This window comes from Sorex araneus, chromosome 9 (genome assembly GCF_027595985.1).
Source record: "Sorex araneus isolate mSorAra2 chromosome 9, mSorAra2.pri, whole genome shotgun sequence".
Lineage (NCBI taxonomy): Eukaryota > Metazoa > Chordata > Mammalia > Eulipotyphla > Soricidae > Sorex > Sorex araneus.
In genome coordinates, this window is record NC_073310.1 from 30,575,677 (window position 1) to 31,152,392 (window position 576,716).

Genomic DNA, 576,716 nt, shown 5'->3' on the forward strand with positions numbered 1-576,716 from the left:
GAGAGACAGTACAGAGAGTCGGGAACTTGCCTTGATCACAGCCAATACAGATTCGATCCCTTACATCCCATATGGTCCCCTGAACATCAAGGGTGATCCTGAGTGCAGAGCCAGGTGTATCCCCTGAGCATTGCAGGTGTGTAACCCCCAAACCAAAATAAATAAAAAGTATTTAATTCTATGATAAATTTAGTATTTTAAGTGAATTTTGTGATTAAATACCTGGTTTATCAAGTATTAACAATCTTTATCATGCAACTTTGTTGAATACAAAATAAACCACCACAAACTATAATCATAGTCATCAGTAGATCAAAGCCACTGAGCAAAGTCTAGCTATAAAAAAATTTATTAAAAAAATAGATAACATGTAAACATCTGTTTCAGTCATAAGGTTTCATAATACAGCATAACAAGTCCAGGCTTTAAACCTCTGCAATGAGAGCACCTTCATTGTTGACTAACAGCAATCAGCTCAATTTATCTTCCAGTGTGCTATAAAGTCCCTATGAAAATAAATAACCAGATTCTGTTAAGTATACTAATACACACAGAAAATCGCAAATATACAACAGATCATAGCAATTAACCATTGCAATATTGTGAGATTGAATCCTTACACCACTGCAATTATCTTTTTAATACAGTTTCATTTTTTTAAGTTAATCACAATACAGAATTCACTAGAATCAAGCTAGACGGGAGGGGGAATAGAGGGACAAGATAGACCCAGAATTTTCCAAACCCCCAAACAAACCACACCTACACACACACACACACACACACACACACACACAATCACACAATTTTGGTCAAAGCAAAACTGAGAACACAGATTCAGTATTTCTCCTTATTTCTTCTTTCACTTTAGGATGTATTTTTTAGGCATGGTTTTCCTTTCCTTTTAAATGCAATGTTCATGTGCTCAAATGATTGAATACTAGCCAACTGTATTTTCAAACATGATAAAATTTACCTAAAATTGTAACTACCCAAAAATTGAAACCAAACCACAGAATGGACAGTAATACCACAAAATGTAGTGAGTACCTGAGATTCTGCTGCAAGAAATCTTAAACACAGATTGTTTTCCCTATGAAAAAATGTTACTATACTTCTGTGCCCTATCCATCATCTGCTGGGGTATACTGCATGATGACTAATATATTAAAATATATATAATTTTTTCTTTTGCTATTAGTGAATGTTTTATCACACTGGCATTGCTGACATTTCAGACATACAGAGAAACTTAATTAAGATAAAATTTTAAATAAACTATCAATATTTGCAATTTAATTTTTCGTTAATATGAAAAAGAAACTATTAGTTGTCAATTGAATAGCAAATCTCTAATGACAGAAGAGGATGATAATATATTTAACAAAAGGAAACCAGGCAAACTTAGCAAGTTTCTGGATAACCATCTCTACAGCTTAATAACTCAGTCTGTTTGTATTATACATATACGATTTATAAGTGACTCAGAAAACATCTTTGAATCATGTAAGATCTGATCTGCTACCCAAAGATACATTTTATACAACAAATCTGAAAATAATCTATAACATATGTGGCCCTTTTCACTGTGTCAGTTTATTTCTGCAGATGCCTAAAATTTAATCACAATGAAATGAAATGTGAGATTAACTACTTAAGATACCAACAGCACTTCTGCATCTTGTCTTGGCTCTTTATGTGTGTTTGGAGTACGAGATTTTAAGTAAAATAAAAATAAAATGACACGAATGTTTAAAATGCACAATACATATTTTAGAAAAGTTTAATTGTACTTCTGAATACCAAATACACCACTACTGAAGAAGAACCCTTTTCACAATATGAATCTGCACGTGAGCTTTCCTTCTATAGCCTGGTTTTAGTCAACTGTCAATGATGAATCTTTTTAAAATATGTATTGGAGGTGCTTGAGAGATAGTACCACAGATAAGATGCTTGCCTTGTATGTGGAGGACCTTGGTTCGATCCCTGGCACCTACCTTGGACCAAAAAGTTTCTTATTAATCTATTGGAGTTTTAACGTGTAAAAAATTTATATTACATTCAATAAAACTTCAACGAGTTACATTCAGTAAAATTTCCTCAGAGAGAAAAATATTGCATAATTTAGGTGAGAACTCGACATATTTACACAGTATAAGCTACTACTGCATAGAATTAGTTTTAATAGGACTCTGCATTTATCCTAGTCATCAAAAAATTTTAAATAGCCCTTTACTTATTAATATCACATTATTTTTGTTCTTTTTGTTACACAAATAACAAAAAAAGAACAAGGAAGGAAGAAAAGGAAGGAAGGCAAACAAAAATAGAAAAGAAAGCATGGAAGGAAACTAAAATAGTATCTCTCATAACAATTTTTCTATACAATATTATAAATGTTATAAATGAGGACAAAATATTGACATTGTGCTTAAGGCAATGCCCCCCCCCCCCCACACACACATTAACTTTAAATTTGTTTTTTATGTGTCTGTAATTCAAGTTAAGAACAGTGGGGGCTGGGGGGCAAGAAACACAATATAAACAACAAAAATCACATACAATTTTTGGGAAATCACATCTCCATAAAATAACATCACCACAGTTTCTGAAAACACAGCAGCACGAAACAATTCAATGGGAAAAACACTGCCCTAATTTTTTCACCTTAAAAAAAAACCAACAACAACAAACAACGAAATTCTTGACCAATCAAAGGCACTTAAGACAGAAATTCTTTCTCGAGGTCATATATAGACGGACGGCTAGTCCTGTTCTTCATCCTGCACAGAGGCACTGTGCTGTCCAGGCTCTGCCCTTCCACATCAGCGTCCAGTAAGGAGGGCAGGTGGGGTGTAGTTCTGTCCTTGGCATTGAGGGAGCAGTGAGGGCATGGTCCTGTGCCACCCACTGCCTGGTGAGCCTGTAAAGGCAGCAGCTGGGAATCTGTAGGGCTCCTCAAGGAGCGGGAGCCAGGCAGAGGCTTGCTATTGACAGTTCTTTGTTTTCCAGGAAGGACCTCACTGGGCAGGTGACTGTGAGGGCTAGAGGAGGACGGGGGAGTCCCAAAACCTAGGTCTGGATGTAGTTTTGAAACTCGGTGAGTTGTGATAATAGTTGCACCACCTGGTGAGGAAAACAAAGAGAGTGTGCAGTTAGAGTCAGTAATTGTTAAAGCAGTGAATACCAAAAGAAAGCACTAGGGGCAAGTCCCTGCATGCGGCCATCCTGGGTTTGATCCTCTGTATCCCATATGGTCCCCCAAACACTGCCAGGTGTAACGGCAGTTCCTGAGTGCAGACCCAGGAGTAACCCCTGAGCATCACTGGATAGGGCCCCTGACCCCTCCAAAAAATAAAATAAAATAAGAAAGCACCCAGGATGAGAAAACAAGAAAGCACAACTCAGCTAGATAATCACTGTCACTGTCACTGTCATCCTGTTGTTCATTGATTTGCTTGAGTGGGCACCAGTAACGTCTCTCATTGAGAGACTTATTGTTACTGTTTGGGGCATATACAATACACCACGGATAGCTTGCCAGGCTCTGCCGTGTGAGCTCAATACTCTTGGTAGCTTGCCGGGCTCTCTGAGAGGGGTGGAGGAATCAAACACGGGTCGGCCGCGTGAAAGGCAAACGCTCTACCACTGTGCTATCGCTCCAGCCTGGCTAGATAATCACTTCAACAAAAACATTATTTAAAAAAAAAACTGTTAAAAATCTAAACACAATTTTTAAAAAAGCACTAGGAATACAATTCAGGTCATTACTTCAACAATAACAAGAAAACTAAACACAATTTAAAAAAAAAATGTAAGTTTGTTTTTTTGTAAGAAAGTATTGACAGAAAAAAGTACTTCAATTTATATGGAAAATAGATTTGTAAACTGCTAAATCATTATAGTGCTTATTTGCCCAATGGACATTATACTTAAGTTTATAAAAAGAAAAAGACTTCAAAATTAAACTGAAATAAAATTAAAACTTAAAAAGTATGATTAGTATAATTAAACTTTACTTTCAGATTATAATCTGAAGAAATAATTAAAATATGAAGCAAGGTTTTACATATTACTTTCTCTCTTGTTTTTCCTTTTTGGTTTTTGAAGAAATGACTTACTACCACTCGAGAAAAATATCTGGTTATAATTAAGAGTAGAACGACCTCATAGGGGATTACTGTGCTAAAATTTCTCCTTGTGCAATTTTGAATTACTTACATTCTACAGCATTACAAAAGGGCACTGATTAAACCAATTATTTTAAAGCTATGAAACAATAATATGAAAAAGTCTATATATAGTAGTTAAAGAGGTAGAGGAAAAGACGAAAGCAGTTTCAGCTTTAATTCAGCTTCATATCCTCTCCAGCAGAAACAGGAGTAGCCGACCAGATAAAAAGGGAAGGTTAGCTAATGCAATTTTAGTTCCAGTTCTTCCACTAATTATTGGTTTCACGCTGGGAAAATGACCTCTTCTATAACAGGAGGGGCTTGGGCAGTTATTCCCATGAGCTCTTGCTGTTTTAGCATATATGTGATAGTTGTTAAAAAGCACTGACCATTTTCTTAGAATCCAAATCATGAAGTACAAAAACTGGCTAAAATTCCAAGATCACTGAATAGGACAAATAGGGTAAAATTCAAAGATCAGCAAACAGGACAAATTTCTGCACATAACGATTTGCAAAGGTAAAAATCCATCCAATTTTATGTTGTTGACTTACTTGGGGCCTGGCTGGCATTTCCATCGGACCTGGTCCTTCTGTGACATGTTGCTCTTTCCTCGGGAGAAACATAAGGCACATTCCCACATGTCTGCTCTGTGAAGGGAGGACATAGGTTTTTCCACCTGGTAAGATCAGTCTCAGGTTCTGGCACGCAGGCTGGCTCATGACTACTGCCTCTGATGGGAGGGCAAAAATCTGCAGTGGGCATGTCGGGGTCACAAGCAGTATGTGTGCTGCCCTCGAAGGAATCTTCTCCATCCGTCTGCAGCAAGCACTTTGTGGACAGAGAAGGCATTGACAGGAGACTCCCTGTGCTAGGCAGAGAGACCCAGGGGGAGCAGTTGGCCCCCTCTCCGGTAGGGGGCAGCCTCCTGGGAGCACTGGCGTTGCCGCGAGACTTGGGGGCCCGCTGGAAGATTCCCTCGCGTTTCTTCCTCTCTTCCTTGGGCCACTGCTCTTCAGCTGTCTGTGCTTTATTCAGCTCTCTGATGTCCTGTCCCAGAGCCACTGATGCGAGAAGCATGGTACAGCCGTACAAAGCCGACTCCGTTTTCTTTCTCTGGGGGAACCGGCTCAGATTATTTGTCGGGTTCACCTGCGTGCAAGCTACAGGGCTCCCAGGAGTGCCTTCCTCCCACCTTTCAGGTTCCCCAAGATTTTCTCTCTGGCCATCTTTCCAAAGAGGTAGATCAATGTAGGCTTGATTAGGTAATTTGATTTGCTTTGGCTTTCTGTGTTCTGATCCCTCAGGAGAATGATTTGGCTCTTCGCAGGTTCCTAAGTAGAGATATAAACACGCACATGGTGGTAAAACATCACTTAGATCACACTATAAAAAAAAAAAGCTAAAAATCTAATAAATAAGTATTCTAAGTCTAAGCATATGTTGCGATTCTACAGTTCAATAAATGGCTCATCTAGAAAGAGCCTAAGGAACACTGGGCCAGGTGTCCGCAGAGAAACCAGAGAAACAAGCAGTTTCCTATCTAGGAAAGATTCTCAACTCAAATGGGAAATGGAAACTTTTAAAAAACTAGTCTTTAAAAACACATAGCGTGCGCACACACACACACAAAAAAAACACATAAAAATGTGCCCTTTTCCAACATGGAGAGTATAATACTGAGTGAAATAAGTCAGAGGGAGAGGGACGTAGAATAATTACACTCATTTGTGGGATATAAAAAAAAAACTAAAAATAAAAAACAAAGTATGAGACTAATACCCAAAGACAATGGAAATGAGGGCCAGGAGGACTGGTCCAAGCTAGGTCAGAGAAGGGCCCACTATGATAATAATAGCTGGAATAATAGTTGGAAATTATCATTCTGGACAAGAACTGAGTGCTGAAAGAAGGTAAAGTGATACACCTGATAACCCTTCAGGAGCAGTATTGCAAACCACAGAAGGGGGTGGGGGTGGGGGGAGAGAGAAAGAGAGAGAGAGAGAGAGAGAGAGAGAGAGAGAGAGAGAGAGAGAGAGAGAGACTGGGGATCAGGAAGAAAACCGGGGACATTGGTGGCAGGAAACCATATACTGGTGAGTGGATGGATGTTGGAACCTCACAGTGATTCAACATAAAACAAGGGCAGAGAGAGAAAAATGTGTCTCTCTCCTCATCTAATTAAAGGCCTGTGTGTGTGAAAACTGATGCAGCAGATTATTCATCCTCAATGTGATGGATGAACCAACACCACCTGCATTATGTGGAAACTGGTAGAAATGTGAATTCTTCATCCACCCCAGATCATGCAAGCCACTGTGAAAGGAAGATCCTCCAGGGAGGTTAAAGAGACCCCAAAGGGGAACAATTTCTGCTGGCTGAAGAGGAAACTAACCCTTTCCACTTAGGTATCTTAGTAGGGAATGAAGGAAACCATGAAATCCTTGATCTGGTGTCCAGAGTAGTCCACAAGAGAGCCTCCCATGAGTCAGCAGCTTTAGGTCGACTACACTTGGAAGAAGCTTGGCAGCCAGGCAAGCCGACACACAGCCTTTCCTCCCCAAACAAGCCGTGCTCTTCCCAGCGATGCTTTCTCCTCAGGGTGCTGCCTTCTCCCTTCGTCATCCCGCTACTTTCTAACACCCAATACAGGTTCATTTTCCCCCGAAGATCTCTCAGAATACCATCTACAAATAACAGCTCTTAACACTGCCCATTTTCCCACAGGCTAAATCAGTTTCCTGTGAAGGCCCTGGGGAAGCTTCTAGTCTCTTCCATCTAGTTACTTATAAATAAATAAATCAGGTATGAGCATTTCTGCATATGGTAAAGCATCCAACCTTCTGTATGACTTTTGATGTTCTAAGAATAAAGCCTTCTGAAGAGAGGCTTTACCAAATGGGCAGAAAATGCTTTCTGGTGGAATACGATGTTACTAATCCATCATTTTAAAAACAGGAGAATTCCTTCAATAAGTGAAACTGATCTATTTCCAGATTTCCTCGGTGCTGCCTCCTTTGAGCTTTCTCATATATATATATATATACATCTTTCCCACAGAATATGACACAACTCTCCGCCTGAAGTAGTCATGGACCAACACTAAGCCCAACATTATCTTTTTTCTTGTATTTGTAGCCTCAAGCCAAAGTAAAATAAATTGTTATCTACTAAGATCAAGTCATTTTAAGATTAGACACTTAGTAAATATTAAAGGCTTGCTTCTAGCAGGCTTTGGAAGTAGAATGATCATGTTCTTCATAGAGATGAAATTCCAATTTGGAAGTGACAGAAAACACATAAAATTAAAATACCAAATGAAGACAAATAGGAATTTCACATAAGAGCAATCAATAAATAAAAATGGGTTATAGGGACTGGAGCAATAGCACAGTGGGTAGAGAGCATTTGCCTTGCACGCAGCCAACCTGGGTTCGATTCTCAGCATCCCATATGGTCCCCCCGAGCACTGCCAGGGGTAATTCCTGAGTGCAGAGTCAGGAGTAATCCTGTGCATCACCGGGTGTGACCCAAAAAGCAAAAACTAAAAAGGATATAAAGATAAAGCAGGACACTATTTCAGTCCAGGCTATCTGAAACGGCTGTCAGGAAGAAACGTGCTGAGACCTAAACTCTTACAAGGACGATTTGTACACATGACACGCAGGTCACGCTCAGATAGACCCGACAGCTGAAAATATTTTGTATCAAGTAAATCTTTTGAAACCCTTCAAGCGAACTATAGAAATAACAGGGAGCAAGCTTAGTCAGCCACATACACCCATTAATTATGAGCAGTTACTAACAGGACCAAAATATTCTTAGAAGGAATATCAAGAATTAAGTGGAAGAAAGCAGAAAGATTTCTTTGATTAATCCCTTTACAGTCACATGAATAATATAATAAAGAAATAAAAATTTTAGTACAATAACTATTATTAGGCCTTAAAGTATAGTTGGCTATAAATTTTGGTGTGTAATAGGAAGAAAATATCTTATCTTTATAGGCAAGAGTTAGAATACAATGAAGAATTGATAACAGAAAACAGTTATTCAGAAATTATCATAGTACCTCTCATGCATTTATGGAGATACTTATACTAAAACACATCTTCCTGACACCGTACAAGAAAAAAAAAACTAAAAAAAAAACTGAACATGGGTAGTGAGGGGAAAGGTACTTGCAAAATTGAGTCTTGCTCTGATAATGCATCCGAAAGATTTATACTACGTTTTGTTGAACATCTTTAATTTGGCTACTGTATCAAAGGACCATATAAACTATTAAAACACAAATAATATTGTCCTTTGTTAATACAATTCTTGATTGTTCTTCATCAATTTTCACAATTCTGTGACCCGTTAGCATCTAATACTGAATAGCAAAACTGAATAAGAAAAAGGATTAATAAAGTGATTACCATGTACTCTCTTCAAGAAGTAGTTTCCCCTAGTTAACCATCTTACCAAGATTTTGTCGAATTAGCAATATATCCCAGGAGGAGACCACTAAACCTCAGCAGAATTTCAGGGTATCCACAGTTTCATACCTACTACTAAATTAATTTGTTCCTATGTAAATTATTATGACACTCTTTTGGAAAGAAACAAAATGTATGAATTCCAAATTAAATGCAAAGCCTTATTACATTTTTCCATAAGGAACAAAACACAACTTCTGAACATAAAATATAAGCAAGGCCCAAACTACTACTACAAAGAAGTAACTTGCTAACCTTCCCTGCCCTTTTGAATGACCGTGAGATTACCAAAGCTTCTGGAATGCTCAGATGCTATTTAACTCAAACAAGTTCTAGTTCCTGATTTCCTGAAGCATGTTTACCTGATTGTTCCACAAATAATGAAGCCAGTGGCGTGGTCTTCTGATTCTTTATTATGAGAGTTGACCAAGGACTGTTTCCATCTGAGAGAGGTCTTATTCTATAAGAGAAAGATAACAGAACTACATGACATGCATAATAGGATTCAGTGGGTACATGCCAACAATATTTTTTAAGAAAGCAAAAATATATTTGTACTGCTTTAAAGAGCTAGCAAAGTACAAATAAAACCTTACAATGAGACAAAATATGTAATTGCTCAGTAACTAAATTATGAAGTTAGTATGATGAATCCGTTCTACAATTCAAATGCATATTCATATTTCTATTATTCTAATTCACGGCCGAGCCTGGCAAGCTCTCTGTGGTGCATTCAATATGCCAAAAACAGTAACCATAACAGGTGTCATTCCCCTGACCCTGAAAGAAGCCTCCAATTGTTGGGAAAGATGAGTAAGGAGAGGCTGCTAAAATCTCCGGGCTGGGACAAATGGAGACATTACTGGCACCTATTGGAGTAAATTCATGAACAATGGATGACAGCAATACAGTGATTATTTTAATAGGTGCTTGAAAGTTAAATTTAACAATTAAGCTATTTTTGGTTTTGTTTAGTTTTGGTTTGTTTGCGGGGGACCACATCGTGGTGCTCAGAGACTACTTCTGTGCTCACTTCTACAGGGGCTCTAGAAGCATATTCAGTGCCAGGGATCAAATCCTGGTCAGACATGTTCAGGGCAAATACACTGTACTATCTTTCTGGCCTCTGGTAAGCTACTTTTCAGAAAGTTACTATCACACATCCCTATCTACACTGGAATGCCTCCAGATACCACATACATACCTTTCTCTGCAATCAGTTCTTTCTTTCATTTGAATTGAATTTGGTCCCCACGTACAACCTTTTTTCTTAAAATTCCTTTTTAAATCTTCAAATTCTTCTTGTCGACAGACCATGTTCCTTCCCCAAGTTTTATTGCTCTCATCTGAGGTCACTAAACAGAACATTACTCATTAGCTGTTTTCTTAAAAACTATTTTTATTGAGGTACCAGTGTTTACAATACTGTTATTCTTTCACTCAAACTTTGTTGCACTAAAAAATAAATAGGTAAAGTTAAAGGAATCAAATCAGTTACAAAACTACTTTATGCTGATAGTTTTCAATTTATTTAGTAAAACGAATATAAGCAAACTGAGCACTTCATTTAAAAAAAATTATTACCCTGTTTTTTTAAAAACAATCTGTTCCACTATTTACTAAACGTTGTATATTTTAAGAGATTTCTTCTATACATTTTCAAGTTGTTGTATCTCACACTTTTTCCAGTTTTACTGAGATATAGATTATAAAACAGTATTTTACCCTGAATATATGACACGACTATCTCAGTAAGTTTAGCTGACACCCATTATAGATACAATAAACATTCACCATTACAACAGTTATTTGGGTAATGAGGACTCCTATGATTTACTCTCAACAAGTTTCATATATATCATGTTTCAGTGTTAACCATGATAACACATTGTACACTATATTCCTTTCTACTTATTGGACTTTTAACAAGTTTCCACATTTTAATCAATTTCTTTCAAACGCTACCCATGACACACCTCTGATAACTATAAGTAAGGTATTTTTTCTATTAATTTTTATTTCATTTACTATTCTGCCTTCACATCCTATTCATATTGTTTAAAATAGCAGGATTTCTTTGCTATTCAACTATCAAAAATAACAACACCTTTACTTTTTTTGCATGTGGATATCTGTAGGATAACACTGGTCTGTCCTTTCCGCCTTGCCACAGGAGCGTAGGTTTATTGAGTTACTCCCACCACAGTGCTCTCATTCCTCTGTGCTTACTCGTAACGTCTTTCTTTGTGCTCTGTTAACTTGTAAGTATTGCTTTTCTCTTCTCCTTGAGTCCTCTGCATAGTTAATTCAGAGCAATGTCCTTTTTGTATAGACACAGAAGACAGTTCATGCTATGCTTTTGTAACTTGGGAGTCAATTGACTCTGGATGATATTTACCTCGTGGACATCTGTTCTCTCGACTTAAGCCTCAGTTGCCTTAACTTCCTAGCACCCCAAAAGCAGGATCCCGACAAGGGACTGGGTGGACCCAGGGAAAGCAGTGAACTACCCTGGCATGGAAAAGGGCCTGGCCAAAGCGCCATAATACTTAACTATAAGTTAAAAGCATGGCCAAATCATGGACATAAGTTAAAAGCATGGCCAGATCATGGACAAATGCTGTCATGATCCAAAAATAACTAGATTTGGACCCTGCTAGGATGGGAAAAATTAATATTGCCTGAGCACTGTATTCTGAGTCTATAGCGAGATGCCCCCAGGAGAGCCACCCTATGAGCTCAATATATCTCTTACTGTGTCCATACAAAATAATGTATTAAGATGTTAATTAAGATATTAATTAAGTTTTTGGACTAAGGAATTGAGAAACACCCATAAGGGTTTGCCCTTGAGAGGAAGAAGGGTTTTCCTATGTTGACCGTGCTACCAGATGAGGTGTGGTGGCTACCCTCCATGGGGGGAGTTGGAGAGAGAGACCAGGGCAGCAAGATGGAGCGCGGAGAGACTAGCAAGGGGGCCAGAGGGAGAAGAATGTAGGGGAAGAATGCAGGAGCAGGTGCGTGGAGAGACAAGAGACAGGCTGAGAGATGGAGCACGGAGAGATGAGCGGGAGAGACAGGAGGAGACGGGAATGAGGGGCAGCGTGACGCTAGAATGGGGGGCTTAGTGAGACTGGAACAGGCGCATGGGGAGAATGGAATAAATGGCAACTGATCACCAACCAGCTCGGTCCTAGTTTCCTCCTTCATCAGCCCACGGCAGCAGCGCCCCAGGGCAGGGCGGGGCCCAGTCCCCAGGGCTCTCCCTAGCACCCCACTGATTACGCAGATATCCATGCATCAAATGGACAATTAGGTTGTTTTTGTGTCTTGACTTTTGTAAATAATGGATAGCAATGTAGATGGGAGTGCAATCTAACTTTTCAAGCTAGTGTTTTTGTTTCCTGTGGACATATTTCCAGAAGCAGAACTGCTAGATCATATAATAGTTCTATTTCTAATTTTAAGCTTTTGAGAAACCTCCAGAGTTCTGAGTTTTTTATGTTTTTGTTAAACAAACAGAAAGTTAAAATGTGGGAGGGCTACTGATGTTTTCAGCTTGTAGAAAGTATCTCTCTGAAAAAAGTAAGTGCTTTAAAGTTTACTATCTGTCATGATAATCTGTTAATTATCACAGGGAGTCAATGATAGCAGGTTCCTGAAATAATGGGTATATGTGATTTACCTTTCCATCATTTTATTGGTTAATAGGCAAAAGTGTGTTTAGCCCTAATTTGAAGACATCAGATATGTAAGACACAACTGGAACCTGAAATTCTCAAAGGAGTAACTAGTCAATTCTTCTTTGTTCTTATTCTTTGGTTTGTTTGTTTGTTTTTGTTTGGGGGTTATATCTGGCTGTGCTCAGGGTTTACTCCAGGCTCTGTTCTCTATGCTCAAGGATCACTCCTGGGAGGACTAAGGGTGCCAGGGATCAAACCAGGGTGGGCCACATGCAAGCAAGCACCTTACTTGCTGTACTATCACTTCAGTCCCTTTCCCTATTCCTAAAGGTAAGTGTGCACTAGATATAATATCATGTAGCAAAACCAATCACTAGAGCAAATCAGAGGAAAAACATTAAGAAAATATTCTGTGCAAACATCAAATGGTGATTTCTTTAGAAGACAGTGATTTCTTTGCATAATGATGAAATACCTTGGTTTTATCTAAATTCAATCATAATTATAGCATAAGGTCCTTGACTTTTACTGCTATTTAAGGTCTTTGGAGCAATCACTTTTTTAAAATTCAATTTTACTGAAATGGCTTCCATTTCTCTCAATGCATAATTATTCTTTGCTTCAGTTTCAGTGGTTTTAGGTTTGGTTTTTATGTCTTTCACTGCTTTCACAGTTGACTTTACTAACTTAAATTCATTCATATTTCCCAATACCTTCCCAGTGGAAATATGCCAGATGACATCTAGAATTTGAAAGTGAAGTCACCCATTCCATTGAATCAAATGTGTATATAAATATGCTGCTAAAAATGACACGAAATGCAGTGACCTCAAAGCCCAAAAGAGCTTCAAAGGGCAATAAAATTGATAATCCCAACATCCCGGTCGACACATAGAGAGCTCTTATCACGTGGAAAGATGCCACTGCAAGTGAGTTACATACATCTGAGTCCTTTAACATACTCTCCTCATGCTGCAGCAATAATGCAGTGGGTAGGGTGTTTGCATATAGCTGACCAGGGTTTGATCCACAGCATCTCAGGTGATACCCCTGAGCACTGCCGGGGGTGATCCTTGAGTGCAGTGCCAGGAGTAAAACCCTGAGCGCCACTGGGCATGACCCAAAAACAAACAAAAAAAAAACATAGATTCTTCTTCCTGGTTTTCAGAAATAAAGCATAATGTGATTTGAGAACATTACTACAGTCACAGCATAGCCAAGTCAGAACTATAGTTCCATCCTAGACAGGATGACACCACGGTTCATTTTCTCAACAGTCTCAGACTAGATAGTAAAGAACCATAGAACATCTATGCAAGCTAGCAATCAAAGGAAACCCAGAAACAAAGAATAAAAAGAATAATATCTTGTGGGGACCTAGAGCCAGTAATATGACCAGGTTCGAGGCTATATTTAAAAAAAAAAAAAAGTGGAAGCACACAGTGTCAGTAAAAATGTGGTGAAAAAAGATTCCTCATTCAGTGCTCATGGGAATTTCACCTGATTCAGCCTCTGTGGAAACAGTATGATGACTTTTCAACAAATTGAAAATATAACTGCAATATGATTTAGAAAACCCACCACATAGCATCTATCCCAAGAAAAAAAACTAAAAAGGATGTATGTACAATGAACTTATGTTCATTGCAGCACTTAAAATAGCCAAGGAATGGAAAATGGAAACAACCCATATGTCCAATGACTGTAGCAGTGTAGCACTGTCATCCTGTTGTTCATCGATTTGCTCAAGTGGGCAACAGTAATGTCTCCATTGTGAGACTTGTTACTGTGTTTGGCATATCGAATATGCCACGGGTAGCTTGCCAGGCTCTGCCATGCAGGCAGGATGCTGGGCTCTCCGAGAAGGATGAAGGAATCGAACCTGGGTCAGCCTCACGCAAGGCAAACGCCCTACCTGCTGTGCTATTGCTCCAGTCCAATGACAAAAGAGTGAATAAAGAAGTTGTGGTATATATACACATGGACTATTGTTCAATTACAAGAAAAGAATAAATCTTTCCTTACAGAGCTAGAGGATGTCAAGTCAAGCGGAATGCATGAGGGAGAAAAATAAATATTGGATTCTCACTCTTATGTGATAAAAAAAACAAGGCAAAGAAATGGACAGTACCTAAGGACAATAAATCCTTGGGCTCTGACTGTAGCGATGAGGTACAAAGAATTAGGGTAGGGGCTTTGAAGGGAAGATAGAGGTGGACTAGAAGTGATATAAGGACAGTGGTGGACAGTTTGTAACACTTTGGTGGTGGTGGACATACACCAAAGGTATGAGCATTAACACTATTGTAATTCTGTTACTTCAAAAACAATAAAAACAGTTTTTAAAAAAGCCTAAACATATGATCATATCATCCAGTAATCAAAATCCCTAGCTTTCACCCAACAGAGTTAAATACATGTTCACAGAAACACCTGCATGTTTACCAAGTTTAAATCTAAGTGTCCAACGTAAAACTTAGAAACAACTAATGTCTCTTGTGAGTAGATAAATTATACTTCCAATAAATTATACTTCCAAAATCAGAGTACTATTCAGTGTTAAAGTAAAATAAACTATCAAATTATAACACAAGGAAGAACCCGAGACTCTTCAGTAGTCAGTCCAATGATACTATGTACTCCATGACTATCAATGTATGACAACCTGTAAGGGCAAAACTATGGAGCTAATACAAAGATAAAAGGTCACTAGGAGGTGGAGTTTAGAAAGATAAAGGACAGAGTACAGGGGATTCTTAGAAGCCAAGAAAACATTCAGCATAATATTATAATGAACGTGTATCATTACATTTGTTCAAGTTCAGAATGTACTATATTTCAGTGCAAACAATCAATGGACTTTGGCTCAACTGATTGTAATAAATGTATCACTGCAGCTCTGTATGTTGACAAATGGGGAAATGGAGAGGCAAGGTAGACAGGTACAGCTAATCTATGTACCTTCCTCTCAATTTGCTATGAATCTAAAACTGCTCTATTTTTTTTTAAGTCTCAGTATGTGTTTGTACACACACACACACACACACACACACTTTTGCTTACCCTAATTTTGAAGTTTACTTATTTTTGCCTTTAAAAACAGCAACAGCTTAATTTTATTCCACTAAACTTTCATTTAGGTTAGGATCCCACTCAGAGATCGCACACCTCATCATGGTTCCTGGGCTCTACAAAATGAGATCTGCTGGGCTCACACTCATAGCTCCTGTGTACAGGGAGGTAATTCTATCACTGCAACAGCCAGGAGCCCAGAACATATTCTTAAAACCAAAATACCACATTGTGTTTTGTGGTATTAGTCTGGTTAAAGCTGAAGTACATTAAAGTTGAAAATCAAGAAGCAGAAAGCTTTTTTCTCTACCAAATAAGAAACGGAAAAGACTGCGAATTTTAGACTTCATTTTTTTCAAACTATCTATCACATCATAGCAAAACTATTCTAATGAGATAGTTATTATGCCTCTGTTACATGGCAAGTGACAAAATGCTTGAAGATACAGAATTTCACTTTCTACTCAATGGTCTGGTCACAATGCCCAGTGGAACAGAATCTAAATGAATGCTTACTATAAAATACAATACAATTAGACAAAGAAATAGAAGAAAATTTCACTTTCTAAATAGCAGTAACGCCTTTCAATATCACATGCTTACAACCAGTTGTAATACTTATAATGTGTATGCGTCACTAAAATTCATGTCAATTCATGACAGAAATCAAGACTGAAGCCCCCCTTGCCAGAGGATGCAGCTTACATTGTATGGCCCGGAGTCGGGGGATTACTGTAGGGCTACTGGGTGGGCTGGAGCTGCTGCTGTTCAAACTCCTCCTTTTGTCCAAGTTGGGAGAGGCCTGCACCGTGATTTTATGCTGGAAATCTGTCAGAGTGGATAAAAGGAAGAATAGCGATTTAATAGTTTTAAATTATTTTCATCGGTTCTTCCTTAGCACATAGCAATAAAAAAAAAAGATAGCAGATTATAAGAATCAAAATATGCCATATTATAAGAATAAAGTATACCAGTCTGTGTCTTGGTTTCTGACTTATCTTTCAGAATCTATGATATACTAGGTACAGAAAAACAAATAAACCCATATTAAAATATTACTGTCTGTTTAGAATTGAGCATCATCTGCTAAGAGTTCCTTTCATGGCACAGTTAAAAATAAAACTGAAACAAGAGACACTGGATGTAAATGAGCCTGATTCTGTCACTAACCAAACATGGGCCTCAAACCGAAAGAAACTCAACTGTTAAGTGAATGGGACAACAGAACTCTCACTACGCTCAAACATATTTTCTTATGCATTACATTTGTATATGCATGACTGTTCACTCTTACTATTAATTCAAGGTAGTTCCTTTGGGTCATCTTTTCCTTATTAACTTACTTGTGCTATGTGAAACCTGCATTATACCTAAAGTTTTTTTTCCTCTGTTGAATTGACTCTATCACTTCAATTTTCAGACCCAGATTAGGACACTGAAAAGCTAAGGAAACATTTTCCTGATCTACAGTAGAAAGCATTTTGTGGTCAAGACGTTCCGTACCAGGTTTGTCAGCCAGGTGATGTATGGACCTCTTTGGGCCCCCAGGATATTCCAAGCCCAGAGGTGAAAAGTATCATTAACTGGAGGCCCCAACAGGAGATTTAGGAGAGCAACTGGTAGGAGAGTGGGGCCACAAGAAGGAAACAAGAAGGGGCCAAAGAAAAAGTCAAGAAACACGGCTCTAGGGGCTGGAGCGATAGCACAGCGGGTAGGGCGTTTGCCTTGCACACAGCCAACCCGGCTTCAATTCCCAGCATCCCATATGGTCCCCAGGGCACCACCAGGAGTAATTCCTGAGTGCATGAGCCAGGAGCAACACCTGTGTATCCCTAGGTTTGACCCAAAAAGCAAAAAAAAAAAAGAAACTCAGCTCTAGACATAATGATAATTTTCATCACCTAACTGTAAGAGAGGAAGTTCTCATGAGAGACCTGGAAATATAAGGAAAAAAGAGTAGTATTACCAAAGATGAGGAGAGTGTCTGAAACAACTCTGGAAACATAAAAATTATCGAATATGAACACAGGCAAAGAAACTACTGGGTGCTCTGGTGCTCTCTCAGTGTAGTATTATGCTTAACCTTTGGTTTTCAATTGAATGGGGATTTTAATAGCTTGGCCAGGGCAGAGGTTAACTTGTAGATTTTGCCCTCTGATGATGAAAATAATTCTTGCCCAGTAAAAAGGACAGTATCAAAGTTTATGGTTTATTGCCATACTGGGCATTAGCCTGGCTTGTATTTAGTCTTGCAATCTAATTCTAACATTTCTTTATTAAATTACTTATAAATAAATTTCTTGTTTTAACCAACTGATCTTAACTGACTCCCTCAAAAACTTGATGCATAATCATTTCAGATTTGCAAGAAATTTTGTTGAAAATTATCCTTAAGGGGCTGGAGAGATAGTGCAGTGGGTAGCATGTGACGGACCCACGTTCGATCTCTGGCATTACATGTGGTCCCCCAAGCCCTCCAGGAGTGATTCGTGAGCACAGAGCCAGGAATCAGCCCCTGAGCACAGCTTGTAGCTGTGTAGCTCCTTCCAAAACAACAAGAACAACAAAATCTCTTGCTTAAGTGGGCTTTAAAAAAAATACCTGGCGATGAAAATGAGAAGTTGGAATCTGGTGGAAATACAATCGTTTTTTTCCTGAACATTCATATCTAATCAAACACACATATTCTATAAATTATACAATGTATATTATTTACATAATTATACTGTATCACTGTAATCCCATTGCTCATCCATTTGCTGGAGCGGGCACCAGTAACGTCTCCATTGTGAGACTTGTTACTGTTTTTGTCATAGTGAATGATTATACTAAAGAAATTTATATTCTATGGCCTGAAATCGAAATCTGGGATTTGAAGTCCAGTGTTTCACTTGAGCCATCAAGAATTTGAAAAAAATACAAATTCTGGAGAAGGCAGCTGGGACAGAGAAGGAATCACCAGGACAAAGACAGTTGGAAATGATCACTCTGGATAAGAACTGCGTGCTGAAAACAAGTAAAGGAACAAACATGATTGTGTCATTTCTTTTTCCTTTAGGTGGTCGTTCGGGCCCATACCCAGGGACGCCAGCTGTGAAAATCTCCACTCTGGAGCTGTATAAGCCCCTCACGAGCTCGGCAGAGAGGTGGGTGGGGGATGGGTGGGAAAACTCCTTAATTCAGGCTTATACCTGAAAGTATGTTCGAGGGCTCTAGGGGCAGCTCTCTCTTGCCGCCCGCTTTCGGAGCCACTTCTCCACCCAGGATGGCTGCTGTCTTGGACGGATGAAGGAAGAACCAGGGCCAAGCTGGTTGCTGATTAGTTGCCATTTATTCAATCTCTCCTCTCTCCCAGCTCTCTCCAACCCTCTCTCTCGAACAATTTTTTTCTTCCCACTATATCTGTTTCCTCTCTCTCTCTCTCTCTCTCTCTCTCTCTCTCTCTCTCTCTCTCTCTCTCTCTCTGCTGTCTCACTCTTCTTCTCTTTCTTCTTCAATCCCCTCTCCTTCAAGCAATCCTTTTCTCCCCGAAGCCACTCTTTTTTATCCTCTCACCACGCCTCTCCATGGGAAGCGGGAAGCGTGATCAAAAAGACTTTTCCAGTCTTTGAGACCACCTGCATCCCACAAGAGCAAAACAGCCCGTGAGGTGTGTCTCTCCTTTCCTTAGACCAGCAACTTAACTAACATCTTTAATTCTCCTTCCTAATACTGACCATTCTGTATGGACACAGTAACAGACACTGTTAGGCTTGTAGGGTGACTCTCCTGGGACATCTCACCACAGACTCAGAACTACAGTGCTCAGGCCAGATCAATCATTCCTAACCCCAGCAGAGTCCAAATCTAGTTATTACCTTTTGGATCATGACAGAACTTGTCCATGACCAAGCTCTTAACTTATAGTTAAGCATTAAGGGCACTTTGGCCAGGCCCATTTCGATGCCAGCGTAGTTAGCTCACCGCTTGCCCTGGGTCCATGCAGTCCTCATGGGGACCCTGCTTTGGGAGATCTAGGAAGTAAGGGCAACTGAGGCTTAAGTCAAGAGAGCAGATGTCCATGAGGTAGATTATCTGGAGCCAATCAACTCCCAAACCACAGGCTTGCCTTTTTAACTCTTTTCCTGTATCCATACAAAAAGCAACTACTCTGAAATAGTTAACCATGCAAAGGACAGTAAGGTGAAGACAAAGACAATATTTACAAGTCAGAGTCTGATCAGGAGACAAAGGCAATTAACAGGTTCAGGGGCAATCAACAAACATAAGCTCCCAGGGGCCAGGGAGGAAGGGTGAACCAATGTTACCCTATACAGGATAACCTCTCAGTACCTGTATTTTGAATCATAATACCCCAAAGTGGGGAGTGGGGTCGGGGGGAAGAGAAAGAGAAAGGGAGAGAGGCAGAGACAGAGAGAAAAAGAAGGAAAGAGCCTGCCATAGAGGCAGGGTCGGCGGAGGTAGTGAGTGGGAAACTGGGGACACTGGTGCTGGGAAATGTACACTGGTGGAACTGCCCTTTGATTGTGGTGGGAAGGTGCTCAGTGGTGGGATTGGTGTTTGAATTACTTTTATGAAAATAAAATATACATACAATTTCTAAAAAAACGTACACTGGGGGAGATATGGGTGTCGCAACACTGTATGACTGAAACCCAACCATGATCAGCTTTGTATCTCACGGTGACTCAATTATTTTTTTTTAATTTAAAAAAATAAGAATTTGAGGGAAATAATTTACGTTTTAGTGTTATATTTATGAAACTGGGGGGAAAAATCACTATTCCTACTACAAACATTAAGAAGCTCAAAAATAGCACAGGAATCGGGCGTTAATGACTTCAAAATACACATAAGTAATGATTTTAGTTCTTTCCATCTCTATTAACACTATCATGCAGAGACCGCTACATTTTTGGGGGCGGGGGGGGTAGGGGGAAAATAACTTTTTGGTTCACACCCAGAAGTGCTCAGTGCTTACTCCCGACTCTGTGCTCAGGGATCACCCTGGAGGGCTTGGGGACCATATGGGACACTGAGGATCCGACCCAGGTTTGTGCCTTATCTGCTGTACTATCTCACCGCTCCACCCCCAGCCCCATCCTACCCTACAGCTACAATTTTTTCCATCCATCTTCCTGCATCTAAAGTTTGGTTCCTCTGGTTTACCTCAGAGGAGCCAGCAGCATTATTCTTTAAAACCGTTCCCAAGTTTTATATAATTCTCAAGTTTGAGATCAAAATTACAACACAATTAAAAGTTCCTGAAAATCTCAGAGCAGATGCTTTTCATTGCTCCAATCTTACCTTGCCGAGAGAGACAGAGAGACAGAGAAACAGAGAGAGAGGAGAAAAACAACACACTGTAACATTCCCACCTAGCAACCATTTTTGACTCTCTGGGCCTATAGTTCTGTCACAACTATTCAAAATGCCAATATAGTGAGAAAGCAGAATACACACTACATAGATACATAGATGAGTGCATCCCAATACAAATGAACCTGGATCTGCGCTAAGCAAGCACGTGACCTGCTATACTCTCTGTCCCATCCCACCATTTATTCTTTCTATATACATAATTGTCCACCATTCTAAGTTTGTGTACTGCACAAAACAGGGATTAGGCTGGATCTGGCCCGTGGGGCAGTTCGCTGATCTCTAGTCAAGTCACGCTGATTTATTTTCAGTTCCTTGAGAAACCATGTCTTCACTGCCTGTGCTTCACTCCTATAGTCTTGCTCCCTTCTGTAAACTCTACTTCAAGCCTCAACTAAACGTTAACTGCTACAGTAAGCCATCCATAAGCTCCTTGGCCTGGGTTATATCGTTCTACTAATCACAGTCATAAGACTTTTCCCTCACAGTAGTTAATAATTACAACAAGTAAATAAGTTTTTTTTTTTAATTATTAGCTTGAGATTCACCCCTCCTCCTTTGCAATGCTAGATCTATATGGGCAGGGGTCATTACAGTTTCTATCATAGCTAGAACCTATGCTAAACTGGCAGTGTCTTACATATCAAAAGTGATTAGTAAACTTTTGCTGAGCGAATATTTTCCATTTAAGACTGTAGGCAATATGAAGGCAAAAATTAAAATCATACTTATTAAGAACTGCATTCATGGCTACATGGTGTTCCTTAAATGAAAATAAAATATGCACTTGCAATAAGATCAAACTGTTACTTAAAGTTTGCTAGTTGCTGAGAAATATAGAGCGATAGCACAGCGGGTAAGGCGTTTGCCTTGCACACAGCCGACCAGGGTTCAACTCCTCGGTTTCAACTCCTCGGTCCCTCTCTCTTGGAGAGCCCGGCAAGCTACCGAGAGTATTCTGCCCACATGGCAGAGCCTGGCAAGCTCCCCGTGGCATATTCGATATGCCAAAAATAGTAAACAACAAGTCTCACAATGGAGACGTTACTGGTGTCTGCTCAAGCAAATCGATAAAAAATGGGGCAACAGTGCTATCTACAGACAGTGCTATAGAGCAGGGTGGAGAGTAGTTCAGAATACAAAACAAATGGAAATAAATCTCAGACAGAGACATTGACCAGGCAGAGTAGTTTTAAAATAGATGTAAGAAAAAGTTCAGCAGAGGTGACAACTGGAGCGGAGGTGGAAAGAAGTAGAAACACTCTCAGAAATATTCTTAGGTATGAAAGGGCTTATTTTTAACTTAACTTGAATTAAAGTTGAACAAAGGATTTTGGTTTTAGCTAACAACAGGAAAAAAACTTGAAGGTTAAAAATTTTTAGTTGAATTTTGTTGTTGTTGTTTTAGTTGAACAAAGGTTTGACTAGTCTTAGGTATAATACTGAAAAGGCGAATCCCTGCCCACAGCGGATGAGAAGCAGGTGCTCCTGTAGTCCTCAGAACATTTTACAGAACCTGGCCGAGTATTTGAGTGGGGAGTTAGAAGCATCTCCTAATGTGAGAAGGAAGGAATCTAAAGCGTGGATCAGGGAGCTGGAAGAATAGACATGAGGCCAAGGTCGAGCAGCAAAGATACAGGTTTGATTTTAACAATATCTGCGATCTAAAGTGCTTCTGATTCAAAATGAAAAGGTTCAGTTTAGATTCATTTTTTTAAAAAGCCACTCTTATGTTTTCTTTTCTTCTTTTTTTCTTTTGGGTCATATCTGGCAAGGTTCAGGGGTTCCTCCTGGCTCTGCGCTCAGGAATAGCGACTGGCATTGGCTCCTTGAGGACCATATGGGATGATGCTGGGGACTGAACTTGGGTCAGCTGAGCGCAAGGCAACTCTCCTACCTACTGTACTATCACCCCTGCCCTTCTTTATGTTTTAAAGAAAGAAAATGCTTACTATAAACATCTTTATCCTCATAAAGAAGAAAAAGAATTCGGTCCCAGTTAAACATTTAGAAAACTGAAATCTGGATTACTCTGTGATTGTGGCTAATGGTCTGTTTTAGCAGACAGGTTAGAACAAGTTTTCTCAAGACGCCTGCTCATGGCAGATGATCACATACGGTCCAGAGGTTTTTGGGCAAAACTTAAGATTTTTATTGGCAACACGGTTGACCCTTTGAACAAAACAGGTTTGAACTAAGTAGATCCACTTAGTTTTTCTTTTGGAAGGTAGGGGGCGCTAGGGGGAGATACCTGGCTGTGATGAGAGTTTACTCCTGATTCAGGAGGCCACGTAGACTGGAAATCAGACCCAATTTAGTCACATACAACACAAGTGCCTTATCTGCTAAGTGGGATCACTGGCCCTACTTAACATACTTAGAGTACTCTGTAAACACAGTACAATGCTGCAAACGTTAATCTTAACATGCTTACGGTATCTATACACAGAGTACAGTATATTCTTTTGTCATCCTTTTGATTTTCTTAACATTTTCTTTTGCTGAGTTTACCGTAAGACAATATTTAATACACACACTATGTTTATGGTAAGTAAGGCTTCCAGTCAACCCAGTGGTTAAGTTTGAGGTGTGGATAGAAATTAAACCTGGATATCTGACTGCACAAGGAAAAGACAGGGCCTTGATACCCTGAAGTCCTGTTTTGTTCATGGGTCAACTCTGTTTCTCTTTTAGGAGTTGAAAAATGTGTTTCTGAGAAATTCTTTAAGCTATTTCCACATAAGGACAGGTCTTACAAAAACAATTCAAGTAAGGTTTTTGGTATGCTGCCACTTTCACTACCATTCAATCCGTTAGATATCAAACGTGTCCTTCTTTATAGTTGATCACCAACCAATACTGAAATTTTGCAACTTGAGGAATTTTATGACAGATATTAACAGAAATCAGCCAAAACTCTCTCTCGAATTTAAGTTTAAAACACTGCTTTCTCTTCTATGCTAAGTAAAAATTTAAAAGATAAATTGCCAGATTTTCTTTCCTTAATCTTTGGATGTGTTCTACTTTGGAATATTGTGCAAGTATGACACAGATACAACCATACCAGGGAGCTGAGCTGGAGGGAATCTATGAAAAAGGGTTTCACAGTAGTAGCTGTGTTCTAATGTTGTATTTTCTTGGGACAGAAAAGGCAGTCGCCATGCTGAATTCTAGAAGCTGAATTTCATTTTTTCCAATCTGGATTATGATTAAAACGTTATATACTTTTGGTTATGACTTTTAGAGGGCCACAAGGTAAATATTACACAAAAATATCCTATCTATTCTCCAAAGAGAAGCCAAATAGAGGAATAATATCAACTTAGCAAAAAAAAAAAGTCAACTATTTCAGCCTGCTTTGAATAAATGCCATCAATATTTCTTCTCAGAAAAACAAGGCAATATTTGAACTCAGATACCTAAGATTTAAGCACTCTGCACTTAAACTAAATGATCATTAGAACTACTTAACTTTCATTCGTTTTCCATCTGTCTCACATTGGTCAACTTCCTCTAAAGTTTTCCAATAGAATCCATAAATATTAACTACACTAATAGTTATAACATATGAAAGTTATAATATATGAAAGAAGATACTAATTTAGGTAATATCTAGAGAAGAAAACTCATGAGTGCCTCTGAATTCTGCTCATCTAGACTAGAAAGCAGAAAGCCCAGTATGAATGAAACAGACTATTTTAAGTTTTGTCTGAAACATCAAACAATGGTCATCCAAATCACACTTCAGCTAAAAGCCAATATCAAAAAAAAAAAAACCTGGAAAAGTACTTGCTTTATCCCCTGAGAAAAGTAAGGAACCATCACTTATTTTCATATCTCATCGAACCAATTAATAAAGTATATTTTGTACTCATGACTACAACATATCTACAATTACCTGATTAGCTGAGGACTTCTGTAATATATGACAATACACTTCCAAGTATTATGTACAAAGAATTTTTATAAGACAATTTATAAGAACCTTATGTTGGGCTGGAGCGATAGCACAGCGGGTAGGGTGTTTGCCTTGCACACGGCCGACCTGGGTTCGAATCCCAGTACCCCATATGGTCCCCCGAGCACTGCCAGGAGTGGTTCCTGAGAGCATGAGCCAGGAGTAACCCCTGAGCATTGCCGGGTGTGACCCAAAAACCAAAAAAAAGAACCTTATGTTAACAAAAATTGATATTTAAGTCAAATCTCTATACCACTGGCAAACATAACAGGAAAACAATAGAATTCATAGAGCTCTCTAATCCACTATACTTAAGGGAGAGAATTAGGTATGTACAGATAAAAAGATATTAAAATAGATATTCTTGAAAATGCATCCAGCATTTGTTCTGTCACTCACTCCCCCTTATTTGAGAATAACAACATATATGTTCTTTCTTAAATCAGGTATAATCCGTAATACTAAAGAACTTAATTTCATAAATGAACATATGCTTTGCTTTTTCCTCGTGTTAGTTCTCTTAACACACAATTCTTTTATGCTACTGTCATAATAACTATAAAAGTTTCCCTAGACTTATTGCTTTGTTTTTATACTTCAAGGATTTTAAATCCTTCAAATGAAAAGTGACATAAAATTCAAGTACTTGATGTATTTTTGTTGAAAAATTTGACAGCAACTTCGACATCCTAAAGGAATTCAGTTTTGATATATTACTGGTTTTTATAGAAACAACAAATAACAAGTTAGCACTAGTTTTGTTGTTTTGAACTTTCACAAAAGTCTTGCAATGCTGGTTCGGTGCAAATCACTAATAAGCAATTCTAGTCTGAGTTCAAAAAGAGGAAATCAAACTGGACAGTCAGTACAATAGCGAAGGCACTTGCACGTGGCTGACCTGGCTTTGATCACTCCTGTAACATCCCCAGAACCTCCCCGGGAGTAATGCCTGAGCACAGAGCCAGGAAGTCCTGAGCACATCGGGTACGGGCCCCCAAAATTAAGGGGAAAAAATCATACCTGAAGGCAAACTAATCCTATGTCCATCTTTGAGCTTTAGACGACTTCTCTTAAATTTCCCCTTCCTCTTCTTTACGTTAGGCTTCTCCTGGTTCAACTGGAATATCATAATGTTAAGCTCCCGCTCCAGCACGTCGATCTCACGTTCCGCAAGCTGCTGCTCGCGCCGCTTTAGCAATTCTTCCTGGGACTTCTGCTGAAGGGCTGCTCGGCTCAGTTCCTCTTCCCGGGATCGCAGCTCCTGGAGTAGGATTTACAGAAGCATAACCAAGGAGGTAAAATTCCCTCTTCTAGCTCAATTACCTCCTCATTCTAGGCTGTAGGGATAACACTGGTTTGGTTTGCCCTTCCTCCCTGGCCGCTGGGAGCTGGTGTTTGTTGATTGCCCCTCAACCTGTCAAATACCTTTGTCTCCTGATCAGACTCTGACTTGGAAGTATTGTCTTTCTCTTCTCCTTACTGTCCTTTGCATGGCTAGCTATTTCAGAGCAGTTGCCTTTTGTATGGATACAGGAAGACAGTTAAAAAGACAAACCCGTGGCTTGGGAGTTGGTTGACTCCAGATAATCTACCTCATGGACATCTACTTTCTCAACTTAAGCCTCAGTTACCCTTACTTCCTAGATCCCCAAAAGCAGGGTCTCGATGAGGACTGGATAGACCCAGGGCAAGTGGTGAGCTAGCTACGATGGCATCGAAATGGACCTGGCCAAAGTGCCCTAATGCTTAACTATAAGTTAAGAGCTTGGTCATGGACAAGTTCTGTCATGATTCAAAAGGTAGTAACTAGATTTGAACCCTGCTGGGATTAGGAATGATTGATCTGGCCTGAGCACTGTAGTCTGAGTCTGTGGTGAGATATCCCCAGGAGAGTTACCCTACAAGCCTAAAAGTGTCTGTTACTGTGTCCATACAGAATGGTAAATATTAGGAAGGAGAATTAAAGATGTTAGTTAAGTTGCTGGTCTAAGGAAAGGAGAAACACCTTAATGGCTGTTTTGCCCTCTGTGGGATGCAGGTGGTTGGGAAGACTGGAAAAAAACATGTTGATCACACTTCCAGGGGGGGAGGCGTAGTTGGGGAGGTGCGGTTGGGAGAAGAAAAAGAGCAGCTGCTAGGAGGAGAAGGAAGGTTGCTGCCGGGGTAGAGAGAGGAAGGAGAGACAGACAGACAGTTACAGAGAGACAGAAGATGACGGGAGACACCAAGATAGAGAGCAGGCTGAGAGCTGAGGGTGAGAGTGGCTGGGGTGATTGGAGAGAAGTCATGGAGACAGTTGTAGAGCGAGTTAGAGAGAGGGTTGGAGAGAGCTGGGAGAGATGAGAGATTGAATAAACGTCAGCTGACCAGCTTGGCCCTCGTTCTTCCTTTGTCCGTCCAAGGCATCAGCCGTCCAGGTGGAGAAGCGGCTGGAGAGCACTGAACATGGGCGGCAAGAGAGAGCTGCCTGGAAAGCCCTAGAACGTCTGTTAATGTGTAATCCCCGAGCGAAGGAGTTTACACAGCTCCTTGCAGAGGGGTTTTCCCAGCCCAGGGAGTTTTCTTTCACACTATGCCCCATAGAGGAGTTCTCTACAGTCGAGAGAGTCAGCACTGAGGTTAAGTTCTCATCACACCATCAACTTAAGCTAAAACTGAAGCCTTTTGTGCAGGCCTTTTCTCTTTTAGCTTTATCATTTCAAAGATGCATCCATGTTAAGTCCGACTTTTAACATTTAGTTTTCTTGTCTCGTCCCTACCCTTTATAATCGCCAAACGTATACAATTATATGAACACAGAGCAATGAAAGACAAATATGAACGAAAGGATAATTATTTTGGTTATAAATGACTACATATGTGTTTTTGACTTAGAGGTTTCACTGGGGTATTTAAATTTTTGCTCTGAGGACCAAGGGCATGGTTCAAAAGAATGAAGCACATGCCCTGCCCGGGGCGTCCCTAGGATGAAGCACGGGCCACACATTGTTTCCTAAGTGATGCCCTGAACACCAAGTTAGGTGTATGGCATAAAAACAAACCAAAATAATAATTTTCTTTGAGAAAAAAAATCCTGCTGGAAAGACTAAGAAAAAAGATAAAATTAACGTGTCAACTGAAGGTTCCTTAAAAATAAAAATGAGACATTGCTAAGATTATTCATTGTTGCACTGTCATCCCGTTGCTCATCCATTTGCTTGAGCGGGCACCAGTAATGTCTCCATCGTGAGGCTTTGTTCTTACTGTTTTTGGCATATCAAATACACCACGGGTAGCTTGCCAGGCTCTGCCGTGGGGGCGGGTTACTCTCGATAGCTTGCCGGGCTCTCCGAGAGGGACGGAGGAATCGAACCCAGGTCAGCTGTGTGCAAGGCAAACGCCTTACTCGCTGTGTGATCGCTCCAGCTAAGATTATTATCTCAAGGAAAATATATTTATTTACACAGACCTTTTCAGGATCCTATCAATGGCCAGAAAATATCACTTGGACCGGGGACACCACGCAAAGGGTTGAAGCCGCTTCTTCGAAGGGAGACACAGTTTCACTCCTGGCACCTGGCGGCCTCCAGTGCCCTGCCTAAAACCCTCATGAATTAACTAACCGAAGTCTCTGTTATGATACCAATTAAAGAAAAATTTCCCCTTGCTTTTTGCATTGTTAGAAGTATTCAACTTGTAAGAAATAGAAAAAAAAATCAATGAATACAGGGGGGATGTTTACCTTACTAGAAAAAAAATTATTTAATAGTAAAACTAAGAGGTTTTCTTGTCTTCTTGATGTACTGCTGGTTTTGTGGTTTTGTGTATTATTCTTAAAACGCAACTCCATCCTTATTTTTTTAAAAGATGGTATTCTTTATCAGAACCATATTCCTCTTTAGTGATAAACTATTCTGTCTCCTATATCATACTGCTACTAAATCAAACGCTCAAATTTCCCTGTTCCAGGTAAATTTAATCATAAAATACACTAATGCTGAAATCTCTGTTAGAAAGAAATATTCCCCACAAATTCTGGGCTATGCGCTTTAGAGCAACAAGTGCTCAAAATGTTATAAGCTCCAGATTTCATAATCTCAAAACATCTCAAGATTTCATCATTTAAGTTTATTATAGTTTGCACAGGTCCTTCAAACATACAGATGCATAAAATACATTGTAATATGGAAGCTCACCAAAGAAACTAAGCCGCCAAACGAAAATGACAAGGCCCTTCTCTAGCCACACAATTATAAAAAAAAAGGTAAGAAATACACAGAAAAAAAAATTCGCCACAAATAACCAAAATGCTCTTGAAGACAATGAGGTCTAAAAACAAAATTGAGCCAAGCGATAGTACAGTGGGACGGGTGCTTGCCTTGCACCTGGCTGGCTCAGATTTGATCCCCAGCCTCTGTGGGCCATGGCTCATGCATTCCTGAGCAGAGAGCTGGGAGTAAGCCCTGAGCACCGCTAAGTGTGCCCCCCCTCAAACCAAACCAAAATAAAATATTAATAAATAAGTAAAAATATGTATTTACTCAGATCAAACCAATTTTGCATGTATGGTTATTCTACCAAATATGGTTGGAATTGTTTTTGACACATTCTTTAAATTCATTTTTCTACACACAGTTCCCCCAAATGATCTCTACCGGGAGTAGACCCTAACTACATTTGGGTGTGATCCCCTAAAAGCCAAAAAGAAAATAAAGTCATTTCTCTAAAAAAAATTTCATAAAATCTAGGAGAAATCAGACAAATTGGCATTCAAATAATTCCTACTAATAGGTACCAGCTGATTGTTATGGAGAAGATTTCTTTATTATACGGAGTCAGATTAAATTATTTATTATTCAAAATGAAGAAAATGAAGAAAATGTACATGTTAAAAAAAATTCTGGAGCCTATACTGAACTCGAGTTGGAAGAAGCAAGTCAGGTCTCAAAATATAGGGTTACGACCCAAAGGAACCAGGATAGCTGAGAAAGCTGCGTGCGCATCAGAAGTTTGAGCTTTGAAATGGTAGATGACAGTTTAAGGGAACATTTTGAGAAATGGGGACATTGACATATTGTGCGGTGACTAGAGACCCTAAATATTTGTGACTTAGTCATGCGCTGAAGAGATGGATACAGCAATTTGTAATCGATCACATGAGGTGGATGGTGTGTAGTGGTACCAGAGATCTGTTTCTAGGCAGAATTCTGTAACGCCTGGTGCCCATCCAACAGTGAAGAGCATTTTTTGTTGGATGCATTAAAGAATATACAGAATAGAATTTGAGACACTACTTTGAAAAGTATGGCAAAACTGGAACCACAGAAGTCATGGAAGATGGGAAGAGTGGAAAGGGGGGTTCTGCTTTTACAACTTTTGATGGTCATGACAGTTGATAACATTGTTCAGAAAAACCGCACTATTATTAGGCATAACTGTTAAGTGAAAAAGGACCTTTTGTTTTTTCTTTTTGGGTCACACCTGGCAATGCACAGGGGTTACTCCTGGCTCTGCACTCAGGAATTACCCTTGTCGGTGCTCAGGGGACCACATGGGATGCTGGGATTCGAACCCAGGTTGGCCGAGTGCAAGGCAAATGCCCTACCCGCTGTGCTATTGCTCCAGCCCTGAAAAAGGACCTTTTTAAACAGGAAATGTAGTCTGCTGGATCACAAATGAGTCATGGATATGGCAACTTGATGGGTTGTGGCGACAATTTTGGAGATGGCGGAGGAGACTTTGACCACGGTGGAAACATTGGTGGGAGAGGAGGGTATGGTGGCGGCAGCAGAAGTAGCTATGGAGGAGGAGATGACGGCAATAATGACGGAGGTCCATATTAGAGCAGTAGAGGCGTCTACGGTAGTGAAGGACCGGGTTATAGAAACCAAAGTGATGGATATGGTAGAGACAGTGGAGGAGACGATGGTTACAACCAAGGAGTAAATTTCAGTGATATTAACTCTGGTGGTGGTGTGAACTATGACAATGGACAACAGCAATCAAATTATAGGCCCATAAGAGGGAGAGTTCTAGTGGAAGCAGCTCACAGTCCCAATGGTGGTAGTGGCTTTGAGAGCAGGGAGTTCCAAAAACTCAGAAAAGAGCTACAGTTCTCAGCAGGAGAGAAAACGAGGAGTTGGGAGGAAAGCTGCGGGTGACTTTGAGAGAGTTACCCAACATGCATTAGAGGAAGTATGAAAATATGCCACCGTCAGAAAAGAGGAAACCCTTCTTGTTAGGACTGCCATTAGCCACAGTTTGCAAAAGTGCAGCTATTGATTAATTCAATGTAGTGTCAATTAGATGTAAGCTTTTACTTTTGCTTTTTTTCAGGTACACTGGCCTGTAAATTGTGATAGTGGAACCAGGAAAAATTTATTATTATTATAATTAATTATTATTATTATTATTATTATTATTATTTGCTTTTGGGGTCACACGCAGCCATGCTCGGGGGTTACTCCTGGTTCTGCACTCAGGAATTACTCCTGGCAGTACTCAGGGGACCATATGGGATGCTGGGAATCGAACCCATGTCGGCCGCATGCAGGGCAAACGCTCTACCTGCTGTACAATCACTCCGGCTCAAAATTAAGAAATTTTTAACTTAAAAAAAATTGATGAGGGGTGTGCAAAGCAATAGTACAGTGGGTAGGGTGCTTGCCTTTAATGCAGCTGACCCAAGTTCAATCCCAGGCACACCCTGTGGTCTCCCTGGCCCAGCCAGGAGTGATCCCTGAGCACAGTGCTAGGAGTAAGTTCTGAGCACCACTGGAAATGACCCAAAAATTAAATGAACAGAAACAAAACTCTGGAATCTGATTGAACCAGTGGCTTTTTCTAACAAGTTTTTTCTAATTAAATATTTAACTTAAGTGTGTGTCTGGAGGCTGATTATTTCCAGTCAACTTCCAGTTCCTTCCTTCCTTCCCTCCCCCGCCCTCCTTTTTCTTTTAAAATTGAATCACTGTGAGATAGAGCATTACAAAGTGTTCATGACTGGGTTTTCAATTATACAGTATACCAACACCCATCCCTCCACCAGTGTACATTTCCTCTAATTCATTACTGTCTGACCTTTCGTTAAGATATTACTTTTCAGTGGTATTGATACCAATTCAATTAGCTACTGTGAAATGAAATGGCCTGAGGGATAGATAAAGGAAACAAATTCAACTGGTTATTCTGTATATTACTACTGCAGTAACTGAGTAAGAAATAATTTCTCATTTTTAATTCCAGGGCCCAAGCTAAATGTGAGTCCCTTGTAATATATTTGTAATATATATATTTTTTAAAAATCATTTGCCCATCACTTTATAAAAGAAAAAAAATAAGGTCAAAAAGAATAAAGCTAAAGGATTATTCTTTCTGAATGAAATTTAAAATATTCAAAAGGAAAGGGGATGGGAAAAAAAGGGGATTATAAGAACCTACTTTGAATACTTTGAAATCATGACCCTCATACAAAAAACTATTTGGTTCCTGAGATTAGAAAGCAGTAATATTTGTTTAATTGCTTGGCACAGACTATCCAAGTAATGGCAAATCCTGATTCTGGCAGTAGATGTTAATTATTAACAGAGGCATGCCTTCACATAGTGGTTCCAACACAGGTGCATACAACCAACACACAAGACAGACACAGAGATAAGAAACCAGGAATTTATGGAGAAACCGGTATCTCTGAAGGCTGCAGTTTACTGAATAACACAGAGCACAGCCAAGTTACTGACCATTAATTTCAAGTCTGAGGCCTCCCACCTTAGCAATCAGTGAACAAGAAAGCAAGATAGAGCATGTAAATTGTACATTTTACTGCATACAAAAAAAAGCAATCAGAAATCTCAGCAGAAAAATTTATTGAAAATTTTTTCATTATAAATCAAAAGCTTACACGATACCACAAATGCCCATATTTCAAGGAACACTGAACCAAAAAAATCATACAAAAAGCAAAAGCAAAGACACTGCTAAAGGATAGTTCAAAACTCAATACGGTGCCAGAGGGGTAGTACAGCAAGTAAGGGACTCGCCTTGCATGAGGCCAACCCGGGTTCAATACCCGTCATCCCACATGGTCCCCTGACCCCTGTCAAAGTGATGCCTGCGTGCAGAGCCGAGAGTAAGTCAGCGTGGTGTGGCACAAAAGCAAAATAAAACAAATAAAAAACCAAAACAAAACCAAAGAAACTCTATCCAATGAATAATAAATGACTACAAACCTCAAAATGAATAATAACTATTTTTCATGCCTTTTTATCCACATGCAATAATTATTAACTCATTGAATGTACCTCTATCAATTTTACAAAAAAAGTATCAGTAATTTTGAATAATTTTGAATACTATAAAATAATAGTTTTTGAAAGTTTTTTTTTTGAAAAACCATTTCCAAGTTTTGGATTGTGCTTTCAAGTTTTCTTTTTCCCTAAAAATCCTTTCTTAAAATCTTTTTTATTTTTTTCTGTTAAACATCTTGTTTTAGAATTGTTAAGCCAATTTGGGAAAGTTACATTTTTTTTTAAGTCGACAACTTTTCTCTATCATTTATTAAGAGTGTGGGTTTCCGAGAAACACATCAATAGCATTACTGATAGGAATCCTTCAAAGAGCTGCAGGATTTACACAGTAATCCAGTCAGTCATTTTCAAGCATAACTACTCGGAGCCCGGTTTCCCCAGTGCCTGGGCCAGGGAACTGCGGTGGCTGCCAGTACCTGCCCCAGTTTCAATCAAAGCCACCACTCCCTTTGTTCTAAGGCTAACACTTAGCGCTGATTGAACCCCGACAGTAAGGAACAGGCACTGCTCTGAGCACTTTCTGTTTAAGCTTTCCACCGCCCCTGAGGGAGACAGCACTCAGAGAGAGACTGTGAAGTTCAACGACGATTAAGATGCACAGAGAGAACAGATCAACAAGCGATAGTGCCCCTGGTACAACCAGGCTGTCTGGTTTGGCTTAAACCACTTCACTAGACTTTGGCATTCTGCTAACGATTTAATATTTTGTTTAAAGGGGGGTGTGTCTGTTATTGGTGTGTTTTTTTTGTTTTGGATTATTTACATTTTTTTTTAAAGAATCTACTTTAGTAGGTTTGGAGTCCTTGAGAAGAAAGAGAACAGCTGAAGAAGCAGCATGGCTAGACAGCTCTGAAGACTAGCAATCAGCTGCTGCAGAAACCCCACTGTAATCCCTGGAGCATTCACCAGAGTCCTATTTTTGAACTCCAAGACAACATGAAACACATTTCCTCCCTTATCTCCCTGAAATTTCTTCCATTCGTTGTCTAAGTGAAGCGTTTGTACTACTACCATCTCACACGCCTCTACTCACACCACCCATTCTGCAGCCATTCTTGTCCTTTGCTCAAATCTCCAAGCCCTTCTGTGTCTTACCAGCTCTAGAAAACTTGGTGCCTATGGCCAAGCTGTGAGTAGTCATATATCACTGTGCAAATGATCTGAATAGAGTCAAACAGAAGTATCTGTTCTTAAAATATGAATTTCATTTACTTGTTAGCAGTGCCAAGGTCTAAGGGTGCGGTTTGCTGTTTCAGAATTTTTTAATGTATACAACACTGAAAAAAAATATAAAGGAAGGGAATAAAATATCTCATTAAGTCTACTAACTCACAAAAAATAATGTTAGGTGTTAAGGGAAAAAAACTTTAGTAGCCTGAAGTCATTTTCTTCTATATTTTATCTTTAATAATTCTTTTGTGGGCTGGAGCGATAGCACAGCAGTAGGGCGTTTGCCTTCCACGCAGCCGACCTGGGTTCCTCTGCCCCTCTTGGAGAGCCAGGCAAGCTACCTAGAGTATCTCGCCCGCATGGCAGAGCCTGGCAAGCTCCCCGAGGCGTATTTGATATGCCAAAAACAGTAACAACAAGTCTCATTATGGAGACGTTTCTAGTGCCCGCTCAAGCAAATCGATGAGCAACGGGATGACAGTGACAGACACAATGAATTCTTTTGTTTGTTTTGGGGTCACACCTGGCAGTGCTCAGGACTCTGCACTCAGGGATTACTCGTGGCAGGTTCATGAGACCTTATGGGATGCTGGGGATTGAACCCGGGAGGAATACATGCAAGGCAAACACTCCTCCCAGCGTACTATAACTAAGGCCTCACATCTTTAATAATGTTGAATTGAAAATACTTCAAATATGCTGCAATAAGAGAATAATTTATGCAATCACCATCCATATTTAACAGATGATACTTTTTTTTACCATGCTCTATTTCAGATGTAAAATATTATGAGTATCACACGCTAATGTTAAATTCTCCCTCTTCATATCTGCTGTTCTTTCATTCTAGTTTTTGGGAGAGTGGGGGTTTCCCAGCAGTGGTGGGGGACTACTAGGGCTATCTCATGAGAACTGAAGAGTAGACCCCCCGACATGGCCAGGTGTGCACGCCAGTATTACACACATACACATATTTTCCCCCAGGTATGCATTCCAGTATACATACACACACTTATATATCCTTAACCCAGGATGCATTCCAGTATATACAGACACACACTTATTTCCCCTCTCTATACTTTTTGTACATGTGTACAGCATTGTTTATTATGTTTACAAACTTATAAAAGTGGCATATAATATATTCTTCTGGGATGTACTTTTTCCATGCAAAAGTAGGTTTGAATTCTATATGTGCTGGAATATGTAGTTAGATTTCATTTCTGAGTTTCTAGCATAAGATTTCACTACATGGATATGCAATATTTTAAGCACCCATTCCCCTATTAATAGATATTTGGGTTGTTTCTAGTTTCTCACTATTTCTAGCAATGCTTGATTAAGTGCTCAGCTTCCTTTTGCACATGTTAGGAGTTTCTCAAAAATATGTAAGTAGGGACCAGGAAAATAGCTCAGAGGGATAGCAGTATACGTTTTAGATGCCAAAGACGAAAACTAGAAGCAACCCAAATGTACATGTACATGTACAAATGTCAGAGCGTCATGCATGACACACACATGCCTTATTCGCAGCCAACCAGGGTTAAATCCCTAGAATCTCATATGGTTCCCCGAGCACCACCAAGAGTTATTCTTGAGTGCTGAGCTACAAGTAAGCCCTAAGCATTGTCATTTATGGCCCAACCCACCACCACGCCCCTCTCCCAGAAAAGGAAGAAAGAAAAAGGAAAGTAATCTGTGGTCAGGGGAGATCTTTCAAAGGATTGGGACATATGCTTTGTATGCATGAACTAAGTTTCAATCCTCAGTACCTATGGTCCTCGAACACTACTAAGTATGGCAAAAAACAGATAAAATAGGGGCCAGAGAGATTTGACAGGGGTTAAGGTGTTTCCTTTGCACACAGCTGACTATGGTTTGATCCTCAGCAGAATATATGGTCCCACAAAACACCACCAGGAGTGATCCTTGAGCACAGATTTTGAAGTAAGTCTTTCCTGAGCATCACCAGGTATGGCCCAAACCCTATCACCCATCCAAAAATCAAGAGACAATTTGTATCTGGGACAATACCTTTGACTGGTGCTCTCAATTCTCAATTCAGCAGGAGTAAACTATCCAAGGATAGAATTTGGACTTAATGATGTCTTGGTATGAGGCATAGTATAATATGTGCATGTATTTCAAGCTACAACTTTTTACACTTTCTCTTCTGCTTTCTTTTGCACATAGGTCAGCTACAAACCATTCACATTATGGCCAATTAAGTCCAGAGATTAAATAAACAACAAAAACATAAGGCAGGGTAAATTTAAAGTATTAGAATTACTCTGAGCTATGCCCACTCCATGTTTCAGTGCCACACACTTGAATAAGCAAACAGACTCCTTATTTAAACTAGCAAAACATTATTACCTATTTAAAAAGAATTCTACTATTTTAGAATCACTAACATGAGGTATAAACATTTCTTTTTGGAAGACTATATAGCTTTATAAATGTTATTAAAAGCTTATAACATTAAATTTCATCACACATATCAATACATACATATATAACTATACATATATATATAATACACTAAATATTTCTCGTATGAACCACTAGATGTGCCACAAACTCATAAGGATGTAACCTATGATCAATCATACAGTTTAAACAAAATAAACCTTACTTCATCAAAAGGTTCAGGTAACTACAAAATGTCTTTTAAATAAGTATTGCAATTGCAGCACAGAAGTCTACTTTGAATTGGTATCCACTAACAGTTATTTGTCCCCGTCTAAAGAAACCAGGTTAACTAAACTCACCTCACAATTAGTATACCTTCCAATTACAGGTGTTTTCACTTTGTATGTGGCATCATAACTGTAGCTTTGGTATGTTTAACATATAGGTTTTTTTTCTCTTTCATAAAATATATATTAACCAATCAGGCATCTTTTGTTGCATTAAAATTTTCAAAATCTACTAAAAAAAAATTAAAGCAAAAAATAGTTCAAAAGTTACACTTTTCCCTGTTTCTCCAACAGAGCAGTAGCTTAGAGATTAACAGAGGGCCCAGGGGACTGGGAAGATAAGGAGAAAAGATTTAATGACAAACTAAAAACCTCTACGACGGAGCGGAGCGATAGCACAGCCGGTAGGGTATTTGCCTTGCACCTGGCCGACCCGGGTTCAATTCCCAGCATTCCATACGGTCCCCTGAGCACCTCCAGGAGTAATTCCTGAGTGCACAGCCACGAGTAACCCCTGTGCATCGCTGAGTGAAACCCCCCCAAAAAATAAACCTCTAGGACATATTTGAGATAAACGGTGACGTTTGAATATGGAATATGATATATAATAATAAAGAAGCACCACTACTTTTAGAGACAATAATGAAAAGAAAGTTATTGTTTATAGACTTATGAGTTAGAAGCAGTCATTAAAGCATTTAGGGCATGAGTCTAGCTTTTGATTTTTAAATCCTTCACTTTGAAAAAAAAACAGAAAAAAATCATAAAATATTGACAATCTCTGAGACTCTTTAATGCACAAGAAGGAATTTCTCTCTGTGTGGCATTTCCTTCCTCTATCTTTTTATTCTCTGAATGTCACAGCATCAAGGGTGCTAGTGGCTACTCCCAGTGATACTTAGCTCGCTGTGTGTGTCCAGTGGTTCAGCGCTAGTTCGAGCCCAGCACAGCTAGGGCCCACCTGAGCCATACCCCGTGGGAACACATGACCTCCAACCACATTTTACTTGGTGGTCCCTTCCCTGAGTTACCCAGAATGAGAGACCAGCCTCCAAGCCATGGAAACAAACATTTAGACACAATTCTGTTCTGTTTTGCTTAAATCAGAAGATAAGAATCAACAAATATTGACAGCTGAATATATTTAAGAATAATGTTAACAGTAATGCTTGACTCACACTTTACCTAAATCTTCATAAAAGTGATTATATTGTACAGTTAAGGATCTCTTACCTTTTCCTTTGTTCTCAGCTCATCAAACATTTGTTGAATTTCTAATTTCCAGTCATCTTGCATGGAATGAAAAGATTCTTGAGGCAGTTCGGTCATAACTGCCCCTTCTATAGCCGTTAGCTGTTCAAGAATCAAGGCAAATGATGGACGAATATGAGGGTCCTGCTGCCAGCATTCTAAAATAAACAAGAATCACATCAGTCTCACCGTTTAGACCATGAGATGATGTTGAGAATCTCTGCTGAAGATCTGAAACATGCAATAACAATGATTTTTTGAATCTGCAGTTTATACCATGTTATGTCACCAACATTTGTAATAATTACTGACAGACAAAACCCTTGTTTTATTTCTTACATGACACTGTTATGTGGATATGTGCTTTCTATGTCTAAGCATGAACTTTGTGCTTCAGAGAACTGCAATGTGTGGACCAGATTATTCACTGAGAGAGATTCTATAAACTTAACGCCAGGAAAACAAAGTCTTCAAAATGTTATCATCACAAGAAAATTTCTAAGAAATAACCTAATAGTAAACTAACAAGCTGCACAAAAATAATTAACCATATTTTAAAGATAAGGATCGGATAAAAAAAAAAGGTCATGGTAAAAACATGCCAGTTAAGATGTTCAAATATTTTTGACTATTAGAAAGAATTTAAGATAACAGATCTGGAGCTAATTCAATATTGTCTTTGAACTCTACTGGTGTACTTGATCACAGCTTTATTCCCACTGACTTGAATCTAGTACTTATGAGTAACTGATAAAACTGGATGGTTTTTAAGTAAAGCAAGTTCATAAAATCTTTATCCAACATCTTAAGCCAAAAAGCTATTCTAATTCTTAAAGCAAGAGAATTACTTAAAGTGTTTGAAAATTGAAATCCAAGAAGTTACTTTTTTTTTTGGCTTTTTGGGTCACACCTGGTGATGCATAGGGTTACTCCTGGCTCTGCACTCAGGAATTACTCCTAGTGGTGCTCGGGGGACCATATGTGATGCTGGGAATAGAACCCAGGTCGACCTCGAGCAAGGCAAACACCCAACCCACTGTGCTATTGCTCCAGCCCCAAGAAATTACTCTTTTGACTAAGAAAACAGCAATGTACTAACAAAGCCCCATGCCCCCCACAGACACAAAATACAAGTGCACAAGTACCTTTCATGAGCTTGGCGAAAGGCTCAGGGCAGGTGGATGGGATGGGCAAAGTGAGCTTATTGACTGCCACCCCGTAAGCCACAGCTAGACCATCGATGCCTCGGTAGGGGACTTCCCCAGTCAGCAGTTCCCAAAGCAGCACTCCATAGCTACAAAGCAAAGTTCCATCAAGTTAAATCAGCGAAAGGGCGACTGGTCCACAGGACACAATTGGTGTGATATACCTACCAGAGCCTTCTTCCAGCACCTACTCTAAATGTTCTTTCAAAATAAAAGCCCTTGGTGGCCCTTATTTCAAGGAGAGAGGGTGATTCTTCCTGTTAACTCTCTGACAAATGCATATTCCCTTCCCAAGAATCACTTAGACATTTTCTTACAGGAATTAAAACTATTAAATGAAGAATAGGTAGAGCCTTGCAAGCTACCCGTGGTGTATTCGATATGCCAAAAACAGTAACAACAAGTCTCACAATGGAGACGTTACTGGTGCCCGCTAAAGCAAATCAATGAGCAACGGGAGGACAGTGATACAGTGATACAGAATAGATCCTTATAGCAGCAAATAATTAAACAGATCCCAGAACCAAGTAACATTTTGAAGAAAATGTGGTTGATTTAATATTTCTCATCTTTCTTTCTTCCTTCCCTTCCTTCCTTCCTTCCTTCCTTCCTTCCTTCCTTCCTTCCTTCCTTCCTTCCTTCCTTCCTTCCTTCCTTCCTTCTTTCCTTCCTTCCTTCCTTCCTTCCTTCCTTCCTTTTTCGGTGGGGAGATTGGGGGAGACTCCAAAGCAATGCTCAGGAGGCTTGCCTGGGAACCCCAACAGCAATTGTCAGTGAACAGACTAGCATTCAAAGCAAGGATCTGAAGGTACAGTGCTGCTGGGGTCCTGCCAAGGATGTGGGGCTCCAGTGCTCAAAAACCTCAAGGGCCACACATGGCAGTCATCAGGGGCCTTCAAGGCTGAGACCATGCGCAGCTGGGAATGAATCCTGGGACAGAATCATGCAAAGCAAGTGCCCTAACTTCTATACTATTTTCTGGTCCCTATCTCATTTTAACAGAGTTAAAAACCTCTCAGAGGCTGTTAGGACTGCAGAGTCTCATCTCAAGAGAACTCATGCTGTACACCTCAGCACTGAGATAGAATCTTGTTCATTAGCATTTTCCTTCTTCAGGCAGATGGAATAGAGAAGGGATCACTAAGAAAATGATGTCTGGAGGAACCAGTTTGGATGGGAGATGCATGCCGAAAGTAGACAATGGACCAGACATGATGACCTCTCAGTGTCTGTGTTGCAAGCTATAATGCCCAAAAGTAGAGAGAGAGTATGGGGAATATTGTCTGCCTTAGAGGCAGGGGAGGGTGAGAAAGGGGGGGTATGCCCGGGATATTGGTGGTGGGGAATGTGCACTGGTGGAGGGATGGGTGTCTGATCACTGTGAGATTGTAACCCAAACATGAAAGCTTGTAACTATCTCACAGTGATTTAATAAAATTCAAAAATTAAAAAAAAATACAACATTTTCCTTCTTCGTTCCCCTTTTTGTGGTGGTGCACTGCAGGTTGTACATTTGGTTGCAGTGTACAAGTGTGAGGACCACACTTGTTGGTGACAGGGTGGATAGGTACTAGGAACTGAACTCTTAACTTCATGTAAGTACTTCAAATCCCAGAACCCTTCATGAACCTTTGGGTGGAGGGAGGTTGGGCCACACCCTGAGGTGCTCCTGTCCTTCACCCCTCGGCCTCCTGCATGCAGAGAAAGCACTCCGGTCCACAGAGCCCTAATGAACCATTTTTGTTGTTACTGTTGTTTCTGTGTGGGGTACACCCAACAGTGCTCAGGGCTTACTCCTGACTCTGCACTCAAGGCCTAGGATGCAAGTCTGCTATTTCTTAGTTTCACAAACCTCAGCAGACTTCTGAAACACTCTGCCCTAGTTACCTCTTTGGTGAGACTGGTATAATCAAACAAATGATATACTATCAAAATTAGAAACAGTTAAGAGAAGTTTTTAAAGTTAGTTTACAATGCAATAACTAGCAAGGAGGAAGAGAGAGTGGATTAAGCGCTCATATGCTCCTAGTCCATATCTACTTATATAAAGATGTAGCACTACACAGTAGAGCAATATTTCTGGAATGAACTCATTCTTTATTTGAATATTATTAAAGTTAATTGTGAAGCACAGATAATGTATGGTTCAGAGGTAAGGCCTTTCCCACCCTGACACTTCTGAAACTCTAGAATTCCAGTATACTCTAATCAATGATGCATGCTAGAGATCTGTGGAGCCATTCGGTGCCACAATTAGGTGTTAGTAAAAGTTAAAATACCTAGTCCTTTTCATAACTTCTCAGCCATCTTTCCTTCCCATCATCTACCTGCTCTGAGATGCCAATTCCCACTAATCCTACTTTAGCATCCCTCTCCTCATAATCAGAACATCAAATTTATAAAACTAAAAATTAGAAATAATTTGATTTTGAGAGAAAATTTTTCCATGAGTAGATACACTTTAATACCCACTTTAATCCTTTAAGGGAGGATATTCAAGCATTTGTGTATTTCACAGTAGTCCTGAGATACTATAGAACCCCTGACACAGATGATAAATCTTTAAATGTTCGTAAGTAAAATAATTACATTATATTTTGAATATAAAGGATGATCACATTTAAAGGGATTTCTGGATCTCAAAATAACACTATGCTCTGCCTAACTTAATCTACAAATCTGAGAGAATAATTTCTTTATTCACTAATTCATTCACTGATTCAAGAGGGAAATGATTTCTATTGATCATGAACAAGGAAGTCAGATGTATCTGGGTTCTTCTATTTATCAGATAAAGATCTTAGCAAGTAACCTTTTTTCTCTCAGTCCTACATTTCTCTTGTATTTAAAACTATGAAAATAGGACCAACTCAATAACAGTAGGTAGAGCACTTGCCTTGCAGGAGGATGACTGGGTTTGATCCCTTGCACCATGTAGGGTCCTCGAAAAACAGACAGGTGTGGTCCCAAAGTAAAAATCAGTCAATCAATAAAATATGTATACCCAAAAAAGCCTGACATTTTAATAGTGAAAGACCACTTCACAACTACTAGGATGGCTAGAATGTGGAGAAATTAAAACCTTGATACACTGTTGGTGGGAATGAAAAACTGTACAGCTGCCTTGGAAAACAATCTGGAAGTTCTTCAAATGATTAATTCAGTAATATTATATGGCCCAGCAACTTCACATCAAGATATATACTCAAGAGGACTGCAAACATTTCCTCACAAATATCTGTTCATGAATATAGCATGAATAGCATTATTCAGAACAGCCCCAAAGTATAAACAATCCAAATGCCTATTGAATAGCACTGTAGCACACAAGTCCGTTGTTCATCGATTTGCTTGATCGGGGACCAGTAACGTCTCCATTGTGAGACTTGTTGTTACTGTTTTTGGCATACTGAATGTGCCACGGGTAGCTTGCCAGGCTCTGCCGTGCGGGCGGGATACTCTTGGTAGCTTGCCAGGCTCTCTGAGAGAGTCAGAAGAATCAAACCTGGGTCAGCCTGTCGACCCAGATGAAAGTGAACAGATGAAAGAAACATAGTACTTCAATCCAATGGGATGGCAATTTTCAGCAAAAATAAGAATGTCCTACATATTATATAATATAAACCTTAAAAATGTAAGTCAAATAAATAAACTAGTCAAGGGCAAGGGATATAGCCTAGTATGGGTTATAACTGCCTTAAATATGGGAGTTCCTGGGTGTGGTCTCAGTGACACAATCAATCATTCACTTAAAAATAAAATTCAATTCAAACAGGGGCCAGAGGGCTAGCTCAATGGGCTGAGAGCATGCTTGCTTTTCTCCAGGAGACCAGGTTTGATCTCGAGCACTGCTGGGGGCAATCCTGAGTACAGAGCTGGGAATAGCCCCTGAGCACCACTGGGTGTGGGTCAAAACCAAAATAACTGTCACTGTCATCCCGTTGCTCATCGATTTGCTCTAGTGGGTACCAGTAACATCTCCATTGTGAGACTGGTTACTGTGTTTGGCATATCGGATACACCACAGGGAGCTTGCCAGGGTCTGCCGAGTGGGCGAGATACTCCTGGCAGCTTGCCGGGCTCTCCGAGAGGGGCAGAGGAATCGAAAACCAAACTAACAATAAAAATATTTTTTTTAATAAAATCTCAAAAGCCAGTGAAAAAACAACCATATCCTATATGATTCCTTTTAAATAAAATTTCAGAAAAAGCAAATAAAAAGATACAAAATGCTGAGAAGTAATTGCCTTGAGCTGGTAAGGATAGGGTATTTAGGGTCATGGTTAAGGAAACAGAGACTCTTCTTTGGATTACAAAACTAAAATTATTTTGAATAATAATTATAAAACCCTATTAACATTACTAAAATAATTTCTACACTTTAAATGGAAATTGTATGATTATAAATTATAGCTCAATAAAACTACCAAAAACAACAAAAATTGGAACTTTTAAATAAAATGTTTTTATTTTTTAATTTTCCTCTTCCCTTGCCCATCTCATCTACATCTTACCTACCTCTGTCCATTCCTTTCTTCTAACACAACCTTAGTACTGTTATCAGTCTGTTTTCTCTTTTTGTTGTTTTGTCTGTGTATCATTTATATCCCTTTGTTACATACAAAATTCATTCAATATTTGTTCTATAATTTTAGTTTATTTAGGGTGTTTGCCTTGCACGCAGCCAACTCAGATTTGATTCCTCCATCCTCTTGGAGAGCCCGGCAAGCTACCGAGAGTATCTTGCCTGCACGGCAGCACCTGGCAAGCTACCCATGGTATATTTGATATGCCAAAAACAGTAACAACAAGTCTCACAATGGAGACGTTACTGGTGCCCGCTTAAGCAAATTGATGAGCAATGGGATGACAGTGATACAGTGATACAGTGAATTCCATTAAGACCCCTTCCATTTTGTTGTAAACAGCAATGTTTCATCTTTTTTTCATATCTGGAAGAATTACATCTTAGAAATGTACCACCTTATCTTTAGTCAGTTATTCACAGGAAGGATCCTTTATTTGCTACTATATTATACAATTGAGCTGTAAAAAATACTCCAATAAACACTGGGGCTGATATAACTTTTTCTGTTAATGTTTTCATATTACTTACAAAAATATCAAAAGTCAAATTGCTGGGGCCGGAGCGATAGCACAGCGGGTAGGGCGTTTGCCTTGCACGCGGCCGACCCGGGTTCGATCCCCGGCATCCCATATGGTCCCCCAAGCACCGCCAGGAGTAATTCCTGAGTGCAAAGCCAGGAGTAACCCCTGAGCATTGCTGGGTGTGACCCAAAAAGCAAAAAAAAAAAAAAAAAAAAAAAAAAAAAAAGTCAAATTGCTTGTCACCATATTTTTAATTTCTTAAGAAAGCTCATTAACTTCTCCAAAATGGCTGCATGAATTTATATTCCCATCAACAAAACACAACAGCCTCTTTTTCTCTACTCTCTCTTTGTAGTGGTGCTTCAAATCTGCAATCTTAATATCAGGCACACAAGATTTTATGAGAATTGAATAAAGGCAAGTAATCTCCCTGATACACTGTAACAACTACACAGTAACAGATATGAATATGAAAAGACAGTTACTGCAAAACGAATGAAAAATGCAGCTAACCTGAGATCCGGTCAGTGTCAAACCTGAAGCTGTCATAGTTATGATAAAATTTATATGGTGAATATTTATATGGTGAAGGAATGGTCTAATTATTTCCCCCCCCAAGCTCCCTCCTTCTATGCTAATATTCCATCTGTGAATATGGAGGAACCAAAATTTGATGAAAAGTAAAAGTTCACTTTTATTTATTGACAGGCCTTACAAAGCCATGCCTCTACTTCACTCAAATTATAACCAGTTTTGGCAAACTTCAGATATATCAAAAGTCTTCTAGTAACTGTAAGTGAGAGGACAATAAAAACCTGACGACAAGACCACAAAACCTTTCCTCAAAAGGCCTCTAGCCTCACTCTACTTACTCACAGTAACTGGGACTCTTGGACTCATTTAGACGCAAAGATGAAAGCAAGCACTTTCTGCAGACATCTGCTAAACTGAAAAAGACAAGGTGCATACCTCCAGATGTCACTTCCCTTAGAAAACAAGGAAGACTTGATCACTTCTGGGGCCATCCAAGCATAGGTGCCCGCTGCACTCATTTTGGTGGTCCTGTGCCACTCTCGCGCTAACCCAAAATCTGTGATCTTCAATGTCTTGTTGCAGACGTCGTCGTGCTCTATCTTCTCAAGGAGCAAAACTAGGGAAAAATCAAACATGGATTTTTTGTTGTTGTTTTTAGTCTTGAAATATTTATCATTTTTCTTTGACTTTTAAAACGCAATCTTCACAACTGGCAGAATAATGTAGAATTAATTATATTTTGCCATTTTATGTTTCACCACAGGTATCATAACCTTTCGGGGGCAATCTGTGCCTGGAGTCATGCTTTTAAAAACAAATCACAAATACAGCTTAACACTTATTATGGATGTTTCTATTCATTACAACATAGATGACTTTTAGGGGCAAGAAATATTTACTGATATATCAGAAGTAGAATCATAAGCCTGTGAAAGCTTTCCAGATTAAAAAATATATGTATAATAGTATCTTGCGGGCCAGAGAGATAGTACAATAGGTAGGACAATACATATATATACATGTATATATGAATATATGAAAATTGTATAAGTATATATGAAATATTTTTTAGACAGGATTTGGTTCAGTGGCAGAGTTCATGTTTTGCACATATAAAAGGTCCTGGGTTTAATCCTTAGCACTACACACAAAAAAAAATTTTTAATGTCTTCTTCCAAAAAGTTACATCCTGCTCTACATGCAGATTTTCTACTACATGATTACAGAAAATTTCCAATTGATAACATATTGCCATAAATCATCATGATCAACATTATCATTAAATCTGTAAAAATCCTTAGTATTTTCACGGTCACTGTCATCCTGTTGCTTGTCGATTTGTTCGAGCGGGCACCAGTAACGTCTCTCATTGTGATACTTATTGTTACTATTTTTGGCATATCCAATACCCCACGGGTAACCGCTTGCCAGGCTCTGCCGAGCGGGCGCGATACTCTCGGTAGCTTGCCGGGCTCTCCGAGAGGGGCGGAGGAATCGAAAACAGGTTGGCCGCGTGGAAGGCAAACGCCCTACCACTGTGCTATCACTCCAGCCCCTAATTATTTTAAGTCACAAAAATATTTTAAACATGATTGCCTTACAGAAGCCTTTGCTACAAAATGAATGGCTTATAAGTACTGTATCTTCTAACTTATCTCCTCCTCACTTTTTAAAACCCTGCCTTCCAAATGAAGCTCACTGCTGGACTTAATCTGAATGCTTAGAATTCTCCCTTCTCTGCATTCCTCTGACACTGCACCTCACTCCTGCTGTCACCCATCACACCTGAACTACAATCCTCCTACACTGAGTGCTGCTTTTCTCTCTTCTGTAACCCATATCCACGCATCAGTGGACACATCTTCCCACAGCCATGTGGCATCCTCTTAGATCATAAAGCTCTGAACCTCAAAACCACTATACCAAGACCCTCTGATCCCAAAGACTATGATCCAAGAGGTCTTCTAACCCATTTTGGCACCCAGAGAGGCTTCTTACAGACATGCATCTAGACTGTGAGCTGTACTACAACTATGTGCCGCCCGGGGAGGGATTTTCCCTCTCCATCCTGTTTTTCTGCGCGGAAAATGGCGGCGGAGGCATCATCCACGTGGCGAGAGCCACACCCTAAAACTTCCGCCCAGAGGTAGGAACTTTGCAATGCTGTGGCTATAGGCGATCATGGGAAGGGGGCGGTACCAGCAGGCCCTCAGCCCAGATAAGATCTGGAGCTGCTGCTCGCAAAACAGACCCTCTGCTCCCAAACACTATGATCCAAGAGGTCTTCTAACCCATTTTGGCACCCAGAGCGGCTTCTTATAGAAATGCATCTAGACTGTGAACTGAACTAAAATATCAGAAATCCAAAACCGCAGGGCCGCGACATCTTCATTCTCAGCAATGAAAAGAAATTAAATGATGCCTTTTCAGCAGGCCTGATTGTTGGGGGGAAATTCCAAACAATAATAGTGAGTTCTCCATTGAAATATTGAATGTATTCAAAGTATAGAGAATAAAATGAAGATCATTAGCTACTTAGGTGGTGGCTGGGTGGGAGGGGGGTATATTGGGGTTCTTGGTGGTGGAACATGTGCATTGGTGAAGGGATGGGGATTCAATCATTGTATGACTGAAACCTGAAAGCTTTGTATTTTTTTTTCACGGTGATTGAATATAATAAAATAAATTTTTTAAAAAAACACTATACCTAATTTTAACAATGACATAAATGGTGACGACGTACTGTTATCCCATATGTCAGTCTGAAAAAGACACAGAAATCAGACCAGAGGCTGAGGAAAAGGTTCTCTTGCAAGCTACTCAAGAGAACCTGGGGGCTAGAGTGGGGTCTGGGGGTGTCTGGGGAAATACTACAGCAGTTAGAGCACATGCCTGGCATGCACTTGACCCAGTTTGATTCCCGGTACCACATGACCTCCCCAGAGCACCTCCTAGTGCAGCCCCAGAGGCCCCTGGAGTACCATCAGGTGTGACCCCAGTTACCCCCAGTATCAATGCAGTGGCCCAAGTGTCCCTGGCACCACAGTGTCCAAGCAGTGCCACATCCTGTGCTGAATGGCAGACCAGAATGGCCAAAAATTGCCAGTGGAGGCCCCAGACTTTTTAAATACAGTTTGGGAGGTCCCCCCACCAAAACAGAGAACCCTGGGGGCAAATTCTTTTTCTTAATGGTAATGGTGGTTACAGGATTAAATATATTTGGCAAAATTTACTAACCCAAGCACCCGCTGAGGATGAATTTTACTCCATGCAAAGAAATCATACCTCAATAGATCTGCATTAAAAAACAAATACAATTCCCGTGTTTCTCTGTAACTCCGGGACAACACTCACACCCATCAAGCTGGGCAGCCACAGCCTCTGCAATTGCACAGCATCCAGTTATCTCCATCTCCATCGCCTAAGGTGGGCTAGCTGCTGTTTCAGCCCCAATTCTTTTCTTTGTGAAATCTTCTAAAATACCCCTAAGCAAAGGCACATTCCTACCATCTTCATATGAACTTTGTCCTTTTTTGGGGGGGAGAGGGGAATATCAGGAATTAAACCAAAGGTCTCACATACACAAAGCAAAGGAGAACTTTGTATTGCACTTACCCTTATAAAGCACAAGGTACTATAATCATTTGTACTTTGTACTTCCGATCACTCAACTAGACAGTTGAAATTGAACACCTGAGGGAGAGTATGTAAGAGGGCAAGAAGAGAGTGCCAAGCGTGTGAGAATAAAGTGTGCGAGTGTCACGAGCGGTGAAAAAGTGAGTGTGAGCCAGAGTAAACAAAAAGTCTGAGAAGAAACAGGGTACGTGGAAGAGAAAGTCAGAAGACTGTGAAAGGGCAAGAGAAGAGTGACTATGGGAGAAGAAGGATAGAAGGGGGAAGATGTAGTTGAGGAAAACATGTTCAAATCACCTCTATATTCATTTATCTCCTCTGTCTGGCTTCTGATTTAGAGTAGGTGCTTATGTTTACAAATCAAGTGAACAAAGCTTAAACATCCTTACATTGTACTTTGTTCATGCCAATTCTACCTATTACAAATAACACATGAATAAAGAGTGGCTAGTAAGTACTAGGCATTCACTTTATGCATTTCAAGCATTATTTTACTCACTACATTATACATATTACACTCTATTTTACTCACTACTCATAACATTTCCAATAGGTAGGTTTTCATTCGCAGGGGTGGGAAATAAAATGACAAGGGCAGGAAAGATAACTCAAAGAACTAAGGAGTATGAGTAGGAGGGCCCAGTTCAATGGCAGCACCACATCATACCTCAAAACTGGAAGCAACACCATAGCACAGTGCTGGGGTACTCCAGAGCACTGCTGGGTATTACCCTCCCCAAAGCAAAGTACTAACATAAAATTACACTGTATATGGTCTTGAAAAGTAGTCTGGATTTCATAGAAAATTGGCTCTGTGTTATGGGAAGAGGATTGTTATTTAGGTTTTACCCTGAAAAATAGAGTGAAAGTAAGACTACCCCAGCTTTTATTCATACATTTTCTTATATTTTGGGCATTAGTGTACAGTATTCTATTCTTAAAAGACTAAAAATCAAATAAGTATGGGAGGACTTTTAGGATAAATGACTCGGACCATAATGGAAAACAGCATAAGACATTCAACTTTGACTTCAGGAACACAAATCATTTTTTAAAAAAGATCATTTTCAAATAATTATAGGAACAATTAATGTTTACTGAGTACATTGTATTTGCCAGGGTTATTTACGGGTATTTGAATTATAAAATCCACATTGTAATGCTATCAGTATAAAATTATTTATTACCTGTACTCTACAGATAAGGAAACTGAGTCACAGAGATGATGAGTAATCCGGACCAGGTCACGAAGCTAAGAGCAATCAAGCTGAACAGCCAGTCTTAGCCCAGAGCCCATGTGACTCCACTGACAGCTTTTATCAATTTGTCTTTCGGATATCTCTCTCCATTCAAGTACAGTCTCTTCTCTAGTTTCTTGTCATAGAATAATTGTCAGTTGATCTAAGCAGACGCGGTACTGCTTAAAAAGTATGTGCTTTGGGGCCAGAATGCTTCTGTTTCCTTATGGGAATTATAATAGTACACACAACAATAGACCGCAGTGAGGTAGAAATGAATACGACTCAACTGCTCAGAACTGTCTGAAACACAGGACTATTTCATAAGGATTATACACACACACACACACACACACACACACACTCATTATCAATAGTTTGAAAGTGTTTTCATTCCAGTAGCTTGGCAGTCACACCCACAAACTGCCCCAGGTGCCATATAATCTCACCAACGGCCAAGATCCAGAGACTCTGAAATAAAGTTCCTGCAAGAGAGTGACAGAGAACATCCTGACCTCACGCCAGGCTGTCTGCACCAGGGCAACTTGGAGGCAGGTGGGTTTTCCTCCCCACCCCAGGAAAACCCTGGCAGCCGAAAACCTCCAGAACTCAACCACAGCCATACACAAGGCCGCTCCACACAGGCTCAGACAAGCCTCACCTATAAGAGAACCTGCAGAAAAACCCACGCATGTGGGACCCGTGACTGAGATCACCAAGTGACACTGGGCCTCCTCCCCACAGATCCCTAGTTTTCTGGTTGCTTGGCAGTCACACCCACAAACTGCCATATAATCTCATCAACAGCCAAGAAGTGCGAGACATAAGCCTCACCCATGAGTGAATCTGCTCTATAATCATATTGTAAATTTCAGAATTCCTGGAGCATGTGGACACACAGCCGCGTGATCTCTTATACTCTAGCCCAGTGACGTACCAAAAGTAGCACACATTTTTTTGGTTTTACATATATGCTTGTAATCTCTTACACAAGGGCTCAAATGGCGCCAGGACGAAATGCAATTATCTTCACACGCTTTCCTCTTATGGTGGTGGGAAGGTGGATGGTGGTGGGATTAGTGTCTGAATATAAAATATAATAAATTATTGTGAACGACTTTATAAAAAAGTTAAATTAAAGTATCACTGTATCACTGTTATCCTGTTGCTCATCAATTTGCTCGAGTGGGCACCAGTAACGGCTCCATTCTGAGACTTGTAGTTACTGTTTTTGGCATATCGAATACACCACATGTAGCTTGCCAGGCTCTACTGTGCAGGCGAGACACTCTCAGTAGCTTGGCGGGCTCTCTGAGAGGGGTGGAGGAATTAAACCCAGGTCGGCCACATGCAAGGCAATGCCCTACCCACTGCGCGACTGCTCTATCCCAAATTAAATTTAAATTTTTTTTTAATTTATTGGAAGTATTTTTAGTAAAATCACTGCCATGAACCTCAGGAAATCCTTTATCTTTTGTAATGCTTAAAAAGTAACTGCAATGGATTTGCATTTAATTTGCATCATATTATCAAAGGTCTGAAATGTAAGCCAGTCATAAAACTCAGCTAATGTAAATAGAATAAAACAACTCCAATTTTTTAAAAAATATACTATTATCCCTAATTATTATAGTTTAGGCCACATGTTTACAATAATGTTAACATTTATGGTTTTGATATAGACAGTTATCACATCTCATGACCAACCAAAGTGCTCAAGACCCTCCACCAATGTCCTTATGGTACCAACCCTAGTTTTATCACGTTAACTTAGGCAGTGCAATTTGTGTTAAGTCACATTCAAGTGTGACTCACTAGTCAAGCGTGATCTGGGACACACATCAACATGTAAGCATAGAGAGCTATTAGAGGGATTTATTGTGTCATAATTCCTTCCCCAGGTGATCTAGTAAAATTGAGATTTAGAAGCCAAGGATCTACATCCTATTATTTCTTTAAATTAACTAACTTATTTTTATTGAGTAAAATTTAAAAATTACAATAAGAAAACTTCAAGTTGTATATGTTACTTTGATAAGTTTATATTATAAATACCACTGTAGCAATATTATTACATTATAGTACAGCAAATTTTTTATATTAGTTTTTCTGTACATCAGGATTTTGACTTATTTACTACTATTGGAAGTTGATACTCTTAAACAACATAATTCTTATCCCTGACCAACATCCCCAGTAACTAGGAGTTCAATCGGTTTTTTTTTTTTACAGGTCTAACATTTTTAGATTCCACACATAAGTCATTTTAGAAAGCACTCATATTTCTTATTGAATTGCCTAATATAGCATAATGTGTAAACTACAACCTCAAACCTATTAAAGTGACTACTGTTAAGTATGAGAAAGCAGGTGCTCAAAAGGATGTGGGGAAAAGAGAACCCTTCTACATGGCTGATGGGAACCTAACTTGGTCCAGGGACTATGAAAAATGACATGAATGTTCTTCAAAAACTTAAGAGCAAATCTATCATATAGCCCAACAAAACCAGCAAGAGTCAAAAGAAGGAAATAAAAACAGGATTTCAAATGAAGAAAATGCAGTAAATATCAAGAATTTAATAAAATTCTTTTTGTTGCCCTCTCGTTTACTTATGACCCTAAACTGTGGACAAATGGAATCTCAGAAATGGTTCTAGAGAAGCAAAAAAGTATAGTCAAAATGACATCTGCACTTATATGTTCATCGCAGCACTGTTCATAATAGCCAGAATCTGGAAAAAACCTAAGTGCCCTAGAACAGATGACTGGTTGAAGAAACTCTGGTACATCTATACAATGGAATACTATGCAGCTGTTAGAAAAAAATGAGGTCATGAACTTTGCATATAAGTGGATCAGCATGGAAACTATCATGCTAAGTGAAATGAGTCAGAAAGAGAGAAACAGACATAGAAAGATTGCACTCATCTGTGGAATATAGAATAACAGAGTAGGAGACTAACACCCAAGAATAGTAGAAATAAGTACCAGGAGGTTGACTCCATGGTTTGGAGGCTAGCCTCACATTCTGGGGAGAGGGCAACTCAGATAAAGAAGGAAACACCAAGTAAAATGTGGTTGGAGGCCATGTGGGGGAAGGGTGATGCGTGCTGAATGTAGACTAGAGACTGAACACAATGGCCACTCAACACCTTTATTGCAAACCACAACACCTCATTAGAGAGAGAGAACAAAAGGGAATACCTTGCCACAGTGGCAGGGTGGGGTGGGGGGAGATGGAATTGGGGAGGGTGGGAGGGATGCTGGGTTTACTGGTGGTGGAGAATGGGCACTGGTGAAGGGATGGGTTCTCAAACTTTGTATGAAAGAAACATGAGCACAAAAATGTATAAATCTGTAACTGTACCCTCACAGTGATTCACTAATTAAAAAATAAATAAATTATTAAAAAATGATCCACATTAAACAGCTGAGAAAAATAAATAAATAAATGTTCCATCAGAGTTAAAAAAAAAAGAAATGGTTCTAGAAAGCTTTCCCCTATCTCCTCCAATTTTATATAGTATATTTCATGCTGCATAAACTTGCATACAATTTTATAGGACAAAGAACCTCCGGCTCTGGGTACATCTTTTCAACTCCACCATTCTTCCTTTACTAAGATATGCTTCAGAGACCTGGGCCCTACGAAAACAGGATGAGAACGCTCTTCGGGTATACCAAAGAGGAATCGAAAGAGCTGTGCTTGGAGTATCACGTTTCACTCAAGTGAGAGAAGGAATCTGGAGTTCTGACTTCCATAGACGATCAAGAATCAGCGACGCTGTCTCATTTGCCAAGGCGTCGAAAACAGATGGGCCGGACACGTAATGCGATTCAGAGTTGATCGCTGGACTAGAGCTGTTACCGACTGGATTCCACGGGACGTCAAAAGACCATGTGGCCACCCACCTACAACATGGCAAGACTTCTTTATTGAGACTCTGAACAAATGGTTTGATGCTCTCCCTGTTTCTGGAGTGAGCAGACGCCATTGGGCTACACTAGCACATGACAGGGATGAATGGAGACATTGCTGGCACCCGCTTGAGCAAATGGATGAGCAACGGGATGACAAGTGATAAAAAGTGATATTTCATGCAACAAACATTCAATGAAAGAATCCCTATTAATGAAAATTATCACTAGTGCTATTAAGAATACTGGTAAATAGTGTTTACTCATTTTGTGCTACACAATTATTTTTGACCCTAACACCATTTCACTTGATCTGAACACCATTTTATGAAGTGAGAGTTATAGTAATCTCCAATTTATTGTTTAGAAATGATACCCAGATTATAGGACAAAATCATAAAGCCAAAGTTCATTTCTTAGCTGGATGACAATCTCCCTAACCTTCTATACCACCAATAAAGCAATCAATTATAAAAAGAAGACAACTAAAGATTCCATTTTGGGGGCTGGAACAATAGCACAGCGGGTAGAGCGTTTGCCTTGCACAAGGCCGACCCGGGTTCAATTCCCAGCATCCCATATGGTCCCCTGAGCACCGCCAGGAGTAATTCCTGAGTGCAAAGCCAGGAGGTAATCCCTATGCATTGCCGGGTGTGACCCCAAAAGTGAAAGGAAGGAGGAAAGAAAGAAAAAGAAATAAAGAAAGGAAGGAAGGAAGGAAGGAAGGAAGGAAGGAAGGAAGGAAGGAAGGAAGGAAGGAAGGAAGGAAGGAAGGAAGGAAGGAAGGAAGGAAGGAAGGAAGGAAGAGAGAGATTCCATTTTTGTATACTGCTTAAGAGACTAAACTTTGGGGGCCATGGGGACTCACACCTGGCTGTGCTCAGGGGGCTATGCCCAGATGAATGCTGCGGATTGCTTCTGATTGCTCCTAACTGTGCTGGGGGACCATGCTAAGAGTGCAAGTGAATCTGGACCACCAGTACGTGAAGCATGAGGACTAGTCCTCTGAGTTCTCTTCCCAGCCCCAAGAGATTTTTTTTTAACTCTAGGTACTCCCATTATCAATTTTTCTCACTTTTTACTCCTCATAAGTACCAAGAATAATATGTAATGCCATAAAACTCTCTATACTTAAACTTCATTCAGGTTCATCATCCTGTTGATCGTCGAATTTGTTGAGTGATCTCAGCAATTTCTCCATTCGTCCTAGCCCTGAGATTTTAGAAGCCTCTCTCTACTCGGCCTTCCCAACGATGCTGCATTGGAGGCTCTTTCAGGGTCAGGGGAATGAGACCCAGCTTGTTGCTGGCTCTGGCATATGAATACGCCATGGGAGGCTTTCGAGGCTCTCCCATGTGGGCAGGAAACTCTCAGTAGCTTGCCAGTTTCTCCCAGAGGGGGAAGTAGGTTATAAGACAGCCAGGCGCACAGGCAAGAGACTCTCTGAGTCGCTCTCATCTCGGAGCTTGCTTTTAAGTCTCTGGATGTTGGCTGTTGATGGGATTACACACACCTGGGTTCTTCTACCGGTACCTTCATGCGTGAAGCTCATCCGAACATGTGGAGAGTGGCCCTGAGCATGGCTGTGGCTAGGTTCCAGGGGTCTTCGGCCACCCGGAGCTCTGCTAGGGGTGGGGAGGGAAGCTGGAGCCCATCCCCTCCAAGGGGCCCCAGGGAAGACAGCCAGGTGCACGGGCATGAGACTCTCTGCCAATACTTAACTGCTTATACTTAAACTACAGAAATCAAATTGGAAACACTGATATGTTAAGTAGTAACTTCATTAGCTATGTTATATTATATTCCCTTATGCAATTTCACTTTTGAACAATGATTATTCTTATCAGCAAAATAAAACTCCAAACTAATGACCAGAATGATGCAGTTTTATAAAACTACTTTTCCCGAGGCACTCATATACATTATATCCTCATTATTCTCATCAACATTAAAAATAAAGTATGAAGTACTGATTAAAATAGACATTGAAATATTATGCCCCGGGCCATAAAGACAGTTCTGTGGGTAAGGTGCTAGCATTGCATTCAGCCAATCCAGTTTCAATCCCCAGTTTGATATATCTGTTCCCCTGATAACGCCAGAAGTGATTCCTGAGTGCAGAGCCAGGAGTAAGCCCTAAGCACTGCTGGGTGTGGTCCAAAATACAAGCAATTCTAAATATTATAAACTACTTACATTCCTAAATGAATGTCAAGGGGGAACGTGTTTTGCATTGAGGGTTTCAGAACACCTCCCCCACTCCCCAGTTCCTAAGCTTCCACTGGAGTTAAGCACCTCCACTCTTTGAACTAATAGAAAACAAGTTAAAATAACACTTTGAATGTCAAACGTCTCCAGTTCCATGAAAGGCCCATTGTTCTGGATTCTATTTCAGAGGTGTTCAGCAGAATTCCTGAAATTCCTTATCTTTTGGGTAAAGTGACCGAAACCAAAAATAGCCAGTCACTCCACAGGTAAGGACTGGGCGCTTGGCCAGGTTTCAGCCTAAGGACACCAGGTTGGTGGCCAACTTCCGCTTCCTGCCATTCGCCAGAAAGATCTAAACGCAGTAGCTAAACAACAGAAATTATTATAATGTGCAAACTGGGGGAAAAAAAAACATTTTTGGCCCCACAAATGGTAAATTCTTGTGAGTAACTTAGTAACAGGTATTTGAGCATCTGAGGTTCCCTTTGTGAGTTGTCAGTAAGATTTCTGACCCTTCTTAGTCCCGATTTTTAACAATCAATCTTTACAACCTTGCATTTAGTCTACTTAGTCAACTGTGGGGCACTTGATTTTTCTGGCTTCTTTGAAGTTTTACACTGGTATTTTCAGAAGTACAGTATATAACATATCTATATCTATATCTACATGTAGATATAGATATATAAACTAATTACAATGAACCTATTCTATTTTCTCAACAAGTATGTGATTGCTTTGTCCAAATTCCATTTCAGTCAAATGGGTTAACTTCAATTAATCTTTTACTAAGAACATATTATTATTTTTGAAGTCTTAAGAAAAAAACCAACTTGAGAAAAGCAATAATGGGAAATACTATGCTAAAGAATATACTAAAAGCATTGCTTCTCCCTAAAGACAGTGACATTTCTCAATGAATTTCAATTCCAAAACCATTCCATTTTCACAAAATAATTGATAGCTTTCTCAGTTTGCCAAGTAGCACTGACTTTTCTCATCCCCCATCTATTTCTAAGGACACCACCCCCTCACACACCAACGTGCACCACTCAGTTTACGGAGAGTTCTCAACCTCATCCGAAGTGATCTCTGTTGTTCTTCCCTCTCCAGAATGAACTCTATATTCTAACAGTTCTGCAAACTAAAAGTCACCTCTAAAAATCACAACTATGTATATTTGTGTCCTTGAGCTTGCTGGCTGACTGCCTTCAGTTTCCAGTTCCAATATTCATTTAAAAAAAAAAATTAAACATGCGCCCCACCCACACATACACATTTAGCACTCCACTCCCCAGCAGGCCTGTCTGATTCTCTCTGAAGCTTTTAATGTAAGAACACTTTAGAAGTCAATTAAGCTTTGTGTTTATTGCTTTTTGGGTCACACCTGAGCATCACAGGATCTGATCCAAAAAGAAAAAAAAAGTTTTAATCTCAGAAGAGAGAAGCACATTGCAAAGATATGAGGTGTCTCCCCATCCCTCGACAGCTGATTTCACCAGGACCTCGGAGGGTAGAGGCGTGGGGGGATAGGTATGTCCCTCCACTTGCCCTAAAAGATCCCCAGCAGCCCTGAGCTCCCCACACATGAGATTGAATCCGGTGAAAGACTCAGGTATTCGGGACATATGACTGAAGTCTCCAGGCTTCAGGAGTCAGAAATGGCGCCTCCTCCACCCATCTCCTTGAGCTTCCACTTTCCAGGCTGTCAAGCCCATGAACTGCCTCTCGGTGCCATTGTTTTGTTTTTGTTTTTTGCTTTTGGGGTCACACCCGGCGATGCACAGGGGTTACTCCTGGCTCATGCACTCAGGAATTACTTCTGGAGGTGCTTGGGGACCATATGGGATGCTGGGAATCGAACCCAGGTCGGCTGCATGCAAGGCAAACGCCCTACCCACTGTGCTATCACTCCAGCCCCTCCATGCCATAGAAGCACACTAATGGCCATGGTCCAGAGACTCACAAATGAATTTCAGAAGAGAGCAGCAAGCTAAAGAGATTTCTCCAGACCCCAAAATTACCATCCAGTTAAAAAAAAAAAAAGAAAAAAATCTTAACTCCTGTTCCAGCACCCTGTGAAAAAATTGTAGAATTCCAGGAGCATGTGGCTGTGACAGTTCATACAATTATTCCACTGATATACCAAGAGTAGCACACCACATTCGATGGGTATAAAGTAGAAGACAACTACTCTTGATTAAAAAAAATATATACAAGACTCAAACTCTAACAGCATGTTAACGATCTCTAATTTGGGGGGGTTAATGGCTCCAAGCTGAGATGCAACAATTTTCACACACATGCTAAGGAAACCATTTTGGATCATTTTTAGTCAATTATTCATAACAATTATTATAACAAGCTATACAAAATAAATTATTTAGCACTGGCCTTTGGGGCAGACTGGGTGGTGGTGGAAAAACTTGAAATAAAGGTGTCTGGAAGATGTAACAGTTGCGGGACTGGTGTTGAAATATCGAATGTAATAAATTACTGTGAACAACTATGAAAATAAAAAATTACAAATTAATTAATTAATCATTATCGTGTGAATATATTAGATTATTAAATACATGATAAACTTTTGTAAAGAAAATATGGATGTGATCACCTAAAACAAAGCTCACAGTGCATCTTTGTAAAAAAATGTCACCGTACAAGCCATTTCAAGGACACAATATTATTCTAATAAAGAAACATTTCACTGTGTGAAATCTAATTCTATATTTCAATCACCATGTCTTCTGTTTTTAATACTGTTTATTTTTATTTTGAGACCCCACCAGCAGTGGTCATGTCTTGCTCGTGGCTCTGTGCTCAGGAATCACTGTTGGTAGGGTTCAGAGGACCATGCGTAGTGCTAGTGATTGAAACAGTGGGCCACGTGCAAGGAGAGCACCTTAATTCCTGTACTATTTCTCTGGCCCTCTTATGTTTAATATTATTTCTCTCTTCCAGAGAAGACATATCAAGACCTCCAAAATAAATGGATGAATGATGGATGAATAAAAGAAAACCATAGTTATATGATGGTGTGTGTATGTGTTTGTGTGTGTGTGTGTGTATTCATACACACATACCTAGTGCCACCATTTATAATAATGTTGTAAGTGCAGGGCCTGGGGAGGGGGGACACACACATACACACACACACACACACACACAAGTACACAAGAGAAAGAAGAAAAGAAATAGGGATATGTTAATGTTACTTGAATAAAGAGTCTACACCTCTTATCAGAAAATTTACTATATGACCATCTCTGATATAAAAAAAAAAGGGGGGGAGAAGGCTTGAGAGCCTGTTTGGGGCCATCCATGGCAGTATTTGGGGCTATTTCAAGTCAGGAACTAGCAAAAAAAAAAAAAAAAAAAACAACCTAAACAGTGCTGGAGCAATAGCACAGCAGGTAGGGCATTTGCCTTGCACACAGCCAACCCAGGTTCAATTCCCAGCATCCCATATGGTCCTCAGTGCACCGCCAGGAGTAATTCTTGAGAGCAGAGCCAGGAGTAACCCCTGTGCATCGTCGGGTTTGACCCAAAAAGGAAAAAAAATATGATTATATCAATAGATGCACAAAAAGCTTTTGATGAGCGCCAGCACCCATTAAAAAACTCTCAACGAAGTGGAAGTTGAAGGAACTTTTCTCAGTATAGTTACCACAAGCCAGGGCTAGGATTATTCTGAATGAGGAAAAACTAAAAGCCTTCCCTCTGAGGTCGGGGACAAGAACAGGTTGCCCTCTCTCGCCACTTCTACTCAGTATCGTACTGAAACTACTTGCCATAGCAGTTACGGAAGAAAAAGACATTAAGGGCATCCGGATAGGAAAGGAAGAAGTCAAGTTCTCACTATTTGCAGATGACATGATACTATTCTTAGAGGACCCTAAAGTTTCTACTAAAAAGCTCCTAGAAACAATAGATTTGTATAGTAGAGTGGCAGGTTACAAAATCAATACCCAAAAGTTCATGGCTTTCACATACGCAAATAATGAATGAGAAGAAAGTGATAGTAAAAAAGCAATCTTGTTCACAACTGTGCCACAGAAAATTAAGTACCCTGGAATCACCTTAACTAAGGAGGTAAAGAACCTGTACAAAGAAACTACAAAACACTACTTCAAGAAATAAAAGAGGACACGAGTAAATGGAGACACATCCCCTGCTCACGGATTGGGAGAATTAACATCGTCAAAATGACAATAGTCCCCAAACCATTAAAAAGGTTAAGTGTGGATCCTGTAAGGATACTCATGACATTTTTCAAATAAATTGATTAAATACTCTTGAAATTTATATAGAATAATAAATACCCACGAATAGCTAAAGCAATCCTTGGGAAAAAGGAGATGGGAGGTATCACCTTCCCCAACTTCAAACTCTACCACAAAGTGGTAGTAATTAAAATAGCATGCTATTTAAAAAAAACAGACCTGCAGACCAATGGAATAAAGTTGAATATCCTAGCACATATGCTAAAATACACGTTCATCTTTGATAAGGAAGCAAGAAATATGAAGCGGAGCAAGGAAAGCATCCTTAACAAGTGGTGCTGGGAAAACTGGAAAGCTACATGTAAAAAATGACTCTGATCTCTACCTAATGCCACACACAAAAGTCAGATCAAAATGTATTAGAGACTTCAACATCAGCCCTGAATCCATAAAGTACATGGAGAAAAACATAGGCAAAACCCTCCATGGCACTGAAGCTAAAGGCATCTTCAAAGATGAAACGCCACTGGCCAAGCAAGTGGAAGCAAAGATTAACAAACAGGACGACATTAAACTAAGCTTCTGCACCTCAAAAGAAACAGTGACCAAGATACAAAGACAGCCCATGGAATTGAAAACTATTCCCCCAATACCCATCTGATAAGGGGTTCATATCCAAGATATACGAGGCACTGGTAGAACTTTACAAAAAAAAAAAAAAAACACCCAACCCCATTAGGGAGAAATAAATGAACAGAAACTTCCTCAGAGAAATTCAAATGGCCAAAAGGCACATGAAAAAATGCTCACACCACTAATCACCAGGGAGATGCAATCAAAACAACAAAGAGATACCATCTTACACCACAGAGACAGGCACACATCCAAATGAACAAGAACAGCCAGTGCTGGCCCAGATGTGGGGCGATAGGGAGACCCTCAATCAATGATGGTGGGAATGCTGAATGGTCCAGCCTTTTTGGAAAACAATATGGACATTCCTCAAAAAAAACTAGAAATCGAGCTCCAATCTGACCCACTATACCATTTCTGGGAATATACCTTGGGCGTCCAAAACCACACAGGGGAAACACCATCTGCACTCCTATGTTCATTGCAGCACTATTCACAGTAGCCAGGAACTGAAAACAACCTGAGTGCCTGAGAACAGACATATGGATAAAGAAACCATGGTACATCTGCACAATGGAATACTATGCAGCCATTAGGGAAAAATGAGGTGATGAAATTTGCCTAAAAGTGGACAGACTTGAGACAGTACCGTGCTAGTGAAATGAATCAGAAGAAGAGGGACAGATATAGAATGACTGCATTTATTTGTGGGATATTAAAAAAAAAGTATGAAACTTCTATCCAAGGCCAGGGAAAATGGGTCAGGCAGACTGATCAATAGTGTGGGAGATAGAAGGAAGTTAAGATAGCGGAGGCTCCATTATGACAATACTAGTTGGAAATGATTACTCTGGACAAGAACTGCATGTTGAAAGCAGATAAAGGGATATACATGATAACCTCTCAGCATCTGTATCACAAACCACAATGCCTAAAAGGAGACAGAGAAAGAGAGAGAGAGAAGAGAGGTGCCTGCCATAGAGGCAGGCTGGGATGAAGGTGAGGGGTGCGTTGAAGTGGTGGGAGGGAAACTGGGGACAGTGGTGCTGGGAAATTACACTGGTGGAGAGATGGGTGTTGGAACACTGTAGGACTGAAATGCAATCATGAACAATTTTGTAATGCTCTATCTCACAGTGATTCAATAAAAAAATTTTTTTAATTATATTCTTCATAAAGACTAGAAAATGTTAGGATCAGTGAGTTCACACACATATCAATCATGAAGAGTTAATAGACTCAAAGCATTTCTAAAAATGTCTATTTATATATTTAATATATATATTTAATATATATATATATATATATATATATATATATATATATATATATATATGCCTGGCCGTTCAGGCCTGACTCAGTCTTACAATGTGATTGGGAAGGCTGTGCTTTTCAAACTTGGAAGGAACTTAGGCCTTTTGGTGCTGGGGATTAGAGTTGGAACCTTGCACAGGTGCCCCACTCCTAAGACACAATCTAATAGAAACTGGTGACTGCATAAATAGCACTGTAGCACTGTTTTTACATATATATATAAAATAAATATATTATTTATTTGTAGCACAGTGGGTAGGGCGTTTGCCTTGCACGTGGCTGACCCAGGTTCGATTCTTCTGCCTCTCTCGGAGAGCCCAGCAAGCTACTGAGAGTATCTCGCCCGCAAGGCTGAGCCTGGCAAACTACCCGTGGCGTATTCAATATGCCAAAAACAGAAACAACAAGTCTCACAATGGAGACATTACTGATGCCTGCTCGAGCAAATCAATGAACAACGGGATGACAGTAATGAAGACAGTGATATATAAAATAAATATATAAAACACATATAATATATATATATGTTTCTAAATATATATTTAGAAATGCTTTGAGTCTTTTAACTACTTCCTGATCTATATGTGTGTGAACTCACTGTTCCTAAAATATTTCTAGTTTTTATAAAGGATATATAAAAGAAAACAAAAATGTACGCATTTATACAATCATGGGCTGGAGCAATAGCACAGCGGGCAGGGCACTTGCCTTGCATGTGGCCGACCCAGGTTCGATTCCTCCGTCCCTCTCGGAGAGCCTGGCAAGCTACCAAGAATATCCCGCCCACAAGGCAAAGCCTGGAAAGCTCCCTGTGGTGTATTCGATATGCCAAAAACAGTAACAAGTCTCACAATAGAGACGTTCTTGGTGCCCTCTTGAGCAAACCGATGAACAACAGGATGACAGTGATACAGTGCTCTTTATACAGTCAACAGTTTCTATTTAGATTGTGTCTTAGGAGTGGGGAACACATGCGAGGTTCCAATTCCAATCCCCAGCACTACAAGGCCTAAGTTCCTTCCAAGTTTGAGAAGCACAGCCTTCCCAACCACATTGTAAGACTGAGTCAGGCCTGAGTGGCCAGGCCAAACATTACAGGGAATGGTTCCCAGGCAAAAGCAATCACTGCTGAAGAGGAAATGACAAATAAATTAAATATAGACTGTTTCTTGCAATTTATTGCACATAAGCTAGGAATACGCAAACGATAGCCATTTATTAAATCTGATCCACTGCTTATTTCAGAAATAAAGTCCCACCAGAATGTAAAACAATACTCATTTGTTTAAGTGCTCTGTCTGGATGCTTTAGGCTAGAGTTGAATGGTTGTGGCAAGAATCACATATATGGCCAGCAAAGACAAAAGTGCTTACTGTCTGGGCCCTTACAGAAAAAGTATGTCAACCCCAAATGACTCTATCTCACTTGAGCTTCACCTCACCCCATTCATAAGGTCAAGGTCCACAAGTTCACAGGTGAGGAGAGGAATCAGGGCTCAAAGGTGTCACCATGATAGCACTATTTATTCCCCAAGGCCAGGAGAATAAATTTCTCACAGTGTTCCTAGAGTCACAGGTGCATTCATAATGTCACCCAATATAATCAGTTAACTGAAGTGAGATCCACCCTGTGACAATGAAAGAATTTCTGTATCAATGCAGATAATCACAAAGAAAAACAAAATATCTGGTGCTTTGAGCACCACTTTTGTGAACTTGGCTCTGCATCTTAATTACTTCTGTCACTGTCACTGTTATCCCGTTGCTCACCGATTTGCTCGGGCAGGCACCAGTAACGTCTCCATTGTGAGACTTATTACTGTTTTTGGCATATCGAATACACCACGGATAGCTTGCCAGGCTCTGCTGTGCGGGCGGGATACTCCCGGTAGCTTGCCGGGCTCTCCAAGAGGGATGGAGGAATCGAACCAGGTATGACCCCAAAACAAAAACAATCACCCAAAAAGTTAATTTCTGAGAGCTATTCTTCATCAACGGAACTATACTACTGATCCTTTAACCAACAGATTGTTCAAGTAAAAACCAGAGATCGAGAAACCTGGAGACATTCCCAAATTGGCAACAGATTAATTATAGAAACAGATATAAAAATAAACTTTTCTATGATGTCAGTATTAGAGTGAACTTCTAAAGCTTGCTTTGGAAAATAAGGCCATGTGTGTTTTGAGAAATTATGGGTGTTTTATAATCAAAAATGTTATGTTAACATGCAAAAGGAGGTTCTACTGCTATTTCTATATTATATTTACATCTTGTCATTCAAAATTTCTAATCTGTTAAGTATCAACAGCTATAATCCACATAAAATCTCATTGGGTGCTGGTATTTGAGAAGTTTTAGTATAGGCAATATACAGAGAAAATAAAAGCTTACATGCAGGGTTAGAGGCCCTGGATTCAATTCCTAATAAATCAAAATTTACCAAGCCAACAAATCCCTGGCTTCACTACTTCACTCTCTAAAATGGAGATAATTATAGTACCTACCTCAAAAACATTACTGTGAGGAATAAATGAGAATAAAGTTTGGACAGAATTCAATACCTAGTGAGCATTTAAAAATTAATGTTAACTGTGATTTCAATTACCATTAGTATACTGTAAGGCACTTAAAATGAAACTATTTGAAGAAAAAAAACTTTTAAGTGTTAAAATTCACAATGATTAGGGTTTAGCTGAACAATCTTAAACTTCAGACTTTGAAATAAAAACATCACAGTTCTCTAAATTTCTGAACCTTTCTGACCATCCCCTTTCCCATCCAGATTCCTCCATTGGGTATTTCTTCTGTGAGTCCTTTAAGTCATATGTAGAATACAGGAACAGTGACACTGATCTTTGGACACAGAATTATTAGTACAGGGGCTAGAGCAATAGCACAGCGGGTAGGGCGTTTGCCTTGCACGCGGCTGACCCGTGTTCGATTCCCAGCACCCCGTATGGTCCCGAGAGCACCGCCAGGAGCAATTCCTGAGTGCAGAGCCAGGAATAACCCCTGAGCATCGCCGGGTGTGAACCAAAAAATAAAATAAAATAAATTATTAGTACAATATAGTCATTCTAATCAACTTTCTTGGGAGGGACTTTGACTCACATCCAGAGATGTTCAGGATTACTCCTGGCTCTACACTCAAGGGACCATAAACAATGCTAGGGATTGAACCCAGGTGGAAAGGGCCTTAACCACTATATTATCTTTCAGGCCTCATAGTCATTAATTTCTAACTCCAATGAATTGGAGGAGAAAAAAGATAAACTAATTCCCTAAACATTTATGAATACAGAAGTTAGGTTCCTCCTAAAATAAAAAAAAATTTTTTTTTATTATAGACACATCAAGCCTGTGTCTACATATTTTATTATTTCCTTCTGATAATCAGTGAGGGCTATAAAGCAAAGTATCCCGAACTTGTATGTGTTTTTTTGTAGATGTGTATCTTTTAGCAAGTCAGATCTATTTCCTCCCCACAAGCTTCAATGGTTCTCCCCTGACTACACTTCTTAGTATGGTCTTCAAGGTTTTTCTTCCCATAAAAACCTCTCACCTGCCTTTTTAGCTACACCTAAATACATATTGCTTCCTAGAAAAGTCATTTGCTACCCACCTGCCTTGAAGAAGTAAGAAATAGTAAATCTGTCAGGTTTCCCTGACAGGAGATCGGTCCATCCCTGAGCAAGTAATTTGGTATAGAGAATCCAAAATCAAGAAAATCAGGCTCAATGGGGTTAACCTGTCAAGGTCACACAGTGAAGACACCAATATCTTAACCCAAGTCTGAGCAACTTTAAAGACAATATTTTTCCATTAACTGCTCTATTCTTGACTGCTGTGAGAAAGGAGAATTTGCAAACAACTTTTTTTTAATGGATGGAAATTTTGTTTACTATGCTCTGGGCTACTTAATAATAATGACAGAAGTACTCATATGTGTTCAGTGAACAGTAAATTTGCACAATTCATAACTAAGTAACTCCTCTATTTGCCACCCCACACACATACACACACAAAAAGAAAAGATATCATATTTTTAACTATGCAACAATACGGTAACCCATTATGATCACTGGTCTTCTAAAAAATATATCCCTTCATTTAAAGGAGGAAACTATGTTGATTTTTTCAGAATAAATAGTGACATTAATTAGTATTCATCTTTTAGCAAAAAAAAAAAAACTTAAAACCCCAATAAAGGGGCAGAGAGATAAAGAGTTAAAGTGTTCACTTTGCACATGACCAGCCCACATCCAGACCCCCATTAGATTCTGGGAACTGCTCATGTTCCCCTGAGCACCAACAGGAATGATCTTTGAGTACAGAGCCAGGAAGTAAGTCCTGAGCACTACAAGCCTCAAAAACAAGAACAAAATCAAAAAACCAAATCTACCACCAACTGAATGACTTAGGGTAAATCATAAAATCACTATACTCCATTCACCATGGATTGATTTAACTGCCAAATGTTTTTATTCTCTACGTGGAGAACTTCTAGGAATGTTCATCAACAGACTCTCTAGAAAAGTGCTCTGCAGGGCAAGAGAGATGCTCAGTGGGCTGGAGCGCATACTCTGCAAGCAGGAGGCCTGGGTTTGATCCCTGTCACTGCTCTATCCATAGCACCACATGGTTCCCCAAGAAGAGGAGCAGGAGCAATCCCCGGACATTAAGGCAGGAGCAGCACTTAGGCATGCCAGTACAAAAAACAGCCAAGCACAGAGCATTTTGTAAACTGCAAGATACTATAAAAATACAGCAATATCCTTTCTTACTAGCATTTCAATAACCTCAGGAAGATAAATCTTTTTCGGATCACGTACCTGCAGAAACCTTGAAATTGGTAGCATGTGCCTCCATGAAAAAGAATAGGAGTTTCAAAGGTAACATAACTCTCCTTTCCTAAATTAAAAAACTAAAATAATAGCTACAGCCCAGGCAAGTACAGTGGAAATGACACTTGCCTTGCATGTGGTCAGCAACAGTTTGAGATATAGCACTAGACAAGTTCCCCAAGCACTGCCAGGAGTGATCCCTGAGCACAGAGCCAGGAAAAAGACTTAGGACCACTAGTGTGGTCCAAACCCACACTCCCCAAAAAGATACACACACACACACACACACACACACACACACACACACACACACATTCTTTCACTTTGCTTAGAAGTGAAAGAAGCTAATGCTCTTAGTCACCACTGAACTATCTGCACGGAGCTCTCTGCGGCCTCTAGAACAGGAAGAGGCTGTGGCATGAAGCAACATGTCTGGAATTAAATAAAACACATAGACAAGAGACTGAAGATGATACATGTCTTTTAACTAATAATAGCATAATTAATAAGTCCTCCAAAACTTAAGAGCTATTAAAGCATCTTATTTGGAATTATATTTGCCATAACTTCCTCAAACAGTTTATTTCCATCGTTCTAATGAGAAAAGCTAAAAACAGTTTCCTTTGGTAGTTTTAGTATGAGTCCTGCAGAGCCTAACATACTTACAGATTGCAGATATCACTGCAAATCATAAGATATCATAAGATAGCCAATAACTATTTCCAGAAGAAACAAAATATATATCAGGATAAAAATGTGTTATATCTATTAAATAAAGAATATGTAAATAATTGGGGATTGGAGAGATCATACAAACGGTTGGTGCTTTCCTTGCACACAGCCAGCCCAGACTCAACTCACAGAACCCTATTCAGTCCCCCAAGACCCGCCAGGAGCAATCCCTGAGCATAACCCCAGGAGTAAGCCCTGAGCACAGCCAGATATGGCCCAAAATAAAACAAACAATAATAATGTTACCAAAATGTGTGGTTTAGTTTCTCATGGAATGTTTATTATGGGCTGGAGCGATAGTGCAGCGAGTAGAGTGTTGGTCTTGCACGGGGCCGACCCGGGTTCGATTCCTCTGCCCCTCTCGGAGAGCCCAGCAAGCTACCGAGAGTATCTCGCTCACACAGCAAAGCCTGGCAAGCTACCTGTGGCATATTCGATGTGCCAAAAACAGTAACAACAAGTCGCACAATAGAGACGTTACTGGTGCCCTCTCAAGCAAATCGATGAACAATGGCATAACAGTGACAGTGACCATTTTAAAATAAAAACATAATGTAGTAAATAGTATTTTAACAGCAAAATTCCTGAACAACGATGGAATAAAACATTTTGCCTATAATCTAAACATTCACACCGTCCTTGGTGATTCACACCCTGTTCTACACATCTCCACTTTTCCCGGCTCACTATCCTAAAGACCACCTGCACCGGGACCAGCATCCTCTGCCAAGTTAACACCTTCATGTCCAGGGCAGTCTCGAAAGTCTTCACTCGGGCCAGCTGCTCACTAGTGCAGCCAGAGTGAATCTGAAACGCAAAAAGCAGATCACTATGCTCCTTGGCACATAATGCTCCCAGGCACCACCTGGAAGGTTCCCAGAGCGCAGATCTGAGAATCACAACGGGCAAAGCTCACTCGTGCTCACCTCGACCCCACTATCTGTCCTGGCCGTCCGGCCTTCTCCCCACCCCAAACTGTGAGCTTCATTTTAGGCTGCCTCTACCTGTTCATTGGTTCTCTGCGTCTCACAGAGGTCTTCCTGACCCCTGACCACCTCTGTCGGCGAGCACACCGTGTCCACCTCCACTCCCCTACTCTAGCTCTCAACATGCTTTACTCTCTTAATAGTACGTATAGTTTCAACGCCCTGACGACCAGCAGGACAGATTCCTATGAGACAGCACTCCCGCGTTTATGGGGATAGAGCCACCTGGTTTGCCCCTGAGGTCAGGGGAAACTAGTATAGAGTGAGCAGCTGATGATCTCTCTCCCTTCTCCGAATGTACATAAAACTGGCTGTTTTCAGAGTTATGCAGAGTTGTCCTGTACTGCTCTCCACTTGCTGCATATACTTAGTAAAGTATCTTCTATTTATTCTGCATGCTGGAAGTGACAGGACCGAGCAAATTTTAATAACATAAATGAGAATTTAAACTTGACACTTTGGTTTGGAGTTCCCATTTTTTGCTCTCTATTAGGAAAAGGCCAAAGTTGTTTGTACCATCACCGCATAACAGCAGCTATTATTTCACATATACTTCCCAAATGGTTTTAAAAAAAAAAACAACTTAAAACAATCCATTAAAAAGGAGGCAAGAAAACCTGTCAGGAGCAATACTGTTTTTTGACAAAGTTGAAGCATTCCTTTTAAATAAAAATTTCCAGTAACCCGGTTCCAAGTAGCCTTATACTGGCCCTTTGTTACATGAGCAGACCAATGAATGAATTAAAATCAAATATTGATTTTTTAAAACCTTGTTTACATTATCATTAACTCCCCACCACCATTAGCAAATAACTAATCAAGTCAAACAAAGCATTCTACAACAAAGTATCTGCTGTACTCAAAAGTCTGAACTTTTAAGGTCTCGTGTATCATAACAGAATTCCAAAGTATCTGCATTTATCCACTGAATAATTAACACCAGGAACTAGGATAAGACAATGTTCTAGACACTGTGATTTGTACATTTTCGACCCCATTCACAATGCTCATGTTACAGTAATTAAATAACTACAATAATGGTCATATTGTAACAAACATTTGGCTAGACTGGTGACCTTGCCAATTAAGTCCTTTGAAAGGTGCAGCAATTTAAAGCAAAGGCAACTTCGCTTGACAATTATAAAAATTAAAATGCTCCAGGAAGTTTGGCAATTTATTCAGTGGGTAAAAACTCTTTCAAACACTAAGTTGCAGCATATAATCACCTTCCAATTACATAACATCTATCATATAACAAAAAGACTACCTTCCACTTTACAAGTTTTTCTGGTGCCAACAAAAACTGTTTAACCAAAGTTATTTTCCCAGGGACATGCTATTTCTTTTTATTATTTAATAGTAATAGTTCTTTAGAAGTTTTTAATTTATATAAAAATGCTTACAATTAAAACATGGATTAATTGAAAGCTTTCTGGCTTTATTTGTTTGTTTTGCCTCCCAATCAGAGCTTAAGTACCCTGGGAGTCAGTCTCCTTATACCAGGCCTGGACGTGCTGGGAGAAGGTTTAATGCCTGGACCCAATGATATGGTGTTGTTTGGGCCCCGTACGAGCTGGGGACCACCAGGGCAATACCCTGCGATGCTGGAGAACCATAGGGTGCCAGGGAACAAAGTCAAGGCCTCCTCTGCATTGAAGGCACTCACTCCAGTTCTTCAAGTTATCTCAGTAGCCTTCCCTTCAAGTGCTCTTATGAACACTAGGAAACATGCTCCACCTTGACAACAGGTCAGATGGAACTTAGACACTATAATAACCCAAGCATAGCACTGCACTGTAGCACTGCAGTCCCGCTGTTCATCGATTTGCTCGAACGGGCACCAGTAATGTCTCCATCGTGAGACTTGTTACTGTTTTTGGCATATTGAATATGCCACCAGTAGCTTGCCAGGCTCTGCCATGCAGGCAGTATACTCTCAATAGCTTGCGGGGCTCTCCAAGAAGGACAGAGGAATCGAACCTGGGTTGGCCGCGTGCAGGGCAAACGCCCTACCCGTTGTGCTATCGCTCCAGCCCAACCCACGCATATAGCAAATATAATAGTTACAACCCAAAATGCAAATAAAATTATTTTGAAAGTATTTAACTTCATGGTCTAAGGAGTGAAAAATGTCCTCTAAGAATATAAATTTGCAGATGAGAGAACCGCTGCCACTGTCCTTAAAATATCTAATTCTGGGGCTAGTGATGTCTGCTTGCCTTTCATGTGACCAACAGAGATTTGATCCCTGGCACCACGCAGGGTCTCCCAAAACCTGCCAGGAGTAAGCTCTGAGCACCAGGAGGTGTGGCCCAAAAACAAAATACCTGGTTCTGCAGAAAACTTCCTCCCAATCCCCACTTTCCCAAGATTTGCAGGTCCTCAATTAGTGCGAGGATTTAATGAGACTCATGGACAAATCCACAGACCTGGCACTATAGCATCTGATTAAACATTTCTTTCAACAAAAGCATATTTTAGAAAATAAACACAAAATGGTAGTTATGATTTTATAAGGGCGGAAGCATTTTACATAAATAAATATACTGAAACTATGCTGCCTTTACTATAAGCCATAAAGTAAGATATTCTAGAGACCTTCCCTCAAAGAGTTAGAATTCTAAAAACCACACAACTGCGACTGCCACTTTTCAATGCCAGTTTTGTTAGAATTTGCGCCAATCACTTAAGCAACTGCAATCTAAATTATAAGACATGGGAGGAAGCCGGATCCATAAAATAAAACTTCAAAGTATCCAATGTTTACACGTAGTTACCAACACAAATGATAATTTACATAACAAAAATGCTGTATTAGTCACTCTCAAATTCCAGTGATGAAGGATTGTGAATAGGAGGAAAAATACTACACATCCAACAAACACAGCATTTCTTCCTGTCACTCTTCTTTCTGCAAACTTGTTGAAGGACAGTGTTTCCATTTGAGTTAGCTCCTGTCCTAGCAGGTTTTACAAGGTTGAAAGACATGCAGCTGTGGTAAGCCAAAGCCAGTTCTTGCTGCATCCTTTCATCTCTCAAAAGACTTCATTTTCTTCTTGGAATATGGCATGATCTTCAAAATAAAAGAAATGGCAACTCTATTTGTTAGCGCTTTCATACACTGAAACTTAATAGGATTTGTATTTAGATCTTCTGTCAGATTTGTTGACTTCTGGAAAATCCACCCGGATTTATAAACAATGTAAATCATATAGGCCAAGTCCGCAGGATTCCAAATACCTGCGCAAGGGCAAAGACCTTGCTCCTACGTGCAGAATGGTATTTCTTGGTTGGAGGCTCTTCACCGACAGCCAAATCAATCCAAATAATGCGTGATGTGAGGGACAGCTGTTCAAAGATCTTTGGAAGCGTCACAGGGCACAAAAGCCCATATTTAAAATGGGAGAATAGAGACCACAAAACAGTGCTAGGAAAGGCTAAAGAACTGAATAAATACTTGATGAACGCCACTAGGGGGTGTGCGCCCAAGGCTCTTTACAGTCTGAAGACCACGGGGTGCAAAAACTCTACCCGAACGAATCACTCCTAGTACCGAAAGGGCAAACAGTATAAAAAGGGGGGGGTCCCCAATGATGAAAGTATTTTACAACCGTTTACTCTGCCAGGAACTCCGATGCACTTTTATTTTTTTCCAGGTACTCAATAGCAAAGTCAGGCCACGTATGTCACCTCACCTGCTCGTCTGCCCCAAAGCAAGTAAACAAGATTTTGCCTGACCTCCGAGCCCTAAAAGCTTGGGACAAGAGGGGCTACAGGAGCCGAGTGGCTGGAACTCGCCCCTGGGAGGCTCGCCGAGTACTGGGATTAGGGGTGGGGTGCTCCTGGAACAGCCTCTCCCGCACCTCCCGGTCCCGGCCCACTTACTGTTGCTGGACTTGAGGTCCCGGTGCAGGATGGACACGAAGGCTTCCTCGTGCAGGTAGAGCATGCCCCGCGCGATCTGCACCGCCCAGTTCACCAGCACGTGCGGGGGGATGCGGCGCGCCCCGCGCGGGCCGGGCGCGCGCGGGTCGGGGGCGGCGTTGGCGGCGGCCAGCGCGCGGTTGAGCGCGCCGCCGCGGGCGAACTCGAGCACCAGGCAGAGGTGCGGCTGCCGCAAGCACACGCCGCGCAGCTCGATGATGTTGGGGTGCCGCAGCATGGCGAAGAGCCGGGCTTCCCGCCGCACGCTCTCGGCCGCCGCCGCCGCGTCCTGCTCCGGGTCGCGGCGCGCCGCCTTCACGGCCACCTCCTGGCCCTGCCAGGTGGCGCGGTACACCTGCCCGAAGCCGCCCGCGCCGATGAGCTCCTTGAGCTCCAGCCGCTCGAAGTCGACGTGCACGGGCGAGCCGGGCCGCGGGGGCGGCGGCGGCCCGGCGGGGGGCGGCGGCGCGGGGCCCGCGGCCGGGCGGCACGGCGCCACGTAGTTGGCGGGGAAGATGCCCAGGCGCCGCTGCACCTGGCCGGCCCACCAGCCCTCGTCGCCGGACACCGCGGCGTCCTGGGACAGCACCTCCACCAGCTGGCCGCGCCGCAGGCTCAGCTCGTCCTCGCCGCGCGCCTCGTAGTCGTAGAGCGCGGCCCAGAGCCCCGCGCCGGCCGAGGCCGAGGCCCCGGACGAGGAGGACGACGACGACGCGGAACCGGCCGAAGCGCGCCGGGACGGGGACACAGGCCGGTCCGCCGCGCCCCCGGCGATCGGCAAGGCCATGGGGGGCGTGGGGTGGGGTGGGGGCGGCGGCGTGAGGGCTCGGGCGGAGCGCAGCGCCGGGGGGGTGGGGGTCAGCCTCCGGGGCGGCCGGGGACGCGCATCGTCTGGCGGGGTCGCAGCCTGCTCCCCGGCGAGGCAGGGCGGAGCCGTCGGGGCCGGCGGACGGAGAGAGCCCGGAGGCCCAGTTCCCGGAGGCCCGGGCCTTACCCCCCGTTCCTCCCCACGCGTCCCCGGGGCTGCAGCGGTCCCCGTGGCCGCGGGTGCTGTCGCTCCATGGTGGCGCGCGGGGCCTTCAGCCCGCCAGCCACACACTCAGCCGAGCGGCGCCTGGACACGCCCCCGCCGCGCCGGGTCCGCCCTCCCCCGGGCCCGCCTCCCATCCTCGGGGCCCGCCCACCGCGCCCGGCCCGCCAGACCCCTGGGTCCCCGCGGGCCCGGTCGCTAATTGCTCCCCGGCCCGGGTGCGCCGAGCCCACGTGGCCTGGTGGGCGGAGCCAGCCTCCGACTGGCCAGAAGTTCTCTGGAAACGTTTAAATCCAGCCTGGACTGAGTTATAGGGGAGACCACTGTTGCCCCGAAGCGGTGGCTGCGGGTCAAGAGGATCCGGTGCTTAAGGGAGCGACGCGAGGGTGGTCTCAGTGACGGGAGAGTTCCAGAGCATCCCCGGAAAGGTCTCAAGGCAGAGCCCGGAGGGCTCGGAGCCTACCTGCGGTGCTGCGCGCAGTTGCAAATCAGAGCAGCTCAGAAGCCAACAGGTTAACTGATCACCACCCCGGAAGCTCCTCGGTGACTGATAAGCCCACGTTTGTCTTTTAGTGTTTACTCAAATGAGAAAGAGACTTGCCTGTCTGTCACCCCAAAGGCTGGGTTTTCCGAAGCATTGACCACGATTCGGTAACTAGAGCCCCTGGGCATTACATGTTCCCAGAAAGGGGGAATTGAGCAAGAGGCTGTGCACAGAAATTCAAGTCCTCGCCAGTAAGCTGGCTGTTCATTTTCTGCACGAAGGATTTTGTGCACCTGAGTATCTTAAGAAGCTCAGCGACCACCTACCTGATTTGCTGTGTGCAGGGTCATAGTTGCTTTTCAACAGCTACAAAGGGAAGCTCTAGGAGACTGGGAAACTTTGGGTCAGGTATAGGGAAGCGCTTTGGGTTTTCTTAGAGGAACATGCTTTCTTCACTCTATTTTTCCACCCTATTTCTTTTTTTTTTTTATGCGATCTGAAGAGAAATCTCTCCCAGGGTTTACTTGGTAAGAAGGGCGGGCTATATGAAGAGGCATACAGTAATGTGGCCTAATGAACTGCAGCTGCCACTGTGAGACAAAACCAGCCGGCCAGCGGCTGATCCTTCCTTCCTCACAAAATTGGCACCAGTGCCCAAGCCTAGATTCACCAGGGCTTTCTCCTTCAACCTGTTCTTCCTCCCCTCCTCATTTTTAGTTTCTGCCAGGATCATGAGAGGCCAGCCAAAAGTGATCCAAGTACAGACACTTAGGGTCCCTTGCTGTTTTGATGACAATATGAGAAGACAATCCAGAGGGTGTGAATATATCTAATTATTCTCTGGGTGCTCGCTATGCATGCTTAAGACACCATGGGTATAAGACACTAAGCCTTTCCTCCAGAGAATGAGAAAGAATAAAGAAGCTTCTACTACAGAAGAATAAATCAAGTGTCCTGGGCTCAAGGTGAAGGAGCAATTCATTGTGCCTGGGCTGAGTGGAAAATGCTTTGTGGTCTGTTATTTGATCTGAGTTTGAGGAGGATTAATTAAAAAAAAAAAAAAAGGGACGAATGGCATACCAGGCAGTGCAAGCAAAAGCACAAGAGTACAAATCGTGCACTCAGGGAACCAAAGATTGAGGCTAGAAAGAAAGGACAATTTTACTTTTTTGGTTTGATTTTGGGGGCCTCACATGGCAGTACTCAGGGCTTGCTCCTGGCTCTGTGCTCAAGGATCACTCCTTGAAGGACTGTATGGACTGGTGGAGATAGAACCCTGGTCTGCATATGCAAGGCATGGCTCTACCCTCTGAACTATTGCTCTAGCCCAAAGGAAGATAATTTTAAAAATTCTAAACAAATGATGAATGACCTACAGTAGATTTTTTTTTTAATGTGTGGATCATGTACCACCTACTGAAAGGAGAGATTAGTTTTCTTGAAAGTTGGATATGTAGTAACATCGAATCACATAATGACATGAATTGTCTTTGCAGTTTTCTTTCAGTTCTTCAAGTTATACCATATATTATTGGTCGTGTGATCTCACGTAAATTTCTTGACTTCTCTGGGCTTCACTTTCCTACCTGTAAAATGGATATAACAATGAATAGCATCTACTTCAGTACCATTGGGAGTAGAGAAGACAAAATGAGTCAATAAATGTAAAAGATGAAACCTTACCTATCATGTAGTAAATTTTCAATAAATGCCCCTCATTAATATCTATTTTTTAATAAAAAGAGCAATCAGGTCTCTGGCCAACCCCTTTGGCAAGGAGTTTATAAGTGCTTTGTCTCTAAAATTTACAGTTATGGTTACCCTCTTTATGGCAGAAAATACTGATTTTTCACTTGTTGCAATTAAAAAATTCTTGTACAAATAAACTGTCCCTGTCACTGTCACTGTCATCCTGTTGGTCATCGATTTGCTCGAGTGGGCACCAGTAATGTCTCCATTGTGAGACTTGTTACTGTTTTTGGCATATCGAATAGGCTCGGGTAGCTTGCCAGGCCAGAGAGATGCCAGGCCTGCAAGCTACTCTCGGTAGCTTGCAGGGCTCTCCGAGAGGGGTGAAAGAATCAAACTGGGATCGGCTGCGTGCAAGGCAAATGCCCTACCACTGTGCTATAACTCCAGCCCACAAATAAGCTAAAATAAATTAAGTAAAAATAAATCCATTGTAAAGAAAAATAATTGAGAGTTTACAGTTTGCACATAAATGTGGCAAAAATCAAAAAGGCTATAATGCTATCAGTGAATTTTAGAAAACCAGCTTTAGAAACCCTTGATATTTTAGAAAAGCAGTGATGAGATTAAGTTTTAAATTGCTTAATGATGATGTTAACAAACATGGAATTTTTTCTTTTTCCAAATTTTTGCTAAAAGGTGAGAAACAGAAAAACCCGTGAGAATCCACTTTAACAATAAAAGATAAAATTTTAAAATTAAAAATTTTAAAAATTAAAATTAAAAATTAAAAAAAACATTAACTTGTGGTATTGGCATTGGGAAATAGAGACAAGTTCCAGAGACAATATACAGAGAAGAATCGGAAGGACTCTATCCAGAACTCAGAGGTTTTGTAAGTTTATAGAACTTAGACTTGTGTGTTAAGAATATTTTGCTAATATGGTATCAACACTTAAAATTGCATATGGGTCAGCACTCCATAATCAAATACATTAATACTTCTGCTCAAATATAAAAATTCTCATGAAGTGGAATAGATAAACCATAATAGCAAATGCTATTTTAAAATAAGTTTTGCTGCAAAATTACTTTGGAATAAAATACTGAAGTGGATTATGGATATTTTCTCCAATGCCAATACCACAAATTAATGTCCTCTTAATTTTCCCTTTTATTGTTAAAGTGGACTCTCACTTGTTTTGCTGGTTCTCACCTTTTTAGCAAAGACTTATATATATCCTCTGAGCCCACCAGGAGTGATCCCAGAGTGTAGAACCAGGAGAAATCCCTGAGCGTCACAGATTGTGACCCAAAAATAAACAAGCAAATAAATTATAAGAGAATGAAGAGCTTGAGGCACTTGCCTTGCATATAGCCCATCCAGTTCGATTTCTGGCACTACATATAATTCAAAGCATGGCTAGGGTCATCCTTGAGTACCATCAGGTTTGGTCCAACCCCTCACCAATTAAAAAAAAACATGATCCAGCTATTCCACTTCTGTATATCTATCTGTAGAAGGTAAAAACACTAGCACACTACCTCACGCCCCTGAGAACCACCATGTATGGACCAACCCCCCCTCAAAAAGGAGCTGAAAAAAGCACTAATTTTGTATTTATACATATATCTTATCTATATCGTGTATCTATATCTGTGCAAAAAAATTATATATCTGTGCATTCACTGTAGCACTATTTATAGTAGACATGCTATGGAGAGTGCTGATGTCCATCAATGGATAAATAGATAAATAAATTGGGGGCTGGAGAGACAGAACAAGGATTAATGCCTTGTGTTCAGATGTGTCCAGTTTGATCCCCAATAACATTTGATCTCCTGATGTGACTCAGGTAATCCCAGGCACCACAGGCACTAGGCAGCTACACATCCTCAGAGTATTGCATTGGATCACTGAGTCAATTGGCAGACAATCACCAGGACTCTGGGCTTCCTGAGCACAATTTGAGAGTCCTCCACCTAAAAAGAAAATTTGTGAGTGTGTGTGTGTGTGTAGCACTGTCTTCCCATTGTTTATCGATTTGCTCGAGCAGGCACCAGTAACATCTCTATTGTGAGACTTGTTGTTACTGTTTTTGGCATATTGAATATGCCACAGATAGTTTGCCAGGTTCTTCCGTGCGGGTGGGATACTCTCAGTAGCTTGCCGGGCTCTCTGAGAGGGGCGGAAGCATCAAACCCGGGTCGGCTGCATGTAAGGCAAACGCCCTACCCGCTGTGCAATCGCTCCAGTGTGTGTGTATGTATATGAAATATTTAAATCACAAAGAAATTCTGTCATTTGTGATGAGATAAATAGACCTTACTACATTATGCTAAGTAAAATTGAATGTTTTAAACTACCATCGAGTGAGGCTAGAGCAATAGTGCCGTAGGTAGGGCACTTGCCTTGCATGCAGACAACCCAGGTTTGAACCCCAGAACCCCACATAATTCCCAGAGCCCCACCAAGAGTGATCCCTGAGCGAGGAGTCCAGTGAGCCCTGAGCACTATTGGTGTAGCTAAAAATAAATAAATAAATAAATAAATAAGCAAACAATACCATAGGATCTTACTAGTATATGAAATCTTTTCTTTTTCTTTTTTTTTTGTTTTTTGTTTTGTTTTGTTTTGTTTTTTTTGGGGGGGCGGCTATAGCCAGCTATGCTCGTTGCTTACTCCTGGCTCTGTACTCAACGATCATTCCTGATGGGGCTCTGGAAACTGTATGGTGCCAGAGATTAAACCTGGGTCCTCTGCATGCAAGGCAGGAGTCAGCCCTTGTACTAGCAACCCAGCCCTACTCTGGTGGGGCTTGGGGAAGTCTGTGGGATGCCAGGGAACAAACCCTGGTCAGTAGCATGCAAGATAAATGGCCAACCTCATGTACTAACTCTCCTGCCCCAATATATGAAATTTTACAAAAGCAAAGCACCAAGCTCATAACACAGAACAGATTCACAGGTACAGGAGGTAAGAGTATGTGAAAAATATATAAATGTAGTTAAAAGTTACTGCTTTTCAGACTTTTTAAAAATTACAACATGGGACATAATATGTAGCATAATGACTCTAATTAATAGCAGTGTATATTTGAAAATTTCTAAGAGTAATTCAAATGTTCTCATGGAGAAGGGGAATTGTTACTGTATTTCGTGGCAAATGTTGACATTTATTATGATCAATTTATAGTATATGCAAATAGCAAATCATTATATACCTGAAATGAATGTTAGTTATATCTCAAAAAGAAGTGAAGAAATATAATATGCTATGAAATAATAGAACAAAGTCAAAAAACAAAACAAAACTGCATTTAGAAACTCATGCCTCTAAGTATGTGGCAAAATGTAAGCGATTGCAGTGGAATGGATTCAGTGAGTTGGAGAGCATACAAACCATCAGAGCAAGAGAGAACTTCTGCCAATTTTGTGTTAAGAAAGTAAGAAATAAAGATTAAAGATATCTTACTGGGTCTTTCTTTCAAGGAAATCCATAAATCCAAACTCCCATTCTAATTCTCCCAGCTTTCAAATTCCAGCAACAAAATTACTTTATTAAATACTGGGGGAAACAAACTTCTTATCTGGACTGACTGGGAAGTTCATCTCCAGAGGAAATGAAACACAGTAAGACCTGAATGGTGTGCAAACCCAATGTAATCTTAAAAAGGCATTTGATCGACAGTTTCCTGTGTAAAAAGAAAAAAGAAAAGAAAAGAAACCCAGGAAATAGCACCCATGAATCTTCCTTAAAAATTCTACTTGATGATAGTACATGTGTAACAACTGACAGAGAAACTATGGTAAGACTTGTAGTGAGCCCTGAACACTGAAGTAATTTAAATCACTATCACTGTCACTGTATCACTGTCATCCCGTTGCTCATCGATATGCTCCAGTGGGAGCAAATCCATGAGACTTGTTGTTACTGCTTTTGGCATATCAAATATGCCACGGTAGCTTGCCAAGCTCTGCCGTGCGGGCAGGATACTCTCAGTAGCTTGCCAGGCTCTCCGAGAGGGGCAGAGGAATTGAACACAGGTCGGCGTAGGCCCTATCTGCTCGCTATCGCACCAGTGAAATAATTTAAGAATCAAGCTAAAACTAAATAATAATGATAATTCCTGTGGTAGGAATGATCAAGTTACAATATGAATAATAGAAATATTGACATTATAAAAGCAGTATGTATATTTAAATTATACATTCTACATACATATATTTTAAAATCTCTCAGAAGAAAGAGGGGAGAAGAGAGCTAAAATATAATCTTTAATTTTATAAAGGAACCACAACATACTAATTATTTCACAATCAGTTTTCTTAGCCTTTGAGAAGTTATTTAGGAATTTAAGCATCAAAGCTGGAGAGATAGTACAGTGACTAGGGTTCTTGCCTTGCATGTAGCTAACCTGAGTTCAATCACTGGTATCCCCTATAGTCCCCTGAGCACTACTAGGAATAATTCTTGAGTGCAGAGCCAGGAATAAGCCTTGAGCAACACTGGGGGTGGACCCAAAACTAACAAAATTAATTAAAATATTTTTTAGGAAAGAACTTACAGGCTGAATTGTTTTCCTCATCCTTAAACCCTTTGTTACCTTTAACCCTCCAAAGCAAAAGATAAAGAAAAAAGCTATTGGTGTCCAGGAGTTGGGAGGTAGCGAGAAATTGGAAGGCGGCAATGTCTGTAAGAACATGGTAGGAAAGACTCATGGCATGAGACTGTTCTGTATCTTGATTTGGAACTAGTCACAAGTTTGTGCACATGTGACAAAACCACACAGAACTAAAAACACGAGAAGCATATAAAACTTATAAAAACCAGCGAATTCTATAGGGTTCTAGCAATTGTTGACATCCTGGTTGTGATGTTGAACTAAATACTAAGATACTATTTCTAAATCTGCAGTTATGTACAAATAAGAAATTTTTAAAAATACTTTAGCCTTTTCCACCCACTTATCTCTATGCAATGATGAAATTTCTTCATATGTTCCAATGAATACAATATTTTCAACAAGTTGACTGAAGAAGCAAAAAAGAAAGTACAGGTATTTCTCTCTAATCAGACAGAAGACAGACTTACTAAATTATTAAACTATGCCAGAAGATTTATTTTATGTTTTGATCTCAGGGAAATGTATAATATTACTATGTAATAACCTTATTTTTTAATTTATAATTTTCTCAATTTTAATACAGAAATGTTTATTAGTTAGAAAGAAGTCCCCCAAATTTAAGTATGTGAAGGTATCTGAGAATTTAGGTCTGTCCTTTATTAAGGGGGGGTGTTAAAAATAAGAAAATTACTCAGATTTGGGGCTAGAGAGATAGCACAGCGGGTAGGGCATTCACCTTGCACACGGCTGACCTGGGTTCGAATCTTCTGTTCCTCTTGGAGAGCCCGGCAAGCTACTGAGAGTATCTCGTTTGAACGGCAGAGCCTGGCAAGCTACCCGTGGCATATTCAATATGCCAAAAACAGTAACAAGTCTCACAATGGAGATGCTACTGGTGCCCGCTCAAGCAAATTGATGAGCAACAGGATGACAGTGACAGTGACTCAGATTTGATTATTTCTATTGAAACGGGCATCTAAAACCCTTTGCTCAATATCCTATAATATAGCTGGTCAGTACAGACAAATCTAGGACATTTAAGTAAAATGTTAATAAAGACAATGAGTTTAAGAAAGTAATTTGTGGCCGTAGAGCTAGTACAGGGATTAAGGTGCTTGCCTTGCATGCTGCCAACTGCTTTCTGTCTCCGGAACCCTATGTGGTCCTCTAGGCAACCAAATAAGTTACCCCTGAAATCCCCCCACCCAAAGAAATTAAGCCTTCACATTCAAAACCCAGGTAGTCATATTCTCTCTGATTGGCTCCCCTTAGATCTGAATATGATGACCTGAGACCCAAATAAATGTTGACTCTCCCACCTTGATTTCATTTCCTGTCTAAAGGATCTTTAAGAGCAAGAACAGGCAGAAAAACCCTTAATCCTTCCTAATCTACACAGTTGAGGCAGCTAGGACGTCCTGGGGGGGAAAAGGAACAAAAAGTTACCACTAAAATTTGCAAAAAGAAGGAAAAACTTCAGCTTCTGCAATATGGATTCAGAAGGGTTGGGTCAGGAATGGACAGAGTGAAAATCAAGCATTCACACCACTGAGGATCTTCGACTAACAGATGAAAAGTATCAAAAAGGGGAGAGAGACATATTTTGTCAAGTGCAAAGAGAAACAGGACAGTTGAAGGACAGTGGGATTCAGTGAGGAAGGTTTTATAGGGTGTGATCAGTTGGCCCACGTTCCTGTTTGGCTTCTCATCCTCAGGCTGAGATAGTTTTATAGATGAGAAGGAACCTAGGTAGGAACGTTCAGACTTAGCAGGGAGTCAATAAGTGGATGGTAAAGACAGAATCATAAAAGAAATTTAAAAAATGCATTAAAGTGAAGAAACAGGACAGGAAAGATAATATAGAAGTTAAGGAATTTGCCTCAGATGCAGCCATCCCCAGTTTGATCCCTGGTGCACCCAAACACCTCTGGATATGGACCAAATTCCCATCCACAATAAATAAGAAATAGTAATGCTATATTGCAAGTCATCAACTATAGGAAAGGTTATATGTTTGAGCAGGATGAGAAAGTGAATCCAGATTAGGATTTTAGAAACAGGCCTAGGTTGGAGAGACAGTACAGCAGTTACAGAGCTTGTCTTGCATGTGGTTGACCTGAGTTTGATTTCCAGCACCCCATATGGTCCCCCAGGCCCCACCAGGAGTAACCCCTGAGCACAAAGCCAGGAGTAAGCCTTGAGCACCACTGAGTGTGTGCACCCTACCCTACAACTAATATAATTCAATGCGCCTAGCAGGAGCTGGAGAAATAGTACAGTGGGCTAAGTGCTTTTCTTGCACAAGGTCAATTTACGTTCAAGTTCCAGCACCCCATATAGTTCCTGGAATGATCCCAAGTGCACAGCCAGGGATAAGCCCTGATCACTGCCAGTGTGACACTACGAAATCACTAACCCACCAAAAAAAAAATGGGCCTAGCAATTTGGATGTGAAAATATATTAAAAACTCTGAAAAGATGAGAAAGAGGGGTGAGTAATATTCCCTCAGGTACTGTGTTCTTTTCTTGTGGGCACGGGCATACTCTAAAACACTGAGGGATTGCTAGCTCTGAGCTCAGGGATCAATCCTGGGGAGTCTTGGGGGACTGACTATATAGGGTGCTGGGGATCAATACCAGGTCAACATATGCAAGGCAGAACCCTATCAACTGTACTACTTGTTTGTCCCCAAAGCACTGTGTTCTTTTGGGAGGGAGCTGGGCCACAGCCAAAGCTAGGAGATCAAATGAGGAATCACCTTATGCCCTGTCTTTTCTCTCCAGCCTAGGGACTGTTATTATTTTTAAAAATAAAATTTTCTTTTGATAAATAAAAAAAATTTGAGGTAAAAATGTTCCCCATAATTTTACTTGGGTTACATTTGGGAAAGTGCATGTGTGTGTGTTTCTATTTTATTGATGTCTGCCAATCTCACTGGTATGAGATGAAATCTCATTGTTGTTTTTTATTTGCATTTCCCTCATCAATAGTGATGAGATCTTTACATATACCTATTAATCGTCTATATGTCTTCTTTGAGAAAGTTTCCAGTTCTTCTCCCCAACCCTTTTTTTTTATAAGGTTTTTTGTTTTAATGCATATTTTATTAGTGATAAGCAGTGATCTAGACTTGGGGCAGAAAGGTGAACAAACATCATAGATTTTGTTATCATAGACTTTATATTTTAGCAACAATATATGGAAAATAAATAAGTACATTAAAAATAATATCTGACAACTACTATATAAAATGACAGTAAGAAAAGAGAGGTTATAAATGGATGCAGATGTGGATATAATTAATTAAATCTGAATAGCAGCAGGTTGTGTACTCAAAAGAGTAAGGTGAAATTTAAGCAAAGACTTCAAGAAGATAAAGGAATTATACAAGCAATTGCAGCCAGTAGCACAAGGGCATTCACAACATATTTTTAGATAAACAGTTTTAGGAAGCTCTACTGAATTACTTTAATACTTTACTTAAATAACTCTAAATGACATAATTTTTAAGAGTGTTGAGATATAGGCAAGCCTTTTTCTCTTCAACCTGGTTCTCTGAATTTCTTTTCATGAGCTTAATGACATGAGTTAAATCAACAATGATGATGATGATGACAATGAGGATGATGATGAAACAGCCACTAATAATGTTAATAAATTAACATTATTAATATCTTTTTATTGTGTGTTGAAGCTTTGAATTCAATCTGTGTGTCAAGTTACTGTTTATTCTCAAAATTTCATCTGACTTTCAGCTTTAGACAGGGTAATCATGATGTTTTTTAGAACTGCTCTAACTTTAATCACTGGACCTGACTGAAGCCTTGACTGTTCATGCTTGAAGTTAGATTACAGCCAGGGCTGCTAAAATGAACAATGAACTACTTCATCAAATAATACAACAATGTAAAAATCTGAGTCGTTTCAGGAATCCAAGGCCTTTTGTAAATGCTTGAAGGTATCTTTTCTAAAGTAAGGCTTTAAAGCTTCTGACCTTGTGCCTGAGATAGGAAGGTCATCATTCCACTGAATTGCCATTTTTGTACCTTTTTTTCTATCAAAATTAGTTTTGTTTTATTTATAACTAATTGGCCTCTTTCCAAATATGACTAGTTCTTTGTAACCTGCTTAAAACTCAAAAAAAAAAGACAACAGCGATGGTAAAACAGGAAGAAGCAAGAAATCCTAAGATCATAGTGAACAAAACACAGCCTAATGGGTTTATTCTTTCTATACTGTTTATTAAATGCCAACAGCTTATTAGTTACATTTAAAAACATATAATAACTGTCCTTTATCAGAACATCTAAGTTCTTGGGCTCAAGAATTATTTGTATTTTGTTATTCAACTGTTTACTCAGACTTCCTGTGCTCACTTACTTACTGTGCTCATTCCTCTGTCATTGATAAAAATACTGATTTCTTTCAGATCACACCTATTTAGGAGGTGTAGCCTTCCTAAACTATACTGGAACACACAAATAGTCAAACTTATATTACCTTTTAACACTTTCAACTTTGTTTCAACTCTCCAATTTTAAAGTCTGCATATACAAAGAGATACACACAGTAGTTGAATATTAACATGCCCCCTTAAGAATATGATGAATATCACAATTAATAGACAACAAAACTATGAAACAATTCTATTGAAATTCTTAGAAGAAAAACACTACATCAATCCTAGCCTTTTTTCTTTCCTTTTCCTATGCACTGCTTTAAGCATTATGCTAATTCCCCACTGATCTGGGTAGTTCAGGTTTCTTTCCTGAAGTAATCTCTTCTCAGTACTGAAATATCTGCTAAAATTTCTTCCGAACTCTTCACTGAACCCACTTGACCTCTCTTTCTTTACACCCAAATGTGCAACAGGCCAGTTCTAAAATTGCCTTAATCCAGTGCCATTTATCATTTCTCAACTTTAGTTTTATTTTCTGTAAGAATTTCCAGGGCCCAAGCCACTTCTGCCGGAAGATGTGGATTTTCTGAAGTTGTGGGTGTTATTGTTGCCTTATGAGATTGTTTTTATTATCCTGAAAGACCTATTGAATGTGAGGTACTTTGAAAACTGTCTGGTGCAATATAAATGTAAAGTATTGTTTTATGATTGCTATTTAATCAGGGGATTATTTGACGTCTTCCTAATCATTTTTTCAAGTCACTTGATAAAGCTGTGGGTTCAATGAAGGAAAGCTTCCAGTAAGTATCTCTTTCAGGGGCATTTCTTATCTGATAATGCTCTTGGACAAACTGGTTTTCTATAATCTAGTATGAATATTCTTCTTGAAAAAATCTCAGCGTCTAAAAGATTTGAAATGAGACGTGTAGGGGGTGGGGGAGACGAATTGTAGTATCATTCAACACAGAGATTCTAAGCCCTAGCTTCTATTTATACCACATATTAATTCTCCTTAATATTGATTTTGCTGTTGACATCATTTTTCAACTTAGATAGATTTGGTACTGACCTCTTCAAGTGAAAATAAAATTCTTTTAGCTGATTATTATTCTCTTGATTGTGGTCTCCATCTTTTAAGGTTTTCCATGTGTTTTTTTTTGGGGGGGGTCACACCCGGTGATGCACAGGGGTTACTCCTGGCTCATGCACTCAGGAATTACTCCTGGCAATGCTCAGGGGAGCATATGGGATGCTGGGAATCGAACCTGGGTCGGCCGCGTGCAAGGCAAATGCCCTACCCGCTGTGCTATCGCTCCAGCCCCCGAAGGTTTTCCATGTTTAGACTTCCTCCAAAAGGAACTAAAAATTTTTCTGTGAATGCATTTTAATTATTTTTCACATATATCTTTAAAGTAAAATATATATTAAAGTATTTGTAAAATTATGAATGCAAATAATCCTTTGAAAAGTTCATTTTCTTCCCTAAATACTCTGCATTATTTAGTCATCCATTTCCATATCTAGGAGTTTAATTTGCACCTCTCCGGAGGGAATTTCATACCAATTTACATTTACTTACAGATTATTTATACTACTTTCACTCAGTTTATTTTAGGGCTTGTTTCACAGCTGAACATTTTAAAGTGCTCTTCCCTTTATCAATGTTACAGAGTACTTACTGTAAGTTATATTATAATTTCTTTAATAGTATTTTTCCATGGAAATTTAGGTTGCTTCCAACTGTTTAAGTAGCAAACACTGGGGCAATGACTGACTTTATGTAATTTGCCATTTACATCAGTTACCAGTCTACAAGAGGGATAAGTTCCACAGATAGAAAAGTGAGTCAAAGAGTATGTATATTTGTTGCTCAGAGAGATTTTACTAAACGGCCTCCCTGACCCTCCCCGCTCCAAGAGAGACAGCCCCGGCTATCTTGAAAACCTCCAGAACTCAACCACCCACGGTCATTGCCTCTCACCACAAGACCAGACTAGCCTCATCCATGAGGGAATCTATTCCTGGACATCTCGTACTTTACACCACCAATATGTCAAGAGTAGCACACCACATTTGATGGGGTTTAAGGTAGAAGGCAACCAATCTTAGGGGAAAATCTATTCATACAGGTATAAGCACACAAGGCTCAACCTTTAACAACAGGTTACTAATCTCTTATAGAAAGGCTTAATGGCTCCTAGGTGAAATACAATAATCTTCACACACTTTCCTCTAAGAAACCTCTTTTTTTGTCTCATTTTTAGTGAATTATTCATAACAATCAATACAAATTAAATTATTTCAGTTCTACTTTGGGGGCAGGGTTTGGGGTTCAGGATGGAAATCTGGTGATGGGAAGGTGTGATGGTGGTGGAATTGGTGTTCCAATGTGAAATGTAATCAAGTATTATGAACAACTTTATAAAAATAAAATTTAAAAAAAGAAATAAAAAAAATAAAAATAAATGGTCTCCCCAAAGTGTCATTCCTCTCTATACTTCCACCAGCAAGGTTTCTTCACACCCTCCACCCTACTGCACAAAATGGAACTTTCATAAACTGCATTTTTATTACGAGACTGAGTATCTTTTCAGCTGTTTAGGACATTTGGATTGCCCATTCTCTGAATGACCTGTCCTTTCCCTTTGCCCAGTTTAAGTTGGTCTTTATTAACTTCAGGAGACTAGAAACACTAAACAAACTTATCTAAAGATTCTAGCGGTCATTAATATGAGATGCATCTCTCACCAAACTTACACCTTTTCTTTGCCTCATTCTTTTCTAGATAACTCAAGTTTCTATTTTCTGTGACCCAGGCACATATAGTACTAACCCTATAAACTATAACCCTATAACCCACACTAATACTGATCTCCTGGCAAGTTTTCTTTGTTTTTCCTCCTACATTTAGGTTGTCACACAAACTGCATATGCATTTAACACACACCCAGATTAAGGAACAGAACACCACCTGCGTATTCCCTGTGCTTTCTAAGAATTATCATCCTGTTATCACAAATTAGACTTTTTCCCCTAATTTTATATAAATGAAAACATATTCTGTGCTTCCTTCACAAATTAGACTTTTTCCCCTAATTTTATATAAATGAAAACATATTCTGTGCTTCCTTCAGACTTTATTGAGCTCAACTTTATATTTATAATCTGCATCTCTTTTATAGTAACTAAATTTTGTTTATCTGTTTGAATGTTTAAAATTTGAGGTGATGCTAGTTAAAATTCAATTAAAATAATTGATGTACTTATAACATTGAATTATATATGTATATATCACTGCAAAGGAGATCAGAGGGACAGATTATGCAAAATGGCAAAAAACTGATGAAGCATGCAACACATAGCACAGCCTGCATGAATGAAGATGATGGCACTGACGTAGCATGGGCCAGGTTAATGGAGCTGCAATTGGAATAACCTTAAACAGTGAGGTTCTTGTTTCTGCAATGACTGTTGCAACTCTCAGAAATATACCTCCATAAGCTGTAAGATGCAGAGCTATTAAATAAAAGAGCCTTAATACTGAATAAATCTGGTATTTCGTGTACTAATCTTGAATTCCATCCACAAAAACCTGTAAACTAGGCAGAATCCATAGTGACAGTCTCCGGGAATATTAAATAATACTTAAATAATACTGTTGATAATGGGCTTCTTCTATTTCCCTAGTTTTATATAATCCCTTATTTTATAAATCATTATGGCCTTCCTAAAAGGAACTTCCCTTTGATTTTATTGTTTTTGGATTCTGTTTTCCAATATTTCATTTGGGTGTCTGTACTAATGGGTATTTGTGCTAATGTTCATAATGATTAGGTATAATTCTAGATTTTCACTTGGTTTGTGCCTGCTCGATCAAATCGATGAGCAATGGATGACAGCGACAGTTACAATGACAGTGAATAATTTGAAAGCATATTTTTCACTATTTCAGTGTTCTGAGACAGTTTATCTTGTGTCAGAAAAACTATTCTCAGACCTTGGTGTAAGTCATGAGCATCACAGGGGGGTGTGGCCCCCAAACAAACAAACAAATCCCTAGGCAGGAATTGGGTCACCCAAGATGATTTCTTCTGATGGTCATTCAGGGATCCAAATTGATTGATTAAATCTTATATTGCTATCACAGCTTTATTGTCATGGGTTATCGCCCATGATGGCATGGAAGAGAACCCAGGAAATAGAATGACCACAGCATGAACGTGGAATATAACTCTTCTACTCATACTTCAGAACTCAGTTGCACAGCTACAACCAGCAAAAGAAGTTGGGATTGGAAAACATATTCCTCAGTAAGAAAATGGACAATGGCTTTATATGGAAGATCAGTGATATACTTTATATATTTTCAGTACATCCTCTTGGGTCTGTGAGCACTATTTAAAAATCTTTATAATGTATAACATTTTTATTCCAGGTATTCTAATATTTGGGGCACTACCTTGATTTTATTATTGTCTGTTTTTTTTTGGGGGGGGGGACATCATGATGGTGCTCAGGAGTCACTCTTGGCTTTGCATTCAGGAATCACTCCTGGCACACTCAAGGAACCATATGGGATATCATAGATGGAACTGGGTCACTTGCATGAAAGGCAAACTCCTTCCCAGCTGTATTATCTCTCCATTCTTTGATTACCTTTATTCTTTAAGGAGTAAATTTTTTAAAATTCCAGACAACGGGGCCATAGAAATTATACAAAGGTTAAAGCACTTGCCTAACACATGGCAGATCTAGATTCAATCCCAGGACCATGTATTGTCAGCTGAGCAACCACCACTAGTGATTCCTGAGCACAGAGCCATGAATGCAGCCAGATGTGGACCCCAAACAGGCAAAATTCTAGACAATTTGGTTGCAGAGATAGTTCAATAGGCTGGAGCACATGCTTGCACACAGGAGACCCAGGTCTCCCAGCATCTCATGGTCTCCTGAGCACTATCTGAAGCAACCCCTAAGCACTGAGCCATGAGTAAACCCGGAGCCAATGATATAAGAACAATTAAAAAACAAACAAAATGTCCTCGTTAACAAGAGATCTTTTGTTTCCAAGTTAGGTCATTTGCTTCTGGTTGTTTTAAATGAAGTTCAGAAAAGATAATACTATTGTGTTGTTGTTGCAATTTCACTGAAATTTTCTTTAATGAGATTCTCTTTTGTGAATATTCCATAAAAGTTTGAAATATCATATATTAGAAATAGTATGTAGTTTATCACTGTATCACTGTCATCCTGTTACTCATCAATTTGCATGAGCGGGCACCAGTAACATCTTCATTGTGAGACTCGTTGTTACTGTTTTTGGCATATCGAATATGCCACGCTCTGCTGTGCGGGCGGCGAGATACTCTTGGTAGCTTGCCCGGCTCTCTGAGAGGGGCGGAGGAATTAAACCTGGGTTGGTCACATGCAAGGCAAACGCCCTACCCGCTGAGCTATCGCTCCAGCCCATGTAGTTTATAAATTTGTAAATTTGACAAGTTTATTTGCTAATGTTTAATAACCTTGCAATCATTTTATCTGTGATAAAATGATTAGCAATAACTATTAGCAATAAGAGAGAATTAAACCCTTATTAGCAATAGAGAATTAGAAGCCTTTATTAGCAACAGAAAACTAAACCCGTAGTAACAGTAAAAGAGAGAATTAAACTCTTTGGATTTCTTCTTATGATTCCAAAGAATCTTTTTTATTAGTTTGTCTTTTAAATAATGTTATTTATTTATTTTGCTTTTTAGGTCACACCCAGTGATGCTCAAGAATTACTCCTGGTTCTTTATTCAGGAATTACTTCTGGAGGTGTACGGGGGATCATGCAGGATGCCAGGGATCGAACCTGGTCGGTTGAGTACAAGGCAAACAACCTGCCCACTGCTCTATAGTTTTGACCCTTTTCCAAAGATTTTAACTGATTGATGAAGATGCTATTTTCCCCTCTCATTTAAGAATAATTTTAGCAGAGAAATTATTCTTAATTTCTCTGATTTATTACAGAGGTTCCAGATCAACAGCATTGTAAAGCAACACTAGTTTATATTACATTGTGTTCACATAATGCATGCAAAGTATGCACATTAGTTCTTGCATGCAAAGTACACACACTAGCTATTAAACTATATCTCTGCCCAAGATTTTAGCATTTATTTATTTATTTATTTATTTTATTTTTGGGGTCACACCCAGCGATGCACACGGGTTACTCCTGGCTCTGCACTCAGGAATCACCCCTGGCAGTGCTCCGGGGACCATATGGGATGCTGGGAATCGAACCCGGACTGGCTGCGTGCAAGGCAAACGCCCTACCTGCTGTGCTATTGCTCCAGCCAAGATTTTAGCTTTTTTTTTTTTTTGCTTTTTGGATCACACCCAGCGATGCTCAGGGGTTACTCCTGGCTTTTCACGCAGATATTACTCCTGGCAGTGCTTGGGGGACCTTTTGAATCCCGTAAGTTACACAAGACTCATGGCCATGACTAGCCCTCCTAGCTTCGTGCTGTGTCCTGAGAAATGGGTATTCTGATGTAGGTGCCTGTCTCCTGCTCTGCTTGTCCAGGAGTGCGGGAGGGGAGGCTGTGTTAGGTGTCTCCAGGCGGTTGCTTGCTACCAGCACAAGTAAAAATCCTGTTGTGACAAGAAAGAGTTCGATTGACTTACTTTTTGTCTTGTTGTCATTCTATTTTACATGTCCTTAGTATTTTCTGTAAGTGAAATCAAATGATAAACTTTAGCCCTTTTCCATTCAACAATAATAAGTTACTTAAAATTGCTCAGAATCAGTCTCTAGCCTGCCACAGTGGCAGGGTGGGGTGGGGGAGACGAGACTGGGGAGGGTGGGAGGGATGCTGGGTTTACTGGTGGTAGAGAATGGGCACTGGTGAAGGGATGGGTTCTTGAACTTTGTATGGGGGAAACATGAGCACAAAAATGTATAAATCTGTAACTGTACCCTCACATTGATTCACTAATTAAAAATAAATAAATTATTTTTAAAAATGCTACATTAAGCAAATAAAATAGTAAAAAAGAAAAAATAAATTAAAAAAATTGCTCAGAATCTCTTTCATTTTGTTTGGCCTCTGGTGTGGGAATTATGAAAGTAGTTTCTTGCATCTTAGTATCAACTGGAGTCCAATCATATTAAATTTAGTTATAAAAGAGTTTTTCTTGGGTTCTATTCCCAGCACAACATATGGGCCTTTGGGCCCCAGCAGGAGTGATCCGTAAGGACAGAGTCAGGAGTAAGCCTTGAGCAACACCAGGTGTGACCCCCCACCTCAAACAAAAAAAGCACCCTAAAAAAATAAGTAAATAATAAGAAAATAAATGTTTCTCTCTTATTTTTTTGGATTCTTTTCACGGTGCATTTTCAGAATTTTATCGCTGGAGCGATAACCACTGGAGCTATAGCACAGTGGGTTGGGCATTTGCCTTGTACGCGGCCGACCAGGGTTCAATTTTTTTGTCCCTCTCGGAGAGCCCGGCAAGCTACCGAGAGTATCCCACCCACACAGCAGAGCCTGGCAAGCTCCTCGTGGCGTATTCAATATGCCAAAAACAGTAACAAGAAGTCTCACAATGGTGATGTTACTGGTGCCTGCTTGAGCAAATCGATGAACAACGGGACAAGCGTGCTACAGTGCAGTGCTACCTTTTTTTTTTTAAACATACAACATCTTATTTGGCCACCCATCCATGGATATTTAGATCTTTCCACATTTAATATTGCAATAGACATGAAAGTACACATCTCTTTTCATTTCAGCTAAAATTTCTTTGGACTCGGCTTCTTAGAAGCTTTTTGTTGTCCCGAGACAATAAGAATACAAAATCTTATTTATAATTGATTAATTGTGGATTTATAGGGAGAAGTAGTAAAAGTGTCTATCTCTTTGACATGCTGACATGGTTTGTGTGATAATATTTTTGAGCACCAATAGTCATAGCTTCAAAAATTGTACTGATTGCTTTTTTAAATGCGAACACTTTTCTCCTCTTACTTAATGATTTTACCTGAATTCAAATGGTAGATATCTGATAGTATAATTTCAAGCCTTCCTCACTTTCTCTTTTCTCTCACAATGTTTTTTCTCTCTTGTTTTTTCAACCTTCTCGAGACACACCTTTTTGGATGCATCTTCTTTAAATAATAAATTCTTAGATTTTACATTATTATGCACTCAGAAACTTATTAAATAAAACCTTGCATGTTTATTACTTGCATGTATTAAAAAACATCTTGTATATTTAGTACTACTCATATATTTAGCACCAGTTTTGCATAATATTGTCTATTTCATTTATTTATCTCTAAAAAAACTTTTATAGTATTATCTGAATTAATTTTGTTTCACATCTATTTCAATAATTGGGATGATTATAGTGTTTGGTTTAAAGTTCCCTTTTTAACTTTAACATTACACTCTATTTTGTTTATCTGAGGTTGTATATCTTTCCTTTATAGTTATGGCTTTTGATGTGATGAAGGAATCACACATATGCCAATCAGTGGTGCTTGAAACTTGAATTGTTTCTTTTTACTGGGAGCCACACAGCTGGCTGGAGAGCTTGCAGACTTGGCAGAGGCACTAAAGGCTGTGCTGCTTTAGTTTGGGTGCTTATATACATCTTCATCAGGGATTGCACTATTTAGCTGAGCAATGCACATTAGAGTTATGGTGCTCTTGAAGGTCTCTGTAGTGCTCCCAGAGGTCACAATTCCTGTCCATGGTGCTCACACATCTCATAGTTGTGGTGCTCACCAAACATTGCACTCCTTTGTGACGCTTACACCAATCTAGCTGTGGTGTGGCTAGAAATTGCTTGTGGTGACAAAAAACACAGACAGGAGAGGTATGAGAAGTAAAAAGCAACAAGCCCCCCCCGGACTGTGCGTGGTGTATATGGTGACAGTGGGAATTTGAGCTTATGACCATAAGTTTGCAAGACAGGTAGCCTAAGCTACGCATTAAGTATTCTTACCTTTAACATTTTCTGGTTTGTTTTTGTTTTTATTTTTTTAATTTTTTAAATTTTACTGAATCACCGTGAGATAGTTACAAGCTTTCATGTTTGGGTTACAATCAGACAATGATCAAACACCCATCCCTCCACCAGTACTGAAATTAGATAATGGACCAAACATGATGACCTCTCAATGTCCGTGTTGCAAGTCATAATACCCAAAAGTAGAGAATATGGGGAATATTGTCTGCCATGGAGGCAGGGAGAGGATGGGAAAGGGGAGGTGTACCTTTAACACTTTAATTTCATCTTTTCTTAAATATTGTCTTTTGATTTTATTTATGAATAGAATCAGAAATTTTTATTTTTTTCTTTGCCACTTTCCTTGCCACTCAATGCTAACTAGTAATCTTACTTTGGTTAAGGTTCACTTTTGAAAATTTAGATATGCTTTAACATCAATTACCTGGTATGTCACAAATAGTGATTTTTAAAAAATCTTTTGATCTTTAAATAATAAGTTGGCCACTCTCCATTTCTCAGCCCATTTGTTGACGAGCTGAAGTTCATCAATAAGTTATATTTTTCCATAAAAGCCATGTTAATGATGTTTTTTGAGTTTTGTCTTGCTTGAGAGTTGAATGACTCCTGAGTGAACATAATACAGTATTTAAGATGTAAATTTGGGCGCATATGCCACCTGTGCCTATGTGCTGCTGTGCCTGTATTTGCTGCTGACCACATGTGTTGCCTGCATCCTCCTCTTGAGATGTGGACTTGCATACTTTCATATCTAATGCTGGAATGTGTACTGAGGTTCTCTCTGCCTTCAGAGAAACTTGTGTTTTTTCTCTTGAGTGTTACTCTCTCTCTTTCCCTCGCCTTTTTAAAAACCCCAAATATGTTTTTACTTAAAAAAATATGTAAATTTGGTGCATTGAAGCTACATACATTCTACTGGAGTTTGAATACTTACAATTATGTCCAAACCAAAGGAATTATTCAATGGAAGCTATAACTGCATGTTATAAAAAATCTCTGATCTACCATAATAGTGAAAAATATTGTAGGGCTGGAGCAATAGTACAGTGGGTAGGGCATTTGCCTTGCATGCGGGTGGCCCGGGTTCGAGTTCCAGCATCCCATATGGTCCCCCAAGCAACCACCAGGAGTAATTCCTGAACGCAAAGCTTGTGCATCACTGGGTGTGACCCAAATAGCAAAAAAAAAATCTATATCTGTATAAATTGCATTGATATTTTTCAAACTTATTAGAATTTCAACAATTTCTCACATTAAATAATACTGATGAAAACTCTAGAGCCAATCTAACAGTTTTCATTTATAAGTGACTTCATTGGTTTTGCTTGATTATCCATTTTCTTCATTTTTATCTCTTAAAAAACCTCCAATTTCCACAGTCAGAGACAGAAGGAGAGTATCCAGGCCCATGGAGCATTGAGATAGACTGTCTGGAAGAAATATCTAAGGTGTGGAACTTTTCCTTGGAGAACATGGGGATTACACCAAATTCCTGGGCCCCTTATCCTGATGGATGCTATATTGGTTCTTATTTCCATAGTAACATATCCTGAGGGAAATTTCCTGAGCTGAGCTACACCCACCAAAAGTTAGTTGCAGATCTAAATAAGGACTAAAAGATATATACCAGGACAGTTTAAGACAAGACTACAAACTCAATCTCTTCCCATTTGATATCTGACTGCTAGGATGCAAGTCATAACCCTAGAGCCAGTAAGCACCCTGGGGACCTCCCAAATCATAGCCAGTTAACAAGGGTACCCTAGAACCTGATGTGCTCATCTCGTAGCCACATGAGCATGTGCTCATGCTCTGCCACTGGGGTCCTACCTTTGTCTTAAGAACACACTTCCAGGGTGTCATGTTAAGCAAGAGGAAGAACGAATGCCAGGTGTTCTCACTTATCTGTGGCTTTTACAAGGAAGATGTCAATGCGTGAAAACCCCTAGTCCTGGATTGCAGAAATGAGATTTTCAAGGAAGGGGGAGAAGGAAGGGGAGAATAAGGAGGAGGCAGACTGGTGGAGGCAGCCTGGTGGTGACACAAACACATTGGGCAAGGGCGTTGGGCAATTTGGAGGTTGAAGAGGTGAGGCAACTTTATATCAAAGCTCAAAGAACAACACTATTTTAAACATGGGTTCTACATTATAAGAATTAAATCCAAAAAATGAGTTGATGAGGAGTCAGGATAGGGAGTGGAAAGGAACCGTGGGTGATTTGTGGAGGGACACTGACACTGGTGGTGGGTTCAGAATTGATCATTGTATAATCAAAATTCCATTATTAACAGCATTCTATATCATGGTGCCATATATATATAGTATTCATGTAATATCTATCTTATGTCATATTAAGTAGCACTGTTGTCCTGTTCTTCATCGATTTGCTTGAGCAGGCACCAGTAACATCTCCATTATGAGACTTGTTGTTACTGTTTTTGGCATATGCCACAGTAATTTGCCAGGCTCTGCCGTGCGGGCGGGATGCTCTTGGTAGCTTGTCGGGCTCTCCGAGAGGGAATGAGGAATCGAATCCAGGTCGGCTGTGTGCAAGGCAAATGCCCTACCCTCTGTGTTATCGCTCCAGTCTTATATATACTTAAGGTCATATTAAGTATATGAGATATATTTTATATGATTTTTAGGAGCTCCAGTGGCACAATTGGTTAGTGTGTGGTACTTATATATGATTTATAATGATATATTATGTATAAGAAATCCTAGTCATTGTCATATGCTATTAGATATATGGAGCCAAAGAGATATGCTCAACACAGGATGACCACAAGCCTTCAATTTAAAAAATGATAATAAAGCAAACTGCAGTAAAATGAAAGAACCCGCCTTCCCTCCCCCACACTCCCCCACCCCATGCTCAGTTCTATGTGACTGCAGCAGCCTAGGAGCTACTAGACATTGGCAAACTGGAAACCCATTTTGCCTAGGTTCTCTTGATATTGATTCACAAGTGTCTTCAGGAATTTTCTTTCTAGAACCCTAGGTCACTGCAGGCTTTGTTATAACTTGATTTACAGCTATCACTGGTTAGTCATGACTGGGCCACCCAAGCCTTCTCAAACTTGGTGACTAGGTATCCCCAGACAGGATATATTAAACACTAGGCCACCTCAAAAGTATTTAGAATATTTTAAGAACATATCTATGTATAAACTGTCCTTACCAAAAAGAAAGCAGATGGAAAACAGCTTTACAATTTTAAAAGTTTCCCTGTGATTCTACATTTTTTCCCACAGAGAACATTATGTATGTCCTAAATTGTCACATATTTTTATACAAAAGTTACCTATTGTTTATTGTTATTTTTTAAATCAAGCTACCAAAAGTATTCTGGCCGCTTGGCAAAGCCTGGCAAGCTACCCGTGGTGTATTCGATAGGCCAAAAACAGTAACAAGTCTCACAATAGAGACGTTACTGGTACCTGCTTGAGCAAATCGATGAGTAATGGGATGACAGTGATACAGTGATCTAAATATGTATATATCTATTTACATACACATATACATATTTATATAAGTACATAAATATATTTATATAAATATGTATATAACTATTTAATGAAACAAATATATAAATAATATATAAAACATACACTATTCATATAAATATATTAATATTTTGAATGTTTTATAGAAATCATATATATAATTTATATAAAATTATGTTTTATTTGTATATAATATATTAATAAATATGCATTTATTTATATGTATATATAAAACACATGCATATATCTCTATATCTATCTATCTATCTATCTATCTATCTATCTATTTATTCTCCTCTAGTACTTGGGATTCAGCTCAGATGAAATGCATGTACTTTACCACTGAACCATACTCCTATCCCCATTTATATGTATTTTTACTTTCTATGTTTGTATTTTATGTATTTTTACCTTCTATATTTGTGGGGGTGATGCTCGACAGTACTGGAAGGTCATAGTGGACCAGGGAATAGAAGTAGAGGTTCCTGTATACAAGGGGCTCCTATGTATAGATCTGTATAGAGAGGAGCTCCTATATATCAGGGGCTTCTACATGTTCTCTACCAATTGAACCATGTCCTCAGCCCTAGCTATAACCCTAGTACAGACATAGAAAAGAAATGGAGAAATTAACCTGTACTGATGGATGAAGACAAAAACCTCTGAGGATCTCAAAGGCTATCAGAGTGGTATGAACTTTCTTATGAAGACTTTAAAGCAACGATCCTATGAATCTCACTGAAATGAGAAAATCAATGGAAAAAAAAGTCAGCTCTTGAATGTGTGAGAAAAATCCAAATATAAAGGATTGAGCTAAATAATATTGTAACTGAACTATAAAGTACAGTAGAGGCAATCAACAGAAAAATGATAGAAGACAAAGGCTGAGTCAATAAGCTCAAATATAAAGTAGAAAGTGAAGTAGAAGAGAACAATAAAAAAGAGAATTTAGCTATGAAAATAGCATAGGAAACTTATGGGAAAGCATCAAGAGGAAAATAATATGTTTCCATAGGGATTACAGAAAAACAAGAAAGGAATAGTGTTCTAATTTAAAAAGTAATAACTGAAAATGTCTCCAATGTAAGGAAGGAGACAATATCCAGACTTAGAAAGCTTAAAGAGTTCCAAATAAAATAAAGTCAAAATGGATACATACCAAGATACATTCTAATTTTAGTGACAAAAATAATTTAGAGATGTAATTCTAGAAGCAGCAAGAGAACAGCAAAGATGCAAAAATAAGGAACCCTGTATAAAATTCAGATTTCAAAATTGGAACTGCATAAGTCATAAGAAAATGTTGTGATCTATTCAATGGAAAAACTACAGGAAGAATATCCAGTTAGGTTGCCAGTCAGATTTGAAGAAGTGATAGATAGCTTTTCAGACAGAAACATAGGAATTCATGATTTAAAGGGGTGATCAAAAAAAAGTCTTTTCAGGCAAACATTTATAGGAATTCATGATTAGTAAACCAGCTCTGCAAGAAATGCTCAAAGAGGGCTGGAGAGATAGTGCAAGGGGTTGGAAAGCATGCTTTGCATGTGGAAATCCCAGGTTCAGTTCTTGGAACCGTATGGTCTCCTGAGCACTGAAAAACAAATGTTGAAGAGGACCTATAAATAAGGAAAAGAAGCCTCACTCAGAAGCTAAGGTATTTAAAAATCATAAAATGTGTTAAGGAAAAAGTTGACCTGGTGTTTCTTAGAATTAACTTAATATTTATTTGCCTTCAGCTTAAAGTGGGATTTTTGCTTACCATCTTAGAACCCTGGATGTCAGAACCCAAACCCGAGATGTCAGGGCTCATGGCAATCTCAGTACAAAAACATTTAGAAGAAACAAATACGAGACAAATGTAATTGATCACTCTACATAATGATATGTATGCAAATATCAATGTAAAAGGGAGAAAATTAGAGAATAAAATAACAAACTTAAAATAACAAAATGTAATAACACAGGATTTTTAGGGATAAAAGGTAGTAAATTCTTTTGTACAACTATATTCTCATTGGTACAAAAAGTACAGCAAGTGCCCTCCTTGCTGTACTATTGCTCCGCCCCTATAATGTAATTATAGATGGGATTTTAAACCTGATTTCTTTCTCTACTAGCTCATTGTGTGCAAACAGATATGCGACCAATTTCTGTGTATTGATTGTGTAGCATACCACACTTCTGCATTTCTATCATTTCTAATCAATTTTAGGTTGAGTTTCTAGGGTTCCTTAGGTATATTTTCATGTTGTTTGTTTTGCAAATAGTTATGATAGTTTTGCTTCTTTTAAAATTTGGATATGCTTTGTTTCTTACCTGATTGCTGTGGCAAAGATATTCAATCATTGTCACTGTCATCCCATTGCTCATTGATTTGCTCGAGCGGCCACCAGTAACGTCTCCATTGTGAGACTTATTGTTACTGTTTTTGGCATATCATATATGCCACAGGTAGCTTGCCAGGCTCTGCCGTTCGGGCCTGATACTCTCAGTAGCTTGCCAGGCTCTCCAAGAGGGAGGGAGGAATCGAACCTGGGTTGGCCACGTGCAAGGCAAACACCCTACCGCTGTGCTATCACTCCAGCCCAAAGATGTCCAATACAATGGATAATTCTGAGGTTGTATCTCCTTGTACTGTGTCTGATCTGAAGTAGACGTCTGCAGTGTTTCCAGTAAGTATATGGGTGTTAGTTTGTTCTCGAAGGTATTTACTATGTGAAGTTTCTTCTATCAGCATTTTATTGAGATATTTTATCATAAAAGGATGTTAAGTCTTGGGGCTGGAGCAATAGCACAGCGGGTAGGGCGTTTGCCTTGCACGCGGCCGACCCGGGTTCGATTCCCAGCATCCCATATGGTCCCCTGAGCACCGCCAGGAGTAATTCCTGAGTGCATGAGTCAGGAGTAACCCCTGTGCATTGCCAGGTGTGGCCCAAAAGCCAAAAAAAAAAAAAGATGTTAAGTCTTTTAAAAAGCTTTTATGAGTTTATTGATATGATCAGATGGTTTTTACTTTTATTTACATTGATGTGGTATATTATGTTATTTGTGCATGTTGAATAAGTCTTGCAGAGTGGAATAAATCCCACTTGATCATGATGTGCAGTCTTTTTAATGTATTGTTGAATTTGATTCACAAAAATTGCATCTATGTTCAGAAGGGATATGGCCTATTGTTTTCCTGTGATGTCTCTGACATAGGGTACCAAGTATTAGAGTAATGTAGATTTCATAGAAAGTATTTGGAAGAAAAGTCTAGAGCAATAATACAGCAGGTAAGGTGCTTGCCTTATAGGCGGTCAACTCAGATTCAATCCCTGGAATTCTATATGAGCCACAGAACCCCATGAGGAGTGATTCCTCAAAACAGCGCCTGAAGTTAGCACTGAGCACTGCTGAGTCTCCCAAAAAGAAAAAGAAAAAGAAGGAAAGAGGGAAGGAGGGAAGGAAAGAAGGGAGGGAGGGGGAGGGAGAGAAGAAGGAAGGAAGGAAGGAAGGAAGGAAGGAAGGAAGGAAGGAAGGAAGGAAGGAATTTGGAATAATAATTCTTCTTTCTTCAATTTTTTAAAAGAACTTCAGAAGGATAGTAATGGTAGATCTCATTAGTAAAACCATCTGTTTAAGTATTTTTTTCTAGTTTCCTGAGGAAGCCAGTATTGCTATGAATTTTCTTTCTTTTCTTTTTAATTTTTTTTTAAATAAAATCTTGTACTCTGAAGGATTCCATTTCCAGCACTCTGTATGGTCCCCTGAGCCCACTATCTCTGAATGTACAGCCAGGAATAGGTCCTGATTACCACTGGATATGGTCCCAAAACAACAAAAAAACCTTAAAATTGCATTAAGAAGAATTAGGTACATATGATTCAATAAAAGAGATGAAAGACATGTATATCAAAAACTATAAAAGACATAGAAGACACAGGAAACACAAATGTATTTCATTTCATGGATTGAAAGAATTAGTATTGTTAAAAATCACCGTTTCGGAAGGTTGGAGAGAGAGTAGAGTGGGTATGGCATTTACCTTGCATGTAGCAGACCTGAGTTTGATTTTCAACAGGCCATACGATTCCCCTGGGTCAAGAATAAGCCCTGAGCAGTGTCAGGTTTGGTCCCCAAATGAAAACAAATGAACAAAATGACCATTCTATTCAAACCACTATACAGAGTCAGTGCAAGTCTATCAAAATATCAGTATCATTTTTCAAGAAAATTGAAAAAACGTTATTAAAACTCATATTGAACCTAGGCCTCCTGCATGCAAAGCTGTGCATTTCAAACTCTTTCTCCAAGCCTGTTCTCTTCTTTTAACTTTTTCTAAAGTCCTTTTCAGGCTAGCTTAGTTTAGGAGTTCTATTTTGCTTTCTCTTGAAAACCTTTATTATGTAACTATTTTGCCCCTTACTTTCATGTTATTTTTGGTATCTTTGTCTTAATATCTCAATCAGGGGCTGGAGTGATAGCACAGCGAGTAGGGCATTTGCCTTGCACACGGCCGACCCAGGTTCAAATCATAGCATTCCATATGGTCCCTCGAGCACCGCCAGGAATAATTTCTGAGTGCAAAGCCAGGAGTTAACCCCTGAGCATCACCGGGTGTGATCCAAAAAGCAAAACAAAATAAAACAAAAAAATCTGAATCAAATTCTATATAGAATTTGGTTACCTACGTAGGATGAAGAAGATATTCAAGATTTGTACTTCCCCTTGGTCTCCTGCCGATTTGTTCTATTCATTATTGAAAGGTGTGGGTGTGTGTTTGTCTGCAACTATTTCTGGTGAATGCGTTTCTCCTTTTATTGCTAAGTTTTATTTCCTATGTTGGGCCTCTGTATTCTGTAGTATGATACATGGTATATGTATGTTAATTGTATGTTCTTGATAAATTAGTTTCTTATAAACTGTTCATCTGTTCCTTAGTACCAACTTTTGTTTCAAAACTTGTTTTGTCTAATATTAATTTAGTGTTTCCTAAAAATCTCTGTAATATTTTTTGACTCTAAATTTTTGTTTGTTTATATCTTTGAGTGTGATGTGTGTTTTATAATAACCTGTCATTTGATTCAATTTTAAATTTGACTCTGCTAAATCTTTGCCTTTTAATTTCAAAGTCTAATCTATTTGCATTTTATATAATTACTCATAGGATAGGGTTTACTTATATTTTCTTATCTGTTTATATATGGCCTATGTTTTCTTTGCTTTTTTCCCCTTAGTTACTTCCTTCTTTATTACAAAATAGACACTTTGTGGATGACATTTTAATATATTTATTACTATTTCTTTTATTGTATTTTTAACTTCAGTTTCTTAGGAGCTACCCCAGGAGTTATAATCAGCATCTGAAAACCATCTAAGTAAGATTAATGTTAATTTTAAAAACATGGCTCTAATGAAACATTATTCTCTCCCATTTCCTTCTGATAGCCCATCATGTAGGGTGTTTGCCTTGCACGTGGAAGACCTGGGTTCTATTCCTCCGCCCCTCTTGGAGAGCCCGGCAAGCTACCGGGTGTATCTCACTCACACGGCAGAGCCTGGCAAGCTACCTGTGGCTTATTATTTGATATGCCAAAAAGAGTAACAACAAGTCTCACAATGGAGACGCTACTGATGCCCGCTCGAGCAAATCGATGAGCAATGGGATGACAGTGATACAGTGATACAGTTATCCTTCCTTTATTTATTGCCTTTTTCAGTCTTGTAATTCTTGCCTTATATATATTATTTTTATTTGGGAGGGGGTTTGTTCTCTCAAGAGGTGCCTGGGGTTTCCTCTCAGAGATTCTCATGCCAGCTGTTCAATACAAGGGCTTGAGGGTGTGGTGTTGCTCAGGCTCTGAAGTGCGCTGTATTTCCTAGACCACCCTGAGATACTCAGGGGCCTCCAGGGTCTCCAGGGCCACCCCTGGCAATCTTCATATGATGTTTGGGAGACCATGTGGTGCAGGGGATCAAACCTGGGTTGACCGCATGTAAACTCCTGTTAATCTACACTAACCCTAGTCCCATGAGCCTGCTGGGACTCACCTCTGACACAGAACCAAGAGTAAGTACTAAGCACTGCTGGGTGTGGCCCCACACACCTCCTCTTCCTCTGGCTGCCAAGGAATAAAGAAACCTCAAAGACATTTAAATGATCTCTCTTCTAAGGGGTGGGGAGCACACCCAGGTAGGCGGCCTTTTCAGGTATACTATCTCTCTGGCACCACTAAGATCTCAAAGTTAATTTGAGGGTTCATTTGGGGACTAGGACACCAGGCAATGCTCAAGGCTTACTTTTGGCACAGGGATTACTCCTTCCGGGGTTTGGGGACCACATGGGATGCTGAGAATCGAACCCGGGTTAGTCCGGAGCGAGCACTGTACTATCTCTCCAGCCCAGCTGTAAACTTTAAATGTTTAAGCCTAGCTATCTTTTATTCCCGGAAAGTTTTTTAAATTATAATTTAAAATGCACCGTGGCTTCTATTGTTTCTGTTCTGTTCATCAGGGACAATCATTTGTAAAGATCAAGAAAACGTGACTTTTCAAAGCAAATAAAGTCACAAATAAAAACTACACGCTCGCGCGCCTATGCCACTTACACATGCGCACACACACGTTCACATTAAACTTCTTAAGACACGAACAAACAAATCAGTTGGCTGGCAGTTTGAGATAGAAATTGCTTTGTTCAGTCTTCTCGTTTGCTGTATACTTCTCTTTGAGACAGTGTTCTGGTGCCACCTAGTGTTACAAATGCGTAAAGCCATACAGTTTTTTTTTTTTTTCTGTTTTTCAAACCTTTTCCTTTTTTCTCTACTCTCCCTTCCTCTTTCTCAACTTCAAGTAACTGGCGTTTACCATCCTTAAACTTTACTTCTTGAATTATAGTTTGTGTTAGAATAACAAAGATTTAATTTCTGCCACCGGCAGAATTAGACATATTCGTGAACAATCTCAAATTATCTATAAGGGTTTGTATCCTACACATGGGAGTTTCTCTCCAAGGATACATCTTTATTTAAAAACTTCTTTGGGCTAACTGACAGGGTTAGTTGACCTTTCATTGGTTACCTGCAATTCATTATAATGTGCTCTGCAACATCCTTATATTATTATAAGTAATTTTTGCTGTATCATCAACTTCTATCCATCAGTATAATACCTGCCCCTACACTTATACTTCTCTTGCTACTTATCTACAAGTGGCCTTCATGTCTTGAAACTATCCTGTCTAGTGTATTATTTGACTTTAATTAAAAATATATCAGTTTAAGTGTATACTTAATAAAAGGATTAAGAGTTTATGACTTTCAAGCTAATATAAGGTTAGCTACTAAAGCATAATTAATCTAAAGGAGGACAAAAGTTAGAAAAATCATAGCATAATTTAATCCAAATATATTAATAAGTGTGTTAAGTGTAAGTAGACTATCTCGCAATACTATTTATAAATAAGCAAATGAAAGATGCAGTGACGATGCAAAATCCAAAGTTAGGGCCTGGGGAAGATAGCTGAAGTGGTAGAACACATAGCTAGCATTCAAAACACCGGAGTTCCTCCAAGACACAGCATTGCGTCAGTACCCACAGCCCCCGACCAAAGAACCTCCAGGTGTGGCCCTGTGGCTTCTGAATGTCAGTGGGCACAGCATGAGAAGGCCTGAGAACGGAAACTCAGCCCTTTGTTACTGGGTCAAGCTTGGACAGGAGTAGCCCTGGCGTCCCTTTGTGTGGCCAACACCCGGGTGGCCCCTGTGAAAAAATTCAAAGTGAACTTACAGGACATGTAACTAGAACATAAAACTACAGAAAAGTTGAAAGTGAAATGAACAAAGATAATGTCATACAAACATGCATCAAAAGGATGTGGCGAAACAAAGTTGTGACTATCTGATTGATCTCTAATATCTGATTAAAGCAAATAATCAGTGCAGAGAGTCCATGTGGTGATAAAAATGTATTTCTTCAGTAAGATAAAAATTTTGGGGGTGGGGTTGTTTGTTTCTTTGTTTTTGTTTTGACCACCCCAGCTGTGCTCGGAGCTTATTTCTGTCTTAGGGCTCAGGGGTCACTCCTTGTGGTGCTGGGACTTGGGATTGAACAGTTGCACGCAAGGTAAGAGGCATTTAAAAAACATTTTTTAGCATTTTTATGCCAGACCGAGTAGTCCTTAGGACTTAGTCTTGGCTCTGTGCTGATTTGTTCTTGGTTTTAGAATACTTACCTCATAGAATGACCTGACAAGTGTCTAAAGGAAATGTCTCTGTTTTCTGAGTGTGCATTTAAAAACATAAGTCCTGTTAATAGTCAAATTACATTTTATATTCCAATTGTTCTCCTGTCATTTTAAAATAATTTATTTCTTTTATTATGATTTAGGTAGTATGGTTGTAGTGGTTAACATATATCACTCTCATGCCGTTGATCATCGATTTGCTCCAGAGGCACCAGTAACAGTAACATCTCCACTGTGAGACTTGTTGTTACTGTTTTTGGCATATTGAATATGCCACGGGTAGCTTGCCAGGCTCTGCTGTGTGGGAAAGATATTCTCAGTAGCTTGCCAGGCTGTCCGAGAGAGGCGGAGGAATTGAACCCAGGTCGGTTGCGTGCAAGGCAAACACCCTACCTGCTTGCTATCACTCCAGTATATAGTGTTAATATTTCTTTTGATATATAGTGTTAATATTTCTTTTGATGTACAAAATTACTACATATTCACTACCACTAAAGTTCCCAAGACCCTCCACCACTGTTCTTGTCACTTCTGGTCTTTGAGTCTATCTCTTCCAATGCCCACCACCCTCCCTCCCCCATTCTAGCACTGCTTGATAATATCGGTTTTGAACCAAAGACCAAGGCTTTGTCATAATCAATATTACCTATTCCTATTCCCTTTTCTTATTTCTCTCTATACTACAGATATATGAGATCATCTGGTACTTAGTTTCTTTGTTTTATTTCTTCAACTTAGCATGATGCCTCCAGTTTCATCCAAGTGCACCAAATTTCAATTTCATCTTTTTATTTTAGCTTCATAATAGTCATTGTATATATATATATATAGATATATATATATATACACCACATCTTCTTTCTTCATTAATCTATTGGACATGTTGGGATGTTTCCATATTCTGGATATTTTACATAGCACTGCAATAAACACAGTTATGCACATATCCTTTCAAATGAATGTGCCTGTGTTCTTAGAATAAAAACCAAGAAGTAAATACCTGGGTCCTATGTTTATTTTAGAGAAAACTTCATATTGTTTCTTATTGATGGAGAACCACAAAATTTTATTTAAATAGTGTCCAGGGATATAGTATAACATATATAAATAACATAGTATAACAGGTGACACTTGCCTTGCATGAGGCTGACTCTGGCACCACATGTGGTCCCCTGAGTGCAGTCAGGTTTGGTCCAACCTCCCCTCAAAAATAGTTTCACAAATATTAAATACCTATAAATCAACTTAACAAAGGAGGCAAAAGACTTATGTATAGAAAAAAGTCACTATGAAAAGCAATAGAAAAGGCACAATGGAATATTAGTCAGCAAACGATAAAATTAGGCAGTTTGTTGCAGCTTGGATGGAACTTGGAGGGTATAATATTAAATGAAATAAGTCATAGGGAGAAATATAAATCCCAGGTGATCTCATTTATTTGTAGTATATAAAGACATAAGGCAAGGGAAAGGAATCTATGAAATGATGGCGAGTCCATGCTCTGAGTTATAGAACTGAGAGTGCCAAGTCAGGAATGACTGGGTGAGGGTAGACTGGGTTTGGTAGACTGGAGACAACATAAGGATGCTTTTCAAAAGTCTTAGACTCTTTGGTGGTAGAGAAGTAAGTTAAGTGTGTTCATAAAAAGCATAAGTATTAACAGTATTGTAATCATGTGTCTCAAGCTATAATAATTCGATTATAAGTTTTCCAGTCAAGTTCTTGGGGATTCATGACTTTGGATTGGAACGAGATATTCATTTTTGCAGGAAAAGGGAAAACAGTCCTTGACTCCATCCAAGTGTACAGGTCCTCTGTATATCCTAACAAAAAATAAAAGCAAGCTTAAGGAGATTTATAGCAAATGAAAATATATTTATTTAGGAAATAGGAAGGAAGACTGAGGGAAAAAAGAGACACACATGTTTGAGAGAGAATGCAGTCTTCTCCAGAAGGAACAGAGCCAAAAGTTCACCCCAAATTGAGATGCAGTAAATTCCAGAATGAGGAATATGTGCAGATTGCCTTGCAAAGTTATTTTTATAGGTGCTTCTCCCCATTGCTCAAACTGTCCCCACTAGGGTTCTCTGTAATAGATAAAAATCTGTTGCTAAGGTAGAAAAAGGGAAGAACTTGGAACTTTGGTGGTCTTTGATACTTAAAAAAAATGTTTGGCTACCCGAGGTTGTTCAGGGTTTCCTTCTGGCTCTGTGGTCAGGTATCACTCCTGGTAGTGACCCGGAGCCATATAGGTGCTGGGAATCAAACTTGGGTCAGGTGTGTGCCACAGAAGCACCTTAACTTCCATTCTATTTCTCAAGCTCTTTTTTCATGCTCTTAACAGGGCCTTTACTTTTTTTTTTTTTTTTTGCTTTTTGGGACACACCTGGCGATGCACAGGGATTACTCCTGGCTCTGCACTCAGGAATCACCCCTGGCGGTGCTCAGGGGACCATATGGGATGCTGGGAATCGAACCTGGGTCGGCCGCGTGGAAGGCAAACGCCCTACCCGCTGTGCTATTGCTCCAGCCCCAGGGCCTTTACTTTCTATTGAAACTTTTTCTGTTGGGTCCAGCCTTGGAGCTGCTCTGGTAACCTTCATATCTGTATCTCAATGAGTTCCTGGCTTCCATGATTTTAGGCTGGTGACAAAGTCATTTCTTTTTTCCATATTTTCAGGAACCTCCCATTTCTACCTGCCTGCTCCAAGTATTCTTAACTTTGTCTGTTTTGGGTTGAAATTGATACAGGCAGGATTTTACTGCTTTGCAAACTCATCTTCCTCCACCCAATCCCACTGCTTACACTTTTCTTCTGACTCAGAGGGAGCTGATTCATTGCTTTCTCTCCAGTCATATTGCACACAGTAGGAGCTATAATACAAACACAATTTATTCAGCAAGCAAGTCTTAGCAAAGAGAGCTTGGATTTTGCCTTTGGCCCTAAGAGTGATATAGGCCTTGACCTCTCATCCTGATCAGACAGACTAGCTTGCAAATTCCTCCTGGATAGATTAGCATTGTGTGTGTGTGTGTGTGTGTGCGTGTGCGTGCATGTGTGTGTATAATGTTATATGTAATACATAATGTATATTTTATATTTATCAATAATATATATTATAATGTATATTGCACTATAGCACTGTCGTCCCATTGTTCATCGATGTATATTATAAACTGTAGCAGCATAGCATTGTAGTCCCATTGTTCATCGATTTGCTCAAGCGGGCACCCATAACGTCTCCAATGTGAGACTTGTTGTTACTGTTTTTGGCATATCGAATACACCATGGGAATCTTGCCAGGCTCTGCTGTCCAGGCAGGATACTCTTGGTAGCTTGCCGGGCTCTCAAAGAGGAAGGGAAGAATCGAAACTGGGTGGACCTTGTGCAAGGCAAACACCCTTCCCCCCTGTGCTATTGCTCCAGTCCATATTATAAACATATTATATATTATATATCATGCCTGAAGGGTAAATGCCTCATATCAGGCATACTTAAATTCATCAGGGAAAGATAACCAGTCTTCCAGCAATTCCCCCTCGAACACCCTAAGGAGAGTCTGTAACCTAGGCCTTTGACAGTATTAAGCAATCTGCCTACTATATGACCTTCCTGAGTTAGCAGTAAAGAGCAACTCTGCCAGCTTAGTAGAGACATGTGACAGTTTTCTGAGGTAGTTCCTGGAACGATGTGCCAATGGCTCCTGTTAATAGAGGTAGAAGTTGGCGTGGATAGATGCTCTTATATTTTTATAAACTTAAAGCCCCAATTTAACTCCTTCAGGGAGCCCGACAGAAGATTTTAGTCTTCCTTGTTGCTGTGCATCTACCCCAGTAAATCTTACTTGGGAACAAATTGGTTTCTTGCCAATTGCAGTTGCACTTAGAGGCAAAGAACATGAGGGTATATTATGAGAGGGTGTTATCCCAGTTCCCATATTATTTCTGCATTTAAACTCCAAGTATTTTCATTCTGTAATATTTATTTTTTTTCTTTTTTGGGTCACACCTGGTGATGCTCAGGGGTTACTCCTGGCTCTGCACTCAGGAATTACTCCTGGCAGTGCTCAGGGGATCATATGGGATGCTAGGAATCGAACCCGGGTAGATTGCGTGCAAGGCAAATGTCCTACCCACTGTGTTATTACTCCAGCCCCTAATATTTCAGTTTTTACATTGCTTCACTCAATCATAGTCATCTGGGTCATGACCTATACTGGGTGCCAACAAAATAATGTGCAAGAATTCCACATAGGAAACTCGATTTATTGAGAGATCTTAATAAAAAAAATGGGTGCATCTTGTTCATAAATGTAAATATTCCAAGTCTTTCAAAACTGGCTAGTGGATTCTATTACAATCCCAAACAAAATATTACTATCACATAATGTAACATGATGCATGTGTAAATTTGTTAGCATTTTTTTTTTACTTTATAAGAGAACAGCATTAGCAAACACAAATAGGCCTAAAGAACTGAAGCAGAAAGGTTTGTAGATAGGATAAGGTCTCCCATGGCAATGAATTCCTGGGAAGTAATAAAACCTGTAGCTCCCAAACTGCAAAAATCCACCTTGTGAACATAGAAACTAAGGCCTGATAAGACCTTTATCTGGAGACTCACAAATGAATCTCAAAAAAGAGCAGCAAGCCGAAGAGATATCTCCCCACCCCATGCCAGGCTGATTTCATCTGAGCGCCTTGGAGGTGGGCAGGTGTGACCCTCAGCCTGTCCCAAAGGAACCCTGGCAACTATAAGCTTCCAGAACTCAATCGCCACCATGCCCAGGAATCACAGATTTGTCCCAAGCCCCCCACACATGAGAATGAATCCGCTGACAAAAACAGGTATGCAGGACTTAGACAGAAATCTCTAGGCTCAAGCAGAGTGGGGAATGGGCTCCTCCTCCCATGTACCCCTCTTTCAGGTTCCTGGCAGTCATACCTCTGGGCGCCACTTAAGCACATTAATGGCCATGATCCAGAGATTCACAAATGAATCCTGGAAGAGTAATATGCCAAGGAGATGACTCCAGACCCCAAAATCATTATCCAGTTAAAAAAATTTGACTCCAACTCTAGCATCCTATTAAAAATTTTAGAATTCCAGGTATGCGCGACCACTTTTGTGATTGTGTGGCATCTCATACTTTAGGCCAGTCATATACCAAGAGTAGGGGTGTAAGGTAGAAGACAACTTATATCTATCTATCTATCTATCTATCTATCTATCTATCTATCTATCTATCTATCTATGCACACAAAAGCTCAAATTCTTAGTGATCTCTTATAGGGGCTTAATGGTTCCAAGATGAGCTACAATAATCTTCATATACTTTTCTTTAAGGAAAACATTTTTTTTCATTTTCAGTCACACCCGGCAATGCACAGGGGTTACTTCTGGCTCTGCACTAAGGAATTACTATTGCTCCAGCCCCTAAGGAAAACTTTTTGGATCAATTTTAGTCAATTATTCATAGCAAACAATAGAAAATAAATTATTTAGCATCTGCCTATGGGGCAGGCTTGGATGGTGGTAGGAAAATTTGAAATAATGGTGGTGGGAAGGTGTAATAGTGGTGGGGTTGGTGTTGAAATATTGAATGAAATCAATTATTCTGAACAACTTTGTAAAAATAAAATTAAAACATTGAAAAAAGACCTATATCGGGTGCCAGCACAGACTCAGAGAAGGCTGGAGTGTCCGTCACCCATGAGAACTTCCAAGAGAAGTTCCAGAAGGAACAAAGGCCAGGAAAGGAATATCAAAGAAAATCATCAACTACTCCCACCTTTACCCCTTGGGAACTACCCTTGCAGTGGATTCTTACCTAAGTAGAAAGTTCCACATGAGACAGCTTGGGAGAAATCCTATCAAGTTGAACAGTAGAAACATGTACATAAACATGTACAAAAATATGTACATATAAACATGTACAAATGACCCAAACCCATGTGCTACCTTTGTGTATGTGCTGCTTCAGAGTGCATGTGGTGCCTGAGCATATATGTTGTCTGCATATCCCCTCTTGACATGTGTACTTTCATACTTTAACACTGGAATGTGTACCAGGGTTCTTTCTCTCCACTCTGCTCTCTCTTTCTCTCCACCTTGTTCTCTCTTTCTCTCTTGCATGTTATTCTCTCTTCCTCCCTCCCTCTCTCCCTCCCTCTCTCCCTCCCTCTCTCTCTCTCTCTCTTGAACCCACCCTCCTTCTTCAAAATTTCCAAATAATATCTGTTTTAACTTCACTGTTCATCTCTTCCTGAAATTCTTTTCTATGAGGGAAAGGTGAGGACCCAAAAGGCCCAGTAAGATCTAGGATTGATTTTCCTTTCCTTCAAAGAGCAAGACTCACAGCAGATTTAACCGTTGCAGATTTCCGGAAGTGGCAGAGGTGGATAGAGAAAACAGCAGACCCAAGACTGCTGAGTCTTCTCAAGACTGCCACCTTTTTCCTCCTCACTTCACATAGGTCACCCAGGGACCCCACGGCATCAGAACTATGCAATGTTCAAAGAAATACGAGCATTCTGTATTCCTAGCAATGAGGTTGGGATTAGATGGGATTAGGAGAGGCTGCAGTTTGGAGGCTATATAACTGATTTTCCTTTGATTTACCTGTGCTCGATAGGAAGAGTTTTAAAAAAAGAATGATTAGGTCAGATTAAGTTTTGTATGAATCACTTTGACTTCCTCTTTGTCTGCATTACAGATTAACTTTATTCCTCAGATTTTTTGTGTTTCAGGCAAATTTGGGGCAGGGATGTGGAGGGGAGTTGGAACTGGAACCTAAACCAGGGGTAATTGAAAACATTAAAATGCATTAAGAAGCTATTGCAATAGGTTAAATGAGAAATCTTAAAGCATTGGTATTTGTTGGGGACTGCTCAGGACCCTGAACAAAAAAGGACCCCGAAACTTTACCCTGGACAAACCAGAAAATTCCATTACCAGCTTTGCTTGACCTGAGGCACAGGTGCCCTTGTGACAAAGGAAATAGCCAAACTCAAGAGGTAAAAGTAGCCCAGGGCAGTTAACTGAGAGACCCCATAAAGCCATTAAGTAGAATACCTTCCTCTACCTTGTGCATTCCTCCTGCCAGATGCTCCTGCCAGATAGACCCTTGCCTTCCCCTCCCCACTATTTCTCAATCTACTCTTGAAGAATGTTGTAAGCCCACCTAATACACCCCGAACCTTTCCTTATTTGGTCTGAGAAGACACTTCCCTGATGAGTGACAACTTATGTACCAACCCCCTGCTAAGAAAAGTATAAAACCAGCGTGGCAGTTAATAAAGTTGCCCTTGATCGGCATGTGTCGTCTTGGGCCCCCTATTTATTATCCTCACTAGTTTTATTTCAGGTCGGAACCGCTCACAGAACCCACCCAATTAGGAGCGCTTTCCACTGCTGTCTCTCCGCGGGCCGGAGAGATCTCCAGGGGAAAGCGCAGGTATTAGGGGGGTAAAGCAAAATATCACCTGCTAATAATCATTTAGGAATAAAATTGATAGATCTGAGCAGGTTGGAGACAGTACAGTGGTGGAAGTCAGATATTGCACACATCTGACCCAGGCTCAATCCCCAGTACCCCACATGGTCCCTAATCCCTACAAGGAATGATTCCTGAGTGTAGAGTCAGGAGGAAGTCTTGGACACAGACTGATAAAGCTTAAAAACCAAAAGCAAACCACCACCACAACAAAAAGATCTTGTTGGTTAACTAGATATGGTGGAGAGAAAGGAAAATGAGAGAGGAATGTATGATAGTTCCCAGGTGGTTTGCCACTTTATCAATTGAAATCCTAAATAAAATGTACAGTAGGGGAAATAGCAGTAAGGGAGAAGTCAGTGGGTTCATGTTTGAGTATAGTAAGGCTTGAATTGGGCGGGGCACCTATTTGATATAATCCTGAAATATACAAAATAACTAAAGGTTAGAGATAGATATTTTAGACTAATCAGCATAATCATAATAATTTTAGTCAGGATAATAGATTAAGACTATCCCAGAAAAGTCTTAGTTTTCTCCCATGTAGCCAGCCACTCAAATGTTACTTTGTTGACCAGTATTGAGTATTTACTTACTTTCAGGCTTGATGCATTTTATATAACCCACAAAAAATTGACCTCTGCTTATGTTTGTCCTTAAGTTTTCCAGTGTTCCATCTCTCATTCCCCAGTCCTACCTTCCAGACAGACACATTTGGCCAAAGTGATGTTTCCTCCAAATGACCATAATACTCTTTTCTTATATATCTGCCCGGCAAGCTATTCACATTCATTTGCCTAGAGACCTAATATTTAGTTTTAAGATCCAGTTCTCAGCATCTCATTACTGCCTCTTTTATAGACTTGAATGTGTCACTTCAACCATCCCTATCGTAATCTTCTAGAATCCCAATATCTTGGGTTTGAAACAGTGTGAGTTCAGAGGGTGAAATTTGAAGCTGGATCCATACAAGGAGGACAATCACAGATCAAAAACCACTCCAGATTGGTAGGTGGCACTTCTGTTTTAGTAAATTAGAGAATTTACTGCAAGTCATCTTAGGTGGCCACAAGATGAGTGACTGGTCAGAATTTTAAAGAGTTATACGGTCTTACCAGGGAGCAATCACCTGCTCAGTTAAGATGGTCTCAATAATATATAGTAAGCATATGTTACTCTCAAGCCTGCATCCTTGAAATGTTTCCCAGTAGGGACCTGTGGGCAGAACGAACATTGCCAGAAAGGGGATAAGGAGTCTGATTGACGCACTAGCTGATCATACACTTTTGATGACCTTCTTTAAAAATATACCTACATCTAATCCTATCTAATCTGGGATCAGCTGCTATCTATAGAGACTGCCAATGTACAGACGGTGGTCAGAGAAGCTGCACTGGATGATGTATGACTTACATCCTGGCTAAGTCAATATTTTGGTGCAGACGTCAAAAATACAGGCTAAGACCAGGCGGTTGTCCTGGGTTATCTCTTCTGCGTGTGAACATTTCTGATTTTTAAGCTTTCTTGTCCTCTTTTAAAAGAGTATCTGGACAAGTTTCTGGGGGAAGCTGGTTGAGGTTCAGGGGGTGGACTCAGAAAGTCTCTCACCGTCTCACTCCGCCCCCCGCCCCAGATCTGCTCAGGGTTGGGGCGGGCGCTGGGCGGAGCCTGTGGAGCATCCTCCGAGCCTCCGCCTCTGAGCATCATGGGAAAATCCTTTCTCCCTCGGACATGGCTCCCACCTGCCCGGCGGCAGCAGCCGGTTCCGGCACCGCGGTCCGCGGGTCTGGGTGGAAGGGCAGCTCGAGCTTCAGTTGTGGGGAGGAAGGAGGTGGAGAGGGTGGCGGCGGCAGCGGCGGCGGGGGCTGCGTCGCCCCTGGGCCCGGGTGGTAAAGCGGCGGGAGTCCCGGGACCCGGCAGCCGCGGGTGGCGGCCGAGCGGCGCGGCGCTGCCTGACCCCGGCTGCAGCAGGCATGGTGTCCCAGATGCTGCAACTGCTCCGGCAGGGCGTGTGGGCCGCACTCACCGGCGGCTGGTACCACGACCCGGAGCAGAGCAAGTTCACCAACAGCTGCCACCTCTACCTGTGGCTGTTCCTGCTGCTGTTGCCCCTGGCCCTGCACTTGGTAAGTTGGGGAGCGCTGCGGAGCCACGGGGGAGAGAGTGAAGCTGGAAAGGCACCCCGAGATCTGCCTGTCCTCCTCATGGAGGGAAGGGGTCACAGTCATGCTTCGTAGGTGGAAAGGCGACGATCTGCAAGAATTTGGGACAGAGAACGCATAGGAAAAGAGCTTATGGGGAACTCGGTGACCAGAAAACAAGTCCCCAAAGGGACTTTGGGGACTTTGGGACTCATTCGGAATTGATGCCTGCTGTTTGGCTGAGTCAGACTCTGCTTGTCGCTGAGTAATGTTGACCCTATTTTGTAGGGGAACACCCCGAGGCCTCTTGGTTGGTTAGCTTGGGAGACTGGTGTTCAATATTTGTGCATGGTAGCTAAGTTGCCAGATGGTTAAATGGCTGAATGAAGTGTTAAAAGTAAAAGTACTTCAGGTTTGGTTTTGTTGGGTTTGGGGTCGCACCCGGCTGTGATCAGGGCTTCCTTCTGGCTCTGTGTTCAAGGATCAAGGCGGGATTTGGGGCACGATAGGGGATACCAGAGATCAAACCTGGGTCAACGTGCAAGGCAAGTGCCCTATCTGCTGTACTAGCATCAGTTGCTGATCTTTCCTCTCTGTTTTTACTTTGAGAAATGATGATCAATGATGTTAAGAAGTCACTATGCCAAGAAATATGTAGAAAGACATAATGAGGGCTAAATTCTAATTTCATCCTAAGCAAAGTATTAGAGTACCTAGTTGGGGTTTCACACTTTAGTAGGATTATGGTTAGAGAGTTTTGGCCAAATAATCACCTGGGTGATCATCTTAAATAAATACTCTAAATCAACACCTTAACATTATCTAAAAACTGAACAGGTAAAAGTCTTCACATCTTCTTAAACTTTTTATGCTTAGAATCTAATTTTGGTATGTGTATTGAAGGATTTTCTTCTTAAAACATAATTTGATCATGTTCTCCACAGCAACTATTTTCATCATAGTCTGATTCTTAATTTAACATGAGAAGTTGAGAGTATCCATGATTTGACTTCCATTTATTATTTATCACAATTTATCCAGAATTCTGGCTCTGAACTGTCATGCTGACTAGATTAAATTTGGGGTCCACATTTTCTTTTTTTCCCCAGAAGTACTCTGGATAAGCCCAGGGCCTCACACTTGTAAAACATGTAAAACATGTGCTCTTCTGTGTAAAGCCAATCATATTGTCACCTTCAGCCTCCTTTTAGTGCATGTTGGTCACAGAGAATAAGACAAACAAACATAAAGAGGCAAACACAAGGACTATCCGAGCTTTGATAGGAACCTGGGCATCCATAAGTGAGCACACTTATAAACATTAATCCATATATTATTGTATAATTATATAATATTTAAATCATATCATTTCTATCATAATTTATAATATCATTTAATTTATTCATATAATATAGCTCATCTTGGTTTCCAGCACATTATTATTTTAGTTGACATATACATTAAGAACAATTAGTAACTACATCAAATTCAATGGGTACATTAAAGCCAGAGACTGATATTCGCATAGTCAATCAGTGGGCACCCTTAAAAGTACAGAGTAAAGTCATAACAATTTCCTATTCTATTTTTGCCTCTGTTGCCCTCTCTATCTAGATGACCCTGAACAATTTTGTTCTATTCGTTCCTGGGTGCATTTTTGCTTGCCCTGTTATCTGTTGTATTCGTTCTTGGGTACATTTTTTCTGTTTATATTTCAAGACCTATGCTGTTTTGCCCAGTGGACTATCTCAACCTTGGGGTTAGGTTTCTGTTCGCATGACAATCTCCTGTGTTCTACCATTGAGCTGCACCCTGGCCCTGTGCCTACTTCGTACAAGCTCTGGAAGTTACTTACATGTTTTTTTTCATATTCTTATCTTTAAAATGGGAAAACTAACAGTACCAGATTGGCAACATTGTTTTGGACTTAGTGAGATAATACATGCAAAGTCAACCATCTGTTCAGCTTGACTAGTATGCAACTCAGACATCATTTAAATTTGCTTTGATAGTTTGATTGTTTGACCTAATATCTGAGTTATCTGTAGCTTAATTTTTTCATTCTTAAAATATATATGCTAATGACCTCATAAAAATAAAGAAAAATTAAAAAAAGTTTTTTATTGAATCACCATGACATAGACCATTACAAAGCTATTCATCATTGGATTTCAGTTATACAGGGTTCCAACACCCATCCCTCCATCAGTGCATGTTTCCCAGCACCAGTTTCCCCAGTTTCCCTCCCACAACCCTTCCAACTCCCCCATTCTCCCAGCCTGCCTCTATACTGGCACTTCTCTCTCTCTCTCTCTCTCTCTCTCTCTCTCTCTCTCTCTCTCTCTCTCTCCCTTTTTGGACATTGTGATCATTAACAAAATATTATGGAAAAACATTTCATATGGAGACTGATCCTTCAAGACCCTTTAATAAATGCAATCTTCCTTCTTCATTATGCCCTTGTTAATCACTTTTCTTAGCCTAAAGATCTCAATATTTTCTTTTTGACTAGACGTGCAGCATAGCAGAGTAATGAGGTGTACCAACTTGGGCCAGTCCTGGTTCTTATTGATTATGCAAGCTTTCATATGTGTCAGCTTCCTGATTTGTAAATAGGGACAATAGTATCTCCCTCAGCAGGTGACTATGAGGATTGCATACCTTAATGAAAATATAATGAAAATAGTATACAATGAAAATAGTACCTGACACACAGTGCTCATATGAACTGATCCCTTCTAGTTGCCAAAAATCTCTCCAACCTTTAAAGCTCAATGGAATAGTCTCTGATTCCAGTTATCTAGAATTAACCTTTTTTCTCCCTCGCTTTTTATACCTTTATTTACTATTAGTACTATAGAAACTTTTTGAATCAAATCTTGATTTCAGGTGTTGGAACATATGTTTTACCTTTGCTTCTACATCAGGAGTTTTTTTGGGATATGAATTTTTATTTTGTTGATTCATCATGGTTTCCTTATTATACTAGTAGAGTGAGTTTCCTGCATTTGGGTAACATCTCATAAATAACTGTAGCACTTCACTGTAGCACTGTTGTCCCTTTGTTCATCAATTTGCTCGAGTGGGCACCAGTAATGTCTCCATTGTGAGGCTTGTTGTTACTGTTTTTGGCATATCGAATACGCCATGGGTAGCTTGCCAGGCTCTGCCGTGCAGGTGGGATACTCTCGGCAGCTTGCCAGGCTCTCCAAGAGGGATGGAGGAATCGAACCTAGGTCGGCCGCGTGCAAGGCAAATGTTCTACCTGCTGTGCTATCGCTCTAGTCCTCATAAATAACACATAGCTGAAAATCAAATTACCCTATCTCTTTTTTTTTCTGTTCCAAGCAGTTTTGCATAATCTCACCCACTACATGTTTTGATTTACTGCTACTGAAAGTAATGTATATATTTCAGGTATCCTCCTCCTTGCCTTTTCTTTGTTGTAGCAGTGACTTGGGTTGCACATACTTGGGTGCAGTGCTCATCAGGCACCACACACTTTTGTTGTGGTGGTGTTATCGTACTCACACACACTTGCTGTGGTAAGCCAGAAGGCATATAAATTGTTGTGGGACCAGTAATCAGAAGTGGCAATGCCAAGGGGATAATGTTGGGCACGCAGAGTGGTACTGAGGATTCAAATTGTGGCCTCAGTGAGCTGTCTCTGTGCCCTTAACTTTCACTTCTTTTTCATACCTCAGTCACAGCCTCATTAACATTTAATGTCTAGTCTTGCAAGCTTTTTTCTTTGCATATAGGCTCATTAATATATAATTTCATATAATATTTGCTATATGCAGGGCTGAGTAGATAGATCAATGATCAGGGATCTGATCATTGCCTATGCAGGGACCTGAGTTTAATCCTTGGCACTACATGTTCCCTGATGTACCACTGGGTATACAGTGGGATCCTCTGAGCTCTGCTCTGCTTATCCAGTGGCCCCCCACTTCTCACAGTGTCAGGCCTGAACATTGATCTGTCTGACTCAATTGGCTTACCTGGAGGGTATTACTTAGACTCTCTGAGCACTGTTTGGAAGATCCCCAACCCTTCCCCAATAGTAAAAGTTTGAAAATGTTTGATGTATGCATATGATCAGTACTTAATTTCTGCCTAATTGTGTTTTATTTTACTGCTACAGGTTTTATTACTTCCCAGGAATTCATTGCCATGGGAGACCTACCTTTGTTTGTAAATAGCCCTTAGTTAAGTTCTTTAGTAACATTTAAGAGTAATTTTTCACAAAATCTCAAGAGTTTAGGAAGTTAAAACTTGTGTAAGCAAAATTTGTATGCATAAATTTTTGAAACAGAACACAACATTTTTATATATTTATGCCACTGTATAAATTTTTAAATTTTATATGAGAGCATTTTATGGTTGCTGCTTTTAAATATCCAATTTATCTTGGGCTGGAGATATCTGGAGATAAAGCAGATTACTTTGCATTTAGCCTACTCAGGTTTGATCCCCAGTGCTACATAGGGTGGCCTGAACACAGAGCTAAAAGTAAACTCTGAGCATGGATGGATGTGGTCCCCAAACAAACAAACAAGCAACATAATTATAAGCCTATTGTAATAAAGAAATTCAGGTTTAACAGCTCTGTTCTCTGGTTTCTGAAAGTGACCAATAAAAGACCTTATTTCTCCAAATTGAGTTTTGTGGGAGACTAGAAATCTCTTAATGCTTAAATATCTTCTGCCCTTCATTACTACATATAATTCTAAGTGTTGTTTCCAGTCTTTTTCTATTTACCAGAGCTTGGTACAAATAAAATAGCTGGCTGCTCACTCACAAGGGCTTATTTGTAGTTTTGTCATTTAAGGGACCACTGACCTTTTTTTTGTTTTCCACAATTTGAACTATGCTTAGTGAAGACCATTACACTGGGGAGAATCTACCTTTTAATTTATGGGAATTTTGACTATGTCAATAGAAATTTTATTACTAATTATTGAGGCTAACTTACTTCTTAGTCCTGATGTTTACTCAGATTTGTTTGCTTATAGAGAAAATAACAGTACTTACAAACTATTATTTATGAGAAATGCTCAAAAGTACAGTACTAAGAATATTAAATCAATTTAGATAATTTATGAAGACTTTTACATTGATTTATTATCACCCTCATTTTCATTTTCTTTTAAACTGAAGATTCATTTGTTTTCAGTTATTTAAACTTTTTTTTGTGAAGCAAGAAAGTTTTTTTTGTTTGTTTTTTTGCCTTTTGGGTCACACCCGGCGATGCAGAGGTCACTCCTGGCTCTGCACTCAGGAATTATCCCTGGCAGTGTTCAGGGAACCATATGGGATGCTGGGAATCAAACCCAGGTTGGCCTCGTGCAAGGCAAACGCCCTATCTGCTGTGCTATTGCTCCAGTCCCGAAGCAAGAAAGTTTTATTAAAACTTATTTAGAAAGATACGAGGAGACAGTTGGAGAGGTACATGTCTGAGAGAGAACACAGGCTTCCCCAGAGCGGTAAACATTGAGACAAGTGAGATACGTGCTCAAGGAAGATAATGGGCTTGAAGAGCAAGCCTAAACTTTAATTTATTTAATTTATTATGTCTTCCTCCCTCCCTTCCTTCCTTCCTTCCTTCCTTCCTTCCTTCCTTCCTTCCTTCCTTCCTTCCTTCCTTCCTTCCTTCCTTCCTTCCTTCCTTCCTTCCTTCCCTTCCTCCCTCCCTCTCTCCTTCTTTCTTTCTTTTTCTTTCTTCCTTCCTTCCCTTCCTCCCTCCCTCCCTCCCTCTCTCCTTCTTTCTTTCTTTTTCTTTCTTTCTTCCTTCCCTTCCTCCCTCCCTCCCTCCCTCTCTCCTTCTTTCTTTCTTTTTCTTTCTTTCTTTCTTTCTTTCTTTCTTTCTTTCTTTCTTTCTTTCTTTCTTTCTTTCTTTCTTTCTTTCTTTCTTTCTTTCTTTCTTTCTTTCTTTCTTTCTTTCTTTCTTTCTTTCTTTCTTTCTTTGAAGCAAGAAAGTTTTTTTTTTTTTTTGCCTTTTGGGTCACACCCGGCAATGCACAGAGGTCACTCCTGGCTCTGCACTCAGGAATTATCCCTGGCAGTGTTCAGGGAACACTTTCTTTCTTTCTTTCTTTCCTTCTTTCTTTCTTTCTTTCTTTCTTTCTTTCTTTCTTTCTTTCTTTCTTTCTTTCTTTCTTTCTTTCTTTCTTTCTTTCTTTCTTTCTTTCTTCTCCTTCCTTCCTTCCTTCCTTTCTTTCTTTCTTTCTTTCTTTCTTTTCTTCCTTTCTTTCTTCTTCATTTTTTCTTTTTTTTTCTTTCTTTAGAACAAGAACATCATGCACCTGATTTTGACCCCTATATAAGCTCTGACCACACATGCCAGTAACAGAAAACTTTCCCATTCTAATCTCTTAATAATGATGTGACCTTGAGAAAGGTTCTTTACTTCTGTAGGCCTTAGCGTTAGAATCTATAAAATGGGGATAACAAGTTTAATGGTATAGGTTTAGCAATTAAGATCCAGAGTTTCCTTGCTCATAGCACTATAATTGAGCATCAGGCATACAATGCACCTACACCAATCTCACCACTACTATCAGTTTCCATCCATCAGTATCATGGAAGTCAGTGAATTCAGATTCAGTCAGCTCCCATCCTTCACATGTTAATACAGATTTTCTTGAGTGACAGTTGCCAACTTTCTCAGCAATTCCTTCTGTTTATTCTGTTTCTGCCATTTGCACACATCATGTTTGTAGGCAGGTTTTTTTTTTTTTTTTTTTTTTGTGGCAAAAGAACCAGCACCTACTCTGGCCGGGGATGTCTAAAGCAAATTGGTTTGGCACCTTCAAGCTTCAGCTAGCAGGGATGGTTGCAGAGACAGACACATAAGAGACAAACAAACATCGAGGACTGTCTGAGTTTATTTAACTCACTGAAACAGCTCTGAGTGAGCTCACAGAGTGGCTGTTAGTTCAATACAACATCCTTCCCTGACCTTGGCTTCCAACACACTGAGCCATTGTTTAAGTTGATAGCGACATTAAGGACGGTTAGTAAGCACAGCATAGCTCAATTGGTACATGAAGGCTGGGATATTTCACAATAGCTTAGGCAAACAGCAGACCCCTCAAAGTTTTGAGTGGTAACAATTTCCTATTCTATTCTTGCCTGTGTTACCCTCTACACTTAAAAGAACCCTAAACGGTTTTATACTATTCTCTCTTGGATGCATTTTTGCTAGCCCTATAATCAATTATAGTCTTTCCTGAGCTCATTTTTGCTTGCCCAGTCAGATTCAAAAAGACCCAAACTGTTTGCCCAGGAGATTATTCCAACCTTGGGGTTTTTTGTTAGGGGAATGATATCCCACTTTGGAATGTTAACCTTTCGATCTCCTCCCAAAATAGCTCTCCTGCCTTCTTTTTCTGTTCTACTATTGCAAGTTCATGACTAATTTTCCAGTGGTTAAATTTATGTCTCTCACCCCACCTCCACTTCTCTTAGGGCTTGTTTTTTTACGCTTTCTCCCAATTAGTGACTATATTTGGATGCTGTTGTTGACAATTTCTTTCAATTATGATAACAAATGCTTTAACATCCTTGGTTTTATTTCTCTTATGTACAAATAGATGTACCAGATTATGATTTAGGATTTTTAACTGATTCTCATACGACTGCTTTAAAATACCTCCTAACCTTATTTTCATTTTATTCACTCTAAATCTCTTTCCTACATACTATGGGGGAAAAAAAAGATTAGTTTTTAGGGCTATTCAGAATACTTCTTACCTCCACACCCCCGGATGAAATTTTCTCTCTAAGCATTTTCAATTATATTATTATGATTCGTTTATATCATTTGTCATCCCGTTGATCTTTGATTTGCTTGAGTAGGCACCAGTAACGTCTCCATTCGTCCCTTTCGAGTGCTAGTGTAGCCCAATGGTATCTGCTCACTCCAGGAACAGGAAGAACCTCAAACCGTTCATTCAAGGTTTTGAGAAAGAAGTCTGACCATCTCATTGGTGGGCGGCCACGCGGTCTTTTGACGTCCTGTGGAATCCAGTCGGTAACAGCTCTAGTCCAGCGGCCATGTCTGAATCGCATTACATATCCGGCCCATCTGATTTTTGACGTCTTGGCAAACGAGACTGTGTTCCTGATTCTTGACCATGACGGAGGTCGGAACTCCAGATTCCTTCTCTCACTTGAGTTTTATATGTTACTGGTCTTGACAATAATTATAGCTAACATTCACTGAACATGTTTTGAGGTGGGGGATTGTTGTAAGTTTTGAATCAACTAAGTTATCTTCCCATTAAATCCTTCCAATAACTCAGAATGTCTCTGCCATAGTTTCCAGCTTATAGCTGATGAAACTCACATATAAAGATTGGAACAGAGTGAAAGAACTGGACATATTTATCGAATACCACTTATGTCCACAGCAAACTGAGTTCCAGGTATCCTGTTGGATATAGGGAATACAATAGGCTAAAGAGAGAATAGTTTCTCCTCTCAGGAAGTTGACAGGTAAGGAGGGGAAAAGCACAATGGTCAGTGCTGTCATAGAGGAAGTGTGACATATTGTATAGTAAAGACAGGGAGCCCCATCATGGCTTTGACATATAAGGTTTCCCTGTGGAAATAGTTTCCACTCTGATGCCTAATGACTGACTATAAGATAGCCAAGCAAAAATTGCAAAAAGGGGCTTTGATTTAGTTTTCAATTCATTGAAATGCAATTTGAAACAATTTTTTTTGCCAAATTTGAAATAATATATTACTTTTTAACCTTTCAATCTTTTTCACTTCTTTTTCTTTTTCGGTTTTGGAGCCACACCCAGTGGTGCCAAGGGACTGTTTCTGGCTCTCTGCTCAGGGTGTGCCTTGGTGGTGTGCAGGGAACCATATGTGATGCTGGAGATTTGAACCTGGAACAGCAGAATGGAAGAAAAGCATCTTAACTTCTGTACTATCTCTCTGGCCCTTCTTCCAATCTATTTTTGAAAACAGTTTACAGAAAAGTTTCAATAGTTACCCAGTAGATAATGTATACTAGTGTTTTCCCAAGTACTAGACCTCTGAGACTGCTGGGAAGTTTCCAGTCGGGCAGTAGTAACCTGGGGTGTAATTGGGGAGTACTTTATGTTAGTTTGCTTAAAGAAGGAAGATTGCCAGGGGAGCACTGAATAATTTTCTTTCCTGAAAAGGAGTACTAGGCAAAATAAGTTTGGGAATCTGTGTTGTATGTTATTTTTTGTTGATATTTATTAAATCACTGTGATTTACAAAGTTATTTGTAATACAGTTTTTTTCAGGCATACAATGTCCCAACACCAATCCCACCACCAGTGTGACCTTCTCTACACCAATGTTTCCCTTCCCACCCCAGCAGGCAAAACCCATATTTATTCCACATTACTTGCTTTAAGAAAACTTAGAAGAGGGCTGGAGCGATAGCACAGCAGGTAGGGCGATTGCCTTGCACATGGCCGACCCGGGTTCGATCCCCAGCATCCCATATGGTCCCCTGAGCACCCCCAGGAGTAACCCCTGTGCATCACCGGGTGAGACCCAAAAAGCAAAAAAAAAAAAAAAAGAAAACTTAGAAGAATGGCAAATGCAATTATCAAAAAATAAATCAGTAAGTCAATTTGCGATACTTGATTTAATATGATATTACACTATGAAAATAAATTAACATCATTGAATCCAATATAAACTAATGCCTGCTCTCACTTATATAGAGCAGGCATTATTTTCAATTCTGATATCTAAAATATATCGCATTAGCTTTTATTTTATACTTGTGTCTAATTATGGTAATAATCCTGTATTGTCACTAATAAAACTATTTTTTAAAATTTGTTGCTGATATATTTTAGAGTTTAAATGTAATAGATACAGCCTATGGCTATAAAATTTAGAGTTAAGAGAATCAAGAAAATTTAAAGGGGAAAAATCTGAATATCCTAAAATTGTACAAAGTGTTTTATTGTATGAAAGTGAATATTGAAAGACTAATAGGGCAGCATATTCAATATAAAAGAGGTATTCATTTTTAGAAAAATGTAAAATTCCTTAGTGAATTAGTAATAAACATGCCCTTCTTAATCTAAGACAGGGCAAGCATAAACATCACAACTGAGTGCCCTACACAATGTCACATACGGAGAATTCTGCCCTGTTCTTTAAAAAAGCTCCTTTAATGCTTCTTGTAAAACCAATTTCAGGGCTATGAATCCCCTGAGCTGTTGCCTCTCCCTGAAACTTTGTATGAAATCTTCAAATATGAATGATAATCTCATTGGTGAGGTGTTCATCTCATTTGATAGATCTGCTGTGACTCTTATAGGATCTCCTTTATGTAAGTTGCTTTATTGATCTTGCTGCTTTGAATATTCTTTCTTTATATTGATAAGTTTTCATTTTGAGTATAATGTGTCTGGGAGTTTTTCTAGTTAGGTCTATTTTAGCTAGAACCCTTTGGGCCTCTTGCATCTTGGTGCCTGCAATCCTCAAATCTGGGAAATTCCTGTCTATGATAGGAACCCAGCCACAGCCATGCTCAAGGCCCCTCTGCACAGTTCAGACGAGCTTCACACATGAAGGAACCAGCAGAGGAACCCAGGTGTGCGGGACCCAGGGCTGAGATCTCCAAGCCTGCTCAGATTGGGACTGGGCCTCTTTTGCCCAGATCCCTCATTTTCCAGTAGCTAGGCAGTCATACCCAGAAACTCTCCCTGGTGCCATGTAATCCCATCAAAGGTCAATATCCATGTAATCCCATCAAAGGTCAATATCCAGAGACTATAAAACCAAGCTCCTGGAAGCATCTTATAGCCTAATTCTCCCTCTTGGAGAACCTGGCATACTACCGAGAGTTTCCTGCCTTCATGAGAGAGCCTGGCAGCTTCCCGTGGTGTATTTATATGCCCAAGCCAGTAACAATGATGGGTCTCATTCCCCTGACCCTGAAAGGGCCTCCAATGTGGCACCATTGGGAAAGACGAGTAAAGAGAGGCTTCTAAAATCTCAGGGCAAGGACGAATGGAGACTTACTGAGATTGCTTGAGAAAATCGACAATCAACAGGATGATGATGATGATGATTATATTTTAAAATACTGTTACTCCATCCAATTTGATTTCTTGTTCTTTAGTACCTTTGATGATATTATAAGATTCCTCTTGAACTCATCCTGGTCTCTGGTATGTTACTCATTTCTTTTCAGACTCTTTTTCACCTTCTCTTGTTTTCTAGAAATTTCTTTTACCTTATCTTGGAGGTTCTTGATCTTTTGCTCAGCTGCTGTTAATGTGTTGTTCAATATTGCTATTGACTTGATTGTTTTATTTTATTTTATTACTGAATTACCATAAGATACAGAGTTACAAATCTAATCAATGTTGGGTTTTAGTCATACAGTATTCTAACACCCAACCCCTCCACCAGTGTACATTTCCCACCACCAATATTCTAGTTTCTCTCCCCCCAACCTATCTTGATGGCAGGCACTTTCCTTCTCTCTCTCTCTCTCTCTCTCTCTCTCTCTCTCTCTCTCTCTCTGTCTCTCTCTCTCTCTTTCCTTTAGGGAATAATGGTTTGTAATTACAGATACTGAGAGGTTAACATATTGTTCATTTATCTATTTTCAGCATGCAGTTCTTATCCAGAGTAATCATTTCCAACGGTTTTGTCATAGTTATTCCTTCTCTATCCCAACTGCCTTCTCCCCCAGCACTTAAGGCAGGTTTCCAACCATGGACCAATCTTCCTGGCCCTTGTTTTTATTGTCCTAAAGTATTAGTCTCATATTATGTTATTTATATCCCACAAATGAGTCTAATCATTCTATTTCTTTTTTTAATGTAGAAGTACTGCTATTTATTTAACCATTGATTAAGCTAATTGAATTAGGCATGAACCCCACATTACTTGAAAAAAAATTTTATTTGAATACCCTGAGATAGGCCATTACAAAGCTCTTCATAATTGGATTTTCAGTCATACAATGATACAGTGCCCACCCTCCACAAGTGTACATTTCCTACCACTGATGTTCCTTGTTTCCCTCCCACCATCTCCCAACACCCCATCCCCATCCCCAGCCTCCCTCTATGGGAGGAATTTTCCTTCTTGCTCTCTCTCTCCTTTTCCTTCTGTGCATTATGGTTTGCAATACAGGTGCTAAGAGGTCATGCCATTTGTTCAGGGCATTCAGTATTTTTATTGCGACAGTAAGGCTGGTAGCTTTTTAATTGGATGCCAGCTGTGGGGTGTGAATGCGACTGCTGAGGCTTCTGGAAATACAAGGAGTGGAGGGAGGTAGCCTATCCTAGCCCCGAGAAAGCCTAGAGATTTCATTCACAAAACCCACATACCTGAATTTTCAGCAGATTATGTCTCTGTGAGGTCTGTCCGAGAAGGTGGAGTCAGGCCGAGGCTATGATGGTGATTTTTTTAAAAAAATATTTTTCATAAAGTTCTTCATAATAGTTGATTACATTCAATATTTCATCACCAGTCCCATCACCATTACACCACCATTTTCTTTAGAGAAAGTGGAGAGGTGGATGAGACCATTGGGAAAAGGTGTGGAGGGATTAAATGAGCAATTAAAGATAAGGAAATGAATTTGAAAATCAGCAATATAGAGAGTATAGTTACTGACAAAGGACTGCATGAGAAAACTTATGTGATATGTTTAGAAACAGAAAAGAGGGCTAAGCAGTAACATCTAAGGAGCTCTATTTTTAGAAGTAGGGCAAAGAGGAGGTGTTAGTGAAGCAAAGGAAAAGCCAGGAGAGCATGATGTCTTAGAGGCAAAAGAGGCAAGCATTTCAAGAGAGGAACAACTGCTCTGAGTACCACTGAAAACAGAGAAATTTGTTTTTAGAGAGATTTTAAGAAAATTTTCTGTGAAGTGCTGGTAACAGTCACATTACTGTGGATTTAAGAGGTAATGGGAGGTGAAGAAATAATGACATCTGGCAAAGATGGTTCTTTCACGCAGGGAATAGAGAAATAACACACCATCTGGAGAGATATTTAGAGTCAAGGAAGGCTTATCCTAGCCCAAGTTTGCAGGAATATTGAGGATGGGAAAAGTAATTCCCACTTGGTACCTAAGGTGGTGCCTCATATCACAAAGAAAACAGTATATCCACTAATATATCAAATTACTCTTTACAATGAAATGTAACTTGATAAGCAAAGAGACACAGTTTTAGTAGGACATATTTCATTATGTGATCACTTCAATATACTCGTTGCAATGATGTGACCTGTATTCAGATCATTCAAAATTCGCTTGGAAACCAAAATTCTACTTCTTGGTATTGGTATTAAATTTCAAATTATTCTTTCTTCCACAGTAAACTTTGTTTTAATTTATGTGCCAATTACATATTCCATTGCTATATTTATATGATAGTTAGAAACTTTTTCCTGATTAAAAGAAACTGGGCTCTAGAACCCAATCACCACTGTGTTCACGGCTGCTCTCCACAGGCTCAGGACAAGCCCCTCACACATGAGAATGAAGCTGCTAAAAACCTCAGGTATGCTGCTTTTGTAACTGAATTCTTCAGGCTCTCACAAAGTCATCCATTAGGAATGGATGACTTCCCCCATTTCCCTGTCTTCTCTGTAGTCTGGCGGCCACACCCACAAACCACCTCCAAAAGTCATATAAACTCATTAATGGACTTGATCCTAGACTCACATATAAATCTCACAAGAGAGCCACAGGCTACAGAGATGCTTCAGGACCCCAAAGTCATCTTCGGTTGTATCACCCTATTTAAAATTTCAGAATATCTGGTGTGTGCTGCCGCATTTGCAGCCATGTGAGATTTTATACTGTACTCCACAGATGTACCAAGAGTAGCACACCACATTTGTTGGGCTTAAGGTAGAAGGCAGAGTCTCTTACCTCCGCGCCTGGCTGTCTTCACCGGGGCTCCCTTGGAGAGGGTGGGTTGAGTTTCCCTCCCCGCCCCGAGCAGAGCCCTGGCAGCTGAAGACCTCTGGAACCCAGCCACAGCCATGCTCAAGGCCCCCCTGCACACTTTCAGACGTGCCTCACGCATGAAGGAACCGGCAGAGGAACCCAGGTGTGTGGGACCCAGGACTGAGGTCTCCAAGCCTACTTGGATTGGGACTGAGCCTCTTCCACCCAGATCTCCCATTTTCCAGTAGCTAGGAGGTCACACCCAGAAACTGCCCCCAGCGCTGTGTAATCCCATCAACAGCTAACATCTAGAGACTTTGAAACCAAGCCTCTCAAAGCGGGCCGCTTAACATCTTATAGCCTGGTTTTCCATCTCGAATAACCTGGCAAGCTACCTAGAGTTTCCTGCCCGCATGGGAGAGCTTGGCAAGCTCCCCGTGGGGTATTCATATGCCAAAACCAGTAAAAATGATGGGTCTCATTTCCCTGACCCCGAAAGAGCCTCCAGTGTGGCACTGCTGGGAAGGACGAGTAAAGAAAAACTTCTAAAATCTCAGAGCTAGGACGAATGGACACGTTACTGAGATCGCTCAAGAAAATCGACGATCAACAGGATGATGATTCTGATGATTCTAAGGTAGAAGGCTAAAAAAAACTAAAGCACGCTGACGGGCGTGTGCACTCGCAGGCTCTTCGGGCGGCTCTGTCTCACCGCCCGCGTTCGGTGCTCTGGAACCGCTGTGTATGGGCTGGATTGGGACAGCCATTGGCCAAGGACAGGCGAAGGAAGAACGAGGACCAAGCTGGTTGCTGATTAGTTACCATTTATTCAATCTTCCATCTTTCTCATCTCCCGCACTCCCAGCTCCGGCCTCTCTCTGCATCAACTCCAACCTCTCTTCTCTCGTCTCTTCTCCTACTTGTCTCTCCCACCTTGCCCTCTAGGCTACACCCAGCCAGGTAGCAAGATCAACATAAGAAAGCCCTTCCTGAGGGCAGGGCATTCCAAAGCCCTTCCTCACTCTTAAGGTTTTTTTCCTTTCCTTAGTCCAAACACTTATTAACATCTTAATACTAATTATTTTTGTATGGACATAGCTCTCCTGGGAACATCTTGCCACAGACTCAGACCCCAGCACTCAGGCCAGATTAATCATTCCTCACCCTAGCAGGGTCCAAATCTAGTTATCACTGTTCGGATCATGACAACATGTGCCATGATCAAGCTCTTAACTTATAGTTAAGCATTAGGCACTTTGGCCAGGCCCATCTCGATGCCAGGGTAGCACACAACTCACTGCTTGCCCTGGGTCCGTCTCATCCCTCGTCGGGACCCTGCTTTGGGGGTGCTAGGAAGTAAGAGCAGCTGAGGCTTAGGTGGAGAGAACAGATGCCCTGGAGAAAAATATCATGTTGAGTCAAATGACTCCCAGGTTATAAAAGCATAGCATCTGCTAAGTCTTCCTGTGTCCATACAAAAAGGACATTGCTCTGAATAAACTATGCAAAGGACTCAAGGAGAAGAGAAAAACAGTATTTACAAGTCAACAGAACACTAAGAAAGAAGCTACAAATAAACAAAGAGGAATAGGAGCACTGTAACAAGAGTAACCCAATAAACCTAAACTACCTGAAGCTATGTTATCCTACAGAAGGCAACCGATCTTGATGCAAAAATAAATAAATAAATCACAATCACGATCACAAAATCCCATTAATCATTGATTTCTCAAGCGGGCTCGGTAACCTCTCCATTCCTTCTTTCCCTGAGATCTTAGAAGTCTCTCTCAACTCGGCCCTCCCAACGATGTTGCACTGGAGACTCTTTAAGGGTCAGGGGAATGAGATCCAGCTTGTTACTGGCTTTAGCATATGAATACAGCATGGGAAGCTTGCAAGGCTGTCCCATGTGGGCAGGAAACTCTCAGAAGCTTGCCAGTTTCTCCCAGAGAGAGAAGTAGGCTATAAGATATCACGCGACCGTGAAGCGGCTGCATGCTTCTGGGAGCTTGCTTTTAAGGCTCTGGATGTTGGCCATTGATGGGATTACACACACCTGGGTTCCTCTGCTGGTACCTTCATGCGTGAGGCTTGTTCAAATGTGCAGAGGGGCCTTGAGCATGGCTGTTGCTAGGTTCCGGTGGTCTTCAGCCGCCGAGAGCTCTGCTTGGGGTCGGGAGGGAAGCTGGAGCCCATCCCCTCCGAGGGGCCCCGGGAAGACAGCCAGGCGTGCGGGCAAGAGACTCTCTGAAGAATAATAGTAAATAAATTGAATTTATTGAGTTAAAAAAATGAGTAAATAAATAAATAAAATAAATATTAGCACACAAGGCTCAACATGTAACAACATGCTAGTAATCTCTTATACAAGGGCTTAGTGGCTCTAGGGTGGGATACAAAGATCTTCACACATTTTTCATTAAGGAGACTATTTTTGGATCATTTTTAATGCATTATTTAAAACAAGACATACAAAGTAAATTATATAGAACCTGATTTTTCATAACAGACTTGGGGGGTGATGGGGTAATTCAAAATAATGGTGGTGGGATGGTGTTACCGTGGTGGTATTGGTGTTGGAATATTGAATGTAATAAATTGGTGTGGACTTGTATCACTTGTCACTTGTCATACCGTTGATCTTCAATTTGCTTGAGGGGGTGCCAGTAACATCTCCATTTGTCCCTGTCACGTGCTAGTGTAGCCCAATGATACCTTCTCACCCCAGGAACAGGAAGAGCTTTAAGTCGTTCATTCACAGTTTTGATGAGGAAGTCTGACCATCTCCTTGGCCATCTGTATGACTTCTTTGGAGAAGTGTCCATTCAGATCTGCAGTTTTATGTGGTTTTGTTTTATATTATATTTTCTGAGTTAATTATCTATGTTGAATATTAATTCCTGTTGGATGTGTCATATGCAGATATTTTCTCTCATTCTGTAAGTCTTAGATTTTATTGATGGCTTCACTAGCAGAAGCTCTTTGGTATAAAAACAGAAGCTCATTTGTTTTTATTTTTCTTAATTTCAGATGATGATTTATATATGTTGAGTCTTTGCATCCCTGAAATACTTCCCTCTTCCTTATGGTGTACAATCCTTATATACATTGTATAGTATATTGTTGGATTTGAATTGCTGTTATGTTGTTGAAGACCTTTGCATTTGTGTTCCCAGGGACATTGACCTATAGTTTCCTTTTGATGTCTCTAGGTATTTTAACAACCAGGGTAATTTTGACCTCCTAGCATGTGTTTGGAAACATTCTATTTTCTTCAAATTTTTGAAGACTTTGAGAACTATAGGTAATAGTTTATCTTGAAAGTTTTTGTGGAACAAATTCATGAAATCATCTTGTCCTAAACTTTGTTTTGGAGGAGAGATTTGATTATTGTTTAAGTTTTCTTCCCTGTGCTCTGTCTTTCTGTTTCCTCTAATTTGGTTTTTGAAGGTTGTATGCTTCAAGGAATTTGACTCCCCCTTTTTATCTCTTGATTATTATTATTCATAGTAGTTTGGTATACTCTTTTATATTTCTATGGTGTCTATCATTATGCTTTCATTTTCAATATTGGACAATATTAAAGAATATGATAGTAAACTTGTACAGGTTGGCCAAATATGGGCTTAATTTGAGTTCCCATAATATCATAATATAAAGGCTTGCATTTGGAAATGAAGATCATCCTAAGTAAGCTAAGACATTATGCTTTAATATAGAAGCTATCCTGGATGCCAAAATGTCATTTGATGTAGCACCTGATGTAGCCTCAGGACTTGTTCTCAGACCTGTCATCCGGCTGTGGTTGAATCCAGAATTGTATAATGTGGAGAGTGTTGCTGTGCTCACCTAGGAAGGTTGGGATAAAGAAGACTTGACATCAGAGAAGAGACATCTAATTCTACTCAGGTCCCTTTGTTACCAGATAAGTTTTACTTCTTATAAATCTTCACTTCTCAGCATAGTAGTTCATATTCCTTCTTAACATGAATTAATAATTACCCCCAAATTATATTTATTTGAGAGTGGGAGGTTTGGGCCACCCCAGGGCTTACTCCTAGCTGTGTTCAGGGGACACTCCTGACAGTGCTTGGTGACAGTACACAGTGCCAGGGATCCAAGCGGAGTCTGTGGTGTGCAAGGGAAGTGCTTTGACTCTTATACTATCTCTTCAGGCCTAGGCACAATTTCTTAGACTTTCCTTCATCTAATTCATATGATTGGCGTCGTCCCCCCTAAGAACTTTATGTCAACACCATGGTTTACAAAGTTGTTTTGTAAGACAGTTGTTTTGGGAATTCAATGTTCCAGTACCAATCCCACCGCAAATGTGACCTTCCCTTCCCTCCACCATTATCCCAGTTTCCAACCCACCCTCCATGCCACCCCCTGGCAGGAACAAAGTAAATTATTTTACATAGTTTGTTCCAGCAAAATGGTAGATGGAATTATTGAAAAATAGTTCAATAAAAGAAAACTGATAATAAGGTACTTATTGAATAATATGTCTATCTTTGATGTTGTTATGTTTATATTAGTGCTGAAATTTCACAGTGTTGCTGCTTCTCTCCCATCATACTCCCCAATTTGTTATTCCAAGGGCACTACAACAAACCTGGCAAGTAACCCAGTGTAGGATTGACAGTTTGCCACAAGTTAAATACTTGCAGTTTTTCCCTCCACTTGTCTTTGTCAGCTCCTAGCCTCTCTTCAGTAGTTTTAGAAATGTGTGAGGGAGACCAGGACACAAATACTAAAATTAAGAAAGGCACAATGTTAACTGTGGGTCAAGCACTGTGGTGCCTTTTGTATTTAGGGAGTTTCTAAATGTTGGAAAGGAGTGTCCATATGCACTGTAGCACTGTTGTCCTGTTCAATTTGCTCGAGCAGGCACCAGTAACATCTCCCTTGTGAGACTCTTGTTACTGTTTTTGGCATATTGAATACGCCACGAGTAGCTTGCCAGGCTCCGCCATGCGGGCAGGATATCTTGGTAGCTGGCCGGACTCTTTGAGAGGGACAGAGGAATCGAACCCGGGTTGGCCACATGCAAGGCAAACACCCTACCCACTGTGCTATCTCCAGTGATAAAATTTTCTGTAAGTGACCCAAATAATGGAAGTCAGAGTGCTTTACACTAAGCAATTTTGTAAAAGATTGATCAGTCAAGATGGGAAACATGTCTGTGATGCTGGAGACAAAGGCGTATCCAGACTTTCTTCATCATATATTTGTCATTTATTGCTTCTTATATGTTCTTTACTTGGCTCTGTGTCCCCTTTATACTCCAACATGGACCTTCCGTTCAAGCATATCTTTGCCTTTCTGAATCATATGATTATTCTATTTTGAAAATGTTGAGGAACTGCCATATTGTCTCCATAAATAATCACTTTAAAAAGTTATAATAAGTTACCATATGGCAGCTCCTCCCAAGCAGTCACTTTGCAAGTTTATTCATTTATACCCACAATCCCAGAATTCCATTTATTCTGGTAGTGTCAGGCCTTTGTTTTAGAAATAACTTTGGAGCTGCTAACACTAAAAAGGAGAGTAAAGGCAACAGTTTATAGCTATACTTGCATTATGCCCTCCAGTTTATGAGGTATTTTTATGAAAAGTAATGGTTTATGTTACATGCTGGGCTTCCACATAGATGATTCTATTAGACTTCACAACAGTTCCATATAGTAGGTCCACTCCTTTCACTATCCACACTGACAGTCTTGTGATAAGTAGCACTGTAGCGCTGTCATCCATTGTTCATCGATTTGCTCCAGCGGGCACCAGTAACATGTCCATTGTGAGACTTGTCGTTACTGTTTTTGGCATATAGAATATGCTATGGGTAGCTCGCCAGGCTCTGCCATGTGGGTGGGATACTCTCGGCAGCTTGCCAGGCTCTCTGAGAGGGGAGAAACCCTCTAGGTTTTTCGCTATAGCACAGCGGGTAGGTGTTTGCCTTGCACATGGCCGACCCAGGTTTGATTCCTCCGTCCCTCTCAGAGAGCCTGACAAGCTACCGAGAGTATCCTGCCCGAAGGGCAGAACCTGGCAAGCTACCCATCGTGTATTCAATATGCCAAAACCAGTAAAGAGTCTCACAATGGAGATGTTGCTGGTGCCTGCTTGAGATAAGTAGATAATAATTTTTTCCTCCATGCTTAAGCAGCATTCTATGCACTTCACTATGGGAACCATATTCCTTTGTATGTTGTGTTTACCAATCCCCATCCTACTTCAAATGTACAAGTGAAATATTTTGAATTGTCTACTTTCTAGAAAGCCCTGAACATTCAACTGCAACTTTTGCCTGGCTTTCCTCAGAATTCTTTTTGATTCTCACTTTGCCATTTATATTTCAACTTGAATAAGGGAACACCACAATTTACCAGAACCATAAACAGATGCATTACTACTCTATATCTTATTTACTCATTTATCTTGACTTCAGCTTGGTAAATATAAGGACATTTGAATAAAAACTAGAACTGTTTGGCACAAATTCTGCACCACAAAACTAGAGGGTTTTTCATTGGGTTTGGAGTGTAGGGGTGCTACTAAATAGAGTACTGTGCTCAGGATAGCTGTCACAATAGAATGATCTGACCCAGGATGTCAAGGGTTCCAAGGTTGAGTAACTCTTGTGAGAATGAGGGCCAGGGAGAATGTAAGTGTTGCTGGTAATCAAACTCAGGCTGGGTATGTGCAAGACAAACTCCTTACCTCCTGCTGGCTGTAACAAATCTTTAGTCTCTCATCCCTCCGGCCTCCCCTCCCTCTCTCCCTCCCTCTCTCCCTTTCTTTCTTTCTTTCTTTCTTTCTTTCTTTCTTTCTTTCTTTCTTTCTTTCTTTCTTTCTTTCTTTCTTTCTTTCTTTCTTTCTTTCTTTCTTTTTCTCTCTCTCTCTTTCTTTCTTCTTTCCTTCCCTTTCTTTCTTTCTTTCTTTCTTTCTTTCTTTCTTTCTTTCTTTCTTTCTTTCTTTCTTTCTTTCTTTCTTTCTTTCTTTCTTTCTTTCTTTCATCTTTCTCTCTCTCTTTCTTTCTTTCTTTCTTTCTTCCTTTCTTTCTTTCTCTCTTTCTTCTTTCCTTCCCTTTCTTTCTTTCTTTCTTTCTTTCTTTCTTTCTTTCTTTCTTTCTTTCTTTCTTTCTTTCTTTCTTTCTTTCTTTCTTTCTTTCTTTCTTTCTTCTTCATTTCTTTCTAAACACTCAGTGATGCTCAGTCCTGGCTCTGCACTCAGGGATCACTCCTGGTGAGTTTAGGGAACCATCTGAATGTCGGGGATCAAACCCATGTCAGCCACATGCAAGGTACTCACCCCATTCATTTTTAAATTCGACTTTCAAACTTCTTATTTATAGAACATGATATGTAAAGAAAAACTACATTCAACTCATCTTTTTATCTCTTTTTGGAAGAGCATTATCACAGAATGATTCTAATCTATTAATATAAATTATTTATATTTTTTAAAATTTATTTATTTTTAATTAGTGAATCACCGTGAGGATACAGTTACAGATTTATACACTTTTGTGCTTATACTTCCCTCATACAAAGTTCGGGAACCCATCCCTTCCCCAGTGCCCATTCTCCACCACCAGTAAACCCAGCATCCCTCCCACCCTCCCCAATCCTATCTCCCCCCCACCCCACCCTGCCACTGTGGCTAATATAAATTATTTTTGAAAAATGTTGCTTAAAATTAAATCATAAACATTCATTAAATTATTATTTGAGACATTTTAGAAACTTTGCAATATTTCTTTTGGGTCACACCCAGCCAAGCTCAGGGTTTACTTCTGGCTCTGCTCTTAGGGATCACACCTTCCAGGGCTTGGGGTACCATTTGGGTTGCCTGGGATTGAATCTGGGTCAGCTGTGCACAGACCAAATGCCCTACCCACTGTACTATTTCCCTGTCCTATTATTTGGGTTTTCAAGACACTTAAAAACACAAAGAATCAAGAAACTGAGAGATAATGGATGCAAACTTTAAAGTAGTAAAGACAGAAGTATTTCTGAAATTTCTTATAAAAATGAATTTATAGGTTTTGATTTCAAAATAAAAAGTTGCACATACCAGGTATATTTTATATTTTATAAACATTCAAATTATTATAAATTTATACTATATTTTCTACTATAAGGCACATGATACTGACATCCAGTATATTCAAAATCAATTAGTATAAATTTATTGTTGAGCTGATCATCGCAGCAAGGTGACATCTCTTTGTCTTTAATGAGGTTATTGATGGATTCATCCTATTAATGTTACACTAAAATATTAATCATTACCATCTGAAATAGAAAAGGCATGAGCCTAGATTTCTTGACTATGAACCCACGAATCTCCACCAATGTCCTTATGTTACTTCTGACCCACCGCTTCATTCCTCTTATACTCACCCTCTTAGGAAAAAGAAAGAGAAGGTTGAACAGTTGCAGATGTCAGCTTTGTAAAAATTTTAAAAGAGTTTAGGCCTGTAATGATAGGGTTCATTCCCCTGACCCTGAAAGAGCCTCCAATGTGACACCATTGGAAAGAACGAGTAAAGAGAGCCTTCTAAAATCTCAGAGCTAGGATGAATGCAGACTTTACTGAGATTTCTCGAGAAATTTGACAATCAATGAGATGATGATGATGATGATGATGATTAGGCCCATAAAAACTCTCATTTTAGTACCTGAGAGATAATACAGGGAGTAAGTTGTTTGCTAACCTTGCACATGGCCAGTGCAGGTTTGATTCCCAGTACTGTATAATCCCCACAAACCATCAGGAGAGATCGCTGAGTCAGAAGTAAGCACTGAGGGTAGCCATATGTAGGTCTATAATAAAAACAAATGAACAAAAATTACTCTCATTTTATTTAGCTACTTAGATATTGATTTTTGGGTCACACCTGATGATGCTCAGGGGAACTTTCTGGCTCTGCACTCAGGAATCACTTCTAGTGATGCTTGGGGGAACATATGGGATGTTAGCATCAAACCCAGATTGGCTGCGTGCAAGGCAAATGCCCTAACCACAGTGCTAGAGGACTTGCCTTGCATATATGGTTGGGTTCAAACTTCAGAACCACAAAAAAAGAAAAAATATATGGAAAGTAAATTAAAAAATTCTCTCAAACAACACTGCCAGTATAATCAGCTCTCTTTTCTTTTTTTCATTTTTTGCTTTTTGGGCCACATCAGCAGTGCTCAGGGATTATTCCTGGCTCTGCAGTCACTCTTGACGGTGCACGCGGACAATTTGGGATGAAGGGGATCAAAACTGGGTTGACTATGTGTAAGGCAAACTCCCTTACAGCATGCTGTATTATTGCTTAGGCTCTCAACCCTACTTTTCTAACTCTTGAGCATTTTTCCATATCATTTCCCCTGTAGTACCTGTCTTGAAAGCTCACATTGGCTTGTTATTGCTCTATTCATCATTTCCCTGATAGAAGATGCACACAAAGAAATCAGATCAGCTCTAAAAGAAATGGACCTTAAAATGGTCAAGTATAGGCTAAGAAAAGTGTTTTGTCCACTTTCCTTAGATTTTTTTTTTGGTTAGGGGCCACACTTAGTGGTGTTCAAGGGATACTCCTGGCTCTGCAAAAAATTACTCCTTTACTTTTGGTGGTACTCAGGGGACCACACAGGATGCTGAGGGTCGAACATGGGTCAGTCATCTGCAAGGCAAATGCCTGACCCGCTGTACTCTCTCTCCCACCCCAGTTCAATTTACTTTGCAAATAAGTTCAATTTACTTCATCCTTGACTTGAAAAAGATACCCAACCCTTAGCTGTTGAGTGAATGAATAGGTAAGGATCACTGGAGGCATAAAACTATCTCTGTTATTTTGACAAAATGGGTGAACAAACTGGATCTTTTTCATCACTGAAGCAGGTAAGACAACTCAAATTATTCAGTCTGTATCCTTTTTGTAATGATTTAGGACCAACTAACAATCATAGATTTTGTTAGGTTAGGCTTCCAGAAAATGAATGAGTATGTTCCAAAGCCTGTGTTTGCCCCAGATGGTATGAATACTCATACGCTGTACTGTCTCACAGCAAGAGGGAATACTCTGGCATGAAACAGTATCATTTCAATACTACCGGTTTGATATGTAAATTTCAAAACCAGTGTGAATTCTACTTTTGGCAGATTAATGTCATACTTATTAGGTCGCATCGTCTGAATAAAACATTTCTGAAATCACTTGGCTTAATTTTCAAGAAGAAAAATTTGCATGAACTCCTTTTAGTAGAGTTGTTTTAATTTATATGCTTCTGTAACAATGTATAGAATATGAGACAGTCTGATGAGATAACTGGAGAGTGCTTGTATCTTAGAAAATGACTACATACGTTTACTTTTTTGTTGGTGGTGTTTGGGGGCCACACCCAGTGCTGCTCAGGGCTTATTCATGGTTCACACTCAGGAATTACTACTGGCAGTATGAGGGCTCATGTGGGGTACTGGGATAGAATCCTGGTCACTTGCGTGCAAATCAAGCAGCCTACCCACTGTATTATTGCTCCTTACCCAACATATTTGGTAATATATTTGGTGTTTTTGCTTCTGGATCACACATGGTGGTGCTAGAGGATTACTGTTGGCTCAGTGTTGGGGAGTTGCTGCCTAGTGGTACTCTGGGGAACATGTATTGCCAGGGATTGAACCTAGGCCTCTTGCATGCACAGCATATGCTCCCAGGCCCCTGATAACATCTTTTTTTTGGGTATTTTTTTATTTTTCATTTCCTAGACTATTTAAGCAATCACTTATAAAGTTTCATTATATTTTTTAGTTGTTTATTTCTCATATTTATTTCTAATGCTTACTTTGATAGAAAGACAAATTTGTTAGGCTTATTACATGCATGACATATAAGTTATCAAAAGCAGGAAGCCCCCATTTGGAGCATTGATTGATTGTTTTCCGTTTGCATGCATAAACTGTACATGTATATTTGGTGGCCAGTCTATAGCATCTCCCTTTTCTGAGTCACTTGAGGGAGACAAGAAGTCTAGTGGAGAGGATTCAGATAGGATTTTTGTTGCCAAGGAAGCTGACAAGTGGAATGTAGATTTTTATCTGCAAGTAGTTGGATTTTCTAATTGTGAATCTCATAGTCAAAGACACTAGACCTCTTGGGTCAGCAGCACAACGGAAAGTCTTATAGCTCTCTAACTTGAGACGTGGTGGTAGAGACTTTGCAGCTCAGGAATGCCACCCAGATGCAGCACTTCATCCTCTACCTCTGCTCCTGAAAGAAGGCATACCCCGGTTCCTATTCCACAGACTGGGCAGAAATCATTGAGATGAAGTCAGAACTGCAGAGAAGCACCTTGCCTAGAGGGAATAACTATGTCTCCTCGGAAGCTAGAGCATTAGAGAAGGATTTTTTTCCCTTTGATAACTAGGCGCCTACATTTGGGTCTCCCAGAAGATTTTGTTTAATTTTGGGCTACATTCAGCAGTGCTAAGTATTCTCCCAGATCTGGGTTGCTCCTGGTGTTGCTCAAGGGAACTTATGGTCTAATCCAGACTGCTCCATCAATACTTCTGCAAATAGATTATACAAATAAACAATTTAGAAAAATTGAGAAGAGAATTTTAAAAATTAAAAAAAATCTGAATAGACCTATCAAAGTATAAAAATGTATTTATCCTAAAAAGAGTTAGAAAATATATTATTGGGACCAGAGTGATAATACAGCAGGTAGGGTGTTCCTCTTGCACTCAGTTGGCCCAGGTTTCATCCTTGGCATCCCATATGGTTCCCTGAGCCCACCTGGAGTAATTTGTGAGTGCAGAGCCAGGAGTAATCCCTGAACATGCCCAAAAGCCAAAAAGAGAAAATAAAAAAATGCATATTACATACTCTCACTGTCATCCTGTTGCTCATTGATTTGCTTGAGCGGGCACCAGTAAGGTCTGGTTGTGAGACTTTACTGTGGTTTTGACTGATGTATGTATGTAACAGCATTGTGAAATATGGTACCTCACAAAAGTGGGAGGGGGAATTTTTTTTTTAAATGTCAATACCTCACCTCACCCCTACAAAATAAGACAAACCAAAAGAAGATTAACAAGCAGCAAAAAATCAGTGATGTAAAATGGTCCTGAGACGCTATGCCATTTGTCAAAAAAGAAGCATAAAATTATACATGATCTAGAAATAGCGCTTTTGGATATAAATATCCAAAAATATATTTTAAAAGGGGTTGAAAACTTGAGGAAGGGATATTTTCACATCATGATCATAGTAGCAATTCACAGTAATTGAAGAATAGAGTTCATATGAACCTTGAAGATCTGTTCCGTGAAATTGAAACGTCCTGTCTCTGAGGAAATTTTTATCATGCTGTATGATTTTACTTAAATGGGCTAGTTAAAAGCATCAAATTCATGAAGACAGACAGTAGAATAATGCTTTCCAGAGGTAGACAGAAGAAGGAATGAAGAAATATTATTTAATCAATATTGTATAACTTGAGAAATTAAAAAATTGGGGCAGGGGACCAGAGAGATAGTACAGTGGACCAGGGCACTTGCCTTCCAAGCAACTAACCCAGATTTGAACCTAAAACCATTAATAACCCTTTGAGCACAGAGCCTGGAGTAAGCCCACACACAGCTCGGTGTGCCCCCAAAAAACAGAGAAGCAAATTTCTGATGATAGATGGTGAAAATGTTTTCAAGCAGTGTGAATACCCAGAAATGTATCCTTGGAATGATTATTATGTAAATTTGATGTCATTCACATTTTTGCCACAATTCAAAACCAAAAGAGAGTAGTGACCGAAACTCCAGGACTGGAAGCACAGAGGATCAGAGAAACAGGGAGAAATCCAGTTTTGTAAGAAATAAGAATGACTGTGCTTGTTCAGGAGATAAAACATGTTATTTTTCGTGCAATTTCATGAAATTTGTCCTAAAATTAGTTATCAGCCTACTAGTTATTCTGATGGATGCAGTGATTTCCAGGCCAGCAGCTCCTCCCTGGTTGCAGACTGGCAGTTAATAACCACTGTGGTAGATAAGGCATTCTTTTATTTTAAGGTTTAATTAGAGAATCACTGTGATGTACAGCCACAAACTTATGAACTTTTGTGTTTGCATTTCACTCATACAATGTTTGTTTGCCCATCCCTCCACCACTGCCCATTCACCTCCACCAATGAGCCCAGTATCCCTCTCACCACCCCCACCCCATCCCCCACCACCCCACCCTGCCTCTATGGCAGGGCATTCCCTTTTGTTCTCTCTCCTTTTGGGTGTTGTAGTTTGCAATAGTGGAATCGAGTGGCCATCTTGTTAGGTCTATAGTCTACTTTTAGTTCGCATCTTACCACCTGAATGGGTCCTCCCGACATCGTCTACTTGGTGTTCCCTTCTCTATCACATGCTGGGATATAAGGCATTCTCTTAGCAGCAGCAGTCTTGGACTGGGTGGGGGAGTGAAAGAGAATAATGCAGTTTTTCTTGGCTAGGATATAATTTTGTATAACATTGCCTCATTTTGTAAGTATACTGATAACTTCTAAAATGATAAGGTCCTGGGACAGATGATTATAAGTTCATTTAGAACAAGGAAGCTTCTATTTGAAAAAGGGAGTTTGACATATGGAGGGACAGAGTCTGATAAAAATTAAGAACAAATTTGAAACTTCCTCTTTATAACCATGTTTCCCTGCATACACATTTTTTAAGAGAGAAAAAAACTATAAGCTAGAGATCTTGGGGGCACCTAAACAAAATGATGTGATCTGGGGGTTATTTTCAGTGATCTAGTTTGGAATGTTTAACTGGAGTATCTTGAGTAGAGCTACATGGTATAGAACAGGGCTCTTTGGATTATGCAATATGCTATTTGGTGGATCTACAAAAGGGAGAGGTTTGTAAAAAAAATATGAGATCAGGGAATTTGGGAAGCAGTAAAGCTTATGCAAAACCAACTTTATTACCAAAAAAAAATTTCAGTAAAATGTCTGTTTCTCACTGTGTCCTTGTAAGGTATATAAACGTTGCAAGAAATGATTCTATCAAGTGGTCCTCCATAGAGGATGAGACAAAAGCCTGTTATCACCTGGCTTGCACAATCTGTGCCAATCCTCCTGTCAACTTCAAATTCTAACTTCTCTTTAATTTTAGCATTTCCAAGCCAATGATGAAAATATGACATGCAGATAAATTAAGCTCTTTTAGTTTATTTATAAAGAGTTTATTTTGCACGCAACTAACCCAGATTCGAACCCCAAACCATTTATGATCACCTGAGCTCATCTATGAAGATAAACTGAAAAAGAAATCTTTCTCTTTCACTTCGCTTATTCCTGCTTCTGGACTCAGGATAAGTTCTGTCAGGGTTAGTGGACCATATGTGGTGCCAGGATTAAATCTGGGTTGGTCATGTGTAAGGCCCGGTTGGTTTTGTACTATTGCTCTGGCCCCATCGTTATTCTTCATTAACATGTTTTTCCAAGTGGTTTAGGAAAAACCATCATAGACTTCTAAAGTAGTCTATAATGTACTTTGAACTAAAACTTACCCATGGATATAAAACTTAATATCAAGTGGGTTATGCAATGCTAGATGGTATGGCAAGCAAAAATCCAAGCCTGAATGGTTTAATAAATCAGCGGTTTGTTTCTCACTTCATGAAAACATGAAATTTGCTGCTATGTGGATGGTCCTGGAGAATATCTTGATGACTGAAATTAGTCAGAAAGAAAGGGACAGACACAGAATAATCTCTCTCATGTGTGCGTTATAAAAACATATAGTAGGGAGATAACAAATGCCCAAAAGGCAACAGAAAGGTAGAACTAGCCTTCAGAAGGAAATGGACCATGGTGGGGGGTGGATTGAGGTGAAATGATGGGACAGTGGTGGAGAGAAGCAGACATTCTGTGGAATGTGGGGTGCTGAAATGTTTTATTCCTGAAACCCTACTCTAAATGGTCCTGTAAACCAAGGTGCTTAACATAAAACTTTGAAAAAATAGTTGATATCTTTAATTTGTCGTCATTAATATCTGAATGTAAAATTTGACATGATACAAACTAGTAATTTATAATAATAATCAATATAAAACTTGGAAAATGTTTACTCTCACTAGACATTAATATAAAATAAGACAAATGAGAGGCCTTTTCAAATAGATGCATATATTAAATTATTATACCATTTGATCTTGATAAGATTTGTAGAGAAAACGATTTTGATAGGAGTATAAACTGGTACAGCAACTCCACTTCTGTGATTCAACATAAGAATTTGATCAAAGATATATACAAATATTTAGTTATAACACCACACACCACACTTATATTTAAAAGGGAAAATAGTATAATTAGCAATAAAATATATATATATATACATATATATATTTGTATGTGTCCCTGAGTAGGCTTTTTTATATATACATTTTAAAAAACAGACAAAAAATGTAGCAGTTCTTTCTCCTTAAGTATCTCAACTAGGAAATGCTATAAAACTGGTAAAACTTAAAAACCTTGTTCTATGCTTGATTTGTGTTACATAATGATTTCAGCTTCGTGGGGCTGGAGTGATAGTAAAAGGCTAGGCACTTGCCTTTTATCCAGTTGATCCAGGTTCAATCTTGGATCCCTGAATGCAGAGTCAGAAGTCAATGCTTGGGCACCACTAGATGTTCTCTCTCTCCAACCCCCCACCCAAAGCAAAATACTTTAATTTTTTTAAAAAAAATATTATTCTATTAAAAGATGGATTTTTCATTATTTTTCTTCCTTAGGCTTTTCCTCCAAATGCCATCACTGTATTTTTTTACTGCAGTTCAGTGACTATATTCTTCACAATAATCAAACTAATCAGTTACCGCCTACACCTTATGTTTGACAAAGGAGAAGTAATCCAGCAAAAACCCTCCTTGAAGAAAGAAAAACCAATCAAAGACAAAGAAGCCAGAAGTGAACATACGGTTAATCACAAAAACGCAAGGTAACATTTCTAATTAATTAGTCTGTTAATAATGTAAAAGTTTTAGTTTTGATGAAAACCTTTCCTTATTTATTGGTTGATTATGAAAATATGCCTATATTTAAAACATACACATGTATACATATAGACATGTATATATATTGTCTTTATTTTTTTTTCTTTTTGTGTCACACCTGGCAATGCACAGGGGTTACTCCTGGCTCTGCACTCCTGAGAGGTGTTCAGGGGACCATATGGAATGCCAGGAATCGAACCCAGGTCAGCCGCGTGCAAAGCAAACACTCTACCTGCTGTACTATCGCTCCAGTCCCTGTTCTGCAAATCTAAACATTTACTTTAGCATAAAATTGATATTGATGATTAAGGTGGTTTAACTATTAACATGACCTTATAAATTTGCTATAGAACACAGGTATTCAGCCACTGTCCATGAACCCACGTAGATTCATAGGTGCAGAAAGATTAGTGAATGCTGTTGTGGAACTCGTCTGCATTTTCATTTAGCATTGAAAATATTATGGGCCACACCCTGTGGTGCCCAGGTTACTCCTGGATCTGCACTCAGGCATTAGTCCTGATAGTTGTCAGAGCGACCATAGGGGATGCCGGGGTTTGAACTTAGGTTGCTTGCATGCAATGCTAGCACCTTACCTGTTGGGCTATCTTTCTGGCCCCTATTTCAATATTTTCCTTGTTATTTAAATACTAAGAACAAGCCAGGGTAATTTCAAGAAGAGCATTATGTGTTTGCTAATATAAAAGCACTACATTGCACAGAAACTAAAAAAATTGAATAACTATTAAGTACTTATGGGTGGGAGCGGTAGCACAGCGGGTAGGGGCATTTGGGCATTTGCCTTGCACGCCGCCAACGCGAGTTCGATTCCTCCGTCCCTCTCCGAGAGCCTGGCAAGCTACCGAGAGTATTCCACCTACATGGCAGAGCCTAGCAAGTTCCCCGTGGCATATCCCATATGCCAAAAACAGTAACAAGTCTCACAATGGAGACATTACTGGTGCCTGCTTGAGCAAATAGATGCACAATGGGATGACAGTGCTATTAAGTACTTATAACTATTTTGACTTTTCTGATGAAATGAGTGTTTAATTTAAAGTAATGATTGCTACTCTGTCAGAAGCAATTTATGTACAAATAACATGACAAAATGGAATTTGAATAAAAATTATTTTTGAAATTATACTTGGTGAGTCATATTTCTCTTTGTTTCTCTTGTTGGATTAATAATGGGAGGATTAACAGTGGCAAACAAGAAGAGGCCAATCGAAACCTCTCTACACCTCTTCACTGCAGCTCTAGAGGACAAAGCGTTAACTCTCAACACTCTTCTGGGCTGCTGGTTAGTGGTTGATTTTTGTTTCTACTTTCCTCTTTGTATAGTAGTGTCAGTGATAACTAGAATGTGAGCATGTGATGAAACTGATTGGAGCCTACTCTAACTATAAATGCTGGTCTTTGTGGACCAGTTTGGAAATGACCCAAGGAGTGTTTTAGGATAATAAGATAAATGCCCAGTCTTATGTTAGAAGCACACCTCAAACTTCTCTTGCTGTTTCCTTTACCCTGCCACTTCAGCCAGAGGAACAGATTTATTTATTTCTTTCCTGTAGCACTTCTCTTGACTTATTTATTTATTTATTATTATTTTTTAGTTTTATTGTGTTTTGGGCTGGAGCGATAGCACACTGGGTAGGGCTTTTGCCTTGCATGCGGGTTTGATTCCTCTGTTCCTCTCGGAGAGCCTTGCAAGCTACCGAGAGTATCTTGCCCGCACGGCAGAGCCTGGCAAGCTACCCGTGGCATATTCAATATGCCAAAAACAGTAACAACAAGTGTCACAATGCACGCGTTACTGGTGCGTGTTTGAGCAAATCAATGAGCAATGGGATGACAGTGATAATGACAATGTTTATATTTTTAAAAAGTGGTTTACAATATTTGATGACATTTAATATTTGAACACTAATCTCACCAGCATTACACCTTCCCACCACCATATTTCATTTGTTTCCATCCCCAACCCCACCCCCTGCCCCAAAACTGAACCAAAATTGTTTTGTATTGTTTGTTCTGAATAAACCTCTGAAAATGCTCTGAAAACTTTTTTTGAAGTTTCCTTAGAGAAAAGTGAAAATTGTTGTATTTCACCCAGGGGCCATTAAGCCCTTCCATAAGAGATTACTAATGTGTTGTTAAAGGTTGAAACATGTGTGTTTATACATATGTGTGTGTACATATATATATATATATATATATGTAGCACTGTAGTACTCTCTCGTCCCATTATTCATTGATATGCTCAAGTGGGCACCAGTAATGTCTCCATTATGAGACTTGTTGTTACTGGTTTGGGCATACTGAATATGCCACGGGTAGCTTGCCAGGCTCTGCTGTGTGGGTGGGATACTCTCGATAGCTTGCCGGGCTCTTTGAGAGGAATGGAGGAATCAAACCCAGGTTGGCCACGTGCAAGGCAAATGTCCTACCCGCTGTGCTATCGCTGCAGCCCATATGTGTGTGTGTGTGTGTGTGTGTGTTTGTGTGTGTTTCTGTAAAAATATGTTTCCCTCTGAGATTGGTTGCCTTCTACTTTAAACTCCATCAAATTTGATGATCTACTCTTGGAGTATGAGTGGTGTAAAGTATGACATATCTCGCCATGAGGCCCAGGAATAGGTTCACTCATGGGTGAGGTTAGTTCGAGTGTGTGGAGAGCAGCTGTGAGCATGGCAGTGGTTGAGTTCTTGAGGTTTTTAGCTGCTGGGACTGGGTCCCTTGGTGTAGGAAGGGGCCTCACCTACCCCTCTCCGGGGTGCCCTGAATGAAACTGCCTGGCTCGAGGTCCCGAGACATGATTATGGAGTGGTTTTATGCTCCATTCCGCAGAAGAATACATAATACAGAGGCTTGATTAGATGTCTACAATAATAATATACATATGCTTGTATATACATACACATATCTATATATATCTACGTATACATATCTACATATATATACATATATATATATATATATAGCTACCTATTTGATCAGAAGCCAAAATTGTTTCTTCCCTGTTTGATTATAGTTTCAAGGATTTTAGGTTTCACATTGGGTTGCCCTTTCTCCTCCAGCAGGAAGCTTAGCTTAATTGAATTACACCTACCACAGTGCTCCTGAGGCACACCCAATTCCATCTAGGCACTCCCAATCTTCTGTGTTTATCTTTAACCTCTCCTTTATGTTTTCCCTCCCCTATCTGTTAGTCACAAATATCTCCAAACCAGACATGGTAACTTATAAAGTCAAATCTTCCTGTGGCTCTGGACTTTGTATATGTAAGTGAATCAATGTTGCTTTTCTCTTTCCTTTATGTCTTTTGAATATTTTTATTTTAGAGCAATATCCTTTTAAAAATTTTGTTTTATGTTTATAAAGTTGTTCACAATAATTTATTACACTCAGTACTCCAACACCAATTCTACCACTTTTACACCTTCTCACCACCATTATTTCAAATTTTCCCAAGCACCACCCAAGTCTGCCCCCATAGCATTCCCTACATAATTCATTTTGTATTGCTTATTGTAAATAATTTTGCTAAAAATGATCAAAAAAGTTTCCTTAGAAGAAAGTGTATGAAGATTGTTGTATCTCACCCTGGAACCATTAAGCCTTTGTATAAGAGATTACTAACATGTTATAGGTTGAGCCTTGTGTGTTAATATTTTTTAATCGAGATTGGTCACTTTCTACTTTACATCCCATCCAATGTGAGGTGCTACTCCTGGTACATCAGTGGTGTAGAGTATGGTATGTCACAAGGCCACAAATGTAGATATGTGCTCCAGGGAATTTTAAAATTTTAAATAGGGTGATGCAGATGGAGTTAAATTTTTTTTCTTTTTGGGTAACACCCGGCAATGCACAGGGCTCCTGGCTCTGCACTCAGGAATTACTCCTGGCGGTGCTCAGGGGACCATGTGGGATGCTGGGAATCGAACCTGGGTCGGCCGTGTGCAAGGCAAACACCCTACCCGCTGTGCTATTGCTTCCGCTCCTGTAGTTAAATTTTTTAACTGGATGGTTACTATGGGGTCAGGAGGCATCTCTGCAGCTTGTCTATTTCTTCTGAGATTTATTTGTGAGTCTCTGAATCATGACCATTAATTAGTTTATATGGAGGCAGAGGCGGTTCATGGGTGTGACTGCCAGGTTCCTAGAAGAACAGGGAGATGGGGGAGAGGTTTCCCACCCCCAACTCCATGATAACCTGGAGATTTCAGTCACAAAATTTGCATATCTGAGATTTTCAACAAATTTACATGTGCATGAGGCTTATCCTGAGTCTGTGGAGATCGGCCTGAGCATGGCGGTGATTGGGTTCTAGAAGTTGTTGGCTGCGTGGGTTCTGTTTGTGTGCGTGGTGGGTGCACCCGCTCCTCTCCAGGGTGCCCTGTATATGTGATTCACCCTGACTCCAGGCCTGGAGGCATCTCTGCAGCTTGTTGATCTCTTCCAAGATTTATTTGTGAGTTTCTGGATCAGGGCCAATAAATGAGCGTATAGCAATGCTTATAGCAAAGTTCTTTTTGTATAGACACAGGAAGACAATTAATGCTATGCTTTTTATAATTTGGGAGTTAATTGACTCCTAATAATATTTACTCCTGGCATCTGTTGTATTTACTTAACTTAAGCCGAGGTACCCTAAGATTGATCTTAGTTCCTTACAACCCAAAGGTGGGTCCCTCCGAGGAACTTGAATGAACCTGGGGCAAGCCGAAGCTAGCATGGCTTTGACATGGGGCAGCCTAAGTACCATAAAAAGTGTTTATGTGGAGCGATAGCACAGCGGGTAGGGCGTTTGTCGAATCCTCCATCCCTCTAGGAGAACCTGGCAAGCTACTGAGAGTATCTCGCCTGCATGGCAGAGCCTGGTAACTACCCGTGGCATATTCAATATGCCAAAAAACAGTAACAAGTCTCACAATGGAGATGTTACTGGTGCCTGATTGAGCAAATCAATGAACAATGGGATGACAGTGATATCATATATATGACTATATATGATATATAATGACTTAATAATAAGTTAAGAACACTGTCATGGAACAAACTTTGTCATGATCCCCCAAAAAAGTAACTCAATAAAGACTCTGTTAGGGTTAGAAAAAACTGATTTAGCCTGAGAACTATAGTCTGGATATATAGCAAGATGACCCTAGGAAAAGCCACCCTTTACTATGAGTCCAAAGAAACCCTTTAAGTTTAATACAGGGTACATAAAAGAGAGGGAGGTCTATATCTCTTACTGTTCTCACACAGAATGACTAGAAATATTATTCAAAAGTAAATTTAATATAATTGTTTAAATGGATCATGAGTAAAGTAATGGAGAAAGCAATATTTCATTTACATATACAAAATCCAGAGACTTAGAAAGGTTTGACTTTATAAATTACCATGTCTGATTTGGAGATATTTGTGACTAATAGACAGTGGAAAAAGAACACACAGCAGAGGTTAAAGATAAACACAGGATGGGGAGTGCCTAGACAGAATTGGGTGTGCCTCAGGAGCACTGTGGTTGGTATAATGCAATTAAGTTAAGCTGCCTGCTAGAGGAGTAACAACCCAAAGTGAAACCTAAAATCCTTGGTACTATAATCCAACACTTTGCCACATGCCATTAGCTCAGTCTGCTGACTGCTGGAAATCAACAATGAAATGAATCATATATTGATTTTTGTTCTTTTATTTATTTAGGAGCTGCCAGCACAAGAAACAGTGGAAGATCTCAAAGGTAGACTGCTTGTTATCATTTCATGTTGTCTCATCAAATTATTCTCAGTGAAATGAGAATGGTTTTTGTAAGACAGAAAGCCTATTCATTTACTCCAGTTATACTTTAACTTCATTCCTTTAATTCTTAGATTTATATTCTTATCAGAATTTGAATTTCATCTCTGTATTTAACTATAAAATTTTGTTGATCATATTTTATTATCCTTTCTTCAGTCTGTGCTTTATATCTTATATGACTCATAATAGTGGATATAAAATAGGATAAATTTATCACTGACATATGATAACTTGCCAGTTTTTATTATAGTGCTTAAAACACAAGAAATTATATAGTATCATTTATATCTGCATTTATTTCAATTTATAAACTTTGGTTTGGAGAACCGTCTTTGAATACCCCCAATGTTTATTTTAGTTTTAGTTTTAGTTTTAAATTGAGATTACATTTTGTTGTCTTTTGATTGCTTTCAGAAATGTTAGGACTTTTGAGTGATCCAAATTAATCCCTTATTTTCTCTGCAATTCAATTTTTTTCTAGTTGTAATACAAGAAGACATTTATGCTCTAATTAAAATTTTAAAATAACATGAATAAAATATGAAGATAATGTGAATTATAACTATCTGGGAAAATAGCTAAAATTAACAAAATAGCCTTGAAAGCCCAACATTGAAGTATTTTTTAAATTAATTTATTTTTAAGTTAAAAATGATCACTCTGGACAAAAACTTAGTGTTGAAAGTAGGAAAATGGATGTACATAATAACCTTTCAGTATCTATTTTGCAAACTATAGTGCCCAAAAGGAGAGAGAGAGAGGGAGGAAGGGAGAGACAGAGAGAGACATGGAGAGAGAGACACAGAGAGAGAGAGACAGAGAGAGACATGGAGAGAGAGACAGAGAGAGAGAGAGAGAGAGAGAGAGAAAGAGAGATAGAAGGTGCCTGCCCCAGGCATGCGCAAGGAAGTGGGGTCAGGCAGGAGGGAAAATGGGAACTGTGGACATTGGTGATGGGAAACGTTCACTAGTGAAGGAACAGCTGTTGGAACATTATATGACTGAAACCCAATGATGAACAACTTTGTAACTGTGTTTCCCACTGTGATTCAATAAAAAATATTTTAAATTAATTTATTTTTATTGGGTCACCATGGGATATAGTTGCAAAATCGTTAATGATTGGGAAATGAAGTTTCTTTTTGATCACTCATTTAAGTTCCGTCATATTTTAAAAATTACTCTTTTCTATATTTCAACAACCAAAATAAAATGTTCATTAGTCAGTCTTCACATATTTTGCTCACACACAATCTTTCAACACATCATTATTATATCAAGAAGAGTATACAGCTGGCCTATAGACATGTACCTGACGCTATAGGAAATACAGGTTTCCTTAAAATTTTGTTTTGTTTTGTTGGGAAGGTGGGCCACACTTGACAGTATGGGGGTCCTTTTAGTTCTCTGCTTGGTGGTCACTCCTTGTTATTAAAGGGACCAGACGGTGTTGGGGATCAAACCGAGGTCTGCTTGCAGAACATGAACTTAGTCCTTTGAGCTATTGTTTTCAACTCTCCAAATTCAGGGTTTTTTTTGAGGGGGTTGGGGTGGTCAAACCATGGTGCTCAGTAATCCCTGTCCTGGCAGGGCTCAGGAAACCATATCGGGTGGTCGGGATCCAATCCGAGTTGATCGCTAGGAAAGGAAGTGTTCTACTCACTGTTCTACTCTCCTGTGCCCAAGTTCAGATATTTTTAAAGCAAAACTAAACTAAAGCAATCTGTATATGTTTTTAAACTAATCTCATTATAGACCATCCAAGTAGCCAATACTATTTTTTTGGTAAAAAGCTACAATGACATTCTTCATTTGTTTATAATTGATTTGAAAAGGTCTCCCAAGGGAGCCCTGGGCTCACTCCTGGTGATACTTGGGGCAGTGCTACTTGGGTTTCCATTAAGTTTCCCATTTTTTACCTCTATAAAGATCCGTCTCTACAGATTTATCTATTTTGGTCATGTCAGATAATATATTGTCTTTTGTAAGTTTCTTATTTCCCTTAGCATGGTGTTTTAACGATTCATATATATTGCAGCATATGTTCAGTTTGTTTTATTAATATTTCATGAAATGAATATATTATAATTTACTTAACCACTTCCACATTTGATAAACACTTGGGTTGCTTATATTTAGTTTTGAGGTCATACTCAGTGGTGCTCAGGGGCTAATCCCGGGTCAGTGCCTGGAGTTGCTTCTGTTGGAGCTCACGGGACTATGTAGTACCAGGAATTGAACACGGGCCTCACACATGCAAAACCAGCCCTCTACCCACTGAGCAATAAATATACCTTGCTATAAATAACCTTGGTTATTTCATGCATCAAAGTTTTAAATTCTTATAAAGTCCACTTTGTTGTTTCTCTTGTAGCTTTAGCTTTGGGAAACACATATAAAAATCTGTATTTTATTCCAAGTTTGTTTTTATGGTTTTAGCTCTAGTATCTAGCTTTGTGATCCTTTTGAGTTAAATTTTATGTATCATGTGAAGTACATAAAATAATTTTAATCATTTCACAAATGTTTATCAGTTTCCTGACATCATTTGTTGAAAAGGCTAGTTTTTTTTTACACATTGATTTGTTCTGGCCCCCTTTTTGAATGCACTTGTCATATGTACAGACTTTCAATTATTTTTTGGTTGATATATCTATCCTTATACCACTGTCATGGTGTCTTTATAATTGTTAAGTAACATTTATAATCATAACTGCATAATAGGTATAAAATTGGAAATAGTGAATCTCCTACTTTATTTTGGTTCCTTACATTTCCATATTAACTATCTGTCTCTGCAAAAAAAATTAAAAACCCAATTTGGGTATTGAAAAACACTATTTTGTATCTATAAGCAAATTTGGAGAATGGGTATCTTAATGATTTTAAATTTTCTAGTCTTTGGGCATGGGATGACTATTCATTTATTTTGATGTTCTTTGATTTATTTTGATATTGTTTATGCAAGTGTTGCACAGCCTATGTTAAATTTATTTCCAAATGTTTTGTTATTTTGCATGCTATTATAACTGGAATTGTAGTATTAATTTTACTTTAGAGGGTTCATTGTTAGTTTATAAAATTTATTTTCTGTACTGGTTTTATAATGTAAAACTCCTTAAATGTTTTAGTGGTTTTAATAGTCTTTAAATGGTTCCTTTGATTGGTTTCCCTACATATAATATGATGTCATCTATTAGTAGAGAGCTTTCTATTTTCCATTTCCTATCTTGTTGCCTTTTATTTCTTTTCTATACTAATTGCCCTGGCTATGATTATAAGTACTATATTGATTAGAAGTTATGAGGGAAGTATTTAATTTTACATTATTAAGTATGATGTTAGCTTTGGATATTTCATAAGTAGCTCATATCAGGAAAAGGAAGTACTCTTTTGAATAAAACCAGGGTACCATGATTAAAAAATTTGTTTCAACAGTTTCAGGTATACAATATTCTAACCCCAATACCATTACCACGGTGAACTTTCCTTCACCGATTTCCCTAGGTTTCTTCCTTCTCCCGGCCTGCCCCCTTGACAGGTACATATTTAAATTTGGTGATTATACTTTGTTTGAGTCTCATTATTACAGTATTGTTGACTCAGTGGTTTATAGATATATCACACTTCCCAACCACTAATGATTTGAGGATGAAGAGGTAATACCTTTTTAGTCTCATAATGTTTTTTTAATCATGAAAGGGTATTAAATTTTTTCTTATATTTTTCTACATCTTTTGAAATGATCATGTGCTTTTTGTAGTAGTTTCTTTCTTGAGTATATATGTAGGTCTGTGTGTGTTTGTGTGTGTTTTACAAATTTAGTATATTTTTACAGTTTAAGAGTCACAATGAAAATCAGATGACTCTTGGTTAGATTTTATTGTTAAGCAATATCTTCTTATTAGAGTCACTATAGGACAACTTTTTAATAGTTTTTGTTGTTGTTGGTTGTTTGGTTAGTTTTTTTCAGTTTTGGGGTCATACCCAGTGGTACTCAAAGTTTACTCAGAGTTCACTCCTGGAGGGGCTTTAGGGACCATATGTAGTCCTGGGATCAAACCTAGGTTAGCAATGGTCAGGGCAAGCACCCTACCCACTGTAAAATTTCTCTGGTCCTCTTCTTCGTAATTTTACCAGTAGAAAATATTTACTATTATTATTTATATTTAGGGTTCCATAAGATAGCAACAGGTCATTCCAAATTCATTATTCACATAAGAGGTCTCTAAATTGGCTTCTCTAAACCTGTACTCCATCTTGTTTTTTCTCATCAGTGAATGGTCCCACTACCAAATCCCATGGCCAAAGTTCCTAAATCAAATAGTTCTTTTTCCCATTATTCTCTCTGTCCATAATCTAAGCTATAATCCCTTAACACATCTTGATAAACACATTCCAAAACAAAACTTTAAAATGCCTTTTTTATGTCTGCCACTACAACCTTGGTCCAAGACACATTTATTTAACTGCAATTATTCATCTCTGTTCTGCTTTAGTTATATTAAACTAGACCATTATATATATACATATATATAATAAGTTATATTTCAAGCCCTCATGCAGTAGGCATTATCATTAAAAAGTCTCATTTATATCACATGTCCTCCCTCCACCATTTAAACATTTTTGTTGAGCTCGCATTTTTCTTAGCCTAAGATTCAAATTACTTAATTTGGCTTATAATGCCTCATCTGCCCAGTGTTTTCCTTTTTTCCTCCTGTTCCCTTCATCCTATGTTCTGGCTTCACAGACATTCTGTCTATTCCTCAGATATTGAAAACAAGTGCACATCATTCATTGGGTTTTGCAACAGATCTGTTTTCTATTTTTTGCATCAGATCCATCTTCTATTTTTACCAAAAAAATGGAAGTGGGATGTTTGCAGTGAGTAGGAGTTTTGCTGCTGACTCTAGTGCTGCTTGGGCTTAGGTGTGCTTCAGAGATCATCAGTTCTATACCAAGAGGATAATTTTGGTTTAAGCTTAGTTTAGGATTAAACTCAGGGCCACATACTTGCCCCTCAAATATTTTTATTATTTTAATTATAAAAAATATTAAAAAAATTTTTTATTAGAGAATCACTGTGATGTACAGTTACAAACTTATGAACTTTTGTGTTTGCATTTCACTCATACAGTGATCCTTTACTCATCCCTCCACCAGTGCCCATTCACCTCCACCAATGATCCCAGTACCCCTCTCGCCACCCCCACCACATCCCCCACCACCCTACCCTGCCTCTGTGGCAGGGCATTCTCATTTGTTCTCTTTCATTTTGGGTGTTGTAGTTTGCAATAGAGTTATTGAGTGACCTTCATGTTCGGTCTATAGTCTACTTTCAGTTCACATCTTCCACAAATCTTTTTTTTTTTTTTGCTTTTTTTGGGTCACACCTGGCAATGCACAGGGGTTACTCCTGGCTCTGCACTCAGGAATTACTCCTCAGGGGATCATATGGGATGCTGGGAATCGAACCTGGGTTGGCCGCATGCAAGGCAAACGCCCTACCTGCTGTGCTATCACTCCAGCCCCATCCACAAATCTTTTTTAATGAAAAAAAAATCAACCTTTTCTTCTCATCTTATATGCCAGAAAATGGTCCTTGTTTTTTATCCTTCTTGTAATATTTTATTATTGTGAAGATATCCTTATTTGTCATTTTATTGTCTTTAAAAAATTGAATCACCATACAGCAAAAACCATACTAAGTGGGAAAATTCATAGTGAAGCAGGCCTACAATAAGAAAGAATAAAAAGCCCAAATCAAAAACCTGAACACACACCTCAAAATATGAAGAAGAAACAACAGATTTAGTAAATAGAGTAGAAGGAGGAAAATAATAAAAACTGGAGCAGAAATTAACAACATAGAAACCAAGAAAGCAATTCAAAGAGTCAATGAAACCAGGAGCTGGTTAGTCAAAAAAATTAACAAGATAGATTAAACCTTTAGCTAGACTCACAAGAAAGAAAGGAGAAAATGTTCAAATAAATCAGGTCAAAGATAAAAGAGGAGAAATAAAAGAGGAGAAATAGATCTTTCAGAAATTCAAAATATAATGAGAGATTACCATGAACAACTTTATGATTGTAAGCTGGAGGACTTAGAAGAAATGGATAGATTCTTAGAGTCATGTAATCTCCAAAGCTGAATGAGGAGTAAATAGAAAGTGTAAACAGGCCAATTGAAAATTAAGGAAATTGAAACAGTAATTAAGAATCTCCCCCAAGAACAAAATTCCCTGTCCAGATGGGTTTACTAGTGAGTTCTATCAAAACTTCAAGATTTACTACCCATACTCCTTAAGCTTTTCCAAAATATTGAAGACATGGAAAGTTTTCTTAACACCTTCTATGAAGCAAACATCAAACTAATACCTAAAGCAGACAGAGACACTTCCAGAAAAGAAAATTTCGACCAGTCTCCCTGATAAATATTGATGCAAAAATCCTTAACAAAATCTTAGCTAATAGAATCTAACAACTTATCACGAAAATCATACACTCTGATCAAGTGAGATTAATCCCAGGGATGCAAAGGTGATCAATATATGCAAATCAATTGACATAATATACCACATTAATAAAAGGAAGAAAAAAAACCACATGATCATATCGATTGATGCAGAAAAAGCCTTCAACAATATGTACCATCCATTCATGATAAAAAACCCTCAACAAAATAGAGGTGGAAGGAACCTTCCTCAAGATAATATTGGCCATCTATAATAAGCCTATAGTCAGTATCATACTTAATGGTAGAAGACGGAAAGAATTCCTTCTAAGATCAGGTACAAGGCAAAGATGTCACTCTCCCCACTTCTATTCAATATAGTATAAGAAGTACTGGATGTGTATTCAAAAAGTGTTTGTGGGAGCTTTCCACATGAATTCAGTGGCCATGAGCTGCTTCCCCACCCTGGCCTGCAGCTGCAGTCAACAGATAGGTGAAGGAGGGAACAGGGTTGCCAAGCTGGTTGATGATCAGTTGCAGTTTATTCCAATCTCCGTCCCGCCATTTATTCCATTCTCCCTGTGCGCCTATGCCAATCTCAATGAGCACCCATTCCAGTCTCACACTGCCCCTCATTCCTGTCTCCTACTTTCCCCATGCTAGTCTCCCTGAGGTCAGTCTCACAGCCTTAGTCAAGAGCCCAACTCCTGGGTGTAGCAAATACACATAGGTCAGATAACACTATCAACATATGTAAAGTCCTTTCATCTGGGAAAGCCCTGCTAAGACAAAGATTTCCTCTTGCTAGGATATCTGCTAAAGGGCAGAATTTTATTTAAGGGCATACTTCTCCTTTCTTTAGTCCATAATCATTTAAACAGTCACCTTTAAATATGCTTCTTAATAATCTGTCTAGTCATTTCCTATGGACACAGTAAGATATATATTAAGTTTAAACAGTGGCTCTCCTGGGGACATATCTCACTATAGATCCCAGACTACAATCCTCAGGCAAGATTAGTCATTTCTAATCCCTGTAGATCCTTGTCCAGTCACTTCTCTGTGGGTCATGAGGGTATTTGTCCATGACCATGCTCTTAGCTTAATATAAGTTTTATGGCACTTGGCCTGTCCCATTTCGATGTCAGTGTAGCCTACAGCTTGCCCTGGATCCATCCAGTCCCTTCACTGGGATCCTGCTTTTGGGGTGCTAGAAACTAAGGGCAACTGAGGCCTAAGTTGAGTAAATATCACAGATGCCCAGGAGTAAATATTATTGAGTCAATTAACTCCCAAGTTACAAAAGCATACCATTAGCTATCTTTCTGTGTCTATGCAAAAAGGACGTTGCTTTAAAGTAAAGGACATAAGGGAAAGAGAAAAGCAATCATTTCACTTACAAATACAAAATCCGGAGTTCTTAGGAGGATCTGACCTTATAAGACATAGAGTTTGATTTGGGGATATAGTTGTCTAAAAGATAGGGCACAGAGAAGTTATAGATAAACACAGAGCAATGGGAGTGCCTCAAGAGCACTGTGATGGGTGTGACTCAGTAAACGTAAACTCCTTATGGCAGAGGAGAAAGGGTGAAGGAAAAAGGACAAACCAATGTTATCCTACACTGGATACAACAATCAGACAGAAGAAATAGATAAAAGGGATCCAAACTGGAAAAGAACAACTCAAACTATCACTATTTGCAGGTGACATGATAATATACATAGATCTTAAAGAGTCCACAAAAAAGCTCCTGGAAACAATAAACCGTTACAGCAAAAGTGGCCAGGTACTCAATACCGAAAAATCAGTCACGTTCTTATATACAAGAATGAAGCAGAAGAGAAAGCAATCGACAGTTCTATCTCATTTAAAATTGTATCCAAAAATGTCAAGTATCTAAAAGTCAGTTTAGCAAAAGATGTGAGAGATCTATACTATACTTTAAATCACTTAAGAAAGACATAGAGGGAGACATTAGGAAGTGGAAAATATATCCCATGCTCATGTTTCGAAGAATCAGTACTATTAAAATAACTGTCCTACCTAGATTCAGTACAATTCCCATCCAACTACAGACTGCATTCTTCCAGGATTGAAAGACATCCATCATAAAGTTTGTATGGAATAGGAAAAGACCATGAAAAGCCAAAATAATGCTGAAAACTAAGAAATTAGAAGGTATTTCATTAACTACTTTAGAACTGTATTGTGAAGATATAATGATCAAAACTTCATTGTACTGTAATAAAGATAGACCCTCTGATCAATGGGTCTGAATAGAATACCCTATTAAAAAAACACATATATATGAGCAGGGTTTTTTTTTTTAAGTCCAAAGACTTAAAAGCAAGTTCCTGGAAGAGAGTGACGCAGAGTCTCTTGCCTGCGCGCCTGGCTGTCTTCCCCGGGGCCCCTTGGAGGGGACGGGCTTCAGCTTCCCTCCCCGCCCTGAGCAGAGCCTACTTCTCTCCTGAGAGAACCTGGCAAACTACCGGGAGTTTCCTAACCACATGGGAGAGCCTTGAAAGGTCCCTACGGTGTATTAACATGCCAGAACAAGTAACAAGCTGGGTCTCATTCCCCTGACCCTGAAAGAGCCTCCAATGCAGCATCGTTGGGAAGGACAAGTAGAGAGAGGCTTCTAAAATCTCAGGGCTAGGACGAATGGAGACGTTACTGAGACCGCTTGAGAAATTCGATGATCAACGGGATTATGATGATGATGATGATGATGATGATGATAATGATGATATGAGCAGTTAATTTTTGAGAAAGGAGCTTAGAACATGAAATAAAGATAGCCTCTTCAACAAATAGTGCTGGGAAAATTGGATAACTATGTGTAAGAAATTAAAGCTGGATCCATCTATTACACAAAAAATCAATTCAAAGTGGATCAAAGACCTTGATACCTGACCAGAAACTATAAAGTACATTCAGGAAAATATAGGCAGAACACTTCAAGATTTGGACCTCAAAAATGTCTTCAGTGATCTGTTATCACTGGCAAAGGCAATAATATAAAAAATAAACAAATGGGATTACATAAAGTTAAAGAGTTTTTGCATGGGGAAAAAACCAACAAAACAAAACAAACAAAACAAAACAAAGTCATGGGATAAAACAAAAAGACACCTAACCTAGTAGGAAAAATATTTTCATTCAGCACAATAGATGAAGGCTTGATATTCATGATATATAAGGTACTCACAAAGATCAACCAAAATTTTTTTTTTAAAAACCCTATCAACAAACCGGGAGAGGAAGTGAGTAGTCTCAGAGAAAGAGAGGTGGATGGCCAGCAGGCACATGAAAAACTGCTCAGCATCACTTATTATTAAAAGAAATTCAAATCGGGGCCGGAGCGATAGCACAGCGGGTAGGGCGTTTGCCTTGCAAGTGGCCGACCCGGGTTCGATCCCCGGCATCCCATATGGTCCCCCAAGCACCGCCAGGGGTAATTACTGAGTGCAAAGCCAGGAGTAACCCCTGAGCATCGCTGGGTGTGACCCAAAAAGAAAAAAAAAACAAATTCAAATCAAGATGACAATGAGATACCATCTCACATCAAAGAGGATGGTACATATCAAAAATAGCAGAAACAACCTGTGTTGTCAGGGATGTGGTGAATATGGAACTCTTTCTATCCATAACTGATGGGAATGTTGTCTGTTACAACCCCTATGAAAAACAGTATGAAGACTTCTTAATAGACTTAGGATTGAACTGCCAGATGACCCAGCAAGTCCACTTTTGGGCTTCTATTCCAGCACATTAAAAAACTCTCTCAAGAACATATGCACACCATTACTCATTATTACACTCAGTGCAATAGCTAAGATATGAAATCAACTAGGTGTGACAACAGATGAATGGATTGTGAGCATGTGGTATATATACACAATGGAATACTATGCAGCTAATACTATGCAGCTGCAAGGAATGATGAAATCATGCAATTAGCTGCAACATGATTGGAACTGGAAGATTTCATGTTGCATGAAAGAAGCCAGAAGAAGAAAGACAAATATAGGATAATCTCACTCATATGTGGAATATAGAATACTGGGTGAGGAAATGTACTGCAGTAAAAGGAGGTGCTGCAATTATCTGTGAACCAAGTGTTTAGAAGAAGACAGAGAGAGAAGGAAGGAAATCAACTGGGGAAAGAAGAGAACAAGAAGAATGGGTAAGCAGGCATCAGGTCTTCAGTTAAACCAGTGACATGACTGAGGATTATTGCCATATATCTAAAAAACAGATTCAACAGAACTGAAAATTTGAGATATGAGTGGTCAGCACTGGAACTTTGTAATGTGCCTGTCAAGTTGACAGGTGAAGCTGGAGGAGAAGTTGTGATCAGGAGGGAATCTGGGAACATTTGTTGATAGATGTTAGCACTGGTGAAGGGATTGGTGTTGAATTATTGTATGCCTAAAATGCAACTATCAGTAACTTTGTAAATCATGGCCCTTTAATGAAAAATAAATAGAATAAAAATAAATGAAATAAGAATAAATAAAACTGGGGCTGGAGCGATAGCACAGCGGGTAGGGCGTTTGCCTTGCACGCAGCTGACCCGGGTTCGATTCCCAGCATCCTATATGGTCCCCTGAGCACCACAAGGGGTAATTCCTGAGTGCAGAGCCAGGAGTGACCCCTGTGCATTGCCAGGTGTGACCCAAAAAGCAAAAAAAAAAAAAGAATAAATAAAACTGAATCACCATGAAATCACAGTTACGAAGTTGTTCACGAGTGAGCACAAGCACAATTGTATGGCCTGGGAGGTAATTAAACATTAAAAAGACATTATGCATATGTTTTATCAGACCACTGAAGACTCTTCCTCTTGTCTGGCTTGGTGACTCCACAATAACTTGCAGTATTTTTATTTATTTTTTATTTATTTATTTTTCACAAACGCATCTTTCCTGAAAAGTCTTTCTGATAAGATGAGAATTAAAATTGAGAGTACATACATGGAGAGGAGATATGTGGGCAGGTGGACGTGGCTATTGAAGAAATCTGAGTAGAAGTCGTGGATAACCTTTTCCATGCACAATCATGGAGGTGCTGAACCAGTTGGTCATATCCTCGTCGATATTGTCAATGATGGCATCTTCCCATATTTCTGCAATAGTGCCAAAGAGCTCCCAGTTGGTGGTTGTTCTGGGAGTTCTCTTAAACTTTGCAGTCCTTTCTCCCTGCTCCATGAAGTAGAATTTCACATGAAGGAGATGGTGGTCTGATCCCTTTTGGAATTTTGGGACAACAGTGACATCAGCAAGGCAAAACCATCGATTGAATATGATGTGGTCAATTTCATTGTGGAACTCTTCACCGGGACACTCCCATGTCCAACGTTTAGATTTGGCCTTCTGGAACTATGAGTTACTGTGGATGGTCTTGGTCAACATGATGAACTCAGTCTCTCACCCTGTTCGTTCCATTCTAGGCCATGTGTCTTGATGTGGAGTTCTTCAAGTACCTTCTAGGTCCAATCTTGGCATTAAAATCACCGACAATGACCTGCAGGTGTGTCTTCTTAATAGAAATTCTCCAGCTCCATGTAGAACTTCTCAATTTCTTATTTGTCGTAGTTGGATGTTGGTGTGGAGATGACGAAAATAGAAACTACCAGCATTGAGCCACATGTATTGAAACATAAGCATCCAATTCAGGTTGTTAGGCATTGGAACGAATCAATGCTTATGGCCAAGTTCATGATGACAAAGACACCAACACCACCGACGCCTCTACTGTCACATGTTCCGAGGAGCATTTCTTCTCCAGTGTCGAAAACAGTGTGATGTTTTCGATGCCTTCTTGTATTGGTTAATCCAGTGACATCATACTTGATCTTCTGCGCTTGCACCACTAAGTCCTCGATGGATACTTCCGATGCCAGTGTACGTGTGTTAAAAGTGCAAACAGTCATTTTAAGTCTTCTTCATTTTGGCAGCCTAGTTCAGCCCTGAGTTTTTATCAGCCTCTCCATGTTCATCCTTCGTAATGCTGCCATATTGGGGGCTCTTCCAGGGTCACGGGAATGAGGCCCATTGTTGTTACTGTTTTGGGCATATGGAATATGCCATGGGGAGCTTGCCAGGCTCTGCTGTACAGGCAGGATACTCTCGGTTGCTTGCTGGGCTTTCTAAGAGATATGGAGGCTTTTAGCATGGCCTCTAATCACCATTATGGTGTTCCTATGGTTCACACTATACTTGAACCCAATCAGATATGGTGTGGTAATGATGGAAAATGGGCAGGAAGTGTTTATAATGTGTCCAGAAATTGGCCTGTAGTGTGGTGGCAGTGGGTAGTGGAGGTCGGCCGATGAGGAATTTATCTAGCAATGGCAGGATGGGCCTTATGGGTGTGACCCCTGGGTCACCAGAGATTGGGGAAGCAGGCAGAGGATCTCTGTTCTTGGGTCCTGTTGAGCCTAGAGTTCAAGGTCACAAAGTTCTGCATTATCTGGTTCTGTGGGACTTCACTCACGTGTGAGGCTCAGCCCAAGAGTCCTGAAAGAGGCCTGGAGCATGGTGGCAGTTGGGATATGTATGTATTTATATATACTTTAAAAAAAATAAAAATTTTAAAAATTTTTTATGAAACACCTTGAGATACAAATATAGACCTGCACACTTTCATGATTACGTTTCAGTCATACAATGGCTGAGTATCCATCCCTCCACCAGTGCCCATTCTCCACCACCAAAGTTCCCAGTGTCCCTCCCACAACCCCCACCCCCACTCCATTCCACCCCTCACCCCCACCTCTGTGGTAGGAACATTCCCTCTCTCTCTCTCTCTCTCTCTCTCTCTCTCTCTCTCTCTCTCTCTCTCTCTCTCTCTCTCTCTCTCTCTTTCTCTCTCTTTTTCTCTTTTGGCTGTTATATATACTTTTTTATAATGAAGATTGATTGCCATCTACTTACATCCCATCCAATGTGATGTGCTACTCCTGGGACATCAGTGTCATCAAGATGTCATAAGTCTGTGATATGGCTGTATGCTCCAAGAATTCTGAAATTTTAAATAGAGTGGTGCAACTGAAATTAAATTCTTTTTTTTTTTTTGCTTTTTGTGTCACACCCGGCAATGCACAGGGGTTATTTATTCCTGGCTTTGCACTCAGGAATTACTCCTGGCAGTGCTCAGGGGACCATATGGAATGCTGGGGTTCGAACCCGGGTTGGCCATGTGCAAGGCAAATGCCCTACCCGCTATGCTATCACTCCAGCCCCTGGAATTAAATTCTTAACCAGATGGTGACTTTGGAGTCTGGAGTCATCTCTGTAGCTTGTTGATCTCTTCTGAGATTTATTTGTGAGTCTCTGGATCACGGTCGTCAATGAGCTTATATGGCACCAGAGGCAGTTCGTTGGTGAGACTTCCAGGCTCTGGGAAGAACAGGGAGAGAGGGGGAGGTCTCCCATCCCTGACTCTGTGAGAGCCTGGAGATTTCAGTCACAAAATCCGCATACCTGAGGTTTTCAACAGATTCCCTCATGCATGAAACTTGTCCTAAGCCTGTGGAGATTGGCTGTGAACATAGCGGCAATTGGGTTCTAGAGGTTTTCAGCTGCAGGTTCTGCTTTTGTGGGTGGTGGACTTACCTGACCTCTATGGGTGCCCCGATGAGACTCAGCCTGGCACAAAGTCTGGAGACATCTGTCTAAACTAACATTCTTGAACTTGTGTAAGACAGTATGACGGCTTGGACTGAATAAATATGGTTATTTTTCTAGAACAACCAAGCCCAGCTAGTAAGATAATTGAATTGTATATAAATAGGCATTCATGAAAGTGGTAAAGCCTTGATCTTGTAGTTTATCCCTGATACAAAAAAGTATAAAAATAAAACTCTATTTTAAGAATTATACATTAGAACTTCCCCCCTTTCATATTTGCATGCCTCCTTGCTGACCTTGGGCTGGAGAGATAGTATAGCAGATTAAGGTTCTTACTTTGAATGTAGCGGGCCTACATTCCATCCCCGGCATTGGGATATGGTTCCCCAAACCCCATGAGGAGTGATCCCTGACTCAGGATGAAGCCCTGAACTCTGCCGGTGTGGTCCAAAAGCATACAAACAAACAAATAAAAAGAATTGGGTGATAAGTTAGAGCTAATTTTTCAAACATTAAATGCCAAGTTGTTCAGAAGAGTTTATTTCTGGTTTAGCTGGTCATGGGAAATTACATGTTGAAGTAGGGACATAAATAAACTTTAATGAGTTTTTTCAGTTTATGGAGAGAAAGAACATTCCAAGTGTGAAGAGTTATTCCAAGAGTCAGAGAGGAGGATCTTTTCATTACAGCAATGCAGGAAAGAGACTCTCATGGACACTTTCTACTGAAGTTCCCATGAAGGTGATGAGAATAATTGATTGTACTGTTGACTGCTCCTGGCCTCTGCCTGTTGAGATCTGGGGTCATCGGTTGAATCAGCCTAGAGAAAGACTTAATTTTTAAAAACACATTATTTCATCCTTAAGTTTACTTCCCCCTCCCTCAATTTCCGCAATTTTACTGGTAATAAAGTATACTTATTCTATTGTGAGTGTTGTGCTTTTTCTTCTAATATTTGAATATATGGAAGTTGTTATCCTGACATTTTTTTCTATCACTTTGTAGGCCTTGTACAGTTCACCTGCATATTTTTTTCAGAGAATGCTCTTTACGGAAGTACAGAGTAAACTGAAGACATTTGTTTTTTTATTTGGGGGCCATAACTAGTGGTGCTTAGGTAAACTGAATGTAATTATTAACTGATTGACCATAAAACTAGTGGAGAAAGAAAAGAATAAAAGATTCTTTTAAGAATTCAAAGATTATACATTATAGATTTTTATAGAATAAAAAGATTCAAACTTTCAAGTTTTAGACACCTGGGAAATATTAGATCATTAGCAGATAGCAGATCACTGTATCACTGTCATCACGTTGTCATTGATTTACTCAAACAGGCAACAGTAATGTCTCCATTCATCCCAGCCCTGAGATTTTAGCAGCCTCTCCTTACTTGTTCTTCTAAATGGTGCCGTATTGGAGGCTCTTTCAGGGTCAGGGGAATGAGACCTGTTATTGTTACTGTGTAAAAATAAAAATAAAAAGAAAGGGCGCGCAGGCGGCGAGGCAGGCGAAGGAAGGAAGAAGGCCAAACTGGTTGCTCGATCGGTTTATTTCATGTCCATCTCCATTCTCCTCTGATTCTCCTCCTGCTTCTTTCTCCCCCATCCTACTTCATTCTCTCTCTCTCTGCCTCTCTCCCAGCTCTCAGTCTCTCTCTCGATCTGTGGATCTGGCCCCCATGGATCTGGCCCCCGTGGATCTGGCTCTGTGGATCTGGCCCCCAACCCACTCTTCCAGCCTAGTTAAATCTCCACAGCATGAGGGGGTTGGGGCATACACAAAGGTGTGGTCAGCAATAGGGTTAGGTTCTTTTCCCTCAGGGGATGCTTCTCCTAGGACTTAATTCTCTTTCAGCAGGAGGATCCACCCAAAGGCAGAGAGAACAGAAGGGAATGCCCTGCCACAGTGGCAGGGTGGGGTGGGGGGGAGATGGGAGTGGGGAGGGTGGGAGGGACGCCGGGTTTACGGGTGGTGGAGAATGGGCACTGGTGAAGGGATGGGTTCCCGAACTTTGTATGAGGGAAGTATAAGCACAAAAGTGTATAAATCTGTAACTGTACCCTCACGGTGATTCTCTAATTAAAAATAAATAAATTATAAAAAAAAAAACAAAAAAAAAAACAAAGGCAGAGTCTCATGAATGTGTTTCTCTTCTCCTCAGCCAGCAAACATATAAGAATTCATAATATTAATTATTTTGTATGGACACAATAAGAGATGCATTAAAGCTTATAGAATTGCTCTCCTGGGGCCATCTCAATCTCAGACTACAGTGCTCAGGCCAGATCAGTCTTTCCTATCCCTGGCAGGGTCCCAGTCTCATAATTGCTATTGGATCATGACAGCATTTGTCTATGATCAAGCTCTTAACTTATAGTTAAGAATTAGGCACTTTGGCCAGGCCCATCTCGATGCCAGGGTAGCACATAACTCACCGCTTGCCCTGGATCCTTCCCGTCCCACGTCGGGGACCCCACTTTGGGGTGCTAGGAACTGAGGGCAACTGAGGCTTAAGTGGAGAAAGCAGATGCCCAGAAGGGAATAATATTCGAGGCCAATTAAGTCTTAAGTTATAAAAACATAACATTGTCTTCTTGTGTCTGTACAAAAAAGACATAGCTTTAAAGTAAATTATTCAAAAGGCATAAAGAGGAGAGAAAGGCAATGTTATAATATTCAGTGTCCTAGGAAGTTCTGACCTTACCAATTAACAGAGTTTGATTAAGGGAAAAGCTGATAAACTGGTAGAAATGGTTACAGATAAACAAAGGAATGGGAGTGACTTGGGAGCACTTTGATGGGTGTGACTGATAAACCTAAGCTCCTTGTGGCAAGGGGGAAAGGACAAACCAATGATATCCAACAGTTACTGTATTTGGCATATCGAATACGCTACAGGGAGTTTGACAGGCTCTGCCTTGTGGACAGATAAGCTAGGAAAAAAGAAAACTCATTTCTAGCTGCCATCATAATTAGATATTTTTTAAATATGATTCATCAGACACATGAGGTTATTATTATCCTCAGGTCAAGGTGTCAAGAAACCCTTTGCCAGGCATCAGATTATTGTTTTCTGGGTTCATCCTTACATATCTTCATGGAAACCTTAAGAGATCGGTAGGACTATCCAGTCTTCTTTTGTGGATAAGGAGGTTGATAATTAATGGCTCTCAACTGGGGGCTTTGCTCTCTAGTGGTTATTTGACAATCTCTGGAAGCATTTTTCATTGCCATGGCTGAAATGCTTTTATTTTCAGGTAGTTTTCAATGGTAAGGAATACAGTTAAATATTCTTCAATGCACAGGGTGGCTCCCACAGTGAAGCATCTGTTAAAAATGTTAGTCGAGCCACAGTTGAAGGGTATTGGTTTACCTAAGGTCACTTAGCTCATAAATGACAGATTCTCGATGTTTCTGACTGTGAGAGTTCACATATATCCTTTATATCACCCTTATCTTCCGCAGGAGGCTATAAAACACCAAAAGTTAAATGTACAAATTATTGTTTTAAATAGAGACATCTAAAACAAATGAATCCAGTGGAGGCGATGTTTTCAAAGCAAGCATCTCATCACATTTTCAGTTGGTGCTATTTTTAGTTTTGTTGTTATTAGGTCTTGCCCTGAAGCATCATTCATCCACCTGGGATGCTAATTGAGTTGCTATTATTTATTTCAGATGTCATTCTGTCAAATGACCAACCCGTGGCTCCAGTGTCATCTACCTCAGGTGGTAACAAAACAGAAAGTCTATCTACTTCTAAAGCCTATGTACCAGAAACCATAACCGTGCCAGCAATACCCGTGAAACCGGTTGTGACAGAGACTCTAACTGAAGGGAAGGAACAAGTAGGGAAGGGGCTGCTCCCCTTCCGGCACAGATCTGAGGGTGGCTTAGTAGATAAAGAAGTCTTGAAGAAGTTTCCACATCTGTCTTTGTCGCAGTATGACTTGCTGGAAACTGATGTCTCTTTCCAACCTTGGGGCAGTGAGAATTCAGTCCTGATCCCAGAATCTTTGAAATACACCCAGGACTCTACAAAGGAAGGGTTACAAAGCAAGTCACCTCAAAACAGCCTGAGCAGTAGTTTCCTTCAGTGTAACACAGTCATTGCCAAACCGACACGGGAGCCAGTAGACGCATCTCAGCAGGGGGATGCTGCCTTGAACCAGGGAGTGGACTACTCAGATAGTGAGGTAGCAGTTACTCTTATTGACACATCTCAGCCTGGAGACCCATTGAGTCTGCATGAACCCATTAAAATCGTCATCACCATGAGCAGTAGCCCTAACTCCATGACAGACATGGAAAGCTCACTCCATCTGAAGGTGATTGGCACCGAAAGAACTGATCTGAAGACTGAGGCTGAACCAACTCCCCCAGAGATGGGCAGTCCTGCAAGTCTTGAACAAACCAGAATTCCTGTCATTACCCTTGAACTGCCTGAGGATGGAGGAGGAGATATGGATTGTTTGGAGAACAAAGAAAGTGAAAGAACTCCCAAGAAGTTGACGGTAGTAGAATCCTCACATCAGTGTTCCGGCTATGAATCTGGAGAGGGGGGGAATGCCACAAAGGACTACAGCTCTTCCCTAAGAGACCATTGCGAAACAACTCCCCCACTCACACCTAATGTGGTCTTTGAATCTGAGGGAGCAAAGGAAGGCCAGGCTAATCTTGACCCATCGTCTTGTAAAAGTAGCCATGAAAAGAGACATGCTCGGGTGCTCAGTGTTGATAGCGGGACAGATGTCTTCCTGAGCAAGAGTTCCACAGAAATGACCAGCGATAAGGAGAAAACAATGCCAACTTCCAAATCTGACCTCGAAGCCAAAGAGGGGCAAATACCAAATGAGTCTAACTTCCTGGAATTTGTCTCCCTGTTAGAGTCGATTAATACTTCCAAAGTGGTGACATCTACCCAAAAGAACGGCCTAGCAGAGCAAATCAGAGAAAATGGCCTTCTCAGAGGTATGACTCCATACCAGTTTTGTCCTGAACATATAAAGACAATATAATCTTCTTGTTCATTAACTTCTGTGATTTGGTTTTGCAGATACTGGAATAGTCAAATTTGGGGCAATTATTGGAAGCATGGTATTGGGTACATTTGTTCTTTTTATTTTTGTTTTTTTTGGGGGGGAGATGCTTAGGAATTAAGCCACACCTAACACTGCATTATATGTCTGGTGGTACTAGGAGGAGTAAATCAAGTACTTGAAGAACTAAATCAGGATTGGCTGCATGCAGGGCAAATACCTTAGTCCTGTACTATCTCTGCAGCCCCATTCATGGGCATTTATTGAATATGCTGATACTAGGTTGTGTAATTAGCTTATATTTAAATGGACTTATTTCATCAAGAAATTTAAGATATAGTAACAAGTTTGAACTTAGAAAGCAAGAATATTAATTTGGGGAAGGGATACTCATGACCAAGTGGTGCTCAGGGCCTCAGGGGTCACTTCTGACTATATCTGGTCAACTGGACCACATGACTTGATGTAAGGACCTGAGGATATGGTACAGCTCAGATCCTGTGCTTTCTGGAACACTAGAGTCTTCCCATTGGTGCTCAGTGTCACAGGGATAAATTTGGTGATGTGAGGGGCATATGGCACTACGGATTGAGCCAGGGTTCTAGGTTCCAGGATCCCCTACTACTGTTCTATCTTCCTGGCCCTCAATGCAAGAATATTAAACTCCAACTGTAGTTTATGGTGTTAAAAACACAATAGATATGATCTTTCTTTATAGAAATAGATCCATTCTGTGAAAGCTGATTATTTCTGCAGAATTTTGTTATAAATAAAATCTCTAAAAATATATATATTTCTTTTATGAAGGTAATATTCATTTATTTTCAGTTTATTCAATATCTCCAGTTCTCATTTTTCTCACTGATAAAATATTACTAAACTAGGGGCTTTGTAGTCCTTTAAAGTTATAGTATCCACAATTCTTTGAATTTTGTGTCTATCATTTCTATATTCCTTGCTGAAATTTGTGACTATGTAGTAACTCATTCCCTCTCTAATAGGTTGTAGAATTTTTTGTTCTAGAGTTGTTCCTTTGATTCTGATCATTTTATTCTCTCTTGCATAAAAAAAGTGTCCCCCTAGCTCCATATTACTTGCTCTAAGCTTGAATCTGGTTGATCTATCGAGAGGTGATAAAGCAGTGTTGAAATTTCCCACTAGTATTGTTTTGCTATTGATGTCTTTCTTCAAGTTGAATAGTAGTTGTTTTAAGTATTTTGCTGGTACCTCATTAGGTTCATATACATTTAGGAGTGTGAATTCTCCCTGATGTACAGATCTTTTGTTTTATAAGAAATGACCTTTATCGTCTCTTGTGACCTTCTTCAGTCTGAATTCAATGCTGTCTGTTCCCAGTATAGCCACCCCAGCTTTTTTGTGGGAGTTGTTTGCCTGTAAAATTGTTTTCCAGTCTTTGACTTTGAGTCTCTGTTTGCTTTGACTGTTCAAATGTGTTTCTTGCAGGCAGAGGAATATTGGGTTAAATTTTCTAATCCATTCTTCCACTCTGTGTCATTTAGTTGGCACATTTAGCCCATTGACATTGAGAGAGATTACTGATATGGAGTTTTGTCCCATCTTCTGTAGTTAGGTGTGTTTGGGGGCTCTTTCTTGTCTTAAAGTAGCCTGCTTAGTTGTTCTTGTAACCATAGTTTTTTTTTTAATGGTGGTACAATATCATTAATACTAAGTAAAATGTTACAGAGAATTGATTTACGTCATAAGACAAATTCTTTTTTTATATCATTTTTTTTTTACAGATTCACACATTTTTGTTCTTGTTATTCCCTCATATAATGTTTGAGAGCCCATCCCTCCACCAGTGTCCATTCTCCACCACCAATGAACCCAGTATCCCTCCCACCCCCCAGTCCCACCCTCCCACCCTACCCCGCCTCTGTGGTGGGGCATTCCAATTTGATATCTCTCTTTCCTTTTGGGTGTTGTGGTTTGAGATAGGGGTATTGAGTGGTCATCCTGTTCAGTCTCTAGTCTACTTTCAGCACGCATCTCCCTTCCCTCACCGGATCTCCAATCACATATTACTTGGTGTTCCCCTCTCTATCTGGGATGACTTTCCCCCAGCGTGTGAGACCAGCTTCCAAGCTATGGAGCCAACCTCCTGGTGTTATATACTACCCTTCTTAGGTATTAGTCTCATACTCTGTTGTTCTATATTCTACAGATGAGTGCAATCTTTCTATGTCTGTCCCTCTCTTTCTGGCTCATTTCACTTAGCATGATACTTTCCATGTTGATCCACTTATATGCAAAGATCATGACTTCATCCTTTCTAACAGCTGCATAGTATTATTCCATTGTATAGATGTACCAAAATTTCTTTCTTTCTTTCTTTCTTTCTTTCTTTCTTTCTTTCTTTCTTTCTTTCTTTCTTTCTTTCTTTCTTTCTTTCTTTCTTTCTTTCTTTCTTTCAACTATTTATTAAATCACCATGTGGAAAGTTACAAAGTTCTCAGGTTTATGTCTCAGTTATACAATATTCAAACACCCATCCCTTCACCAGTGCCCATATTCCACCACCAAAAACCCCAGTATACCCCCCGCCCCCACCCCCTACCCCCTACTGTATAACTAATGAATTTCACTTCATTTTTTCTTTAACTTGATTACATTCCATAATTCAACACAAAACTCACTATAGTTGTTGGAGTTTCCACCCAAGAGAGACAGACCTACTACCAAGGAAGCATTTGATAATTAGTTTTCCATTGCTGGAAATGAAGAGATATGTAGCCTCACTGCTACAAGTAAATAACTCTTTTTTTTTTCTTTTTCCTTTTCCCTTTTATCTTTTTTCCCCCTCATCCCCCTTCCTGCGCCTCATAGTATGGTGTACGCCACGCCGAGTCGGCCAGCGTGGGGCTTTTGCTTAGTTCACAGTCCAGAGAGGTGGCTGCTACATTAATAACCTTCAATATTTCAACAAAAACTTACTGTTATTATTTGGAGTTCCCCCCACCAAGTCAGACCTGTTCAAAAGGAACCATTTCACATTGCTGACAATTATAACTGTTAAGTCGCAGCAGCGTCCGCGTGGTTTTGGATTTCTGTATAAAGTCCAAGGAAAATTCTGCCAGAAATTGCATAGCCCAGCTCACAGTCCCAATGCATTGCTGTAAGAAGTCTCTGGAATCAAAGTCTTTAGGCGCAGAGGGTCCTGTACCAAAATTTCTTTAACCAGTTGTCTGTTCTTGGGCACTTGGGTTTTTTCCAGATTCTGGCTATTGTAAACAGTGCCGCGATGAACATATAAGTGCAGATGTCATTTCGACTATACTTTTTTGTTTCTCCAGGATATATTCCCAGAAGTGGTATTGCTGGATCAAATGGAAGCTCAATTTCTAATTTTTTGAGAAGCGTCCATATTGTTTTCCAAAAGGGCTGGACCACTCGGCATTCCCACCAGCAGTGTAGAAGGGTCCCCTTCTCCCCACATCCTCTCCAACAGCGGTTGCTTTTGTTCTTTTAGATGTGTGCCATTCTCTTTGGTGTGAGGTGGTATCTCATGGTTGTTTTGATTTGCATCTCCTTGATGATTAGTGATGCAGAGCATTTTTTCATGTGCCTTTTGGCCATTCGTATCTCTTCCTCGGAAAAGTTTCTGTTCATTTCTTCGGCCCATTTTCTGATGGGGTTGGATGTTTTCTTCTTGTAGAGTTCAACCAGTGCTTTATATACCCTTGATATCAACCCTTTATCAGATGGGTGTTGGGTGAATATCCTTTCCCATTCTGTTGTAACCATAGTTTTGAGTCTATGACATTCCTGAGTTAATGTTTGTCTGGTAAGCTGTGTATTGTTCCTTCCAATATGAATGAGAATCTAACTGGATAAGTATTCTTGGTGAGGCATTCATTTCATTGAGTTTTTTCACTATATCTCACCATTGTCTTAGGTCCCTGTTTATATCAGATAAATCTGTTGTCAATCTTAAGGATGCTCCTTTATAAAGCCATTTATTTCTTTGATCTTGCTGCTTTCAGAATTTTATCTCTGTCTATGGCTTTTGTCACACTGACAAGGATGTCTTGGAGTATTTTTATTTGGATTTCTGTTAGCTGGTACCATTTGCATCTCCTAAATCTGCTTGTGTCTGTTCTTCAGCTCTGGGAATGTCTCAGCAATTATGTCTTTGACAGTTTCTTCTTTATCGGTTTTTTTTTCTTGTCTCTCTGGGATTTCAATGATTCTTATCTTATTCCTCTTGACTTCATCCCATTTTTCTCTTGACATCTGTTGGTTTATTTTGGGGCTCTTTCATTTAGACTTACAGAGGCCTTGTCAGAATTCAGGAAGTGGTGGTTTTGATGCATGGATCAGGGTGTGAAAAGAAAAGAATATCTGCAACTAGAGTAAGAGACGGGTTTTGGGCACCATCATGAGAGATTGAGAACCCTGTCTGGTGCAGACAGAGGGACAGAGACAAAGTGAAGGAAATAGAAGTTTATTGGGGTGTGCTTCCAGGTAGCACTTCATGAACATCAGGTGACTCTGGGGAAGAGATGTGTCCTAGGAGAGACTAAGTGAGCTCTTTAGCTGTCTTGGGTAGGAAAAGGGGAGAAGGGAACAAGGACCATTGGAATCAGTGTGCTTGTCTGACCTGTTATCTGTAGGGGATGGATATGAGGAAGCATGGGATGCAGCCTGGTGACTTCCTGTTGCTAGGTGGGGTCATAAGACCCATCTTCCGAGCTAGAGGCAGGGTGGTATTTGATTCTGGGATTATTAATAATTTATCTGCTGGCTGCCATTCAGTCCAGAGCAAACTTCACAACCAGCAGTGGATGAGAGTTCCTTTTTCACTACATCCCCAACACAGATTGTTCCTACTTTTCTGATATGTGCCATTCTCACTGGTGTTAGATGGTATCTCATTGTCTTTATTTGGATTTCTCTGATGACAAATGATGCTGAGCATTTTTTTCATTTGTCTACTGACCATCCAGTTGTCTTCCTGTGAGAATTGTCTATTCATAATTTTTTCTCCCCATTTGTTTATAGGGTTTTGAAAGTTTTTTTGTTTGATCTTTCTGAGTACTTTATATATCCTGGATATCAGACCTTTATCTGTTGTGTTGAATGCAAATATTTTTCCCATTTGGTTAGCTGTCTTTCATTTTTTATTTTATTTTGTTTGTTTTTGCCATGCAGAAGCTCTTTACCTCTGTGTAGTTCCATTTTTTAAAATTCTATTCCCTTTGCCAGTGGTATCAGATCATTGAAGGCATCTTTGAGAGTCATCCAGATACTTCTCCTTTCTTTTGCTGCTTCATTACTTCCATTGTCAATTTCATGGAACTTTGGTTTAAGGTCTTCCTCTGTGAGACTCCAGAGTTTTATTGAGCTCCAGGATTTGATTGGACTTTTGTCACTATCTGCTATTACAGGTGAATTCCTTTGTCTACCCATTGATCTTAGATTTTTTGTGTCTTGCAATTCATCTTTGAATTCCCAGTGTATGCGCACTGATCTGATTAGTTTTTACAATATGGTTTGTTGTTTTAAATGATTACTGTTTGTGATCTGTTATTCTAACTATTCTTGTGACCTGAGATGACATTTCAGTGGACAAGCAGGTATAGATCTTGTTACTTTGATTTAGATACTAGGGTTGTTGTGTAAGTATCCTGAGACCAAATCTGAACTTTCCATTATCCACCAGCCTGTTAAATGTTGGTGAGGTTGAAGGAGAATTGAGTTAACATATATGCCTGGTTCCAGGTATTAACAGTGCCACTTCTGACTGCTTTGATTTAGAGGCAGGATCAGCAGGAAAGTATCCCACAGGCAGTCCCAGAGGAACAGGGCTGTTTTTGGCCCTGAAGACCAGGCCCTGGGGACCTGACCATCTACTGGTGGTACCAGTAGATATCACCAGTAGGTGGTGATATCTACCAGGGAAAAGGATTCTGTCTCAGTTTGAACTGGGACTAGGAGCTGACAGCAGCTCCCCCTGGATGTACATGGATTGGAAGGAGGCATGGTCAGCTGGGTCCACTGAAGTGAAGTTTGTGGCTCCCATGGGTGGCTTATGTGAGGCAAGTAGAAGAGAGATGGTCACTTTCTCCCAATTCACCTCTGTCACCCCAGGACTGGCTGGGAAGACTAAGACTGAGAAATTCTGCGAAATTCTGCAATGAGCCCCAGTGCAGCACAGGCCAGAGCCCCGCCAGCCCCATGGGGTGGCTGTCAAGCCATACCTGATGTCCACTTGCTCTTCTAGTACAGGAGTCACCTGATTTCTCCAGGAGTCACAAACTCAGACCGGAGCAAGAATTTGTTCTTTGCAGGAAAGGAAAGTCAGTTTTAGGCCTTACCCAGGGTTTCCGGGTTCTTATCTCGCCTTGCAGAAAAAAATTTCAGGAGTAGAAGAGCAGTGAAACAAAACAAACTTTATTTGGGAGTTTTTAGGAAGGAGAAGGAGGGAGAGAATGTGAGAGAGAGTAAATTGCTCAAGAGAAAACACGGGCTTCTCCAAAGGTGGACAGAGCCCCTGGACACATCCCAACATTAAATATGAAAGCATGAAAGGACACATCTCAAGAGGAGATATGCGGGCATCACATGTGCTAGGGCGCCACATGTGCTCGGCCAGCTATGACCGACCTTCCTTTGCTCAAGGTGGCTTTTATAGGGTTTTTCCAAGCCGCCCCCATGTGAGGCTTCTACCTAAGTAAAAGTCCTGCTGCTAGGGAGGTTGCCAAGTGGGTAGAGTTGGAAGTGGTCAATGGTCTTCTTTGAAATTCCTTGCCTCGCCTTTTGTTTCTGCTAGAGCTTCTCTCTGAGGAGGGTCCAGCCTTCTCTGGGTCTGTTGCTGGCGCCCGGTGAAGGTCTTATCAGGCCTAGTTCCTGTGATCACAAGGTGGGCCCTGATAGCCATAAGCTTGGAGGATTTGATTACATCCTAGGAATTTCATTGCCATGGTCCCTTCCCTGTCTACTTGTCTTCATCAGAAGCAGTCTCAGGGAGTCTCAGGGAAACATGTCTCAAGCTGTGACCAGAGTTTTGGCTTTGAAACTGATATAACAAGACCAAGTTTTGGTAATGTAATGTAATTTATCTGCAAGGTGAGCTTTGACAACTTACCAAATTCATCAGTCATAGCTTATTCAACTAATCAGAGCTATGATATGTTACTTCCAGACACAAAGAAAACAAACCCAGACATCTACCAAGTTATTATAATTAAATGGCAAAAAGAAATTGAGAATACTAAAAGAAGTAAGTTATAAAAGCAGAGTCACATATAAACGAACACCCATAAAATTTAGAAATTATACTATTAAGAAAGATTACTGTTTTTTCTATTATATCCATTCAAAGCTTGAGAATTTTAAATTTTATTTATTGTATTTTGTAGTTTTAAAATTTGTTTCTAGAAACATCTTGTTCGTGTTGAGATTTCATATATATTAATTTATTATTCAACATTTGCATAGTTTTGTTCTATCATTGAATGTATTTATAATAGATGTTTAATGTTTTTTTTTTCAATTTAGCATTTGCTCAAATTAGGCTTGTTCTATATTGATTTTCTTTCCTTTGGACAGTAGGTCATGTTGTCCTAATTCTTCTGCTGAATAGTTTTGGATTATATCCCAGATATTTTTATATGTACTGTTCTGGGTCTCTATTCTATTTTATACCTCTGGAATAAAATGTTGCTTTTAGTTATTTTAGTTATTTCTAAGTTGAAACACAGTGCAAAATAAGTCTTGGATTGAAGCTCAAATTTCTGTTTAATTATTTTATCTTTATTAGGATGCTTTGAATATCACCTATGCATGTGCAATTTAGGGAAAGTAAGATATTTAAGAATAGTTTATATACAAAATTTGCTATAATCTTTCCACTATTCTTGCTTCCTGTCTCTGTAATGGTTGAAGTAGTATTTTTTTTTTCATTAAACTCTTCTAATTCTTAGAAGTTTGATTGGAGACATCAAGTTTTATAGAGACCAGATCTGGTAGTACTCAGGGACAACAGGTACCAAGCCCAGTAGTACCAGGGATAGAACCCACGATCTTGCAATGCTAAGCATAGTATTTACCACTTAAGCCATCTACTCTGAAAATGTCAATTAAGTTTAGCACTGCACTGTAGCACTGTCCTCCAATTGTTCATTGATTTGCTCGAGCGGGCACCAGTACCGTCTCCATTGTGAGACTTGTTACTGTTTTTGGCATATCGAGTACGAAGCTTGCCAGGCTCTGCCTTGCGGGTGGGATACTCTCGGTAGCTTGCCAGGCTCTCCGGGCTCTCTGAGAGGGATGGAGGAATTGAACCTGGATCGACTATGTGCAAGGCAAATGCCCTACCTGCTCCGCTATTGCTCTAGCCCATGGACACATGACAGATGAAAAAAATGGAGCAAAGCGAAGAAAGCAAAGTGCAGTTTTCATGACGGACAGTTTGGGTGAAGGAAGGGCAGCGTTGGTTTGAATTTATACCTGGTGTTCTCAAGAGCTACTTCCTGGTTTGTGCTCAGGGATCATTCCTGGTGGTGTTCAGGGAAACATGTGGTGCTGGCATCCAACCTGGGGCTCTTGAATGAAAAATGTACTAGTGCTTTGCTCTATCTTCTGGCCCCAGATAACAGTTTTCTAAATTGACATTTCAGCCACACTACATACTGTATGTATTCTGCTTTCATGCTAGAATGTAAAGTGGAAAGTTCACTTTGTACCCCTTTTCTTTTTCTAATCCTGACATCCTTCTATAATCTGCCTGTGCTTCTGTCTTTTCCAATGACTTCAGATACTTATTTTGCAAGAATGCTAATGCATTATGAATTTATTTCAGCATAGGCATGCTTCTTTATTTAAATGATACTCCCATATATAAATGGAACTAAATAAAATTTCACATATAAAGATTCAGAATCAGACTCATACACATCACAAACATTTTAAAATAAAAGGTGCCATTAGTTTGTGGGGTTAATAATTGATAAAAGAGCTAGAATATATGCTTTGTTCCTGGATTTGGTCTTGTTTGAGTCTTTGGTTTGATACCTACTTTGGCGTGACTTCTAGCTCCTCAAAGGGGAGTGGGCCCTTTGAGTACTGTCAGAACCAAAAATAAATGTTATTATTCCTAGATACTCTTGATTTTGAGAGGGCAAAACTGTAAATGGTATAAAAGATTTTGTTCTACTCTACATCATTCTTTACATATACAATGCAACAGATTTTTTTAGTCTGCCATTTTACTATATAGCTTATAGTTTCCCATTTTACTATAAAGTTTATTTTTTCTAAGAGTTTTTTATGTGTGGGTTTTAGGTTTTCTACATGTAATATCATTTTATTTGCAAATTGTGGTAGTATAAATTATTCTTTTTCTGTTTTATTTTTTTCATTTTTTGCCTAGTATACTAAGATTTTTTCTTGCTTAGATATATGAAGATGTCAACTGTTACACTGAATAATAGTGATAAAGCAATCTTTGCTCTGTGCCTGATCTTAGAAGAAAGGCTTTCAATTTTTTACTATTGAGTATAATGTTAGCTATTAATTTGTTATGTATAACCTTTACTATACTGAGGTAAACTTCCCATTTTTATTAACAGGATTTTAAAAATTCATGAGTGACTGTTAAATCTACTTGAAAATTTCTCTAAATTTATTGATATGATCAATAAATAAAATAAATTTTATCTTCTTTTTGTTCATCTGATATCACATTGGTTTTGCTTTTGTATTGTATATCAAATTATCCTTGTGTCCCTGGAAAAAAAAACTCACTTGAGCACTACATATGATGTGTACATCATTTCAACACCACATTATGTTTACTTTCTCCTTCTTTCTTCCTCTTTTTCTTCCTCTTTCTCTCCTCTTCCTCTTTCTCTCTCTCTCTTTCTCTCCTTTCTTTCTTTGTTTTGTCTATCTTATCTTCAAGGATACTGATTCATTCTTTGACTTTTATCATTTTGTTGATGAGTACCTCTTGTGTGTTTTTAGTTCATTTAATATGTTCTTTAGTTAAGTGATTTCTGATTGAAGTTTTCTAATATTTTCTTTTTCTTTCCTGGAGCACTCTCATATGTTTTCATCTATTCAGTGACGATTGTAGCTTTAAAATCTTTGTTGGGGGTTTTATCATTTACCCAAGTGAAGTACTTCTGTCTTCACCAAGTCTGGGGTGATATGACTATTAGGGTTGAGTGTATTGTTTACTGCAGACTTGGGTAGCAGAATATAGTTCATACTCACTTCTCTCCCATGGACTGTGCTTCTAATTTTTCACTCTATTTTCTAGTATTGACCTGTTTCTATCTCTGTACTCAAGGCAACCTAGTGGTTTGACTTTCTTTTCCAATTTCAATTCCTTTTCTTTTTTTTTTTTTTATCTTGCCTAACTTTCCTGACTAGGGCTTTTAATCTTATGTTAGTAACAGTATTCTGAATGAATGGTCTTTTCTCTATCTGATCTTAGAGAAAGCCTCCAGATTTTTATAGTTGAGTATTATTTTATCTGAAAATTGTATAAATGAGATACATGTTTAATAATGTTCATTTTCTCCTGATTTTATTGAATATTTGGATCATAACTTGATGCTGAATCTTGTCAGATGCCTTTTCTGTTTTGATTGATGTGATAATATTCTTAACATATCTTCCTTTTGTGGACTGGAGTGAGAGTAAAGCAGATAGGGTACTTGCCTTAGTATGCAACCAACAAGTTTTGATCATCAGCACCTGATGTGGTCCCCCCCAAACCTCACCAGGAGTAATCCCTCTGCACAGAGCCAGGAGTAAGCCCTGGGCATAACCGGCTGTGGCCTCAAATCAAACAAAAATTCTTCCTTCTGTTGATGTGGTAGATCACATTTATTGAGTTAGGTGTGTGTGTGTGTGTGTTTTTAATATCTTAGACTAACTTTGCATTCCTTAAATAAAGGCCCAACTGGTCATGTTATGTTTGATCCTTTTAGTGTATTATTAAATTTGTTTTGCCAATATTTTTAGGGTTCCCATCAACATTCACTGTTGGATAACATTGGGTTGTCCTTGCTCCTCCCGCAGGGAGCTTGGGTTTATTGACTTACTCCAACAACAGTGCCCCTGAGGCACACCCGGTTCCATCAAACACTAATAATCCTATATTTCTTTTCTCTTTCCTTTGTGTCATTTTCATGGTTTATTTAGCAATGTCCTTTTTGTATAGACACAGGAAAACAGTTCATGCTACGCTTTGTAACATGGGTGGTAATTAACTCTAAAGTAATATTCCTGGGCATCCATATTTACTTGACTTAAGCCTCAGTTGCCCTTAGTTCCTAGCACTCCAAAAGCAGGGTCCCAGTGAAGGGACTGGGTGGACCCAGGGCAAGCTGTAAGCTACCCTGGCATTGAAAGGAGACAAGCTAAGCACTATAAGTATAATAAGTTAAGAGCATGGTCACGGACAAATTCTGTCATGACCCAAAAATAAGTAACTGAATAAGGACCCTGCTGGAGTTAGGAAACACTACCCTGGCCTGAGCACTGTCGTCTGGGATATAGAGCGAGATGTTCCCAAGAAGAGCCAACCTTTAAGCTTAATATATCTCTTATTGTGTTCATACAAAATGACTAGAAATATTATGAGAAGTAAATTCACTGTGGTTGTTTAAATGGATTTCTAGCTGAGGAAAGAATAAAGCAATACACCTTAGATGGAATCCCGCCCTTGAGCAGATCTCCCAGTAATCTGTAGTGCTGAACCCTCAGATGAGAGTCTGTTCTTGAGTTAATCCCCTAGAATTTCCCCTGAAGGAATGGCTTTACCTCTGTTTATTGTGATGACAATGTTCAACCCCACTTATGTGTGACCCCAGACTTCGTGATTCCTATATAAGTATGCTGCAAGGGGAAAGAGTGGAGAATGAGAACTGAGACTTTGGAGACTTTGGGACTTTGAGGTCTTTGAGGACTGGAGAGTCTGCGATGAGTAGAAGGACTCGATGATGACAATGACTGGAAGTAGATGACTATGAGACTTATGACAAGACGAGAAAGGAGAGATAACCAAAGAGAGGGCTTTGAGGTCTACGAGGAGACTAAGATGATGGAACTCTGATAACTGGGACTAAGACCAAAACTACAGCTACGACTGCTGTCAGGGGAGCAATAGGACTATGTTCTGGAGAGAGAAATAAACCAACTGTTGACCACTCTGGCGCCTGGACCCAGTTTCTCCATTTTCCTGGTCCTTCATCTGTCTGTCACCACGGGCCCGCCAGGGGGATGGTTCTCGGCCACTGAGTGCTCTTGTCGCTTGTGCGAGACCCCATTTTTTTTTCTTGGAAACTCACAATTCACAAAAGTTACTAGCTTGTAGTTTTGTTTCTGTATGAAATATCTGTCTCTGATTTTAATATCAGAGTAATGTTGGCCTCCTAAAATACATTTCCTCTTACATTTTTTGGAATACTTGGAGAAATTTGGCATTAAGTCTTTATTAAAGATTTTCCTAGAATTCACTAGATTATGTCACTTGGTCCTAAACTTTTGTTTGGGAGAGGGGTTTTTAAAAATGAATGTTTCATAGACCATAGATAGAACACGATGGCCACTCAATACCTCTGTTGCAAAAAACAACACCCAAAAGGAGAGAGAGAAAAAAAGGGAATGCCTTGCCATAGAGGTGGGGTGAGTGGGATGGGGTTGGCATGGATACTGGGATCATTGGTGGTGGATGATGGGCACTGGTGGAGGGATGGGTACTTGAGCATTGTATGACTGAAACACAAGCACAAAAGTTTGTAAGTCTGTAAATGTACGTCATGATGATTCACTAATAAAAAATTTAAAAATACATAAATAAAAATGAATGTTCATTTTCTTGATTATAAATGGTTGCTCCTGATTTTAGTTTCCTTATGATTCATTCTTGGAATGTATGCTTCTAAAAATTTATTCATTTCTCCTTGGTTTAAGAAGTTTATTGGCACATAGATTTACAGTGGACTCATGATACTTTAAACTTCTGTGATCCTCTTTTTCCAGTATTGAGCCTTGCAAAAAGTTTAGCAATATTTTTATGAATGAAGTTTGGGTTGGTGGGCCACATCCAGTAGTGCTTAGGACTTACTCTTGGCTCTGTGTTCAGGGATCATTCCTGGTGGTATATGGTGGACCATAGTCATGATAGGGATTCCACCAGGGTAAGTGATGAGTAAGGCAAGCATGTTAATCCCTGTGCCCTCTCTCTAGGCCCTCATCAATCTATTTTGAAAAACAAACTCTTGATCTTTTGTATTTTCTTTATAATTTCTTATGTGTTCTGCTCCTAATTATTTCTATTTTCCTTCTTTCTGCCGATTGTTGGTTTCACGTAATCTTTCTAAATTTCTTGAAGTTATAAAGTTAGATTGTACAATTGGCATCTTTCTTGTTTCTTGATATAGACCAGTACTCCTATAAACTTTCCTCTTAGTATTCTTTCTGTTGCAGGCCATAGTTCTTGATACCTGGTATTTTCATTTTCTTTTGTTTCCAAGTATTAAAGTTTCTTTGATTTCTTTGTTGGCTCACTTCAGTAGCATGTTGTTAGTCTCACCTGTTTACAGTTTCTCTAGTTTTAAATCATTGTGATTGAAAAAGATACTTGATTTTATTTTGTTCGTGAATTATTAGTCATTTTGTGTCCTAATGTTTAGTGTATATTTGAGAAAGTTCCATGTATCTTGAGAAGAACATATGTTCTACTTTTTTGGGGCTAAGGGTAGAGTGCCCTGGAAAATGTCCATTAAACCCAGCTGGTCTAATTCCTTCTTTACAGCTGTTGTTTTCTTGTTGATTTCCTTGCTGTCTGGTTGTCCATTGACAAGAATGGGATGTTAAAGTTCCCTACATATATTGCACTGTTATCAATATCATTTATTACTAATTTTGAAATATATTTTGATGCCCCCTCACTTTGTGCATACATATATATTAATGTATATTACGTCTTTCTGTATAGATCCTTTCATCGTAATGAAATGACTCCCTTTGTCTAATCTTTTGAGATTAGAATTTCATTTATCTAAGGTAACTACAGCCGTCTCCACCTTTTTAAGCCTGCCATATACTTATAGGATTGTTTGTGAGAGATGTTTTGTGTATAGTTTGTTCTGGTAACTTATTTCAAGTTTTTTTACTTGTTGTTTTTATTATATTAACATACATAGCAATATTTTTCAGATAAGTGCACCCAGGAGAAGAAGGAAGAAATTGTTGAAAGTGAAAAACCCAATGAAGGCAATTCTAAGCAAGGAAAACCAGACATACAAAGTCAAGACCATACTAGTACAAGCCCTGTGATCATGGAACCTGCCAAGATTAATACTCTGTAAGGATAATTTACTTATTTAACTTTCTGTTGGTGCAATGCATATGCTAGCCACATTTAATAGCTGCCTGTTTTAATGCTTCTTTTTTTTAAGGATAAGGAGTTCTGAAAATGGCTTTTGAAACTTCTATATATGTTAAGTTTCCAGGGTAGTAGACAAAGACAAATAATCTACCGGGTAACTTCCCAACAAGATAGCTCTCTCTTGCAAGTCATAAGTGGGCCTGAAACATCTGTACAAGATGAAATATCTGTGGATGCTATGCATGTCTTCATTGATGAGCATGGTAAGTCTTTTGAATTCTTAAAAAATTTTTTAACTGTCAAGCTACATATTAAAGTAATGTGAAAAAAATAGATTAGGACAGCAAAAAATTTTTGAAAAGGTGGCACATATTTAACATGCTTTGTATTAAAATTTAGCATGCTACTTTTTTTGAAACAATGTTTCAACACCAATCTTACCACAGTTGTCTACTTTAGCCATCCTCAGACTCCTTGACAGGAACATTCTTAAGTTTGGTGACTGTAGTTTGAGTCTCATGCTAACAGTATTGTTGACTCTGTGGTTTAGATAAATACTTATACCTTTACACCATATACACTAGGCCACTGATTCCTGCACCTGTTATCTTGTCTTGCCATTTTGTACTTTCCTCTCAATTTCTTTTTTTTTTTACCAGTGAAAAAGTAGGGGTATATAAAGTAGCACTGTAACACTGCTGTAGCACTATCATTTTGTTGTTCACAGATTTGCTCAAGCGGGACCAGTAACATCTCCATTGTGAGACTTGTTACTGTTTTTGGCATATTGCAACCCATGGGTAGCTTGCCAGGCTCTCCAAGAGGAACGAAGGAATTGACCCCGGATCCGCCACATGCAAGGCAAATGCCCTACCCACTGTGCTATTGCTCCGGTCCAGGAGTATATAAAGTATAGAAAAACAAATCATCAACTACTCAAAGGCAATAGAAATTGCGAGTGTTCTTTAATAGGAGTCATATCACTGCAGGGAAGATGGAGGATAAAGGGGAGGGCTTTGGGAGGGAAGCTGACACTCCTGTGAAATGTGGTGGAAAGTGTTTTGACTAAAACCCTGCCATTGTCAAGATTGTAAACCACAGAGCTTAAAATTAAATTAAATTTAAAAAAAGGAAAGAGAAAGTAGGGGTAAAGCTAAAAGTTTTCTGAGGACTCTGAAGAGCTCTTAACCTGAATACTAAGCTTTGGAACAGGAAGTTTTAATCCTGCAGCTGCTCATCAGAGCTGAATGTTCTTCCACCCGCCTCAGTGCATTTACAGATACCATTTCCCTATACCTGTAATATGTTGTTTTTCTTCAAATATCTAACATAATTTCTTCAGAAAAATCTTTTCTAGATTTCTTACTATCCTATCCTTTCCCTTTTTGATTTTACCTTATAATTGTTTATTGGGGCTGGAGCGATAGCACAGTGGTAGGGCGTTTGCCTTACACGAGGCTGACCCGAGTTTGATTCTTCCGGAGCCCGACAAGCTACCGAGAGTATCTCGCCCGCACAGCAGAGCCTGGCAAGCTACCCGTAGCATATTCAATATGCCAAAACCAGTAACAAGTCTAAAAATGGAGACGTTACTGCTTGAGTAAATCAATGAGCAAGGGGATGACAGTGACAGTAACAATTATTTATTGACTTATGATAATTTGAATACTATATCTTCCTCTACAATTGTAAGCTTCAGGAAGGCAATGTGAAAGAGAATCACAAAGTTCTGTAGATAATATATATATACATATATATACACACATATATATTATAGGTACTGATTTTTCTAAGATGTGTCTTTTTTTTATATATTTTTAGTCCCATTATTATTATTATTTTTTTTTTTATTAATAGTTTATTTTTAATTAGTGAGTCAACGTGAGGGTACAGTTACAGATTTATACATTTTTGTGCTCATGTTTCTCCCTTACAAAGTTTGATAACCCATCCCTTCACCAGTGCCCATTCTCCACCACCAGTAAACCCAACATCCCACCCCCCCTTCCCAGTCCCGTCTCCCCCCACCCCACCCTGCCACTATGGCAGGGAATTCCCTTTTGTTCTCTCTCTCTGGTTAGGTGTTGTGGTTTGCAATAAAGGTGTTGAGTGGCCATTGCGTTCAGTCTCTAGTCTATATTTGGCCCGCATCATCTTTCCCCCACATGACCAACAACCACATTTTACTAAGTGGATCTACATGGAAAGTATCATGCTAAGTGAAATGAGTCAGAAAGAGAGAGACAGACATAGAAAGATTGCACTCATCTGTGGAATATAGAATAATAGACTATAAGACGAACACCCAAGAATAGTAGAAATAAGTACCAGGAGGTTGTCACCATGGCTTGGAGGCTGTTCTCTCATTCTGGGCAACTCAGAGAAGGGAACAGCAAGTAAGATGTGTCTTAAGTCATTTATACTTGTTATTTCACTCTGAAGTAGTTTGGGTAATAATTTAATGTTCACCTTATCTATAGATTAGTAATTTATAGTTTTAAGTCCTTTGCATAGGCAGGATTCAAAGATTCTTTTGCATAATAAAAAGCATCATTAGCACTTATATCAAAGCCTTCAGAGGGGCTGTGGTTATCCTTTTTTGTTGTTTCTCTTGTCAGTGTCCACCTTCTAATTGAGGTCTAGTTCTCAAATCTGTTTTAACTGCTGACAATAAACAAGAAAATTATGCATCTGTGTCTTCTGAAGATGGTACCACTAAAAACTCTTTTGAGGAGAGACCGTTTTACTTGTTCAAAATGAACTGACTTTCACACCTCAATATTCCAAACCTCTTTAACAAAGCTATTTTTATTCTGCAAATTAATTCCTTCTCTTACCTTTCCTCATTACCAGGCTGACATACTAGTCAGTATGTTATACCACTGTTTATCTGCAATTTCAAATGTAGGGATGGTCTCATGTGTGGTCTAACCAATCAAAACCACATGCTAAATAGGCCTCTTTTTGTACACCAGAATAACAACAAAACATTCAGTTACAATAGGCACATCATACTGACACACAAAGTGAATAAATGAATGATGAATTAAAGAAAACACGTAAAACTAGATTCACAAATTAATCTATCAGAATCAATTGAGTAATAGGCAACCGAGTTAAACTTAGCTAAGCAATTATCAGAGCGATATGTCAAGATTTTCTAAAGTTGCACATTCTACGGAGAAATATAATAAATGGACCTAGGTTGCCTGTGACTCTTGTTTTAAAATAGTATATAAGGCATTCTCTCTAACTCAAAAAACATACAAGCTAAAAAATGGAAATGATTATATACATATACTTTTGTTATATTGTTCAAATTTTATAGGGGAAATAAGATCCTGTTATTTAAAATCTGGGAATCAGAAAGAAGGCCATTTGCACCAGCAGCTTTTGAATTATGACAGTGTCTCTCGTGCCCGGTAAGTGGAGCTCTGTTTTCAAGTTTTGGAGATATTGCTGCCTTGCTTGGGGACATGTAACTTACTCTGACTGTAAATGAAGTGAAGATCTTGATATAGGGCGAATTTGTTAATCTGCAGATGTCAAAACATGGGGGTTGTGTGTGAAAGATAGGCAAATCTTATGTTTGTTAGAGAAATAAAAACTAAGTGGAATCATTTTCATAAAAGCTTCCAAAAGTTACTATAGCATGTAAGAACCCTAGAATAGAGAGCAACCTCTATAAGCCTAATAATGTTCGTCATGGAAAAGATGGTGACACAGGTAACGAACACATGATTAAATTTGTCCCAAGGAGTGTACTAGAAATATAGGAAGGTCTTATCTGCACTAAGGAAGGTAAGGTTAAAGTAACTCTTACTTTATCCCAAATTCAAGTACACAAGTTGTATTTTTATATTCTTGTATACATGTATTTCACTCACTTTTATTTAGGTAAACACACTGCTGGTAATGCCAGTCTGAAAAAGACCACAGATGAGGCCAGAGATACTTTAGGAGTAAGATGCTTGCCTTGCACATGGCAATATCAGGAGTGATCCCTGAGCACAGAGTTAGGAGTCAGCCCTGAGCACAGTGGGGTGTCCCCCAAACCTAAAACCAATACAAAGAAAAGGACCACAAATCCAGAAGCTTTTTATATATTTTATTTATTTTTTTTATAATTTATTTATTTTTAATTAGAGAATCACCGTGAGGGTACAGTTACAGATTTATACACTTTTGTGCTTATACTTCCCTCATACAAAGTTCGGGAACCCATCCCTTCACCAGTGCCCATTCTCCACCACCCGTAAACCCAGCATCCCTCCCACCCTCCCCAATCCCATCTCCCCCCCACCCCACCCTGCCACTGTGGCAGAGCATTCCCTTCTGTTCTCTCTCTCTAATTAGTTGTTGTGGTTTGCAATAAAGGTGTTGAGTGGCCGCTGTGCTCAGTCTCTAGCCCTCATTCAGCCCGCAACTCCCTTCCCCCACATGGCCTTCGACTACAATGTAGTTGGTGATCGCTTCTCTGAGTTGCCCTTTCCCCGGAACGTGAGGCCAGCCTCGAAGCCATGGGGTCAACCTCCTGGTACTTATTTCTACAGTTCTTGGGTATTAGTCTCCCACTCTGATATTCTATATACCATAGATGAGTGCAGTCTTTCTATGTCTGTCTCTCTCTTTCTGACTCATTTCACTCAGCATGAAACTTTTCATGCCCATCCACTTAACTACAAAATTCTTGACTTCCTTTTTTCTAACAGCTGCATAGTATTCCATTGTATAGATGTACCAAAGTTTCCTCAACCAGTCATCCGTTTTGGGGCATTCGGGTTTTTTCCAGATTCTGGCTATTGTAAACAGTGCTGCGATGAACATACATGTGCAGATGTTGTTTCGATTGTACTTTTTTGCCTCTCTGGGATATATTCCCAGCAGTGGTATTGCTGGGTCAAATGGGAGCTCAACCTCTAGTTTTCTGAGAATCGTCCATACTGTTTTCCAAAAGGGCTGAAATAGCCGGCATTCCCAACAGCAGTGTAGAAGGGTCCCTTTCTCCCCACATCCTCTCCAACAGCGGTTGCTTTTGTTCTTTTGGATGTGTGCCAGTCTCTGTGGTGTGAGGTGGTATCTCATGGTTGTTTTGATCTGCATCTCTCTGATGATTAGTGATGCAGAGCACTTTTTCATGTGCCTTTTGGCCATTCGTATTTCTTCCTTGGTAAAGTTTCTGTTCATTTCTTCGCCCCATTTTTTGATGGGGTTGGATGTTTTCTTTTTGTAGAGTTCAACCAGTGCTTTATATACCATTGATATCAACCCCTTATCTGATGGGTATTGTGTAAATATCCTTTCCCATTCTGTGGATAGTCTTTGTATTCTGGTCACTGTATATCTTGCGGTGCAGAAGCTTTTTAGTTTAATGTAGTCCCATTTGTTGATCTCTGTTTTTACTAGATTGCTTAGTTCCGTGTCACGTTTGAAGATACCTTTATCTTCAATATCGTGGAGGGTTTTGCCGACCTTGTCTTCAATGTACCTTATGGTTTGTGGTCTAATGTTGAGGTCTTTAATCCATTTTGATCTGACTTTTGTGCCTGGTGTCAGGTCAAGGTCTAAACCCATTTTTTTGCATGTGGTTGTCCAGTTGTGCCAGCACCATTTGTTAAAGAGGCTTTCCTTGCTCCACTTCACATCTCTTGCTCCCTTATCAAAGATTAGATGATCATACATTTGGGGTTGTGTGTAGGGATATTCCACTCTGTTCCATTGGTCTACGGCTCTGCCTTTGTTCCAGTACCATGCTGTTTTAATTGTTACTGCTTTGTAGTAAAGATTGAGGCTGGTTAGGGTGATGCCTCCCATCATCTTTTTCCCAAGAATTGTTTTAGCTATCCTTGGACGTTTGTTATTCCATATGAATTTTAGGATTGCTTGATCCATTTCTTTGAAGAATGTCATGGGTATACATATTGGGATCGCATTGAATCTGTATAATGCTTTAGGGAGTATTGCCATTTTGACAACATTGATTCTCCCTATCCACGAGCAGGGTATATGTTTCCATTTCCTCATGTCCTCTTTGATTTCATGGAGTAGCGTTTTGTAGTTTTCTTTGTAAAGGTCTTTTACTTCCTTGGTTAAGCTGATTCCGAGGTACTTGATTTTCTGGGGCACAATTGTGAATGGGATTGCTTTTTTCATGTCCCTTTCCTCTGCCTCATTGTTTGCATATATGAAGGCCATGGATTTTTGGGTATTGATTTTGTAGCCTGCAACTTTACTGTATAAGTCTATTGTTTCTAAGAGTTTCTTAGTAGAGGCTTTAGGCTTCTCTAGATATAGTATCATGTCGTCTGCAAATAGTGAGAGTTTGATTTCTTCCTTTCCTATCTGGATGCCCTTAATCTCTTTTTCTTGTCTAATAGCTATTGCAAGTACTTCCAGTACTATATTGAAGAGGAGTGGTGAGAGTGGGCATCCTTGTCTTGTGCCCGATCTCAGAGGAAAGGCCCTTAGTTTTTCCCCGTTGAGGATAATGCTTGCCGTAGGCTTGTGATAGATGGCTTCGACTATCTTGAGGAAAGTTCCTCCAAACCCCATTTTGGCGAGGGTTTTCATCATGAAAGGATGTTGGATCTTGTCAAATGCTTTCTCTGCATCTATTGATATGATCATATGGTTTTTGTCTTTACTTTTGTTGATATGCTGGATTATGTTGATTGATTTCCGAATGTTAAACCATCCTTGCATCCCTGGGATGAATCCCACTTGGTCGTGATGTATGATCTTTTTGATGAGTTGTTGGATCCTATTTGCTAGTATTTTGTTGAGGATCTTCGCATCGGTGTTCATCAGGGAAATTGGTCTGTAATTTTCTTTCTTAGTGGTGTCTTTGTTTGCTTTTGGTATTAGGGAGATATGTGCTTCATAGAAACTGTTTGGGAGAGTTCCTGTTTTTTCAATTTCCTGGAAAAGTTTGAGGAAAACAGGCAATAGGTCTTCTTTAAATGTTTGGAAGAATTCGCCAGTGAAACCATCTGGGCCTGGGCTTTTGTTTTTGGGGAGGTTTTTGATTACCGTTTCAATTTCCTTAACATTGATGGGTCTATTCAGGTATTCCAGGTCTTCTTTCTTCAGTCTTGGGAGATTGTAGGAATCAAGGAATCCATCCATTTCTTTTAGGTTCTCCTTTTTTGTGGCGTAAAGACCTTCAAAGTAGTCTCTAATGATCTTTTGAATCTCACTGGTTTCTGTTATGATGTCCCCCTTTTCATTTCTGATTCGATTTATTAGAGTTTTCTCTCTTTCTTTCTTTGTGAGTCTTGCTAGCGGTTTATCAATCTTATTTATTTTCTCAAAGAACCAACTCTTTGTTTCATTGATCTTTCGGATTGTTTTTTTGGTTTCGATGTCATTAATTTCTGCTCTAATTTTTATTATTTCTTTCCTTCGGTCTGGTTTGGAGTCCTTTTTCTGGTCCTTTTCTAAGGTCTTGAGTCGTGAAGTCAAGCTATCTATGTGGGTCCTTTCTTCCTTCCTGAGGAATGCTTGGAGAGCTATAAATTTTCCCCTTAACACGGCTTTAGCTGTGTCCCATAGGTTTTAGTAGCTCGTGTCTTCATTCTCATTTGTTTCTAAGTATCTTTTGATTTCTTCCTTGATTTCCTTTCTGACCCACTCATTGTTCAACATTGAATTGTTTAATTTCCAGGTGTTTGATTTGATTTTCCGTGTTTGTGAGTGGTTAGCTTCTATCTTCAGTGCATCGTGGTCTGAAAAGATGGTTGATACAATTTCTATTTTTCCGATTCTATTGAGGTATGTTCTGGGGCCCAGTACATGGTCTATTTTAGAAAATGTTCCATGTGCACTGGAAAAGAATGTGTATTCTTTCTTTTTGGGGTGTAAGGCCCTGTATAGGTCTATTAGGCCTCTCTCTTCAATTTCTTCTTTCAGAGTCAGTGTTTCCTTGTTGAGTTTTGTTCTTGTGGATCTATCTAGAGGCGATAAGGCCGTATTGAAGTCTCCGACTACAATTGTGCTGTTAGTGATGTCCTCTTTGAAGTCTGTTAGGAGTTGTTTTAAATATTTAGCCGGTCGTTCGTTAGGAGCGTATACGTTTAAGAGTGTGATTTCTTCCTGTTGTACATATCCCTTGATAAACAGAAAATGACCTTCGCTGTCCCTTTTGATCTTTTTCATCCTGAAATCTATGTTGTCGGATACCAGGATGGCCACTCCAGCTTTTTTAAGGGGGTTGTTTGCTTGGAGGATTGTTTTCCATCCTTTGACTTTGAGTCTGTGTTTACTCTGTTTGTTCAGGTGTGTTTCTTGCAGGCAACAGAATGTTGGGTTTAATTTCCAGATCCATTTAGCCACTCTGTGTCTCTTGATAGGTGCATTTAGGCCATTGACATTGAGAGAGATTATTGTGATATGGTTTTGTGTCATCTTTCTGTGGGATTTGTTGTTCTTATGGGGCTCCTCCTTGTCTTACAGTAGCCCCTTTAGACCTTCTTTCAAGATTGGTTTTGAGTCTATGAAGGACCTGAGCTGTTGTTTATCCGAGAAGTAGTGTAAGGTTCCTTCGAGTTTGAGTGAGAGTTTAGCCGGATAAAGTATTCTTGGTGAGGCATTCATTTCGTTGAGTTTTTTCACTATGTCCCACCATTGTCTTTGGGCTCGGAGGGTTTCTTCTGACAGATCGGCGGTAAATCTGAGGGGTGCTCCTTTGTATGTGATTTCCTTCCTTGACCTTGCTGCTTGCAGAATTGTGTCTCTATCCATGGTATCCGTCATTCTGACTATGATATGCCTTGGGGTCTTTTTATTCGGGTCTCTTTTTGCTGGTACTCTTCGGACTCCTTGTATCTGGATGCCTGCCTTCTCCAGCTCTGGGAATTTCTTAGCAATGATATCTTTGACTGTGTTTTTTTCATTGGGGTTGCTTCCCTGCGGTTCTGGTACTCCAATGATTCTTATGTTGTTCCTCTTGAAGTCATCCCCCAGAGCTCTGATTCGCTCTATAGCCATTTTGAGGTCTTTGGCCATGATTTGTTGTTTTCTATAAGCTTTCTGCAGCTCATCTTCCAGATCACTGATTCTGTCTTCGGCTGTAGTCATTCTGCTTTTGAGGGCATCTAGTGAGATTTTTATTTCATCTACCGATTCCTTTATTTGTGAGACTTCCGTTCGAAGGTTTGAAATTTCTGCTCTCATTTCTGCTCTCATTTCTTCCTGTATTTTCTTGATAGACCGTTCCAGCGCTTCATTCATCTCTTCCCTTAATTTATTGGATGTCTGTTCCATATTTGCTTGGAGTAGGTCGACTCTCCTCCAGATTTCCTCTCTGAATTGTTTATCTGAGAGGTCGTAGATGTGAGAAGCCCCTGTTGAGGTTTCTGGTATCTTTTCTTCCCCCTCTCTTGGCGGAGGGGATTTTCGCTGCTTCTTCATATTGTCACGGAAATATAGAGTTGGCACCTTGTAGTTATTTATTCCTCTTCCTTTTTGTGGAAAGAAGGGGCTCCGATTGTGCTAAACTTCCCTTATTCCCTGATAGCTTTTATAGTGTCAGCTACTGGCTATTTTGCGTAAGTATTTGAGATCGCAAAAGTGAATTTTCAAAGGAATGCACGGTACCGATTGAGCTGAGGTAGGAAAGAATAACTGCGGCTGCGTTAGCGGCCTTGGATCCGAAAATAGGCCACGCCCACTTTGAGACCACGCCCACTAAGGCACAGGCCATGCCCCCAGTGTCTTCCTGTTGATGGGGGGGACGGGAGGGCGTGGCCGAGGGATGTTCCTCGTACCTGAAGGACGTGCGCAGTTACAAGCCGGTTCGGGAGACGGGGTGCGCAGGGCGGGCAGGGAGTGGCTTCAGAAATTCGGGGGACGCAGACGGCAGCGGGAAGGGGGAGCGGGAGCAAATCCAGAAGCTTTCAAAAAAAAGCATAAATCGTTTATAAGAGTTAGAGAGAATGGCTGCATTACATTCTACTTGCAATTCACTTCCACTTCTAATATGTCATTGCTTCACAAGAACTACCCATTGTGTTCTTTTCTTGATTTTTTTCTCCTTGTTTTATTTTCTAAAAAATTGCCTTTTCTCTATATGCTCTTTTCATGTTAGAGCTCTGTCCCTGGGGTGATAATATAGCAGGTAAGGTACTTGCATTGCATGTGGCCGACCAGGGTTCAATTTCCGGCATCACACGTGGTTCCCTGACTGCCACCCTCAGTGTTTCCTGAGGGCAGAGCCACCAGGAAGCCGTGAGCACTGCTGGATGTTACCAGAAACCAAATTAAATAAATAAAATAGACACTGTTCTATTTAAACCTTCCTTCTTCTGGGCAGAGCTGCCTGAGTTTGCCTGAGCTACATGGTTTGCCACTGTATGTCTACATTTTTTAAAAAATTGAGGTGACAGTGGCTTTCGGAGTATAAATATTTCTCTTTTGAGACTAACAATATGCTTATATCATGCCAGAGTACCAATATCCCTCCACTGAAGTCCATTAGCCCTTCATCCCTTACCACCTTCACCTTTGAAAATCTTAATTCAATTGTGCAAGTTTCAGGGTTTGTTTTCATGGGACTTCGCCTGTCTACTCACTTGCTTTGTTATAGACCATGAAAGAGGTCTCCAAGTATTTGTCTTTTTCCCTTGTTTGTCTTTCTTTCTGATTTATTTCTCTGAAGCACAGACACTGTTTCTTAACTTTTTGATATATGCTACTCACACTGATGTGAGGTGACAACTCATTGTTTTGATTTACATTAGTCTAATATGATGTGACAAAACGTTTTCATTTTTGTTTTGTATTGGATAGCTGTATGTTTTCATGGGAGAATATCTGTATAATTCCTCTTCCCATTTTATAATGGGTGGGGCTGGAGCAATAGCACAGCGGGTATGGCGTTTGCCTTGCATGTGGCCAACCCAGGTTCAATTCCCGGCATCCCATATGGTCCTCTGAGCACCGCAAGTAATAATTCCTGAGTGCAGAGCCAGGACTAACCCCTATGCATTGCCGGGTGTGACCCCAAAACAAAACAAACAAACAAACAAAAAAACCTATCTCTGTTTTATAATGGGTTTTTCTTGTTGTTGAGTTTCGTGAGTTTTTATATTACTGTCATGTACATGATGAACACATACATTTAAAAGTGTAAGTGTTTTTGTTGCTGGACAATGCTGAATGTGTTTATGCTGAACTTCCTCTGAAGTCATGTGTTTTAGTAAAAAAATCCCAGAAAAATAGTATTTTCCTAGTACTTCTTTATTGCTTACCTATAACCTCGACTTTACTTAAACTCCTTTATGTTATTTCTAAGAGCAATTCAAGTGGTACAGCTTTAATAAAAACTGAAATCTTAGTCTCATGTAATAGACATCTCAACAGATATTTTTAAATTTTTTTAAATTGAATCCCAGTGATTAACAAAGTTTTTCATGACTGAATTTCAGTCATATAATGTTCCAACATCCATCCCTTAAGTGGTGGAGACTTTCCACCACCAATGGTCCCAGTTTCCCTTCGGCCCTCTGACTCCCGGCCTGCCACTATGACAAGCACATTTTTTTCTATCTCTATCTCTGTCTCTGTCTCTCTCTCTCTCTCTCTGTTTCTCTCTTTTTTCCCTTTTGGGTCTTATGGTTTGCAATACAGGTAATGAAAAGTTATCAGATATATCTCTTACAGGCTGATATTCTTTTTTTTTTTTACTGAATCACCGTGAGATAGTTACAAAACTTTCATCTTTGAGTTTCATTCATGCAATGACCGAACACCCATCTCTCCACCAGTCCACATTTTCCACCACCAATGTCCCCTGTGCCCCTTCCTGCTCCCTGTCATATTACACAAATGAATGAAGTCATTCTTGTGTATGTCCCTCTCTTTCTGACTCATTTCACGTAGCGTGGTACTCTCCACGACCAACCACTTATAAACAAATTTCATGACTACATCTTTCCTAATAGCTGCATAGTATTCCATTGTGTAGATGTACCAAAGTTACTTTAACCAGTCGTCTGCTCTCGGGCACTCAGGTTGTTTCCAGGTTCTGGCTATTGTGAACAGTGCTTCAATGAACATACAGGTGAAGATGTCATTTGTACTGTGCTTTTTTGCACCCTCAGGATATATTCCCAGATATTGCTGGGTCATATGGAAGCTCAATTTCTAGTTTTTGAAGGAATGCCCATATAGTTTTCCAAAAAAGGCATTCCCACCGACAATGAAAGTGGGTTCCTTTTTCCAGACATTCATGACAGCACTGGTTGTTCTTGTTCTTTTTGATGTATGACATTCTCTGTGGTATGAGATGATATCTCATCATCATTGTGATTTGCATCTCCCTGATTGATTAGCGATGTAGAACATTTTTTCATGTGCCTTTTGGCCGTTTGTATTTCTTTGTTAAGGAAGCTTCTATTCATTTTTTTCCCCAGTTTTTGAATGGGTTGGAGGTTTTTTTCTTGTACAATTCTACTAGTGTCTGGTATATCCTGGATATTAACCCCATATATCAGATGGGTATTGAATAAATATTCTTTCTCATTCCGTGGGCTCTCTCTGTATTTTGGACACTGTTTCTTTTGAGGTGCAGAAGCTTCTTAGTTTAATGTAGTCCCATTTGTTTATGTTTGTTTCTACTTGTTCAGTGGTGTTTCATCCTTAAAGATGCTCTTAGCATCAATGTTATGGAGAGTTCTGCCTACATTCTCCTCTATATGAATTCAGGTCTGATATTGAGGTCTTTAATCCATTTTAATCTGGCTTTTGTGCCTGGGGTTAGACAGAGGTCAGAGTTCATTTTTTTTTGCAGGTAGTTGTCCAGTTTTTGCAGCACCACTTGTTGAAGAGGCTTTCCTTTACCCACTTCACATTTTTTGCTCCTTTATAAAAGATTAAATCATCAGATATTTGAGAGTCTGGGACAGAATATTCAACTCTGTTCCATTGGTCTGTGGGTCTGTTTCTAGTCCAATACCATGCTGTTGTACTTCCTACTGCTTTGTAGTGCAGTTTGAAGTTGGGGAAGGTGATGCCACCCATCTTCTTTTTCCCAAGGATTGCTTTAGCTATTCATGGGGGTTTATTGGTTCCATATGAATTTCAGGAGTGTTTTGTCTATTTCTTTAAAGAATGTCATGGGTATCCTGACAGGGACCACATTCAATGTGCCTATTGTTTTAGGTTTAATATTGCCATTTGGATAATATTAACCCCCCCCCCCATTCATGGGCAGGGGATGCATCTCCATTTCCTAGTGTCCTCTTATTTCTTGAAGTAGTGTTTTGTAATTTTCCTTGTATAGGTCCTTCACCTCTTTGGTTAAGCTGATTCTGAGGTACTTGATTTTCTGAGGTACTATTGTGAGCTCTCAGTACTTGTCTAGCTTGTTCATTTCCAGCTATTATTTTCATCCCGGTCCCTTCTCTAACTTCCCTACCCCCTACTCCATGTATACCTGTGGTTGATTCTGCTATTGATCAGTCCTCCAAGTGCCTTTTTTCCCTGGTCTTGGTATGTCTTCTACTATATATTTAGTGGAAGCAAAGATAAACAAATGGGATTACATTAAACTAAGAAGCTTCTGCATCTCAAAAGAAACAGTGACCAAGATACAAAGACAGCCTACAGAATGGGAAAATTTATTCACCCAAAACCCTCCTGATAAGGAGTTAATATCAAAGATATACAGGCACTGGTTGGACTTTATAAGAAAAAAAACATCCAACCTATCAAAAAATGGGGAGGAAAAGTGAACAGAAACTTTCTCAAGGAAGAGATTCAAATGACAAAAGGCACATGAAAAAATGCTCTTGATCACTAATCATCAGGAAAAGGCAAATCAAAATGACAATGAAATATCACCTAACACTACAGAGATTGGCACACATCTGAAAAAATAAGAGCAATCCATTCTGGTGAGGATTTGGGGAGAAAGGGACTCTCCTACATTGTTGGTGGGAATTCCGAAAGATCCAGCCTTTTTGGAAAATTAAATGGACATTTCTCAAGAAACTAGAAATTGAGTTCCATTTGACAGAGCAATACTATATCTCGGAATATACCCTGGGGGCCCAAAAACACACAGCAGAAACAGCACCTGTACCTTTATGTTCATTGCAAGTACTATTCACAATAGCCAGAATCTGGAAACAATCTGAGTGCCCAAGCACAGATGAATGGAGAAAGAAACTATGGCACATCTACACAATGGAATACTACATGCTGAGTGAAATGAGTCAGAAAGAGAGGGTCAGATATAAAATGACTGTATTCATTTGTGGTATATGAAAAATTCTTGAGCACTAAGCCGGGAGTGTCCCCTAAGTACTTTGGAGTATAGCCCCATAATAGACAACAACAACAATGATAACAAAAAGTAACAGTATTAGCCCAAGACTTCATATCTTTTCTCAATACTGGTAGAGACAACATGCTTTTATTTTCTCGCCCATAAACTCATATGTGCCTTATGTCTGGTTCTGACTGGGCCATGTGCCCTAAGTCCAATCACTGCATTTAATAGCCAAGTGCTTGACTTGAGTCAATTACATATATTGCACTTATAGATTTTTCTCTTAGAATGTTTAGGGAGATTTCTCAGAGGGAAAATTTAGAGTACATGGATATTGGGTAGCAAAAATCAACATATGACTACTGAGGAGACTGATATAATGAAAGATGGGTAAATTATTGAATTTCTTTTTATTTTTTTGCAGACCACACCCAGCAGTGTTGAGGGCTTACTCCTGGACCTGTGCTCAGGTTGAGTGAGTCTAGGGCACCATGTGTGCTAGGGTACCTGCTGTATTATCTTCCTAGCCCTCTCACTGAATTTCTTTTAAAAGAAAAATCAAATTTTATGAAACCTACTTTATGAAACATTAGACTCTTGATTCTAGTAAAGTTAACATTACTTGCATGTTAACATTCTGATAGATAAGATCTTGGCTTCCTAGTCGCATCTGCTAAGTTCTGTGCCTTTAAACATCTTTTCTATCTCCCAAGATAATTTTCCAGGACATTGAATCTAGCAAAAGATGAAATATTATTCTGGATGTATTTTCTTTGTGTGCTTCAAAAACAAAACATCATATGTTTGCTACTGTAGATATAGAGTAGCACTGTAGTCTCATTGTTCATCAATTTGCTCAAACAGGCACCAGTAACGTCTTCATTGTGAGACTTGTTACTGTTTTTGGCATACCAAATACGCCACGGGTAGCTTCCCAGGCTCTGTCGTGCAGGCTGGATACTCTCGGTAGCTTGCCGGGCTCTCCGAGGGGGACGGAGGAATCGAACCTGGGTTGGTCACGTGCAAGGCAAACCCCCTACCTGCTGTGCTATCGCTCCAGTCCAGATATTAGGTTAACATATACATATTCACTGGACTGCCTTCTCTTAGAAATAATTCCTTTTGAGTTGAGTTTGGAATGGGGTTGGTGGGTATTGTGAGAATTCAGGGATCGAACTGAGCATAGAAGATGTAAAGTGCTTTCTTCTCTTTTGTATGTGTGTGTATGTGGGGGGGAATGTGTGGTACACTGTACAGTACTCAGAGCTGTGTCCAGTTTGGTGCTTAGAGGTCACTTCAGGTGGTATTTATGACTGTGTGGTGCCAGGGGTGAAATCCAAGCCTCCTGCATGCAAAGCACCTGCTCAATCCTTTGAGCTCTTTCTTTGGCCAAGTGCATCATCTTGACGCATTAGCACATAACTCTAATTACTTCACTTAGGAAGATTATAGCAAAATTGAAGCTGTTCCATAGGTAGTTCTAGAGAAGCAGTTAAGGGGCTGCCATCTGTTTTACTTATGCTTAGGGAAAATGGCTCAGTTATACATGGAGTCAGATGAACTTCTGGATTTAAACTATTGTCTGACAAGCTTAGTATGAATTGTCGAAAACTTCTCTCTATGCTTGGAGGCTTTGACAGCTATGCCATACATTCATGGCCAAATTATTTAATACATTTTAATATTGTGGAAGCTCATGATGAATGATGACTTAGGTATCTTTCAATTGGCTGCATGAAAGAAAAATTGTTGCACAATAGAATAAAAATAAACTTACTCAATTTATATATATTTATAAGTATATAAATATATTTGGTTGGTATGTCTGTAAATATGTCAAGGATAGTATTCTAATAAAAAGACTGATATCAGAGCAAAATATAATTTATCAAGTATCATTTCTATTTGGAAGGTCCAAATCCTTCACACTTTATACTGTTGCTGTCACTGTCATTCCGATGCTCATTAATTTGCTCGAGCGGGCACCAGTAATGTCTCCATTGTGAGACTTGTTGTTACTGTTTTTGGCATATCAAATATGCCACTGATAGCTTGCCAGGCTCTGTCGTGCGGGCGGGATACTCTCGGTAGCTTGCCGGGCTCTCCGAGAGGGATGGAGGAATCGAACCCGGGTCTGATGCGTGCAAGGCAAATGCCCTACCATTGTGCTATCGCTCCAGCCCTTCTTTATACTGTATCGCAAATGTCTGAAGACTTTTTTGTGGAATAGCACTGGTGTAGTCCCTTTATCTAAAAGGTTTTCCTGTAATAGATCTCATAGTAACAGCCACCACTTATTAAATATTTATCATGTGCTTAGTATTAAATTGTTTAACTTGATCTGTGCAACAAAAATGAAGTAGGTAATATTACCTTCATTTTACAGAAGAGAATGTGAAAATTGATTAAGAAACATTTTTGTCCTTTCATCTGTTGTTGGATATTTGTGTTGTTTCCATACCTGGCTATATTTTATACTAAGTATTGTAATGAACATAGGTATGCATTTATCGTTTTGAATTTTTTTTTTGTTTCAGTGGTAGATGCTAAAAATAGAATAACTAGGTCATATTGAAGCTCTATTATTATTTTCCTGAGAAGTTTTTATGTTATTATGCATAGAGGCTGAACCATGCCACATTCCCAACAACAGTGAACAAAAAGTTCCTTTTTTTACCATGTTCCCTTCAATGCTGATTGTGTCCAGTCTTTTTGGTATATGCCATTCTCACTGGTATGAGATGATTTCTCATTGATATTTTGATCTCCATTTCCTTTTTCTCACTCATCGGTGGCGTATAGAGAAACAAAGCAAGAGACAAAACAGTATCAAAAATGATAAGCCCTTTGCTTTGGATTACAAGACTGAAATTACAAAGCTGTAAGCTGGGAAGTAAGGAATGAAGAGAAGGGATAGAAGTGACATAAGGACATTGTTGGAGAGTCTTGGGCACTTGAGTGATGGTTAGGTGTGGTAACTGTGTACATCAAAACCATGAACATTAATACTACTGTAAACACATTACCTAAACTACAATAATGATAATCACGATCATGATCACGAAATCCCATTGATCGTCGAGTGGCTTGAGCGGTCTCAGTAACCTCGACATTCGTCCTGTCCCTGAGATTTTAGAAGCCTCTAAAGGCTTCAGGGTCAGGGGAATGAGATTCAGCTGGTTACTGGCTTTGGCATGTAGATACACCATGGGAAGCTTTCGAGCCTGTCCCATGTTGGCAGAAAGCTCCCAGTAGCTTGCGAGTTTCTCCCAGAGGGAAAAACAATAACAATAATAGACATATTAAAACCATTTTTCACCCTCAGTAGCTGGTAAACTGTCAGCAGACACCTAGACCTCTCCCTGTTTCTCCTGCCACATCAGGAGCCACACCACCTAACTTGTGATGATTGTGGGGCAAGAGTCAGACACGCTGTTAGAAAAAATTAAGTAAAATGAAATGAAGTGAATAAAATATATGAAAGGAAATTAAAAAATAAATCTTGTTTTCCTGATGAACACATCTGAATATAGAATGTTATTTTCTTCTTTTGTAAGTGGGAAAATGGAGGAGAATTCCCCTACAAAGCAAACTTGTTAAGCATTTCTGTATAGAAATCAGAGCTGTATAGAAATCAGGCACAAATTAAAATTTCTATTCCTGTATTAAAGCAATTCACAAGGAAAGAGTTCTCTGACCATTTGAAACTTTTAGTGATGGGAAATCTGATATCAGAATCCACCTACCCATGAAATCAAAGGTTTAGTATCTTACAACATAAACCCAAGTTTCAGTTTTAGATTGATCCAGGTTCCAATGCCAGCAGTAACATTTACTTTTTTTTTGACATTGAGTAACTCACTTTACCATATTAAGCATCAGTTTTCTAATCAATCACTGTCACTGTATCACTGTCATCCCATTGTTCGTCGATTTCAAGCACCAGTAACATCTCTATTACACTCAGCTCTGAGATTTTAGCAGCCTCTCTTTACTCATCTTTCCCAAAGATTAGAGGCTCTTTCAGGCTCTTTCTAATCAATAAATTAAAATAATATTGGAAATTTATTCACTGGGTGGTTTTACATGTTAAATATGCTCAGCATGCTGTCAGTCATAGATGACGCTGAGTTTACCTGTTGCTATGACCTCCACACAGAAGCAGCAGGACAGAGGTTAAAATTCCAAATGTCTTTCTATGTCAAAAGACTTTTTTGGACATGAGAGAGTTTTGTCTCATTACTTCATGAGATTTAAAAGTGCTTAAATGCTTTGCATTCTTCCTATCAATTATTGACTTCCAACAATTTCGTCTCTGACAATTTTAGAATAGGTACTTTAGTATTTTATCTCTGGCCTTGAATACCATTAAATTCTAGGATCTCTAGTAGTCGATGTAAACTTTGCTTTTGAATTTGGAGGGATTCCTAATTGGGATGATTTTAAGCCACTCAGCCACGGACGATAGGAAAAGCAGTCCCTTTAAGGTAACTTCAGTTGCTGGGATTGTCTCCAAGTAGGCCATTAAACCACTCATTCTTATTATTGGCAAGAAAGTTATTTCTCTTTCCATTGTTAAGCCTAGTTGCCATGTGACAGTTTTATATTCTGGACCCTCAAGTATGAATTGTTTGCAATGTATCTTCCAGTCTCTTTGGGTATTCTTGGAGGACATGGAAGAGGAATCAAATTTTCCTCTGTGGTCCCACTATCCTTGTGGGAACAAATACATTTCTTGTTAACTGCCAAAGAAATATAAGCAGCACTTTCCAGTTACACAAAAGCTGTCCACAGAGCAAGTACTTTTGGTAATACTACCAAAAGTAATTCAACTTCTGCTAGAAACTAGAATAAGAAAATAGATATGACTTGTATTAAAGCATTTTGAATTGCTACTTAGAAAAATGTTCAGAGGATAAATTCACTCCAGCGTTTTCATAACTCAATGATGCAGAATTGAGTCAGGAACTCAGAGCTTCAAAATGAACTAACTACCTAGATGATCGATGTTACAAATCTGCTTGGAAGATTGAAGGTGAAATAGGCTATCAACCTACAAAGTTAAAGGTGAAGCTTGCTACTTTTTGCTTTGTGTCCAAAGATTTCATTATGGAATGGAATAGTATGATTTCTCCTGTAGGTCTAGCAATGAAATATTGATAATTTCTAATCTTTGTTGACGAGGATGTCATTTTTTTTGCCTATAAATTCTTCTAGGTAGCAGCAAATTTTCTTCTGTAGAAAAAAATTGAACCATGTTTTGGTATTAATGTACATGAAATATTTATCATCTGCTCTTCAGTGAAATTTGATGGAAATATGTAGCAGTTACAATTATTTTGATTATTGATTACTCATAAAGTAGCTATAGGACTCTACTGAATTAGAAAGTACACTTTAGAGCAAATTAGAATATCAAATTTTGGGGCTGGAGAGATAGCACAGCAGGTAGGGCATTTGCCTTGCCTTGCACGCGGTCGACGCAGGTTCAATTCCCAGCATTCCATATGGTCACCCAAGGACTGCCAGGAGTAATTCCTGAGTGCAGAGCCAGAAGTAACCCCTGTGCATCGCTGGGTGTGACCCCCCCCAAAAAATTTTACTGGAAATTTTTGTGCCTTAACTTTGCTTTATTGATTGGGTGACAATGTTTTATTGATCTAGATTCACTTATTTTAGCCATTTATTTGTTTTATGAATCATCATAAAGTACACCGAAACAGAAATTATTCTACTTATAAATTAGACTAATTTTTTAAAGATCCTTTCAATCCTTTTTGCATTGAATCACCATGAGATACACAATTACAAGGTTGTTCATGATTGAATTTCAGTCATACAATGTTTCAGTACCCGTCCTTTTACCAGTGTATATTTCCTGCCACCAGTGTCTCTAGTTTTCCTCCTGCCACCCCTCCTCAACATAACCTGCCTCTGTGGAAGACACTTTTCTTCTTTTTATTTTTTCCCCTTAGCTCTCTTAACCCATTGTGTGCTGTTCTCTAAAGGTAGATTGAAGTCTTGTGCATGTAATCTATTGCCTCTTCAGATTTCATAATTTGTTTATTTCTTTCTTGGTTTCTTGCTTTTTGCTTTGGGGCCACACCTGGCAGTTCCCTGGCAGTCCTTGGGGCTTGCTTCTGGCTCTGGTTCTTGCTCTGTGCTCTGTGCTCTGTGCTCAGGACTTATATCTCACTCTGGCTCCGTGCTCTGGCTCAGACTCAGAACCATAGAGGTGCCAAGGATTGAAACTGGGTTTATTGCTCCAGCCCCAGAGTTTATATTTTGCTGACATTAAGCGCCCTCTCTGATTCTTTTCTCAGTATAGCCTTTTTGATTAGTTTATTCGGATCAACTCTCTTTTATATATATTTTTTCTTTCCCTTTGGATGTTGGTGTCGTGACTGGGGCCTGCACAGTTGTGATGCTTACTCAGTTTGTTCACTGGGGGATGCTAACTGTGGTTGAAGTGCTTTCCAGAGTTGCACTCTTGATTGTGGTGCTTGATAACTTGGTTGTGGCATGCTGAAGATCACACATTTTGATGTGCCACAGGAATCTTTATGACTGATTCATGCCAGAGATCTTTGCGGCCTCATGACTCTACCACTGAGCCCAGGAATAGCCTTTTATTTTTATTTGAATAAAAATGTATATCTAAATACCATTTTATTGCTTATATATACCACAAATTCTTTATGTAGTCATCTGTTCTTGGACACTGTTTTTTTTTTCCCCAAGATTTTAGCTATTGTCAGTAGTGCTGCAATGAACATGGAACATCAATACCTTTTCTGAATAGATTTTTGGGTTCCTGCAGTAGATACAAAGAACTGGAATTTCTGGGTCCTGTGGATATTTGATTCTTATGTTTTGTTGAGAAGTGTTCACATTGTTTCCTAAAGAGATTGAACTAGTGGACATTAGCAACAGAGTGGATGATTGAACTAGTGGACATTAGCAACAGAGTGGATGGATTGAACTAGTGGACATTAGCAACAAACACTGGTTGTTTGTGTTCTTAAAAGCCACAATGGTTAAGTATGTGCTGGTTCTCAAAGACATAAACAGCAGCACATTAATTAAGCCCCTTAGAAACTTTCTGTATCACATTAGTCAGAAGGAACAGTGATCTCTGGCTTGGAATAGCAGAGCCAGAGTGGGAATTACTGAGGTTAATCAATAAGATCTTTAAAATGGAGAACAAAATGTGGCTTCTCCTAATATTAGATATACTGAATTCTATAGTGCATTCAAGTAGAAGCTGAAATTTTAACTCTTAACTGTTTGATAAGATACATATAGCTGCTTCACTGTGCTACACAATAATGAGTCAAGTGTTTATTGCTTAAATTGAAAACTTTGAAGAATTCTTTTTTTTTAAGTTTATTTTTTAATTGAATCACTGTACGATAGACCCTTACACAGCTGTTAATGATTGAATTTCAGTCATACAGTATTCCAACACCCATCCCTCTACCAGTGTACATTTCCTAGCACCGGTGTCCCAAGGTTCCCTTCCATATCACCCACCCCACTCCCTCCTGCCTGCTTGTATGGAAGGTGCTCCTCCTCCTCCTCTTCTTCTTCTTCTTCTTCTTCTTCTTCTTCTTCTTCTTCTTCTTCTTCTTCTTCTTCTTCTTCTTCTTCTTCTTCTTCTTCTTCTTCTTCTTCTGTCTTCTTCTTCTTCTTCTTCTTCTTCTTCTTCTTCTTCTTCTTCTTCTTCTTCTTCTTCTTCTTCTTCTTCTTCTTCTTCTTCTTCTTCTTCTTCTTCTTCTTCTTCTTCTTCTTCTTCTTCTTCTTCTTCTTCTTCTTCTTCTTCTTCTTCTTCTTCTTCTTCTTCTTCTTCTTCTTCTTCTTCTTCTTCTTCTTCTTCTTCTTCTTCTTCTTCTTCTTTCTTCTTCTTCTTCTTCTTCCTCCTCCTCCTCCTCCTCCTCCTCCTCCTCCTCCTCCTCCTCCTCCTCCTCCTCCTCCTCCTCCTCCTCCTCCTCCTCCTCCTCCTCCTCCTCCTCCTCCTCCTCCTCCTCCTCCTCCTCCTCCTCCTCCTCCTCCTCCTCCTCCTCCTCCTCCTCCTCCTCCTCCTTCTTCTTCTTCTTCTTCTTCATATTCTTCTTCTTCTTCTTCTTCTTCTTCCTTCTTCTTCTTCTTCTTCTTCTTCTTCTTCTTCTTCTTCTTCTTCTTCTTCTTCTTCTTCCTCCTCCTCTCCTCCTCCTCCTCCTCCTCCTCTTCTTCTTCTTCTTCTTCTTCTTCTTCTTCTTCTTCCTTCTTCTCTTCCTTCTTCTTCCTTCTTCTTCTTCTTCTTCTTCTTCTTCTTCTTCTTCTTCTTCTTCTTCTTCCTCCTCCTCCTCCTCCTCCTCCTCCTCCTCCTTCTTCTTCTTCTTCTTCTTCTTCTTCTTCTTCTTCTTCTTCTTCTTCTTCTTCTTCTTTTTCCTTCTTCTTATTCCTTCTTCTTCCTTCTTCTTCTTCTTCTTCTTCTTCTTCTTCTTCTTCTTCTTCTTCTTCTTCTTCTTCTCCTTTTCCTTCTCCTTCTCCTTCTCCTCCTCCTCCTCTCCTCCTTCTCTTCCTCCTTCTCCTCCTTCTCCTCCTTCTCCTCCTTCTCCTCCTCCTCCTCCTTCTCTCCTCCTTCTCCTTCTCCTTCTCCTCATTCTCCTCCTCCTTCTCTTCCTCCTTCTCCTCCTTCTCCTTCTCCTTCTCCTCCTTCTTCTCCTTCTCCTCCTTCTCCTGCTTCTCCTCCTTCTTCTCCTTCTCCTTTCTCTCCTTCCTCTCCTTCTCCTTCTCCTTCTCCTCCTCCTTCTCCTCCTTCTCCTCCTCATCCTCCTCATCCGCTTTTTCCTCTTTTTCCTCTTCCTTATTCTTCTCTTCTTCTCTACCTTTCTCTCTCCTTTTGGGTATCATGGTTTGCAATATGGATGCTGAAAATTTCAGATTATCAAGAATATCCCTTTGCCTACTTTTAACAGTTCTTGCCCAGCATGATCATTCCCAGCTATTAATGTCATACTGGTCTCTTCTCTATCTTACCTACCCTCAGCTCCACACATGCTTGTGGTTAGTTCCAACCATTGATCTCTCATCCTAACCCCTGTTTTGCCTGCCCATGGATATATGGTCTTCTACTATATATATTTTATATACCACAAATGAATGCAGTCATTCTATATATGTCCCTCTCCTGACTCATTTCACTCAGCATGATGCTCTCCATGTCTATCTTTGGTCCGTCTTCTTGATGCCTTTGATCTCATGGAGATATACATGACCTTGAGATGATCGTTTAAAAAAAATTGCCTTTGAAGATTTTCTAGGTTCCAAATATTTATGTGCTATCTCTGTTATTGTTGTTTATTCTCTGATCATTGCCTTATAGTTCTTAATTTGCCTTCTTGATACATTAGAGAGATATTATATTTTTCCATCCAGGCACAGAATCCTAAGAATGAAAGGATGCCTTTTCTGAATTCCTGGAAGAGGCCCTGCTGCTAACTGTTCCCTAGTTAAAGCCGTTGCTGCCACATGGGGGCAGTCAGACTCCGCAGTGAAGGCCCAATCTCAGCCTCGCAGTATCACCCTTTACCTCAAATGCACAGAGGAATTTTTATGTCATATAAAAGAAGAGTTGTTGGTACATGTCCAAAAAAGATTATGTTGTAAAATTCCAAATGACAGCTTAACTATTTCCAAACAGCGCTCCTTTATTAACTATCCTACATAGTGAGCAAATACTTAAGATTTTCCTATCTAGACATCCTCAGTGTGGCTAATTCTCATGTCCCTTGAGTAAGCCTAAAAATATAAGACAAAGAAAAAAATAGGCAGATAAAGAGATACCCTTGCCCTCAAGCTGTTGGCTATATTTTTTGAGGTCTGGAGAAGATGAAGAGTTTCTGGAATTTTTATTTTCTACATCAGAGGGAAATTGTAGAAGCAGCACATGTATTTTGGCATATATGCTATTTATAGAGGGTCAATTGAGTAAAAGTCTGGGGAGTGCAACATCGTAGACTATTATTAGCCTCAATTTGAAACTCAGCCCTTTGCTACTGATGTGCACACACTAAGCCATATTCCTTATTTACTTCTAGCAGTTGCTATTTTTGTTTCTAAAATTAATCGCCATGTATACTATTGCTTTAAGCTCTGTCTGCTTAAATAAATACGTCTACGTGGTTGTCCTGAACTAAACTAGTCTACCAGGGATTAACCCTAGCAGCAAATCAAGATCAGATATGAAATTTAAAGATATGTTAATTTAAACCTGGAATATTTCCATTTCCATTGCTAGAAGCAATGTCTCCTAAAACTTAGCATTCTGTTGTTGTATTTTTGTAGCACAAGGAGAAATAACTAGCTTTAAGATAGTAAAATAGACTTTTTAGATGACTATGTGTCTCTAACTCAAAGATAGACAATAAAGTACAGGAAGTGAAATAAGAAATTTAAGTAAAAGACAGAGGACTTCTTCAAGATTGATAAGAATAGTCCTGTCCATGTGATTATTTTTTTGTGGTGGCACAATCTTTGAGTGGACAAACTATGTACATAGATTACAGTGAAATCATCAGGTGTCCCCCTAAATGTACCTAAATTAGAGAGAAAACTACAGTAAATCTGGAGATTGACTGAGTTAATCCAGCTCAGATACATGACAGTGCAGGTTTTCTGTTGAGGATACACTGTTCATACAGCTCAAAGAGAATATTCCTTTATCAAAATTATGCCTTATTCAGAATACTCCACTATTATAAAGAATTTTAAAGATAATAAATAATTTAAAGTCATGATTTTATATATTATTTGAGTTTATCTTTATAAAGAGGATTAGATATGAGTTGACATCAAGACGGTTTTCCCAATTTCTGTTAGTAGAGACAAGTAGAGAAGCATAAAGACCAGGTTGCTATTCAGTATGAGAAAAAGTAGAGTCAGGTATGCTTATAGGAGAAATAAAAAGGTTAGGTTGATACTAAGTATCTACTATAGAGAGACATCATTTTTGTGTTTTATGTACCTAAACTGATTTAATTTTTACAACAATCCCTATGAGGAAGATGCCTTCCGTAGTTAAAGATTCAGGTAGAAAAACAACATGCTCATAGATGGTATATAGTGGAGTAATAATTCAAGACAACTTTGTTTAGTTCTAGAAGTTATCCAAAAGATTTTGAAAAAAATTGAATCCTAGATTTCTACAAAGGAATTTTGAATGATTTGAGTAAGAAAATGTGTTGCTTCTCCTCTTGTGTTATTTTTAAATTAATTTTTTTAAACAACTTTTTATTTTTATTTATTTATTTATTTATTGCTTTTTGGGTCACACCCAGCAATGCTCAGGGGTTACTCCTGGCTTTGCACTCAGGAATTGCTCCTGGCAGTGCTTGGGGGACCATATATGGGATGCCGGGGATCGAACCCGGGTCGGCCGTGTGCAAGGCAAACGCCCTACCCGCTGTGCTATCGCTCTGGCCCCTAAATTAATTTTTTAATGACAGAAGTTCAGTGTATTGAACCATTTTATTTATATTATGTTTTTAAATAATGAATGGAGACATTACTGGCGCCCGCTCTAGCAAATCGATGCTCAATGGGATGACAGTGATACAGTGATATGTTTCTTAATAGAAAACAATAGTAGGAAGAGAACTGCTTAAACAGAGCTCGTTGTCAGTTCTTTATTCAGTTGACAATAGAGGGTGCTATGCAGTTTCTTGCTTTTCTCAGTGTGCACATGCTTCAATTCCTCTTCTGTTGCATATTGTCATTATCTATATCAACTTCAGTGAAGTTAGATTAATCTTTTTGTTTTCATGAATTTGTGGCATTTGCTGAGTTATATTGCTCTGAATGCATATTAACAAGGTGCTTTCAATCCTTTTATATTTGGCTATGAAATAACTGAGTTACAGTACTTAGTGATCTTATACAAAGCATTAGTTTGAATGAAAATTATCTTAAAAGTCTGTTTCTTTTCTTCTTTAATGAGTTATCATACACTTTTATGCAGAAAGCAGAAGCACGGTTCATTGAATAATCATCCAAGTAATAAAAACATGGATAAGTTTTTGTCAGTGCCAGGATTAGAGCCGCCAAGTAACAGTTACTACATTCCTTGTTTTTACTTCACCTGATACTTGAAGTATGACTTTAATTCATGTTGTTTTCTATGTGGCTCTTTCTGAGGAGATTTTTTACTGAATATTTAAACAAATAGTATCTTTACTTAAAAAGTACTTTATGAGGGGCTGGAGCAGTAGCACATCGGGTAGGGCGTTTGCCTTGCATGCGGCCGACCCAGGTTCGATTCCCAGCATCCCATATGGTCCCCTGAGCACCGCCAAGGGTGATTCCTGAGTGCAGAGCCAGGAGCAACCCCTGTGCATCTCGAGGTGTGACCCAAAAAGCAAAAAAAAAAAAAAAAAAGTACTTTATGAATGTGAGTGTATGTGTGTTTCTACACTTAGAGGAAGTACTTTAAACACTGTTCGTAGAGATAATATTTATATATCTGTGAATGCGTTTAGAGTGTGAGAAGGAAAAAGTCCAGAAACCAATTAGAAACTTTACAGTGAAATGTGATATTGGAAATCAGAAGGAGACTGCATGAATATTGCATTTGCATCTTGAGGGGGGTTTAGGCTGCAAGGACCATAAAACCTTAATTCAAAATAAGCAAAATAATAGCAAGACATTATTTCAGAAAGGAGTTCAAAGGGACGATTAGTACCTTATTGTCTAATTCCGAGACTCCTAACTGTCATCAAGAAATGAGCTTTTCTCTTGTCAGCTCTGCTGTTCTCAGCATTTCCATCCTCATATTGGTCCCTCCTAATAACAGTGTGCCACACAGCTTGGACGTTTTCTCATATATGCAGCATCGTATATGAGAAAAACAATCTTTTATCTTTTAGAGAACCAGAGAAACTTGTAATGCGCTCTTTCTTCCTAGCCGACTCTCCTCTGCTTTTCAGCAGCCTCTTAGCATTACACTGTCTTCCCGAGCCAGGGGCATGGAGTTACCTGGTTGGGTGGGACTAAGGAGGGCCCTGGTCCTTCTTCTGAAGCACAGAGCCAGTGCAATAGGACTTATGTATGCAGCTGTTACAAATGACAGTTTGGGAAGTAGAAAGCATTGTCCCCCAAAGTTACCAGCACCCTGCTATATAGATCTATGTAAGGAGCAGGTGGAGAAGTATGTCTTAGTTTTTACTTTCTTCTTCTTCTATTTTTTTTGTGAAGAAAGAGTTTTTACTGAAACTTAGTTTAGAAAGTGTGAGGGGAGAAAAAGAGAGAAATGTCCATGAAAGAGAGAATACAGGCATCTGCAGGTTGGAAATAGGCAAGCAAAGGAAACATAGAGACGAGCAAGTGAGATGCACCTTCAAGGAAGAACATGGGCTTGAAGAGCAGGCCCTACTTTTTGCTTTCTAGCCAAAAAAAAAAAAAAAAAACAGATTGAAATCACATAAAGAGTTCTGTTTATTTAAGTACTGTTAATCTATACATGATTAGAGGTAAGTGAGGCCATCTTGAAATTATCATTAACGGTATTGTAAACACAGCACCTCAATAAAAATGGGAAAAACTCTATTGCTATAGATCATAACAAATTCATTCACGTACTTTTTTTTTCAGTTCCTCAAGGCCTTACGTGGACCTGATCTTTGCTTTGGTGTGGTTGGGATGGTTTTAGGAGGGATGCGGGGTTGCAAGAGAAGAGAAAGGGGGTGAGGTGTTAGGTGATGCTTTGTTCTTCCTGATTGGTATCTTGGGAATTATCCAGCCCATTATTTATATATATTTTTTGAGAAAATATGAAGCTAAAAGCCCTTGCTACCTACCTCTTTTCTCTATGTTAAGTATATGAGAAATTGAGGTCAATAATTCTAGACCATCAGGCCTATCATGGTTTATTGGAACCACAGAGACAGTGTGAATAATTTCTGTCTGTGCAAGATGATATCCTTTCCAGCTGAAGGTATATGTGCAATTCTTCATTGCTCAGGACTTAGTCCTTACCTGCATTGATCGTCCCCAGCATCACTATGTTTATGTGTAACAAATAGATGTCTTCTTTACTTCCATGTAACCAAAGCCCTTGTTTTGTCCATACTCAGAGAGATACACATCAGTTCCTCCAGCACCACAACTTCTGAGAGTCAAGATCCTTCTTCTGGGGACCCTGCAGTCAGTGCACTTCAACAACAGCTGCTACTAATGGTGGCTCGGAGGACCCAGTCAGAGACCCCACGGGTATGTTCCAGCATTACCATTTGTTAATGTGCAGGACACGGGGATCTTTAAGCCTATTTCTTATCAGGCAATTAAAAAAAATAAAGGACCTAACAGAATGAGTCAGGTCTTGTCCTGACTCATTTTTTGTTTTATGTTGCTGTGTTTGACTCATCACTGCAGGGTATGCCTTGAATGGGCATAAAAAGAAGTCGCTTATAAAAATAAAATTTTAAAAAAGAAACCACTTAGAAAACTGATACCCTTCACTGATACTAAGAAAATTTGATTTTTAATCACTCATTCAAGCACGTAAAATATTAGTTTGCATTGTTATTTATTTATTCGGGCTGGAGCGATAGCACAGCAGGCAGGGCATTTGCCTTGTACGCAGCCAACCTGGGTTTGATTCCTCCGCTCCTCTTGGAGAGCCCAGCAAGCTACCGAGAGTATCTCACCGGCGTGGTGGAGCCTGGCAAGATACCCATGGCTTATTCGATATGCCAGAAACAGTAACAACAAGTCTTACAATGGAGATGTTACTAGTGCCCGCTTGAACAAATCGATGTACAGTGGGATTATAGTGATAGTCATCATCATCATCATCATCATCATCATCATCATCATCATCATCATCATCATCCCATTGATCATCGAATTTCTCGAGCGGTCTCAGTAACCTTTCCACTCGTCCTATCTCTGAGATTTTAGAAGCCTCTCTCTACTCGGCTTTTCCAATGATGCCAAATTGGAGGCTCTTTCAGGGTCAGGGGAATGAGACCCAGCTTGTTACTGGCTTTGGCATATGGATATACCATGGGAAGCTTGCGAGGCTCTCCCATGTGGGCAGGAAACTCTCAGTAGCTTGCCAGTTTCTCCCAGAGGGGGAAGTAGGTTATAAGACAGCCTGGCTCACGGGCAAGAGACTCTCTGAGTCACTCTCTACTGGGAGCTTGCTTTTAAGTCTCTGGATGTTGGCCGTTGATGGGATTACACACACCTGGGTTCCTCTGCCGGTACCTTCATGTGTGAGGCTTGTTCGAACGTGTGGAGAGGGGCCTTGAGCATGGCTGTTGCTAGACTCCAGAGGTCTTCGGCCACCGGGAGGTCTGCTCATGGTGGGGAGGGAAGCTGGAGCCCATTCTCTCCTAGGGGCCCCGGGGAAGACAGCCAGGTGTGCGGGCAAGGGACTCTCTGTGATACTGATAGTGATAGTGTTATTTATTGCCAGAATGCCCAAATTCCACAACAGCATTTAGTTAAGGGGAGTCCCCTTCCCATAGTTTGAAAAATACCAGATTTTTATTTATTTTATAAATTTAGAGATTCTGAAAATGATTTGAGATATTTTATTCTAGGAGCAAGTGACTATCATCAAGACACTTAAAATATGAAACCTTTTTATTTTCATGGAGTTTTCTTATTAATATTCATTAATTACTCAAGGGTCAGAGAGATAGCACAGCACATGGGGCACTTGCCTTGCACGCAGCCAACCCAGGTCTACTCCCCAGTACCTTGAAGGGTCCCCTGAGCCCTGTCAGGTGTTATCCCTGGGCACAGAGCCAGGAGTAAGCCCTAAGGATGGCCCGGTATAACCCCCTGAGCCAAAAGCAAAACAGAGATATCATTTGATCTTTAATGTTACCCTTTGAGAGGCAGAACAAAAAACTGAAAGTGAAAGATAACATGGGAGGAAGACATAGATCCAGGTGTGAGATTAGAGTGACAGATTCAATCTTGGGCAGTTTGGAGGAAGAGGAGAGTGTGGATGGTGGAAGTTCCTTAGAAAAATAGGTGCCTGAACTGTGCCTCAAAATAAGGTGTATTTATTACAAACTGAGGGAAGAATATTGTAGATGGGATGTTGTTGTGTTAGTGTGAAATTTACTGCTGTCATTGCACCTTTCTCCTTGCATATTTTGATTACTTCTAAAGAATCTCACCCCTTGGACAAAATATACTTATTATTGCTTAAGCAAAATTTCCCAAAAGATAATTTTTGGCATACTAGGCTGACATTTATATGCTGTTGGTTAGGTCAGATGCACTTGTTGTTATATTATCTCCAAATAGCATTTAGGAGTTGTTTCGCAATCATTATTCCTGATCCCTTAATGGGGAAAGGGAGTTGGGAATGGAGCACTGAAAAGTATAGATGAAGGGGAAGCCCTTCCAAGTTTGGAGGATTTCTTTTGTGGGAATCGTCATTCAATGAACTCAGGATTGAACAAGAATAAATATATATAAGCATGAGTATTAAAAATTAATTTTAGCCACCATGATTTACAATACTGTTAGTGACAGTGTTCCATGTATGCAACCCATGAACCTCATACTGTCATTGACATGCATGACCACTTTCTGAAATTCCTTCCCCATTGTTTCCCTGTCATATTAAGGTCAGTTCTGTGGCCTTTTCTTTTCTTTTTCTTTCTTTCTTTCTTTCTTTCTTTCTTTCTTTCTTTCTTTCTTTCTTTCTTTCTTTCTTTCTTTCTTTCTTTCTTTCTTCTTTCTTTCTTTCTTTCTTTCTTTCTTCTTTCCTTCCTTCCTTCCTTCCTTCCTTCCTTCCTTCCTTCCTTCCTTCCTTCCTTCCTTCCTTCCTTCCTTCCTTCCTTCTTCTTCTTCTTTCTTTCTTTCTTTCTTCTTTCTTTCTTTCTTTCTTTCTTTCTTTCTTTCTTTCTTTCTTCTCTCTCTTCCTTCCTTCCTTCCTTCCTTCCTTCCTTCCTTCCTTCCTTCCTTCCTTCCTTCCTTCCTTCCTTCCTTCCTTCCCTCCCTCCCTCCCCCCCTCCCTCCCTCCCTCCCTCCCTTCTTTCTTTCTTTCTTTCTTTCTTTCTTTCTTTCTTTCTTTCTTTCTTTCTTTCTTTCTTTCTTTCTTTCTTTCTTTCTTTCTTTCTCTCTCTTCCTTCCTTCCTTCCTTCCTTCCTTCCTTCCTTCCTTCCTTCCTTCCTTCCTTCCTTCCTTCCTTCCTTCCCTCCCTCCCCCCCTCCCTCCCTCCCCTCCCTCCCTCCCTCCCTTCTTTCTTTCTTTCTTTCTTTCTTTCTTTCTTTCTTTCTTTCTTTCTCTTTCTTCTTTCTTTCTTTCTTTCTTTCTTTCTTTCTTTCTTTCTTTCTTTCTTTCTTTCTTTCTTTTTCTTTCTTTCTCACACCCAGCAATGCACAAGGGTTACTCCTGGCTCTGCACTCAGGAACTACTCCTGGCGGTGCCCAGGGGACCACATGGGATACTGGGAATCTAACCTGGGTCGGCCGCGTGCAAGGCAAATGCCCTACCTGCTGTGCTATTGCTCTAGACCCACAAGACCTTTTCTGCGGCTGACTGGAATGACTGGCTCTATCTGGTCACTGGGTATGCTGGGGTTTACTGCAAAATAAAGCAGTTATTGTTACTGCTTTTTTAGGAAAAAATGCTATGGCCTCCCACCTGCTATCAACCCTCAGTTCTGAGACCCCCGTGTTTCCAGCCTCTTTATTTTCACCAGTGGGTACATTACTCTTTTTTCTCCTACCTCCATGGATTTCCCCAGGGCCCAGACCTCAACTTCATCCCTCATTCTCTGTGCTCTGTGCCCCGTCCCCACGTCAGCTGCCAACACTAGTTTCCTCTAGAAGGAAGCTATCGAATTGGCATTTTCTCTAAGAAACTTGCAGTTTTCCTGACACAGGCCTGGAGGAATTTTATCTCCCCAGTCTTCATTAAGTCTAGAACATCAATTTAGGACCTCAAAGTTGTGGAATGTTACTAGAACAATCTATATAATTGGGACTGGAGAGATAGTATAGGGCATAGGGAAATTGCTTTGCATGCAGCTGACCAGAGTTCTATCACCAGCACTCCATATAGACCTCCTTGCTCCACTACAGGAGATCCCCAAGCACAGAGCTAGGAGTAACCCCTGAGCACTTCTGGTTGTGGTTCCTAAACAAACAAACAAAATCTAGATAATTTGGGAAGGGTTGTGAATGTTCTTTATTCCATAATTCTCAGGCAGTGCTAAGGGGAAATTGGGAGTCAGAGATACAAACACATTGATTTAATAACTCAAAAACATTGCTGGTAGAATAGATATTTAGAAGCAAATAAATACTCAATGGATAAATTAGAAAGTCACACTACACAATTTTATGTTTAAAATTCTGCCAGAGACATGATTACATTAATGGATATATAACATTTTAACTCATGAGTTGTTTTACTGTGATTTAAACATGAATCAAGTTTATTAACTTTGACATTTTTATATTTTGTTAATAAAAAGTTTTTAAATTATATGTAGCTACAAAGGTAGAAAATTAAAGATTCCTGCCTAGTCTCATATTTAAACACTAAGTAGACACTTACAAATGTATCATGTTCGAAGCAAACATTTCTTCTATGCAGTTTTCTGAATGTGATGCTGTCAACAAGGAATTGAATTGGGTACAGGCTACAGCCAGAGCAATAAATAGTACAGCAAATAGGGTGCTTGCTTTGAATGCAGTTTATTGGGTTTGATTCCCTGTATCACAGATGATCCCCAGAGCATTGCCAGGACTGATTCTCTGACTGCAGAGTCAGGACTATCCCTTCAGCATCACCAGGTGTGAGCCACAAACAAAAACCAAACCAAATTAAACGGTTTGTTTTTTATGATTTCATATGGAATCAATGAAGACTCCCTTGTACTTTCAGCTGAACTGTGGGCTGAGCATACATAGAAAGGCAGAAGGACTAAGTCCTGACCTTCAAGTAGCTGATAACTAATCTTCCAATTCTGCTCTGTATTATGGGACCGGAGTGATAGGGCATTTGCTTTGTACACGGCCGGCCCAGGTCCGATTCCTCTGTCCCTCTCGGAGAGCCCAGCAAGCTACTGAGAGTATCCAGCCCACATGGCAGAGCCTGGCAAGCTACCCGTGGCGTATTCTATATGCGTTTCTGGTGCCCGCTCAAGTAAATCAATGAACAACAGGGTGACAATGCTACCGTGCTGTTTCTTTATATATCTCATATAAGAGCAGTTATTCTGTTTCAATCTCTCTCCCTCTAACTTCACTCAGCATGTTAGTCTCCAGGTTCCTGCATCTAACAGGAAATTTGATGACTTTATCTTTTCTTATAGTTGAGTGATATTCCACTGTCAATGTACCATAGTTTCTTTATCCAATCATCTATTTTTGGACATTTGGGTTGTTTCAAGATTTTGGCTATTGTGGATAGTACTGCCAGGAACATAAGGGACAAATGTCTTTTATAATTTTGTTTCAGGCCCTTGAGGTATATTTCAAGGAGTATAGTTGTTAGGTTAAATGAAAGCTCAATTCCTAGATTTTTTAGCAATGTCCCTATTGTTTTTCAGAAAGATTGGGTAAGTCAATATTCCCACCAGCAGTGAATGAGAATCCCATTCTCCCTGCATTCATGCCAGCATTGGTTGTTCCTATTCTTTTTGATATATGCCAGTCTTAGAGGGAAAAGTTTTGCTAGCACATTAGTCTCAAATTTCTTTCAAAACCATGAAGAAACACATTTCACTTGATCAAGTTACACAGTCTGTAGTATTTTTTGTATGGGAGACTTAAAAAGTGATACATAAGCCAAATCATTTATATTTGCATTATTCTACAATTTTTAAGGAAGGATTTTTATTTAAGCAGCCATAGACAGTGAAAGATAATTAGCAATGATAGCACACTATACCAGAATTTTAAATATATTTTACCAATGATGCAGACATAATCTTCATATGATTCTATTTTTTGCAGTGTTCTTTATCTGAAAGAGGTGTAATATTGTGCCTTAAGGAGTATTTTTCTTACTTTTTAGAAAAATACCATCATTTTCATTCTTGCTTACTTTTGACCTAGTTAATGCATCAGACACAAATTCCCACGTAACAGAACAGCAATCCTGGCTCTCTAATGCACATATTTTTTACACTCTTTAAAACATAAAGAATAAAGGATCCAAAAAGGATCCCATTTAAGGGGAAGGTTTACTAAAAATCACAAACTCATTGTCATTAAAAGATGTTATGTATGCTGACCCAAAACTAGAAAATTTTCACTTTTATATTCATATATATCATTTATACTGGAGCGATAGCACAGTGGGTAGGGTGCTTGCCTTGCATGCCTCCGACCCGGATTTGATTCCTCTGTCCCTCTCAGAGAGCCCTGCAAGCTACCAAGAGTATCCCGCCAGCATGGCAGAGCCTGGCAAGCTACCCTTGGCATATTCGACATGCCCAAAACAGTAACAACAAAGTCTCACAATGAAGACTTTACTGGTGCCCGCTCAAGCAAATAGATGAACAATGGGATGATAGTGCTACAAGTGCTAATAATAACAAAAGCTGCACTGGAATATAATTCATATCATACAAATGTTCTCTTTGATATTGAATTAGAATTCTAGATACAAGTAGTATTTGCAATCATAACTTTCCTAGAATATATTGTCCAATCCATCCTACAAATTGCCACCTTGTGTCATGTCTTCATTATGGATCAACCTTCTCTTGAAATGTCTTTTGTGTTAATATTTTATAATTGGAATAACTCCATATCTCAAAAGCCAAGTCAGTGAATTAGCAATGAACACTAGTGAGGTCAGCTTCCTTGGACAATTCCTCCTGCACAGGTCTCCAGTTCCTGATGAATACCAGGCATTGTGACTTCTGTGATATTCAGTGAATTAAGAAAATGATAAAGTCCAAGTATAACATTCTATGTCTTTAGTCAAAGTGACATGTGAGACTTTTAAAGCAAAGCATCTTCTCCAAGTTCATGACCTCATTCCTTTACTTGTCTTGACCCTGTTTGCAGTGTCTTTTGTCTTATTTGGCGATCTGTAAGAAAGACTAACTTAAGTCCTTTTTGGGAAATTTCAGGGAAAGAGCAAACAAATAAATATACAGATTAGAGTGACCTAGACTTCCACTTTAAAATTTATAGCTTAAAGAATCTAATATATAAACTCATACACTTGCTTGCTCATCTTCCCAGTGGCATTATTCTCACTAGCCAAGAGCTTGAATTAACCCAAATGTCCATCAACAGAAAGACAGATTTTAAAAATGTGTTAAAGGAGCTAGAGATAAAGTACAGTGGACACAGTCAACCCGAATTCAATCCCCTGCACCCCAAATGGTCTGATGAACCCTGAGTGATCTTTATGATCCCTTTGATCCCTGAGTGATCCCTGAGATCACCTCTTTTTTTTGGGATTTGTGGCCCAAATCCCACTCCTCCCCACACCCCCCACCAAGCACCTCAAAGCGTGATCTCTAACCACTGAGCCAGGAGTAAACCCTGAGCACCATTGGGTGAGGTGCCTTGCAAAATCAACAATGAAAGGAATGGGAAAGGAGTGGAATATCATTCTGTCTTAAGAAAGGGAGAAAAAAAACTCTAACCCATGTCACAATGTGGGTGAGATTTGATAAAATTATGCTAAGTAAAAGAAGCCAATCAAAAAGGGCTAGTATTGCATAACTCCATGGAGTACCTAATGTAAGTAAAAATTATACAGAAAGTTGGAATAAAGCTTGTGCTACTGAGGAGAGATGGAGGTGGGGAGATATTTAGTGGGTATGGTTTCAATTTTGCAAGATAGGAATGTTCTAGAGTTCTGTTGTACAACAATGTGAATTAAGCAGTTAAATGGTTAGATAGTAAATTTTACATTTTTAAAACCATGTATACAAAAATTTCAGATTTGAAATACATGATCAGCAATAAGGTAGGATCAGAACAAGAATTAACATGCTCTGGCTAAATAGTAAAGGAGAAAATGAGCCAGAAACTTGTGTTTAACAGCCTCCATGAACATCAGCCATGGTCATCTAACAGGAATCGCTTCACAACTTAATTAGAGACCACAGGAGGCTGTATCTTACTAAAAAGATGAACGGAACATACTTTATATCATCACCCTCATTAAGAGGGTTATATGGAAAACTGCCTGCTTCAGACTTTAGTTTTGGTTAATTGGGTAGAAATACCCCATAAATTGATAGCACAGTGGATAGGGCGTTTGCCTTGCACACGGCCGACCCAGGTTCAATTTCTCCGCCCCTCTCGGAGAGCTGAGCAAGCTACCGAGAGTATCCTGCCCGCCTGGCAGAGCCTGGCAAGCTACCCGTGGCATATTTGATATGCCAAAAACAGCAACAACAAGTCTCACAATGGAGACGTTACTGGTGCCTGCTCAAGCAAACCGATGAACAATGGGACAACAGTGCTATAGTGCTACCCCATAAGTCTTAATGAACTACAATTTCATTTCTATGTAGGATGGGCAGATCTTATTCATAATACTTGGATGGGCTAAATACCTCAGATAAAAAAATTACTTTAAATGAGAGGACATGAGGCTGCAAGTACCTTCAAATGTCTTCAGGAAACAGAAATAAAGTTAAATCTTGAAGTATAGACCTATAATACAATTTTCCATAATACACACTAATAAAGATCCAAATAGAATAAGTGAAAGTTATTATTCTATAAAGTATGCTACTATGAATAAGAACCAGCAAAATCAACCAGAAGCAGAAAGTGATTCTCAGTGAATCTGGATATTGTAATAATCAATTCAGATGGATCTTTCATATATATATACATATATATGAAAGGAGATATTAAATAAGTAGAAGGGGATCAAAGTGATAGTATTGCAGGCAGGGTGCTTGATTTGCACACAACCAACCTGGGTTTGATACCTCGCACACCTTATGGTCCCCTGAACCCACCAGGAGTAAGCCCTGAGTACAGAGCCAGGAGTAAATTCTGAGTGCTGCCAGGTGTGACCCCGAAACAAAAGTAAGACACTAAAGGCCATATACGCCCCACAGATCTGATAAAATAATAAATACTAAAAAAGGAGAATTTAATAATGAAAATAAAACTTTGAGGTCTGACAGGACTGACACAAGAATAGGGTATTGGTGAACTAGATGTTGGATCTGAAGAAATCATTTAGTTGTAGCAGAGACAGAAGTCATAGGAGAGGAGGTTAGGGTGTGTGAGGCCGTGGTGGGAAAGGTTGTCATGTTCTATATCATAATTTTAGAAAGAAATGAGGAAAAATAGAATAGCAAAGGGCTGGAGATATAATTCTCTGGGTAGGGTGCTTTCCTCACATGCAGCTGACCTGGATTGGATCTCTGGCACCCCATTATGGTACCTTGAGCCCTCAAAGAGTCATTTCTGAGTGCAGAACCAGAAGCAGTACTGAGCACTGCTGGCTATGCCCTGCCCCCTCACAAATCCTAATAGAAAAGATAGTTTAAACATTTAAAATAATTATTTTATTATAGTTTAGGTAATATGGTTAAAATAGTGTTAAAGTTTATGCTATATAGTGAAAGTTATTGCATTTCCCCCACCCCAAAGTATCCAAGATTCTCTATGTCACCTTTAGTCTAGTCTTCGTTGCTTCAATGCTTGATGACCAGTTTTATACCCCAAGTTCAAGGATTTGTTGGTGTTCAATACTATCCATTCTCTTGTTTTATCTCTATATTCCAACAATGGTTATGATCATCCTGCTTTTCTCCCTGACCTACTTTGCTTCACATGATACCTTCCAATTCCGTCCAAGTTGCAATTAGCTGGAAAGTTTCATCTTTTCTTATGACTGTATAGTATTCCACTGATAATTAAAATTTAAAGGCCAAATAATACATAGATGTAGACAATGGTTTACAAGTACTGGTGAGAAAGAGATAAACATTTTTTTATTTATTTTTGTTGTTGTTGGGGTTTTTTGCCTGTTTCTGATTTTTGTTTTGGAGCCACATCTGACGGTGCTCAGGGCCATCCCTGATCTTGGCTCTATGCTCAAGGATCAGTTTTGTCAGGACATGAGCTACAAGAGATTGAATCTGAATCTGAGCTGCATGGGAAGAGAGCACCTTTACTACTGTTCTATCTCTCTGCCTCCAAGATGAACATGTTAATAATATGTTGTTGAGACATCAGCTTTCTTCATGGGAAAGAAAATGGAACCTTATCTTATTTCATATATAAAAATAAATTCTTGATAGTTTTAAATGCAAAAGTCAAAGATAAACAACTTTGAGAAAGATGATATAGTCTGATATCCTTCAACCTTGAGATATAAAGGTACAAAATGTGAAAATTATTTTCACTTTCTGGGAAGGTAGATTATTTATATTTCATTTTAATTAAAAAGAGCTGTCAATAGCACCATGATTAGATCACAAACTGGGAAAGTAATTAGCACATTTGTCTATGTCTTCACACATATGCATATACTTGGCTATTAATTACATATAATATATAATATATGCACATCTGTTAATAAATGAAATACAAAGCAGCCACCCAACAGAGAAAAGAAAGGCTGATTTCATGGAGTAAGACTAAAAGTGAGCAATAAATGCTCAACTTCAGTCATAATTAGAAAAATAAAAATTTGAATAGGAATGATTTTTTTGGGGGGGTCTTTGAGCCACACCTTGCAGTACTCAGGGATCACTTCTGGCTCTGTGCTTGGGGACCTGTCGAGGCAGGCTCAGGGGACCATATGGGATGCCAGGGATTGAACCTGGGTTGGCCACATGTAAGGCAAATGCCCTACCTACTGTACTGTCGCTCTGCCCCCAAAAATATTATTTATATTTATCAGATAAATAGACACTTAATACTGCTTAACACTTCATTGTGAAAATATCAGCAACACTGACGCACTGTTTGGAGTGTGAACTGATTAAACACCTGAGAAGTTTTACTTTTCTGTAGAGTGTTATAAATAGTCTGCACATTTCTATACCCAATAATTCAATTTGTAGTAACATTTTGTATTTCCTACAAAAACTCATTTTTTGTAGGAAACTAATTTGTTTCTTAGTAAAATTTGGTATGTGTAATAGGTAGACATTTATGTGTTTAGAACTTCTATTTTTAAGTGTATTTTCTAGAGACATTCACACATAAGTATCAGGAGTCATATATAAAATTGTTCATAGAAATGTGATAGTTTTTAAAATGGAGTCCAAGTGTCCTAAAAAAATGAACAAATAAATTACAGCATAGCCACAAAACAGAATGTTATACATCCTAAAAATGGAAAGAGTCCGAGTATCCTAAAAAACAATGGACAAATAAATCACAGCATAGCCACAAGACAGAATATTATACAGCCTAAAAATGGAAAGATTCCGAGTGTACTAAAAACAATGGACAAATTAATTGCAGCATAGCCACAAAACAGAATACTATACAGCCATGAAGATATATGTTACTGATATAAAAATAGCATGAAACTTTTTCATTGCCATGATGTAGAGAAAAAAGAAAAATACAAGTCTATTTGGTCTAATAGTCTATGGGTCTACTTACCATGATTTAATACCTCTGAAATTTATACACTTAAAACTAAACAAACAGTATAGAAGTTTAAGATGGAAGTATAGTAAAATACAGAAAAATAGTGGGAAAGATAAAAATTCATGACAGCTGTGCTCTCTAAAGAGAGACAGGGATTTTGTTTGTTTGTTTTATTTTGTTTTTGCTTTTTGGGTCACACCTGGTGATGCTAAAGGGTTACTCCTTGTCTGCATCCAGGAATTACTCCTGGCAGTGCTCTGGGGACCATACAGGATGCCAGGGATTGAACCCAGGTGGACTGCACATAAGGCAAACACCCTCCCCGCTGTACTATCTCTCCTGCCCTGTGCTCTCTAAAGAGAAAGGAAGTTCCTGATATTCAGAGGTGAACCACAGAGAATTTTTATGTGAATGGGGACAGTTTTACACTGGCCACAAATATTCATAGACATTTTATACCTGCTTATAAATTTTGTTTTAATAAACTTTTTATTAATCAAACTTTTAAAAAAGCATGGTACCCAGTGTTATTTAGTGTAGGGAAAAATAACCTAAAGTACCTGTGGTCTTGGGTTCTCAACTGATTTGTGATGCAGAATGAATGCTAAGTGCACATAAACCTGACAGTGTTGAGATGTACCTTATCGATTAGATCTAAGGTGTAACAAGGTGAAACTGCACATTTTCCAAAGATGACCAATGAGTCAATATGAAAAACATTATAAAGAGGCTAATCTTAGTTTTCTGAGGAATTTAGTAACATTAAATAATTGCACATCGATGATGAACAAAGAAATTACTGATTTAATTGCAAATATAATTTCTGGAAGTGGCCACTAGCTTGTTTTAAATGTGACATCAGGCTCCAGAAGAGTTAAGTTTGTTTTTTGTATTTTCTAATTAATGACATAAATTTATGATAATATGACAATGTACAACCCTTTCTCTTTTGTTTCCCTTGCTATAAAAAGCATTTGAGTCAGGATCTGGAAGACTCATCTTGTTCTTCAACACAAGGAAAATTTAACAGAGAGCAATTTTACAAATTTATCATTTTCCCTGGAAAGTGGATTAAAGTCTGGTACGATCGACTTACTTTGTTGGCGCTACTTGATCGGTAAGCTGCTGAGCTTGCAAGTGTACAAATGAAAGACACAATGGGGCCATAAACAATGTGGGCTTATGTGCTTAGAAAAGAAAAATTGCCTTTCAGTAATCTTTCCTGGAATATTATCAAGTTGAACACCTTTTTGCAAACACAGAGTTGTGAACTGTGAGGACTGTGACAACTGGAGAAATAGTAATCTAGCCATCAAAATGGGGAAAATGGGAACTGGATAATGTAGTTTAGATTTCAACTGTAGGGACGATACACGGGTGGTTCTGTTCACAGCTTGGCACTTTTTTGCTTGTTTATTTTGATTTTGGGGCCATACCTAACTGTGCTCAGGGCTCAGTTCTGACTCTGCACTCAGTGCTCACTCCCAGTGGGGCGTAGGGGACCGTGTGGTGTTGTAGGGATGAAATCCAAGTGAACGGCAGGAAAAGCAAAACTCCTACCCGCTGTTCTCTCGATCCAGTCCAACTTGACATATTTTTGTAGAAAAACTTGAGGGTTCCGTTTGTGGCATGGAACACGACTTAAGTGTGTTTGGTCAGGGATAAAAGGAGGGTGGATAAAGTGATTGCTACTTTTTTTCTATTAATAACTTTGGTCTGTTTTTTTCTTTTCTTCCTGTTATACACTCATTTAAAAGTTAATATTTCATTGAACACGTTTACTTATCACCTTTTTAACTTATGGGGGAAAAAGAAAAGAAAATAGGAAAAAGGAAAAAAAAAAGGAGTGTCAAGCTGTTAGTAGAACTACCCATGTATTGTCCCTAAAGTTGAAATCTAAATCATATTACCCAACTCTCATTTTCCCCATTTCTTATAAGAAATTAGAAATTATTTGATCTATAGAAAATGCTCTGGGATCACTATCTGAGAGGGAGAGGAGATGGGAAGGTTGTTTATGTTGTGGTTTACTGTAACGGGTATTACTTGATGGAGCTAGGCAGGGAATTTCCATTTCTATTTTCCCCACACAAAGATATACAAGGGATAGGATTATGATCCTTAAGGGCAACATAGCTTTGACTAGAGCAGTGCTGGTTTGAAAATTCAAGTTGGTGTGATTAAAGCTGCCAGCAGCAAATGCTGAGTTTCTCATTTAGATTCTAGCCAGTGGGGCAGAAGACTGGTTGCCTGCTTGGCTCTAGTTGGTCTCCCAGCGACTACTTGTTTCAGTAGCGTCTTAAGTGGTGTGATCACATACTGAAAAAAACTATAGTCGTTCAAAATTACAACAGTAAATTTTAGGACCTACAAGCCTGGAAATGAAGTTACGATGTTTTGTTGTTTTTTTTTTCTAATAACACTGTTCCCCAAGGAAAACATTCTTAAATTGAACACTTCATACTTAACTAAAATAATCCAAGATACATTCTGTTATATAGGCAGTTTTTAAAAATATTTATTTTCCTGTTAACAATTAATTAGTAAAAACTGGACTAGTAAATGTCCAAGTTTAAAATTTTTATAGGCTTTTAGGTTTATATTTTACAATCCACCTGGCAACAAAAATTAACTGAAAACCTAAAGTTAAATACTATGAAAGAAATGGAGGCTACTGTAGTTTTTTTTTTTTATAAATTTGTGGTTTATAGTTTTAATCACACCTCACATGCCGTAATGGGCTTTTGATTTCATATTCAAGAATAGCCTAATGATCACTTCACTCTCTCATCCTTGTAGTAAACTACTTTTATGGGGAGTCACAGGCTCTGATCAACTTCGTGTAGGTAAAATCTAGTCTTCACTTGTTAGGATAGTAGCATTGTTAACGGAGGATTCTGATAAAACCACTAGTGCCTCAATTTTCTCTGTTAAATGAGGAATATCTCAAGTTTGCCACAGCAAGAATTGTACAAATATTATTTGCTATTATCCCTATTATTATTTCTGAAATGTGGTCCAGAACATAGAAAGAAGAAAAAAAAATTGTTGATATTTTTTGGGCCACACTTGGCTTGGTAGTGCTCCTGGCTCCTAGCTCTATGCTTAGAGATGGCGCCTCCTGGTGAGGTTCCAGGGATTAAAACCCAAGTAAACCAGGCGCAAGGTAGTGTGCTACCTGCTGTAATATTGCTCCAACCTGAAAAAAAAAATTTAAGAATGAAGCAATATTAGAGTGTCTGGAGTACGTGCCACTAAATATAAACATTAAAATATGTCCTTGACTGAAAACACTTTATGTTCAGTCTGTTTTGTGTCACCTAGAAACAAGCTCGGTGATTTGGTTTTCCAGTGAAGTTAGATGGGAAAAAGAGACTAGATGAAGCCTCAGGTGACAGCAATGAAGAGGGAAAAGCTCCCAAACAATGACCTAGAAAAATCACGCAACTTGGGACCTTTGCAAAGGAGTGTAATCTCCTGACAGGATTCTGGGTCAGAGTCAGCTGGGAATTTTATAGAAATATTGTCTTGAGCATGACAAGTATTAACTACAATGTAGCCTGAGCACTCTCTAGGGTTGTGTTCAGGTTCCCCCTAGAATTTAAATTCTTGTTTGGGATCATTATGGTCTGAGAGGTATATTTAAGAGAACACAAATTTACACAACTTTGCATTTTATACTATGATAGCTATATTTTTATTTCAAAAGTCATAAATTACTTATATTTATTATGGGGGAAATTATGTTTGAGATCACACATAGATTAAAGGTACTAAATTATTGATTAAGCTTAGAAAGAGCGAGAATGTGTGTTTAAAAAAAAAGAATTTGGCAGTGAATAAACAAGCAATGATATTCAACTAAGCTTTGAGAGAAATTCCTATAGTATAAGGCTGCTTAATTTTCTTTAGCTTTACTCAGGAAGCCAGACTAATATTCCCTGAAAATGTTTCCGTAGTCTCTGATCATACCATTTTGTTTCTTAGCATTGTAGACTCTGTTCAGATATTTGTCCTCAGTTTGCCATCCAGTCTGTTCAGATATTTTTGGCTAGTCTTTATTGTCCAATTTTACTTTCCCCTAACTTTATTTTGCCATTCCTCCAGTTGTAAAAACCCTAAGTTTTATTTCATGAATGTAGTTTATTAGTTTTGTGGACCCTATCTTGCAGTACTCATCTTAGCCCATTTGCAGCATTTTAAAAGTAATCTCTGCTGTGTTAGTATAATTCTCTTGAATTTTCAGTTAGTGTACTCTTCTTTTTTTTTAAATTAAAAAAAATTTTTTTTTTATTGAGTCACCATGTGGAAAGTTACAAAGTTTTCAGGTTTAAGTCTCAGTTATTACAATGCTCGAATACCCATCTCTTCACCAGTGCTCATATTCCACCACCAAGAATCCCAGTATAGCTCCACCCCGCACCCCCACACCCCTAACCCCCCCATGCCCCTAGCCCCCCACCCTTAACCCCGCCCCCGCCTGTGTAACTAATAAATTTCACTTTACTTTCACTTCGATTGCATTCAATATTTCAACAAAACTCACTATTATTGTTTGGAGAGTCTCTCCCCTAAAGTCAGACCTGCTGAAAAGGAAGCATTAGATAATTTGTTTTCCATTGCTGAGAATGAAGAGGTATGAGGTCGAGTGACCACACTTAGTGGCTTCTCGGTTTTGGGTTTCTGTATTTTAGTAACTAAGTCCAGAGAGATATCTGCCAGAAGTTGCTTCATTGCCAACTTGTACTTCTTGCTCAGTTACATTATATTCCACATATGAGTGCAATCTTTCTATGTCTGTCTCTTTCTTTTCACTCATTTCACTCAACATGATACTTTCCATGTTGATCCATTTATATGCAAATTTCATGACTTCATGTTTTCTGACGGCTACATAGTATTCCATTGTGTAGATGTACCAGAGTTTCTTTAACCAGTCATCTGTTTTGGGGCACTCTGAGTTTCAATTTCCTTGATGTTAATAGGACTATTCAGGAACTCCAGTTGTAAAAACCCTAAGTTTTATTTCATGTATGTAGTTGATTAGTTTTGTGGACCCTATCTTGCAGTACTCATCTTAGCCCATTTGCAGCATTTTAAAAGTAATCTCTGCTGTGTTAATATAATTCTCTTGAATTTTCAGTTAGTGTACTTTTCTTCTTAATTTTTTTTATTTCCTTTTGCCTTGTTGGTCATTTTTAAAGTCACCTTTGCTGATAACTTCTGCCTTAATGATGGAATTTCTAGGAGTTCTGAAGTTCTTTCCTTACCCTCTCTTCCCCTTCTCCCCCTCCTTTATCCTCCCCATCTTCCTGGATTTTAATACAATTGATCAGGACTGGCTCTTCTTTCTTTTTTTCCTTCCTTCCTTCCTTCCTCCCTTCCTTCCTTCCTTCCTTCCCTCACTCCCTCCTATTCTTTCTTTCTTTCTTTCTTTCTTTCTTTCTTTCTTTCTTTCTTTCTTTCTTTCTTTCTTTCTTTCTTTCTTTCTTTCTTTCTTTCTTTCTTTCTTTTCTTTCTTCTTCTTCTTCTTCTTTTTCTTCTTCTCCTTCTCCTTCTTCTTCTTCTTCTTCTTCTCCTTCTCCTTCTCCTTCTTCTTCTTCTTCTTCTTCTTCTTCTTCTTCTTCTTCTTCTTCTTCTTCTTCTTCTTCTTCTTCTTCTTCTTCTTCTTCTCCTTCTCCTCCTCCTCCTCCTCCTCCTCCTCCTCCTCCTCCTCCTCCTCCTCCTCCTCCTCCTCCTCCTTCTTCTTCTTCTTCTTCTTCTTCTTCTTCTTCTTCTTCTTCTTCTTCTTCTTCTTCTTCTTCTTCTTCTTCTTCTTCTTCTTCTTCTTCTTCGTCTTCTTCTTCTTCTTCTTCTTCTTCTTTCCTTCTTCCCCTCCCCCCCTCCTCCTCCTCCTCCTCCTTCTCCTCCTTCTTCCTTCTGCTCCCCCGCTCCTCCTCCTTATCCATCTCCCCCTTCTCCTCCTCCTCCTCCTTCTCCTCCCTTTTCCTCTCCTCAGCATTTGCAGGCCTGCAGAGCTTCCATCCCTATGGTGTGGGGTCTCAGTTCTTGTGTAGCATGCACCCCAATTTCATTACAGCACTATCTTTTGGCCCCCAGACAGGGAGATTTGACTATGAGATTGACACTTCATCATCATAGTTCAAATCTGGGATTATATTTTATTTGTCATAATTGTAGGAATATATAATTAATTTTTTTTACAAAGTAGGTATAGGGAATAAAAAAATCTTAACATATTGTTAGAAGTGTTCAGGTAGTTTCTACTAGAAATAGGAAATTGCCTTTAACCATATGTATTGATATACAACTAAACGTAGATGTATAAAAGACAGTATCTCTGAGATTTTTTAAAACTTCTTTTATTTGCACAGAACTGAAGATGTCAAGGAAAATGTGCTGGCAGTTCTACTCATTGTCCTGGTTTCTTGGCTCGGATTTCTAACTCTGAGCCGAGGCTTTTACAAAGACATGCGGGTGCTCCTCTTCTGCCTAGTCATGGCCAGCTGCCAGTATTCCCTGTTAAAGGCAAGATCACTTCTCATTCCTATGTCACCGATGTGTCTTTGAAATGATGAGATAATGACAGACCCTTTTGCTTTGTGTTCTAGAGTGTTCAGCCTGACCCTGCCTCACCAATTCATGTAAGTGTCGAAAACAAGTGAGTAGCTTGTCCTATTTGCTGTGTTAAAGGTAAGGGAATGGCTAAGATCTATTGTGATGGCAGAAAATATATATGTATATTTGTACAACTATTACTAAATATAGAAATAGAAATGTTTAAGTAGTCTGTTCAGTTGTCAAGTTCAGGTAGGGTCTAAGTACTTGGGTGGCAGGGAGAAATGCAGGGGTGGGTGACTCTCAGTTCGATGGTGCTTTCATTTGAAATGGCTCTGGACTAGGTGGGGAGATAGCAGACTCTGGATTCAGGCTGTTGCTTTGATTCCTTTTTCTTCATCGGAGTGAGTAAACCATGTGTATTTATCATGCCTCAGTTTCTTATGTGAGAATAAGGACGAGTGAAATTGAATTTCTATAATCTGTGCCATGTGTTTAAAATAGTGCTCAGGACATAGAGATGGCTTAATGAATTAGGATTATTAAGATTACTAGTCTCAGTTAACCAAGAATGTAAGTATGAATCATTACTTTAAAAAATAACAAATTTGATATCTTCACCTGTGATGTTTTTAATTATATTGCCTTTTTGTTTGGTCGGTCTTGGAGCCACACCTAGAAGTGCCCAGTGCTAACTCCTGGCTCTACATTCAGGGACCACTCCTGGCAGACTTGGGGTCCTACGTTGAGTGCCAGATATTGAGTCCTGGGCTGGATACATGCCAGGCAAGCACCCTACCTGCTGTACTTTCACTCAAGCACCAATATTGCTTTTTCTACCCCACAAATTGAGATAATTTCTGAGACTCCGGGCTTACCAGTGTGATTTCTTGGTGCTCTGTCATTCTTGTTTGAGTTCTGACATAAGCTAATTTTTTGCCAACGAGCTGTACCTTCTCCTACAGGGTGCTGGTGATAGGTTATGTTCCCTAGGCTTTTGCACTGGGACCACTACCTCGTGAACTTCCCAGCTTTTTCATTACGGTGAGCCCTTGTGGAGTCGTTCAATAAAAGAATGCCTTTATTTCTTCAGAATGGGACTAAATGACTCTCATCATTGGTGACTCTCATCACCCCTGGACAGTGCAGGACAATTGGATGCTTTACTACAAGCACTGTTCTGGGTCCAGGCTTGGACTGAAATCTTAGTACAACTTATAAGACTGTATTTTGTTTGGAATTGTTCCTTTTTCTATTTCAAATTTTTGTAATTTTGCAAACAGAAAAGGGGGAAATGTAGGATGACATTGCTTTGTCCTTTCCTCCCTTGCCACAAGAAGCTTAGGTTTATCCCAGTCACACCCATCAAGGTGCTCCCGAGTCACTCCCATTTCTTTGTTTATCTGTAACTACTTCTTTATGATCTCTTCCCCAAACAGTTAATCAGCTTTTCCCCCTAATCAGACTCTGTTAATTTGTAAGGTCAGATCTTTCTAGGACACTGAACTTATATTGTAAGTTAATATTGCCTTTCTCCTCTCCTTGTGTTTTTTGGATAGTTTACTTTAAAGCAATGCCCCTTTTGTATAGACACAAGAAGACAATATAACTTTTGTAACTTGGCATTTAATTGGCTTCGAATATTATTCATTCCCAGGCATCTGATTTCTCGACTTAAGCCTCAGTTGCCCTCAGTTCCTAGCACCTCAAAAGCAGTGTCCCGATGAGGGATGGGATGGACCCAGGGCAAGTGGTGAGTTATGTGCTACCCTGGCATCAAGATGGGCCTGGCCAAAGTGCCTAATTCTTAACTATAAGTTAAGAGCTTGATCATGGACAAATGCCGTCATGATCCAAAAGTAACAAGGAGAAAAGAATGCCTTATCTTCTCTCTATTGTTCAGTAAAAAAAAAAAAAGACATATCCAGAATTTCAGATTGCTTTTAAATACAGGATAGCTAAAATTTAGTTCAAAGTCATTAAGAAAAGCTTATAATTGGGTGATCACGTGGCATACTTTGCAATCTTAAGTTCCTCTGTTCCCCATAATTGGTTTACATATAATATATCTTCTTTTATCCCAGAGTCTGAATGTCAAGATAAGTAGAACTAGCATAATTAGGGTATTAAGATGTATTGTTGTGATTATATTCAGAAATCTGGGTTAGGTGGTGTGAGAGAGGTGTGCAATTCTGAAATGTTTAGTTCATGCCCACCCTAGATGCCACATCCTTAACCTTCCTGTTTCTAAGCCCTCCTTATCAAGATGATACTTTAATTTCAGTGTCACTATTTTTCTGGGTGACTTACAAGGGAGGTGTTATATACCATTAAACATTTCTTTCTAATTTGCTGTCAGGAACAAAACAGAATATGCCAGTAATGGTGAATGGCAAGTACAGCTGCATAATTCCTGTGGATTTAAATGTTTCTTAACAGGGTCCCTATGCCATTACTCTAAGTTAGAGTTAAATTGCCTGTATTGGGCTAGCTCCTGGGAGATTAGGTCAGGATACTGGTCTTTTATTTGAACAAACATGTCTTTGAATAATGCTTAAAAAAATTACATATCTACTGTCACAGTAGCACGGCAGAGCCTGGCAAGCTCCTGGTGGTGTATTTGATATGCCAAAAACAGTAACAATAATGGGTCTCATTCCCCTGACCCTGAAAAAGCCTCTAATACCGGCACAATTGGAAAAGACGAGTAAGGAGAGGCTGCCAAAATCTCCTGGGTGGCGCAAATGGAGACGTGCCCATTTACTGGTGCCCATTCAAGCAAATTGATGAACAACAGAATGACAGTGATACAGTGATACTGTCACAGTAAAACACAATCTTTTACTTAGCTTACTTTTATTGCAGTAATTAATTTACTTCTCACAGATTTCTAAGAATATTAGTCTCTAATTTGAGCTGGCATTTTTGTAGCAGTTCAGGTAAGGGAAAGGAATATGGTAGCTATAAAATCTTTTCCTTTATTACCTGACTAAGCCATCAGGGCATTTAGCTGGCTAGTTTAGCATCTCCGGCTTATAATAGGAATGCCTTCAAAAGTACTCCCTGGCCAAGAGATTGAACAAAGTCCCAGTGTGGGCAGAGTTCTCATGTCTGCCATCATCTCTCGCACTGGCAAAGTTTTATTCATCAGGGAGTACTGGGAGAGTCTAAATGCTGTTCAAAATGACATTAATTTGTACATTAGTAGGGAGGAGAGAGCTATTTACACATTCATTCCATTCCTGCTCTTTAGAGTGATTCGCTTACTTTTCTTTTTTATTTCCAGGAGCACAGAAGTAGCAAATCTTGAGCAAGTTGTCAAAACCTGAAGCAAAACAAACATTTAAATATTGTATAAGTCTCAATGTTTCAGATGCAGATGGATTCTAACAGTTATGGTGCACTAGATTCTCGTCCTGAAAGAAATGTATTATGCTATCAAAGATTAAAAATTGAGGGTTATAGATATTGGCAACAATATGAGAAATAGAGACTGGTATAAAGTGACAGATAACAAGGCTGCTAATTACCTTACACAGTTTTGTGCACAGATCTGTAGCCACTAATAACCTAGAAAGAAAAAAATTCCATGAGACTTAGGATAGCAGAAACACTAGAATAATAGAGCCAATGCCTGGGGTCACTCCAGCATCTGCTGGAGTTCTGAGTCAGTGAAGTTGGAGCATCAGGGAATCTGCAGTCTGCATCTTAATGAGATCCTCTCCCCTACTCCCAGGTGATGGTGGAAGCAATTTCAGCTCACACAGGAGAAATCCTGAGGTCACATGAAACGTGCTGGTTTCAGGATCTAACGCCAGCCAAAGCAAGTGCAAATTAGGGGATTTTAGGCGAGTACCTTCTTTGAAACTCAGATTTTTCATTCACAAAAGAGCAAACTATGAAACTGACTGGAAGGTGATGAAACATGATAGTATACCACAAGTGCACAGCACCTGGCACTGAGGGCATACTTGGAAACTGTTGCATTTTTATTGTTCGTAAAACATTGATAATGGGGGCTGGAGCGATATACAGAAGGTAGGCGTTTGCCTTGCACAGGGGCGACCCGGGTTTGATTCCCAACATCCCATATGGTCCCCCAGGAATCATACTTCCAGGAGTGATTCCTGAGTGCAGAGCCAGGAGTAACCCCTGAGCATCACCAGGTGTGACCCAAAAATTTAAAAAATGGATAATGATATCCTTGACTGGATTTAGTAAAGAGTGAATTAGGAAACCTATATAATATGCTGACTACAAAGGCCTGGACTATACCAAGTCCTCTGTAAATATTTTGTTTATTTCTCGTGCTCTGCATATTTATCTTGTTTCTTGTACATACTTCAAAGAACAAGGGCTATAATTGTCCTACTCCATGAACTTTAGATACTATGCAGGAAGGGTACTTGAGGTTCTATAAAATCAGTGAGGATGATTTTTATGTTTTTTTTTAATTTTAGCACAGTGAAAATCAACAGCACAGTAGCATTCTGGTAAACACCATACTTTATCCTCCTTTTTACTAACCTCCATCAGTATGCTACATCTGTCACGTTAATGAACCAACACAGATTCGTTTTTATTAATTGAAGTCTGTGTTTTACTCAAACTCCTTAGCTTTTGCCAGGTGCCCCCTGCTGTCTGAGAAGTGCACTTCCTTAGGCATCTGACTGTGTCTGTTTTTTTATTGGGGGGGGGGGGAGTCACACCCAGCAGTGCACAGGATTTACTCTTGGCTCATGCACTAAGGAATTACTCCTGGCAGTGCTCGGGGGACCATATGGGGTGCTGGGAATCGAACCTGGGTCGCTTGCATGCCAGGCAAATGCCCTCCCCACTGTGCTATCACTCCAGCTTCCTGACTGTGTCTCTTGGTTGTGACCGATTCATTGTTTTTGGTGACTGTGATCATTTGAGGACATATTGTTCAGGGAATATGTACACTGCCATTCAGTTGGAATTTATCTAATATCTGTCATGATTAGACTAGTGGGTGTGTTTGGGGAGAAAATGTGCAGAAATAAAAGGCCATTTCACAGTGTCATGTTGTTATATCCACAGCATAACTAAACCCTGTTGCTATTAACCTTGACTACCTGGTTTGGAGCATGTTTCTTAGAAGAATATTTATCGGAAGAATGGCATACAAAAAATGGCAAATTATTTTTCCTTAATTTCTTAATATTTTGGTTTTATCAAAATACTCAATACTCAGGGGTTAGTCCTGGCTCTGCACTCAGGAATTACTCCTGACAGTGCTTGAGGTACCTTGTAGGATATTGGGGATGAACCCAGGTCGGCTGCATGCAAAGCAAGTGCCCTATCTGTATCTCCAAATATCTTAATTCTTTTTTTTTTTTTTTGCTTTTTGGGTCACACCCAGCGATGCTCAGGGGTTACTCCTGGCTTTGCACTCAGGAATTACTCCTGGCAGAGCTTGGGGGACCATATGGGATGCCGGGGATCGAACCCGGGTCGGCCGCGTGCAAGGCAAACGCCCTACCCGCTGTGCTATCGCTCCGGCCCCCAAATATCTTAATTCTTAATCCTGAAAATACGTGGGCTGTGATTAAAAGCCAAACAGTACTTATTTATGTAATTGAGTATATCTTTTGCTCAAAAGTATTCTTTAGAGCAGAATCATTTTAACTTTCTTTGGACTCATACTTAATTTCTACTATCAAGTACCAGCTGAACTGGGATCCTTCCTTTCCTTGCTAGAGAGGGAAATGGTATGGAACTGGGGGATTGTGGGTGGCAGCAATGTGGACAGAGTCTCGGCCAGCACTTTGATGCCCATTTTGTCATTCCTTTGATGAACAGTTGAAGCTGCATGTCTTTTCAGAGCTCACTAACGAATTAGGAATTTGACTCTAACACGAATCATTTTAGAGAACTAAACTATAAAACAATATTCTGGAAATGTATTTGCTAATGACTTTCACCATGTTTAGATTGAAGTTGCCTCTTCCTAGATTTTAAAAATTATTTGTTTCTTTGGTAGCTACTTATCTCCTTTACTCCTTTCTCTGTAACAGTTTGGACTCCCTCACATACACCAAGAGTGAGTCACAGAATACTTGCTATCAAAGATTTTATTAGGGTTCCACTTCCTGCAGCTCATTAAGTGCCTACCCCCAGCTTGTCTCCCATTACTTCTCATTCCCAGGGGACAGAAGCATGTCGTTTGAAATTTTCAGGATAACTCTTAAATAGACAAGTGATTTGCTATATTTGAAGTAAAAAAGAAATCACATGGGTTGGTCTCACCAAGAAATGCTATTAAAAGTAAACTAACCCACATCATCAGAAGCACCTAAAGATAGGGACTTGGAGAGATGACTCAAAGGGCTGGAGTGCATGTTTGCCCTGTCGAAAGTTTGAGTTTGATCTCTGGCATCACACTGCTAGCAGCATCCCCTGAGCATTGAGTGAGGAATGACCTTGAAGAACTGTGTGTGTATGTGGCAAAAATAAAACAAAGAAAAATGAAAAAGAAGAAGGAAAGTCTAAGAATAGCAAGTCCTTACTATAGAGAGGTCCAGGAAGGTTAACAGAGTGGCTGGGCAGAGCGTGCAGCTTTATGTCTAAGGCCATTATCAGATAAGGAGTCATTTTCATCCTCCAGGGCCCTTTTAGGAAAAGTCATGACCCCAAACTCATTTGGGGCTTCCCATAGCCCCATCCTTCATATTAATTGCTTCCTATGGGCAACATGAGCTTGGAGAGTATAAAGAGTGATAACTATGAAAGAAATTTAATGACATCAGCTCAAGTGCTTGGCCTGAAAAGGTCCAGCACACCTCTCCATGGTTGTTTGCAGCCAAAACGTAATGGGCAGGGCAATCCGAATCCAAATCCTTGCATACCCATACTATTTTCTGTCTGTCAAGCCTAGAGGATCTAGTTCCGTGATGTAAAGAAGAGTAGAGAATAGAGTTCTTAGTGTATAAGGAAGCTAGCCTTGTGAATGTGCTTATAGTGGGTGGGATGGGGATGGGGATGCTGAAAGGTTGGACATGTGTTAGTTAAAGTTGCAGTTCTGCATCATTTGGGAACAATGAAGGATCTCTGAACATGGTTTGATGGGAAAGGATGTTAAGTCCACAGTGTGGACAGATGGTGGTTGCCTGTGGCAGCAGAGGACCTGGGTCTGCAGGAAATCTGCAGTGGGCACAAACAGCAATAACTAATGGTAGGGGATCCATGGATTCTAAGACCCAGTCACAGGGCCCTCTATGATTCTCTTAGATGCTCCTTCATCATGATCATCAAACCCTTTTCCTTTTTATTTATTTTTTTAATTGAGTCATAGTGAGATGCACAACTTCCAGGTTGTTTATGTTTGGGTTTGAGTTATATAGTGTTCCAACACCCATCCCTTCACCAGTGTACATTTCCCACCACAAATGATTCCAGTGTTCACCCCTACTGCCACCCCACCTGCCTCTCTGGCAAGCACTTTTCTTCTCTCTGTCTACCTTTAGACATTATGACTTGCAATACAGATACTTAAAGATTATCACGTATATCGTTTTGCCTATTTTCAATAATTCTTGTCCAGAGAGATCATTTCTATTACTGTCATACTGACCCCCTTCTCTATCCTAACTGTCCTTTGAACCTCACACACTTGTGGCAAACTCCCAACCATTGACCAGTCCTCGAGACCCCTGTTTTACCTGGCCTTAGATATTGGTCTCACACTATTTTTTAAAAATATCCCCACAAATGAGTGCAGTAATTCTATATTTTTTCCTCTCCTTCTGGATAATACTCTCCATGTCCATCCATTTATAAGCAAATTTTATAACTTGATTTTTTACTAACAACTGCACAGTATTCCATTGTGTAGATGCACCATAGTTTCTTTAACCAGTCATCTCTTCGTGGACACTGAGGTTGTCTCCAGATTCTGGCTATTGTGAATAGCACAGCAGTGAACATACAAGTGCAAATGGGTTTTCTGCAGTGTGTTTTTGCTCACCCCCACCCGGCATATTTCCAGAAGTGGTGTTGCTGGTTCAAATGGGAGCTCAATTTCTAGTTTTTGAGGAATGTTCATATTGTTTTTCAAAAAAGGCTGTACCAGGTAACATTCTCACCAGTGAATGAGAGTCCCTTTCTCCCTGCAACTGTGCCAGCACTCGTTATTCTTGTCCTTTTGGATATGTGCCAGCCTCTGTGGTGTGAGATGATATCTCATTGTTGTTTTGATTTGCATCTTCCTCATGATTAGTCAAGTAGAGCATTTTTCATATGCCTTTTGACCATTTGAATTTCTTCCTTGAGGAACCCTTTTTCTTTTGTTTCCCCTAACTGGAAGCTTGACTCATTTGAGTGGTTCACCCACTTGAAAAGAGCATCAGTTAAAGTGATCCTTTCCCTTAGGCACATCACTGTATCACTGTCATCCCGTTGCTCATTGATTTGCTTGAGCAGGCACCAGTACCGGCTCCATTGTGAGACTTGCTGTTACTGTTTTTGGCATATCGAATACGTCACGGGTAGCTTGCCACGCTCTGCTGTACATGGGAGATACTCTTGGTAGCTTGCCAGGCCCTCCCAGAGGGGCGGAGGAATCGAACCTGGGTTGGCTGTGTGCAAGACAAATGCCCTACCTGCTCTCTCCAGGTGGCTTCCTGGAGGTCTTGATAGCCCCTGCTTGTGCTTTCTGTGCTTTGTGCTTACAGGGTGGGCTGTGATGTTGTGCATGTCATGGAACAGATAGGACCCCCTAACTGCATACATGACCAGCATTTATAAAATAGCTCCTGGGGTACCCCACAAATAAAACTGGTCATGGACCTCTAGTGTATCTTAAGGCTTAAGAAGACAATTGCAGGGTCAAGCAACTCCATATCGTCCAGCCATAGCATTGAACTGCCTGACCAGATGGGCTATGTGAAAGTTGACTCCTTAGTCCCCTGAGCACTCCTGGTAACCCCACCCCACCTTAAAAAAAGAAAGATGGAGCCTGGAATGATAGTACAGTGGGTAGGGGATTTGCCTTGCATGTGGCTGAACTGGGTTCAATCTCCGCATCCCATATGGTCCCCCAAGAGTGATCCTTGAGCACAGAGCCAGGAGTAACCCCTGAGCTTGGCATATTCAAGATAATAGCTCACATTTTTTTTGAGACCAAAGACTTCCGATTCCTTTTAAAAATGTATTTTTATTTTTAGGTTTGTAATAAAAGGAAGAATTAGGTCAAGGGGGAAGCAATTATTTAATTACATTTCCTTAGCAGTGTCTGTTTGAGGAAATGCCCCATGTGGTTGGGAATTTGTGTACTAAACAGATATCTGTACTCACAAAATGATTTTTCTGCTCACATGAAAGAAGTGCATGAAAATATGAATCTTTAATTGATAATTGGTTTTTCTTTTCTTTTTTTTAAGTAGAAAATATCCCCATACCCATTAATTGGTGACCCAGTTGGATACACAGGAAAATTCAGCAAAGTGCCAATATTCCTTGAAGTCTGAGCCTGGACTCAGGGCCAAACATAACCAGTCCCTATGGGCATGCTTTGCTTTCCTTCCTAATAAAGACGGTCTCAGAATAGAACCATTTCTAACGTAGAAGCAGTAGCAATTTAAATTGCATTTCTAAATATAACATCTTCAAGGCAGTGATTAAAAAAATTCACATCCAAATTCAATTCGCCGTAATCTTTGCCCATTTATTCAAAGTGCTTCATGAATTTCATAGTATACTTTCCTTAATTCATTTTTGTTAGTTATTTGATTCTTGTGCATTGTACATTGTTTTGTGACATGCAAATTCTCATTGAATTTTTTCCTGGGAAGACGATCTTGTATCTGTTCTTTATTTCTATCCATTTAAGACGAATAAAGTTTGTTCTTATGATAATGTTTTAAGGCCTAGATGCAATCTGTTAAGTTTTGGGTCCTTATCTATCTATCTATCCATATATATATACATATATATATATGAAGTTTTTTGAATTTGAATTATTCCTTTGTGTTCATAAACACATTTTGTATGATCTCTGCTGATATAATATTATCTCTGTATTCTGTTTATTTTTAAGTAACAAAGTTGAAGCCCCCAACTTGTGATTCTATTTCATATTAATAATGGGGTTCAAGTTAAACCAGGTTGAGCAAATAATGGTTTAAATTAGTTTTGTTCTTGAAATGCATAGTACACTCTTGAAAATGTATTAAATTATAGTTATATTTCTTTCAAAGATAGTAGTTAAATTTTCAGGTAAATCTTATTGAGTTTAAGTTCTCTCTTTGATATTCTTGCTCTGATTTGACAGAATAAGCACCATATTTTTTCCTGCTGTTTTATGTGTATCAACTACAATTGGGGAGGGGGAGAATGTATTCTATGGTATAAGTTAAATAATATACTGTAAATTATTTACTATAAAATTTTTGTCATTTAATTAAAATAAAAAGTACCACTCAGAAATTGTGTTTGTTTTCTAGGGACACAACCAAATCATAACATATAGCAGACCAATCTATTTTTGTGTGCTGTGTGGCCTTATTTTGCTTCTTGATATAGGGGCCAAAGCCAGGCACCCATCCTCTTACATTATCTATGGCCTGAAGCTCTTCTCTCCAGGGTCCCTCCAGTCAGCTAGGGACCTCTTAATAGGTGAGTTAATGTGGGGGTGGTGGGGGCTATAGAGGATGGAGAATCCACTTCCCTTTTTCTTCAGAATTCCAGATCCAAACCAGAGATATCTATATGATTGCTGGATAAGGAACTGATGTTTCAGTCTTGACTTGTACACACTCAGAAGATTGTATAGGAACTGGAATCCCAAAGCACACAGTCATAAATTATCATAAAGAACTTTGATTACTATGACCCAGAAGTTGCAGTACAATAATATCTGCTTTGTGCAGTGTTATCTCCTGGGTGATTGGTTTTGCCCTCGGAGAGTAGTCCCAGAACTGTTTCACATACAGATACTTTGATAAGCCGTGGATGAGTCTGGTCCTCAGTCCAGGCAGGACAGATATGCTAGTCACTGACCTTCCACTCTTACATTTTGCTCACCTTTAAATCGAGTTGGTGCTTGTACAATATGCTACATTTACACTGGCAATCTACATTAAGTATGATGTTAGAACTCTGACTCTGGAGCCAGATGATTGGCTAATTAAATGCCTTTTAAAAATTGAATTACTGTGAGAAACAGTTACAAAGCTCTCATGTTTGAGTTTCAGTCATGCAAAAATCTAACACCAATCCCTCCACCAGTGCACATTTTCCACCAATGTCCCCGGTGCTCCTCCCCTCCATCTAAACCCTATTCCTGCCTCTATGGCAGACAATTTCCCCCATACTTTCTCTCTACTTTTGGGCATTATGGTTTGCAATATAGGTACTGAGAGGCTATTACATTTGGTCCTTTATCTACTTTCAGCACACATCTTCCATCTCGAATGATTCCTCCAACCATCACTGATTTAGTGATCCCTTTTGTATTCCATCTGCCTTCTCCCCCAGCTCATGAGGCAGGCTTCCAACTATGGAGCAATATTCCTGGCCCTTGTGGCTACTGGCCATGGATGTCAGTCTCATTTTATGTTATTTTATATTCCACAAATAAGTGCAGTCATTCTATGTGTCCCTCTCTTTCTGACTCATTTCACTCATCATGATACTCTCCATACCATCCACTTACAAGCAAATTTCATGACTTCATCTTTTCTAATATCTTGAGAGTATTCCATTGTGCAGATGTACTAAAGTTTCTTTAACCAGTCGTCTTTTCTTGGGCACTCACTTTGTTTCCAGATTCTGGCTCTTGTGAACAGTGCTGCAATGAACACACAGGTGCAGATGTCATTTATACTGTGCTTTTTTGCAGCCTCTGGATATATTCCCAGAAATGGTATTGTGGAGTCATATGGAAGATCAATTTCTAGTTTTTTAAGGAATGCCTGTGTTTTTTTCCCAAAAGGATGGACCAGTTGGCATTCCCACCAACAATGAAAGAGGGCCCCTTTCTCCCACATTCGTGCCAGAACTGGTTGTTCTTGTTCTTTTTGTTGTATGGCTGCTTGAATACTTTGCTGGTTGTAAAACTTGAGCAAGGTCAATTTTAGTATGGGGACAGAGTACCAACATCAGAGCTAGTTGAAAGTTTAAAGTTTAAAATGCCTGTCCCAGGTATGGGCTATTATCATTTCATGCAAATGATCTTCCCCCATATTGGCCTGCAGCTATGAAAAATGTTAATGTCCCAAGAATTTTTTGATGGCATTGAGAGATTTACTGCCTAACTTGAGATTGACTTTGATAACATTGACCACACAGGCTGACAAAGGGCAGCTACCAAGATACTGCTCTTGGATCTGTTCCTTGATGAGAGATACTAATTAAAGCTTTGGGTCCCATATTTTTCTTTTTATGACTCTCCAAATCTCTTCAGTGGGTGTAAGTGTAAATTTTCTTTAGTCAGCTGTATGCAATGCAAGCGACTTACCTCCTATACTATATCTTTATTCTCAAGTTGTAAGTTTTCTTTATGCTCTTTACAGTTGAGAATTGTGGCAAACATTTTATGCTGTCTATCCTTCAGTGGTATTATCTTATCTCCTGCTATATTAATAGCATACTATTTATTTCCCCTATCCAACCATCATTAGTCCCACTTTGTCTGTATTCTCAGTATGTTTCATATTATATCATGTGAGGAACTGAGGAGCTTCTAACTACCAAAAGTTTAGGTACTCTGTGTCTATGAGATCAGGGAGGAAACTGCTGTTTAGAAAATGATAATAGGAAAAAATAGAAAGTGATCTCATGTTAAGAGTTCCAATCACTGTCCTCTTGTCCAAGAATATTTGCTTCTTCCTTGTTGATGCATTTCACTTTACTTTAAAAAACTATTACTTGAAGTTATGTCCACTAATACACACACACACACACACACACACACACACACACACAGGTCTTCAGTCAGTTTTGATCTTCTCACAAATCTGCCTATTGATCTTCTTGAGGTCAGCTGTAATTAAGAAGTTAGATTGGAGTACCTAGAGATGTCCAATGACAACTCTGCGAACTTTCCTATTGTCATCATTTTGTAAACAGCAGAGCTAGAGTCTCAAGCCCAAGAATACAGGGGGATCTGGGAATTACTTACAGAGATGTCGTCATAGGATTTTTTGAAGATGTATGGGAAACATTTATCTATGTCTAAGTGTTCCCTTTCCCTCTGCAACCCACCGTCAGTCTAACACTTCTATGAACAACTCGAGCACGTGTTGGTGTTGACTGAGTACGTGAGAGAGTTCCATTCCTGAAGGTCACAAAGACGTGCAGCCTGAACTGAGCCCCCCCAGCAGGACTCCTCCGTATACTCATATTGAACCCTGCTTCTGTCTAATTCTACTCTTAACTAATGACGGCTCATCTCCCTTACATTTTTACCCAATTTTCTAGTCTCTCAGAACCCCTAACTCTCATTACCCAAAACTCATTTTATAACCCCTGTGCATCGCAGGGTGTGACCCAAAAGGCAAAAAAAAAGTGTGTTTCGAGCACTAAATAAATTAATGTGCAAAAAAGTATTTTGAAATATTTTTCATTCATAAATGATTTAAAGCAGATAGTCATTTTGTGCTGTTCAACATAGCTCTTAGAATAAGAACAGATGTATTTAGCATCTTTTATAGATAATTTATTTAAAGAGATTCAGGAATATAAAACAAGGTCATCCTATTTAGAAATAATTCTTTAAGGGGCTGAGTGGTAGTATAGAGAGGGTAGGGCATTTTTCATACACTCAGGTTTGATCCCCAGCACCATTTACAATCCTCCAATTCCCACCAAGAGTAACCCCTGAGCACAAAGCCAGGAGTAAACCCTGTGTACTGTTGGATGTGCCCCCTCATTATAAAGGAAATTCTTTTTAAAAGTGGGCATCTTCCTCGTTGCTGTTCATCTCCTTTGTTGCTATCAAGAAATTGAGTTGCTTTACCACTGCAAACCTACTAACATTAGAATGTGGAATTTTATTCAGGTTCAAAAAGTAAGACCTTAAAATCCTAAGATTTTACTTTTGGTGGTAATCCTGGCTCTAGATCAAGCTACTGTCTATTTGTCAGGTCATTTAATTTTACTTTAAATCAATTAAAAAGTGGAGACAGGAATGGGAGTAAGTCTTTTTCTCGTCTTTCTTCACTGGAATTGCCTTTCCCTTAGAAAAGATTGTCTTAAATAGTACTTCTGTCTGTCAACAGTGAAGAGTGAAAACAGTTATAAAAAAATCTTCCAGGCCTACTAAATGGCTTCTGGGGTAAAGAATGTAGGAAAAATAGAATAACCTTGATCCCTATGGAGCAACTGTGTTAAACATATTTGCACTGAGTGAATGTGTTAAACTAATTTTCACCAAGCAGGGAAACTTCATGGAACTAATTTGAAACAATTGGAAAAGAGATGAAGGTGACAGAGGCTTAAACTATTTTCCTGACTTTTGACAAAAAGGAAGAAAGGAAGGAAGGAAGGAAGGAAGGAAGGAAGGAAGGAAGGAAGGAAGGAAGGAAGGAAGGAAGGAAGGAAGGAAGGAAGGAAGGAAGGAGCGAGCCACAGGAGAAATTCAAAGCCATTTACTCTTTGTAGAATATATTCACCTGTCTCTCAGCTATCTAAAGAGTTGCAAGTGGCATAGAGTTACTGCCGCTGTTTTTAGATTCAGAGTCGAGGAAGTGGAGAATAAGGGTAATTCAGAGAAAATAAAAAATTATTAGTTAGAAAAGGAGTGTATTAGTTCCCTTCCTAAGGCAGCCACAATCAAGTACCACACACTGGTGGCTTAGAAAAACAGAAATGTGTTGTCTCATAGTTTTGGAGTCAAGAAGTCTCAAATCTCAGAAGATATCTGGGAGAAACTATTCCTGGCTTCTCTTTGACTTCTAAATGAAGTTCTCCCTTTATCGCTTCATGTCTTCTTATTTCAGCCCTTGTCTAGCTCTGTTTGATTTTTAATTTTATTTTTGCCATTTTTATTGTGGGATCATTATTTATACTTTTTATGTATGTATTGTTACAACACCACAACACCCATCACCATAGTGCCTATTTCCTCCCACCAGTGTCTGAGGGCTCTCCCCGGCTGCCCCCCGTTTGGGTAAACTCAATTCTGTAGAAAAATCTCCAAATTTTGTGCTTATGACCATTTGTTATTCCCTTCATATGTTGGAGTTCCATAAAATTCTTAATGCATATAAGTTGATAAAGTTTTATCTGATAAACTATTTCTTTTTCTATAGGTATTGAATTCAATAGTATGAGTAATTCTATGCTAATACCTTAAATGTACATGAAATAGACAAATTATTCTAATATGCAGTTTAGTAAGAGTAAGGAATTTTTTTTTTTTGCTTTTTGGGTCACACCCAGCGATGCTCAGAGGTTACTCCTGGCTTTGCACTCAGGAATTACTCCTGGCGGTGCTTGGGGGACCATATGGGATGCCGGGAATCGAACCAAGGTCGGCCGCGTGCAAGGCGAACGCCCTACCCACAGTGCTATCGCTCCGGCCCCAAGGAAATTTTTTTTAATTAAAGAAAAATCTAAATACCCCTATGAAAGTATAAAAGCGTGTTTTATCCTAAAAAGAGGATAGTATCTTTGTGTTGGAAAATATTAAAGATAATGTTTAAGTTTTTCAGTAATAAGTAAGAGATTATAATAAAATATCTATATGTAAAAAGTTACTCTTATAGACATAGAATATTCAATATAAATGAAATGTTTATTTTTTATTAAAAAAGTATAATAAGTATTTTATTCCTTAGCAAGCTAGGAAAAAAATACATTCCTGAATACAGTAGAGAGAAACTATAAGATCCATGAGTGATTGTCATACACAAGGGCAAAGGGCTGAGAAGTTTGTCAAATCTTTTAAAGCAGCTCCTTTAAAGATTCTTGCAAAATTGATTTCAAGGCTATAAACTTCCTAACCTGTTGCCTGTTTATGAAGCTTTGTGTCATTATTTCCAATCTGGATGATTATCTTGCTGAATATTCTTGGTGAGGTGTTCTTTCCATTCAGTCTTTATACTATATTCCATTTTTTTCTAGCTCATAAAGTCTCATTTGATAGATCTGCTGTGAATTTTACAGACTTTTCTTTGTAAATTTGTTTTTTGACCTCACTGCTTTCAATATCCGTCTCTGATTATAATGTGTCTTGAAGCTTTTTTATTTGGATCTATTTTTGCTGGTTTTCTTTGAGTCTCTTGAATCTTGGTGCTTGCACTCTTCAAGTCTAGGAAATTCTTATTTATGATTTATTCAGCTAGTGTTTCATTTTTTTAAAAATTGAATCCACCTCCCTGTTCTTCAGGGACTTTGATGATTCTTATATTCTTCCACCGGAACCCATCATGTAGTTTTCATGTGTACCATTAATTTTTTTTTCAGATTTTCTTCAATCTTCTGTTGATTTTGGAGGTTTCCTGCTTGTCATCTTGAGCTTACTAATCTTTTCTTCGGTTCCTATTACTCTGCTGCTCCATGACCTTCTATTGAGTTGTATACAATAGAAGGTCTGTATCTTAATTAATGTTTACTCCCTGACTCTTCATTTTGATTAGTACTAATTATCATTTTCTCATTTTGGCTCTCACACTCTCTTGTGCCTTTCAGATTACCTATGACATAATTTCTTTGAGCTTAATAAATATCCTCAGTATGATGTGACTAAAGGCGTTCTTAGAGAATTTACCAAACTGCTTGGTAGGTTGGTTTTAGTAGAGCCTTTGATGCTCTAATTTTCAGTCAGTGATCTTGGTAGACTTCTGTGTGTTTGCTGTGTTCCTGCTGTGCAGAGGGCAAATCTGTGTAATGAGCCCCTCTGTGAGTCTCTGAGAAATTGTTGCTCTTTTCCTTTCCTACTGGCCTACAAAGGTCCTGTTTCCCTAAAGATAACATTTACAAGTACTGGAGGGTAGAACTCAGCATCTCTTTGGAGGAGCAGAATTCAGCCCGTTCCATAAGTCCAGTGAAAAAAGACAAGTGAGAAACAAAAGTTAAGTAAATGTGAGACTGTTTCACATCCTGTGACCCACAGTGTCTTGTTTCTCTTCGTAGAAACTGTGCAAATGGTCCACTTCTGGGGGGTTCTGGGAGTGGGGAATTATCTCTGAAGCTTAGGCTTCCTGGTAATATTTTTGTTATCCATTATGCTCCTGGTTTGTACTCAGCATCACCAAGAGATGAGAGAGGGAGGAGTAGCAGAGAAAAAGAACTAGGAAAGGAACAAGGGTGGGGGGTAACCCGTATCTGCTATTTTCTGGCAAAGCTAAGTCACATCATTCTGCTTCCCAGAGCAGAGAGATTCAATGTGTGAGCCACTGATGGGATATAAGATGCATAGAAACTGGACAGGAAAAGATGAAGGAGCTCCTAGTTGTAGAACTGTGGTATATTAACAGTAAATAGAGAAAAGCAAGTAACACAATAATACTCATTTTATGATTCTCTCACATGTTCAGAATACCATTATTCTTCTCTTTCATTATAGCACTATAGCACTGTCATCTTGTTGTCCATCGATTTGCTCCAGCGGGCACCAGTAACATCTCCATTGCAAGACTTGTTACTGTTTTTGGCATATTGAATACGCCACGGTAGCTGGCCAGGCTCTGCTGTTCTGGCGGGATACTCTCGGTAGCTTGCTGGGCTCTCCGAGAGGGATGGAGGAATCAAACCTGGGTCGGCCACATGCAAGGCAAACACCCTACCCGCTGTGCTATCGTTCCAGTTTTTCATTATAAGAAAACAATATTCTTTTGTTTCTAGGAATAGGGTAAAAGTTCTTAGTCAATTCTTATTCTTGTGACCAGTCATGTTGGTGACCTCTGGGCTAGAAATTTTATGACTGAAATTTTGAGTGACTTCAACAAAAGTCTCTGGGGGAAATTGCCTTTATATTTTTGAGATGAGAAAGTCAAGAGATCTGCATTTCTTAGTAAACGTCTATCAAAAAGGGTTGTAGCAGAGCCAGAGTGTTCCTTTTGGAACACAGTAACATAAACTGCACTGTCTGGAGAAAGGGCATGGAATAAGGATGTTCACCCTAGAGGAAAAAAATGTGCAGGTGCAGGAGTTACCCTCAGTGCTACCAGGTCGAGATGGGGAAGGGACTTTGTTCTCTTTTTTTCTGTTGCTGTTCAACCTGCTCCTTCCAAGGTGTGAGTGAATTGCAGCTCACTGTGGAAAACACCGTCATAACTTCACCCCCTCACCCCCAAAAAACCCTTGAAACAGCAACAACAGAAACCCAACTCTTTGAATTAAAGTTTTCCACCAGTAGCATTTATTTGTGGACTCATAAAACCAGGAATTCCCTGACATGAAAAGAGATCTGGCCAGGTGAGAAGGGGTTGAAGAGTGCCATGCCCTGAATACTTTCCTAAACAAATGGCCTCTGTTGTCCTTTTCAGATATAAGAACTTTATTTTAATCCTCAGGAGCCTCCACTCCTGCCTATAATAATGCATCATCAATAATATAACCCTTGGAGACAAGTGGAGGTTTGTTACCAGTTATTGGCATGTACCCACTTTCTTTGCATATGTAGACTTTACATTTCTATGCCTTTTGTTTGTTTATTTGGTTTTTTTAATTTTTAAAGTTTTATTGAATCACCGTGAGATAGTTACAAGCTTTCATGTTTGGGTTACAGTCTCACAATGACCAAACACCCATCCCTCCACCAGTGCACATTCCCCACCACCAATATCCCGGGTATACCCCCCCCCCCCCATTTCCCACCCTCTCCCTGCCTCCATGGCAGACAGTATTCCCCATACTCTCTCTCTACTTTTGGACATTATAGCTTGCAACACAGACACTGAGAGGTCAGCATGTTTGGTCATTATCTACTTCCAGTATGCATCTCCCATCCCAATTGGTTCCTCCAGCCATCATTTTCTTAGTGATCCCTTCTCTATTCCATCTGCCTTCTCCCCTCCATTCATGAAGCCGTCTTCCAGCTATGGGGCAATCCCCCTGACCCTTGTATCTACCGTCCTTGGGTGTCAGCCTCATGTGATGCTACCCTACACTCCACAAATGAGTGCAGTCCCTCTATGTCTGTCCCTCTATTTCTGACTTAATTCACTTAGCATGATACTCTCCATGTTTATCCGTTTATAAGCAAATTTCATGACTTCATCTCTCCTGACAGCTGCATAGTATTCCATTGTGTAGATATACCAAAGTTTCTTTAACCACTTATCTGTTTTAGGGCACTTAGGGTTGTTTCCATATTTTGGCTATTGTGAACAGTGCTGCAATGAATATATAGGTACAGATGTCATTTCTACTGTGCTCTTTTGCATCCTTGGGATTTATATCTTATTAAAGACAAGTTTCCTGACCCTGCAGTTTGTGTGAGGACAGTTAGTTAATGCACAAATGTGGCACATTGGAGACAAACAGTGGATATGTTCACATCAACCCTACTGTGTCCAGTTACATTTTCATGCTATTTTAAGTCTACAATGCTCACCCCCACCAGTGAAAACAGGAATGAATAATACTATTCACTTTTAAACCAATAAAATGTCTTTATTTAGAGTTTGGCTTGAATGAAAATTAAGCTGTGTTAGTAGTTTCTGCATTTTCAGCAATTACAAGGAAACTGAGGAATTAGGTAAAAATGAGAGAAAATGATAGACCCTCTCAGTGATGTGTTAAAAAAAATAAAACAAAAAAACAATAAACTTTATTCATAGGGCTAATGGTTAGCCAGGCGCTCTATTTTCTATTCTTGGTAGCAAAAAGGACAGAATATTTCAGCAACTTCAAGTACAATTTTCTAGACCTCTTCCTAAAGCAATTAGCATTTGTTGTTTTTTCATTGACATGAACTGCCACCTGGCAGGTGACCTCTGCTGAACTCTCATTTCTCTCCCTCCCCACTCTGCGCTCCGCCCCTCAATTGTGCTTTCACTCCCTGTGCCCTTACTGTGCTCTCACTACCCCCTTTTTTTTTTCCTGCTTTTGGTGTTTTATTTTTTTTATTTTTTAAATTTTTTATTAGTGAATCACCGTGAGATAAAGTTACAGACTTACAGACTTTCATGTTTGTGTTTCAGTCATACAATGATCGGTACCTATCCCTCCACCAGTGCCCATTTTCCACCACCAATGGTCCCAACATCCCTCCCACCACCCCCACCCTGTCCCCTCTACCCCACCCCACCTCTTTGGCAGGGCATTCCCATTTGCTCTCTCTCTCTCCTTTTGGGTGTTGTGGTTTACTACAGAGGTTTTAAGTAGGCATCTTGTTCGGTGTATAGTCTATTTTCAGCCCATATCTCCCATCCCTAGTGGGCCCACCTAGCACCCTTTGCTTGGTGGTCCCTTCTCTATGAGCTGCTTCCCCCCCCCCCCCCAGCATGTAAAGTAATAGAATGGGAGACTAACACCCAAGAATAGTAGAGATAAGTATACCAGGATCACTTCCTATTAAGACTAGAAGTTTCCTCTTTTCTTGAGCTCTGGAGCTTTAGATCCTGAGCCTCTGTATGCACCACTGTTCTCTGTCTGTTGTCACATTTCATTATAATTCTGCACACAGAACCCCAAACACATTCAGTTAGGACTTTCTGGTATATCTTACCAATTTATTTCCTTCATGCTGTCCTTTATTGTGATCCAGTTCTACCTCATTGGTTCGAGTTTCTGAACACGTTTCTTAAGTAGAATACCTCTTTATCCCTGCTTTGAAGAGCCAGCTTCCAACATATGCTTACATTCAGTTTCATTTCACACTCACAATTTTCTCAATAGTTCTTTATTCTAGTGTAGTATTTATCACACACAGCAACTGCGAAGGTGAAAGAATAAAACCTGTATATCTTCTTTTTGCCCCTATCCTGACAAATTACTTTTTTCAGTTTTTCTTGCTTGGTTTTGAGTTCCAAAGTTCACAGAAGAATCACTGAATTTGATAGAACTTAAATGATTTAAAACTTGGGGTATCATAACCATATGTACAAAATAAAATTTCTGTTGATTGTTAGATCTTTCTTTTTATATTTCTGATTCAGAAAATCTGAAGAAAAAATTGTATCTTACACAGTTATATCTTGAAAATAAGTATTTATACCTTTGTGTCTACTTTGATTAGAAATGTATTACAAGTGCTTGAAATTTTAAAATTTAGCTTAAAATCTTGCTTCAGAAGACATGGTAACAAAATTATCACATGTCAAAATTTTACTCCAGTCCCTAGCAAAGGCCTATTAATCATAGCCATATTCATTGTACAAAATTATATATATATATATATATATATTGCTTTTCTTTGGGTAAAATACTCAGCATTGCTCAGGGCTCAGGACTTACTACTAGCTCTGTAATTACTAGCTCAGAGATCACTCCTGGCAGTGCCAGAGGGACCATATAGTACTACAGATAGAACACGGGTAGACTCCATGAAGGCTGGAGTCTTAATCCCTGTATGATATCTCCAGTTCAAAAAATTTTAGTAAAGTGTTGGAATTGTTCCTTGATAGTCTCTATCTATATATTTTTTCTTTTGGGGGCCACACCCGACTGTGTTCAGGGCTTCCCTCTTGACTCTGAACTTAGGGATCACTTCTGAGAGGCTCAGGAAATCACATTGGGTGCCTGGGGTCGAATCAGGTTAGCTGTTCACAAGGCAGTTGCCATACCAACTGTATTATCTTTTCAGTCTCATCCTTGACACTCTTCAGAAAGATTTATTTCATACGTAGTTTTAATATGGACTAAAACTAGGTAGAGAATTTGACACAAACACTTTTATTCCTACAATTTCATTATGTAAAATTTGTGTTTCTAATTTTTTTGGTTTAAAATTGCTGAACTTCTCCCATCATTCCTATTAACTTCAGTGTGGTATATGTATAGTGTTTGGACATTGTGACTTGTCCAGGCATGTTGAACTTCAAGTCAATCTTTTTTCATTTTATTAAGGTATACAAACATCAAACTTCATTGACATTTTACTCAATAAAATGAGATAGAAAGTCAGATGCCCTGTTATAATATGAATATATATATATTGAGTTTATATATAGTACAATATAATACATATATTTATATAGGGAGTTTCTTTTTCTATAAAACTCAAATTGAATAAAATTGAGAAAGGAAGTTGCTATACATGCTGCTCTATTAAATTTTATCTCTCCTCACAAATGATCTCTGTGACATATTGAATTGTAATACGGGAATTCTTTTTTTTTGTCCATATCGAATTGCTGTATCTAATTGTTTTTTTCTGGCTTGGGGATGCTGCACCATCTTCTCAGGCAGGGCCACCTTCATTCATAAGTCACCTAGTCCTTCTGGAATCAAGCATCACCATGTGTGAAGATTCTTGGTTAATCACTACAGTCTCTCACTACTCCAGTTTTTTGAATGCTGCAGTCAGTGCACAGCAACTCAACTGTTAGAGATGACATAAAAATAAAATGAAGTGCCTCCTTTTGCATCATCGAGGAAGAATTCTGCCTATTTCCAATCCTTGGATTTTGCATGCTATTTTAAGCTTTCTTGGCTCTCTTTTCCCCATCTTTATTCTCCCAAAGTTCAAGTGTAGAACCCAGGAGATGGTCTACTCTTACTGCTCAGTTCTGGTCTTATCTGCATTCCTTTTCTCAGAGCACCAACTTCTACAGACACATTTCTTTTTCTTTTTTAAATTGAATTACCATGAGATTCTGGGTCAGACATTTTTCAACACCCTGCACCAGTGTACATTTCCCACGACCAGTGTCCCCAGTTACCCTCCTGCCACCCATCCTCACCCTCATCCCCAGCCAGCCTCTATGGCAGGAACTTTTCTTCTTTCTCTCTGTCTCTCTCTTTTTCTCTCTTTCCTTTTGGGTATTATGGCTCACAATACAGGTTCTGAGAGGTTTATTATGTTTATACCTTTACCTACTCTCAGCGCTCAATTCTTGTCCAGAGTGTATAATTACATTTTAAACTCATTCTCCAGCTTCTCTTCTCTAAGGGTGAGAGGAGTCCATTATTGCCTTTGGGTTTCCAGATTGGACTGGACTGGTAGGGGGGGTGGCAGGATGGTAGCAGGAACCTCAGCAACAGTTAACTAAATTCTTACATACCATCCATCTTGTCTGTTCAACTTTCAGTGTTTTTATATTGCTTTCCTGCAATTTCCCTCCTTGGGCTCTTCCCTCAGATCAACACTTTCTGCATTTATCTTTTGGAACAAATTGACATGCTGTTTTTTGGAGGATCAGGTAAGTCGTTTATTTTCTCTTCTTTTTATGAAGTTCAGAAAAGGGCAACATATAGTGATAAAATGAAACTCTGAACATAAATGTTTGTTCCAAGCATTCAAACTTCAGTTGAATCGTCAAATAAATAGTGAGAGTCTGTCTAGAATCTGCCAGGCAAAGTGAATTTTGGTAGAGAAAAGACACAAGCAAGCTTGGCAGAGAAAGGACACATGAAAACAAAGAACAGAGCATCACAAGAGTTCTGTGAACTTTAATTTATGTTTAATATGTGCACTGGATGTGTTCCTTTAACACACAATGTGTGTACTGTATCCCTAAACTATTATTATGACTCTCATTTGGTACAGCACTTTTGAATCAGATCACCTTGATTGATCAAAACCTTATCTAATGTTTAGGGATTTGATGCAGGTCATTTAATTTAATCTAAATATTTTGTTGTAGTTCAGACAAGATAGGTACAGTAGCATTAATTTCTTTTGTTTTGTTTTGCGGGTTAAAACCAGCTGTGCTCAGGAATTAGTCCTGACTCTGTGCTCCGGGACTGCTCCTTGGCAACAAATGCAGTGCCAGGAATTGAACCATGGCCCATCCCTTGCAAGGCATACATTACCCTGAACTCTCTGGTCCTCTGCATGGTTTTGATTACAGCTGTTTCACTTTCATCACCACCAGAATTCCTAAGACCTTCTGCCACTGTCCCATGCCACTCTAGAAAACCCTTTTACTTACTGTTCTCTAAATGGAACTAAATATACTGATCTCAGAGTGTTGCTATAAAGATTAAATTAAATACATAAAGAGATGGAGAATAAAGGTTAATCATTATTATTGCCATTTTTTTTGTTGTTTTTTTTGGGTCACACCAGGCAATGCACAGGGCTCACTCCTGGCTCTGCACTCAGGAATTACTCCTGGCAGTGCTCAGGGGACCATATGGGATGCTGGGAATCGAACCCGGGTCATTGCCACTTTTTTATACACATAATGCATATGAGGGCTGGAGCAATAGCACAGCGGGTAGGGCGTTAGCCTTGCACGTGACCGACCCGGGTTCCATTCTTCCGCCCCTCTCAGAAACCCCAGCAAGCTACCTAGAGTATCACGCCCGCATGGCAGAACCTGGTAAGCTGCCGATAGCATATTTGATATGCCAAAAACAGTAACAACAAGTCTCACAATGAAGATGTTACTGGTGCCCACTCAAGCAAATCGATGAGCAACGGATGACAGTGACAGTGATAATGCACATTCATACAGAGGACCTCCTTGTTTTCTTTTCCTTTTTCCTCTCCTTCATCCCTATCTAGCTCTTTTTTTGTCTTTATTATTTTTCTTCCCTTTTCATTGAAATAACTCTCCATAATCTTACTTGCCCGTAAAATAAGTTTCAGTTGTAAACAATGGTCATCTTTCTACCACCACACAGATATATTGATATAGTCTTCTACGGTTAGTTAAAGATTACTCCTCAGTGTTCCAAGGTTTCTTTGTTAAGTGACCAGTGTCCTCTGCAGTCTCCAGCTGTGCACGGTCCCCCATTGATTTTTGATTAACCCATAGATTTATGTTTCACCTTTGGGCAGGCATTTTGCATGGGAAAACTACAAACTTCCTCTTCACTGTTTTTGTTTTTTACACTTATTGATTGTGGGACTTACCAACCCAGACACATGTTTGTGTTCCAGCTGTTTCAGGGATGACCTCGGCGGTTTATAGCATGGCCCGGAGTGCTGCCGTTGCTGCTCTGCTCCATGTGTTCTGTTTTAGTGCAGTGAAGGTAAGAGTGAACTGGCCTCTTCCCTTCTTCTCGCATTCATTTATGAAAGGATGATTTTTAGAAGGCAAATGTTTTCTCCATTTACCACAGAAATAGGATCTGAGTCCATCAGTCGTTGGCAACGTATGGCAGGTTAGACCTCGGTGGCATAAGAAAACACAACATAGTCCCTGATAAACTGTGTCATACCAGTTCACCTGGCCAAAACCCTCTCCACTGGGGTCTCTCTGGCACTGTTAGAAAAGAACCAGAGAAACTTCTGGTTCACACAGTGGTTAGCCAACTACGTGTATTCATCTCCACTTCCTTCTGAATTGCCACTCAAAAGTCAGTGGAGCAATATCATTCCATCATGCTCTATATAGGGAGAAGAAGGGGGAAGACACAAAAAGAACAGAAGTTTAGAATATGGAGGACAGATGGACTGGATTTATCCAGATGGAGAAAGCTGAATCCTCGGCTGGTAGAAAGGAAGTCTAGAATGATGCAGAAAGAAGATGAGCATTAAGTTTAGGAAAAGTAAAAAGTTGTACCAGCAAAGAAATATAACATGTACAGTGTACAAACATGACACAGCTATGGTTAAGTTCTTCTATTTCTGATCATCTTAATGGGCTGGAACGATAACACAGTGGGTAGGGCATTTACCTTGAATGTGGCCGCGTTTGATTCTTCTGTCCCTCTCAGAGAGCCCGGAAGACGACTGAGACTATCCCACCCACATGGCAGAGACTAGCAAGCTTTTCATGGCATATTCTATATGCCAAAAACAGTAACAACAAGTCTCACAATGGAGACATTACTGGTGCCCACTCGAGCAAAATCGATGAGCAATGGGATGACAGTGATACAGTGATTATCTGAATAACACTAATACATAAGGATAGGAACAGAGAGAAATTTAGATATGTATGCACATATAATGGAAGAATGGTGGAGGTGATATGTGTGACCATACGTTTGGGAGATCTTAGCTCTGTTTTCCATATAAGAAAGTAAATGATACATAAAATTCAAAAGAACCCAAAAATGAACCCAAGAATCCAAGCATGTCCTCTGGAGGCATGGAATATCACTATCACTATCACTATCATCTCATTGATCATCGATTTGCTCAAGCGGACCCAGTAACGTCTCCATTCATCCTAGACCTTAGATCTTAGCAGCCTTTCTTTACTCGTCCTTCCCAACAGTGCCACATTAGAGGATCTTTCAGGGTCAGGAGAATGAGACCCATCATTGTTACTGTATTTGGCATATGAATACGCCACAGGGAGCTTGCCAGGCTCTCCCATGTGGGCAGGAAAACACTCAGTAGCTTTCCAATTCTGCAAGATGGAGAACTAGGCTATAAGATGTTGTTTCTGGGAGCTTGGTTTTATAGTCTCTGGATGTTGGGCACTGATGGGATTACACGGTGCCCGGGACAGTTTCTGGGTGTGACCACCCAGCTACTGGAAAATGGGGGATTTGGGTGGAAGAGGCCCAGTCCTGATCCGAGCAGGCTTGGAGGTTCCTGTGGCGGTTCCTTCATGCATGAGGCTCATCCGAACATGTGGAGAGGGGCCTGTGGCTGGGTTCTGGAGGTCTTCGGCTATCTGGGCTCTGCTCGCGGCGGAGAGGGAAACTTAACCTACCCCCTCTGAGGGGACTCAGTGAAGACAGCCAGGTGTGAGGGCAAGAGACAGCTAGGCGCAGAGGCATGGAGTAGAATAGGCAAAACAACTGAAAGTCATGGTCTTCAGAGAGCGAAATTGGGTAAAGAAATGGTCTATCAGGAGACCAGTCCAATTTACTTTCAGAATTACAGAACTCCAGAATATCTAAAAACTCTGAATGTAATATCACACATATTGTTTTTAGGAGCATCTTCAATCAATAAAAAATTTATTTGGAATTATTTATATTTCTTAATTTCATGAACACCATGAAGTTGGTGTTTTATGCTCCAGGTACAATTTTGCTAAAATGGAAATAGAATATAAGAGTAAATAAAAGTAGTATATATTCCAAAAGGATTTTTCTATATATAATAAAATTTTTCTTCACTAATTTTTAAAAATTAACTGAAAATATGATCTTTCCTACCAAGATCAGTGTCAAAAAAGATAATGTTTATTCTCCTTGTGTAAAGGAAAGAATTCAACATTATTATTCCCAGTGCATCACTGATGTGTTTATCTGTAATTACCAATCGCAGAATTTCTTTCCTTATGCCTTCCATCCCTTTCACATGTTTTATTTTAGCAAAAATGAGGGGGAGAAGGAGAGAGAGAGGAAGATTCCCTTCCTAGTACAAAGAGATAAGTATATTCCTGTGCTGACTTTGTTTGCTATCATATGTGTAGTATAATGTGGAAAATAATTATAATTAATCAGTATTTCAAGTGCTCTTCTTTTCAAATAAATTACTTTATTCTATCACAGGACCCCAGAAATTAAATTCAGGCAGGGTACTTAGGAAATTTCTGTGTCTTTGTCCAGTTTTATTTTGGTGCCTATAGAATTTTGTGGTCATAAGTTTTTACTTGCAAAATTCTTTATATACTGCTCTGATGAGACTTAGTGTTAATGTATTTATTTTTTCTTAATTTAATTAAAATATGTTATTGGTAAACAATTCATTTACTTGAAATTTAACATAAAATGCTAACATATTAAGTTTGATAAATGTAATCAAAACCACAATCAAATTATGGGACATCATCAAAGATATGACATAGAACAACTACTATTTCTTCATTGGTTTATTTTCATGTCCCTTCCCATACCCAGGTTCCTGCAGATGATTATCTGCTTTTTGACTTATAATTTTGTTGTTTCTACATTTTAATATAAATGGAATTATGCAACATGTATAATTTTAACTCAAAACAACTTTTGAGTATGATTTCTTTTGCTAACTATAAACATATTATTGCATATATCTATAATTTGTTATATTATTGCTGGGTAGTCTTGCTGAAGTAATTATCAGTTTTTGAAAATTGTCACTAAAACCTGTATAAACATTTGTATATTAGTAGCAATGAAGTATGTCTTTATCTATCTCTGGTAAATGCCTTGAGGAGGAATCACTATATCACTGTATCACTGTTATCCCGTTGTTCATTGATTTACTCGAGTGGGCACCAGTAATGTCTCTATTCCTTCCAGCCCTGAGATTTTAGCAGCCTTTCTTTACTTGTCTTTCCCAAAGTTTAGAAGCACTTTCAGAGTCAGGGGAGTGAGACCTATCATTATTGTTTTGGGCATATCGAATACACCACAGGTAGCTTGCCAGGCTTTGCCCATGCAGGCAGGATACTCTAGGTAGCTTGCCGGGATGATTTGTTGCCTACTGTCTGAACTCCATCAAATATAATGTGTAATTATGGAAAATGGATGGAAGTGTCTTATAATGTGTCACGTGGCCACAAAGCAGTCGAATGGTCCAGAAAGCAGCCTGGAGCTTGGCAGTGGTTGGGTAGTGGAAGTCGGCTGCCGGGGCTGGATCCTTTGGGGTAGGGAAGGCTCTCACCCGCCGCCCTCTGGGTCGCCCCAAGTGAAAACAGCCTGGCGCGGAGTCCTATGGTATGGCTGTGGGGGCATCATTTTATACTCCGGTCTGGGAGAAGCAGCCATTGAGATCTTGGGGAGAGATAGTTGGTTAAAATAATAATTCTGTATTTAACTTTATGAGAAAATGTCAAATTTGTGTCCAGTGTTAGACCATTTTCTGTTCACTTAATTTGGGGATAAAATTATGGAAAACTCCATAATTTTGGGATTTCCAAGTGTTCTTATTTTTTTTTTAGATTAAAATTTTCTGTATTGTTTTTGTTACTAGGGGTTTTTTTTCAATCCTTTTTGGCAATTCCAGGAATTTAACTAAAGGGACATATGGAAAAAAAGTGCATTTGATCAGTTTTTAAAATTAATATTCATTCTGGTATGTCCTAGTGTCTAGTTTATATTTTAATCTGCATTGTTTTTATAATAAAGTTTTTAAATGTATTTGCTTGCCGTTGTATATCTTCATTGGCAAAACTTTTTGCTCATTAAAATATTGTGAATTTTGTATTCCTTTTTGATATATGAAAAATTTTAAAAATAATTTGAATGCATTCTTTATTATACATGTGTGATATATATGTATATGTTACACATATGTTTTTGAGCCCATGGCCTATCTTTCCATTTAATTAACAGTATTTCTCAAAGATCAAACATTTAGGTTACAATGAAATCTATTTATCAATTTTTTGTGTTTTTAAAATTTTTTAATTGAATCATTGTGAGGCAAACACTTACAAAGTTGTTCATGATTGAGTTTCAGTCGTACAATATTCCAGCACCTATCCCTTAACCGGTGCACATTTCCTGCCACTAAAGTCCCCAGGTTTCCTCCCACCCCCCCACATTGCCCTGCCCATGCAGCTCCTGAGAGAGAATATACCCTAGTAACCCCCCCCCAAAAAAAAAAAACAAAAACACTGCAGAAAATCCATCTGCACTCCTATGTTCACTGCAGTACTATTCAAAATATCCAGAATCTGGAAACAACCCAATTGTCCAAGAACAGGTGAATATAGAAGCTATGGTATATCTCACAATTTTTTGTGATTTAGAGTAACACCCATGATGCTCTGTTGTTATTCCTGGCTCTGAACTCAAGAATCACTACTGGAGGGTTTTGGGGACCATATTGGAAGCCAGGGATATAAACCAGGTCAATCGGGTGCAAAGCAAGTGCCCAATCCTCTGTACTATTGCTCCGGTTCCCGGTTATTTTAAGTGTTTTAATTTAGATCATCTAAAGCAAAGTTCCCAAATATTTTTTTCCTGAAAGTTTAATAGTTGTAGGGCTTGCAACTATCATCTGTTTGAGTTAATTATTGTTTATGATGCGCAGTAAAGTTTGAGATTCACTTGAGATTCAATTGTTAAAAGACTAGTTTTTTCTATGTTGAATTACCTTGAAAATAAACAAATAAAAAAATGATCAAAACTTAAAAATCAGTTACTGGTTTTTGGTATAGCATGTAAGAAGTACAGAAGTAGAATTTTCCTTTTAACAGTAAAAATATTACCTGAAAAATTATAAATGGTTGCACTTCTTCTGTTTGTTAGAGAATACAAGAAGAAGAACAAATTGCTGCCTTTAAGACTAGAGAGGCAGTTAAATACAGAGACTCACAGCTTACATAGTGGGAACTCAGAAGCAGAAACCTCTGTGGGATCCAGTAGCACTGTAGTACTGTTATTCCATTGTTCATCGATTTGCTCGAGTGGGCACCAGTAACATCTACATTGTGAGACTTACAGTTACTGTTTTTGGCATATCAAATACACCATGGATAGCTTGCCAGGATCTGTCTATGTGGGATCTAGTACAGGGAGAAAAATATGAACTGTAATTGGTGAACTGCTGGGGCCACAGTGTGGACAGATCTGAGAGCTCAGTGATTTCAGGGGAATAAAGGCCTAATGGAAGATCCCACACTTCTGTGACTTTTACTTTCCAGGAGCTTGACTGGTTCTCCCAGTGAATCACTGTCACTGTCACTGTCATCCCGTTGCTCATTGATTTGTTCGAGCGGGCACCAGTAACGTCTCCATTGTGAGACTTGTTATTGTTTTTGGCATATACAGTACACCATGGTAGCTTGCCAGGCTCTGCCATGCGGGCATGATACTCTTGGTAGCTTGCTGGGCTCTTCGAGAGGGGCGGAGGAATCGAACTCGGGTCAGCTGCATGAAAGGCGAATGCCCTACCACTGTGTTATTGCTCCAGCCCCTCACAGTGAATATAGAGAAAAATTTATTTATGCTTTAGGCAAGCAGAGGGGTTGAGTAATTATTCAAAAATATACCAAAGCATTCTATTCCTTGATTTAACAGTTTCCTAGCCAACGATAGTACAGAGGATGGGGCAGAAATAGTACAGCAGGGAGACATGCACCCGACAAGTTTCAATACCCAGCACCAGGTGTGCCTATACACCAGAAATAATATGACTCCAAGCTGGTCCAGGAGTGATCCCCGGATGCAGAGCCAGCAGTAAGCCCTGAGTATAGCTGGGTGTGGCCCCCAAACAAAAAATATTTAACAGCTATTGGAATGTTTTTCAAAAATCACCTTAAGATATAGTTACAAAGTTGTTTATACTGAGTTTCAATCATGCAGTGTTCCAACACCCATCCCTTCACATTTCCCACTACTGAAGTCTCCAGTTTCCCTTGTGACACCCCTCAAACCGCTGCCCCCCATACCTGCTTGTTTGGCAGATATTTTTCTTATGTTCTCTCTCTGTCTCCTTTCAGGCACTGTGATTTGAAATATTTTTACTGAAAGATTATCATGTGTATCACTTCACTTTCTTTCTGCACTCTTTCAGATAATATATGGCATGGAGGGAAAGAATGCCAAAATCCAATTTTACAGTAACATTTTGTTGATGAGAAGGGTATACCAAATTTAACTAGTTCGTTCTAGCCCTTATGTCTAGGCTAACATCAAAAGGAAAACTCAGAAACATTTATGAAAGTTTAGTTCAGAGATAAGGCTTAATCATAGGGCTATAGAATAGTTTTTCCCTCCACACCCTAAAAACATATAGCTAACGGTCATTATAATTCTTCCTTTTGTACAATATACCATGTCTTCCTACACACACCCCCTATAAAATGTAAAATCCAAGCTATCCAAAAAGGCAACTAGCTCAGTCTGAAGAGAGAAAACAAGCATTCTAACTGTTTTAAGGTATGATGAGAATTTTAAATGATCAGACTGGATAACTATTTAATATGAAAATGATTCTAATGGATAAAGTAGAATGCATGCAAGAACAGTTGGGTAATGTAAGCATAGAGTTGGAAATTGCAAGAAAAAAAAGTCAAGTAACCAAGATAAAAGATGGAGATTAAAAACACTATGACAGATATGAAGAATAACTTTGATGAATTCATCAATAGACTGGAAATATCCGAAGAAAAGTATCTAAACTGAAAAGTATGTTAACAAAAACTCCTAATATATCATAGATCTAAAAAGACTGATATAAGCAGACCATCCAAGAACTGCGGGACAATCTATAAGGAAGAGGGATGGAAGTAGAAACAGTATGATTTTGAAGGAATACCAAGTGTATGACCCATGTGAATATCAGATTCTAAACTAAAGATTCAAAAATTTCTGAGACCTCTGAACATGATAAAAGCCAAAAAAGCCAAGACCATTCATCTCATATTTAATCTGCTAAAATTGAAATATAAAGAAAAAAGCTTTGAAAGATAATAAACCATCAATCACCTTGCCTATAGAGAATCAAAGACAAGAATTACAACTGATCTCCTCTCAGGAACTATTATGGGCTGATGTGATAAAATCCATTATTTTGAACTCCTAACACCCAATGTGATATTTGGAGAAATGGGGCCTTGGGAAGATAATGAGGCTTAGATGTGGTCCTGGGCAAGGGATGAGGTGCTTTGAATGGTATTAGTATCCTTAGTAGAAGAGAGATACCAGAGCACAATCTCTTCTTGTTCTTCTTCCCCTCATCACCCCTTTCCTCCCTTCTGCCTTTCTCTCTGTCCCTTTCTTTTTCTCTCACCTTCCATCCATGTAAAGATACATGAAGTGGCAATTTGCTATTTGGAAGTGAACTTGGATTAATATTAAATGTGTATTTTGAATTGTGACAACCACTGAAAAGGTTTTTGCAAAGCATAACATATATGAACAGAGTAGAGGAAAAATATAAATTTAAAATCATCAAAGACAAAAAATAGAGTGTGTAACAGTAACAGGAAAAAAGATTAAATTAAAAAAGCAACAAATCTTGTAGCTATTAGTCCAATAACATTAATACTTATTGTACACAGTAGTGGTTTTAAATAAACCAATTGTTAGGTAGAGATTGTCAGAAAGCATCAAAGTACAAAACTCAGCTTTATGTTTTTTGTCAAGAAACCTACTTGTTAAGAAATGTACATGTATTTTAAATAGTAAGTATATGGAGAAAGATATACCATGTTAGCATGAAAGAAAACAAACAGTTATGTTAATTTCAGGAAGAATAGATTGTAGGTCAAAGGGAGTTATTGGTAAAGAAGTGATACATTATATTAAAAGGGTCAATTCTCCAATAAGATATCAGGATCCTTAGTGTGTACACTTCTAATAACAGAGTATTACGTGTGAAAGTAAAACTGATAAATGAGAATGAGAAATAGATGAATCCACACCAGTAGTTGGAATATTTTTCTATCAAAAATGAAAAATTAGGGGCTGGAGCGATAGCACAGCGGGTAGGGCATTTGCCTTGCATGAGGCTGATCTGGGTTCGAATCCCAGCATCCCATATGATCCTCTGAGCACCGCCAGGAGTAATTCCTGAGTGTAGAACCAGGAGTAACCCCTGTGCATCGCCGGGAATGAGCCAAAAAGCAAAAAAAAAAAAAAAAAAAAATTAATCCAGCAAGCACGTAGTGAATAAGCAACACTAATAATCAGTGGGATAGATCAGCATTTGTGGCTTAATCTAATAGTAAAATAATTCATTTTCCTCTCACCAAAATAGACACCACAAAATATGTCTTAACAAATGAAAAGGATTTTAAATTACATAATATCTGCCATCAGACAGTAATAAAATTTAACTAGAAATAAGTACAAGAAGATAACTGGAAATTCTAAAATACATGGACACTAAACAGTTCGTTGATGTTTAAGTTCATGTGTTATGTATCTGCAAGCACCATGGACTGCCTCAATTTCAGCCTTTTTGCTTCTCTCTGATTTACCTGATATCAGCATGGGGTTAGCAAGATCTCAGATGGTGAGTGGAAATTGGGGTCATATGTCAGACTTCAGACTGTCTTTCTGTCTAGTCTCGTCTATAAGATAAGATCTGGAATAAATCCCTCAGGGCCTATAACTTATGCACTAGTACTTTTTATGGTTCCCAGAGAGACTTTTGATTTTTTTTTGAATACTTTATTGGACACTCAAAAAGGGAAAGCTGGTTTTCCCTGTTCTTAATGCCGTTTTGGCTAGGGCCTCATACTTCTTCAATCCCTCTTTGCAGTCTTGAATAACCAATAGCATGTGACACAAATATTCTTTGTTGGAGGAGAAACATGGAAGCTTTCTTTAACTGTGGCAGGAACTAAAAAGTTTGTGTTCTCTAGTAGTCAAAAATTCAATGTATTGTTTAATAATGACTCCTGTTAGTTACTACAAAGATGTGAAAGGAAAAAGGTTTTTTTCTCACGAACTTCAGACAAAATAAGCTACAAACAATGATATTCCGGATTTCTCACATTATTGCTATTGTAATGAGAGCATTATAGTATGCAGTTGAGCCTGTGAAATAATTTAGTCAGAGTTCAGAATACTAGCCATGATGTAGAATATTTGGTAAGCAAATTTAACCTACTTACGGCGAAGGAAAGAGATTATATATATAGATAGAATGCACCAAATTTATGAAAAATTTAAAATGCAAGGCTAAATTGTGTATTTTTGACATATAATGAAGTAGTAGTAACAAATATGAAGTTATGGCCTCAGATGTGATGGAAAAAATGTATTAAAACATTTCACCTGCTGGCTTTCTGTGGTTTAACTCACTTTACCTTTATGATTCTCCATCAACTGGGTTCCAAGTTTTCTCTGTTAAAAGATACCTGCTAATTCTCAATATTTGACAAACTTATTTCATGCCTCAATAGTATTGAGTAAGATTAATTTTGTAAGTGAAAAAGAAATGTTTTATAATAGTATCTTGGTTGAATTTTTGGAGAACAAAGTTCTTCTATCTTCAGGATGCTTTCCACAAAGAACAACTCAAGGGACTTCTTAGATTAATTTCTAAAGAAGTATGCTCAGAAAAATCCATTTTCTTTGACAAGCAGTTGAAGGCTCATTATTACCAGTTCAAATATTATTGAAAGTAATGTACTCTCTTGTGAATTATACTACAAACCTGAAAAGTTTGTAGAGAGCTTTGGAAACTATTGAAGAACATAATATCCACAAAGACTGTAGTTTTTCTTGGATTTCACCTGGTTTTGGAACAGGTGCTATTATTTTCTTTTCCCTTCAAACCCTCTTCATTTCATACAATGCTAATGAGCACAGCATATTTACTTTTTTGACTCACTGAGGTCACCGTGACATCAGGATAACTAAACAATACTCAGGCAACCAAAACCAACTGTTTGTAAAAATCTATATGCCATCTGCGCTGAAACTTCTATTTCTATTTATATCGTATACATATAAAAATTGTTGGATTAGTATAAATGAAATCAGTTTTGAAACCACATTGCCAACTTTTTGATTGGAATGAACATCGCAAATACTCTGGGGTTTACTTAGGTATAAAATATTTTTTTAAAACCAAGTAGAAATGCGTAATTTTAAAAGGCTTTTTTCACACTAGAGAGCTATTTACCACCCTTTCCATCATGGACCAAATATCATTTGTAATGAACAATAGGTGTTCTGTTCTTGTAGAATATAAATTTTCTATCTATATTTTGAAATATACATCAAGATCCTCCGCGAGCTGTATTACAGATTCACGACCAGGATCTCATCATTCTCCAAGGAAGTGATTGTTGACATATAGAGAGGGGTTTGGCAGGGCGATACCATTTCAACAAAACTCTTTAGTGTCACCCTCGAGAATGTCATGTGATGACTGGAATGGGGAAGGGAGGAATGGGAGTCAAGATAGATGGTCGGCAACTACACCACCTCCGCTTCACTGATGACATCATTCTCATAACGCCAAACATTAGCCAAGTGGCACAAATGCTGGCCAACTTGGACCGAGAGTGTGGAAAGGTTGGACTGCAGCTGAACCTCAACAAGATGATGCTAATGAAAAATGAACTAGTCCCTGACGCTTCATTTGCTCTCAATGGAATGAACATCTCCGAATGCAGCAACTATGTGTACCTGGGTCGAGAAATCAAAATGAGTAAGGACTTGGTGCCAGAACTGCGCAGGAGGAAGAGAGCAGCGTGGGGCACTTTCAAGAGCATCGAAGAAGTGGTTAACAGGATGAAGGACCTCCGACTCTGGACACATCTTTTTGATTCTACCATTCTTCCTGCACTAACATATGCCTCAGAGACCTGGGCCCTATGCAAACAGGATGAAAATGCTATTCAGATATCCCAAAGAAGAATCGAAAGAGCTATGCTAGGAGTATCACGTCTCACTCAAGTGAGAGAAGGAATCCGGAATTCTGACCTCTGTGGATGGTCAAGAATCAGGGACACTGTCTCGTTTGCCAGGACATTGAAAATCAGATGGGCTGGTCATGTAATGCGATTCAGAAACGATCGCTGGACTAGAGCTGTTACGGACTGGATTCCATGGGATGTCAAAAAGACCTCGTGGCCGCCCACCAACGAGATGGTCAGACTTCTTCCTCAAAACCCTGAATGAACGGTTTGAGGCTCTTCCTGTTCCTGGACCGAGCAGACATCATTGGGCTACACTAGCACGCGACAGGGACAAATGGAAACGTTACTGACACCACCCGCTTAAACAAATCTAATATCAACGGGAAGACTAGTGATACAAGTGATTTTGAAATAACTTTTGGCAAAAATAAAACAATTTGCACCTGAGAGATGACTCTGGGCTAAAATTCTTGCCTTGCATGTTTCCAACTCCAGTTCAATCCCAACCAGGAATTTTTCCTGAGCACAGAACCAGAAGTTAGCACCACCTAAGCACCAGCAGGTGTGGTTTCCTCTCCCACAATAGAGCAATTTCAGTATTTTTCTTCCTCATTTGTAATGACTATCGATTGACTTCTTACTATGTAGTACCTACTAAGTGCTCTGGAATGAATGTACTTATAAATTGGCAAGGAAGTTCTTAGGAAAAGCATAAAATCTTATCCACCTTCAGCCTACACTCCTAGCTCTCATTCATTATGTTATTTAAAGATGCTTTTGTTTAGGCCTTTCCTGCTTTTTCTTTGCATCACTATAATTGATTTTTTTCCCTTTTATTCTGCTGCACTGTGATGGATTGATGGACCATTTTCAACCTGTCAGCAGCTGCCTTTCCAGAGATATATTTCTATATGTGGGTCTTGATATGCATTTATGTCTTTGATTTCCATCAGTCTCCCTTGAGCGACACAGATGAAGGATTGTGAATTAATTTCACTACTTGGAATATTAATTAGAGAAATTTTTGATTCCTCCCTAAATTTCATCTCTTATTTGATGGTAGAAAGTCATATATAAATGGAATCCCTCACTGACATTCATCTCTGACAGTGATATACAAAAATAATGGAATATTTGTTCCCTTGAGAAATGGCTCAATAGTTAATTAGCTGAGTTTTATATGTCTGGATTAAACCATTATTTCTATTTTTTATTACTTTTATAATGAGATTCTATTTTGGTGATGGCAGGGGATGTAGTGGTTGAGGTAAATTGTCGTTTCCCTGTGTTCTACTAAGTACTATGGAATTACAGTAATATAATGGTATTTTCCCTGTATTCAGATTTAAAATTCAATTGTTGACATGTCAAATCCATAGCTCTAGAATAGCTTTATACTGAAGTGAACATTGGATATCCTTTATTCTGAATTGTTCTTATTACTTAAAATGAGAGCGCCACAGAGACACTATGTGACTTATTCACCGCCACCTATTCCAGATCCCATAAAACGTGTCTTTTCAATTTTCTGTGTCATTGCTAGCAATTTTGAGGTATGAATACATTTTACTAGTTAAGAGAATAATTTAAAGGCACAATACAGACAAATAGTACTTAATTTTTAAAGGAAATTTCCCTAGTATTTAAGAAAAAATGTCTCCTTTGTATTTGTTTTTGTGCAATACATAAGAAAATTCCAGTATTTCTATATTTCAGTAAAAGCACGGAACACTTAAATTATATGCTGAAGGACTTATGGCTAAATCACATTGGGTGTTTTTTGCATCCATTGTAAAATGGATTAGTAATACCTGACTCATATGAATGTTGTCAGAAATAAGTGGAATTTATAATGTTTATAAAGTGCCTAGCTCAACAGATTTCATTACATGCTATGGTGGGCGGAATCCTAAGGTTGCAGAAGCCCCCTGTCCCATGGTGTTCCCACCCTGCATGGATTCTGCCCCCAGAACATGAGCAAGACTTATGTTCTGGTAGAATGCTGCTCCTGTACAGAGGTTACATTATCTGGCAAAGGTGATAAGGTTTGGTCTTTGTAACCAGGTTCCAAATGAGTTGAATTTAAGTTATTTTAAGATGAGTTCATCTGGATGAGTCATAGTAAATCAAACAAGCCATTTCAAGAGGGCCCAAAGGGGCAAAATAGAAACCCCTGGAGGGAGTCTTGGCTTTGAAGAAGTGACAGTCTTGGAGTCTGTGTTTGGAGAGGGTGCATGGCTAAGACCAGGTGTTGGACTCTCAGAACTAGAATGGGCCCCAGAAAGAACCAGACAGTTATGATTTTAGTCCCATGGTTGTGAGAAATTGCATTCTGTTTTTCACTAGTGAGCTTGGAAAAGGACTCTAGTCCTTGCACTCTAGTCCAAGCTTACCTCCAGGTAAGCTTGCAGGCCTTGCCAATATCATGGTTTCAGACTGGTAAGACATTGAATAACCCAGTCACCCCATATACAGATTCTTGGTCTTTTCACAGAAATTGTGAAATCTTAGAATCATGCCTTTTTTTGGTTCTTAACATAAAGTTTGTGAAAATCTATTGCACTTTAATAGAAAACAAAAACAGATGGTTATTTTTATTTGCATAAATAATTGGTGGTGATGGTGATAATGAGCTTAATGTTAGTAATGACATGCTTAAAAATAAAATCCAGTATATTCATGTAAGAGGGTGTTTTAGGGTTGGGCCACACCTGGTAGTGCTAGGGTGCTACTCCTGGCTCTGTGCTCCAGGCTCTGCTCCTGATCCCAATAGTCCTTGGAGGACCATGAGGAATCTAAGTTCAAACCAGGGTCAGCCACAGGCAAATACCTCTGAACTGTCTCTCTGGCCCTGTAATTTACTTGTATTATGCTAAACTTTAGATTGTCTTTTAATGACTAGAGTATATCATGTATAGCTACAGAATATAAATGACAGGTCTTTAGTTGTCTGAACAGAGTGCGGATATTATTGCTAATGGGAAGAAAGGGGAAATAAAAACTACATAGGCATCTTTTTCTTTTTTTATCATTATATGTTTAATTAAAGCACGATGATTTAACACCACCTTTGTACCTTAATTCCTTAATATGACCTACATTTCTTCTCATCTATCTCTTCTCCTTTTCTCCTCCACTGTTTCTTTTCTTCTCTTCCCTATACTCTGGAGCCAAGGTTGATCTGGGCCTGCCCCCTACCCCCACTTTAAAACATTGCATTCACTCATGCAGTTATTCAAAATACCACATATAACTGATATCATCCTGTGTTTGTCATTCTTCTGGTTGACTTCATTTAACATCCCATGATAGGCCGATAGGTACACAATGCTTCCTTACAGTTCCCCTCCTAGAAAGTTAAAAAAGGCATAACTGATCTCCAAAACCAATTACATAAATTATTGTGAACCTCAAGCTTGCGTAGGATGATCTCGATGGGAACAGTTGACGTTGGCTTGCCAGGGGAAGCAGAATCATGACAGAATAAAGAAAAACTGATTAAATGAAATGATGGTTATTAAATTAAGACCTGAACTCAGGTTTAGATACTAAGTACAGAATATAAGGTTCAAATTCAGCAAATGTAGTGTAATCAGTATTGGTCACGCTCAGTGACCATTCAAGTTAAAGTGATAAACAGGGGGCCTGGAGCGATGGTACAGCGGGTAGGGCATTTGCCTTGCACGCGGCCGCCAGGGTTGCATTCCCAGCATCCCATGTGGTCCTTTGAGCACTGCCAAGAGTTATTCCTGAGTGCATGAGCCAGGAGTAACTCCTGTGCAATGCTGGATGTGATCCAAAAAGCAAAAAAAAAAAAATTGATAAACAGGGAAAGATTTCAGTGATTGGAGAAGGGAACCCTCAACTTGGAGTATGAGCGATCATCAGCCTAGTGGAGAGGAAGGCTGCGTATTTATCTTAGCCATGCCAGTAGGAGTTTATCTTTCTTCCATTAAAACCCCTGTTGACAATGTTGTCCTTTGATATTTACTCAACAGTTAATTTTTTTCTGCATGTGAAATTATATAGAGATTATATAGAAATTATATATGGAAATTATATAGATTCATCATAAAAATTAGTTGTGTAAAAACAAAGGCCCCTATCTCTTCAAATTTCAAAGGAGCAATGCTTACCTTTAAGTCATTCTGGACTGAACGAATCCAGGTAACTGAGAAGTATATAATGTCACTATATTACCAAAATGATACATCATGCATCTGTGTGTGCATTTATTTACATTTACCTATGTTTGCTACAGATAGAATGTCTAGGACCTGTCTGTATTGCTGGCTGATTCATTGCTTTCCCCCACCTCAGTACTTATTCCTAAAAGTAAATTAGTGTCTTGAATCATCAGCATATAATGCTTTTCACCAAAATAAAAAAAATAAAACAGGAAGTAAAAATTGCTCTTCACAAATAGTGAAGTCTGATGTGTCATATTTGTTAATATGATTGCTTATTTCCTAGTTTGCTCTTACTAGGAAGTCTGCTTAGACTCAGAGCTGGGAACTGGGGTGCCTATGGTAAGTAAAAGCATCAAGGGATACTATGGGGAATGTATGGGTGCTGGTGACTCGGAATGTGCCTGGTACACACCCATAAGTGCTGAGCATGTGATGAGGCAGGAATGTATGAGAAACGTGGACGTAGTATATGGTGCAAGCTCTGGGAGACAATAATCTCAGATCCTAATAAAGTAAGATACTGATTTTACTGAATTTCTGAAACTTCAGAGACACTGAGAATCTTTCAATCAAAGATAGAATTCTTATTGAAAATAGCCCTAGAAATACAGCTTGCAGTGATAAAGTAGTTATTATTTTAGGATGTATGAAACCCTGGATTTTGAAAGTGCTCTTGTGTTTCTTGATCTAATAATTTTTTTAACCTTTTCCTTAAAAAGAAGTATGTAAGAATGTATGAAACCCTGGATTTTGAAAGTGCTCTTGTGTTTCTTGATCTAATAATTTTTTAAACTTTTCCTTAAAAAGAAGTATGTATGAAAGGCATAATACAGTGAGAATTTGTTTGCATGAACTCTATAATCAAACCTTCAGTCTTCCCCATAAAATCTTAGAAATGTCTACAATTTTCAAGAAAAAAATGCTGAAACTCAGATTATCTTTAGAGAATACTTTTATATAAAACTCAACTTCCCTGTGCATTTTCATCAAAAAGAATTCCCACATGCATATGAAATCTACCACAGAATTGTAGGACTCGTAGTTTTATTTCTGCCTCATAAAAATACTTCAAAGCCTTGGGGAGTTTTATGAAGCCAATTCTCATCAATCCATATCATACCCAATTCAACAGCCCAAGAGACACATCTCAAAGCAATTAAGGATGTTAATTTCGACCAAATTGTCACATTACATACACTTCACTATCAGTGGGTGATGGAGTGTTTAAAAACTTATCTCCCTACAGAATCTTCATATATGTATATGTATCCATTTACATGCATGTTTGTGAGGCTAATAAGGAATATTTAAACTAAGGAATAATAATTAAGATATACATTTAATTTTGAAAAATCATTTAAAAGATTAAGCGGTGCTTTCCCTTCTCTGCTTTGCTCTATATAAATGGAGCTGAATACTCAACTTAGTCTTCTAAAGAAAATATTTGGTCCATTTGATCATTTTCTCTAAGATTCCCTGTTTGAGTTGATATCTTTCTTCTTCCTCAAATGTCTTTATTTCCTTTTCTATGCCCAAATAAAACTTAATAAACATTCTCAAATTAAGGATTTTATAAATATCTCTGAACTGACAAGTTCAAAAACTTTCTGAATCTGTCAAGTTCCAACATCATGTTATCTTGTTTTTTCGCAGAATTTCTGTTTTTCACAGAATTCACAGTTTTTCTCCAATTCAGGGTGTGTCTGCTTAAACGCTGGACAGAGAAGCTTATGTCAGAAGAGAAGTATAGGTGGAGTGATTGACAGAACAGCCTGGAGAATAGTAAGGAGACTAAAGAGAAAGAAATAGAAAAATAGGGCAAAGGCAGTATATCTTTATTGGGGATGGGGATTTCCCTTGGGGTGGGGAGGGCTCTTACCCGCTCCCCTCTGGGGCACCCCAAGTGAAAACAGCCTGGTGGCATGGCTATGGGTGCTTCATTTTATGCTCTGTTTGGGAGAAGCAGCCCTGTGATATGGAGGGTGGCCAATGACAAGATTATCTGATGTCGGCAGGAGGTGGTTTATGGGAGTAACCCTTGGGTCGCTGGAGACTGCGGGAAATGGGCAGATGATCCCCCCTCCCAGGTTTTATTGAGCCCAGAGTCCAAGGTCACAAAGCTCCACTTTTCCTGGGTTCTGTGACAGCCCTCCAATTGGTAATTAAATAAAATAATTCGGAATAGTTCCAATTTAGTTACAGTGTGTACTTTGGTGTGTGTACTTTATGTTAATTTCAGGGCAGTGCCAAAATAGTAATATGTTTTACACAATACGCAGAAGAAAAATTTCAGTGAGTTTCTCTACCTTCTATTCATTCAAGCTTGCATCCTGCCTTTCCAAGGGAAAATATGTTTTTTAAAAAGTTGAGGGGTTCTGGGTTGGAGTGATAGCACAGCGGGTAGGGCATTTGCCTTGCACGCAGCTGACCTGGATTCTATTCCCAGCATCCCATATGATCTCCCGAGCACCACCAGGAATGATTCCTGAGTGCAAAGCCAGGAGTATCCTCCCTGAACATCGCTGGGTATGACCTAAAAAGCAAAAAAAAATAAAGTTTAGGGGTTCTGATAAGGGATTAATATCCAGGATATACAAGACACTTGTAGAATTGTATAAGAAAAAAACCTTCAACCCCATCAAAAAATGGGGAGAAGAAATGAACAGAAGTTTTCTCAAAAAAGAAATACAAATAGCCAAAAGGCACATGAAAAAATGCTCCACATCCTTAGTCATCAGGAAGATGCAAATCAAAACAACAATGAGATATCTCACACCACAGAGACTGGCACACATTCAAAAGAACAAGAGAAACCAGTGCTGGCATGGATGTAGGGGGAAAGGGACGCTCCTTCACTGTTGGTGGGAATGTGATTGGTCCAGCCTTTCTGGAAAACAATATGGACACTCCTTCAAAAACTAGAAATTGAGCTTCCATATAACCCTGCAATACCACTTCTGGGAATATATCCCGAGGATGCCAAAGAGCATAGTAGCAATGACATCTGTACCTATATATTCATTGCAGCACTGTTCACAATAGCCAAAATATGGAAACACCCCGAGTGCCGTAAAACAGATGACTGGTTAAAGAAACCTTGGTATATCTACACAGTGGAATACTATGCAGCTGTCAGGAGAGATGAAGTTATGAAATTTGCTTATAAATAGATAAACATGGAGAGTATCATGCTAAGTAAAGTGAGTCAGAAATAGAGGGACAGACATAGAGGGACTGCACTCGTTTGTGTAGTGTAGAATAACATCACACGAGGCTGACGCCCAAGGACAGTAGATACAAGGGCCAGGAGGATTTCCCCATAGCTGGAAGACTGCTTCATGAGCGGAGGGGAGAAGGCAGATGGAATAGAGAAGGGATCACTAAGAAAATGATGGCTGGAGGAACCAGTTGGGATGGGAGATGCATGCCGAAAGTAGATAATGAACCAAACATTATAACCTCTCAGTGTCTGTGTTGCAAGCTATAATGCCCAAAAGTAGAGAGAGTATGGGGAATATTGTCTGCCATAGAGGCAGGGGGAGGGTGGAAAGGGGGGGTGTATACCCGGGATATTGGTGGTGGGGAATGTGCACTGGTGGAGGGATGGGTGTTTGATCACTGTGAGATTGTAACCCAAACATGAAAGCTTGTAACTATCTCATGGTGATTCAATAAAATTTTAAAAATAAAAAAAACCTTTTATTTAAAAAAGTTGAGGGGTGGTGGGGTATGTGCACGGGTGGAGGGATGGTTGTTTTATCATTGCGTAATTGTAACCCAAACATGAAAGCTTTTAACTATCTCGAAGTGATTCAATAAAATTTAAAAATTAAAAAAAAGTTGAGGGGACAGATCAATAGTACAGTGGTAGGGCATTTGCCTTGCATGCTGCCAACCAAGGTTCTATTCCCAGAATCCCATATGGTCCCCCCAGCTCTGCCAGGAGTAATTAATTCCTGACTGCAGAGCCAGGAGGAATAACCCCTGAGCAAAATTAGAAAAAAAAAACGTTGAGGGTAAAATCATTTTTAATGATGAAAACCTTTTTTTCAACATTAGTATGGGCAAATTATCTCATCATTAATACGGGCAACTTATTTCATGAAACTTTATTTCATCATTAATATGAGCAACTTATTCCTTAAATCACATTCAAATTGCATGGCTAATTTTGAAATGGTTTTCGCAACCGGTTTCTCTCTAGAGCTGGTATCTAGCTGCCTTTCCAATCCCAGAAAAGCACAAGATTGTAAACAGAAAAGGTCATTTCCCTTTCAATTATTTTTCTCCAAGTATTTATCTATTCTTGTAATCTTTATATATGTTGTGTGAATCTTATCTTCACAATGACATACATCCTGAAGCACAAACAGTGCCTCCTGGTGATCAGACCGAGGCAGTTTGAAAGTCTGGCATCTTTCCTTGACTTAGAATGGAGTCTTCCCAGATTCATCCCAAGCTTCTTTTATAACTAAACTCCTTATTGAGTCCTCCATGAAATGAAGCTTCCCCTGAGTTCCTCCCAAATTATTCCTTCCTCTGGGCTTTTACTCTACCATGTGTTACACAACCATTGAAAACAGGAAGTTAACAGATTTATATCCAACTCTCTTGAATAGAGGATAAAATAAATAAATGAAATAATCCATGAATGTGGGAACTTCTAATTTATAATCATTGTTTAAAATATATTAACTTCCCTTTTTATATAAAGTGGTGAGATGCCTACATATATTTTTCATCTAGGTATACAAACATATGGGTAGTGAATATATAAGAGCTCTTGGAGGAATTGGTCCTGTCTTGCTACTATGGGTAAATCTTGCCAATTCTTCCTTTCTTTACACTTGGTCAATAACTTGATATCACAGCTATGATATCCCTTTTAAATCCAAAATAATCATTTTTGTAGAGTGCATGGGTTTTTCAATTTTGACTCTGAACATGAAAGATTAACTCATTGATTGGTAAGAAATATATATGTGTGTATATATATATACATATGTATGTGTACATATACAAAAGTATATATATGCAGACATATGCAGACATATGACACTACATAGATGCAAGTATAGGTAGATATAAAAACTCATCTATATGTGCTGAAAAAATGAACAAGATTTAGAACTTGGAATTGAGTTTGTTTCCAATAGAGAGCGAAGGAAGATCCCAGTGGTCTGCTGTTTTACAGTCTATTAAAGTTCATGTAAGCCCAGGCTCATTCTAAGAGTTGTGGAGATAATCAACTTCGGCTAAAAAAAAATGTAAAGCAGCACCTGGAAAAATGCACTCTTCCCCCTGTCCCCCATGTCTTCCCCATTTACAATACAAGCCAAGCAAAGGACTTGGGTTAAGTTATATATACGTGACAGGTTTACTGTGCATGCTTTTTGTGTATAGTCAGTGTAAAGAACACAGTCTGTGATAAAACACCAGGAGGCCTGAAAAACGGACTTTTGCCATCCTTCCCCCTACCACCTTCTTGGAAGAAGAAGCACATCAGGACATTCTGGCATCACTTCCTTCTACATTGTTGAAGGAAATAGTCCTTCCTTTTGTCCCTGAGGACACACTGCTATTCCCTTATATCTTAGTATTCCCTTTTACTAACATAAGACACACATCAATGGAATGTGACAACTTAAAATAAAAAAAAAATGGGAATGACTCTTAATAAGTTTTGTCAGTTCAGATTGTTTAATTTTGGACAATAATGCCACAGCATGAGAAGGTCGATTTCACATTTGCTATCGGAGTTACTCATTTCTGGGCCCGGACTACTGGCTGTGTCCTCCAAACAAAATAAAAATAATTAAGAAAATTTACAAATATCCTTGCTTCCCTTCTGCATGTGATATCCAAACAAAAAGATTTTTAAAAATCTATCGTAATCATTGGTGGGATTTTATTTATTTTGGCCTCCAGAGATGAACCATACTTGATGTCAGACGCAATATTTGAAGAAATTTGACTTCACCATTATCAGTGTTCTTATGTGTCTACAATAGTCTGAGTTTTGCCATCTTGTGACTCAGATCCTGAAATTCTAATCCCAAGGTGATGGTATTAGGAGTTGGAATGTGATTGGATCTTTATGGTTTCACTCTTTTTTTTTTTTATTTAACTTTTTATTAAATCACCATGTGGAAAGTTACAAAGTTTTCAGGTTTATGTCTCAGTTATACAATATTCAAACACCCATCCCTTCACCAGTGCCCATATTCCACCACCAAAAACCCCAATATACCCCCCGCCCCCACCCCCTACCCCCTACTGTATTACTAATGAATTTCACTTCATTTTCTCTTTACCTTGATTACATTCCATATTTCACTATAAAACTCACTATAGTTGTTGGAGTTTCCACCCAAGAGAGACAGACCTACTACCAAGGAAGCATTTGATAATTAGTTTTACAATGCTGGAAATGAAGAAATATGTAGCCCCACTGCTACAAGGACATAACTCTTCTCTCTCTCTTTTTTTTTTCCTTTTCCCTTTTTTTTTTTTTTCGTCATCCCCCTTCCCGCGCCTCTAGTATGGTGTACGCCATGCCGCGTCGGCCAGTGTGGGGCTTTTGCTTAGTTCACAGTCCAGAGAGGTGGCTGCTACATGAATAATCTTCAATATTTCAACAAAAACTTACTGTTATTATTTGGAGTTTCCCCCCCAAGCCAGGCCTGTTCAAAAGGAACCATTCATTTCACATTGCTGACAATTATAAATGTTCAGTCTCGAGGACGCGGCAGCGTCCTCGCGGTTTTGGATTTCTGTATAAAGTCCAGGGAAAATTCTGCCAGAAATCGCATAGCACAGCTCACAGTCCCAGTGCACGCGGCAAACGCCTTACCCGCTATGCTATCACTCCAGCCCCCTGGTTTCACTCTTATGATTGAGATTAGTGTCCTTACAAAAGAAGCATAAAAATATTCCCTTGCCCCTCTGATCATATGGGGACTCACTGAGAAGACTCCTTGTAAGCCAGCAATCAGATTCTCACTATTCACCTTTCAGTGCCAACATATCAAACTTTCAAGCTTCTCAAACCTTGAGCAATAATAAATGTATGCTATTTATATGCCTTCCGCTGTATCATATTTTGCTATAGCAGCCCAAATGAACTGATATAGTATCATAGTAATAGCAAACATTTATTGATTATTTTGCACTTGCCACTGTTTTTCATGTAGTACTTTAAGTAATATTTACAAGAACCATGTGGTGTATTCATTATTAAATTATCGTAGACAAGGAAACTGAATCTGAATACCTTAGTCACTACTTTTGGATCAAATAATCAGACATTGAACTGAAGCTATGGTCTTACAATAGCACTTATTCCTTGAACTCCCTACCATTCTTCACTACCTTCTGGGTACTTACCAATACTTGAATAAAATGGTAAATTCCATTTATGTATTCAAGGTATTATTTCATGAGTTAATAGCAGTAACTCGAGTCTAGTGTATTTTTCTTGCAGTTTGGTTAAGTGATTCATTGAGATAAAATAGATGAGTCATTCTGTCTTGTCTGTGGCTGTCTCAGTGGAGAGATCCGGTGTTATTCATAGTCACTCACACAGTATGCAATCATAGACAAAAAGCATTTGAAAGTAGAGGGAAGGAGCAAACATCATTCACCTATAACTGTATCACTGTGTCACTGTCATCCGTTGCTCATCAATTTGCTTGAGTGGGCACCGGAAACATCTTCCATTGTGAGACTTGTTACTGTTTTTGGCATACCGAATATGCCATGGGTAGCTTGCCAGGCTCTGCCATGCAGGTGAGATACTCTTGGTAGCTTGCCGGGCTCTCTGAGAGGGACGGAGGAATCAAACCCGGGTCGGCCGTGTGCAAGGCAAATGCCCTACCCTGTGCTGTGCTGTCGCTCAGTCCACACCTATAACTACTTTCTTTAAAAAGTTTTAATATCTTAATGTATTTGGCTTACAATATTATGGATTTACTTTCATATTTCAGAATGAGTGTAATTGTAACCATTTCTGCCACCAAAGTTGTTGTGCTGTCCTGCCCCTAAAATAGACCCTACTGTTATTTTTCCCACCTTCCTCCTCACTCCCTCTGATTAACCATGATAGTGGTTAACCATGATAGTGTTAACCAACTTTAAGTGTTAGTTTTTTTAATTGCAGTTTTTTTTGCTTTACCAATTATTATTACTCATGTGAGTGAAACCATCTGACTATTGTCTTTAACATTCTTACTTATTTAACTTAGTATAATCACCACAAATTCCACCCAAAGATCCAAATTTTGTCTTCATTTCTTTTTGCTTTGTTTTAAAGCACGAGTCCCAACGCATTTTATAGAAAGTGACCCTCTCATTCTGCGTCTGCCTTGGAGTGACTTGGTTGTCTGATGTCTTCTCCTTAGGAGCCATGGAGCAGCCAGCACATCCCAGCGCTATTTTCAACCTTTTGTGGCCTCCTGGTTGCTCTTTCCTATCATCTGAGCAGGCAAAGCAGTGATCCTTCAGTGCTTCTGTGAGTAACAGAAACACACACAGAGTTATAACAAGCTGCAACACACAAAGCTGTAATACATGGATTTTAACACACATAATTGTATAAGCCAATTATGTGTGGTTCCTGCCTTCTTTCCCTCTTCAAAGCATGTGGTTTGGACTCTTGATGTTAATCTAGCTGATCTCTGGATAAGGTTGGTAAAAAAAAGATATGGAACTATTCAGAAATTAATAAAAATGAATTTTCACTAGAAGGATCAACTCCCAGTGAATGTTCTACCTTTGCTCAGATGCTTTTGAAATACAAGATCAATGCCAGGAAGAGATGGCTATTGGTACCTGAACACCATCATTGACTATACTTTAAATGATGAGACCCCTTTCACCTTTTTATGAGAATATCTAATATTCTATGATAACTTGGTTTATAAATTGGAATTGTTACCTTTTTATGTAGAAGTACTGCTATTTATTCAGCCACTGATTGAGCTGATTGAAGCAGGCATGAATTCTGCATTACTTTTTTCTTTAAATTAAACAATTTTTTTAATTTTTCATAAAGTTGTTCACAATAATTGTTTACATTCAATATTTTAACACCAATCCCACCACCATTACACCTTCCCACCACCATTACTTTGAATCTTCCCACCAACACCCCAGCCTTAGGTAGATGCTAAATAATTTATTCTGTATTGCTTGCCATGAATAGTATGAGGTGTCACATAGCCATGAAAGTGGCTGCTTGCTCATGAAATTCTAAAAGTTTTAAATATTTGGGGTCTGGAGGCATATCTGTGGCCTGCTGCTCTCTTCCGAGATTTATTTGTGAGTCTCTGAATCATGGCTCCTAGTGTGCTTAAATGGCATGCAGAAGCAATTCTTGGGCATGACTGCCAGGAAGCTGGAAGGGTGGGGAGATGGGAGAGGTTGCCCACTCCTGACTCTATGAAGCCTGGAGTTTTCAGTTGCTGGTCCCTCATACCTGTTTTTTTCAGAAGATTCATTCTTTTGTAATAGGGCCTCGGGATGGGCCTGTGGAGGTCAGCCATGAGCATGGCGGTGATTGGGTTCTGGAGGTTTGTGGCTGCCAGAGTTCATTTGGGGTAGGTGGAGAGACACACCTGCCCCCTTCAAGGTGCCCCAGTGAAATCAGCTTGGTGCAAGGTGGGAAGACATCTTTGTGGCATGCTGCTCTCCTCCAAGATTCATTTATGATTCTCTGAATCATGGTCAATAATGCACTTAAATGGCCTGCTTTTGATCTCTTTTGAGATTTATTTATGGGTCTCTGAAGCAAGGCCAATAAATGAGCTTGTATAGCTGAGCCAGAGGTGGTCTGTGGGCATGACTCCCACATACCTAACTTTTGGTTACTTAATTTCCAGGGAAACTTGGTCCCAAGGGGTCTGGCTAGAGGCACAGTGGCAATTTCAGGGTATCAGGAAGCCTGAAGGCACTGTCAGGCTGCTGATACACTCACCCCACAGGTACAGGTTGACCTGCTGGGTGGAATTCATACCTCCTGGAATTGTTACCTTTAATCTACGCAACTACTCTTGGGAGACTAGACTGTTAGCACCTTTGAAAGCAGAGTTTTCCCCCTTTATTCCAAATAAGGCCAGTGCTCTGGGTTTAAAATATAGTTTGCACTAAAGTTTTAAAATATATTTAATAATTATCTTTAGTCACTTGGAAACTATATTTTCCAGTCTTCCCTTTTAAATTTTTATTAATATGAACTTTGGAACTAAAACCTTTTTACATGATGACAAAGTTTCAGATATCAATCAACTGTAATCGGGTACCAGTCATCTCATGTAATTTATCTAAACTTAAATTATTTTCACTTAAGTTAACTATAATGATTTGAGTAAGAGAAGTCATAATTTTAGGATGTCAGGTACAGCAAGATAAAGACATGGAAAAATAGGGCAAAGTTGAATATGGTTTATATGACATTTTGTGTCAAATATATTTTGCTGGAATGTTTAGCTCTGCTGCCATTGTTTTTTTAAATTTTTCTGGATAAAACCCCGATCCACTGACAAAATAGAGAATCTCTGTAAGCTTAGTTAGCTGTTGACAGTTAAGGATACTAATAACTTCTGACATTCTTGGCTGTTTTAATTAGTATGGAATTTGAAAATCCAACCTTTATCTTTGTGATCACATCAGTAGGCACCTCTTTTGTTAAAATCATGAATTATTTAAGAAGGAGCCTATGCATTTATCATAAGTGAATGGGAGTTTCAAAGTGGAAATTGCTCATCTCAAACTTTGTAACAGGCACAAAAATTTAAGAGGTAAAATTTGTTTGTTTTTTTTTTAATTTTCAGGTCCTTTATTAAATGCAAATTGTTTCCTAAATTTTTACATCAAAATATAGAAGAGTTGGCTGCAGATCCTCTTCCAAAGAAGATGAAAGAATCAGTGGTGAGACTTGTGTATTGTATAATGTGTGCAAGCCAGTAGGAGTTTGTCTGCAAAGTTCAGTTTTTCAGTGCAAACTTAGCTTGAAGGACATTGGAAAAATTAGTTCTGAAAGCGTTGCCTTGTACTGACCTGAATCTTACACATAGACTATTGAACTGCTTGCCAGGGCCTTTTCTCAGAGCTTCCTGAAGGTGAATGCTGTACAGCTACCTAGTTGGTTCTCAGTTTACAGCAATTCAAATGAACCATATTTGACCAGTTTTTCCCTTTATTAACACTAAGCAAAAGGCAAGCTCTGCTTACCAAATAGATATTCTGCCAAACTATATTCCGGATGTACTACATACAGTTCTCTTTTTCACATCTTTTTGCCTTTGGCTCAGTTGAGCTCAGAGTATATTCTTTCCAGGGTCTTTATGTTGAGATTGAAATCTGATTTGTTGTTGTTAGGCGCCCTTGGGCCTGACCTTTATGCCTGGGATTATAAAAATAAACCAAGCATATTGACCGGAGTACATAAATGGAAAAGGAAGGAGGAAAAGGAGGGAAGAAGAAAATCAAAAATCCATAGAGTGTAAAACAACAATGCCGTTTTCTTGTTCATTGGGAAAATGGCTTAGGATATCTTTGAATATACATTAAACAGGGATAGCCTTTTCAATGTTAAGGTCCAAATGTTGAGAATTTTGAAAAGCAATTCTTATGATTATATAATTTTTCATTCACATATTTCTTAAACTTGAAACTATGATGTCTTGCAGTTAAAACATAGCTTTTCCTGTGTTTTTTAGAAATGAGAAATAAAAGAAAGGCAGCTTATCGCCTGTTGATTGCTACTGCTCTATGCACAAAATACATGTCATTTTTTTAAGCTCCATGTTATCAATCTTGGGCATAGTGTATGCTCAGTTTATTTCATTTACATATGTTAAATTATGGCCTATTACTTATGACAATGCACAGCACTTGATCAACATTGTTACATTAAATAAAAATTCCTCTGCAGTCCTCTGTCCCTTTGACTGTGGTCTCAATTCAAATTAAATTATTGAGGATATTTTGTTATTGCAATGAAATCAAAGCACAGATCCTTAATTGAGTAAGGGCATGGCTTATGAATTTTAAAAACAGGAACTTTTTTTAAACAAAAAGTTATTTATTTGTTTTTTCTTTAGGGGACATATTCCATTATGTTCAGAGATTACCCCTGGTTTTGCATCCAGGGATTACTCCTGGTAGTGTTCAGGGAACAATATTGAACCCAGGCCTTGCATGCACCCTTCCTGCTGTACTATTGCACCAACCTCCCCAAAGGAGGAACTCTTTTGAAAGAACAATTCTAGGTGGAGATGCTAGGAATTATAAGAAAAGCTAAAAATAAAAATGACATTTTGCATTCATAAAGTGTCAATAACCTGATATTTATATCAGGAGACTTACAGGGAAACCAATTACCATTCCTAGAAACATAGGGAGAATAGAGAAAACAAGAGGGAAAATGTTATAATTCTGCAAAAAACTAGAGTGTTTCAAGTCTATTTAAAATAGCTTCTCAGGTATATCTAACAAAAGCTATTTCCTCAAAATATATCTTGATTTCTTGACTGATGATGGTATAGTAAAATCTGATTTATTGCAGCAATGATAAAATATGAATTAACAAAAATATAAATAATTTGCTGAGCAGACACTGATAGCATTTTATTAGTATAATTAGATGTGATGGGTTAGGTGTTGCCTGACTCATTTTCATAGGCTTTGAAATGTTCTGTGCAATGTAGAGCACATAACTTGTAGGTGATTTAATTTGATGAGTGTTTTCATTTCTCTGAAAAGTCTTCCTGTCTAATTATAATATTTTAATGGGATTATCAGACTCAGCTTTTATAGTTTGACATATGATACTGTTTGTGCCATAGCGTAAGTATTAAATTTCCCTCCTGTTGTCTCTGATTTTGCTTTTTTATGTCTCTCTTTGGGCCACTTATTCTTTTGGCCTTCCCTCCTTAAATTTAGCTTGTATAAAAAGCCCCCAGAAACCTCATTAGATCCCAGATTCCCAGTCCTTCCTCTTTTTTATTCTTTTTATTAGTGACTGAGGCTGGGTTTTCATAATTATAAAACCTTCCACCCAGATCATTCTGTTTAGGAGAACCATAGACTGTTCTTTAAATTAATCTAGAAATAGACATACCTGAGCTCCATCACTGCTTGTACTTTTCTATATGAGTAACATGAGTTATTCGTGTTATTGAATCACAATTTCTATTAACTAATCACAATTTCTATTAACTAACATTTAATAAATCTTTTAAAACTTTTTATTGAATCACTGTGAGATAGAATATTTAATAAAATTATTCCATTAGTGGTTTAACAAGTTAGTGTTTCCTCCCACATTTCTTAGTACCAGGATCTTTTGTTTATTTATTTTTGGTTTGGGGGATTGGCCACGCCCAGCTGTGCTCAGAGCGTATGCCTGGTTCTGTGCTCAGGGAAAATTCTTGGTGAGCTTGGGGGACCAGGACCACATGAGGTGCTGGGGATCAAACTCAGGTTGGCCACATGCAAGGCAAAGCTACCCACTGTACTGTCTTTCTGGACTCTCTTAGCAAGACCTTTTAATATTAGCCCTTGCTCATCCTCATTCTTTTCAACCCTCTTTTTCTTTTAATCTATTTAGATCTGTTACTATTATTGTGTCTAGTTTTCTCAGTTCTGATAAACAAAAACAAACCATGTTTTCTGTTTTTACCTAGATTTTATCTGTGAAAAACAAGCACTTCTTTTTTAACCACTAACTGCTTCAGCTCAAAAACTGTTTTTAAACAGTGCTGCCTAAGTCAATTGAATATGTAATGTTAGACCAGGATATCTTCATTTTCTTTTTTTAGGATCAGAGCATAAAAAGCTTCATAAAAAGAGCCACAATGGATTTGATATGATGATATACTAAGTGATAATATTGGTATTCATTAACTCATCATTAAAACAGCAGGTGCAGCACTAATACAATTGAATATATTGTTTTAGAATTTCTGGTGAATAAAAGTCTTCAGAAAGAAAACAAGTAGATCATATTACTATATGCATATAGAAGATGCAATAATGTTTATTAAAATTGACTATGATTCATTTGGTATTCTATAAAAACCACCAGGGGCAAGAAAATTTAGAAAAGCAAAGATATTCTAACATATCAGAAAAAAAAACCTTAGGAAATACGATAAAATAAATTATCACACTAGAGCAACAAAATATCCAGATAAAGGGATGATGCATTCTTAAATGTGACAAAAACAATAAGTGTGAATAAATATCTTGTGAATAAATATATTTAGGTGGACAGAAGAATCTAGTGGAATTAGGGCAAGAAATTCTTTTTGGCCCAACAGCGTTTACAAGCCACAGTAACTTAGGTCTCAGTTTGGAACCCTCAAAACGTGACGAAAAGAAATTCAATCGCAGGATGCCCAGGTGGTGAGACTATCTGCTCATCAGGTTGGGACACATAAGGGCTTTCCTCTCAGGGTGTGGGTGAACCAGAAGAAATTAGTTGATCCTTCCCTGTGCCAGGGGATATCAGCAAACTCACCTTAATACTGAGTACAAAAGAATTGTTAGACTGGGAGATAGCTCAATAGGCTGTTTTGCATGCTTTCCAGGCAGGATACATGGTTTTGATCCCTGATAGCACATGGTCTTCTGAGCACTTTGAGCAACTTCCAAGCATTAACAGACCTTGGAATATCTCCTGAGCATGGCTGTATATGTAGCACCCCCAAAAGGAAATAAAATATTTATCTTACAGTTAGGATGTTACCTTAAAAAACAAGAAACACTTACTTTGAATGCTTGAGATCTTAGCTTGATTGATTGATTGAGAGAGAGATTGAGAGAAAGAGAGAAAGAGAGATTCCAGGGAATTATTGATAATTAATTTTTCATGGATTTTTAGTTCTAAGTTTGAACATGTGGAGGACTGAAGACCGTTGACTTTATAAAGCTAGTTTAAAATGATTCCCCAAACTGAGAACATATCATTGCAAAAATAATAATAATCTTGAATCATTTCTAGAAGAGCCCATCTTCCTAGACTTTAAAGGGAAGTCTTTGAAGTCTTTAACCAACTTTCTAAGTGAAATTAAAATCTTCAAGAAAAAAAATGAAACCATAAAAGATAAGAAATGAGCAAAAGTAGGTCTATACATACTTTATATACTGATATACCACACAAGTATTTTAAAAACAACTATATTTTCTATGTTTAAAAGAATTAAAAAGATAAAACAAGATAATAGAAAATATTTAAGAATTTTAAGCTTATTTAAAAGAGAAGCAGACCTTTCTTAACAAAAAGCAAATAAAAATATATTAAGAAATTTAAAAGGGGCCAAAATAGAGACAGAGACTGAGCAGAGAAGAAATAATTGAAAAAATTAGTGAATTGAAAGAAAAAGAAGGAAGTTTCTAGAATAAATAGAATTGAATTTAGGAAATATAAAGAAAGATAAAGAGACATGATCTGGGAGTAAGATTGCTAGAGTAAGAAAGTCTGGTACTTACATAATCAGAATTCAGAGAAGAGAGTACTTAATGTTGTAGTTTCTGTCGATATTTAATATTCATATTCTATTTTTTTTGCTTTTTTTGGGTCACACCCCACGTTGCACAGGGGTTACTCCTGGTTCTGCACTCAGGAATTACTCCTGGAGGTGCTCAGGGGACCAAATGGGATGCTGGGAATCGAACCTGGGTCGGCCGCATGCAAGGCAAACGCTCTACCCACTGTGCTATCACTCCAGCCCCAACGATATTTAATATTCAACACATAGTGGGTGTGAGTTCACAGAGTGTGAGAGTGTGACATGTGCCTTCAGTGGCTAAGAGCCACCTCCCCAGGCTTCTCCAGCAGAGGAGCAGAGAGATGGGGGGACCACAGACTGATGGTAAAAATGGCCCCTTTAATGCAGAGCTGTTAGCATACTTATAGAACATCAAGGTATAGGACTGCACATAGGTGTGACTGACCATTGACAGAGGTAAAGCATTTCAGCAGAGGCAATTCTCTTGGGGGAATTAACTCAAGGAGATGCTCAGTCTCTCAGGGACAACTATATTCCTTTTCTCTTTCCCTTTAGTTGTACATATTAAGCAATTAAGTTTAATTCTTATTAATACTTGCAGTTATTTGGATAAATACAGAAAGAGACATAGATTCCAACACTTAAGTTCTCTGGGCTCCAAGGGCAAGCAAGGATTTTACTGTAAATCCCAAACTAAATCTTCAGACCAGTTCAGCTTGTCCTTCCCTATGGGCATCCTGTCTCTTAAGTTATAACAGCTAGCATCAAGACCATGTTTTTTTTATGCTTTCTAGAATGTTCCATTTCAATGCCCGTGTAGTTTTGCCACTTGCCCAAGGTCCATACCAGTCCCATGACTGGACGTCCCTTTGTGGGGTGTTATTAACTACAGTAACTGAACCCTGACTAAGTAATTATGATGGATGCTCAGTAGTAGGTACATTTCAGAGTCAATCTACTCCCAAATATTAGGAGCACAGCATTAGCAGTATTTCTGTTTTTAATCAAAGAACATTTCTCTATAGTAAAATATGAAAAGGCTACAAGGGAAAGAGAAAAGCAGGTAATTCACAACAAATACAAAGTCCAAAGTTAGCAGAAAGTTTTGGCTTATAAGAAACCAAAATGGACTTGGGGAATAGTGCCAATGAGAGGTAAAACACAAAGGAAAGGGTAAAGATAAACTCAGCGGATTAGGGGTGCTCACAAGAGCACTGTAAGTTTCTCTGGGTTGGGGTTGGGAGGAAAAGGGACAATTCATTGATGAAGCCTAAAACACTTAGGATATTAATCCAATAAGTGAGATGTTTTATGAAAAATTGTTAGAATTAAAGAAAGACAGATCTAGAGATTTATGAGTTCCACTGAGGGCCAGAGTGATAGTATATTGGCTCGGGCATTTGCCTTGTACGTGGTCAACCCAGGTTCAATCCCCAGCAACCCAAATGGTGTTCTAAGTACCGCCAGGAGTAACTCCTGAGTATTTCTGGCTGTGAACCACAAACAAACAAAATTCTACTTATCCCAAAGTGTTCCCTAGGGCATGCTGGAACCATTTAGGGAAGTAGGACTACTCTTGGGTGCAATTCATTGGCATTTTGTGTTTGTTCAATTAAAGAAAGTATATCTCCAGGGTAATATACTTTAAAAATTAGAATGAGTATTTTCTTTTCTGTTTAGAGGGTGCTAGGCCCTATACATCTGGGAACCTAGCAAAGGCAATCACAAAAGACGATTGTTTAATGTATTTACTGTCCTGAAGGAATGTAGCTGAGTTATATATTAGAATTCCATACTCAGTTAAAGTATCTTTCAAAAATTGAGAGTACAGTGGAATATTTTTGACAAGAAAAAAACTGAGAGAATCTCACTAAATTTAATTTTCAAAGACAAAAAATTATTTCAGATTCAAAGTAGAGTTTTCAAAAAAGAACAAAGAAAGAAATGAAGTTGCAGAAACATTGTAAAAGTTTATTTAAATGAACATTGTAGCACTGTAGTATTGTCATCCAATTGCTCATGTATTTGCTCCAGTGGGCACCAGCAACGTCTCCATTGTGAGACTCATTACTGCTTTTGGCATATTGAATACGCCATTGGGCAGCTTGTCAGGCTCTGCCATGCGGCAGGATATTCTCAGTAGCTTGCCAGGCTCTCTGAGAGGGACAGAAGAATCAAACCCAGGTCAGCTGCGTGCAAGGCAAATGCCCTACCCACTGTGCTATCGCTCCAGTGTATACATGGAATATTTTTATAACTATTAAGGGAAATAATCTAACTTCCCATTCTGTATAAAGAGAAAAATGATAAGAGCAAAAAAGAGAAGCCCTTCATATGTAACAAATTATAATAGAAATTCTATGTTGTCCTATACACAAATGTCAAATTTGGGTAATAAGATAGTGGGATTTGAAAACCCTTAGACTCATAATAGAGGAGATCATGATATCAGAAATTTTAAGCAAATTTTAAAATGTAAATATATTAGTTCATTAAAACTATCACTTGTAATTATCATGAAATATTAAGAGACATAAAAACAAGCAATAGAATGAGAAGCAATTTGCAATTTTTTAAATATGTATAGTTGTTAAAGTAATAGTATCAAGATGAATATTAAATATATATGAATCAATAATGAGCCAAAAATAGGCAAAAGACTTATAAAAGTACTTAAACAACAGAGGAACTATGAATAGCCAACAATATTGATATCTGTTCAACTTAACTAATAATTAGGAGACTCCATTAAAACCATCCTGAGTTTCCATTTTTTCTGTACCAGAATGATGAAAAATTAAGATTCTCACAATGCAATTTTAACAAAAATGTAGAACATAGGAATTCTCCTATACAGCTACTGGTAGTAAAAATCTATTTTAGAAACAGTTTGGTATATATATCTGAAAATACATATATACCTCAAACAACAATTCTACTCCTAGGTAGTTTCCAGCTTATTTATACCAGAATAAACATACAACCTTATTCATAATAACATTTGTTCAATAGAATCCCAAATTGAAGCTATCAGAAAGCTCATCAAAAGCAGAGTAGATAGAGGAGAGCAATGGAAAATACCTTACTAGAGTTATCTTCAGTAATATGGGTAAATTAGCTTCCTGATTTCAAACAGAAGAAGCAAAACACAAATATGGTTCCCTCTATTTGAAAAAATAGGCAAACTAAACTGCTTCTAATTGCCTACATAAGTAGAAAAAATCATAATTTAATTTTTAAAGCAAGCAGATTGACTTCGCCAGCATTGGGATCGTTTTTGGACATGCCAAGAAGAAAATTAAAAAGAAAGGCTTGCCCACTTTCTAGTTATTCATAAAATTCTGTATATATGTATATAAATTATGCAATTTTCTATATTTGTGGCTGACATTTTTTAATGTAAAAAAAACAAAACAAAACCAGAAAAGTTGCTCAAGTGTCACTGCACATGCCTTGCATATGTAAACCCATGAGTTCAATCTCCAGTACTGCACAGTTCCTTGAGCACCATGATGTATGGCCCTAATTGTCTATGAGTATTCCTTGTTTCATCCACTGTTGAGAGGAGTAGCTCTAGCCAAAATGGTAGAAATAGAGTATAAAAGTCTTTTTTTTAAATGCATAGAATCGAACAAATCAAATCTGTTCAAATTCCAGAGAATTCCAGAGAATGAATTATTCTCTAGAATAGCTAGACATTGAAGCTATAAAATAAAATAAAATTAAACCTACACACTCTCTTTTTTTTTATAAATTTATTTATTTATTTTTAATTAGTGAATCACTGTGAGGGCACATTTACAGATTTATACACTTTTGTGCTTATGCTTCCCTCATACAAAGTTCGGGAACCCACCCTTCACCAGTGCCCATTCTCCACCACCAGTAAACCCAGCATCCCTCCCACCCTCCCCAATCCCATCTCCCCCCACCCCACCCTGCCACTGTGGCAGGGCATTCCCTTCTGTTCTCTCTCTCTAATTAGCTGTTGTGGTTTGCAATAAAGGTGTTGAGTGGCCACTGTGCTCAGTCTCTATCCCTCATTCAGCCCGAAACTCCCTTCCCCCACATGGCCTTCTACTACATTATAGTTGGTGATCCCTTCTCTGAGTTGCCCTTTCCCCAGAATGTGAGGCCAGCCTCCAAGCCATGGAATCAACCTCCTGGTACTTATTTCTACAATTCTTGGGAAGACCTACACAGTCTCTTAAACTTAGGCTAAAGATTTGAATTCCTAAATTTTTGCCATCATTTTCAGATAATTTTTTTTCATTTCTACAAGGCCTGAGAGATTGTACAGTGGGGAAGGTCTCTTGCCTTGCATGTGACTGACATGGGTTTGATCCCCAGCGTCCCGTATATTTTTGAGCACTGCCAAGAGTGATCTCTGAGTGCAGAACCAGAAGTAAGCCCTGTGTACAGCCAGGGGTGACCCAAAAGGAAACAAACAACAACAACAACAACAAAAGACTAAAAAAAAAGGTTAACTTCTATATATAAGAAAATGATACAGGTTTCAACTTGATCAACAGAACGGAGTACTAGGAAGTTAAAGGTGGTGGGGATGGGGTAGGGTGGGTAGAACTTGATACAATGGTGGAGGGATTGAAACAGCAGCACCACTAGTCAAAAATTATAACCTCAAATATATTAACTATAGTGCCTAATATAAGCTGATTAAAAACAAATTTAAATTCAAATAGTTTAGTGTAACATTTGGTATAACATTCATTGCAATTTTGAAAGTTAATATCTTAAATCAACATCTCTTATCATTGAATTTTTAAATTTTAAGCAAATAAAATTGATATACATTTGATTTATAAACAAAATATTCAGTCACTAAATATTCTTTATAAATAAAGAAATGCAAATATATCTTTTTGTTGTTGTTCATTTAAATTAGCACAGAATAAATTAATGGCATTGCCAATTGTGACAAGATGAGATCTTTTAAATATTGTTTGAATCTGTGTAAATTACAATCGTTAGGGAAAGCATAATTTGTGAAGTATCATAAAATATTTATAACATGTTGTAGCAAATCTACATCTCAGAGTTTTCCAGAAGAATTAAATCAAGATATAAAAAAGATTTAGTTGCATAAAGAAAATGATAATTTATTATGATTAAAAGTGAAATGCAACCTAATTTCCAGCAGTCAAGGATATTTGCACAAATGATATAGCACATTAATTTACATCTACTACATGAGTGTTGATATTATCCACTATGTCACTGTTTGTATGTGAATATATGTATTTGTATGTGAAGATGGAAATTTATTTAACCATTAATAAGTCAGTTTATGTAACAATGTATATTATGATTTGTATAATATTTTAAATTGAATAATTAAATATTACTTATTACATAATACAGCTACTGGAGTTCCTGCTTGTGAGCTCATTTCAAATTATTTGCACATATTATGTAATACTACAGAAAATGCTTTTGAAAAAGAAAATTATATGGACACTAAGATCAGGTTTTTATAAAACATGCATTAAGAAAACCTATGTACCTCATGGTCACAGCTAGAATTCTGGTTCAGGGGTTCAGCATTAGCGAGTAAAATTTCTTGCTCAGAACATGTAAAAATGTTAATAATGTTAGGTGTCAGGATGCAATCATTATAAATGATTTTTCTCTTTTTATTCTATGTGTTGAACTGTCATTATGGAAAAATTAATTGAATATAAAAAATTCAGAGACCTAAGTTTGCATTTTGCTTTGATCTTTGCACTCTTTCTTTTTAAAATAAGATTTAACATTGTAAGTTCACTTTTAGACTTAGAATATTTAATAAAATAAAAAAATTCCAAAATTGCTGTTTATCTTTAAAAATTTTTTGATTGTTATCACCATGAGATAGTGGCAAACTTTCATGATTAAGTTTTAGTCATACAATGATAGAGCACCCATCTCTCCACCAGTAAGCATTTTCCACCATTTTCTACCACCAATGTTCCCAGTATTCCTCGTGCCCCCACCCAATCCCATCCTACCCCCTGCCTCTGTGATAGGCACCTTCCTTCTTACTCTCCCTCTACTTTGGGGCATTATGTTATGCAATACAGTTACGAAGAGGCCATCATGTTTGGTCTACTTAGTCTACTTCCAGCATGCATCTCCCATCCTGATCGATTCCTCCAACTACCATTTACTTAGTGGTCCCTTCTCCATCCCAGCTGCCTTTTCCCCTAGCACATGAAGCTGGCTGCTGGCTTTCAAACAGTGGAGCAATCCTCCTGGCCCTTATGTCTACTGTCCTTAGGTTTTAGTCTCATATTATATGATTTTATATTCTACAAATGAGTGCAGTCATTCTATGTCTGTCCCTCTCTTTTCAACTCATTTCACTTACACTTATGAGCAAATTTCATGACGTTATCTTTACTAAAAGCTGCATCATATTCCATTGCATTGATGTACCAAAGTTTTTAACCAGTCGTCTGTTCTCGGGTGCTTGGGTTGTTTCCAGATTCTGCCTATTGTGAACAATGCTGCAACAAATACAAGTGCAGGTATCATGTCTACTGTGTTTTTTTGCATCCCTGGGATATATTCCCAGAAGTGGTATTTCTGGGTCATATAGAAGCTCAATTTCTGTTTTTGGAGGAATGTCCATATTGTTTTCCAAAAAGACTGGACCAGTTGACTTTCCCACCAACAATGAATGAGAGTCTGTTTCTCCCTACATCCATGTCAGCACTAATTGTTCTTGTCTTTTGGATGTATGCCAGTCTCTGTGGTGTGAGATTGTTGTTTTGATTTGCATCTCCTTGGTGATTAGCAATGTAGCACAATTTTTTCATGTGCCTTTTGACCATTTAAATTATTTTTTGAGGAAGTTTTTGTTCATTTCTTCTCCCCATGTTTTGATGGGGTTGGGGTTTTATTCCTGTAAAGTTCTACCAGTGTATATACTGGATATTAAGCCTCTATGAGATGGATATTGGGTAAATAATTTTTCCCATTCTGTGGGCTTTTTTGGGGTCACTGCTTTTTTTGAAGCGCAGAAGCTTTTATTTCAATGCAGTCCCATTTGTTTATATTTGCTCTCACTTGCTTTTCAGTGGTATTCCATTCCTGAAGACGCCTTTGACTTCAGTATCATGGAGGGTTCTGCCTACATTTTCCTCCATGTTCCTTATGGATTCAGGTCTGATATTGAGGTCTTTAGTCCGTTTTAATCTGACTTTTGTGCTTGGTATTAGACAGAGATCTGAGTTCATTTTTTTCATGTCCAGGTTTCCCAGTACCACTTGTTGAAGAGGTTTTCCTTGTTCCACTTCACATTTCTTGCTCCTTTAGTAAAGATTAAGTGATCATACATATACTTGCGCATCTGTGTCAGAATATTAAAATCTGCTCTATTGGACTGCTGTTCTGGTTCTAGTCCAATACCATGCTGTTTTAATTACTACTGCTTTGTAGTACAGTTTGAAGTTGGGGAAGGTGATGCCACCCATCTCCTTTTTTCCCCAAGGATTGCTTTCAATATTTGTGGGGGTCTATTGCTCCATATGAATTTCAGGAGTGTTTTGTCTATTTCTCTGAAAAATGTCATGGGTATCCTTATGGTAATTGCATTGAATCTATTTAATTCTTTAGGAATTATTGCATTTTGACAATCTTAATCCTCCCAATCCATAAGCAGGGTATATGTTTCCATTTCCTCATGTTCTCTTTTATTTCTTGAGGAAGTGTTTTGTAATTTTCTTTGTATAGGTCCCTCACTTCTTTAGTTAAGCGGGTTCCAAGGTACTTGATTTCTGAGGCACAACTGTGAACGAGATTTGTCTTAATATCTCCTACTTCTCTTTTATTATTTTTAATAGGAAAGCCTTTGACTTTTGGGTTTTGATTTTATAAACTGCCACTTTATTCTACAAAACAATTGTTTCTAGGAGCTTTTCTGTAGAGTCTTTAGGATTTTCTACATATAGTATACTGTCATCTGAAAATAGTGGTAGCTTGAATTCTTCCTTTCCTGTCTGGATGCTCTTCATATCTTGTACTTGCTTAACTGTTATGGCAAGTACTTCCAGTACTATATTGAAGAAAAGTGGTGAGAATGGGCAACCTTGTATTGTTCCTGATCTTAGAGGGAAGGCTCTTAGTTTTTCCCCATTGAGAATAATGCTTGCTGTGGTCTTATGCTAGATGGCTTTGACTATATTGAGGAGAGTTGCTTCAATGCCCCTTTTGCTGAGTGTTTTTATCATAAATGGGTGCTGGATCTTGTCAAATGCCTTCTCTCCATCTATTGCTATGTGTAAAAAACATCTGCGAGGGGGCAACCAGGGGAGAGATCCGGTGGCTCTCCCCATCGACCACCCCCCGGGTTTCGGGGGGGTCGGTCCCCGGCCGCTTGCCCAGCTGGAGTGGCCCAGGCCATGGGACAGATGGAGGGCTGATTGTCACCTCAGAAGATTCCTAGGACTGCAGCATCAGTGCAGACACAAACAACCTCACATCACCAGGGCTTGGCCAATTGGTGAAACATCCTTGAAGTATTTCATCAAAAGGGCACTGGGCACTCTGAGCACTGCTTGGGAAATCCTCTTTCCCTACAAGCCCCAAAAGAATAAGGTCTGCTCTTTGGTGACGGGAAAGAGGAAACCATTTCCTTTTAATTTTGCTGTTTATACTTTCACTGTCTGTAGCACTGTCATCCCGTTGTTCATTGATTTGCTCGAGTGGGCACCAGTAACATCTCCATTGTGAGATTTGTTGTTACTGTTTTTGGCAGATCAAATGCACCATGGGTAGCTTGCCAGGCTCTGCAAGCTTTATAAAGTCTATACTTTCACTAATACTAAGAAAATGGTCTGTGGTTTTATTAATAATAGGAGTTAAAAGCTCAATATTAAAATTTTTCATCTTTCAGGGTAAAGAATCTGTTAATAAAACATTGTCTTGGAACAATTGGAAACACAGGTGGGAGGAGAAATTTGTGTTTTATTTTTGAGTTTTGAAGTACTTTATATTACAAAAAAAAGATCTTTGTTGGAAATATTCTTTTAAATATCTTTTGCAATCTTTGGCTTGCCTTTTCACTCTAAAACAATGTCTTTTGATGAAATACTGTAAAAGTTGAAACTGTAGGAAAAAAAGTCTTTAAGTTGAGTGTGAAAAAATGTAATGCTCTGTGTATGGTGTTTCGCCAAACCCAATGTCAGTGTGATCTTCTTTTCTACTCTCTATGAGAAGCTTAATAGTTTAACTTAGTTTTATGATGAACATTGAGTTACGTTGTGTAGATGATGTAAGTTCTTGTTATGGTTATCCAGTTGCCACAGATGATTTATTTAAAAGTCATCTTATTTCTTTTTTGGGGAAAAACTCATTTCACTGGACTCCTTTGTCTAAAATTAATTAACCATTTACGTATGTATATATAAACACACATATGTGTGTGATTATTTATTTATGAATACTGTGTTTTGCTCTAGATGCGTGATTTGTGACAATATCATAAGTACATGGCTATAGTACATTTGTAATGTCTTGAAATCAGCTACAATGGAGAATTTATAATTTATTTTTCAAAGTAACTGTATTCTATAGCTGGTGCATTTATATATGAGGTTTTGCATTTATTCTGCCAATTTATACCAAGATAAATTATATTATGAGTTTTATTAGGATTGAATCAAGTTTATAAATAATTTTATAAGAATAGACACCTTAACAGTATATTCTTAATTTATTGCGTTTGGTTTTTAGAGAAACATTGGTTTTCATTTGGAAAGAGTGAGTTTGGGCCACACCCAGTGGTTTTCAGGGTTACTCCTGTTTCTGTGCTCAGGAGTGAGTCCAGGTAGTGCTCAAGGGACCAGATGTAGTTCTGGGGATTCTAACTGTGGTTGCCTGCATGCAAGGCAAGTGCTTCACCTCCTGTGCTTTATTTCTACCCTGTAACCATCTTTTTATCATTTTCACTGTACAGATCTTGCACATTTTGGAAGTCAAATTTATATTAACATAGTTTATTGATTTGATGCTATTGTTTTAGTGTTTTATGCAGTGTTTTAAGGATTTAATACATGAAAATTTCTAAACATGATTAGTGGCTGGAAATTCAATGGAAAGATAAAGTCAGTATCTGATGCTGCAATACCAAGATTTTACAACTTCACAACGCTGGCATGCTGACATTCTGGACCTGATAAGTCTATTGTCAGAGATGGTCTTGTGCATTATAATATATGTAACCACTTCCTTGACTTCTATTCAATAGCTAATAGCATTTTTTCACTGCATTAACCATCCACTGAAATGTCTAAAGTAAAAACCCTGACTATATTGTTAGTAAAAATATGGAGCAATTGGAATGTTCATAAACTGTACTGGGAATGCAAAGTGTTAGTACAGGAAAAGTCTGGGGCCAAGAAACTGTGTGTCAAACTTTCTAACACTTATTATCAAGAATTAGTGAGCCTCCAATAACTTAATGGATTCTGTGGATGTAACAAAGTTGTAGGGAAACAAATGTAAGACACTAGACCCAATCCCCTCAGCCACACAGATTTCTGCATAGGAAGCCAGGCCCTATCCTGAGATGATATTCTGACCAGATAAAGGCCAGTGTAAGAACAGAAACACATCTATATGTGTTTTCACAAACTCTTATGCACAGAACACCATATTCATCCTCTTTTTTTCTCAAGGCTGTATTGCACAAAAGTCTTTTGCTTTGCCTTTGAGATATACTATACATTAATAGCCCTTTCCAGGCATGTTGGTAACTTCTATTTATTTATTTATTTATTTATTTATTTTGGTTTTTGGGTCACACCCAGCGATGCTCAGGGGTTACTCCTGGCTTTGCACTCAGGAATTACTCCTGGCGGTGCTTGGGGGGACCATATGGGATGCCGGGGATCGAACCCGGGTCGGCCGCGTGCAACGCAAATGCCCTACCCGCTGTGCTATCGCTCCGGCCCCAGTAACTTTTATTATAATAGCAATGCTAGGTTATAACTGCCAAATGCATATGCCATAGTAGGAAACTAATAACGCCTCTTAGACTTTAGCTTTTAAGGAAAATACCAAGAGCAAAACCTGCTTCTCAGCTTGAACTTAAACCTGGGAACTGGGATATTATAAAAATACATGGCCAGACCCCCATTCTTAGGCATCTACAGTAGGTATGCTTGCATCCTAGGTTCCTTCTTTCAAATGGTTCCCCTTGAATTGGATATATATTTTTGCTCTTGTGTGTCTTATCCTTGTTGCATGATTCTTCTTGCACCAATGGGCAAGAGATTATTAGCCATGGGAATTTCCCATTGACTGTAACTTTGAAAAACTGTGAAATGAACCATCCCACTCTCTTCTTTCCTCTCTCCTTTTTCCCTCCTCCCTCCATCCTTCCCTTCCATCTCCCTCTCTCCCTTCTCCCTCCCTCCCCTCTTCTTCCTTCCTTCCTTCCTTCCTTCCTTCCTTCCTTCCTTCCTTCCTTCCTTCCTTCCTTCCTTCCTTCCTTCCTTCCTCCCTCTCTTCCTCCCTCTTTTTCTCTTCCTCTTTCTCACTTTCTCTTTCTTTCTTTCTTTCTTTCTTTCTTTCTTTCTTTCTTTCTTTCTTTCTTTCTTTCTTTCTTTCTTTCTTTCTTTCTTTCTTTCCTTCCTTCTTTCCTTCCTTCCTTCCTTCCTTCCTTCCTTCCTTCCTTCCTTCCTTTCTTTCTTTCTTTCTTTCTTTTTTTCTTTCTTTCTTTCTCTTCTTTATTCTTTTTTCTTTTCTTAATATAGGACTTCATTCCTGAAAGGCATGAGCTTTACCACCAAGTACTATCCCCGGTTCCCATGTAAAATATTATCCATGCAGCATCGATAGCATTTTGGGTCTATTTTTGCTTTGCGTTTCCTAGAGTCTGCTAAAATCACATTTTTGCATGAGTTAAAATTTTTAGAATTTTTTTAGATGTCATATTCTGCATAGGTATATATTATACATTGGTATATCTATGTACCTATGTACTTTAGAAATAACCTTTTTCTCCAATCTGACTCATGAATTAAAATGTAAATCTGTGCAGGTCAAAGTACATAAATAAATATTTAAGAGAATTTTGTTTGACTAACTCACACTGCATATTAAAATTCAAGTTACTCTAAGGCTAAGTAGGGACTATTAATATTTTTATAATTAGGCCTTTTATTATAATTGGGTTTTTAAAAATCTAATTTGTGTTTAAAGAAAGAAAAGCCTATGGCTCTAACATGTATAAAAAGTCTTTATTCTTTCCATGGTTTGCACATATAGGTTAATTGTGAGACATTTCCTTTGCCTTATACTCAGTGCCCCTGATAGTCCTCAAATAGTAGATAAAGTCCATTCAGTGTGTACTTTGGGGGATATATCAAATAAGTTAATATATCAGAATCTGGAGCAATAGTACTGAAGGTGGGGCATTTGCCTTGCACATGACCAACCAGGATTTTATCCTGTCACCCTACATGGTCCTCCGAGCCAGCCAGGAGTGATCCCTGAATGCAGAGCCAGGAGTAAACTCTGAGCATTGCTGGCTGTGACAAATACATATATATCAGACTGTAAAGGTATTTTATTTGGTGTCAGTATCCTGCCTGTCATCTGATTCTTCTGGTAACAATGAAATTCTGAATAAAGAAAAGAACAAATTTTATGACCAATTTTCTCTTTACAGAGAGAGATCTTAAGATCGGACCTCATTATCTGCTCAGTGGCCGCTGTTTTGTCATTTGCAGTCAGTGCCAGTACTGTGTTCCTGTCCTTGCGAGTATGTATTATTCAACATATATCTCTTCTGACCACTGTTTTCTTAAAGCTCCCATTGGGAATTCCAGAGTAATGCTAGGAGAGTGAGCCCAAGGGATAACCAAATTGCCAGTTGGACAATAAAGGTACGTCCATGTACCATTAAGAACAATGTCCAAGGTAAGATTTGGTTCACATCACGGATTTGAATCCCTTGTTTAAATCTTACTGCTTTTCCATCTTGAAAGTTTTATGTGCTATGGATGTTGGATATCTTCTAAAATCCTTCGTACAAGTAGTCAGTAGTAATAAGGCAGGCTAGCAGCACACTATTATAAACAGAGGAAAAAGTGATTGGTTATCAGGCATGTGATGGATGCCGAAGAGCCAAAATGGTTATTGGAACATGATTTCCAGTTAGAAACATAAAAGTAGAGCATTCCAGATGGGATTTCTGGATTAAACCTTTTACAGAAAGTTAACATCTCTCTATAAAATTATTGTGCATTTCTGGCATATATTAATGAATATATATCATAATGTTTTGACCCAAAATCTTATTTATGCCTTAGGAATTAAATATAAAAATGTACATATCCTATCTTTAACAGGAAAGGTCTATTAGGTAAATTTGTTACCTTCATCTCTTTTAAGGAAAAAAAGCATTCCAATAGACAGAATTCCTTTGGCCTTTGGACTTGCACAGATTAATTTTCTGCCCTCATTTCCATGCTTAGCAGTTCCTATTATAAAGATATTTTATGTCATGTGAAAGAAGTTCAGAGGTTTGTAACAAGAGTTGGGTTTGACTGTTTTTAAGGAGGAGCCAGGGGAGGGTGACAATAGTGTTTTGTCTTAGTCATTTGCATCCTCCTGTTCTTGTAAACTAAATAATGATTTCCCCCCCCCTCTTTTATCACAGCCATTTCTCAGCATTGTGCTTTTTGCCCTGGCTGGCATGGTGGGATTTGTCACCCATTACATGCTCCCTCAGCTCCGAAAGCATCATCCGTGGATGTGGATTTCACACCCTGTTCTTAAAAACAGAGAGTATCAGCAACAGGAAGTGAGAGGTTAGTGATACAGCCCTCAAAAAAAAAAAAAAGTGTGAGTCCAGAGTGCTGGTATAGGAATTAAGGCACTACCCAAGCCCACTTTAATCCATGGCACTGCATATGGTACACCACAAATCATGGGTGCAACTGTACAGGTGATCTGCAGCCCAGCACACCAGGACCTGAACAGCAACATATCCCCAGTCCTAACCCTGTACCCCTAGCCCCCACACTGTTTGAAAGCTCCTCTCTCCTCCAAAGTATTGGTTGGCATGCTTTGCCCCTAACTTTCCAAAAGAGAAAATAGATTGAGGTACTGTGATTTATAATATTGTTAATGATGGTTTTCTGTGCACATAATTCGAGCACCACACCCATCTCAAGTGTACCCACCTCCCAAGCTCAAGGAATCCAATGCTCCTTCCTTTCAACCCCACACCCACTCCTACTCCCAGCCCAAGAACTTATTTATGTGGATCTGTTCCCGCATTGTGTTGCCTTTGGTCCTTTGTTGCTATCTTACTGTGAACTTTAAGTTGCACATATAGAGAAATCATTCTGTATCCTTTGCCTTCTGACAGTCATTCGACATGGTGTCGCCTCATTCAAGTCATGATTGATATACTTTATTTATTACTTATTTTTAATGTAGGAGTACTGCTATTTATTCAGATATTGATTAAACTGATTGAATTGGGCATGAACTCCACGTTACTTTTTGTTTTAATGCAGAATGTTAATTTTATTTATTTATTTATTTATTTATTATTGGATCACCATGAGATATACTTACAAAGCTTTCCTGTTTGAGTTTCAGTCATAGAATGATTGAACACCCAACCTTCAACCACTGCACATCTTCCACCACCAAAGTTCCCAGTATTCCCTCCCATCTCATCCCTCCACCTGCCTCTGTGGCAGACAATGTCCCTTATACTCTCTCTTATATTGCTTATTATGAATAGCATAAGATGTTACGTAGTCGGGTGCTACTGAAATTCTAAAATTTTAGATAATTAGGATCTGGAAAAATCTCTGCAGCGAGCTGCTCAGTTCAGAGATTCTTTTGTGTGCCTCTGGATTATGGCCCTTAAGGAGCTCAAATAGCAGCCAGAGGCGGTTTGTGGGTGTGACCTCCAGGGTCCCATGGGGGTGGTGGGGGATAAGAGGGACTGGCCTATCCCCTATTCTTTGAGGCTTGGAGTTTGTTGTCACTGAACCCAATGCACTTCTCATTGGGTTCTGGAAGTTGGCAGTCACCAGGATTCTTGCGGGGCAGGTGGAGGGGACGCCTGCTCCCATCTGAGGCACCTCAGTGAAGTTGGCCTGGCTTAAAGTCCAGAGGCTTTTCTGCAGGAAGCTGCTCGGTTCTGAGATTCTTTTGTGTGTCTCCAGATCATGGCGCTTGTTTCCATCTTTTTCAGAGAAATAAACTATTGGCTTATTTATTTATTTGGAGGGTGTGCCCACTCACCCGCAGCATAGCACACCACCAGCCATAACTGAGGCTTTTGAACTTTTTCGAGATTTATGGGTCTCTGAAATAAGGCCAATAAATGAGCTTGTATAGCTGAGCCGGAGGTGGTTTGTGTGTGTGACTCCCACATACCTAACTTTTGGCAATTTTATTTCTTGACAAACTTGGCCCCAAGTTGTTCTGGTCCAGCCAAAGGCACAGCGACAATTCGGGGGTATCAGGAAGCCTGAAGTCACCATCAATCTGCTGATGCATTCTCCCCACAGATATAGGTTGACCTGCGGGCAGCACCATACTCCCGGTTGATGGGCATATGGACCAAAGTGTGAATGTTCTCAATGCTATAAGACTTTACACTTGAACATGACTCCAATGTAGTATTGCATTTGTAAATTTAACCACATTCTTTTTTTAAAAAACAAAAGAAGTAACTTTCAGTATACAGTATCATTCCCAGAACAAAGGACTGAAATAAAATATAAGTATGGTTTATGAAAATAACAAGGAGGTACTGGTATTAAATAAAAATTAATTTATTATATTAAGACATAAATATTATGCCTGTCCAGTGTAAAATTATTAGTGAGAGCAGGCATAATGAAAGATGAGGTCATTCGTAGAGACTGTCAATTACCTAATTTAGAGAAAAAATAATTAAACCAAATTAAGGCTCAGAGTCTTTGCAGCAGATTAGCAGGTGGAATTCAAAAAGAAAGATCAGAGTGAGCAGTTTAAAATTTAGGAAGCTAAAAAGTAAATTTTAAGTGTAGTAATTTTATTTCCTGAAGTCTTACAGAGCTAATTTAAATAGAATCAGTAAGATATGCAAATCCTCCTAGTATTTTCAGCACAAGATTCAACAGCAAGTAGTTGTTCTCCTCTCCTTCTCCTTCTCCTCTTTCCTTCTCCTTCTCCTTCTCTTTCTCCTTCTCCTTCTCCTTCTCCTTCTCCTTCTCCTTCTTCTCCTTCTCCTTCTTCTTCTCCTTCTTCTTCCTTCTTCTTTCTCCCTTGACTCCCCTACCCCCCAGTAGTTTTCATGAATTACTGCTGGCTTTGGCTCAGGGATCACTCCTGATGGGCTTGGTGGACCACGTGTTCTGCTGTGGATTGAACCTTAGTCGGCCACAAGCAAAGAAAGCGCCTTACTTCCTATACACCACTCTGGCTCCACTATATTTCTTTCCATATCACTTACTCTGGAATCTTCTCTTCAATTCCACTTATTATTTCCTCAAGAGTTAGCCTTATTGTTATGCTTTCCATATGGAACTTTCCATTTAATTTGTTGTGTTTTTCTTTTTTCTTTTTGGTTTTTGAACTAGACATCATGGTGCTAAGGGATTACTCCTGGTTTTGTGCTCAGGTATAATTCCTGGCGTTGTTCAGGGGACCATATTTGGTGCTGTAATTGAACGAAGGTGAGCCATGTGCAAGGCAAGTGCCTTACCCCTGTACTCTCCCCACCCCAGCCCTAATTCATTGTGTTTTCCACACCCAGCTCCTTTCTATGGAATTTTGTTATGCTTTTATCTAACAAAGAACTTATATTTCTGCATTTTATTCTATGGTGTGCATTTTAGTATCTTCTTGATTTTATTCATAATAATTATTTTTTGAGGGATGCTGGGGATTAAGCTAAGAGTTTCAGGTATCTAGAGCATGCATTCTATATCCCCAGCCCCATACTAATAATTTAAAATTTATTTATAAAGCTTCCCTCTTCGATATTGCTGATTGATTTCTGGGGATTTTTCTTTCTCATCTGTTGGCTTTGTTTATACAATAGGTGAATCTGTGACTATTATTTTGGATCCATTTTTTTTCTCTTCAAGACCTGTGTGTTTGATTCAACAAGTGTCAATATTTGGGGTTTTCTTTAGTCTCTCCTCTGAATAAGCAGGACCATTGGGTATAAAGTAGTTCACTGTTCCCTCTCGGATCCGATCTCTATCTGTGGTCCCAGATCCTTCCTTTAATGACTTGTTATGGTTATCTGATGCTGCTGGTTTGCTTTCAAGACAAGCTTTCATGAATTTCTGAGGTGTGAGGAGAGTTCTCTACCTTGTTGCCTTTGCAGGAGGAAAGTAGCTGTGATTCAGTGTCTAGTTGCAGTTCTCAGCTGTAGGAATACATGTGACTCAGTCTCCCTTCTTTGAAGGACCTTCCCAAGTCCAGACGACTAGCATGTCTTTAACTCTTGGGTCTAAAAGTTTCAGGGGTGAGAGTTCTGTCTACCACGATATTTGCTAAAATCACTGGAATTTCATTTTAGATACAGCATGCATTTTGGAATGGTCACACGAACCCTACTTTCTGCTTAAATGTTTTATGGTCCCCTGTAGACCATTATGTCTTCAGAGTCCTGGCTCTTCCCCTGCTTGGACAATGAGTCACACAGTGAAGGAGCTCTGTGTCTTAGCAGTAGAGCAATTTTTCCTGTAGCCCAAAGCTGTCATACTTGAACCTATTGTTATTTGAAGGCAGAGCTCTCTAGAATACAAGGATTTGATTCCGGAGAAATGGCTGGAGGTTAGAGTTGTCGTATTAATCATTTACAAGCAACTGGTGCTGGAAAGTGTTCCAACTCCCTGTTTTAAAATGAACATGTTCTCCACACATTCTAGGGAAATGATGCATGGGAAGGAAACTTTATTAAGTTAACAGTGTTTTCATTTCACTTTGCATTGAATGTGCACTTTGCACATATTCAGTTTGTATGTAGCTTGTGAGGATGAAAACCTGTTTCTCTCAGGAATTTAAGGCAATGTTCTATTGCTTTACAGCTCCCACCTCTGCTATTGAGATGTCTGGTGTCTTTCTCTTTGATCATTATACATGGAATATACTTCCCTACAAGAAGTTTTCAGAAAGTTTAGGAGTGATTTTGGTATCATGGCCCAGAAAATAAGCTCTGGATCAAAATTGATATACTCAAATCTAAGTTCTTTTACTTATTTGTGTTTAACTATTGTGATTCAATTTTATAATTAGTGTTTATCTGACAAATATTTGTTAGAGGATGAAACTAATGATTAATGAATAATTTGTGTGATTTTTAAATAGTCACCAGAAAGCATAATACAGGCAGAATATTTTCTTTAGTAGGATTCACTACTTCTGTCATGTAACACCTTGCTCTTTAAAAATATATATATATTTTATATTTACTGTATATATATACAATAAAGCACTGTAATCTACAAAGTTATTTATATTTGGGTGGTTCGGATATACTATGTTTCACCACCAGTGTCTTCTTCCCTTCTCCAGGGTTCCCAGCTTCCCTCCCACCAACTCCCCACCCCAACCCCATATTGCCATCTTGACAGGCACATTTTTATATTTGGTTGTTGAAGTTTGTCTCTCTTGTTGTCACTATTGTTAATACTGTGGTTTGAATATTCAGCTATATCACTTCTTTATATCACTGATGTACTCAGATCCCCTTGACCCCTTTGCTTCTCATTGCTTCCTACTATCATTGCTTTCTATCAATCTCCGCCAGTTTTTTCTTTCTCTGCCATTCTCCTCCCTATGGGGAAAAGAGTGATCTAGGCATCCCCAAACCCAAACATTACATTTCCTTCATTGTTATTATATATACCACATATAAACCTCTGTCCTTCATTTAACATGATGTCTTCCAGTTCCATAGATGTTGCAGCAAATTGTGTGATTTCATCTTACCTTACAGCTGCATAGCATTCCATTGTTCTATACGTTGCCTTGTGCCTCATTTTACCTATTATACCCTTTATAACCTGGGAGATACATATCTGAAGTTTTGAAGTCTTTGTCAGGGAGAATACAAATTATCCTAGTTTAAATCATACCTGACAATGTGTGTATAATCTTTAAAATGTTTATAATGCTAGAAAGATAATGTGGTGTGACAAACAAGGTATGATTTCTGAACATAAAAGTCAGGTTGGCATTTATGGAAAGATCTTACATTTGTGTGATGATATAGAATTTTTTTGAAAAAGAATATATTTCTTATTTTATATGTCCCTCATTCATAAAAGATGCTAATGTCAGGATGTAGAGACCTAGAAAATCCTCCAAAGTGTTTTTAATTCAAACTGTTGGAAATAGTTTGAAACCTGAACAGAACAAGTGTTAACTGATAACATAATCTCAATTGTTTCTATAGTAAAGTGCATTTCAAATGCCAAAGTAGCTTTGAGTGTGTGTCAGAAACTAGTCTGTTAGTTTGAAGGTTGTCTTATTAATGATTCCTTATGTAACTTTTTTCAAACATGAACTCTTGCTCTCCTTTCCTATCCCTCTCTGCTGCTCTGTCTACACACTCACATTCCGCCTTTTAGTTTACCAGGAAATATACCTTTAATCAGTTTCCACAAATCTAGAGGGGGTTGCAGTAGACCATCAGTGAAGCCAGGTTTGAACTATAGTAGGAAAAGGTAAAAAATGGTATCGTATTTTCTCCGCTGGAAAAGGAGAGAGGCAGAAATAGCCTAAAGAAGTAGAAGTCAGCCCTGGTCAGCAATAAAAATGAAAATAGCTTGGAGACAGAGCTCAGTAGACAGATGTCCATGGAAACATTTCACCTCTTCAAAGGCAATAGGATGTCTACCTAAGCATACATTGGGATGCCAATAATTGGAACAATATTAGAACACTAACGCGGTAAACCATGAAGTGTTGACATGTAGCATGTGATATATGCATGATGATGCTGCAAACAGTTTGAGGTCTGCATGCCTCAGCTACAGGCTATGAGGCCAGTGTGATGAATTCTGATTCAATCTTTCTGATTTACATGATAAATATCACTTGAAGGATAAACTTCTTACGATATTTTGATAGAATAATATATGGAGATTGCAATTATCTAGTGGAGAAGACGTTTATGTCATATTAGAATTTAAATGACACAAATTGCACTTTAATTGGAGAATTATTGAGAAATAATTGAGAACCTACCATGTACTAAAGAATCTATAGTGCGAAGAATGCAAAAAGAAGAATTATGATTCTTGGCAAGGTTGCTGTTCTAAAAAGCATCAACTTTCATGTGGTTTTAATTAGAACATCTAGAAAATTTCTCCTACTCCTTTTTCATTTTGTTGTTTTGCTTTTTGGAGGGCACATCTGGATATACTCAGGGCTGACTTCTGACTCTGTGTTCAGGGACCTCTCCTGGTAGACTTGGGTGTACATTATGGGGATGTCAGGATTGAAATCAGGTCAGTCATGTGTAAGACAAGACCCCTAACTGCTGTACTATTACTTCAGCATCTCCCCTAATCTTTTTTTATGTGTGTAAAAATCCGTAAGTGATTTCACCAGCACTTTCTACTTTAAATATGATGGTTCAGTATTGACTGAAGAACTTCAAAATGAAGAGGCATTATTGCATTCATTTACCCAGGAATTTGTTCAACCCTTTCAAGAGATGTGAGGGGTACATTTTTAAACTCACTGTGTTAAATGGAAAGAAAGATAATATAATGAATAAGGTGCTTGCTTTGCATGTGGCTCACCTGGGTTCAGTCCCAAGGATCCCATGTGGTTCCTTCTTTCCCATAAGGAGTGATTCCTAAGTCCAGAGCCAGAAATGAGCTGAGTACTGCCGGTTTGTTTTGGGGAAAAGGGTCAAACAGTTTTAAAAGCTGAGTTAGACTTTGCAACAAAAAATATTCCAGATGGATTAAAGATATTTTTTTCTTTGAAATGGTTGAAGAAGAAGTAAAAAACTAGCATAGCAAAACCAAAAACAAACAAAAAGCCCAAGGTCTTTCATAATCGTCGATGGGACAGGAAAAAAAGAATATCTCAGTATGGTTACTAAATCAATTTGTTTTCTTTGTATTTGTTTTGTATTTCTCTTCGAGATATACCATGATGTTAAGCCCAATAGTACTTTCAATCAACTCAAAAATAATCACAGAAAACCTAACATGTGCCAAGGTATGTAGAGAATACTACACAAGGTATGTACAGAATAGGAGAAGCTCTGTGGAGCAAAGGCTGCACTGCGTCTCCTCAGGGAGAGAGGTGGTGCCTTTTAAGATAAGGGGAATCCTAAAGCCAGTAGTAAAACCCGGAAGCCGTGCAAGGTAGGCAGTGCCCACACAGTGATTTTTAGATATCTGCCTTAATTAATTTTTTTTCAATCAGTTAATAAGGAATTTTTACTTCAGTCTTTTTAAGTAGCTACTGTATACATGGTCACTATCACTGTCACTGTCATCCCATTTCTCATCGATTTGCTCGTGAGGGCACCAGTAATGTCTCCATTGTGAGACTTGTCATTGCTGTGTTTTTTCTTGGCATATCAAATATGCAATGGGTAACTTGCCAGGCTCTGCCCTGGGGGCGAGATACTCGGTAGCTTGCTGGGCTCTCCAAGAGGGCAGAGGACAGCCGCGTGCAAGGCAAACGCCCTACCTGCTGTGCTATCGCTCCAGCCCCACTGTATACAGGGTACAGTGCTAAATGCTGAATATGATGGATAATGCAAGCCTTAGATGCCTGCCTAATAGAAGATGGAATTTCATCACAGCAATGACTATATGTATATGATGTTTGAAGTTCAGTGAAGAAAAATTATAGGCAATTATGAGGGTCTCTAAAGTTCTAATTTAGGTACAAAAGAAGTGTTAAGGGCTTCTGTAAGGAATTGACATTTAAGTTGAGGCCCGATGAATGAAAAGGTTATTGCTCAGAGTGGAGGAAACAGAATCCAGTCATGAGAAGAACTCATGAGTATTCCCTGAGTCAACTTGTTTGAGGATGGAAAAGTAACAAGGACCCCGGGTTTATATAGAACCATGGGCTTATACAAGGACTGTGGGTTTACGCAGAACTGTAGGATTTTGAACTGCAGGTGATATGTCTTGCTTTACATTTCAGAATGACCCTTGTTTATGATACAGAAGCTTGTTTCTGCAGAATAAATAAGTCTGTAAAAATGTTAATACTAAAGACTTTCCAATCTGATATTTAGGTCAGCAAGAAAGATGAGAGTAAGAAATGCTTCTATAAGAAAGCAATTGTCTTTAATAAGGGAATGGTCATAACCTAGATGTTTGGAATTCCTTTTAGCAGGAGCTCTTTGCCTTGAATGCCTCAGGGTGCCCAGCGGAATGGCACTGCATTCATATTCCAGTGTTCACAAACATGTTTTTTCCCAATAGAACACAAAATCTTAAGTCCTTGAGGCTTATAGATAATAATTTATGAGTTGGGCTGAAGAAAATTGTCTTCTTACAGATGAAAAAACATTCTAAGAATTTTTTGATTAACTTTTAATTATTGAGACTTGTTTTTATTAATATGAGCAATCTAAATAAAACATCCCAAAAACCCATTGAGAATTTAAAGTATTCCCTCATAATAAGTCATACATAAACTTGTAAATAACATAGTTAGTTTGCATACTTCTTCTCAAGGGCCTAATATTCTAGGGGAAAGAGAAATGATAATGTTATTAAAGTAATGTGTTTTATGGTCTCCTTGCATATTTAATATATTACATAAAAGCAGTTATAAAATATGATTACAAAGATTTTCTGTTTAACTTTGTATGAACACTGAGATAATTTGGGGACTTGAGAAATGTATTTGTCATGTTTTTATTACATTTACAAGCTTTCCATTTTATTAAATTTTCAGAGTCCTAAGGAAAGGATTAAGTTTGGTCTTCACAATTCCAAATTTGAAATTTAATACTTCTGTTTTAACTTCTTCCAACATTATTATCCAACCATTTATTTGCTTCCCCTCTATTTCAAAAATAAATACTAGATAAGTGGTTTATTTTAGGTTAACTCTTTTCCATCATCTTTAAATTATAGCATTACCTTTTGCTCTCTCTCCTTTTGAGGTGGGGGAGGATGGGGTGGGGTGATGGGAGGGATGCTGGGACCATTGGTGGTGGAGAATGGGCACTGGCGGAGGGATGGGCACTCGACCATTGTATGACTGAAATGCAAGCATGAAAATTTGTAAGTCTGTAACTATACCTCACGGTGATTCACTAATAAAAAAGTTTTTAAAATTATAGCATTACCTAAATTGCTGAATTTCATAAAAACATGTTAGAGATATGTGAGAATTAAAGTGGAATCAACTGTCTGTCTTACTCTTTCTTTTTGGGGACCCAGGAATTGAAATCAGGTCCTCACAAAAGCAAGTTTATATGCCCAACCCAACTTTCCATCAGGTTTAGCAGAACATGGGATCAAAAGTCTGGAGTTGGTAATCTCCATAATTTGCTCTCTAATTTGCTCTAATTATATATATGTGTGTATATATATATATAATTTGCTCTGTTTATTTTAATTTCTTTGCCACATCCTTTCCTCCCCTGCTTTGACTTGAGGTTATATTGAACACTTTTGAGTAAACCATGCCTTGGGGTGATTTTTTACCTAAGATTTTTTCCCCCTTAATATATAATGCATATGCCCATGCTTGTTGGTGTATGCAGGCAGTGTAAACTGTGTTTGCTGTCCTCTCTGGAGATTCAGAATTAATCTGCAGAAGGCATGTGGGTGTTTTGTATCACATTTAACTATCAGCAGTGTCACTTTTATGCTCCCCTGTAGTACTTCAGGTGGTGAACGGAAGCAGAATTTTTCTGTGTAGCAGAGAATTTCTGTCCTTTTTTTGTGACTCTGAGTACACTATTAAAGAAAACTAAAGATTTTCATTATTAATGAAAATTAAAACTTCTAAAGCTTCTCTTTATCTTTCAGAATCCTGATGTAAGGCTTCTTCACAGATATTGTTTGCCCTTGCTTTTAAATGTGGTTATAAAAGATTTAAAGATTCACAGCTCCCATGAACATACTACTTCATTCATACAACAGATAACATAATGTGTTTAAAATCCAACCTTCCTAGACATACTTCCTAGAGTCTAATTGTCTAGCTACAAACCTTTAACTTGTGTCTGTGATATAGTATCTCTCTGTCTCTGTCTCTCTCTCACCTACACACACACACACACACACACACACACATGCACACGCACGCACACACATCAGGAACCACCACAGGGTATTAAAATCTCACTGAATAAACACTTCTACTCCAAACATTTGGAAAGACATGGTAGTTTATAGATAGTGCGTGTAGAATCTATTCACTTCTGTACTGCTTTATGTGTTTCTAGGATGGGTAAACTGCAATTATTATGGCAAGAATTTTTAAATATCATTGTTTAGAGTAAACCCTTATATACTGCAATGGAGTTATGTTCCTACACTCAAGTAAGCTTCCACACTCACTGAGAAGGTGTCATTTTCTCAGGGTAAATGTGATAAGCATATGAGACAATCAGGATCATTGCACTGGTACCCAGGTCACTTCTCATTGATTACCCACTCAAAAATTTCTTTTAGTTCAGATCCCTTTTACTTTCAACAACACTACAGAATAAGGTTGGCTTACATTCTTCTTAATTTACATATTTTTTCGGAATCTTGCTAAGGTTGTCATGTTTCTCTGAATTGATGACGCATGTGGATAGAATTCTGGAAGTGCATTTTTCTAAGAAGCCTGAATTACATCTGATATGATAGTCTTCATCTGACACTGTTGATATCTCATAAATTGAAAAATAATTTTGTTGAAAAGGAAACCTATCTGTAACTGATTCTATTTTATGAAAGATTAATATTGGACATATTTAATATGCTATACTTAAAGCTTTTTGTATTGTATTCCAAAAGTAATTCTAAGGACTGCTTTCTTTTAGTGCTACTTTATTCAATTCAATTAATTACAGTTTTTCCAACCACTGAGAATGTTTAAAGTGTTTTAAAATGAACACTTTCTGGGAACTGAAAAGATAATATTATGGGTATGTCACTTGCCTCCTTGCCATGGTCGAACCACGTTTGATCCCAAGCACCTCATATGGTCTCCCAAGTCTTACCAAGATCCCTAAGCACTACTGGTGTTAGTATAAAAAACAGAACCCAGTGTCTTCTGAATCTTAAATCTGGACCAGACATTGTTAAAGTTATTTAAAATATCAAACTGATCAATACTTGCTTTTTACAAATTTGTAATCTAAGGAGAGATTAATATTTGAAGGCCAGATACTAAGGATTCAGGCACTCGCCTGAGTATGGCCGACCCTGGTGTGATCCCTGACACCCTGTATAATCCTCGAAGCACCACCAGGAGTGATCTCTAAGCATGCTGGGTGTAACCCAACCTCTCCCTTGTCAAGTTAAGATTAATATTTGAGTGAGTACTATATCTATGGTGCTAGAACTTTGGTAATTGTGCAATTCACAGTGTACCATGATGACACAAGTATAGCATCTTTTTCCTTAGAACTAAACCTAGTCCTAGTGCCTGATGAGTACTTAGTATGTGACAGTGTCATACAGAATAAAAGCAGAAAATGACAGGATATATGCAGGAGCAAGCAGAACAGGAGATGCATTGTTTACAAGAAATTTAAAAGCAATATAAACCAATTAAAAGTTGGGCTACTTTTAGTCCCACCATTATACAGATCATTTAAAGAAGTCTGAGTGATTAAACCATTTGTGTTCCAGGATCACTCTGGGATTTCACTACTCTGGCTACTACTAGTAATGATTATATTGGGAGTGGAGAGGAAGGAATGGGTGGATTTAAGAAAGTTTCAGATAAGAAAATAGCTTCAGTATAGAGGTTATAAGTTTTTGAAGCTGGAACTATGCAAGGGCATTCCAAGCAGGCACATTGCACATATAGACGCATATAAACCTAAGGATTTGCTGTAGTGCCGAGGGCAATGGAAGGCAATTAAACATTTAAATTTAATAAAAGATAGTTTTCTGCAAAAGAAACTCATAAAGAAGGAAAAGAAACATCAAATGGGAGATTTTTTTCCCCCCTCTTTGTGTATATTTGACTGAAGTCTCACATCTAGGATACAGAAAGAAATTTTAAAGATTAGTGAAGAAAAGACATACAATCCAGTGGATTAAAAGCCAGATAATAGATATGAAAGTATATCTTTAAAGTGTATCACTTCTGAGAGTGCATCCCCAAACGTTCAGTAAACATATTAAGAGGGTCTCTGTGAAATACAAAATAAAACCATAATAGATCACTCCACTCTCATCAGTATAACTAAATTGAAAGAGAGAGAAGATATTTTGGCAAGGATTTGGGAACAAAAGGAGCTCTGTATGTTTGTGGGAGTATAAATTTGAATTGTAACTAGGTAAAATTGACAGTATCTCATGGAAGTTCCTATATGAACAACTTATAACCTAGCATCTCCACACCCAGATTCACAGAACTGTATACATGCACAAGAATGTTCAAAGTAGCAATATTCTATAGTGGATGTTAACCTGGAAACTCACCATATGTCCATTAACAGTCTGGGCAAACTGTATGTTCAAATAGTGGATTGTTAGACATAAGTGAGATTCAACAAACAAATGCATATAAAATGTTAATGAATTTTTGTGTGTAAAGGATACAAAAATATAACAGCAAAATGAAAATAAACCCTTAGTCTCTGACAATAGAACTGAGGTTACCAAATCACAGAGAGAATGAGGAAAAGAGGATAGAGAGGGAACAAAATAAGATGAGACCTAGTACTGTGGTCAAGCAATATTGGCACCTTGTGGTAAGTGTTATGAAGTAACAACAAATGCCTAAGTATAAAAGCTAACATTATTGTAAACGATGTTATCTTAATAATACTAATGCTAATAAAGAATAGTAGATAGAACTCCAGAGTTTGGTCAGAGTAACTTTTAGGAGCAGTGTCTGGAAACTGTCAATATTTTTTGAGTGTGGAAGTCCTTGAGGATATTTTATAAACTAGGGACAGTCTGCACGTATGATTTGTGCTCAATTCCCTGCATAAGCAAGGTAAATGGAAAGATTTGTTTAAAATCCAGCAGGGCTTATTAGATATCAAATTAGTGTTGAATATAAGTAGAAAACTGATGGAAGATAATTTTCAAAAGATAGGAAATTGGTACTATCTTTTGGGTAAAATCATGGGTTGTTCATGGAAAGCATATATGCCATATTAAGGTACTTGAGCAACGTGGACTCAGAGCGGAGAACTATTAAAAGGCTATGAGAAACCAGAATACAATGGCTAGATTTACATTTGAAATCAATCATTGGTAGCTAGAGTAGAAAATCAGATATAATTAAATCTTTGCACTATGTGCAAATATAATCAGATGTGATTAAATCTTTGCACTATGTGCTATTTTTTTGCATTGGAGATTAAGGCTATAGTGGGGAAACCAGACAATAAATAAGTGCACATATAAATGAGCAAATGCAACATTGAGATACATTTTATAAAAAAAAATTCATTAAACTGAAGAAATTATAAAAGGAGCACATCTTTATTTTTTAATTCTATTATCTAATATTTTATTCTTGAGGTAGCTTTTGATGGGAGTGTTAGTTAATGTTTTTGCTCTTTATGTGCAAAGTTACTGCACCTTCACTATCACCAAAAATGTCAAAGACGAAGAAGCTCCACCATTCTGGGCTTTTTTCATTTCTGGCTCTCATCCCCTCCCCCCTCCCCCCACACATTTGGTAACATTAGTTCTTTTGTCAAAGTTCAAGAATTTGTTTTCACTGGATGCAGTCCATACAGACTGGAGCGATAGCACAGCGGACAGGGCGTTTGCCTTGCACGAGGCTGACCCAAGTCCAATTCCTCCTTCCCTCTTGGAGAGCCTGGCAAGCTATTGAGAATATCCTGCCCGCATGGCAGAGCCTGGCAATCTACCCGTGGCATATTCGATATGCCAAAAACAGTAACAAGTCTCACAATGGAGATATTAATGGTGCCTGCTTGAGCAAACCGATAAACAATGGTACAACAATGCTACAGTCCATTACCTTGCTTTATTTCTTTAAATACTGCATATGATCAAGATAATCAGGCAATTGTCCTCCTCTTGACTTACTTCCCTTAACATGGCACTCTCTAGTTCTATTTAAGTTGTACCAAAAGCCAGGATTTTACCTTTTCTTATAGTTTACTAGTATTCTGTTGTGCATATATACCATAGTTCCTTCATCCATACATCTGGTGTTGAGTATTTGACAAGTTTCCATGTCCTTGCTATTGTAAATAGTATTGCAGTGAACATAAATGTGTATATATACTAAATAGATGCCAAGAGTCATAGGGGAAAAGAAGAGAGAACAAAAGAGAATGCCCTACCACAGAGGTGGGGTGGGATGGGAGAGTGGGAGGGATACTGGGCACTGGTGGAGGGATATAAACAAAATGCAAACATGAAAGCTCATAAGTTTGTAACTTTAACTCATCGTGATTCACTAATAAAAAAAAGTCATAGGGGAATTTTAATCTTTGATTTCTTGAAAAATATCTGTACTATTTTCCATAGAGCCTGGACCAAATGGCAATAGTGAATAAGGGTGAAGGAGAATGTTTTCAATATGGTGTTTAATTAGAATATGATCTACCAAGGATATAATATTCGAGCAGAAATGTGAACAGAATGAGGAAATGAGTCGTAGAAATATCTAAGGAAGAGTATCCCAGCAGAGTAAATTTCATAGCAACTATGAAATTTCTAAAAGGGAACAAAGTTCAAACATTTATTATTGAGCATATTTATTTTAACATTTATTATTTTCAGAGGCTTACCAAGAATGAGTGCATAATTTTTTTCTTTTTTAAAATTTTTAAAAATCACCATGAGATGCAGTTACAGATTTACAAACTTTCATGATTACATTTCAATCATGCAATGATCGAGTACCCATCCCTCCACCAGTGCCTATCCTCCACCACCAATGTTCCCAGTATCCTTCCCACCACCTCCTCCCACCCCCCCACCCACTTCTTGCCTCTGTGACAGGCATATTCCCTTTTATGATTTCTCTCTCCTTTTGGGTGTTATGGTTCGCAATATGGGTACTAAGTGGCCATTATTCTACTTTCAGCACACATCTCCCATCCTGAGCGAGTCCTTCAAGCATCATTTATTCTCTATCTCAGCTACTTTTCCCCCCAGCACGTGAGGCTGACTTCCAAGCCATGGAGCAATGCTCTTGGCCCTTATCTCTACTATCCTTGGGTGTTAATTTTCCATTATGTTACTTTATATTCACAAATGAGTGCAGTCATTTTATGTCTGTCCCTCTCTCTCTGACTTATTTCACTTAGCATGATACTCTCCATGTTGATCCACTTATATGCAAATTTCATATCTTCATCTTTTCTAAAACCTGCTTAGTATTCCATTGTGTAGATGTACCAGAGTTTCTTTAACTAGTCATCTGTTCTCAGGAATGAGTGCATAATTAAGGAAAGTAGTTAACATTAATACCAAAAGGGTAACAAAGTGCCAAATCATTTAAAAGTCTTCTAACGCATTGTGAAAATCAGTAAAGTCACAGGAGGAGGCTAAATATCCTAATAGATATCCTAAAAATCAGTGTTTTAACAAATTTAAGTTTTGTATTTTGTTCAAACTCCAATGGGTATTGTTCATACAAACTGTTCCTTGCCTAGTGGAGAGCTAGAGTCACTTGAGAATCAGATCCCTTTATTCTTGTGAATTTATCATATTGGGATCGCAAATTATCCTTCAATTCTAACATTCTTGAGTCAGTTTAGAGAAGAGAACAGCATGTATGATCATGCCTTCAGGACTTAATCCCTCTATTTGGTAACAAAACCCACAACTTCTTCTCTTATGCTTCTAGCAGTAGTGAGTCATAATATTCTTCTAGATGTAAGAAATAGCCAATAACGGTAAGCTCTAACTGAGAAGGCACTGCTTACCATTGGCTCTGTACACATGGGGGTGCACATCTTTAGAGATTAGCTATATAAAATTGTTTGCCACAGATCTTCTCACAATTAGGCTGAATCAGACTATAATAGAATAGTAACCATCTTAAAAATCCTTCTGACTGCTGGTTAGATTATGAACTAGAGGTGTAGAGACATTAAAATGCAAAGGGATGTTTTAAGGAAGTTTCATTAGTCTAGACAAGAAATGATGATTATTACTTAGACCAAGGTGTTGGCAGCATAAGAAGAGCAATGTGATTTTCTATCACATAAATTTTGTAGAGATGATAAGATATATTTGTAGATTGTATAGTTAAGAAGTGAAAGAGTAGGAACAGAATTTTGGCCTGAGATCTGGATGATTGATTGGTACCATTCAATGAGATATTGTCCCAATCCTATCTCTCAAATGTCAATTAAACCTCTAACATAATTTTATCTCACATTGGAGACCATGTAAACCACCAATATTTTTAAATCATTCATTATTAGAAACACCATCCCTCTCAGAGAGCCTAGCAAGCTACCAAGAGTATCCTGCCCGCACGGCAGAGCTTGGCAAACTACTCGTGACACATTCGATATGCCAAAAACAGTAACAAGAAGTCTCACAATGGAGACATTACTGGTGCCCGCTCAAGCAAATTGAGGAACAACGAGACAACAGTGCTACTATAGTACCTTAATCTGTTCTACTCTAGTCTTTTACATAGAGCTCATTACCTATCACCTTCTAATATACTATACAGTTTGTTCACTCATTATGCTTCTTGCTCACTGTGAAATTAAGCAGCATTGGGCCAAGAACTTGTAAAGTATTGGATATTGTTTAGTCAGAACATAGTTAGCACTCAATAGCACTGTAGCACTGTCATCCTGTTGTTCATCAATTTGCTCGAACGGGCACCAGTAATGTCTCCATTGTGAGACTTGTTGTTACTATTTTTTGCATATCAAATATACCATAGGTAGCTTGCCAGGCTCTGCTCTGTGGGCCCAGTACTCAATAATAATGATTTATTTAATGAATAAATAGTGAACATCAGAGTAGAGTACTCTGTGTGACAATAGACTTTTACTCATTATTTTTGTTATACATTTAAGATATGTTGGTTTAATTGTTGAACATACTGGTTTTGAATTCAGAAAAGAGTTCTGGATGTAGTTATATATTTGGAGAATGTGATGGGTTTCCAAAGCAATGTTTAGGAGGCCCAGGGACACCTCCCAACAGTTCTTAGCCAAATGGGCCAGTTGTTCAATGTGAGGAGATGATGAAATGCTGCTGCTCCAGTAATCTTACAAGCAGCAGTTCCATTTGACCCAGCAATTTTACTTCTTGGTGTCTACCACCAGGAGGCAGGAAACATTTGTTCAAAAGATAATGCATACTATTATATGCACACTATTGTTCATTAAAGAATTTAGCACAGTAGCTACGATACGAATCAACCTAGGTGTCCAATGACAGATATGTATATAATGAAGGTGTGGTATATGTACACAATGGAATACTAAGCAGATTCAAGGTAGAATGAAATCATGCAAGTTGGATAGAACTGGAGACTGTCAGGTTTAGTAGAGTGTCAGAAACGGAATGGCCGATTTGTGGTATATATAATAACAAGATTAGAGAGCTCATGCTATCAAAGGGGTAGATCTACACTAGTGGTTCTTGAACTTAAGCGTGTATCAAAATCACTTCAGGGCTTGTGGAAACAGAGATTATACTAGACCCAGCACACGGATTAGTGATTCAGCATTTTAAAACTGAATCAAAAAATAAACATTTCTCACAAGTTCCCATGGTATATTGATACCTCTAACTGCATGTTTCTCAAAGTTTGGACTGAATATCAACAAAATTGGCATCAGCTAGGAGAGTGTTAACACTGCAGAATGCTTTCTCTAGTCCAGACCTACTGCATCAGATTATGTATTATAGTATTCAGATATTTATTAAATGTATTAAATTAATAAAACAGATTTATATTCTTATCAAAATCTCAGAATCACTGATTTAAGATCACATTTTCAGCCTTTCCTCTAGGTTATTCTTCATGCAAATACTATTGAAAAGTACTAACTTAGAATGATTTCAAGGTAGATAGTATGCAAGTATCAGTAACATGTTGACACAAAATCACTGATTAAATATAAAATTTTCAGCCTTTCCCCTAGGTGATTTCAACATGCAACTATTATTCAAAAGTACTAACAGTATGATTTCAAGGTACATAGTCTACAAGTATCATTAACATGTGTATGCAGGTGCATAACACCAGTGGATTACACTTGAATGTGGTTTAATTAACACAACTTGTAGCACCTTTGTCAATGTGTTAAGCAAAATAAAGAATTCATGCAAAAGAATAGGAGCTCGAAAAAGTTCAATTTGTGATATGCTATATTCTAAGATTTCTTTGGGCTCTCAGATCAAACTATTCAGCTGAGTATTTAGATTCAGAGATCAAGAGAAAATTGAAAACATTTGTTTCTGATTTGAGTGTAATTAGTATGGAATGAATAGTTAAAATTATGACTTTTGGATCTGAACATGTAGCTCAGAAGTAGAGTAAACGCTTTGCAGATTTGAGGCTGTGAGTTTGACTCCCCAGACTTCCCCACATAATTAAGAACTGTTGTGATCCCTGGTGCCGCAACAAGTGTGTGATCTCTAATACACTGCAACCTAGTGATGCTCAGACCTGGCAACAATAACAACAACAATAGCAAAGGAGAATGAAGAAATTTTTATCAAAAATAATTTTTGAGTTACAGAGTTTGAGTATTTCAGCACAGGAAAATGAGAAAACTTACAAAGTTACCCAAGAAAAGGAAGTGACATAGGGCAGGAGAAGATATGCAATGGAAATGGTAAGCGTGATGTGAAATATTTGAGTACAGGAAAGTTTGGCAGGGATGAAAATCTAAGGGCCAAGAGAATTTAATAAAGGAGAGCCAATGATAATTTGTATCAAAAAATTGAATAAAATAGAAATGCGAAGTGTCAATGTTTTTGTCACTTCAGTGAGGTGCCATATGGCCTTGCTCTATCTAGTTGTTGGTCAGGATCTCCACAAATATACCCAGGAGTTTCAGCTGGAAATAGGAGATAAGAAGGTGGGATTGCCAGCCACTGATAAGCTTTTCAAGATACTTGGCTGTAGCTTTAACAGTCAGTCAGGAAGCTTGAGTGAACAATAAAGATGGGGCTGAAGAAATAGTACAGCAGGTAGGGTGCATCTGACCTTTAAATGCTTCTGAACAGAGTTAATGACCTTGAAGATCATTGTCAAATGGAAATTATACTTAAAGTCCATTAATTAAATCATGAAAAAACCCTTTATGCTTCAGATATATATCTAGATTTTATTGGTTATACAGGAAAAAAATTATTTATCTTATTTTAATATCTATGCCAGAAAACATACATTCAGCATACCCACTGTTGCAGCCTTACTCATCTTTCTTTTTCTCAAACTCATCTTTCCTGTTTTATTTGTCATTAAATTTTTTTCTAACATTGAGTTGTTATTATTTCCCATGCCAGGAAATCTTTCCACTCTAGTCTCACTATCCCTATGTAATTCATTCATTCATTCACCATTCCTATCTCATTCACTCATAGATTTCCTTCAAGTCAGATTTTGGAATGGCAAACACATATTTTAAATCACAGTCAGATGGCTTTTATATTTTTGAATCATAAGGACAGTATAGTCTTATACAGAAAGATAAACCACTAAAATAAGAAAAGTTTCTAATGTGTGTGGTATGTGTGGTGTTGTGTTGCTTCTTAAAATCCTTCACATACAGTCCCAGTGAAATACGTTGGAAACACTTCCATGTTCTCCTGTTCTTGAATGAGAGAACTGGAAAGAACAGCTTCTAATTTCCAAGGTCATGTCTGTGTAGTCAGTATGAACTGTTTCTCTCTTGTGAGTTGATTCCTGTGTATTTGGGAACATACATCTTAAATTATAAACTGTAGGAGAATACAGCTCCAAGAAGCTTTCCCCTGGGCAGTCTAAGACTTTGGACAGAACAGTATTTAGCTTATCTGTCTTAATTGTCCAGTGGTATGTGCCATTTGCTTTGTAAAGTAAATGGCAATGTAATTGGGGGAGGAAGGAGGTTAGGAATGAAGGGATTTGCTAGAGTGGCAGTGCGGGTGGGAAAGGCGATTGCCTTGCATACTGTCAGCCCAGATTCGATCCTGTGGCAACCCAGATTCTATCCTGTGTGTCCCGTATGGTCCCCTGAGTCTGCCAGGAGTGATCCCTGAGCACAGATCCAAAAGTGAGCCAGATGTAGCCTGGCTTAAAATCTATTTTTAAAAAGTTTTTGAGTTTGTGTACAATCCCACTCCACCTTCTACCTCCACTTTTTAAAAGTAAAAATGGAGAAAAACACTTCAGGTGCACATTCCATGTCCCTCCAACTTGAGGAAGAAAGCAGTAGAAATAAAACATGATTGATTTCCCTGTAACAGAGCTGGATGCTGTGATGGGTAGGCCCCATAAAGCAGAAGCTCAGAAGATGAAGTTCATAATCTCGCATAGTTGTTGCCAGAAACTGAAGCCCAGCTCTGCCTGACATAATTCCTTAGTCCTTTGTAAGGAGTAACTCAGTATTTTGGGGGCCTCCTTTGTGGTGAATGACCTAAATATAATATTTATAGTGATGCATGTGGGGGATCAGCTTTCTCTATTTGCCCAGGGATTAGATAGGGAATTGAAGGATGAAATAGGAAGAGTGGAGAACCAGAAACTAGCTCTAGAGTCAGAAGTGTCTAGACTAAGAAGGAGTAGACTGGCAAGATTTTCTTCTTTGACTTTTTCATCTTTTTCTGCAATGACCTGGTGTTAAATACTATGTTGGTTCCAATAACACTTAAACATGGAAAAAAAATCAACCGACTTGAAAACCTGAGATCCTGGTCTACAATAGAAAGTATTATGTGTAAACTACACAAAATGCTGAGAATTGCTGCCTGGAAAGAAAATTGGTGTACCGTATGTAGTATTTGAATTTTTATAAAATGTTTTGAATTAATACAGTTTGTTATTAGATGCATTTAAGATACTTTGATCAGTAATTCTTCTAAGTGGTTTTTCTGTTTCTTTCAGATGTTGCCCATTTAATGTGGTTTGAAAGACTCTATGTATGGCTTCAGTGTTTTGAAAAATATATCTTGTACCCAGCAATAATTTTGAATGCCCTCACTATTGATGCATTTTCAATAAGCAATTACAGGAGACTTGGTACTCAGTAAGTAGTGTTTTATTCTCTTTATGTTTTGGATTGTGATGTTTTTAAATTCTAGTCAATTTTCTCTAAAAAAGCTGTAGCATAAGCCAACTTAAATCTACTAATTATAAGCCATGGTGATCTTTTACTCAAACTCACTAGAGAAATACAGTTATTGTAAAGTGACTGGGTGCAAATGAATTTAGATCTGCTTGAAATAATGTTTTGAATAAATGTCAGGAAATTTGAAAATCATCCTGAAAAAGCACAGTCAGTGAGCATTAATAAGATGACACAGTGTGATCCAGGTTCCTGGAGCTTGTTCTGTTATGCTTAAATCTGTATGAATTTACTTGTGTCATTTCATTTAGGGTAATTCTCTATTATTTTTGTGCTTTATGGAGGGGGGAGTTAATCATTGTTATTTGCCATCTCTGCATTTATCAGGAGAAGACTCAGAATTTAAAAAATGGAGCATGACTGCTTCATGGCATCAGGAGACCCTTTTGTTGTTTGCTTTAAAGGGGAGGCACTCCAGTGTACAGGGATTATTTCTGGCTCTATGCTCATGGATCACACTTGGTGGTCACAAAATTAATTTAAATTATGAACACTGAAAATAAGGGAAAACATAAACTATTGGTAGTTAATAGGTAAAATTTTAAAATGACCTTATTAAAGTACTGAGTTTTTTCTTTTGTCAGAAACTACATGTCTATTATTGCATCATCTTCAGTAAGATTTTTTTGTGATAAAACAGTATTCCCTGAGGAAGACGTTAAAAGGGGTCACAAGCTCTGGGTTTTTCTCACTTGGGGTCAAGTTTTCTGTGAAATCTGTCATTGCTGCAGTCCTTCACATAAGCCCTCCAGGAGCTCTGGGTACTACGTCTCAAGGCTCTAAATGCCCTTGAGACTATAGACAAGATAATAAAACTCAGACTCAGTTTCTTTCACTCTCAGAAATGGAGAAAAACAGGGTTCTCCCTTTTGAACTTTGTTTTGTTCGTTTCTAAAGGACACAGGCACAGTCAGCACTCAGAAATGCTTGTGTTATGACCAGAGTTTGCCCACATCATTGATTGCTTCTTTACTTTCCCTTTCAATAGCTGGGACATCTTTCTGATGATCATTGCTGGCATGAAACTGCTGAGGACTTCTTTCTGCAATCCCGTTCACCAGTTTATTCATCTGAGCTTCACTGTAATCTTTTTCCATTTTGACTACAAAGATTTTTCAGAGAGTTTCTTACTGGATTTCTTCATAGTGTCCATTTTATTTAGCAAGGCAAGTTATTAATATTTTCTACCTTTTTGAGATTTTTAGTACATTTTTAGTAAAGCATATTGAGTATTAAATTGTTTTCTTAAAAATATTATACTATGAAATTAAATTGACTTTCACATGTGTCTTATATTTCTGCTACCATTTTAGAAACATTTCCCATGGAATTTAAATAAGCCATTTATTTGCCCACAATTGCTAATTAAAATGAAACAACAATTGGTGAGGCTTAGAATTTTATGTCTTTGTCTCTTTTAACAGTCTCAAGATAGAACTTCCCAAGACCTCAAGATGGGCTAAGTTAAATTCATTATTATTAACTACGCATTTTTTTCTTACTTGCTAGCATTTTGCCTTGAGGTAAAATTTGAGAGCTGATACTCTAGATCAAGGTGTTTAGAGCATTGTGTATTATCAGTATTTCCTCTACTGTAGATGAAATACTATAGTTCTTTCTTCTGTTTATTTTTAATTAAATTCCATGACTTACAAAAATGTTCATAATAGTTGTTTCAACTCTCTGAAAATAGCTATTTCAGGTATTTCAACATCAATCTCATCATCAGAATAACCATCCCTCCTCCAGTGTCCCCTGTTTTCCATTCTCACAAATGTGACCCTTAGGAGGCACAAAATACTTTTTACTTTATATTACTTGTTACAACATATATCTCACAATGGTGTTACGAAAGTCATTGTCTGAGGATTTACTGAGCTATTTGGTACTTGGTGAGCCTTCTGTGTTACAGTTCTCCTTCACCGAGAGCTTTTTGGCTTCTATTCTGCTTTCCCGTCTAATTTGCTGTGCTCCTACTGGGGTCAGTACTGTGAGATCAGGAAGTGTTGTGTGCCCACATCGTGTTCCAGGAGCTATGGAACTGGGGTGATTCTACAGCTTGGTATCTCTTTGAGATTAGTTGTGGAGCTGTGAGGCTGGGCTGTTTACATGCTGGAAGATATTGGGTGTGGATGCGGTGCCAGGCTTCTTGCCTGATGGAACTTGATCCAGCCCATTTCTGTAAAGATCCAGAAGTCTGAGCCAGAGACTGAGCTTACCTAAAATAGTTAGCGCTGTAAATTCAATTCAAACAAATGGTGGAGTGATTCCTAATGTATAACAATGGAGAAAAGACTTCTTTGGATACTCTCCTGAGTGTTCTCTGGGGCTCATAATAGAGCTGAGGTTGGTAAATATAAATGCAGCATCATTTAGACAAGTTTTGATAAGCAAGCTCAGGAGCAACTCCTTTCATATCAGACTTCGTATACTCTCAGTTTAATAGAGCAGCCAGGGGATATCTGCTCTGAGATTGACCTGCCTACTGCCTTTCACCTTGGAGAGATACTTTTATAATATTATTTTTCTTGTTAGAAATTCTTTTTAAAAAATTTCTGCTCTTGGGAGCTGGGGTGTAGGTAGTCTCCCCAGCAGTTCTCAGAAGTGTGGGTGCCCCATCCAGCAATTCTTAGCCAACAGAGAATTTGATGCAGGGGACTGAGGATTTGATGCTCCTCTGAGCTTACAGTAGCTGGACATTCCAGGCTACCCTAGCACTGCTCAGGGGTCTCCAAGGTTGCACCCTGCAATGCTTCAGCAGCCCTATGTTACAGGGAATTGAACCTGGGTTGTGTTTTAATCACTGTGCTATCATCAGATTGCATGTTTTAATCTTTATTCATTATTCTTTTCTTCCAGTGAATTTCTCTTTGTTAGTTTTACATAACAACATTTCAGAACTCCCGTATCATTCTAAAAATGTCTCATTGTTAATTGTCATCACGCTACAATTTAATGTGCATTTCCTATTACAACTCTGGATGTAAGCTGATTTTTCAGTTACTGGATTCCCACTTTGCTGATACCATTTGTAGTTTGTTCCTTATTGTTCCTTCTATAGCTTTTTACATCAGAACCATAGATTTGGTCCTTTCCATACAAGAATTTAGTTAATGTTTGTATGAATTCTGTTAGTTCCTGATAAATTTCTCACGTTTTCCTAATAGTTCAAATCCTCACTCTGTATTTTCTTTTCATCATTGTATATGACTTTTTGTTACTCATGTCACAATTGTAAAATTGTGTCCTGTGATCTTTAAATAATCTGTGGCACTGTTATAAATAATGCTGCTACTCCTGTGGGTGAAAGCCTATTATCAATACAAAATGCACTGGGCTGGATTAGGATGAGTCAAGATGATGATTCTTAACTCTGACTCTGACATTTACATAGTGATAGTCCAGTACTTAGGTGTGACAAGATTTAATATTTCTGTAAAATAAGTGCTTAATGGGATATACTTTTCAAATATGGAAGAATTTTAAATGTTGTTGCAAATAGAAATAGAAAAGTTACACACCATTTGTGTGTACAGGAGCAGGCTGGTTCATGTTGATCTCTCCAATCAAATAGGAACCTACAAAGTGACATGTCCTCTTGCAATGCAGAGCATGACCAAAAACTGTAAGAGACTAGTAGCGAAAAATCTCAAAGAGAACAATTTCTGTAATAGGAAAACAAACTCATTTCTTGGAGCCCAGGTGTGCCTTCCCCATGGGGATGCCTTCTGGACAGCCGTGAGCAGATATCAGCTAAAAATGTGTAGCAGGACATGGACATCTGTGCAGAGAGGCTGCTGGGGTGACGAAAGAAGAATGAAACTCGCTGGCTTCTCTTTCCCTTGAGGATACTCGTTACCTTTCCATGCAAGACATGGAGGATAAAAATCTCACCAAAGTCTGAAAGCAATCTGTGAAAACTTGGCTACTCAGACATTTGAATTTCCTTTTGTTTTCCCTATCATCTCTTTCAAAGCACCAATTAAAAATAGTAATTATTTCAGGGATTTCTATAGTGACAACATTCTTACTTTTTTTTAAAATTGAGACAACATTAGCACATCTGCTTTGATATTTTTCAGATTGGGGAGAATAAATGACTTGAAAATCAAAATAAATAAATAACATAGAAAAAGCAAAACAAGTGAAACAAAAGCCAAAAAAACTAGCATTTTGCCTAGTGAACTCATTCTGACCTATCTCTAGTTCTCTGTGATACCTGCCCACTTTTAATCTCAAGATAACAGGCATCAATGCATTTTCTGGAATAAGAAAAAAGATGAGTGCCTGGTTATAAATCCAGTTTTTAAAGAGACAGAATTTGAAACCTTCCTGAGGAAAAAAAGAAGTCAGTAGAAATCAGTGGCAAGATGTGGAAGGCAGGTATAATGAAGAAGCCCACAGTTATTATTTAATAAGTAAATAAGTAAAACAACCTGCCCATCAGTCCTAACTGATGCTACCCACTTATCATCACTTTTGTATATCTTTTTCTCCTCAGTATATTTCCTAGAGACCTCTGTCACTGTCTGCATGCAAAACTACCTTTAGAGTCATTCATTGCACTGCAGCACTGTCATTCTGTTGTTCATCGGTTTGCTCGAGCAGGCACCAGTAACATCTCCAATGTGAGACTTGTTACTATCTTTGGCATATCGAATATGCCATAGGTGGCTTGCCAGGCTCTGCTGTGCGGGCAGGATACTCTCGGTAGCTTGCCTGGCTCTCTGAGAGGGATGGAGGAATCAAACCCAGGTCTTCCACGTGTAAGGCAAACACCCTACCTGCTGTGATATTCATTGCACTGTGAAATTTTATTTGTTCATTAAACTAATCAGAGCCCTGCTTAAATTTCACTCCTTTGCCTATTGCAGAAATAAATCTCTGGGCCTTCTTTCCAGTCTTGCTCTTGTTCTGTTAAATAAAGATTCATTGTTAGCTTCACAGTCCATCTCACAGAAGTGTAGTAAGATTAATGAAGAGACATTGGAAGGGCATCCAGCTTCTTTGGCAGAAAAGAGATGTTGAATATAAGCCCCATAATTAGTAGAAATAAGTTGATCTAATCCTCCAGAATTTTTCAGTAGACAGAAGGGAAAAACTGTATTATAGAGATCTCTGTAGAGTAGGATAGATCAAAGCAGCAGGAAGCCAGAGAATAAAATAGATGGTTTCTAGAGGGTCTTGCTTATGTCTTGTTCAGTGCCACCCTCAACCCCTGAGTAATACTTGAGGCCTGTCATAGAAGTATTGGTGAGTGTCCTTACTCTTTCTGACGTGGTGGAAGATGGAACATAATGAATCTTAGGGCCAGAGTTCAATCAGCAACATTTAGTGTAGTCCATTAATTGATGTGTAGGGTGAGATATTAGTGGTGGATGAAATATGTAAGAGCCAGAGAGCCCTACATATCTTATCCCGACATGTCACACTCCAGCCACACAGCCATAAAAGCTTATCATTCTATGACAGTATTGGTAAGAACAAATACTTTTTTTAAAAAAAGGAAAAATGCCATATAGAATTTTTTATTTCAAATAACCTAAACAGTAACTGCAATCATACATAATATTCATCATGACTTTGATTGTATTATTCACACAGATTTTATATAAAAATAACCTCATTCATTGATTTTCATTTCCTAAATGGTAAAAGTACTAGTCCCCAGATTGAACTCTTTATAGAATTTCATTTTTACTTCATTGTGGAATTGTTCCTCAAAGTACTTTTAAAAGCCCTACTTCTACAATTAAAAAGTATGAAAATTTTAAGACAAAATAGATTTGGTACTAGGCACAGAGATTACTTATAATAATGAATAATGACAAATTCTTCTTTGGTTCTTTCCATGGACCAGTCATTAATTTTAGCAATTTGCTCAGATTTGCCTCCTCAGTCCTCGAGACAGCTTGGTGCATGATTACTCTTCATTGTAGTGATGAGGAAATGAGGCACAGAAATGCAATTAATTATCTGAAGATGTCACAGCTATCAAATGGTAGAACAGGATTCTGCTCTGAGGAACTGCTTTGTGATCATGCCATCTTTGTCCAGGAATCTGGAAAGAAGGCAGATAGGTAAGAGATAATTATAATGAAGTTTGATAAGGGAAGTGAGAATTTTAAGAGCACACAGAACATTGGTACCCAACGTCACCTGGTAAATCTAGAGGACAATTCTTCTCTTGGATTTTGCAGAATGAAGGAGTGAATCAGACAGGGAAGGCAGGAAAAAGTGAACTGCACAAAGAGAGAACTTGGCACACTTTAGGAGATGCAAGATATTTCAAAAGTGTAATATTGAATAAATGTGTAATATTGAGACTGATGAGTGTTTAGAAGTGTTGAGTCAGATCATGCAGGGCCATGCTTTATAGTTTGGACTTTATTCCTGAAGGCTGATAAGCAGTGAAATGATACTTTTGTTGAGAAAGGGAGTAAAGAAAGCAAGGACACAGTCTTGAAAATTGGGTAGAAAAGCATTGTAGTAGTCCAGATATCTCATTTTAAGAGTTTGAACTTTAGTAACAGCGGTAAGGAAAAAGTGCATGCATTCAGGAAGTGTTAGGAGGTACACATTCAGTGACCATTTGGATATTGAGAGACGTATACTGTGAGGGAGAACCACATCTGAGTGAGTAGTCTCATGATCGGGTTGTTGTTTAGGAGTCACACCCAGCTATGCTCAGACTTTTTTTTCTGACTGTGCCCATGGATCACTTCTGGTGATGCTTTGAGACCATATGGAAAGCCGGGGACTGAATTTGGGTTGGTTGCATACAAGGCAAGTGCCCTCCCTACTTTTGCTCTGGCACCACCATTAGGAAGAAAAACAGAAAACAAAATTGTTGTAGGAAAAGAATATTGGCTTTAGATGTGTTGAACTGTAGAATTAGAAACAATAAACTCCAAAAGTAAAAAAGTAATAAAAAGTATTTTTCCATTAAAATATTTTAATTTGCATGAGTAATGTATAAATGTTTGGTGGTAGTAATGGTGAGAAAGAGAAAGTGAGGGGAATGAGTGGGAAGAAAAAATATAGTGTACATAAACTTTTCTGTAATTTATTTGTTTGAGGTAGAGCACACCTGGTGGTGCTCAGGGCTTACTCCTAGCGATGTGCTCAGGGATCACTCCTAGCTGGCATTGGAGGACCATACGGGGTGCTAGGAATCAAAACCTAGGTTGACTGCTTGCAATGCAAGTGTCTTACCCACTGTGCTCTCTTGCCCTGAATCTTAATGTTCATCTAAATTCAGCAAGTGAATTAAAAAACTTTAAGCAGTTATATTTATAAATCTACACACTTTTATGAACAACTTGTATTAATATAAGATAAATATCACTGTATCACTGTCGTCCCATTGCTCATCAATTTGCTCGAGCAAGCTCCAGTAATGTCTCCATTCGTCCCTGTCCATTTCAAGGTCAGGGGAATGAGGCCCATTATTGTTACTGTTTTTGGCATATGAAATACGCCATGGGTAGCTTGTCAAGTGCTGCCATGCGAGATTCTGATAAGAATATAAAATAAAGATATAAAACTTATTATTAAACTCTTATTAACTAGTCTTTGAAGAAGAAAAATAGTCCTTTCTTGGAGTAAGAATCCACTGAATGAGGATGAAGTGGTTTACTTCCTAAACCATGCCCACACTTTACTAGGCTGTTCAGTTTCTATTTCTATTTTTTAACATCTTGCTTGAAGTGAGAAATAGTCTGGGTCAGTGCACATATTCTTTGTCCAAAATTTCTTCTCATTTATACAGAAATGTTTTCAGAGACTTGCCTTTGACAAGTCATTAACATCTGTTGTGATAGGAACAGCTTTCTTACATTTGTACTAATATTGCATTAATTCACGTAGTACTTAGTAGAAGTACAAAAATCATCATAGGTTGAAGTGATAAAACTAGGATAGGCAACAAGCATAACTTTGATACTAAGCATTTTTCTCAAATTGAAGGAACAATCACAAATATGCAAATAATTTTTTTTAAAAACTAAGTTTTGTAGAGCAGATATAAATGTCCATACCCAAAGGTTTATTAGGTGAATTTTTAAAGCAACATTTGCTCTTGTGAGTTGGGGATGATAGATAGGGAAGAAGAAAACTGTTTTTTTTAATCATTCTAAAAGGAACTATTCCTAAACAGAATTAAGGAGACACTCAGTATTTCATTGTACAGCACAGAGAAATGAACCATTTTTTTAAAAAGAAAAAGAATATGTTTTATTTTCTTACTGTGATATATTTGACATAAACATTATGAGATGTCCAATACGTTGACTTGATATTTATATAATTATCATTATGATGTCAGCTAAAGCATTGTCTTGTCATGTATTTTATATTATGTGAAAAATATGTAAGGTTACTTCCTTACTAGAATTTCAAATATTATACAATATAATTGACTTTAATACTGTGCTGTGCATTTTTCTTCTAAGATTTATCTACTTGCTCCAGTTTATCCCTTTAAATAGTTTTTCCTATTCCAACTTTGTCATTGAAAACTATTCCACCATATTTGCAGAAGTTCAATATTTAAGAATATGCAATCAAATGATTCAATATAGCATTTATAATCATCTTTCTGACTCATGTTTTTTATTTAAAAAGCACTCAAAGTAAATTACTCATGTTGTCACAAGTGGCAGAAATTTCTTCTTCTTCTCTCTTTCCTTTCTCCTTCTCTCTCTCTCATCTGTCTCTCTTCTCCTCCCTTCTCCCTCTACCCTCTCCTTCATTTCTCCTCCCTTTGCCTGATTATTATTCAAAATAGCACAAATATAAAAACAACCTAATCCCATGGTTGTCTAGGTAATGAAGATGCTTCAGCAAAAATCCTCTCTTAGTACTTTTGATATTTATCTCATAGGTCAATAGCATAGTTACAAGTAGCAAAGAAGCAATTATACAATCAGGCATCCTACTACTCTAATTTCTTCTTCAGTTCTTTAATTAGGGATCATCCTTTGAAAATATACTTAATGTATACTCATCTCTTCTAACTTTCACTCTACAGCTTATTTTTAACTCAGTGGTGTGTGTGGGCAGGGCAGGAAGGGGGAGAGAGTGAGCACACCTGGTGGTGCTCAGGGCTTACTCTTGGCTTTGCACTCAGGGATCACTCCTGGTGGGACTCAGGAGACCTCATGGCATGCCAAGGATTGTCCACATGTAAAGCAAGCAAACTAAGTGCTCTACTGTCACTTAAGCCCCACATTTTTTAATCTTAACAATTCTAATAAGTATTTGTAATGCTATTTTATTTTAATTTTACTTCTCTAATTACATATGATGTTAAGTCTTGTCTTCATGTAGCACTGTAGCACTGTCGTTCTGTTGTTCATCAATTTGCTCAAGCAGGCACAAGTAACGTCTCCATTCTGAGACTTGTTGTTACCGTTTTTGGCATATCGAATAAAGTTGACAGCATTAAATGCCAGAAATAAAAGAGATAATAGTTCTGCTATGGTTTACAAGGATACAATGTCTTTGAAATTTCTTTAATATATACTAGTCTCCATTGTGAGACTTACTGTTACTGTTTTTGGCATATCAAATACACCACGGGTAGCTTGCCAGGCTCTTCCATGTGGGCGGAATACTCTTGGTAGCTTGCCGGGCTCTCCGAAAGGGATGGAGGAATCAAACCCGGGTTGGCCATGTGCAAGGCAAATGCCCTTTGTCAATTTTATTTAGTAGGAGGAATAGGGATAGGTTCGACTTCACCTTCCCAAATGAAAGCATAAGATTATATGCATTATGTGCTAAACTAAGTCCATCATCAAACGACTCTATAGTGCTTCATTTCTAACTCAGAAACCTTATTACAGAGGCTTTATAATTTCTCTTTCTACCATGTACTTACTCTTCCTTGGTAGCATTCTCAATTAGTTTCCCATTAAGTTCTAGTTTTCATGGCTGTTTTCCCCTCTCTTGTGAGATATAAACTACCTTAGAAGGAATTCCTAATCTCTACTGGGATAAGGTTAAAGCAAAGATCTTTGTTTTCAGGGCTTGCTGTTATTTTTCACAGTGGTTAATATTTCCTCAAATCCATAAAGGGATTTTTTTTTATTAAAGAAATTAAATTTAATTACAGTATGGGAAATATTTCATTAGAACTTTCTTTTGCAAGTGAAATTTCCCCTCCTGTAGAGATTATACACTTTATTTTTTTATAGTGCTAATTTTATTGATTCACCATTAGATATAGTTACAATTTTTCATGTCTGAGTTATAATCATACAATGATAAAACACCCATCCCTCCACCAGTGCACATTCCCCACCAACAATATCCCCAGTATACCCCCACCTTTCCCACAATCCCACTGCGTCCATGGCAGACAATATTCCCCATACTCTCTCTCTACTTTAGGGCATTATGGTTTGCAATACAGATACTGAGAGGTTATCATGTTTGGTCCTATATCTACTTTTGGCACACAACTCCCATCCCAACAGATTCCTCCAACTATCATTTTCTTAGTCATCCCTTCTCTATTCCAGCTGTCCTCTCCCTGCCCTGTCATGTGGCAGGCTTCCAACTATGGAATGATCTTCTTGACCCTTCTATCTAGTGTCCTTGGGTGTCAGTCTTGTATTACGTTATATTGTACTCCACAAATGAGTGTGCTCCTTCTATGTCTGTCCCTCTCTTTCTGATTCATTCCACATAGCATGATACTCTCTATGTTTATCCACTTATAAGAAAATTTCATGACTTCATCTCTTCTAACAGCTGCATAGTATTCCATTGTGTAGATGTACCGATGTTTCTTTATTTTTTTTTTTTAATTTTTTATTGTGGAAAGTTACAAAGTTACAAAGTTTTCAGGTTTAAATCTCAGTTATACAATGCTCGAATACCCATCCCTTCACCAGTGCTCATATTCCACCACCAAGAATCCCAGTATAGCTCCACCCCGCCCCCTCACACCCCAAACACCCCCACGCCCCTAGCCCCCCCACCCTAAGCCCCCCCCCGCCTGTGTAATTAATAAATTTCACTTTACTTTCACTTTGATTGCATACAATATTTCAACAAAACTCACTATTATTGTTTGGAGAGTCTCTCCCCTAAAGTCAGACCTGCTGAAAAGGAAGCATTAGGTAATTTGTTTTCCATTGCTGAGGATGAAGAAGTGTGAGGTCGAGTGACCACACTTAGCGGCCTCTCAGTTTTGGGTTTCTGTAATTTAGTATTTTAGTAACTAAGTCCAGAGAGATATCTGCCAGAAGTTGCATCGTTGCCAACTTGTACTTCTCAGTTACATTATATTCCACATATGAGTGCAATCTTTCTATGTCTGTCTCTTTCTTTCTGACTCATTTCACTCAACATGATACTTTCCATGTTGATCCACTTGTATGCAAATTTCATGACTTCATGTTTCCTGACAGCTACATAGTATTCCATTGTGTAAATATACCAGAGTTTCTTTAGCCAATCATCTGTTTTCGGGCACTCTGGTTTTTTCCATATTGTGGCTATTGTGAACAGAGCGGCAATGAACATGGAAATGCAGATGTCATCTCTACTATACCTTTTTGCCTCTCCGGGATATATTCCCAGGAGTGGTATTGCTGGGTCAAATGGGAGCTCAATTTCTAACTTTTTGAGAATCGTCCATATTGTTTTCCAAAAGGGCTGAACCAGTCGGCATTCCCACCAGCAGTGAAGGAGAGTCCCTTTCTCCCCACATCCACGCCAACACCGGTTGCTTTTGTTTTTGGGGATGTGGGCCAGTCTCTGTGGTGTGAGATGATATCTCATTGTTGTTTTGATCTGCATTTCCCTGATGATTAGTGATGTTGAACATTTTCTCATGTGCCTCTTAGCCATTCGGATTTCTTCTTTGGAAAAGTTTCTGTTCATTTCATCACCCCATTTTTTGATCGGGTTGGCAGTTTTCTTCTTGTGGAGTTCAACCAGTGCATTGTATATCCTTGTTATCAACCCTTTATCGGATGGGTATTGCATAAATATCCTTTCCCATTCTGTAGACTGTCTTTGTATTTTGGTCACTGTTTCTTTTGAGTTGCAGAAGCTCCTTAGTTTGAGATAGTCCCATTTATTTATCTTTGTTTTCACTAGCTTAGCCAGTGGCGTGTCAGCTTTGAAGATACCTTTGGCTTCAATGTCGTGGAGGGTTTTGCCGACCTTATCTTCAATGTACCTTAGGGATTCTGGTCTGATGTTGAGGTCTTTAATCCAGTTTGATCTGATTTTTGTACATGGTGATAGATGGAGGTCTAAGCCCATTTTTTTGCATGTAGCCGTCCAGTTTTGCCAGCACAATTTGTTAAACATGCTTTCCTTGCTCCACTTCACATTTCTTGCTCCCTTATCAAATATTAGATGATCATATATTTGGGGGTGTATGTCAGAGTATTCAACCCTGTTCCATTGGTCTGCCGCTCTGCCTTTGTTCCAGTACCATGCTGTTTTAATGACTACCGCTTTGTAGTAGAGTTGGAAGTTGGGGAGGTTGATTCCTCCCATTTTCTTTTTCCCAAGGATTGCTTTAGCTATTCGTGGGGGCTTATTGTTCCATATGAATTTCAGGAGCGCTTGCTCCATTTCTTTGAAGAATGTCAAGGGTATCCCTATAGGGATCGCATTGAATTTGTACAATGCTTTGGGGAGAATTGCCATTTTGACAATATTAATTCTTCCAATCCATGAGCAGGGGATGTCTTTCCATTTCCTCGTGTCCTCTTTTATTTCCTGAAGTAGTGTTTTATAGTTGTCATTATACAAGTCCTTTACCTCCTTTGTTAAGCTGATTCCGAGGTATTTGATTTTTTGAGGCGCAATTGTGAATGGGATTGCTTTTCTCAGGTCACTTTCTTCTCTCTCATTATTTGCATATAGGAAAGCCATGGACTTTTGGGTATTGATTCTATAGCCTGCAACTTTACTGTACGAGTCTATTGTTTCTAGGAGTTTCTTGGTAGAGGTTTTAGGGTTCTCTAAGTATAGTATCATATCATCTGCGAATAGTGAGAGCTTGATTTCTTCCTTTCCTACCTGAATGCCCTTAATATCTTTTTCTTGCCTAATCGCTATTGCAAGTACTTCCAGTACTATATTGAACAGAAGTGGAGAGAGTGGGCATCCTTGTCTCGTCCCTGTTCTCAGAGGGAAGGCTCTTAGTTTTTCCCCATTGAGGACAATGCTTGCCATAGGCTTGTGATAAATGGCTTTGACTATATTGAGGAAGGTCCCTTCTATACCTATTTTGGCTAGTGTTTTCATCATAAACGGATGCTGGATCTTGTCAAATGCTTTCTCTGCATCTATTGATATGATTATATGATTTTTATCTTTTCTTTTGTTGATATGGTGGATTATGTTGATTGATTTCCGGATGTTAAACCATCCTTGCATCCCCGGGATGAATCCCACTTGGTCGTGGTGTATGATCTTTTTGATAAGTTGTTGAATTCTATTTGCTAATATTTTGTTGAGGATCTTCGCATCTGTGTTCATCAGGGATATTGGCCTGTAGTTTTCTTTTTTTGTGGTGTCTTTGTTTGCTTTTGGTATTAGGGAGATATGAGCCTCATAGAAACTGTTAGGGAGGGTTTCTGTTTCTTCAATTTCCTGGAAGAGCTTGAGAAGGACTGGCAAAAGGTCCTCTTTAAATGTTTGGAAGAACTCACTAGTGAATCCGTCTGGACCTGGGCTTTTGTTTTTGGGGAGACTTTTGATTACCATTTCAATTTCCTTGATGTTAATTGGACTATTCAGGTACTCCAGGTCTTCTTGGTTCAGCCTTGGGAGATTATAGGAGTCGAGGAATTTATCCATTTCTTCTAGATTCTCTTGTTTCGTGGCATAGAGATTTTCAAAGTAGTCTCTGATGATCTTTTGAATTTCATTGGTTTCTGTCGTGATGTCCCCCTTTTCATTTCTGATTCGGCTTATAAGGGTTCTCTCTCTCTCTTTCTTTGTGAGTCTTGCTAGTGGTTTATCAATCTTGTTTATTTTCTCGAAGAACCAGCTCTTGGTTTCATTGATCTTCCGGATTGTCTTTTGGGTTTCCATGTCATTAATTTCTGCTCTAAGTTTTATTATCTCTTTCCTTCTGCCTTGTTTTGGCTCCTTTTGTTGGTCCTTTTCTAAGGTCTTGAGCTGTGAAGTCAAGTTATTTATGTGGGCCCTTTCTTCCTTCCTGAGATATGCTTGCAGAGCTATAAATTTTCCCCTTAAAACGGCTTTAGCTGCGTCCCACAGGTTCTGGTAGCTCGTGTCTTCATTCTCATTTGTTTCTAGGTACCTTTTGATTTCTTCCTTGATTTCCTTCCTGACCCACTCATTGTTCAATATCGAGCTATTTAATTTCCAGGTGTTTGATTTGGTTTTCTGCATCTGTCTACAGTTAAGTTTTATCTTCAGTGCATCATGGTCTGAAAAGATAGCTGGTACAATGTCTATCTTGTTGATTCTGTTGAGGTATGTTGTGTGGCCCAGCGCATGGTCTATTCTGGAAAATGTTCCATGTGCACTGGAAAAGAATGTGTATTCCTTTTTTTGGGGATATAAAGCCCTGTATAGATCTATTAGCCCTCTCTCTTCTATTTCTTCCTTCAAAGCCAGTATTTCATTGGTGAGTTTTAATCTTCTAGATCTGTCCAGAGGAGACAGTGCAGTGTTGAAGTCTCCAACTACTATTGTGTTGCTCGAGATGTCCTTCTCGAGGTCTCTTAGCAGCTGTTGTAGGTATTTAGCTGGTCCCTCATTGGGTGCGTAGACATTCAGGAGTGTGATTTCTTCCTGATGTACACATCCCTTGATTAATAAAAAGTGGCCTTCACTATCCCTTCTAATCTTTTTCAACCTGAAGTCTATGTTGTCCGATACTAGTAAAGCCACTCCGGCTTTCTTGAGGGAGTTGTTTGCTTGCAGGATTGTTTTCCATCCTTTGACTTTGAGTCTGTGTTTGTTCTGGCTATTCAGATGTGTTTCTTGCAGGCAACAGAAGGTTGGGTTGAGTCTCTGAATCCATTTTGCCAGTCTGTGTCTCTTAATTGGTGAATTCAGACCATTGACATTAAGGGAGATTATTGTCATGGGATTTTGTGCCGTCTTTGTGCAAGGGTTTGTTGTGCTTGTAGAGGTTGTTCTTGTCTTACAATAGCCCCTTTAGTGCTTCTTTTAGGTTTGGTTTTGAGTCTATGAAGTTCCTGAGCTGTTGTTTATCCCCAAAGTAGTGTATGATTCCTTCTAGTTTGAATGAGAGTTTAGCCGGATAAAGTATTCTTGGTGAAGCGTTGATTTCATTGAGTTTTTTCACTATATCCCACCATTGCCTTCGAGCTTGGAGGGTTTCCTCTGATAGATCTGCTGTGAGCCTAAGGGGTGCTCTTTTGTATGTGATTTCCTTCTTGGACCTTGCTGCTTGGAGTATTGTGTCTCTCTGGAAGATGTCCATCATTGTAACTATGATATGTCTTGGGGTTTTTCTGTTAGGATCTCTTTTAGCTGGCACTCTCCGGGCGCCTTGAATCTGGATGCCCGCATTGTCCAGCTGTGGGAAGTTTTCCGCAATGATTTGTTTGACTGTGTCTTTTTCGTTGGGGTTGGTTCCCTGTGGTTCTGGTAGTCCAATGATTCTAATGTTGTTCCTCTTGAATTCATCCCCTAGGACTCTGATTCTGGCTAGAGCTATTTTGAGGTCTCTTGCCATGGTTTGATGTTGCCTGTAGGCCTCTTGCAGCTCATCTTCAAGCATACTGATTCTGTCTTCGGCTGCAGTCATCCTATTGTTGAGGGCAGTCAGAGAGTTTTTGATTTCATGTACGGAATCCTTCATTTCTTTTTGAAGGTTTTTTATTTCTGCTCTCATTTCTTCCCGTATTTTGTCGGCTGTCTGTTGTATTGTTTCCGCCAGGTCTTCCTTGAAGTTGTCCATCTTTGCATTGAGTTGATTGAACATGTTGAGGATTTCAAGTCTGAATTCTTTCTCAGAGAGGTCAAGTTTGTAGGAGGCGCCCATTGAGGTTTCCGGATTCCTTTGATCGTCCTCTGGTTGCAATGGGGATTTTCGCTGTTTCTTCATGTTGTTTGTGGTGATATGAAAGAGGGCTCTTGATGATGAGTGTCCCTGTTTCCTTTTGTTGTGAAAAAGGATTGTGGATAGGCTCAGTTAATAGTGGTTGGCTTTTTACTTGCCGGTGTAGAACCTGGTCTCCTACTGAGATGTTCTTATGTGAAGTCTTGTGTTTTATTGTCCTACTGCTTGCGAATAGCTAGGATGTTAGTCTTGGATAGGATGTTGAGAAAACTACTTTCCGCCGCGTGAGCTTTGGCCGCCGGTAATGAGGCCACGCCCACTTTTCTTAGGCCACGCCCCCTGGTGGTTAGGCCACGCCCCTTTCCCACAGACCTTTGCGGGAAGACAGGACGTCGGCGGCGCTTGGGGTCGGCGTGCCGGCCACTCGGCCGGCAGTCCGGAGGGGAGGGAAGCCCGGGGTGCTCAGGGCCGCGGAGCAGGCTGGGTCCGGATGGGCGGGTCGAGGGAGCGTCACAGACCTTTGCCGGAAGACAGGACGGCGGCGGCGCTTGGGGTCGGCGTGCCGGCCACTCGGCCGGCAGTCCGGAGGGGAGGGAAGCCCGGGGTGCTCCACCGATGTTTCTTTAACCAGTCATCTGTTCTTGGGCACTTGAGTTGTTTTCAGATTTTGGCTATTGTGAATAGTGCTGCAATGAACATATAGGTACAGATGTCATTTTTACTGTGCTTTTTTGAACCCTCAGGATATATTCCCAGAAGCGGTATTGCAGGGTCATATGGAAGCTCAATTTCTAGTTTTTGAAGGTCTGTCCATATTGTTTTCCCAAAAGGCTAGACTAGTTAGCATTCCTACCAACAGTGAAAGAGTGTTCCTTTTCCCCCACATCCACGCCAGCACTGGTTGCTTTTGTTCTTTTGAATGTGTGCCAATCTCTGTGGTGTGAGATGATATCTCATTGTTGTTTTGATTTGCATCTCCCTGATGACTAGCAATGTGGAGCATTTTTTATGTGCCTTTTGGTTATTTATATTTCTTTTTTTAATTAATAGTTTATTTTTAATTAGTGAGTCAACGTGAGGGTACAGTTACAGATTTATACATTTTTGTGCTCATGTTTCTCCCTTACAAAGTTTGATAACCCATCCCTTCACCAGTGCCCATTCTCCACCACCAGTAAACCCAACATCCCTCCCCCCCTCCCCAGTCCCGTCTCCCCCCACCCCACACTGCCACTATGGCAGGGTATTCCCTTTTATTCTCTCTCTCTGATTAGGTCTTGGGTTTGCAATAAAGGTGTTGAGTGGCCATTGTGTTCAGTCTCTAGTCTATATTCGGCCCGAATCATCTTTCCCCCACATGACCTCCAACCACATTTTACTTGGTGTTCCCTTCTCTGAGTTGCCCAGAATGAGAGACCAGCCTCCAAGCCATGGAAAGGGATCTTTCTTAACTCTTTAGGTCTATAGGAGTTTCACAGTCTTATACTAGTCTCCAACTAGTATCAAATCACCATTTAATAATTGGACCAATTAGATCACAGCTGTAGCAGTTTCTATCCCAAGTAAGAAGGTCTTACTGGTTCTTTGGATTCCTCTGTCTCTCCAGATTCCAGAGTGGTGACTTTCCCTATAATATGAATGTTATGATTTGCCTCAGAAGAGTCATTGTTAACTTATTCAGATTTTTATTGTTGCAAACATGGAAACTTCTTTTTAGGATTTGTGCTAAGGCCAAAAGATAGCCAATTATTTTAAAAAAACACAAACATATCTCTATCTATGCTTAGATCCTGAAATGGTTTCCTATTTCACCTACAGGAAAAATCAAATGCTTATATTAGTCTATACACTGACACAATCTTGTTCCTTAATACTACTCAGACTTCTCTTCTTTCCTCCTTGCTTGATCCAGCAGACTTTGAATTTGTTCCAATAGATAAGGCATTTTGAACTTGAAAACCCTTTTACTAACTACTTGTCTCTACTTAAAGCCTCCTTCCCAGATAGCTCTCCCCAACTCTCTTTCAAGATGTTTCCTACATCTCAAATTCGAAATTAGACCTATCCAGTGTCATATTGTGACTCTCCTCCATTCTAATCTCTGCCTCCTGACCTTTGTACACAGAAATACTTTACTTTTTTCAGTATGAATTATGGTTGAACATACTCTGTCACTGAGTCATTTTGATATGCCAAAAACAGTAATAATAGGTCTCATTCCCCTGACCCTGAAAGAGCCTCCAATCATTTGGGAAAGACGAGTAAGGAGAGGCTGCTAAAATCTCAGGGCTGAGTGTAATAGAGATGTTACTGATGCCTACTTAAGTAAATCAATGAACAATGGGATGACAGTGATATAGTGAAATTACGACAACTAAACTCCTGGAAAGGAACAGAGGGCTGTAATAAATGAATACTGGAAGAACTTCTGCACCTCAGTCTCCTAGTTTTGGGTTTTCTTAATCCCTATTTGAGACATGTAGTTCATTAGACAAGAATTATGTCCATTTTCTTCATTTCTCTTTATTCTCATGACTCTGAATATTGGCTATTGATGGGATTACATGGTGCCGGGGTTGGGGGGGCAGTTTCTGGGTGTGATGGGTGTGACTGCCTAGCTACTGGAAAATGAAGAATCTGGGTGGAAGAGGCCCAGTCCCGATCCGAGCAGCCTTGGAGATCTTGGCCCTGGGTCCTGCACACCTGTGTTCCTCTGCTGGTTCCTTCATGCGTGAGGCTTGTCTGAATGTGTGCAGAGTGGCCTTCAGCATGGATGTGGCTGGGTTCCATTCAGAGACTATAAAACCAAGCTCCCGGGTGCAGTCACATTGTGGCCTAGATAGCGCAACATCTGATAACCTAGCTCTCCCTCTTGGAGAACCTGCAAGCTACCGAGAGTTTACTGCCCGCACGGGGGAGAGCCTGGCAAGCTCCCCATAGTGTATTCATATACCAAATACAGTAACAATGATGGGTCTCATTCCCCTGACCCTGAAGAGCCTCTAATGCGGCACCATTGGGAAGGATGAGTAAAGAGAGGCTGCTAAAATATTAGGGCTAGGATGAATGGAGATATTACTGGGCCCACTCGAGCAAAGAAAAATTCTCATGACAAAGTATACTATATTAATACATTAATTTAATTATGTTGTTCAAGTATCAACTTATATCAGTGCACCCTTACTAATGTTGAAAATGTATTATTGCCCCCCCCAGCCCTATTTTGAAGTGTAACACTTTTTAAAGTTAAAGATAGCTGTTCACTGGGTAAATTTTATAGTCCCTTTCATGGGGACGATAGTGATATTTATTTTCATTGAAGCACAATCAGGTGTTTATTATAAAAGTTCTTCATAGAAATTGTTGTGTGCTAGGCACAAAAGAGCAACATGAGTAACTTTAAAAAATAAACAATGCGGGGCTGGAGCGATAGCACAGCGGGTAGGGCGTTTGCCTTGCACGCGGCCGACCCGGGTTCGAATCCCAGCATCCCATATGGTCCCCTGAGCACCGCCAGGGGTAATTCCTGAGTGAAGAGCCAGGAGTAACCCCTGTGCATCGCCAGGTGTGACCCAAAAACCAAAAAAAAAAATAAAAAAAAAATAAATAAACAATGCAAAAAATAAAAATAAAAATAAACAATGCTGTAGTCCCTTTTGTTAGTATTTTGAAAGCACCTATTTGGAGAAGGTCAAAGGTCAGAAGGTCAAAGGTTACTTTTTTTGCAGCAAGCATAGTAGACTGGAAGATAGTAGGTTAGTAAATTGCATCAAAGTGGCTATTTTGCCTGCACAGTCATGGAAGAGGTTTTTTTGATTTGTGCTTTATTTTGGGGGGGGGGGTGTTGAGGCTTGTCTTTGGTTTTGATTTTGAGGTCACATCTGATGATGCTCAGGGATTACTCCTGGCTCTGCACTCAAAAATCACTCTGGTGGGGCTTGGAAGACCATATGGGATGCCAGAGATTGAATTCAGGTTGGTCATGAATAAGGCAAGTGCCCTGCCAACTTTACTATCTCTCCTGTCCATTGTTGTTTTTTATTTTTAGGAAAAGGAAAATAACGGGAGAGGAAGGGTAAGTTGCAGATTATGAATTCTTGAAAAAACAATTAATTGATTCAATTAAGTCTTTCTTCTACTGTTTCCCTGAATCATACCTGATCTCTATGTGATTTACACAAAACAAGGACAAAATGAGGAATGTTATTCTTACCTTTAGGTTCTTGGACAGAAGGGAGAGTAAGGCAAAACTAGTATCCTGTCTAAAAGTCCTCATTTCTTTGGGTCAGTTTTAATGTCCAGAGTCATTTCTTCCTTCCTTCCATTTCTACAGAAATTGGGGCATTGAGTCAAGACTATTCTTTGTTGAAATTAATTTAACCTTTTTTTCTTGAGGATTTACCATAAAGGAGACTGTTCTTTTTCCTTTTTCTTTTACTTTCTCTTTTCAATTCTTCGAAAGAAATAGGATCTTAAATCAGACCTGAACATTTCCTCCTAAACAAAGTCATCTTGGGGGGTGGGGGAATGGGGGATCTGGGTGGATATAATAGAACAATTTAGCCTAGTGGGAAAATATATCCGTAAAGATGAACTACCTTCTACCTTCAGTGATTTCAGGAGGGCCATTTGACTGCTTTACAGTCTTACATTTGGAAACTGAGAAATCCCATAATACAGAAATTGTTTCGCCCAATCAGCTCATAAAATCAGTCTCTCAGTCCTGAGGAAAGATCAGTTCATGTAAAAAGTTTTGTCGAAATCCTTAAGGAAAGAGGAAAGGAAGTTAAAAGAGAAGTAAACCAGAAACCCAAGAAAGAGTTCCCAAGAAGTGCAGGTTTGGGAATAAGAAATAGTACAGTGGGTAGGGTGCTTGCGTTACATGTGTCCCTATCAGGATCATTAATCCCCAGCACTGGTCCCCAAGAGTGATACCTCAACAAAAAAAAACAGAAGTAAGCTTCCTGTAATGGTCCAAGACATGCCCCCCACACCCTGCCACCGCCAAAAACAAATAGAGGAAGGGACAGAACTGCAGATTCTTTCTACACCTCAGTCTTTCAGTCAAAGTGTCTTCAGATATCTTATAATAGCAGGTTTTCCTGCCTTACAGAATCTCTGGTGTCCTTGCGACTTTAGAAAAACACCACAGTCTTCCTAAACCCCTGTTTTCTCTAGCTATGGCTATTATTCTTCCATTATATATAATTTTTGTATAACATAAAAGAATGCAGTTATTCTATATATGTGCCTTTCCTTCTGACTCATTTCACTCAGCATGATACTCTCCATGCCCATCCATTTATAGGCAAATTTCATGACTTCATTTTTCCTGAACAGCTGCATAGTGTTCCATTGTAATTCAATAAAAAAGGTTTTTTTTTAAAAAAAAGAAAAACACCACAATCACTGTGGTAATCTCTGCTGTCTGTCAAGTTCTGCACCTCTAGCTTGTATTATTTGTTTATTTTAGTGGAGGAAGGAGTCTTTGGGCCACACCTGGCTGTGCACAGACTTACTCCTGGCTCTGTGCTCAGTGATCACTCCTGGCAGGGCTCAGGGAACACATATAGTGCAAGAGATTGAACCCATATTGGCTCAGTAAAAGGCAAACACCTTACTCACTATACTCTTGAAAGTATCTGTCTCTACCAGTTGGAAATGTATGAACCTGCAGATTCCAACTAATGTTCTTAGCTGGTGCTCACAGTTAGAGATCTTCTAAGTCACAGACTTTCCTACTTTTCTCTCCTGTAGCTCCCCCTTTTGGAAGTGCATGGAGTATTGCTTTCACAATATAATAAGGTGTATCCCATTATATATACATACATACATACATACACATATAGCACATATTAATCATGGGCCAGACAGGTAATCAGATTTAGAGACGACCGCTGGACTAGAGCTATTACTGACTGGATTCCACAGGACGTCAAAAGACCGCGTGGCCGCCCACCTATGGGATGGTCAGACTTCTTCGTCAAAACCCTGAATGAACGGTTTGAGGCTCTTCGTGTTCCTGGAGTGAGCAGATACCCTTAGGCTACACAAGCATGCGACAGGGACGAATGGAGACATTACTGGCGCCCACTAGAGCAACTTAAAGATCAATGGGATGACAAGTGACAAGTGATACAAGTGATCAATCATGGTGCTTCTTCCATAGTTGAAGGCAGGTTATCAATGAAACCAGATCATTGACATATAAGTTTAAAGCATTCAGGGAGGAAAAAGGGTAAGTACTCTTTTTCAGTAGTCTCAAAAAACAGTAGTCCCAAAGATCTGACATATTAACATGAGAAACAGGAAGTGATAATTGAAAGTTCATCAAGCTCCAGACTATTCTAACCGTGGCTTACATTACTTGAGTTGGGAACATACTGAAATTTCATTCAGTCATTGTTTCACTTACCATCAGAGGATCTAATCTGGGTTGATCACATTCAAGGCGAGCGCTATATCCACTCTACTATCTCACTAGTTTCTTATGTGATTCCCTACTGAAACATCATATGAGTAAAAGCAGTCATGTGTGTTTTGATAAGTGGCTCAGAAACATTGTACTCTCAGCTTCTTCTCATGGAATTTTGGGACTTAGAGTGGGAGGAAGCCCCCCACAAACCAGGATCCAGAAAACTGCCTTTACTTTTTTCTCAGGATAGGGAAATTGCATATTGTGTGGAATAGTTTATGAAGGCTAACATGAAGTTAAAAGGTTATGTAATTGAAAAGGAAGAATGTATATATAGAATGTATTATTTTTCCAGTTTACTTTGAGGTCAGTTTGGGTACGTTGTTTTCGCCTGAGTTCACGTTTGAAAAAAGATAAAGGGAATAACTCCAGTTGAGTATTTTTTTTTACTCTTTTTTTTAATTAATTTATTTATTTTATTGAATCACCATGTGGAAAGTTACAAAGTTCTCAGGCTTATGTCTCAGTTTTACAATGCTCAAACACCCATCCCTTCACCAGTGCCCATAATCCACCACCAAAACCCCCAGTATACCTCCCAACCCCCCACCCCCCCACCCCCCACCCCTGCCTGCATAGCTGATAAATTTCACTTCATTTTCTCTTTACCTTGATTACATTCCAGATTTCAACACAAAACTCACTAGTGTTGTTGGAGTTTCCCCCCAAAAAAACAGTCCTACTGACAAGGATGCATTTGGTAATTAGTTTTCCACTGCTGAGAATGACGAGATATGAAGTTGTGCGACCTTGATAGCGGCCGCACGGTTTAGGATTTCTGTATTTTAGTATTTTAGTAATTAAGTCCAGGGAGATTTATGTTAGGAATTGCATCATTTCCCTTCCTGGGGCAGCATGGGGAAATGGCTTAGTTCACAGTCTAGAGATATGGCTGAAAGCAGATGCTGGGACCAAAAGTAGTCTAGCTGGCCTCCGCATCGTGGTCAATCAGCAGCAGAGCGGCCGCACAAGTGTCTCTAGCTGAGTATTTTTAACCTAGATAAGCCATGTTGATACTTTTGAGAATAAACCATTTAAGCTTTATTAATCTACTTGGAGTTGTGCATTCAAATTGTATAGCTTCCTTTTTATGATCCACTTGAGCATCACCAGGCTTGCTGCATATTTCTTTGTTAAATGGGTCTGATAGATCAGAACCCTACATCACTGTTTACCTGAAGATAAACTATGATTGTGTCCATAGTCACCATTTGTTGTATCTGTGAGGTAACCTGCTCATTTTTGGATTCTCCTGAGCTTCGTTGTTAGCAGAAAGCCTACATAGAGACCATTCATTAGTATCAACAGATTAGTTAGGTTTTACTTTCCACAGACTGGAGCGATAGCACAGCGGATAGGGCATTTGCCTTGCACACGGCTGACCTAGATTCGAGTCCTCCATTTCTCTCAGAGAGCCCAGTAAGCTACCGAGACTATCCCGCCTGCACGGCAGAGCCTGGCAAGTGACCCGTGGTGTATCTGATATGCCAAAAATAGTAACAGTAAATCTCACAATGGAGACGTTACTGGTGCCCGCTTGAGAAAATCGATGAACAACGAGACGATAGTGCTACAGTGCAGTGCTACTTTCCACAAGAAGAAAAGGGAAGGAAAGGTTCACAGCTTTGGGGAAATTTAAGATTTGGTGATCAATAGATCAGTAGAAGGATAATCAAGAACTTCTATCTTTGGTTTCCCATGGCGCAGTGACTTACTACTTGAACTAAGTAGCCCATTTAGCCTCTTTGAATCTAAACCAGGTTGAAAAACATAAGAAATCCTAGACTTTGTGTCAATTGTTTTAGAAAGAGCTTCATATTTTCTGATTATAAATTAAATATGTCCTCAAAATGAGGCAAGTACATATGCTACAGCATTTATAGTTGTCAACACAAGTATTAATCTTATTTTAAATTTTATTTTAATTTATTTATTCATTTAAACTTTTTGGTTTGGGAGCCAGACAGAGCAGTACTCAGGGCTTACTCCTGACTCTGCACTCAAATATCATTCCTGGCAGGCTCAGGGGACCATATGTGGTGTGAATTGAACTCAGGTCAGTCACATGCAAGGTAAATGCCCTACCCACTCTGATATCTCTCCAGTCCCCAGGTATAAGTCTTTAAGAAATGTAAAATAATTTATCCCTCACAATGCTGTGAGAAGTCTCTGTTCTTATCTCCATGATAGGTAATACAGGAATTTAAATCCTGACAAGGCAACTTTAAACCCTTGCTCTTAAATACTGTCATAATTGAACACATTGTTTCTTTGAGTGTATTTCATGGAACAGCAGCAAATTATTGTGCAGTGGAGGAATAATATATATTTAAAAAATCAGTATCCTAGAAATTTGGATTTTGTCCAAATCTGAAAACAGTAAAATCTTTTCTATGAACTTTGTATTGAAAATATTTTACAAAGATTTAATTATATTCCTTATAATGTGTGTGTATGTTCGTGCTCACACACACACACAAACACTTTTGGAGACCTAGGAAAAGAACAAAGATACCTGGGGCCTTCATTGCAATTAGAGCATGAAAGTGCATATGTCTGATTGCTGGTTTTGCTTATTTCTAAATACAAGATGCTGTGCTAAGCAAAAAATAATTGTAATAGATTCACTTAATCATCATGCAGCAAAATTTAGCTTGTTAGAGCTTTAAACTTGCAGATGAGGCTTTCCCTGGGGCTCCTGTCTGATTGTTCTTTTTTTTTTTTCAGTGCCTGACCTACTTATCAGCTTTTTCTAAAGGCGGCTTTAGAGCCTCCCAGAATATTGTCATATATGGAAAATGCAATACATGTAACTATCAATAACCCATAATTCACTTTTAGGAGACTTGGAAGAGGTTCCACACACCCCATAAGGAAATTTGTTTATGCCTGCATTTTTCATCTAGATATGAGTCACCAGGTCAATTCTTAATAACCAGAAGAATTTTTAACAGTGAAGTTACTGGAAGGTTTCAAATCTAGAGGCACTCTCTTTGATAAGTTTGGTTAGACATAAATAAGTGGGTTAATTCAAGAGCACCTATCCCTATGTCTCAGGTAGTTTTCTTTTGACATAATTTAGAATCACATGTTTGAATGGCTTTTCTTATAACTACCATGGTCTTCCTTTGGAGACTTTCATAGTAGTTATAAGGAAAAGGTATTGGCTTTAAAAGGAAATAGCATCTTTTAACAAATGTGAGATAACAGGTTAAGTCTGTCTTAGAACTGTTGGTTTTTCCATCCATACAACTCGCTGGCCGATAGAAAATACAGTACTGGGAAGAAGACCCAAGTTACTTCAAGCAGATACAATGGAGTAGAATGAAATTCTCCACATCTCAAAGGCACAGGGATGTGAAGTCCCTCCGGAGTAAAATTCAGAAGACTGAAACCAACTTCAGGATTAAAATTAATGTGTTCTTTTTGAAAGAATTAAAAAGTTAAAATCAACATTCTATGGCTAAGCAAATGAGTGAAAAATGAAGAAAGTCAAATTTTGGGGCTGGTACAATAGCACAGCAGGTAAGGCGTTTGCCTTGCACGCAGCCGACTCAGGTTCGATTCCCAGCATCCCATATGGTCCCCTGAGCACCGCCAGGGGTAATTCCTGAGTGCACAGCCAGGAGTAACCCCTGAGCATCGCCGGGTATGACCCAAAAAGAAAAAAAAAAAGTCAAATTTTGTCTAAGGAAAAAAAACCCTAAACATCTTTAAAAAAATTTTTTTGTGTTAGTAAAGTAAAATAGCTTTATTTAAATAAATTTAACTAGCTAAATTTGAGATGAAAGAGAGTAGTGAGTGTGTGTGTGTGTGAGAGAGAGAGAGAGAGAGAGAGAGAGAGAGAGAGAGAGAGGTGTTCAAGAGAGAATACAGGCTTTTCCACCGTGGAAAAGGCAGAGAATGGCTTTTGGCAGAATGCTGTATTCAGTTTATCCAATTGTCTTGGCCTGGAATTCTCTGCATAGGTTAGATTTAATCCGGGTGTTGTCACAGGGAAAGACTTGAACTCTTGAGGACCCTTCATATTCTTATAATGACCTTTAGATTGTCTTGTAGTTTCTCCTTTTCTGAGGGGATCCATCCTCCTCTCTGTGATGCCTGTTTCTTCAGCTGGGTAGAGCCTCAGTTTCTCCAAAATTCTCACTATCTGCATCTCAAAGGAATGTTCTCCTTATGCCTTTGAGCTACTTCAGGGCTACGCAGTTTATTTTTAGTTTTATAATTTTCTAAAACTTATTACCAGGACCCCCTGCCTTTCTTTCTGCCTGCAACATTATCCCCTAGGGATTTCATACCCTTAAATATTTAAGGGGTACATGGGTGAAGGCCCATTTTCTGTAACTGCTTCATGCTGGCAAGGAGCATAGTAAGGGAGTAGAGGGAGTGTAATGAAGTGATATCCCATGCTATGTAAGAGAGTGAAATCCAATGCTCAGTATGAATGGGAGCCAGGCAATGATTTATGGGGTTTCAGAGTTGTTTATTGCGTTTTAGGCTGAAAGAGAAATAAAATAGGTAAAACAACTATTTTTTCTCTACACCTAGCAGTGCTGTAGAGAACTGGCTCTGCACTCAGGAGTCACTCTTGGCAGGGCTCAGGGAACTGTATCTGGAGCTGGGGATTGAACTCAGATCAGCCTCATGCAAGGCAAGTGCCCTGCCTATTATATTATCAATCTGGTATGTAAACATCAACCTTTTTATAGAGAAGGTGAGTTGTTTCCCTCCCTGCCCCGAGCAGAGCACTGGCAGTTGAAGACCTCCGGAACCCAGTCACAACCATGCTCAAGGCCACTCTCCACATGTTCCAATGAGCCTCACGCATGAAGAAACTGGCAGAGGAACCCAGGTGTGCAGGACCCAGGCCGAAATCTCCAGGGCTGCTTGATTTGGGACTGGGCCTCTTCCACCCACATTCCCCATTTTCCAGTCACACCCAGAAACTGCCCCCGGCGCCATGTAATCCCATGAACGGCCAAAATCCAGAAACTATAAAACCAAGCTCCCTGAAGAGAGCGTTGCAAAGTCTCTTGCCCCCACACCAAATTCGCGGCCACCTGACAGCTGATAGCCTAGTTCTCCCTCTTGAGGAACCTGGCAAGCCACCAAGAGTTTACTGCCCACACAGAGGAGAGCCTGGCAAGCTCCCTGTGGCATATTCATATGCCAAATACAGTAATAATGATGGCTTTCATTCTCCTGACCCTGAAGAGCCTCTAATGTGGCACCGTTGGGAAGGACAAGTAAAAAGAGGCTGCTAAAATCTCAGGGCTAGGACCAATGGAGACGTTACTGGGCCCACTCCAGCAAATCATTGATCAACAGGATGACAGTATATACATCCCTCTCGGAGAGCCTCGCAAGCTTCTGAGAGTATCCCGCCCGCACGGGCAAAGCCTGGCAAGCTACCCGTGGCGTAGTCAATATGCCAAAAACAGTAACGGTATATCTCATTCCCCTGACCCTGAAAGAGCCTCCAATCATTGGGAAAGACGAGTAAGGAGAGGCTGCTAAAATCTAAGGGCTGAGAGGAATAGAGACATTACTGGTGTCCGCTTGAGTAAATCAATGAACAATGGGATGATAATGACTTACAGTGATAGGGAAGGTGACAGTGGTGGTGGGATTGGTGTTGGAATATTGAATACTTATAGCAAATTATCATGAACAACTTTGTAAGCCATGGTGTTGAAATAAATGCCCCCAGGCCATTGCAGGGAGGGAGCGTTCTCTAACCAAGAGTGAACAGTTGGGGGTTTTTTTGTTTTTTTTTTTTGTTTTTGCTTTTTGGGTCACACCCAGCGATGCTCAGGGGTTACTCCTGGCTTTGCACTCAGGAATTATTCCTGGCAGTGCTTGAGGGACCATATGGGATGCCAGGGATCAAACCCGGGTCGGCCGCGTGCAAGGCAAACGCCCTACCAGCTGTGCTATCACTCCAGTCCAAGAGTGCACAGTTTTAAAGAAACAAGAAAATAAGAACCATGGCATAAGCTTTTGGCTCTTTCTTTTGCATTCTGTTGAATTTGCTGTAAGAGAGCGTCAGCTCCTATTTCTGCTGGACTTCTGTAAATAGACATGTCCCCTCACTCTTAAAGAAGAAGAGTAAAGTATAGATGTTCTTAAAAGAGAGTTCTAAGTCTTCAATAAATTCACAAGAGTAGGTGGGTTCATCTTCTATTAGGATATGGTCATTGGCTGAATTAAATGGAACTAATTTTATTTTTTAATTGAAACTTAAAAAAATTAGCCACCATGAAATTATAAAGTTACTAATGATTGGAATGCAATGTTTCAATACCTCCACCAGTGTCCACTTCCCTCCACCAGTGCAAACCACCAGCCCCATTTGCCTCCTGCTCACCAGTCTGTTTCTATGAGAAGAGCTCTTTTTTATATGTAAGTTTTTACACAGGGTTTACAGCACTGTTGCTGATGGAGTTTTATATATAACACTACCTCAGCACCATCTCCTCCTCCCAGTGAATGCTTCCCTCCACTATAGACATTGCTCCCTCCTTTGTCTATCCCCCAGCTATCTCACATGACATGTTTTCTACTGAATACGAGTTCTCATAATCGTCATTTCCATTTTCTTTGAGTATTCAGTATTCCACCACTGTGTTTCTTTATATCACACATATGAGAGAGATCATTTTATGTAAGTATCTCTCCCTCTGACTAACTTCACCCAGCATGATTCTCTCCAGGTAACTCCATGTAGCAGACAATTTTTTAACTTTATCTTTTCTTATGGCCAAGTAATATTCCATTTTGTATACGTACCATCGTATCTTTATCCAGTAATCTATTCTTGAACACTGGCTTTCCCCCACGTATTTTGGCGACTATGAATAATGCTGCAAATAACATGGGGGGGTGAAAGTATCTTTTGTTTATTTTTGGAGGGGTCTTTGGGGTATATCCCAAGAGGTGGAGTTACTGGACCAAATGGAAGCTCAATACCTGGATTTTTTAGAAATATCCATATTACTTTCCAGAAATGTCAAATCAGTCACCATTCCCATAGCTGATAATGAGAGTTCCTTTCTCCCTTCATCCACACCAGCACTAGTTGTTCTTATTCTTTTTGGTATGGGATGATATCCTATTGTTGTTTTGATTTGCATATACCTGATAATTAGTGGAGCAGAGCATTTTTCATTTGCATTTTGGCTACTAGTGTACCTTCTTTGAGGAATTTTCTACTCACCTCTTCTCCAGTATTTTGAGGGATTTGGATATTATTTTTTGTAAGGTAAATGGAACTTATTTTAATCTGGAAAGATGAACCCAGGTAGGAATTCCATTAAGGGTGCCAGATTTCCAGGTGTTTCACAATTAGGCCAATTTTTGGTTGGGTTTAATTCTCTATTTATGTGAGAAAAACAGCATTTCAGTATTTTTGAATTGCCTACTGTCCCATGCAAAATTAATAACATAATTAATTCTGGATTTTCTGAGTCCAGTAAAAAAAATCTGTGATCAAAAAACCTTTCTAAATAAGCTTCAATAAAAACTACCTGCTTCAGACACACAAACACAGAGAGAGAGAGAGAGAGAGAGAGAGAGAGAGAGCGCTGAAGTTTTGCCTTAGAAGCTATACTTTTTTTTGTATTGAATAACCGTGAGCTAGAGTTACAAAACTTTCATGTTTGAGTTTCAGTTGTACAATGATGGAACACCAATCCCTCCACCAGTGCACATTTTCCACCACCAGTGTCCCCAGTTTACCTCCCCACCCCAGTCCCACCACTCCTCCTGCCTCTGTGGCAGACAATTTCCCTCTTAATGTCTCTTTACTTATGGGCATAATGGTTTGTAATACAGATAATGAGAGGCCATCATGTTTGGTCCTTTACCTATTTTCAGCACATATTTCCCATCCCAAGTGATCTCCCCAACCGTTGTTGACTTAGTGATCTCTTCTCTATTCCAGCTGCCTTCTCCCCCAGCTCAGAAGGCAGGCTTCCAACCATGGAGAAATCTTCCTAGCCTTGTCTCTACTATCCTTAGGTGTTAGTCTCATATTATGGTATTAAATATCCCACAAATAAGTGCAGCCATTCTATGTCTGTCCCTCTTTCTGACTCATTTCACTTAGTATAATACTTTCCATGTCCATCCGCTTATAAGCAAATTTCAAGACTTCATCTTTCCCAATAGCTGCATAGTATTCCATTGTGTAGATGTACCAAAGTTTCTTTAACCAATCATATGTTCTCAGGCACTCGAGTTGTTTACAGATTCTGGCTACTGTGAACTGCAATGAATGTACAGTTTCTGATGTCATTTCTACTGTGCTTCTTTGAACCCTTGGAATATATTCCCAGAAGTGATGTTGCAGGGTCAAATGGAAGCTCAGTTTCTAGTTTTTTTGAGAAACATCCATATTGTTTTCCAAAAACACCGGACCAGTTGGCATTTCCACCAATGAAGAAGCTAGTCTATCGTGTGAGATGATATCTTGTTATGGTTTAGATCTGCATCTCCCTGATGATTAGTGATGAAGAACATTTTTTCATGTGCCTTTTGACCATTCAAGTTTCTCCTTTGAGAAAGTTTCTGTTCATTTCATGGCCCCTGTCCTTCTTGTACTCTGATGATTCATATGTTGTTGCTCTTGAGTTCATGCCGGAGGTCAATGATTTGCCCTAGAGCTATTTTGAGGTCTTTTCCCATTGTATGTTGTTCCCTGTATGCTCTCTGCTGCTCATCTTCAAGCTCATTGATTCTGTCTTCGGCTATAGTCATTCTACTGTTGACGACACCCACTGAGTTTTTAATGTCACCGACCGAATCTTTTATTAGTGACACTTCTGTTTGTAGCTTTCTTATTTCTGTTCTCATTTCTTCCTGTATTTTATTGACTGGGCATTCTACTGTTTCTTTCATATCCTCCTTTACTTTACTGGATGCCTGTTCTACCATTTCTTTATGCTTATTGAACATCCTCAACAGTTAGTCTCTGAATGTCGGAGAGATTGCATTTGTAGGTATTCCCTTGTTGAGGTCTCTGGGCTCTTTATCCAATCCTTGTGGTGGGGATTTGCGCTGTTTCTTTATGTTGCTGTAGTAATATGAAGGTGGAACTCTCCAGTTCATTATCAGTGTTCCCCTCTCACTGCAAGAAAGGATTCTAGATGAGCTTGTTTGATGATGGTCTCCTTTTTCCCCTTCTAGAATACAAACTTCCTCTTTGGTGTTCCTTTGTGACTTATGTGAGGCCTCTAATGCAGTTTCAGGGCATGTGTTCTTTTATATTAGGCCTGTTCAGATTCTTGTGTTCACCGTTATTTTGGTGAGATTGGAATAGGCTACTGGACTATTGGCTTAATGTGTTTAGGATAGCCAGGCTGTCCTCCTCAGAATTAGGGAATGGAAATTGAGATGTGAGTCCAAAGCACTGGGAAAGGGGAAAATAAATACACCCCAGAAACTACAGCCCCCACCGCCACCCTACCTGTGGAGGAGTTGGCCATATAGGTGCCCGTGCAGGATTAAAGTCCCACTTCTGGTGCAGTCCTAAAACTTGCCAGGATCCCCTCTGGCCTAGGTGTTCGGGGGACTCCTTGGCCAAGAGGGGGTCTTAGAAGCTATTCTCTGCCTAAAAAGAGCTACAGGTAATATGAAGAGCCAAGAATCAGATATATTGATATAATTTTCATAAAGCAGAGGTTACATCCTAGACTCTAGAAGTGAAAGAAGTTCCATTTTCACTTTGGCCTGGGTAAGCCAAAGTTAAGAATTATTTCCTTAAATAACAGTTTAGACACTTTTTTGTTTTTGTTGGTACGGATGGAGGATGCTTCTACTCACCCAGTGAAGGTGTCAGTAAGAGCCAATAGATACATTTATCCAGAATTTTGGCATTTGTGTGAAGTTAAACTACCAGTCCTCCCTCAGTATTTTACTAATGCTGAGCAGGTGGTGGCAGGAGAGAAGATCTAGGATTTTTGCGTGGTTTGTTGGCTCATTAACAGCTCACCAAGCACAGCTCTGAATTACTTCTCTTACTGTTCTGTTTAAGATAGTTTTTACTAATGATGTTAAAGCATCTCTTCCTGTGTGGGAAGCCTCATTGTAAGTCCTTTAACTATTTTCTGACTGCATTGAGCCAAGAATAAGTAGCTTCCCTTGTTTAATAAACCAACCATCTATTAGTTTTCTTTTTAAACCTTGTTGCAATGTCTATTGTTCCTCTCCTTCAGAGTATTCTGGGTTTATAGAAATATTCTATGAATGGGGTAAAAAAATTCCATAACTGAACAAGAATTAAGAGAACTAGCTATGGCATCAGCTTTTTGCTTTTTGCTTTATTTCAGTTTTCCTTTCTGATTTCCCCTGAAATACATAATTGCTATTTCTTTGGGGGCTTCCACTGCTTCACATAGTTTTAAATGTTTTTCTTATGCTTTATTGGACTATTTTCAGCTGTTAGATATCTCTGTTTTTTCCATACTGAAACATGAACATGTAATACTAAGAAAACATATTAGAATCAGTATAGATGTCTACTCTTTCTCCTTCATTCAATTGAAAGGATTGGGAGGAACAATTAATTTAGCTTTTTGAGCTAACACTCTGCCTGCCAAGTACTGGCTTCCACTCTCCTGGTCATATTAATGACAATATATGCAACTTTTTGAGCCCCTTCATGAACTATACTACCACCACCGGTAAGCCAAGCTCTTTCTGGACTACGCAGAGGGGCTATCTTTTAAACCAGGTCTCATATAATACTTATTTAATCACCTCTGTAAAACTAGAAACTGATTTCTACATAAGGCAAGTTTACTGAAACAGTTTTCTCTCCACTTCCATCTTTAATTTGCCACTTGGTTTTGCATTTGCTAGAGTTGACCAGTTATTTTGCATAAACACAGCAATATTGGAGACTTTTCTATTTGGGAAAAAACCCTGTTATTTGTTGAGCACTCCTGGAGACTTACTAAGAACTTCAGATAACTCTCATATTAATAGTGAAATTAATTTTTTTTTTTGCTTTCACACCCAGCGATGCACAGAGGTTACTCCAGCTCTGCACTCAGGAATTACCCTTGGCAGTGCTCAGGGGACCATATGGGATGCTGGAATTCGAACCCGGGTTGGCCACATGCAAGGCAAACGTCTTACCCGCTGTGCTATCACTCCAGCCCCTAGCGAAATTAATATTTTTAATGCCATCGCATAAGACTTACCTAGGGTTAACCAAGTAAAGATGTGCAAATCACGTCAGCACAGTTAACTGGAGGTGTTCTCAGGCCTCTAGTCTTCTGTAGTGGTGGTCTGCAATTAGGAAGCCATCCCATCCTTTGCCTAGGACTGGGAAAGATCTGGGTTTCCAGAGCTTTTTCTTGATGTTGAGAGTAGAACCCCGTAGAGGTTGCAGTTCTGGACATTCTTTGCTTTCCATAACAGGGATGTTTCCAATTCTTCCTTGAGTGGACCTTTAGGTTCTGACTGAAGTTGGCTGGGGATGAGTAATAGTAATTTAATAGCATTGGAACTTGCTCTTGTTGGTTAAACCCATCCCTTTACTGGGATCATTGGTGATGGAGAATGGGCACTGGTGGAGGGATTCGTACTCAATCATTGTATGACTGAAACACAAACACGAAAGTCTGTAAGTATGCAACTGTACCTCGCTAATAAAAAATTATTTATTGTCATTAATATGGGCTGAATCGATAACACAGCCGACCAATGTTCGACTCCTCCACCCCTCTTGGAGAGCCCGGCAAGCTACTGAGAGTATCGTGCCCGCACAGTAGAGCCTGGCAAGCTACCCGTGGTGTATTGGATATGCCAAAAACAGTAACAATAAGTCTCTCAATGAGAGACTCTACTGGTTCCCGCTCGAACAAATCGATGAGCAATGGGATGACAGTGACAGTATTATTATATATAATATAATACTATAAAAATTATTATTTGTGATTCACTAATTTAAAAAAATCCCTTTGGACTCTGTTTCCTTTGAAAAATGCCTTGGGGTCCTATAACTGGCTCTTGCGATTTCCTGTTTGTATTAACGACAATGGCTACGATAGAGAGGAAAGACTTCCTTCCTTCTGTGAAGCATAAAAAGACATGCTGAGAGAAAATACCAAATTTTCACTTTACTCACAGTGAAATGCAATTGACCTGTTTTCTGCGGGTTGTAGGTCAAAAAGAAGACTGTTAAAATCTATAGAAGTCCAACATATAGTTCTATACAATAATATTGTGCTTGTTTATCCTATTTTGTCCCCTGTTGAAAACCTTGATTTTTTTGGTATCTTTTCATTTACTGTGACAGCTCTGTAAAGACTTTATTAAAAACTTTAAAGACTTGGTAAAGACTTTCCTGAAAATCTCTCTGAAATCAAGGTATCAGAACAATTATGTAAGTGGAAAAACACCTTAAAATTACTCATAACTATAAATTTTGTTACACATAGTACATTTGACAAGAAAGTTTTCTTCACAATGTGAATTAATCAAATGCACTAGTCCTTAGTAGTTTCATCCTTAGAATTCTAGTAAAACTAATTGATTTCTAAGAAAACACAGAAATTAAAAGAGATTTTAAACATTCATATGTTACCAGAAAAAATAATCAAGGGCACCTCTTTTAATTACTCAGAATACATATTTATTTGTTTCTTTAAGTCCAATCATATCATCTTTCTCCATTTTCCTTTTTGTAAATAAAAAAATTTTCCACCTCTTTGACTTCCAAGTTTCTCAGTTTTTCTCTATTTCTTTATAATCATGTAATTCTCTCTCTCTTTCTTTCTCTCTCACTCCCTTTGCCCCTCTCTCTGCACATTCCCTCCTCTTTTTATTTTCATATATGTGATAGGGTCCCAAATGGGCACCCATTCTAGCCAGGGGTTCTAGCTATAACAGATGCCTGCAGCTTCTTAAGAACTTAATGTCTCCCCCAAGCACTTTCAGGGTGGTCCTGGTGCTCCTTTAGACCCCTGCAGGATCTAAACAGGACCTCTCCTTATTTGCTTGGGCAAGCTGCACTGAGAGAAGCCCCCAGGCTCCCTGAGCACTGCTTGGGAGGATTTCTGCTGCAAAGTAAAAATTTTATTAATTTTTTTTTTATTGAATCACCATGAGGAAAGTTACAAAGTTCTCAGGCTTATGTCTCAGTTATACAATGCTCAAAGACCCATCCCTTCACCAGTGCCCATATTCCACCACCAAAAACCCCAGTATACCTCCCAACCCCACCTGCATTAACTGTTAAATTTCACTTCATTTTCTCTTTACCTTGGTTACAGTCCATATTTCAACACAAAACTCACTATTGTTGTTGGAGTTTCCCCCCAAAAGAAACAGCCCTACTGAGAAGGAGGCATTTGATAATCAGTTTTTCACTGCTGAAAATGAAGAGACATGAAGTCATGTGGCTGCTACTGCACCACAGGTTTCATATATGTGATAGGGTTTTAGTATTTTAGTAATTAAGTCCAGGGACATGTATGTCAGAAATTGCATAATTTCCCCTCCTCGGCCAAAGTGGGGCAATGACTTAGTTCACAGTCTAGAGACATGGCTGCAAGCAGTTTCTGGGACCAAAAGTAGTCTATCTGGTCTCCGGATCGTGTTTCAGCAGCAGCAAAATGGCCACACCAAACTGTAGCCACCTGGGTCCAGTCTCGGCCGGAGACTGCCCAAGCGTCCTGCTGTTCCAAGTACATAACTCTCTCTTTTTTTTTCTCCTTCCCTTGCCACCAAGTTCATACCTGCTTAAGATCCTCATAATATCTGCAAAGTAAAAATTTTATGTTTGCTTTGTCTTTGAGACAACTTGTATCTCAGGTTTCCTTTCTATGGCTTATCTAACGATTAATGTTTTTACTTGAATGTTTTACTTGAATGTTTTTTACTTATATTTTACTTTAGTGTTCAAATGTGAAAAAAAACATTACATTTTTCTCAGAAATTTGGGAGAAAAGTTAGTTCATGCAAAAAAAATGAGGGGGAGGTTTAGAGAGGATTCTAATAACCTCATTTTTTTGCTTCATCACACTTTCCTGATACAAATTCGAGTAATCTCAGTTTTGGGTTTCAAAACCACAAGATTGTTCTTTCACTGAGGGACTATGTTAGCTTGGCTTTTTCATTAAAGGTTCTTTTTCCCAATCTGCACCTTCTTTTCATCATAGACTATATCCCACGCAATAAGTATTGAGCCTAATCAGTAATTCTCCTTTTCTCTTCCATGTCCATGGCCTTGGAGAGTGTGTCTAGCTGTCTCATGACTAAATAGTCAAGGAACAAATTCATCTTGCCCCATGAAGTTTTCATTGTCAATGAGTTTTAGGCAATGTCATAGTAGAATACTTACCTCTGATGTAGAATTTACAGTAGAATTTCCCATTTGGGCTTCATCAAACATTTCTTCACACAGTATAGATCTGAAGTCAGGCATAACATTCTTTCCCGGTCTATTCAGTGTGTCCACAGGCCAAATCTCCAGTCAAAACCACTGAGCACATTTACCCTTTATGTTTCATCTTTAAACCACAGAAGATCTCTCCTCTATTCACAATAGTACTTCTTCCCTCTAATCATCCTTTTTTGTGTCCTTAACTTGTCTAAAAAATGTAACCGTTTTCTGCAGTATTTTGTACATTGGTATTCAAAGGCAGAGGGCTGTTTTCTCCAGCAAGAAAACTTGCAGAGGGGTGATGACCTTAATACACAAAAACTTAGAGACAATACAGCATGTAGCCATTTGTCTTGCATGCGGCTGACCCAGGGTCAATCCCCAGTACCACACATGGTAACTCCAAGCACCAACAGGAGTAACTCCTAAGTGCCCTCAAGCACCAACAGGAGTAATTCCTCAGTGCTCCCAAGCACCAATAGGAGTAATTCCTGAGTTTGGAGTCGGAGTAACCCCTGAGCATAGCCAGATGTGCACATGCCCACCACCCATAAAGGAAAACCCACTTGAATTGTGCTAATAATAATGAATCTATATAAGAATCTTCCTCTAAGATAACCCAGTATGGGTCCAGGAGATAGCCCATTTGCCTTGCTTGCATGTGACCTGGGTTCAATACCTTGCACCCATTTTGTTCCCCCCAGCTCTGCCAGAAATGGTTCCTGAGTGCAGAACCAGGGATAAGGCCTGCACACTGCCAGGTGTGACTCCCTCTCCTCCCTACCCCCCCCAAATTAAAAAAACTTGCCACAAAGAGAAAGGTGGAGTACTATTAGGACAGAGGAGGAACCACTGTGACGATAATAGTTGGAAATGATCACTCGGGACAAAAATTGAGTGCTAAAAAGACATGCATGATATCCTTTCAGTAGCAGTATTGCAAACCATCGTGCATAAAAGGAAAATAAGAGAAAGAAAGAGAAAGAGAGAAGTGTCTGCCATAGAGTCAGGTTGCCGGGACAGAGCAGGGAGGTGTGTGGGAGGGAAACTGGGGACAATGGTGGCGGGAATGGGCACAGTGGAGGGATGGTGTTGGAACATTGTATGACTAAAACTCAATTATGAACAATTTGGTAACTATATCTTACAGTGATTCAATTGAAAAAAATATTTTAAAAAATCTAATACATTCAAGCAGTGAAAGTTTCTGTATGAAAAGCAAGGTATTTCATGTATTCTATGTCTATGGGCTGGTATTTCATATATATGGAAATCTTTGACTTAGAATACCAGTTAAATTGGGCAGATATTCTGATATTCTGATATTCAAGACTTCTGATATTCTTGTTGCTGTTTTAAAATATCCTTAAGTGATTGCCGAGTATACAGGATAACAAGGTAATAATATCTAATTACTGCCCTTTCCTTGTGGAGACACATGTGCTTTAAATGACCTTGACACAGCTACCACTGTGATTGTCATCTCTGATGAATCTTTTCTCTTTTGCTTTCAGCTTGGGGACCTGCTTCACAAGTTACAGTTCGTCATGACATATGTGGCTCCTTGGCAGATGGCTTGGGGTTCTTCATTTCACGTGTTTGCTCAGCTCTTTGCAATCCCTCGTATCCTTTTTGCTTCTATTTTCATCACCCGAAAGCTGCGATTCACATTTTACAGATGCAAGCATTTTGTTGAACCCTGGCAATAAAAAAAAATGTTAAAGTCTTCAAGATTACATTTTAATGGGGACATTGGAGGCACTTTGGATTCTCCTTAGACCACTTAGCCTTAAAAGATATTTCTTAATTTTGAACTCTTCCTGCTTCTTAATGCATATTCAGGAGTTATTTTAGTTTTTCTGATTCTTTCATTTCCTATGCCCAGATCTTCATTAAGATATCCTGTGCTTTAACTGGAAATTTACTGCTTAAATTATTATGCTGATTTGTGCAAAATAGTGTAAATCGATTTGCTATTATTAAGCATTATAGATAGGGTTTATTTGTTTGATAGATTATTGTTGGTCATTTAACACATTATTATATACTTTGATTATCATGCATTTAGCAATACTCAGAAATCAATATTAAAATACATGCTTTGAAAAGTAAATATTTTTGAAGCCTAAAATACAATTGATGCTTTTGTGTTGCAGTTGCTGTTAGCCAAAAATCTTAGCTTTATTACTTGTGTTTATTTTATTTGTATTCTTTGCATGATTTTGAACTTTCTCCATAGTGATAGTTTTAATTGATTTCAAAACAAATTTGAGCTCTTCCTTCTAAAAGATTAGTTGGTCTCAGCTAAATCACATGTGAACAAGGAAGAAATGGAGAAACTGACTGCTTTTAAATAACTCCTGAAGTGATAACTTAAAATTATTCTTTATTTTTATAACTTTTTATTAAATCACCATGTGGAAAGTTACAAAGTTCTCAGGTTTATGTCTCAGTTATAACAATACTGAAACACCCATCCCTTCACCAGTGCCCATATTCCACCACCAAAAACACCAGTATACTCCCGCCCCCACCCCTTACCCCCTACTGTATAACTAATGAATTTCACTTCATTTTCTCTTTACCTTGATTACATTCCATAATTCAAAACATAACTCACTATAGTTGTTGGAGTTTCCACCCAAGAGAGGCAGACCTACCACCAAGGAAGCATTTGATAATTAGTTTTCCATTGCTGGAAATGAAGAGATATGTAGCCCCACTGCTACAAGTACATAACTCTCTCTCTTTTTTTTTCCTTTTTCCTTTTCCCTTTTTTTTTTCCCCCTCATCCCCCTTCCCGCGCCTCACAGTATGGTGTATGCCACGCTGAGTCGGCCAGCGTGGGGCTTTTGCTTAGTTCACAGTCCAGAGAGGTGGCTGCTACATTAATAACCTTCAATATTTCAACAAAAACTTACTGTTATTATTTGGAGTTCCCCCCACCAAGTCAGACCTGTTCAAAAGGAACCATTTCACATTGCTGACAATTATAACTGTTAAGTCGCGCGGACGCTGCTGCGTCCGCGTGGTTTTGGATTTCTGTATAAAGTCCAAGGAAAATTCTGCCAGAAATTGCATAGCCCAGCTCACAGTCACAGTGCATTTCTGTAAGAAGTCTCTGGAATCAAAGTCTTTAGGCGCAGAGGGTCCGCTTCACGCTCAGCGGCTCCGGATTTATCTGGGCCGAGGGCGTGCCGGTTACGCCCCCTTCCCATGAGTTCCTGGGAGCTCCAAGAGTAAAAACCGAATACCTCTGGGTTTGGAGTCTTAGAAGATGGTGCCTGCCACGTGGGTGCCGCCAACCCGCTGTTTTCAGTGCAGGAAGACAGGGTGGAGAGGAAAAAATTCACCCCAAGGCAGCACAGAGTTGTAGCCCAGTTCGCAGTCCCAGTGCATTGCTATTAGATGCTGCGCTGGATGCCCGAATGTGTTAGATCTCTGGAATCAAAGTCTTTAGGCGCAGAGGGTCCCTTAAAATTATTCTTGACTGAACCCTCAAATATGTCTTCAGAGACATTCCTTCCCACTAAATCTATGCTTTCTAAATTTGTGCTTTCCAAAAAGCAGTGCAGGTACTTTGCATCAGAATTCCTGAAGGGGATTGTTTAAACAGGTGGATTTCTGAGTCCAGCACATACTTTCATAATAATTACAATTTCAGAGGTTATATCCTAAAATCACCGTCTTCACCAGGTTTCCTGGTGATTTTTATCTCACTGACATATGGACTAAACTTTAAGTTCTGGTATTCCATTATATTAGCTGGTTTTAGGGACCACTCAGAAGTTTCACAAGGGTATCATAGCTGGTATCTAATATCTCCTGTAAGAATAAAAACAGCCTTAGCCTCTATCCACATTTCACAGAGTTAGTGTTAAATCTTAACTACATTTGTGATGGGTGGACTTATCCTTTTAATAAATTGAACCCATTTGAAATGTAGGTTTTATCGGGCCTTTGGTACATAGTCCTATCTTAGAATACTCAAAGGAACTCCATGCATTGTTTCTAAAATTGTCCCTATTACTTCCTTCCTTCTGTTAAAAGGCAGAGCTGTGAACGTGAACACTGAGGCTGTGTCACAAGACTTTTATACAGACTCATTAAAACCATTTGAAAGAAATCTCTTGTACATGAACTTCATGTGCAGGAATGTAATTATACTTGGGAAAATCATTAAGTGACTATATATTTTCTATATTTTAAAATACTTTCCTCCCTACTCATTCTTTAAAAAAATATTTTAAGCTTACCAAGAATTGGCCTCATAATGCATATTGTTTTATATTCCTATTCTTAGATATGTATTGATATTTCTAGAGTGTTTCAAGGTTACTTGGCAGAACAAGCTAAGCGGGAAATTACAAAAGCAATCAAGCCAGTACCACCTTTTTCCTTTAACTGTAATTATTTCTATAATGTGAGTAATTTTAGTTTGTCTAAAAAAGTCTTTAAAAACATATATAGTGAGTCAAATTGTTGAAGTGATTTTATTTTTTATGTGTCTCCATTTTATTTTATTTTTTTTTGTGTCTCCATTTTAAAGCCTTATTACTCAAAGAAAATTATTACTGTGATACAAATTTGTGAGGAGTTTAATAGAAATGTAAGAGTTGAAGTTATGATTCCCAATATAATCCTAACTTTGTTCTCATATAGCATTTCTGTGGCTATTTAAGCCTTGTTAGGTGAGTTCAGTGATACTAATTACTCCTTACAGTTTCGTAGCTGAGTTAAGATCATTTTGGGAGCCATAGCTTTCAATTACCTGACCTTTATGTGTGTTGAGGGTGACACACCAGGGTATCATAGCTGGTATCTAATATCTCCTGTAAGAATAAAAACAGCTTCAGCAACTATCCACATTTCACAGAGTGAGTGTTGAATCTTAACTACATTTGTGATGGGCGAACTCATCCTCTTAAGAAATTGAACACATTTGAAATGTAGGCTTTATTGGGCCTTTGGTACATAGTTCTGTCTTAGAATACTCAAAGGCACTCCATGCATTGTTTCTAAAACTGTCCCTATTACTTTCTTCCTTCTGTTAAAAGGCAAAGCTGTCAACGTGAGCACTGAGGTTGTGTCACAATTTACAGAGCTTTAGAACCCTCCTCTCCATTATCCAAAGACACCTTCTCATCCTTGATCAGTTGCAAAGGTAGATAATTTGCTTTGTGAAGACCAACATACAACTCTTCAGAACACATGAGATAAATAGCTTAGGCAACTGTGTGTTTGTGTGTGTGTGTGTGTGTGTTTGCATCAAGATAAAACTATCAGGTTCCTAAATGCCAGCCCCGTTCTGAACTAATTTTGAAATGTTAATTATTTTACCACTCTATTAAGAAGCTGTGATTCCATCCTGCCATTGAAGAGGGACTAATTTGTTTCATTTTGGAATTGAATTAGTTTTCAGGCCAGTGGGGCACTGTTTAGTAAATTGCTTTTTCCAGTACTGGCATGTTTTCTCCCTTGATAGACTCTGTTAGTTTCTAAGCTTGTAATCTCTAGGGAACGATATATAGGGACCATGCAAAACCATTGTCTTCTAGTAATTAGGCAGATTTAGCCAGGTTATCTGTTAAACGTATATATAATAAAGGCTGTTTTCTTTTTGAGTGGCTTTGAGATTCTTATGTTATTTTTCAACTTTACAGATTGATATTGGTCTTATCATTTTAAATACACAAAAATATACCTTAAACTAGTAAAAGAATCACGAATACCTTTCAGACTAATCTCTTAGCTCTCAATGAAAGATAGAGCTTTGCAGTGTCTTGAGACACTGCCTGAAGTTTCTTAACACCACCTAGTAATCAGCATCTCTAGACTTTTATGATTGCCCGGAAATGACATTTAAATTTATTGCATAATACAATTGATATGTTATATGAAATACATAATAAAATCTTTGAGGTCCTCTAATTATCTGTTAAGTTTCATTTTCTTTCCTCCCATACTGAATTTTGTTTATAGGCTAGCACACCATCTTCACTTAACTTCTTGGATTCTGAGAATTGTTTGTGAGAATGCAATCATATTTGGAGAAACTTTAGAATAAAATCAAGGGCAATGCTATCTCCTCTTATGCTCTGTCTAGACTTGGCTCTGCTTAACTTTGTTCCAATTCTCTGCCCTCTGCACGTAATGCCCTGTAACTGTACAGAATGAACAAAGCAATCCTCCCTTTCTCACAAGAAAGTTCCCCTCTGACCCCCACTCTCTTTTCTAACATTTCTACTTTTACTCAATCGCATCTCCCATTCAGTTTCTTTTCTTTCAATAACAACGGCTTTGATAATTTGGAATCTTAAGTGACCCAAGTCTCTAGGTATTTTTAGATTTCAGAGAGGAAATTAACAAAACAAAACAAAAAATCTGATTTAAGTTCTACCACAGTAGAGATTTTTTTAACCATTCATCCTCTTTATTGTTTTTATAAAGAGGGATCAAAATTAAAAGTAGAAATTACAGGGCAAGAGTTGGTCTAACTATTAGGCACATAAAGGGAAGTAAAAATGGGTCTAGGTATATGCAATATGAATCATTGAATATGGGAAGGACAAAGATGGAAAGGACATGAGCACGTGCTGAAAATGGTAGGGGATACGGTCTGTAATTAAAGGTTTTTTTGATAAACAATTCAACATCAAAATAGGTTAGTAATGAAAGATGCGTCTTCTTATTTTAGAACACATTTAAAACTAAATAACAAAAATATGGCAGTTATACCTAAAGAAAAACTTTGAACTTAAATCTAAGCAACTGTAGAGGTAGTACCTATAGGCAGAACCAGGCTCACCTCTTTTTTATATTCCTTTTTGTATTTACATATATAGGGTTTTTTGACTCCATCATAAAACTAAAGCCATGTCACTGATAATATGTAAAAGATGCTTAGAAGCCTGAGTTCCTTCTCTGTTCTGATGGAAATGAGAAAGGAACGTTGTATCTCTGCCAACTACATCTTTTTTCCTTGATGCTGATAGATTTTGACCAAGGAAGGGCTAAAGAAATAAGACCATTTTTCAGCATTGAGAAAGAGACGTGTACTCATTAAGACAGGAGGATGTCATTTAAGATTTGGATCACAGAAATGCTTACTTCCACTGGAGTGTAGAGGTTTCACTTATGATACAAGCCCAAAGCAAATAATCATAATTTAAATTTATTGGAGAGAATCAGCATTATAACAATATAAGCATACAAGTAAAGTTAGTGTGCAGTTAGAAAGAGGAATAATAGCACCACTTGACAAGTCAGGAGACTGCCGCATGTATGGGTGTGGCTTGCATCCAGAGAATTCCTGGTGGCACTCCTTTCTCAGGGTAAGATGACCACTTCTTAGGAGCATATCTTTGGCATCTTCTGATTATGGGATGACAGATACAGAGTCAGTAACACTTCAAATTGGCTTACTTCAACACCTTAATTAATTAATTAATTTTGCTTTTTGGGTCACACCCGGTGATGCACAGGGGTTGCTCCTGGCTTTGCGCTCAGGAATTACTCCTGGCGGTGCTCAGGGGACCATATGGAATGTTGGGAATTGAACCCGGTTCAGCTGCGTGCGAGGCAAATGCCCTACCGGCTATGCTATTGCTCCAGCCCCCTCAATACCTAAATTTAAACTACATTTTACAGGAATATTATCAGAAACACCTGTTGATTTTGACCTAGACAAGATCTTTTGACACAGCCAGGTTTCCATTTGTCTTTGTCTTTCACAAGTTTATCAGTTTCTTCTTTAGCAGTTTCATCTGCTTTTTCAAAATTGACATATTAATTTCTCAACTATGTCTATTACCTCCACTTTCCATAGTCAGCATCATAACATGATTAAGACATACACCATCTTAATCAATCAAGATCATTACAACGACATTATAAACAAGAAAAAGAAATCAAATAAGACCTCTCTTTCAAATGGACTGTCTCAAGTTCTCACTCCACAAGAGAACTAACAGTGTACATATATGTAAGACCTAGGTGGTGTGAACCCCATTGATGCCATGTCTCATCCTCAATTCTCTCTTGCTCTTCCAATCACAAATGAGCCCTCATCCCTGTAGCACAGTTACATAGAGGTAATTGACATTGGAAAGTTCTCCAGTGATTCCATGGAATGAAGAAGGGATCAGTCTTTTGACACCTTCCCTAGATTTTTAAAAACCAGCTTAGCAAAATTAAAGGTTACAGCCATAATTATTTGAGCAATTACATTTCTGAAGACCTGATTGTGTAAAGAGAGGTACCTAAATAAGTCAGACACTACTCAAGGGTGCTTAAACCATCCCACCAACATGTTTTCAGATTATGAACTAGATATGACTTGAATTGCACTATCCGTTAATGTATTAGAATAGGTATTTTTGTTTAGTGGGGCAAAGCATCTTTGGTAAACAGAATCTAACTTCCTAATTAATGTCGTTTATTTGTTTTTAATTGTAATCATTTATAAATCTACTTAGAATACTAGTAAATTCACCACAGTATGTTTTCCGCAGCTAATGAGAAAAAAGGAAAAAGAAAAAGTTTCCTTCTAACCTTAGACATTAAATCTTTCCTATGAAGCATACTGAGACTGCTGGGATTTTTATGAGAAGCATTTGGTCTTCTTGGTGGTAAATTGAGACCTAGCAGGATACTTCTGAAAGTTTTATATTTCCAAATATGTGTGATGTGCATAGAGAGATAAAAATGTATGCTTTTTTTAGGTAAGAAAACACCACTAATGTTTTTTAAGTCATCTGAATAAATTTAGAGGTCTAATTGGCTCTATTCAAGTATTCATGAACTGGGAAGTCTTCCATCTAGCAATTAGAAAGGCACTGAGTGAAGTTGTACAAAAATGTAGTTTTTTAATCAGAACAAGGATGGGACAAGGTTATTAGCAAAAGGAAAAGAAAAATATTTCAGACAATGCCATTTTTTCTTAGGAATTATTGTGTGAGAAACACTTATATAGGAACTCCAGAATATTTACTTTAAATTTTCACTCTTGTGAAAATTTTGTCAGGTCCTGAGTTAGTTCTCCAGGGCCCACTACATGCCCCTCACCGACCTTACCAGAGTCACTTGATAGGATCCTGCAGCACAAGCCTTGCATCATAAACAAGTATTTCCACTTTTGAGACAAGCAAGAATTCCAGTTGTGTTAAGTATTGAGTCTTGGTCGAATTTGGCATAAGGTGACCTCATTTAGCTTCCTATCTTCCTTCTTTCCTATCCTTCCTCTATTTCTCTCTCTTTCTTTCTCTTCTTTCTTCCTCCTGTGAACTAGTGAAATGTGAAATAATATTTGGGAATACAGCAATGAAAACTTTGTTGGCCTTAACTCAAAAGTCTCAGATTCTGCAATGCTCTTCTTCCAGATGATTGCCACTTCAATCTTTTCTACTCCATTGAGCCCATTTCTGGGGAGCGTCATTTTCATTACATCATATGTCAGGCCTGTGAAGTTCTGGGAGAAAAACTACAAGTAAGGTTTTGCAATTGATACTAACTTGTTTTTGCTAAGATTTGTTCTTAAAGAATTCTCTTGGCCCTTCTCTCTGAGAAGTTTTCTGCTTCTCCCTATTGTGGGGCAGTCTCAGCTCATGGACTCAGCATGGGGGTTTTGGGGTCATGGACAAAGCAAGGATGACCTCAAATATGCAATCAGGTTTCACCAGTTGTTAAGAAAATATTTGACAATATTTGATCTTGTCCCAGAAAAGGCATGCAACTATTGTACTATCTCATCATTTGATGAGATGCCATTCTCCTCAGTGGTACATTTGACCTCTCTGTGGTGTCCCTTCTGTCAGCATTCTAATTGCTCATGTCATGCACAAACGTACATGCATCACAGCTCAACCAAAAATAAACTACAGTTTCTCTGAGCACCATAAGCCAATAGAATATGATTTATGCCCCTTTTCTGAACTACGTGGACTGTTTGGTAGTAAGTTTCCTCAAGCAATGATGAAGTGGGACGGCCATTTTTAAGAGAAGGTGAAAAGAGAGGAGTGATGGTTCACTAAGTACTTTTCAAGAACTCTCAGTGATTTTCAGTGGTGGCATAGTGGAAGGTTTTGAGAAGAGCAAGAGGAGAAGGAAAGCGTGTTGAGCAGGTTTTTCTAATGCCTGGGGCAGAGAACTAGCTCCAGGCAGGTATTTCACCTCATATCCTAATTTACTAACCATATCTGTACTGTTTCATACACTTGAAACACTATCAACAAGTGTATCAACAAGTGAATTGATACACTTTCTATAAAGTGTCTTAATAGGCACTTTATAGACACTTGACACTTGACAATGTTCCCTTTATGTGTCACAGAGGAAGATGTGCTTTGTTTCTCCTGTCAGATAGTCTTGGTAACAGAAAATGAGCATGTTTCTGGAGTGGGCATTAGTTATTAAGGCAGAGCTTGGGTCACCTGCCTGCCTGAGCTCACAGCTCACATCTATTAGCTAAGGAGGGTGACTCAGGCCTCGCTTTGTTCTGTAAAATGGGGATGAAATAAGAAGACCAACTTCACAGACTTGTTACGGGGAGAAAATGAATTGATTTCTCTGCTAACCACCTAGCATAGGGCTGACAAAAAAGCAAGCACCATCTGAGTCAGTGCTTAGAATACTCATCAGACTGCTTTGCAGAGGATTCTCTGTTGCTATATGACCCAAGTAATAGCTAAGTACATCACATCTCAGCAACACAAACTTAGGAGCCAGTAAGCCGAACCAAGTCAGCTCGTGGCAAATCAGTGCTGGGAAAGCATGGAGAGGTCTTGTTCCAGGTAAATTTCCATATGATAAGTGAGGTGGGTATTTTGCAAGTAAACTCATATTGCACACACAAAATAAGAGCCCGGCTTTGCATTTGCTTAAAGAGATCACTTGTATCACTTGTCATCCCGTTGCTCATCGGGATTTGCTCAAACAGGCACCAGTAATGTCTCCATTCATCCCTGTCATGTGCTAGTGTAGCCCAATGGCGTCTGTTCACTCCAGGAACACAAAGAGCCTCAAGCCATTCGTTCAGGGTCTTGACCAAGAAGTCTGACCATCTTGTAGGTGGGTGGTCAGGGGTTCTTTTGATGTCCCGTGGAATCCGGTAGGTAACAGCTCTAGTCCAGCGGTCGTTTCCAAACCACATTACATGTCTGGCCCATCTGATTTTTGGCGCCTTGGCAAATGAGACAGCGTCCCTGATTCTCAATCGTCGATGGAGGTCGGAACTCCAGATTCCTTCTCTCATCAGGTCCTCAATGGATGCTTCCGATGCTACGGTACATGCATTCAAATTTCAGACAGTCATTTTAGTCTTTCATTTTGGCAGCCTAGTTCGGCCCTGAGATTTCAGCAGCCTCTCCTTGCTCATCTTCAACGCTGCTTCCAGGGTCAGAGGAATGACGCACATTTTGTTACTGTTTTTGCTTAAAGAGATATCAAACTTATGTACAGAGACCAAGAAAAAAAGATCACTGTCATCACTTATTTGCCTTTAGATTTTTATCTTTAGGAGAAAACAGTTGGGGGTACATTTCTGGAGCTCTGGATGAGGGGGAAATCACACTTCCGGAAGATACAAATGCTTGTAAGTGGAATGACTTTAACTGAATAGAAATGGAAAGTGCAAGACACTCAAATTTGATTGTCACTAGCATTGAAGATCCCTAGACTTCTTTGGTGTAGTAACTATGTTTTCAGAAAAAAAGAAATTCAGTGCTTCCTGGAACTCATTTTTAATCGGGCAAACAGAAAGCTCCTAATTGTGTTGCAACTGTGTTGCAACTACCCCTCCCTCTACCTTTCTGCATCCTCTCTGGGAAAGGGTGTAGCAGGGTAGCACTGTAGCACTGTTGTCCCGTTGGTCATCAATTTACTCGAGCCGGCACCAGTAATGTCTCCATTGCGAGACTTGTTGTTACTATTTTAGGCATATCAAATTCACCACAGGTAGCTTGCCAGGCTCTGCCATGAGGGTGGGATATTCTCAGTAGCCTGCCGTGCTCTCCGAGAGGGACGGAGGAATCAAACCCGGGTCAGCTGTGTGCAAGGTAAATGCCCTACCTACCTGCTGTGCTATCGCTGTGCTATCGCTAAGGAAAAGGGTGTGCAGTGAAAAATTTCCTTTGTCTTCCATTCTTATGTAAATTGGGAAATCCTTCTAGCACAGGAGAATTTGATGGAAACAAAACAGGTTTGAGCTTTAAAAAAGGGAGGAGGGCGGTTAAGTGTTTCAAATAGAAAGGACACGGAAGAGAGCTTTGTTGTGAGGTTTAATCGCAGAGACGCATGCTAACACCTGTACAGAGTTTTGTTTTATGCTATTTAGCCTCTTGGCTTCCAGAAGTCAGACTCTTTCAGAATCGGAATCATGGGTTACTTGAAAGTATGGTGTTCTAGATCAAAATGTATTTGTCCTTATTCCATTCACACAGAATTGATATCCTTTAAGTCCATTCATTTCCCCAACTTGGCACATTGTTAGATGTGCCTAGTTTGTCCTTGGATGGCAAGGGAAATGGGAAAGAACATTCAGCTTATATTTGGTCTCTCTGAAGAAACCAAGTTGAAGAAAATGTTTAGTCTTAGGAGGAGGGAAATCCTGATACAAAATCCCGTCAAAGTTGCAGTACAACTTAATGTAAAGGCATCAGAATAGAGTCCTGGTGGCGCATCTGCTGAAAAGATCAGCGATGGAATTCAGGAGAGTAAGAGCAGTGGGTACCGTCAAATCAAATGACAGAAACATTCATTTAATCTTTAGAAATGTGTGGGAAGCTCCTTTCATCTATCCTCAATTGTGGATTTTATTTAAAAAAAAAACTACTTACTGACTCCTAGAGTTTTCATGTTAGTGTGTCTGGTTCCCTTACCTTCTTTTCAGTGTAATATAAAGATGTGTCATTGGTTATGTTTAATTTTTTATTGGTTGTCCTTTACTTCAAAAGTTCTATTTAAAGATTCTCTGGAGCTTTAGTGGGCACATTCACCATTCCTAACTGGGACATTCATAGGCACCCTCTTATTTCCCCCTCTCCCCCCAACCCCCCCACCCCCCACCCAACACACACAACACATCCTGTCCTCCTGTCACTTTACAGTTCTCTGGTTTCACTTTCGGGATTTTATAAAGTTGACTTTGATTTTTGTAAGTGTTCATTGAGCCCTGTCTAAAATGAAACCACATTAATACCAAAGAATGGATGAGTAAATCAGCGGCTATCTTGTAACTACGGCAAATCTATTTTTCCCAGCCTGGGTTGTTTTGGAATCTGTAGACTACCTGTTCTCTGTTACTACTCTTCCAAGGGGGTGATGGCAAATGTGTCCTTTGCTATTATAACCAGCTTTCTCCTTAGCTTCCTCTATATAAAGAACCAACTCATGTCTGTCTTTATGGCCAGTGGTATTTTATTTTTTGCCTGAGAAACAAGAAGAAATACCACATAGAACAAGTGTCCAGTAAGGAAATGTGCTGAAGCAAATGCCTTATGTCTTGTTCAGTTTCAAGCCCTATCAGTCACATGAGGCTTCTAAGTACTTGGGACAGAGCTAGTGTGCTTGAGAAAGTGGCATTTTAGTGGTATTTAATTTTAACGAGTTTGAATAACATAGGACTGAAGGATGCAATACTGGACAGCTACAGATAAGAACCTTCCTCGGTCATAATTTAACTTTCTAGTCTCTCATTATACCCAAATATCACCTAGTATTGGTTTCATATTAAAACCCTTACTTTGGCCTATGCTCTTCCCATAAAATGCCCTTCCCTCCCTCCGTTTCCTTTTCACACCTTCAAGAATTATGGTAAGGTGGTAAGGTTCAAAAAGACTTGTACTATGAGTGGTAATATAGAAGTGATCTTTGAAAAATAAATTTTCTCTATAGCTAGCAATTAATTTTACCCAGGAATACTATAGATGGTATTTATCTTCAATTTGGAATTTTTTAGTTTCATCTTTAGGAAGTCCTCAGGGACCATCCATGTAGTTAGTATTTTATAACTATTGAATTAAAAATAAATCCAGAGACATTATGGAAAAGTAAAAGTAAATAAAATCAAACTTTTATTTACCATTTTTCAAAAGTTCACTGTAAAATATGGATTTGATTAATAAGGGTAAAATCTTTCTCCATGAACTTCTTCTGATGTCTCCATTTAATTTATAGGCAAAAATAGCAAATAAACTATACTAATAGTGATTTGTGTTAATAAATTCCCTTGTGTCAGGTTATGTTTAGAATACTTTAGAAAAATATTCTGATGTTATGATTTATTATTATTCTCTTCATATATAAACAATCACTAAATAACCAAACTTCATCATTAACATAGAACAGATGTTTAGGTTAGAAAGTGTTTGATTCATGTCTCTGGTTAGTTCAGTAAATGTCTTAGTCCTCAAGAGTTTATTATCTTCAGTCCTAAATAAAAAGTAGCATTAACAATTTTTTGACACTTTAATATCTTCCATAAAATTCAAAATACCATAGCATAAGGAGACATATTTACCTGAGTCAAATAAAGCTTTCATGATAGGTTCATGTATATTATGTTCTTTATATTTGTGTTAAAGCATTTAATCATTCTGGGCAAGTTAGACTTTGACTAATAAGATCATACATCAACTCTGTGTTCTGTGTCCTTGGTCCCACTTCAGTCAGTAAGAAGATACCAGTGTAACTTAATCCTCAGTCTTCCTGAGGCCATGATGGTAGATAAGAAAATTTAAAATGGTGATTTTGTTAAATCGCAATTGAAATTACAACTCATATGTTTAATAACGTTGACTTTTTTTGAAAAGGTATTCAGACTGTGAGCTTCAAGTAACAAATGTAAAATGGGATTGCTATTTCTATATGCTTCTCAGGATTTGAAAACTCAAAATGAAATATAGCTCACTGTTTTAAAGTGCAGCATATTTTCCACATTACTCCCTCACTCCATTTTGTCTCTTTTTCTATATTATCTCCTATTTTTCACTTTTAAATAAGTAATGTTCATACTTTTTGGTTCTTGCAGTGTTCTTGTCCCGTGTAAGTTGCCAAAAATGACAAAATGCAATCTGTGAAGGACATGTGTAGACCAGGTAGCATCACCCCCACAGCCAACATGGTGTGTGATGGCGCCCTCTGGAACTGTATTTATTTTGATGCTTCAGCCAGTCACAGAGCCTGGTTTCTATTCTTTGAGCATCATGCTGCATTTACAGAAAAGAAAGACCTCTAAGGTGTCTCTCTTTCACTATTTGTAAAACGTGAGACCAAAGCATAGGTGCATGACAGTGCATTTGGTGGCCAAGAACTGCCTCCCCAGGCCATCTAAGGGTGATAGATAAACAAAAGAATGGGGAATGAAGGAATGAGGAATGAGGCATATCCCCCCCCCCCCAAAGAAACGGGAACACAGGCTAGTAATCAGTATCCCTTTATATCATTCTTACTTCTCTCTTACAGCATAGTTATATAGAAAGAGTGAAGGGTGTGGGTACACATAGATGGGTTGATATTATCATAACAACAAATAGATGTAAATCCCCTCCTTCAGGGAAAGTTTTAGGAGATTAACTCAAGGACAAAATCTCATCTGACGGTTCAGCATTCTAGATTGCTAGGAGATTCGCTCAAGGGTGGGATTCCATCTAAGAATATATTGCTTTCTCTTTTACGTCCTCCTTTCCTTAGCTAGTAATCTATTTATTCCTAGTCATTTTGTATTAACACAGTAAGGGATATGCAAGCTTAAAAGTTGGCTCTTCCTGGGGACATCTTGCTATATATCCCAGACAACAGTCCTCAGACCAGGGTAGTCTTTCCTAACCCCAGCAGGATCCTTATTCAGTTATTTTTGGTTCATGAAAAGTTTGTTTCATGACCATGCTTTTAGCTTGTCCCTTTTCAATAAAACGGTAGCTTACTGCTTGTCCTGGGTCCATCCAACTCCCTCACTGGGACTCTTCTTTTGGGGATGTTAGACAGTAAGGGCAACTGAGGCTTAAGTAAAAGTGATGGATGACCAGGAATAAATATTATTTGGAGTCAGTTAACTCACATGTTACAAAAGCATAGCATGAATGGCCTTTCTGTTACTATTCAAAAATAACATTGCTAAAGCATGTAAAGCATGTTAAGGAAGATAAAAACAATATAGGACTACTAGTACCTGATGGAATTGGGTGTGCCTGGGGAGCACTGTGATGGGAGTAACTCAATAAACCTAAGTTTCCTGCACGAGGAGCAGGGACAAACCAATGTTATACAACAGTTTTTTTTTAAAAAAGATAAGACCAAATGTTTCAACTAGTCTCAGTAGGGTTGAGTGAATCTCATAGTATTATATTCAGGCTCCTTCTCAGGTGTGTTAATATAGAAGTGAGGCGAGGACTCTTAGAATCATGAAATCCTCTTTGGTATTATCTTCATAAGGAAGTCACCTCTTCCAGCTCTGGGAGGAGTTGACCTTATACTCCTTATAGCCCTGGTGAGCTGTGTCTAGCATAGGTCTCATACCTGCACCTATCTGAATCTGCTCTTGTTGTCTGAGCTGGTAGCCACCTTTCCTTGTGTATATGACTGCTGATGAAGGAGCCAATATTCTAAACCCTTTAGCAGTTTGAAGGCAATTCTCTCTCCATTTCCCTCTTCTTTAGACTGAACATCCCTAATAATTTGGTGCATGATGGTCTAGATGTTTGAACATTCTAGCTGCCTCATCCAGAATTTGCAAGACTGGCCCAAACCTTTCTCTTCTAAACCAGCTTCAGATTTCATTACAGCAGAGGGGCCTTCCTGTTTCCATTTATGTCTTTTAAAATGAAAAAGCTGTGTGTTATTTTACTATGTAAACCATCATTACCCTTATCATCTTAGAATTAAAAATTCAGAAAAACACATTTTGTCTAGAAACTATTGAATGTAACTCAGCATTTCTATCCACAGTGGTTGTTCAGTTATGTTCTCTCCATATCCCTCACCTGTTCTATGTAAAGATGGAATTGCCTATTATCAAATGGGTCTTCATTCATGAACAGTTAATGGTAACGAGCAGAGCTGGGAATGCGTGACATGATTAAGGAGGTCAAGGGAAAAAGCTCTCAATGTCACTTAACTTTTTTACCTTTATTATGGGAGCGATAGTACAGCTATCACTCAGTGTTTGCCTTGCACGGCGGCCGACCCATGTTCGATTCCTCTGCCCCTCTCGGAAAACCCAGCAAGCTACCAAGAGTATCCTGCCCCCACAGCAGAGCCTGGCAAGCTACCTGTGGCATATTCAATATGCGAAAAACAGTAACAACAAGTCTCACAATGGAGACGTTACTAGTATCGCTCGAGCAAATCGATGAACTGAGGCTTTTATGACAGTGCATAATGGATATTTATAGTCTCCTTTTTTTATTTTTTAATTTTATTGAATCACTGTGAGATAGTTGCAAGATTTCATGTTTGAGTTTCAATCACACAATGATCAAACACCCATCCCTCCACCAGTGCACGTTCCCACCACCAATATCCCCGGTGTACCCCCCCTTTCCCACCTTCCGCCTGCCTCCATGGCAGACAATATTCCCCATGCTCTCTCTCTACTTTTGGGCATTATGGCTTGCAACACAGACACTGAGAGGTCATCATGTTTGGTCCATTATCTACTTTCGGCACACATCTCCCATCCTGACTGATTCCTCCAGCCATCATTTTCTTAGTGATACCTTTTCTATGCCATCTGTCTTCTCCCCTTCACTCATAAAGCAGGCTTCCAGCTATGGGACAATCCTCCTGGCCCTTGCATCTACTGTTCTTGGGTGTCAACTTCATATGATGTTATTCTATACTCCACAAATGAATGCAGTCCTCCTATGTCTGTCCCTCTCTTTCTGACTCATTTCATTTAGCATGATACTTTCCATGTCTATCCATTTCTGGGAATATATCCCAAGGATGCAAACAAGCAAAGTAGAAATGGCATCTGTACCTACATGTTCACTGCAGCACTGATCACAATAGCCAAAATCTGGAAACAACCAAAGTTCCCTAGAACAGATGACTGGTTAAAGAAACTTTGATACATCTACACAATGGAAGACTATGCAGCTGTTAGAATAGATGAAGTCATGAAATTTGCGTATAGTCTCCTTTATAATGGAGATTTTTTGATTGTTTTTTCCCACTGATCTGCTTTAAACAAACTATGGTTTGTAATATCTTTGTGCAAAGCAATTAATTATGTTCTTAAGTACAAAATAGTAAGTATATGGCTGGCAAGTCAGTAGCAAAATATAACACTACAATTAAAATTTGAAGTTACTCAGGAGAGAGATTTACATATTTCATCTAACAGTTAAGCTACCTTATAACTTATTTGACTTCTTTATGTTTACAAAGATCCTGGACCATATTTAACTGCTGTTGACATAAAAGTCAAGCTCTTTTATCAGTTGTCTCAGGGTTATTTGAGGTATAGAATCATACCTATGTCATATCCATTCTCAAAATATATTGCTATTTATGATATAATAAAACTGGCATAGGAGTAAAGCAGCAATAGTAGCAATATTATACTTTTCACCTTTTATTTGGTCATTGTATTTAGGGAGTTTCTGCTTATCTTCTCAGATGTATCCCTTTGAGTCCTTGCCCAACTTTGGAAGCTGAATTTATTTTTCTCATTTCACAGATTACAAAAGAAAACACATAAACGTGAAATAACTGGCACAAAGTCAAAAACTAGGCAGCAGCGGAACTATCTAACTGAGGCCTGGTCATATTTCAATCCCTAAGCATTTTCCATTGTGTACTGAAGCCTCTCAAATGTCATACATGTGCCTGTGTGTACATGTGTACACGCACACACACACACACATGCCACAGAGTGAATGTCAGTGAAAACATGTGTTCATTACTCGAAAGAGAAGCATTGCGAGTCCCATTCAGCCCAAGAATAGCCTTTCTGGAAGAGGAAGGCAGTTTCAAAACGGGAAAATGAGACCCTGGGACTTTCATTTCCTTAGGGAAGCATTCTGTGGCTCCTCCCAGTAGCGGGAGAGCTGGGGGTGGGGAGGGGAGGAGGGGGTTACAGAAGCAAACCTATTCCCAGTCACCTTCAACAACCTTCTCAAAGCATACATTTGTTCCTTCCTCACCTCAGTGTTTAGTCAGAAGAGAACGGATGTGTATCAGAACCAGTGTGGTAGTGTGCATACACTCTTTGTCAGATCACTAGGCTATGCCTTCACACTGTGACAAGTGAACTACACAGGGCTTGGAGCTCAAAAGCTTGAACCTTACTCCCCATCATCACCACTGTCAGACTATAAGAGAGCATGTTAAGGAACCATGTCTGGATAAGCAAGCTATCTGCAAGTTTGTCTTCCTTTCTGTGTCATCCTGTCATGGCTCGGGGATCTTCCATGGGCCATCTCATTCTCCAGATCCTGGTTGTGTGCTGCAGCCAGACCTGATCTCACCGCTCAGACCTGTAGCATGCATAGGGACACACCTTCAAGTGTGGTCTGTTGCCTCCAACCTGACGATGGTTGGAGCCATTTAGACTGGGAAGCTTGTGTTCCAATAATGTGAATGGGGCGATCACTGTCACTGTCATCCTGTTGCTCATAGATTTGCTCGAGCGGGCACCAATAACACTTCATTGTGAAATTTGTTGTTTCTGTTTTTCGCATATCGAATACACTACAGGTAGCTTGCCAGACTCTTCCGTGTGGGCGTAATACTCAGTAGCCTGCCAGGCTCTCCAAGAGGAGTGGAGGAATCAAACACAGGTCGGCCGAGTGCAAGGCAAACGCCCTAACACTGTGCTATCGTTCCAACCCAAGGGGTGATAATGTAGATCTTTTCAGTTCTATACAACTACAAAATTAGAGCAGAAATGAAGGCTCTAGCAGTGAGTAGCCTCTTAACAAACCAAAATAATCTCAGGGCCAGAAAAGAAGTCAAATGAATTCAGATGAACAAAGCGGTAACAATTAAAACAGCATGGTACTGGAACAAAAGCAGAGCCGCAGACCAATGGAACAGATCGGAATATCCCTACACACAACCCCAAATGTATGATCATCTAATCTTTGATAACGGGGCAAGAAATGTGAAGTGGAGCAAGGAAAGTCTCTTCAACAAATGGTGCTGGCATAACTGGACAACGACATGCAAAAGAATGGACTTAGACCTTGACCTGACACCATGCACAAAAATCAGATCAAAATGGATTTAAGACCTCAACATCAGACCACAATCCATAAGGTACCTCGAAGACAAGGTCAGCAAACACTTCACGATATTGAAGCTAAAGGTATCTTCAAAGATGACATGGAACTAAGCAATCAAGTAGAAACAGAGATAAACAAATGGGACTATATTAAACTAAAAAGCTTCTGCACCGCAAAAGGCACAGTGACCAGAATACAAAGGCAATCTACAGAATGGGAAAGGATATTCACCCAATACCCATCTGACAAAGGGTATATAAAGGGTATATAAAGCACTGGTTGAACTATACAAGAAGAAAACATCCAGCCCCATCAGAAAATGGGCCGAAGAAATTAACAGAAACTTTTCCAAGGAAGAGATATGAATGGCCAAAAGGCACATGAAAAAATGCTCTGCATCACTAATCATCAGGGATATGCAAATCAAAACAATCATGAGATACCACCTCACACCACAGAGAATGGCACACATCCAAAAGAACAAAAGCAACCACTGTTGGAGAGAGAGGATGTGGGGAGAAGGGGACCCTTCTACACTGCTGATGGGAATGCCAAATGGTCCAGCACCTTTGGAAAACAATATGGACGCTTCTCAAAAAATTAGAAATTAAGCTTCCATTTGATCCAGCAATACCACTTCCAGGAATATATCCTGGAGAAACAAAAAAGTACAGTCAAAATGACATCTGCACTTATATGTTCATTGTGGCACTGTTTAGAATAGCCAGAATCTGGAAAAAACCTGAGTGCCCGAGAACAGACGACTGGTTAAAGAAACTTTGGTACATCTATACAATGGAATACTATGCAGCTGTTAGAAAGGATGAAGTCATGAACTTTGCATATAAGTGGATCAACATATGTGAAATGAGCCAGAAAGAGAGGAACAGACATAGAAATATTGCACTCTTCTGTGGAATATAGAACAACAGAGTACGAGACTAATACCTAAGAATGGTAGTATATAATACCAGGAGGTTGCCTCCATAGCTTGGAAGCTGGCCTCACACGCTGGGGGAAAGTCATACCAGATAGAGAGGGGAACACCAAGTAATATATGATTGGAGATCCTGCGCAGGAAGGGAGATGCGTGCTGAAAGTAGACTAGAGACTGAACAGGATGACCACTCAATACTCCTATTTCAAACCACAACACCCAAAAGGAAAGAGAGATATCAAATTGGAATGCCCTGCCACAGAGGTGGGGTGGAGTCGGGGGGATGGGACTGGGGGGTGGGAGGGATACTGGATTCATTGGTGGTGGAGAATGGACACTGGTGGAGAGATGGGCTCTTAAACATTGCATGAGGGAAAAACAAGAACAAAAATGTGTGAATCTGTAACTGTACCCTCACTGTGACTCACTAATTAAAAGATAAAAAAAGAAGAAAAAAATGAATTAAGATGAAAATTTCTTTTTCAGAAGGACTTAAAAATTTTCAGATGAAATTTTTCATTTTGAGACATTCTAACTTGAGGTCATCATGTGCCTTTGGTTTCCCAAGTTGTTTAATAAATTCATAGATCTGAAATATGGGTGGAAAAAACATGCATCCACTTCATAAAAACTAAGGGCAAGATTCTGTGAGTCTTATTCCTTACAAATAACTCAGACTTTTTCTGCATGGATCTGCAAATGTGAGCATTCTGAGTAAGGCTTAGAGGTCACTTTCGAATTGCCTGTTTATTAATCAACACAGCCTAGCCAGGTTGGGCCGTATTTGGAAGTCAGAGGGTTCTGGGGCTTAGGGACAATGAGAGTAGGAATATGGATCAAGTCTGACACATTCCAAAATAAATAGAAGTAAAAAGATACTAGTGGGAAACAGTTTTTTTAAATGAAGCTTACATGCCAAAACAGACTGAAGAGTCAAATTAACTCAACAATTTAGCAACAGTAAACCTCAGACAAATGACCAGGGACACATGGGCTAAATCTGTGCCTCAACTGCTCTATGTTTCATTCCACTCCAGTAAAACATAACCTTGCATAAAATGTTTCCCTGGAGTGCACGTCACAGGTAAGCAAGAAACAGACAAGAAGTCCATGAGAATGTGGCACACAGGGCCAAAGTAATAGAAAGACCACATGTCAAATCTAGAGCCCCAGGGGTTGATTGCTTCTGCCTGGCCTGTGAGCTTTCTGGGACTTGAGAGGCTTAAAGGAAACAGGGTCCTCTCTCTCCTCCGCACTTAGTGATGTGCTGTGCAAGTCTGATGCTGCTGGCAGCCTTCTTAGCTATTACAAGGCAAGAGCTGGTCTGAGAATGTAGTCAAACACAGTGGAGGTCAGGGCGAAGGGACATGGGGGAAAATTCCTGATCACAACACTCCCCAGCTCCTCCCTATCCCTCAGATCCACCTGGGTCCAGTCAGTATTTCAACAATGAGTAGAATCTGGTATTTTGCCCGAGTCATTTCCATTCAGGTATCCCAAAGGGGAATCAAAAAAGTTATGCTAGGAGTATCACGTCTCACTCAAGTGAGAGAAAGAATCCGGAGTTCCGACCTCCGCCAATGGTCAAGAATCAGGGACGCTGTCTCGTTTGCCTAGACATCAAAAATCAGATGGGCCAGACACATAATGCGATTCAGAGATGACCGCTGGACTAGAGCTGTTACTGACTGGCAGGCAGATATCACTGGGCTACACTAGCACACGACAGGGACAAATGGAGACGTTACTGGCGCCGCTCAAGCAAATCGAACATCAATGGGAAGACAAGTGATGCAAGTGAGATATTTCTATTTGTATTTACTGTTACTTGAGTCTAAAGGCTTCTAACAAGTTCTGTGGGTCCTAGGAGTCTAGATGCCAGACTAGACATATTGTCTTTGTGCCCACAGGGATAAGTGGGAATCAGCAGGTGGAGCCCCTCCTGGCTTTAGGCTTCTGTACTGGGTCCCAGGCCAGTCCTTCCACCTCCATTTTTGCCTCATATTTTCTCACCAGAACTGCAACTGTGTCTCTAAATGTTGTAATGTCTGAAAAACGAAATGATGAATTGGGTTGGCTCCAGCCCACTGTTTTGCTGACAAATGAGAGTGCACTTGCACACATACTCAAGGTTAAGGATTGACACTTCAGGTGTGGTGATGAACTATTATGCAAATATATTGCAGAACGATGATGGTTTTGAGGAATCCAGTGCACCAAATTTTTTGGGTAGCACTGACTCGACCTTTTTATTTGTTATGCTGTAGTACATAATTGTACTTAGGCGGTCCTGTTATATTTTGCTGATCCCTTAAAGAATGTGGAAATTGCAGAGTCAAGAAGCTTGACCAGGTGCCTGCAGGAAGAATCCAGCCTGCCACCTGCTTCCAGGCTGTCTGATGGTGCTAACTCAACACTTCAAGGTCACCCAGGAGCGAGGCTTTATGATGGAGTCGGGCTGATGAATAGTGATAGGGAGTGTAAGTCTCGTACAGCATGGGGGCAGAAGAACGTCTTTCTCAATCCTTGCAGGAGGGAGAATTCACAGCTACTCCAGCATTTTAGAGAAGTGTTAGAGATGGAATTGAGTTATGCTGACCAAAGGAAGCCAGAAGAGACTCAATACTGAGGTGTGCATGATTCCAAACCCCTTTATCTCAAGCTAGAATGTTCATGGTGCAGGAGATATATTGAGCATCTGCAAGTGAGGGCTCACTCCCCAACACCAAGAACTTTTCATAGTTTAGTATTTGCATTTTGTTTTTTAAATTGTTTTTGTTTCTGGTAGCACCAGGGAATGAATCCTAGCTCTGTGCACAGAGGTCATTCCTAGAAGTGCTCAGAAGGGCATGAGGTGCTGGAGATCAACCCCAGGCTTCCCACACACAAAAAACATGTGCTCAGCCTATTGAGCTATCTTTCCAGACTTCTGGAATATTTGACAGGATCTCCCCTTTTGATGGGCAAACATTCAGAGTGAGCATTAAGGTATATTGTCATTCAATAGGGAAAAAGTCATTCTGGATCCTGGAACACATCTTTACTTAAGATTCTAAGTTAAAATTCATCCCCTTGTGTTCTAGTAAACTTTTTGTGGGGGAGAAGGGGGTGATCCCACCCAGCGATGCTCAGGGCTATTCCTGGCTCTACACTCAGAAATTGCTCCTGGTGGTGCTCAGGGGATCATATGGGATGCCGGGGATGGAACCTAGGTTGGCCACATGTAAGACAAATGCCCTCCCACTGTACTATCACTCAGGCTGCTCAAGTAATCTTTAATCATGTTACCTGGGGAATATTTTTATTTGTTTTTTAGCACACTGAGCAGAGCTCAGAGCTTACTTCTGTGTCTATCCTGGCAGACCTCAGGATGCCAGGGATTGAGTCCAGGCCCACCTCATGGAGGGCGAACACCCTACTCACTGTACTATCTCTCCAGTCCCATATTTGTAAGACTAAATTTGGTCTTATGTTTCTGAAAGCCAAGACATTTTCAGGGTTGTATGGAGAGTTGGTGCTTTTTTATACACGCAATAATATCGCCTGATTTATGTAATTGATGAATAAACTGAATTTAGAGAGTCAGCCTTTTTTTCCCTCTTATCTCTTCACCCTGTAGGGCTTATAATGCTCTCTCACATATATTTAGCTTGTGTGTGCCTTTCTCAGTAGACTTATGCTCCCCTTCAGGTATTTTAAATAGAGTGGAAAATAATGGAAAAATAATTACATGCTTAAGAACTAGAAAAAAATTTATTACCCAATAAATATCAGGCCAATGAAATGTATCACATTCCTCTTCTTTTTATTTTTTGTGTATGTTACATTTCAGCCTTATTTACTTATTTACTTTGATTTTGGGGTAATGTCCGACAGTGCTCAGAGGTCGTCCAGACTCTGCACTCAGGAGTTATTCCTGGCAGGCTCAAGAGAACATAGGGGATGCTGGGGGATCAAACCCAGGTTGGTTGCATGCAAGGCAAGTGCCCTGCCCCTGTACTACCCAACCTTTGTCTATGTTACACTTTAAAAAATATTTCTTTTCAATGTTGTGTAATTGAGGGTTCTTTTCCTAGATTCAGGAAAGCTTTGGAGAGAGGTTAACCTTGAGATTTGGGAGGGAAGAAGAAGAGGATATTTTCAGTGGGTTTTTAAAGAAAATTGTTTATGTAGAAAATTAGCACTGTAGTACTGTCACTCCATTGTTCATGGATTTTCTCGAGCAGGCACCAGTAATGTCTCCATTGTGTGACTTGTTGCTACTGTTTTTGGCATATCGAATATGTCATGGGGAGCTTGCCAGGCTCTGCCATGAGGGCGGGATACTCTCAATAACTTGCTGGGCTTTCCGAGAGGGGCAGAGGAATCGAATCCGGGTCGGCCACGTGCAAGGCAAACACCCTACCCACTGTGCTATCGCTCCAGTCCAATAGAAAATTAAGTTTGAAAAAAGTTTACTTTGGAGGCTGAAGAGATAGTACAGCAGGTAGATTACTTGCCTTTCATGTGACTTTCATTTGAGAACTCATCTGATAGTTCATCCTTGGCATCCCATGTCTCCCCTGAACCTCCACCCTCAAGCACCCCCAGTAATAATTTCTGAGTGCAGAGCCAGGAGTAACCCCTAAGCATCGTTGAGTGTGATCCCAAAACAAACAAACAAAAAGAAATGCAAGCACGTGATATCAACTTTTGCACAGAATAAATTTCCTCACTTAAGTTTTAGTCCATGTGACTGACTTGACGGCTGATTCAAGATCATTGTAGAATTAGGGACATAACTTTAGTTGGGTTTGATTTTGTAGCAGATTTTAAAACTGAGCAGGAGCAAAATACAGTGTTATGCTTTAAGGGCAAATAAAATTCTAAAAGAAGTGTGAAATTCACCTTGGTGGGAAATGTTGATGTGATTTTATCCCTCAGCGCAGGACTGTCTCACATTCTTCAGCACAGCAGCATGAATTAATGGACTTATGTTTAGCAAACAGGTTTTCTAAAGTTGCTGTGCCTCTTGAGACAAGTACCCATGAAAGCTACCAGACTTGAATTAACTCACAGTTTCATGTTGTCACTGTGTAGAGAACAACAGTTCCATTGTCAGGGGTAATCCTTTCATGTGCGCTGTAAGGTAGACATAACTTGCTCTCAATTCTATGCATATCACTGGTGACCAGTAAGAAAAAAGTTAAATATGTCTTCATTCCCAGTAGAAATCTCACTGCTTAGACAAAACAATACCAAATACATAAACTTGGGTCTCATTAAAGGAAGGATAATGCACCCAAAGTTGAAAACTTCAGACAAAACCAGTAATACTTTGAATTTGATCAGTTATTTTTTAAGAATGATCTTAATGGATAGAATTAATAACTTCTGCATCTCCACTTACTCAGCTCCCAGATTGGCCAGCTGTTTTTGCTCAACCACATACAAGTTGAATATTTGTTAGTACATTATTAGTTGTATTTTCATAAAAAGAAATCAAATTTTTAGTTTTTACATATTTATGACTTTCCAGTGAATGAATAGTTGAACTTCATATCCTGTATTTGAAGTGTTGTATAATTTTAGATTTTTCTTTTCTTTTTCTAGTTTTTTATATTTTATTTTCATAAAAGTAGCTCACAATAATTCATTACAGAAAATATTCAAACACGAATCCCACCACCAAGCACCTTCCCACCATTCAAGAGGGAAATGTGTGAAGGTTGTTGTATTTCATTCTGGACCTATTTAAGTCCAAATATAAGAGAATACAAGCAAGTATCTTAAAAGCAAACAAATGTGTGCTACTTTTGATAAGTAAGTGGGTTAGAGTATAAGAGGTTGTGCGGCTGCAAATACAGCCATGCACTCCAGGAAATGTTGTGGTTCTCTCTTCTGGGAGCTTTGGTTTACAGTCTCTGGATTTTGACCATTGATGAGATTACATGGCGCCTGGGGTGGTTTGTGGGTGTGACTGCCAAGCTACTGGGAAACTGGGGGCTGGAGGTAGGGGGGTCCCAGTTCTGACCTGAGCAGGCTTGGAGATCTCAGTTACAGATTCCTGCATACCTGGGTTCCTCTGCTTGTTCCTTCATGGGTGAAGCTCATCCGACCATGTGGAAAGTGGCTTTGAGCATGACGGTGGTTGGGTTCTGGAAGTTTTGGGCTGCCGGGGTCCTGCTTGGGGTGTGGAGGGAAACTCAACCCACCCTTCTAGGTGCCCCAGTGAAGACAGCCTGGAGCAGGGTCAGGACATTCTGTGGCCTAGATTTTTCTTATTGAAATTTAAGAAGCAATCTACAAGCTGGAAGAAGGTTAGGATCGATGAGAATTGTGAATTAATGCATTATAAACTATAAATTCAATCCTGTTATTAGGGAGATTTTTTTTAATTAAGCCTGTTTTTAGAACTTTTTATACATACAGTGAAAAAAAAACAACTATAAAGAAATCCCCTTCTATCACTTTACTGGTATTAAGCTCTTAAAAATCAGTCAGGATCTGATGTTCATCTACTGTTCAGTCAAGATACGAAACATTCCATCACCGTAGATCTTTTGTTCTTTCAAAGGTACATTCTCTCCCTTCCCGTGCTCCTCTTAATTCCTCTCCATTATTAGTTTACTCTCTGTGATTTTTGTCATTTCAAGAGTGTTCTAGGGGACCAGAGAGATAGTCCAAGGAACAGGGTGCTTGCCTTGCACACAGCCAACCCAGGTTTGATTCCTGGCACCCTCTATGGTACCCCAAGCCCCACCATTTCTGAGCTTAGAGCTAGGAGTAAGCATTGAGCACTTCTAGGTGTGTCCTAACCCCCAGGACCCATCACACAGTATTTAATATTATGAGATTGATTGATTTTACTTAACTTACTATAGTGGCAATTCAGTCAGGTCATTGTATATGTCAACAGTTCACTCATCTTTTATTGCTGAGTAGAATTCCATCATATACCAGAGCCTACTTAACAATGTTCTCAACGAAGAATATCTAGTTTATTTCCAGTTTTTTTATATTAATAAACTGCTCTGGACATTAAGCTATGGGATATTGGGTATATGTAACTCTTCATCTCCCTGCTATATGTATTTGCTGGTTTTTATTATTTTATTTTATAGTACTGTATATGTTTATGTTTTAGAAATACAATGTTAAGACAGCATGCTTACACTAAATTGTTCATATCCCTCCGCACATAGCAGTTTTGTTGTTGTTATTGTTGTTGTTGTTGTTGTTCTGTTTTTCTTTGGGTCCTCTTAGGACAGTGCCCAGTGGCTACTCCCTTGAAGTCCCCCAGACCTGGTGCTGGGAATAAAACCCTGGCCTTAACCCATTGAGCTATCGCTCAACCCACAGCTGCTGAAGTTTTTACCCTCATTTTTACTGATGCATGCCATGATTTACAATACTGTTAATGAGTTTCATGCACGCATTGTTCCAACATCACACCCGCCACCAGAGTGTCTACTTTCCTCCACCAATGTCCTCAAGTCCCTCCCACCCATTCCTTCCTCCCCTCCCCAGATATTAAGTTCTGGGAACCTGTTCTCTAGTTCTGTTGCCTTTTGCCACTTGTTGCTGCCTTAGTGTGTCTTCAAACCCCACATATGAGCTAGATGGTTATGTTTCTGTACCTCTCCTTTTTTGTTTATGTGTGACTTGGGGCCACACCTGGCAACACTCAGAGGTTACTCTTGATTCTGTACTCCTGGCAGTGCTCAAGGAACTATATGGGATGTCAGAGATTAAATCTGGATTGGCTGCATGCAAGTCGAGCACCATACCTGCTGTATTATCTTTCCTGCCCCTGTACCTCTCCTTTTGACAGCTTCACCATTATATTTGAGATTCTTTGATTACTTTTATCACCTGTTTATATTTTATCATTTAACCCTAATACATATCTTTAAGATTTGACAAACCTTAAGTTTCCTTCTTTTTAGTGATTATAAATATCACTTGTATCACTTGTCACTTGTTCATCAATTTGCTCATCAGTTTGCTCAAGTGGGTGCCAGTTATGTCTCCATGTGTCCCTGTAATGTGCTAGTGTAGCTCAATAGAGTCTGCTCACTCCAGAAACATGAAGAGTCTCAAGCCCTTCATCCAGGGTCTTGACAAAGAAGTCTGACTATCTTGTAGGTGGGTGGCACGTGGTCTTTTGATGTCCCGTGGAATCCAGTTGATAACAGCTCTAGTCCAGTAGTTGTCTCCAAATCGCATTACGTGTCCAGACAATCTGATTTTTGACACCTTGGCAAAGGAGACAGCATCCCTAATTCTTGATCATTGATGGATGTCGTAACTCCGGATTCCTTTTCTCGCTTGACTGAAACATGATATTCCAAGCATAGCTCTTTTGATTCCTCTTTGGGAGACCCAAATAGAGTTCTTATCCTGTTTTCGTAGGGCCCCGGTCTCTGAGGTGTATGTTAGTGCAGGAAGAATGTGGAGCTGAAAAGATGTACCTAGAGCCGGAGGTTCTTCATCCTCAAAATAAGTTCTTCAATGCTCTTGAAGGCGTTCCACGCTGCTCTCTTCCTCCTGCAAAGCTCAGGTGCCAGGTCACGTTAAGTTCTTGACCTAGATACACAAAACTGCTGCATTCAGAAACATTCATTCCATTGAGAGCAAATGGAACATCAGGAACTAGTCCATTTCTCATGAATGTTGTCTTCCTGAGATTCAGCTGTAGTTCAACCTTCCCACACTCACAGTTGAAGTCAACCATCATTCGTGCCACTTGGTTAATGTTTGGTGTTATTAGAAAAATGTCATCAGTGAAGCAGAGGTGGTGTAGTTGCCCACCTTCTATCTTATTCCTATTCCTTCCTATTCCAGTCGACGCATGATGTTCTCGAAGAGTTTCAGTGAAAGGTGTTGCCCTGCCGAACCTCTCTCTTTACATTGATGATCACTTGTAGAAATGGTGAGATCCTGGTGGTGAATCCGTAATACGACTCGCAGAGGATCCTGAGTTTGAACGCCCTGTTTGGCGAGGGCTTCGATGACCACTTTAGTCTCAACAGAATCAAAGGCCTTCTTTAAATCAATGATGAGAGCAGCATTTTGAACTCTCACGAAACCTCAATGAGCTTTGTCATCATGTGAATATGGTCAATCATGCTCAATCCTTTTCAGAACCCGGCTTGCTCACATTGTTGTCCTTTGTCTAGTGTTCTGCCAATCCTATTCAGGATGTCTCGAGTGAATAACTTGTAGACGACAATAGTTGCTGATGTTGTGGATGTCTCCCTTCTTCGACAACAGGATGGTCCTGCTGGTTTTCCATTGGAATGGAAACTTGCATTCAGACAGCATGTGAAGAGCTGAGCCAGTGTATTGACGAGCACTGGTGGCAGATTCTTCAGGTGTTCAGGTCTGACCTTGTCTGAACTGGGTGTTGTATGCTTCTTTACCAACAAAACGACATGTTGGATTTCAGAAGGGAGACTACTGGGAACGGCATATCCATACTGTGGTATTTGGTATGTGGGCAGGTGAACGTAGCTATCAAAGAGATTTGAGTAAAAGTCGTGCATAACCTTTTCCATTGCCCTGCTGGAAGATGTGATAGATCCATCAGGATGTCAGAGGGCAGTCATCTTGGTCTTATAGTTGGCACTAGACAGGTGGGTGTTGTGAATACTTTTCCCGGCTTCTGCCACATCAGCCAACACTGCTGCTCTTCTCTCTTTGAGGTCTTCCTTTATCACTTCTCTGCATAGCTTTGTGAGCTCAGATATTAGCTTGTGGTTGCCTGAGGCTTGCGCCAGACCATGTTGGTGAATGAGCTCCAGAGTTTCCGAAAACAGGTGTCTTTTTGTGGCTTTCTCTCTCTCGGCATTTATCGCACAATCATGGAGATGCTGAACCAGTCGATTGTATTCCTCATCAATGTTGTCAATGACAGCATCTTCCCATATTGCTGCAATAGTGCCAAAGAGTTCCCAGTTGATGGTCATTCTGGGAATTCTCTTCTTAAACTTTGCAGGCCTTTCTCCCCACTCAGTGAAGTAGAATTTTGCACAAAGGAGATGGTGGTCTAATTCTCTTTGGAATTTTGGGACAACAGCAACATCAGTCAGGCAAAACCATCGATTGAATATATGTGGTCAATTTCATTGTGGAACTGTCCACTGGGAGACTCCCAGGTCCACCATTTAGATTCAGTCTTCTGGAACTGCAAGTTACCATGGATGGTCTTGGCCAACACAATGAACTCAGACAGTCTCTCACCCTGTTTGTTCTATTCTAGGCTGTGGGTCCCGATGTGGAGTTCTTCGGGCGACCTTCTTGTTCCTCTCTTGGCATTAAAATCACCGACAATAACCTTGTAGAAGGTGCGGTCTTCTTTATAGAACTTACCCAGCTCCATGTAAAACTTCTCAATTTCTTCGTTGTAGTTGGATGTTGGTGCGTAGACGATGAAGATAGAAACTGCTGGTAATGAGCCACATCTATTCAAACGTAAGCGTCCGATTTGGGTTGTTAGGCATTCAAAGAAATCAATGCTCATGACCAAGTTTGTGTTGACGAAGACACTGACACCACCAATACCTCTGTTGTTACATGTTCCAAGGAACAGTTCTTCTCCAGTGTCGAAAATGGAGTGATGTGATTGATGTCTTCTTGTATTGGTCAATCCAAAGACGTCATACTTGATCTTCTGTGCTTGCACCAACAGGTCTTAAATGGATACTACCAATGCCAGCATATGTGCATTAAAAGTGCAGACAGTTATTTTAGTCTTTCTTTGTTTTGGTAGTCTAGTTCAGCCATGAGAGTTTAGCAGCATCTCCCTGCTTGTCCTTCTCAATGCTGCCATACTGGGGACTCTTCCAGGGGCAAGGGAATGAGACCCATTTTTGTTACTGTTTTTGGCATATCAAATACTCCACGGGTAGCTTGCCAGGCTCTGCCATGTGGATGGCATGTAGAGAGGTGGCCTCAGATTATAAATATATTTAAAAAATTGATATTAATTGTTTGTATACAGAAATACATATTTATGTATGTTCTTCAGATTTTGCAACCTCGTTTAACACCCTGATAAGTCTGGAGAGTGTTGGTTATTATTTTTTTGTTGGCTTTCCTGTAATTATCTCTGTAGATGATCTTTCTATTTGCAAATACGTATTCATTTACTTCCTCCTTTATACAATGTATGCCTTTTATTGCTTTTCTGTCCTTGTTGCACCAGTCAAATAATCCAGAATTTTATTCAACAGCAGTTATTTTGATGCCTTTACATTTCTGTGAATATTATAAGGAGAGAATTTTTTTTCCATCAACCATAATATTAGCAAGATTAGTAATTGGTCTTTATTAAGTGAATTTCATCAAATAAAAATTTCCCCTTTTCCTATTTTCTGATTTTTTGAATGTGTATTCAGTTTTTTAAGGGTGGAGAGCCCTATATATGTCAATTAATAACAGCTTTTCCAGTTCCTCATTTAGGACTCTTGTTTCTTTTTCTTTTTCTTTTATTTCTGAGCACATGTGGTGGGGCTCAGGACTTAATCCTGATTCTGTGTTCAGAGATCACTGTTGTTGGGGCCCTTAGAATCCATGAGCCAGGGATTGAACTGGGTGTTGTTTTGATATTCTGTCTCGTTGATTTCTCCAATGGTTAAAGTGGAGTGTTGAAATCCTTAGCATCCTGTGTTTCCATTTATGTACTTTTACAGTTCTGTGAGCAGTATCTTCATAGATTTTGCTTCCTCTTCATCTGGTTCATATATGTCGATGAGCATCAGAGCCTCATACTCTACTGATCCCTTAGCCAGTGCAATAGTGACCATCCTTATCTCACTGCTCTGGCTTGTTTCAATGCTAATTTTGTCTGAAATAAATATGGCTCACCCTGCCTTTTCCCCCTCTATATTAGCTTGCAAAACTTTCTCATCCTTTCACTCTGAGCCTATGTTTGTCTCTCAAATTCAAGCATATTTCATGTAAGTAGCAGAGGAAAGTTTTGGTTTTGTTTCTTGATTCATCTAGGAATTCTACACCTTATTAAGGGGGAATTGAGTCCACTTAAATCCAGAGTAAGTATTGATATAAAGGACTACATTGCCTTTGTTTTTTTGTGTGGAATTTAGTTGTTTTTGTAATTGGCCATTTTCTTTTTATAGAGAGGCTTTCAATAATTTTTACAGTGTGGTTTAGTTGCAGCAAGTGTCTCCAGCTCTTGATTTTTTTATCATTATAAATCATTAACTGTTATTTATTGCTGTGTAAAAATAAGATAGCACCATTGTTTGGTAAATAACTTTATTTTCAGAAATGAAAAAAATTAAAAACACTTTATAACTTTGAGTTAATTGCTCAGATGTTTACATAAAGTTACATTTTCTAGTGTAGTTTTTAGTGTAGTTCTTTTGTATTTGTTTATTTTTTCAAGATTAACAGCTTTTATTCAACTAATGTTAATAGATTATCCTGACTAATTCCACTTCATAAAAACTAATACTGAGAAAATTTCTATGAAAAAAATTGTACAATATTACTTTCTTTTTTTTTACTAACAAGTTATATTTTTTTTATTAGTGAATCACCATGAGTTAGTTACAAACTTGTGAACTTTCATGTTTGCATTTTGTTTATATCCCTCCACCAGTGCCCAGTCCCCTCCACCAATGTTCCCAGTATCCCTCCCACCCTCCCACCCCTACCTTACTCTATTGGTTATTGTTTCTAAGATTTTTGTGGCTGACTTTTTTATGGCTTCTAGTGTATATTTTTTATATTATACCCCTTATTTAATAAAACTATTTATTAAATCTTTTAAAAATGTTCTTTCCCTCTGATTTAGGAATTATCAATGAGTATTCTGATTTATTTAAGTTGAACTTCAATAGCAGTAATAAGAAACAGGTTCTCATCTTAGGTTTCAGTAGAGGCAGAGTGGGAAATCTATGTTTTTAACCCTACCTGGAAGTAACAAAATAGTAACATACCCCCCGCCCCACCCCACCTCTGTGGCAGGGCATTCCGCCTTGTTCTCTCTCTCTCTCCTTTTGGGTGTTGTGGTTTGCAACGGAGGCACTACGTGGTCATCCAGTTTGGTCTGTATTCTATTTTCAGAGTGCATCTCCCATACCGTGCAGGTCCTCAAACCACACTACCTGGTGTTCCCTTCCCTATGCAAGCTGCCCCTTCCTCCAGCATGTGGGGCCAGCTTCCAAGACTTGGAGCCAACCTCCTGTACTTATCTCTACTATTATTGGGTGTTAGTCTCCTATTCTGTTATTTAATTTTATATTCCACAGATGAGTGCAATCTTTCTATGTCTGTCTCTCTCTTTCTGACTCATTTCACTTAGCATGATACTTTCCATGTTGATCCACTTATATGCAAATTTCATGACTTCATCTTTTCTAACAGCAGCATAGTATTCCATTGTGTAGATATACCAAAGTTTCTTTAACCAGTTCTAGGGCACTCAGGTTTTTTCCAGATTCTGGCTATTGTAAACAGTGCTGCAATGAACATTTGAGTGCAGATGTCATTTTGACTGTACCTTTTTGCCTCTCTGGGATATATTCCCAGGAGTGGTATTGGTGGGTCAAATAGGAGTTCAATTTCTAATTTTTTGAGGAGCAACCATACTGTTTTCCAAAAGGGCTGAACCAGTCAGCATTCCCACCAGCAGTGTAGGAGGGTCCCTTTTTCCCCACATCCACGCCAACAGCGTTTGCTTTTGTTCTTTTGGATGTGTGCCATTCTCTGTGGTGTGAGGTGGGATCTCATAGTTGTTTTGATTTGCATCTCTCTGATGATTAGTGATGAAGAGGATTTCTTCATGTGCCTTTTTTGCCATTCGTATTTCTTCCTTGAGAAAGTTTCTGTTCATTTCAATCCCCCATTTTTTGATGGGGTTGGGAGTTTTCTTCTTGTAGATTCCAACCTGTGCCTTGTATATCCTTGATATCAGCCCCTTATCTGATGGGTATTGGGTGAATATCCGTTCCCATTCTGTAGATTGCCTTTGTATTTTGGTTACTGTATCTTTTGCAGTGCAGAAGCTTCTTAGTTTAATATAGTCCCATTTGTTTATTCCTGTTTCTACTTGATTGCTTAGTTCAGTGTCATCTTTGAAGATACCTTTGACTTCAATATCATGGAGGGTATTTCCGACCTTGTCTTCAATGTACCTTATGGATTGTGGTCTGATGTTGAGGTCTTTAATCCATTTTGATCTGAATTTTGTGCATGGTGTTAGGTCGAGGTCTCAGCCCATTTTTTTCCAGTTATGCCAGCACCATTTGTTGAAGAGGCTTTCCTTGCTCCACTTCACATTTTTTGCTCCCTTATCAAAGATCAGATGATCATATATTTGGGGTTGCATGTAAGGATATTCCACCCTGTTCCACTGATCAGCAGCTCTGCCTTTGTTCCAATACCATGCTGTTTTAATTGTTACTGCTTTGTAGTAAAGTTTGAAGTTGGGGAGGGTGATGCCTCCCATCGTCTTTTTCCCAAGAATTGCTTTAACTATTCGTGAGCATTTATTGTTCCATATGAATTTTAGGAGTGTTTGATCAATTTCTTTGAAGAATTTCATGGGTATCCTTATAGGAATCGCATTGAATCTGTATAGTGCTTTGGGGAGTATTGCCATTTTGACAATGTTCATTCTTCCTATCCATGATCAAGGAATATGTTTCCATTTCCTCGTGTCCTCCTTTATTTCATTTATTAGAGTTTTGTAGTTTTATTTGTAGAGATCCTTTACTTCCTTGGTTAAGCTGATTCTGAGGTACTTGATTTTCTGGGGTACGATTTTGAATGGGATTTTTTTTATGTCACTTTCCTCTGTTTCGTTATTTGCATATAGGAAGGCCATGGATTTTTGGGTATTGATTTTATAACCTGCAACTTTACTATACAAGTCTATTGTTTCTAAGAATTTCTTGGTAGAGGTTTTGGGTTTCTCTAGGTATAGTATCATATCATCTGAGAATAGTGAGAGCTTGATTTCTTCCTTCCCTATCTGTATGCCCTTAATGTCTTTTTCTTGCCTAATTGCTATTGCAAGAACCTCCAGTACTATATTAAACAGAAGTGGTGAGAGTGGACATCCTTGTCTCGTCCCTGATCTTAGAGGGAAGGCCCTTAGATTTTCCCCATTGAGGATGATGCTTGCTGTAGGTTTATGGTAGGTGGCTTTGACTATCGTGAGGAAAGTTCCTTCTAAACCCATTTTGGTGAGAGTTTTCATCATAAATGGGTGCTGGATCTTGTCAAATGCTTTTTCTGCATCTATTGAAATGATCATATGGTCCAGCTCTTGTTTTTCTGGGAATGTTTTTCACCCTCTCACCTAAATCTAAATGACAACTTTGCAAGATTTGTGGACAAGGAAGTTCCTTATTTGTTTTTAAAGGCTTGACTATAATGTGTCTTGATTTGAACACTTTGAGCTTATATTCAATTTCACCTTTCTTTATAAGATTCAGATGACAGTAATAACAAATCTTTGATCACAGCCCTCTGTACTCAAGAAACTGTTCATTATTTTTCAGTCATTCTCTCTGCTGCTTAAACTACATAATATCTCCTTTTCTGTTTTCAATTGGATTTTTCTAGCTCCATCTTGCTACTGAATCTTTAAATTGAGTTTTTTGTGTGGTTATTTTTCTGCTTATAAAATTTTAATCCAGTTGTTCTTTACAACCTATATTTCTTTACTAAGACCTTCACTTTTTAATGATATTAAATTTCTGTTTGTTTCAAGCACTCTTAATTGATGCATTTTATGGTTCTTGTTTTAATAGTCAACAGATTTTATTTATATAAGAATAATCTTTTACTTAATTACCACTGCATTTATTTTTTCTGGCAAGCTCCCCATGGTATATTTGATATGCCAAGTACAGTAACCATAATAGGTCTCATTCCCCTGACCCAGAAAGAGCCTCTAATCATTAGGAAAGACGAGTAAGGAGAGGCTGCTATAATCTCAGGGCTGGGATGAATGGAGATGTTACTGGTGCCCACTTGAGAAAATTTATGAACAATGGGATGACAGTGATACAGTGATTATTTTTTTTCTTGAGGGCATTAATTTACTTGGCTTGCACATTTTAAAATCAATTTTATTGATTTGTGATTGGTTTGCAATATCATATAATTATTAGAGTATAGATTTACACTTGATATATGCACATGCTTTCCCCAACCACCTTCAAAGTTTTAACACAATCAAAACATCAAATTTATCCCATCTTCTATTCTTCCCATACTACTTCCCCTCTATGGCAATACACTGTGTTTTTACAGAATCTAAGATGTGCTTATTTTGTGTTTTGATAATAATTAAATTTTAATATTTTCCAGATAATTCTATTATTTCTGTCATCTCAATATTGAGATCTATTTGTTGTCTTTTTAAATTTTGATTGAGATTGTTCCATTTCTTATTCTGACAAGTTATTTTCTACTGAAATGTGAAAATTCTGGGCATAATGTTTTATGACTCTGGGTATTATTTAAGCACTCTGTTTCAAGTGGATTTTCCTGAGATCATTCTAGCAACAAAGAGAAAGTCACTATTTTGTTACTTCCAGGTAGGGTTGAAAACAGATTTCCCACTCTGCCTCTACTGAAACCTAAGATGAGAGCCTGTTTCTTATTACTGCTATTGAAGTTCAACTTAAATAAATCAGCATACTTTCACTGATAATTCCTAAATCAGAGGGAAAGAACATTTTTAAAAGATTTAATAAATAGTTTTATTAAATAAGGGGTATAATATAAAAAATATACACTAGAAGCCATTAAAAAATCAGCCACAAAAATCTTAGAAACAATAACCAATAGAGTAAGGTAGAAGTCTAAAAATTAATGCACAAAGATTTGTGGCATTTCTGTACTAAAATGATGAATTAAAAGAAAAATTACTTTAAAAGGTAACACATTTTTAAAGATTTAATAAATATTTTTATAAATAAGAGACACAATATGACAATACTCACTAAAAATCATAAAAACTCTACCACAAAACCCCTTAAAAGCCAATAATCAATAGAGTAAGGTAGAAGTTCACAAAAATAATACACAAAAATCTGTGCTATTTCTGTTTGAAAATGATGAATGAAAAGAAAATTATTTTAAAAGATAATCCCTTTTTTTGTTTCTTTGATAGTTTTGTTTTTTAAAAAAATTTTATTAGTGAATCACCGTGAGGTACAGTTACAAAATTATGGACTTTCATGCTTGCATCTCAGTCATACAGTGATCGTCTACATCCCTCCACCAGTGCCCATTCTCCTGCACCATGTCAAAATAGTTTCCAAAGACATTAAATACCCATAAATAAAACTAACAATGGATGTAAAAGACCTATGCAGTGAAAATTATAAATTACTGCTAAAAAAATAGAAGTAGACATTAGGAAATGAAAAGATAATCCCTGTTTAGAGGCTGGAAGAATCAATATTGTCAAAATGATCTTTCTACCCAAAGCATACAGATTCAATGCAATACCCATTAACATCCTAGTGACATTTCTCAAAGACTTGGAACAAACTCTACTAAGACTTGTATGGAATTACAAGATTCCTTGAATACCCAAAAGTAATAATAAAAAAACAAAAGAAGTTGGGAAGTATTGCATTTACCAACTTTTATTTGGTCTACAGGCCTATAATGATCAAAACCACATGGTTCTGGAATAAAGATATACACAAAGACTAATGGAACAGAATTGACAGTCTTGAGATTTATAGGGAGTTAATCTGCAGCAAAAGAGCTTAGTACATAAAGTGGAGTAAAAAACATCTCTTTCTGGCTCTGAATTAAGAAATCAGTCCTGGTGGGCTTAACGGACCCTATGCGGTGCCAGGAATTGAACTCAGATCAGTCTCATGAAAGGCGAATACCTTTCATAGTACACATAGTAATCTGCTGTACTATGACTCCTGTTCCAGACTAGAATTTTTTTTTTTTTTTTGCTTTTTGGGTCACATTCAGCAATACTCAGGGGTTACTCCTGGCTCTGCACTCAGGAATTACTCCTGGTGGTGCTTGGGGGAATCATATGGGATGCTGGGAATTGAACCTGGATTAACAGTGTGCAAGGCAAACACCCTACCCTCTGTGATATTGCTCCCACCCCCAAGACTGGAATTCTTAAGTTTCTCATACAACCTTTGATTATGTGGGAGGGAGTGGGGTTACAGTTTTGTTTTGTGATTATAATCTGGAATTTAGTCTGTAGTTTTCATCTGGAATTTATTTTGTAGTTATTGGTGGAGTATTACTGTGTAAAACATTATATGTAGACAGATTGCCCCTTTCCTGTATGTTATGCTAGAAACATTGACTTTTTGTTAGGTATTTTTCCCTACTCCTTGGAGTGTTTTGGAGAGCCATGTTCCAGGATGTACAAGGTGATTTAAAAAAAAAACTAGTAAAAAAAAATAAAAATAAATAAAATAAAATAAAAAAGACCTAGTAACTTAAATGACCTTCTATGGGTCCTACACTTCCTAGTCTGCCTTCTTCTTGCATAATACTCATAACCTGAGAAAATATTATGCTTATATACTTTATTCATGTGGAAATTATGGCAATATGGCTGTACATACCAGTATAATAAAGTCTTCTTTTACTGCAAACCTCAAATAGACTTTAATAATAACATCAGTAAAGAAATTGCTAAAGTGGGTGAGAGTGGGTCACATAAGTGAGGCCTTATACCTTTTAAGCTCTCTATGTGTGTGAGCAGACATATAGATTTATATAGAGTCCAACAAATTTTTCCTTTAGATTGACTGAACATAGTCAGAACACTCTTTCTCTATAGCACAGTAGGGCATAAGAGAAAAGGGTTGAAGGAATGGAACTATAACTGAGCGGTAAAGTGGTTCAAAAAGCAATCATGATAGTATCCTTATACAAAAGGTAGCAAATGGACAAACTACATGCATTAGAAAAGAAGATAGAATTGAATTTAGTTTTTTGTTTTTATTTTCTTAAATAGTAACTATGACAGTACAAATTATCTCTAGAGATGTACCTGGAGTGATTAGGGAAAGCCCTGGTGATACTCAGCCAGGCAGTGCAGACCTAACTGTTCTATATTTATCTGGTGGTATTCAGAATCAGCAATTCTCAAGGGCTACCTGGGCCACACTCAGCAGTGATTGTGGGGCTATGCGGTGCTGGAGATTGAGCTCAGGGTCTTTCACATACCAAGCATGTGTTCTTACCACATGAGCTACTGTCAGGAACAAAATTAATGTTTAATTAAAAGTGCACATTGCCTAAAACAAATTTATATAATAGAAGTATCTTTCTTTCTTTTATGAAAATTTGGTTTAGACATTTTCTAATCTAAAACTTTTCCTTCTCCTACAAGTACCAACAGATGATACAAAAATTACTTTTCAGTGTACACTTGAACCCATAAAGAATGTTAGAAGCTCAAGGGCTAGCAACAAAGAAGGTAACGGAAACAGGAAAATTGCTCATTCTGAGGAGAGTGTGGTGGGAAGTGAGCCAGGCTGTGATTAAGAGGCTGAGAAATCTACAGAGCTAGATGCTAATCCTACAGAAGAGTAAATTTACACTGAGACTTCTGTATTAATAGGAAACTTTTCCTTTTTTAGAATATTCTATTTTATTAAAGTTTTTGATTGATTGAGGTTCTGTGATTTAAAGCACCGTTAATGATGGTTTCACACCACACCCATCACCAGAGTACCCACTTCTCTCCTCCAAAGATCCAACATGCCAGCTTTTCAGGATTCCCTCACCAACTCAAAATGCACATCAGAATCACGTTCATTATAGTAAATATGTGACCCAAACTCTCTGTCACTGTCACCCCATTGCTCATCGATTTGTTCGAGCGGGCACCAGTAACATCTCTAATTGAGAGACTTATTGTTACTGTTTTTGGCATATCCAATATGCACGGGTAGCTTGCCAGGCTCTGCCTCGCCGGCTCGATACTCTTGGTAGCTTGCCAGGCTCTCCAAGAGAGACTGAGGAATCAAACTCGGGTCAGCTGTGTGAAAGGTGAATGCCCAACTACTGTGCTATCACTCCAGCCCAAACTATAATAATTAAATTTTTTTTTTTACAAAATGAGTTTGCCAAGGGAATGGAATGGAGAGACGAGAGAAGGATGGGTGAAGGGGTGCTGAAACTGTTGAGACATGGGAGGAAAGAGGCTGACACTGTTGGTGGGTGTGAATTGAATATCACAGTGCCTAAATAAAAATTGGAATAAAAAAGAGATGAAATGATTTGTTTATGGGGGAAAAATCTAGTGAAAGTGTTTGACTTAGGAGATAGATAAGGCAGTGGGAAGGCAAAGCCCTATGGGAGAAAATTAGCTTTTTTGAACTACACTTATTTTTCTTTTTTTTTAAAAGAAAGTGTATTTCACAATCATGCTCAGAAAATCAAGAACCTCAGAACCCACTTACCGAAGGAGGTAAAGAACCTGTACAAAGAAAAATACAAAACTCTGCTTCATGAAATAAAAGAAGACATAAGGAAATGGAGACACATACCCTGTTCATGGGTTGGGAGAATTAACATTGCTAAAATGGCAGTACTCCCCAAAGCATTATACAGATTCAATGCAATCTCTATAAGAATATCCACAACATTTTTCAAAGAAATTGGTCAAACACTCCTGAAATACATATGGAACAATAATCCCCCATGATTAGCTAAAGCAATACTCGGGTGGGGGAGAATGATGGGAGGCATCACCTTACCCAACCTCAAACTCTACTATAAAGTGGTAATAATTAAAACAGCATGGTATTGGAATAAAGATAGATCTGCAGACCAAGGCAGTAGGATTGAATATCCTTAAACACACCCTCAAATATATGATCATCTAATCTTTGATAAGGGAGCAAAAATATAAAGTGGAGCTGGCAAAACTGGGCAGCTACATGCAAAAAAATGTGCTCAGACATCTACCTAACACCATGCACAAAAGTCAGATCAAAATGGATTAAACACCTCAACATCAGACCAGAATCCATAAGGTACATTGAAGAAAAGGTCAGCAAAACCCTCATAACGTTGAAGTTAAAGGTATCTTCAAAGATGAAATGCCACTGACCAAGCAAGAGGGAACAGAGATAAACAAATGGGACTATTTTAAACTAAAAAGCTTCTGCACCTCAAAAGAAACAGCAAGCAGGGTACAAAGACAGCATACGGAATGAGAAAGAATATTCACCCAATACCCTTCTGATAAGGGATTAATATTAAGGATATATAAGGCACTGGTTGAAGAAAATATCCAATCCCATCAGAAAATGGGGCAAAGAAAACGTCCAATCCCATCAGAAATTTTCTCAAAAAAGAAATTTGATTGGGCTGGAGCACTAGCACAGTAGGTAGGGACTTTGCCTTGCACTCGGTCAACCCAGGTTCGATTCCCAGCATCCCATATGGTTCCCTGAGTACTGCCAGGGGTGATTCCTGAGTGCAGAGCCAGGAATAACTCCTGTGCATCATCGGGTGTAACCCAAAAAAGCTAAAAAATTTTTTTGAATGGCCAAAAGGCACATGAAAAAATGCTCTTCATCACGTCATCAGGGAGATGCAGATCTAAACAACGAGATATCATCTCACATCACAGAGACTGGCACACATCTAAAAGAACAAATGCAACCACTGTTGGTGTGGATGTGGGGTAAAGGGACTCCTTTATTGTTGGTGGCAATGCCGACTGAAAAACAATATGGACGTTTTGATAAACAATATAGATGTTTATCAAAAAACTAGAAATTGAACTTCCATTTGACCCAGCAATACCACTCTGGAAATATATCCCAAGGATGCAAAAAATCGCAGTAGAAATGACAGCACCTGTACATTCATTGCAGCACTGTTCAGAATAGCCAGAATCTGGAAACAACCCGAGTTGTTGAAACAACAGACAACTGGTTAAAGAAACTTTGGTATATCTACACAATGGACTACTATACAGCTATTAGGAAAGATGAAGTCATAAAATTTGCTTATAATTGGATGGTCATGGAGAGTATCATGCTAAGTGAAATGAATCAGAGAGAGAGGGACAAACATAGAATGACTGCACATGGAATATAAAATATTGTAACATGAGACTAACACCCAAGGACAGTAGAGACAAGAAACTGAACCTGAGTTGGCTGCATGATTATCAAGTGCCTTATACTGTTGTATTCCTCTATCCTTTATTTTTTCATTTAAAAACTAATTTTATGGGTTTATAATTGGTTTACAAAATTTATAAATTTTACAAATAGGGTTACAAATTTGTAAATTTAGAGAGTACACTTTTATACCTCAGTAAATATATGAATCACTGTATATCCATCACACTGTCAAGATAACCCTCTCTGTCCATTCCTTCACCCTCTCTTTGCTTTACTTCCCATAATTATATCTTTAATAGAATCTGCATGCAAAAGTAACAGGTTATTTCTTAAGAATCATTACCAAAAATATTCATCCTTTATTAAATTCTATTCAATTTGTCAAATATGTTTAATTGTAACCTATTAGTAGCAGCAAAGTATCATGAGAGATAACAACTTAATATTTAGCACTATATTTGATTATTTATTTATTCATTAGACATATACTGAATGCTACTTATGAACAAAAATCTTGCCCTCGTGGAAATTACAAGCTGCTATAAGAGCCAGCTATCATCAAATAACCATAAAAAGAAATGTGTGACATGGTGGGGAACAGAAGGTCCCAGAGCTAGCCTACCTGAATTTGAATCCTGGCTTATACCACCCAAGTCTGTGACCTTAGGCACGTGACTTAATCTCACTATGCTTTCTTTTCCTTCAGTAAGAGAATGAGTATAATAATATGTACCTAGACAGGAAGTTGTGAGGACATAATGAGTCAATGCATACAAAGCACTAACACAAAAATGTGTTAGGTAAATTTCAAGCGCTAAAATTATAATTAATTTTAAAATAACATTTGCTTTAAGGAGAAATATTATGTGGCACAAAGGGACATGAATCACACCTAGACATGAATACTTTCTTGAGAAACTTGATTCTTTTTCTTGTTTTTGAAATTTTTAATTGAAATTCTGGAGTTTATAATGCTATTAATAGTGGTTTCTTATGCACATAATTCCACCATACACATCAACAATGTATGTAATGTCTCTCCCAAGAACCCCAAGACCCCTACGTCCCAAGCCAGCACCCCCCAACTCAATTTTATACACCAGATCTTCCATTTTGTTGCCTTTGGACCTTTTTTTTTGCTATCTTGCTATGTATCTTTAAGTTCCTTATAAGAGAGAAATCAATCTCTGTCCGTTTACTTCTGACTGATTTCACTCAGCATGATACTCTCTAGTTGCATTCATATTGTTGTAAATTTTATGATTTTGTTTTTGTGTGTATATGTGTCACAACTTCTTGATCCATTCATCTATAGTTGGGTATTTGGGTTGATTACATATCTTGCTATTGTACTAAGTGTAGTGAAGAACATAGGTGTGCATATATCCTTTTGATATATATCAAAAATAGATGTGCATATATCCTTTTGAATTAATATTTTTTAGTTTAAGGGATAGATTGCAAGAAATGGCATCACTGGAACATATGGTAGCTCTGTTACTACTTTTTGGTAGATTTCCATATTGCTTTCCATAAATACTGAACCATGCAATATTCCCACCAACAATGAATGAGGGTTCCTGAGAATTTTATTCTTGAACTCGACTTGAAGGATGGGAAGGGCCAATGAGGAGAAATGGATGGCTTTATAAGGGAGTATTCCAGGTAGGAATATATCCATGAGGGCATAAGAATTACAAATGGATGAAGGGGTGGTAGGAACAAAAAGTGGAGTCAATTTCAAGACATAAGGCAAGGCCAGGGTGATTAGAAGATAGAAAGTAAAGGGAAAAGCATAAACAGAGGAAGGTCCAGATAGCCTCGTGATTTGTTACATGCATGTTTGCAAAACCCTGTTGTCAAATGTTATATTTGTAATGAACATCTTTTATTTTAATTTTTGTGAGAGGGACTCTCAAGCAGTGCTCAGGAGTCATGTGAGCCACTCTCAGCCATTAATTGGCGTGATGCAGGTGGGCTCCTACTTCAGTACTTTGGCCCAGTAATATGGATCCGGTTGGACTCAGCAGTGTGAGGGGCTACCAGAGCCACCCATGATGCTCAGAAGCTATCAGGGCCACATTCAATGGGTCATGTAGTATGTAGGATCAAATTTGGAACCCAGAGCTTCCTCTAGGCCTTTGAGCTACCTCCCAGGCATAAGGCATTTGATTTTAGTGTCTTAGGTTTAGCCGTATGAAATCACCATTTCTTGTTAGGGAATTAACAGTTGAATACTGCTGATATCAATTTCATATTAAGCGGGTAGGGCATTTGCCTCGCACACGGCCGACCCAGGTTTGATTCCTCTGTCCCTCTCGGAGAGCCTGGCAAGCTACCGAGAGTATTCAGCCCCCACAGCAGAGCCTGGCAAGCTACCCATGGCATATTTGGTATGCCAAAAACAGTAACAACAAGTCTCACAATGGAGACACTACTGGTGCCCGCTCAAGCAAATCGATGAACAAAGGGATGACAGTGCTGTAGCTGGCATCCTTCAGAGAATGATAGGATTATCACTCATTATTTGATAGAAATAAAAACAAAAGTTTGTCAGATACCATCTCTCTAAGCAAAGAAGGTTGTGCATTGTAAAGGGTTTTCAGTACAAATAAAGTCCAGATACTGATACCATTTTAGAGAAATAGTGGATTGATAACCATTTTTACAATCAGTAACTGGGAGAGAGAGTTGCTGACTCATCCCATTCAGAATTTAAGAGTGTCTGAGTTGGGGCTGGAGTAAAAGCATAGTGGGTAGAGCGTTTGCCTTGCATTTGGCCAACCCAGGTTCGATTCCCAGCATCCCATATGGTCCCCCAACACTGCCAGGAGTAATTCCTGAGCATAGAGCCAAGAGTAACCCCTGTGCATCGCTGAGTGTGACCCTAAAGGAAAAAAAAAAAAGACCTGTACAGCTGCTGAGAACTTTCCTGGCCAGAATGTGATCTTTTGATCTTCCCTGAAGAACCTCAATAAAACGCTTTGCCCTGACACACACACTAAGTCAAGAATGAATCTGTTTCTCACTGCCTAACTTTAAGAAGCAAGAGAACACCATGAGTTTCATGGCTTACAAAATCTGAATTGAGTTACCATCATTACTCAGTTTAAGGGTTTAAAGATTTAAACTAAAGGTTTGAAGCAGGTTCATGTGATTACTTACGACCAAAGAAACAGACCATTCACATTCTCCAAAGTTTGAGAGTGAATTTTTCCTGTGGTTAACTCTAGAAAGACCTATGGCAACACATTGAACTCTGAAAAGCAAGTGATGGAGATGTTCTCTACTCACCATACTTTTTTGGATCATTTTGAAAAGAAAAATGTTAACCATCTGTTCACTGATCTCAAGTTCTGAAAGTGAGAGACATTTCTTGGTAGTTATGTGCCTGTTTTATTTTGTGGATTTAATACTCAAAATTGTTAAGTCACAGATCTTTTCCCCAAATAACAAGACCCCTTCCCTTTCTTCTTTATCATGACACTTTTCTCTCTGCAGCATTATCGAATTGGAGCCATCATCGTCCTAATAGTCGAATTCCATTTCCCACTCACACAACTGGTTTTATAAATACATCTTTTATTTGCAGATACATAGTCTTGATTTTTTTTTTATTTTGTTCCCTTCTAGTACAAAGCGTGTTGATAATTCCAACACAAGGCTGGTTGTCCAAATTGAAAAGGATCCAGGTAAGATTATATCTTTCTTCTCTGTATTTAAACATTTATTTGTTATAGAGATGTGTAGAAGATTTCCTTAAATATAAACATTGGGAATTATGTACTCATTATTTTTAATTTGTAGATGAAAAACATGTCTTCTAAAATATGCTAACTCTAAACATAATATTGCAAGTATTCTAACTTGGTTTGGCAATACATCTCTCCATTATTTAAAATTGATTCTGAACCTGTTCACTATTGAATGATTATTAATTGATATATTTTACTTGTATAGAGTAAATGTTAAATTCACAACATTAGCCTTGTTATTGATATTTTAACAAAATATTTTGAAACATCCGCATTACCATTTCTTTAAAGGTAACCTCAAGTTCCAAAACCCAGAAGTCTTAAGAAATTTTTATCAATAATCTATGGGCAGATTTGTCTATTATAATATTAATTCCCTTTTTTCTTTCTCATTTTAACCACAATTTTTTCTTCATGTCAGAATACAAATTATAACTGTTTTTTGTTTTTATATACTTCACTCTCCTGTGCCAAAATTTTTGTCTAGGAAGAACTGTATCATGTTCATTGTCTATATATGAACTATGTATCACTGTCACTGTCACTGTCATCCCATTGGTCATCGATTTGCTCAAGCGGGCACCGGTAACATCTTCCATTGTGAGACTTGTTACTGTTTTTGGCATACCGAATATGCCACGGGTAGCTTGCCAGGCTCTGCCGTGTGGGCGAGATATTCTTGGTAGCTTTCTGGGCTCTCTGAGAGGGGCTGAGGAATGGAACCCAGGTCAGCCGCATGCAAGGCAAACACCCTACCCGCTGTGCTATATGACTAATGTGAAAATAAAGTTTTAAATTTTTATATGCCTGAAGAGTTAGGTTTTTATGTTAAACTTCAATACCACTAGAATTTGAAAAGGGTGTACAAATACCTCAGATGTAGTAGTTTAGAACATTATAGAACCATTGGTACTAAGTATATAGATAACTTAAAAATGTGTTGTGTCCTTAATTATTCATAAATGCTGTCTTATTTTTGTATAATTATGTAAGCATGTGTTCAAATATATATATGTCCTTATATAGATAGATGTATATAAATTATACATTCCTCTAAAATCTCTACTTTTAGTATTTAAATTGTTTTATTTAAACACCAGTGTGAACAATTAAGCAACAGTTCATTCTCTTGTTCAAATCTTTTCTATGAAAGTGCTATTGACTCTAATTAGTGCCTCAGGATTCAGGCTAATTTATTCTAGAAAATGAATATAATGACAGGTTAAGTAGGCTTAATCTTCAGAGAAGATTAAACATACTGATACATTATAGGCTAAATGACATGACTCAGCTCATTGAACAGCTTATCTTTGTCCATTAATCATAATTAGGTAGAAAAGGTACTAAGTTCAATTCAGTTTTACATGTCATGAATTCCCAGAAATTATATTCATATTGTTATATTTTGTATATTCTACTAAGATAGGACATATAGGTACCTATGAGGCCTGCTTTCCCTTTTTGTTCCCCATTTATGCTCTGGTTTCTTGAGAATACAGAGCAAGGGAGTTTCGTACAGATTTGCAGTCTTTGTTTTGGATTTCCCTGTATTTTTTTTTTTTTTGCTTTTGGGTCACACCCATTGATGCACAGGGGTTAATCCTGGCTCTGCACTCAGGAATTAATCCTGGTGGTGCTCGAGTGAACCATATGGGATGCTGGGAATTAAACCCAGGTCAGCCATGTGCAAGGCAAATGCCCTACCTGCTGTGCTATGGCTCCAGTCCCGTCCCTGTATTTTTATGTCCTCTCCAACAGATATCCCCAACGAAATCTTTGAGCTTTGTTTTAGGTATTTGCTATCTTGGGAAGCTCAATCCTTCTATGACTTCCTGGAGAGATAGTTTATTCCCCACAGAAAGGATAGTCATAAAATTGAAGCACAGAGTGAAATCTTTCTCCTAGAGCCTTAGCTACCCAACAAAAGGACACAAGTCAAAATAATGTCTCAGTTCACGTAGGCTTCTTTTTAAATGTTTTCTTTTTTTCATCAACAAATATTCATTAAACAGAGGGAAGAATTTGGTAAAAGTAAAGAAGTTAGAGGAAATATGCCATGAACACCAATTTCACATTGTGTCCTTCCATTGTAGAGTTTCCATTATTCCATCTATTTTTCTATAATATCCTTCCTTCAGTCTTCCTTTGGTGTCATCATCCACCCAATTAGAGCACTGTATTCAAAAATAAGTAACACCTGATAATACCAAGCCCTGGAAAAAATGCAATAGGATTTTTTTCCCATCACTGTTAGTAGAAAATAAACCATTACAGTCATTTTGGAGAAAAGCAGTCTTATTCCTAGGTATTCCCTCACTAGAAAAAAAATTTTTTAGAAAATTCTGTTCATGAATGAATATTTTATGACGTATTCATAATCACCAAATCAGAAAAGAAACAAAATGTCCATCAACATATAAACAAGCTGTAGTACAAATGTACAAATGATTACTACTCAACATGAAACAAACTATTGATATATATAATGCTCTGGATTGAATCTAAAATTTGGTAGTGCTGACTACATACCTACATATCTTTTTTAAAACATACTGTATTGTGCCCCCAAAAGGGTAAATTCTATTCTATACTGATTCAATGAATCTGTTTTTTAAAAACATATGATTTTTTAAAAAATATATCCTCCGATGGGATTTTGAGTGGCATGTAAGTCTTCCCTGAAGTGGCATTTGAGCTGAAATCTGAAGAAAAGTGAGGATAAGAATCCACAAAAGGAGGAAAGGATTATACAAGCAAAAAAAAAAGCGGTATCTGAAAAGGTCCAGCATGTAAACGGGTACAGGCACCATTCAGCTGAGTGTTCTGTACTGCTGCACATACAAGCTGCAGAGAGCGGTATTGTGTGATGGGGGTACAGAATGAATCCAGGAGCAGATCTCACTGTGCCCCTGTACTCTCTGCCCTGGGTTTGCACAGGATCGTAGCTCTTTATATCTGTGAGTGGGGCCCTATTACTATAGCTGATGTTTAGCATTTTTACCTCTATCTTAAAAGTTCTAAAAAGTCACTATGGTTTGCAAGTAAAGGGATTGGATGAGCCCTTAACAACACATTCAACCTTTCCACTTAAAAAAGCTTATTCCAGTTGTGTTCTATAGAATAGTTTGGATAGCAGATCCCAGTAAGGATACATTGATAAATCAGTGTTATTGTTCAGCTAAGAAGTAAAGTAGCTTGGAATAGAGTCAGGGTGACAGAAATGGAGAAAAGTGCGAAGACGGAAAAAATATTTGGAGAAAATACAATTGTGAGGTATGACTATGAACATGTCAAGAAGGAGCTCTAAGTTATGGTTGGTGAGGCTGCTCACTAAGGTGGGGAACAGACAAGGCCACATGACATGGATATGAAGTTTAAGAGCAATGTACACATTTAGTTTTACTGTTTTATAGGGGCCAGTCCTGACAATACTCTACACAGCAGTGTTCAGGGGCATGATGGCTACACTGGAAAGTCATGTCATTCCAGGTTTCAAACTCCAGGCCTTGTACATGATGTGCATGTATTTTACCATTTGAGCTAGACCCTAAGGCTAAAAGTATATATATGGCAAGCTACCCGTGGCGTACTCAATATGGCAAAAACAGAAACAAGGACGGTCCTCCATTCCCCTGACCCTGAAAGAGCCTACAATATGCCATCGGTACACTAGCATGCCACAGGGATGAATGGATACATTATTGGTGCCCACATGAGCAAATTGATGAACAATGGGATGACAGTGACATATATATATTGCTAGTGACAGCGATATATATGTACATATTATATATTATATTATATGTAATATAATATATACATATGCATATATAATATAAAATTATATAATATATTATATATTGTTCCTATATACCTATATGTATATATTATATAACATATTATAATAGTATATAATATTATATACATATATGTATATAACACATATATGTAAAGTTAAAAGGCAACTAAATATACCAGTATAGAATTCAGACAGTATATTAAACCTGGACTTATAAACTTGAAAGACAAAGGAATTTAAACATTAATTCAGTGTGAAGTACCCATTTATGTAGATGAGATGTTCTGAAAGGTATAACAAGAAGAAAATAGGCAAAACCCACTATAATGGGATAAAGCAGCTAAAAAGCTTTATTTACCCTTAAACTATTTAGAGCTCAGTTTCCTGGGTTTCAGCACATTGAAGATATTTCTTCAATATACTGATTCACTGATTACTGATCATATATTCACTGATTCACTGGTATTTCTTCTTCTGTGATTAGGAAATGATGACAACAATCTCAATTCTATCTTCTACGAACATTTGACAAGAGCCCTTCAGGAGTCCCTCTGCGGAGATTTGGTTCTTGGTCGATGGGGTAACTATAGCTCCGGCGACTGCTTTATTCTAGCTTCAGACTATCTCAATGCCTTCGTGCATCTGATTGAAATCGGCAATGGTCTTGTCACCTTTCAGCTCCGAGGATTAGAATTTCGAGGTAAGAATTTCTTCATTGTGGAAACTATTGTTGGCACTCATTCTCAGGCCAGTTTTTAAATTGGAAGTAGCCATGGAAGAGGGAGGAAGAATTTAGTCTTCAGTAGATTCAGAATTAGTGAGGAAGTAGAGGGGAAAAAATAAGGAGCTTACTCCAGGTTAGGAACTGAAAAGTGCTAACTGGAAGAATAGGGAGCTACTCAGAGCATTCCTGCCCCCAGGAGAACTAGCGCTAACTAGCTTGCGGGCACAGGAGGAGGCTGGGACCCTGGCCATATAGGTCCTCCCATCCAGAGTACAGTGATTGCTTTTTTGTTTGGGGTGGGGGGGTCACACTCGGCAATGCACAGGAGTTACTCCTGGCTCTGAACTCAGGAATTACTCCTGGTAATGCTCAGGGGGCCATATGGGGTGCTGGGAATAAAACCCCGTTTGGCTGCGCTCAAGGCAAACGCCCTACCCGCTGTGCTGTCGCTCCAGCCCCACAGTGGTTGCTTTTAATTCTCTGTAGAAACTGGACTCATGTATAGGATCTGGAAAGTGGGGTGACTGAGGTAATTTACAAAATCTTGAGAGATTTTTCTGGTAGCTAAGTGGGAAATATTCTAGAAGGGGACCAAAGAAGCAGCAGGAGTTCCATTTAGGAGTATTTTGTACTCACCTAAGAAGGAGAGAATTGTTGAAAAAGAGGGCTATAGAAGTTTCAGTGTTAGAAAGAAAACTCTGCTTAGCAGTCAGGGAAAGAGCGCTGTGCACCCTCAGTTTTCTAGAGTGAGTCCTAGGGGAAGAGAGGCGCCTTTACTGAAACTGGGGAACCCAGATGAGAAGCAGGACTCTGACGTTTGGAAATATTCTCAAAAGCTCCATTTGGGATATTTTCATTTAAAATTCCCCTGACTTCTCAAAATAATGATATCAAATAACTAGTAAAACATAGGAGTCTTATATCTAATCAGGGATATTTATTCAGCACTGGTTATATATCAAGCTTTGACTGGGCACCCTGAATTTAGCCATGAAGGTCCCATGTTGAGGACCTTGTAGTCTTCCTGAGCAAGTCCACTCAGAGAAAGGAGTGTCCTGGCAACACCGGGGGTGGTGGGTACCAGGGGAACCCCCATATAGGCATTGACATTGTACTGGGACCCGCATCAGCTAGATAGAAGCAATGATGGAGAATATGATGTAAACGATTGCAAATAGGAAAGGATTAGTTTTGGAGAGATTTTGGAGGAAAAGATCAGGCAGTGCTAGAAAGGTCAGTGTGAGCCCAGATACAGCCTTGAAAAGTCTCACAGTGACATCAAGAACACCATTTTTCTGAGGACATACTGTAGTTATTTTATTGCTTTCACACCATCACATAAAGAAGACCAAGTCCGGGGGCTGGAGCAATAGCACAGCGGGTAGGGTGTTTGCCTCACTCGTGGCAGACCCAGGTTCGATTGCCAGCATCCCATATGGTCCCTCGAGCATTGCCAGGCGTAATTTCTGAGTGCATGAGCCAGGAGTAACCCCTGTGCATCACCGGGCATGACCCAAAAAGGGAAATAAATGACCAAGTCCTTTGAGAATTTCTAAGCATTTGTTTTGTGAATATCTATTTGTTTGAATAACATTCTAATAAAAATATTTTTATATAAAATATTTTTATTTTCTGTGAGGAGCAAATTCTTATTTAGATATGAATTCTGTGCATATGACAAATTTTAGATACCTATTTTAATTTAATTCTGGAATAAAAAAATATTATTAAAGAGTTACAGATAAGAGCAATACTGTACAGCTGGTAGGGTTGTTTGCCCAGGTTCGATCCCCGGCATCCCATCTGGTTGGTTTCCCAAGCACTGCCAGGAGTAATAATCGAGTACAGAGCTAGAAGGAATGCCTAAGCATTGCTATATGTGACTCAGTCTCCAAAAAATAAGCAAAAAAATTTTTTAAGATTTTTGAGCCATAGGTGTGGTCAGATCCTACAGAGAAGTCAGAAAAATTTCCTGAAATTTTGAGCGAATGCCAGAAGCATCCATAGAAAAGTGATGGAAATTAAGTGTCTCCAGTGCAATAAAATGATCTATTTTGAACGTTTTCAGTTTTTCCTATAATTCAAAGAAAGAACATTCCAAGTTAACATAGATAATTTACAATTTTGAATATAGAGCATAAGCTATTTAACTTTTGGATGTTTTCAGTACTTTGTTTACCAGCTCTTTCTGACATATTGGGACATTTCTTTAACCTGCCACATTCAAACATATTGGTGCCACTGATACTTATTTGGGGGTCATCATCACCAAGCCCCCCAAAGATGAATGGCTCAGAAACCAGCAGGATGTGCTCCTCCTCACTGTTGTCTGGATTGGTGTTGTACTGGTGCTCTCACTACAGGTTACTTACACAGCTGCCTTAAGTCTGCACACAAACAGAAAGAACAAGAGACAACATCAGGGCCTGGCTAACAAGTCTGGAGTCTTGGATATCCTGCAGGTGCTTCACAGTCTCAAAAAAAAAAAATACTGGACTGGGCATCTTTAATACTTGTGATCTTGTTTCCAAAGGAAAGACACAGACACTGCATGCTTCCAGAACAGACACTCTATCATTCACATTACATTCTATTGGTCAAAGACATTCCCAAGGGCAGCTCAGATTCCAGCCGTAGAAAAACTAGTCCAGATACATTACACGACTCAGCGGCGGCCAATGTTACAGGGACACGCCTGATTCCTGAAATTTTAGCATATGAGAAATGGAGGGAGACTGAGATTTGTCTGAGTCTCAGATTTATATAAGATTAGTTTAAAGATAGAAGCAGTGGTGAGGGTTTCTCTAGATCATGTTTCATTCTCTTGCCAACTACAATAGAAATTTAAACTGGCTATAAGTGTGGTATAAGCACAATAACATCCAGTGCAGTTTTTTCTTTGTTTTTTCTTTGTTTTTCCATAGTCCTTAGAGTTCTGTGGGTGCTGACAGTTGTGGTTTAAGTTCCTTATTATCTGAATGCTAATCTAATTCCTTCTTTTACATGAAGGGGCTACTGCATATGGTCTGTTATTCTAACTATTTTCATTATCCTGTATTGTTATTTCAGTGGAACAGGAAACTGTACGTTCAGTTCCTCCTGTTTAATTCACTTGTATCACTTGTCATCCCGTTGATCTTTGATTTGCTCCAGCGGGCGCTGGTAAGGTCTCCACTCGTCTCTGTCACGTGTTAGTGTAGCCCAGTGATATCTGCTCACTCCAGGAACAGGAAGAGCCTCAAACTGTTCCTTCAGGGTTTAGTTACCAGGGATTTTATGGAGGTATTTTGTGACAAAAATTAAGAACCTATAGTTTCCCACAAGCCCTTAGGTTATGTGGGATAGAGCAATAAAGCAGTTTGGAATACCTACTGAGCGACTAAGAGCTGCTCAGATTAAATTTAGAAGTAGTCTTAGCTGTGTGGGTCCCTATGGCAGACATGGAAGAAAAAAGGGCACCTGAGTCCAGGGGCTGAGAAAGATCTCCTGGGGATCTTTGGGGTAGAAAGGGCAGGACTTTAAGTTCCTTGGCACACCTGATTGAATTCAGAGATGGAATTGGCTGGTTGCCAGATATTGCTACAAAGGAAGTTCTTAATATTTGATTTCATATCTAAGTCATGGTGACAGGTAATGCAGTTTAGAAGGCTAGAAATGTGAGGACCACAAAGTTCAAGGTTTTTTTTTCTTTGTAAATGACTGCACTCTATGGGCCCCTATGTCTTATTTAATTGACATTCAAGTATGTAGACACAGAAAAAAATTGAGGTGTGCACTAATTTCTCTTTTTTTGTCAGCCAGACTATCTAGGTTGATAGGCTAGCTCATTTCTATTAGAAATATATAAAAATTTATGACAGAAGTCATAGTGCTATCAGTCACAAGTCAGGTAACTTGAAAATAATGTCTGGTAAGACAAAGAGCAAGAATTAGAGCCCCAAAGAAAAGATATTAGATGAATTTATTGATAAGATGCGTGCGAGTTTCAAGTAAATGAGAGAGCTTTTATCTGTGAAGGTGGCATCTGATACCCAACACTACATCATCTATTTCAATTTAATGGGAAAACTGAGACTCAAGAAGAATTCATGATTTTAATTCTAGGAGCAAGCTAAGCAAATCCCCATGATTCTGTATTATCCAGAACTTCTCTACTTGACCATTTTTCACCTTCTTTTATTACTTTTTTTTGTTAATCTTTTGAGATTTGTAACATCGTTTTTATTTGGTTTATCAAACACTAAGAATATGGGGTATAATATCATTTGCCACTTGCACTGCCTTTGCAGAGTTCCATATTGGTTTTCTAGTGGCAAAATCAAAACAATTCTTAAAAGCCACTTTTTATCAAAATATTCAACAGTTTCATAGGCGAATTGGTCTCAAGGTATCCACTTTTTAAGTTCCTTTGCAGTTCTGATGTTCACCAGTTCTTGAAATTAAAAGTCTGCTTGGAAAAAAAATCTCTATTTACCCTCATTGAAATTTGAGTAGAATTTCCCTCCAGGGAGTCCATCCTGTTGATGATGAGTATTCCAGTGTTTGATATCAGAGCTGGTGTCCTGGAGAGGAATTTGAAAAACTGTTGAATTTCTGCCAATACATTGCTGCAAAAGAAAGATGACCAAGCTTAAGAATTATTAAATCAATTTGTGATAAGATGAAGAGACAGAAATACAAACACAGAAGTAAATCATAGTGGGGAAATTTCAGGGAAAGGAAAAAAACATGATGAAATCCTAAGGGCTAGGAGGATGGAATTCATGGAAGTTTATAAGATAGGAGAACATAGGCAGATATATAGATAAATGGTTGATGTTGGAGAGAAAATGTGAGAATAGGAGTGGAGGAAATAAGAGTTGGCAGCCGAACTCCATGAAATCAAAGAGGACATGAGGAAATGGAAACATATACCCTGCTCGTGGATAGGGAGAATCAATGTTGTCAAAATGGCAATACTCCCTAAAGCATTATACAGATTCAATGCGATCCCTATAAATATACCCATGACATTCTTCAAAGAAATGGATCAAGCAATCCTAAAATTCATATGGAATAACAAACGTCCAAGGATAGCTAAAACAATTCTTGGGAAAAAGATGATGGGAGGCATCACCATCCCCAACCTCAAACTTTACTACAAAGCAGTAACAATTAAAACAGCATGGTACTGGAACAAAGGCAGAGCCGTAGACCAATGGAACAGGGTGGAATATCCCTACACACAACCGCAAGTGTATGACCATCTAATCTTTGATAAGGGAGCAAGAGATGTGAAGTGGAGCAAGGAAAGCCTCTTTAACAAATGGTGCTGGCAAAACTGGACAACCACATGCAAAAAAATGGGTTTAGACCTTGACCTGACACCATGCACAAAAGTCAGATCAAAATGGATTAAAGACCTCAACATTAGACCACAAACCATAAGGTACATTGAAGACAAGGTCGGCAAAACCCTCCACGATATTGAAGATAAAGGTATCTTCAAAGGTGACACGGAACTAAGCAATCTAGTAAAAACAGAGATCAACAAATGGGACTACATTAAACTAAAAAGCTTCTGCACCGCAAGAGATACAGTGACCAGAATACAAAGACTATCCACAGAATGGGAAAGGATATTTACACAATACCCATCAGATAAGGGGTTGATATCAATGGTATATAAAGCACTGGTTGAGCTCTACAAGAAGAAAACATCCAATCCCATCAAAAAATGGGGCAAAGAAATGAACAGAAACTTTACCAAGGAAGAAATACGAATGGCCAAAAGGCACATGAAAAAGTGCTCTACATCACTAATCATCAGAGAGATGCAGATCAAAACAACCATGAGATACCACCTCACACCACAGAGACTAGCACACATCCAAAAGAACAAAAGCAACCGCTGTTGGAGAGGATGTGGGGAGAAAGGGACCCTTCTTCACTGCTGGTGGGAATGCCGACTGGTTCAGCCCTTCTGGAAAACAATTTGGACGACTCTCAAAAAATTAGATATTGAATTCCCATTTGACCCAGCAATACCACTGCTGGGAATATATCCCAGAGAGGCAAAAAAGTACAATCGAAACAACATCTGCACATGTATGTTCATCGCAGCACTGTTTACAATAGCCAGAATCTGGAAAAAACCCGAATGCCCCAGAACGGATGACTGGTTGAGGAAACTTTGGTACATCTATACAGTGGAATACTATGCAGCTGTTAGAAAAAAGGAGGTCAAGAATTTTGTAGTTAAGTGGATGGGCATGAAAAGTTTCATGCTGAGTGAAATGAGTCAGAAAGAGAGAGACAGACATAGAAAGATTGCACTCATCTATGGTATATAGAATAACAGAGTGGGAGACTAACACCCAAGAACTGTAGAAATAAGTACCAGGAGGTTGACTCCATGGCTTCGAGGCTGGCCTCACGTTCCGGGGAAAGGTCAACTCAGAGAAGCGATCACCAACTACATTGTAGTCGAAGGCCATGTGGGGGAAGGGAGTTTCGGGCTGAATGAGGGCTAGAGACTGAGCACAGCGGCCACTCAACACCTTTATTGCAAACCACAACAGCTAATTAGAGAGAGAAAACAGAAGGGAATGCCTTGCCACAGTGGCAGGGTGGGGTGGGGGGGAGATGGGATTGGGGAGGGTGGGAGGGACACTGGGTTTACGGGTGGTGGAGAATGGGCACTGGTGAAGGGATGGGTTCCCAAACTTTGTATGAGGGAAGTATAAGCACAAAAGTGTATAAATCTGTAACTGTACCCTCATGGTGATTCTCTAATTAAAAATAAATAAATTAAAAAAAAAAAAAAGAGTTGGCAGCCGAAGGAGCTTATTTAGGAATAGTGATCATGGTTTAAGTGAAGATCAGTTAAGAGTGGTCTTTTTTTTTTTCCTAAGTTACATTCAGTTTCATAGGTACAGGTATGGAAGGATAGATTTGGAGTTGATTGCAGTTGATATTGAGGAAAATGAATGCCATAGAGTAAGATAAGGACAAAGGAACTGAAATGTATGCAAAAGCGTAATAGTTCCATGTGTGGTCATGCAATATATGCTGAGAAAAAAAAAAAGGAAAGTGAGATTCTCAGAGAAGCAGGAAACAGAACTCAAGATAGGACTTTGTGAATTCTGAAAGGGTATATGGATTTCGAAAGTTAAAATACTGGAGGAAAGGAGCTGGGAGTAGGAGGTAGTTGCTGGAGAAAGTACGTCCAGTAGTTATAGCTGTACAGGTGATGCAGTTTTGTGTAATTGAAGTCAATTTAGAAGCATGAAATGAGTGGCTGAGATTGACTGAAAGATGAGATAATGAGTTCAGAGGTCAAGTATAGGAAGGAGCATCTCTGTAGAGACTGAAATCCCAGGAGTAATGGTATGAGATATTTTGGAGACAACAGTAGCCAACATCTTCATGAAAGGACTGGAAATGATCCAGTGGAATCATAGAAGCATTAATAAGAAACGAGAGAACATTTTCTCTCCACCTTAAAACTGGTAGTAAATTATTTTATTGACAATAATCATCCCTGTTTGGGAGATATGCCAAGGGAATGAGATTTCTGCAGAGAATAAAGAACAGATTATTGGGAGAAGTTGGTGAGCAGATCATGAGTCTCAGTGGTTACAAAGAAAGAATTTCAGCAGTTTGTGTCCTGGGGATGGTGGGATGTTAGTCAGGAAATGTGATTTGCAAAACAGTATGAAAACAATATTGCAGGGAATATTGGCTTCTATGCCAAATGATTTGAAATGCAATAAAGCAATACACTCATGGGGTGAAGTATCAGTTCCTATCTTCTGAGACTGGGTCATATGCATAGAAAATTTTGAGGCTTGTCAGAATGAAATTTAGTTATGCATGCTGGTATATACAGCAGAATCTCCTACCCAACGCTATGCTGTCTTCACAGGGGCCCCCTCAAAGGGGGGGCCGGGTTAAGTTTCCCTCCCCGCCCCAAGCAGAGCCCCAGCAGCCAAAAACCTCCAGAACCCAGCCACAATCATGCTCAAGGCCACTCTCCACATGTTCAGACGAACCTCACCCATGAGAGAACCAACATCTCATAGTATCAGGAGAGGGATACACAGTACCAGGAGGAGAAACCAAGTCCTAAGTCCTTGAGCTTTGTAGGAGACTCACTGACTTGTGGGGACAGAGGCAGAGCAAAAGGAAAGAGGAGAAGGAGAGAGAGGGAAAGGAGCAAAAAGAGGATGAATACATAGGGAGAACATATGAACAAAAGAACAAGAAAGTATTTTTTAACCTCATTGTTGTTGAAACACAATAATCATCATCCCATTGATCCTTGATTTTCTCAAGCAGTCTCAGTAACGTCTCCTTTCATCCTAGCCCTGAGATTTTAGAAGCCTATCTACTCATCCTTCCCAATGGTGGCGCATTGAAGGCTCTTTCAGGGTCAGGGGAATGAGACCCATTATTGTAACTGGTTTGGGCATATGAATGTGCCACAGGGAGTTTGCCAGGCTCTCCCATGAGGGCAGGAAACTCTCAATGGCTTGCCAGTTTCTCTGAGAGGGAGAATTAGGCTATAAGATGTCTCACGGCTGCAAAGCGGCCTCTCGCTTCCAGGAGTTTGGTTTTATGGTCTCTGGATGTTGGCCGTTGAGGGGATTACATGGTGGGGCAGTTTCTGGGTGTGACCTGGGTGTGACCGCCTAGCTACTGGAAAATGGGGGATCTGGGCAGAAGAGGCCCAGTCCTGATCCGAGCAGGCTTGGAGATCTCAGTCCAGGGTCCCACACACCTGGGTTCCTCTGGCGGTTCCTTCATGTGTGAGCTTTGTCTGAATGTGTGGGCTGTGGCTGGGTTCCGGAGGTCTTTGGCTGCAGTGGCTCTGCTCGGGGTGGGGAGGGAAACTCAACCCAGCCCCTCCAGGGGGCCCCAGTGAAGACAGCCAGACGCGGGGGCAAGAGATTCTGCCACAAAGAAAAGTGCCTTGGTAAGGACTCTGCTGGGATTAGGAAGGACTAACCTGGCCTGAAAACTGGATTGTAGATGTCCCTTTTAGCTTAATAAATCTCTTACTGTCTCTACCACCCTCCACATTGGCCCTGGCTACATGGGAGTAACCTCGAGTTCTGAGCCAGGAAGAGCCCCTGAGCATCCAGGCTGTGTAGAGATGGCGTACGTCAGTGAGAGAAGATAATTCATGCCATGACACTGCAGACAGCACAGTCAAAGCTTCCGTTTCCCGGTCAACCTGGAAATAAAGAGAGCCTGGTTGGCTGACAGAACTGGTTTCTCATCTGGGTCCTGCTAACTCTGCTTTAAAACTAGTAACTCAGAGTTTTCATTGCAGGATGAATGTAAGTCCTTTATCCTGTGTCTATACAAAAAGGACATTGCTCTGAAATAAACTATGCAAAAGGGACATAAGGAGAAGAGAAAAGCAGTTTTTCACTTACAATTACAAATCAACAGAATCTGACTTGGGGATGAAGGTGATTGACCAGTTGTGGAAGTAGAGCACAGAGAAGAGATTAAAGATGAACACAGGAATGGGAGTGCCTCGGGAGCACTGTAATGGGTGTAACCCAATAAACCTAAGCTCCCTGAAGCCAGGGAGAAACTAATGTTATCTTACACTGCCCAAGGGCGGGTACCATCAAGGGGAGTTTTATTCTCCCCTTTCCTTAGTCCAGATCTGTTTAAACGGTCATCTTGAATTTACTTCCTAATAATTTCTAACTATTTTGTATGCACACAGTAAGAAACTGTCACTGTCACTGTCATCCCATTGCTCACCGATTTGCTGTAACGGGCATCAGTAACGTCTCTATTTTGAAATTTGTTGTTACTGTTTTTTGGCATATCGAATACGCCATGGGTAGCTTGCCAGGCTCTGCCATGTGGGCAAAGGAATCAAACCCAGGTCGGCCACGTGCAAGGCAAATGTCCTGCTGCTGTGCTAATCGCTCCAGCCCACAGTAAAAAAAACACAAAAATAAAACATTTTATTGAAATGTGCTCCTAAACGTTAATATGGCACCTCCACTTTGAACAGCTAATCTCTCTAATTACCAACTGCCTTAGCAACAATGAAACCTGGATGACTGTTGCATATGAATATAAAAGCAAAGATTATTATCAAGATGTAGCTATGTAGTACCACAAGGTCTAGAAAATATTTTTGATAGGTTTTATATTACTATTTCTGTGAAATGTTATCAACTATTTCATAGTTGGCTAATATCCTGTATTCACCAGCTAGCAGGAAACATTTTAAAATATTTTTGCAATATAAATTTATCTAAAGCTAATCCAATCCAAACCTTTATTCTAACTGGCTAATCCATGGAGAGCCATAGCTCCATCACTAATCTTGAAACGATCTAGAATTTTCCTTTTTCTATGGCAATATCCAGGCCATTAGTAATTCCTTAGTTCATGTATCTATATAACTTGAGTAATCTGCTAAAGCCCTTGGTTTCAAACATTACCCATAAAGTAATAGGTTCTCCACTCAGAATTTCTGAGTATGTATTTTCTGCATTTCAAATGGTGTGACATGTTGGGGGAGAGACCAAGCTGTGGTTTGTCTAGAGAGCAAGTCTGAGAAGGAATGGGGGTTAGCAGTTAAATACTAACATCCTGCATATTTTGGGCTTCAACACCCCAGAAATACGAAGTAGATAAATTATAAAGTAGTGGGTCTGGAGAGATAGTACAGGGGTTAGGGTTCTTGTCTGCGGTTCCAACCTCAGCACTGCATGACCTGCTAAACACTGTCAGATCTGGCAGTAGAGCAGAGTTGTAAGAAGCCCTCCCCCTGCCGGCACTTCTGGGTGTAGCCCAGCCCCTCCCTGCCTCAAAAAAGAAAGTACGAGGCTACACAGGTGGGGGGGTGGTGGGGAGGGGGTTGGGAGGGTGGGGTGGTCGGAGGGGGGAGGTTTACTGTGGTTTTTGGTGGTAGAATATGCACTCTGGTGAAGGGATGGGTGTTTGAGCATTGTATAACTGAGACTTAAGCCTGAAAGCTTTGTAACTTTCCACATGGTGACTCAATAAAATAAATAAATGATTTTTTTAAAAAGAAAGTAAATTATAAGCCTCATATATTTATTGTACTACTTAAATAAGATATGTATATATAGATAGACTTTAACATAGTGCTTAGTGTATAATAGAGTGGGAAAAAATCATGACAAAAAAAAAAAAAGAAAGTACAGGCAAATGCCCTACCCGCTGCACGTTTTTGAACATTTTTAACTAGAGAAAAATTGTTGATGTTTGAATTTTATTGTGCTTTGGGTCAAAGTTTGGTGAAAAACCTTCAGAGCAAGAAGACAGTGTGATGATGACCTTCAAAGATCTAAAGCCCAGCATAGAGCAAAGTTTTGGGGTAATATTTTAATGGGTAACATTTTTTTTTTTTGCTTTTTGGGTCACACCGGGCTCTGCACAGGGGTTACTCCTGGCTCTGCACTCAGGAATTATCCCTGGCGGTGCTCAGGGGACCATATGGGATGCTGGGAATCAAACCGGGGTCGGTCACGTGCAAGGCAAACGCCCTACCCGCTGTGCTATCGCTCCAGCCCAAATGGGTAACATTTTAAATGAGGTTCATTAGACCAGAATCAGAACTATTCTTTTGATAATGATGATCATAATTCACTTTAGAAGCTGGGTTTCCAAACAAAGCAAGCAGAGAACCCTAATTTGAGAGTGGTAGGGCTGAGATCACCTCTTGCCAGCTGTTTTTCAGCTGACACCAGTTAGTAATGAATGACTTTATGCTCTTGAGGGTGATCTTCTATTGTTTGTTCTTGATTTAAATAGTTTGTGTTTAAAATGCATTTAGCCAATTTTTTCATGCAATATTTATTTCACTTTACAAATGCCTATCACAGAGGATTTGACCATTCTGAGTCCATTTGTTTTTTTATAGGTTTGCTTGTTTGTGGGTTGGAGCGATAGAGAAGGGGGTAGGGCGTTTGCCTTGCAGGAGGCTGACCCAGATTTGATTTCTCCGTCCCTCTCCGAGAGCATGGAAAGCTACCGAGAGTATCCCACCCACACTTCGGAGCCTGGCAAGCTACCCGTGGCATGTTCGATATGCCAAAAACAGTAACAAGTCTCACAATGGAGACATTATCGGTGCCCGCTTGAGCAAAATGATGAACAACTGAGTGATAGTGACAGTGACAGGATATTTTGAGCACTGTCAAGCAAATTGTTTTTTTTTTTAATCTGTCACTGGGCTAAGAGTTGGTAGAAGACCTTGTCATTCACAGAGATAATTACATAGTTTAATATTTCTTATGTTTATGACTCAAACCTATCCCATAAGCTTATCATGTATATTGGTAATTAGGCTCATTGTATCCTATGTGATGGTTTTGCAAAAGTAAAATTTTGCTTTAATTTGTCAAACATCATTGACAGTGTGTAATAAGAGAAAGAAATATCAATTTTAAATGCAAAAGAGCAGGCTCATTAAGGAACAAGTTGCTTTCAAGACTCAGTTTCAATATTTATAAAAGAAGATATTTTATACTTAAATATGGGTTTATGTATACAATAGAAAGATATTATTAGGATGTTATCTTTTAAATAAATATGCCATATAGTTGATACTTTGAGGGAAAAAATATTTTCTGAGAAAAAGAATGCTGTTTCATCGAAACATTTAAAGTAAATTTTGTCAAATAGAGCATAGGACAAGTTATATTTTTCAAAAAGATTTTTAATTACAAAGAAAATTAAGTTTCCTAGGAGTATAAAATTGTTATAATTTTTGAAAATTTCAGATATGCCCACAAAACTAAGTATGTTATAAAATATACTAAAGCTTTTTTCCTCTATCACACACTGAACCAATATATGGTTATAAATTCTTAGTCTAATATTTAAAAAGTTCATGAGTCCAGTATATTTGAAGTAATAAAAAAGGGTAAGGGAGAAATTGTCTAAAAAATAATAAATACTAAATTCATTCTATTTCTTCACCTTCAAAAGTAGATTGACTAAAGGCACATGGGGTTTTAAAAATTATGTTTAGCAATTAAGAAACAGTAGTATGAGAGACATATAAATCTATTACTATTATAGCATTTCCCTAATATTAAATATGTTGCGTTTTAGCAGGAACAAGGGTTTTCTCCCAGAACTGCTAGGTGGGATAGATGACCTATGTTTCCCAAGATCATGTTCCAGGTGTTTATCTCAGAGAACAAGTATGAGGAAGAGAATGAACTGGAAATACCTTTCATGATGGCAAAGCTGAAGAAGTTTAGGGGTAGGGCTGGAGTGATAGCACAGTGGGTAGGGCGTTTGCCTTGCATGCGGCCGACCCGGGTTTGAATCCCAGCATCCCATATGGTCCCCTGAGCACCGCCAGGGGTGGTTCCTGAGTGCATAGCCAGGAGTAACCCCTGTGCATTGCCAGGTGTGACCCAAAAAGCAAAAAAAAAAAAAAGAAGAAGTTTAGGGGTATATGTCACTGTGACCTTCCAGAAAATGACAATTCAATAACATTTCAGACCTTCACTGACATTATTTCATTTAATCCCAAAGAGGTAAAAGACAATGATAATTTAGATTTCCAGAAGGGCTAGAGTGATAGCACAGTTTCTTTCAGTGTAGCCTTTCTGCTGTAAGAAACTGCTTTTAATGTGTCTCTCTGAAGCCCACATAGTTTCCATGAATTCCTCTAGTTCATGCTCAATCACTGCCTGCATAAAATGGAACTGTGGGTAACTGAGTCAGCCATCACTGATCTCTTCTCTTTTCTCCTGTGGTAGCTTCTTCCTCAAGTGCAATTTTTGTCTTAGTTCTTTGATACTTAGAAACCCCTACCACCTGGTCTGTCTGTTACCTACAAATTGAAATTCCCACTTCATCAAGCCTTCCCTGTCTCTTGATCCAGGCTGCCCAGATAGAAAGCTGCCTCCCCCATGGAGTCATTTGGGATAGAAGATAGAAGGCAGATACACTTTGGGCTGCGTTTTGGTTGCCAGATTTCCTGCTTAGGCAACCATGTTCCACTGACATTCCAACCTTCCCAAGAGAATGTCAATTCTGCCTTAAGCTTGGCTGACCACTAAAGCTGGTGTGCCTGAACACCCCAGGAAGACTACAGTAAAACTCACTGTCACTCAGTATAGATATGAAGTTCTCCCACTCTTCAAGAATCCCTAATACTTACCGTGGGTGACACCAGATCTCTGGAGAACCACATTCACCTAATGTTGAATTATTTGGACAACCTATAAAAGTGATTTTTCCTTATCATACATGGAACAAATTAACTTGACAGTTGCTGTTTGTACTTGGCTTTATGGTGCTATTAAGAATAATTTTCAGCCTATTGAACAGTGTTTTCTACATGAGTGTCCTGGAGGTATCATCCTTTGAATGTCTTTGCTAGAAATAGCTATGATCCTTCCAAGAAACATTTAAATTTTGTATTAAATGCATAAGAAACTTTTCAATTTTTCTTTTCTAATTGGGTTTCTAAACTTGACAAGTGAAATCTGTAGCTCACTTTTAATTAATGTAGAGGGCATCATAAACTGCAGTTAAAGTCTCTCAACATTATTCTGCTGTTATATTTTTATTTGCCTTTGAAAATTTATTTTGTCATTTGCTTTTCTCCTGTGTATGCATTTTAAGCTAGGCTTCATTACATTTTGCATTGAACGTAAATAAATAAACTAGGAATGACCTGGCACTGATAGATTTGGGGAGCATTACTTTTCTTTAATATATGTTTTCAAAATCTACCACTCCAGGGTTGCCCCTGATTTATTTTCACTTAATGCCAAAATTAAAAGAAGTTTAACTGAAAAGGCATATGTAGGCCTACTATCTTTGGCAATAATGATATCACTGTCCAGCCCAATAATTCTTCATGGCAAATTTTTTTTATTTTATTATTTTTTATTTATTTAATTGAATCACTGTTAAATACATAGTTACAATGTTGCTCATGACTGGGTTTCAGTCATACAGTGTTCCAATGTCTGTCCCTTTACCAGTGAACATTTCCCTCCACCAATGTCCCCAGTTTCCCTCCACCCAGTGGGCAAATTGTTTTTAAACTGTCCTTTCATCAATGTAGAAGTACACTCATTTTTTACTATGTGTTGTTTGTTTTCCTTGGATATTGAAATCAAACTGTGCATCGTTTCATGTACACACATACATACAGATGCTCATACTCATATGTGTGCACACCCGTATGCACAGTCACACACGAGCACACACACACACACACACACACACATACACATTCTAGTATAATGTAAGAAAAGAAAAAAAAATGTACAGCCCAATGTGATTAATGCCTGTTTAGATGGCTGATGAAGGAAAGAAAAATTGAAAGGAAACTCAGTTATCTGAGCCAAATCATTGGACCATTTGATAATTTTTGAGATGAAAATTCTCCTTCGTGCTTCTTTTTGGGCTGTTTCTCAGAAATTAAGAACTATCTTCCATTGGAAAGGAGTCTTTTCCCTAAGTTATTTTTAGCTTTCAGGAAACCAGGGTTGTCACTGCGCCATATCCTCACCACTGCAGTTCCTGAGCCCAGTAAACAGATCAGTGAGGACATGGTGATCATGACTCATCTTAATGCCCCTGATGATGAATCAGTTGCTGCTCACAGCTCACCTATGTGTTTCTCTACTTATTACCAGAGGGAATAGAAGCTCCGCATTTCACAATGAGCCAAGAGACTCCTGGAATATTGTTAAGAATAGAACTTTCAGCTCATGAAAATAATGAAGTCTTAAAAAAGGCAAAGAGAACCACAGATCTGGGCTCCGCCCCTCACTGCTTTATGTTGTTTTACAATCTTCCTGAGCCCCCTTCCTCACCTTGACTTCTCTTTTCTGTGCATACATGATTACTTGAAATTTGTGGGTTTTTTTTTTAATATCTGATGAAACTCCCTCCGTGTTTCAGTGATTTTAGTCCAAATATTGTCTTTCTTTTTCCGCCTCCATTGTAAGGCAATGGAGCATGCTTCATCTGCAATTAATATTCACAATATCTATCATCTCTGCATACAGTGATCTAGACACAAATTCTTACATTGAATTTGTAATGTAAGAATTTGGTCATTCATTGAGTCATACACCAACCACTTTCTTCAGCACCTCTTTTGTATTAAGCACTATGAATAAGTGTACAGAATCCTAGAAAAAAACAGGAAATGGTATTTGAAATGGATGTAGGGATCATTTTCATGTTTTGATCAAGTCTAAAAAGAAATGTAGAAGGATTCAGAGACTTATTCTTTTTGCTAAAACCGAGTAGGTAGGACTATAATATACTCACTGCCATGAACAATTATAAAACTTGGGAAAATGTATTAGTCCAGGATAGGTAGACCACACAGAGATCCAGGGCTCATGTCATGTATACATGGGATGCTTATTCAGTCCCTGGAAAAATATGACTCCATGAACTTTGCTGTGAGTGTAGCCGTGAAGCCCTAAGTGCTATCAGAAGTAATCTTGGTGCTCCTGAGTACTGCAGGAGTAGCATGAGTGGTCCTTGGTACCAAGGGCCTGAGCTTCCCTATATCACTGGTCCCTAGCATTGAGCCACCAGACTTAAATTATCTCTGAGTGGCATGTAGTCCCTCTGTACACTTGGGAGCTTCCCTCCAAATATACATATATGTTTGTGTGTACATATATACACATACGCCCTGTGCTTTAGGTATATTGAACAACAAATAGTACAAGATTCTGAGCACTCAGAAAGGGAATGCAAGCCCTGAATTCCCTCTACATTCTTTCTGGAAGCATGATCTCTAACACTGGAAGGCAGAGCCCAAGTAGAGTCAGTGGTTGTTTTTTTTTTTTTAGCTAGAGAGGCAAAATCAGAGTTCTGGACAGCTAAAGTCATGGAACTTTTTGGGTCAGACAAGAGTAGCTTTCACAGAAAAGGAGATATAGAAATGGTATAGTCATTCTGTGTAGTGATTGGATGAGCAGTAAGCTATTCTTGTATAGGGCAAGGTCTGATAGAGAATAGTAACTGGGATGGTAGAATTTCAGATTATATAGTCCACACAATTCTGAGAAATGTAAAAGTTTCTATCAGGGAAAGACCCTATGGGACATTCTAGAAATTCGACTGAGACCCAAGAAAGGCAAAACTTTACTAGGAGCGCTATTACCACCATAGAAAAAAGGCTATGGAAGATGAAAAGATGTAAATAATTTTTAAAAATTTAATTTAATGGAGAGAACGTTGCTTACAATAATATCTGTAATACAATATTATCTGTAATAAAACAGTTCTACTCTACGTCATCCCATTTCTCCCCCACCCTCGCACCCACTGTTAACCTCAGTTCTACTGTGAGAATCCAAAGATTGGTTTTCACTGGACACTGTTCACTCCTTGCTTGTTTCCTTTTACCACAAAAGACTGAGATCATCTAACAAATGTCTGTCTCTCTATGACTTACTTCACTTAAAATGACATACACTCTCTAGTTGTGTCCAAGTCATAGAAAAAGGCACACTTTCTTTTTGTCTTATATCTGAGTATTCCATTGTGCACATATACTACAATTTCTTTATCCAATCATCTGTTGTTGGACTTTGAGGTTGTAAAACTAAGTTTCAAAAGAATCAAAATGAGGGGCTGGAGTGATAGCACAGCGGGTAGGGCGTTTGCCTTGCACGGGGCCTACCCGGGTTCGATTCCTAGCATCCCATATGGTCCCCTGAGCACTGCCAGGGATAATTCCTGAATGCAGAGCCAGGATTAACCCCTGTGAATTGCCAAGTGTGACCCAAAATATCAAAAAAAAAAAAAGAATCAAAATGAAGGGATGAAGGTAGAGCGATAGGACAGCAGGTAGGGCATTTGACTTGCATGTGGTTGACCCATTGCTCATCGATTTGCTCAAGCGGGCACCGGTAACATCTCCATTGTGAGACTTGTTACTGTTTTTGGCATATCGAATACACCCATGGGTAGCTTGCCAGATTTTGCCGTGTGGGCAAGATACTCTCGGTAGTTTACCAGGCTCTCCGAGAGGAGCGGAGGAATTGAATCCAGGTCAGCCGCATGCAAGGCAAATGCCCTACCCGCTGTGCTATCGCTCTAACCCCAACAGTAAAATGATAAAAAAAAAAAGAGAGAATTAAAAATGGAGACTATCAGTAGAGAGAAAATAAAATCAAGAACCAAATAAATGATTGAAATGAAAATCTTAAAGGACAAGCTTAAAAGGAGAATAATCTTGAATACAACAATAAATATTATACTGATATAAATAGTAATAGTTTTTTGAAGCACTGCATATGTAAAGTGCCCACTTCCCTCCAATTAGTTGTTCTATTGTAAAAAAAAATAGATAAATTCAAAATATTTTTTAAAGGAAAGAGATCTAGCTAGAGACCTAGCTAGATAGTATCAAGCTAGATAGATCTAGCTAGATAGTATCAAGCACTGTGACACATGTGTGGTTAGGGTTTCAAAGCAGGGAGAGATAAATAGGGGAAGAAAAAACATTGAAAGAACACTAAAAAATATTTAAATTCGATGGTAAATATCAATCCATTAATCGTATTTATTCACTTATTTTTTAAGCTTTTTTATTGAATCACTGTGAGATAAACCTTTACAAAGCTGTTCACGATTGGGTTTCAGTCGTACAGTGTTCCAGCAGCCATCCCTCCATCAATGGATATTTTCTAGCGTCAGGTTCCCTCCCATCATTCCCTACCTCCTTCTATGGCAGGGGCTAATCTTCTCTCTCTCTCTCTCTCTCTCTCTCTCTCTCTCTCTCTCTCTCTCTCTCTCTCTCTCTCTCTCTCTCTCTCTCTCTCTCTCTCTCTCTCTTATAATGGTCATGAGACCTAATGGGTAGTCAATATTTGGTTTAATTAGTAAGCTAATGTATATACTGAGTCATTTATTTATTTCTTTTATTTCAATACATTTCTTCCTGATAATCCTCTTACTATGGCATTTACAATCCAGTAAAAATGGTAATTTATTGGGTGAGTAGTAATAACTCTACACAGGGCATTTTACTAGATTCTTAGCAGCCCACTTCAAAGATGAGGGAACAAATTTGAAAGGATCAAATAACTTGGTCAAATTCTCTCTTTGTTTTATTTTTTTCAGTGACTATGTGTTGTATCCAAAGAAATAAAATAGGTATATTCTGACAATAGCAGTCCCTTTGTTTGGAAGCTTCAAGACCACATTTATTTTTTAAGTATTATCTTACTTCTTGTTCAATCAGTTAAGCTACTAAATTATTTGTTAAATATGCTGGCATATATTTATAGATTCTTTAAAAATCCAGATGTGTGTGACGGCATATATTCCTGTGAATTTCTAGTATTTGTTCACAGTATCAGTTCTCTGCTAAGATAATTTATTTCAATAATTTTATTCTCTTCTTTTTGTTGTGGTTACTGGATGGTGATGTGCTTAGGGGCTTCAGTGCTTATGATTATTCCATCAGAGCCAGAGATGGCACTTAGTAGTAGTATGAGGTTGTGTCTGGGATCCTTCTCACACATGCACGGTAGGTGCTCTGCCACTGAGTCACATCGCCAGGACCCCCAAATGACTTTAGATCGTCACTCTGTATTCCAGACAGTGTCAGTTAGCTCCTATTATTAGCATGATGACATATATCTATGCTTCCAATCATTGTTAAAATTATTATTTAAGTTATTAAAATTAAATTTTTATAAATTATAAGTTATAATAATTTTACAAATTATGTCTTGTTTTCAAAAACTGCTGACAGCTTTTATTTTTTTTTTTTTGCATCACACCTGGCGATGCACAGGGGTTACTCCTGGCTCGTGCACTCAGGAATCACTCCTGGCGGTGCTCAGGGGACCATATGGGATGCTGGGAATCGAACCCGGGTCGATCGCGTGCAAGGCAAACGCCCTACCCGCTGTGCTATCACTCTAGCCCCCAGCTTTTATCTTATTTTTTTCTTTTTTTTTTTTCAGAATTAACTCACCCTAGTCCTGTTCTCAGTTGTCTAAGATGTGGCATGCTCTCACAGTTTGACTGTGGAAGTTTTCTGGGGCACCTCTCCTGGTGAAACTTTCACACATACCTAGTTGCCTCAGTTGTATCACCCACAACTGTGCTTTAGTTTCTTATTTGTGCAGTCTTTAGAATTTTGGAAAAGGAACTCAAGGATCTAACAATCCCATATTACAATATTACAGCCATTGGTGTCTGTGACCTCGATGAGTGTGTTTCCTCCTACACACACACACACACACACACACACACACACACACACACACACACACACCCACCATAGACTCAGATTGAAATTAATGGATATGAGTTAATGATTATGATCCTGAGGATTTGTTTGGAGGGCACTGTTGGGATAAAGAATCAAGCAATCTCAATTTTTAGACTCTTTTCATCATATTCACTTCTTGCTTATTTTTGTTTTGTTTTGAAGTATACCTGGAAGTGTTCAGGGACTACTGCTGGCTATTCGGTCAGGGATCACTCCTGGCTGGTTCAGGGGAGGGGTGCCAGGGATTGAACTTGGGTTGGCTGCATGCAAGTCAAGTGTCCTACCCACTGTAATATCGCTCTGTCCCTCATCATCTTCACTTTTAATGAAGAAATACGGAAAGTCTATTCCAAACAAAAGTGCAGCTTCTTGTGTAACTTCCACCGTGTTTGTACTTGGTCAGGAACCTACTGCCAGCAGAGAGAGGTGGAAGCCATCATGGAAGGTGATGAGGATGACAGAGGCTGCTGTTGCTGCAAACCAGGTCATTTGCCCCATCTGTTGTCGTGCAATGCTGCCTTTAACCTCCGCTGGCTCACCTGGGAGATCACCCGAACACAGTACATCCTGGAGGGCTACAGCATCATAGACAACAACGCGGCCACCATGCTGCAGGTTTTCGACCTCCGAAGGATCCTTGTCCGGTACTACATCAAGGTATGTTTGAATAACATTGCTCATTGCCGGGCTGGTTCAAGGGGCTTCTGGAAAAGTTTGTGAAAAACTAGAGTTTAAAACTTCTCCTTACCTTCTGACTCAGAGACCAAACTAAGTTTAGAAATCACTAGTCTATGAAAAGTGCTGAGGGCTTTGGTTTATCCTGAGCCTGTGCCCCTTGTCATAATTCTCTCTCTGTCTCTCTCTCTGTCTCTCTCTCTCTCTCTCTCATATTACCCCTTCTCTCTCAATTCATATTACTCTGAAGGCTACCAGAGTATATTCTGATGAGAGGACCCCCACCCCCCACCAAAAAAAAAAAAACAGTTATCCAAATAACTGTTGGGAACTAAGTCTAAGAAGGAAGAAAAAGGGAGTTGGGAAGTGTAAAAATTACAAAGGCGCAGGCACGGAAGGGGGTGATATGTGTGTGTGTGTGCATGTGTGTATGTGTGTGTGTGTGTTGTTCACATGCTCTCGGGGAGGCACGCGCTCTCTCGCTCTCTCTCCCTCGCCACTGGAGTTCAGTGCTCTCAAGCCTCTGTGTATGGACCACATTGGGATGGCTCCTCCTTGAGCTCTGCTTCTATTTATGCTGCTATGCTCTCTTCTGTTTCTCTATCTCTGTCTCTGTCTCTGATGTCTCTCCTCTGATCTCCTCTGAGACTCCCTGATTCTCTTTCTCTTTGTGCTCTGCTTCTGTGTCTTCTCCCTGCTTCTGTGTCTTCTATCTCCTGCCTCTGTGTCTTATTTAGAAGTATATACTGGTTACACTTTTTATTAATTTGTTCTGACATGATTGTCCAGTCAGGCATATTCAAAGTTCAGACACTAATAGGAGATTTATTCTCTTATTTATATCTGCTTCTTCAGTTCGAACACCGCATGCATTGATTAAAAGAAGATCAAGGATAAATTAAAGCACTCTGAAAATCCTACCTAGCCTTAGTGTTTACAATTTATAAATGTTAGTGTTGATGTTCTACCAAGAATTTTTGTATTCGGAAGTATTTTTGATACTCATAATAAAACTTAAAATAATAGCTTAATAATTCATTCAGAACTAGTTATGACAGCCCTCTCACCTCACTTATATGGACTAAACATCCTTATACTTCACCATATATGCAAAGTTATAATCAGGGTGAAAGCATTTGCCAAGGGAAAGGGAGAGGCAAGGGCAGATAGGGTTCAGGAGATGTTCCTGATGGTTTTTACCTTGAAAGCACTCTGCATGATGGACATCATGGACGAAGGGCTTCATGTTTCAGTGCCACTCAAAATAAGGAACTTATCCATACAAGATACCCACATCCCTTCCAGCTGAGCGGAAGCAAATAATCAGAAAAAATGAGAAAATGCAGTCAAAGGATTACTTGGGTTCCTGATGGCATAAAAGGTTTCACTCATGTAGAATCAAAGATATTTATAAAACTGTAATTTCTAACTCCTGTTGGAAACCCCAATATCTGCAGTAAAAATGGCTAACGTTTTAACTTTCATGTGAAATAGAAGACAGGTTCTAAAAGGGAAAGAGCTAGGTAACTTTTAACTATCACATCCAAGTTGATAATAACAACAACAAAAGTTTGAGAAACTCCTTTTTTTTAAATTGTTCTTTTTCTCTGATTTGTTTTAGCATTTAAAAAAAGTGGCTTGGAAGCTGACCTCACATGCTGGGGGAAAAGGCAGCTCAGATAGAGAAGGGGACACCAAGTAAAATGTGGTTGGAGATCCCTCGCGGGAAGGGAAATGCATGCTGAAAGTAGACTAGAGACTGAACACAATGGCCACTCAATACCTCTATGGCAAACCACAACACCCAAAAGGAGAGAGAAAACGAAGAGAATATCCTGCCACAGAGGCGGGGTGGGTTGGGAGGGATGGGATTGGAGGGTGGGAGGGATACTGGGTTCACTGGTGGTAGAGTGTAAAAAACTAAAGCTCGCCGAGGGGCACGAGCACTCACGGGCTCTCTGGGCGGCTCTGTCTCACCGCCCACGTTCCGTGCCCCGGAACCACTGTGTGTGCTGTCGGTCAAGGCTAGGCGACAGAAGGAAGAAGGCCAGACTGGTTGCTCGATCAGTTTATTTTATTCTCTCTCTCCGCTTCTCTCCCGCTCTCAGTCTCTCTCTGGATCTGTGGATCTGGCCCCCTAACCCACTCTTACAGCCTAGTTAAATCTCCACAGCATGAGGGGGTTGGGGCATACACATAGGTGTGGTCACCATCAATATGGTAAGGTTCCTTTCCCTCAGGGGATGCTTCTCCTAGGACTTAATTCTCTTTCAGCAGGAGGATCCACCCAAGGGTGGAGTCCCATGAATGTGTTTCTCTTCTCCTCAGCCAGCAAACATATAAGAATTCACAATATTAATTATTTTGTATGGACACAATAAGAGATGCATTAAAGCTTATAGAATTGCTCTCCTGGGGCCATCTCAATCTCAGACTACAGTGCTCAGGCCAGATAAGTTTTTCCTATCCCTGGCAGGGTCCCAGTCTCATAATTACTATTGGATCATGACAGTATTTGTCTATGATCAAGCTCTTAACTTATAGTTAAGAATTAGGCACTTTGGCCAGGCCCATCTCGATGCCAGGGTAGCACATAACTCACCGCTTGCCCTGGATCCTTCCCGTCCCACATTGGGGACCCTACTTTGGGGTGCTAGGAACTGAGGGCAACTGAGGCTTAAGTGGAGAAAGCAGATGCCTGGGAGGGAATAATATTCAAGGCCAATTAATTCCCAAGTTATAAAAACATAATATTGTCTTCTTGTGTCTATACAAAACAGACATAGCTTTAAAGTAAATAATTCAAAAGGCACAAGAAGAGGAGAAAGGCAATATTAACTTATATAATATAAATTCAGTATCCTAGGAAGGTCTGACCTTGCAAATTAGCAGAGTCAGATTAAGGGAAAGCCAAGGATTAACTCTTTTGGGGAAGAGAGCATGGAGAAGTGATTATAGCTAAACAAAGGAATGGGAGAGATTCGGGAACACCTTGATGGGTGAGACTGGGGTAAGCCTAAACTCCAGGGAAAACTGGGACAAGCTACTTGTGGCAAGCAGGGAAAGGACAAAGTAATGTCATCCTACAGTAGAGAATGGACACTGGTGGAGGGGTGGGTTCTCGAACGTTGTAGGAGAGAAACACAAGCAGGAAAATGTGTAAATCTGTAACTGTACCCTCAAAGTGATTCACTAATTAAAAAATAAAAATAATTAAAAATTTTAATCACTATGAGTTATAAAGTTACAAAGATATATTATTGAGCTTCAGGCATATATTGTTCAAACACCAATCCCTTTACCAAAGTCCACGATCCTCCACCAGTATCCTGTTTCCTTCTTCCACACCCACACCCCTAGCCTGCCTCTGAGACAGGCACTTTTCCCTTCTCACCTTATCTTAGTGTTACCTTGCCTAACTTATCCCCCTCACCCTGCCCCAGTGCCAAGCTTCCTACTGAAGACCAGTCCTCCTGCTCTTCGTTCCTATTGCCATTGGGCATTTTGTATTCCCCTTGTGGAGAAACTCCTGTGGCAGCACATTTACTGGTTCATATTCATCACTGTGTATACTAGAGGAATTCTAAACTTAACTCCCAAATCTCACACAAAATGATAGGTATCTTGTCCAAACTTAGGTAAATTGAGAAAGATTTGGCAATAAAGCCAGAAAATTATGACCCATTTCCTCTAAACTTCATGGTTTATTCCCTCAACCATTTTTTTTTTAAAATGAAATGATCAAAATATTTTAAACTCTGGACAAGCTCCTGATACCAAGTAGTATGATATTTGGCAGCAGATCATGAAATGTCAGATTGGTGAGAATTGTGTTTCTCCCACACATAAATGAAGGATCGTCAGGAATCCAGGTTCCTTCCAAGTTCCCAGCTCTACCACTTTAAGTGAGCCCTTGCTGTAATCAATTCATTTTAAGTGTTTCCTTCACCTTCAAGTTCCAAGATTTAAATCCCAGGCTAAATGGATAGAGAATAGAACACAGACAATGAAGATCAAGGGCTTACACTTACTGTCCCTTATAAAACATCTTGAAAATTGTCCCATTGTCCTCCTGCTGTATCTCATTGGCCATCTTCCAGGGAGCCTGGCTTTCCCTAACACCAATGCTTCCCTACTCTGGTGGAAGGTAGTACAGAAATTTTACTCATTTTCTAGTGAAGTTAGTTAAAGTAAATGTTAGGAATGCTGCGTGGCTATGAGAACAGAAGGAAATGATGAATATTTTATTTCAGATATTTAACTTGTCCATTATTTGGCCAGAGAAATTCCCTTATACTGAATTTCATCAAGTATCAAGTTCAGTTTCATTGTTTTATTTTTTTTATTTTGGACCTAAAAACAGAGAAGAAAAGAAAATCTTGGAATAATTCCTTTACACAACAGGACTTGTTTAATCTCCTGATAAACTGGGTCAGTCCCTCCACATGCACACACACCATGAATATATTTTAAATCATTCCCTTCCTAATGACTAAGTGTCTCTTCCATCTCTTCTCCATTTGTTATTGTTCAAAATCATCATTGCAGTGGAGAAATCAGCCTGATGCAAGGGCTCATCTTCCTGATGCCATTATTTTTGCCCAACTCCTTTAGAAAGGAGATGTGCTTATCACTGGCCTTGCAGAACGAGAAATGAAAAATCCGGTCATGTTGGTCTGCCTGCCAAGTTCCCCTTCTAGAGTGAGTTGTCTGATAGGATACACTGATCTACAATTAAAATGAGAACCAGAAGGATTCCTGCTGCAAGAGCCAGATATGGCAAATTAATTCAGAAGAGGTCCCACTTGCCACAAATATCAGCTCCACAAAATCACCTCATTTGCACTGTCCTTATCAGTTCTACATAGTATCATCTCCATTACATCCTCCCAGATTATAAAGGATTTCACACTGTTCATAGACTATGTCTCCCTGACAGGATTTCATCTTAAATGAACTGGAAATCAGTTTATTTTGCAACCAGTTGTTGAGGATGGGGGGGGAGGAAGGGGTGTTCTGTTACCTCCCATGAGAAGAATGGCTATGAATTCTCCCTGTGTGTAACAAAGCATCTGGGGTTAAGTTCAGAAGTCAACACTGCAAGATTTTGCCAAACCTAGAGGAGGAAGCTTTAGCCTCTGGGATTCAAAGTCTTCCTTAATTATTCTGACTTCATCCGTTGAGGAGTTATTTTTAGTTCCTCTGTAGAAATGAATGAAAATGTAAACATCCATCTTTTGACTTTAGTTTGTTATTCCTCTCTGGACCATGTGATTAGAATGCTTTGGGGTGGGGGGGGGGGGGAAACTAGACCAGATGTTTGCCAGAGTCAGATGTTTAGACACACCAGACTTCTTTTACCCCTTTCTCAACTGATGACTTTGACCACAGTTACCAATTGCTTACCCCGTTGCTTCAAACTTTGGCCAAGTACTTAAAATGTCTTTCTCTTGGAAGCTTTAAATTATTGTGCCAGGAAGAAGATGATAGAAAAAAACTCCCTATATTCAGGATTTCCATATCTGCATATTAGATGTGACTTTTGCTGACCACTACACACTTAGCTCTCTCCTAATGCCTTTCTGTTTTCTTGCCACCTGCTCGAAACTTCTGGACGGTTGCTGCTGCTGCCTACTTTTAATCTCTAGCTAGCTAAATTAGTAAGTCATTTGTGCAGAGATGCACCATGTACCAGACCCTGTTCTTCTTTTTTAATTTACTTTATTTTATTGAATCACCATGTGGAAAGTTATAAAGTTCTCAGGCTTATGTCTCAGTTATACAATGCTCAAACACCTGTCCTTTCACCAGTGCCCATATTCCACCACCAAAAAAAACCCCAAAAAACCCAGTATACCTCCCACCCCCACCCCCCCCTGCATAACTGATAAATTTCACTTTCTTTTCTCTTTACCTTGATTACATTCCATATTTCAACAGAAAACTCACTATTGTTGTTGGAGTTTCAACACAGAACTCACTATTCTTGTTGGAGTTTATCCGCCAAGAATACGACCCCATTGACAAGGAAACATTTGATAATTAGTTTTTCACTGATGAGAATGAATAGATATAAAGTCACGTGGCCACAGTAGCAGCCACGTGGTTTAGGATTTCTGTATTTTAGTAATTGAGTCCAGGGAGATTTAAGTTGGAAATTGCATCATTTCCCTTCCTGGGGAAGCATGGAGCAAAAGCTTAGTTCACAGTCTGGAGACATGGCTGCAAGCACTTAATATAGCTCAGACCCTGTTCTTAATGCTTCAGAAGAGCTACCTCATTTTAGACGTCAAAACAATGATCAAAAAGTGACAGTCATGGGGCTGGAGTGATAGCACAATGGGTAGGGCGTTTGCCTTGCACGCAGCCGACCTAGGTTCGAATCCCAACATTCCATATGGTCCCCTGAGCACCGCCAGGGGTGATTCCTGAGTGTATGAGCCAGGAGTGAGCCCTGTGCATTGCCGGGTGTGACCCAAAAAGCAAAAAAAAAAAAAAAAAGTGACAGTCATTAGCTTTTCTGTCTTTCTCACTTGCTTCTCAACTTTCTTTGCTCTCTTTCTCCTCTTTGTTCCTCACCTCACTTCCCACTACTTATGTTGAAGGGATTTCCCTTTTATATACTTTTTAATCAGGGGAGCATCTACCTGTTACTCAGAGAGCACTCCAGCTGCACAGTGCAGGGGAACATCAGACTACACCAGCAGTGCTCAGAGGCCTCCAGGATTACACCTAGATCTACTGTGTGTGCAAAGGGGCAAAGGGTTGGGGAGAATGTCATATGGTGATGGAATTAAACCTGGGCTGGCATGTGCCATACATGTGCTCAAATGCCCATACTGCCTACCCTGTCCCTTGAGGGATTTTGTTAATGTCTGAAGCCTTGTTATGAAGTGAGTGCTACAGGGATTGGGGGATGAGTATATGCAGGACTGAATTCATTTAAACTGGCTGCCTTGCCCCAGATTCTCACATTGTGGAGTCAGGTGCACTGTGGGACCTAATAGAGAATATGCTCAGTGGAATAAAAATCCTATATACAAAAAAGACCAAAAATAATAAGCATGGTTTGGGATGTGGAGGAAACAGAATCCTCGTACTCAGTTGATGAGAATGTCAATGGGTTCAACCTCAATGTGTCAAAAGTAGTATGTAGAAAATTAGTAGTATGTAGAAAAATAGAAAAAAGCAGTATGTAGAAAAATCTCATATGATTCTGAGATTTCCATCATAGATATATATCCAAGAATATAAATACACAGAATAAAAAAGCTATATGAACAACTGTAGCATTATTTACAACAACAAGATCTAGAAATAACCCAAGCCCCAGCAACAGATAAGCGATACACAAATACAGTGAAATGCTACTCAACTATAAAAAGAAATGAAGGCTTACCTTTTGTGACAACATAAGTGGCACTGGAGAGGGTTGTAAGAAGTGAAATAATTCATAAGGAGAAAGACAAATATTGGATGGTTTCAATCATATATGGGATATAAGGAAACAAGACAAAACCAAACAAAAACAAACCTCTGGGCTCTGAATGCAGAAGTGAAGTTACCGAAGAAGAAGCTGAGATTGAAGATTATGGAAAGGGGGAGTGACTGGATGGATGAACTGTGGCAGAGGTGATAAGGTGGTGGGTTTGATGTGGTGACGTATTTGAATAATTATAAAATTCTAAAAGCAACCTTGTTACCTGGATTACTTCTGTCATCTTGTTACCAATGTTATCTCAATTCAATTAAAGAAACAGAAGGAAGTCGTATGCTATGGGCCACAGATCAATCTTAAGAGAAAGGAGAGGCTGAATCAGGCATCTGGACTGATGTATTCAGAGACCAAGTGTCTCCGTCTTCTCATCTGCTCAAAACTCTGGAAATAACCCTAAAATCAAATGCCTGAGCAACTCTGACTTTAGAGTTCTGCAGTTCATGTCCCATGTAAATAAAGGGAAGGGGGGAAGGTCAGCTGAGAAAAGTGCTTCCTGCCCACTCACCTGTAGCTGTTAGTCATGCGGGGCCTGTTCTCTCCATACCCGATGTGTCTCATGCTGTGCTTGGGCTTTGAAAGAACGTGATCTCCAAGCAGAAGTTGTCAATAAAGCTATGATTCTCTGGCAGCTCGAATCACTCCCTCCTTGCCTCAAATATTGCCCTTCCTTGTCACTCATGATATGTGAATGAGATATGACCCTGGATCCCATGATCTACCTCAGCTTCAGAATTATTGCACACTACTTACACTTCCCCAAATGTAAGAGTCTGGCAAGCTACCCGTGGTATGTTCGATATGCCAAAAACAGTAACAACAAGTCTCACGATGGAGACGTTACTGGTGCCCGCTGAAGCAAATTGATGAACAACTGCATGACAGTGCTACAGTGCTACATACATTTCCCTGTGATGAGGAAAAAGTAGTGAAGTTTGAATAGCACTCTTTAACAGCTGACTCTTATCCTGTGACTGTGTTAACATTAGACTTGGATGTCTATTTTTATGTCACAATTTTACTTCTGCTAGACTTTTTAAAGAAAAATCAAACAATTTTTTAAACACATAACAAGATGTTGAGTTGTTTATTTGGTAGTTACTTCCATGTTAGTGTGTGGAGGTGACTCGTAGTGATGCTTAAGAGATTATATGTTGCCAGAGATCAAATATTGGCTTCCCATGTTTGAGGCATGTGCTCAGCCCACTGAGTTCTTTCTAAGCACTCAAAAGTAATTTTTTTTTTGCTTTTTGGGTCACACCCGGCAATGCATAAGGGTTACTCCTGGCTCTGCACTCAGGAATTATCCCTGGCGGTGCTCAGGGGACCATATGGGATGCTGGGAATTGAACCCAGGTCCACCACGTGCAAGGCAAATGCCCTACCCGCTTTGCTATCGCTCCAGCCCCTCAAAAGTAATTTTTCATGAAGATGTCACTGTAAATATCAAAACATAAGCATAACATTTCCCCAAGTTGGGAAACACTATTTCCATAATAAGAGAATATGAAAGATGGGGAAAACATGAATTATTGTTGTAATAAATCACAGAGGCTCACTGTCTGAGCACCCAGGATGACACAAGTAGCTGTGTGACAACAATTGTACATGATAAATACTTCCCATAAGAACTACATTGTCTTCATTCATTTAATCCAAGAAAAGGATCTTCTCCAATCTCTTTTATTTTTTATATTTTATTTTGGTTTGGGGGGGCCATACCTAGCAGTGCTCAGGGCTTACTTCTAGCTCTTTGCTCAGGGATTATCCCTGGTGGGGCTCAGAGAAATGTATGGAGTTCCAAGGATCAAACCCAGGTTGCCACATGCAAATCAGTGTCCTGCCAAACAATCATTATCTATCTATATCTATATCTATACCTATACCTATATCTATATCTATATCTATATCTCTATATCTATATCTATGTCTATCAACAGCATTATTGCTCCATTCCCTCCCCAATCTCTTTTAGATGGATTGTCTGAGCATGGCAACTTTGGAAACCTGCATGAACCCATCTCTTAGAAATGGTAGGTAGGGCTGCCCTCCTTCCTTTCTTCCCATGGATATTTTGTTCTGATAATTTTATTCTTCTCACTTCTTCCTCCCACAGTGACATTTAAAATTAGGTATCTGAGAATGTTTCCAGTACATGTTAAGTTGCAAATCCAGCAGGAAATGACATCACATGTGGCCATTTCACATCTCATATTTCCTTGACATTGATTTAATTTTTGAGATACAATAAATTAAGTCTTGCTGTCAAGGGTCAAATGTTTGCTCTCTCTCTCCGCAGAGTATAATCTACTATATGATAACATCCCCTAAACTCTTCTCCTGGATAAAAAATGAATCACTTCTGAAATCACTGCAACCTTTTGCCAAGTGGCATTACATTGAGCGTGACCTCGCCATGTTCAATATTAACATCGATGATGACTATGTTCCCTGTCTCCAAGGGATAACGCGAGCCAGCTACTGTAATGTGTATTTAGAATGGATTCAGTACTGTGCACGGAAAAGACAAGAGGTGGGTAAAGGAGATATTGGCTGGAAACTTTAAAAGTCTAAAGACACAGGAATGTTGTATAGTTCATCTCTTATTCTATGTTAGACTAACAAAATAGAGAACAAACTTTCATGTTTAATTAAATATTTGACAAAAATATTTGACTAAAAATTAAATGGAAGAAATCTTATACCATGTCTCCACCAAAGTAGTCTAGAATATATGTTTCTCTCTATGCTGTGCTCAGGGTCAGTGTTTGGTTGCTTGTTTGGGTGGGTGAGTGGGTAGTCATGCCTGGTAATACTCAGAGGCTACTCCTGGCTCTGTGCTCTGGGAGTCACTCATGTGGTACTGGTCAGCAAGCACCTTAACCCTTGTAACTTTTGTACACCACCCTGTGAAGTTTAAAGCTTATATCAAAAATTTAAAATTCTGAAAACTGGGGCCAACGTGGATTTATCTTGCATGCGGCTGACCCAGGTTCAGTCCCTACCATCCCATATGGTCCCCCAATCCCCACCATCCCATCTAGTTTCTAAGTAACCTCTGAGCATCACTGGGTGTGACCCCAAAACAGAACAAAATTTTAAGTTCTGAAAACATTTTGCTTAAAGTTTCTTTTTGAGATTTCCACACAAAGTATATCTGTGCTGCAATCCAGATTTGTCACACAAATTGAAGGAAGAATATGAAAAGTCTAGCAATCAGAGAATTACCTCCACACTGGTCTTCTGCCATTAACACTCATATGCTAAAGATATTTCTGTAATAAACTAGGCTCTGAGCAGTGAAACCAAAAACAGTGGAGGAAGAAGAAAGAAAATTGAGATAGAAGAAAGGAGTATGAGGATAAATAGGGAGGGAAGCAAGTGGATGGTGTCTGCTTGCTTGGCTGCTCAATATTTAAAAAAAATTAAACCAATATGTTATACAGAGATGATACATCCAGTTAAAAACAACCATTTGGATTGGCGGTGAGTACGTCATATGACCTGTAGAGGGTACAAGTTATGACATGAGCCCAGGTTGTTGATCTTTTCCTGAGTTATTAAAATCAGGTGGTAAAGGAAGTAAATAGTTAATTCTAGTTTCTCAGTGCAGGAAGGAGAGAAAATGTGAATGATCTTACCCTTTTTTGGGGAGGGTGAGATAGGTAAAGCCTCTTGATATTCCTGGGTATCCCCATGATGAGTCTTCTCTTTATTTTTATTTTTGTCTTTACCAGTGTTTTTATTATAAAGATGATTATTTTAAATCTCTTTATTCAGTTTTTCTATTTTATTTTTATATTTTTATTTCATAAAGTGGGTCACAATTTGATTACATTTAATATCCAAACACCAATCCCACCACCGTTACACCTTCCCCCTCTCTGTTTTTAAATTGTTTCATTTTATCTACAAAAAAAATTTTTTTTTTTTGCTTTTTGGGTCACACCCAGCGATGCTCAGGGGTTACTCCTGGCTTTGCACTCAGGAATTACTCCTGGCGGTGCTTGGGGGACCATATGGGATGCCGGGGATCGAACCCAGGTCGGCCGCATGCAAGGCAAACGCCCTACCCGCTGTGCTATCGCTCTGGCCCCCCAAAATTTTTTTTGACTTTAAATTTCTCCTGAATTCCCAGCCTTCCTTTCCAACCTGATTTTGGGTGACTCCCTTTATAAACTTCTTAATGCTATTCTTACAGTTCATTTAGTATACTATTCTGTAAAGGGACGGCAAGAAAGCCTCATTCCCACTGTCTCCCTGATCCTCATGCTCCTCCTCTCTCTATACTGGAGGATGTTAAGTTTGGGCATTTCTTTTATGCTCATTTTAAAAGCCTCCCAAAGGTTTACCTTTATGATGCTGCATGTGTTTGGGGGTGGGGGTAGGGCGGGAGGGAGCATATGGTGGAACTGGTGTAAAAGTTGAATTCACATCCTCACTTTTCAGCCTGCAAAGAATTTGAATGTGGACAGTGATGAGGACTCTGCCTTGGTGACCCTGTCATTTGCCCTGTGCATCCTGGGGAGGAGAGCCCTGGGAACAGCAGCTCACAACATGGCCATCAGGTACCTGGGAAGCAGTTGGTACAGGCACTGTAGTTTCTATTTTTGATGAATATTTTACAATCATTTTATTTAGTATATAGTTGGGCTGCTTATGCTTTCTTCAGATAGGTTTTTGCAACAACACCTGCAAGGTCTATGAGAAGAATGTTGGGGCTTTTGGACCAAAGGCAATATTTTGGAGTATTCAATTTAGCAATGGATTGACGATGGGACACTTGCAGTCTTAAAAATTGGGTACAGAGGGATCTAGATTCCTGGGATCCTTAAAGATATTCTGCGAAGATTAAGTCAAGTCATGCATGAAGAGCCTAGCAGGCATCTACCACAATTAATGTTCATTAAAAATTAGTTCCCTTTCCCTGTTTCTCTTGATAAAAAAATAAAAGAACACCATATCTGTCCTCAGACTTAAACCCTAACCTGTGTCTGTGGACCTTTAATTAGATATCCTTCTGCTTTCTTTCTAATTATTTTTAGTATCTCATCCTTCTCTGTCTATAAAGAGTCCAAGTCTCTCTTCTTAGGTAACACAAAATCAAACTCTCTCCTGGTGCCTTCCTCTCCTTCTGCTATGATACAGCAGGATTTATCTTACATTCACAAACAGGCTCTTGAATTTTCCTTCTCAGATGAAACTATGCCCAAGCTTCCCCAGTCCCTTCCTCACAGTTTGGTCTCTGCTTCTGGAACCGGTGAAATTTCTAATTTGAGGATTCCATTAGTCACCTTGTCATCGCCCATATTGGTGGCCATTCCACAGACTTCTCCTTTGGAATCTGACCCATTAGAATCACCTCATTAGCACATATTAAAATCTTCTGAGGGACTTATTAGTATCTGACACCCTGGGCTCAGACCTGACCAAACCAATGATTTCACTGTCTCTATAGCTAGACTGTCTATCAGTACTTTTTTTCTATAACACCCCAGAGAATTTCAGTGTGTGGCCAAGACAAAATCACCCCCAAAAGGACAGGTTAAGGAATAAAAAAATCTTCAATTGAACCTCTTTGGAAAGAGGTCTCTCCTTGGAATTTCAATATTCCTTTATTGTATTGCTCATATGGCATTTTGCAAAAGTTCTTCTGATACTTATCTCAAGTGAGTTTGGTATTATTGCTTTGCATTACAAGTTTCCTAGGGCAACAGTCTTGTTTTAAGGGTCATCACAACCCCTGGCCATTAGGTGGGCAGGGCCAGAGAGACTTGTTGACTGTTTCCTTGTGCCCTTCCTGCAGGGGACAGCTGTGAGTCATTACTGGTCAAAATTTATGGGAAACCACCAATTATGTGTCTTGAGCTGATAAAGGGTAAAGTGGGGTGATTCTCTTCACCACCTCCTTGGAGACTGCAGTTTTGAGTTGCTAAGAAAAAAAGGGGGGGAAGACATCTACTAAGAATTTGAGGCATCAGCTACTCTTTCAACTCCCACTTCTCAAGTTTTTATGATTTTTGTTAGTGACAAGAAATGCTGACTTGACCCCAAAATCGTGCACTAATATACTACCAGAAAACCATTCTGGGGAGTAGCTGACTGGCTTCTACTCTCTCTCTTTTCTTCTGCCTGACTCATCCTCATGGTAGACATGAGAAATTCTGTTTGTGAGATTTCTAGAATTCATTTTTTGATTGTTTGAAGGTCTAGTGAAAAGCTCCTTCTTCATAGCGTCTGTAAACCAGGTGATGTGTGGCTCCTACAGGCAGCGAGTTCCTTATTAAACTAAATACCTGTCAGAAAGGCTACAGATTCTGAAGATTTTTGATTCAGTCTTCAGATATTCATAGTATCCAGGCTACTGTCTTTAATTTGGTAAATTCAGATATTATTTTTTCCAAAGCTTAGGTTTTAAAACTAAAATTTAACTTTTATTTACAAATGACAAATAACAGACTTCAAAGATTCTGCTCTCTCAGTTCCTGCCTAACTTATTTCCCAAGAGCTTTTCAGTCAGATTTTTAGTTTAAGTTATTCAAATGCGCCTGGTTTACTTGTTTCCTGCTTGGCATGCTTGCTTTATTTTTACCTTGATGAAGCACCCTGCTTACCAGCTGTTTATATCAACTTTATTTGGATGGGATTTTCTTTGTTTCAACGAGTAGATTCAATATCAACTCTACTTATTCCAAACATGTGAATGAGATAAATCTGGAATAATACTCATGCTATTCTAGGAGAAATCTGATTATATGGGGCTGGTTAACTTTACAGAGGTCTCTCAGCATAGTAAAATCCCACCACATGCTTTCATTTCACTCTTTGACATAGCACTGTAGCACTGTCATCCTGTTGTTCATCGATTTGCTTGAGCGGGCACCAGTAACGTCTCCATGGTGAGACTTGTTGTTACTGTTTTTGGCATATCGATTACACCATGGGTAGCTTGCCAGGCTCTTCGAGAGGGACAGAGGAGTAGAACCCGGGTCGGCGGCATACAAGGCAAAGGCCCTACTGCTCCAGCCCCAGTCTTTGACATACAAAAGATAATTTATTTTACAAACTGCCTTAGGGCACTGGTTTGGGCCTGAAGTCCATGAATTTCCTTATTAGTTAGATACGTCACGGGGTGCAGAGGGGACACTGAATGGGAAGTAAAAACTTTGTTGGGCCCCTACCTCTCCTCCAACCAAACAGCTGTGTTTCACATTTTCTAAGCTGTAGCTCAATCCATGATTTTGCTTGCAAAATTGCCACTCTGAGGCAGGCGAGGGCAGCCTTTCCGCCCCATAATACACGTAAGCATACATGCACAAATGCACACTCAGTGACAAATGCCAGGTCACTGCTTGCACTGTGATTGTGTGGCAAGAGTGAGAGCAGCAGAGAAGGCCCTGGGGAGGCAGTTTAGTCATGGTCCCTTTTATGCATTTAGGTGGAGGGACATAGCCATAGATTGGTTCTTGGGTTTACTAATGCAATGTGGGGGTCTAAGTAATGCATACCTGCGTTTTTTATTTTAAAAAAGATGCATTCCGTGAGTCCAGAGAGACAGTGCAACAGAGGTAAGGCACTTACTTTGTATGCTGCTGACTCAGGTTTGATTCCTTATTATCCAATATGGTCCCCGAAGCACCACCAGGAGTGATTCCTGAGTGCAGAGCCAGAAGTAACCCCTGAGCACAACTGGATGTGGCCCCACAACAAAACAAAACATTTTAATTAAAAAGATGCATTCAAGCAAAGGCTACTATACCAGTAAGGGGTGAGAATGTTCTGGTGTTGTTTATATTTATCAAAATGTCAGAGAGAGAGAATAAAAAAGTGCCCGGCATAGACAGACTTGGGGGAGGTGTGGTGGGAGGGAAACTGGGGCCACTGGTGGTGGAAAATGTACACTGGTGGAGGGATGGGTGTTGGAACACTGTATGATTGAAACTTGACCACGATCAGCTTTGTAACCCTGTATCTCATGGCAACACACACAAAAATTAAAACAAAATAAATATATATACATACATATATAGGGCTGGAGCAATAGCACAGCGGTAGGGCATTTGCCTTGCATGCAGCCGACCAAGGTTTAATTCCTCCGCACCTCTCAGAGAGCCCAACGAGCTACCGAGAGTATCCCGCCCAAAAGGCAGAGTCTGACAAGCTACCCGTGGCGTATTTGATATGCCAAAAACAGTAACAACAAGTCTCACAATGGAGACGTTACTGGTGCCCGCTCGAGCAAATCGATGAGCAAGGGGATGACAGTGACAGTGACAGTGACATACATATATATATATATATATATATATATATATAGGCACCATATAATATTAACTCTACTTCCGTAGAGATACAAATGAATACAAGAATAAATTTTAAAAAATTTAGTCTGGATGTGGTGCCATGTAAATCTGCTTCACAGGATGCTGCTAATTTTGATTCTCTGTATGCAGACATTTCTCTGCAACATACTCAGACATGTGACAGCTTTCTTTAGAGGGCTGGCTTGCCTTGTCCCCCAAGCAGTTCCTTACATTGGGCATAGCTGTCACTGCCCTCCTGTTTGCCTGACCAATGAGCATTATGAGTAGACAAAGATGACTTTGGTGAACAGCCCAGCAGGGTGGGTGTGGGGGGGGCCATTTCATTCCCCCTGAAACCCAACCCTGGGCTCCGAGTAACACTGTCTCCACTCCAGCTGTTGGCCTGGCAGTGGGAGCCTGTCATCTCCTGGTGGAATCAAAATAAGACACAGACCCTTAAACTCTGCATCAGAACTGTGTTGCAGGTGTCCCAGAGACCTCTGTTCTCTCCCTGGCCTCCCGGTCTCCTCGTATCTCTTTGCCTTCTCTTTATTCTCTTGAAGATAAAGGGATAATGAAACACCTTCCTTTCAGGAACCTTTACCTTTAAGGTGCAAGGGATAATTTAACCTCGGGGAGTGGGAATCTCATTCAGTCTTGGCTTTCTGCATTGAGAATCAACTTTAATGGAGTAATATTAAGCACCAAAGTATGTCATTTTTCTCTGAAAATACTGTATCACTGTCATCACTGTCATCCCATTGTTCATCGATTTACTCGAGCGGGCACCAGTAATGTCTCTATTACAAATAAATTTTCTAATTTTTGGTGAGGTGCCTTATAAGGGAACTCAGGTGCTGAGACTCCCAGAAAAGTGGCATTTCATAAGGTAGAAGCCTGTGATTGCCTCCACATACCATTGAGCAGTTGAAGGACTGATGGCCTAAACTCATTGTTCTTCTCTCTCACTCTCTTTCTCTCAGATTTTTTTTGGGAAACACAGTGTGCTCAGTACTCAGAAATTACTCCCAGTGGGGCTCAGGAGACCATATAGGTGCTGGGAATGGAACCCCTGTGCAAGGCAAGCACCCTACCCACTGTACCATTGCTCTGTCTTTCCTTGCTTTCCTCTTGTCTACAGTGTTGCTCATGGTTCTCTGGCAAGTCCCTTTTCTACACACTTCTCTCTATGTTTCTTTGCTGCCGTCTCCATAAGGAATGTTTTTCCTTATTCTGTGCACAAGCAACATGGCATTCTAAGTCTTTTCCCAGAAAAATAACTCAACCATTTTCAGCAGGAATCAAAGAATATATATATATTTTTTATTTATATAAAAAAGTATCCTCACTAAGCAATCTAGTAAAAACAGAGATCAACAAATGGGACTACATTAAACTAAAAAGCTTCTGCACCGCAAGATATACAGTGACCAGAATACAAAGACTATCCACAGAATGGGAAAGGATATTTACACAATACCCATCAGATAAGGGGTTGATATCAATGGTATATAAAGCACTGGTTGAACTCTACAAAAAGAAAACATCCAACCCCATCAAAAAATGGGGCGAAGAAATGAACAGAAACTTTACCAAGGAAGAAATACGAATGGCCAAAAGGCACATGAAAAAGTGCTCTGCATCACTAATCATCAGAGAGATGCAGATCAAAACAACCATGAGATACCACCTCACACCACAGAGACTGGCACACATCCAAAAGAACAAAAGCAACCGCTGTTGGAGAGGATGTGGGGAGAAAGGGACCCTTCTACACTGCTGGTGGGAATGCCGGCTAGTTCAGCCCTTTTGGAAAACAGTATGGACGATTCTCAGAAAACTAGAGGTTGAGCTCCCATTTGACCCAGCAATACCACTGCTGGGAATATATCCCAGAGAGGCAAAAAAGTACAATCGAAACAACATCTGCACATGTATGTTCATCGCAGCACTGTTTACAATAGCCAGAATCTGGAAAAAACCCGAATGCCCCAAAATGGATGACTGGTTGAGGAAACTTTGGTACATCTATACAATGGAATACTATGCAGCTGTTAGAAAAAAGGAAGTCAAGAATTTTGTAGTTAAGTGGATGGGCATGAAAAGTTTCATGCTGAGTGAAATGAGTCAGAAAGAGAGAGACAGACAGAGAAAGACTGCACTCATCTATGGTATATAGAATATCAGAGTGGGAGACTAATACCCAAGAACTGTAGAAATAAGTACCAGGAGGTTGACCCCATGGCTTCGCGGCTGGCCTCACGTTCCGGGGAAAGGGCAACTCAGAGAAGCGATCACCAACTACATTGTAGTTGAAGGCCATGTGGGGGAAGGGAGTTTCGGGCTGAATGAGGGCTAGAGACTGAGCACAGCGGCCACTGAACACCTTTATTGCAAACCACAACAGCTAATTAGAGAGAGAGAACAGAAGGGAATGCCCTGCCACAGTGGCAGGGTGGGGTGGGGGGGAGATGGGATTGGGGAGGGTGGGAGGGACGCCGGGTTTACGGGTGGTGGAGAATGGGCACTGGTGAAGGGATGGGTTCCCGAACTTTGTATGAGGGAAGTATAAGCACAAAAGTGTATAAATCTGTAACTGTACCCTCACGGTGATTCTCTAATTAAAAATAAATAAATTATAAAAATAAAAAAAAGTATCCTCATTTATAATGCTATACTTTTGTATAATCTATTTAAATTGTTATTATATATTTATACATTATGTATCTGTATCACTGTATCACTGTCATCCCATTGTTCATCGATTTACTCAAACAGCTCCAGTAACATCTCCATTCGTCCCAGCACTGAGATTTCTGCAGTCTCTCCTTACTCGTCTTTCCCAATGATTGGAGGCTCTTTCAGTGTCAGGGAATAAGACTTCGGGGCTGGAGCGATAGCACAGCGGGTAGGGCGTTTGCCTTGCACGCGGCCGACCCGGGTTCAAATCCCAGCATCCCATATGGTCCCCTGAGCACCGCCAGGAGTAATTCCTGAGTGCAGAGCCAGGAGTAACCCCTGTGCATCGCCAGGTGTGACCCAAAAAGCAAAAAAAAAAAAAAAAAAAAAAAAAAAAAAAAGACTTATTGTTACTGTTTTTGGCATATCGAATATGCCATGGGGAGCTTGGGAGGCTCTGCTGTGTGGGCAGGATACTCTCGGTAGCTTGCCAGGCTCTTTGAGAGGCATATATACATATTTCCCCGTATGATAATGTGTCCACACAATTCAGGAATATGTTCACTCATGTGTGAGGCCCGGCCCAAGTGTGTGGAAAGCAGCCTTGAGCATGGTGGTGGTTGGGTAGTGGAGGTCGGTTGTTGGGGCTGGGTCCCTTGGGGCGGGGAGGGCTCTCACCCAACCCCTTCTGAAGTGTCCGGAGTGGAAAAGACTGGCATGGAGTCCAGTGGCATGGTTATGGGGGCCTCATTTTATGCTCCCTTCCGGGAGAAGCAGCCATCAATTCTGGAGGGTGGCTGATGAGGAGATTACCTGGTGCTGGCAGGAGGTGGTTTATGGGTGTGACCCCTGGGTGGCCAGAGATTGGGGGAAGCAGGCAGAGGATCTCTGCTCCCAGGTCCTGTTGAGCCCAGAGTTCAAGATCACAAAGTTCCACATTACCTGGGTTCTACATAAACATATATTTCAGTTATTCCCCTTCCCATTTTCTGTTGTTGCAATGACCAGGGGTCACACACACTTGGTTACAATGTTCACAGGAGCCTCACCACTGTCACCCATTTTTTATGACAGCACTCTCCTTTTGAAACTTAGCGTCTATCTGAAGAAAAGAGCATTTCAAATGTTCTCTGTGGAGAGCAGATCATTTTATTCTTGTAAAGCTTCCACTCAGTGAAATCAGTCAAAAGGAAAGGCATAGGTACAGAATGAACTGTCTCAAAAGTGGGACCTAATGTTCACTACTAGTAAGGTAGTAACAAAGCCCCAAAGACAGCAGAACAAGAGAGTTGTTCCACAGAACTGAGCTTGTGGGGGGCAGGGCTGAAGAGGAGGGGGCATGGGTGTTGAAAAGGAGACTCGAGAACCCTGAGGAGGGAGGTGGGCACTCTGGGAATGGGTGTGGTGTTTGAATGATGTACACAGGAAACCATCATTCACAATTTTGTAAATCATAGTACTTAAATCAATAAAGATTTTTTTAAGAGAAAGGGGAAACAGAAATGCACCCAGACTATGCATTAGGTTTCCGGTGCCGGAGCACCCCAGGTGGGAACAGGTTTTGTGCCTTCGCCTGTTTCCCCTGCTGGCTCGGTCGCTGACGCCATCTTCCAGAGGCCTAGGGACAGCCAGAGAGGGGCTCGCAGTGATGAGGAACTCCGGGCTTCATGGGGTGGGGATAGAGTCGGCCCTCCCTCCCACCCCCCAGCCCCAACGAGCCCCTGAGTTGCTACCCACGAATGAGCCATCTGGCTACTGATTGAGCTGCTTATTGTCCATGATCTCAGAAACAAAGCTCGGAACACAGCAGCTTTTGGCAGAAGTCCCTCCAGACTTAATTATTAAAACTTCAGAATTCTAAAATTGCGTGGCCACAATAGCGGCCACACACCATCATATGCAATTCATAATTAGCAATAGAAAACAAATTGTCTAATGTTGCCTTTTAGGCAGATCTGAGTGTTGGGGTAAAATCCCAAATAATAATGGTGAGTTTGGTGTCAAAATATTGAATGTAATCAAAGTAACATGGAAATTGTCTGCCACACAGGCAGGGGGAGGGAGCGAGATGGGGGTGATATTGGGGTTTTTGGTGGTGGAAAATGTGCACCGGTGAAGAGTCAGGTGTTTTATCATTGTATGACCCAGACTTAAACCTAAAACTTCATAAAAGTTTGTAACTGCTCTCAAGGTGTTTCAAAAAAAAGAGAAAGTGGGGGGAAGCTTCCACCTGGACACCCACCCTACAGAAACATGGTTCTAGAATTCTCCTAGAACTCCCCACCCAGGTCTCCTGTGAGTATGAAACATTTTCAGGAAGGCTGCCTCTTGGAACTCTTTCAGGAAAGGTTCTGGGCTTCTCTCAGACACAATAGTTCCAGCCCTGTATGACTAAATCCTGGCTGTTCTATTTCCCACAATTTGCTCTGACTTGAAGCTTCTGAATCTCTCTCAAGGGAGTTCTAGAAGGAAATTAATGATAGTGGTACGTTTCACACGGAAATGCTAAAATAGCAATCAGTGGGACTATTTCCCTGGTGTGTAGGTCTAATACACTGTGTTGAATCAAAAGTCTTGCTCACCGGGCCAACTCGCTAAATCCTTATGAGCAGTCATCCTCCAAAATTCTCCTGCACACACGTTTTTCTGATCCTCCTGTCTCAGTTCCACCATATCAGGGTTGCTGTTTCTTGTCCTTGCCTCTTATCTACCTCTCAGGGATGTCGGAGGCCAGGGTCATTAGAGGTGGCTGAGATCAAGTATATTAATGAAAATAAAAGGAAGAACAGTTCACCTCCTAACAATACAGAGTAGCTCACCGTAAGGAAAGCTACAGAATAACCTACCCTCATCCATTCTTTGTATTCAACCAAAAAGTAAAAGGCCCAGACCCTGAATGACTTCCCTTAAATTCTCTGTGAAGGCAAAGAAAAATAAGCAGAGAAATAAACCTGAAAACACAAAATCTTGCACAATCTTGAGAAGTCCATTGGTCATTAATTTTAGCCCTATTCGGCTTCTTTTGCTAATCACATAAAAATTTAAAGCAGGGGGGGCTGGAGCAATAGCACAATGGGTAGGGTATTTGCCTTGCATGCGGCCAACCCAGGTTCTATTCCCAGAATCCCATAAGGTTCCCCAAGCACCTCCAGGAGTAATTCCTGAGTGCAGACCCAGGAGTAATCGCTGTGTCTCACAGGTGTGACCCAAAAAGCAAAAAACAAACAAACAGAAAAATGAAAACAGAGGGTGGGGGGGGACCCAAAATCAAATGTGTTCTGAGATTATAATGGATTAATTTAAGTTGTACACATTTTAGGCCAGTTCTAATGAGGTTCTCTGCTCTTACTTTTAGTGATAGTGACTTTACTGCAGATGATCTTTCTGCTGCTGGTCGGGAGGGTCTGAATGCAGCTATAGGTTCAGGCATCTAGAACAATCCCTGCGGGATCAGCCTAATGATCCCATTGAGATCATTCTGAGTATGACAGGCAGAAACTCAGACCTGGCAGGATATTCTAAGATGCTGTTTGTTCACTGCTTATAACACACTGCTACCCTGTTTGTTCTGTGTGAATCAATAAGCAATCAACGTCACCTTGCTTTCCAGCCTGGACTCTTTCCTATATGGTCTCCACGCCCTCTTCAAAGGCGACTTTCGAATAACAGCTAGAGATGAGTGGGTCTTCGCTGACATGGACCTACTGCACAAAGTCCTCGCTCCAGCTATCAGGATGTCTCTGAAGCTTCACCAGGTGAAAAATAAAAACCATTTAAACAAGAGTCCTAAGCCTGAGACATTAGGAAAAGAAAATGGGCTTCTAAAGATATAGTCTGCTCCTTTTTTGGGGGGGTGCATGATATGACTTTTGTGAGTGGGCTTCTCACATAGACAACTAGGCATCAGGACTATTCTTGACATGGGTTAGTGCCATTTCCCTCCAAGTGATTCTTAGATGTGATACAAGAAGAGAATTGGTCAGGGGCTGAAGCAATAGCACAGCGGGTAGAGCATCTGCCTTGCACACAGCTGACCTGGGTTCGATTCCCAGCATCCCATAAGGTCCCCTGAGCACCGCCAGGAATAATTCCTGAGTGCATGAGCCAGGAGTAACCCCTGTGCATCACCAGGTGTGACCCGAAAAGCAAAAAAAAAAAAAGAAGGGAATTGGTCAGACAAGAAGTGCCCAAAATGTATCAATCTCCAAGCCATGAAGCTGCTTTTCGAGGTGCATTCCAATATTTGGAGCAATTAATGAGATGATAGGATCACTCTGTGCCATTCAACTTCCAGAAAAAAAGAGCAGATCATCAGCCAAGTGACCATCTGCATACTGACCGCAGAATCAGGTTGTTGGTCTTCACCAAGCCCTCTGATGCCTGAACTTCTTTTCCCCAGGACCAGTTCACTTGCCCTGATGAGTATGAAGATCCCGTGGTCCTCTATGAGGCCATCCAGTCCTTTGAGAAGAAGGTGGTGATATGCCACGAGGGTGACCCAGCCTGGCGGGGTGCTGTGCTTTCCAATAAGGAGGAGCTGCTCACCCTGAGGCATGTGGTGGACGAGGGCACTGATGAGTACAAGGTCATCATGCTCCACAAAAGCTTCCTGAGCTTCAAGGTGATAAAGGTACAGTGGCCCAGCATCCCGGGCTAACAGGAGTTTCCTATTTGGGAATAGAGGGAGAGAAATGGCAGTGGCACCCCCCTGTTCCTGAGCCAATACTCTGCTCAGAGAAGTAGCTATGAATGAAAACTGGCCAGGAGCAAAAGAGGACTAGGGAGCCAGCATGAACTATTTCTGGACCCAAGAATTTGGTTCATAATATATATATATATACATATATATATAAATAATTCACCTTTCCCTATAACTTCAAAAATACTGGGCTGTAGCATAGACTTCATTTGCTATTTATTTGCTGTTTACTTGCCCATGTAAATGGTGTCCTAGCTAATCTGCAGCATAGTCATTCTGGCTTGACTATGAAAGAACTCCAGGCCAGGGCTGGAGTGATAGCACAGCAGGTAGGGCGTTTGCCTTGCACGCGGCCGACCCAGGTTCTATTCCCAGCATTCCATATGGTCACCCGAGCACCATCAGGGGTAGTTCCTGAGTGCAAAACCAGGAGCAACTCCTGAGCATCGCTGGGTGTGACCCAAAAAGCAAAAAAAAAAAAAAAAAGAAAGAAAATAGAAAAAACTCCAGGCCCAAGTGTTCTGGTTGAGGATGTTGAGGATAGAGCCGTGTTTCCCTCATTGCAGATTGATATTGCCGACTGGAGAGCATCCACCACTGCTCCTATCACCCACATCAGCACCTTCCTTTTCAAACCTGCAGGTTAACAAAGAATGTGTCCGTGGGCTTTGGGCTGGGCAGCAACAGGAACTCATATTCCTTCGCAACCGTAATCCAGAGCGTGGCAGCATCCAGAACAATAAGCAGGTCCTCCGGAACTTGATCAATTCCTCCTGCGATCAGCCCCTGGGCTACCCGATGTATGTCTCCCCGCTAACCACATCCTACCTAGGGACCCACAGGCAGCTGAAAAAGGTCTGGAGTGGACCTGTCGCTTTGGACAGCATTAGGACATGGTTCCGAACGAAGTTTTTAAGGTAAGTGCCTACAAGCAAGACCTCTAAGAAAATGATGGGGAGGGTAATGAAGAGAACTGCACTCCTGTCTTAGATAATTTAAACTGCTACTCTGGAGACCATTTCTCAGATTACTGGTTCCCACTAACAGTGATGCATCAATGGGCAGCCTCATGCAATGAGAATCTTTGCCCCTCACACTGCAGAGTTGAGACTCGGGCTTGAGCTATTGCAGAGCTGGAGAGATGATAGGCTTCTAGAAGGAACTTTTGCACATCTGTTAAAGAGGAATCACTGGAATTCCCCTCACACCCATCTCTCCTCCAATTGATCTTCTCTGCAAGTTGTAATAACGTCTCTGGCTAATTGGAATGAATTCAAAGTTTTTGTTGTATTTATTTTAAATTTAATGGCAATTTAGGTCACATGTTTACAATAGTGCTGATGCATGTGGTTTTGATGTACACAGCTACTCACTGTCAATAAAGTACCGTCCTTTACCTCCAGTCCCTCTCAGAATTCCCTCTCTCCCACTTTCTCTCTTAGTTGGAACTCCCAGTACCATGATTGAGGATGAAGGGTTTGCCATCATTTGATACTGTCCTTCCCCTTGTTCTAGTTCTCTATAAACTCCACTGTCCAATACTAAGTGAATGTCTAACAGAGTTTGTGGTAAATCTACAGAATGATATATGCGATGCAGTATTAAGGAAAGATGCAATTGTGCAGTTTGCTGCAACTTAGATGGAACTGGAGGGTGTCATGTTAATTGAATCAGACAGAGGGAGAGGGACAAATACAAGAGATCCTTTCTCTTCAGTGATAGGGAATTCCTAAATATTGAATGTGGCTCAGGGATCTTATGGGATGTGGAGGCAGCCACTGCTCATCCAGCGCTCTCCTCGTTACTAAACATTGCGCTCACAGAGAGACCCCTCTGCTCCTGTGGCTCAGGTTTTCTTCCGGCCTGGGGAGAGTGATCTTTCATCCAGACTCAGTAATGGAGGGAGGGGGGCAGTTTCAGAAGATTAGAAGTATTTGGTGAGAAGCTCTGAGGCCTTCCTCACTCTCACAGGATGCGAAAGGACTGTGATGCTGGTCAGCAAAGTGGTGGCAACATTGAAGACATGGACAGAGGAGCGGGGGTCCCTCCCCCTACAGGCAATCATGTCCCCGGTGGCGAGAGTCAAGAGAGCAGCACTGAACAGCCCAGAAAAGATGGTACCCGCCACTGGTCACCCCATGAAGGGACACGGAGGACAGGTGGGTGCCACCCTCCCCATCATTTTCTAGAGGTCTTGCTTGTTGTTACTGTTAAACTCTGGTCTCAGTGACTAATTCCATGGGTTAGATTGTAATTCAAACCTCCAAGAGCCTCTTGCAAGAAAAATTAGCATCAGGTCAAGGGATGCCTCCAATTTACTGACTCTTACATTCTGCTCAGTAAAGCGTATGGCTGGCTTTGTTCTTTCTCCATCTATCTATCTATGAACTTAGCCATCTGTCTTCTATCCATCTGTCTAGTTGTCTTTTCCTTTCATTTTATTTTTCCATCATCAGACTATTTGATGATGTGCCTTCTGGGGCTGGCTAAGGTGCAGCGCTCCATCCAAGATGACCTTCCCTCTTTCTCTGAGTTGATCCTGTCTTGTCTCTGGATCTGAGATGTATGCAGACAGGTCTTCTGCCCTCTCTCCTACTTCTCTCAAAATAGCGCCTTTCTCCACTGAGGGCTGACATTTCACAGGATAAGAAAAAAAGGGAATCACAGAAGAATGTTAGAAAATGGGATGGGAGGAAGTGCCTCAATTCAAGACAGAACCGAGTATAAAGTTTAGGGCCTGCAAGATAGTACAGGGGGTAAGGCACTTGCTTTGCATAGATCTGATACTGCTTGATTCCCAACACTACCTGTGGTACTCCGAGCACCACATCACCAAGAGTAATCCAAAGAACCAGGAGAAATTTCTCAGCAGTTTTGCATATGACCCAAATCCCTCCCCAAATAAACAAAATAAAATCATATTTAATAATAATCACGTCATCAGACTCAACTGTATAATCTTCGAGTGGCTCGGGAGGACCCTGGGCAACTCTGCCTCTTGCCACTCGGGTTCAGTGGTCTCGGGCTGCTCCCCCACCCGGGGTGGCCCAGGCCATGGGCAGACAGAGAAGAAAATGAGGGTCAAGCTAGTTGGTGGTCAGTTGCCATTTATTCCATTCTCCCCACGCGCCTGTTGCAGTCTCTCTGAGCCCCCCATTCTAGTCTCATGCTGCCCCTCATTCCTGTCTCCTCCTGCCTCTCCTGCTCATCTCTCTCTCTCCTCCTTCCTGCTCCTCATTCTTCCCCTATATTCTTCTCCCTCTGTCCCCCTTGCTCGTCTCTCCGCCCTCCATCTTGCTACGCTGCTCTCTCTCTCTCTCTCTCTCATCTCTCCAACTCCTCTTCTCTCTCCAATTCCCTTCCACTGGGAGTAGCTGCTACACCTTGTCAGGTAACAAAATTAACATAAGAAAGTCCTTCCTGACTGCAGCCCATCAGGCTCAAGGGCTCAAGGGCGGAAACAGCATCTAGGGGCAGTTCCTCTTCTCCTTAGTCCAAACTCTTAATTAACATATTGATTAACATCTTAATTCTACTTCTTAATATTAGTTATTTTGTATGGACACTGTAAGAGATACATTGAGCTTGTAGGATGGTTCTTCCGGGATCATTTCCCATGGACTCAGACTACAGTGCTTAGGCCAGATTAATCTTGTCTAACCCTGGCAGGGTCCAAATCTAGTTATTGGTTTTTGGATCATGACAGCATTTGTCCATGACCAAGCTCATGGTCAACTAGTAGTTAAGCATTATAGCACTTTGGCCAGGCCCATTTCAATGCCAGGGTAGCACATAGCTCACAGCTTGCCCTGGGCCTATCCAGTCCCTCATCAGGACCCTGCTTTTGGGTTGCTAGGAAGTAAAGGCAACTGAGGCTTAAGTTGAGAGAACAGATGTCCAGGAGGTAAATATCATTCAGAGTCAATTAACTCCAAGTTACAAAAGCATAGGATTAACTGTCTTCTTGTTTCCATACAAAAAGGACATTGCTCTGAATTAACTATGCAAAGGACTTAAGGAGAAGAGAAAAGCAATATTTACAGGACAATAGGGCACAAAGAAAGAAGTTACAAATAAACGCAAAGGAATGGGAGCACTGTGATGGGAGGAACCCAATAAACCTAAACTCCTTGTGGGACAAACCAATGTTATCCTACACTCAAAGCTCTGCTCTACAGAGAGGAGAAAGACTGGGGCGAAAGATGGGTTAGGGCTCTCCAGGATGCTGTCCCAGGTACATTTCCATAGCTCCTACCTGCCCTGTAGCACTGACTTTAAATTTCAGCGTCTTTAGTGTTGGCTTTAAATTTCAGGTGTTCATGGTTTCACTTTTTGCCTTGGTTCCTCCTTACGATCCATTAATGGTTTCTCTGGCCCCATGTCCCCTTCCAGATCAGCTCAAGTGAGTCAGTGAGGAATAGTTCCTGTCTCGTGGAAGTGGCCAGAACAAGACTGAGTATTTAATTGAAATATTAAGGGACAGTTCAAGTTCTATTGGCAAAAGGATAGAGAGAGAGGGAGATACAGAAGTCAAAGGAGGGAAGGAGAGAGGAATGATGGAGTCCAGCGGGAAGGGGCCAGAGAGAAGACAGACTTCGGGAGTTGGGGACAAGCATGCTTGAGGAAAATGAGAGTTGGGGACAATGAGTCTCTGAAGCCAGCATGACTCAGACAAAGTAGCATTGCCTCCTTTCTCCAGAACTAGCTAGGAAGTGCCCCTCCCACTCGTAGCCAGAGCTCACAGCAGGCGGAGACCACAGACTTTGCCAAATGTCAGAGCAGGATCCTCTAAAGCCCAAAGCTGCCATTATTATTTTTTATTATTGCTTCTTAAAACAGCTTCTACAAAGCCACTCCTGGCTTTCCAAGGTAACTGGCATGCTTGGAGCCATAGCTCACAGTCTGGGCTCTTGGCCCCTCCAAATCTGGCCCCACCTGCAGGGAAATCTGCCCTAGGCTCAGATACCAGCTGTCTCCTTGATGGGGGACTTTCTGAAGTTTTGATGCAAACCCCCATGCTGCTGCCCTGCTCATTCCGGCCGCCCCAGTTACACTCCCTGACCTCATCCTGCTCCGTGTCACGTCTGCTTTAGTCTAAGCACCAGTGCTCCAGCACTTACCAGTGTGCTGAACCCAATCCAGGAAACTTTATAACTGCAAATTAATTTGGTCTAGACTAGGATCTTTCTCTTATCATCATCTCACAGCTGGAGACCTAGAGAATCTAGGCCTAGATTCTCGGCCTAGAGAACTGAAGCCCCACACAGAGAGACGGCTTTGATATCATTCAGATCCAGCGCAGATGGACCCAGGCCTATGGCCCTAAGCACTATGTGTACTCCCATCACCCAGGCCTCAGGATGCTGCCTTCTCTCCTCAAGTGTAGCCCCTGTCCACTAACCTGAGGACCATCTGTGCTGCTGGCAGTGTCCCCCTGCCCTTTCCCTGATTTTTCCCCCCCATCTCCCAGCTGTCACAGGCCTCTCTTACCAATGCTGTTCTTTCTGATCCTTGAGCAGCTAAAGCTGATGCCCCGGGCCCCGTTCTTCCTCAAGCCACCATCCAGGTTAGACAGCGGGTGTGAGTGGGGCAAGGGGCAGCCGCAGTTCTTAACCTTGCCCCCCAACAAGCTGGCATGTCTGCATGTTTTTCCCCCCCTGGGATAGAGACTCCTACAGAGAACCCAGGAACTAGGAAGGGAGGAAACGATGGACTTAGATTAGCCACCACCTCACTACCACCCACTTCGTTGAAAGGAAGAATCTCACAGCTGTCTCTCTAGCTGTTCACGCCATCACCATCCTGATACCGGTACACAATCCCCCGTCTCTTCTACCACAGCAGTCAGAAGGATGTCACTGTACCTTAAATCAGATCAAGTCGTTCTTGGATTAAAGAAAAGCTTCCCCTCACTCGGAATCCGTCTGTGCTCATTCCTTGACAACAGTCATGTAGCACCACAGAGCCGGTGGCCTTCAGCGTGAAGGAGGCCTCCCAGATGTGGAGGAAAGAACCCCACAAACCAGGTGTCCTCAGACTTACTTCTTTATGGGGCACCTGCAAATTGTGGAAGCTTGCTGACCTGTGGTGGATTCCAGCTAGCTTCACCACTCCACATCTGACACTTGCTCTTCCTATGTGCGTGCCTGTGTCTCAGTTTCCCCCTTTTAAGGAGAACATTAGTCCTATTGCATTAGGGCCCCTATTGCCCTAATATGGGCTCATCTTAATAAATCACATCAGCAGCAGCTAGCAGCACTGTTTACAAATAAGGTCAGGTTGTCATATTGTGAGGTGCTTAGGTAAGGGCATCAATTAGGAATTCAAGGCGAGGGCACCCTTTGGCCCTCACTTGGTCTCCAGGGCTCTGCTGGACCTGACAACCCTATTAATATCTTTTTTCCCTTCCATTGACTCATGTTGCATGTCCCCAGGGCCTCTGTTTCAGGCCTTCCTCTTGCTTGAACACATGAGAGCACAGTCCTTGTCTGATCAAAGGACAGCCCTTACACATCACTCCCATCCCCATCACTTGTTTGTGATTAGGGACAAAGAGTTGTCTGTTGTCCACTGTCCCACACCCAGAAGAGCAAAGCATATGACATATGCTTACTTGGGTTTGGGATAGCAGTCCACAGAGAGACCAGGTTCTACATTCTTCCTATGCCCAATCATGGCCATTGAAGGCTCTGGGGCACCTGTGTGAGCCATCCCATGCACATCCTGCAACAACTTCTCTTGTTCCTCTTCCTGCTGCTGTGAACATTGATGCATATACCTGAGGAAGGTCCAAGACCTACACTGGAAGAGAGAAGTCTGGGAAAGATGTTTGCGCAGGCTCGGCTCAGGCAGAAATTCTGGAGCCAGGTACCCAATCACCTGGTAGGTGTAGGTTAGTAGCTACCCTGGTCTTCTTGGATGTAGTGATGGTAGGAGAAGAACCCAGTGTGCTCTCTAAAGTGCTGGTCCTGTTAACTGCTTAGGCCTATGGTGGCAGTGAGCTCAGCAGACACAGATCACTCACAGACAACAATTGGAGCTTCACTTAGAGAACCATAATACAGGATAAGCTTTGCAAAATTCATGCTGTTCAGGCTGATCTGACAAAGGCTGCTGTTTGAGCCTGGCTCCCTTAGACCAAACTCTTCTTGGGCTGAAACCAAATGGTTTGGGAATGGCAAACCATTTCCCCTGATAAACACAAATAACCTGATAACAAAGTGGTTGGCAAAGTACATTTACTGTATCACTGTCATCCCGTTGTTCATCGATTTGCTCGAGCAGGCACCAGTAACGTCTCCCTTATGAGACTTGTTGTTACTATTTTTGGCATATCCAATACGCCATGGGTATCTTGCCAGGCTGTGCCTAGAGGGCGGGATACTTTCGGTAGCTTGCCCAGCTCTCTGAGAGGAACAGAGGAATCCAACCAGGTTGGCCACTTGCAAGGCAAACCCCTACCCGCTGTGCTATCACTCATTGTTAAATAATTATCCTGAGTAAGGCACATGCATTTAATGTGGTTCATTTGCAAAATTAATTTTAAAAAATAAAGAGCAACCAAAGGGGAATAAAAGGAAAATTTGAACCAATGAAATTGATGGGGATGCGGAGGGAGTTTCCTCATTTTTAAGTAAGAATAGACCTTTCCTCTTTGTCCACTTTGTCCCTTTGTTTCCAAAATTAGCTGGAGAGTTTGTCCACTGAGTGTGGGTGGTCTACCCAGAAACAAAATCACTGGCTCATGGATGAATGTGGACTATTTTTGGACTGTAATCAACCCAGAAATATAAATCACAAACAGATGTTGAGACCCGTCAAACTCTGAATAAACTAACAAATCACCATCACTGGTATTAATTTTGATACATCAGGGTCCCTCTTCTCCCTCCTTTTTCACCCCATAATAGAAACTTATTCAACTCTGCAGTGGGAAAGGAGCCCCAAACCTGGGGTGACCCAGCCTTGTCTCGGGAGCAAACTGAGTTGGGCCCTGCAGACTGGTAGGAAAGAGCTAGTTGGAGACAGTTCCAAGATCCAGCATGCCTTCATCACACAATCCACACTGCACTCGGGGTTATATGAAGTGTGAGGTAGAGGCACTCTTCTAGACATTGCAGTGAGGAGGGGGTTTGACGGGGACCCTGGGCATATCTCCACATGAAACTTTATTCCCTCTGGAGTTTCCTCTCCAAATCCCTGCCTTGAGGCTGGAAAAGAGCACAGCAGTTAAGACACATGCTTAGCATACACCCAATTTGAGTTCAATTCCCAGCAACACATGGTCCCCCAAGTATCACTGTGTGTAGCATTGGAGGCCCCAGGCACTATCGGGGTGGCCCAGGTATTCCCTGAGCTTCAGGGACTGAGTAACATCACACCCTTGGACTCTTGCATTGGATCAAATGCCCAGTTGGCCAATAATAGCAGGTGTGACCCTGAAGTTTCCTGAGCACTGTTTGGGAGATATACCCCGACCCCCCACAAATATATGCCACTGCTTGAGACTCCTATGTATACCTATACATAAATATGTATGCACCTCTGCAGGAAGGATGAAGAATTTCATTCGGGGTAGGTGGAACAGGAGAAAATGCACAGGGAAGCCTTTTGGTTGCCCACCCAATAGACCTCATGAAAGAAACAGCTAGCACAAAGGTTCTGAAGCCATGTCAGAGATGTGCATGTAAATGGAGGCTCCAGGTTGGCCTGGAAGCCACACCCAGGGGAAGGGGGTCCTCTTAAAGACCTTGATATGAAAGGAATATAGACTTGCACATTTTTCTTTTCTTTTTATGCATAAGAAAGCCACAACTGCTGATATAATTCAAGAATTAAAAATTAATCAGATAACAATGCTCCAATATTAAAACCAATAAGTGTAAAAAATTCAATTGATGTGAGAATTATTATATCTGATTGCAGGGTTGTTAAGTCCTTGCCTAAGACTTTATTAAGGCATTTGTTGTTAATTGAGCCACCAGATATTCTTTTTAATATGTTGAGTTTGTCGGCTTCTGTGTTACTTTCCAACTAATTTTGTGTACTCCTGCTGGAATTTCAGTATTGAGGAGTAAGAAGGTGGTAGGCGCCTGCCTATGTGGCCACATGGTCCAGAGGCTTCAGGATCTATGGTCTGTTCCAATGAGTCTACATGGCAGTGACTGGGGGTGGTGGGAGTGGCTACCCAGGAGACCAGAAATACAGGGTGCTGGGAGGAGGCTACTCGCCCTGACTCTGAGAAACAACCGTTCCCAGCCTGAGCACCCAGGGCACCTGAATGTATTTGCAGATTGGCATCTGCATAGAATATTCAGGAAGCAGTGGAGTTGAGCTCTTGAAGTAGCTGCGGTGGTGGGATGCAGGTGCTGCTTCGAGAGCTTCGGCTGGATGGGTATCGTGCCCACCCACCTCCAAAGGGTGCCCTGGAGTGTTCAGCTGCAGGGACTGGTGATTCCATAAAGTTTAGCTGCTTGGCTCGCATCTTCTAGGAGATTTAGCCAGAAATCGGTAGCACATAGACCTACACATTTTCCATTTATCACTCTCTACCCCGGCCTTGAGGTAGGAACCAAATCCTGTTTGCTTTACAAGATCAAGATACACTGCTGGCATTATCCTGGTTTGCTCAGGACTGGGGACTTCAGAAGGTTCAGGATTCTCAGTGCTATCACCAGGACAGCCCTGGATTCATCAGAAGGGTCAGTGCTCTCAGCTGCTGCTCCCCACGCTAGTCTCTCCACCCCACCATTGGGGCCAGCCCTTGAGTTTCCAGGGCCACAGGCAAGACCTATAGGGAACCTTTTCAAGCTTGGCCTTGAAGGTGGTAAGTTCCACTGGGTTCCCCAGACCTCACTCAGCACAGACCTAAATGAAGACCTGTTCTGTTTTCTTTTAAAGGCAGGAGGAAAGGCAGAAGTCAGTCTGTCCAGGCGCATGGGACATTAAGCCAGCGGCCGCCCATCTTGAGCTCATCTGGTCCCATCCTAGAAAGTCGCCAAGCCTTTCTCCAAACGTCCACCTCAGTCCACGAGCTGGCACAGAGGTTGTCGGGCAGCCGGCTTTCCTTGCGCACCTCAGCTGCCTCCCTGCACTCTCAGCCCCCGCCTGTCACCACCACGGGGCACCTGAGCGTCCGAGAGCGGACCGAGGCACTGATCAGGTCCAGCCTGGGCTCATCCACCAGCTCGACCCTAAGTTTCCTCTTCGGCAAGAGGAGCTTCTCCAGTGCTCTCGTCATTTCGGGACTCTCTGCCGCCGAGGGAGGCAATACCAGTGATACCCAGTCATCCAGCAGCGTCAACATAGTGATGGGTCCCTCTACCCGGGCTCCTGGCCATGCCACACGGGTAAGGAGCTCAGCGGGGGTGACTGGATCAGGGCAGTTATATGGACTCCTGGCCTAGCACCCCAGGTCACCTGCCTGCAGATACCCACTGTCTGGTTCAGAGGGTAGCAGAGAAACAATGGCAGATAATTAAATAAGACACAAGTTAGCTGTGCGCTAGAACAGACTGGTATCTGAGGCATGTCCTAGATAAAATGAGACACAGAAACATCAGGGAGGGCAGCAAAGTTCTCCCCAGTGTGTGAGTTTGCTCTGGCCTCAGGTCCCTGAAAGTCTGGCATTGTTGCCTGTAGCAATTGGGGTGGTAATAAGAAAACAGATGTGGGGGCCGGAGCGATAGTACAGAGGGTAGGGCGTTTGCCTTGCACGCCACCAACCCAAGTTCGATCCCTAGCATCCCATATAGTTGGTCCCCCGAGCACTGCCAGGAGTAATCTCTGAGTGCAGAGCCAGTAGTAACCCCTGAGCATTGCCGAGTGTGACACAAAAGAAGCAAAAATAAAGAAAGAAAGAAAATAAAGAAAAGAAAACAGATTTCTTTTTCTAATTTTCTAATTTCTAAGTTTCTAATTTCTTCTTTCTTTTTTGGAAAGCATTTCTCTGAGCCCTGTGAATCCACGGAAGCCACAGAGCAGGGACAGTTCCGTGACCATCGTCTGGCAGAAGCTGCGGTCAGAAATGTGGGGGTGATTTGCAGAAGAGCCAGCCAGGAGGACATGGGCCTGGATGATACCACTTCCCAGCAAAGTGCTTCCGACGAGCAGTGAAGGGACCCGAGGCTGGGAAGGAGCACCCCAAGGTGAAGGGAGAAAGGGAAGTCTGTGCTCCCTCCTGGACCCCAAACAAAAAACAGCAAAGTGTGTGACTTCTGTGATACCTTTCCTGTGGGATAAAAAAAAAGAGAGCTGCTGTTAGAAAAAAAAATGTTTATCTCAGGTTCTTGAAAACACAACCTCACATAATGAAAATGAAAATAAAAAAAAGAGAGAGAAAGATGGACCCCCTCACCTCCTGGTTCCCAGCTCACTTGTCTCTGAGTATCAAACACAAGAGGCACGGAACTCTTTAGAGTTTGCAAATCCAAAATAAGCCATGCCATATCTTAAAAGAACTAGAGTTAGTAGAGCACACACTTTCCTGTCTGAGGAAACGACAACTGCATGTGATATAACCAGCCTTCTCTACATTGCTGCTGCCATGAAAAAGAATGAACCATGGCATAGATCATACTATCAAGCTGGTCATCTGCATTAAGTTTAAATCTAAGTAAAAAGAAAATCTCACTTTGTAATATGTATGCAGATGTTAACCACAAACTAGTGATAACTTTATTGCAAGAAACGTGATAATGCATGCAGTCATGTCTAAAAGATTCTGTGAAAGAGTCCAGTGATATCTCACAGTCTGTTTAGAATTCAATCGAAGGAGCACAGGAAGCCACTTTGGAATTGCATGATGCAACTGCAATCAAAACAACTGATTTCCCACAGGCCAGGCTGTCTCCTGATCCACCCCTGTCTGCTTCCTGGGAATGTATGCTTCTGTTCCAAGCCAAGAAGTCCTTACTGTATCACTTGCACAAACCTTTGTTTTTGAAATTAAAAATGTTTATAGTTATTGCTGTTATCGTTTAATTCTATGCCAAGTGTCATTTTTTAAAAAAATATGAGATTTATTTTTACTGTGAGAATGACATGGCAAATTCTGGGACTTGCCCCATCTTAAAATTTTCATTCAGAAAAGCTAAAGCCTGGTTCTAGCTGCCAAGAGGGAGAGGTCCCAGAATACACTTCGTGAACATATCATCTGTTGAATCACTCCATTCTGATAAACAATAGTTAGACACACTCAGTTTGAAGAGTCATGCAAACTTGCTCAAAGCATTTCAAATTTGAAAGTGTCGGGAAAGAGAAAAGTCACTGTCATCCCATTGCTCATCGATTTGCTCAAGCGGGCACCAGTAACGTTTCCATGTTGAGACTTGTTACTGGTTTTGGCATATTGAATACGCTGCGGGTAGCTTGCCAGGCTCTGCCATGCTGGTGAGATAGTCTTGGTAGCTTGCCGGGCTCTCTGAGAGGGGCAGAGGAATTGAACCCAGGTCGGCTGAGTGCAAGGCAAATGCCCTACTGCTGTGCTATTGTATTGCAGAAAATTCTTTACTCCCTGGAAGAAGGTAATGATTGGTATTCAATAGGTGGGCTCTACAATCAGAATCACAGTGCATTAAATGCAGATTAACAATCTCTGGAGATACAGACTTGGTTATTTCTGATATAAATGCAGGTGTTTGACTAATGAGAAGCTGATAAAAACTTACTGCAATTCTTTCTAAATTGGACAACGCAAACTTAGCTGGCAGCTCCTGAAATCCTCTGGGCATCTTTCCAGCCAAACCCCAAAGCCCTGAGGTGTGAGTATGGCCTCCCCTACATGAGTGTCACCTTGAATTTAGTAAGCAAAATGACATGCCTGGCAGCAGTCATCTTGATGTACAGCTGACTGCCCTGTGGTGCCCAAGAAGTTAAACAAAAACAAAACAAAACAAAAAAACACAGAAAGCCACCAGGTACCCATCTGTATAGCTATAGCAATGCAAATGAATAAGAAGGGAAAATACATGCTTCCATCTTCTACTAGAGATTCCTAAACTACTCTCCTGATGGTTGAATCTGACTTAACCAGTTTTTGGAGGAGCAGTAGATTAATAGTCTATCAACAACAGAAAGGCTGACTTTTTCAGATACAAAGGCAACAACCTTCTGCATTATCTATGAAGTGTGACATCATCTTGAATGCATGAACTGAGAAAGTATCCATGGACACACACATGTCCATAGAGATATGTTCACAAAAGGACATGACTGTTGGACTCACTCCAGGACTTTTCATAGATGTATGGCCAACACCAATGATGCAGTCACACTTTTTAGAAAGATGTAGTGAACAACCTTTATATTTACTTCTCTTGAGTTTGTTAATCTGGCCTTCAGCCAGTCAGCTATTTATTGGAACATATTCCTTGCCTAATATTGTTTTATTAGGCCACATTTTAAGGAGATGTTATTAAAGTGACATTTCTTGCTGAAGTTATTCAAATTTTTCATAGCAGTGAGAGTTATTTTCTCCATTTGGATAATGAACAAAATTGTTTCTCTAAATATACTATAAAAAATCATAGTGCTTGATTTTATATAAATCATGTGACTAATGCAAAATATCGATTCTAAATTTTGCACTGTGTTGAAACCATCTGTTTCTGACAAGCAGTTTTCTAAATATCATTTGAAGTTCTGACTTCTTTGGGCCCCAAATATGTGCTGTCAGTGCCTTTTTTTTAAAGCTTTTTGGGTCACACCTGGCAATGCTCAGGGGTTACTCCTGGCTCTACACTCAGGAATTACTCCTGGTGGTGCTTGGGGAACAATATGGGATTCTGGGAATCGAACCCCGGTTGGCCACGTGCAAGGCAAATGCCCTACTCGCTGTGCTATTGCTCAAGCCCCTGTCAGTGCCTATTTGCTCAGCTTTCTCCTCCTAGCCTCTGACACCTTTCATCCATGGTCTGTCCCAGGCCATCATGCTTCAGGGACATATGCACACACTTCTAAGAACACCAAGATAAATCAAGAGAAAATAGGGGCAAGACTCACAATGCACATTCTACTTTTTAAGAACTACCGTCATCCCTTGCCCCCTTGATAAAATGAAGGCTCGAGAATGAATTTGTAACTTTAATGAGCTCTCATCCTTTCTCGGATAACCTGAGATTATATTATATGAAATTAAGTCTTGTCCATCTCCCTTCACATGCCTCTTCTTATTCAACAGTATAAAGTAACGATTTAGCTTTTCTCATATTGTGTAAAACCGTTCTTTCTCCACAAAGGAAAGAGAGAATGACTCACTAAATTCACTCCCAAGTCAGTTCTGGTATGTCCTATCCAACCATATTATTTGAGCTTAAACTCCAAAGAGGCAATGCATGTCAATTTTTGTTGTTTTTAAAGTGAATTCTTCCTAGAATCCTGAATACCTGTTACGGTATCTGAATCGGATGGACAGAGCACTTCAGACTCAGGTGTAAAAGAGATTTCCTGATCTCAATCTGTCTCAATCACTCCACTCCTCTCTCTCACACTCAGTCACTGCACTGTATTGCAGTCACTGGTACCAACCCGGTGGGCATGCTCAGTTTCCCTGCTCCTGGATTGTGTTCAGTGAGTGAATCACCTTCAAGTGGATTTCACAACCCTTCCTCCTTTACACTCCAGTACAGTAGAATTCCATTTCTATAGACTGGGCATTATTTGGTCCTGGGTTAGGTTTTGGTGAATTCGTCTTATCTGATATGGCTGGTGGGAGGGGGGGTATATGTTATTAAACAACAAACACGTAGTTCTCCAAGTTCTGTAGGCTGGGAAGTCCAAGATCAAGGTAGCAATGGATGCAGTGTCTGCTGAGTTCCCTCTCCGTGGGTCTCCAGCTGTGTCCTACCATGGGGACAGGCAGGGGCTCCCAGGGGTACCAATCCCCTTGATAAGGCCTCAGTCTTACAAGCTAATTTCCTTCAAGTATCACACTGTGAGTGAGATTTTAATGTATAAATTTGGCAAGGACACACTCAGAAGACAACATTATCTTTTTATTAAATGTCAATTTGTAAAATACAGGGCTTTCCCTCATCTCTTCATGCTCATGTGTCCTTCAATTCAACAAAACAAAACTTAAATAATTATTTAAAGACTCTGTCATAACCAACACTAAATTGCCTTTCAATTTTCTGGAAAGTCCTCACAGCTAAACATCAACCCTGAAATTTGGGGGGTCTCTGATATACAAGGACACAATAGGAGTAGAAGAGAACATGGACTTCAAAGTTATAGTAACCTGGACAGTTATTCAGTGGGTACCACAGGATACTTGCTTCATTACCATTCAAAAGAAAGGAGGCAGAAGCCCAACACCCTTCCGTTATGGGCCCATCAATCTACTCTACACAGTGGGTACTCTGACCCGACACCCTTGGCCCTCCATAGACACGGATGGATTTAGTTCCCACTGCCCTCATGATAGCTACTGCATCCTTCCTGAATAAACGCCACTAACTTTCCTACAAAATTAAGACAAAACCAAAGTCTAGTGAATAGTCATGACTAAAAACACTGTGCTCAAAAAAAAAGTAGCGGTGGCCCAAGGTCATCCCAGGCTCCACAGGGCTCCAGCGGTACCTCATTTCAGACTTCCTCCCGAAACACAGGTCCTGTAATTATGGAAGCGCCCCTAGGGCTCCTGAGCCCTGCTTGGGAAGCCAACCCCTCTTCATCCTCCAAAAGGAAAAGAGCAGGAGGGAAACGTCCCCTCACACTTCAAATGCATGAGGAACCCTGTAGACAGAGTGTCTTCGGGGGGTGGCAATAAAGACTCCGCCTTGAGAGGGGCCCCACTTCAGCCCTGCCCAGCCTGGGTGCCGGGCCTGTTTTCAGGGGACACAGGACATTTCCCGAGTCCATCTCTCTCCTTCTCTGTTCTGAGAGCTCGTGGGGCTCCCTGAGGGCCATGGTAGTCAGGGAGAATGGATTTAGTTTAGGGTCTGTTGCCCAGGGCATTGTGAGACACCCCTTCTATCTCGGGAAGCACTGGCTACCTCAGAGCCAAACTCGCACATCACACCTATGCCTGGTGCTCCTCCTCCGGTTCCAGGAAACGAAGCTGAAGTCGCACTGGACCTGTGAAAGAGCAAGAGTTCAGCCTCCCTAAAGAATACAACTAGGCAGGGGTAGGGAAACAGAGATGACCTCTTCCTCAAATAGGACACAGCAACCTCTTTAACACCTATTAGGCCTTTACACCATCACGCTCCGTGAGACCATTCATAGAAATCCTCCAAGGGTTGGCAAATTTATACCAATCCATAGGAAGTTGTGACCTTGGGACAAAGAGCTGAGGAAAGAGATACTGAGGAAAGAGTCCATCAAAGGCTGCAGGACTGTCTTGGTATAGAGACACGAGGGCTTCCTGCGCTGTGGTCTGCATTTAGTGTCCAGCTCTCAGGACACCTCACTCCATACATTCTAGAACCTGTGCCCTGTACAGATGGGCAGCACTGGCATTAAAGCCTCGAAGGCTGGCATTAAGGCTGGTTGCTAAAAAAATTACTAAGTTCTTTTTCACCAAAATTTTTATCTAAGAACATATTACTCCAGTAACTACCAAACCAGCTGGAGAACAGTTTTTTCCCTTTAAGAATTTTGAAGTTTCAGTAGCCTTTAATACAATGCCCTGCTATGGGGCAAAACCAAATCGTATCATTTCAAACAATCACTCTTGACAGACTTAGCCAGCCAAGGCACTCTTCAGGGACCATGGAGCTACTAACGAATGATGCCGCCTTTCATGGTGTAGCACTGCCTTGCTTATATTCATCCCCCCTTTTTTTCTAGGAGGAAAACAAGGCACAGAAAAGCTTAAGAACATGTCGATGTCAACATGGTCAAAGTGTCAGGGTCTGCTGAATACCAAATGCTGTGAATATTTCTGAAGAATGCTTACCCCTTCCCCCACAAAAACTCAGTTTTGTAACCTTCACATTTTAAAAAACTTTATTATTAGGCAAACAAACAATACAAGATGGATGGGGAAAGGACCTACAATGGGTTTCTTTTGAACTAAAAATTTTTAAAAAGCGGATTATCTGTTATCAGTGTAAGCTGCATGTGCCTGCAGCTGCACCTGGAGAGAAATTTAATTTTCTTGATGTGAAAAACTGATTAGCGAACTCTTCCCCTTCTCTTGTACACACTATAAGCTTCAATGAGGGGAAATTCCATCTGAAACTCTGAAAACTATTCTTTTTTTATTTCAAAATTTACCCAAATCATATGCACAACTGCAAGAGGAAATAAACAGAAATTATTTCAGCATAAACAAACCACAACGGATTGTTAATCATATTGAGTCAATCCAGTCTTAGAGCTAATTTCGTCTTTTAAATATTTTATGGAAAACAGCTGTCAGGCATTCTTCAGGAAAGCCCAGGAGGGTTTCTCAAGCCGATGGCATCAAACCTTGACGGACAGGGCACTGATCAGCCTCGTCAGGAGCAGCCGCGGCAGTAACGCTTCCTGCTGCTTCACTTCCTGCTGCTCTGTACACAGGTCACAATATCCTGCAGAAGATGATTTCTGTTTTCCTTGGTGACCTGTGGGAAGAAGCAAGTGTGGGATTTCAGAGTTCCTTTTCTTTGCTTCAATCCTCTGCCAGGTCGGGCTGGAGTGATAGCACAGCGGGTAGGGTATTTGCCTTGCACTCGGCCGACCCAGGTTCGAATCCCAGCATCCCATATGGTCCCCTGAGCACCGCCAGGGGTGATTCCTGAGTGCATGAGCCAGGAGTGACCCCTGTGCATCGCCGGGTGTGACCCAAAAAGCAAAAAAAAATAATAATAATAAAAATAATAAATCCTCTGCCAGGTAGACCCGGGAAGAAGAGCCTGAAACCAGCAGTGGCTGAGGTGTGTCTGTGACTCACAGAAGATGTCCTCTCACAGCACCCTCTGGAAACAGGGCAGGGCTGGCAGAATCGCCAACACAGCACAGGAACCACCGAGGAAGTGCAAGTGGGTTTCCCAGATGGGTCGATCTGAACCGGGAAAGCAGCTCTGGCAAGGGCCGAAGGTTCCAACCCGATGGCTTTACTGTGGTGGATTGCCAGAGCAGCAGGGCACTAAACTCAGCAGGAGGCCCTCTAGGAAGAACTATGGGGTATAGAAGGGAGTACAACAGGGTCCCCAGGTCCCCAGAGTATAAACTGAGAAGGCTGGAAGGCCACCACCATGGTCATGAGTTACACTGAGAATTCTAGGTCACTCCGAGGGTGGGTAATCTTATCACTTCATAAACTTAAAAATCAAGGGGGCCAAAGAGATAGTACAACAAGTAGGGTGCATGCCCGCATGTGGCCTTTCCCGCAGCACTGTCATGTGATCCCCTGAGCACTGTCAGGAGTAATCCCTGGTACAGAGCTAGGAGCAAGGCCTGAGCAGAATCAGATATAACCCCCTCGCCAAAAAAAAAAAAAAAAAAATCTGAGTGTTGCAAGGAGTCTCTGACACCAGCCAGTCACTCATTTGAAAAACAGGGTAACTGAGGAATGAAAGTACAGGAATATATTTCTCTGAGAACCCAGAGGCCCTTGTGGAGCTGGTACAGAGTAGAACTTGGATCTCTTGATTTCCTTGTGCAGTCTCAAGGAAATCAATACCACTAAAGAAACAAAAGCAACAAGAATTTATTTAAGCTTAAGATTTTTTTTTCTCTTTTTTTGCTACCATAACCTCAAAGAGTACAGGAAAAGCATCCAGACTTTGAAAGATATGCTGCGCCCCTGTGAAAGGAAGGCTGCCTCATCTCCATCACCAGCACCCTCCTGTTTGGCCCATACAACATTCAGGCATTCAGCTTGTGGATGGGGTAGCACTGTAGCACTGTCGTCCTGTTGTTCATCGATTTGCTCAAGCGGGCACCAGTAATGTCTCCATCGTGAGACTTGTTATTACTGTTTTGGGCATATCAAATATGTCATGGGTAGCTTGCCAGGCTCTGCCATGTGTGCGGGATACTCTTGGTAGCTTGCTGGGCTCTCTGAGAGGGACTGAGGAATCGAATCCGGGTTGGTGGCATGCAAGGCAAAAGAGAAGGGAAATGCCTCTTTGCATATAAACAATACACAGATAAGTAAAAGCAAACCACATACATGTCCTTAAAACATCTGAGAAGGACCCAAAAAAAACTTTAATAAGAATTTTTTAAAAATTGCTACCACTCATTAATATATGTTACTATATTAAGGCATTATAAAAAGGCAATGTTTTCTCTTTATTTTATTTTGCTGAGCCTAAATATAGGACCATTCATAAATCCAAATCTTCAAACTCTTTTTCTTGAAGGTTGAGCATTAACCTTCTCAGGATCTCGGTCTGCTGGTAGGGAAAGGACAGTATGTGCAATTCCAAATGACAATGCTGTATTTCCCTAGAAAAACAACAAAGATGCATGGTGCAAAGACTGAACTCTGTGTGTGTGTGTGTACACTTACAAGACTTTTTTTTTCTTGACACTGTTCTCTTTTTTTGGATATGGGGCCACACCCTGCTACACTCAAGGCTTTCTCCTGACTCTCTGCAGTCTGGGATCACTCCTGGAAGTAGTCAGGAAAGATGCTGGGGACTGTCCGGTGGACCATGTGCAAGGAAGGCAAGAACCCTAATCACTGTACTATCTCACCGGCTCCCACTTACTGGCGAGATAGTAGTGACGTCGATGGCATACATACAAATATACACATATATGCGTATACATATATAAGGAAACAATAAAGTGATAAACTCACTGTTTGAGTTTATCACTTTATTGTTTGAGTTCACACAATAAAGTGTGAGTTATCTACTTTGTTCTTCACTTTCAAGATTGTTTAGGCAGGGTTTATAGTTCCATTTGAGTGTGTGAGTCCCTAAATGAATTTTAGGATTATCTTGCAAATTTCTACAAAACTCTCAATTCACTTTTGACCTATAGGCTGGCAAATATACTCTTTATCTTGTTACAATATAGATGCAGTTGTCTGTGGCCCCAGGACAGGGCTGTAAGAACCAAAAAGAATAGCACCAGATACCTATTAAGATGAAATCTTTATGCCTTGGTTAATGTATTAAAAAAAAAACAAACAGAGAACAGGAAGTCTAAAAATGTTCAAATTGAAGAGAGATGGGCACTGAGTTCCCAATTTCTTATGATCTGGTTGATCTTTCAATCCAGAAATTAAAAAAATAAAAGCCACTTTATAGAAAATGCCTTAATGGAAAACTTTGAGTTCATTTTAGTTTAGTACATTTTAGTAAAATTAATTTCAGAATAATATTTTATAGCACTGTAGCACTGTCATCCCATTGTTCATTGATTTGTCTGAGCGGGCACCAGTAATGTCTCCATTGTGTGACTTGTTACTGTTACTGGCAAGATCCTCTCCTGGCAAAAATAAAGCTTAGAACTAGGAATCTAAAGTTTTATACTAATACCATGGCAGTCCCTACCAACAAAGGTAACAAACAGTGTTACAAAGAGACTTTAATAATGCTTAAGTCCTGGAGTCAAAGCCAGGTTTGTATTTATCCTGATTCTGCACAGGCACAGGTGAGAGATCATATGCCATACCTCAGTGGGTTACTAGAAGTCTGTGTGCACAGACGAGTCGACAGCACTGGTCGTGGCATCAAGTTCCAGGTGCTCAATCACCAGTAGCACAATGTATTTTTTTTTGGGGGGGGGGGGGGTCACATCAGTGATGCACAGTGGTAACTCCTGGCTCTGCACTCAGGAATTACTCCTGGCAGTGGTTGGGGGACTATATGGGATGCTGGGATTCGAACTCGGATCGGCCGCCTACAAGACAAACGCTTTACCTGCTGTGCTATCGTTCCAGCCCCCACATTGTATTATTTTTTCTGCTGCCTCAACAGTTGACATTCTGCCATATCCATTGATGAAATATTTCAAAAGAAATCAAGTGAAGGGCTGGAGTGATAGTATAGCAGGTAAAGCTCTTGCCTTGCATGTGACCAACCTGGATTCAATTCCTGACATTCCATATGGTCCTAGGAGTGATTCCTGAGTGCAGAGCCACAAGTAACCCCTGAGCATTGGTGGGGTGCACCTCCTTCCAAAAAAAAATAAAATAAAACTAACATAGGACTATTTATTACTATTCTAAAAATCATGTGAAACATGCTTTCCAAATGCTAGTAAACCAAATCCATGTTTTTCTTGTAGGAAGTAACTAATAAATAAGAACACAATTTTTGTGTTAAAGAACTATAAAAAGAGTCCCCAAAGTTCTTTCCATAAAGTGATCCATGAAGATTTCCTTCATCTCTTGCTTCTAAAATATTAATTTTTAAGACTAATTTTTTCTGACAACCAGCCTTAAGTAACTAAAAATTAAAGTAAATTAAAATTCATAGAGAATAGTAACATAACTGTCCATACCTGAACCTGCACTCTGAGAGCAGTTTCTAAGTTACAAATTACCAAGACCACCCTTCTTTTAGTCCAGAAAACACTTTGGTCTGGAACATAAATAGAGCTGACAATTCATTTATGCCCAGCAGATCAGTGAAACACTATATCTCATGGTACGTAGTCAAGATGGAAAAACAAAGTCTTAGTAGTTCCTACTCAGTTTCTATTAACAAATTTAAAATTTAAAAAAAAGTGAAGGAAGAGGAGGAAATGTGTGGCATCTATAATCAAGGGCACACAGAGAGGAAAGGAAGGGGTCAAGCTATCACTATTTGCAGACGGTAAGATACTATACTTAGAAAATCCTAGAGATGCTACAGAAAAGCTCCTAGAAACAATAGGTTTGTTTAGCAAAGTGGCAGGCTACAAAATCTATAATCACATTAAACAAAACAGAAGGTAGAGGGAGGAAGCTGCAAGCGACCTCGCAGATCAGATTCCGTCCACACACGGCTGCCAGGACTATGTGCATCCCATGGTCTGAATGTCAGATACAGCCTTATTTACAAGGCTGCCTCATTCACGAAGACCTATAGTTGCCTATATTGCTGATTAGTCAGGAGACAGTAAAGCACGTCAATAACAGACTCTCATAAAAACTCAGTGGGGTATAACTGCTGCCTTTATGATCCTGAAAATAAAAAACTGTTATAGAAACAGTACGTCACTCTTCACTCAAATAGGAACTAGTCTTCTGTTCTTATTTCTTCCACCCTGGGTTCAAATGGCACTTGATCAGAAAGGCTTGCTCACTCAGTGACATAACTTTGGATAGCGTTCCCCATCCACTATTCCTTTTGCTCCTTTCCCCAAGGCACTCACCATGATCTAACACAATATAAAAGTACTTGTTGGCTTAGCATGTATCCTCCCATTGAGAGTAGACAACGCTATGCTCACTGTAAAATTTCCAGGAAAGAGACATTGGAATACTAGCACACAGTAGGCAATTAACATTAACGCATTAACTGAACAGATGAGTATGACTGTGTAGTCATTTCCTCTAATAATGCTTTACTAGAGAATAAGAGCGACCTTGGAGCCTGAGAGATGGTACAGCTTTAAGTCCCTTATCTTGCACAGCGGAGACATTACTGGTGCCCACTCAAACAATGAACAATAGAACGACAGTGCTACAGTACCACCTTGCCCATGACAGACCCAGGTTTGATTCCTGGCATTCCGCACTGTCCCCCAAGCACTGCCAGAAAAAATTCTGAGTGCAAAGCCAGGAGTATGGCCTGGTGTGGCACAAACCCCACTACCCCTCAAACAAAATAAATGATGGAAGAATCGGATCTACTTTAGCTAGACTATTAATAGGAAGTATAGGTGAGACTATCTAACCTGAAAATGATTTTTCTTTCATGGTCTTTCAATATGCATTGCTCTAATTCCACAGAAACTCTAAGAACCAAAAACTAATATGGGGTCCATGTAAATTAAGAGATAGAGAAAGAAACAAAAAACATTGCAGGCAGGGTCCAGAGTGATAGTACAGTGGGTAGAATGCTTGCCTTGCATGTGGCTGACCAGAGTTCAATCCCTGGTGTCCCATATGATTCCCCCAAGGCTGCCAGGAGTAATTCCTGAGTGTAGAGCCAGGAGCTACCCTTAAGCACTGCTGGGTGTGGCCCAGAATTAAAAAAAAAAATACACTGAAGGGAAGGAACCCAACTAGGATAGGACCTTGCACTGCTCAGCTGAGATAGGTCCCAGCTCTCCTTAGACAGACCTTCACTGATTCCTCTCTCACCACCTCACCCTCCAGCTACCTGACCGCTCTGGTTGATTGTTGTATTTGCATATATCTAAAATCCCTGACTGCTTGCTATACTTTCTTATCTATCCACATCCACTGTACTATCAGCTCCACAAAGGCAAGGACTTCTCAGTCTTGTCCATAGTCACGAATCAGACTTAGACCTAAACATTATTAGGGCATCCGTGGATGTTTCACATTGTTTACCAATGAAAGAATAACGAATTCACAAACGTTATTTTTACAAGTCTGGCTGGCATGATGGTTGTTTACCACCCCTACATACCCCCAAGATATTTTGGTTTCAACATGTGGGAAACATGCTGCAACATAGAATCCCACATGTTGAATAGTAGAACATGTAAAATAGTAGCATTTTAATCAGGAATGTCAGATGCTTAGAAATACTTTGCATCTAGGAGTTCACTTTCCACTCTCCCTGACAGGAATGTTCCTGCCAGACTGACATATCCACAAAGGACTTATTAAACCAGGAAGCTTGGGGGGGGGGGGGGATGATTAATGTGAGTTTAGCTCTATCAGAGTTAGAGAAAGCAAAGTGAACCAATATCCAACTAACATAGATAAAGGAAAGAAAAGGCAAGGTTTTTCATGGGGAGTGGGGTGAGATGGAGGGAGGCTTTGGGGGTTCCCATAGTAGTTTCTCAAGAGGCCTAAGACCCTTTCCCATGATTCTTGGCCAACTAGCCAGAGATTCAGTGAGGACCAAGGGCACAAAGGTAGAGGGCCCTGGGGTGCCCAGGATTACCTATTACTGATTACTATTTAGGCTGTGTCAGCAGGTCTATGAAAGTCCCTGACAAATACTCAGACATTATCGCTGGTAATATCTCTCATACTTTAGAGGGCCTAAATATCTCTTGGGGGCTTGATAAACAGGATTACAGGATCAAGGTCCAGAGAGTCCAATTCATCAGGTCAGAGCAGAGCCTACAACGCTGCATGTCTTCCAGATGAGGCCCGTATTACTGGTGTGCAAACCTCATTACGCAGAGCAAAAAAAGCTTTTGTTGACCCTGAGGCTAATAAGTACCTAATATGTGGCCAGAAAAGGAACTCAATTTTAAATTTTATTTATTGTAATCTTATTTCAGTGCAATATAGACACCCATATGAGACGAATGGCTTTTGCACTGAATGATGCACATGTAGAACATCACAGGAAGTAATACTAGACAGAGCTACTCCACAACATTGCAAAGCAGTGCTTCAAAATGCAGCCTTTATCTCTCCTTCCCACAAGCAGAAGTGTGTCTGCTAAAAGGAAAAGTTTAAGGACGGAGAGATAGGTAATAAGACTAGAGTTCAAGCTTTGCATACGGGAGCTCTAGATTCATTCTTAGCATGGTCCCAAGAATTGGTGGAGGAGAATGGGCACTGGTGGAGGGATGGGTAAACGATCACTGTATGAGTGAAATGCAAACACGAAAGTGCATAAATTTGTAACTGTACATCACAGTGATTCTCTAAGAAAAAATTAAAAAAAAAATTGCTGGGAGTGGCATCTAAGCATTCCTGGGTGTGGTCCTCTCCTAAAAGGGGGTTGGGGACAGCTTTTAAAATGGTCTGTTATTTTGTCTTGTATCTGATCCTAATCAAGAGGAGATATGCTCAAAACAAGAGCACTTGCTGCTCAGATGATTCTTTTTTCTTTTTTCCCTATACAGCAAGTCTTTTATTTCCTGTATTTAACCGTCACTGCCATTTTTGTTAAATAAATATTTTCTTTCTTAAAAAATTTTTTTATTTTAATGAATCATTGTGAGATACAGTTTGCTCAGATGATTCTGATGCTGAGAATGTCCTAGGACTTTGTGGGAGATCAAAGAATGCAGCAAGAGTTGCTGATAACTGAATGGCTCCCCTACTGATGCATTGGGTTTCTACTGAGTAAAACAAAAAAAAATCCTAAAATTCCTAAAGGAAAAAATAAAAACACCTCAAACTCAGCTATCTATATTTTACCATAAGAAGAAAGGGAAAAAACAGTAATTCTGAGGCACAGGTATTTCATAGACCATCTGATATTTTAGGTCATATGTTGTATTTTCAGGTATGGAAGACTGGCTGTACTCACAGTGAACACTTTGACATCCTTTCTGTTTCTGATTTCTTCCACGAGAGCCAGTGGTTTTCCCTTTGGTATTGGGATTGTACCAAGGACCACAGTCCCTGGGGTGGACAATGTGTGACGAACAGTCTGGATGAAAGGCTGACTGAAGAGCTCCATTTTCCCGATTTCATCGATGACACACACACCATGTCCTGCGCCACTGCTGGAACTTGCCTGAGGATGATGAAGACATTCATTAAGGCAGTAAAGTCATTAAACTGGTGTCCCTGTCTCCACTCATCAACAGTGGTCATACCAGGGTGAGGCAACCATGTTATAGTACACACAGAACAACTGACAAATTGTTCTAGAAGGGGCTCAGAAGATGGCAGCAGCAAAAAAAGTCAATTTCTCGAACTACTCAGATTTCCTGAAATTTTCACTTCCCTAGAAACAGATCAAATAACCAAATATTGGAGCCTGAGAGGTAATATAGAGATTAGAGCGCTTGTCATACTCAAAGGATGCTGTTCAATCCTCAGCACTGCATATGGTACCCCAAACACCACCAGGAGTGATGCCCAAGCACAGATCCAAGAGTAAGCCCTGAGTACTGCATGGTGTGGCCCCCAAACCACAACCAAATAAAAACCCAACTACACTACGTACATTTGCATGCAGATACAATAAGAAACTAAGCAGGACCACAATGTATCAGCCTAAAGAAATGAAAAGGTAAGCTCAGGAAATCCTAGTTATACTTTATTTTTTTCGTTTTGAGTTAAATGAGACTCCCTGTAGGATAAAACATTTGCTGGCATGTCTTTGTATTTTATAATCTGCACTATGAGGGTTGGCAAGGGTTTCCAAAAGGAAACTGAAAGGAAATCGGAAGAAAAAGAATCTTGGTTTGAAAAAAAAAAAGTACAAGGCTTATTTTGTCCAATCTAAGATTCCCTTTCTAATGACTTCCCAAATTCTGTCCTAAGTTACTTCCTAGAAACCTCCACTATGGGTTTCATGTTATTAACAGATGTACAGTTATCTTCCAGGGTCCTGTAGCACTGTAGCACTGTCATCCAGCTTTTCATTGATTTGCTCAAGTGGGCACCAGTAACGTCTCCATTGTGAGACTTGTTACTGTTTTTGGCATATCGAATACGCATGGGTAGCTTGCCAGGCTCTGCTGTGCGGAAGGGATACTCTCAGTAGCGTGCCGGGCTCTCCCAGAGGGATGGAGGAATTCCTGGGTCCGAATGATTTTTAATTCTTTTTTTTTTAATTTTTTTTTATTTATTTATTTTTAGTTAGAGAATCACCGTGAGGGTACAGTTACAGATTGATACACTTTTGTGCTTATACTTCCCTCATACAAAGTTCGGGAACCCATCCCTTCACCAGTGCCCATTCTCCACCACCCGTAAACCCAGCGTCCCTCCCACCCTCCCCAATCCCATCTCCCCCCCACCCCACCCTGCCACTGTGGCAAGGCATTCCCTTCAGTTCTCTCTCTCTAATTAGCTGTTGTGGTTTGCAATAAAGGTGTTGAGTGGCCGCTGTGCTCAGTCTCTAGCCCTCATTCAGCCCGCAACTCCCTTCCCCCACATGGCCTTCGACTACAATGTAGTTGGTGATCGCTTCTCTGAGTTGACCTTTCCCCGGAACGTGAGGCCAGCCTCGAAGCCATGGAGTCAACCTCCTGGTACTTATTTCTACAGTTCTTGGGTGTTAGTCTCCCACTCTGTTATTCTATATACCATAGATGAGTGCAATCTTTCTATGTCTGTCTCTCTCTTTCTGACTCATTTCACTCAGCATGAAACTTTTCATGCTGATTTTTAATTCTTGAACTTACAGTCTTGTGAAGACCTCTCCCTTTCAGTAGCAATAGATGGTCAGCGTAGCCACTCAAATATGGCAGAAGCTAGGATAGATCACTTCTAGATATTAAGTTAAAACACACACACATACACACACACATGCACCTGTTTCTGCAGACAGTTCTCAAAAACTTTTAAATAGAAATTTCATCCGATCTGATTACCCAGCTTGTTTTTCACCTCAAGAAATGAAAATACTAATTCAAAGAAGTGTATCAGCCCCATCAGAGATTCATTCAACAATAGTCAAAAGTTGAAAAGAACCTAAGTGCTCATCCATAGATGTATGTAAAAAAGATGTATATACATGTGTACACACACACACACACACACACACACACACACACACACACTAATATACAATGTAGCTATTTAAAAAAAGATCAAGTTTTGCCATTTGGAGTAAAACAGATGGATCTTAAAAGACAGTATGTAAAATGAAATATGTCAGATGAAGGAAAACAAACACTATATGGTTCCACCCACATATAAAGATAAACAAATCTAATGAGCAACAAAGTTTATAGACAACTACAGGCAATCAATGGTTACCAAGAGAAATGATGGTAGATAGATAAAATGGGTAAAAGAGATCAACTATATGGAGAAAAACAGAAAACAGACATTTACTGGTGAACATAAGATAGACAGACGCTTGCAGGTAACACTGCACACTTGGCACTATGATACTAGCCAATTTTACTTCAATTAAAAAACTTATTTTCAGGCCACAGCAATAGCAATAGAGGGTCCTGGGCACAGCCAAGCTGGGTTTGATTCCCAGCACACCCTATGCTTGGTCCTCTGAGCCCTGAGGGCAGGAGAGACAGTACAGAGGGTGAGGCACTTGCCTTGCACATGACACACTCAGGTTCAATCCCCAGAACCTGATATGGGTCCTCAAGCCCACTAAGAGCGGCCCCTGGGTGAAGAGCCAGGAATAAGCCCTGAATGCCACTAGGTGTGGCCCCAAATCCACCCCCTTAAAAAAAGTGACCCCTGAGCACTCAGCCAGGAGTAAGCCCTGAGCAAAGCTGGGTGAAGTCCCAAAACATAAAACAAAATTATTTTGAAAGACTACTCTTTCCATCTTGATGTCAATCTTCCTCAGTCTCTCCCTCACTTACCATAAGGGAAAACTGCTGCTATGCTGGGCGGATGAGGTCTACCTGGCCTCTCACTGGAATCCAGACAACTGAGGTCTCCAAGCAACCTGAGCCTGCTCACAAGTCTGTCCTTTTCAGTCAGGCTTTAGGGGACTCAGTCTCCAGCCAACAGCTTGACTACAATGTCATGGGAGAAACTGAGCCTGAATTCCTCTGTGGAGGCATTCCTTGACTCCTGGCCTAGGAAACTGTGAGATAATATATATTTGTTGTTTTAAATTGTGCGACATGTGCCACAGAGTTGCAAATGATGAGTAACTATTGTCCTCTCCTAAAGGGGCTTCCCAGAGAAAGTTGTTATGACTTATGAATAGTTTTTCTGTAACAGACACAATAGCACACATAATAAACACCTCAGAGAAGGCCAAAAATTACATGAAAAAATTTATATATTTCTATGTAATTATATTAAAATTGTATGCAAAGATGATTTACAGATTCTAGTAATGAACCACTACAATGTCAGAAAGTATGGCACAGTTAAGCCAAGTTGTGCTCAAATTCCAAATACCAAAGCTACAGCAAATTTGTTGGTTGGTGGTCAGTGACAGACAAGGCTGCGAATAGATACTAAAATTTGGATGGTGTTCAAAGAGATAGCAATTTTGTCTACGTCTCCTAACTTTGAGAGATTCTCTTTGGGAGAAGTGTGTCTGAAAGGCTACTAGAACTGTTTTGGAACAGACAGGAGATTGTGGGGTCTAAATCGCAGGCAGTGACCGGAGGGACGTTTGAGAGCACTACTTTTCAAACTTACAGTGAAATGGTAATCTTTTTATTTTATTTCTATTTTCCTAATTAACATTATATAACTTATTTTCTCATCCATTTTATAGCTAACGGCTAGGAAGAGTTCCCTTATAACCACCCTAGAGACATCCAAATAACCAAACCTTTGTATTTCTGATTCACTTTAGCTTTATCTATTACTTCAGAGTGTGTGTGTATGTGTGTGTGTGTGTCTATACATATACCTGTGTATATATACACACATTATACACACATACATACCCTGTGTCCCCCTCTTAGGGGAAGAGATAGGGGCAGGGACAAGCCTCTGTTCTTTTCTTCTGCAAGGGCTGGAATGATGCAGTGCTGAGTGGAGACAGTTAATACTACCTTACTCCAGTGGTGGGGTGAGAGGGGAGAGGAGAGTGTCATGGAATTAATCACTATTCCTATTTCTTTTTTGTCAAAAATGAATGCCAAATTTAGGAGAAATAAATCAAATTTCATCGACCTGTTCACCAGCTAATATCACTAAAGCAAGCCATTCCAACTGAATTCTTAATCAAGGTTTATGTAAGATACCGGGCTGACTCTAGAGACAATGAATAATTGCAGAAATCACCTTTCCCAGGATCAACATCTAAAAGCAAACAACAATACTGTGGCATATTAAAATTAAAGTTTTGAAAGCAGCCATTCAGAAATGGAAACATAAATGAACGTGTATAGATATTTGTGCATATTGGTATTTAGGGTTGGAGCGATAGCACAGTGGATAAGGCATATGCCTTGCACGTAACTGACCTGGGTTCAATTCCTCCGCCCCTCTCGGAGAGCCTGGCAAGCTACCAAGAGTATATCGCTCACATGGCAGAGCCTGGCAAGCTACCCATGATGTATTCAATATGCCCAAAACAGTAACAAGTATCACAATGGAGACATTATTGGTGCCTGTTTGAGCAAATCGATGAGCAACAGGATGACAGTGATACAATGATTGGTATTTAACTTGAATGTGAGAACAATGTAAATACAAGAGTAAATATAAATAAAAAGCACATAGCTCTACAACTGTTTTTCCTGTGAGTCTCTACAATAATGATAACTCAAGAGTATTAATGAAACCTCTTCAACAATTTGGACACATGCACATATATAGTAAATTCTACCAATTTAAGATATTCATCTTAAAGCTTAGCTTAATGAAAAATCCTCACTCACTCAGTACAGAATTTGAGACTTTTATTACCTAGGAACTAGAGGCATCTTGAAAAGAAGTCTGAGTTTTATCTTTTCTTAAAGCCCTAGTATTCCTCTGTGTGTGTGTATGTGTGTGTGTGTGTGTGTGTGTGCATGTGGGCATCACAGTTTCTTGTCACCTGTTGACGACTCATCTGTTGTGGGGTATAAAGAAACACAGTAAAGTAAAATAAATGGCCAAAGGTCACAGAGCCTGAGAACTGTCCTACAGAACTGAGGTACCAGAGGGAGGAGGCAAGAGGCAGCTAGAAAGGACACTGAGTGGAGGGAAGAGGGAAGTGGATACTGAGAAGCATGTGTGGTTGTGGTACTTTGTATGCATGAAACACTATCATAAACAGTATTGTAAACCATGGTGCCTCAAAAACAATTATTTTCATTAAAAATGTCTGGGATTTTAAATCAAAAGTAGAAGCATTCTTGCTCTGTTGAGGAACAGATATCAAAGCTAAATCACTCAGAAGCCTATAAACACTTAAGATTGTTTTTTCTAAATAACGTATTAAGCTGAAGAAAATAAGCCCCATGGGGCCAGAGCAAGAGTATGGCAAACAGGGCATTTGCCTTGCACGTGGCTGACCCAGACTCAATTCTCAGCACCCCATGTGGTCCCCAGAGCCTGCCAGGAGTGATACCTGAGTCAGAACCAGGAGTCAACCAGGAGTCAGCCCTGAGTATCACCACATGCGGCCCAAAACACAAAATAGGAAAAAAAAAACCCCCTCAATTTGCCCAAGGTTATTTTATTTTTATATACATTTAAACTAGAAAAAAAGAAATGTCAGTGGCTACACAGTACGCGTTTATAATGTTCTAGATTCTCTCCCCAGTGGACTTACAACACTAGAGCTCAGGTTTGAAAAGAAAAACATCGGAAACCTGCCCCAGTTTCCAGTTGTGGGGAACTAATAAGAAGCTGTAGGGGTGACCTGAAAGTTAAAAATCACCGCAGACACAGCAGCCCTCCCTCTGTGTCACCTACACCCCCTGTCTTAGGCTTACATTTAGTGGATTATAAATTTTCACTGACAGAAAAAGTGAGAAAAACATCTTTGTGCAGAGCCTATTTTAGTTCTTGTTTGTTCTGGGGGAGAAGATATTTCCTTGGGATAGAGTTCTAAATTGACCAGGCAGGGGTAAGAGAAGCTATGAATAATTTTATAGCTTTAGTTGCACTCAGCTAGTTTGCTTTCAAGAAAGATTAAATCGATTTGCAGCAACAACAAAATATCCTTGTACTAGAAAAATGAAAATAGTGAGGGTTTTGTTTTTCTCCTTTGTTTAATCTTCATACCTACTTTGAGGAATGCAAAGAACATGTAAACCTAATACAGGCAAATTGCTGATCCCAAGAAAACTAATTAACGCGGTCTTTGCCTTTTCCTGAATTATTTGCATGACAAATATTTCTGGAGGCATTAAGGTTAATTTTCCTTCCTGTGTGTGTGGGGGAGGGGTGATTTCTAGCATTGCTTATTAGGGCCTCAGTGGTGCTCAACAGTCACCAGGGGCACACCTGCCAGGGGTCAGAAGCCGCAAACAAACCCAGTGTCTCACCCAAGCAAGGAAGTGCTCTACGTACAACTACACCCACAGCCCTGGCTGCAAGGTCAACTGAATGTGAATCATCTGAGACTGGCTTTGAGCTCATCTATCTGGGTCAGAGCAAATGCACAGTTATGGGAGGGGAAGGGCAACACGTGCCTGAAGCAGCGGTAAGTGAAGCAGATAAATAATTAGATCTTTTCCCTGAAAGAATCACAAATTCTGGGAAAGCCAGAAAGACAAATGGTAAGAAACAGCAGCCACAGCCAAGCCAGCCCACAGCTCACTCACACTATTAGCGAACAGCGCAGGGCTCCACTCACTGGGACCAGAGTGCCCCAGGGAGGAAAGTGACAGGCAGGCTGCTATGGGGAGAGACAGGCCAGCAGCCTGCCCGCCCCTATTTAGGCACAGAGCATGCCAGGGATCTCCAACCCCTGCCTGGCACACTCTGACTGGTCTCCTGGATCTCACCCACGCCAGCACCTTACCAGAGTACCAAACACACCACTCACATTTTTCAGGTCTAAAGAACTAAGCCGTGCGGGCAAGAGACTCTGCATCACTCTCTTCTGAGAGCTCGCTTTTAAGTCTCTGGATGTTGGCCGTTGATGGGATTACACACACCTGGGTTCCTCTGCCGGTACCTTCATGCATGAGGCCTGTCCGAACATGTGGAGAGGGGCCTCAAGCATAGCTGTAGCTAGGTTCCAGTGGTCTTCGGCTGCCGGGAGCTCTGCTCGGGGTGGGGGGAGGGGTGGTAAACTGGAGCCCATCCCCTCCGAGAGGCCCCGGGGAAGACAGCCAGGCTTGTGGTTAAGAGACTCAAAAGCAAGCTCTCAGAAGAGAGTGTAGCTTGTAGCCTACTTCTCCCTGAGAGAAACTGGCAAGCTTCTGAGAGTTTCCTGCCCACATGGGACAGCCTTGCAAGCTTTCCATGGTGTAGTCACATGCTAAATCCAGTAACAAACTGGATCTCATTCCCCTGACCCTGAAAGAGTCCCCAGTGCAACATCATTTGGAGGGCCGAGTCGAGATAGACTTCTAAGATCTCAGGGAAAGAATGAAATGAGATGTTACTGGGCCCGCTAGAGAAATCGATGATTAACGGGATCTCGTGATCGTGATCGTGATGTGAAAGAACTAAGCCAGGACTGAAATATCAGCCAGTTGCAGGAAGGCACTCTGCAGGATCCGAAACCCAGGGCCCAGTCTGGAATTATTTTTATTTATTTATTTTTTAATTGGATCACCATGAGAGACATAGTCACAAAGTTGTTCACGATTGGGTTTTAGTCAAGCAATGTTCCAACTTCCCTGTGCCACCACCAGTATTTATTTCCCACCAGCCAGGCCCACCGTTTCCCTCCCGCCACCCCCCTCCCACAGCCTGTCTCTATGGCACGCTCTCTCTGTCTCTGCCTCTCTCTCCCCCCACCTCTCTCCTCCCATGCTGTTGTCTAAATAGCGCTGATTTCCAACAACCACTGTCTCCCCACTGTCACAGCGTTCTCTTCTATATCCTAACTGATACACTCCTCCCCTTCCCCCGCTAGTTAGGTCAGGCTTCCAACCCGCCCTCCTGGCCCCTGCTTCTACTGTCCTTGGTTATTAGTCTGGAATTTTGAGCTTGTAGGTTCTCAAGACATATAGATGTCTCTCTTCTCCCTACTGTCTCCTCTATCTCTGTCTCTCTCTCAGCACCATCGTGGCCACAGGTCCTAGCATATCCAAGTGGCCAATCAGTAGTAACTTCAGTTCCGGCAACTTCATGCAGCAGATATCGGCATCTCTATTTCACAGATGAAGAAGAAAATCTGACATTTTCTCCAAAGTGACAGAGCCAGGCGTCACTCAAGATGACCTGACGTCAAAGCTCTCTTCCATACTCTGGGTGCCATACCACCTATTTCATTTTCAAGTCAGGAAAGGACTGAAACAAATCCACCTAACCATGAAAAACTACTCTCTCCGACAACGAGAATCAGTGCTTTAGTTCTGGAGTCTACAAAGGCACCGCCATCATCACTCTACATCGTGTGGCATAATCAATTACTCAAAAAGAGATGATATATTTGGAGTCAGAAAAACGACTCTCACCAACATCTTTTTATCAAGCATACAGAATGACCTGCAGAGAGGAAGGCAAGGTCACCTTGGAGGACATAACAGCAGAGCTAAGACCTGGCAGAAAAGAATGGACTTCCTCCTGCCATGTCCTCAGCAGCTGCCAGTGTTTACGGTGACTTTTCTTTGCTTAGTGAAAATTGTAATCAAATAATTAAACATGTTTGTTATCTTTCATGTCTGATATCCTGATCTTATTATAAATTGCCTGGAGGAGAGAAAGTTGATTGTTTTTGTCACAGTAAAATGATGATAATTTTTTTCTAACTAATGAGGTAATTGGATATAATTAGAGAAGTAAAAAAAAAATAATAAAACTTGGGGGAAAAAAATCAACCATTATGTTTTTTTTAAAAAAACTGAGGTATAACTGACATATGCCATTATATGTATTTCAGGTGTGCAACATAATGATTCAATATTTATAACACTGTGGCTTTTTCAGCTGGGCTTCTGAATGTACAGTGATTTTAGGTTTGTAAATTATTGTCTACTTTGTTATCAGAAAGTATTTCAAAAAGCAGTAAATTTTCTTTCCAGCTGAAGCCTCAAGAGAACATTACTTTTATCTTAAGATACAACAGTTTAAAATTATAATCAAAAGAAGAAATTTTGATGAGGTGGATGTGAATAGCTTGAAAGTTATCTTCCAATTCAGAAATAAATAATCAGTGAAGAAAATGGAAAACTCCTTGTCACATAATCAAAATTAACATCATCAAATACTACATGCTCCAGATGAGATACTTAGGGAAGCTAAACCATTTATAGAGCATTCCAGCTGAATATAATCACGAGGAAATGGCAGCAAAAACCCCAAAGAGGAATAGCCTATAAAATGGAACTATATAATATTTTTGAAAATGTTAATATTGTAAAAGGCAAAAAATACTTATGGGACTAGAGAGACAGTACAGGGAAATAAGGTGGTTTGCTTGTGGCTGAGCATTGCCAGGGATCACTCTTGAACACAGCGCCAGGAAAAACTAAAACACACCCGCCCTCCAACGAAAAAAGCAAATGATTATGGGGATGTTGTACATTAAGGGAGTCTATAGGGACTCATTCAATATGTAACTTTAATGCATAAGTCAGGATTGAAGGAGGAAAATGTTACCAAAAAAATTGTTAAGTCAACTGAGAATTCTCTCCATGTGAAATTCTCTCCATGTAAAATTTATCCTTTCTAGGGGGGAAAAATAATGACTGAACATTTAAAAGTTAAATACCGGGGCTGGAGTGATAGTACAGCGGGTAAGTTGTTCACCTAGCACGCGTCAGACCAGGGTTTGATTCGCAGCATCCTACATCGTCCCCTGAACAATGCCAGGAGTAATTCCTGAGTGCAAAGCCAGGAGTAAAAGTTAGATACCCTGACGATTACAATATTCTCAAATAACTGCCCCCACCCCACCCCCCAAGTTTATATAACACATCCATACACTTACAAACTCACAAACAGGGAAAGAGAAAGTATAAACAATACAATGATTCTGAAAATTACGAGTTCAAAATGAGAGAAGCATTATTCACAATAGCCAAAACATAAAGGCAAATAGCCCAATAAAGAAGATGAGGTATATGTATACTAAAGGGACTAATATTCTATTCCTCCCAAAACGGCAACTGATAGACCTGAGACAATGAATAGAACTTAAAGTGATTACACAAAATACGGTAAGTGAAAGACAATTACAGGACAGCTTAAATCACATAAAATATAAATAACCAAACAAACGAATTAGTAGAAACAACAAAACCAATTCCAAGAGTCAGTAAAAAGCATGCTAGTTACCAGAGAGAAAGAGGGGAGGTGGGTGGGAGAAAGGGATAGATGGGTCTTTTGGTAAAGGAAATTTTATTTATTTACTTATTTTTGTTTGTCTGGGGGCCATACCTGGCTGTGCTCCGAGGAAACTAGCTAAATGCTTGGGGACTGCTTCTGAAAGGGAATCAAATCCTGACCTAGGCACAAGTCCTAGCCCCATGAAAGGTCTCTGGTGACAGAATTTTTGCTGGGTGCACGGAATCCTTGACACAGAGGTACTAAATCCACCCTTGAAATTCTGTAGTATGATAAAACAATGATGAACCAAAAAAGTGATATTTCTGTAAATTTGGGGGAGAAGGGGCACAAACAGCAATGCTCAAGGTTGGTCCCCTTGGAACTCCAAGAACCATATGTGCCTGGGGGTTGAATCCAGACCTCCTGAATGCAAAGCACGCGTGCCAGCATGTCCAGCTGTCTCTGGCACTTTTTTTTTCCACAGGTTTTATTCCTGTACTTTTTCTAAGAGTGAAATTCTATCCAAATGAAGTCTGTTTATTCGTGTGTTTTTAATTTGAGTTAATACAACAACAAAAAGCACTCAAATGCCTTCTCAGTATCAGATGCACGAAAATCATCAAGACCTCACATGTAAACTTTCCTTGCAAGTTTGTAGGAGGGATTTTAATTGATGTAAATAAGAGGGAAGTGTCAGAAGGAAGTATTGGGAACAGGACAAGACAGGTGGGTAAAAGGAAGAAAGGCAACAGTTTATGCAAATTTTACCCCCTTAGTCCTACTCAAAAAACATGATTTTTTTCACATTTCTGAGAAATAGAATGTAAGAATAATCACAATGCAAATAGTGGAACCCAAGGCCTAAACCAGCTCAGCATTTAAATCCCTAGAGCCTCACCAAAGCCAACAAAGAGAAACCCTGAGGCAACCAGCTGCCCAGCAGCCTCAGGAAGACAACCAATAGGGGCTGCCCTCACTAAGCCTGCAAAATGAACTGCAGGCACAACCGAACACTGAATTTGAAGTTTCTTTTCCTAGTTTGATTCACTGCACCCATGTTTAATACTGACAATTTTCAAATTAACTTCACTATTGGCACCAGAAAGCTTTTATTTTCCCTGGCTGATTCTGCAATATACATACTTAACTACGAAGCACAGAACTAGAAAGAGGAAAAAAAAAAAAAAAATATATATATATATATATATATATATCATGGTTGCCCAAAAAAAAGAAAATACTATGATGTCTGGTCTCTTGTCAATCTTTTAAGAACTGATCCTGTGTAGACTTTGGTTTTTCTGAATTCTTTCTATAAAGCCCAGTGACCTGAAATATGAAGTGGCACTTCCAGGTCAACTTATAAAAGAACATAACCTTTTCCTTAGAGACCTGGTGTTCTCACCTTCAAATAAAGTTCAAAGAATCAAAATGGTCTTGTTACTTCAAAACCAAAAGCAGATCCTCAAAATCAAAAATACATATTGAAAGCCTTATTTTGATCAAAAGAAGAAACTATACGGATCAAACCACACTCATTTTAACATTCTGGTTCTAGTTTACAACTCTTTCCACACATTGTTAATGGGTGTGTGGGGGGAGAGGGAAGGAGGGGAGGGGAAGGACACCTTTCAGTCTAGAAAATGTGACTCTTGTTCCATGTATTTTGCTTAAAACAAACATAACCAACTGTTACCTTCAGTGTTAGAAAAAATGATATACAGAGAAGCAAGAAAAAGTTAAATCCTACACTGCATCAAAATTTAATAAAGCATTCGGTGTGAATGTCAAAAAGTCCTGTATTATCTTATTATGGAAAAGTCCAGTGTTATCTTATTCTGTCAGCTGGATTATTAGAAAGCTGAAAAAAAATTCTAATTACAATAGTATCAAAAAAATATAAAAGATTATAAGAAACATGACCAAATTTTCTTTTAAAGAAGAAAATGGAAATGCTCTGGTTTTAGCCTTGGAGAATAAACTATCTGAAGAATTATGGTATTCTCTATATCAAAATAATTGGCTTGGGGCACAGAAATGATACAGGGGTAAGGCATATGCACATGGCTGACTCCGGTTAAATCCCTAGTACCTTATATGGTCCTCTGAGCACCACCTGGAGTGATTCCTGAACATAACCAAGAGTAAGTCCTGAGTACAGTCCAGTGTAGCCCCCAAAACAAAACAATTAGTTTTGTACACCTCCGTTCCTTGCTTATGAGAATTTTTGAACTAACTTTGTTGTTGTTTTGGGGACACACCCAGTGACGTTCAAGTTCAAGGGTTACTCCTGGCTCTGCACTAAAGAATTACTCCCTGGTGGTGCTCGGGGTACCACATGGGATGCCAGGGTTCGAACCCAGTTTGGCCACACACAAGGCAAGTGCCCTATCCGGTGTACTCTTTCCTTATCTCCCTTCTTATGAGAGTTTTTAATAAAGTATAATCAAGGCTCAATTCTAAAATCCATCTCAGAAATGATACTTAAAAGTTGTGTCTGTAGGCAAGTTACATTCTGCTCTCTGCCACCATCTCCACACCTCAAAACAGAAACATATTCCTAGTATTGCTGGGGTTTAAATGGATCAGCACCTGGCACATAGTCGGCGTTCAATAACTGCTAACTACTAACACCAGCATCAACAGCACCTCCACCCATATGCAACAATTTGGAAAAATTAACACACATCAGACAATATTTTAAAAGTCCAAAAATAACAAAAAATAAAAAAAGTCCAATAATACATTATTACCTATGGCAGCAATGCAAAAATCAGATCAAATAAAAGAGAATAATCCTAAAGTATACATTCATATGTACATTTATAAAATCTAATGAGGGATAATAAAGTAATAAAACTGAGCTATCAATAAGTGGTTTTGGCAAACTATTCTATACATACACAGCTAATGGTGGGGGTTGCGGAGAGCTGGGCTCTGGCAGTGCTAATTATTTATAAGAAAATAATTGAGAGACTCACTGTACATTACAATTAAAATAATTCAAATGGTTCAAATGGATTAAATATAGTTTTTTAAATGAAGAAGCATACAGGTAAAAATGAATTTTTTTTATGGTTTAAGAAGAGGTTATACTTCCTCAGTATTTTTCTTAAAGGAAAAGTGTTCATCAAAGTGACACAAAGTGACTGAGGTTATACTTCCTCAGTATTCTTTTTTCAAAAAGGAAAAGTGTTCACCAAAGTGGCAAACTTGGAAAAAGAGTTTACATACACATATAAATATGCATGTATATGTGTGATTTATGTAAGGTTCATTTATCTTATTAAATTTCATCTTTATATGCTAAAAATGAAATGGAAAAAATATTAGAAAAAAATGAATAGGCAATGTAGATTTGAAAAAAAGTAAACAAGCAGAAAACACAACCTCTCCAGTAAGGTAAAAAATGAAAGGCAGTTTATTTAGGACTGAAAATCAGCACTGTGCTTAGTGTTAGCAAAAGAATAGCTGGTGCTTATGTTCGTTAACACAATGGCAGAGAGTGCAAGTGACCCGTGTCTCACAGGCGCACCTCAGCAGTACACAGCAATGTACTCCCGAGAATGTACTCCCCTTCGCCTAGTAAGCCCACTTTAAAATCTTGCCCTAGGAAACAATTGTAAACTGTCACTGTCACTGTCATCCCATTGCTCATCAATTTGCTCGAGTGGGCACCAGTAACATCTCCATCTTGAGAATTGTTGTTACTGTTTTTGGCATTTTGAATACGCCATGGGTAGCTTGCCAGGCTCTGGTGTGCGAGCAAGGTACTCTCGGTAGCTTGCCAGGCTCTCCAAGAGGGGCAAAGAAATCAACCCCAGATCGGCTTCGTGCAAGGCAAACACCCTACCGCTGTACTATTAGTTAGATGCTAGATAAAATAATCAGTTTTAAATATTTTAATCAATATATAATATTTCATATGGTGACATGGATTTTCACCTTTGATTTTAACCAATTATTCCCTCAGTGTCAGACATTTAGAGGTCATTTATCAAAACTCTAAGTTAGTTTACAGTAAGCAAACACCACAGCATTTTAGGTATGAGAATGTATGGACCATAGATAAAAATTGAGGTCAATCTGTTTTTCTTCTTCTGCTTCTTCTTTTTTAATTAAAAGAAAAGAAGCTCGGGCATTCATTCTGGCCAGCATATGCTTTCTTATATATAATCTTGCAGACACACATAAAGAATGCATGTGCACACAGCTCCCCCAGGATTTAGTCTGCTCTGAACAAATGTAAAAATCAATTCTTTTCATTGATCCAGTTCTCAAAGGTAGGGTTTTCACCTGGAGTTTCATCCAAAGGATGTCACTTGACTTTTAAACATTTAGAGAGATATATATTTGATGGAAAAAGAAAATAAAATATCATATGCTTCGAATATTTGATGCACTATAACAGCTACAAAACTAGCCAGCACAGAGAATGAGGGAAAGCTCCAAAAATGAATAATAAAGGAAAGAAAAGGGAGGCCCAGACAAAGGAAAGAAGCAAAGGAGAAGGTGGGCACTTATTTCTACCAAAATAAAATGCAAGTACCACCAGTGCCCTGAACGTAGGAATGGCTCCCGGCATGCTACAGCTAAAATTTCCAGTAACCTTGAATGACTGCCAAATTCCTCCACGGCATACTTTTTAGCTGAGCCCTTCATGTAAAAGAAAAAAGAGCAGAGGCAAAGGCAACAGGAACATACCAATTATAACGATGTCAGGCTAGCATGGCCTTCACATGTACAGAGAGTATGTCTGCATTAGCCTGGCTGAAAACTGACGAGATGAGCTAGATGTCAGCAGGCCACACAGCATAAGGCCGCCAGGCCATGTGAAAGAAACTGGATTTTGCTATGGGACAATAGAAACTTCCAGAAGGTTTATGCAGCATACCTTCTTATTAACCTTTCCTCTTCTTCACCTGCTCCTGGAGGATTCTGGAGCCTAAGCATCAACATATTCTTGTCACCTATTTTACTTTCCCAAGAAGCCTACTGCCTCCTCCCATTTTGTGACGCTGAAGACACTGTGCCTTCCCATCTGTTCACATCTTGATGAAACTCCTGAAGGCTGGAAACTACTCCCCAAGGCTGGAAACTAAGAGTTTAAGTGCTTGTCTTGCACTCAGATAACCTGGGTTCAGTCCCTAGAACTATACTTGGTCTTTCAAGCACAGCCAGGAATAATCCCTGAGCCAGGAATAAGCTCTTCCCCCGCACCCGAATGTACCTCCATCACTTCTTCAGAACTTTCTCCAGTTACCTGATATAAAGTTGGTTGCTTTTCTCTCTCTGGATGACATCCTTTCTTTTTTCCTTTACCACATTTATGACAATTATGTATTTGTTTAATGATTACATATTCTATTAGACTGAGACTCTGAGAGAATGAAAACATATCTATTTGGTCCATAAGTGTATATATGCAGGATTTCACAAATATCTGATAGCAAAAGCAAAAATGAAAGTAGTATCTAATCAATAATGAAAATTGAAAAACTGATTATTTTAAAAGATCAACTAAGTTTAAAAAAAGGTCAACTAAGTTGATCAAATCTTTTACTATACTGATTGAAATAAAAGCCTTAACTAAAATAAAACATGAAAAATGGATAATACTATAAACACTATAAAATAGAAACATTTATAGAATATATGGATAACATAAGCTTATATAGCATATGCCAATAAATTAGATGACTTAAGTGGACAAATTACGAAGCACAAACTGCAACAATTAACAAGCAACAAAGGAGCAATAGCAGTAGTAGTTTATAATTAACTACTTTTATAGGAAGTAGTTTATAGGAAGCAGCCAATAATAAGAAACTGAATTTGAAATTAAAAAAGCTTCCCATGAGGGGCCAGAGCAATAATACAGCAGGGAGGTTATTTGCCTTGCACATGGCCGATGCTTTTAAGGTCCAGAGGCATCTCTGCTGCGTGTTGCTCTCTTCCAAGATTTATTTGTGAATCTCTGGATCATGGCTGTTAATGAGCTTATGAGGTGTCCAGAGGCTGTTTGTGGGCATGACTGCCAGGCAGCCAAAAGCACAGGGGGTACGGGGCCCATTCCTGACTCCATGTGAGCCTGGAGGTTTCAGTCACAAAATCTGCATACCAGGCTGGAGTGATAGCACAGCGGGTAGGGTGTTTGCCTTGCATGCGGCTGACCTGGGTTCGATTCCCAGCATCCCATATGGTCCCCTGAGCACCACCAAGAGTAATTGGGTTCTGGAGTTTGTGACTGCCCGGGTTCTGTTGGGGCAGGTGGAAGGACTCACCTGCCCCCATCCAAGATTCCCTAATGAAGTCAGCCTGGCGCAGGGTGAGGTGGCATCTCTGCCACAAGTGATATTAAAAGTAACATGGACTAAAATTCAGAATAAAAAATTAATCCTTATGTTTTATGTTCAATTAATTTCTAAGAGTGTCAAGACAACTATGTAGAGAAAGAACCATCTTATTATCAAAACGATGACATAATAGATTACAAGCAAAATAATGAATCTGGTTGTATACCTCATTTTATATACAAAAATTAATTCAAAGCAGATGACACACATAAAAATGCTACTACATAAACATACCTACAAGAACAAGAAAACAGAGGCAATGTTCATAAAATGGTGCCAATCTAAAATCGGAGTAACAGTACAGTCGGTAGGGCGCTTCCCCTGCATTTGTCCGACTTTGATCCCCAGCACCACGTATGCCCGCCCCCCCCCACAGCCCACCAGGAATGATCCCTGAACACAGAGACAGGAGTAAGCCCTAACACCACCAGACATGGCACCAAAACAAGACAAAAACAAAAACACTGCACTGATCAAAGCCTTGCCGAAATACTAAACCACAACCAAAAACAAAAACACCAAAAGCACAAATAAAAATAAACTGATCTATCCAACACTAAAAACACTTGTACTTCAAAAGATGCATCAAGAAAGGGAAGACAACTACAGAACAAAGTCATGAAAAATCATGTTTATATGGTAACAAACTGGGGAGGGTAGAGCAACAATACAGCAGTACTTAATGCTCAGAAACATTAAGATACTTAAAACAAAAAAAGTGGGAAAGAAATATTTAGGAAACGTCCAGGCAGAGTGCTAGCCTTACATCAGCTGATGCAGGTTGGATCTCTGGCACCCCACACGGCCCGTTCCAACCAGAAGTGAATCTTGAGTGCAGAGCCGAGGACAAGCGCTGAGCTCTGCTGGGTGTGGCACCAGAACAAAAACAAAACAAAAATAGTTACGGTAATAAATTGGCACCCAAACCTTATAAAGAAATCTTATAATTAAGTAATAAAAATGAGTAGAACAAATTTTAAAATGTCAGAGGAAATAAAAACTCCAAAGAAGAGTCTCAAGCAGGGGCCGGCACCGGCTCGAGCTCCGCCGAGATTCGACCCGGGTGGCCATGCCTTTGCACAGCCGCTTTGCTGCTGAATGACCAGGATCCAGAACCAGCTATATGACGTCTGGTCCCAGCAAGTGCTTGCAGCCATGTCTCCAGACTGTGAACTAAGCTTTTGCTCCATGCTGCCCCAGGAAGGGAAATGATGCAATTTCCGACTTAAATCTCCCTGGACTTAATTACTAAAATACAGAAATCCTAAACCGCGCAGCCGCAGACTTTATATCTCTTCATTCTCGTCAGTGGAAAACTAATTATCAAATGTTTCCTTGTCAATAGGGCTGTATTTTTGGGGGATAAACTCCAACAAGAATAGTGAGTTCTGTTGTGAAACTCTGACAACAATAGTAAGTTCTGTGTTGAAATATGGAATGTAATCAAGGTAAAGAGAAAAGAAAGTGAAATTTATCAGTTATGCAGGTGGAGGTGTGGGGTGGGGGGGTGTGGGGTGGGAGGTATACTGTCTTTTTTTTTTTTTGGTGGTGGAATATGGGCACTGGTGAAAGGACAGGTGTTTGAGCATTGTATGACTGAGACATAAGTCTGAGAACTTTGTAACTTTCCACATGGTGATTCAATAAAATAAATTGATAAATTAAAAAAAAAAACTCCAAAGAAGACATAAAAACAGCCATTAAGTACAAGAAAAAATGTTCAATACTATTCAATATTAGGGAAATACAAATCAAAACCTCAATTAAATACTGCCTCACACCAATTATAATATATAAAATTAAAAAACAGACAGGGGACTGGTGAGATAGTACAGTGGATAAGGTTATCCTTGTACGTGGTTAACCTGGGTTCAATCCCCAGCACTCTGTAATTCCCCCAAAGCGCCACCAAAGTGATCCCTGGAGCACACGGGAGGGAGTAAGCCTTGAGCATTGACAGATATGTCCCCCAAACCAAAAATAAAATTAAAAGACTGATAGACACTAACTTGACAAGGATGTAGAGAAATAAAAATCTACATCCATTTCTAAAAGCAATGGGGAATGGCGCAGTTGGTTTGCAAATCAGTCCTGTAATTCATCAAAATGTTTTAAAAGCTGCATTTTCATTCCTTGATATATAACCAAGAGAATTAAAAGCAGAAGCATAGGAGCCAGGGATGTGTCTTAGTGGCGAGAGTGCATGCCTTACATGGATTCAATTCTAGCACAATAATAAACAGATATCTACTCCCCAAAGTAGTACACAAATATCCAAAGCAGCATTACTCATAAGAGCCGAAAAACCAGAAACTTATCCAAATGTACATAAACTAAAAGATAACTAAAATGGGCACATCCGTATGCTGGAATATAATTCAGACATAAAAATGAAATACTTATATACGCTATAATATAGAAAAACCTTGTAAACATGCCGAGTGAAGTAATCTGGTAACAAAAGGCCATGTAGTGTATGATTTCCTTTTTAGGAAATGTCCAGGAGAGTCCATTCTACAGGCAGAAAGTAGGGTAGCAGCCGCCCAGCAATAATGGAGAATGACTAACAGGCACGGGTTTGTTTCTTTTGATTGTCCAGGAAGGAGGCCGCAGGGAGGGCAATGGTGAGGGCTCACTTCACGGAGTCATTCCACCACAGGAAGCGCTGGGATGGAATCAGAGGAGCTGCACGCAAGGCTCACTCCTATACTACTTCTCCAGCCCATTATAGGTTTTCTTCGGGGGAAACCAATGTTCTCAAATTAGACTGTGACAATGGTTTTCACAGTCTTGTCAATATACTGAACAAATTAAGTGGAACAATTTAAGTGGCTAACTTGTATGATATGTGAGTTAATGTGGAGAAAGTGTAAGGTGCGTGAGGTAATAACTCAATAAAATCTTTAAAAATGAGCAGATCTATGTTGATATAATATTAGTTGTTTGCCATTAATTCAATTATATTTTCCCTTACTAAATTTTTATTTGATATGCTGTTAAAAGGGACTGAAGCGACAGCACAGCGGGTAGGGCATTTGCCCTGCACATGGCCGACAAGGGTTCGATTCTTCCGTCCCACTCAGAGAGCCCGGCAAGCTGCCGAGAGTATCCCACCCACACGGCAGAGGCTGGCAAGCTACTGGTGGTGTATTTGATATGCCAAAAACAGTAACAACAAGTCTCACAATGGAGATGTTACTGGCGGCCCCCGCTCGAGCAAAATCGATGAAAACAGGAGGACAGTGCTGTAGTGCAGCGCTGTTAAAAGAGGGTTAAAATAAAAAGATGACTTTAAAAAAATTATCTTTAAAAGGAATCTCAATATTTGGTCATCAAGTTCATCTAATATATGAAATCTGTATGTGTTAATTTATATAGTGACAAGGAATGTATGTATAGTCACTGTCACTGTCATCCCGTTGCTCATCGATTTGTTCGAGCGGGCACCAGTAATGTCTCTCATTGAGAGACTTATTGTTACTGTTTTTGGCATATCCAATACGCACGGGTAGCTTGCCAGGCTCTGCCGTGCGGGTTCCATACTCTCAGTAGCTTGCCGGGCTCTCCGAGAGGGGCGGAGGAATCGAACAAGGGTTGGCAGCATGAAAGGCGTAAGCCCAACCGCTGTGCTATAGCTCCAGCCCATATGTATAGTACTCTAACAATTTTTGCGCATAGCCTTAAAACTCACTTTAAGACTCAAAATTGGACAATTTAAAACTGTCCTCTAAGATCAAAGGCCACTCTGTTCCTCAGTTCAGCAATTCTTACAAAGTGTTAAGCACAGATCAGCTTGGAGCTGCTGTGGGGCAGGAGGCAGCAGCTAACGCAAAGGGATCCCCTCTGCAACAATAGGTGCCACGATGAGCATCTGTCGTATTTACCTGACTTAAGCCTCAGTTGACCTTTAGTAACTAGCACCCCAAAAGCAGGGTCCCGTCAAAAGGACTGGATGGACGTAAGGCAAGCAGTAAGCTACACTGGCATCAAAACAGGACAGGCCAAGTGCCATAAAACTCATAACAAGAGCCTGGTCATGGACAAATTCTGTCATGACCCAAAGAGAAATGACTGGTCAAGGGCCCTGCTAGAGTTAGGAAGGATTAATCCGGTCTGAGGATTGTAGTCTTGGATTTATAGCGAGATGTTCCCAGGAAAGCCACCATATATAAGAGCTTAATATACTGTGTCCATACAAAATGACTAGGAAGATTATTAAAAAATAAATTTAAGGTGACTGTTCAACTGGTTATGGACTAAGGAAAGGAGAAGGATGCCCTTAGATGAAATTCCTGCCCTTGAGCAGATCTCCTAGCAGGATGAGATCTTTGTCTTAGAAGAGCTTCCTTCTTAGGAAGGAAGGGCTTTCATATGTAGATTGTGCTATGCCCTGGGTGTACCTGCTACCCCCAACCTTGGAAGTTGGGCTCTTGATTAAGGCTGCAAGACTGCTCTCAGGGAGACTAGCATGGGGAAAAGAGGAGCCGGGAATGAGGGACAGTATGAGACTAGAATGGGGCACTCAGTGAGATTGGAACATGCGCGCAAGGAGAAAGGAAAAAAACAGCAGGACAGAGATCGGAATAAACGGCAACTGATCACCAACTAGCTTGGTGGCCCTGTTTCCTCCTTCATGCTTCTGTTGGCAGCTGCTGCAGGCTGGGGCAGGGAAGAGGCTTATGGCCACCAAATGCACGTGGAGAGAACACCGCATTTTATTTTTGAACATACAGACATCCTCAAAAAAACTAGAAAGTGAGCTTCCATATGATCCAGCAATACTACTTCTGGGAGTATATTCCTGTGATGCAAAAATACACAGCAGAAACACCATCTGCACCCCTATGTTCACTGCAACACTGTTCACAATAGCCAAAATATGGAAACAACCTGAGTGCCCAAGAACACACGACTGGACAAAAAGACTATGGTACATCTACACAATAGAATACTATGCAGCTGTTAGAGGAAAAATGAAGCCGTAAAATTTGCCTATAAATGGATAGACGCAGAGATTATCATGCTGAGTGAAATGAGTCAGAAGGAGAGGGCAGATATAGATTGACTGCATTCATTTGTGAGAACTATATATAGTATGAGAATAGTATCCAAGGCCAGGGAAAACAGGCCAGGAGCACTGGTCATTGGTTAGAAATTACCATGTGTGGGGGTGTGTGGGGGGGAAGAGGGTAGTTAAAATAGAAGGGGGCCCAGTATGACAACAATAGTTGGAAATAATCACTGGACAAAAACTGAATGTTGAAAGTAGTTAAAGGAATATACATGATACCTTTCAGTATCTCTATGAAAATATATGGCAGGCTGGGGTGGGGGTGTTAGGGTGGGGGGAGGGAGGAAAATGGGAACACTGGTGCTGGGAAATGTACACTGGTAGAGTGATGGATGTTTGAAAATTGTATGACTGAAACCCAATGATGAACAGCTTTGCAATGCTCTATTTCACAGTTATTCAATTAAAAAAATAAATAAAAAATAGATGGGCTCAAGAAGCAGAAGCAGAAACTGTGCACTTACATTCCTTAATACTGGTAGTGCCAACTGCTCGAAGGAAGTCAGATCCACCACATACTGCCCAACTCTGCATTCACGTTTTCCTGGTGGAGGCTCTGACCTGTATAAAAAGATAGTATTTGGGGTTCAAAGATTCCTTTACAAATGTTTTTTAGCAGTTCCACTGAGACTCCAATCTACCCTGTATATTGTTAATCTCCCTTAAAAATACAAACACACAGTTTTGCTTATATCCCACAGGAGAAAGATCATTCTGTATTGGTCCCTCTTCATCTAACTTCACTCAACATGATACTCTCTTCTAGGTGAACAAAAGAGTGCAAACATCTAAGTAAGAGGTTTTGGGCTCCTGGGGGAAATGCCCAGGAGTGAAATTGATTGTCATATGGAAGCTCAATTCCTAGGTTTTTTGTGAAGTCTCTGTATTGTATTCCAAATGGGCTGGACCAGTCTACATCCTCACCAGCAATGAATGAGGGTCTCCTTTCCCCAAATCCATGCCAGTACTGGTTGTTTTAGTTCTTTTCGATGTGAGTGTGAGATGATATCTTTGTGGTGTAAGATGGTACCTCATTGTTTTGATTTGCATCTCCCTAATGATTAATAATACAGTCTTTTTAAGCAGAGAAATAACAATTGCCCAGCTACAACAGAAAACTGATTGTTGTCCTTCAATAGGACAACAATCTTGGCAGGACAAACCTGAAGCTCCAGGTAGCTACCATACCACCTCTCTGAAAAGTGGTAAAAGAGAGGGCTACAAAGTACAAAGTGAGTTTAGTTTATTAGTCAGTGAATACAAGTATTTGGTAAAACATATTTTTGTACTTTTTCCCACATAATGATTTTAATCTCAATTTTTCTTTCTCTGAGAAATCTGTACAGACCCAAGAATATTTCAAGATAGAAGAGATAACTAGGTCAACCTCTTCTCCAGAGAGAATAAAACATCATAGGAACAAAATATCAGTACCCAACTCTGGACAAAGGTCCCCTCATGCCAGATAAGGTGACAACATCAAATCCAATTCTTCTTCCTCCCTGTCTGACTTCTTCTGTATAAAATCCATCAATAGGCATACCAGATGATATTAAAACCTCAGTGGCTTTCTGGATCAATGTTGTTTTTCCAACTCCTAAAAAAAACACAATAAATTAAAAATTAAAAAAAAGAGGTCATCAAATACCACTCCCTTGACAGAACATGTTTAGCAATACGTACTGATTCCCAATGAGTGAACAAATGGCTACAATGGATTTTAGTAACACTAAGTTTACTTTATTTTTGATTGCTCCAGGTGTCAAAACTTCATTTCAAGCACAAACAGGCATAGTAAAAATATGAAAGGTATCTTAAAGTTTATTTTTAAATTATGAAACATCACTAGTTTTGTCACATACTTAATCTAGAACCAACTAGTTCTCCCAGTATGTAATTTGTTATCTCTTAGGACAAACTTTATTTTCTCCTAAAATTATTCTCCTTATGTAAGGAGAAAATTCTACACCTAGAAAGCAAAACTAGACATGCTTGGGTCAAAGGCTGAGGGCCTTCAACAAGAATTTCAACTTTCAAAACTGTGCAATTAACAACGGGAGAATCTCTTCAGTCTGCCATTAACTTTGCCTTCCAAAATAACGTCTTAAATATCACCAATACCACCAGAAATGGCACTTTTATTCTTTTACCTTTTGGGGGCCACACCCAGACATGCTGTGGGTCCCAGAGCCATTCTGAGTAAGCACAGCCTGCGTGAACCTGCAAGGCTCTCTGCCAGGGTTGCTAAGGGGCCAATGAGGCTATACCTGGCCATGCTTGAGGGTAGAAATGGCAATTTTAAAGCTTTTTTTTTTTTATAAGAACAATCTTAGCAGACTGGCAACCCTTCAATCTCCAGTGTCCCTAAGAACCAATTTGGCTTTCTCCAACACCTTCCTAAATTACAATCTTCAGAAGCTTATTTTCTACCTCAACCCCTCCTTTTTGGTCCCCAGCCTAGCTTGCTGACTGATGAGTTCTTGTGCTTACAAGTAGCAACAAGGTACTACCTAATAGTATCACTGTCATCCCACTAATCATCGATTTGCTCGAGTGGGCACTAGTAACGTCTCCATTGTGAGACTTGTTACTGTTCTGGGCATATCCAATACGCCACGGGTAGCTTGCCAGCGCTGCCGTGGGGGCAAGATACTCTTGGTAGCTTGCTAGGCTCTCCGAGAGGGGCGAGAGGGGCGGGAGAATCAAACACGGGTTGGACGTGTGCAAGGCAAATACCCTACCGGTTGTGCTATGGCTCCAGCCCATATTATTCTTAATATAAGAAAACACAAATATTTACCTACATGGTAGAAAAGATAAAATGCTAAAACAGTGAAGCAATAGGAGGCATTTGTCTTAAGTCCTATTTTGTTTTCAGCTGTATTTTTCATGACCAGTTATTAAGCAGCTACCCTAGTGCTGTCCACAATAAAAAGTGACTTATACTGTCAGAGACCCCAAAATGTCTCAGACAGGCAAAGCAAATCAGAAAGCTTCAGAATTATTTTTGGTTCTGATTCTTCTACAACACTGACCCTAAAATAAAGATTCGAATGCAATATTTTATTTTGGAATGCCACCCCAAGACATGATGGCAGGGAAGCATCTGCATCATCAAGGAAGTGACCATTGCAAATAGCTGTAGCTTAATCCTACTGGGGAGTCCTAGGAGTATGGGATGCAGTGCTCTGCACTATCCTGCGCTAAGGAGTTTACTCACTAACACAATCTATCACAAGTGAGAGGTTGCTCCCGGGGACAGAAATTCATTGTTCAGGGGGTGGGAAGGAACTGGAGACATGGTGGAGGGAGTGTATACTGGTGAAGAGATTGGTGTTGGAACAATGTACACCTGAAACTCAATCAAGAATAACTGGGTTTGGAGCGACAGTATAGAAGGTAGGGTGTTGCCGTGCGTGCAGCCGACCTGGGTTCAATCCCTGGCATCGTATCCCAACTGGTCCCCTGAGCACTGCCAGGAGTAATTCCTGAGTGTAGAAGAATAAGTACCCAAAAAAGCAAAATGACTTGGTAACTTTGTAACTTATAGTGATTCAATAAAAAACAAGTAGAGAAATTCCCTGATCTTTCAGGCATGAAGAGGGAATCCCACAAACTAAAATCAGACTGCAGGTACCAAAGAAAGCCCTCCAAAATAATTTCAGACAGAAAACATTTGGAAATGGGGGGAAAAATACTAAGTGCCAAGGAGACATGGGTGGGGCACAGAAAGAACAAAAAGTAATATTTTATCCAATAATCTGCATTCATAAGAGATTCAGACTTTTTTAAATTTCTAAATCTAAAGTAGTCAAGAGTTTGGCATTGAATTAGTAACAGAAAAAAAAAATGAAGCAACATTTTTTACTAAAGGGAGCCATCACGTCTAAAGAAAGAAGATTACCACCTGATAAAAGATTACTGAAAGATTAACTTTTACATAGTTGCAATACTGTGTTGTCTATTAAACTAATCAAAAATCACAGTATAACAGCTTTCAGAAGGTAGGCGGAGAAGGTAGATCATTTTGAAAACAGGCATAAAAGAATTCCCCTGTGGGATTGAATCTTCTCAACTTCAGGCACATAAAACTGAGGAAACATAAGAACCAGTGCCATTCTGGTCAGCTACTGTCCCCACCCACCTACAGGACTTGGAGGACATATAACCGGAAAAATAGGCCATGTCTGTTGTAAGACACATAGATATCCTGGGATCAGACTGCTGAGGAAACTATATTCCATGTTTCAAATAAAGGGCTGACAAATTTACTGTCAGAAGACAATATTCTTTTGCAATATTAGGGAGTACTTCCAGATATTAAAAATCCTCACGCCACCCCCCACCTCACTCTCCCTCAAGGCTTGGTAAAAATAAACCCCTAAGTTTGCAATATGAAGTGCAACCTTTGCTACTTAAGGATAAATATAATCATTAGGACAAAATGAAAAAATCCGAGGCCCAGGAGGGTCATCTTTAGTATCTGATCTCAGAACTAACTTGAACAATATCCCGCTGTTACAAAAGAGTTGAATAAATCACTTTCTGCAACTCCAAGCCAGCTTCCTGAGCCTATCCAATATGGTTACTACCTAGTGACTTTTCTCTCTGACAAGATTCTTAAGTCTTGGTTTGAAAGGTAGCTTGGCTTTAGTCTTATTTGACCCCACTTCAGGAGAATGCCCACAGACCAGAGTCAGGGGGGTGTCCAAAAATAAGGGTATGAGGTGAGCGGACACAGGTACCAGGTCTGAGAAGGAGACTAAGGCCTCTCAGACTGCAGCCTTGTCCCAGGACGGTAGAAATTCGGGTGGTTAATAAACCTGGAGTCGGTAGAGGTGGTCAGGCAAAGTGACCTATTTAACTTCACAGTTCTCCAAGTGAAAATTCTGCACGTCCTTCCCCTAGACGCATGGATCAGGAGCCACTGGCAGGACAAAATAATTTAGAAACCTTCATTGTCAACTACAGTCGTGCCAGATATTCTGAATTACCATGTGTACACATCATAACTTCAAATCTATGGTAGTTATTACTATTGATGAGGACTATAACGAGAAGTTCTGCTACTTAATACTTCAATTTAAATAATTCACATTACAATTTTGTCCTTTTTAAAAAAAACATGACTGGCTTCAATATCAATTCTTTCTACTTTATAAAATCATGAACTATTTTTTGGTCTTTTGTGTGGGGGCCACACCTGAACGTGCTCAGGGCAAGCACATTATATACATTACATATACATACGTTCCTCTGTTCCTCTTAGCCACTGTTTGTTGATGTTTAGAAAGGAATCATGGGGGGGGCAGGGAGGGGTGAGGTCAGATTTGCACGCTTGTAGCTCTCACCACCGTTTCGCAATACTTGTAATGTTGCATCACTGTAATGTATGCAACTGTCATGTATATAATGTATGCCCAGTATCAATCCGGGTCAGCTGCATGCACAGCAAGCGCGCTTTCACCCGCTGTAAGGACCCCCCCCAAAAAAAAATCACCTCTTCTGGCCTGGATCGATAGCACAGCGTAGGGCGTTTGCCTTGCACGCGGCCGACCCGGGTTCAAATCCCAGCATCCCATATGGTCCCCTGAGCACCTCCAGGAGTTAATACCTGAGTGCATGAGCCAGGAGTAACCCCTGTGCATCGCCGGGTGCGGCCCAAAAAGCCAAAAAGAAAAAAAAAAACATCACCTCTTCTAAGGAAACTATGCTCCTCGTATCAGATTCCTAAAGTCGGACTTGTCAGCAGTCAGAGCCCAGATCTGAGCCGGCCGCCCCCACTCGGCGCACCCTCCACGCGCACCCCTCAGCCAACCAAGAGGACCCCCAGATTACCTGGGGGCCCAGTCAGGAACACGTGCCGCGCCATAACCCTGAGCAGGGATGTGGGGGGCGGGTCACGACCCGGGAGCGGGACGCGAAACCCGGGCCTAGGTTGCACCCCGCGAATTCCAAACCCCGCCTCTGGCGACCGGAAGCTCCGCCTTCACGACTGCGCGTGCGCGTCAGCTCGCGCCCGCGGTCCCGGGACGCGCCGGCCTCCGCGGTCTCGGTGCGCGCATGCGCCCTGGGCGTCCAGCCGCCGCTCAGCCCACCCGTACCCTTCCCTGGAACGTTCAGTCCTTCGGCGATCCCGGCACTTAAGCCTCGGTGCTGAACTTCCGTGGGACGTTGGCGGGGGGATGCACGTGAAAATGTCGGTGATTAAGCCAGAATTTTCCCCACGTTAGATTCCTGCCCCTGGATTTCAGAACTGAAATTCCTGCAGGCTGCGGGGACTGTGTGGAAAGTTGGGGTTCCCGGAATCCTGCGTCCGAAGTGCAGATTTTATTGCAGTTTCGAGCTAGTGGCCTGATTTTTGTCGGTTATAGTTGCAAACGAGAATGATTGGCTAAACTCGCTATTTTCTGGACTCCTCATCCAGATATTTGAAAAAGATTGAATTTGGGCGAGACTGGAGAATCTGACTGAAGACTCTATTTTGTTGTTTTAAACGCTCCAGCAATTTCTAATGTGCCGGGGCTTGAGAACTTCTGGTTTCAGCAACTTTCGGTCCTCAGATATGCACATGGAAGCAAGGGTTTATTTTAGGGGTGTGTTTTTTTTCCCCACCTCCGTGTCACGAGTGTAAACCAAAACAGGATCCTGCTAAAGGATTCCCTACCTACAAAAACTTGAATATCTTCTCCAGTTTTACCTCCCTCCCGCCCACATCCCCCCCCCCCCGCCCCCCGCCCCGGCCTCTCTACACCGCGCGCGTGTACACACACACACACACACACACACACACACACACACACACACACACACACACATACACACACGAACCTCTTCAAGTGTTGCAACCGGTGAAATGAAGTGTCAATAGCCTTGGGCCAGTTTACCTGTATACTCTTTCAGTCTAACATGTGTGCAGTTTGACTTGCGATCAATCATTCTCCATCCTAGCTAAGAAAGCAATTTCAGTGAGTGCTCAACTTAATAGGTTTTTTTCCACACACAGGACCTCCGGGGCTCCCCTTAGCCACTGTTTGTTGATGTTTAGAAAGGAATCATCTGGGGGGCAGGGAGGGGGGAGATCAGATTTGCACAGTTGTAGCTATCACCACCGTTTCTGCAATATTTGTAACGTTGCATCACTGTAGTGTAGGCCTTTCACTTAGGTTTATCCTTCATCCTTTATGCAAGTTGGAATCTGGAATCCAGCGGCTAATAGAGTCAAGGAATTTTCCCCCACTCTCCCCCACCATAGAAGGAGTTTCCAAAAGAATCTCACAGTCACTATATACATGACTTTAATCAAAAACATTTCTTTTTAAGTTACAATTCATCATTGAAAGCAGCTTATATTTTCAGGAATCACCAGAGGTTGGATTATGTTGTTCAGAGTCCAGAATTCTGGCTAGCATCAGGAACATATAAATTTTAGGTATAGAGAATTGAACTCAGAACAAATAGAGAAATCTAACCTAATTGGGTATTCTTTTCCATTAAAGCCATTTCTTTGTGTGATAATTACATAGATGTTTTTATGGTAATTACCTCAGTAACAGGTGATTCCAGTCTTCCTGCAACATGAATGCAGACACTCTTTTAAGAGTACCATTTTTTTTTTTTTTTTTTTGCTTTTTGGGTCACACCTGGCGATGCACAGGGGTTACTCCTGGCTCTGCACTCACGAATTACTCCTGGTGGTGCTCAGGGGACCATATGGGATGCTGGGATTTGAACCCGGGTCGGCCACGTGCAAGGCAAACGCCCTACCCGCTGTGCTATCGCTCCAGCCAAGAGTACCATTCTTTATTAAAGAAATTTGTCGCTATATGTCTAGAATCTCAGCATTTCCCAAATCCTCCAAATCCTAAAAAAGCTTTTTGTTTGTTCTTAATAAAAAACCATGTTTTGGGGATTTGGGAAGTGTTTTTATATCTGCTTTGCCAAGACTGTCCTAGTTTAAAACTGAGTTCCAGGTCTTTGGAACTTTGCCCACTCTTGCCCATGCAAACCAGAATTCTGGTCATTCTACAGTTAAAAAGTAAAAAGCAGAATTTCAGAATCAAAACTGAGAGGTTCTGGAGAGATAGTATATCAGGAGGGTCCTTCTCTTCCAGCAGCTGACTTGGGTTTGATCCCCAGCTCCCCATAGGGTACACACCCTGCCAGGAGTGATCCCTAAGTGAATAGCCTGGAATAAGCCCTGAGCAGCTCAGCCTCCCTGCCCCCCTCCATCCCAACTCCACAAAAAAATGAACAATACTTAGCGCGTTGTCAGGTTAGATGTTTTAGGTTGAATTTTTGTGCTCCTCTCATCAACCATCTTGATGGTTAGGGGGAAATAGCTCATGAAAGGAAACGCCTCACGAACAGAATTGATGCCACTAATAAAAGGTTTGCAGCTGGGCTGCTGGCCCTCATCAGACCTTACCAGCACCTAATCTCAAACTGATAGCGTCCAGAACTGTGAGATAAATTTCTATTGTTTTTCAACAACCTAGTTTCCCAATCTGTGGGGTTTTTTTGTTTGGTTTGGTTTTGGCTTTGGGCCTCCAGGAGTGACTCCTGGCTCTGCACTCAGGAATTACTCCTGGCAGTGCTCAGGGGACATTATCGGATGCCAGGAATCAGGCCAGCTGCAAGACAAGCACCTTACCCACAGTACTGTTGCTCCACCCCACTCCACCAGTCTGATTTTTGTTGTTGTTGTTGTTGTTATAGCAATCTAGGTTGGCTAAGATGGTAAATGCATAGTTTTATAGTTCATTTTTATATGCTGCTGTTCTGAATATAGGACTTTTACCTAAACAACTAATATTGGCAATGCTGATAATTATAAAGTCTGTTTAACACAGTCCCTACCTGAATTCCTGACCATGTACTGATTACAGAAGTAGGGATGATTACACCGTCACATGCCTGGCTATTAACCCACACCACACAAACACACACTCAAACACATTTATACACCCCTGGCATCCAGTGGTATCTCACTGATTGGACAACAAAGGTCTGACATGAAAATTGGATGGAAAACTGTGAGCAGAACAAAGAGGATATGACTACTGGGGTATGAAAACATGAAAGCGAAAGAACTGGGAAAAGGGTGTTGTTTTGCCAGGCCAGCATTCATTGCTATTGTGGGAATAGTTCCTAAATTTTTCTTTCAGGAAAACCAGCACCTTTCACTCCCTCCCCTTTCCCTTCCGTCCCCTGTCCCATCATTGAAATGGTGGATCCCCAGTTTTAGGCTCCAGAAAGCACCCCCATATTAGGTTCACTACACAAAAACCTAAGTCTTTCATCTGTCCTCTTTCTCTTCCATGTCACTCCTCTGATTTTTAATTAGAGACCAGCAAGTTTGACTCAAGCAGAGAGATATGGGGACAGGGACACCTAAGAAGCTTCCTTCCCTCTCTCTTCCCAGTTACTTGTACCTCATCCTCTAAAATAGGCTCAATTTGTATTTCTCTGGGATGCAAGAACGGGAAGCCTTTCCTTGTTCTTTAAAAAAATGCTCTCTCAACCTTCCACTTTAATCCCCACACCCCCCAGCAGATGAGTGAAAAAATCTATTTACATATTCTTTGTATTCTGCGATCTAACTATGAATTTCTCAAAAGGCAAGGTTCTAAAGAATCTTTCCTGCTTTTTAATTTTTTTTAAGTCCACCAAGTAGCACATTGTTCTCTCCACAGTGTGCCAGGAACTGTACTATGATCTTGAGGTATAGCAGTATAGGAAACAGTTTATGCCCTGACAAAGCTTATTTCCCACTGGAGAGAGATAATGGCTAAATATAGAATGTAATGGGATAATAAGGACAGGAAATAAGAACAAAGGATATATAACAAAGAAGTACAGGTGTATATGTGTGTGTGCTCTAAAGCAGCTCTTAGAATAGTATGGACGCAGAGAAAGTGGAGAACTTTAACTGAATCTGATCTCATTCTTCCCCAGAGAGTTTTTCAGAGTGATTATCATAGTCACAGAATGATTAGCATGAATATTTGTGGGCAATTGGACCAGGGAGATCAGTCTCATTCCCAAGTTGCTTTGGGTACCTGGCGGACCCTACCACTGGACTCCTGCTGAAGTTGAATCACTGCACACAAGCTTCTCTCAGCGAATGCAGTTACATCTACATCAGACAGTGTTTCTCTCTGACTTAGGAAGAAGCTCATGTTTATTCAAGATTCATTTTTCCCCCTATAAATTACCTGTCGGAGCAAGTAATTGCTTTTTAATTTGTTCAAAATATATCATCCCCAAAATTGTTTGCACAGTGTAGCCTAGGTTAAGTTCTGTTGGTTTTAATTAGCCAGATTCATCCCTCAGGAATTATGACACTCCTTACTACCCACAAGCCTGTTCCTACATATTAGTTAAAGGAATGGTTTTAGCTTATCTTGCTGGAGTTGATAAAGTTTCTGCTGACTGAAAACTAAACGGAAACCTTATCAATAGTTAGCTTTATTTGGAAGGAATTTTCTTTAGTCTTCCCAGAAACGTAAAGTACCTTAATGCCTTTCTGTGGTCAAATGTCTTCATCAGTTTCTAACATCATGTGGCGCCAGAAATGAAATTAGAATTTTGAAGTACTAATTTGTAGCAGAAAAAGTAAGTGCATTTTAAACCTGTTCTTTTTTCTCCTGCTGGAGATAGATAATGATGTTTATACAACATTGTTGATCAACTCCCACCAAAAAAATAAAATAAAATAGAATTCAAAAGCCCAATTAAAAATCAAATCATTGTATGGAAAGCTACATAGAAGAATAGAGATGGAAATTAAGGCTAGAATGGTCAGAGAAGAGATTTTGAAGCTTGAACTGCCATCCTGTGAATGGGTGAAAATAAAAAGAGTAGGTGAGCTAGGTGGCCTGTTACAGAATTGCCTAGGTGTTGAGGAGTGAACCTTCAGCAAGGAGGCAAACTTGTTCTCACAATTAGGAACTTAGGCAAAAAACCTTGAGAGGGATGATCCTGCAGGTGCAAAGACGACCCTATCAGAAGCTTCCGACAGATACCTCAAAGACCCAGAATTGCTCTAAGCCCTATTTTCTTCTTGTAATTGCCATTAGAAGGATTTGGATTTCATGGCTAACAGATGGCCTTGCAAGATCAACTCCCTTTAACCCTTGATGGATCAGTGTGGAAGGGATGGGCAGGGAGTACAGATGGAAAAAAATAGCAGAATATTAAGTTCATTGGTGAAGCTAAATTGGGCTTCATTCAAGCTATAAATGTCAGTTAGGGGGCTGGAGCAATAGTACAGCGGGTAGGATGAACCTGGTTGCACGCGGTCAACCCACGTTCGATTCCCAGCATCCCTATATGATCCACCACCAGGAGTAACCCCTGGGGCATCACCGGGTGTGACCCAAAAAGCAAGAAATAAATAAATGTCAGTTTGGTTTTGTGTAATTGCAACAAATCTTTTAAATACACATACGAAAGTGGGCACAACCACAGAGACACCTACCCTGCTTTCCCAGAGACCCAAGACTTGGTAATAGGAATATTGTTTATCTTTACCAAAGATAATTTTTTGATATCTCTACCAAAGATAAAGAATATTGTTTATCTGTACTAAAGAAGTACAAAACTCCAAACATGCATAAAGTAAAACTAGGACATTTTATGTATATTTATTTATTTATTTATTTGTTATTGAACCGTAGTGAGATACACAGTTACAAAGTCATTTATAATTGGGTTTTAGTCACATGATGTTCCAACATCCATCCCTTCACCAGTGTACATCTCCCACAGTGTCCCCAGTTTCCCTGCAACCACCCCCCACCTCACCTCTCTCTCTCTCTCTCTCTCTCTCTCTCTCTCTCTCTCTCTCTCTCTTCTCTCTTTCTTTCCCTCTCTCTCTCTCTCACTCCTTTTTGGCATTACAGTTTATAATGCAGATAGTGAAAAGATAATCATATATCCCTTTACCTACTTTCAACACAGTTCTTGAAAACTAGGATCTTTTAAACTTTGTTTCCCACCCTCCCAAGGGCACTCTGCAAGTTGGGCTCAGCCACTTTTGATAGAAACAAACATTGGGAAAGGAGCTGAAGCTGGAAATTGAACCTCCTGAGCTGAAAACATGCCATTTCACCCAAGGTAAATCATTCGGCTTTTGGGGGCCTCAGTGTCTCTATCTGAAAAATAAAAATTACTGCCCTGGAGGACACTCATGTGTGTGCTGTGAGAATGAATTGAGTCTATTTATGAAGAAACTTTTTAAAAGCATAAAGTCAGTTGCTGATACCATGGCATTTCAGAGTTTCTGTATGACTGAAGTTGGCATATGCAAATAAGTAAACAGATACCTTTTCTCTTGGTCTTGAATTCCTCTTAAGAGATATTTTTTAGACTTGTTTTTATACCAAAGAGGTATTGTTTCTAAATGGTTGCTTTGTAAATGTCAAGTATGTAAAAATCTAAAGAGACTAGAATAATAAGGCTCATGAACTCAAACGCACCTTCAGCAATTACCAACTCATGACTAACCCTGTCTCATTTACCTTCCTTCTTGTTTTTTTCCTCCTAACCCCCCTTGAATTTTTCCAAGCAAATCATCAGATATCATATCTATTCACTGAAAAATAATTTATTATATATTTCTAAAATATTAGGAAGATTTTATACCCACAATATCATTTCCACACCTAAAGCATCATTTTTTATTTTACAAAATATAAAGTCAGTGTCTAAATTTTCTTTGTTGGATCATTAAGATTTTATTGTTTTAATTTTGCTTGAGTAAATGTTAGTACATTCAAAGATTGTGTTTGGCTTAAATATATCCCATTCATATCAAGTATCACTCTTATCTTAATTTTTTTTCCTTATGTCATTTTGTTAAAAAAAAACTGATGGCTTATCCTATATACTTTTTCACAGTCTGAGTTTTTGGTTTTGTGCCTTGCTTGTTTAAACTTACCCCCCTGTGCCTTGTGTTTTTTATTTCCAAAAGAGACTCAATTTGACTCCCTTACCCTGAGATGCCACTGCCTTTTCTTAACATGTCCAGATGGAAGATAATTTGTAATCTTTAAGAAGTTCTTCTTCTCCTTCTAAATCAGTTTTCCTGTGCTCACTTCCTACAGGCCAGGTATTATTAAGCTCTTACATGCATTATCTTATTCTATTTTTTTCAGAAGTATTATGAAATTGCATAGCTCTAATGTGCTGTTCATCTTAGCTATACAACATCTAAACCATTTTCTGTGGGGAATTGCCTACTTTATGAATCTTTTTAAGAAGCCAGAGTTCACGTCTTTCCACATTACATAATGTGTTCCCAGTCAAGGAAAAGGCCAGTCAGGTAGTCAGATGATTCCCCAAGATCTGTTTGTATATCTTTTGTTTGCATCGGTCTCTACTGCAACCTTAGGGGCTGGACCAAGGTAGCATTTCTAGGAAATCTGTCCTGGGTTCTTGTCACCTTTGAGTCGGCATAGTCCAGCCTGCCTCAAATTTTCCCTCAACTTCTTGGAAATGCAGAAGAGAAACAAAGGGCCCTTTGTTAGAGGACAGCATTTAGCACAGATGTAGAGGAGGAAAAAAAATCCTAGCTATCTTTATTCAAGGACTTGCTTTCATTATACATCATTTCATTTAAAGTAGCAGTTTCTTAGAGTCTATCTACCACATCCAATAAGGTCTCACTATAATTGAACCTGTGAATCACAGTCTTAGTGGCAATCCTGCCTCAGGGCATATAAGATTATAAAGATTCCATATTAACTCATTTGCAATCTTACACATTTTAACTGATAGAATGGAAAGCTACATCTCCAATAATGTAAAGAAGTAACATCAGATATTGTATAATGTGATCACAACTATATAAAATTAAATTAAAACTACATAAAATGATTGGAATTGCTGGAGAGATTAGTACAGGGGTTTAGGCATTTGCTTTGCATGCAACCAACCCAAATTTGATCACTGGCACCACATATGGTTTCTTGAGCACCTCAGAAGTGATCTCTGAGCACTGAGCCAGGAGTAAGCCCTGTGACTACTGGGTATGGTCCACACTAAACCCCCTCACAAATAAAGGAAAGAAGCTATCCAGAATGTTACCTGCAATGTGAGTAATTGGTAGACAAATGAGTTTATTTTCATTATTATGCTCTTCCATATTTAATGTTTTCCAAATTGTCAGTAACATTGTTGCAAAATAAACATGCCCACTGTATTGTGGAGTTTATGCATCCCCCAAAATTAAGGTATCAGTTGCTCACAAATGTAAAGTACCAGGCAAAAAAACATTATATGGTTCCTTCAAATGCATAACTTGATGATTTGGTTTTATTGTACTGAGGGCTTTGTTGAATTACAAATGTATTGTGGTGCGTTTAAATCCATTACTTACAGTGCTTAGTAATTGTTCTGAAAATAGCTATTACAAAAGACTATTTGGCATTGCCATAACCCTTTAAAAAGGACTCTGTGCAGTGACCCAGAAAAAAAGCTCTAAGTTTGCACAGAATACAAGAGATGCAATGCACACAGAGATGAGGAGATGAGAAAACCCCTCTTATGTGAATTTATGAGCACACACAGACATGATCTCCTTGAAAACTCTGCTGCTGCAAGAGTCTGCAGAGAATACAAGAGATGCAGTGCTAAAGTAGCATAATATAATACTAACACCTAAGCACAGTAGAGTAAGGGCCACAAGGGTCACACCGTGGTTTGGAAGTGGGCCCCACATGCTGGGGGAAAAGGCAATTGGGATGGAGAAAGAACCACTAAGTAAATGATGATTAGAGGGCTTGCCCAGGATGGGAGATATGCTGAAAGTAGACAAAGGACCAAACACAATGGGCTCTTAGTATCTGTATTGCAAACCATAATGCCCAAAATTAGAGAGAGAGAGTAAGAAGGATGGTACCTGCCACAGAGGCAGGGAGTGGGGGTGGGGTGGGGGTGCCGGTGGGGACACTGGGACCAATGATGGTGGAAAATGTGCACTGGTGGAAGAATGGATGCTCAAGCATTGTGTGACTGAAATGTAATCATGCAAGATTGTAACTGTATCTCAAAGTGATCCAATAAAACATCTTTTAAAAAGAAGAGAGAGAAGCAATGCACACGGAGATGAGGATATGAGAAAACTTCTCTTACGTGAATTTATGAGCACACAGAGACATCATCTCCTCTCAAGAATAGTACCTTCTCTCTTGGCCACACGGGTACCTGGGGAAACTGATGCTTCTCCTGACTAGAGACCCTGCCCTGGCAACACTTTCTAGACTACTGCCAGCCAGTTGAAACGCACCTCCACTACGCCCTCAAGAGCCAATTGCAAAGAACAGGTACCGGAAGCCACTCTATCGTATCAGATCTGGGAAAACAAGGAAATTGGGTGTCCCTTGTTCCATATCATGAATGCATGCTTTCCGTAGGCCCTCTGGGAATTTTGGAAACAGAGACCCAGAACTGAATAAAGGATAGGGAATAAAGAAGTGATGTGCTTAAGTATATAAACCTGTGAAGTTTTGGGCAATGAATTGTTGTTTGAGGTGGCAAAAAGCCTAGGTTTGACGTATGTCTAACTTTGCTAGAGAAATACAGACATAGACAATACTTTACTTTTATTTTTCCTTAACCACTTAATATTTGGAACATAGACTAACATGATCAGCTCTTATCTGAAATTCAAATAAAGAAATTTTATTATTTTTATTAGTATCAATGATTGGATTTGGCAGCTCTAAGAGTCACCCATCACTACTGCGCTCCATCTGTCTTTCCCGTCAGGGTCATCAGCAGTCCGGGGAAATTGAACAGGAGGCCTCTAAGGAATTTAAAATTTTGTTTCTGAGATTTCTGAGATTGTTTCTGAGATTCAGTCGTGAGAAGGAACACTTGGACTATCTACTAAAGCTTTAAAAAGAAAAAGAAAAATGGATATAAATGATAGGAAATGCAGCCAACATCTATACAGCATCAGACTGATGAGATTATATATTTTTCTTTTTTTTGGATGGCAGTTTGAATATTTGTAGATTTACCTAAAAGTCTGAAGACAAAGCTGGATTAAAACATTTAATGGGGCTCATATCAAATGTTTATGAACAAATACATTTGCTTTAGTATTAATAATTATGATAAAAATGGAAGTATCTCAAAATGCATGACTATAAATTATGGTTTGATCATGCTATTGAATATTATTTTTTGTAGCCAGAAAGAAAAATATACTTATAAAGAATTTCAATGAGCATAGGAAAATATTTTAATTTTTAAAAATATTAATGAAAACTATATAAAATTTGTTTTAAAATATTCATTATACATGTATAGAATATTTAAAATCTCAGTATTATTTCCAGATAAATATAAATATATTGTATTATAATAGATAAATTTATTATAATATATATGAGTATAATTCAAATTTATAAGTTTAATATTTCTCATTGTTATATTTTAATATCTTTATATTTCTTTTTTATAATCAGAAAATAGTAGACTTATATAAAATAACTCTTTGACAAGAAATAAAATGTATGTAAGTATAGGGCCAGAGAGATAGTACAGTGGGCAGGGTACTTGCATGTGTACAAACTCAGGTTCAATCCCCAGCATCCCATGTAGTCCCCAAGCACTGCCAGGAGTAATTACTGAGTTCACAGCCAAGAGTAACCCCTTAGCATCACTGGGTATGGCCCCAAAAACAACAACAAAAAAGTGTTTAAGTATATAAGCCAATTATTATAATTTTAGTTTCCTTCAAATCCTAAAGTGACAACTCTGAAATAAGATTGAGGACTGGAAATACAGTTATTTAGATACAAATCTTCAATTTGGCACAATTATTTTTTTTTGGTTATTAAAAAAAAAACTCACTATCATTCCATCTTCCTGTCGTTTCTGACCTCTGAAAATGAAGTCTAAGGCAGCAATTGGCCTTCTGTGTATCTGTGTTTAGCTAACACCCAGCCAGTTTTTTAAAGAGGGTTTGTAAATTTATGAGTGGAGGGTAGGGAAAACCTCGTTAATGAGGATTTTTACTAAAAATCTAAAGAAAGCAAGGGAGCAAGTTTTGCAGGTAACCAAGAGCATAAGGAAGAGCAAATACAAAGCCTGTGAGACACATTTGAAAAATAAGGACACTAGTATGGCTGGAATTGAGTAAGCTGGAGGATGAGCAATAGATAGAAGACTATAAAATACTATGTAATTTAAAAAGAAAGTTTGCTTTTAGAAATTATAATTTAAAACAAACGCTATGTGACAGTCATATTTTTCATAATTATAATAATTACGCAAAATTAATTCGTAGTTCACTGTGTGGCAGTTCGTAGTTCACTAAGTCAGAGTTTCCCAGAGAAAGAACCAATAGTGTTGGATATTAACCCTAAGTGCTTAAGGCTTTATCAATGAATTGCCCCCTTTTCCTCCCCCCAGAAAAGCATACAGTCCTCTTGCAAGCACCCCTGATTCCCCGAGTTTATTTTAAACCTTTCCTTTGTGTTTTACCTCTCATTATCACAGTTCCCAAGGCCAGTCTTGGTTACTTCTAAGCCAAAAACTTGTGGTGACCCTGGACTTTGTATTTGTAGTGAATTACCTGCTTTTCAATTTCCCCTGTAGACTTTTCATATTTTACTATAGAGCAATTTTCTTTGCTTAAACAAAGGCCATTAATGTTGTGCTCCTAATATTTAGAAGTTGATTGACTCTGAAATATATCTACTTCTGGGCATTTGTTTTAATGATTTGACTCAGGCTTTTGCTACTGTAGTTCCTAACTCCCCACAAAGGGAGGTCCTGCCATGGACTGGGATGCACACAGGGCAAATGGCAAGGCTACCTCGGCATCGAAGTGCGTCAGTCTAGAAAGCATAAAAGCATGGTCCTGTCTCTTCAGTCCTTCCATGGAGAAGGACAAGCTGAAGTGGACTAGGAACTTAGTCTGGGATTTATGGTTAAAAGCCCTGCTGCCCTCAGTGCCCAGAGAACTAAGTTTTGGAATCTATATCTCTTACTGTGTTTATCCAAATAACTGCAAGTATTAATAAGAAGTCAACGTAATTGTTTAATATGTACAACTAAAGGGAAAGAGAAAAGCAATATAGATGTCCCTGGGAGGCATAGCAACTCTTTGAGTTAATTCACCAAGGGAATTGCCTCTGCTAAAATGCTTTACCTCTGTAATTGCTCAATCACACCTACGTGCAGTCCTATATCTCACACCCCTTCAGATGTTCTATAAGTATGCTAACAGCTCTGCATTAAATGGGTCTTTTTTTTACCCTCAGTCCATTGTTCTCAGTCTCTTCGTTCCTCTGTTGGGGAGGAGGTTCTCAGCCACTGAACAGACACATTGGGCACCCCCATACTTTGAATTCGAATAATAGGATATAGGTTGATTGTTTTTAATTGACACTTAATAATAAGTGTCCCATATTATTTTGAAGGTTGTCAAGTGCAAGATCTCCTAAGGAGACGGGCATAGGAAAGAGACATAGGGAGGAGGCAATAAACTGAAGCTCAACACCAAAGTCCATCAAGATGGATAATTTCTTTTTTTTTTTTTTTTTTTGGTTTTTGGTTTTTGGGTCACACCTGGCATTTCACAGGGTTTACTCCTGGTTTTGCACTCAGGAATTACTCCTGGCGGTGCTCAGGGGACCATATGGGATGCTGGGAATCGAACCCTGGTTAGCCGCGTGCAAGGCATACCCGCTGTGCTATTGCTCCAGCCCCAAGATGGACAATTTCTTTTGCTTTTTTTTAAATTTTGGCTTTTTGGGTCATACCTAGCTACCTCCTGGCTCTACATTCAGAAATTACTTCTGCTGTTACTCAGGGGACCATATGAGATTCCAGGGATGGTACCTGAGTAGGCAGCACGCAAGGCAAATGCCCAACCCACTGTCCTATTATTCTAGCCCCAATTTCTTACTGGTTTAGACTTGCATTACTGCTACCTCCTGCCCACCATGCGAGTGCTGTGATCCCTTTGCCTAAGGTTTCTTCCTCCACTACCCTCACTCCCCCCAATCACAGTTCTTAATCTTAACTTTAAAGCTGAGCAGTTCCATCCTGATTAGAAGACCTCAGTTACTGTTCTATCCAGGGTTTCAACTGATCAGAAGAGGCTGACCCATCTTGTAGAGAGTAATCTGTTTATTTAGAGTTCAATGATTTTTATTGTTAATCTTATCTCCAGAGCCTAGGGTGCTGTTGGGTATATTTAGGAAACCCATTTGTATATAGAAGGTACGCAAAAGAGGAGGAAGAAGGGTCACAGACTAATATCAGGGTTCAGAAATAAGTAGCTTTCTTCACTTGTCCCAAATAACTTTTTAAAATCACTTAAATTTTAAGGATTATGCCCAAAATAAGCACAATGGATCTAAATCTTTGAGTAATTTCTTAGATGAGGTAACGACTCTCCAATTCTCCTTTCCATATTTGTATGACTTAATTTCCTTGGTTCCAGGTTTGAAATGCTCTAATAGTCTCTGGATTTCATTTCCTAACATTGCATATATTTATCTGAGTATAAATCACCTTGCTATATGCCAAAAACAATAACAATGATGGGTCTCATTCCCCTGACCCTGAAAGAGCCTCCAATGTAGCACCATTGGGAAGGGCAAGTCAAGAAAGAGAGGCTGCTAAAAATCTCAGGGCTAGGACAAATGGAGACGTTACTGGCTCCCGCTCAAGCAAATAGATGAAAAATGGAATGACAGTGATATAGTGATACAGTGATAAATCACCCTTAGTATTTTTTAGAAAACTGAAGGACTTTGATAAAGTACTTCATGGTTTACAAAATTATACTCCTATAATTAAAAGTTATAAAACAGAAAAGGAAATGTGTTCATACTTAATTCTTTCTTGCTTTACAAATGTTTGCTAAATTACAAATTTTGTCAAATTACAATAAATGTGCATAAATTGCCTATTTACTAGTTTTTAAAATAAATGGTAGTTTAATTATACAAACAAAGGCTCCAAGTTAGAGAATTAAACTTCCCTTATTCTTATCTCTCTAAGAAAATTAATATCCTTTTTTCTTCCCTGAATTCATTTCTCTTGAAGCTTACTTTTAGGATTCAAGTCCTTGGGAGAAGTTTTAAATAGATAATGCTTATAATGCATTTTTTAAAATTTTATGGAATCACCGTGAGGTAGTCACAAGCTTTCATGTTTGGGTTACAATCGCACAATGATCAAACACCCATCCCTCCACCAGTGCACATTCCCCACCACCAATATCCCTGGTATACCCCCCTTTTCCACCCTCCCCCTGCCTCCATGGCAATGTTATAATACATTTTTAAAATTTTCATTATAAAACCAGGAACTACAGAAAGTTAATGTATCATGCCTTACATTCTATGCTTAATGCTTCATAGACATCATTACATTTAATCCACATAATATACAATAATGATATACACTCTGATCAATTTTAACAAATAAATGACAGATAACATTTTTTTTTATCACCCTAGAAAGTTGCTGCATCCCAAATAATCCTCCCACCACCCGTCTACACCAAGTAACTCATGATTGGCTCCTATCAAAATAAGTCAGTTTTTCCTAGTTAGAATTCCAAGTAGTTGTAGGAATAGAGATAAAATTTCTCCCTACTCTCTCTAGGTTCTTCGAAGCCTGTTCAAAAAATCAACTTAACATTCAAATAAATGTGCATAAATGTGCAGTGAAAATCCAATGGAATGATACACACACACACACATACACACACACACACATACACATACACACACTCAGGCCTCAGGTTTCAATGAGAGAGTAAGGAGATTCCCATGATCCCCTGATGAGGAGACTGTGACTCATATGATGAAGTTCATGTGCTCTGAAATCATGTTTTCCCTGTCATAAAGCTAGTTCTTTCTGATATAAATGTTATTTCTAGTAAAACTTCCAATTCTGGGTGATGCCCCCATTGTTATTCTTCCAGGTAAAGTAGTAAAACATTTTATGAAACTGCATCACTTTGTTTTCAGTTCAAAATAGCACATGTGTCAAAGTGACATATTTTGAAAAGGTTTATTGTGAACATTTTGGATATGAATATCTTGGGAGGTTTATCCTTTATAGCATATAATTTGTGTGTGTGTGTTTGGCTTTATACATTAATAAATGCCATGTTCTTGGCTCTTGGAATTATCAATATAAACTCCGCCGTAAAGTTAGAGAAAATAAAACAAAGGGATATAGACTTCCCTTGCATAAGGTTTAGAAAGAGCTTACTCAAGTCACCTTATATTGTTACTTTTTATTGCTTCATTAAAAAAATCAGGGGCTGGAGCAATAGCACTGCGGGTAGGGCGTTTACCTTGCACATGGCCAACACGGGTTTGATTCCCAGCATCCCATATTGTCCCTGAGCACTGCCAGGAGTAATTCCTGAGTGCATAGCCAGGAGTAACACCCTCCCCCCCAAAAAAAAGCAAAAAAAAAAATCAGCAAACTACAGAAATCATTATGCCTTGAACTTCCATTTTAGTGAAATTGAGGGCATGTTTCTCTGGAAGTTGTCTAGGGGGTTATTGGTCTTAGATTCTAGAAAAATATACATGAGTTCTCTCTATAAGTTTGCTGTCTATACTGCCTTTTGTTTTGTCAGTTTGTTTCTGAATAAATAAGCCTCCTTGCTGTGCAAATAACTATTTTAAGTCAGTGTTGTTATGTTTGTTCCTTTGTTCCATCTTACAGAACTAAGACCACTTGAATTGTTGTTGATCCTCACAGATTGGAGATAGTATTAGAATTGGGGCATTTCTTTCTCAAGGACAGGGCTTCTTGCTTCTTACTCAATGTTTGGTAGCATGTTTCTTGATCTGGCTATACTTAGGAGATAGGATCAGGGGTATTTGGAAGATAATTACCGTCACTGTCATCGCAGTCATCCCTTTGCTCATCGATTTGCTCAAGCAGCACCAGTAACGTCTCCATTGTGAGACTTGTTACTGTTTTTGGCGCATTGAATATGCCATAGGGAGCTTGCCAGGCTCTGCTGTGCTGGCTGGATACTCTCGGTAGCTTGCCGGGCTCTCCAAGAGGGACAGAGGAATCAAACCCAGGTTGGCCGTGTGCAAAGCAAACGCCCTACCCGCTGTGAAGATAATTAAAAATCTTTAACCTTCATGTGCCAACTCACACAGTGCATTCCTGATGACATTTCAAGCAGGGAGAGATTTTTTTCCTAATTATTTAAAGAATTTATACTGTATCTGAATCCAGTTCTACTTGTATAGTAAATTCATTATGCCCTTATCATTTTCTCCTGCATAGAACTTTGCTGATTGTTCAGCTTCTACTTTTGGCTCCCGAGTAACCTTGGAAAGCCCTGTAATCTCCATGCGTGTCAAGTTTCCTCACCTGTAAAATGAGAACAACCTTCTCTATTTTCACTTTCTTCTTATGGCTTCATTAGGGTGTAATCATTTCTTTTAAATGCTGAGAAAGATAAAAAGTTCCCAACGTCTGTGAAATGGCATCCCCTTTGACTTGTCATGCGCAAGAACTCAAAACTCTTCCTTTGCTGCTTATTGCCTTTTTGATGGAGTCAGAGCTTGTGGCATTCTAACAAAGCCATACCAAGTGCCCTGCTGGCTGCCCTGGCTTCATCTTTTGCTCAGACCTCTAAAATAGTTGAGTTTTAGTAACACACCACTCACTGGCCTCCTGGCTTTTTCACTTAGTTCCACCAAGTCAGAAATCTCTCCCCTCTGCCTCCTCTCCTGTCTGACTGGCTCTTATTTACTCTGAATCAGCTTTGAGGTCACTTTTCTACATGGTTTCTTACTGCCTGTTAGAGACCCTATACATATTGTAGTATCTTCACAGCTTCTTTAATTTTATCATTTCATTTAAATACAGATTCCATTGATTTTTGTTTAATCCTCTGCACCTAGCATAGTGTTAAACTGACACATGGCTGGTGCTCATAAATACTATTAAATAAAAGGACAAATGAGAGAGTTAATGTAAATTTGGAAAGGTTATTGCAAATTCTCTCAAGTTAGAAAAATGCAAGCATTCCAAAAACTTTCGTACATTATAAGTGTTACAACAATGTCTATTTTTACCAACTTGGAAAATTATGTGGAAGGGTTAGAATCATCTAGGAGAACCTGAATAATAACCTATGTGGGAATAAAACACGTTAATCAAAGGACTTTTTCCTTCTGAGTTAGTCAGGGCTTAGTGAATGAAGAGTGATTGTCTAGGCATTGCTATGTAGCAAGGGATTGTTAACTCTAAAATTTTATATAATTATATGTAAATTGTTAAATTGCCTATGATTACATTTAAGTCATAGAATTACATACTTGGATATGAAAACTTATTCCTTGGAAACCCTCCTATCCCTGAAGAACAAGAACATCCCATTATTGAACATGTGTTTTATTTTGTCTGTACTGAATACTATCACAAAGCAATTAGTCTGTGACAGCTGACTCTCAACTCCTTGGTAATATTAAGGTTCAAAATAGAGAATGCTACATAGAAACTCATACCATACAATAAAGCCTAGGCCAAATACCTCCACCAGCAAAACTATACACAAATCAACCCAGTTTCTCCCACCCTGTCCCCTTGGAGAAGGCAGATTTTTCATTTAGTAAACCACTATACTTAGAAGAACATCTATTTTTGAGATATTATTTCAGTTTTCATTCTTTGATTAGTATTATGTTCATGTTTTAGTTACTCAACTAGATGATGAGGAAGTGGGATAAAATACAGTAACTTCTTGAGGGAAAACATTATCTAGCCTTTTGCTTTTTATCCAGAGGAGTTACTTGTTCTTTGGCTCTTATTAAACAAAGCACTATAGCACTGTAGCACTGTTGTCTCATTGTTCATCAATTTGCTCCAGCGGGCACCAATAATGTCTCCATTATGAGACTTGTTACTGTTTTTGGCATATCAAATATGCCATGGGTATCTTTCCAGGCCCTGCCATACGGGCCAGACACTCTCAGTAGCTTGCTGGGCTCTCTTTGAGGGACAAGGAATCGAACCCGGGTTGGTCGCATGCAAGGCAAATGCCTGACCAAAAAACTTTAAAACATATCGAAAGAAGCCTTATTGTGTCTATCTTGTATGGCCAAATTGTCTCCTTACTCATCCTGGCTTCCTGACTGATAAAGTGAATCTGGGCCTATCCTAGATGTAATATATAATCACATATGCAACCGTTTGTAATTTAACAATTTATATATAATTATATACAATTTCATAGCTAACAATCCCTCGCTATACAGCAAGTGAAGCATCATCAGCAATGGACCCCCGAAATTGTCAAGGTTCTTTTCAATCCTAACATCTGGTGTTTCTTTCTTAGACATGTCTCTAGGGTGGAGAATTATTAGCAAATTTCAACCTTGTTCACACCCTCTGCATATCATTTGTTGCAAGTTAACAAAAATCTAGCAATTAACTGGAATTTTCAGTCAATTTATATATACATTGCTGAAGAGGGTTAATCAGTTCCCATAGAAGAGCTGGGCTCTATCTGAATAGCCTTTCTTTTTTAAGCTGTGTGTCTTTAAGACATTGAGATATTTATAGATTTATACATTTATACATTTCTTTATATGGTATGGTCTCTGGGAGAATTAATCAGCAACAAAAGCAACTGCTACAAAAATGTTAGGTCATTCCAATTAGCTACAACTGGATAAGGCAAGCTTAAGGCATAAAGCAATTGAGAAATAAAGAAATGAACAGAGCACAAGAATATCCAGTACCAGCCATTTTCAGCATCTTTACTCATATATACACAGCCAAACAACTTTATAATCTTTCATCCCAGATACTTTTGGAATTTATGCCACTGGAAAAATGTATTTCTCATTTTTTTATCCTAAATCAAATGTGGCAATGTTTGAAATCTCAAGGTCATTCTGATTTCTTGGGGATCCTTCAATGATTCCAACAATGCCATTTAACAAATAATCTCCATGAAAACAAAGTGGTTTAAAGTCCTTTTCACTCTGCACTGACAAATTCCAAGACCTAGTTACTTAGGGAAATCCTAATTACAATGTCTATATCTAGAAACAGTCATGAATAAAGTTGATTCTGGGACCTAAAAGTGACACAAATGTCCAAGTGTTTTTTGCTGCTATGAGCTTCATTAGAGAGTCAAAGAGAAACTGTCCAAAGAACACCTGGCTCTTGCCTTATTTCTGAACTTTGTCTTGATTTAGTGAATCATTTAGAAATTAAAGATGGATTTTCTTACCACCAACTTCCAAAGACTGAGAATGTAGCTGTAAATTAGTCCACTCGTGAGGACAAGATTGAATGTTCTTGGTTTGACCTCTGGTAAACCTAATACCAATCTAATACCAGGTCTAATTGTGATTTGGGAAATGATACCACCAGTGTTTCAGATTCTTGTCTTTTTGTGAGAACACTCCTCTTTTGGGAGAATATTCCTTGACTTTTACCAAAAAAAAATCACAATAAATAATCTTCTCTTTCTTCACAGACTCAGCAGGGAAAGTGTGACCTCATCACTCTTGGGTCAGGGGAGAGAGTTAGAATGTTCCCATTTGCCTATTGATTAGTGACATGTCCTTACTCACCCTTTCTCCAGCTGACAAATTTGGGTGAGTCAGCTTCTGCCATGAACCCAAGGAACCTAAGTAGCAATTTACCAAAAGGAACAGAAGATTGATCTTGAAGAGTTAATTACTGTCTAACATTACTTGACTATTCTTGATTCTGATTTCCACAATTGGGGAATCTGACTCAAGATATGTATGTGTGCTTTCATATTTGAAATAAGTGTCTTCCCATAGTACACTATTAATGAGAAAGTGACAATTTTCACAGTAAAGGAAAGCAAATATTTTTGGAGCATGAGCTAACTTGTTTAAGGTACAAATAAAATACGTGACAAATAAATAGATTGGCAAAATTTTCCATCATTGTACCAAATGAATTCATTTTGTCAATAGAGTCTCTAACCAGCAAAGTCAGAATTTTTTTTGAATTATAGTTAAATGTTTTAATTGATGAAGTTACCAGGAAAATTGGTTTAAAGCAATAACTAGTTATTAATATTAAGTAGATATATAATTTCTTAAAGAATTAGACCCTTCATACTTCAATATTCCTAGGAAAAATTCAAATTATTGAAGTAGTAGTCCATATATTTTGCTTATTTCCTCTAATTTTTATTGAATTGCTGTCATTTCTATAACTATGTATGATGGTTTTGTGCATACATCATTCCAATACCACCAGGGTGCCTACTTCCTGTCACAGTTGCTCCAAAGACCTCTCCCATTACCCCTGCACCAACTAAGTTCAGTTATGTAGACAAATTCTTCTTTAGTACTGTTATCTTCGGTCATGTGTTGCTCCCTTACTATGTTGACTTATACCCATATATGTATATCATGGGATAATATATATGATTATATATGGGATATGAGTAAACAGTGATCATTCTATATCTGTCTGTATCGTTCTGATTGACATCACTTAGCATGATGACCTAGTTCTATCCACATACCTGAAAATTGTATGATTTCATTTTTTTTCTTATAGCTGTGTTGTATTCCATTGTGCAGGTATCCCATAATATCTTTATCCAGTCACCTGTTCTTGAAATATTGGCTTGTTTCTAGATCTTGGCTATTATGAATAGTGCTACAATGAACATAGGGTTACAAATGTCTTTTCAAAATAGTGCTTTGGTGTTCTTGCGATCGGGCCAAGAACTAGAATTTTGGGGCTATATGGAAGCTCATTTCTTAGATTTTTAAGAAATGCATAAATTGTTTGCATTTCTTAATTGCCATTTGTAAAATAATCTTTGTAGCCTCCAACTTCATTCCTCATACACTCATACCTCCTGCTTGAACCATAGGTTCTTCTTTATCCTGATGGTCTTACCCTGCACCTAACTTCATCCACCCATACTGCATATGAGGATAAGGCAGTCATGGTGGTTGGAAATCAAATCTCAAATAACATCCAGATATAGTAAATAGAATATCAGACTGCTGCTCAAACCATTTGGAATTCAAAAGTCCACACTCATCATCCTTGAAACCCCAGGACTAAATAAAAAACAAAATTTAAGTAGCTCCAACAGATAGGGACAGGAATCCAATTAATTCCTAAAGTTTACTAAAACTCTTGATAGTGACTGAAGAATAACTCAGAACAAGTGTTCTCGAAACAAATTCTGAAATGCAGAAACAATTGAATGAAAGATTCACTTATCTTGAAAAAAAATGATGAGAAAGTTAAAAAGAGGCAAGAGAAAATATATTTTGTGAGAAAGGATATTTAATGAACAACAGCAAGAGGACTAATCTCAAAATCTTTGGAATATTGGAAAGAAAAAATAGGGAAAAGGGAAGAATAACTTTTGGGAGAGATAATAAATTAGAGATTGCCCTACCTGAAGAGGAACATTTGTCACAGATTCAGGAGGCCCTGTGTGTCAAATAAAACACCTAAACAGAGCAATAAGTCATAGTGAAAATGGAAAGAACCAACAAGAAAAACAGATTGCTTAGAGAGGAGGAACGCTTCTCTTGGCTATACAAGGAAAATAGCATAAAATTCACATCATATCTCTCAAATGAAGCTCTACAGGTAAGAAATGAATTGAATAGCACATCCTAGGTTCTGAATGAAAATAAATTTCAACCAAAAGTCCTATACCCCTCAAAGCTGTCATTTGGATTTTGAGAGATTAAAAACATTCTCAAACAACAATTGAAGACATATAGGGCTTCTAAAGAAACTCTGAAAAAACATTATGAATGACCTCCTGTAAAAAACAAATATCAATAGACAAAAGTAACCAAAGTTCTCTTGAAAAATGGTGACAAATTTCTTCATATCAGAAATGTTTCTAAATGTTGTAGAAGATAAATAGTCTACAATAAAAAGGTCTGAGAAACAATAAATCCTTACCACAAATTTGTAAGCTACAAAAGCAATGTAGAAAAATTAGTCATATATATGCAAATAATTAACTAGAAGATAAAGAGATTAAAACAACCACTCCATTTAAAATAGTGTCCCAAAATATCAAGTACTTGGGGGAAAAAGCTTTTAAGAAGGGTGTGAAATATCTATACCTTGTAAAGTATGTCACTTATGAAATAAATAGAAAACAAGAAATAAAAAACTTTCCATATTTGTTAGTTGAAAGAAGCAATATTGTCAAAATGACTAGTTCCTTATACAGATCCAATGCAACCCCATCAAAATTTCAAGGTCATTATTCAAAGACCTAGAACAATCAATAGCTATCTATAAAATTTGTCTGGAATCATAAAGGAACCAGAATAGTCAAAATTATGCTAAAAAAAAGCTGAGAAGCATCACATTTCTCAACTTTAAATTATACTTTAAAACTGTATTTATCAAAACAGCATGCTACCAGAATAAAAATAGTCTAACCGCTGCATTAGAATTGAAAGCCCAGAAATAAACCCTTAGATGTGCAGACACTTAACCTACGACAAAGGAGCTGGGGGCTAAAGCTATATTACAGTGAATAGGGCACTTAATCTTGCATGTGGTCAACCCCAATTTGGGTTTGATCCACAGTACCTCATGTGGTTCCCTGAGCCCTGCCAGGAATGATACCTAAGCACAGAACCAGTAGTATGCTCTGAGAACCACTGGGTGTGGCCCCCACACAAACAAAACAAAACATAACAAAGGATATGGGTATATGAAGTAAAGCAAAGAAAGCTTCTTCAACAAATGGTGTTGGGAAACTGGATAATTAAACGCAAACCATTTGAAACTGAATCTGTGTCTCATATTATGTACAAAATCTAACTAAAAGTAGATCAAAAACCTTGGGATTAGGTTTTGAGGTTTTGATGTTCATGAGAATTCATAAAATACATTAAGAAGAATATAAGAAAAATGCTTTCAGGATTTTCACCCCAGCGATGCCTTTTGTGATGTGATTCCATTGGCATCGAAAAACAGAACGAAAATAAACAAATGGAAATGCATAAATTAAAAGGGTTACCAAAGTAACGAGGCAAAATTAAAAACTAATGAAATGAAGAGAACTTTTCACACAATATATCAGATAAAGGACCAGTATTTGGTATATATATATGTGTGTGAACATACTGGCTATATGAATATATCAATATATAGTCTATAAAACTATAGTTATCAAAATGGCTTGCTACAGCAAAAAAGAGTCTGACCAATGGATTAGAATTGACAGCTCATAGATAAACCCTCAATGGAGAGTTAATCTATGACAAAATTTCTGTATATATGTACATGCATATATATACACATGAATATGTACATAGGTGAATGAATGTATGTATATATGTGTTTATATGTATATTCACATTTGCCCATGAATTTCTCACAAAGCTCAGCAACAAGGGAAACAGTAACCCCATTACAAAATAGGAAGCAAAGGGGCCAGAAAGATAGTACAGGAGGTAAAGGGCTTGCTTCCCTTGCATTAGTCAACCCAGGTTCAATACTCTGAGCACTGACAGAAGTGATTCTTAGAGGGGCAAAAAAAAAACCCTTCCCCCATGATAGGAAGTTGAGATGAATAGACACTTCCAAGAAGATGATATATGAATGAACAGTAAGTACATAAAAATTGTTCATCATTACTTTTTGTCAGAGAAAAACAAATTAAATTGGCAATGATGTATCACGTAATACCTAGTGGTAATGGATGTATTGAAAAGACCAGAAAGAGCCAGGGTAGACAGAAATGTGGTTTAGAAAAAGGAATTCTTGCTGGTGAGAATGTTGCAGCCTTCAGTTTTCCAAAAAACTGAAATAGAGCTCCCATATGATCTAGCAATTTCATTTCTTGGCATCTACCTCCATAACACAAAACACTATTTCAAAAAAAAATATTTGCACATCTGTGCTCATTGCAGAGCTTAGTCCAATTTTCAGTATATGCAAAGAACCCAAAAGTCCAACAACAGATGAATGGATAAAGAGTGTGTGGTGTTGTCAGAGAGATAGTACATCGGATACAGCACTTGCCTTGTTCAGGTTCAATCCACTGCACTACATATGACCCACCCATTCCAACCCTTCCAGGGGTAATCCCTGAGCTAGGAACCAAGAGTAAGTACTGAGTACCAGCAGCGATGGCCTCCCCCAAAACAAACAACACACACATACACACACTCACACTCATTTACACACACATTGCTAAGAAAAGATGTAGTTCTAAGAAAGAGGAAGTCATGCATTTTGCTACAACATTGATAGAACTGGAAGATGTTATGAAGAGTGAGAAGGAAAACTGCTGGATGTTCTTATTTACTTACAAGTTACAAGATGAGGTAATGAAAGATATCAAATGTGGGCAAAACTTTGATCCAGGAGTACAAAAATGAGAATAATAAAGGAGGGGGATGAAAAAGGAAGTAACTGGTGCAGCTTTGGTCAGAGACCTTGAGCACCTGTAGAGGTGAGGTAATGTATACATCAAGCTATAAGAGTTAGCACTGTAGCACTGTCCTCCCATTGCTCATCGATTTACTTGAGCGGGCACCAGTAACATCTCCATTGTGAGACTTGTTACTGTTTTTGGCATATGGAATACGCCACAGATAGCTTACCCGGCTCTGCTGTACGGTTTGTGAAGCTAATTTATAAGAGTTAACACTACTATAAATGTATAACCCAAATTAAGATGACTTAATCAAGACAGTGAGTTTGCTCAGGAGGTGGGGTTGGATGTGGGAAAAAAAAACCTTAAGGTATTGGTGGAGGGATGTTGACACTGATGGTAGATTTGGAGTTGGAAGATTGTGTGCCAGGAACTCCTTAATTAATGCAGCATCACAAATCATATAAATTTTTTTATAAAAAGAAATAAAATTGGCATTTTTGGCAAGTTTATCAAGATGCAAACAACTTCATATTTTAATCATTTTACTACTTTTCTTCTTCAGCTTTGTGAGTAGACAATAGTTTCCTCTTTGCTAGTTTCAATATGCCTTTAATGTACAGCATTATTTCACAGTGTTTCATAGTGTAATTGGCACCTTCATTGGAAATACTATAATTTTTTTCTCAAAAGATGAATAGCTTTAATAATGAACAAAAATCACTGTGGCATGAAACAAATTCCTCTCCTTTTGCTCATGGCAGGCAGCCCTTCGGGGGATCTGAACATGAGTCATCATATTGTGCTTTATAATGAGCATTTCCACCCCCACCACCACCACCTATTTTTCTTCCAATGAAATGTTTCTTAAGGCTCCAGCTATTCAAATAAGATGTAAGTAGGCCAACCGCAAACATAAATCATGCGAACAACTGCAGTCAAACTATAGCTAATCTCTCATTTAAATTTATGCTAACACAATGCTGGAGCTCTGCAAATGACCAAATAATTGCTCAGGATATTTTTTTAGGAAATTACTGTACCTCCTATCCCAAGAACTAATACTGCCAAGGTACCAGCTTTCAAATTAAAGCTCCTTGAGTTCTTCAGATGACAAGCAGAAGTCTAGGGATGACAATAATGGACACCCGCATGCTAGTTGCCTCTTCAAGTGCATAGAAACTTCACAAACTGCTTCTAATCCCTCTGAACACAAACATTTCTCAGAACCCTTCGCACACCTGAGTGTTCCAGGCAGCTATAGTCATTTTATTCCAATTAACTGATAATTTCAAGTATTTGTCATCTCTTTCTCATGTGCGCAGATAAAAGTATTATAAAGAAAAAGAATATTTCATTAAACCCCTATGAACTAAAGTGTTTTGTTTTTACTATTTCCTGAAACTCAGACTCCCAATTGTAGACAGCTAATTTGTTTAAGTCTTGCAACTCCTACTACACTTCCCACCATATAGTATGTATCAAAAGTTATTTACAGAATTAGCTACAGCAGAATAAGTGTTACTAACTTGAAAACAACGATGACAATAGCCAACTATAGGTCCAGTCTTACTGATGGATCAAATACACAGCCAAACACTTGGTATATGATTATGTTTCTTCGGAGAAATCAATAGGGCATATGTACACATGTATGTAGATATATGTATTGTCTGTGATGATTTATTTTGAAGGTTCTGGCTCACATGACTGGGAGGAAATAAGGGCTGTTGGGATGATGAACTGCAATGAATTCATGCTATAGCTGTATCTGAAGATAATCTGGAAGCAAGATTCCTTCTTTTTTTTTTCTTTTGCATTTTGGGTCACACCCAGTGATGCTCAAATGTTACTCCTGGTTCTGCACTCAGGAATTGTATCACTTGTATCACTTGTCTTCCTGTTGATTTTCGATTTGCTCGAGTGGGCGCCAGTAATGTCTCCACTTGTCACTGTCACGTGCTAGTGCAGCCCAACAATATCGGCTCACTCCAGGAGCAGGAAGAGCCTCAAACCGTTCATTCACGGAACTCCGGATTCCTTCTCTCACTTGAGTGAGACATGATACTCCTAGCCACTGCCACATTCCAGGCCACTCTCCGGACACTTGGGCCGAATCTCACGTACTCAGGTATTACTCTGGACCATATGGGATGCCCAGGATTGAACCCGGGTTGAGCATGTGAAAGGCAAATGTCCTACTCACTGTACTATCACTCTGGCCCCGCAAGGTTCCTTCTTACCAGGGACTTCAGTCTTTTTTCATTAAGTCCTCAAAGTATTAAATACGATTTACTAACACTAATAATTTAAAGCTGACATATTTATTTATTTATTTATTTTTTATTTTATTTTATTTTATTTTTTTTTATTGAATCACCAAGTGGAGGGTTACAAAGTTCTCAGGATTATGTCAGTTATACAATATTCAAACACCCCTCCCTTCACCAGTGCCCATCTTCCATCCCCAACCCCCCCAGTATATCTGCCGCCCCCTCCCACCTCCCTAGTCCCCACCCTTGTACGTGATAAGTTTCACTTCATTTGCGCTTATCTCGATTACATTCCATGTTTCAACACACAACTCACTACCGTTGCTGGGGTTTCCCCCCAAAAGGAAAAAGACAGTCCTATTGCCAATGAGGCATTTGATAATTCTCCATTACTAAGCATATAGAGATATAAAGTCCTGCTGTTTGTTACATAACTTTTCTTTTTCCCCCTTGCCCCGCGCCACCGAGTTCACGCCTGTTTAGTAATCGCCACGCTGTCTGACAAAGGGAAAAAAACCGAAGAGGATGGTTATTTCCCGTCATCAGCCGGCGTGGGGCTCTGGCTTAGTTGATAGTCTAGTAGAGTGTCTGGAAGCAGTTTCTGGAACCAAAGCTCTTGCGCTGATATCGGCTCCGGCTCGAGATACCACCAGCGTCCCGCTGGTCCATGTACCTAATTTTTCCCCTTATTTCCCATTCCCACGCCACCAGGTCTGTTTGCTTAATGGACATCACACTATGTTTGACACCACGCCACGTTTCTTCCCGAGAAAGAAGGATATTTCTTCTCAGCCGGCGTGGGGATATAGCTTAGTTCAGTCTAAAGAGATGGCTACCATTTTGATTGCCTTCAATATTTCAACAAAATACTTACTATTCTTGTTAGGATCACCCACAAAAGTCCGACCCATTAAGAAGGAACCATTACATACTGCTGATACTAAGATGACATTAGGTCGCGCGGCCGCAGCGGCCGCGCGGTTCTGGGTTTCTGTCTAAAGTCCAGGGAAAAAGTTGAAGGAGAGAGAGAGAGATTTCCGCACGGGGGACCTGGCGGAAACTCTCAAGTCACATACTGCAGGTTGCTGGTGGGCTGCCGGTGTCCCAAGCAGCTCCATCCTCTTCGTCAGTCATTCTGGGGGTGCGGGCGCGGAGAAATGGGAAAGCCCACGTGGCTGCACTCTCTTTAAGTGTCCGATGTGGGCGCAGACCGGTACTTCCCCGCCCTCGATCCCCCGCCAGCCGCGCCGCGCACTTGGGTACGTCTCTCCATTTTGTGCTCAGAAGTGGGGTAGAGAAGCTGACATATTTAAATCTTCATGTCATCTTAAGAATGCCTTCATAGCAAAATGTAAAGTGCTACATAGCCTAGTCAAATCAACACATAGCATTAACAATGTGATTTGAGTTGTACTGGATAAAACATATAAATAAGAAAAATATCTCTAATTTTGTTATTTTTTATTTTAGTTTTATTATAATTTCATAAAGTAGCACTGTTGCACTGTCTTTCCATTGTTCATCGATTTGCTCGACCGGGCACCAGTAATGTCTCCATTATGAGACATGTTGTTACTATTTTGGGCATATCAAATACGCCACGGGGAGCTTGCCAGGCTCTGCCATGCGGACAGGATACTCTTGGTAGCTTGCCTGGCTTTCCAAGAGGGACGGAGGAATCCAACTCAGGTTGGCCATGTGCAAGGCAAACACCCTACCTGCTGTGTATAAAGCAGTTCACAGTATTTGATTACATTTAATATTCGAACACCAGTCCCACCACCATTACACCTTCCCACCACCATATTTGGATGTTTCCATCCAGAACCTTCACCCCTACTCCAAAGCAGAACCAAAATAATTTATTTTGTATTGTTTGTTATGAATAAAATGCTGAAAATGCTCCAAAAAAAACTTTCATTAGAGAAGAGCATGTGCAGGTTGTTGTATTTCACCCAGGGGCCATTAAGCCCTTCTATAAGAAATTACTAATATGTTGTTAAGGGTTAAGCCCTCTGTGCATATAAATATATGTAAAAATGCATTTATACATATATATATGTAAAAATATACTTCCCTCTAAGATTGGTTGCCTTCTACATTAAATCCCATGAAATATGCTATACTACTCTTGGAGTGTCAGTGGTGTGAGGTATGAGATATCTCAGCTGTGCGGGCCAGGGGTAGGTTTACTTGTGGGTGAGGCTTGGCCTGAGGTATGGAGAGCAGCTGTGAGCACGGTGGAGGTTGAGTTCTGGAGATTTTCAGCTCCACGGGCTGGGTCCCTCGGCAGGGAGAGACAGACCTCACCTCATGCCCCGCCCCCGCCAGGGGCTCCGAATAAATCAGCCTGGTGCTCAGTCTAGCGGCATGGTTATGGCAGTGTTATGTTATTCTTTCTCAAATATCTCTATTAATGGATTAAAGTCTACCTCTAGGACACTACTTCTAACAATTTAATGTGCATCTGATTCACCATAAAAACAAATGAAGCACTATTTTAGAGGTCCTATTCTAGGAGAACTTTCCTCAATAGCTCAGAAAAGGGGACCAGGCATTTAAGTCTCCCATATAACTCTAATAATGACGCTTCTGTAAGAGCTATTCAGTACAACAGCAAGTCATAAATTCTTTATTTTGTTGTCTTAGAAACTTCTTAATACTTCTAGATTTCCTTTTGCATCTCATGCAGTAAATAAAACCATTTAAGAGTCTGTGTTGCCAGTAATAAAAGAAAAAAATCAATAGGCTGCCGTATTATTTTCTAGTGTTTTCATAATGAAGTACTACACAGTGGGTGGCTTAAACAACATAAATTTATTGTGTCACTAATTCTGGAGATCAAAAGTTGTATACAAGCTAAAAGAAGGATCTATTTCTTCTAAGGGCTGTGAGGTAAATATTGTTATATGCTTCCTTGTTAACTTCCAGAGGGCTTTGTGACTTTAGTAGCATCACTTCTATTTTAGCCTTCATCTTCATGTACTGGTGTGTGTGTGTGTGTGTGTGTGTGTGTGTGCACGCATGTGTTATATGTTCAAATTTTCTTCTTTTACAAGGCCACTAGTTGTTTCTGATAAGGGTTTACCCTTATAGACATACTTCATTGAGGTCTTAAACTTCCTGAAGAAATACCTTTACCGAGAATCTTTCCCTACAGATAACTCTTCATGGAAGATCTGACGTATAGATAAATCAGTTGTTTTCTAAACCTTAGAAAATCTTTTCTCTAGAAATATTCTCCTTAGTGTTTGCTTTAGTTTCCCAATAAGATTACAAATATAAGTGGAAAAAAGGACCCAACATAGTTGGGTACCCAATGTAATGTTCAAGATAGTACAAAAATATCATTGTATCACTGTATCACTGTCATCCGGTTGCTCATCGATTTGCTTGAGCAGGCACCAGTAACATTCCATTGTGAGACTTGTTGTTACTGTTTTGGGCATATTGAATATGCTACGGGTAACTTGCCAGGCTCTGCCATGAAGGCGAGATACTCTTGGTAGCTTGCCAGTCTCTCTGAGAGGGGCGGAGAAATTGAACCAGGGTCGGTCGTGTGCAAGGCAAACGCACTACTGCTCTAGCCCGTACAAAAATATAAGAATAAAATTAATAATTAAAGGTTTAGAAACTGGGAAGAAACAAATCAATATGTCATTACTCACAGGGGATCTGATAATGCATGTAAGAAATCCCAAGGCAACTGCAATGAAAATGCTATCATTGAAAAAATGAAAGGTCAACAATTGACCAGCAAGCTCAGTGAAAATGAAATCAATTGTATTCCTACATGAACTACAACAAAAAATTAGAAAATAAGACTAAATATGATATCATTTACAATACTACAAAACAATCACAAAACTAGAAGTAAAACTATTAAAATGCATAACATTTCATAAAAACATATCACATTATTAAGAAAAACCAATGAGGACTTAAATGCAGAAATAAACACAGTTTAAGTAATGGGTACAAATTGCAAAATCCGTAGGAAAAAGTCTCACATTTCTTTCTTCCTTTTTAATATTTTGCCACACTGGTTATGCTTGGGGCACACTCCTGGCTCTGCACTCAGGGATCACTTTTGGCAGGGCTCGTGGAACCAAATGTGGTGCTATGATAGAATCTGGGTCAGCCACCAGTGGGACAAGCATCCTGCCCTCTGTATTATCACTTTGACCTTGGTTCAGCATTTTGTCACTGTCACTGTCACTGTCATCCCATTGCTAATCGATTTGCCAGTAACGTCTCCATTGTGAGACTTGTTGTTACTGTTTTTGGCATATCAAATATGTCCGGGTAGCATGCCAGGCTCTGCCGTGTTGGCAAGATACTCTCAGTAGCTTGCTGGGTTCTCTGAGAGGGTTGGAGGAATTGAGCCCGTGTTGCTCAGCATTTTGTAACGTTTGATTCAAGTACCCCATATGGGATGCTGGGAATGGAACTCAGGTTGGCCACGTGCAAGGCAAACGCCCTACCCACTGTTATTGCTCCAGCCTCAGAATTACCGCTACCTTTGATGAAGAAAGAAGTTAAAGAACTGTTTGGTAGTGAAGTACTTTTATATTGTAATCTGAGCAATGGTGACAAAACATATTCATGGAGAGATGACTCTCAAGGCTATATGCTTATGCTAATATATTATAGTGCAATAAATATTACTTTTTGTTTTTTAAGGACTGGAGGATAGTACAGCGGGTAGGGCATTTGCTTTGCACATAGCCTACCCTGGTTCGATTCCTCAGTCCCTCTCGGAGAGCCTGGCAAGCTACCGAAATTATCCTGCCCTCACGGCAGAGACTGGCAAGCTCCCCATGGCGTATTTGATATGCCAAAAAATAGTAACAACAAGTATCACAATGGAGACATTACTGCTACCCGCTCGAGCAAATCGATGAACAATGGGACTACAGTGCTACAGTGCTACAGATTTTTTAAAGATGTAAAATGGTAAGAAATTTCTAAAAAACAGAAAAGCTAAAACAGTTAAAACTATATCTCTGATATCCATATTTCAAGTACTAAGAGTTCCAGGAAAAATGATTACAGCAAGAAAATAGAGGATATTATTAACAACTAATTCAATTAACTCCTGGGACCAAAAATCAGAGTTACCTCTAGTGACGAAGCATATAGCTCACTGGTAGAAATGCATTCCTTCTTTGGATGATGCTCTGGTTTTCATTACTGGTACTGCGAAAACAAAATCAACGAAAATTCTAAAAACCTAAGTGAGAAATAATCCGAGTATATACTGCCAACTAGCTCCTGCTAGGTGGTAGAGCTCATGTCTGGTATGTATGTGGGTTTCATCCCAGGCACAAATACAAACAAACAATACCTAAAACAAACAAACATCACTTTCCAATGTGCATTTAAAAGAATGAAAACAGGGGCTGGAGTGATAGCTCAGCCGGTAGGGCGTTTGCCTTGCATGCGGCCGACCCGGGTTCAAATCCCAGCATCCCATATGGTCCCCTGAGCACCGCCAGGGGTGATTCCTGAGTGCATCATGAGCCAGGAGTGACCCCTGTGCATTGCTGGGTGTGACCCAAAAAAGCAAAAAAAAAAAAAAAAGAATGAAAATAAAACTGCACCAGTGCACAAAAATATATAAATTAATTTAAAAATACTGAAGTGTTGGGGAACAGTTTTTCCCCAACATGCCCGGACAAGTTGCGCACAGGTCTGGGCAGACGTAGGGCAAAGGATGATGGGCACACAGAGAAACCTCCAGGAGCAGCTGATGGCTGCTCACTTTATTGCCAAATATGCACATATTTTATAGAGGGTCTTGCTTAGAGGAAGATCCAAGCACAGAAAGTTTAGCATTATTGGCCTCTCACCTCTCCTACTCTGCTTTGTCCCCGTCCAATCCCATTCAAGGCTAGATGCTGCGGTTAGGATGACATGCTGAGTGTATATGATGGTCAAGTGAGGCTCAAGGACAGACACCTGGTGCTGATACCCTGTTCTTGCCAACTTTGCCTAGGTACTCCCTTCCGTGGGGCCTCGCTTCAGGACCACTTTGCAAGTCAGGTCTTATCTGTTCCAGCGCCATGTTCCACACAGACATTTTGAAACAAATCTACTCTACTCAAATCTACTCTAACCACTGTACTATACCCAAGACCCTTACCCAATACCTCTGATCACAAGAGAGGGAGTACAATTCTGGTTAATCTAAAAATACTAACTTTACACGTAGTTGACAGTTTGTGGTCCAATCATAACAAAGATAGTTGCTAATTAGCCTCTATTTCTGTTTATTATTCCTGTTCATTGATAGATTTGGAATTACTCAAAGGGTTATTCTGAGTTCATTTAATTATTCTTCTATATTGATTTATTTTATCCATCTTAATTTTTTCCTTTTATTCTACTAAATTTCTCATAATATACCAAGTATATTATGAGAATTTGTTATGAGATATATTATGAGAATTCTCATAATCACTGTATCACTGTCATCCCGTTGCTCATCAATTTGCTCGAGCGGGCACCAGTAACGTCTCCATTGTGAGACTTGTTATTGTTTTTGGCAAATCAAATACGCCATGGGTAGCTTGCCAGGCTCTGTTGTGCTGTAATTCTCATAATTTATCAATATGTCTTCTGCTTCTTCTTCCCATTCAATCTTTGAGTATTGCCTTAAAATTGTATCTTTCAGTCCAAGGTAAGAGCTCCCATTATGTAGAATAATATTGTAAAAGTTTTGAAGTCAAATATATTTATTTTCCAAGGCTGGAGAGATAATACAGAGAGTAAGGCGATTGTCCTGCATACTCCCACCCCAGGTTCCATTCCCAGTACTACATAAAGTCCCCAAGCCAGCACAGGAGTGATCACTGAGCATAGCAGAACGTGGTCCAGAGAAATATTTCTTTTTGAATTAAAAAATTCAGTAGGCATTCCTCCTGACTATAACCTTCACTTCATGTTTTGAGGGGCAATATTCAGGAATCCCACCATATTTTATTAAGTTCTCTGCTGATGTATATAATCTTATGAATTAATTTATTATTTTGTATTTAGATGTATTTTCTTCTCCTGCCTCTTCTTCCAATTCAAACTTTGAGTATTGCCTTAAAATTGTACCTTTCAGTCCATGGTAATAGCTCCCATTATGTAGAATAATATTGTAAAAGTATTGAAAAATTTTCAGAATAAAAACTATACATTTCACCCACTATATTTTAAATGAACATAGTATGTTTAATAGAGGGGGCGTGGAAAGGAAGTGCAGGAATCAAACAAATCAGGATATTGCAACTTCCAGAAAATCGGTAATACTTGTCTCAGCAAACTGAAAATAAAATTGTGTACTTTTATTAGTACTGGGCCCCAAAATCCCTAGCAGCCCTTAATAGAAATAAATCTTGCTAGAGCAGTATTTTGCTAGGATGTACCTGACCTGCTCATGTCCTTCCTGTGTGTTGGGGTCACTGTGGTAGTCAGAGTAATAAAGAGGCTTCCTGACTAATATCAGGACACTTAAATAATAACTTAGCAAGTGCCAGGAAAATAGCTCAAAGTGCAGAATTTCATGCCTTGTACAATGCCTTAAATTCAATCCCTGTTACTTCATGACTCCTCTCCCAGTCTTAGGAGCTCCAATAGTGGTCTTTAAGCTTCATTGAGAATGACATTCTAGCACTGCCAGAGAGACCCCCCAAATTGTAACTCAGCAAAATATTTTTGCTGTAAATTCAGTGAGTTACTCTAGTGCCAAGAACTTTCTTGCAAACTTTTTTCTGCCATTACAGCTGCAAATCTTGAGACTGTCCACACTATTTTAATTCTTTGAGCAACAACTCACAAAACAGAGACTAAAAACAGTTTCCTGCTTAATAAAATCCAGAATTAAGTGTCATTTGTTATCTCTATACTTTTAATTTTTTAATTTATCTTTTGTTCTCCTTTTATCTGAGAACTGTGAACTTCTGCATGCACCCAACAATGGAATCACTCACTGTGTCTGAGAAAGCGTGTCTCTACTGCTTTGGGTTTAGCCACTGAGGCACACATGGCCCTTTTCTTGACTGAGCTGCACTCTGTCATTGTATTTTATTCTATTTTTTTCTGAATATAACCTAAGGGCTACAGCACAATCAATAAAACTGTGTAAATATTTAGGTTACTTTCATGGCATCTTTTTCAATAATCATGTTGACATATGTAGCCTAATGTAATATAAGCAAAATAATTGGTTGGATTTGACCAATACTGCTTTACTAATACTGCAATTAGCACAATTTCCCTTTCATTAGTTTGTTTTAATTCATCAACCAATTGACTGTCATTAGAAAGATGGTTTTAAGGTAATGTGTTTCTGGATCCTTGCACATTGACAGTTATTGACAGTTTGATTCAAAGTAGCTCTGTTCTGGAGTGGAATACTGCAGAGAGGTGTATTCATTTCTTGTCAGAGAACGTTTTTTGAAAAATGTATTTTATTTTATTTTAAAAATTGAAGCACTGTGATTTATAATGCCGTTAATAATAGGATTTTTATTTGTTTGGGAGCAATATCTGACAGTGTTCAGGGCTTCCTCCTGGCTCTGCACTCAAGGATCACTCCTGGCAGAGTTTGGGGAACCATGTGGGATGCTGGGGATTGAAATCAGTTTGGTCTTTTGCAAGGCAAACTTCCTACCCTCAGTATTTCTCCCTGGCCCCAGATGATGATTGGATTTAGTGTATACAACTTTCCAGCACCACAACCTCCACCAGAGTGTCTGCTTACCTCCACCTTAGTCAGCCATTTCTGCAAACCAGTTCTCAGGTTTTATAGTCTTTGGCCATTTTTTATTCCCATACTATTTCTTTATATCCCTTATATTTTTGTGTATGAGAGTGATAATTCTGTATCTGCCCCTGTCCCTCTGGTTGATTTTACTCAATCCTGCCTTATCCCACTACCTACCACTTACTAAAGACCAGTTCTCATGTTCCTGTTATGTTGCATTTGGGTATTTGTTATTATCCCATTTGCATTCCACATATGTGATCATTCTATGTATATCTCTCTTTCTCTCATCAATTCACTCAGCATGACTTTCCAAATCTATCCACCTAGCAACAAAGGGAATGATTTAATATTTTGTCATGGCTGCATAGTATTCCATTGTGTGTATATACATAGCTTCTTTACCTAGTCATGTGTTCTTGGGGATGTAGGTTGTCTCCAGATTTTGGTTCCTATGAATACTGCTGCAATGGACATAGGAGATCTTTCCTATGTTCTTTTCTGCATTGTGTTTTTGGGCCCTTGAGGTTATCCCAAGAAGTGGAATTACTACATCACATGGAAAACATAGGCCTAATTCTCCATAATGTTGAAGCTAGAGACATCTTTAAGACAACACCATTGGTCAAGCAAATAGAAGCGAAGGTAAACAAGTGGAAGTACATCAAATTTAGGAGCTTCTGCCCCTCAAAAGAGATGATAACCAGAATACAAAGAAACCCCACAGACTGGAGAAAATATTTGCCTTTTATCTCTTGATAAAAGGTTAATATCCAAGATATAAAGGGTTGGTAGAACTTTGCAAAAAAAAGTGTTCAAAATCATGAAAAAATGGAAGAAGAGATGAACATAAGCTTCCTCAAAGAAGACATACAAATGGCCAAAAGGAAAATAAAAATGTTCTGAATCACTAGTCATCAGGGATATGTAAATCAAAATAACAATGAGATTCCACTCACATCACAGAGACTGGCACACATAAAAAGGAACAAAGAAAGCAAGTGTTGGCATGGATGTGAGGGAGAAGGAACTCTCATTGACTGCTGGTAATAATATTGAATAGGCCAGCTTATCTGGAAAAACAATATGAATACTTCACAAAATTCACTGTATGTCCTCTGCTATAACCATGTAGATGTATAAATATTTTTTACTTCACATTGTGTGTACAATTCAAATTCTGTCCCACACTAAGTTATAAATATTAGTATCTTTTGTTTCAGTTGGGTACTCAGACTTTTTGAAATTAGTTTTTAAGTCTTTCCTTATTTTTAAAGCTTTCTTTCAATTGTAAGTTCATCTTTCTAGCTTTTGTGTTCCTTTCTGGAATTCCTCACTAGTGCTTATTTTTAATTCTTCAGTTCTCTAAGATTTTCTTCCTTTTTGTGTGCATGTGTCTTGGCATAAGTTTATATTATATCAATTTCTTATTATTTGGGTTGTATTCTGCAATGCTTTTAGCAAGGAAGCATTAGAGACTCCTCACAAAAGTTTTTTCACAAAAGTATTCCTTATGACACCTCACTCTCTGTTGACTCTTGTCCTGCATACCAATATAAAAGATGTTCTTGAACATTGTATATTTGATGTTGAACCAGGTAAGGAGAAGAGTGAACAGGCTAAGAACACTCATGGTGCTTATTATGCCAAAGGATTTACCTATCACAAGAGAAGAGCAAACACCAAATCCTCTGCAAAACTTGATGCTCATAAGCCTCCTTCTTCCTGATAATACAGTTCCTACAATTTTCTGAGATCTTACATTACCAACCACCCCAACCACTAACCCCACCAGGAAAGCAAGGTGCTTTGGGGGAGCAACAAGTCTGTCATCTTCTCTGGTTGGTAGCACCCAAGTAGACTTGTTTTCTCACACCAACTCTTGTCTCTAGAATATATTGGCACTCAAGCAGTGAGCACCGAATTAGATTCTGTAACAGTACCACACCTATTTTGCTCTACTGTCACTATGGTTCACAGTAATCATGTTTTGGTTCAGTGTTTTGAGATTTTAGAAAATTTTCTTCCCTAGGTTTATAGAACTTTTTCTCACACCTTGTTGAAAGACTAGGGATATGACTCAAGTGGTGTACAAATACCAGATGATCTCACTTACCTCTGATATATAGAGGAATAACAAAAGGAAGGAATACAGGTATCTAAGGGGGAGTATCCAGATTACCTTTTGCTTTTTTTTGAGTCACCGTGAGAAAAACAATTTTAAAGCTGCTCATGATCCTGTTTCAGTCATACAATGATGTAACATCCATCCCTCCAACAGTGTCCATTTCCTACCACCAGTACCCCCAGTTTCCCTCCCGCAAACCCCCTTCCCTAGTCTGCCTCTATGGATCTATAGAAGGCACTTTCTTTCTCTCCCCCACCTCTTTATTTCTTTGGGGGAACTATGGTCTATGACACAGATACTGAGAAGTCTTCTTGTTTGTGCCTTTACCTACTTCCACCATGCAGTTCCAATCCAGAGTGAACATACCTTTGTCGTAACATTTCCTTCCATAGTCTTCTCCCCTAGTAGTCTAATCCTCCTTGCCCTTGTTTCTACTGTCCTTGGGTATGAGTCTTAGATTATATTTTTTATATTCAACAAATGAGTGCAATCATTTTATGTCTCTTTTCTTCTCTTTTCACTTAGCATGATACTCTCTATGTCCATTCATTTATAAATGAATTTCATGATCTCATTTTTCCTAACTGCTACCTACTATTCTATTGTGTAGATGTATTACGGTTTCTCTAACCAGTTTCTGCTCTTGGTCACATGGGTTGTTTCCAGATGCTGGCTATTGTGAATAGTGCTGCAATAAACAGAGAAGTGCAGATGCATTTCTGCAGTATGTTTTTTCGGTCCCCGGGAATATTGCATGAGTGGTATTTGTGGGGTCATATAGAAGATCAATCACTAGCTTTTTGAGGAATGCCCATATTGTACTCCAGAAAGGTTGGACCAGTCAGCATTCCCACCATAAGTGAAGGTCTCCCCACATCCACATCAGCAGTGGTTGTTCTTATTCTTTTTGATGTGTGCCAGTCTCTGTGGTGTGAGGCAATATATCATTGTTGTTTTGATTTGCATCTCCCTGGTGACTAGTGATATAAAACATTTTTTCATGTGTCTTTTGGCCATTTGTATTTCTTCTTTAAGGAAGTTTCTGTTCATTTTTTGTGCCCATTTTTTGATGGGGTTTGATATCTTCTTATAAAGCTCTACTTGTGCCTTATAAATGTTGGATATTAACCCCTTATGAGATGGGTAGCACTGTAGCACTGTCATCCCATTGTTCATCCATTTGCTTGAGTGGGCACCTGTGACATCTTCATTGTGAGACTTATTGTTACTGTGTTTGGTATATCGAATAATCCATGGATAGCTTGCCAGACTCTGCCGTGCGGGTGGGATACTCTCGGTAGCTTGCCAAGCTCTCCAAGAGGGACAGAGGAATCAAACCCAGGTTGGCTGCATGCAAGGCAAACACCCTACCTGCTGTGCTATTGATCCAGTCCATTATATGGGTATTGGATAAATATTTTTTCCCAATCTGTAGACTGTCTGTTTCTTGGTCACTGTTTCTTTTGAAGTGTAGAACCTTCTGAGTTTAATGTAGTCCCAATTTTAAAAATCTTTGCTTCCACTTGCTTGATCAGTGGCATTTCATCTTTGAAGATGTCTTTAGGTTCAATGTCTTGGAAGATTTTGCCCACATTTTCCTCCATGAACCTTATGAAGTCAGGTCTGATACTGAGGTCTTTAATCTATTTTGATTCGACTTTTGTGCCTGGCATTAAGCAGAGGTCTGAGTTCATTAAACAGTTGCTGAACATTGTCATATGTTTTTTCTGCATTTATTGATATGATCATATGGTTTTTAATTTTTCTTTTATTGATATGGTATAGTATGTTGATTGACTTGTGAATCTTAAACCACCCTTACATCCCTGTGATGAATCCTACTTGGTCAGAGTATATTACCTTTCTGATGAGTTGTTGGATTCTATTTGTTAGTATTTTGTTGAGGATCTTTGCATCTGTGTTCATCAGGGATATCGGTCTGTAATTTTCTTTTTTGTCATGTCTTTCTCTGCTTTGGGTATCATGATGATATTTACCTCATAGAAACTGTTTGGGAACGTTTTTATTTCTTCAATTTTCTGAAAAAAGCTTGAAAATGACTAGTAGTAGATCCTCTTTAAAGGTTTGGAACAATGATCGAAGCAATAGTACAGTGGGTATGGTGTTTGCCTTGTACGTGGCCAACCTGGGTTAGATTTCTGGCATACCATATGGTCTCCCAGCACAGCTAGGAGTAATTCCTGAGTTCAGAGACAGGAGTAACCCCTGAGCACCACCAGATGTGACCCCAAAAAAGTAAAAAAAAAAGGCTTGGAAGTATTCACTAGTAAATCCACCAGTACCTGGATTTTTGTTTTGGGGAGACTTTTGATTACCATTTTAATTTCCTTGATAGTTATAGGTATGTTCAGGTGTTCCAAATCTTCTTGGTTCAGTCTTGGGCGGTTACAGGAATCCAGGAATATATCCATTTCTCAAGGTTCTCTTATTTTGTGCTGTAAAGATTTACACAATAACGTCTGATGACTCTATGGAATTCTGTAGTTTCTGTTGTGATATCCGCCTTCATATTTCTGATTTGGTTTATTAGATTTCTCTCCCTCTTTGTGAGACTTGCTAGTGGTTTATCGATCTTTTTCATTTTCTCAAAGAAGCAGCTCTTATTTTCATTGATCTTTTGGGCTGCTTTTTGGAATTCCAGATAATTGATTTCTTCTCTAACTTTTATTATTTTCTTCCTCCTGCCTGGCTTGGACTCTTCTTGTTGTTCATTTTCCAAAATCTAAAGCTGTGCAGTTAAGTTATTGATTCCTTTCTTCTTTCCTTCCGTTCTGATGAATTCTTGCCGAGCTATAAACTTTCCTCTTAACAGTGCTTTTCCTGTGTTCCACAAGTTCTAGCAGCTTGTGTCCTCATTCTCATTTGTTTTCAGCAATCTTTCTATTTCCTCTTTGATTTCCTCACTAACCCACTGGTTGTTCAGTAGTGAGCTGTTTAATTCACAGGTGTTTGATTTTATTACTATTTTAGTGTGTGGTAATATGTGTTCTTCTTTGGGGCTATAAAAGTTTTATATATATACATAAACATATATATAAAACTCTTATATGTATAAATAAATATATATAAATACTGCCTGATGCAGTCTATGAGGCTGATTCTCTCTTTTCAATTTCTTGCCTCAAATAAAGTATTTACTTGCTGAGTTTGAGTTTAGTTGATCTATTGAGAGGTGACAGAGAAGTATTGAAATCTCCAATTACTATTGTGTTGTTGTCAATGTCTTTCTTCAAGTCTACTAGCAGTTTTTTAAAGTATTTTGCTGTTCTCTCATTAGGTGTGTATACATTTAGAAGTGTGAACCTAATGAACCTATCCCTTGATCATTAAGAAATGACTTTCACTCTTTCTTATAACCTTCTTCAGTCTGAATCTATGTGGTCTGATACTAGTATGGCCACCCCAGCTCTTTTGAGGGAGTTGTTTGTTTGGAGAATTGTTTTCCAGCCTTTAACTTTGAGGCTGTGTTTGCTTTGATTGTTCAGATGAGTTTCTTGCAGGCAGCAGAATTTTGTGTTCAGTTTTTTAATCCATCCTGTCACTCTGTGCCTCCTTATTGGTGCACTGACATTGAGAAAGATTATTGTTAAGGAGATTTGTGTAGGAGTTTGGTGTACTTGTGGAGCTTGTGTTGTCTTAACGTAGCCCACTTTAAGACAAGACAAGTAGTTCTTTAAGTAGTTCTTGTAACAACAGTTTTGATTATATGAAGTTCCTAAGTTGTTCTTTATCTGTGAAGTTGTGTATTTTTTCCTTCAAATATGAATGAGAGTCTGGCTTGGTGAAGTGTTCTTGGTGAGGTGTTCATTTCATGGAGTTTGTTTACTATATCCCACCACTGTCTTCGGGCCTGGGGGATTTCACCTGTTGAGTCTTCTGTGAATCTTAGAGATGCTCCTTAATAGGCAATTTCTTTCTTTGATCTTGCTGCTTTCAGTATTCTATCTCTATCTCTGTTTTTTGTCATCCTTATTAGAATGTGACTTGGGGTATTTTTATTTAGATTTTTTTTATTTGATACCCTTTGGGTCTGCTGGATTTGAGTGCATGCACTCTTCAGCTCCAGGAAGTTCTCAGCAATGATATCTTTGACAGTTGCTTCTTCATCAGGGTTTTCTTTCTGCCCCTCTGGCACTCCAGTGATCTTATATTGCTCCTCTTGACTTCATCCTGATTTTCTCTTGTCATCTGTTGGTTTATTTGGAGGGTCTTTCCATCTTTGCTATGATCGGGAGATTCTCTGCAGCCCATTTTGGAGCTCACTGATTCAGTTCTCAGCAGTTAGTTGTTACTCTGCTGTTGAGGTTTTCCAGTGAGTTTTTCATTTTCACCTACCAGATTTTTCAGATCTGTGTTTTTGCTTGTATTTTCATTTTCATCTTCCTCATCTGCTCTCATATCCTCCTGTATTTCATTGGCAGTGCATTCCATTGTTTTTTTGAGCTCCTTTTGCATCCTTAACAGTTCCATTCTAAATTCCTTATCCGAGAGGTTTTATAGCTCCTTATTACTCATTGGATCACCCGGGTTAGCTTCTCACTCACTAAGCCCGGTGAGTTTCTGTGTTGATTTACCATTGTAATCTTTGCAGTTTGGATTTTTCTGCTCAAAGTTGCCTTTGTACTTTGGTAGGAATGTGGATTGGTGTAGGGGTTGCTGGAATAATTGGCCTAATCTGGTTGGGTGGTCAAGTTGCCCTAGTGGGTTCTGAAGAAGAGGGTAATTCGTGGTTATAGCAAGATGTAATGGTGGAAATTAATTGGCAGTCTGCTTCTCAGGAGAGAACAGCCCCTCGGTTTCTAACCCAGAAAGTCACAGCCTCATAGAATGCATCAGTAGTTATGTACAGCTGGTGTCTAGAGGCCATGCACATGCAGAGAGACCCTACCCTTGTCTCTGATCATAGAAGTAAGAAAGTCAGAGAAGCTAAGAAACTGTTGGGGGAGAATAAGAAAGGCTAAACAGAAGGTAATAGGTGTAGGGATAAAGGGCCCTGGGCATCTTAAACGTGTAGCAGTGTAGCATCTATATAAATCTAAACTATGTAGTCAACAGTAACTATGAAAGCCGAACTACAACAATCAAACTTAAAAATGCGCCTGTCAAGGATGCAGGCTGGAGGATGGGAGGGAATCTATGTATGTTGGTGGAGGAAGTCAGCACTGGTGATGAGACTGGTGTTGGAATATTGAGTCTAAAACTCAAGTATGGATAATTACGTGTAAATATGGTTCCTTTAATTTTTATACTAATAAAAATAAAAATTTTTAAAAGTTCAAGTTCATATATGCATGGCCACCCACCTATGAGATGGTCAGACTTCTTAGTCAAAACCTTGAACGAGTGGTTTGAGGCTCTTTGTGTTCCTGGAGTGAGCAGATACCATTGAGCTACCCTAGCATGCAACAGGGACAAATGGAGACGTTATTGGCGCCCGCTCTAGTAAATCGAAGATCAACGGGATGATGAATGATACAAGTGATATACATTATATATAGCAAATATGCATATTAAATATATATATAATCAATTTGAAGCCCTGCCTTTGATCTCAAACACCAAGCACATTAGGGGTGGCCTCCACAACAACAAAGGCAGAGTCAAAGACAAAACCTTGTTGAGAAAATAAATTTGAAAATTTCCACATTTTTCTTGGACTTCTTATAAGTAGCCTATAAGAAACTTTTAACTGGAGGGACTGTGCTTCTTTCCTTTACTACATTTTCTTTCCTGTACCTGCTTGGTCTTTTGTTTGATCACCCTGAGAAGGAGTAGCACACTTCTTTAATTGCCTTACTATATTATTAGTGCTAAACCTTTAAGTCCAGAAAAAGGAAGAAAAAAACCCATTTTTCTATAAATTTTCTTTCCCATGTGAAAAACTCTAAGATGAAAAGGAGGAAGGAAGTGAAAAATGAGCCATTTGTTACAGAGAATATCACATTTTCAGGCTTTTCACTAGGACTGACAGTCTGAAATAGCTGTTAACATCCTTTCCATTCCCTTCCATTCTCACTGTATCACTGTCACTGTCATCCAGTTGCTCATCGATTTGCTCGAGCGGGCACCAGTAATGGCTCCATTGTGAGAATTGTTACTGCTTTTGGCATATCGAATATGCCACAGGTAGCTTGCCAGGCTTCTAAAATCTCAGGGATAGAATGAATGGAGAGGTTACTGAGACCACTCGAGAAATTCGATGAGCAATGGGATGATAATTATATAATAATAATAATAATAATAATAATAATAATAATAATAATAATGGGCTGGAACGATAGCACAGCGGCAGGGTGTTTGCCTTGCACGCGGCCGACCCAGGTTCGATTCCTCCCTCCCTCTCAGAGAGCCCGGCAAGCTACCGAGAGTATCCCGCCTGCATGGCAGAGCCTGGCAAGCTACCCATGGAGTATTCGATATGCCAAAAACAGTAACAACAAGTCTCACAATGGAGGCGTTACTGGTGCCCACTCGAGCATATTGATGAGCAATGGGATGATAGTTACAGAATAATAATGATAATAATAATAATAATATTCTTGGGGCACAGACATGGTACAGGAGGTAAAGCATTTGCCTTACATGCAGCTGGCCCTGGGTTCAATCCCTGACATCTCACATGGTCCCCCCTTCCATTTTACCTTCATTAAACCCCAATATAAATTATATTGACTTTCTGACCAGTGTAGCGTGAGAGCAAGAGTCACTCTTAGCAGAGATGAAGCAGGTTCAAAAACATCACTGGGGAGTCTGTGCAGCACACTACTATAATCATTCATGGTAGAGATGAGAGCAGATGAGAGCACAGGCAAAGAAAGGAAGTCCATTCTGGATGCATTTGGAAGTCAAGTAGCAGGATTTGATGATGCTTGGTAAGTGGAGATGAAGACTGAAAGTTAACCCCAACAACTTGAATAAATTTGACATTAGCTGAGCTAATGGATTAGCTGAGGATTGTGGGCAAAGCATATTTACAAACACAAATCAAGAATTTGGCTTTGAACATATCAAATTGAGAGGCCCATAAGCCTTCCCTCCGGGGGTATCAATTATGCAAAGGAGGACAGATTATATATCAGAGGACAATTATATATCAGAGGACAGATCCACAATAAAGATATATAGTCTCTTCTGATATTTGCTTTTAAAGCAGTAGAGAATGAGGATAAAAAGGGAAAAGAGAAGAAAAATAGTTTTTTCTTTGGTTTTTGGGCCACACACTCAGCAATGTTCAGTGTTACTCTTGGCCCTGTGGTGAGGAATTACTTCTAGCTGGTCTTGAGGTACCATATGGGATGCAAGGGATGAAACCCAGGTTGGTCATGTGTAAGGCAAGCTCCCTACCTGCTGAACTATTGCTCCAGACCATGAACAAAGGATTATTTAAAGGAATTCTACCAAATAACAAAGAATAACAAGATTTCCAAGAAGATCTCCAAGATAATAAATCTGTCTTATCATGATAAGAAATCTACTTTTTATACTTTTATTTTCCCAGAGAAATAAGAAACAGAGCCAAATACTGATATAAAAGACAAATGTTAGCCCCAGAATGTCTAATAGCTTCTTCAAGACTCCTTGCTTCTACTTTTAATCAAGTCATTAAGAGTTTAGTTTTTACTAGTTGTTTTCTAGAAAATTCCTTTCTCTCTAACATACTTTCTATAATGCTGTAAGATTAATAATGAAAGAATGTGATTTGGGAAGATTGCTATTTTTTTCTGACCTCTGCTGCTTTGAGGGGCTTAATATTTTAAACCCTTTTCTAAAGGAAAATCCAGTATCATTCAGCAACAATTTATTATGTGGCATCTGCCACCCACCCACTGCTGGGTCAATACCAAAGCTGTAGGCTGGTCTCCACATGTGGTATCACATGTAGGATGCTTCTAGCGAATCCTTCCCTGCTAAACTTGAGTTTTCTTAATGTATCTATTTTCTCACTTGCCAGGAAGTTCAGAGGGGTGTGTGTGGGGGCATGGAGATTGGAAGTCTACTTAAAGATGGGTTTTATTTAGAAGGCAAATTATATCCCTCCCTTTCCTCTATTGCCTTAGGCTAGCAGTCACATGGACTTCAGCTGCTTTGGCATCCAGACCCAACAGCATCTGGTAGTTAAGACCTTCTTTCTTCTCCTTAATGTCCACTCTTTGAAAAATCAAAACTTTGGTGCTCTCTGAACTTTCCCTTACTTTTCAGTGAGCAAATCTGGCTCACTGTGCCAGATGGACCATTTCTGAATCAATTTTGAACAGGAAATGACATCATTGCTCTCACACATAATCTGCCTCTCGTAATGCAGGAGGCTAAATGGAAAAGTAAGATATAGTGAAAAAAGAACTAGAGAATTGAGGCTGCGTTTATAACCAACCGTAACTATTAATAATTAAATTGTCATGCAATTTGACCTTAAATTGAAAATATCCATCTGTCCCTGTCATCTGTTGTGCAATAGTGCACCCATTTCAGAAAAGGCTGAAGAGTAGGTCGGAGGAGGGTTCCAGAGTCTGCCTTCTGTGTGCCTCTATAAAAAACCAGATTTCTAAGCACTAATGGGTTTTCTGTGGTAAAAGACTAACACAAATGAATGATAGGAACTCCCAATTGCCACTAGCCACCTGAGCAAACATGGACAAGTCTCTCGGTTCTGCCATTCTTTCACTCAGGACACAGTTCTAGAAAGTTCTTCTGTTAAGAAGCTGCAAAAGGTACTGGGGCAGGGGCCAGAGGTCAGAGGTCTTTTGGGAGATTTTGCACAGTGAGAAGGAGAACATGAGTCTGGGATGTGTTTGAAGGTGAGCGAGTCCCAATTTGATCATATTGCTTTAATCAAAGAGTAGCACTGCAGCACTGTCCTCCCATTGTTCATCGATTTGCTCAAGTGGGCACCAGTAATGTCTCCATTGTGAGACTTCTTGTTACTGTTTTTGGCATACTGAATACGCCACAGGTAGCTTGCCAGGCTCTGCTGTGTAAGTGGGATACTCTTGGTAGCTTTCCGAGCTCTCCAAGAGAGATGGAGAGTAATTGTGTATTTCCCTTGCCCCAAAAGCCTAAAGGAAAGATTCCAAAAATGGTCCAACTACTCAATAATACAAAAGAGTACCAGGTACTATTGACATAACCAGGTTCTTCTTATAAACAACTGAATCCTAGCAAGGGCACTGGTGCCTCGGTGTGCCCAGCATGGTCTACATTCAGGGAGGTACACATGTAGGTACACATGTGCTACATACCTCAGTCCCTGGTTTGGGCAGTGAGAATATTTCCATGGTGGGCACAACACTTTTTACCAACTCCTTAAAGAGTTTGATACTCTGGCTTTCTACCAGTAGAACAGAATGACAAGAATGCACAATTTCACCATTAGATAATAAATGTGGTTTATTATAGCATTAACTAATGTTAGCATGCATAGGTATGTATAAGATTATATATACATATATATAGTTTATTCATTCTTATTGTAATTATGCATGTCATAGAAGATTCTTAAGCATTCTTAATTGTATATCAATATATAGATGTATGAACACATAGAGCAAAGAATTAGCAATGGTTTCTTTTACATAAAGTCAACTCCCTTCTACAATAGTAAAAAGTAGATATAACTGAAAGCATAGTAAAATTCTTGATGAGGATAACTGAAATAGAGTTAGGAAGATAGTTCAAAGGGCGGGAATACATGCTTTGCATGTGGGAACCCAGCTTCAACCTCTAGCACTGTATAATTCCCTGAGCACCACCCGGAGTGGCTCTGAAACACCACTGGTGTGGATGTGCTCAAAAAGCCACAGCCCCAAAAAGGGAAAGTAACTGAAACAAGAGAGGAATATATTTCTTCCATATCATGTGACAATAGGTAGTTCAAATCTGGTATGCTGTCTTACTTTCTGAAACCTTTAGTGCGCTAGGCATCTCTTTTACCAAAGTTGGCTCCCAATCTCAAAGCCATTCGATGGTCCAGCGTTCCTACTATTCATCAATTCATGAACAGAGAGCCCAAACTAGGAAGGGGAGAAGAATATGCCTCTGCCATTTAAGGGACACATTACTCTTGTTTATATTTCCTTGTTGGTGCCTAGCCAGATCATTAGGATGAGTCCTTGGATGCTGCCCTGCAAACAGGAAGCAGGTCCAGGACCCCACTTTAAATTAAGTGGGCAAGCTGAAGCTTATGAGTCTGGCTGATCTAGAAAGGATTAGCAGGTCTTCCTACATTTGCCTTGGTCATACATTAATTCCTGGCAGCACAAGAAGACAGCCCTCCTGCTTATCTCAGACCCCAGGTGTAAGGAGGTCATGACCTATGGAGCGAAGAGCCTGCATGTTCGACTTTGCATTCCTCTCTGGAGATTGTAGCCATTTCCTTAGGGACACAGCCGGATAATGTACTTTGGTGTCCTTGTGAGATATGTTTAGTCTGTGCCCCAACATCCCTTTGTTAATGATTTTCTCTGCTTTGTTGAATTCTCTCAAGAGGTTTACGATAGAGGACCAAATAAAAGGAGACCACCAAAAGCTTCTCTTCGTCACAGAACCAGAGTGAGCCGTGGCCCTCCGTGCTTCCAAATCCCTCTCACATTTCTTGTCTCGACACATCTAACCAACTGATATCACTTCTTGCAACATTTTCCTAGCTAAATTTCCATCCTATAGCCACACAGAAGAGCAAAAGCTACCAAAGAATGTAAAGTTACCCTGAATGGTACGAAATTAATATAGGTAACCTCAATGAAACGAGATCTGGCAGCTAGCAGAGTTGTCATGCACATTTCAGAATCCAGTTGGCAGAAACAAGTCTTGTTCTACAGGAACTGACAACTCTGCAATCCCAGGAGGTGGGTGGAGGAAGTTCTGCCTTATTCAGCAATAGTCAGTGGGACTGTAGTACCCAACAATAAAGAGCTGCTATACTTCAAAGCAAAAATTTCCCCCTAAGGATTCTTCATTTACAGGAGCCCTTCAGTATCTGTTAAAGAACATTTTTTTGTTGTAGGGAAATATATGTGTGTGTTTTTTTCCTAGAGACCACATGTTTCAAATATTTTTTGCTGTAGTTTTTAAAATTCTTCAGTGCCACCCTCGAGAACACCATGCGATGACTGGAATGGGAAGGAATGGGAGTGAAGATAGACGGTCGGCAATTACACCACCTCCGCTTCACTGATGACATCGTTCTCATAATACCAAACATTAGCCAAGTGGCACAAATGCTGGCCAACTTTGACCATGAGTGTGGAACAGTTGGATTGCAGCTGGATCTCAACAAGACGATGTTCATGAAAAACGAACTGGTCCCTGAAGCTCCATTTGCTCTCAATGGAACGAACATCTCCGAATGTAGCAGCTATGTGTACCTGGGTCGAGAAACCAACATGAGAAACGACTTGATGGCAGAACTGCGCAGGAGGAAGAGAGCAGTGTGGAATGCCTTCAAGAGCGTCGAAGAAGTGGTTAAGAGAACGAAGAACCTCCGACTCAGGCACATCTTTTCAATTCCACCATTCTTCCTGCACTAACGTATGCCTCAGAGACCTGGGCCCTACGCAAACAGGATGAGAATGCTATTAGGGTATCCCAAAGAGGAATCAGAAGAGCTATGCTAGGAGTATCACGTCTCACTCAAGTGAGAGAAGGAATCCAGAATCAGGGACGTGTCTCGTTTGCCAAGGTATCCAAAATCAGATGGGCCAATCATGTAATGCGATTCAGAGATAACCACTGGACAAGAGCTATTACCGACTGGATTCCACGGGACATCAGAAGAGCCAACTAGATGGTCAGATTTCTTCATCAAATCCCTGAATGAATGATTTGAGGCTCTTCCTGTCCTGGAGCAAGCAGATATCATTGGACTGCACTAGCACGCGATAGGGACAAATAGAGACGTTACTGGCGCCTGCTCGAGCAAATTGAAGATCAACAGGACAACAAGTGATACAAGTGAAGTTTTTAAAAATTTATTTTATGTCTATAAAGTAGTTCACAATATTTGATAACACTTAATATTCTAACACCAATCCGACCACCATTACACCTTCCTACCACTGTATTTCGGATGTTTCCTGAGCCCCAACCCCTGCCCCAAAGTAGAACTGAAATAACTTATTTTGTATAGTTTGTTATGAATACACTGATAAAATTTGATAAAATGATAAAAATTTGATAAAACTGATAACATTTAAAAATGATTCAAAAACCTTTCCTTAGAGGGTTTTGTGTGTAAAAATTGTATTTCAACCAGGATCATTAAGCCCTTCTATAAGGGATTACTAACATGTTAAAGGTTGAGCCTTGTGTGCTTCTACGTTAAACTCCATCAAATGTGGTACACTACTCTTGGAATATTACTGTTGTGAGGTATGAAATATCCAGGGATAGGTTTACTTGTGGGTGAGGCTCAGCCCAAAAGTGTGGGGAGCGGCCAAGAGCATGGTGGCCATTGAGTTCTGGAGGTTTTCGGGTGCAGGAAATGTTCTTTGGGTTGGGAGGGGAACTCACCCATCCCCCTCTGCGTTGTCCTGAATCAAACAGCCTGGCGTAGGGTCCAGTGGCATGGTTATGCCGTGTTGTTTTATGCTCTCTTCTGAGAGATTTATAATCAGTTGTATAATCAGTTTTTGTTGTAGTTTCTTAATAAACCCATTATGTGGATTAAATTACTGTTGCTTATTTGTTTGAAGTCAACAGCACCCATATGGGCTAGGAAAAAGTCAGATTATTACTTACAAAGGGACAGATAGTTCTATCTCTACTCACTAAAAAACTCACAAGACCTTCACTGAAATCTCAAGTTTAACCCAGTTCTCCACAAAATTTCTACATCCCTCCTTAACCCTCCTTTGACTCAGAAAGTCTTCTCTGCATCTTCTGGGGAACCTTGTTTATGCATGTTAACAATGAAATGCCATTTATCTCTATTTTCAAGAGAGGATGGGAGCAATAGCACAGCGTGTAGGGTGTTTGCCTTGCACGCGGCCAACCTGGGTTTGATTCTTCTGTCCCTCTCAGAGAGCCTGGCAAGCTACTGAGAGTATCCTGCCTGCACGACAGAGCCTGGCAATCTACCTGTGACATATTTGATATGCCAAAAACAGTAACAACAAGTCTCACAATGGAGACGTTACTGGTGCCCGTTTGGGCAAATCGATAACAATGAGATGACAGTGCTACATTGCTACAGTGCAATTTTAAATCCCACACCTTACCATTAGAAGCATGCAGGATTTAATGCTTAGAATTGTTGATCTGACTTGTAGAATTCCAGAAGAGAACATTCTAATGGACCCTGTTTCTAAATTAGCAGCAGAGAGTAGCCGCAAACTTGACATTTAATATTTGCTTTGTTCCCTTTGTGTTCTTTTTACTGTGAAAACTGTAGCATCTTATTGCTGGGAAATGGTTTTCTATGTTCTGTTCTCCTTCTGTCTCTGTCTCTGTCTCTGTCTCTGTCTCTGTCTCTCTCTCTCTGATAGTTTTATCAATTGGGATCAGCAGACTCTGACAGAGGAAAAGTTTCTAGGTTTTGAAGGACCGAGAAGTATTCTTCACTTTGTTGAAGCTTTGGGCTCAAACTTTAGTTGATTCAAGAAATCAAATGTCCCTTCATGTCTTGTGTTTGTTCTCTAATTAGTATTCAGGTGTTAGGTATAGACTATAGGGGTCGCCTTCATTTTCAGGAAATAGTGCAGATCAGAGAGTCCCTACAGAAAGGGAAAGGGCATTGGCATGCCTCTAAAGAAATAGATCAAGTGATCAAGTTTAACAATGACTCTGCCTTCCTACAAAGATTCCCAAAGCACCACAACTGCAGTGTGCCCTCCAAGTGTCCCCACCAGTGTTGACTGTTATCACTAAACCTTCAGCACTGTGGAGCTGGCAGATTACTCTGTTCATAGGTGGGTGGTAGTTAGAAGCTTTCCTATCCAAGTTTTCTTCCTTAAGTGTATAAATATCGGGGGCTGAAGCAATAGCTTAGCAGGTAGGGCGTTTGCCTTGCATGAAGCTGACCCAGGTTTGATTCCCAGCATCCCATATGGTCCCCCAAGTACCGCCAGGAGTGATTCCTGAGTGCAGAGCCATAAGTAACCCCTGTGCATCACCAGGTGTGACCCAAAAAGCAAAAAAAAAAAAAAAAAGTGTATAAAGATCATCAGGCTCCCAGAACTAACAGTAAACACAACACCGTGCCCTCAGAGGGCCCTCTAAGAAGATCCATAGCTGTGCATGCTAAGGGTTGACATCTAGTCCTCTAGAAAGAGCTGGAGGTCAGTGTTCCTTGAATCCTCACCATGAAAAAAAATCTCTTTCCCTGTTAAAATTTTTGTAGGGTGGAGAAAAGATAATAATTCTTTCCTTAAATCCTAGATTTTCCCAATAGATTTGAAGTCTGTTTTTTCATAACACAGTTATTATGTAACTGCCATTCTATACGGAAATGCCTCACGGATATATTTCTAACATATCCTAACAATCATAAATGTTGATTCTGTGAAAACTCCGTCAATTAACTTTTATTTTGATTCCTGTCAGCAGATGTACTTCTTAGCACATTGATCACATTTTCTGATTAGAATTCACGGCCTATTGCACATTTCAACAACAAATAGTATAAACAGAGACTGATCCATACAATCTGGAACATTGGGGTGACAAATCCCTTGTGTCCAAGTAGCCAAGGTCATGTTTTGGGAAGTCTCTTTCCTGTGACATAACTAACAGTAACTCTAATTGTGTGCTTTCCATGTTCCAGGAAGTGGGCGAAATAGTTTAAAGGCAACACCCTAAAAGAAATATAGTTACTGAATTGAGGTAGCCAACATGAAAGCTTATAAGTATATCTCATGGTGAATCAATAAAACTCTGTTACTGTCACTGTCATCCCATTGCTCATCGATTTGTTTTAGCGGGCACCAATAACATCTCTCATTGTGAGACTTATTGGTACTGTTTTTGGTATATCCAATATGCCACGGGTAGCTTGCCAGGCTCTGCCACTCGGGCTCGATACTCTCGGTAGCTTGCCGGGCTCTCCGAGAGGGGCAGAGGAATCAAACACGGGTCGGCCTCATGAAAGGCGAATGCCCAACCGCTGTGCTATCGCTCACAAAGAGAGTGAAAGTCATTTCTTTTTAAAAAAAATTTTATTGGATCACTGTGAGATATAGTTACAAGCTTTCATGTTTGAGTTACAATCACATAATAGTCAAGCACCCAACCCTCCACCAGTGTACATTCCCCACCACCAATATCCTCAATATATCCCCACTTTCCCACTCTCTCCCTGCCAACATGAAACAGCTTTCTGTAAGCCACATCTGTCCCTTCCCTTCTCTCTCTCTAAAAGGAGGCAGCAAACAGAACAATTTTCCAAGACTTCGTTCAATTAAAGATGACCACATAACATATTTCCAACCAGTGCAATATAAGCTGATGTAACTGGAGAAAATGCAGAGTAGCTACGGAAGGCTGTTTCCTTTGCCCCCTTCTTAGTTAGGTTGCAGATATAGGGTCTGTAGGGGGTGAGGTGTGTATGTGTGTGGGGGTTGGGGGGGATAAGCATGAAAGTTGCAGGTGGAACAGAAAATTGGAAAAACTTAAGTCCTTGCTGTAGTTACTGAGTGTGCCTTAATTGTATGAAATTAACAATGAATATTGTTTCCCTATTTGAGAATCGCATTAGGCACTGAAATGAACATAGGTGTGCACATATCATTTCAAATTATTGTTTTTATGTTTCATAGGTAGATGCCAAGAAATAGTATTTCTTGGTCATATGGGGGTACTATTTTTGCTTTTTTGAGAAACATCCACTTCACTTCCCATAGAACTGAACCAGATGACATTCCTACCAACAATGAACGAAGGTTCCTCTCTCACACCAACCCAGCCAACACTATATCCAGATCTTTTGATGTACACCGTTCATACTGTGATTTGATATTTCATTGTTGTTTTGATTTCAGTTTTCCTAAACATAAGTAACAATGAGCACTTTTTCATATGCTTATTAACCATTTTTATGTCTTTTTTGTGGAATATAAACCTCTGATATTTGAAGGACAGATTTACTTTCTCCCACTCAACTCCATAAGCCTTAAGTTTCTTCAAAAATCTTATTTCAGGAGCCCACATCTTAACCTGCAAAAGAGCTATGGTTGGGAGATCGGTAGTTGCTGCTGTTCTAAGAGTTTACATTTACCAAAATTAATTGAAATTTATTTTCGGACATTCCTCAAAAGTTAATGGAGTCTTTAATTGACTCCAGAATTCTTAACTAGTTGTTACATCAAAAGAATTTACCATTTTAAAAGAGAAAAGAAAGGGGAGGGGGACAGAGAGAGAGAGAGACAGACAGACAGAGACAGAGACAGGGATGCAGAGAGATAGTGAAGGAAAGTGCCTGCCATAAAGGCAGGCTGGGGGGGCAGAGTTGGGGGGTTGTGAGGCAGGTAGGGATGGGGGGTAGGAGGAGGGAAACAGGAGACATCGGTGGTGGGAAATGCACACTGGTGAAGGAATTGATATTTGAGCATTCTATGACTGAAACCCAATCATGAACAGCTATGTAACTGAGTATCTCAAAGTTATTAAATTAAAAAACAACAAGAATTTTCCAACTAGACCGTTGGATAGATGAGAAAATAGAATCCTAGTGTTTATAATTCACCATCTTTCCTGAATCCTCTTCCTATTGAGCTTTAATGTTGAAATTCAACTGAACAGGTACACACACATTTTTGGACTCTTTTTATATTTTCTTTAGCGCAAAGTTACATAGGACTACGGACTTCTTTGATTCACATTAATCCAGAAGTTATTGAAGAGGTTGGCAATTTTACCGCCAGGATCCAGTCTTACCTTTTCAAGGACTGGAACTAGACTGCTTAGTAATCCAAATGTCATTCTGCTGCTTATTAGCTGTGTAAACTTGGGTAGATTAATGGGCATATATATGCTTGTGTTTCCTCATTTGTAAAATGGGAATGATATTTCTATTAATAAGGTTGTTGTGAACATAAGAGGAAATGACACAGTAAAAGCTTGCTATTTTAGTGAGTGTTGTTAAAAAAAATTCAGTCTTGTAAAATGCAGATCAGAGCTTTTGCAAGGTTAATAAGATAACAAGAAACTTGGGCTGGGGTTCTAATGAATGGGCTGTGCAGCATAAATACTTCCTGGGTCTACCGCAATAAGGCACTGTGTCATACTATCTTATAGCTCTATATCATAAATGTGAATAGGGATGATATAAAGGCTTACATATGGCTACATTTTCAGATTAAGGTAACAATTCTGTGAATTTCACAATTACTTGGTATCTCTTTCATCAACTTGATCCAGAGAGATTCAGCAGGAATAATTACCAAAACAATGGAATTTTCCCACTGTTCCCTCCACCTTTTGAGGCGGAGGCTGCCTGCTACTTCTCTGCTGTGTCTGTGTCTGCCTCCTTGTGTCCTTACAAAGGTGAATAATATTTTTCCCTTCTTCCCTCGGGTGTTGAAATAGTGATGAACTATCTTCAACCATGAGAGTGAGGGAAGTTCTCACAAATACAAAGTAACAAGATAGGAGGCCCCCCAGAAGCTAGAGGGCCTCTGAGGACAAACCTAGAAGTTTGCATATTTACATGAGAGAAAACTAGCTACTTAATTCAAAATATTGTATTATGGTCTCACAAAACTATTGTAGGAGAGTCACTGGGGAAAGTTACTATATAAAACAAAAAGGGTTATCTTATGTGTCTAAAGAAGAGGACAGGAATTTTGAAACTCCTTCTGAGACAGCCTTATAGTTACCTACTTTCTGATAAAGAGAGAATTTCGGGAAATTAGTTATTAACAAATGCTCAGACTATAGAACTTTGCCCCTAGTTCATTCTTATCCTCATGAAGTCCAAAATTCACATTATCCCACTTATCCTCTAGCTGAATAATTAGATTCTAAAAATATGTGTAATGTATAAGCAAGAATGTAATCAATGTGTACACATGAAAAGCTATAATGCCACCCAAATCATTCTACTCATACTACTCATGGATTCTCCCTTTTCTCTATGGCACCACAAATCTGTTATTATTATATATGCTATAATAATAATTATCATATAGATCCTAACTGACACAGAAGTGCTATTAATAACTAATTTCAGTTTTGTGAGTAAGAAGGAAACTTGGGTGTATAAAACTATTTCTTACATAACAAAATTATCATCATCATCCCGTTGATTGTCGGATTTCTCGAGTGGTCTCAGTAACGTCTCCATTCGTCCTAGCCCTGAGATTTTAGAATCCTCTCTCTACTCATCCTTCCCAACGATGCTGCATTACAGGCTCTTTCAGGGTCAGGGGAATGAGACACAGCTTGTTACTGGGTCTCATTCCCAGTAATTTGTGGTAAAAAATTACCACACATTATTGTCATAAAACAGCACAAATGTAATAAAGGGAAATGGATACCTCTGGTGGAGGATGTGATGAAATGCTACTATTAGCAATATTATAAACCACAATGCTCCAAACAAAATAAATAAAACACGAATGTATTGTTTGACAATCCTGTCTGTAAGTCCTAAATCTTCAGGGATGTGTTCTCTGTGGAAGACCTAAAGGAGAAGCTTTTAATCTCACCTGTTTTATCTAGCTTCTGGGGGCTGCTCACTTTCCTCATCTCAGACTGCACCAGCACCTTCAAAGCTAGCAGTGACAGGTTGACTCTTCACCTCACATCACTGTAACTTTGCTTCCAGCATCCAATCTCCTTCAGACTACCCTCTTCTGCCTCTTCTACTTAGAGAACTCTTGTGAATACAATGGATCCATCCCAATAATTAATAATAATTTCCTCCAAGTCATCTGATTAGTAAATTAGTTTAATTTCCATTTTCCTCTGACACGTCATCTTACATATTCACAGATTCCAAAGTATGGATGTCTTTGCACTTCATTATTTTGCATTCCATATTGGAAAAATCTGTCCTTGCAAATTCTCCTCCATGGACACTGAATCCTGGTGTATTAATGTCAGAAAACTTTTTATTTTTGTTAAGCTGCCCTTGTAAGAAGTACCTTTAAGACTCTTGAACTAGTCATAATTCTTACTTGCACATACCAATTATTCTAGTGATAGAGAATTACAACCCACATAAGAAAGTATAGATAAAAACATAGTTTCCTCCAAGATTCATAATCATTCAGCCTCCGGACTTCAGGAGTCTTGTTTGTTTATTGATATTCTTTTCTTCAAGCTGTTTGCAGTCTGTGAGTCTTCAGCTCTTTCCGGTTAATATTAGTGTCTAGGTTGTGTAACCGCCAGTAGTGAGACACAGATTGAACCAGGGTTGCTCCCATTAAAAGTCTAAGAACTCTGATTGCATTTTAAAAACCTACAGAATTTTCAAGTCAGCATGATATTGTAGAAGAATCATGCATTTCTGAAGCTGGAAAGAACTGAGTTGAACTGTTTCTCTAAGATTTTTTTACTTACACAATATTTGGCCAGTTATTTAAGCATTCTTAATCTCAGTTTCTTCATCTGTGTAATAAATAGCTTTTACATACATTATAAACTTTTAGTAGGATTATAGGTGATATAATAGTCAACAAATATAGATATTATAACTATTTTTCTTTCAAATATGTAAGTGATCCCCAGTGAGGCTTGCGAAATTCCATGTTGGTCTATGAGAGAATTTTTTAAAGTATCAAACATAATTTTTTTCATGAGCAGCATTCTAAAAACTAAAGGGGGAAATTGAGGCATATAAATTTGATTTTTTTCTAGGTTATAGCTTCCTTCTTTAAAACATAAATATCAAGCTGGTATGATAGTACAGTGGGTAAGGCACTTGCCTTGCACATGGCCAGCTGACCTGGGTTTGATGCTCAGCATCCCATATAGTCCCCCAGAGCCCTGCCAGGGGTGAACTCTGAGCACATAGCCAGGAGTAAGTCCTGAGTACAGCCAGGTGTTGCCCCCAAACAAAACATATAAATACGTTTTATCTGGGAAGTTCAAATCAATCACTGTCACTGTCACTGCTGTCACTGTCATCCCGTTGCTCATCAATTTGCTCAAGCGGGCACCAGTAATGTCTCCATTGTGAGACTTGTTGTTACTGTTCTTGGCATATTGAATACACCATGGGTAGCTTGCCAGGCTCTGCTGTGTGGACGAGGTACTCCTGGTAGCTTGCCAGGCTCCCCAAGAGGGGAGGAGGAATCAAACCCGGGTCTGCTGTATGCAAGGCAAATACCCTATCCACTGTGCTATTGCTCCAGCCCTTCAAATCAATATGAGAATGAAATATCTCACAACAGTGAGAATGGAAAATATCAAAAAATAGGAACAATCTGCGTTAGTGGGTATGCAGTGAAAAAGGAACTCTCATCCACTACTAGAGGAACTATTGTCTTGTTCCATCCCTATGAAAAACAGATTGGAGATTTCTCTGAAAAATAAGAAGAGCTCTAACGTATCACCCAGCAATTCTATTTTCTCTTATCTACCCCCAGGACACTAAAACATTCATTTAAAAGGACATGTGCACACCATTTTTTATTGCAGTTTATCAAAATAGCTAGAATATGAATCAACCTAGGTTGATGTCTAATGATAGAGGAGTGGATAATGAACATGTAGTGTCTGTAAAAAATGGAATACTATGCAGATGCAAGGAAGGATGAAATCATGCAATTCAATGCAGCATAAATGAAACTGGAGGATATCACGTGAAGGGAAGTAAGTCAGAAAAAATACAGAAAAATATGAGATGTTCTCACATATCTGTGGTACATAGATTAAAATATCAAAGGGGAGATACCTAGATTATCCTGATCCCTGGATTATACAACTGTTAAGGATGGGGAAGGAAAGAAATTGAGGTGGGGAATAAAAAGGAGAAGGATGGGAATAGCATGAGCAGGGAGAAGAGGCCTTCAACACATTGTGTGAATAACTATAGATCTGAACCACAGAACCAACAAAACTGAAAGAGAGATCCAAACTACACTGTCACTGTCACTGTCATCCTATCATCCTATTGCTCATCGATTTTCTCAAGTAGGCACCAGTAAAATCTCCATCTTGAGACTTGTTGTTAGTGTTTTTGGCATATTGAATACGCCACAGGTAGCTTGCCAGGCTCTGCCAGACAGGTGAGATACTCTCGGTAGCTTGCCGGGCTCTCCGAGAGGAGCAGAGGAATGGAATCCTGGTCGGTCGTGTGCAAGGCAAACACCCTACTGCTGTGCTATCGCTCCAGCCCCAAAACTACAACAAAATTTAAAAACATGCCTCTGCGATTCAGAAATAAAGCTCCCCAAAGAGAGCAACATAGAATGACACGCTGCAGAAATGCCTCCAGACCCCGCTCCAGGCTGTCTTAACCGGGACAACTTGGAGGGGAGCAGGTGATCTTCCCTCCCCGCCCCAACAGAGCACTGGCAGCCCAAACCCTCCAGAACTCAATTGCCCGTGCTCACAGCCACTCTCCACAGGCTCGGATGAGCCTCACCCATGAATGAATCTGCTGTACAATCATATTCTAAATTAAAAAATTCCTGGAGCAACCTCTGATGCTCTATATCACTGATGAACCAAGAGCAGCACACAACATTTGATGTGGTTTAAAGTAGAAGGCAACCTGCCAATCTCATGGGGAAAATATGTGTGTGTATTATATGTATGTATGTACATATATATATGTGCACACAAGGCTCAAACTTTAACAAACAGGTTAGTAATCTCTTATACAAGGACTTAATGACTCCAGGATGAAATACAATAATCCTCACACATTTTTCTCTAAGGGAAGTTTATTGGACCATTATTAGCAGATTATTCACAACTACAAAATTAATTGTTTCAGTTCCACTTTGGGGGCACAGTTTGGGATTTTGGGCAGAAACATTTTAAATATGGTAGTGAGAAGGTGCAATGGTGGTGGGATTAGTGTTCAAATATTAAATGTAATGAATTATTGTAAACAATTTTATAAAATTTTTTTAAATACCTGTGTCTTGTGATTAAGGCACAATAAAGGCAACTGCATTGGTACCTTTAACCTCTGTCTAGTAGGTCAGTTTCAAAGAATGAAACAGACTGACAGGCTTCTCCAGATTACAAACTAGCCTACATACCCCAGAACAAAGGAATAAATTGGCCATTTATTAGTTACAATTTCTGCTCCCATCCTCATTCCCTATCTCCAGGCAGTTGAGTCATTATTTACAGGTACATTAAGAACAGTTACCAGGTTCATCAAGAGTTAACAGATACAATCAGAGTAAAAGCTGCTACATTTACATAGCAGTGGCCAAAGGCTGATAAATAATCTGCAAGTGACTTTAATGTATAGCACTGAAGAAGAGTAATCTTCTATCCCACCTTGGCACACATTTGCAGCCCACATTGTCTAAACTGAAATAGATATTAAAGTTATAGTAATCTCATATTCTATTCTTGTCTACTCATGTTTCAAATCCTGATTATCAAAACTAGCTACACTTGTTTTACCCAGGGGACTATGTTGAATTTGTGTGTTTGTGTGTGTGTGTGTGTTGTGTGTGTGTAAAGGGGATAATTTTCCTTACCTGTCAGGAAGAGAGACTAACCATGGGGAGGAAACTTGGGTCATTGGTGTGGAGGGAAGTTTGCATTGGTAATAGGACTGGCATTGGAACATTAAATGACAAAAACTCAACTATGAGGAACTTTGTAAATCACAGTGCCTTAATTTTAGAAAAACCAACCCGACTAGATTATCTTTAAAGGTTTTCCAGTGCAGACATACTATCATGCTAAGAAGGATTTTTATAGTTAAATAAATAAGTTAATTATAGCTATGTGAAATTAGTATATACATACTATGGTTGAATATAATTAACATATGAAATAAGTTTTCCAGTTGTTCAGCACTACGTATTTTTGAATTCCCATAATTGCGTACAGAGAATGGAAAGTAGTCATGCCCAGTAGTAACCTTTGAACCTTGCAAACCATGTAATTGTCATTCATTCCGTCACATCGTTTTTAATGTTTGCTTTGGACTCACAATATATCTTTGGGGAAAAAGACACTTTGAACTGGAACAAAATGCAGGTAGCTGTTTTGAAGAGAAATTACACAAAAAATACATAGGGGACAGCCATTCTGACCCTGAAAATGGGCCAAAAGGGAAGCATATAGTACAATTGACTGAGCATGCAGCTAAATTATAAGCACTGAAATTCAGCAGGGCCAAGATCACCATCCAACACTAATAAAGATCTTCCATTTGCTCCCATTATTTTCTGATACATTTTTCTTTTTTGTTCGTCTCATTGGGAAATAACAGGAGGATTCAACTTTGGGTGTCATTGTATTCAAGGCTCTCTTTTAATGCACACTTTACTACAGATCACTGCAAGAACAAGAAATTATATATCTACCAATGATTGTATAACGGAACTAATTTTCATTCAATGAAAGGGGCAAAAGTGGCAATGCACTCTTCCTCAGAAACATTCTTTCATGCAGAGTGATGGGCTCAGATACAAAGCTTTCACAGATCAAGCCCAGAAACAGCAGAAAAAGAGAGGCTGCGAATTTGAGGCTGCCTGTTGTTACAGCTCCCTGTTTCAAGGGAAGGGCTAGAGAGATACGCTTGGGGAGAGTGCCTGACATCTGTGTAAGTACTAACAAGAGAACCAGAAAGTCAAACTCCATGGAAATTAAAAGTCCATATCCAGTAGAAACAATAGAGTATAGGGTTATGCAAAAGCGGACTGGAAGGTTTGGGGAGTTCAGAGTCTCAATTGATAGAAATGCACAATACACGCTAGCTGTAAAGTATTTCCAGACTGCATATTAAATCAATTTTGTTAGGTTGCCTAAGGTTGTCCCATTTAAGAGGCTAATGTCAGCAATTACCTGCCCCAAATCTGGGAAAAATGAAAAATAAATTAAACATATTTTATGATTTTCCTTATAATCCTTATTCTAACCCTCTTATGTTCGGCAGTGAAATAAGAGTTGATTAGAAACTATTTTGAAGGTAATAGCTTAAGAATTCATTGTAGAAATAACTATATATCTTTGAGGTTTGTTCTCTTCTTTGACCGAAGCTGTCACTTTTCATTTTTATTGAGATATTTTCAAAGGGAGCTATAAAAACAGCGTGGCACATTTTGGAGCTTTACTTATGAGACAATTACATCTGTTCTTTTCTGGGTTGGCAAAATTAGTGTATTGTTTCAGGAGTAGGAAAGCATATAGCTTGGTTATAGCTTGCTTGAGGTTGGCATGAATCAACAAAACTGGCTTCTTTATTTCTAGTCCTTTCTTCCTCAGGCCCCACAGGACACATGAAAGTTTATTTATGCAGTTCTCTCTCTTTGTTTCTCTCTTAACAAGTCTTAAAGAAAGATACAAATGAAAATGAATAAAAATGCAAGATTTTTACTTTAAAGTAAAAATTTACAGAGTTCTTTGATGATTCAATAAAATTTAAAAAAATTACAGAGTTCATCACCTATAATTGCATTCAATAAAATATTTGGCAAAACAAATAGTGCGAAAAAGAAAGAAAGAGAAAACAAAATAAAAACCTAAGAAAAAGAGGAGACAAGAATAAGGGAACAGAGGAAGAAAGAGGCAGGACCGAAGGACTAGGGAAGCTTCCTATATAAATATGAAGTCTTCAGATCTCCATTTATGTAAATCCTATACTATTATGAGACAACAGTTCTAAATTTTATAGGAGCTGCTGTAGTTGTGGGAGGGGAGGTGGAGGGGAGGAGAGTCAGTGCATCCCTTTGAGCTACCTCTGAGGCCTAAAGTTTTGTTTACAAGGTGGCTTTAACCTCAAAGCCTTGGAAATTGGGATCTGTACAAAAGTTGTGTGTCATTAAATCGCACAGTGTTAAACATAGATAGTTCTAACTGCATTTTTTAAGTGCTATGCTGTAGGATAACATAGCCTCAGGTAGTTTAGGTTTATTGGGTTACTCCCGTTACAGTGCTCCCACTCCTCTGTGTTTATTTGTAACTTCTTTCTTAGTGTTCTGTTGACTTGTAAATATTGTTTTTCTCTTCTCCTTGAGTCCTTCGCATAGTTTATTCAGAGCAATGTCCTTTTTGTATGGACACAGGAAGATTTAGCAAATGCTATGCTTTTATAACCCGGGAGTCATTTGACTCTACATGATATTTTCCTCCTGGGCATCTGTTCTCTCAGCTAAGCCTCAGCTGCCCTTACTTCCTAGCACCCCCAAAAGCAGGGTCCCTACGAGGGACGAGATGGACCCAGGGCAAGCGGTGAGTTGTGTGCTACCCTGGCATCGAGATGGGCCTGGCCAAAGTGCCTAATGCTTACCTATATATAAGTTAAGAGCTTGATCATGGACAAATGTTGTCATGATCCAAACAGTGATAACTAGATTTGGACCCTGCTAGGGTTAGGAATGATTAATCTGGCCTGAGTGCTGTGGTCTGAGCCAGTGGCAAGGTGTTGCCAGGAGAGCAGCTGCCTTGCAAGCCTCAATATATCTCTTGCTATGTCCATACAAAAATAACTAGTATTAAGATGTTAATAAGTGTTTGGACTAAGGAAAGGAAAACAACCTTAAGAGTCAGGAAGGGCTTTGGAATGCCCTGCCCTCAGGAAGGGCTTTCTTATGTTGATTTTGCTACCTGGCTGGGTGTAGCCTTGAGGGCAAGGTGGGAGAGACAAGTAGGAGGAGAGACTAGAGAAGCCAGAGAGGTGGCAGTAGATTCAGAGAGAGAAAGGAACTAGAAATGCGGGAGATGGGAAAGATGGAAGATTGAATAAAGGGTAACTAATCAGCAACCAGCTTGGTCCTCGTTCTTCCTTCGCCTGTCCTTCACCACCGGCCATCCCGATCCAGCCCATACACAGCGGTTCCAGAGCACTGAACGCGGGCGGTGAGACAGAGCCGCCGGGAGAGCCTGCGAGTGCACACGCCCCTCGGCGTGCTTTAGTTTTTTACACTATGCTTTTTGCTTCCAATCTGAATTTGAAAGTACAGATATTTAGGAGTGCCTGGGCTTTTAAAAAATTACCATGTCTCCTACCCCATGTATTTCCACTTGGTGGCTGTTAGTCATGCCACGTGATGTACCTAGCGGCTTTCTGCTCTCCCTGAAGTGGTCTCTGAAGACAGTTCCCATGCAGCCTAAAACACGGTCTAGATGAGAAGAATCTCTCATTAGGAGTCTCTCATAAACTCAACTTCCATGTTCAAGATTGGACATGAACATGGAAGATAGAACCAGGGAGATGGCACAAAGGACAAGAGCTCATGCTTTGCACGAGAGTATACTGGGTTAGTACCCTCTTGTGTACACCAGTCATTGCCTGGACTCTGAGCTTTGCAAAGTACCAGGTGGGAAGTAGCTCCAGCACTGCTCAGGGTACCACCTCCCTGCCACCTGAAAAAAAAAAAAAAGAGCCATAGGAATAAGCTGGATTGATCACTTTAGTTTCTTAGTGGGAAGGAATTCTTTGCATACATTTGAATAATTTAGTGTGTATAACCTACTCACTAAAAATGAGTGGACATTAACAGCCATTAACTTGTAATGACTGTTAGCAAATAATAATTTATTACATAATTATTCATCATTGTATTTATATAATATAATAATTCTATCATATGTAATTTTAAATAAGTACTTATAATGCTTAAAATTAATAAATATTGATCATTATTTTAAAAGTGCATACACATACAATAAACAGACATACACTCTCTGTAGTACCCACTTCTAAGATGGTTTATTCAATAGAAAAAGGGATAATAGGACTTTAGGATGTCACACACAACTCCCACAGAGGGAAGCTCTCCTACCCAAGCATATAGGTAACTGAGAGCATAATTTAGAAGCCATAAAATGGAATTACTTAGTGCCTGTTTCTTTGTTAGAGAGAACACTTAAGTAGTTGTATTTGACTGGAGTGGAGAAGAGATGTCTGTAGGGTAATCTCACAGTCAGGATGCCTGAGGATACAGCTAACTAATATACTCCAAGTTTTCAGGTGGCTTGAAGACAACATGTGAAATTAAAATTAAAGAAAACAAACAAAACCTCTTGGTACCCATTTGGCTTAAGAAGCCAGCCTTCTAAACATGCAAGAAGACAGAGAGAGAGAGAGGAGAGAGAGAGAGAGAGAGAGACAGAGACAGAGACAGAGACAGAGACAGAGACAGAGACAGAGAGTTTCCCATTGGTGACCAGCTGTAGGCACTAGAGCAAGTCAGGTAACCCACAAAGCATCAGAATTCTAGTTAGTGATACAGAAGGGCTGAAAAAAACAAGGAACAGTTCAGCATGGGCCTATAGGAAACTCTCACAAAAGATAACAAGATAATTGTGAACCTGGGTATAATGGGGGTTCTCATTTTTCTCTCTGCAACTGATACTCAGAGATCACTAGAAAGAAGTTGATGAAAGTCAGAAATTACTACTGAAGGAGAAAATGAGACTGGGATCTGCTTCTCCTCCTCTCCAATTCTATATTTGTGTCATCTGCCCATGTTCAGAATGGCATTGTATGGGCTGGCAAAGATCTTAGAATCCTGTTGCCTCCTAATTACATGGTTATCACATGGGGCAGCACAATGGCTCAAATTATAGCCTCATGCTCAAAATTCAGGGGTGTATGACACTTAGATATCTGCTGGGGCACTTAGAGGCTATCTTTTTAATTCCAAAATATTCTGTCTAGTTAACGGTCTTTATTTTTCTGTTTGTTCTGCCAGTATTAATTTCAAAGCAAAACCTACTGCTCATATACTAGGAGAGATCTTAGAAAGACTACTTCTATAAACTATTTCTTCCCTGTAAAACTGCTTACCTCTTCCCTTACACAAATTAAGATTAATAAGAATTAATTACCATTAATTATTAATTATATAATTATATAACATCATATGATTAATCAATTATATTATTATACAATATTAATAATTAATAAGAATTAATTATTTTGGGGCTGAAGATATAATGCAATAGTTTGGCACTTTCTTGTTCATGGGTGACCCAGGTTCCATATCTGGTACCCCAGATGGTCTCCCGAGCCCTTCCAGGAGTGAGTGATCCCTGAGCACTGCTAAGTGTAGCCTCCAAACCAAAAGCAAACAAAACAAAAGAATTAACTATGGTGAGTTGGGTGGAAATTTGGAAACTGTTAGATGAATTCTGGCTATTGGGTAAAATGAACATGAAGAATGTGTTCTCTATCCCATAACACCTAGTGATGCTTGTGTTATGCAAGTGACGCCCACCCAGCTGGGCAGTGTATGGGCCTAAGTAATGTGCTGACATAAGAATCATGCTAACTAACCTAAAACCAAATTGTAAATGACCTAAAACAAGGTACACATTTCATGAGGAATGGAAACAAGCCATTTTAGGTATGTCATTCTGAGGACATTTGTTCATACAACACCCAGTCTGCCTTCTGGTTTCTCATTCTCTCATCATAGACTCTGTCTTGACTAGCTTTGGCCAACAGGGCATCAGCTATCATAAGGAAAACAGAGCTCGAAATTCAGCTGATCTACTGTGAAAGAGCCATGCACTGGAGAGGCACTTGGTAAGAGAAGAAAACCCCTGGTCATAGCTCCTGCTCAGCTCTCCAGCGGTGACTGCTAGTACATGCTGAGATACGGCCATGTGAACATTCCAACCAGTCTATTATCTCAGCAGGGATCACATAGACACATATAGCAACACTGTTTAGTGAACGCCCAGAGTTATGAGAAAATACCCATTGTACTATTTGCACTTTTACTGCAACTATAGCAGACTGAAACAACATTAATGAAATTCTCCTCATGGTTCTTGAATTTTAACTCTATGTAAGATTTGACTCTGAGAACTTCATTTCAAGTTGCAGTCCAAGTGCCAGACCAGGGAGAATGTAGAGAAATAGGTGCAAATGTAGGGCAATAGTGGAGTTCCTAGAGGTCCCAGGTCAATGTAAAGAAATTGATTTATTGCTCAATCAAAGCTACACATTGAAGATCCAGAGTGATGTGGGTCATTGTTGGGCTTAAAAATAGATATAGAATTATGTTTTATGAGTGAATTTAAATGCCGAATTGGGGCAATAAGGACCAATTTCTCATGAGGCCAGATGAGGATGACAGGAGGAATTTTGAGGTGTATGCCTCTCCTAGGGCAGTGGGAGATCATTACTGACTGATCACTGAAACTCATCTCGAACAGCTTGCACTTCAAGATTTGGTTTCTTCTAAATTGTTATTATTCTGCTGGTGAGGCTGCCACTGGGCACAAATCCAAGTATTGATGGATGGAGGCTAGAGAAAAGCAGTGAAATACAAGTGTAGAGTTTCTGAATACAGAATTTCTAAGGGCAGAAAGGCTGTAGACTGTCCATCCTCTAGAAGCAATAATAATTCCACTTTGAGTTTTATTAGGGAAATCCAGTCTGGAAATTAATATTTATACAATAAGTATGGAAAGGAAAGAAATAAAACTTAAAAGACTGACCAATATTCTAGTATAAGAAGATGAGGAGAAACCAACAAAGTAGTCTGAGGGATGGTAGCCAGTGAAGAAGGGGAGAATCAAGATCAAGTAGTGTCATAGAGTTGAAGGTTAGAGAAGGGTTGCTGAGACATTGAAAAAGAGCATTCAGCAGTATGGAATACATTGGCAAGCTTGATAACAGGATTTTCATGGACGCAGTGGTATACAATAAAGTAGAGGATTGGGGCTGGAGCGATAGCACAGCGGGTAGGACATTTGCCTTGCACTCGGCCAACTCAGGTTAGATTCCCAGCATCCCATATGGTTCCCCAAGGAGCACCACCAGGAGTAATTCCTGAGTGCATGAGTGAGGAGTAACTTCTGTGCATCGCCAGGTGTGACTCCCCTAGAAAAAAGTAAAGTATGGGGCACATTTTCACTAAGGTAAGGATGTTTTTGTAAATTTGTAAAACAAAAATAATAAGGATATTTTGCTGAGAAGAATCAAAGATGAAAAACATGGAAGGAAAAAGCTGAAGGACATTCTGAGATAGATGAGATTTCGTGGGCAAATGGAGGAATGGTGTCTTATATAAGTACATATAGTTTGTCCAAGTAACTTATTTGTTCTTTGCCTCGGCTCTCAACTGCGAAATTTTTAGAAAATGATATTGTAGTGTCACATAGGATTATTTAAGGATTTATTGAGCTGTTGCATTTAAGAAAAGCATTTGTATAGGCTTGGAATAGTAACACTCAACAAATCAGTGGTTTCCAACTACTAGTCCACAGTTCAAAGAAATTACCTGACAGCCAGTGAATGTTATTGCCACTTAATACATAGCACACCTGCATCATAGAGCAGATTGGACCAAGACAACACTCACAAACTACTATTATGGGTATTTTTTTCTTTGTTTAATTTTATTTCTTCCCAGTCTGTAAAACATTTATCCTATTTTCATTGGCCTATGGGTGCAAATTATTTAAAACTACTGTTATAACTTTTCATTTTCTTGCTATTATCTATTGTAACAGGAGGGGAAGAATGAGATGTGTTCAGAGGAAGTATATGGAGGTAATGAGTATATGCAGAATTTTTTTCTCCTAGTATTCTTTACTCTTATTTCTAAGTAAGAAATAAAATCACCAGAGAGAAGAAGAGCTCTCATGGTCAGAAGGACAGTGAGACATGTCCCAGGACTCTCTTGAGTTCTGCTGTCATAACATTAAAGTAAGATCAGCTTCCACATGTTTTGGTGTTTGTAGCTATATTCAGATTCTTGGGCACTGGTATATAGAAGGACGAGCTTGAATTTAACTATGTTGGATTTTATTTTTCAAGTAAGTTAAATAGGGAAAGTGAGTAGCAAGCAATCTGAGGTAACTATAATCAATTGCCATATAATTTCATGGATTCTATCTAATAGAAAGAAACGTTAGGGGAAAAACTGTGCAGAGAATGTAAAGATGATGGGTCATTTGATCAGAGGTCATAGGTAACAACAAGATAGAGTATGACCAGCTGGGATTG

General features: G+C 39.5%; 3 protein-coding genes and 1 non-coding gene across 8 annotated transcripts; 1 reads left to right on the forward strand and 3 right to left on the reverse strand.

Moving 5' to 3' along the window:
- Positions 1-339: 339 nt before the first annotated feature.
- Positions 340-73,585, reverse strand: MAP3K21 (mitogen-activated protein kinase kinase kinase 21). Its single transcript, XM_004620327.3, has 10 exons — positions 72,615-73,585; positions 45,437-45,617; positions 39,299-39,447; positions 38,136-38,311; positions 25,769-26,009; positions 16,117-16,239; positions 9,861-10,011; positions 9,019-9,116; positions 4,730-5,509; positions 340-3,129 (listed from the first exon to the last, which is right to left on the reverse strand). Exons 1-10 carry the CDS (start codon positions 73,438-73,440, stop codon positions 2,726-2,728), a joined length of 3,129 nt encoding a protein of 1,042 aa, XP_004620384.3. The 5' UTR covers positions 73,441-73,585; the 3' UTR covers positions 340-2,725.
- A 41,279-nt stretch (positions 73,586-114,864) lies between these two features.
- Positions 114,865-466,889, forward strand: PCNX2 (pecanex 2). 4 transcript variants are annotated; one of them, XM_055147380.1, is made up of 34 exons: positions 114,865-115,265; positions 144,989-145,194; positions 146,447-146,552; positions 150,965-151,001; positions 168,839-170,131; positions 184,396-184,543; positions 184,685-184,830; positions 187,896-187,989; positions 212,948-213,083; positions 225,367-225,512; positions 230,770-230,923; positions 231,007-231,039; positions 241,417-241,588; positions 254,116-254,226; positions 255,915-256,006; positions 279,782-279,891; positions 282,212-282,308; positions 299,571-299,663; positions 300,564-300,714; positions 322,106-322,247; positions 323,335-323,512; positions 360,764-360,872; positions 368,601-368,736; positions 406,151-406,209; positions 410,556-410,771; positions 431,477-431,730; positions 441,543-441,776; positions 443,693-443,811; positions 453,836-453,980; positions 454,625-454,855; positions 455,567-455,841; positions 456,896-457,083; positions 464,825-465,273; positions 465,866-466,889. In XM_055147380.1, the coding sequence occupies exons 1-34, from the start codon at positions 115,113-115,115 to the stop codon at positions 466,037-466,039; spliced, it is 6,387 nt and encodes a 2,128-aa protein (XP_055003355.1). In that variant the 5' UTR covers positions 114,865-115,112; the 3' UTR covers positions 466,040-466,889. The 4 variants fall into 4 exon arrangements, with proteins under 4 accessions (XP_055003355.1, XP_055003356.1, XP_055003357.1 ...); XM_055147381.1 differs by having other exon boundaries at positions 368,607-368,736; XM_055147382.1 differs by having other exon boundaries at positions 146,456-146,552.
- On the reverse strand, positions 276,691-276,827 carry LOC129399026 (small nucleolar RNA SNORA51). Its single transcript, XR_008626874.1, has one exon. It is a non-coding gene; the product is annotated as a small nucleolar RNA SNORA51 (small nucleolar RNA).
- Positions 466,890-471,856: 4,967 nt separating the features above from the next.
- NTPCR (nucleoside-triphosphatase, cancer-related) lies at positions 471,857-508,083 on the reverse strand. 2 transcript variants are annotated; one of them, XM_004620320.2, is made up of 5 exons: positions 507,942-508,083; positions 503,538-503,700; positions 502,568-502,664; positions 480,208-480,417; positions 471,857-472,473 (listed from the first exon to the last, which is right to left on the reverse strand). In XM_004620320.2, exons 1-5 carry the CDS (start codon positions 507,973-507,975, stop codon positions 472,405-472,407), a joined length of 573 nt encoding a protein of 190 aa, XP_004620377.1. In that variant the 5' UTR covers positions 507,976-508,083; the 3' UTR covers positions 471,857-472,404. The 2 variants fall into 2 exon arrangements, with proteins under 2 accessions (XP_004620377.1, XP_055003359.1); XM_055147384.1 differs by lacking the exon at positions 507,942-508,083 and adding an exon at positions 507,798-507,908.
- Between the last annotated feature and the right edge of the window lie 68,633 nt (positions 508,084-576,716).

Bases quoted from the DNA above. Each gene is read 5' to 3' on its own strand.
- MAP3K21 (XM_004620327.3), bottom strand. From the start codon at position 73,440: ATGGCCTTGCCGATCGCCGGGGGCGCGGCGGACCGGCCTGTGTCCCCG. The intron at 39,448-45,436 runs GTATGCACCTTG...TTTGCTTTGTAG, and splicing joins AAGGGAAGTGACATCTGGAG to CTATGGAGTGCTGCTTTGGG. The intron at 16,240-25,768 runs GTATGATTTTTT...CCACTCTGACAG, and splicing joins TAGGATTAGTTTGCCTTCAG to ATTTCCAGCATAAAATCACG.
- PCNX2 (XM_055147380.1), top strand. From the start codon at position 115,113: ATGGTGTCCCAGATGCTGCAACTGCTCCGGCAGGGCGTGTGGGCCGCA. The intron at 187,990-212,947 runs GTAAGTGGAGCT...GTCCATACTCAG, and splicing joins GACAGTGTCTCTCGTGCCCG to AGAGATACACATCAGTTCCT. The intron at 230,924-231,006 runs GCAAGATCACTT...TTTGTGTTCTAG, and splicing joins GCCAGTATTCCCTGTTAAAG to AGTGTTCAGCCTGACCCTGC.
- NTPCR (XM_004620320.2), bottom strand. From the start codon at position 507,975: ATGGCGCGGCACGTGTTCCTGACTGGGCCCCCAG. The intron at 502,665-503,537 runs GTACTGATATTT...CTTTTTATACAG, and splicing joins GGACCTTTGTCCAGAGTTGG to GTCAGAGCCTCCACCAGGAA. The intron at 480,418-502,567 runs GTAAGTGCACAG...CATCATCCTCAG, and splicing joins CACTACCAGTATTAAGGAAT to GCAAGTTCCAGCAGTGGCGC.